The 556646-nt window shown below is 42.3% G+C and overlaps 1 protein-coding gene across 1 annotated transcript; it reads left to right on the forward strand.

The window, feature by feature from the left end:
- The first annotated feature begins 32693 nt into the window (after nt 1-32693).
- wdr27 (WD repeat domain 27) lies at nt 32694-421541 on the forward strand. The gene is made up of 24 exons (XM_059648854.1): nt 32694-32976; nt 39963-40104; nt 41777-41901; nt 46249-46362; nt 50577-50628; nt 51147-51217; nt 53421-53544; nt 55126-55294; nt 57738-57841; nt 58035-58099; nt 60235-60359; nt 65000-65082; nt 70444-70519; nt 73205-73282; nt 73878-73984; nt 82300-82389; nt 86325-86446; nt 91344-91477; nt 104348-104445; nt 115900-116021; nt 158098-158195; nt 240640-240742; nt 274013-274111; nt 421425-421541. The coding sequence occupies exons 1-24, from the start codon at nt 32788-32790 to the stop codon at nt 421539-421541; spliced, it is 2607 nt and encodes an 868-aa protein (XP_059504837.1). The 5' UTR covers nt 32694-32787.
- Nucleotides 421542-556646: the final 135105 nt, after the last annotated feature.

Raw genomic sequence — 556646 nt, forward strand, 5'->3', positions numbered from 1 at the left:
CCTGCTCATCTTTGGACTGTAAGAAGAAATTGGAGCACCCAGAGGAAACCCATGAGACACAGGAGAATGTGCAAATTCCACAAGACAGTTGCCCAAGGGTAGAATTGAACCCAGATCCCTGGCACTGTGAGGCAGCAGTGTTAACCTCTGTGCCACCTAATATCTTACCATATTGGAAAAAGAGAGGGAAGCAGCCATCAATTTGCTGGAGAAAGATTTGTGGAAGGGATCCTGAATGGGATCAGAACAAGGAATGTTCCACATACCTCTGAGGACAAGGAGAGAAATGACAGGGGCTCTGACCCAAGTTTATAATTCCTTTCCGGCCACAGGGGAAGTGCTAGATGACTGGATGACAGTTAATATGATTTCATTTTCAAGAAGGGTGATGGGGATAAACTAGGGAATTACAGACCAGTGAGTCTCACATCAGTTGTAGAGTAATGATTAGAGAAAATTCTTAAGCAGAGAATTATTGTCCACTTGAGAGGCTAGGTCTGATCAGGGATAGTCAGCGCAGCTTTGTCAGAGGGAAAGGGTATCAGAGATAATGGGAACTGCAGATGCTGGAGATTCCAAGATAATAAAATGTGAGGCTGGATGAACACAGCAGGCCAAGCAGCATCTCAGGAGCACAAAAGCTGACGTTTCGGGCCTAGACCCTTCATCAGAGAGGGGGATGGGGGGAGGGAACTGGAATAAATAGGGAGAGAGGGGGAGGCGGACCGAAGATGGAGAGTAAAGAAGATAGGTGGAGAGGGTGTAGGTGGGGAGGTAGGGAGGGGATAGGGTCTAGGCCCGAAACGTCAGCTTTTGTGCTCCTGAGATGCTGCTTGGCCTGCTGTGTTCATCCAGCCTCACATTTTATTATCTTTGTCAGAGGGAAGTCGTGCCTAAAAAAAAGATTGATCTTTTTGAGATGATGGCCAGGTGTGTAGATGAGTGTAATGTAGTTGATGTAGTTTATATGAATTTCACCAGCGCCTTCAACAGGGTCCCACATGGGAGACTGATAAAGAAGGTAAAAGCATATAGGATCCAGAGTGACTTGGCAGATTGGATCAAAAGTCAGGATGGGTCCAAAGTTGCACGAGTTGTAGGAGACACAATGGTGGGATAAGGCTTTTTGTGTGACTTTTTTTTGGAAACATGAATACAGTGATGTACCACAGAGATCAGTACTGAGTCTCTTATTGTTCATAATATATACTGAGATTGTGGGAGGATGATAAAGCTTCATCTGATGAAGGAACAGCACTCCAAAAGCTCGTGATTTTAAGTAAACTTGTTGGACTATAACCTGGTGTTGTGTGGCTTCTGACTTTGTCCACCCCATTCCGACACTGGTACCTCCACATCATGGCTACCAGTGAGAAAGAAGGTTTTCGGGTACAGGAGGATATGACTGGGTTGATCAGATGAGCAGATCAGTGGCAGACGGAATTTAACCATGAAAACTGTGAAGTGACACACTTTGTAAGTTACAAGACAAGAGAATATTCAGTGAATGGTGGATGAATAGAAAGCTCAGGGGAACAGAGAGATGTTGAGGTGTTTATCCACAATTCCTGAAGGTGACAGCACAGGTTAACAGGATATTTAAGAAGCCATACGGGGCACTTCCCTTTATAGACTAAAAGAGCTGAGAGGTTATATTGGAGCCGTATAAAACGTTTGGTAAGGCCACAGCTGGAATACTGTGTGCAGTTCTGGTCCCTGCGTTATAGGAAAGATATGATTGTACTGGAGAGGGTACAGAGGACATTCACCAGGATGTTGTCTGTGATTGAGAGGCTAGATGGGCATGTGAGATATAACAAGGTGTAGAGCTGGATGAACACAGCAGGCTAAGCAGCATCATAGGAGCAGGAAAACTGACGTTTCGGGCCTAGACCCTTCTTCAGAAATGGGTTTACCCATTAGTCCCCTATGGGATCCACTGAAACACATGGACTCTCTCTCTCCTTGTTGGTCACTACATCGTGCACTTGACATTGCCTAGGAGATGGCAAGAGCCTCATTTATAGGGTGTGGGAGACAATGGAGATGCAGTTGACCCACAATTCTGCTTTTGTTTCATTTTGCTTGATTTTTACTGTACTCCCATTGACATTCAGATAGGCATGAGTTATTTTCTTTACAAGGAAGGTTGAGGGAAGACAAAATTGTGGGGTATAAGATTGAGGGGTATTGATAGAGTGGATTGAAACGTGCTATTCCCCTTAGTTTGAAGGGTCAATTTTAGGAAACATAATTTTAAGGTGAAGGGTAGGAGGTCTATAGGGGATTTGAGGTAAGTTTTCTCTTCACCAAGAGGATGGTAGAGGTCTGGAATACACTGCCGAGGAAACTAGTTGCGGCAAGAAACCTCACAACCTTTTAAAAAGTATTTGGATGAGCACTTGAAATGCTATATCAATAAAGGCTGCAGGACAAGTACTGGAAAATGGGACTAGTGTAGATTTAGAAGCGATTTTTTTGGAGCCAATAATGGGATGAAGGGCCTCTTCTGTAGTGTATGATTTGTGATGCTGCCAAAGCAGCTGAGCTTCTTTGGCAATTTCTGTTTTTATTTGTGAACTCCGATGGATTGGTTATGGGTTTTGGCAGAGTATTAAAGTAATTATGTTTGTCTCCCTCTATATTTATCACTCTGGTTGCAGCCTACAGTTGAAGTCATACCTGTGGGGTTATTCCTAAATGCTAATGCATTACTGAATGTTATAATATTTTTTATTTGCAGTACCTGAGATCAACAAGTAAAGGGAAAAAAAATGCCCCAGTCATATATTATAAGATAACAAGGTGTAGAACTGGATGAACACAGCAGGCCAAGCAGCATCAGAGAAGTAGGAAACCTGATATTTCGGCCTAGACCCTCCTTCAGAAATGAGGGAGGGGAAGGGGACCTGACCATATCCCAAAACCATCCCAGCTCGTCCCTGCATCCCTAACCTGTCCTTCCTCCCACCTATTGCCGCCTCCCAACTCAAGCTCCACCCCCATTTCCTACCTACTAACTTCATCCTGCCCCCCTTGACCTGGCCGTCCTCCCTGGACTGACCTATCTCCTCGCTAACTCCCCACCTACACTCACCTTTACTGGATCCATCCCCGCCTGTTTGACCTGTTTGTCTCCTCTCCACCTATCTTCTCCTCAATCCATCTTCCTTCCGCCTCCCCCTCTCTCCCTATTTTTTTCAGAGCCCCCTTCCCCTCCCCCATTTTTGAAGAAGAGTCTAGGCCCAAAACGTCAGCTTTCCTGCTCCTCTGATGCTGCTTGGCCTGCTGTGTTCATCCAGTTTCACACTGTGTTATCTCAGATTCTCCAGCATCAGCAGTTCCTACTATCCCAGTCATAAATACTGTTTCTGTAGCAGTGAAGTTCACCTCACGCCATGATAGTAAATCTGTACCTGTCACATATGGAAAAAATGGCTGTACAGGCAGTGGCCAGGTTGTGCATGGTTTCCATTCTGGAATCTGTTTGCAAATCAAAATGTACACAAGTCAGAACACAATGCAGGACAATGGAAAGCAGCTGTTCGCAAGTACAGGAAATGTTCCTATGTCGGGTCTTTAAAATTACAAACATGCATTGTGTCACTTACTTAAGTATGAGTGTTTGTAAGTTGGATGTTCGCAAATTGGGGACCCCCTGAACATGTGCAAAATAGCCTAGAATCAGAGTATTGTATATTGCAGAAGAAGATTATTTGATCCATTCAATGTGTGCTGGTGGTTTTGAAGGACTTTCAGTTAATTCAACACCCCTGCTCTTCCCCATATTCCAAAATGATCTTTTTCCCTTCAAGTGTTTATCCAATTCCCTTTTGAACACTAAAACTGCATCTCTACCCATTATCTCATCAAGTAGTACATTCTAATTTCAAACCTTTTATCACATCAAAATTATCTTCTGTCAACACTTCTGATTCTTTGGTCAGTCTCCATAAATCTGTATGCTTTGGGTTACAAACCTTGAGCCATTGAAAAGATTCCTCATTATTTACCATAATTAAAACTTTCATAATGTTGAAGTTTATGATGGACAGTCAAGTATGGTGTGTTGACCATGTGGATGATGTGTTGGTCAACATGATAGGAAATGGTGGGGCAGAAACATATGAGAGCAACATGAATAATGAATGTGTGCTTTTGAACCAATTGGTTACAGTCTTGATGATGAATGTGTTGTGCAGGAAATTTTTGTACATGTGTTGGGCAAATGTTTTCTATTCTGACGGAATTCCAGCACATCTCCAGCTGGGCAGAATTTCCATATGTTGCAAACAATGTTCAGCCCTTCTGATTTCTCAGAGCCAGAATAGGTTTAACAATTTGGACAGGCTTCCGCTAGAGAATCCCCTCATATGGGTGGGATTGGGATATGGCTGTAGCATGCATTCAATGCTAACCATTGGAATTGGCTAAAACATTCTACAATTTCAGTGCCTTAGCTTATGCAATTGATCCATTCTGCCCGCTGACACAATCCTGTGGAGCCAGTTTTAACTCTGGCCAGAATTCCCACCCTTGATTTTTTTTGAGCGTAGTAATGTTTCCGACACTGATGCTGATTCTCAAAAATGTTGCACACTGCTAATCACATCAGATGTTTCAGTTAATAAAAAAAATTAACTTTTCAAAATTAAGACTCTTCACAATCTTAGGATCTCCCAAAGCTCTTTATAGCAATTAAATTCTTATGAGGTTTATGTTCTGTGCTCTGCTGCTTCCCTTCAGATTGAAAGCTTGTTTATGTTCATTTTATCTTGTACAACAGTAAGCCTTGCACGTCTCATACTTTTGAAACTGATCTATGTTGAATGCATTCTATACCATCCTCAACCTTACATTGATCACGCTTCTGATGCAAACACAATGAGCACAATTTCAATGGTATCAGAAATCAATGTCAGCAAAATTAAGGCTGATCTTGCCCACGTGCGTTGGTAGCAAGGAGGGCTAGCCCTGTTCAATTTAAAGAGGTTCCCTTTGCTTGGAAAATTAGTGCATATAGCATGACCAACAGTACAATTAACTAGGTGTGGGAAATTAGGCAAGACAGCCAGCTTTACTGCTTGTTTAGATTTGATATTACTGGACAACAAAGGATGATACTGTGCATGGTAATAAGTCCACTCTACTGTCAACTCAAAACTTGTAACAACTTATATGGAGGCTGGCAAGGGACTGAATGGACTTTACCAAATTATTAAGTTGCAGAGAAAAGAGAAATAATTTACATTTACATAGTGCCTTTCTAATTCTCAATGTATTCCAAATCCAATGGAATTATCATTTTTGAAGAGCATTCATTTGTTGCCTCAATGCAAATACTGGGTCTAGGACCGAAACGTCAGCTTTCCTGCTCCTCTGATGCCGCTTGGCCTACTATATTCATTCAGCTCTACACCATCTATCTTTTGTCTTTGTTGAGGGGACTCTATTGTCCAGAACTCTTGGAAAATACCCATCTTTTCTTTGAAAGGTGCCTTCAGTTTGCTTAACATATTCAAGCTGATAGAAGGGATCTGGGTTAACTTCTCATCCGTATCATCGCACTTCTGACAATATAGTATTCCCTCAGTGTAGCACTGGAGCATTAGAGTTGTGTACTCAAGTGTCCAGTGATGTTTCAGTCTGTGACCTTTTGATGCAAAAACAAAAAATGCTATTAACAGCATATCAGCAGTGGTATGAACATATCCACTTTTGCATTTATTATTGAGCAGAACTGATGGATGGTGGGGAAGGAAGCAGGGTGTACCACAAAGGTACATGTGGACATCATCAGTGACCCTGAAACCCTTGGCCAGAGATGTATATCAGTGACATACTGGAGTGAAAACAGGGACAAGAAGGTTTGAGCTATAACACCTTGGCAATGTGGAAGCAAGACATGAGAAACTGAAGAATTGGCAAAGTCAGATGAATCAACAGAAGAATGCTCCTATTCTGACTTCAGAAATATGATTCCCTAATTTGTTACGATTCCAGAGGAGAAACCCTAAATCATTAAGCTCCCAAGTGAGAAAGTATGAACTGGCTCCCATTCTTTATTCACCTAACCCCTCAGTTGGTCACAATGAGATTAACTGAAAACAGTTCCCTTCCATCGAGTCTCTCCCTTACCCAGACCCAAGAAAACTTAAAAACTCCATTAAGAGAAAAGGAGCCAATTTAATTCACTCAGAGACAGCAAGAGCTGCAGATGCTGGTATCAGAGATAATACAGTGTGGAGCTGGCAGAACACAGCAGGCCAGTCAGCATCAGAGAAGCAGGAAAGTTGATGTTTCGAGTCAGGACTTGTATAGTTTCTGAAGAAGGGTCCTGACCCAGGACATCAACTTTCCTGCTTCTCTGATGCTGCCTGGCCTGCTGTGTTCCTCCAGCTCTACACTGTGTTATCACCAATTTAATTCAGTCTTCTTGACTTAATCAAGAGTGAGTTTATTAATTCAATAGTGAGAAGAATTAATAATGCAAGATATTTATAACAAGATGTTTGTGAAAGATTACCGAGATATCCACATAGATAATTTCTATTTGTTCAATAAACAGTACACATTTACTCCCAGTAGCACAGTCCTGAGGAAAAACTTAGCAAATCCCTGGGAAAGCACAAATGTGGAAAGGAGGAATGCTAGAATTTAAAGCAGCTAAAACAATGCAGTTTACTTATCCAGATGATGTTCCTGCATCTTGGCTTTCTATGACAATAGCATTCATTGGGATATTGATTGATAGTAATATAGTGAGTTAGATTAACATTTTAAAAACCAAAAGAACTACGGATTCTGTAAATCAGGAACAAAAACAGAAGTTGCTGGAAAAGTTCAGTAGGTCTGGCAACATCTGTGAAGAAAAGTCAGAGTTAACATTTTGTGATAATGGGAACTGCAGATGCTGGAGAATCCAAGATAATAAAATGTGAGGCTGGATGAACACAGCAGGCCCAGCAGCATCTCAGGAGCAGAAAAGCTGACGTTTTGGGCCCAGACCCTTCATCAGAGAGGGGGATGGGGTGAGGGTTCTGGAATAAATAGGGAGAGAGGGGGAGGCGGACCGAAGATGGAGAGAAAAGAAGATAGGTGGAGAGGAGAGTATAGGTGGGGAGGTAGGGAGGGGATAGGTCAGTCCAGAGAAGACAGACAGGTCAAGGAGGTGGGATGAGGTTAGTAGGTAGGAGATGGAGGTGCGGCTTGGGGTGGGAGGAGGGGATGGGTGAGAGGAAGAACAGATTAGGGAAGCAGAGACAGGTTGAACTGGTTTTGGGATGCAGTGGGGGGAGGGGATGAGTTGGGCTGGTTGTGTGGTGCAGTGGGGGGAGGGGATGAACTGGGCTGGTTTTGGGATGCGGTGGGGGAAGGGGAGATTTTGAAACTGGTGAAGTCCACATTGATACCATTGGGCTGCAGGGTTCCCAAGCGGAATATGAGTTGGTGTTCCTGCAACCGTCGGATAGCATCATTGTGGCACTGCAGGAGGCCCATGATGGACACGTCATCTAAAGAATGGAGATGACATGTCCATCATGGGCGTCCTGCAGTGCCACAATGATGCCACCCGACGGTTGCAGGAACAGCAACTCATATTCCGCTTGGGAACCCTGCAGCCCAATGGTATCAATGTGGACTTCACCAGCTTCAAAATCTCCCCTTCCCCCACCACATCCCAAAACCAGCCCAGCTCTTCCCCTCCACCCACTGCATCCCAAAACCAGTCCAACCTGTCTCTGCCTCCCTAACCTGTTCTTCCTCTCACCCTTCCCTTCCTCCCACCCCAAGCCGCACCTTCATTTCCTACCTACTAACCTCATCCCACCTCCTTGACCTGTCCGTCTTCCCTGGACTGACCTATCCCCTCCCTACCTCCCCACCTATACTCTCCTCTCCACCTATCTTCTTTTCTCTCCATCTTCGGTCCACCTCCTCCTCTCTCCCTATTTATTCCAGAACCCTCACCCCATCCCCCTCTCTGATGAAGGGTCTAGGCCCGAAACGTCAGCTTTTGTGCTCCTGAGATGCTGCTGGGCCGGCTGTGTTCATCCAGCCTCACATTTTATTATCTTGTTAACATTTTGTGTCGGGTGTCCCTCAGAACTGTGTTCTTTTCCAGCAACTTCTGTTTTTGTTGTAGACTAACTTTTTGAACTTTAAGGACTGAGTGTGAGGCAGAATGAAAAGGCATTAGGTTGGCATTTGCTTTTCATTTCACTGTATCTAAATTAGGCTAGCTCACTTTCTATGGCCAAAAGTGAGGGAAAAAAGCTGCATTACCCAGCATTTCCCTCACTTGGAAACATTCAAAGTGATCTGAAGAGGGCTCCCTTGGATAGTTTTTGAGAATATCTATAATGAAGATTAAAAGGAAGCTCTGGATGTTGGGAAAAACTTAATCCAGGACAAATGCTTTGGCAATCAATCTTAAGAAACACTACTGGTACTGCAGTTAACGTTTTAAGTTTCTTGACTTAAATCTATTATACATAGACTAAAGAAATCCAGTGCGCATCACTTCTTTTTCAATTAAGTTCAATTTAAAGATTCTGTGCCAAATAATTTATGAAACCAGAAAAGGTGGGATGCCTGATTCAGTATTTTGCAGTCTCTGTAATGATTTAACACATTGTAATATTACTTAGAGAGACATGCAATTGTGTTAACCATGGCTTAGTTGTTGTAGATTCAGAGTTCCACTGCGGGAACTGAAAACAAATGTGCAAGCACTATGGATGCTGTAAATCAGAAACAAAAACACAAATTGCTGGAAAAGCTCAGCAGGTCTGGCAGCATCTGTGAAGAAAAAAATCGGAGTTAATATTTCTGGTCTGGTGATACTTCCTCAGGTCTTTTCCAGCAATTTCTGTTTTTGTTCCTGATTTATAGCATCTGTAGTTCTTTCGATTTTTATGTAAGCAAATGCTCCAGTGCAGCACTGAAGCAGTTCTCATTGTTGGAGGTGACATCTTTCAGATGAGACATTAGACCAAGGTGCTATATTAAAAAGTCCCATTTCATGATTTCAATGATGAGCAACGGCCAATAGTTGTTGCTCAACTAAAATCTCCATAACACAGATTTGGTTATTATCATGTTGGTATTTATGGCAGCTTGCTGGGGACATTTATTTTTATTTGCTCAAGCCAATAATACTTGTGAGTATTATTGGTAAAGCCAGCATTTATTGCCTATCTCCAATTACCTTTGAGAAGACAGTGGTGAGTTACCTTACTGAATCACAAAGTCATGCTGCAGGTGCACCCACAGTGCTGTAAGGAGTTCCAGGATTTCTTACATTAACAAAGTGATTATTATGAAGAAGATTTATATTTAATATTAACTGTTAGACTTGCATTTTGAAGGATTATTGAAAACGGATTTATTTAAAGCTATTTCTTTGGAAGATATCATTGTAAGTTCATTATGGACGCTGGATATTTGTTTTTTTTCCCCAAACATGAGTACATGTAAATCCCATAAGTAGTGACAACTGCTTGCTTTCCTGTGGGCCCCTGGAGAAGCTTTTCTGAGTAGAAACTGGCTGGAAGAATGTTCTTATATTTTTACTGCTTCAACTGAAGGAAATACTGCTAAGAACAAGCTGTCAGGCTGATCTCTAACATTTCTTAAAAGAAAATGTTTTTGTTGACTTCAGGGTGAACCTATGTATTCTTTTGAAAGATTGATTAAAAGAACATCTGATGATCATGTTTATTGAGAAAGCAATGTCTGCAAGACTTCAGAAACAACCATGTTTAGTAACATTAGTAACTTGACCAGATATGTCAGAACATCATATCAACAGATTCAAAAACATTCTTCGCTTTTTCCTTTTGCTTTCAAGAATAACCCATTGGCCAAAGTGGGTTTAAACTAATTCAGCAGGGGGATGGGCACCAAAATTGTAGTTCGACTATAGAAAAGGTTGAGAGTAGGGTGGTCCGAAATAAAGTTTCAGGGAAGCAAGATGGCACCGGCAAGCAAGAAGTTGGTTTGAAGTCTGTCGACTTCAATGCCAGGAGCGTCCGGAATAAGGTGGGTGAACTTGCAGCATGGGTTAGTACCTGAGACTTCGATGTTGTGGCCATTTCAGAGACATGGGTAGAGCAGGGACAGGAATGGTTGTTGCAGGTTCCGGGATTTAGATGTTTCAGTAAGAACAGAGACGATGGTAAAAGGGGCAGAGGTGTGGCATTGTTGGTCAAGGACAGTATTACAGTTGCAGAAAGGATGTTTGGGGACTTGTCAACTGAGGTAGTATGGGCTGAGGTTAGAAACAGGAAAGGAAAGGTCACCCTGTTGGGAGTTTTCTATAGGCCTCTGAATAGTTCCAGAGATGTAGAGGAAAGGATAGCAAAGATTATTCTCGATAGGAGTGAGAGATACAGGGTAGTTGTCATGGGGGACTTCAACTTTCCAAATATTGACTGGGAACACTATAGTTCAAGTACTATAGATGGGTCAGTTTTTGTCCAGTGTGTGCAGGAGGGCTTCCTGACACAGTATGTAGATAGGCCAACAAGGGGTGAAGCCACATTAGATTTGGTACTGGGTAATGAGCCCGGCCAGGTGTTAGATTTGGAAGTAGGTGAGCACTTTGGTGATAGCGATCACAATTCTGTTATGTTTACTTTAGTGATGGAAAGGGATAGGTGTATACCACTGGGTAAGAGTTATTGCTGGGGGAATGGCAACTACGACGAGATTAGGCAAGATTTAGGGAGCATAGAATGGGGAAGAAAACTGCAGGGGATGGGCACATTAGAAATGTGGAGCTTATTCAAGTAAAAGCTCCTGTGTGCCCTAGATAAGTATGTACCTGTCAGGCAGGGAGGAAGCTGCACAGTGTGGGAGCCATGGTTTAGGAAGGAGGTGGAATCTCTTGTCAAGAGGAAGAGGAAGGCTTATGTTAGGATGCGATGTGAAGGCTCAGTTAGGGCACTTGAGGGCTACAAGGTAGCCAGGAAAGACCTAAAGAGAGAGCTCAGAAGAGCCAGGAGGAGACATGAGAAGTTGTTGGCGGATAGGATCAGGGTAAACCCTAAGGCTTTCTATAGGTATTTAAGGAATAAAAGAATGACGAAAGTAAGATGAGGCCCAATCAAGGATAGTAGTGGTAAGTTGTGTGTGGAGTCAGATGAGATAGGGGAAGCGCTAAATGAATATTTTTCAACAGTATTCACTCCAGAAAACGACAATGTTGTCGAGGAGAATACTGAGATACAGGCTACTAGACTAGGTGGGTTTGAGGTTCACACGGAAGAGGTATTAGAAATCCTTCAGAGGGTGAAGATAGATAAGTCCCCTGGGCCAGATGGGATTTATCCTCGGATCCTCTGGGAAGCCAGGGAGGAGATTGCCGAGCCTTTGGCATTGATCTTTAACTCCTCATTGTCTACAGGAATAGTGCCAGATGACTGGAGGATAGCAAATGTGGTTCCCCTGTTCAAGAAGGGGAGTAGAGACAACCCTGGTAATTATAGACTAGTGAGCCTTACCTCAGTTGTTGGTAAAGTGTTGGAAAAGGTTATAAGGGATAGGATTTATAATCATCTAGAAAAGAATAAATTGATTAGGGATAGTCAGCATGGTTTTGTGAAGGGAAGGTCGTGCCTCACAAACCTTATTGAGTTCTTTGAGAAGGTGACCAAACAGGTAGATGAGAGTAAATCGGTTGATGTGGTGTATATGGATTTCAGCAAGGCGTTCAATAAGGTTCCCCACAATAGGCTATTGTACAAAATGCGGAGGAATGGAATTGTGGGAGATATAGCAGTTTGGATCGGAAATTGGCTTGCTGAAAGAAGACAGATGGTGGTAGTTGATGGGAAATGTTCATCCTGGAGACTAGTTACTAGTGGTGTACCGCAAGGGTCGGTGTTGGGTCCACTGCTGTTTGTCATTTTTATAAATGACCTGGATGAGGGCGTAGAAGGATGGGTTAGTAAATTTGCAGACGACACTCAGGTCGGTGGAGTTGTGGATAGTGATGAAGGATGCTGTAGGTTGCAGAGAGACATAGATAAGCTGCAGAGCTGGGCTGAGAGGTGGCAAATGGAGTTTAATGCAGACAAGTGTGAGGTGATGCACTTTGGTAGGACTAACTGGAAGGCAAAGTACAGGGCTAATGGTAAGATTCTTAGCAGTGTAGATGAGCAGAGAGATCTCGGTGTCCATGTACACAGATCCTTGAAAGTGGCCACCCAGGTTGACAGGGCTGTTAAGAAGGCATACAGTGTTTTAGCTTTTATTAATAGAGGGATCGAGTTCTGGAACCAAGAGGTTATGGTGAAGCTGTACAAAACTCTGGTGCGGCCGCACTTGGAGCATTGTGTACAGTTCTGGTCACCGCATTACAAGAAGGATGTGGAAGCTTTGGAAAGGGTGCAGAGGAGATTTACTAGGATGTTGCCTGGTATGGAGGGAAGGTCTTATGAGGAAAGGCTGAGGGACTTGAGGCTGTTTTCATTAGCAAGAAGAAGGTTGAGAGGTGACTTAATTGAAACATATAAAATAATCAGAGGGTTAGATAGGGTGGATAGAGAGAGCCTTTTTCCTAGGATGGTGACGGCGAGCACAAGGGGGCATAGCTGTAAATTGAGGGGTGAAAGATATAGGACAGATGTCAGAGGTAGTTTCTTTACACAGAGAGTAGTAAGGGAATGGAACGCTTTGCCTGCAACGGTAGTAGATTCGCCAACTTTAGGTACATTTAAGTCGTCATTGGACAAGCATATGGACGTAGATGGAATAGTGTAGGTTAGATGGGCTTGAGATCGGTATGACAGGTCGGCACAACATCGAGGGCCGAAGGGCCTGTACTGTGCTGTAATGTTCTATGTTCAAAGTATTTTATTTTCCAGAAAGACAATCTATATACAGAATTCTTTTTGTGAAGAGTTTGCAAGTGTGTTTTGGATATATGTAAGAGGCATATGCTTTTATAATTCTGCATTATTACTTGTGTATTTTGACCAATGACCACATCTTCATTTTAAAAAGTCTGCTTTGATAATAGACAAATATTCTGATTTATTAAGGAGCCTAGTTGATGAATCTTGTTGGTTAAAACCTAACATAGATAAGGTATTTAATTGGTCATCTTGGTAACTTGAAGAAATACTGTTTTGTTGTGACTTGTGGAGTAGAGAGACTAGAGCAATAGTGCATTCCTCTAACCCCTGTCATGACACCACATTACTTCAAAAGTACTTCATTGATTCCAACTGTTATTAACGGTCTTAGAGTAGATTTGTAGCTCGGGTTGTGGATGTTGTGGTTGATTGGCTTGCCGAGCTGGTTCGTTGTTTTTCTGCAGATGTTTCATTACCCTGCTGGGTAACATCATCAGTGCAGCCTCCAATGAAGAACTGTTGTGTTTTCCCACCTGGTATTTAAACTCTGGAGGCCGTTGAGCTGAATTACCTCACTTCTGGTTTTCCTTTGCAGTGAAGTATGTATGGGGTCAAGCTCTATGTGTTTGTTAATGGCTTTCTTCATGGAGTACCAGGCTTCTAGGACGTCCCCTGCTTGTCTCAGCTTTGCTTTTCCCAGGATCTTGGTGTTGTCCCAGTCAAATTGGTGGTTCTCCTTACCCATGTGGATAGAGATGGGTGAGTATTGGTCATGCCTTTTTGTAGCCAATTGATGTTCCAACACTACTTTGTCAATATAAATTTTCCATTCCCTACTCTGTCACTCTCCTACACATTTAAATTATTTAATTAAAACTATTCTATCAGTTAATTGTGCTACAAAAGGTTTACCATCACTAACTCCACAAAGACCAAGAACTTTCAAAATTGTTGTATCATTGGACCAGTTATCAGAAAATCCAGATCTTGATGATCCGAGAATATAGATGGTGAAATCTGAATTCAATACAAACCTGGAATAAAAATCTAACCTTATAATCATGGCTCTGATGATGAGTCACTGGACTTAAAACATTTACTATGCTTTTTCCCCAAAGATGCTGCCAGACCTGTTGAGTTTCTCCAGCAATTTCTAATTTTGTTCTAATCACGGTCAATTATTACAAAAGCCATCTGTTTCACTAATGTTTTTTAGGAATGGAATTTGTCATAGTTATCTTATCTGGCTTACATGTGAATCCAGGGTCCTGACCTGAAATGTCAACGTTCCTGCTCCTCTGGTGCTGCCTGGCCTGTTGTGTTCCTCCAGCTCTATACTGTGTTACCTATGACTCCAGTAGTAGCAGTTCTTACTATCTCTGACCCCGTAGAAATGTTGTTGACTTTTAATTGCTCTTTGGGCAATTAGGGATCAGAAATAAATGTTGACATAGTCAGCAATGCCCAAATGTCATGAATGAATAAATCAAAATATCATTAAAATTCCCAATGGTCAATCTAAAGAAATTGAAAACAAGATTTCAAGTTTTGAGACATTTCATGTAACAAATGAACTGAAAACAATATTGATTAAACACTACATTAAAGCAGTATCTTGTTTCCACATTTATTCTTCCAGTGTGAGCTGACCATTATTCATCATTAACACTTATACTGGATCCATGATTTTCCTCATCTTTATAATGAATTTTACTCCAGATAGTCATTTCAAACTTAGTTATCATTGAAAGAAGGCAGATTTTTAAAAAAAACCTTTTTTTGCCTTGGATTTATTAGGATAATTCACAACAAATCCCTAAATAATGAGACAACAACATTTATATTGTTATATGATAAGACAGAACTGACTGGTTGCCAAATGGACTCTGATTGATACAGCATTGTCTTCGAAAATGCATGAGTTAATGATTACTACAGTGAAGTACCAAGTTTAGTTTATACCTTAATCAGGCAGATTTTATCAACATGTTGCCCTAACAAATGCAGCAGAGAATGGCAATCATCTATTTTGTTAAATTGAAACAAGTGCAGTGTAGTGGATGTATGTGATTTCTGTCTGCAATAAACAAGGCCTTGTGTATTAATATATGCACCTTCTGATATATGCAAATATTGCCACACTATGAACATGGCAAATAACCTTAAATTGGTCATCAGCATAATTCTTTGCACATTCAGAATTATTTAGCAAATGCTGTCTAATCACAGAAACAGATCTAATATTGGAGACAGTGTTGTGAGTTTTGCAAACTCAGTCTGTTGGTAATGGTAATAAAATGTGAGGCTGGATGAACACAGCAGGCCAAGCAGCATCTCAGGAGCACAAAAGCTGACGTTTCGGGCCTAGACCCTTCATCAGAGAGGGGGATGGGGAGAGGGAACTGGAATAAATAGGGAGAGAGGGGGAGGCGGACCGAAGATGGAGAGTAAAGAAGATAGGTGGAGAGAGTATAGGTGGGGAGGTAGGGAGGGGATAGGTCAGTCCAGGGAAGATGGACAGGTCAAGGAGGTGGGATGAGGTTGGTAGGTAGCTGGGGGTGCGGCTTGGGGTGGGAGGAAGGGATGGGTGAGAGGAAGAACCGGTTAGGGAGGCAGAGACTGGTTGGACTGGTTTTGGGATGCAGTGGGTGGGGGGGGAAGAGCTGGGCTGGTTGTGTGGTGCAGTGGGGGGAGGGGACGAACTGGGCTGGTTTAGGGATGCAGTAGGGGAAGGGCAGATTCCCCTACTGCATCCCTAAACCAAAATCTCCCCTTCCCCTACTGCATCCCGAAACCAAAATCTCCCCTTCCCCTACTGCATCCCTAAACAAGCCCAGTTCGTCCCCTCCCCCCACTGCACCACACAACCAGCCCAGCTCTTCCCCCCCACCCACTGCATCCCAAAACCAGTCCAACCTGTCCCTGCCTCCCTAACCTGTTCTTCCTCTCACCCATCCCTTCCTCCCACCCCAAGCCGCACCCCCAGCTACCTACTAACCTCATCCTACCTCCTTGATCTGTCCGTCTTCCCTGGACTGACCTATCCCCTCCCTACCTCCCCACCTACACTCTCTCCACCTATCTTCTTTACTCTCCATCTTCGGTCCGCCTCCCCCTCGCTCCCTATTTATTCCAGTTCCCTCTCCCCATCCCCCTCTCTGATGAAGGGTCTAGGCCCGAAACGTCAGCTTTTGTGCTCCTGAGATGCTGCTTGGCCTGCTGTGTTCATCCAGCCTCACATTTTATTATCTTGGAATTCTCCAGCATCTGCAGTTCTCATTATCTCTGTTGGTAATGGTGACAGCTTTGTTTGATTTGAACACCCAAAGGGATATGCTGTTTGATATGATCTGTCAATACTTAGGATATACATGCTACAAACTGAGCATTGCATGGCAGTGAAATTCAAAGCCTTCTTTGAAAACAGGTTTTTATAGGATAAGAATGGATGAGAAAGAAGGCAGAAGGGAAGCACAAGTCTATGTTTGCTCAGTCCCAGTCATTCAAACTACCACCACCAGTCACATACTCATCAACCCCATCTGTCACTAAACTAAATGTATATTTCTTCAATCAGTCTGGCACTCACTGATCCAACCCCAGGTACACAGTTCCTCCCACTGACACTAACTCATCGACCACCCTCAGTTACTCAGTTCCCCCTGCACACTGCCATTCACTACTACCCTGCCCTGCCATCACTGTCACTCATGTAGAGGTTTGATGATTACTGTCACTGATGAGAGATATGGGACTGAAGGCACCGACATGCACTGCCTCCTGCTTCTTGCCCAGTCTAACATACCAGCTGTTGAGGGAGACATACCATTTGTGTAACCATCCAACTCTCAGCTCATCATCCTTGATATTGGCTTGCCCAAATCGCACCCATTCCTTCCAGTAGAACACTACATTCTCATCCCTGTGCTTAATACAATGTAAGGCCTAGAACAGCGGAGACTTGTAGGAAGATGGCCACTTAGGGACGAATGAAATGACATGTCAGGTCATGACCATGTAATACTGAAATGAGGAGAAATGTCTTTATTCGGGGGGCGATGAATCTTTAGAATTCTCTGAGACATTAAGCCATATGGAGACAATACTGGAAAGTGTAATTGAGGTTGATGACCAGCCATGATCTAAAAAATGGAAATCTGAAACAAAAACAAGGTGTTGGAGAAACTCAGCAGGTCTGGCAACATCTGTAGATATGTAACATTTCTACAGTCTGTGTGCCTGGGGATTGCCTCTCATACCTTGAAACTTGTCAGAATATATGCCCGATTTCCTTAATGTCTTCTTATTAAATAAATCTACCATTCCAGGGATTAATCTGGTGAAGCTCTGTTGCATTCCCTTGAAGGCAATAGAGGTAGGTTTATCCCTCTTCAAATAAGCAAACCAAAACTGTACACAATACTCCAGGAGCAATTTCTCTGAGGCTCTACACAATTGCAGCAATAAAGATCATTATCAGATTAGGTGTGCTATTTGTGACTACGTTAAGTAAAGCAGAATTGCGGGACAAATTGACAGTGCAATGTATGCAAGATGTTGTTTGAACCTTAAAGTACACATTCACTTCAAATGTATTCACGGAACATTACGTAGATGGGACAATGTGGAATCCAAATATGCACGTATCCTTTAATATGTAGAAGTTACATTATATGTAATTCTTAGACAGTGTTGTCAAATTTAATATCAGAGATAATGGGAACTGCAGATGCTGGAGAATTCCAAGATAATAAAATGTGAGGCTGGATGAACACAGCAGGCCAAGCAGCATCTCAGGAGCACAAAAGCTGATGTTTCGGGCCTAGACCCTTCATCAGATGGGTCATCTAGGCCCGAAACGTCAGCTTTTGTGCTCCTGAGATGCTGCTTGGCCTGCTGTGTTCATCCAGCCTCACATTTTATTGTCAAATTTAATTATTGTTTTCTGTATTTATTTATGAATAGATTGTAATGAGAACATTAAATATATTATCTAGCTAGAATACCTATTACTCTGTGTTGGTATTTAAAAAAATCTGATTGAATTGTTCAAATTTCAGAATTTTAAGTGCAAAAGAAAACCTTTGTGCGCTCAAGTATGCAATTATCATTAACTGTTTTCATTTATGCCCAATGTTAACTTGATACTGATAGAATTGATTCCAACAGACAATAAGTAATACATTTTTACACAATATTTACCTAATGATTTACTATTAATATTTTTTGGAAAAACCAATACATTTTCTTTCCAATTACCTTTTGGAAACTCTACTGATTAAAGTCAGAAATGATTACTGGTGGTTACGCACTTCGGCAGAGAAAGGCACAGTTCCTCATGTTGATTTAAGCTGAACATTTTTTTTGTCAGATTTTAAGGTGTCATGTTCCTTTTGACATCATCCTCTAAAATTGTATTCAAGATGGAAGTCTTCCTGATTAAGTGTTGAAAATTGTTGACATCTGTTTTTTGAATAAGTGCCTTGGCTTTTCATGCATCGTTCATATGCTGCAATGTTATATTCTGAATCATACCATGAAATTATATAAATGTATAAGATATTATGACAACATTTGGATTACATATTCTTTATAATTAGCAACTTAATAACTGAGCAATGTTAATTTTTTGGGTGGTGGTATGGAGGAAAATGTTTAACATGAAATTTTGCAGTTACTAGAAGATTTCCAGGCACAAAGTCACCAGGATAAATTTTTACTTTGTGCACTGTTGTAAAAATGGATGTTAGTCAATAACCTGTCTTCCAGATCTCTTCATTTCTATCTCCATTGTAGTTGAGTGCTGTCGTTTGTTTTGTATTATGACACAAAATAAAGACCTATCTTATGGTGCAGTGGTAGTGTCCCTCTTTCTGAGCCAGAAGGCCTGGTTCAAGCCCCATCGCTGCCAAGGTGTATAATACATCTCCAACAGATTGATTAAAGTATTTAAAATCCATCCCGTGGTGTTTCTACATCTCACAATCCCTTCCATTTGTAACCAGAACTAAAAGGTACAATAATACACTTCATAATAGAACCCACAAGGGAAGAAATTGAGGTTTTATGTTTCGAGTATTACTGACAACACTTTGCTGAACTTAATTTGCTTGTAAGTTGTAGAACTGCATTCACTACTCATCCTTAGTCAAGAGAAAGTGCCAGTGGTACAATTCCTTGAACTATATGGGCTCTCTTTTATGTTTTATTTCCACCATGTGGCTACATGATTTTATCTTGAGTAAGATTTTCAATAAATTTTACCCACAAGGGATTTCAGACACACTAGTTTGTAGTTCTTGGTCACTTGTGCAATTTTTCTTAAGATAGGAGCATCAGCTCAGGCACAGTTCTCTCATTTCTGGAAGATTCGTACCAAAGTTCCTATCTAGTTTCCATAAAGATTCTCAATTACGTCTTACTGGCTTCTGAGATTTATTTACATTTAGATTGCATTGCTGTTCAACAGCCATGTTGCCATGTGTTAATAAATATTAATTGCCGCTGTAAGATCTCTAGTTTCCTGACCAGATTAAATACTTCTGCAGCCTGTCCATCACAGATTTGTCACTCAATGCCACTTTTAGTGGTCCCACTCCATTCCTTTCCACCTTTTCATTACTGACACTTTGTACACAAATTACAAAATTGGTATGGAACAGAAAAAACCCATTTGGTCCATTGTGTCCACACCAATTCCATTATATTTGTTCATTTTTCTTGTTCCATTCAATTTCAGTTTTTTGTCATCTCAATGACCTGTTTAGCACTCAAGGCATGCCACTTAGCGTTAAATCCACCTTAATTCTGTCCCATTTCCTTTATGATCTTAAACACTTTCTTTCCTTTCAGGCTTACTTGATAGTTAGTCCTTATATTGGCAGAGTGCTGATCTCACAACTGCTGTGTCCAACAGATGATCTAGATGAAGTCAAGCTTCTTCAGTGTCATTTATGTCGCACCCATCATGATTTTTGGTGAATATTCCATCACCATCAACTGATGAAGCTAATTGAAGCGTCAGAAAGTGAGTTTCTGTTTGCAGAGTACACAGCGTCTGCCCTGCTTTTTTAGTCATAGCATTGAGATAGTTGAAACAGTTAGGCTTCTGGATCAGTTTGAGGTATGCATTTCCATCATTTTCTATTTCGATTTCAGATTTCCAAATTTTGTTATATTTTAATACCACTTTACACAAACTTTGTGAAAGTTTCTGCCTTTAGAGAATTTTGAGAGACTGAATTAAATCAGTCTGTCCTAATCCCGACATCATAAATATTTTATGCACGTGTCAAAGAAATATTAATGACCCCCAAAAACCTGGCATTGAATCTATTGGAAATTCTCAGAAAAGCTGAGGTGTTTTTTAAATCACATCAAATGAAAAATGAGTCGGTGACTAATTGTGTTTTTGGCAGCTTGAAAAATTTCATGGTAATCTCAAACTGTTCCTTTTATTTGGCATGATGTGCATCCCTAGTCCAAAAACTGAAGTAGGTTTGCTTTTTTTTGCACCATACAATACTCACTTGCTCCTTTATGCACAAAAATTGATTAACATGTACTGTATCTAATAGAAGATACCATTTCCAAACACATATTTTCCCATTTAAGGAATTCAAATGAACTTTAGTGGAATAACAGGTTCATTTAAGCATACCTTTATTTATTAAACAAAGATTGGTTGTTTCTTATACTTTTGGCCATTTTACATGGTATTTAACTACCATCAACCAACTCTCCTGACCAATATTTACTCACTTGTCGGCATCTGACTGATTAAGTGACTCCAGCATCATTCTTTTAGGTGGGGAGAGGGTTCCACTTAAAGATAAATTCCAGGGAGGCTACAAATAAGAACTTAATAAACACTTAAATACAAACAAAAAACTGAAAGGATTCGATCCAATGAGTAATTTAGGGAAATTACTGACCTGAAACGTCAACTTTCCTGCTCCTTTGATGTTGCCTGACCTGCTGTGTTCCTCCAGCTCCACACTGTATTGTCTCTGACTCCAGCATCAGTAGTTCTTGCTATCCCTTTGCTCAACAACCCATGTCATAGTGATGGTGTGAGGGTTGGCCCATTATTAATGTTCTTTTTGGTTGTTGTAATGGTGTTTCCTACAGTGTTAATGGCCCTGTATTATATAGCCATGCCCTTTAATAATATTCACGTTCAATAAAATAGCCTTCAACTTCTTCAATGAGTTCAATGAGTCGAGCAATTGATGTTGTTATATGCATCCTCATCTGTCACACAAATGCCTGCTCATATGCATTTCATATTTAGTTCCTTTTGTTACAAAATGTGGAAAATCTGTCTGGCTAACACCTACACAAAGTGCCAAAGTGAATAGAACTGGCACTATATGTGCATTGGCATCATAGCATCCATTTGTAGTGCTGCATCCTGACAGGTGCCATGACCAATGCCACTGACCACATGATCAGTATTACTGGCCGCATAACCAGTATGGGCTCCACAGCCAATATACAGTGCAATGGCCAGCATTACCAGCACCATAAACAGCTTTACTCACATCATAGTTAGCATTATTTGTGGAATATTGGTCTTAAATACCATAATATACTGGTTTTCCACTGGTGCGAATATTTTGTTTATCTTTCAGGTGCTCAATGGGTTGGGTAGATAGGTTGTTTGGAGGTTTCTATGGTTCCCCTGAGGCCTCAACTTCACTGCAGCACTTTGCCAACAAAGTCTCTTTAGGTATTCATGAGAATGGTCAACCTTCATTTTAGCTGATGGACATATTTGACTTCTTCAGGGAATTCCCAACAAGTATTTCTGCTGTTGTCTTGGGAGTCTCCTAGCCGAATGAGTTCTCAATAGATCCATTGCTTTGGGAAGACTGTTGCCAGGCATATTAACGTCATAAAGGCTGTAATGGTGCACTGGTAGTGTCCTTATGTCTGAGCCCTGAGTTCAAGTCTCATCTGCTCCAGAAATGTGCAATAACATTTTTGGTCAGCCTGACTGGAAAAGTACGTATAACCAACATGCTTCTGCACAGCAGTGCTGGTTTTGTGGAGTGTTTTGCCTAAATTATTGCTGGGCAGAGATAATGGCAACTGCAGATGCTGGAGAATTCCAAGAAAATAAAATGTGAGGCTGGATGAACACAGCAGGCCAAGCAGCATCTCAGGAGCACAAAAGTTGACGTTTCGGGCCTAGACCCTTCATCAGAGAGCCTCTCTGATGAAGGGTCTAGGCCCGAAACGTCAGCTTTTGTGCTCCTGAGATGCTGCTTGGCCTGCTGTGTTCATCCAGCCTCACATTTTATTTTATTGCTGGGCAGGTTGGCTTGAGAGAAGATGCTGCTTTTGGACCACCTTTAAGTTATCATTGTTATTCTAGCACGTGGATTCCCACAAATTTGATTTTAAAAAGCACAATTGCGAATCATGGCTGGAAAATACCTGCTACTTTTTTTTTCTTTCTCTGCCCTCCCATTACTGCCACTATGGGACTCGAAATGTTTAACTCCTACGGTTTTGAGTTAGTCAGCTTCGGCCCTGATTCGCCGCCCTTCTGACCCTCGGGACGTGCCGTCGCTTGGCATCGCTGCCATGGGAGACGGAGAGCCGGGGAGACGCTGAGGGACGCGGCCACGGTCATCACCGAAGTACGTTTTTACTGAAGTTTGTTTCCAACCTCTTCCAGCCGGACAACGTGGGTTTCGGTGGCGGTGGGGGGAAGCAGCTCAGAAGCCCCGAGGGCCAGTCTGTAAAGCGCGATTTCTTTGACCGGGGAGTGAGCGGGGATGGGGATGATGATAATAGAATAGGAGAAGGGCCAGAGGCCGAGCTCGAACACCAACGGCCGGCGCACGTGCGAGGACTGCGGCGTGCCTTCCGCGAGCCTCCTGTGGCACGTGCACTTGCTCGGGCACGTGCGGCACCTGGTGACACAGTGTGCAACATTTCTCGACATTGGATAAACCAGACTGGGCACTGGTAGCCACGCTGGGCATTTGGTAGCCAGCCTATGTCGTGAGTATCCAGACCAGGCATTGAGTATCCAGTTTGGGCACTGGGTGTGCAGACTGGGCATTAGATATTGACACCGGGCGCTGCGTATGTAGACCAGATATTGAGTATCCTGATTGGACATTGGGCAATGAACCAAACTGGACACTATCCGGGCTGGGTACAAGGAGGAACCACAGAGCACTGGGAACCCTCTGGGCACTTGGTCTTCTGACCGGGCACTGGGTATTCAGATTGTTCACTGTGAATCAGGCAGGACACTGGGTTTTACCAGTTTTGACACTGCGAAACCAATTTGCATACAGGTATCCAGACTCAGCACTGAATATCCAGAATGGGCACCGTGAAACCAGATTGGACACTGGGGAATTAGACTGGACACTGGATTACCAAATTGGCTGCTGAGGTGCTAGAGTGGACACTGGGATAACCAGACTGGGCAGTAGGGAACCATGCTGGACACTGGATAATAAGGTGTAGAGCTGGATGAACATAGCAGGCCAAGCAGCGTCAGAGGAGCAGGAAGGCTGACATTTCAGGCCTAGACCCTTCTTCAGAAATGGGCGAGGGGAAGGGGGTTTTGAAATAAATAGGGAGAGGGAGGAGGCAGAAAGAAGATACATAGAGGAGAAGATGGGTGGAGAGGAGACAGACAGGTCAAAGATAACGGGAACTGCAGATGCTGGAGAAGCCAAGATAAAAAGTGCGGGGCTGGATGAACACAGCAGGCCAAGCAGCATCTCCTAAGATGCTGCTTGGCCTGCTGTGTTCATCCAGCCCCACACTTAGACAGGTCAAAGAGGTGGGGATAGAGCCAGTAAAGGTGAGTGTAGGTGGGGATTTAGGGACGAGTTAGGTCAGTCCAGGGATGACAGACTGGTCAAGGGGGCGGGATGAGGTTAATAGGTAGGAGATGGGGTTGGGGCTTGAGATGGGAGGAGTGGATGGGTGGGAGGAAGGACCAATTAGGGAGCCGGGGATGAACTGGGCTGGTTTTGGGATGCGGTAGGGGGAGGGGAGATTTTGAAGCTTGTGAAGTCCACATTGATACCATTGGGCTGCAGGATTCCGAAGCGAAATATGAGTTCCTGTTCCTGCATATTCCGAGTGGGAACACTACAGCCCAATGATATCAATGCAGACTTCACAAGCTTCAACATCTCTCCTCCCCCTACCCCATCCCAAAAGCAGCCCAGGACATCCCCGCCACCCTAACCTATCCTTCCTCCCACCTATCCCCTCCTCCCACCTCAAGCCCCACCCCCATTTCCTCCTTACTAGCCTCATCCCACCCCCTTGACCTGTCTGTCCTCCCTGGACTGACCTGTCTCCTCCCTAACTACCACCTACACTCACCTTTACTGGCTCCATCCCTGTCTCTTTGACCTGTTGGCCTCCTCTCCACTGATTTTCTTTTCTGTCCATCTTCTATCTGCCTCCCCCTCTCTCCCTACTTATTTCAGAACCCCCTTCCCTCCCTCATTTCTGAAGAAGAGTCTAGGCCTGAAACGTCAGCCTTTCTGCTGCTCTGATGCTGCTTGGCCTGCTGTGTTCATCCAGCTCAACACCTTATTATCTCAGATTCTCCAGCATCTGCAGTTCCTACTATCTCTGGACACTGGATAACCAGTTTGGACACTGGGGAACCAGACTGGACGCTAGATAACCAGACTGAACATTGGGGAACTAGAATGGATATTGGATAACCAGAAGACAGCAGGGAACTAGACTGGACATTGGCTACCAGAATGGAAAATGGAGAACTAGACTGGATTCTGGGAACCAGACTGGTCACTGGGTATCCAGATTGTGCCGTAGGTATTATGGGAAACCAGGCTGTGCACTGGGAACTGGGTTGAGCAATGAGTAGTCAGATTGGACACAGGGGAACTGGGCTGAGCATTGGCTAATCAGGTTGGACACAGGGAAATTAGACTAGCTTTCAGACTGGCAACGGGGAACTAAACTAGACATTATGAGCCAAATTGAACATTGGCTGACCAGATTTGACACTGGGAAACTAGACTAGAATTTGGGGAGCTAGAATGGATTGGATAACCAGAGGACAGTGGGGAACTAAACTGGACAGTGGCTACCAGATTGGACACTGGGGAACTAGACAGGATGCTGGAACTAGACTCGGCACTGGGTACCTTGATCATTTACTGTGAACTATGAGTGGACACTGGGGAACCAGATTAGACTTTGAGGAAGCAGACTAGACATTGGAGAACTAGAATGGATACTGAATAACCCAACTGGGCTCTGGGGAACCAGACTGGACACTCGGGAACCAGACTCGGCATTGAGTATCCAGACGGTGCACTGGGGAACCAGGCTGAGCACTAGGAACTGGCCTCAGCATGGGGTAACCAGACTGGACACGAGACAACTAGACTGGATTGGGCTATGAGTACTACAATGGAGACTGAGGAATTAGACTGGACACTGGGAACCAAACTGGCCAGTGGATAATCAGACTAGGCACTGGGTAACCAGACTGAATGTTGGGAAACCAGACTAAGCAGATTGAGCCTAGCTAAGCAGATTGGACACTGGGGAACCAGACTGGTCACTGGATAACAAGACTGGACATTGGATAATCAGACTGGACACTGGTTGACCAGATTGGACACTGGAGAACTTGACTGGGCACTGGGATTAAGACTAAGCACTGGATAGCCAGAATAGACGTTGGGTAACCAGACCATGTTGCTTCCTTTCTGCCACTAGAGTGGGAACAGGGCAACCAAACTGCATTCACTCCCCCCATTCTCTCTATCATAAACTGAGAACTGGATAACAAGATAATCAAATGTGAGGCTGGATGAACACAGCAGGCCAAGCAGCATCTCAGGAGCACAACAAGACTGTGTCCACCCACCCCCATGCCCCCGCACTCATTAAAAATGCAGACTCTGCCTCCTGACTAGGCATTGGGTAATTGAACCATGTCTCCACTTTGTGTAACTGGATTGAGCACTGCATAAGCAGACTGGACTTTGATTAACCAAACTGGCCACCGGGTAACCAGACAATGTTTCCCATTTCTGTGCAGCCAAACTACTCACCTGGTAATCTGACTGAGCATTAGATAACCAGACTGGGCACTGGGTAATCAGATTCTGTGCTCCCCTTTCTGTGCACTCAGATTTGGCCCTGAATAACCAGATTGCTTATTGGGTAACCTGACTCATCTTCCCAGAGTGGGAACTTGGCAACAAGACAGTAATCAATATCACTATTTTCTGCCATCAGCTTGGACACTGGATAGCTAAATTGTGCTCCACTGTTACGACACATTCTCTGCTAAAAAATCATAATTGGTTAATACCATAAACATAGGAGTGGAAGTAAGGCCATTCGGCTCATCAAGTCCACTCCGCCATTTAAATCATGGCTGATGGGCATTTCAACTCCACTTCCCTGCACTCTCCCCGTAGCCCTTGATTCCTTGTGAGATCAAGAATTTGTCAATCTCTGCCTTGAAGGCATCTAACGTCTCGGCCTCCACTGCACTCTGTGGTAATAAATTCCATAAGCCCACCACTCTCTGGCTGAAGAAATGTCATCTCATTTCCATTTTAAATTTACCCTCTCTAATTTTAAGGCTGTACCCACAGGTCCTAGTCTCCCCGCCTAACGGAAACAACTTCAGAGCGTCCTCCGCTTCTCAGCCATACATTATCTTATAAGTTTCTATTAAATCTCCCCTCAACCTTCTAAACTCTAATGAGTACAATCCCAGGATCCTTAGCCGTTCATCATATGTTAAACCTACCATTCCAGGGATCATCCGTGTGAATCCCCGCTGGACACGCTCCAGGGCTAGTATGTCCTTCCTGAGGTGTGGGGCCCAAAATTGGACACAGTATTCTAAATGGGGCCTAACTAGAGCTTTATAAAGCCTCAGAAGCACATCGCTGCTTTTATATTCCAACCCTCTTGAGATAAACAACAACATTACATTCGCTTTCTTAATCACGGACTCTACCTGCAAATTAACTTTGAGAGAATCCTGGACCAACACTCCCAGATCCCTTTGTACTTCTGCTTTATGAATTTTCTCACCATTTAGAAAATAGTCCATGCCTGTATTCTTTTTTCTATAGTGCAAAACCTCACATTTACTCACATTGAATTTCATGAGCCATTTCCTGGACCACTGTCCTAAACTGTCTAAACCTTTCTGCAGCTTCCCCACCTCCTCAGTACTACCTGCCTGTCCACTTATCTTCGTATCATCGGCAAACTTCGCCAGAATGCCCCCAGTCCCTTCATCCAGATCATTAATATGTAAGGTGAACAGCTGCGGCCCTAACACTGAACCCTGCGGGACACCACTTGTCACCGGTTGCCATTCCAAAAAAGAGCCTTTTATTCCCAACTCTCTGCCTTCTGTCAGACAGCCAATCCTCAATCCAAGCCAGTAGCTCACCTTGAACACCATGGGCCCACACCTTGCCCAGCAGCCTTCCATGAGGCACCGTATCAAAGGCCTTTTGGAAGTCTAGATAGGTAACATCTACTGGGTTTTCCTGGTCTAACATACTTGTTACCTCTTCAAAGAATTCTAACAGGTTTGTCAGGCACGACTTCCCCTTACTAAATCCATGCTGACTTGTTCTAATCTGACCCTGCACTTCCAGGAATTTAGAAATCTCATCCTTGACAATGGATTCTAGAATTTCACTAACTACCGAGGTTAGGCTAATCGGTCTATAATTTTCCACCTTTTGCCTTGATCCTTTCTTAAACAAGGGGTTTACAACAGCAATTTTATAATCATCTGGGACTTACCCTGACTCCAGTGACTTTTGAAAGATCACAACCAAAGCCTCTGCTATTTCCTCAGCCACCTCCCTCAGAACTCTAGGATGTAGCCCATCAGGGCCAGGAGATTTATCAATTTTTAGACCTTTGAGCTTTTCTAGCACTTTCTCTTTTGTAATGCCTACCATACTCAACTCTGCCCCCTGACTCTCCTTAATTGTTGGCATACTGCTCATGTCTTCCACTGTGAAGACTGACGCAAAGTACTTATTAAGTTCTTCAGCTATTTCCTTATCTCCCATCACTAGCCTTCCAGCATCAGTTTGGAGCGGCCCAATATCTACTTTTGCCTCTCGTTTGTTTCTTATGTATTGAAAGAAGCTTTTACTATCATTTCTAATATTACTACCTCGCCTACCTTCATATTTGATCCTCTCCTTCCTTATTGCTCTCTTTGTTATCCTCTGTTTTTGTAGCCTTCCCAATCTTCTGATTTCCCAGTGGTCTTGGCCACTTTATAGGCTGTCTCTTTCTCTTTGATATATTTCCTGACTTCCTTTGTCAGCCATGGCTGTCTAATCCCACCCCGGGGAATCTTTCTTTTCTTTGGGATGAACCTCTGTACTGTGTCCTTAATTACACCCAGAAACTCCTGCCATTGTTGCTCTACTGTCTTCCCCGTTAGGCTCTGCTTCCAGTCGATTTTCGTCAATTCCTTTCTCATGCCCCTGTAATTACCTCTATTTAACTGTAACATCATTACATCCGATTTTGCCTTCTCTCTTTCAAACTGCAGACTGAACTCTACCATATTATGATCGCTGCCTCCTAAGTGTTCCCTTACTTTAAGGTCTTTTATAAAGGCTGGCTCATTACATAGCACTAAGTCCAGAATAGCCTGCTCCCTTGTGCGCTCCATCACAAGCTGTTCCAAAAAGCCATCCTGCAAACATTCCATGAATTCCCATTCTTTGGATCCACTGGCAATATTATTCACCCAGTCCACCTGCATATTGAAGTCCCCCATGATCACCGTGACCTTGCCTTTCTGACCTGCCCTGTCTGTTTCTCGGTGCATCTTGCGCCCCTGGTCCTGATCATTGTTAGGAGGTCTGTACATAACTCCCGTTATAGTTTTTTTGCTTTTGTGCTTCCTCAACTCCACCCACACAAACTCCGCATCTTCTGACCCTATGTCATTCAGTGCCGTAGATTTAAATTCATTCTTAACTAACAAGGCAACCCTGCCCCCTCTGCCCATCTCCCTGTCTTTTCGATATGTTGTGAATCCTTGGATGTTTAACTGCCAGTCCTGAACTCCCTGCAACCATATCTCTGTGATATCTACCACATCATAATCATTCAAGAGGATTTGTGCTGTTAATTCATCTACTTTGTTGCGAATACTACGAGCATTTACACAAAGTACCTTAATGCTAACCTTCTTATCATTATTAGAGAGATTGGAAATCCTAAGATGTCTTAAGCTATCCTTCCTTTTTGCTGTATTTCTAGTCTGCCTCGAGCTTAAACCCACCTGTACACATGCTATCCTGTTGCTTATCTTTCCATTTAACTCCATACTCCCTGTCTCTTTCACTTTCCCTTCCCCCGACTCAGAAGTTTAAAGTCCTACTGACCACCCTATTTATCCTTTTTGCAAGAACACTGGTTCCAGATCGGTTCAGGTGGAGACCGTCCCAACGGTACAGATTTCCCTGGTTCCAAAACTGATGCCAATGCCCCATGAAATGGAATCCCTCTTTCCCAAACCAATCCCTTAGCCACGTGTTTACTTCCCTAACTTTCTTATCCCTATGCCAATTAGCAGTGTCTCAGGCAGTTATCCGGAGATTATGACCCTTGAGGACCTGTACTTCACTTTCTTTCCTAGTGCTTCATAATCCCTGAACAGGTCCTCTACCCTAGCTTTGCCTATGTTGTTAGTCCCAACATGGACCACAACAACTGGATCCTTCCCCTCCCGCTCCAATATCCTTTCAACCCGGTCGGAGATGTCCCGCACCCTGGCACCGGGCAGGCAACACACCATGCGGGACTCCCAATCCGGCTTGCATTGGATACGATCTGTCCCCCTAATAATAGAATCCCCTATAACAACTACCTGTCTTTTTGCTCCCCCCTCTTGAATGGCCTTCTGCACCACGATGGAGTTCAATCTGGGCAAATGCGTGGAGTTCAATCCGGGCAAATGTATGGAGTTCAATCCAGGGAAATGCGAGGTGATGCATTTTGAAAGATCAAATTCAAGGGCGAACTATACAATAAATGGAAAAGTCCTAGGGAAAATTAATGAACAGAGAGATCTGGGTGTTCAGGTCCATTGTTCCATGAAGGTGACCACGCAGGTCAATAGGGTGGTCAAGAAGGCATATGGCGTGCTTTCCTTCATTGGGCGGGGTATTGAGTACAAGAGTTGGCAGGTTCTGTTGCAGTTGCATAGGACTTTGGCTTGGCCACATTTGGAGTACTGTGTACAGTTCTGGTTGCCACATTACCAAAAGGATGTGGATGCTTTGGAGAGGGTGCAGAGGACGTTCACCAGGATGTTGCCTGGTATGGAGGGTGCTGGCTATGAAGAGAGGTTGAATAGACTAGGATTATTTTCATTAGAAAGACGGAGATTGAGGGGGGACCTGATTGAGGTCTACAAAATCATGGGGGGTATAGACAGGGTGGATAGCAAAAAGCTTTTTCCCAGAGTGGGTGACTCAATTACTAGGGGTCAGGAGTTCAAAGTGAGAGGAGGAAAGTTTAAGGGAGATATGCGTGGAAAGTTCTTTACACAGAGGGTGGTGGGTGCCTGGAATGCGTTGCCAGCGGAGGTGGTAGACGCAGACACGTTAGCGTCATTTAAGATATATTTGGACAGGTACATGGATGGGCAGGGAGCAAATGGACACAGACTGTTAGAAAATAGATGACAGGTTAGACAGGGGATCTAGATCGGCGCAGGCTTGGAGATCCGAAGGGCCTGTTCCTGTGCTGTAGGTTTCTTTGTTTCTTTGATGCCGTGGTCAGCTGGCTCATCCTGTCCACAGTCCTTTTCCTCATTCGTACAGGGAGCAAGAATCTCATGCCTGTTGGTCAAGGTCAAGGGCTGAGGCTCCTGCACTCGTGAACTCGGAATCCCCCTACCTGCCTCACTTACAGTCACACCTTGTACCTGAACACTTTTTGAATTTGAGTTATTTAATTTACTGGGTGTCACTGCCTCCTGAAACAAAGTGTCCAGGTAACTCTCCCCCTCCCGAATGTGCCACAGAGTTTGAAACTCAGATTCCAGATCATTTACTCTGATTCGGAGTTCTTCCAGCAACCAACACTTGCTGCAGATGTGGTCGCTGCCGTTCACAATGGGATCAGCCAGCTCCCACATCATACAGCTACAGCACATCACCTGTCCAGCCATTACTACTTACTTAGTTAACTTTTACAATTTATGTATTAAATAATTTCTAGTACTTCTCTGCTACACTCTTTTTCAATTAAGCAATTAAACTTTTAATCAATTTCACAACACACAAGGATATAAATTGAAAAGCCTTACCTTAACAACACACAAGAGTCCTTGGTTAGAGCTCCCGCTCCTTCTGCCGAAACAGGAATGGAGGGCTCCGCCGGTCAAGGTAGGTATTTTCTAATCTTTAAAGCAGAGATTCACCCACCTGTGGGCCTCTGATTGACACTCCCGCTCTTTCTGCTGCGAGCCTATGGACTTTTAATTAGGTTAGAGGAGGAGGGAGGGAGGGCCTCCTGTGTAGGACCTGGGGCTTCGAGGTAAGTGCTTAAATAACAATCACTTACCTTCCCAACTGCCTCTCTGCTCCGACTTCACTTCCGCCCAGCTCCTGCCGCTCTCTGCTGAAGAAAAGCAGATCATGTCCTCCATTATATGCAACAAGACTAGATACTGAAAAACCAGAGTAGACTTTGGGTAACCAGTCTGAGTCTACCCACCCCTCCTGGCCATCTGCCACCAGATTGAACATTGAGCAACCAGACCATGCGTCCCACTCTCTCTGCCATTGACTTGGCCCTGAGCAAACATCATTTGTCTGTTTTAAACCAGGGTGAGCACTGGGCACCCAGACTGTGAATCAGCTCCTTTTTGACACCAGACTCAGCACTGAGCAACTGGACCATGTGTGGCCACTCTCTGCCACTGACGTTGCACTGAGCAAGCATACCATTTTCGTGCTGTGTCTTTAACCAGACTGAATACTAGGCATCCAGACCATGATCCTCCTTCTTTTCTGCCTCCAAACTTAGCACTGAGCAAATAGACCATGTGTTGCCTACTCTGTGTCATTGAATGGTCAGACAGCAACCATACTAATTCCTTGCTCTTTGTTCAGCCAGGCTGGGTACTGACTATCTCTACCATGCCCCACCACTGTCTGCACAAATCTGGACACTGGGCAACTAGACATCTCCTTGGACTCTAAACTAGACTTAATAGCCTTCATCTGATGTCCGGAAGTGTGATCTTGGTAACCTGTCACAGGATCTCCCCTGTGTAACTGTAGCCTATCTTGGTCTGCAATTCACTAAACTGCACCAGGGATTACTTAAGATTTTAACTTCAAACTGGAACTATGGTCTTCTGCTTTTGCATTCATCAGCCCATGACTTCCCTATAATTGAAACCGGAGGAGGAAAATTGTAGGCTGGAGTTACATCGGTGGGAATATTTATCTACATTTGCTAATGCGCTTAAGACAAAAAAAAAATCCAGTATCAGAATCAGGCTGGACAAAGGCAGGGATTGTGGATGAGTTGATTAGATGGTCAGTGGGATCAGAATTGAGATTTCCCAGGGTGGATATGGTAGTTGTAAACCACTTAGATCATGAATGGAATTTTTGGCAAAATGAGTTTACAATCTGTTATCCTGTCAAGGGAGACTTGTGAGCAATGCTGGTCCTTCTTTGTAGTCAGAAAGAGACGTTCACACTGAGTCATTCTGGCTTCTTGTGACTTGCTATGAAGTAATACTGGCAAAAGCACTTTAATGCATTATAGTAGAGATGGTGTCCAGTCCCTCTTTCATATCTGTAAAAATCCATTAGACTTTTCTTTTTGCGCATTTAATAATGCTTCTCATTTTGTTTTTAGAATGTGGGAAAGTACCACTATCCACCAGAGTGCGAAGAATGGTTATTTGAAAGAAATTATTACAGAAAAACATTGTGTTCATTCCTGTACTCCATTGCCACATATTCAACTTGCTTGCTGCTGGAAATATTGTGCTTTCCCTTGTGATAAACAAGTGTGTGTTTGGGATATCCACAATCCTATCCTGCAGGTAATTTTTATTTCAGAGAGATGTGGCTTAAGAGTACAGTGGGTCAAGCATTGCTTTGCTAAGTAGAAGCTGGAATGAAATTAAGTTCATATTAAATCGCAACTGACAATAGTATTAATATAATTGCTGGATTGTGATCAAAACGTTTAAATAAAATGGTCAGTTTTATACTATGTTCTGAGTGGGTGAGCAGGGATGAACTAACACTTGTTCAGCCTCCTTCCTTCGTCCCAGTGAAAGTTTAAGTTTTTTTTTGCATAAAGCTATACCTAACTCCAATTAGAGATAGCGAGAACCGCAGATGCTGGAGTCAATAAAGTGTGGAGATGGAGGAACACAGCAGGTCAGGCAGCATCAGAGGAACAGGAAAGTCAACTTTTCGAGTTTACACCCTTCAATAGTAATTAACTTTTTTTTTCTGAACAATAAAGTGTCAATTGACAGTGTTTTCTTGATTCAAAGAGAGAGGCCAGTTAAACCTGAGGAAAACAATGAAAATGTGAAATCAAGGATATGGCCTTCATACTGTCTCTTAGGCCCACACACAAGTACAAAGTTAAAGGGGGTCCAATGGTGGTAGCAAAGTCAGCCAGCTGGATCTCATACAATATGAGTTCCCTGTTTGGGACTGTTAGTCAGGTTCATTCAGGGAACTCTGGCTGACAAATAAAAAAGAGGAGTGTCAGAGATACTGACACTCTGTTGTCTGAATCTGAGGCAGTACTAAAGTCAATCACTGTTCTTGTGTAAATAAAGGGTGATGTGGTGATGGGATATCAGCTTCTGTGGATTTATTTCAGGAGGCAATGTCCAATGCAAAAGAAGACTAAAGAATATGCAGAGATCGTAGGAACTGCAGATGCTGGAGAATCTGAGATAACAAGGTACAGAGTTGGATGAGCACAGCAGGTCAGGCGCAGGAAGGCTGACGTTTTGGGCCTAGACCCTTCTTCAGAAATGGTTTCGCAGTGGGGTTAAAATTGTTTCAGAGATAGTAGGAACTGCAGATGCTGGAGAATCTGAGATAAGAAGGTGTAGAGATTAGATTACCTACAGTGTGGAAACAGGCCCTTCTGCCCAACAAGTCCACATCGCCCCTTGGAGCATCCACCCAGACCCATCCCCCTATAACCCACACACCCCTGAACACTATGGGCAATTTAGCATGGCCAATCCACCTAGCCTGCACATCTTTGGGAGGAAAGCGGAGCACCTGGAGGAAGCCCATGCAGACACGGGAAGAACGTGCAAACTCTGCACAGACAGTTGCCTGAGACTGGAATTGAACCTGGGTCCCTGGCGCTGTGAGGTTGCAGTGCTAACCACTGAACCACTGTGCCACCCAAAGCCACCCTATGCCACAAAGACAACTGAAGAAATCCAAACTGCAAATTCTTTTGATAACAAGCTGTAGAGCTGGATGAACACAGCAGGTCAAGCAGCATCAGTGGAGCAGGATGGCTGATGTTTCAGGCCTAGACCCTGCTTCAGAAATAGCTGAAGAGGTGTTTAGGTCTGAAACATCAGTCTTCCTGCTTCTCTGATGCTGCTTGACCCGCTGTGTTCATCCAGCTCTACACCTTGTTATCTAAAGAATATGCAATTTAGATTTCTTCGGTTGTCTTTATGGCGTAGGGTTTCAACCTGATGTTGACTAGCTGGTTTTTTGAATGAAGTCAGTCATAGTGAATGTTATAGTTATTTATAATCCTTTATAAGTCTTCACTGTAGCTTTTATTGTGAGAACTAGGTTCAGAAGGAGAAGGATAGAGAGTGTAAAGGCAGCAGCTTCTCTTCAACAACTGTAGCACAGGTGCAACAATCCACCATTTCAGACCCAATGACATAAATTAAAGACATATTTTTAAAATCCAAAAATATACATTATTCATAAAATTTGTAAAGATACATTCCAAAATATTTTAACTTGAATAATATAGAAAATGCAATAAAATTAAACTTCTGTCCATAATGCAGGTTCTATGTTGAAATGTCTCAATATCATTGCAATATTCTTGATATTTCACAATATACATTCATGACAGCATTCAGATTCAGGGATTCTGCACAGTTTATGGCCCCTTGGCATACTATGGCTGAAAGGCCTAGACTGTGGCCTCTCATGTGTCTCTGTGGCTGTTTACCCAAGCTTTAGTACGCCTTTGGCATAGAATCTTGAATTGTGAACTGTGCTAATGAGCAGTACTTGGTTATGGACTCTTGAAAATCAGAAACGTCTGGACTTCTTCATGAAGCTGATGGTTCTGCAACTGTGGTTAATGTTCAGCTCAGTATATGTTGGTGGGATCAGCCAGTAGACCACAAAACACAATGTTGTTGGAACTCTAGTTCCACTGGTAGAATTTACTGATTTTCATTACATAGAACATTACAGCACAGTACAGGCCCTTCGGCCCTCGATGTTGTGCTGACCTGTCATACCAATCTGAAGCCCATCTAACCTACACTATTCCATGTACGTTATTTGGAATTTCCTGCACCATCTATTTTAGGTTAATGCAAACATTCATTGCAATGTTTATGCTCCTTTTTAAATATCAATGGAAGCTATTTTTGAAAAGAAGAATGACTATAAGCTCAAATTAGTACCAAATAGTGGACAGCTTTTATATTTTGGACTAGAATTCACTGCAGACTGGCCTAGGAGTTTTGAAACTTGTTTCACAGCAGATTTTTCAGGTTAGCGAGTTTTGAGAAGATTAGTAGCTCAGGTTGAGATTCTGGATGTGAGTTTGCTTGCTGAGCTGGAAGGTTCGTTTTCAGACGTTTCGTCACCATTCTAGGTAACATCATCAGTGAGCCTCCGACAAAGCGCTGGTGTTATGTCCCGCTTTCTATTTATCTGGTTAGGTTTCCTTGGGTTGCAGGAAAACAACACATACGGACCAAATACTGAACTACAGGAGCAACCATCCCAACACCCACAAACGAAGCTGCATTAGAACATTATTCCAACGAGCCACCACACACTGCGGCACAAAGGAACTACGCAGAGCAGAGGAAAATCACCTATACAGCGTATTCAAAAAGAATGGGTACCCTAAGAACACAGTCCGCCGATTTCTCAGCAACAAACCCAAACAAACAGACAAAACGGGCTCAGAAACCATAACCACTCTCCCCTACATCAAAGACATCTCCGAAATGACTGCCAGACTACTCGGACCCCTTGGCATCAGGGTAGCCCACAAACCCACCAACACACTAAAACAGCAGCTAATGAACTTAAAAGACCCTATACAGACAACAAATAAAACGAACGTCATCTACAAAATACCTTGCAAGAACTGTGACAAACACTACATTGGACAAACTGGCAGGAAGCTAGCCACCAGGATACATGAACATCAACTAGCCACAAAACGACATGACCCACTATCACTCGTATCTTTACACACAGATAAGGAAGGACACCACTTTGATTGGGACAACACATCCATCCTAGGACAAGCCAAACAGAGACACGCACGAGAATTCCTAGTAGCATGGCATTCCAACCGGAACTCCATCAATAAACACATTGATTTGGAGCCAACCTACCATCCCCTGAGAAAAAGAACAGGAAATGACATCACCAACGCAGGAAATGACATCACCAACCCAAGGAAACCTAACCAGATAAATAGAAAGCGGGACATAACACCAGCGCTTCATCGGAGGCTCACTGATGATGTTACCTAGAATGGTGACGAAATGTCTGAAAACTAACCTTCCAGCTCAGCGAGCAAACTCACATCCATTTTTCAGGTTGTTTAAATGCTTACTCTGAATTTCAGCCTCCTGAACTGACCAGCCATATAAATTCTGTGGCTACAAGAGAAAGTCAAAGGCTGGGAATTTTGTAGCAAGCAACTCATCTCATGATTTCTTGAAACCGGATCACCTGTCAGAAATGTGATGGAGTCCACGCTACATGCTTGGATGACTGCAGCTGCAACAAGATTGATGCCATCTAGGACAAGTAGTCCACTTGGTTGGCATCGTGGCCACCAACCTCAACATTTAGTCTTTCCATCAATGATGCATAGTGATAGCAGTGTGTAACACATGCTAGATTTACAGCAGCAATGCCCCAAAACTCCTTCGACAGCACCTTTTAAACCTGCAGTCTTTACTATCTAAAAGGGCAAGGGCAACAAATGCTTGGGCACATCATCATCACTTCCATTCATGTGCCATCCTGAACTGGAAATGTATCACCATGTATCCGTCACGGAGTCAAAATCCTATAACTCCCTCAGTAACATCACTGTGAGTGTACCTACCGTCCACAGAATGCAGTGGTTGTAAAAGATGGCTCACCATCACCTTCTTGAAAGCAATTAGGTTTGGGCAATAAAAGGACAAACTAATGCATCTACACCCCGTGAATGAACAAAACATAAGTTGGCAATAAAATTACATAAAATGTCTCAGCACCATGCAAAGTTCCCAAATAGTCAGTGAAAACAGAATTAGTTTACTTGGTTGCTGAGGGATAGATTTTCAGCTTGCTGCTTGGGTTTAAAATACATTGCAGGTTTATCATCCATCATTGAAATTAATTTTAATGACTGTAAAAATTGAGCTGATTATATAGTGGGTTATTGATCAACACTTCCACTGTATATGCCTACGTGGCAAATTGAAAATCCAATCTGTATTGTTGAGTGACTGTGATAATGTAAGTAACACTATAATAAAATGTGAGGCTGGATGAACACAGCAGGCCCAGCAGCATCTCAGGAGCACAAAAGCTGACGTTTTGGGCCTAGACCCTGCTCTCTGATGAAGGGTCTAGGCCCGAAACGTCAGCTATTGTGCTCCTGAGATGCTGCTGGGCCTGCTGTGTTCATCCAGCCTCACATTTTATTATCTTGGATTCTCCAGCATCCGCAGTACCCATTATCACTAAGTAACACTATAAGTGGTTTCTGATACAACCTAGATATTATTAAGCAGAACAATTTGTCATATCTGATCCCAATTATACAAAAACACAAAATAATCTCCTATCACTTCTTGAATAACTGCACATATTGTCCAGCCCATATATTAATCACAGTTTGTAATGACTGAGTGCTTTCCGTTATTGGCTAAACTCGTCTTTTGCTTAACTTGACCTTCCCAATCTATGTACTCGTGTCATTGTTTAATTTGAAGTAGTGGCTTGGAATTGATTTTGGAGCATTTCGTTCTTAATACCATCATGCTAGGCTAGGTCCAAAATTTCCTGTGGTGCAGGTTGTCCTCTGCCAGAAATGAAAATGCACTACCACCAAAGGGTACCATCCAGTTGGCTACTGTCTTTTGCCATTGTTCCTTGGCTTTAGACATTGTTTACTTTGATCCTCTTTTCCATTATTGTGCAGAACAGGGCTATGATCTATGGAGAGACCATTTCGGCTGCTCGTTCATCTAAATGCATGGGGTCCCAAACATTTTTCAGGTCTCTGTAAGGAAAATTTAAAAATTATTCACAACAAATTTGAGAAATCTCAGCTGTACTGATATCAATAAATATAAATTTATGTTGGCGTTTTAATGATGTAAATACAGATGACATGCTCAAGCTGGCCTTTAGTAGGAGGTGGAGCATTTAAATGGTTGGCTGTGGGTTTTTCACATATTTTGAAGCATCACAAATGATATAAGAAATTTAGCATGCATCAGTGTCTCAGTACAAATTCAGTAACGTGAATTTCTGTTAATAAAATGTGAGCCTAGATGAACACAGCAGGCCCAGCAGCATCCCAGGAGCACAAAAGCTGATGTTTCAGGCCTAGACCCTTCATCAGAGAGGGGGATGGGGTGAGGGTTCTGAATAAATAGGGAGAGAGGGGGAGGCGGACCGAAGATGGAGAGAAAAGAAGATAGGTGGAGAGGAGAGTATAGGTAGGGAGGGGATAGGTCAGTCCAGGGAAGACGGACAGGTCAAGGAGGTGGGATGAGGTTAGTAGGTAGGAAATGGAGGTGCGGCTTTGGGTGGGAGGAAGGGATAGGTGAGAGGAAGAACAGGTTGGGGAGGCAGAGACAGGGTGGACCAGTTTTGGGATGCAGTGGGTGGAGGAGAAGAGCTGGGCTGGTTGTGTGGTGCAGTGGGGGGAGGGGACGAACTGGGCTGGTTTTGGGATGCGGTGGGGGAAGGGGAGATTTTGAAGCTGGTGAAGTCCACATTGATACCATTGGGCTGCAGGGTTCCCAAGCGGAATATGAGTTGCTGTTCCTGCAACCTTTGGGTGGCATCATTGTGGCACTGCAGGAGGCCCATGATGGACATGTCATCTAAAGAATGGGAGTGGGAGTGGAAATGGTTTGCGACTGGGAGGTGCAGTTGTTTATTGCGAACGGAGCGGAAGTGTTCTGCAAAGCGGTCCCCAAGCCTCCGCTTGGTTTCCCCAATGTAGAGGAAGCCACATCGGGTACAGTGGATGCAATATACCACATTGGCATGGTGTTGTATACTGCATCCACACAACCAGCCCAGCTCTTCCCCTCCACCCACTGCATCCCAAAACCAGTCCAACCTGTCTCTGCCTCCCTAACCTGTTCTTCCTCTCTCCCATCCCTTCCTCCCACCTCAAGCTGTACCTCCATCTCCTACCTACTAACCTCATCCCACCTTCATCAAGGGTCTAGGCCCGAAATGTCAGCTTTTGTGCTCCTGAGATGCTGCTTGGCTTGCTGTGTTCATGCAGCTTCACACTTTGTTATCTTGGAACAAAGATCAATCTTGTTTGTTTAGAACCAAGTTTGTTTGACTGCCTCAGTTGAACAGGAAGTAAGTTAAAATGGCAAAAAAGCCTCACATTTTCATAGTGCAATTAATCCAGAATCTTTCCATCATAGTTAATTGATGGTATTCTATTCAGTGTTCTATTCTATTCTATGTTCTGCACTTGGAATATTCTGAATGCACTGGTTTAAGTCAGTATTCTTATTTAAGTCTCAAGTAATGCATAATTCCATGCATCTATTTTCTGTAGACCCTGGAGTTAAAAGGCCACCATCAATTAATTACTGCACTAGCATTTGGAAACCACAATGAACCAACACTTCTGTGTTCTGCAGCTGAAGATTATGCCATTATATGGGATGTGGAAGCATGTCGAATGAGTTTACAACAAGGTTAAACATTTTTCTAATATTTTGCAATGAATTTTAAAATAGCTCTGATTCCTTGACTTATCCCATATCTGTTTTATATGAAATAGGTTATTGGCTAGGATTATAACACCAAGGATTAGTAATTATTCTTTATGTGCACAGTGAGAAAGATGGAGTTATTTAATCATGAAATCTAGATACAGAGAAAAGCAATTTATACTTGGATAGCCTGGTGCAATGACATGAGATCATGCTATTGCCTGGGTAAGTTGTACAGTTGTTAAGACAATGAGAAATCATAGAAAAATCTGTGTCGAGATAGAATCAGAATGAGTTGACCATGATGGTGCAAAGTGGATAACAGTGAATCAACAGTATCTCTCCCAAGAGATGATAGGAACTGCAGATGCTGGAGAATCCGAAATAACAAGGTGTAGAGCTGGATGAACACAGCAGGCCAAGCAGCATCACAGGAGCAGGAAGGTTGACGTTTCAGGCCTGGACCCTCTACCTTGTTATCGCAGCATCTCTCCCAAATTTTGTTTCCATTTTATGCAATAATTTGCAACCATCTACTTCACACTATCACACAAAGACAAATGACCCCAAATGTTGTGAATAATCTGTACTTCTTCTTTGAGTATAAAGTATGTCCTGTCATTACGAAAGGAAATCCTCATCTTCTAATGGGACACAGGGATAGTGCAGGAAACTGGTGCTGAAGTAGAAGATCAACCATGATTTCACTGAATGTGGGAGCAGGCTCACAGGGTTATCTGGCATACTCCTGCTCCAATTTCTTATGTTCTATGTTAATCATGAGGAGTAATGCAATACCCTTCTCACTGCCTGAAGAGATTGTCTTCAGCCGTTATTTCCTGTTTTCTCCCCGTTGTCAGTTTTTTGATCCAATGTGCTAACCTACATCTAATCTTTTCTTTTGGTGTTGTCTTCTCTGTGGGACCGATTTTCAAATATCTTCTGCAATTCTATTCAGAATATAGAACATAGAAATGTACAGCACAGTACAGGCCCTTTGGCCCACAATGTTGTGATGTGGAATAATCCTAATCCAAAAATAAAATAACCTAACCTACATTCCCCTCAATTCACTGCTGTCCATGTGCATGTCCAGCAGTCACTTAAATGTCACTAATGACTCCGCTTCCATGACTACGACTGGTAAACTATTCCATGCGCTCACAACTCTCTGGGTGAAGAGCCTCCATCTAACGTCTCTTCTATACCTTCCTCCTAACACCTTAAAACTATGACCCCTCGTGGCAGTCAATCCTGCCCTGGGGAAAAGTCTCTGGCTATTGACTCTATCCATGCCTCTCATTACCTTGTACACCTCAATCAGTTCACCTCTCTTCCTCCTTCTCTCCAGAGAGAAAAGTCCGAGCTCAGTCAACCTCTCCTCGTAAGACAAGCCCTCCTCGTAAGACAAGCCCTCCAGTCCAGGCAGCATCCTGGTAAACCTCCTTTGCACCCTCTCCAAAGCCTCCACATCTTTCCTATAATAGGGCAACCAGACTGGACACAATATTTCAAGTGTGGTCTCACCAGAGTTTTGTAGAGCTGCTGCATAACCTTGCGAATGTAGAAAGAATTACTTGTCTCTAAAACCTTGGGTTAATGACTGTATCTATTTTTGTTTGTGTGGTTGTAATTTTTGACTTGATACTTGCAGGCTTGGTCCCAAGAGGAACTATTATAGGAACTCTGCTAGGAAAAGTTTTATATTTATGTTTCAGTCCAGATGACCAAACATTGGCAACCTGCGCAGACAACAAAATCTATGTGTTGAGCTGCAAGGTGAGTTTAAAAACAATATCATAATTGCTTACCCTATTTTAGAGCTCAGTGATACTGAATTATTGGGGTCACTTTTAACTTCCAGAACGGTTCAAGTTGGACAACAGGTGAGTGCAGAGTGCATCGGCCCTGTATAATTTTAATTGCCAAGCTTATCTGTATTTGCTTGTCTGCTGCTCATCAAAAATAGGTAGAAGGTAGCAGCTGGCTGCTTGGTTTAACCAGTCACTGAACAACTGGCTGCCACCAAACGTTTGTGGGGATGGAGTTGTAGTGACTGTAACAGGTCACTGGACTCGAAACATTAGCTCTGTTTTTCTCTCTTCAGATGCTGCCAGACCTGCTGAGTTTCTCCAGCACTTTCTGCTTTTCTATCACATTTCCAGCATCTGTTGTTCTTTGTTTTGACCAAAGTAAGGGGGTTAGAGAATGTCTTGCAGAAGGGAAAGGGTGAATTGTCTGCAAAATGAAGGCAGTGAACCTTATGCCAGAAATCTGGACTTAAGAGCAGAAGAACTGGTCTCTGTATCCAGGATCCAGAGACGGAAAGTGGTAGGAAGTGTGTTTCAATTGGTGGAGTAATATTCTATTTCATTCAGGCAGAAAACCCAGATCATTTTGTCACCAAACCTCTCCCTACATTTCTACACTTGAATAGGGGGTTGTTTCTGAAATAGATGAAGAAGAGAACAGGAAGTATTTGTCAAATGGTGACTGCTAGTTATAGAACATAGAACATTACAGCACAGTACAGGCCCTTTGGCCCTCGAGGTTGTGCCGACCTGTCATACCGATCTCAAGCCCCTCTAAAGTACACTATTCCATGTACGTCCATATGCTTATCCAATGACGACTTAAATGTACCCAAAGTTGGCGAATCTACTACCGTTGCAGGCAAAGCATTCCATTCCTTTACTACTCTCTGAGTAAAGAAACTACCTCTGACATCTGTCCTATATCTTTCACTCCTCAATTTAAAGCTATGCCCCCTGGTGCTCGCCGTCACCATCCTAGGAAAAAGGCTCTCCCTATCCACCCTATCTAACCCTCTGATTATTTTATATGTTTCAATTAAGTCACTCTCAACCTTCTTCTCTCTAATGAAAACAGCCTCAAGTCCCTCAGCCTTTCCTCGAAAGACCTTCCCTCCATACCAGGCAACATCCTAGTAAATCTCCTCTGCACCCTTGCCAAAGCTTCCACATCCTTCTTATAATGCGGTGACCAGAACTGTACACAATACTCCAAGTGTGGCCGCACCAGAGTTTTGTACAGCTTCACCATAAGCTCTTGGTTCCAGAACTCAATCCCTCTATTAATAAAAGCTAAAACACTGTATGCCTTCTTAACAGCCCTGTCAACCTGGGTGGCAACTTTCAAGGATCTGTGTACGTGGACACCGAGATCTCTCTGCTCATCTACACTACCAAGAATCTTACCATTAGCCCAGTACTTTGCCTTCCGGTTACTCCTACCAAAGTGCATCACCTCACACTTGCCTGCATTAAACTCTATTTGCCACCTCTCAGCCCAGCTCAGCTTATCTATGTCTCTCTGCAACCTACAGCATCCTTCGTCACTATCCACAACTCCACCGACCTGAGTGTCGTCTGCAAATTTACTAACCCATCCTTCTACGCCCTCATCCAGGTCATTTATAAAAATGACAAACAGCAGTGGACCCAACACCGACCCTTGCGGTACACCACTAGTAACTAGTCTCCAGGATGAACATTTCCCATCAACTACCACCCTCTGTCTTCTTTCAGCAAGCCAATTCCCGATCCAAACTGCTATATCTCCCACAATTCCATTCCTCCGCATTTTGTACAATAGCCTATTGTGGGGAACCTTATTGAACGCCTTGCTGAAATCCATATACACCACATCAACTGATTTACTCTCATCTACCTGTTTGGTCACCTTCTCAAAGAACTCAATAAGGTTTGTGAGGCACGACCTTCCCTTCACAAAACCGTGCTGACTATCCCTAATCAACTTATTCTTTTCTAGATGATTATAAATCCTATTCGTTATAACCTTTTCCAACACTTTACCAACAACTGAGGTGAGGCTCACTAGTCTATAATTACCAGGGTTGTCTCTACTCCCCTTCTTGAACGGGGAACCACATTTGCTATCCTCCAGTCGTCTGGCACTATTCCTGTAGACAATGAGGAGTTAAAGATCAATGCCAAAGGCTCGGCAATCTCCTCCCTGGCTTCCCAGAGGATCCGAGGATAAATCCCATCCGGCCCAGGGGACCTATCTATCTTCACCCTCTGTAGGATTTCTAACACCTCTTCCTTGTGAACCTCAAACCCACCTAGTCTAGTAGCCTGTATCTCAGTATTCTCCTCGACAACATTGTCGTTTTCTGGAGTGAATACTGTTGAAAAATATTCATTTGGCACTTCCCCTATCTCATCTGACTCCACACACAACTTACCACTACTATCCTTGATTGGGCCTCATCTTACTTTCGTCATTCTTTTATTCCTTAAGTACCTATAGAAAGCCTTAGGGTTTACCCTGATCCTATCCGCCAACAACTTCTCATGTCTCCTCCTGGATCTTCTGAGCTCTCTCATTAGGTCTTTCCTGGAGAGAAAGACTTCATTGAAACTGCCGATTATACAATAAGACTCAATCATAATATTAATAAACCTCTTCATTTTCACCAGTGTGGCATTTGAATTCACACAATAAGTCAGTTTTCTGAGTTCACAGAGTCCCTACAGTGTGGGAGTAGGCCATTCAGCCCATCAAGTCCACACTGACAGTCTGAAAAGCATCCCACCCAGAACCACACCGGACACAATGGGCAATTTAGCATAGCCAATCCACCTAACCTGCACATCTTTGGACTGTGGGAAGAACCGGAGCACCCGAAAGAAACCCAGAGGAAATAGGGAGAATGTGCAAACTCCACATGGACAGTCACTTGAGGCCAGGATTGAACCCAGGCCCCTGGTGCTGTGAGGCAGCAGTGCTAACCACTGAGTCACCACTCTGCCCCAGAGTTACCTGACTGTTATTTCAAAATCAGTGGTGTACTGCATATAATTTGAATATAATTAGCCATAAGCTGGCAGAACAGGGCTTAAGAACACTACATTGGTAACACTTTATTATTGTGCTATTATAATCATATTGTGGTTAACCATGGAGTCCACTCATTCCATCATATCTGTGTCAGTTCTCTGCAAGAGAAACTCAGCTATTACCACTCGCCTATGTTTTTTCAATGCATTTATTTAAATCTTCAGTTAATTATCTTATTCTGTTTTGAAAGGCATGATTGACTCTGAATCCACTGCACTTTAAGGCAGTGCATTCCAGATCCAAACGATTCACTGCGTCAAAATGATTTTCCTCAAGTTGCTTTTGGTTCTTTTACCATTCACATTAAATCAATGCCCTTTCGGTCACAGCCCTTCCATTAATGAAAACAGTTTCTCCCACCTACTCTGTCCACACTCCTCATGATTTTAACCACTTCTTTGAAATCCCCTCTCAAGCTTCGAAGGAGAACTTGTCCATCTTTTTCAGTCAACCCACATAATTGAAATCTCTCATCCCTGGAGATAGTGGGAACTGCAGATGCTAGAGAATCCAATATAACAAAGTGTGGAGCTGGATGAACACAACAGGCCAAGCAGCATCTTAGGAGCCCGAAACGTCAGCCTTTGTGCCCCTAAGATGCTGCTTGGCCTGCTGTGTTCATCCAGCTCCACACTTTGTTATCTCTCACACCCGGAACTATTCATAAAATTCTTTCTTATGCCCTTGGCAAATCTTTGTATCCTTTCTAAAGTGTGATGCCCTGAATTGGACATAGTGCTCTAGTTGAGACGATATTAAGGTTCACCATAACTTCTTTGATTTTGTACTCTGCACTGCTACTTATAAAAGTCAGGATTCCATATGTCTTTTTAACCGCTTTCTTAATCTGCCATGCTATGTTCAATGATTTGTGCATGCAGCTCTCTGGGTATCCATGGTCTTGCACCCCTTTTTCTCGTTTGTTCCTCATTCCTCATTCTTCCCATCAAAATATATCACTTTACACTTGAATGCGTAAACTTTCATAAACTGTGTATCCTCATTGCATCAAGCTGTTATGCATATTTAATGAATTAAAATAATGATCTAAATCTTATCTGTTTTTCTTATGTATGCTTAAAGAAAGTTAACCATCAAGATTTTTTAAAATAAATTGTTAATGATAAATAAATATAACTTTTTAACATTAATATTCAGATGATAAGTTATTAGGTTAAAAAGAGAAATTCATAATCTTGTGAAACTGGCCTATTTATATGGCAGTGTTTAATGCTCCATTAGCAGGAAGATATTTTGGCAATCTTAGAAGGTCATCTTGGTGTCGTAACGGCTGCAGAATTTTGTCCTTGGCAGTTGAACATACTTGTATCGATCTCTGAAGATAGGACTTTTAAGGTATGGAGTTTCCAGTTTTTACACTTCTTCAATATATGAAGTTATTTTTCTTGTAGAAAAATTGTCTCAATTTATTATTTCCTGCCTTGATGCTCTCAATCAGAAAACATATTCAATTTTCACCCTAAACGTGTCCAACTCCCACTCATTTCTCATAGTATCACTTGTTTTGTTACTGTCTATTTTCCAGGCTCCAAAGACAAGTTATTCACTTCACAGATAACAAAGTGTGAAGCTGGATGAACACAGCAGGCCAAGCAGCATCTCAGGAGCACAAAAGCTGACGTTTCGGGCCTAGACCCTTCATCAGAGAGGGGGTTGGGGAGAGGGTTCTGGAATAAATAGAGAGAGAGGGGGAGGCGGACCGAAGATGGAGAGAAAAGAAGATAGGTGAAGAGGAGAGTATAGATGGGGAGGTAGGGAGGGGATAGGTCAGTCCAGGGAAGACGTACAGGTCAAGGGGGCGGGATGAGGTTAGTAGGTAGGAAATGGAGGTGTGGCTTGAGGTGGGTGGAAGGGATGGGTGAGAGGCTTTGCCTCTTTTATTTGTTATTTCTATCTCTGCGTAACTAAATTCAAACCATAACTACAAATAGTATTTTTGCCTGTGATCGCAATTAAAGTGCCCCTGTCCATTTCTGGTTAAATTATGCTGCAATTTCCGTTTCAATAGCCACTTCTGGTAGAGCAATAAAAATTCGAAGTGCACTGTCCTTGACAAAACATCTATATACAACTCCTTCGCACTGAATCAATGGGGGAGAAATTCAGCTCAACATGCATCTATTTATTGTCTGAAAAGCTGGGGGCCAGGACTCCAAAATTGCCTGGTGAAAGGGCTGTGTTCTTCTCAGTTGTCTTGTTGATAGCCAAAGCTTGTCTAATGCTATATATAGGCAGGCTTGTAAATGGGCAGGCTGCTTGTAGGACCCCAGTGCAAAAATAAAAAGCACATTGTGCCGAGCCCTCCCATTTGTACTGAGGTCTTGAATGACCTAATCCCTATTCTTTGAAGAGACCATTGCAGGCCAGTCAAGAAACTCCTTCTCAAAGTCGTTTTGATAGAGAAAATCCATTCCAATTGGCAACAAAAGTGGAGGAAATTATATTCTTTTCTGCATGGGAGTTGGTCTGACATATAATGCACTGCCTGGAAAGGATGATGAAGACAGGTTCAATTGTAACCTTCAGCGGGAATTGTGCATATATTTAATGTTATCTAATTCCTCCTTAACACAAGTTGGATAACTCCAAGCAGAAAGTTATGAATGAGTTTGCCCAGATTCCCACAATAACAAAGCAATCAAATCACAATAAATGTAATGTGAAACAGCCCTAACTTTATTAGGAAACAAGTTACAATAGCTTTATTTAGCCCCTTAAGCTTACTATAATTATTGAATCTATTGTAGCTTTATGCAGTCGCTTTCTCTCTGACTCTGGGACTGCGTAGCTGCTTTTTCTCTTTCTCTCTCTCTGTTTTTCTGGATGGCTAGCAGAGGCCTTTTGCCATGCTGGCTGGTTTGGAAGGCCTCCAGATGATTCAAGAGTGTGGTCTGCAGGTGAACCCTGATTCTTATCTTTTTAAATTGTTTTCTGGAACTTTCTATAGTTCTGGCCAATCTGAGAGACTCACACAATAGTTTGAAACCGTGTCAATTATTTGGGGGCCGCCACTGTTTGTTTCTTTGTATAGCAGGACCTGGTGCCTTTCTGTCTAGGCCCTCCTTTGTTTAGCAAGATAAATTGTTGGGGATATGTCTGTCCAGGATAACTGTTGCCTTTTACATTATGCTAATGTCATTAGCACCTGGGTGCTGTGTTTGCACAGTGTCGGGTGTGTGGGTTTTGTGACTGCAGCATTTTACTTGGCTAATGTACCCCATCATCTCTTGCTGTTAGGCCAAATTAGCAGTTTATCTGTGTTTTAACAACCAGGAGGCTGCTACATTAAAAAGAGGCATTTGCAAAGTTGCAGAGAAGGAGCAAGGAAGGGCGATTAATTGGGTAACTCATTCAGAAACCTGGTGCAGGCATGTTTGTGCTATACCTGTTTATAATTCTATAAAACTTACCATATCATGAAACCAAAAGGGGTAAACAAGAGTAAAAATACTGAGGATTGACAACAGCCTGAATTCCAGCCTCCCCTGCGTGCAGACTGATTCAATGCCAGAGCCACTCAAATTTGACAGGGCTGCAACCCAGCAAATTGCCTCGTGACAGTCCTTTAGCACCTTCAGTTCATTGTAGCTCCCTTCTAGTGAGAACTGAGGCTGAATTTGTCTTAGGTGTAGAGAAGTTCCACTGTTAGCATACATCCTGCTGATGTAGAATCTCCACTCTTATTACAATGTTTTCAAACATTGTGTTAACTTTAAAACTGATATTGTATTAGATTCCCCTATTAATTTTCACAAAAGACTCATTTTATTAGCCCTTCCAGATATCATTCCTGTTGAACCCTTCATTTGGTTCCAATATTCTTTGTATATTAGGGAATTCAGGACTACATACTATACTCCCAATTATCATTGTCTTGTGCAGATTCAACATTACCTCATGGTGTTCATCTCAGAAGCAGGGTTAATAGCAACTTATGAAGATCACAGATAGAAGAGCAGAAGTTGGCCATTTAATAGTCTGCTGTGCCATTTAGTGAGATCATGATTGATCTGATAATCAACTCCACTTGCCTGCCATTTTCCCTTAACACTTGATTCCCTTGCTGATTAAAACTCTGTCTGTTTCAGTCTTGATCAGCCAATTTATCAAACCAACTCCATGATCAGACTCAGAATCAATTTAGTGAGCAATCCTGAAGCACCAGTTCAAATCTTGGCATTTTTTGATATTGAGAGATAGTAAAAACTGCCAGTGCTGGAGTCAGAGATAACACAGTGTGGAGCTGGAGGAACACAGCAGGCCAGGCAGCATCAGAGGAGCAGGAAAGTTGATGTTTCAGGTCTGGACCCTTTTTCTGAAAAAATGTCAACTTTCCTGCTCCTCTGAAGCTGCCTGGCCTGCAGTGTTCCTCCAACTCCACACTCTGTTATCTCTTTTTTTGATATTGTTTTGTTTACATTGTGGATCCTCGTGTAGCCAGAACAGCATAAACTCATGAAAGCTTGCCACAGTTGAAGAATGTATATCCAAGTGTCATAATGTTACCTAATTACTGGAAGAGTACCTTAAGTACAAAACACTTCATTGGCTTGGAATGTCACCATGAGTTGCTCAACCTCCCAAGCACCAGAAAAGGTGACTGTTTGCTGTTCATGCTGCTGTTTGGAAAAGTTGTAGCTAATTAGAATTAGTTTAGGGATTCACTCACCAGTTATAGCTGATGCACATCCACATTGTAAAATCACTTATAATTTATACTGCCAGATTCACTCAATGTGTGATAAAGGGCACTTATTTTGCTGAAGTTGAGTTTGAGGAAGAGCAACTCTGTCAGTAGTGTTTAGAGGACTATTAAATGCATTCAGAGCAAGAAAGTCAAGTTTTCTGTCATAAACCCTGCAGAACTTAGATCTGTTGTTCATTATTGTAGAATTGCAAGATTGCAAAACTAAACTGCAGACAGTTGCCAGCAAAATACACCCCCCCGAATCCCCACCACCTCCATCCTGCTGTCCAATCTAGCTGGGCACTGACTGAAATTATTGTGTCCTGAAAGTTAAATATTACTTTGGTTCTTGATTGGTACCTGAAGTGTGCCTAAAGCAGGGAGTTGGTCAGCTCAGTTGGCTGGATGGCTGGTCTGCAATGCAGAATGATGCTAATAGTGCGGGTTCAGTTCTGGCTGAGGTTACATGAAGGACTGCCCTTCTGAAACTCTCCCCTTGCCTGAGGTGTGGTAACCTTGAGGTTAAACCTCCATCAGCTGTCTTTATAATGAGAGATCAGCTCCTTAGTCCAGTAGAATTATGCCTAAAACAGATGACAAGGATGGGAGGACAAAGTAGTTTGGCCCTTGGGCATCTGCCCTCTGATATACCATCTGTTGCCTTGCAGGAATTAAACTAGGTTTGATGCATTACCAAATCATGAGTATTAGTGAAACATTTAAGCTTTTAAAAGTTGAATTCTAAGGCACATATCCTTTAGAAAATCCTTACTAGATATAGAAATTTTTATTTAGAAATGTATTGCTGTGCAGTATAACAAACATTTTTCTAAACCAGAGGTATTTCTGTTTTTTATGGAAGGTTTGGGATCTCACTAGTAATGTACAACTGTATCAGTCGTCTGTTTTATCAGGTAAGTATGCATCAGACTTATTAAAGTTTTCATCAGCGAGGATAGTATCATTGACCTTTACAGCATGGAAACAGACCGTTCAGTTCATCTTATCTATACTGATCAGATATCCTAAATTAATCTAGTCCAATTTTCCGGCATTTGGATCATATTCCTCTCAACCTTTCCAACTCAAGTACCTGTCCAGATGCCTTTTAAATGTTGTAATTGCACCAACCTCCGCCTCTTCCTCTGTCAAATAATTCCACACACACAGCACCCACTGCATGAAGAAGTTGCCCCTTAGGTCCCTTTTAAATCTTTCCCGTCTCACCTTAAACCTATGCCCTCTAGCTTTGGACTCCCCCACTCCAGGGAAAAGACCTTGGCTGTTCACTCTATTCATGCCCCTCATGATTTTATAAACTTCAATAAGGTCACCCCAGATGCGTGGATTATTTAACATGGAACCATTTCTAAGCTGTATGTTTGATAGTATTGCTCCTGATATAATCCTGAAGTATTTCATTTATGTCTAGGCTCTCCCCTGTTAAGCTTGTGCATGGACAACAGACTTAATCAGTTTATTACTGGCTCTGCTAATGGTCAGGTAGGAGGAGTGATTTTCAGATTTTTGTTTGGAGAAATGCTAATAAAGTTTCTTCCCATGCCAAATGTGTTTTGTAAAAGCATAGTTCTGAGTCAAATTTGGTTTCAATCTTCAATATAACCTGCAATTTACTAACATTGTATTAATCAGCCTTTTATGTGTAACCAACATCTCCTTGCTTCGTTATATTTCAAGTATTGTAACTCAGGGAATCACACCTTATGCAAAGTATATATTGTTCTTGTGACTAAATCAGCTGAAGTTTCATTTTCATAAAATTGTAACATATCACAATGGAACAAATAGTGAGTATGAAAATTGGCATCGTGGTATTGTTTAATCTGTGCTTTTTGTAAGTTATGCCAAAATAGTGCTGCACTTTCATTTATGCTCATTTCCATTCTCAAAAACAGCCAGCAAAGTAGATGGTGAATATAAATAAGCTGAAGTTGATGCAAAATATAACTCCTAGATTTAAAAACAAGTATTTAAGCTAAATCAATAAGTCATGTTTATTTTCCAGAAATAAATCAAAAAGACTTGCTACTCTGTCTCCAAGAAAAACCCTTACAAAGTTATTTTGAAATTGCCCTTCCTCTTCCAAATATCAGCATAACTCCTTTCAACAGTATAACATTTTCATATATAGTAACAAGAACCCAAGAAGATTGGTAAAGGTTGAATTTTTGATCTACATGTTATATTGTGAAGTCCTTGGCTAAGGTCATTCATGAATCAAATGATTAATCATTTAGCAATTTAGTAGAAAAGAACATGATTCAGTACAACTTCTAGTCATGTACATCAGCTGGAAAGTGCCTGTGTTGGGGGATTGCAGTTTTCAGTGCTAGTTTATATATATGCTAAAATTTCCCTCCAGTAATGCAAATGAAGAATAACTTGCACATATATGCTGTCTTTCATAATGCCATGACATCAAGGCAGCACGGTGGCTCTGTGGCTAGCACTGAAGTCTCACAGGGCCAGGGACCCAGGTTTGATTCCAACCTCGGGTAACTGTCTGTGCGGAATTTGCACATTCTCCCCATGTCTGCGTGCGTTTCCTCCGGGTGCTCCGCTTTCCTCCCACAGTCCAAAGATGTGCAGGCTAGGTGGCTTGGCCATGCTAAATTGCCCATAGTATTCAGGGATGTGTGGGTTATAAGGGGATGGGTCTGGGTGGGATGCTTCAAGGTGCGGTGTGGACTTGCTGGGCCGAAGGGCCTGTTTCCACACTGTAGGGAACCTAATCTAATCTAATCTAATCACTTAATGCTTTACAGCAAGATAATACCTGCAATGTTGAAATTTCCCAGGTACTTTGCAGTGATATTATATAAAAAATGTGATTGTAAGCTATGAGTGATAATGGGAACTGCAGATGCTGGAGAATCCAAGATAATGAAATGTGAGGCTGGATGAACACAGCAGGCCCAGCAGCATCTCAGGAGCACAAAAGCTGACGTTTCGGGCCTAGACCCTTCTATCTTTCTGATGAAGGGTCTAGGCCCAAAACGTCAGCTTTTGTGCTCCTGAGATGCTGCTGGGCCTGCTGTGTTCATCCAGCCTCACATTTCATTATCTTTGATTGTAAGCTATGTTAGGTTTTATTAGCATAGATGTCAAAAGCTTGGTCAAACACATTGGTTTCAAGAATGCCTTAAAGAAGGAAAGATAAGTAACAGAGATTTAGGGAGGTAATTCCAGAGTTTAGGATTTCGGGGACCTGAAGGCCCAAGTTCCAATAGTGGAATAATAACATTTGGGAGGTACTCAAGAGGCTAAAATTGTAAGAATGAAGAGATTTTGGTATTTGTTGACCTGGAGGAGACTATAGAATAAGGGAGGAGGCTGAGGCTATGCAGGAATTTGAAAACAAGACTGAGAATTTTAAAATTGACGCATTGCTTGAGTGGGAGCAATAAACACCAGTAAGCACAGGTATGGTAGATGTAATGAGGATTTAAAATAAACAAAATACCTTTGAAGTGTTGTCACTGTTGTAATACCGGTAGTGAAATTGATTTAACTATATAGAATAGGAAGAGGAAAATCGAGTGGATTTGTCTTAAAGCTTCTTAAAGCTTTTTCGAGTTAGCGGCTGTTTGCAACTTACGAAGCAGATACTTATTAGTGTAATAACTTCAGATACATATGTTCATAATTTATGTTTTATTAATTAATTCTAATTTGCTTCTTACAGCTTGATGTTTTCACTTTGTTACATGAGCAACAATGCCGCCGTGTGCTGCACATTGACCTAGCGAAAGAGCAGCAGAAATACTGCTGCAAGATCCAGCGGAAAGTTAGGTTATCAGAGAATTCAGGTACTCAATAGGATTCATTAATGTGAACCTCACTCAGTCCAGCCTTATTATTTTGTTTAATATTCTTATGTCAGGAAGGAATAGTTAGCTCAGTTAGCTGGATGACTAGAATGTAGTTCTGAAACATACCAGTAATGTGGGGTTTGATTTCCCTTTCCAGATGAGACACACTTGGGACCTTCATCCTCACTCTGCGCATGATAAAATAGTGACATAAACTGTAGTTAGGCAGTCCTTGACTAATGGAAACCTGAACACAATGGATAACTTGATCATCTTGAGCTAGGTGTGACTATATATTTACAGCCTTTACAGGACAGTGGAAGTGTTGCCTTCATGACTGAGTAGTTAATTCACTATCCTAATTAGAATGCTGATTGGATCAATTGAATTGACTACTTGTTGTTTGATTGTGATAGTGCATTTTCAGTCTATAAAGGAAAGTTGCCCCTTCTGAAATATAATGATTTTTTTCCCACAGGAGCTGGACTGAAGGGTCTGTTTACATGCTGTACATCTGTATAACTCCATGATTTAAATGTTCCTAATTACCTTTTTTTTAAAGGTTGTCAATTTGTATTCTTAGTCCATTAGTGACAATGCTGCTCCAAAGCCAGGCAATTTTCTTATAAAAGCCTTTTTTCTTGTGCTGGACTAACGTTACTGAATAGATATTTGAAAAAGCGGTAGTACAAGATATTTGAAGTTTGATTTCGTTGAGCAGTACACAGCAATCCTGTCCCAAACAGTAGGATGAGCTGCAGAATAGTTTGGATACAGTTGGGAATGGTTCAATAGATGACAGATTAAATTCAGAAGTGAGGAAAGGTCAGTCATCCTAAAATGTTAACTTTGATTTCTCTGTACAGGTGCTGCCAGACCTGCTGACCTTTTCCAGAAATTTCTGTTTTTGTTTCTGATTTACAGCATCCACAGTTCTTTAGGTTTTATTTATATTTATGTAGATGTTGTTTTACTTATATTTTCTTTAAAAATTCTGCCACTGATGTGTTGCTGGCAGGCAAGCCCATCCATAACTGCCTCTGAAGTGAGTGGTTTGCTAGGACATTTCAGAGGTTGTTAGCAGTCAACAAGTGTTGCGGGTTTGAAAGCACAGGCTAGGCAAATGGATCTCCTTTCCATTTGTGAATCAGATCTGTTGTTACGGCACTCAGTGATCATTTCACAAGACCAGCTTTCATTTTCAGATTTTTATTAACTGAATTTAAATTCTACCTACAAGCATGGTAAGATTTAGATCCCTAAACCTGGAGCATTAGCCTGGGTCTCTAGTCCAGTGACATGCCACCGTGTCCCCTCTGATTAAGGTATATTCAGAGAATAGACATGTACATTTTATGGGCAGAGTCTATGTCTTTGAGATAGAGATAATATATTCAGGACCAAAGCTGGAAATGTAGTAGGCTCTGCTGCTGAATAATCAGCTGAAAAAAGAACACTTTTTAACATTTTGTACATTACATTATATACACAACCAATATTGTAGCATCATAATTCCTAGTTTTCATTGTAACTTCCATATTCACGTTTTATCCCTCTTGTTAATTTTTTTATTTACAGATGTTGACAGTATTAACAGCCTGAGGGATTGCAAGAATCTTCACTATTCTTCATCCTACCTTAATGGTAATAATTTGGAAAGTAGACCACATGCATGTATTGAACTTCCAATCCTCAGAATGTCTCATTGTGAATATTTATTAAGTAGTTTACTGAAAAAAGATTCAAGGTATGTCTTTTCACTCATTTTAAATTGTTAATGGATGCTACTTTAAATAAGAAAGTGTTGAATTTGTGTAAAAACTCAATTGACCCCAATATTACCCTGCCCCCACCATAATACTGTTGGCATTGGCAAGTGAGCTGGTAGCTTACATTTTAGAAAGGGTGGAAAAGGAGGGCAGGCACTATCTTCAGACGGTTCCCTGTGAGCATTGGGGCAGCCCCCATAAGTTAGTACCTCCTCTTCCATTTTCCCTGAATAGACTTTAAAACCCACCGCTCTAGAACCTTTTGCCCCACCATAACGGCGCCAAACCCTTTCACCTAAAACTCTTATGTGTTGTCCAGGTTAAGTGTTCTGTTCGGCTTTCTTCTTGAAACTGGTTGTAGTCCTGGCAGTACTCAGTATCGAGCTTTGGTGCTCTTGGGACTCATGGAACTGTGACAGCAGATCCAGAGACTGGGATATTGCCCGACTGAGGGTCAGCAGTCTAACATTGCCCACCCAAGAATTTTCAGATAACCACATTCAGCTCACTGTAAGATTCTGTACATTGATTGATACAAACTATTCAGATGTAGTTGTACCAGCATTTGCAGCTCCATTTATACACAATTGCCAAACAATTGATGGATGTTCTCTGTGACATTATTCTCTGCATATTTCCTTCTGGCTGTGATATAGTACCTAATCCAGATTACTTAGAGTGACAAAGGATGATATTAGTGAGACATTATTCATCCACTTTGGGGCAGCAGGGTGCTTCACAGTTTATCAACTGCTCTCTCACAATGCACAGGTCTCAGGTTTGATTCTACCCTCAGGCGAGCTTCTGTGTGTAGTTTGCACATTCTCCCTGTGTCTGCATGGGTTTCCTCCAGGTGCTCCAGTTTCCTCCCACAGTCCAAAAATGTGTAGATGATGGGCATTGACAATGCTAAATTGCCCGTAGTGTCCAGGAATATGTAGGCGAGGTGGATTAGCAGTGGGAAATGCAGGATTACAAGGATAGGGTAGGGGAGTGGGTCTGGGTGGGATTCTTTTCAAATGGTCAGTATGGACTAGATAGACTGAATGGTCTGCTTCCACACTGTAGGGATTCTTTGATGCCAATTCCTCATAACGATACCTGATTTAAACAGATTAATACAATGCAAAGGTGTCAACCTTGTGTCTAATTTTAGAAGGATTAACAAAGTAAACACAAACCGCTACAGTTTTATCATTCTTACTTCAGTGCAGTGTAAAATAAATGGATTGAATGTTGAGAATAAATTGGAGAATTATCAGAAGAGAGATCAGTTGGGGCATTGACATCCAAAAACCTGCAGCAAATAAAATTGTGCTGTCCCTCTTTTTTAAATTGGAACAGAAATAACAATGAAAAGCTTGCAGAAAGCAAAAAAAAACCTTCTAATTCAAAGATAATGAGAACTGCAGATGCTGGAGAATCTAAGATAACACAGTGTGAAGCTGGGTGAACATAGCAGGCCAAGCAGCATCTCGGAGATGCTGCTTGGCCTGCTTTGTTCATCCAGCTTCACACTTTGTTACCTTCTAATTCAAGCCAAGACCTGAATCTATCCCCTCCCTACCTCCCCACCTACACCCTCTCCACCTATCTTCTTTACTCTCCATCTTCGGTCCGCCTCCCCCTCTCTCCCTATTTATTCCAGTTCCCTCTCCCCATCCCCCTCTCTGATGAAGGGTCTAGGCCCGAAACATCAGCTTTTGTGCTCCTGAGATGCTCCTTGGCCTGCTGTGTTCGTCCAGCCTCACATTTTATTATCTTGGAGTCTCCAGCATCTGCAGTTCCCATTATCTCTGATCTCTATCTGACTGGCTACTGAATTGGGGATTGCTCCAGTCAGCAACAACATGACTTCAAGAAAAGTCACCTCATTGGCCCTTTTGTTCTGGACTTTAATCTACAGACTTTATGCCTTTTTTTGCACAAATGTTTCGATATTTTCGGGCTATGATATTCCTAAAAGGTCAGTCTATCCTTTGTGTGTGTGTGTGAAATTTAAGTTTGTGTTAGTGATTGATAATCTGTTTTTGTCACATTAGAGAATAAGATTATTATAATAAATATAGTTGTGTACTTGGCCTTATCATAGATAGTGGTCGCAGTCAGGCAATAGCCACCCCAATGATTACATTGGTTATATTTCATGTTGTGACAATTCAAAAAAAATGAAGCTCGACTTTCAGTGCATTATTCCCACCAGGGTCATGACAGTGTTAAGCGTGTGTGTCTTATCATCATTACCACTATTTTAGCATAGTGCCCATAAATGGGACTAATTAAATAGGTCTTTCAAGGGGTTTGTGCAGGCAAGCATAACTTCTTTCTGTACTGTAGTATGACACAATTATTTGATTTTGCTGGTTGTTCTTATTTGGTCATTTTAACTTTTTACTTGTAATCCTTTGCTTTCTATTTCAGTTTTACATCAAACAATTCCAGCAGTCTGTGGGTAGGGACTATAAATGGCTTATTCAATGTAAATTTGGCCACTGGAGAAATTGATGCTGCTGTCCATTTTGAAGGTAATTTTTGTATTATCTGTGTATCTTTTTATCATCTATTCAGTTCTTAGCTATTGTGATCCTATTTTAATTACTTAAGTGCTGAACCATTTCCAGTTTTACTGAAATAATTTGTCATCTTTCATAACTTTTTTTTAGATAGAAGATGCTCAAAAGTCTCAGTACATTAATAGCATTAAATATTTTGTTTCAGATCATCCAGGTTTAAGCATTCGGACAGCTGGCTGTTATGCCATAGGAAACAGAAACACTAACAAGGCAAGAGAAAATACTTAGAAATCTCTTTAATTGGAAATGAATAAAATGTATTATTTTTATGCTGTATATGTTGTATTTATCATGTCACAGAATTCATATTTTATCCCTATGGCAATAAATTATATGTCAGTGCAATAATGCTGTCTGTTGGAGACTTATCCCTCACTGTAACCCTTCTCTTGCATGCCAACACATAGCCTCCAATCAATCTCCCATGGCTTGTTATATTCTACACACCACTTTATGCACCTCTCACAGCCAGTCCCTAAGGCTCCTCCTATTACCCATTCTACTGTGTGTCCCCAGCCATTTCATGTCATTCTTCATGCTGTCCTTGGCAATTCATGCCTTGTATTCCCATTCATTCAGTATACATTATGTACAAAACCAAAGTTTGGAATTGCTGAGGAAGAAAAACACCTGTTCAGAAATCTTCCTTAAAAAACACAGCGTTTCCTACTTAACACAGTGAGGAGCAGGAAGAACACAGCAAGCCAGGCAGCACCAGAGGAGTAGGAAAGTTGATGTTTCAGCTTGGGACCCTTCTTCATTTTCTGAATTTTCTGAAGATGGGTCCCGACCCAAAACGTCAACTTTCCTACTCCTCTGATGCTGCCTGGCCTGCTGTGTTCCTCCAGCTCCACACAGTGTTATGTCTGACTCCAGCATCGGCAGTTCTTACTATCTCAGCATTTCCTACAAACTGATTAAAGGATCAATCATATCAACCATTAAACTATCAATTACAGAAGCTTCGAATACTTTGTTTCTTGATCTTGTCCAAATAAATATTCAGACTTTGACATACCAGATCACACTAGTATTATAACCACTTAAAGATACCAGTCAAGCAAAGCCAACAATTTATTTCAGTTGTGCAGAACTTCTGACTAAACTAGTGCTTTTATTAGTTAGGCTGTGAATTCAGACCAATTTAGTTAGCGCTTTTGTTTAAGGATCTGGAGTTTTGACTCCATGAAAATTTCAGCCAGAGTATTATCCTTACATAAAAATGAAAATGCAAATATTTCTGGGCAATATTTGCAGAACTGTGTAAGCCAATAGCCCACATGCACTCGAGCCTAAAAGGTACACAAGAAGCTATCATAAACACCTGTAACTAACCTGGTTACATTGAAGATAAACTTTAATTAAGCAGGCCAGAAATGGTCCTTCTTCTTTGGGTTACCCCAAGACTAAATTTTGTGTGTTCTTCTGTATTAGGAATAGAAAATGATAATTTCTTGCATCACATGGGTGCGTTCAGTTAACTTGCAAATAGTATTGGTATTGTCAGTAAAATTCCTGTTAGCTGGATCACTCTATTCTCTTAAAGAAACATTTTGGAATATGGGAAGAAAAACTACTTTAAGACTTAATAAACTTTGTGTGAGGGATATTGTGTAGTAATGCTGCTTTAGAACTAGTTTGACAATGTGACAGATGTATAAGTACAAGTATGAAAATGTAAATTATTAACAAATTGAGTACCATTGATTTAGTTATTACAGGTGGACATTTCTTCATGAATAAGTATTCTAGCCTCACTTTTTTAAAAGCGTGTTGAATTACTGTTTTAGAGTAATGAGAGAGAGATTTTCCAGTGCAGTTATGTCAGGGGAACTAGTTATGTCAGGTGACACATTTCCGACATTTCAGACTGTAACATCATTGGGATGCCTGTTAATTCCAGACATCCAGCCTTGTTGTGGCATAGTTTCTCGACTGCAAAGTCTGTGTAAAAATTGCCTGAATTTCCACAGCAGGAATATGATACTTTTTCATCTCTGAATTGTGATGAAGCAAATCTCTGGCTAAACTCCCAGTTCTGGGAGTCTAGAAGGTGCCCTAGAAAGCATAATAGAGATTCTGAGGCTGGAGCATTGACCACAGTTCGAAGTATCTCTTTGAGGTGGGCGGAAGGTCCCAAGTCAGAAAAATCTAGGCTGGCATTCTTCCACATTTATGTGATTTTCAGTTGTGCCTGGTCATTGCACCGTCTTTAAAAGTATTTTTTCTGATGATAAAAGTACTCAACATTTGTATGTGATAAAATGGACTTTAAAGGAAACATTTTACTGCAATGTTTACACATGTATCTCTATATTAGAATTCAATTAGTTTTACTCCTGCAGATTTTCTGTCTGCTCTCTTCCATGTTTGGAAAACATATTGCTCTACTGGAAATTCATATGCTTGAACTTGCAAAAATATGTCTGCAATATATCAATGAGGAGGAATCACTCAGTGTCATTGCCAGGTAAAACAGTTCCTTATTAGATATTATAAAAGAAATGTTAAAAACTTAAGATCCATTCGATATGTATGCTTTTCATATTTTAGGTGAAGTGCACAATGATAATTTGTGTAGGTTAATAAACAGCAAACAATCCATTGCACAGCAAAACAAAATGTTAGAAGTAGCAGTATCCTAAAACTGCAAGTTTAACATTTTTATATACCATTTTTATCTGTGACTAAAGCACGTAAATGGGAAAGGAAGGGCTATCTGATTTTCTGCCTGTAAGGCTGTTAGGAATTTGAAACCAAGACGTGATCTGGAAGGATGATTTGCCTCCACACCATTGCTCGTTTACAGTGATCCTGTGTGTACCTGAACATTTTTAGTTGGGCAGCTGTAGAATGTCACAGTCTGTCCTCCTCAAGAATATTAAATTCTTAACAGAAATTGGGAAAAATTGAAACTGAAGTGTACTTAAAAATAAAATTGAACAGGAAAGAATGGGAAACTGTAAAACTATTAAAGGAAGGAAACAAATTTCAAGTTTTAACTAACTGTGATATTCTTATCTCTTCAATTGTATTACTTCTGTTTGCTTATCTATATATATTGCATATCCAGTGTGATAAATATTATATTATCATTTGAATTCTGGATTCTAAGGTAAATTACATAGTTCTGTGAAGGAGATAACAAAGTGTGGTGCTGGATGAACACAGCAGGACAAGCAGCATCTCAGAAGCACAAAAGCTGACGTTTCAGGCCTAGACTCTTCATCAGAAAAGGGGGATGGAGAGAGGATTCTGAAATAAATAGGGAGAGAGGGGGAGGCGGACCGAAGATGGATAGAGGAGAAGATCAGTGGAGAGGAGATTATAGATGGAGAGGAAGGGAGGGGATAGGTCAGTCCGGGGAGGACAGACAGGTCAAGGGGGGGCGGAATGAGGTTAGTAGGTAGGAAATGGAGGTGCGGCTTGAGGTGGGAGGAGGGGATAGGCGAGAGGAAGAACAGGTTAGGGAGGCGGGGATGACCTGGGCTGGTTTTGGGATGCAGTGAGGGGAGGGGAGATTTTGAAGCTTGTGAAATCCACATTGATACTGTTGGGCTGCAGGGTTCCCGAGCGGAATATGAGTTGCTGTTCCTGCAACCTTCGGGTGGCATCATTATGGCACTGCAGGAGGCCCAGGATGGACATGTCGTCTAAGGAATGGGAAGGGGAGTTAAAATGGTTCGCGGCTGGGAGGTGCATTTGTTGACTGCGAACCGAGCGTAGGTGTTCTGCAAGGGTCCCCAAGCCTCTGCTTGGTTTCCCCAATGTAGATGAAGCCACAACGGATACAGCGGATGCAGTATACTATATTGGTGGATGTGCAGGTGGACATCTGCTTGATGTGGAAAGTCATCTTAGGGCCTGGGATAGAGGTGAGGGAGGAGGTGTGGGGGCAAGTATAGCACTTCCTACAGCCACGGGAAAGTGCCGGGTGTGGAGGGTTTGGAGGGGAGTGTGGTGTGGTCAAGGGAGTCCCGGAGAGAGTGGTCCCTCCGGAAGGCAGACAAGGATGAGGATGGAAAAATGTCTTTAGTGGTGTGGTCGGATTGTAGATGGTGGAAGTGTTGGAGGATGATGCGTTGTATCCGGAGGTTGGTGGGGTGGTATGTGAGGACTAGGGGGATTCTCTTTTGGTGGTTATTGTGGGCGCGAGGTGTGAGGGATGAGTCACGGGAAATGCAGGAGACTTGGTCGAGGGCGTTATCGATCACTGCGGTGGTGAAGTTGTGGTCCTTGAAGAACGAGAACGATTGGGATGTACGGGAGTGGAATGCCTCATCTTGGGAGCAGATGCGGTGGAGGCGAAGGAATTGGGAATAGGAGATGGATTATTTACAGGATGGTGGGTGGGGGGAGTGTATTCTAGTTAGCTGTGGGAGTTGGTGGGCTTGAAATGGACATCGGTTTCTCTGTGGTTGCCTGAGACGGAGACTGAGAGTTCCATGAAGGTGAGGGATGTGTTTGAGATGGTTCAGATGAACTTAAGGTTGGGATGGAAGGTGTTGGTGAAGTGGATGAACTGTTTGAGCTGCTCTTGGGAGCGCAAGGAGGTGCCGATAAAATCATCAATGTAACGGAGGAAGAGGTGGGGTTTGGGGCCAGTGTAGATGCGGAAGAGGGACTGTTCCACGTAATCTATAAAGAGGCAGGCATAGCTTGGGGCAATGCGGGTACCCATGGCCACCCCCTTTGTCTGTAGGAAGTAGGAGGAATTGAAAGAGAAGTTGTTGAGGGTGTGGACGAGTTCGGCTGGGCGGATAAGGGTGTCGGTGGAGGGGGACTGGTCGGGTCTGCGGGACAAGAAGAAACAGAGGGCCTTTAGGCCGTTTGCATGGGGAAGCCCACTGACTTCCACAGCTACCTTGAATATACCTCTTCCCACCCACCTTCCTGCAAATATTTCATCCCCTGTTCCCAATTCTTTCACCTCCACCGCGCCTGCTCCCAAGATGAGGCATTCCACTCCTGCACATCCCAGATGTCCTCGTTCTTCAAGGACCGCAACTTCCCCCTCGCAGCAATTGAGAACGCCCTCAACCAAGTCTCCTGCATTTCCCGCGACTCATCCCTCACACCCCGCCCCCACAATAACCACCAAAAGAGAACCCCCTTAGTCCTCACATATCACCCCACCAACCTCCGGATACAACGCATCATCCTCCGACACTTCCGCCATCTACAATCCAACCGCACCACTAAAGACATTTTTCCATCCCCACCCTTGTTTGCCTTCCGGAGAGATCACTCTCTCCGGGACTCCCTTGTCCGCTCCACACTCCCCTCCAATACCCCCACACCCGGCACTTTCCCCTGTGACCGTAGGAAGTGCTACACTTGCCCCCACACCTCCTCCCTCACCCCCATCCCAGGCCCTAAGATGACTTTCCACATCAAGCAGATGTTCACCTGCACATCCACCAATGTGGTATACTGCATCCACTGTATCCGTTGTGGCTTCGTCTACATTGGGAAAACCAAGCAGAGGCTTGGGGACCGCTTTGCAGAACACCTACGCTCGGTTCGCAATCAACAAATGCACCTCCCAGCCGCGAACCATTTTAACTCCCCTTCCCATTCCTTAGACGACATGTCCATCCTGGGCCTCCTGCAGCGCCATAATGATGCCACCTGAAGGTTGCAGGAACAGCAACTCATATTCCGCCTGGGAAACCTGCAGCCCAATTGTATCAATGTGGATTTCACAAGCTTCAAAATCTTCCCACCCCGCCACTGCATCCCAAAACCAGCCCAGCTCGTCCCCGCCTCCCTAACCTGTTCTTCCTCTCACCTATCCCCTCCTCCCACCTCAAGCCGCACCTCCATTTCCTACCTACTAACCTCATTCCGCCCCCTTGACCTGTCTGTCCTCTCTGGACTGATCTATCCCCTTTCTATCTTCCCACCTATACTCTCCTCTCCACCTATCTTCTCCTCTATCCATCTTCAGAGCGCCTCCCCCTCTCTCCCTATTTATTTCAGAATCCTCTCCCCATCCCCCTTTTCTGATGAAGAGTCTAGGCCTGAAATGTCAGCTTTTGTGCTCCTAAGATGCTGCTTGGCCTGCTACGTTCATCCAGCTCCACACTTTGTTCTCTTGGATTCTCCAGCATCTGCAGTTCCCATTATATCTGTGAAGGAGACATTTTAAAAATGGTTGGAGATTCATTTTTTGATTTGGGAGCTCAAACAGCATTTCCAAGAAAGTTTGTGACTTAAGTTAAAAGACTAATGAGCTATTTGGAATGTTAATTGATGAATGATTATAAAGCTGAACTTCTGTTCATGCAGAAAGACATGTCAGGGGCCACAAGCGAGTTTCACCTGTGAAGTACAGTTTCATCTTCGGAGAACAACAATTTAGTTTGTCGTAATCTTAGGGCTGCCTGAGCTGGGAAGGAGTCTCCATGCTATCAGAGTTGGAAAGGAGTCAAAGGAGCCTTTGGTAGTTTATATAGTTAGGGCATTTCTTAATATTCAATTTGGAAAAGTCAGTGAGTTTGTCTTTGTATCTCAGGGAAAGAGAGTAACAATGAAAATCTCATCTGCTGGACATGCAAAAATCTGAAAGGAAGCGCTTATAACATTTTCAGTTAAGTAAGAAATTAAAAAGTTAAAATAGGAATGATACTTCTTGTAGAGGTGAGTGTCTGTAAAAGATATTGCTGGGAATAAAGATTGAATCTTCTTGCAGCAATAGGTGAGATCTTTACAAATTATCTTAAATGTTGTATTGTGTATCTTTTTTTGTGCAATATGTTAATGTTCTTTTCTTGAAAGTACATTGGCAGCCTTGTGTGAATATGTTCAGTCACTGAACACCACAGTAACCAAATTACGAAAGTAAATCTAATCATCTATCAAGTTAGATTACACAATGGGATCTGACTTGTCCAGTCATACCATCAGCTGAAATCATAACACCAGTTGTTCTTGAGTTAATTTTATTCCTTGTCATTGTTTGCCTTTCATTTTATTTAGCCTGGCTGTACTTTTGACTATTTACTACATACTTGAAAATAAATCATAAATTATTTTATACTTTGTTAATATGTGCTGCATGAGTTATTTTATTGACAGCTAACACTGATCAACAAATCTTTCTTTCAGATCATCTTTGCTGCCTACTTCCCCTTTAAACTATGATCTGAAACAGAGGGAGAAAAGTAAGCCAGCTGGACATTCCCATGCAGGTATGTGCTGTTTCCCTGTTTCTCTAGTGTAAAGATAAAAGCTCAATGACTTTGCAGCCAGATTTAGGGATATATTTATGAATATACAGTACTTAGTTGGCGTTCGTTTAATCTTTGCATTGGAGAAATAAAAGTTTGAATCTAATCTTCCCATTCATTTGGAGCAGACCTTAGACTGTGCACCACTTATTATGGATGATTTGTGCAGTTTTGCATGGTGTTTGTGTCCTGTTTTGTGCTGTATTATTGTTTGGACTTGCTCCAGGTTTTATTTCGGTGAAATTACTGAGCGGTCAATTTACCATGTTTATGAAGATGGTAATTCACTCCCACGTGTCTTATGATATTCTAGTGATTAGATTAGGTTCAAACTGGATACCTCTTGGTGGATTAAACTGACTTTTGCCATTAGGCAATTATCATTTACATAAACGTGGAAAATTGACCACTCAGTAATTTGACTGGAATGAAACCTGGGGCAAATCCAATCAATAATATGGCACAAACAGGACACAAACGCTAAACAAGACCACACAAACCACTTGTAACAGGTGGTGCACAATCTAAGATCTGCTCCAAATATATGGCAACATTTGATTAAGACTTTTAGTTCTCCAATGCAAGGATTAAACGAATGCCAGGTAAGTACTGTATGTTCTTAAATGATAACTTTCTTGCCCCTCTGATGCTGCCTGGCCTGCTGTGTTCCTCTATCTACACATTGTATTGTCTCTGACTCCAACATCCGCAGTTCTTGCTATCTCCTAATGTTTCGTTTGTTGTTCTTACTGGGCTAGATTTTAATTTTATGAAGTTCCTTTTCCCATATGTTCTTAATATTGCAATTAACTTTTTTGATGGAGTTGATTTACTCCTGAATCCGGAAACTTTTCACAAAAAAATTCAATCCAAAAGTAAGTGGAGGTTAAGCAATTTAACAATTTCTTTACAGTTTTAATTTTTAGGTATGCATACTTTTCCATTTCCATTTCATTGATTAATGTTTAGCAACTTTTGGAGATACTTTCAATTGTACTCTGATTGTATGAAAAAAATGTGTAATGCTACAAAAAATACGACGGAACACATGGCAGATGTTTGCGGTAATGGATTGCAGTCATAGATTGTGAAGAGTAACAACTGAATCCATGTGTTGAAAGGACCTGTACAAGTTTGTTGGAAATGCATTATCCTAAACATCAAAGACTACAAGAAGCAAATGCAATATGAAAGTTTTTGGTGGGAATTGAAATAGTTTTATAGTAGCTGTGTGTCTGAAAGAGTGCCAAGTTTGTGTAACTAAGGCCCTACATAGCAGAACTTGAGTGTTCACTGTTAAAATCTGCATATTTTTTCATTTATCATATTTCAGACATTGTTATTTCTGCTATTGTCCGCTCTGATAGTTTGGCTTGTATCAGGAAGTCTTAGTTTTGGCATATGTTATTAAGATAAGCTGCTTCATAGGAGCAGAAAGTATGGTTGAAGCAATTTTTGTTTCACCCAGCACCAGATTTGAAATGATGTGATTCTGGTTTCCAGAGAGATACACAGGGTTGGGTTTTCCCAGTTTTAGGCTGTGTTATTTTCAGAAATTTCATGGCGATCATCATGGATCATGATGACTTTTGTTATTCTACTTCACAAATTATGTAACCAGCTTCTTTGGTGTCCTTCTCAAGTAGTTACACATCAGGAGAGGTGAAGCTTTTGTCACTACTGGAACCTTCCAGTACACAAGATGCTGGCATCATATTTAAAGCCCAGCTGTACTCCTAATCAGACGCTGCAAGCTGCATTACCTTGCACACAGTCATCGTTGCAGACTGAAATCTCTCAGAAAGAGAATCTGGTATCCTGCTTTCCAGATGGAACTCCTGGTGGCAGAAGTGATCGAGAGCAGGGCTATCCACTACCCAGCCAACCACCAGAGGAGGCTAAGGCACCAAATATCTGGATGCATACCTGGTCAGTGCTACCTCCAGGATTAAATGTGATGCAGAGTAGTATGGGGTAAAGGTCAAAGATCTTCAGTGCTCCTTAAGTATATGAGCCACCAGCTTTACCATTGTTTATGGACTACCAGTCTCGTAGTTGCAGCATCTCATCTTCCACAACTACTCACTCTTCCAGCCCTCTGACTAAAAAAAACTCTGCAATCCACAGAAATTGGGAGCCTCAAAGTAATTGCAAAGTGAATGAGCACTAAGAAATGAAGTTAAGAGCCATGCAATGCAACTTGTGTAGATTGACTGTGATCCTTGTGTATAAAGCAATTTTGCAGGTGCATGCAAGTTAAAGATGACACTGAACTCCAAGCTGAAGCCCTGAAAGACTGAAGTGGATTCTGAGTTGTTCCAAGATCAACCACAATAATGTGGTGAGGTTGATGATTTGCTTATGCTTACTTTGATGGACCAAAGACAGAGCATTCAAGGACATATTGATGAAGAGATACTAAACTGGAGGCTCAGAGCAGCAAATGGTGAGCTGCATCCATGAGGAACCCACTCTAACTTCCACGTTGGGAGCTGTCACTATCTTGCGTCTGAGAAGAGGAGGAGAGAATTGCTACATTGTTAATTGGAAATGAGGTGAATTTAACTAATAAATAAATAAGGCTGATGGTCAGAGGCTTTTTCCTGAGTTTGAAGTTTCAGTTACAAGAGGGCACAGGTTCAAGGTCAGAGGGGGAAAGTTTGAGGGAGATATGCAAGGGATGTTTTTCATGCAGAGAATGGTTGCGGCCTGGGATCTACGACTAGAAGAGGTGTTTGAAGACCTTTAAGAAGCACCTGGATGAGTACATGAATAGGGAAGGATTAGAGGGATATGGATTGAAAAATGGTATGTTTTGTTTTTAGATTAATTAGGGCACGATGGTCAACACAGCCTTAGAGGGCCAAAGGGCCTGTTCCTGTGCTGTAATTTTTTGGTTATTCATTTGCATGGAAATGAGGTAGAGACTACTTATCAGCAAGATTTAGACCCCACTTTGAAACCTGAATGGAGTATCAGAATGTTTTTCTTAATGTCAAGATTCATAATTTTTCGATGTCACCATATTTTCCCACATTGCTCGCCATTGTCCATGTTGCTTGCTGGGAAAATACTGCCCACAAGTATCATACAGAAGGTGTAGATGAGATAGGCTAAATAGCCCCCTTCTATGCTGAAACAATTCTGCGATTCTGGAAGAGAGAAAAATTCCAGTTGAAATGAGTCACAAATGCCGAATCGAAAAATGTTTTGAAGACGGAGCGGTGGACTTCGTTCATTTGGACTTCAGCAAGGCATTCAACAAAGTTCCGCATAGTAGACTGGTTAACAAGGTTAGATCACGTGGAATCCAGGGAGAGCTAGCCATTTGGATACAGAATTGTCTTGAAGGTAGGAGATATAGCGTGGTGGTCGAGGCTTGTTTTTCGGACTGGAGGCCTGTGACAAATGGTACGCTGCAAGGATCGTGCTTGATTTACTGCCTTTTGTCATTTATTTAAATAGTTTGGATGTGAATATAGGAGGACTAGTTAGTAATTTTGCAGATGACACCAAAATTGCTGGTGTAATGGGCAGTGAAGAAGGTTATGTCATTGTACAACAGGATCTTGCTCAGATGGGCTATGAAGTGGCAGAGGGAGTTTAATTCAGATAAAGGTGAGGTGTTGCATTTTGGAAAGGCAAATCAGGACAGGACTTACAGACTTAATGGTAGGGTACTGGAGACTGTTGCATGAAGGTGGAGTTACAGGTAGATAGGGTAGTGAAGAAAGTAACGAAAACAAAAACAGAAGCTGTTGGAAAAGCTCAGCAGGTCTGGCAGCATCTGTTAAGAGAAAATTAGAGTTAACGTTTCAGGTCCTCAGGAAGGGTCACTAGATCTGAAATGTTAACTGACTTTTTCTTCACAGTTGCTCTCAGACCTGCTGAGCTTTTCCAGGAACTTCTGTTTTTTTTTCTGTTCCTGATTTATAGCATCTGCAGTTCTTTTGGTTTTTATGTCGTGAAGAAAGTGTTTGGTATACATGCCTTTATTGGTCATTGCATTGAATATAAGAGATGGGATGTCATGTTGTTGCTGTTCAGAACATTGGTTATACCTCTTTTGGAATAGTGTGTGCAGTTCTGGTCTCCCTGATTTAGCAAAGATATTGTTAACCTTGAAAGCGTGCAGAAAAGATTTACAAGAATGTTGTCAGGGTTGGAAGGTTTGAGCTATTGGGCTATTTTCCCTGGAGCATCGGAGACTAAAAAGTGACCTTAAAGAGGTTTATGAAATCATGAGGGGCATGTATAGGCTGACTAGCCAAGGTCTTTTACCCAGAGTAGGGGAGTCCAAAACTAGAGGGCATAGATTTAAGGTGAGAGGGGAAAGTTGTAAAAGTGACTTAAGGGGCAACATTTTTCACACAGAGGGTTGTGTGTGTGTGTGTGGATTAAGTTACCAGAGGAAGTGATGAAGTCTGGTACAATTACAACATTTAAAAGGCATCTGGATGGGTACATGAATAGGAAGGTTCTGGAGGGAAATGAGCCAAATGCTGGCAAATGGGACTAGATTAAAGTTTTAATTGTTGCAGTATCCACATTATCAAATTCACCCTTCCCTCCACAACTGGATCTTACATGTGTCAGTAAGATCACAAAGATCCTTATCTTATATATTAATGCACTGCAACACAAATTTTAAAACATTAACATGTAGCTGGACTACCACTGTGGAATTTTAACAATATTGCAGTATTATAATACTGTAGGTCAACATTATAATGCAATTATAATACTATAACTCAACACCATAACACAAATGCTCCCCAATGTTATTAATGCATTATTGCATTATAGGGTAATAAATTTCTGGAAATTCAGTACTGTTACTGTACTATCTTGAAGCTGTAAAATCTGAACAAATTAAATCCTAAATAGGATGGCTTGCAAATTTGTGAAGTGTTCATAAGGGCTCTTGTGGCACAGTGGTAGTGCCTCTACTTCTCGACCAAGAGGCCCAAGTTCAGGTGTTACCTGCTCTGGAGGTGTGTAAAAACATGCCTGAACAGGTTAATTTAACAAAAAAGTCCTAAAGAGACAGGACTCCACAGTACACTTTATCAGAATGTTGTTTATTTAACACAGCCTAGTCTTTATTTTGTTACCATTTAATGTTTTACGTATCTGCCTCACCAGATATTATAAATGGCTACTTGTTAGGTGATGATAACACAGATATAGCAGCTTTTTTCTTCATTTATGTTTATTGTGAATGATGATGTTTCTTCAATATTATTAATGCAAAAGACAGTCGGGACTTAATACTTTTGCAGAATATAATACATCATTTCCATTTTGAAATCCTGGAACTAGGTGCCAGCAGTATAAAAGACAAGCCGGTTGTGTTTCATACCAAAGTGAAGTCTTCTGGCTACACTGCAGCACCAAGGTAAAAGTCACTGCCTACCAATGAAGCAACTTAGCTGAGCTTTTTCACTGTTGTGTATTGCATGTAAACTTTGGTTATGCTGAAGACCACTCTGTTCTGGTAGGGTATGCTAATCCTGAGCCTAGATTACATACGGAAGATTCCACCTAAGACCAGCTAGAGAATGGTTATAGCTATGCTGTATCATCTATTAAAGTGTGGAGTGTTAACTGAAGGTTTTATAATTTTATTTTGATAACCCATCATTGTATATGTAATTGATACTCCTGCCAATGTTTAGAATTCAAATATTGCTTTCCCTCATTTCAACAAGCTTAACCCTGGAACATACCATTATCTTCACGCATTTTGCTACTATGGTACATAACAATAAACTTGATTATATACATTATTAAATTCATCTTATAGTTGAAGATCCTGGAAGTGACAAGGGTTAGAGGAGAGGGGATGGTTTGGCTATCCAGCGAAAAATTGCTCAAAGACATTGTTGGAATTCGATGTTGTAACGATAGTGATTCTCTGATCAGCTGTCATCATCCCTCTGCACATCTTCCTCCAAGATGCTCACTTCTTTGTCAACAGGATGGTTGTCATCCATGAAATTATTCTGTGTGATTGTATCAACATCCTAGCTTTAACAAAAATCTGTCTGACGTTCCTCTTTAGATAGTTGAAGGAAAAAGGTTCATGTGCCCCAAAATAATTTACCCTGACTTTAGACATTTATAGTATTACTTTTTAGCACCTCAGATGTTTGTTTCTGGTGTATTCTGGCTCACATGCTTGCAGACATTTTGCTGATCTACTCTTCATGCCCCATGTGAGGCTTGGACCTAGATGACACCCCATTTCGGCTGTCTCTTGCTTCTGAGCATACTGGCTGATGAACTCCCAAAGGTCCGTATAAGGACAACATTGTGAGAACACTTGAGGTTGTATATTCCTTCCTGGGCTTTTTTGCTGCATCAGTGGTGTTGTTTATGTTGGATACAGGCTCAACCTCCAAACAAGCATCCAAGAAACTCCGAGGCAAGATGTGAACTGATTAATCCACAAGACAATCTATCTTTAGTCTTCTCTGCCATTCCTGTTGTAGACATGGCAGGAGCACATAACCAGAGCTATGGGATTTCAGCTCCAAATAGTTGAGAGAACAGCTTTAATTCCAGTTATCACTGCTGTTTACATGCTTCAACTTTTGCCAGATGACAATCTGTCTAAAGAGTGCATTCCTTCCAGATCAGTTCCAGGTGCCACTGTGACACAGTGGTTAGCAGTGTTGCCTCACAGCATCAGAGATTTGGGTTCAGTTCACAGTCTTGGGTGAATGTGTGTGTGGAGTTTGTAAGTTCTCCCCATGTATGTGTGGGTTTCTGCTGGGTGCTTCAATTTCCTCACACAGTCCAAACATGTGCAGGTTATGTGGATTGGCCGTGCTAAATTGCCCTGTAGCGTCCAGAGATGTACAGGATAGGTGGAATAGCCATGGTAAGTGGGGTGTTGCAGGCTTGGGAGTGGGTCTGCGTGGAATACTGTTTGGAGGGCTGGTGCACACCCGATGGGCTGATTGACCTCTTTCTGCACTGTTGGGATTATTTAATTCAGTTGCTGAATAATGGAGTTGGAGACTTAAGTGTGGTGTGTCAGTATTTGCAGATGACACTAAGGTGAGTGGTAGAGCAAAGTATGCAGAAGACACTGAAAGTCTGCAGGGGGATATAGATAGTCTAAGTGAGTGGGCAAAGGTCTGGCAGACGGAATACAATGTTGATAAGTGTGAGGTCATCCATTTTGGTAGGAATAACAGGAAAATGTTTTAAATGGTAAAAAAATTGCAGCACGCTGCCATGCAGAGGGACTTGGGTGTTCTCGTGCATGAATCGCTAAAAGTAGGATTGCAGGTGCAGCAGGTAATTAAAAAGGCAGATGGAATTTTGTCTGCCATTGCTTGAGGGATGGAGTTTAAAAACAGGGAGGTTATGCTGCAGCTGTAAAGGGTCCTGGTGAGGCCACACCTGGAGTACTGTATGCAGTTTTGGTCTCCTTACTTGAGAAGAGATATACTAGCACTGGAGGGGGTGCAGAGGAGATTCACTCGGTTGATTCCAGAGTTGAGAGGGTTGGATTATGAGGCGAGACTGAGCAGGCTGGGATTATACTCATTGGAATGCAGAAGAATGAGGAGAGATCTAATAGAAACATATAAGATTATGAAGGGAATAAATAAGGTGGAGGCAGGGAGGTTGTTTCCGCTAGCAGGTGAAACTAGGAGTAGAGGGCATCACCTCAAAATAAAGGGAAGCAGATGTAGGACTGAGGTCAGGAGGAACTTCTTCACCCAAAGGGTTGTGAATCTGTGGAATTCCTTGCCCAGTGGAGTGGTTGAAGCTACCTCACTGAATGTTATTAAGGCAAGGCTAGATAAATTTTTGAACAGTAAAGGAATTAAGGGTTATGGTGAGTGGGCAGGTAAGTGGAGCTGAGGCTCAAAAAGATCAGCCATGATCTGATTAAATGACAGGGCAAGCTCGAGGGGCCAGATGGCCTACTCCTGCTCCTGGTTCTTATGTTCTTATGTTTATAATGAGTTCAGAAGTCCAATTTTTATACTTTTATATGTTCATTCATTCATTCTAATATTTATTATTTGCTACTAATACAGCAATACTAATGATTTTGTTGCAGGGTGAACATGTTCACACCAAAAGTAAATCCCCCAAAATCTGTCAGCTCAGTGATGAAGGAAAAAACTTGCAGTCTGAAGTAAGAAAACAATTTGCAATCAAGTCTTAATCCCAAAATTCTGATTGTAAAATGATTGTAGCTATTGTGCAATTGTGAAAAATAGATCTCTTGCTGCTTAATTTTCATCATCCAAGTACATGCAAATCAAGCATGATATGCATATATGCATTTGAATTTGGTATGTAAACTGACAAGATGTTAAATATTATTGAATCAGGCTCTTTATTACTTACTGTATCATTAACAAACGATACTTTCACAATTTAAGAAATTTTGCTGACAAGTAATCAGCAATGTTTCATCTCAAATGTACAGCGATGCTGTATGCTTTTTTGATACAATACATTGGGGTGAAAACCAGCAATAATGCAGCGTAAGTGGAATTAGTTTTGCTGAATGTTCTGTCATGTCCAATATTCAATCTTGTACAAGTTTACTGCTAGATGTTTTGTTGTTTAGCCATGCCTAATTTCACCCCACACTTTCCCATTAATCAAGGGGAGAAGTGGTGTTTATCATCAGTAAGGTCTAGTGCATGTTTAACGTTCTAAACTGTTCCTGTATTTCTAATTGAATTCTTGTTGCTAAATCTTAATGCTTTGATTTTCCATAGGGGAGTTAGCAAAGAATACCCGCTGAACAGTCTGGCACCAAGCAGACTTCATACAAGAATTGCTGTTTCAAACCAACCAACACCTGTATGCTGCATTCAGTATTCAGGTATTACATGAATGAAGAACAAATAGAATGTTTTCTAGAGGCTATAAATCAAAAGGTTTGACACTTAAGGTTTGACAAGTGGAGGTGTGGTTGTCAACACAAAACTGCTATTTTTTTTCATTCATGGGAATTGGGCTTTGCTGGCTGGGCTAGCATTTATTGCCCATCCTTAATTGCCCTTGAGAAGGTGGTGGTGAGCTGCCTTCTAGACCCCCTGAAAGCCATTCAGTGTAAATAGACCCAGGATGTTGCTAGGGAGGGAGTTCCATGACTTCGACTGAGCAACACTGAAGGAATGACGATATATTTCCAAGTTAGGATGGTGAGTGGCTTGTAGGGGAACTTGAAGGTGATGCTGTTCTGAAGTATCTGCTGCCCTTGCCCATCTAAGAAACGGCGGGGGTATAGCAGCCCAACTTGTGGGCTCCTCAGCCAAAGAGCCTGGAGCCTGACTATGCTGTCCGCTTTTTACTTTTTTTCTTTCTCTGATTTTTCTTAATTTTTCTATTTATTATCTCATGTTTTTAAGTTTCTTCTCCTTGCCCGCACCCAGCGAAGTGGATGCTTTCAGCCCAGCACTATGGTCTTGGCCTGGGATGGCGGTCTCCTGTTATGGCAGCTTCAGCCCAGAGGGCCGGTCTTGGTTTGGCAGTCTTGTCCTGGTGTGGAGATCTTCTTTGGTGGCAGCTCATGAGTATTCCAGCATTTGACGGCTTAATTGACTTGCCCCAAAATGAGATTGATCTGAGATGAACTCTGTCTTAATTATTTTTGTTTCTTCTTATCTACGATTCCAGTCACTGATACAGGCGCTTGGTATAGTGACTTATAAAACTTTTCATTTTCTTTTGTAAAAATACACACGAGAATTAATTCCTGTTTGGGTCTATTCTCGATGGTACTAGGCATCGGTATGCAAGGTGCTGTCTAAGGTATCTTGGTGAATTTTGGCAATGCATGCAGTTGCTACTGAGAAATGGTGCTTGGAGGAATGAATCTACGTGGATTTGGTGTCAACCAAGCTTGGTAGCAAATATTGCTGGAGCTATGCTCATCCAGGCAAGTGCAGAGTATTCCATCAAAATCCTGAGTTGTGCTTTGTAGATGGTGGACAGATTTTGGGAAGTTGAGAGATGAGTTACTCGCTGCAGTATTTCTTGACTCTGACCTGCTGTTGTAGCTACATTATTTATGTGGTTAGTTCAGCTCGGATTCTGGTCAATGATAACTCCGAGGACATTGATAGTAGTGTATTTAGTGCTGGTAATACAGTTGAATGTCAACGAGTGATGGTTAGATTTTATCCTGCTTGAGATGGTCATTGCCCGGCACTTATGAGTTGTAAACATTGCTTGCCAGTTGTTAGCTCAAACTTGGATATTGTTCAGATCTTGCTACTTTTGGCTGTGGACTGCTTCAGTATCTGAGGAGCTGTGAGTGGCGTTGAACGTTGTAGAATCATCAGTGACTATCCCTACTCTGATCTCATGCTGAAGGGAAGATCATCAATGAAGCAGCTGAAGATGTTTGGACCTAGGAATTCCAGCAGAGATGCCCTGGAGCTGAACTCCAGGAACCACAATCATATTCCTTAGTGCCAGGTATGACTCAACCAGTGAGTATTTTCCCCCTGATTCCCATTGACACTTGTTTTGCTAAGGTTCCTTGATGCAACACTAGATCAAATGTGGCCTTGATGTTCAGGGCAGTCAGTCTCACCTCACCTCTGAAATTCATCTCTATATTTGAACCAAGATTGTATTGAGATTAAGAACTGAGCGACCTTGTGGAATCCAAACTGAGTGCCAGCAAATAAGTTATTGCTAAGTGGATGCTGCTTGATAGTACTGTTCATCACTTTACTAAAGACGGACTCAATTGATGAGGCAGTAATTAGCTCGGTTAGATTTGTTTTGCTTTTTTGTGTGCAGGACATACTTCAGCAACTTTCCACATTGTCAGGTAGTTGTCAGTGTTGTAGCTGTATTGTAAATCTTGGCTGGGGTGGGAAAAGTTCTGAAGCATATCTTCAGTATTATTGCTGGTGTGTTGTCCAGGCCCATTGTCTTTGCAGTATATACAGTACGCTTGACTATTTTGTGAAATTATATGCTGTGAATCAAATGCGTTGAAGAATGTCATCTGCAATGTTGGGGCCCTCTGGAGGAGGCTATAATCCACAGTCAATGTTGATGACTGTCCAAAAAATTCCCTCCCATCTGTATACCACTGTATTCCCACCTCTGTATCCATCCTGCTGGTGGGACAGTACATAATGAGGGATAGTAATTCTTTTGTCTGAGATATTGTCTGTAATATACTTCCATGAGCATGATTCTGTCAGGCTTTTGCTTAGCTAGTTTGTCAGATAGGTCTCCCAGTTTTGGCAGTAGCCCTAAGATGTTAGTGAGGAGGACTTAGCAAAATTGACAGGGTTGACTTTACTCGTGTCATTTCCGGTGCCTTAGCTGATGCCAGGATATCTGGTTTCATTCTTTCTTTGAGACTTTGTTGTATTAATACAACTAAGTGCCTTGCTAGGCCATTTCAGAGGGCAGTTAAGAGTCAACAACATGGATGTGGGCCTGGTGTCAAATGCAGGCCAGACCAGGTAAGGATGGCAGACTTTCCTTCCCTAAAGGACATTCATTAATAAACAATTTTTGTAACAATTGGTGACCATTACCTTTGAATTTCTGATTATTATTGAATTCAAATGTAACCTTTTGCCACAGTGGAATTTGAACCCGTGTCCCCAAAAGATTGCCTGCAATTTGGTATTACTAGTGGCTTACTATCCAAGACAGTACTACTACATCATCACCTTCTCCTAAACATAGCTAGTTGACTAAATGTGGGAAATGGAAATACTCTTGCTTTGTTACAGTAGGTTTCTTTGATCTCAATTTGGAATTGAGACATAATTTTAGACCAGAGTAGAGTTAGCATTTCACTCAGCAAGTGGCTACGTATGCAAGCACCTAAGTTTGCTTGTTTCTGACACTGAGTCTTCCATTCCTAACATCGAGACTCCTTGATAAGCTCAAAGCTAGGCACACACTCGAAATGTTCATTCTTTGGAATGGCAAGAAATGTGGGACAGAAAGTCTTAAAATCCCTTGCATATTTGGAGGAGCTAGTTTAGTTATAGTGTTCATTTTATAATTGGAGAACAACTATCTCAGAGAAAGAGGGAACAACCATATGATATTTTGACTGAGTACTTAGGGTTAATCATCTCCTACTTTTATTTAAAACAGAAATGTTTTTATCTCTTCATGCACATTCTTAAAAATGTTTTTAAAACTATCCAATTTCAAAATTGCAAAAATTTCATGTAGGTTCTCAATCTATAATGCATCAACAGTCCATTTCATGAAAGAGTGTTGCTTGTCATTTAGACACATAAGATCTCCCCATGTGCAGTGTGCTCCAAACTTCGGGCATTCAGAACTGAAATCTTTAGTGATTCTCAATAAACTGTGAAACATAAATCAGGTCACAAACAGATCATTCTTTCTGCAAAATGCCAAAGTTTAAAATTCAAAAGTTTTTAATTTCCAAGACAATTTCTAGGACGTAAATGAGATCTTGCTTAAAGGTCAGCATTGTAAAGAAACAGTGATATCGTCGAATACTAAAATGGAATGTAGAGCAATGAAAACATACTTAGTGAAATCCTGTTAAGAACAAGGCTATGGCATAAAGTTATAAGTAATTATTATGTGCAGTAATTTACATTTTGCTAATTCCTTGTCGCTAAAATATGCAGCAAACTGCAGTGGAAAATTGTGCTAATATTTTATTGTGATATGTTCCTGCCAAATGAATGAGGTGTGGGGGAAAAGAGGAGGGTGGGGGTTTGGTGTGTATTACTGATTGATTTTAGTCAGTCTGACAGAATCAATGTGTTTCCTGTGACATATCCAAAATATTGGGTCATTCTGTGTGTGCTGATGTCATTCTGAATGGAAAATATTCTGCTTCATTTTCTTTATTTCAACATGAATATTTAGAGCTGACAGATTTTTGACCAAAATAAATAAACAGAAGTAATGTGCAGAGAAGGGATGCAGAAGTTATTTTTTGTGGTACTTCTTGAGGAGGAAATAGCTGAAACACAAAGCATTTCCTTTCCTTTCAGGTATTTACTTGTCTGAATTGCATGGTCCAGCTCAGTTTCACGTGATATGCTGCTTTATTCAATGCCAAAATGGCAGGTAAATAGTAAATTAATTACTGGACCTTGCATTTTGCCAAGGCGACCTTGAAGAGGTAATCTATTATTGCCTCTGCTTAATGCCACCTTCAGTTTAACTTCAGATGGGGACAAAAATCTCCCAAGATTTTGATAGTATTGCAAATGCAACGTGCATTTGGATATTGATAGGAAGAGTTCGGCTTCTGCTTGAAAGCAGGCAAATATATCTCCACTTGTCTCAGAAAACAATAGACAACAACAATGCAGTATGGGCCTGGCCAGCATTTTAAGCAACTTTTCTTTCCAGTATATTAGTTCCAGTCTTACAGCTCTGTTAGGTATAACTGTAGTGCAAAATGGGGACAGTAATACGAATAGTTCAAGGATGGAAATGCTTAGCAGTTTAGGCAGCATGGATGGAGAGATAAAAAAATTTTTGCCCAGATTTTCCACTGGCTAGACAGTTGTTATGCCAGCTTAGATAGGAGTTGTGTATGGGAACCTTGCACAATCCCCATTGATACTCTGAGGAAATTCCATGGGAAATTGAATTTTTTACTGGGCAATTCTAATACACCTAGAGCCCTTCAAAAGTCTGCATTTAAATCGGAGACTTTGGATGGTTCTGATGAAATAAAGTAAAATGGTTACACAGGAAAGTCATAGCTCTTCCAAATATGCAAGGGATTTTAAGACTTTCTGTCCCACATTTCTTGCCATTCCAAAGAATGAACATTTCGAGTGTGTGCCTAGCTTTGAGCTTATCAAGGAGTCTCGATGTTAGGAATGGAAGACTCAGTGTCAGAAACAAGCAAACTTAGGTGCTTGCATACTGTAATTATGAAAATAAAGTTACACTTATGCCATATATTTCCAATTTCACTTACCCTAGTCCTTTTATAACTCCCTTCCACCTCCATGGAGCCAAACACCCCAACCCCCTCAACCATCCCCAGATCCACAGCCCCACCTTATGATCCCAATGCTTCACCTGATCCCATGTCATTTTCTCCCCACCCCCCATCTCTGCATCCCAACTTTCCCTGCTAGCATTCATAACCTAACGTAACTGCCTCCCCTGCTGGACACGACTAACTCCTTGACTCCACCCAATCCAATTTTTTCCCCAACCACCCCGACATGCTCTAAACACTGCATCACTTACCTTGTCAACTTGCTGTTTTGTTCACTGTCCTCTACCAAGCTTGTACCCTACTCATCTGGCGCTCTATGAACCCAACACCCAAGTCACCTGGCACAAGACCCCTTACCTTTAGGCATCCAACCCTTGGGACACTACCCCTCCCTCTAGGTGACACTCTATTGTTATGGTACGGTGGCTCAGTTGTTAGCACTGCTGCCTCACATCGCCAGGGACCTGATTCGATTCCACCTTTGGGCAGTTGTCTGTGTGGAGTTTGCACATTCTCCCCGTGTCTGCATGGGTTTCCTCCGGGTGCTCCAGTTTCCTCCCACTGTCCAAAGGTGTGCAGGTTAGGTGGATTGACCATGTTGAATTGCCCGTAGTGTCCAGGGCTGTGTAAATTAGATGGATTAGACATGGGAAATGCAGGGTTACACGGAGAGGGTAGGGAATGGGTCTGGATGGGATGCCCTTTGGAGGGGTGGTGTGGACTTGTTGGGCCGATGGTCTGTTTCCACACTGTAGGGATTCTATGATCCTAGAGACTGTGGTTCCTTTAAGAGATAAAGTAAGCTTAAAGATTTATACATAAATTAAAGTGTCTGCATGTAGCTGAAGATGTACAGCCAGTTCTAAAATTGAAACGTACTAATTGGCTGTGTGATTGGAAACGTTAGACTTGTTTTGATGTTTTGGCAACTAGCTGGAATCAGCCAAGTAATTTAAACCAAGTACTGAGCGATTGAATGCCAATTGACTTTCCATCTGATGGTTTTGACAACCTTGGACCAATGCTAATCTAAGAAAATTGATATATCATCCAACGTATATAAGGAGAGTGTTTTCAATAATCAATGCGACAGTGAACCACCATCTGAGAAATAAGCACCTAGCTCTCACAAGAAATTGCTAAACTCTCTAAGAAAGCACCATCATATCCATAAAACGTACCACAGCACTTCTAACTAAGAGTCTTCACAGAGAAAACATCTCTGACAGCAGGATCAGCAGAAGAAAGGCATTTATGACATGAGAACAGCAGAAGAAAGACATTTGTGACTGGAAAGACAGTGGAGAAGGTAGTGCATTCTGGAAGACACATTCTGTGTGGACTTTAAGAGACTAAGTTTAATTAATTTTTTCTTGCCACTTATGTTATATCAGTGGAACTTCTGTTCTACTGGAATAGCACACCCTTAGAATTTTGTTCAGTTAGGGAATAGTTAGGATTTGGGGTGATTATCTGGTTTGTTAGTAGTGATGTTAATTTTTTCACTGTTAGGGTTAGATAAATAAATTGTTACTTGTTGCTTATAAAGTGAATATCAGGGATTTTCTTTCATTTAACCTCCTCTTTTCAGTAACTGGCACCCTATTCCTCCTAAACAACTAACACTTACCATCTCAGTACCCTAACATCACACTTAATGTTCTTAACAGTTTGACAGAGCTGCAAATATGGTTGTCAGAACCTTTAAACATTAAAAGCAGGTTGGTGGTGCTGATGATGGGCTTTTGTAAAAAAAATGGACCTGTTAATGGAAATGTTGTGCAGTTTTTTTCTGTTTCTCTGCCAACTCTAAGAAACTTGCTATTATTGACAACTGTGTCAGTGCTGCTGTCTCTTTCATTCTTGATTCTAGCCACAGTATGTCTATATAAAGTTGTGGTAGCTGAACCCTCTCACCATGCTGCTGCTGAATGCAAGCCAGATGCTGGAATCTTGTTGTTGAATGTCACCTGGGAAGTCATGGCTGGTCATTGGCTGCTGCCGATTGACTGTGGACTGGTTGCAGGTGCCTGGTCTTGGATTGGGTGCACAGTGGCTAGCCCTGGACTGGTTGCACAATGGCCAGTCCTGTACCAGTTGCAGAGTGGCCAGTCCTGTAATGGTTGCAGAGTGGCCAGTCCTGTAATGGTTGCAGAGTGCCAGTCCTGGATTGGTTGCACAGCAGCTGGATCTGGTCTGATTGCACAGTGGCTGGTCCTGGTCTGTTTGCACAATGATTGGTCCTGGCCTGATTGCACAGTGGCTGGCCCTGGCTTGGTTGCACAGTGGCTGGTCCTGGTCTGATTGCAGAGTGGCTAGTCCTGGTCTGATTGCAGAATGGCTAGTCCAGACCTGCTTGCACAGTGGCTGGTCCAGGCCTGGTTGTGTAGTGGCTGGTCCTGGTCTGATTGTACAGTGGCTGGTCTTGGCCTGGTTGCACTGTGAGTGATCTGAGACTTGTTGCCTGGTGGCTGGCAGTAGATTTGTTGGAGGTCTGTTCGAAAATATTCACTGACCCCACTTCCATTATTTTCTGAGACAAAGAATTCCAAAGTCACATAACCCTCTGAGCTAAAAAAAATCCTCATCTCTATCCTAAAAGAGTGACCCCTGAGTTTTAAACAGTATTCTCTAATTCTGGATTTAGTACAGTATTGTTTTCATGTCCATCCTTGTCAAGATCATTGAGGACTTGGTTACTGGCTGGGGACTAGCTTGCCTGAAGTAAGAGCCATGTTTCAACTGAATTAAAAATATTAAAAACTGAAAGAACCGCAGATTCTGTGAATCAGAGACAAAAATAGAAATTGCTGGAAAACCTCAGTGGGTCTGGCAGCATCTGTGGAGAAAAATCAAATTTATCATTTTGGATCCTGAGAACAATTAAATATATTGTTTCGTGATCTTTTTAATGCATAGTCTTTAAAGCTGGCTTTCAATCATGAATTATTGAGCACAACTAGAATGTAGAACACCGTACTCATTAACTAGACAGTAATTTGGTGAACAAAAACCTGAAAGAGGATAGGCATGATACATGCATGTAGATGCTGTGTGTGTATGTGACCTCCATATTTGTCTGTCTAGGAAAATCAATTTAAGAACCTAAATTTCAAATGCTTAGTTGGACATGATAATAACCTTTACCTAGGATATAGCTAAGGCATTTGCTCACATTCCAATATTATGATATTTTTCAGGAGATGGGAAGCTGCTTGCTGTTGGATTGGCTGACAAATCCATGCTTGTTTATAATTCATCACTTACTGGATGCCCGACTGTATTTAAAGGTAACAACTCGTAGTAAATTAAAACTTACAAAAGTAGGTTTTGAATAAGTTTTCCTGTCAATTATTCTACTAATAAACATGTAAACAAACCATTTGGACCCTGGTAGTAGCTGTCAACTAGCAACTTTTTTAGCTGACTTTTTTCAAAGATTTTCTATGAGCAATGGCTTTCTCCAGCATGTCAATACCAAGGAGAAGCCTAAAATTTCATTTCAATGCAATATCAGTTTTCCTCCAGTTAAATAAGTCATCACCAAGACCCTCATGAATTATTCAATTTATTGTACAATTATTTACATGTTTACTCTGAATTCCTTTCTCCATTATTTCCATCAGTCTTAAACCATTTGTTTCAGATAAGTTAATGCTCCTGTTAAAGAGGCCATGAAAGGATATGGGGACCCATGAATTATAAATTCTATAATGGGCTGTTGGTCCAAATACATAGCAAGATTCCCAAGCTTAATTTCCAGATGAACATCTGTATTATGCTTTCAAAGTAAAGGTATTGAGTGTTAACTTCAATCACAAAAGACTACTTATTTCCCTGAAATTGTCTGCCCAAGTTAACTAATATTTTAGCAATTTTTAACCAAGCTACTAGATTGAAAACTTCACACCTGATCATGCCTTTCTGAACTCCAAACACATTTTCAACCATGAGATATATGTTTGTTAGTTCCCTCTACTTTTACATAGAACATAGAACATAGAACAGTACAGCACAGAACAGGCCCTTCAGCCCACAATGTTGTGCCGACCATTGATCCTCATGTATGCACCCTCAAATTTCTGTGACCATATGCATGTCCAGCAGTCTCTTAAATGACCCCAATGACCTTGCTTCCACAACTGCTGCTGGCAACGCATTCCATGCTCTCACAACTCTCTGCTTAAAGAACCTGCCTCTGACATCCCCTCTATACTTTCCACCAACCAGCTTAAAACTATGACCCCTCGTGCTAGCCATTTCTGCCCTGGGAAATAGTCTCTGGCTATCAACTCTATCCATGCCTCTCATTATCTCGTATACCTCAATTAGGTCACCTCTCCTCCTCCTTTTCTCCAATGAAAAGAGACCGAGCTCAGTCAACCTCTCTTCATAAGATAAGCCCTCCAGTCCAGGCAGCATCCTGGTAAACCTCCTCTGAACCCTCTCCAAAGCATCCACATCTTTCCTACAATAGGGCGCCCAGAACTGGACGCAGTATTCCAAGTGCGGTCTAACCAAAGTTTTATAGAGCTGCAACAAGATCTCACGACTCTTAAACTCAATCCCCCTGTTAATGAAAGCCAAAACACCATATGCTTTCTTAACAACCCTGTCCACTTGGGTGGCCATTTTAAGGGATCTATGTATCTGCACACCAAGATCCCTCTGTTCCTCCACGCTGCCAAGAATCCTATCCTTAATCATGTTAGCAATTAACTATTTTCCCAGAATCTTAATTAATTCTACGTACCTCTTCCCAGAAGAAAACGATATCATGATGACACCAATGTTTCTGTCCAGTCAGCACATCATTCTGACTTGTTGCTTTATCAAAACCCTAGAATTTCCTTGGGCAGACTGTCAACACCTGGAGTATTGTGTGCAGTTTTGGTCTCCAAATTTGAGGAAGGACATTCTCGCTATTGAGGGAGTGCAGCGTAGGTTCACGAGGTCAATTCCCGGAATGGCGGGACTATCATATGTTGAAAGATTGGAGCGACTGGGCTTGTATACACTTGAGTTTAGGAGGATGAGAGGGGATCTGATTGAGACGTATAAGATTATTAAGGGATTGGACAATCTGGAGGCAGGAAGTATGTTTCCGTTGATGGGGGAGCCCAGAACCAGAGGACACAGTTTAAAAATAAGAGGTAGGCCATTTAGAACAGAGTTGAGGAGAAACTTCTTCACCCAGAGAGTGGTGGATATATGGAATGCTCTGCCCCAGAAGGCAGTGGAGGCCAAGTCTCTGGATAGTTTCAAGAAAGAGATAGATAGAGCTCTTAAAGAATCAGGGGTTATGGGGATAAGGCAGGAACAGGATACTGATTGTGGATGATCAGCCGTGATCATAATGAATGGTAGTGCAGGCTCGAAGGGTTGAATGGCCTACTCCTGCACCTATTGTTTATTGCCTATTGTCTATTACACAAAGACTGTAGTGATTCCAGGAGAAGACCTACCATCTTCTCAGATTGGCACAGAATGTGAATGAACTCTACCATCATGCAAAAACAAATAACAACATTGCAATTCTCCAATATTTCCCTTTTAATGCCTTAATGAGTAAGTATGTTGATGCCAGCCAATCCTGTTGTTGATTCAGGGAAAAGAATGGTGGTTGAGTCGGCAAATTATTCCAGACTACTGCTCAAAGTCAATAAATTTCATTGACATTAAAAACAAATAATGCAGTTCAAATTTCTAATCTTATTGTTCCATTATCTGTACATAAGAGGGCAGCATTGAAACTCGACAACACTTGCATCTGTATTTAAATTAAAAGAAACAAACTTTGTTAATTGCGCACATTAAGACTATAAGACATAGGAGTGGAAGTAAGGCCATTCAGCCCATCAAGTCCACTCCGCCATTTAAATCATGGCTGATGGGCATTTCAACACCACTTCCCTGCACTCTCCCCGTAGCCCTTGATTCCTTTTGAGATCAAGAATTTGTCGATCTCTGCCTTGAAGGCATCCAATGTCCCGGCCTCCACTGCATTCTGCGGCAATGAATTCCACAAGCCCACCACTCTCTGGCTGAAGAAATGTCGTCTCATTTCCGTTTTAAATTTACCCTCTCTAATTTTAAGGCTGTGCCCATGGGTCCTAGTCTCCCCACCTAACGGAAACAACTTCCTAGCGTCCACCCCTTTGCATAAAGATGTTTTAATGTATTCATAAACCCCATCTTGTAAAGGTTCATCCTTTGACATGTATTTGGATTTTCACTTATAGTTTGTACAGATATGCTTAATAATGTCACAGTTGTTAGGTTTGTGTTTTGCATTGTTACTTGCCTTTCCACAAAAATACTTTAAAACAGTATAATCTTAGCTTATGTTCCTTATCTATTTCAAAAGTGATTTCATCAGAAGTTTGCAAGGCAGTTGGTGAATTACCAATTAAATGGTGTGAGAGTAGCTTTCAGAAACTGCAAACATTTTGAATGCTTCTCTGATTTTTCTTTCTACAAAAGAATCATTAATCTCATTAAACAGAAGGTTTTGCTATGTAGGTTAATTCACAAAATTGTATTGTAAAACAAGTGAAGACCCAGCAGTGTGCGTACTGTCGTCATTGTGTTAACTTGACATTATTACAATTACAACTCCACCTAGAGGCTCTTCCCTGCCTGATTGATGCTTTGAAGCAACAAAATTCTAACATGGCAGGCGTGACAATTCACAACACAAAATTATCAGCAATATTCCAAATAAAACAAACCAGAAAATTATTTTTAAAAAAGCTCATCCTATTTCCCAGTTTTAACAGATCCTTTAAAAATATGCAGGAATTGGATCTGTATTTTTGTCAAAAATGAATCAGTTCTTTCTTAGACCATACCCTCCTTGTGTACCAATTTTTGTTGAAATCACCCATTAGTTTTTGAGATAGAATGTTTACAAACTGACTAACAAACAGATAAAAACATTACCGTCTCACATCTTCAGTAATTAAGTAATCAGGCATGTACTGCATTGATATAACCTTGATATGGTGTAGGCATTTCTGATGTTTTTTTCAAAGTGGTTCTATAACGGTAATCTTTTAAAGTGACAATGGTAAGGGAAGACAAATGAAGGAAGTAACTTTTCTGTAATACACAATGTTAATGAACAGCACTCTAATATGTTCTCTGATATGTATATTTTATAGTTTTTAAAAGTCAAGTACTTTCATGTACAGTGTTCGACACTTTATCCTGTGCTGTCATTCAGGTCATGATGGAGCAGTGAATTGTGTTGGTTGGACTCAGAATGATAAATGGCTCTTGACAGCATCAGAAGACAGGTCATTATGGATCTGGCCAGTTCATGGATCAGCGCCTGCACTGAAGCTGGTAACTATGAATTGCTGGTACAGCTATATTAAAATCTCGATGTGTCACACTTCTTGCCTGCAACAAGTTACGTTTGTGTCTATTTCCATTACATATATTTTTGTTAACCTACCTTTTAGGCTTTACTATCCTATTAAAGCACTCATTGGCTTTATTCTGATCATGTCCTTCATGTTTGATCTCTTAATGCAGATGGCGATGTTACATAGACTTATAGAATCATAAATTGCAGACCAAGGCTACTGGGGCCCATCATTGTGCCAACTCTTTGAGAGAACAGTTCTGTTATTTCCACTTCCCTGTGCTATACCCATAACCCTGTTAATTTCTCCTTTTCAAGACTATACTTAATTCCCTTCCAACAGTTACTGTTGAATCTGCTTCTACCGCCTTTTCAGGCAATCCATTCCAATTCCATAAACCTTTTAATTCTGACTTATGTCTTCATGAAAGATAGCACTTTGACATTACAGTCTACAGCACCATCTACCTGGGAGTTGCTAGTCTGCTGCAATGTACCTTTTTCCTTGCTGCTGCATTTTGGATTGTAGCCAGCCCAGAAGAAGAGGATGAAAGCCTATATCATCTGTAGATTTTAAGACTTGAAGCTGTAACATGCTTTGGGCAGTTTAGATTCCTAGTTGGCATGGAGCATGAGCCAAGAAATGACCTTTTATTTGGCACTAACAAGTAGCTGTCACTCAGAGACACTCCAAGATGATTGTTTTTTGAGAAATGGAAAATGCTACATTGTTGCAGCAAAAGGTACTGTTTGCAGCTTTAGAAACACAGAGGAAACTGCTTTGTATTATTTGCAGATAGAGAGCAGGACAGATAAATGGTTTATTTAAAAATCGTCATAGTAGCAGGTGCAAATTGTGATGAAATAAATAGGTAAAATAATTGTAATTCATCATATAGTTGTTGACAATCAAAATTAAAATAATGTGTAGAATAATGAAATGCCTGGAAAACTATAAACATTTCAGTATACTAATTATAATTCAGGTCTCTTTAATTTACAATTATAGTGGATCAGAGAATTCTTGATGCTGATAATAATTGTCTGAGATAGGAAAAATGTCCCATTTCTCCAATGATTTCTAAGCATTTAGAAGCATTTATTTTGTTAATTTGCATGAAAATGCACAAAGGAAAAAGCGAGTGACAGTTCACCTGAATAAAAAATGAAGAAATAACCACTTGATTGAATTTTTGCAACTTTCCAGTTGACAGCTGTGATCACCCATCCAGATGAATTATAATTCCATTACATCACTTTTGACCAATCCAGAGTGACCACTATGATAGTGATGTAACTTCTAAAAATGAACATAGTGCGTTGAATCAGCATCTGTGCACAATAATGTGACTCATGGGCCCCATAATCTGTAACCAGAAAATTACTCACAGTCCAGCAAATATCCAAATTGTTTTGCACAATTTCACATATATTCATACTTAACCTGAAACTCCTTCTAAATTGCTTAATGTGGAGTTGATCTGAATTAGCAAATTAAGTATGCTGTAGTTAGGTTTGAGAGGTCATCCTGGCCTGTCTGATGCGTGTCCTGCTATAGAACTACAGATGCAATTGCTGAATTATTGCTTTAAAAATGCCTTATAGTTCATAATGCGGCTGGAGAGCTCAATTAGAACGGAGATGCAATTGGCTCAACCTGGTGAGTATGTATTTATTCATAGCAGATGTCATCTCTGAAAGCAAGAATAGTTGACTAGTTAAATGATGGAATGGGAGCATCTTACAAACATTTTATTAGTGAAAACTATTTTCGTTTTCATCACCAAGCCAATTAAAAATGGAGTAGTTCTTTTAAAGACATGTGCAGTTCATTACAGACATTTATAAGGTTGGCTCCATATTGGTAGTGAGATTTTGTAACTCACTCTGAGACAATCATCTTAAGAATAATCAAATAAGTTTTTGGAATCATGTTTATTTAGTTGTACTTAATCCATATTTGAAATCTGAAAGCCCAGTTACCATTGAGAATTTTAATTTCAAGAAATTATAGGAAGTTTAAAAAATATATGCTACCCAGAATCTATTATGTGTGAAGTTATGGGCTGTGTGTAACTTACTTAACCTCCTGAGGGAGCTCACCAGCCGCAAAATATCCCAAATGTTTCCTTCCCACTCACCCTTTCCACGACTGATTATATTCCAGGATGCTAATGGACCGGTAAAAACTACATTTTTCAGTCACAGTTGTATACTCCACAGATGACAACCTGTGTTTTATGAACCACAAAAACCGTTATGTTTATGAAATTATCTTTGCTTCATTCTTCTGTATCTTAAACAGATATTTTTACACCAACTGTTCTCCAGTTGTATAAAAATTATTTACCACAACAGGATAATGGTCAGATGTTACTCATTATAAAATATGAACCAAGTGTGCAGACACGGTGTCATGTCCGTTTACGATTTCAGCACTTATGTTTCATTTGTTAAATTTAACTCTAATCTGACATGAGAACTGTGTAGCTGCAGAGCCCTGTTGGTTGCAGCTTGATCCGGCTCTTTCTCAGAGGAGTTACCGTTACTAGCTTTCCCTGAATATTTTTCCACTTTGCTTTACCCCACAGAATAAAGTATTCTTTTGATTTGTAATCTTAATGACACCAGACGAAATCTGTGGTGAGCTATCCTAATGGTAGAGTCAGAAGTAAGCGCCATTTATGATTTTGTGTCAAAAGCAGGCACTTAAGTGATTTATAGGAAAAATTAAAGGACCAGCGGAGGGCACATGGAACGCATGCAGTTATGTTCCAGCATGGATTTCCATTGGAGGATCCTGCTGTTGATATAGCCAAGGGCCTTGAAAAACCCAAGCATTTGAATTCTGTGACACATGTATGTTATAAGAATTCCATGAGAAGCAAGCATAGACCGGCACAATTCTTCACCTCTGGTCACTGATTAATTAGATGTTAAGGGGGTAGAATTGTTTGTGGCTCATATATCCTGCTGGTTGTTTCAAGGAAGCATTTACAGCAACACGAGTGTGGTAAATAATCCCTTACAATCCGTGGAATTCTGGGGAAGCAAACAACAGCTACAAAGTCCATTGGCCTGAGCATCTGGCTGTCATCATCTGTGATGGTGAACATTGTTTGTGTGACAGAAGAGGGCATTGGTCACGTCTTTGAATGCACCTATCTGTCGTAGACTGCGAAATGCTACACATGTTGCTCATGGAACTCTGGATCTGGAAGTAGCCAGTGGTAAAAAATGTTGAGAACCAGGGGTTTTGTCCATAGAGTTGCTGAATAGTGAGATTTTCTACTTCTCCGATTGTCTGCATCTGAATCTCCACACATGCGATACTGTCTTCTTCCGTCTTGGAACTTCACCCTTGGCAGCTACAAGTAGGTTTTTGGACCTAGCCAGTAACAGAATGCAAATGACCCTGAATTGAACCCTGTGATCTTCCACTTTGTTCACAATGCCCTTGGTCGTCCCAAAATGACTGTGCTCATTTCCAATGTAATCTCTGAATCTCCTCCAATTAACCTGTACCATGTCATTTTCAAATGGACATGCCATTTTGCCTATTTCAGTCCACCCAATCTCTGTTGAAATTTCACCTCTGAACCTAGACCCTCCTGACACAATCCTTAGGGTCTCTGTTAGATCCAGTGATCCACTAAATGAGACTTTGGATTTCCGTACCTTTATTGTTGTTCCTTCATGGGATGTGCGTGTTACTGGTCGTACAAATGTTTGTTGTTCATCCCTACTGGCCCTGAACTGAATAACATGCCAGACTATTTCAGAAAGCATTTAAAAGTCAACTACATTGTTGTCACTAAAAACTGTAAGTGCTGGAGAAACCCATGTCTGGTAGCATCTATTGAGAGAGAAGCAGAGTTAATGTTACAAATGCAGGATGACTCTTCTTCAGAACCCATTACTGTTACTCTTACTTACATGTAGTCAGACCAGGTAAGGATGGCAGATTCCCTTCTGTAAAAAACAGTGTTGGGCTAGATTGATTTTGAGATAATCAATGTTTGTTTCATGGTCATTACTTCAAAGTCATTGTCACTGAGACTGATTTGCATTTCCAGGTTTTATTAATTTGATTAGAGAATCTAGGTGGAACTTCTCAGTTGGTTACACAAATAGTCTTCATAGCAGAGATAACAAGGTGTAAAGCTGAATGAACACAGCAGGCCACTCAGCATCAAAGGAGCAGGAAAGCTGACGTTTCGGGTCTGGACCGTTCTTCAGAAATAGTATTCATAGCAGTTGGGTTAGGGTGATATATAGAATTGCCCTTACATTGAGTAAGAGTTTAATTTTATGTATTTTCTTAGCACTGCTTCCTATATGCTTTAACCGCATGAAGTAGAATGCTTCAAGTTATGGCCGATGAATAAAATGCAACAAGTCCCTTAGGACATAAAGTCAACCCATTTCCAGTCATACTTGGTCTTTCAAGCCAAGGTGAAGTTGCCAGTCAAAATAAATAAACTATTAAAAGTCTCAATCAACTTTCCAGTTAAATGTGTGAATTTAGTAGAACTTTTACCTTGTTTTAGAATAATGTAGTTTAAATATTCAAACCACAAAACATCTAACCTAGTTAACAAAATAGGTAAATCAAGCAAACTATGTTTCTTATTTTCTATCCCTGAGACACAGAAAGACATCTGTCTGTTTCTATGATAATAAAATGTGAGGCTGGATGAACACAGCAGGCCAAGCAGCATCTCAGGAGCTTTTGTGCTCCTGAGATGCTAAGCTTTTGTGCTCCTGAGATGCTGCTTGGCCTGCTGTGTTCATCCAGCCTCACATTTTATTATCTTGGAATCTCCAGCATCTGCAGTTCCCATTATCTCTGTCTGTTTCTATGTTTACTCTTAGGGGACTGAGACATTTTCAAAGCCGGCACGATCAGCTCAGTTCTATTATATGGACAAATTTCTGCTGTTCTCTTCAGGATCAGAGTTTCAGCTGCATGGGTACCATTTGGATACAAGCAGGGATGACATTAAAAGGTTAGCGCCAATATGTTTTGAAATGTCTGTATTTTATTTTGTTTGTTAGTGTTTATCAAAGTGGTACTGGTGAATGAGTAGTGTTTCTGTGTTGGACAGCACACCCTCAGCTAAAAATGTACCCTCCGCCTGTTGGTTTAAGGCAAAAAATACATTTTTCTTTCAATTCAAATTTTATTGTCCATTTGAAAATTCATTGTAGGTATTCTTCTTACTCATTAACCATCATATATAAATGAATAATTAATAAAGAGAAAAAGTACACCATAAAAACTCGAAGGAAGTTAAGTGAACAGTGAATAATGTAAAATCTCATATTGCTATGGTGTAGCACCGTCTTGTGAATTACATTTTGAATTATAAAAATAACATAAGCATTATTTTATTGCCCTTAAATTTCCTTTTGAAACCTTTTAGCTTTGTACCTTTGAGATGCTCCCTTCCATTTACATTTTTCGCATTTTTAATCCACGCCATTGCTGTTCTGCTCACTAACATTTGATCTTGGGCCAATCTTACCTCTATTATTTCACTTGGCATCAATCAACCACTAGTTGCCATTTATCTAGCAGCAACATGACCTCAGGTACTTGTAATTTCAGAGAGAAAGCAACAGAGACGAAGGGAAGTAGAAGAAGATTGGTGAGGGGTTTAGGGTGGACTAGGATGAGGGAGGGTAGTTACTGCCCTACTGGAGCATATGGAGGCCAGAAAATGAAAGGCACTAAGGGAAATAAATGCAACAACCAGACAGGTGAATAAAATGGCAGTCAGATAGGAGGAGATTCAGGCCAAATAAAAAGAGTGCTGATATACAGTGAGGGCAACATGCAGGTTCAATGTGTGATCAGAATAATAAATGGATTAACTGGAATTCAAGAAATCAGTGGAGATTTGCAAATAGAGAGAATTAACAAAAGATGCAACTGTAAAATGCAAAAATGATGGTGTGTCAGGCTGTCGTAATTAGGTTTTTGGAAAGGTCTACAGGAGAGTGGATGCAACTAAAATGGTAGCTGTTGTCTTTTTGGGCTTCCATATAACTTTGATCTGTTACATCAGAACAGGCTACTCTATGAAACTTGTGAAATTAGTGATAAGATGGATCTCTTAATTTAGCACTGTCAGGCAACATATTGATGTTAATGGATGTAGATCTGGTTGAACAGTGGTCCCACAGAGATCAGTATTAGGATCTTTGCTGTTTACTATTTTCATTAATAAATAGATATTGGAAATGTAATGAGTAACTAATAAAAATCTAGTGTTATGCCCATGGGCATGCTGAATGATGAGATTGCAGAGTCCTTGAGTGCATAGTAAAATAGCGCTAAGTCAGCATGCCTTCATCAAAAGGAGGACATGCCTAACAAATCTGTTAGAGTTCTTTGAGGAGGTAACGAGGAAGTTAGACAAAGTAGAACCAGTGGATCTGATCTATTTGGGTTTCCAGAAGGGCTTTGACAAGGTGCCGCATCGAAGGCTGCTAAATAAGATAAGAGTCTATGATATTAGTGGCTAGGCACTGTCATGGACAGAGAATTGGCTGACTGGCGGAAAGCAGAAAAAGACATAAAGGGGCTTTTTCAGGATTGAAACTGGTGACTGTTGGAGTTCTGCAAGAGTCAGTATTGGGACCATTAGTATTCAGGTCATAAGTTTGCAGATGACGCAAAGATAGATGGAGGGACAGGTAGCGTTGATGAAACAGGGAGGCCACAGAAGGACTTAAATAGGCTAGGAGTGTGGGCAAAGAAGTGGCAGATGGAAAGTAATATGGGAAAATGTGAAGTTATGCACTTTTGTAGGAAGAATAGAGGCATAGACTATTTTGTAAATAAGTAAAAACTTTGGAAATCTGAAGCACAAAGGCCCTTAAGAGCCAAAGTTCATGATTCTTTTATGGTTAATGTGCCGCTTCAGTTGACAGGAAGATAACTGCAATGTTAGCATTCATTTCAAGATGGCTAGAATGCAAGAAAAGAAATGTTTTGCTCAGGCTGTGTAAGGCTGTGGTCGGACCACATGTGGAATATTGTGAGCAATTTTGGCCCTGTATCCAAGGAAGGCTGTACTGCTGTTGGATGGGGCCCAAAGGAGGTTTATAAGAAAGATCAAGAAGGGGTGAAGTGCATTGTTATATGAGGCGCAGTTGAGGATTCTTAGTCTGTATTCGATAGAGTTTAGAAGGATGAGGAGGGATCTGATTGAAACTTAGGGAGTACTGAAAAGAGTAGATGTGGAGACGATGTTTCCACTAGTGGGAGAGACTACTACCCAAGGTCACAGCTTCTGAGTGAAGGGATGACCCTTTAGAACTGATATAATGAGGAATTCTATCAGCAAGAGGTGATGAATCTGTAGAACTCATTGCTGCAGAGGCTGTGGAGGCCAAGTCATTGAGTGTATTTAAGACAGAAATTAGTAAGGGGAACAAGGGTTATGGGAAGAAGCAGGAGAATGGTGTTAAAAAACACATCAGCCATAATTGAATGATGGATCAGACCCATGGGGTGAATGGCAAAATTCTGCTCCTATATCTTATGATCTTATGGTCTTAAAGAGATAGTGATTTAGGTGTTACAAAATCAATCTCTAAAGGATCACAACCAAATGCTGTGACTATATAACCAAAGCAAAAAATGTTTTTAGTTGAATTCACAAGATAAACCACTACCTATCCAAACATACCATTTGTCTTTGTCTAAGCCTGTTATTAGGCCTCAACTAGCAATATGCGTCCAGTTCCAAAGGAAAATCATAAAGGAATCTTTTAGATTTCATGTTGAGACTCACTTGGTATATTTTTTCTAGAATTAATTTGATTTATTGTTGACACATGTACCCAAGTACAGAGAAAAGCTTTGTTTTGCAAGTGGTGCAGGCAGATCATAGCAAACAACGACATACAGATCATAGGGTGTTTAGATAGAGTGAGGCATACAAGATCACGGCTGCACAGGAGGTCCACAAAGCAAGATCAATGTTAGCAAGATCAACGTTATTTGAAGTTAGAGGGATCCATTAAGCAGTCTAATAACAACACAGAAGAAGCTGTTCTTGAACCTGTTGGTGGATGTTTTCAAACTTCTGTGTCTTATTCCTGATAGGAGAGGTTGGAAGAGAGCCTTTCTGGGGTGGGAGAGGTCTTTGATGTTGTTAGCAGCACTTCCTCGGCAACAAGAAGTGTAAATGGAGTCTGTGGATGGGAGGTTGACTTTCATGATGGTCTGCACTGTACACACAACTTTCCATAGTTTCTTACTGCCCTGGCTAGAGCAGTTGCTGTACCAGGCCGTTATGCACCCAGATAGAATGCTTTCTGTGGTGCAATTGTAAAAGTTGATGAGGCTCCTTATGGAAATGCCAAATTTTCTAAGCGGCCTGAGGAAGAAGAAGCATTGTTGTGCTTTCTTGACAGTTGCATCCAGGACATATTACCGGTTATTGACAGTCTTTGGAACTTTACCGTCTCGATCCTCTCTACCTCAGCTCTGTTGATATAGATAGGAGTGTGTTCTCCTCCTTTGTTTCCGAAGTCAATGATCGATTCATTTGTTTTGTCTGCATTGAGAGAGAGATTGCTAACATTATACCACGACACCAAGCACTCTATCTCCTTCCTGTATTCTGACTCATTGTTGTTTGATATTCATCCTACTATGGTGGTGTCATCAGCAAACTTTTCGACAATGTTCATACGGAATTCAGCTCCACTGTTACAGGTGTGCAGGGAGTACTGTAGGGCACTGAGAACGCATTCCTTGTGGCGCGCCAGTGTGGAGAGTTATCATGGAGGAGGTGCTGTTGTCTATCTTTGCTGATTGCAGTCTGTGGGTCAGGAGGCTGAGGATCCAACTGCAGAAAGCGGAGCCAAGACCTAAGTCGCAGAGTTTTGAGATTAGTCTGGTATGGATTGTGGTGTTGAAGGTGGAGCTGTAGTCAATGTACTTCTGTGGAACTTATGATCTCTGAAAATTGAGTACCTGAGCAAAAAATGCCAATTGGCATCATTGTAAAGTACTCTAAGTGTTAGATAACATTGAGAGGAGGCCAGCTGAAACTACATTATGGAACCGATATGCTTAATATTATTTTTAATCCATTCATGGGCTGTGGGTGTCACTACCTAGGTCAGCATTTATGTCCATCCATATTTTGCTCTTGAGACAATGATGGCTAGCTACCTTCTTAAACCGTTGCAATCAATGTGGGGTAGATATACAAACAGTGCTGTTAAAGTGGACTTTGGCCCTGTGACAGCAAAATAATTCCCAGCCAGGGTGTTGGTGCATCTGCTGCCCTTGTTGTTCTAGGTTGTAGAGGTCATGGGGTTGGAAAGTGCTGTCTAAGAAACCTTGATGAGAAATCTCACTTGATGGATCATGTTTGTTTTTCTTTATTTAACACAGCGATCTTTCACTGAAACACAAGCATGCAATGCTGCAGATTTGGTTTTAATAATAAAATGGAAATTTATTGCACAAAAGAAATAAATGAAATAGAATAAATGAAGCTATTTAAATATAACACAATTAGAAAGTTATCAGAATATACTGTAAAGTAAAATCCCATCTATCTCAACTCTATCATTTTGCAGTATTCAGATACCAGAGAGTTCCTCTGTGTATCACACCTATGAATTTGTCTTAACTATGCTTTTTCCTAATGTTGAGAGTTTGATAGTCTTTTGCTTGGTCAGTCATCCAATTTATTAAAATTTCTTAGCTTCAAATAATCTGTTCAGCGTTCTAACCAAGTACTTCTGTGTGAAATTTTCAAAGTAAAACCCTTGCACTGAAGTAGCCCATTTCTTAAGTGTTATTGACCTACTCCTTGCTCCATGAAATACTGTTCGTACCCTACCCTTAACTAGGTATTTTGTGAGTGGAACCTAGAATCTTTCAGGTTGCTCCCCTGAGCCAAAAAAATTTTCTGATTCTTTGAAACTGAAAATGTATTAATGATTACTTTCTTTGATTATAAAACTCTCACAATGTAAACAAATCCATATTACCATTCCAGGAAAGGCTGTCCCTCACATACTGGTTTAAATATTGTGATTCCTGAAAGACTGATCAGTTAATCATTAAACTACCACATACACATAAAATAAAATCCATATGTCACTAGTTCAAAATCCAACCTTTAAAATAAATGTTAGTATATATACATCACACATCCTTAATCACAATGAGTTACTTTCAGAGATTGATTAACTTGGGCTGTTTGTCCTGCGCTCTATCTCAATATCAAAGCTGTGAAGAAATGTGTTAAGGAGGCTACATGAGAAGTATACATATTACACACTGACAGTGAAGAAAAGAGACAGAAAATTGAATAGAAGGTGCCAAAGTTCACTGGACATATAGTGATCTAATTGACATATGTAAAATTCTTAATTTAGATGTGGATAGGCTGTTTCCCCTGCCAAGCCAAGAGTTAGTGATCATGGACCCAGGTTAATGGGTCAACCATTTAGTGGAGAAATATCTTCATTCACAAGATTATGAATCTTTGGAATTCTGTACAGCTGACGATTGTCAATGTTTAGCTGTTGAGCTTATTCACAACAGAGGATTGCTAGATTCCTTCTCATTAAAGAAATCAAAGTGAGAGAAAAGATGTACAGTACAATTGAGGTTGAGGATCAGCCTTAACCTGACTGAATGACTCAGCAGGCCAAATTATTGGAAGGCCACGTCTTGACCCTATTTTTGTATTCTTACCCTCTTAAACCAAACTGATCCAAAAGATCTTCTTGGAAAGGCCCAATGTAGATCTCATTAAATGTTCTTCAATGATAAGTTTGTTTCCCTTCTAAACTGAATCTTTGGGTATTCAGTGTCAAAATGTCATTGTCAGGGAGATTTTCCTTTGTTCGCTTATGGAGGAATAATTCACTAAATGGGCAGAGGCTACTAATGGGCACCTATTAGTGCCTGATGGAATTTATTATAACTGTAAATTGTTGTGTTGGCCAGTATTTTCAAAACAAAATAGAAACAGTGAATTCACAAAACATTCTCTAGATGGCTACAATGAATATTATTGCTAACTAGCAGATGTTGTTTACAAATACTTGCCCAATTTGTACTATATTAATTGCAGCTCATATTAATAATTTGCAATATGAGTTATTTTAAATAGTACTAATGGTTTGACAACAGCTGGAAAATATTCCTTGATGCATACGATGTGAGCACTTTGCTATTTAGTGACTGTCAGACTACTTTGTTGTGGCTGGCTTCTGATCTTGATCTGCCATCATTCAGAATAGTGTGGCCATGTTTCCTTGAAGATTGTTTGTTGATGTTGCTTTGTACATCAGTAAGAGAACATTACTACTGGCATTCTAGTAAACTGTGTTCGGAGGAACCCAGGATTTGATGGTATTCTACCATCTGTTATTTTGTAGACTTATGTAATTCTTCAGGGGTGTAGCATTTAGCAGAATGCCAGTTTTGCCAAGATATTAAGGTACTGCATTATCAATATGGGATCCTGGCTCTTCATCTCAATTGACTGCAATTTTCTTAATGGTCATGAGGGGCTTGGACAGGATGAATAAACAAAGTCTTTTCTCGATGATGGGGGGTAGGGGTGTCCAAAACTAGAGGGCATAGTTTTAAGATAAGAGGGGAAAAATTTAAAAGGGACCTAAGTGGCAACCTTTTCACACAGAGGGTGGTCTCTATGGAATAAACTGCCAGAGGAAGTAGTGGAGGCGGGTACAGTTAGAACATTTGAAAGGCATCTGGATGGGTATATGACTAGGAAGGGTTTACAGAGTAATGGGCAAAATGCTGGCAAATGGGATTCATTTAATTAGGATATCTGGTCAAAATGGAAGGGTTGGACTGAAGGGTCTGTTTCCGTGCTGTACATCTCTGTGACGCCGAGAATGTTTGCTAATGCTGTAATGTTGATTTAATGGCCCCAACAGTTGTAAGTTTGGAGCAGCAGCATGTGTGAGGGAAAGAAGGGTAACCCAAGAAGGTGCAGATCTTGCTGAGTTTAACTAAAAATTGTCTTAAAAGTGCATTCCATTTCATATGTGACTGCTGAAGCTGGCTGGATGCCAGGCAAGAATGCCACAAACAAGAGTATTTAGATGATCCTTGGTTACTGGGAAATGTCACAGTTTGGAGGGAGAGGGGTATTCCGTAATGTAATCAGACTGCGTAAATAATTAATTCATCAAGACCCTTACTTGTCCATATTCAATTCCAATTTTAGAATGCTTTTGGAGAAGTTAAATGAAATGCCAAATAACAATTTCATGAACCTATCTGCCAGACAATTGAACTCAAGACTAAATACCTAAAAGACAATGCTCAGTCAACTGGAAATGTTATATATTTCGACTGATGTTGCTTAATGTTCACAGATTGACACAATAACTCTGCTAATAGTATGTTTTTAATGAAACAAAGAACTGCAGATGCTGGAAATCTGAAACAGAAACAAAAATTGCTGGAGAAACTCAGCAGGTATGGCAACAGTTGTGGAGAGAATGCAGAGTTAACATTTTGAGTCGAGTGAGCCTTCTTCAGAAGTTTTTAAATAATGGTCACTTGACTCGAAACATTAACTCTGTAAGGGAATCAGGGCAAATGTGGTTAAGGGAGTAAAGTTGATTTGAGGATTATCAAATACCTATTCTCAGCGAATGGCAGAACAGACTTGATGGGCTGAACGCTCTACATGTACTTCTTCATTTATGGTTTTATGGTCATACGTGGACATTGTGGTGAAGAAACAGTTGGATGACGGCTGGATCAAGCAGTTGCAGGTTTCAGCTGTCAGGTACGCCGTTAAGCTCTGAATGACATGTTGGGAATTTGTTCTATCCAGTTGCTTAGGAAAGGAGAAGTGTAGTAGAAGTGGTTATAAGTAAAGCCAGTTGTGGTATCAGTTGCCATTTAAGGCTGAAGGGGTAATTTGCTAAACTTTCTCTGGACATCCAGATTCTGTTTTTCTTCATTCTCTCTCTGTTTTCCCAACGTTCTTCCATTGCTCACATTACACCGGGGTGGGACAATTTCCAACTGTTTACCTCATGACCCAAAAGTGTGGTGGAAACAGGTGCAATTGCAACTTTCTAATGATAACTGGATATGTACTTGAAAAGGAGAGATTTTCCGGACTAGGCAGTTAGAACAGGAATGTGAAACTAATTAGACAGCTCTTTCAGAATACCTGACAGATGCATGATGGGCCAAATTGCCTCTTCTGTGATACCATTACAACCTCACAAAGGATCTGTAATACTTTCATGCTGTTGAACTCAATTGAATGTTTATATCCATGAAATTCACAGTTCCAGGGACCTGTGTTTGATTCCAGCGTGACTGTATGTATGAGTTTGCATATTCTTCCCCTGTCCACGTGGGTTTCCTTTGGGTGCTCCAGTTTCCTCCACACTCTAAAGATGTAGAGGTTAGGTGGATTGGCCTTGCTAACTTGCCCCTCAATATCCAGGGATGTGTAGGCTCGGTGGATTAGCCATGGTAAATGCGGGGTTATGGAAATGGGGAGTGAGGGCTGGGTCTGGCTGAAATGCTTGACAGAGGGTCAGTGCAGACTCTTGGGCCAAATGGCCTTCTCTGCACTGTAGGGATTATGTTATTCTATGAAAAATGAAGTGATCTTCAGTGTTACTCCTTGGTGAGTAATATTTAGCAGTCAATTTAAAATATACAAAGCCATTAAGCACTCATGGTATTTCAGCCTGTGTCACTGGATAAGCAATTAATAAAGTATTTAACCAGTACTAAGGGCAGAACAGCAAATTGTAGTAAACCCTAGCAGACTGCATATGGTCTTAGTTCTAAATTCATTCTTCTGGGTATGAACTTGACTTGTTTTTGCAATTTCATCAATTACCAAGAAATAATAAATTTCGAATTGGATGGTTTAAAGGTTAAATGCAGCTGTGTAGAAATCTGTGAGATGCCGACATTTAAGCATCTAAATTGCTTTCTCCGTCAAAGGGGTAACTGAAGATCAGTCTGCATCTTGCTTGGCAGCCTATTTCATATGTCTTCCAATTCTTATTTCCATTGAATCAAAGAGAAAAATAAGAAGTCAATAGAAGATGTCATCAACAGAAATGCAGTAGGGATTGCTGAGTCATTATTTTTCTCCTTTTGCTTTTTTGTAAAAGTCAAAATTATCCCACTGTTAAAGCTTAAAATCATTTGTTCTATAAATCAGTCGTGTTGCAGAGGATTTCTACAAAATTGCTGAAGATCATTAAGTATTAGTCATTACTAAACAAGGGAGGTTCCTTTTATTTTTTAGTGTTGTACTTCAGTATTGACCACAATATTTGGACCAAAACTTAGTAGTGTATAGATTTGATCTTCCTCCCTTTGTCCATCTTGGTTAGGATGGGGAAGATTTCCCGTGCAAAGAGGAAAGCAGTTAACTCATCACAGATTTGTGCTGGGGACACCATGGAATTAATTGTATGCTATGTTGCTTTAAAGGCCTCTCTTTAGAATGTATTCTAAAATCATCCTTAGGGTGGGGTACATTTTGGAATTTCTACTCTTAGCATCATAGCATCATGCACCATGCAAACAGACCCTTCAGTCCAACATGTCTGCGCCAACGAAACATCCCAATCTGAGTTAGTCCCATTTGCCAGCAGTTGGCCCATATCCCCGTAAGCCTTTCCTCTTCATATACTCATCCATAGATAACACATGTGTTATGGGATGGGGTTTCCCACCTATCCACTCCTCTCATTTCATTGACCGATCCCCACCACTGCCTACCTGCATTCACCTATCACCATCCCAACTACCTTCCCCAACCTCACTCCCCTCTATTTATTTTGGAGCTCCCTTCCCCCTCCCCCATTTCTGAAAAAGGGTCCTGACCCAAAACGTCAACTTTCCTGCTCCTCGGATGCTGCCTGACCTGCTGTGTTCTTCCAGCTCTACACTGTGTTATCTCTGACTCCAGAATTGGCAGCTCTTATTATCTCCACATACTGATCCAGATGCTTTACAAATGTTGCAATTGTACTCACCTCCCCCACTTTCTCTGGTAGCTCGTTTCATAAAGCACCACCCTCTGCATGAAAAAGTTACTACCAGGTCCTGCTTAAATCCCCTCTCACCTTAAACCTATGCCCTCTAATTTTGGACTCTGCCACCTTAGCAAAAAGTCCTTGCCTATTCACCCTGTCCATGCCCCTCATGACTTTATAAACCTTTATAAGGTCAGCTTCCCCTCAGCTTCTGACGCTCCATAGAAAAAGGCTCCACCTGTGCAGCCCATCCCTATAGCTCAAACCCTCCAATACCAGCAATATCCTTTTAAATCTTTTCTGCACTGTCTCAAGTTTAACAACATCTTTCCTACAGAAGGGCTACCAGAATTGTATGCAGTATTCAAAAAGCGACCTAATCAATATCCTGTATGGCTGCAACAGGACTGACGTATCGGCACAGACTAGATTGATTTGAACTAAATTCCCTGGAGTTTATAAAAATGAAAAGGATTCTCATAGAAGCCTATTAAATTCTAACAGGATTAGACAGGGTAACCGCAGAAGAGATGTTCCTGATGACTGGGGAGTCTAGAACCATGGTCACAGTTTAAGGATATGGTGTAGGCTAAGGTGTGGAGAAATACCTTCCACCTGTGGAATTCTCTGCCAGAGAAAGCATGTGAGACCAAAGCATTGACTGTTTCACGAAGGAGTTAGGTATGGTTTTTAGGATTACTTATCTCACTTATTTTTCCCACTTTTAGACTTGCAATTTTGAATATGTTAAAAAGGCATACATTTAGTATTATTCATGCATAGATCACAAATACTTAAGAATATAGAAAATATAAACAGATTCTTTTGATGAGGGTGTATCAAGATATTTATAGAGATAGGCAATTAAGTACTACCTTTGCCAACATTGCATACATCTTATGAGTATGTAGAAAAGAGAAAAATGGGCCAGGCAGTGTGATCGAAAATTTCATGTTTTTTATCAAGAGCAATGCAAGGCAGTGTAGGATGGAATGGTGAAGATGTGAAGGCTGCAGTTAATGTGTACTTTTGGTTGGATGGTTTTATCATTTCCTTTCCTCAGATTTGGATGTAGTTATCTTATCCTGAGCAACATATCAATCCGAGGCTTTCTGTCCTGTATCATAAAGGACTGTCTCAGCCTCTACTCTTTTCTGTATGTGCCAAAGTCAGAAGTTGCATGACACCAAGTTATAGTCTAACAGGTTTATTTGAAATCACAATCTTTTGGAGCATAGTCCTTCATCAGGAGAAGAGAGATGAAGGGGTCATGCTTCGAAAGCTGGTGATTTCAAACAAACCTATTGGACTATAACCGGATATATTGTGACTTCTGACTTTGTCCAACACTGGCACCTTCACATCATGGCTATATGTGCCAGACCATTTAAACTAGATAACCTGGCAGTAAATGTTATCACTAAATTCTTCAGCATAATTAACAATTAACTATTCACCACCAGGGTATGTCGAGTCAGTTTTGTTTCAACAGTGTCAGGAAGATAATACTATTTTGTTACAATAAAGAAATAATATTGGGATAAGTAATGGTCTTCTTTGGCAGGCAGAAACAAGGAAAGAAGACCAGTTTCACTGGACCTTGTGCAATGCCCCAAGAACACCTTCAATCGATCAATGGCATAATAGCCTTAGATAAATATTAAGGAATTCCAGGCTGCTATCTTAATTAGACATTACACCAACTGCGAATGTTAATAAGCATCAGAGCTGCTCTGCTCATGTTTCCTGGCAATGCCAGGTCTCTTCCCCACCCTCCAGCACTTCCCAGTACCACAACAGTCCTGAGGGTTGCTGCTGATCAGTGCCAACCTTCTCTCATTCCCTCTCTTCCTTTGCACAATCCGCTTGAGAATCACTGTCAGCGAGACAATTTGAGACACTTGATTCTCTTACTTTAAATCTTTCAAAGATGCCTTAGAGATGACAAAGATTATATATACATTTCTTTGAAGCAGGATTACTGAACCACAGAATTATTACAGCACAACGTGGGATCATGTGTCCCATCATATCTGCAGTGGCTCTCCAAATGAGTACTGATTTAGTGCCATTCTCCTGCCTTTCCCCATAAACCCTGCACATTGTTCCTATTCAAATAATCATCTAATGCTTCCCTGAATGCATCAATTGAAACTGCCTCCACCATACTCCCAGCCAGTGCATTCAAGGCCCTAACCACTTGCTGTGTGAAAAATTGTTTCCTCATGTTGCATTTGCTTCATTTGCAAATTAATCTAAGTCTGTATCCACTTTTTTTCGTTCCGTGTATGAGTGGGACCAGGCTCTCCCTGTCTACTCTAAACTTTTATGATTTTAATAACTTCAGTCAGATCTCCTCTTAACCTTCCTCTCTCCCAGGAAAGTAGTTCATTTTCTCCAATCTATCTTCATAACTGTTGACTTTCATTGAACTATGCTTCTAAACCTCTTCTGGACTCTGTCCAATGTGTATCTTTCCTGAACTATGGCATCCAGACCTGTACTCATTACTCCAGCTGTGGTCTAACTATTATCTTTTCTAAGTTCAGCATCTTCTCCTTGCTCTTGTACTCTGTGTCCCTATTAAAAAACCCAAGATACTGCAGCTTTATTAACTGTTATGTCTACATGCCCTGCTATCTTAAGTCACTTAAGCACATATACACTCTCAAGTCTGGTTGCTCCTGAGCATCCTTTAGAGTCTCAAGCTTCATTTTATATTGTTTCTCCATGTTCTTTGTACCAATGTGTATCACATCGCACTTGTTTGCATTGAATTTGTGAAAAACAAAGCAATGATTTGTTGTTAACATATCTTCTTTATCTAGTTACAAAAGGAAGAGCAAAAGCAAATTGGTCAGCAAATTTAAGATGTCTGACACCCAGGAGATCAGTTGCCTGTCTGCAGTGAATGACTTTTATTCCTGTATCCTTTTATAAATACTTAATAGTTTTTTGTATTACTTGTATTTAGGATTTGAGCATTGCTGACAAGGCCAGCATTTATTGCCCGCCCCTGTTCATCCTTGAGCAGCTGCTGATGAGCCACGTACAACTGAGTGCTTTACTGAGCCATTTCCTAGACAGTCAAGAGGCAAGCACATTACTGTTGATTTGAAATTACATATGGGCTAGTCTGGAAAAAGACAGCAGATTTTGTTTTCCAAATGTCATTAGTGAGATTTCACAATAGTCTGGTAGCGTTATGATCTTTACTAGACTTTTTAAACATCTTAATTAATAACCATGTTGGAATTGGAACTTGTTTGCAGTCCTACTTCATTATAGTCCTCTGCATAAGGCGAGTACTGCACAGATATCTCTATCCTAGAACTAGGCTCTGAAATTAACTTTAGTACACTGAAAGCAATTTAGTTCTTTTTATAAATATAATTCTCAATGTATAGATGCAATATATACTTGTACGCTGTGTAATTCTTTATAAGACGGACAGAATGAAAAGAAAGTAGTGAATTATAGCCTTTGCCATTACTGCTTTGACTGCCTTAGGTTTCTTCATGGTTGCCAAGTTAAATAACTTAATGCCAGAGTTTCTTTGCCTCAAGTTAATGCACACTCTGGGTGCTTGCTTTTGTTTATTCAATAGGGAAAACATATGCTTGGCCCATCATCTTTTTACTCCTCAAAGCAGACATCATAGGGTATATTTTCCTCTACTATATTTAGCAAGAGAGTAGATCTGGGTGAAACCAATCCTGATTTATATTCGCATCAACTTTTGCTCAAATAGTGAACACAGGATAATATACTCCAATGCGTATTCTTGTTTTGTCTCAGGTTGGAAATCTTGTTAGTCCAAAGTATATCTGATGAGAGAGGTGGTTTCATTCTTAGTTATCAACCCACAACAAATATGCATGACAACGGTCTTGTTTTCTTTTAGATCTTTAGCTATCCAAAGTGGGGGTAAATAATACTTGCACATGTCACACTGATTTATTATCATGCTTCATGCAATGAATTTACTTTTGAAGTATAGAACACAGGTAGTCAGCTTCAAGTAACGGTGTCCTACAAGCAGAGGAAAGATGCATGACCTATAATTCTGAAGAAGGATCGCAACCCGAAATGTCAGCTTTCCTGTTCCTCTGATGCTGCCTTGCCTGATGTGTTCCTCCAGCCCCACTCTTTGTTATCTCCGACTCCAGCATCTGCAGTTCTTGCTACCTCAGTGATCTATTCTGAAAGAGTGTAGTGAAAGAGGATGGATGGCATGATGCTGTGAGAACTCCTGTTTAATTTTGAAAACAGCACCAAGGGATCTTTTCTGTGGTGGCTTACCTTATGAAGCAGAGCCACTAAGACAAATTACCTTTGACATGGCCCCGATATGTGGACATGCCAATAAAAGCCAGACCTAGGAATGGTATTGGACAAAGTATCTTGGAGGTTGTCTGAATTTCCTGCCACTCTATCTGCCTCATCGAAGTCAAGTAGTATTGTAAAAACTGCACAAGATATTCTCATCATCATAATTGTTAATAGCAGCAGAATCAAGAATTAGTAAGCATGCAAAACTAATTTAAGTATGGCAATTGGAGTCGAGTTCAGTAATAATAAAAGTAAACTACTGCAGATAATGCAAGTCTGACATAAAAATTGAATTAGCTGGAGAAACCCGACAGTTCCGGCAGTACCAATGGGCAGAGAATAGAGTTAATGTTTTGAATCTGATATAACACTTCTTCAGAACGGACAGCGGTTGGCAAATTGTGATTTTTTTTAAATGCTGTAGACAGAGGGGGAGGAGGAGGAAGTGGAAAAGATTTATGGATGCTTGGAGATAAAGAAAATGGTTTGCTAATAGTGATGAAAGGAAGGTGGAGACGTAAAAAGGGTATAAATGAAGTTGTGAAAAGGAGCTGTCAGTGCATATGGTGGTGGGTGGAATGTTAGAAGGTTTTGATCGTTAGGAAAATGGAGGATATGGAAATTATGCTCAGAAGTTGTAGAATTCAATAAAGTTCTGTAAAGTTTAAGAACCATAAAAAAGACACGTTCATGAGTAACTGAAACTGAATTATACCTTTACGAACAAAAACAAAGTTGCTGGAAGAGCCCAGCAGGTTTGGCAGCATCTGTGAAGAGTTAACGTTTTAGGTTCGGTGACCCTTCCTCAAAACTAATAGTGGCTGGGAAAACGCCAGTTTATATGCAGGAAATAGGGAGGTGGGTGGGCTAAGGAGTAAACAAGAAGATAAAGCCCAAAGAGAGAGAAAGACAGTTGGACAGACAAAGGAGTTGATAACGATCAGGCTGGGAGGGTGAATGGTTGTTAATGGGGACTATTAGTGACTAACAATAGTGTGTGTATAATGGCAGGCTATGTGTAAACAAGGCCTGGTGTGTGGGGTGGGCGGCTAAGACATAGGAGAATCTGGCCCGAAAATTATTGAACTCAATATTGAGTCCAGAGGGCTGTATGGTCCCCAAGCGGAAAATGAGTTGTTGTTCCTTCAGCTTGCATTGGGCTTCACTGGAACACTGCAGCAAGCCAGAGACAGAGATGTTGGCCAGGGAGCAGGATGGTGCATTAAAGTGGCATAATAACTGGAGTTGGGCTCATCACCCTTGAAGAAGGCATGTAGAGGGGTTGCCGGGTGCTCTGATACTTCGTGAAAATCAAACAAAAGTCAATAGCCTCACACCCTCTCTATTCATGCTAACCTATTCTACCTCAATTCTCACATATCCTCCATGGCTCCTCACACTTTTGATACCACCTCACACCCTACGTGCTAAGCTATGCCTCTCTATCAACAAATATGGCTCCTATAATGGAGATAATAGGAACCGCAAATGCTGGAGAATCCGAGATAACAAAATGTAGAGCTAGATGAGCACAGCAGGCCAAACAGCATCTTAAAAGCAGGAAAGCGGACATTTCAAAGGTCAAGGCCCGAAACGTCAGCTTTCCTGCTCCTAAGATGCTGCTTGGCCTGCTGCGTTCATCCGGCTCTACATTTTGTTATCTTGGCCTCTATAATGCCTACATTATTTTAGCACAAACTCATTCTAATCTATGCTTCCCACTTTTAGCCCTTACACCCCTCACACCAACTCATCCAGTATCCACTATTGGCAGAGCTCAGAACACATGCTGAACTGAAAGAAAAGAAATATCTACAGTGCCTATACATGAATTCACTATTAAAAAAAGAACTCTCATTGATAAAAGCCGATTTACTACATTTAATTTCCATCAATCACTTAATATTTATAAAAACAGGTGTCTGATAAGAATACAGCTCTTTCAAAGAGTTTCTAAGCACTCAGAGATGTCCTGAAACTGTACACTGACAGATATGCCACTGTGATAATAGATTGTGAATTCAGTCATATAGAACAAATCCTATAATGATAATTCTCAGGCATATATAAACAGGCAGTGTGAAATAGTAAGGCCTTTGTATTTTTTTTAGAAAAACTTCCAAACATATCCACATATATATGGATTTATATAGCAGTTTTTCTAAAAAAAATTGAAGGCCAAGTGATTTAAATGTCTTCACAACTGGGTAATACCCTTGGCAGCTTGACAGTTTCAATAAGTACAACTATTTTGTGTACATTCAGTTTTAACAGTCCCAAAGGACACCTTGCCTTTAACTTTCTCAAGTATGTCCCTAGATATATTCATATAGATTCTTTATCTTGCCAAAAAGAGCATTCAGCTTCTGTAGAGAGCTCAGGGGGTGGCATGGTGGCTCAGTGGTTAGCACTGCTGCCTCACTGTGCCAGGGACCCAAATTTGATTCCCACCCTGGGTGACCTTGTGGAGTTTGCATGTTCTCCCCATGTTTGTGTGGGTTTCTGCCAGGAGCTCTGGTTTCCTCTCACAGTCCAAAAAAGTGCAGATTAGGTGGATTGACCGTGCTAAATTGCTTGTAGTGGCTAGGGGATGTCTAGATTAGGTGGGTTAAAGGGAAAAGGGGTATGGGTTTGGATGTGGGCAGGATGCTCATTGGAGAGCCAGTGTGGACTTGTTGGACCAAAGGGCCTGTTTCCACTCTGTAGGTATTCTATGATTTTGACCTTCCCCTGTAAAGTCCAAATTATGCTTGGAAGTTGAGGAAGAATAGGGGAGAGAGAGAAAGCACCATTAGCTACAGAGGATGTGATTTTTCTTAGGGTTACCTTGGTCATCTGACAGGGGTTCAAATGATTTGAGAGATTAAAACATCCAGGTGCATAAAAGGTAGACCTTGATTTAAGAGGTGATTGTCAGAACTGTAAAGATGTATTAAACACCTGCTTTGCACACCAGTGCACTCCTAGTTAGCACACCCAATGGTGTAGCAATCACCCATGTGCACAGATTCCCAAAAAATAGTCTAACCTGGAAGTTATGATTTATTCCCATAGATATTTCTTTATGGTGTGCTGGCAGTTGGGAATATGACAACTGCTGTCCTGCAATTTTCTGTCCTTTTCAAGGCATTGGTAATGATGCAGATTACAAAAATCCAAGTAATTTGAATCATCTCACATTTTCCATTTGTGTGTGGTGAACGTCTGGATGCATTTTCTACCCATCTTCCTTTTTCTCTTCTTCATTTTGTCCCAAATCACATGTATTATCATGTCTTTCCTTTCTTTTTCCTGTATTGCTGACTGTATAAACTTTTATGCATTTACTCATACCCTGTGATGTCATGTTCTATTGTCACAAATGCAAAGGTATCGTGGTAAAATCTCCTTCGTTTTCTTTGTTATGAGGAAATTACAAGTAACATTATTGGAAGTAATATCATCCCCATAGGTAGAACATCAGAAATAGGGGAGGCAATGGTTTAGTGGTATTATTGCTGGGCTGTTAATCCAGAGACCTGGATAATGTTCTGGGAACCTGGGTTTGAATCCCACCATTGCAGATGGTGGAATTTGAATTAAAAAAAAGTCTGGAATTATAAGTCTAATGATGACCATGAATTTATTGTTGGGGAAAAACCCATCTGGTTCACTCATGCCTTTTAGGGAAAGAAAGTGCCATCCTTACCTGGTCTGGCCTACATGTGATTTCAGACCAACAGCAATGTGATTTACTCTGAATGGCCCACTGGGCAATTAAGGAAGGGCAATAAATGCTGCCTCGTCAGTCATGCCCTCATCCAATGAATGAATAAAAAAAAGAATATTTTCTAACATAGCAAAATAAATGTTAATTTTAGAAAAGCAGACTTTGGTTAAATGGTTCTAAGAGACTGGATAAAACATGCAATGGTCTGTTTCGAATTTGCTGCAATTCTTGTGTGCTTTCACATTTTCATTAGGTCAGCTTTCTGAATGAGATCCAAAACCATTCTTTATTATGGGAAATTCTTGAGAGTTTCACCTACTTTCCAAGTTAGATCTCATGCCCACATGGTAGAGATTTATTATTTTTGCTGAAGTGCCCATGTCTATCTTCCAGCCACCATGATCCACCTTCGGTTAGATGATTGGAATCGACAATTTCGGCAGTGTAATCCTAGCAAGTGCCAAAAAATCCTCCTTGTTCTATGCATCATGCAATGCAGATAAAATTCATTTAAAATTTTGCAGGTTTGGATTTCTATACCCATCATTCCTTGCACCCTAATCACACCCTAAAGCCATTTTTTTAAAGATGTTCTTTAAAATGTTCAACACAAAATTGCACATACAGAACAACAGAATGTTTTGCTAGCATCTGGATAGGTTTAGACTAATTTGTAAGATATGGAACCAAAGTAGTTGAAAGCCCAAAATGTCAGTAATTGTCTGTTTTGGGTTTATTTTCAAATTCTTGAATTTGGATCAGGTTGAATTTGGATCAGGGCCTTGCCCATTTTTTATTGTATAGTTGTTTAAACGTGCAGCTGAATGACCAACTCTAGGCAGCGTAATGCACCCATATATACTATTAGAATGCCCAATATCTGAAAATGCTAGGCTCCTGGGTTTGTGACAATCATTTCCTGACCTGTTTTATTGAATCCTTGGATACATTTCTAGCAGAATTTGTGAAGTGGAAATGAGGAGCTTCACCTCAGAAAGCTTGGGAAGGTGATCTGCAAATCAACTTTGCTACTTCAATTTGCCACCTTACAGCTGGTGGCTCAAGATAGCACCAGAAGCCTACTAATCATGTGCTTGCATGGAATAATGCAGATTTAAAGATGGAAAAAGAATCAGACTTGGACAGTTGTATGTAAATATCTTAGATAATGATCTTGTTTGTTTTAAATGAACCTTATTTATGTAAGCAATATTGCAAATTATTACTCATGTGGTCCATTGTCTTATGTTATTTTATTTAGGATGTTTTACTGTGTTAGACCTGCAATAAGGGGAGATGGTGACTTTGCGATAATGTCATTGGACTAGTTATCCAGAGGCCTAGGCAAATGCTTTGAGGACATGACTTCATATCCCACCATGGCAACTGGTGAAATTTGACTTCTCTTAATAATTCTGGAGTTGAAAACTGGTCTCAGTAATAGTGACCAAGAAACTAGCATTAGATGTCATAAAAACTCATCTGGTTCTAATCTCAGAGGTTACTAATTCATTCATACATTACTAATACATTCACTAATCCCCATTAGTCAATGAAATCTGCTATCTTTGACTGATCTGACTTACTTTGACTCCAGATCCACAACAATTTGGTTGACTCTTGACTTTCTCTGTCATTATCTAGCTTTCTTATCACTCACTTCAAGAGGCAGTTAGGGATGAACAGCAAATGCTAGCCTTGCTGGTGATGCTTTCATCTCATAGAAAAATTATGACAATTCAATTGATTTGTGAGCTTTCAACATTTCTGATCATAAAAGATTTGTTACTTTCAAGAAAACAAGGTGTAAAGCTGGATAAACACAGCAGGTCAAGCAGCACCAGGGGCGCAGGAAAGCTGACGTTTCGGGTCTGGACTCTTCTTCAGAAATGACTTTTGCCCAACATCCCCCTCCACCTCACCCTACTGCTACTTCAGACCCAGCCACTTTTCTCCCCCTCTGTACCTGAACTCCCTGTGCTCCTCAACATTCCAGGCCTGACCCTCCTTCACCCCCAGGAGCTAACCCCACACCCAAATTCCTTCAACCATTTGTAGCCAGGCCCTTTCCCGAAATCTGCATCCGATCTACCTCTGCCCCTGAAACGTCAGCTTTCTTGCTCCTCTGATGGTGCTTGGCCTGCTGTGTTAATCCAGCTCTACACCTTGTTATTTCAGATTCTCCAACAACGGCAGTTCCCTCTATCTCTGAATACTTCTAAGAAATTCTGTTTTGTGACACTCACTTGAAAAGAAAAGGATGGGATATTCTGGGCAATTACTCTTTGGAAAATCTGGTGCATCATTTTTTTGATTGCTACTCAGCCCTTTTTTAATGAAATGAGAGAGCTCTACATTTTTCATGTAAGATTTCTATCAGGGTTCCCTAAGAAATGAGAGAGCTGTACTTCCATTTTGACAGTTCTTTTGTAGCACAGGGCTGTTGAGGGGTAGCAAAGCTTGCCCCCTTTCCTTAGCTGTCAGCTGCTGTATTCGAAATTTAAAGTCCAGAATCACTGACAGCCACGTTGACAGCTGCAGTTAAACAGTAAGTATGTAAGTTCAGTGTGATGTTATGGTGCCTGGATGGTAGTTTTGTCAGATGACTAAGGGATAAAATACCAGCTGGGTATGGTTCAATGGTGCCAGCTTGATAGGTTGGCAGCTTGGTGAGTTTTGTTTACTTTAAATGTAGTTAACTCAGCCACATTAGGGGCATTTAAACAGTCCTTGGATAAGCATATGGATAATGATGGGATAGTGTAGGGGGAGGGGCTTAGGTTAGTTCACAGGTCGATGCAACATTGAGGGCTGAAGGGCCTGTTCTGCGCTGTAATGTTCTATGTTCTATGTTATATAAATGGTGTGGGAAAGCTGGGCTAAATCTTGAGTCTGGAGGGAGGCAGATCTTGTCCTACATGGTTGAAGGGAGAGCTGGTGCATGAGGGGGTAGAGGTAGGTCAGATGCAGAGTTGGGGAACGGACCTGTCTGCAAATGGTTGAAGGAATTTGGGTGTGGGGTTAGTTCCTGGGGGTGAAAGAAGGTCAGGTCTGGAAAGATGAGGGGCATTGGGAGTCCAGGTGTACAGAGGGAGAAAAGTGGCTGGGTCTGAAGTAGGTGGAGGGGGATGTTGGGTAAATTGATGGTTGATACAAAGCTGGATGAATAGAGTTAGGTCTGGGGGTAGAAAGAAATGTTAGGTCAGGATCTGGTGGTGTAAGTGGAGTAGAGGGAGTTTTGGGTCGGGTGTTTGCCTTAAGTATATAGGTCAAGTGAATAGTTACTCGGGAGTTAGACTATATATTTAACAGTCTAATTTTTCCAAAATGATTATTTTCTTAATTTAATTGAGCACTGCAAATTTGCTGATTTAATTGGAGTCTTTTGAAGTTTTACAGGCCTGGTGGAATTAGCCAATGGAATCTTCAGTTTCTGTGCAATTCATTTGGATTCTTAAACAGTGGTAATTCAGCAGACTTACTGTGCATAATTCCTAGTCACACTGGAAGAATAACTGCCTAGCAATTGGAAAAGCTAGGCCAATGTCGAATTTTGTGACACTGGCATTTCTCAGTTCCCATATATCAGTGCTGTTAACATTTGTTCTACTTCTCTGGATAATAAGTTTGAAGCTGTCTGAAGCTGCCTCCCATTCTATTTATGTCTGAAAACATTTCAGTTGAACTGAAACTCATGGCCCCTGTTGCCCACTCTAAGGATAGCACTGGAGCAGTCACCAATTCAGCTGAGTTTCTAAAATCTCTGGCTGTGACTTAAACTTGGAATGTTTATCATCACTATCTGCCCACCTGGATCACAGGCATTGCTTAAAATGGGATTAGGACTGATACAAAAAGAAGTAATGAAATAATGTTATAACATTATGCATGAAATCTTAAGAGTTGAATTTGCAGTTTTAAACAAATTGTGCACTGGCTGGATGTTTTCATCTCAGGAAATTGTATTGAATTAAGGCACGACTGGGTAAAGTGACAAATTAGCTGCTAACCATGCTTCGGGCATCAGCAAGCTTCCTCATTAAAAAAAGTCTATTTGAATCGGAAAGAAGTACAGAATTTGATTACCTAAAAGTTCACTATTTTCTTAAAGTTAATAAAAAATAATACTGTTGTGTTGGTCCTCCAGTAACTTACCTGTCAGAGTTTCTAGAATAATTTTGAGGAGTTATTGGCTAAATCACAAAATCACTATTGGTCCAATGTTCAGGCAAGGAAGGGAACACTTGAGATAATCCCTACTTAGAGTCATACAGTATGGAAACAGAGCCTTCGGCCAAACTCATCTATGCCCACCAGGTTTTCCTAAACTGAACTAGTCCCATTTGACTGCAATTGGCTCATATACCTCTAAACTTTTCCTAAACCTCCCTCTAAACCTGTTCAAATGTGTTTTAAATATTGTAATTGTACTCATCTCTACCACTTCCTTTGGCAGCTCGTTCCATATAGGCACCGCCCTCTGTGAAAAAATTCCCCCCAGATTACTTTTACATCTTTCCCCTCTTACCTTAAACCTACGGCCTCCAGCTTTGGGAACTGGGGAAATGGCCTTGACTATTCACCTTATTTATGCACCTCATGATTTTGTAAGTCTCTGGAAGATCACCCCTCAGCCTCCTATTCTCCAGGGAAAAAAGTCCCAGTCCATCCAGCCTCTCTTTATAACTCAAACCCTCTAGTAACACCCTTCTAAATCATTTTTGAACCAGGTCCAGTTTAATAACTTCTTTCCCATAGGAGGACAACCAGAATTGCACATAATACTCCAAACGTAGCCTTATCAATGCCTCGTAGAGCTGTAACATGATGTCCTAAAGTCCAAAGATGTGCAAGCTAGGCAAATTGGCCATGCTAAAATACCCATAGTGTTCAGAGATGTGTAGATTAGGTGGGTTATAAGGCTATGGGTCTGGGTGGGACACTGTGAGGGTTGGTGTGGACTTGTTGGGCTGAAAGGCCTGTTTCCACACAGCAGGGATTCTATGATTCTATGTACTCCTGTACTCGGTGCTATGATGAATGAAGACATATGTGCCAACAGCCTTTTTCACCACCCTGTCTACCTGTGACACTTTTAAGGAACTATGTACCTACACTCCTAACCCTGACCCTAACTCTAATCCTACTGTTAACTGTTACCACCTGTTCCAGTTTGTCTTACCAAGATGCAACACTTTGTATTTATCTAAATTAAATTCCATCTGCCATTCGTCAGCTCACTGGCCCGGTTGATCAAGATCCCATCGTACTCTGAACTAACTTTCTTCACTGTCCACTATATCACCAATTTTGGTGTCATCCGCAAACTCACTAACCATGCCTCCTATATTCCCATCCAAATCATTTATATAAATGACAAACAACAATGGGCCCAGTATCGATCCCTGCAACACACTGCTGGTCACAGGCCTCCAGTCTGAGCAACAACCCTCTACAACCACCAACTGTCTCTGACTTTCAAGCCAATTTTGCATCCATTTAGCTAGCTCTCCCAGGATCCCATGTGATCTAATCTTAGTAGGCAGTCCACCATATGGAATCTTGTCAAAGGCATTGCTAAAGTTCATGTCAGCAAAGTCTGCCACTCTGCCTCCATCTATTTTCTTGGTTTCCTCTCCAAAAAACTCAACTAAGTTTGTAAGACACAACTTTCCACTCACAATGCCATGCTGATGATCCCAATTAGTCCTTACCTTTCCAAATATAAGTAGATCCCATCTCTTAGAATCCCCTTCAACAACAGATGTCAAGCTCACCAGTCTGTAGCTCCTGGCTTTTTCTTGTAGCCTTTCTTAAATAATGGCACAACATTAACCACCCTTCAGTCTTACGGCACCTCAACAGCGGCTGTCAACGGTTCTTGATGGCTGTACTTTGGTTCTCCCCTGATCAAATTATGTGAACATGTAGCTATTGAAGGTGGGTTTGATTTTAATGCAGTTTGTGGTTTTGTTATTTCCAGTATTCATTGCCAAGACTGAAACGTGGACAGTAGCCAGGTGGCGACTAGCATTGTACAGGGAAGCAATGTCTTCAGGAGAGAAAAGAGAAGAAAAATCATCAAAAATATGATTTCTTTATTGACATTCATCTTACTATTTAAGTTATCTTTAAATAATTCATTCCCATTAGAAGCATTTTTGGAATGATACTGCTGAACAGAAAACAAGTTTACCTAGGACGAACTCCGAAGGCCATAACCTCTACATTGTAGGTAATAGGGAAGTATAAAGTGTTCTTAGTTTTATTTAGTGTTTATAGTTATGAATGTTTCTATGATAATTTACAAGTCTTTACCTTTACCAAATGAAACTGCAGATATTGTATTGACAGCTGGCACAAACCGTGCTTTGGAGGTGTTTGATCTGAACGTTGGTCAAAGTATCGTAACTGTGCCAGATGCTCACACTAGGCCTGTGCATCAGATTTGCCAGAATAATGTAGGTCATTACTTTTACAACTTTGATTCCTTTTAAATGTAGTTAATATTTGCTTACTTGAAATACTGGAATATATAACTTACATTATTGCATAAGTTAAATGCCCAATTTTATACTGTGTGCATTCATACCACAACACTTTGGAGTCTAAAAAATGGTACTGCTTGTTTTCATGTACATAATTGATGGGTTACTTCTAATACATGCTAGAATCAGGAGCCCATGGGCTCACCTGAAGTTGGCTCTCAGGCCTCATCTTAATAATCAAGATGAGCTGCTGTTTGGTGCTGGTTGGTCTTGCTGAAACTTATCTCTCAATTTAAGTGCTCACACTAGAGGCGCAAAGAAACCCACTCAATACTTACAAATAACCTTATGCTTACAATTTAGGATGGAGTGTTAGCTGTGGGCAAGGCCAAAAAGGGCTGTCTGCTCCTTTGCACTTGCACTGGCGAAATGGGTCCCCAGAAATTGCATGTGGGCAGTCATTATTCTAATCACAAGTTATTGCATAAAAAGTTTTGACTGTTTATATCTACATCTGACTTTTTATTTTATCTATACTCATAAGTTATCTTATATACTTTTTGGAAAGGAAAAGCTAAAAGGGAAGTCAATTGTGCCGAAAGAATTATTTAATCTTCTTTGGTGAAATAAATTAGTATATTGTTAAAACGGAAATGGAAGCAAGAAGTATTGTAATCACTGTTGAATAGCGCAAGTTATGTGGAATATTTTAAATATATTACTAATGAAATTCACATGTTCTGTTCATGTCAAGTCAAAGGAGGCATTGTTGTTCAGTTCAGCCAGTCAAAACTGCACGCCATATCAACATATGGAACTGTACACTTCCTGCTGCTTCTCTAGCCTGGAGCACTCAGGCACTGCTGGACTAAGTTAAAAGCAAAACATGTGAATGCTGGAAATCCGAAATAAAAACAGAAAATGTTGGAGGAATTCAACAGGTATGCTAGCATGTGTGGGGAAAAAAACTGAAAAAGAGGAATATTGACCTCAAAATGTTAACATTCTCTCACTCTTTCACTGTCTCTCTGTCTCCACACTTGCCACCATATCTGTTGAGTATCTCAGCACTTCCTGTTTTTTGATAAGGCATTAGGAAATTTGATTGCAAGTAGTCTGGGAGCAAAATGGGAGAAATTACAACTGCTGTTTTCTATGTTTTATCCATTATTTGAACCAAGAAACTAGTCAATTGCCAACAGCACCTTGAATTCTGTGAACCTGTCTCGCTCAAGTATTGGAATACCAAGTCTGACCCAGAGACTCTGTTCTAATATCATGCTGTCAAGCAGCTCTTGATTTCAAAGGTTCTACTCTCCTGACCCCCTTATTCTCACATGGAATATAGCTGTTGCTGGTTAAGGCAGAATTTTTCGCTCATTCCTAATTGCCCTTCAGAAAGTATTGATGATCTGCCTTAATGAATTGCAGTAGTCTACATGCTATAGGGAAGTAGGAAGGGAGTTGCAGGAATTTGACTTACCCACCACGAAAGAATAGCAATATAATTCCATGTTGGGATTGTATGTTACTTGGAGGTGAACTTGCAGTTGGTAGTGTTCCACACATTTGCTGCTCTTGATCTTCTTGGTGATAGAGATTATTGGTTTATAAGCTTCTTTCAAAGGAACTTTGGTAAGTTCCTGCTGTGCATCTTGTTGCCACTGCTGCCACTGTGGATCAGCTGTGGAGGGAGTGAATGTTTTTAAGTGCTGGATGTGGCGCCACTTAAGCAGCTGCTTTGTCCTAGATAATGTCAAGTTTCTTAACTGTTATTGGATCTGCACTTATCCAGACATGTAGAGAACATTCCAGCTTGGAGCACCCTTCCTTCGCAACATGGGGGGACATGTAGAACCTCAGTGTGTAGTAACTCTTGGTGTTCGTATACAGAGGGTGTACACACATCTTGATTCAGCCGTACACAAAGGTGGTCATCAGAATGAGGACAGCATTGGGCATATTCTTCCCCCTCGTATCCAGAGCTTTGTGCATGGGTGTCCGTGCGGACACAGGCCATCTTTGACCTCCAGATGAAATGGAAAATGGCTTGGGTGACTGCAGTGGCACAGATTGGGGGAATGCACCGTCTGGCGCCGTGTGCAGCGATACCAACAGTACCTCACACTTGATTTTTAACTGCAGTGCCCCCATAAGCCCAGTTTCTGCACCTCTTGGTGATACACTTCTCCCAGGTTTTGGCACATGCCCTGGCCTCTGCAAAGCATATACCTACCTAGGACCTTCAGATAATCTGAACTGACAGTGAAGTGGGTAAAGGATTGGGTAGCCCACTTCCCCAAGAACGTGGCCTTGTTCTTGCCTCGATTTACCTTGGCTCCCGAGGCCACTTTGAACACAAACAAGGCAGAACAGAGTTGTTAATCTTGCCTGACTCCAGATCTGATCGGAAAGCTTTCTGGTTCCCATCTATTGATAGCAATGTTGGTGTAAAGCAGATCAAATTGCAGATTCCCTCCCCAAAGCCCATTTTGGCGAGCACGTCCCATATGTAAAAAATATGATATCCTATTAAAGGCATTCTCTTGGTCCAAGCTGATGAGGTAGATGACAAACCCTCTGTCCTGCACATAGGTGATTGTATTCCTGAGGAGCGTGAAGCTGTGAGAGATCTCTCTGCCCAGTAAAGCACAGGTTTGGTTGGGGTGAATCATAAATCCAAGAGCAGACCTGACCCAGAGGCGATGACCTTGGAAAAGATTTTGTAATCTGCATTCACCAGTGAGTCAGTTTCTTATTCCCTTTCCACATTAGATGAGGGAGATGATGCTCTTCCTCATGAATTCACACTTGCTTCCAGCGGTGTACTGTTGTACGCTTCTAGCATGCCCTAACTGATCAAGTTGCACCCAGCTGAATAAAACTCGGCTGGTAAGCTGTCAGTTCCAGGAGTTTTACTCCTCTCAAAGGACTCAAGAACCTTAATTAGATCATCCAAAGGTAATGGCTGGTCCAGTCTCTTCCTGTGCCGTTGTCTGTGATGAGGACAGGAATGATTGGCAGGCTGCGTTTTCTGAGTAAAATTAAAACACATGGGATTGTGCCTAGTGCATTGAACTGGATAGAAGGCTGGTTTGTAGACAGGAAACAAAGAGTGGGAATAAACAGATCTTTTTACAAATGGCAAGCAGTGACTAATGGGGTACCAATGCTTGGATCACAGCTATTCAAAATATATGTGAATGATTTGGATGCGAGACCTGAATGTTAAATCAGATTTGTAGATGACACAAAGTTGGGTGGGAAGGTGAACTGTGCGGAGGATGCAGAGATGATTTGGATAAACTGAGTGAGTAGGCAAATGGATGGCAATGCAGTATGTGAATAAATGTGAGGTTACCCAAAAGAGGCAGTGAACAAATAAGTGAGGTGTTTGCAGGCAGTGAAGAGAAATCTCATCCTCTATCAGACTTCCTCTCAACCTTCTTTTATTAAAGGAAAAAGTTCCAACCTATCTGATCTGTGTATGCAGCTGATATAATTGTAGATCCATATCTTGTATGCCTTAAAACAATACTATTTAACTTCTCAATGATTAAAATAAAATTAGTAGTCCTCAGAAACTACTTACTCACTGTCAATAATCCAACATTCATCTGTCCTTGTTCTGTTATTCCTGATCAGCTTTGAGAATGGTTTGTTATCTCCTTTATGTTTCTGATTACATTCTTCTCATGTCTTGTTGTTGAACCCTTGCTACTTTGTTAGCGATCATCTCCTTGATTTTATAGTTCCCTTGTTTGGGAAGATTATGCTCATCTTTTCCAACCTAATGTCTTCTGTAACATATTTTCATCCAAATTGGTTTTACTTTACTTTTCATCATCATTTAACAGTTTAAACTGCTTCTGCCACGTGAAAGATATCCTGTCAAAACTTGACATATTTGAATGTAAATAGTTCTTTGGATTTTACTATTTGTCTACAGCATTTCTAATTCATTACTTCTAGTTGCAACCATCATTCATTGTGCAATGCATTAACTTGACAGGCAGTCTTTGAGACTAGCCAGAGTTTAAATGATGTTTGATGAGGAAAATTTGCATATTGTAAGAGCTTGAAGATTTCTAGCTCCTTTGAAGTCTCATGTCCTGAAGTTGAATTTGTATTTTTGAACATTCCGAAAAGCTTGTTTAGATTTCATTGACCACTTAATAATTGGTTAACTTGAATACATTTGCAGATTGTGCGAGAAAAAACCTATCCATCAATGTCCAATGGCCATATAAATACACAATCGAAAGCAGTCCTAAAATAATTTTAAAAGCGGTTTTACTTCTTTTTCAGCAGCATTTCTCCAGACTTCTTCATTTTTGTATAAACATTGTCTTCTGTAAAAATAATTCCAAAAAATTGTGGCCCAGAATTACTTTGTGCCAAAAACTACTTAAGTAACAGTAAGCCTGTCATAGGAGTTCCAATGAACTAATATTTTATCAGAAAATGTTGTTAGTGAGTTTTGAGAAGATTTGTAGCTCAGGTTGAGGTTCTGGATGTGAGTTTGCTCGCTGAGCTGGATGGTTAGTTTTCAGACGTTTCGTCACCATTCTAGGTAACATCATCAGTGAGCCTCCGATGAAGCGCTGGTGTTATGTCCCGCTTTCTATTTATCTGGTTAGGTTTCCTTGGGTTGGTGATGTCATTTCCTGCGTTGGTGATGTCATTTCCTGTTCTTTTTCTCAGGGGATGGTAGGTTGGCTCCAAATCAATGTGTTTATTGATGGAGTTCCGGTTGGAATGCCATGCTTCTAGGAATTCTCGTGCGTGTCTCTGTTTGGCTTGTCCTAGGATGGATGTGTTGTCCCAATCAAAGTGGTGTCCTTCCTCATCTGTATGTAAGGATACAAGTGATAGTGGGTCATGTCGTTTTGTGGCTAGTTGATGTTCATGTATCCTGGTGGCTAGCTTTCTGCCAGTTTGTCCAATGTAGTGTTTGTCATAGTTCTTGCAAGGTATTTTGTAGATGACGTTTGTTTTATTTGTTGTCTGTATAGGGTCTTTTAAGTTCATCAGCTGCTGTTTTAGTGTGTTGGTGGGTTTGTGGGCTACCCTGATGCCAAGAGGTCCGAGTGGTCTGGCAGTCATTTCGAGATGTCTTTGATGTAGGGGAGAGTGGTTATGGTTTCTGAGCCCGTTTTGTCTGTTTGTTTGGGTTTATTGCTGAGGAATCGGCGGACTGTGTTCATAGGGTACCCATTCTTTTTGAATACGCTGTATAGGTGATAAGATAACCATCTGGGAACAAACCTTCAAGCTCAGTGAACCAGCTTACATCTGGAACAAAATAAAGACCCACTCTCTTGTGGACCGAGAGGAGGAGAGTGCTGTGTTGGAGGTGAAAGGAAGACGTCGGGTTGGCTGTGCACCCTTGCGACCAGTGGATCTTAATGCTGGCTTCGGCCTAACGCTGGTTCAGGGGAGCAGCCAACCTGCAACGATGGCTTCGGCAAGTGCTCGTGCCCCAGGTCAGGGGGTCCGGAACACCATCCGTGTTTCCGTAAAGAAGGTGGATGAAGGTGCACCTGTGGACCGCACCTTCTTCGTGAAGAGGGTCCTGTTGGACTGTTGCGGGTTCGCTGCTGCGGACATTTACTGCCTGCAGGATTTCCCCGGAGGAGGTTTTAACCTTCGGGAGTGCCAAGCTTTGTGAGTGATTCCTGGAGGTTTTCAAGGAGAAAGGAGGGGAGGGCCCCCTCTCTGTATTGACCGCTGTTCTGCTGTTTGTGATGCCAGCGCAGAGGAGCCGTATGGTGACTGTACACATGTACAACCCGCATGTGCCAGCAGTTGATGTCCTGACCTTCCTCGGAAGGTACGTGAAGGTGGAAGGGGACCTAACCGACATCATGGACCCCTTTGGCATCTGGACCAGTAAGAGGCAGGTCAAGGTGACGCTGAGGATGGGTGCGGACAGGAACGTTGTACACCCACCGTCCAGCTTTGCGATCGGCGGGAGGAAGGGATACCTGACCTATGCAGGGCAACCTAAAGTCTGCCATGCCTGCGGTAGGTCAGGTCACGTGGCGACCGACTGCAAAGCCACCATCTGCAGGGAGGAGGGACACCTTGCAAAGAATTGCCCACAAGAGAAAAGCTGCAACCTTTGCGGGCAAGCAGGCCACCTCTATAGGGCATGCCCGCAGCGGGGGACCACCTACGCCCAGGTCGCCGGCAGGGGCAATGCGGGGCCAGCCCCCCCGGAGGAGAGGAAGGCACCAGGGCCCAGCAAGGACCCCACTAATGTGCAGGAGGGCCAGGTCGTGCAGGAGGGCCCAGCCCCGCGGGATGGGCCCGAGGCCAGCAAAGCGCCCCTGCAGGCTGCGCTCCCCCCCGATAACCTGGAGTCGATGGAGGCGGCGAAAGGCGACCCAGGGGAGTGGACGACGGTCCGGAAAGCGAGGAGGAAGGTGCGTCAGCGGGCCCAGGAACCGCAACCATCAGGCAGGAAGAGGCAGCTACAGGGGGGCTATAAGAGCTTCTCTGACAAGGGGGATTCGGAGAGGGCTCGCCCAAAGCAGAAGTTAAAGATCTCCAGGGAGAAGGAAAGCAGCACCACGCTTCCAGGTGACGGGAGGTGTCCTGAGGCTCCCTCCGACACCCAGTCACATGCCGCTGGGGCACTGGAGGGCCCCCCGGAACTTCCAGGCGGGAAGGAGGAAACAGCGTGTCCCCAGCCTGACCCAGAGCCGGACCCTCCTGCCTCTGTACCCCCGACGGGGGGATGCCACCCGGAAGGCAGCACGGACGGTTTCCTCAGCCCGGAGAGCGTCCAGCAGTTAGCCCGGGCAATGGGCATGAAGGGACAGATGGAGGGGCTAGACATTGGACTTGGGGAGGGTACTGCGGTCACTGCCCACAATGGGGGTACGAGTTGCGAGCATTAATGTGCGCAGCGTCAAGTCAACCGCGAGATGTGTGTCCACGTTGGCCTACCTGACCACCATCAAGGTGGAACTCCTGTTTCTGCAGGAGTGCGGGATACCGCACCTTGGCAGGTACGGGAAATGGTCCGGCGCCTGGACCTGTGGGCCTTCGATCTGGTCGGGGGGTAACGACTGTCGCTCCTTGGGCCTGGCTATTCTGCTGCGGGGGCGCGACTTCAGGAGGTTCAGGAGGTGGTGGGGGGGCGCATCCTAGTGGCTGACGTCACCTACAGGAACGCTCCCCTGAGGCTGATCAACGTGTACGCCCCAGCGGTACGGAGTGAGCGGTTGGCCGTCCTGCAGCGGCTTCCACCCCTGCTGGCTACATCCAGGCCGGTCATCCTGGGCAGAGACTTCAACTGCATCATCGATGCAGATGGAAGATCTGGCGTGGGGACAGCAGGTGGGGGGTGTCAACTGGACGTCACGTCCAGATTCCTGATGGGTACGGTGAAGGATGCCAAGCTGCTCGACATCTTCAGCACCGCTGCAGACGCAGTGCAGTGGAGGTACACCTGGCCATGGCCAGACAGGTCTATTCGCTCAAGGATAGACTTCCTGTTTGTGTCACGGGCGTTCTTGGTCAGGTCCACCGGTGTCGAGCCGGTGTTCTTCTCTGACCACTGCCTCCTGCTGGCCGACTGTCACTTACAGGACGACCAGCCGGCCGGCAAGGGGACGTGGAAGCTCAACACGACTCTGTTGACCCCAGAGAACGTCGAGGAGCTTAAGAGGGAGTACACCGGTTGGAGAACCGTGAAACCCCTCTTTGAGTCTCCGGGCGACTGGTGGGAGACAGTGAAGGAGAACATCAAGAGTTTCTTTGTCCTCAAGGGTGCTCGGAAGGCGAGAGAGAGGCGGGGAAAGCTGTCGTGACTCCAGAAAAGGGTGCAGAACCTGCTCCTTCTGCAGTTGATGGGGGTCGATGTCACGGAGGACCTCCGCGAGGTGAGGGGCCAGCAAGCCTCGCTCTTTGCTGCGGAGGCCTCCAGGATAATCTTCCGGTCCAGGGTCCGCTCTGTGGAGCAGGACGAGACGTGCTAGCATTTCTTCTTGCAGAATGTGCACAAAGAGAGCTCTGTGCTTAGCCGGCTGAAGGAGGACGACGGCTCGGTGACGTCGTCTCGGCCCGACATTTTAAGGATCAGCAGATCCTTCTATGCCGGACTGTACGACACGAAGCCCACGGACAGCACGGCCTCCGAGTCGTTCCTGTCGTCTATCACGGAGGCCTTAGACGATGGCAGGAGGGAGTGGCTGGGCCGGCCGATATCCCTGGACGAGCTGACCAGAGCCCTCAAGTCCTTGGAGAGGAATAGGACTCCCGGGAGCGATGGCTTACCGGTCGAGCTGCATTCTGCTCTGTGGGACCTGGTCGGCCAGGACCTGCTGGAGGTGTACGATAGTGCGCTTCGGGCAGGGGAAATGTGCAAGTCCATGAGGAAGGGCATCATCACCCTCATTTACAAGAGGAAGGGGGAGAGGGAAGAAATTAAGAATTGGCGTCCCATTTCACTTTTGAACATGGACTACAAAATCCTGGCCAAGGGCATAGCTAACCGGGTCAGGTCTGTCCTGGAGTCGGTGATTCACCCTGACCAAACCTGTGCTGTGCCGGGCAGGAAGATCGCTGAGAGCCTCGCAGCCATCAGGGATACGATCACCTACGTACAGGACAGGTAGGTGGACACCTGCCTCGTCAGCCTGGACCAGGAGAAGGCCTTCGACAGGGTCTCTCATGCTTCCATGAGGGACGTCCTCTCCAAATTGGGGTTCGGGGAGGACATCCGCAATTGGATCCGGCTGCTCTACGCCAACATCGTTAGCGCAGTCTCGATCAACGGGTGGAAATCGGACAGTTTTCTTGTCAGATCTGGAGTCAGGCAGGGCTGCCCGCTCTCTCGCCTTGTTCGTGTGCTGTGTGGAGCCCTTTGCCGCATCCATCAGGAAGGACATGAGCCTGAAGGGCGTGACTATCCCAGGCAGTGGAGGCCTTCAGGTCAAGACCTCCCTGTACATGGATGATGTCGCCGTCTTCTGCACCGATCGTCGGTCGGTGAGTAGACTATTGGACATCTGCGGCCAGTTTGAACTGGCCTCGGGTGCCAAAGCCAATAGGGGTAAGAGCGAGGTCATGTTCTTCGGGAACTGGGACGACCGCTCCTTCATCCCCTTCACCGTCAGGACAGACTACCTGAAGGTGCTGGGTGTTTGGTTTGGTGGAACTGGAGCATGCACTAAGACTTGGGAGGAGCGTATCACCAAATTGAAGCAGAAGCTGGGCAGGTGGACGCTCCGGTCCCCCTCTATCGCGGGTAAGAACCTGGTTGTCAGGTGCGAGGGGCTTTTGGTACTGTTGTATGTGGCGCAGGCCTGGCCTATTCCCTGGACCTGCGCCGCTGCGGTCACATGGGCCATCCTCCACTTCATTTGGGGATCGAGGATGGACCGGGTCCGCAGCGACACCATGTACAAAGACCTGGAAAATGGGGGAAAGGGCATACCGAACGTCACCCTCGCCCTGACGGCTACCTTTGTGTGCAGCTGCATCAAGCTGTGCGTAGATCCTCAGTACGCGAACACCAAGTGTCACTACTTACTGAGGTTCTACCTGTCCCCGGTGTTGCGAAGGATGGGCCTGGCCTCGTTGCCGCGGAACGCTCCGAGTAGTTGGACCGTTCCGTACAACCTGTCCTTCGTGGAGAAATTTTTGAAAGGAAACACCTTTGACCACAAGGCCGTCAGGCAGTGGTCAGCACGTAGTATCCTCGAGACCCTTCGGGAAAAGGAGAGGGTGGATCCCGTCGTGTGGTTCCCCTCGCAGACTGCCAAAGTCGTTTGGCAGAATGCCTCATCGCCAGAACTTTCAAACGAGCACAAGGACGTTGCTTGGCTGGCGGTGTGAGGGGCTCTGCCAGTGAGATCCTTTATGCATGCCCGGAATCTCTGCACCACCGCACGCTGCCCTCGAGGTGGCTGCGGGGGGGACGAGACTGTCGATCATCTCCTTCTGGAGTGTGCCTATGCGCAGGAGGTCTGGAGGGGGTTGCAGTGGTGTTTGTCGAGGTTCGTTCCGAGCAGCTCCGTGACGCGGGACTCCGTGCTCTACGGGCTGTTTCCCGGGACGCACACCGAGACCAAAATCAACTGCGCCTGGAGGACCATCAATGCGGTGAAAGACGCTCTTTGGTCTGCCCGCAACTTGCTGGTCTGCCAGCTGAAAGAACTGACCCCGACCAAATGTTGCAGACTGGCGCACTCCAAGGTCAAGGACTACGTGCTGAGGGACGCGCTAAAGCTTGGGGCAGCTGCCGCCAAGGTGCGGTGGGGAAAGACCACGGTATGAAACCCCTCATCCAGAATAGAAAAAAGGGCCCTATCTGGTAACTGGGCCCAGCTGGCGCCTTCCCCAACTGGTCAGGGGGCCAACTGGGACTGTGCGGGGTGACGACTGCCGGGGTGTTTTCTTTGCTTTGTTTTTTTTTCTTCTTTGTTTGTTTTTTTTCCTTTAGTTGATGTATGTACCCCCTGGGTAACCCGGAGCGGCTTGCATGACTGGGTAGGTGTATAAATATGTTTTTTTTGTACATCTTATGAATAAAGTATATTTTTTCAAATTTAAAAAAGTGACGAAACGTCTGAAAACTACCCTTCCAGGTCAGCGAGCAAACTCACATCCAGAAAATGTCGTATTAAAGTTTTATAATATTATGTATATCATTTGCATTCATTTAGTTAACCAAACGAGTGCTATCTGTAATTAGAAAGCCATTCAAATTTCAGTAAAACTTAACATTGCGATAAAATGTTGTTTCATTAAGAGAGGTCTTTTGTATGAAAGAAACCCTGTGATAAACATGGTATTATTCTCGCATCAAGGTCAAAATCTGAACTGGTTACTCATTTCAATCAATTCATAAAAAATAGCGAATTTTATCCAAGAGCTTGGTGCAGGTAAAAACAGGAACTGAAAGGTCAAAGGTGTAGTGAAGTGATATGCGTTCAAGCTCATTCGGTGACTGATTTTGCTAGGCATTAGGTCCACCACCTATGAAATTTGAAAAATTGGTTTCAAGGCCTATCCCCAAGATTGCAGGAGATAGTGTGCATGCTGGTTTGGTTCTCTCAGGCAGATAGCAATCAGCCCAAAAGTCAATTAAGGAGCACTTAAGTCTGCAAATGGCAAGGTAAAGTAAAATGAGTAAATTTAAGGAAAGAGATTACTCGGTTACTGATGTGTTTCATCCGTCGAAAGTGATCAAATATCACAATACTTTTTCATGGTATAAACCAGTTCATAGTGAGGAGTTGACAATATTCTCTTTCGGAGAATCTCTTGAAAGATTCTGCCCTGGCACAGGAGCAGCATACATCAGCTTATTTGTAGCACTGAAAGTAACATTAGAGCAATGTATATAGTAGTAACATTTTAGTTTTTGCCAACTCATGGTCCTGAACCTTTGTAGATTTGGGAGCCCTGAACACTTTAACATTTGAGTATCAATATGATTTTGTCAGTGAGCAGTGAGTGGTGAATGGCAGTCCTGAACTATGTTGCTTGCCAATTTCCAGAGACCTAAGACCACCAGAAAGTGCAACTGTGTGAAGTAAGTGCTTGGAGTGGCAGAGAGACACAGTGAAGGGACACTAAGAAGCGTTGGCCTGAAAACTTTTTTGTTGCCTGGAGGAGCTCCTTCGACTTATAGCACAAAATTATTTTAAAAAATTACTCAAACTAGTAGTCCGTTTATGGATCACCAGTTTGACTGCTCAAAGTCTGTGGAAATGGGCTTGCCTTGCACTGTGCCTGCTCCCTTTGTTTTTCATTGTACATTGCTGTTGTTGGATCAAAATCTTGGAACTCCATTCCCAATGACACTGTGGACATACCTACATGACATGGACTGCAACTGTTCAAGAAGGCAGCTCACTACCACCTTTTTAAGGTCAGTTAGGGCAATAAATTTCTGGACTAGTCAGCGATGCCCACATCCAGTGAAAGAACAAAAAATACAATTGGGCTCTGCAACAGGTGCAGAATCTTGATTTATCTACCTGAATGACCTGTTTTGTTCAGAAATGCTGGGTACCTGATCTAATGGAAAGTGATGAATGATGATGAGTGAAGTTCACCATGACATGGTTGGAGGGAATGGATATATTGAAGTTAGATCAGCAGATGAGAGAAAAATTCAGAGATAGAATGCGTTGATCAATTAAGACGAAAAAGGACAGGTGAAGGCTCAGAAAAGTATAAGCACTAATATAAATTATTTGACCAAATGGCCTCTTTGTGTTGTAAACTCTAAAAGTCCTGTCAGAATTTTAATTCAGACCATCAACTACACGTGCAAGGTGTTCATCAGATTTTTTTCAGGTGAAGCAAGCAGACTATGGTTGAAAGATCCCAGTAATATTAATGTTAGATGATGACGAGCTTGGCAGATTTCTTATGATGATTAATCCTGATGATAAGCCTATTTTGGGGATATATATTGCTCAGTGTTCATATTCCATTTGCGCACAATTATACTAAGCCACTTTGATTTCAGACAAGGCCTGAAAATGAACTTGGATCTCACTGTCACCACTCATGATTGGAATCATGCCCAGTTTGGAACAATACCAAATTTAGGCCCCCATATTGACTTTTCTGTCATACTTTTCCTTGCTTTATGCTTAAATTAGTATTAGTACCAGCTATGCAGTGCTTCTTTTTTAACAGTAGAGTTGGCTAATTTAATTTGTAATTTGTGCATTGTTAGTGACTTAGCAGCATGGGAAAAAAAACAGAACTTGGTGAATTTGTGACTGTAACAATTTTTTTTTATGTGAAGAAGGATTTCAGTGCAAACAGATAAATTTAGAAAACGTTATAAATCCCATTTGTGAGTTTGATGACTACAATGCAAAATCAGCACTCTCCCTTGATAACCCCTAGAATTTATTGTGAGTAATTAGATTTGACCATGAAAGTAAGCAGCAGGCTGAGCAGATGCCAGGTTAAAACCTCAACCTGTTCTGAGCTATCATGGTCTCGCCCAAGAAGTCTGTTAATATTAGGTATGATATCCTTGCATCAGGGAGGAGGAAAATTGAACCCTCATTATATTCCATTAGCCCTGCAGGATGTGTGTATAGAAATATGTCCAATCAGAACAGCTTGGGTGTTGACTTGTAACAACTGTTAAGATTTATCTCTGAATTTCTGAAGTTGACAAAGTATTGTAAGTTACATTTGAAAATTATAGAAATTTGGGTAGGTTGTAAATGTGGCTATAAATCCACTATTACCAGTTATGCCTTACTGCTAGAGACTAGTTTCACGTCATATATCTTCAAGAAGGGTTAGCAGATAATGATAGCTAGAAAGAGATACCAATGTACCATTAAGATGCTTTTGGCTAGAACCTGCCTTGCCACATTGCAACTTCATTCTTTGTTCTTTTTAAACTACTTGAACCAGCAGTCATGATTGCATGCTGGGTTAAAAAAGTGTGAAGCTGGACGAACACAACAGGCCAAGCAGCATCTTAGGAGCAGAAAAGCTGATGTTTCGGGCCTAGACCCTTCATCAGAGAGCATCCTCTGGGCCCGAAACGTCAGCTTTTGTGCTCCTAAGATGCTGCTTGGCCTGCTGTGTGCATCCGGCTTCACACTTTGTTATCTCGAATTCTCCAGCATCTGCAGTTCCCGTTATCTATGATTGCATGCTTGCTTGAGCACACAAGTAAACTAAACCAAATGGCTATCACAAATTCAGTTCTATTTTAGTTAGTTTGTTTTTTTTTGAGATTTGGAGCAGTTACGCAACTGTTCTATGCCTGCCTTTGTTTTCTAATAAAAATCTATCCCTACTTATGACAGGCAAGTTGAAAGTTCTTGGTCTTTCCTGCTGAAACATGATTATGGCCTGTAAGTAGAACTAATAGCATATTAGAAGATGAAAAACATTCAAAAACTTGAAGAAACAATAGCTGCTTCAGGCTAAAGTGCGTGCAGTATTTGGACACTGAGCACAAGGTGCTCACTGAAATTAAAGATTGCTGTCACTGTCTTATCTTTTATGTCAAGGTAAAAATCCAACAGGATCAAAATAATTCCAAGGCTAGATCTGCAAATCCAGATCCTTCTTGTGTTTTGTGTTTAATGTTATTTAAGTGTGGATTCTTTTGTGAGATGAAATTTGGTAATAGTTCTAGAACTTGAAAGCACTGCAGTAAAATATGTGTTACATGGCATGCATCACACAAAGTGGTGCTGGCAAATCAAAAATGCCAGAAAACTAATTGTAATTGGTGTGCATAGGAGGGAATGAACAAAAATATGCTTTGACTCAGTGGCTCAGTGATTAGCATTGCTGCCTTTTAGTGCCATGGAGCTGGGTTCAGTTCCAGACTTAGGTGACTGTGGAGTTTGCATGTTCTGCAGGTGTCTGCATGGGTTTCCACCAGATATTCTGGTTTTCTTCCACTCCAAAAGTGTGCAGGGTAGATGGATTGCCATTGGTGAATGCAAGGTTACAGGCATAAGGTAGGGGGCTGGATTTGGGTGGGATGTTGATCAGAGGGATGGTGCAAATGGCCTCTTTCTGCTCTGTGGGGATTCGATTATTCTATGTACATTGCAACTTGCAAAGGCTTAGACCCTCTCCATCTTTGACTTTTTTTTTACTGTGAATATTGAAGGAGAAAAACAAATCTTCAGACTCTCTTTAATAATCACTCCAGACATAACAGCATTGACATTTTACATCCATTTGCCAAGATGTTGTGTAAAAGCTGTATATACAAGATAAGATCACACAGGATTAACAGTAATTTATTAGCTTCAGAAGAGGGACCAACAGAAAGTAGAGTTAGGATAAATGTCTTTTTTCTGGATGGCAATATGTAACTAGCCAGGTATGACAGGGTTGGACCTCAGGTCCAAACTGTTTACAGTCTGCATTAATGATTTAGATGTAGGAAAGAAGATATGATAGCCAAACTTGCAGATGACATGAAAAAGATGGGAAGGTTGCAATGAATAAATTTTCAAATTGATATGGGTAAGTTAGGTGAATTGGCCAAATTTGGCAGATAGAGTTCAACATTGATAAGTATGAGGTTATCCATTTTTATTAAAAGAATGGAGGAGCAACTTACTTTCTAAATGGAGAGAAACATCAGCATGCTTCAGTGCAGAGGGATCTGGGTATTGTCTGTGCACCTGTATGCAAGTACAGCAGGTAATAAGGAAGGCCAATGGAATTTTGTCTTTCATTGCTAAAGGAACAGAGTATAGAAGGAAAGTATTGTTGCAACTGCACAGGGCATTAATTGAGACTGCATCTGGAGTATTGCATACAGTTTTTGTCCCCTCACTTGAGGAGAAATTAAGTCACACTTGAGGTATTCAAGAGACAATTCACTGGATCTTCTCCAGAAGTGAGAAATTTGTCTCATGACTAGAGATTGAGTAGTTTACGGTTATATTCTCTAGAACATAGAAGAATGAGAGGCAATCTAGTCGAGGTATAAAAGATGCTAAAGGGGATTGACAAAGGAGCAGTAGAAAAAATGTTTCCTCGTGTGGAGTGAGAGGTTATACTCATAGAATATGGAGGTTCAGATTTAAAGCCGAGATGGAGACAAGTACAATTACAATGTGTAAAAGGCATTTGGATAGATACATTAATAGGAAAGGTTTGGAGGGATATAGGCCAAGAGCAGTCAGATGTTACTAATTTAGTTTAGGAAGGGTAATCATCCCCCAACCCCAGTTCCTGGCTGATATTTATCCCTGAAACAATGTTACTGAAAATAAGTACCCCAGCCATTAATACAGCGCTGTTTGTGGGAGTTAGCTGTGCTCAACCTGGCTGCCGCATTTCTTGGCTTACAAAAGTAACTACACTTCAAAAGTACCAAATTAGCTGTGATGCACCTTAGGATGTCCTGAAGTCATGAGTGGTGCTATGTGTGTGAGAGTCTTTCTTAAGAAAGGACAGGAAGTTTGGGGAAAATCAGGGTGAAGGAAGAAACAAAGGGTTTGAATTTATTTGAGGTTGCATGGTTAATACTTTTGGAAATCTATTAATTATAATTTTTAATCCAGATTAATTTATCATAATTTTATCTGCCTGGTGGCCATCAAATTGTACCGTTGCCTTCAGATGTACTTTGTTGTGCAATTCAATGTAGGATAGCAATAATACAAAATCACCTGCAGCTGTATTTCAGTAAAAGGCAGCAGATGTAAACTTGTAAAAATGATGGCTGAGTGTTTACACAGCAACTTCAAAAACCAGTAGACTGCTGCAAAAGTGGAACATTTCCATACATTCATAGCAGCAGGGAGATTGAAGAAAGCATAGGTCGACAGATTTTGGAAAAGTGTGCACGCAGTAGGGTTGTTGTAATGGGTGACTTTAACTTTCCTAATATTGATTGGAACCTCCTTCGAGCAGAAGATTTGAATGGAGCTGTTTTTGTAAGGTGTGTTCAGGAGGGTTTCCTAACGCAGTACGTTGACAGGCCGACGAGGGGAGAGGCCATTCTAGACTTGGTGCTCGGAAACGAGCCGGGGCAGGTATCAGATCTTGTGGTGGGAGAGCATTTTAGTGATAGTGACCATAACTGCCTCACATTCTACATAGCTATGGAGAAGGAGAGGATTAGGCAGAATGGGAGGATATTTAATTGGGGAAGAGGAAACTATGATGCGATTAGACATGAGTTAGGAAGCATGGACTGGGAGCAGTTGTTCCATGGTAAGGGAACTATAGACATGTGGAGACGGTTTAAGGAACAGTTGTTGGGAGTGATGAGTAAATATGTCCCTCTGAGACAGGCAAGAAGGGGTAAGATTAAGGAACCTTGGATGACGAGAGCGGTGGAGCTTCTAGTGAAAAGGAAGAAGGTAGCTTACATAAGGTGGAGGAAGCTAGGGTCAAGTTCAGCTAGAGAGGATTACATGCAGGCAAGGAAGGAGCTCAAAAATGGTCTGAGGAGAGCCAGGAGGGGGCACGAGAAAGGCTTGGCAGAAGGAATCCGGGAAAACACAAAGGCATTTTACACTTACGTGAGGAATAAGAGAATGGTCAAAGAAAGAGTAAGGCCGAACAGGGATAGCATAGGGAACTTGTGTGTGGAGCCTGAGGAGGTAGGGGAAGCCCTAAATGAGTTTTTTGCTTCTGTCTTTACGAAAGAAACCAACTTTGTAGTGAATGAAACCTTTGAAGAGCAGGTGTGCATGCTGGAATGGATAGAGATAGAGGAAGCTGATGTGCTGAAAATTTTGTCAAACATTAAGATTGACAAGTCGCCAGGCCCGGATCAGATTTGTCCTCGGCTGCTTTGGGAAGCGAGAAATGCAATTGCTTCGCCACTTGCGAAGATCTTTGCATCCTCGCCCTCCACTGGAGTCGTACCTGAGGACTGGAGAGAGGCAAATGTAATTCCTCTCTTCAAGAAAGGAAATAGGGAAATCCCCGGCAATTATAGACCGGTAAGTCTCACGTCTGTCGTCTGCAAGGTGTTAGAAAGGATTCTGAGGGATAAGATTTATGACCATCTGGAAGAGCATGGCTTGATCAAATACAGTCAACACGGCTTTGTGAGGGGTAGGTCATGCCTTACAAACCTTATCGAGTTTTTTGAGGATGTGACTAGAAAAGTTGATGAGGGTCGAGCTGTGGATGTGGTGTATATGGACTTCAGTAAGGCATTTGATAAGGTTCCCCATGGTAGGCTCATTCAGAAGGTCAGGAGGAATGGGATACAGGGGAACTTAGCTGCTTGGATACCGAATTGGCTGGCCAACAGAAGACAGCGAGTGGTAGTAGAAGGAAAATATTCTGCCTGGAAGTCAGTGGTGAGTGGAGTTCCACAGGGCTCTGTCCTTGGGCCTCTACTGTTTGTAATTTTTATTAATGACTTGGACGAGGGAATTGAAGGATGGGTCAGCAAGTTTGCAGACGACACAAAGATCGGAGGTGTCGTTGACAGTGTAGAGGGCTGTTGTAGGCTGCAGCGGGACATTGACAGGATGCAGAGATGGGCTGAGAGGTGGCAGATGGAGTTCAACCTGGATAAATGCAAGGTGATGCATTTTGGAAGGTTGAATTTGAAAGCTGAGTACAGGATTAAGGATAGGATTCTTGGCAGCGTGGAGGAACAGAGGGATCTTGGTGTGCAGATACATAGATCCCTTAAAATGGCCACCCAAGTGGACAGGGTTGTTAAGAAAGCATATGGTGTTTTGGCTTTCATTAACAGGGGGATTGAGTTTAAGAGTCGTGAGATCTTGTTGCAGCTCTATAAAACTTTGGTTAGACCGCACTTGGAATACTGCGTCCAGTTCTGGGCGCCCTATTATAGGAAAGATGTGGATGCTTTGGAGAGGGTTCAGAGGAGGTTTACCAGGATGCTGCCTGGACTGGAGGGCTTATCTTATGAAGAGAGGTTGACTGAGCTCGGTTTCTTTTCATTGGAGAAAAGGAGGAGGAGAGGTGACCTAATTGAGGTATACAAGATAATGAGAGGCATAGATAGAGTTGATAGCCAGAGACTATTTCCCAGGGCAGAAATGGCTAGCACGAGGGGTCATAGTTTTAAGCTGGTTGGTGGAAAGTATAGAGGGGATGTCAGAGGCAGGTTCTTTACGCAGAGAGTTGTGAGAGCATGGAATGCGTTGCCAGCAGCAGTTGTGGAAGCAAGGTCATTGGGGTCATTTAAGAGACTGCTGGACATGTATATGGTCACAGAAATTTGAAGGTGCATACATGAGCATCAATGGTCGGCACAACATTGTGGGCTGAAGGGCCTGTTCTGTGCTGTACTGTTCTATGTTCTATTCTGCATGATTGTAGACCTTTTCAGCAATGCCAGGGTGATGCTATGTGAATCTTCTGTAGCGTTTTGTGAGAAGTGATAGAATGATTTCATATAAAAAAAACTGAGAAATGACTTTCTGGAAAACCAGCTTGGTCAAGTTGGATTGATTACTGGGAACCTTATTCAGACAAATCCTAAAATTTTATAATTAGTGAAGAACTGCCTGTAGCTTTCGAGCCCTTTCTTCTGCCCTAGAAACATGGCACAGTATGGTGGCTCAGTGGTTAACACTGCTGCCTCACAGCACCAGGAACCTGGGTTCAATTCCACCGTTGGGGGATTGTGTGGAGTTTGCACATTTTCCCTGTGTCAGTTTGGGTTTTCTCTGGATGCTTCAGTTTCCTCCTGCAGTTCAAAGATGTGCACGTTAGATGGATTGGCCATGCTAAATTGCCCGCAGTGTCCAGGGATGTGTGGGTTAGGTGAATTAGCCATGGGAACTGCAGACATAGGGTAGAGGGGGTGATTCTGGGTGGAATGCTTTTCAGAGAGTTGGTGTGGACTTGTTGGGCCGAATGGCCTGTTTGCACACTATAGGGATACTATGATGATCTGCAATTGCTTAGAATCCATTTTCCAACATCATAGCAGTATTCAAAGTTTCAATACTCTTGTTCCATGCCCCAGTTGCCTCAAGCTCATTAAATAGAAGTTCACAAGTATGTTTCACCACATTTGATACTTAGCTTTTATGAATTGTATTTGTGATTTCCTCTTGGGCATGTGCTGTTCCTATAAGAATAGGTTAGATCAGTTTGTGATATTAAATCACTAGTATAAAAACAAAGTTGCTGGAAAAGCTTAGTAGGCCTGGCAGCATCTGTGAAGGGAAAAACAGAGTTAACGTTTCTGATCCAGTGACCCTTCCTGTTCTGAGGAAGGGTCGCCGGACCAGAAACGTTAACTCTGTTTTTACCTTCACCTGCTGAGCTTTTCCAGCAACTTTGTTTTTGTTCCTGAAATACCTTCCACAGTTCTTTTGGTTTTTAATTCACTAGTGTTGTGGTTGAAGGCCGGCATCGAGAAGAGTGTAGTACAAATATAGAAAGGGTAAAATATGTCATTTGATTATGTTATTGTTTAGAAAACATTTCTTCAAATAGAATCATAAAATTTTACAATACAGAAGGAGGCCATTAAACTCATTGTGTCTGTACTGGGTCGAGAAGGAGCTACTCAGCTAGTCCCATTCTCCAGCCCTCTCTCTGGAGCACTAAATTCTTTGAGTGCATGTATGAGTGTTGAAATCTTCCACACAAAAAAAACACTAGCTGCAGATTTGATTAATAATTTTATGCCTGAAATCTTTGCTGAGGAATGTAGTTCTGAAATAAGTGCATGGAGTTAGGTTGCTGAGCAACCATGGTTTTATTGAACAGCAGGACAGGCTTAAGAGGTTACACAGTCTATTGCTGTTTCCATATTCCCTTTGTCTCTGTCAAATCTTAGGGAGCTAATGATGGAGTTAACAGAAGTTTTATTTACATTTTTAAAAACAAGTTGATCAAGAACATACTTGCTGCAGTATTGCCTGAATGAAATATGACTCTGAAGAGATCAAAGTGATTTCTATTTTGCTTTGTGACACCATTATAATAATCTATGTTGACTTTCATGTCTAAACCAGAAGAATATAACCACAACATTAAAGCCTCAGCCTTGTGCACTGGATTTCCAAGAACCATGGCTGTGGTTTAGGCACTTCTCTTTTAAAATTTTTAAGACATTTAAAATAATGGGTATAGAAGGAATAAATGACACAAATAAATCATGCAACCTTCTGTTAAAATTAAACAGTTTACATTTTCACCAAATGGAATGTAAAAAACAATACATTCATAAAAGCTATAACGAAGGTAATGGAAAGCCACTTCAACTAATCTTTCCTAGTAATTGGAAAATCTCGTATATAACACCCGAATTAGGGCCTGCTTGCCCTAAGGCTGAATACCAAGGGCAGACTTTTAATTGTGCAAGTGTGAATAATATTACATCTATGGCAGAGTCTGATTATTAGGCCACCTTAAACATGCATGTTTAGGTTATCCAAAATGCAGCATAAGGAGAATGTGTTAAGAACGTCCATTGCCGTTTCAAATATTTAACATTTGTTGAGGCTGGGATTCCACATCCCTTCTGACATATTTGTCGTGTAAGCTGAGTGGGATTTTAGGAGAAAGGCTGAAGAACAGACCTAGATTCATGATAATAAGGTGTGGAGCTGGATGAACACAGCAGGCCAAGCAGCATCTTAGGAGCAGGAAAGCTGACGTTTCAGGCTTAGAAAGGTCTACGCCTGCATCCCAAAACCAGTCCAACCTGTCTCTGCCTCCCTAACCGGTTCTTCCTCTCACCCATCCCTTCCTCCCACCCCAAGCCGCACCCCCATCTACCCACTAACCTCATCCCACCTCCTTGACCTGTCCGTCTTCCCCGGACTGACCTATCCCCTCCCTACCTCCCCACCTATACTCTCCTCTCTACCTATCTTCTTTTCTCTCCATTTTCGGTCCGCCTCCCCCTCTCTCCCTATTTATTCCAGTTCCCTCTCCCCATCCCCCTCTCTGATGAAGGGTCTAGGCCCGAAACGTCAGCTTTTGTGCTCCTGAGATGCTGCTTGGCCTGCTGTGTTCATCCAGCCTCACATTTTATTATCTACGCCTGAAACGTTAGTTTTCCTGCTCCTAAGATGCTGCTTGGCCTGCTGTGTTCATCCAGCTCCACACCTTGTTATCTTGGATTCTCCAGCATCGGCAGTTCCTATTATCTCTTGACCTGGATTCATCTTTGTGCTTGCTCAGCTAGTATCAGTGTAGCAGGATTGAGTAGATCCTTCACTTTGAGGATGAGTGATCAGGATGGGAAACATGGTTATGGGAATAGCCGAGGCACCTGCACATCTGAAAGATCCAGTGCTTGACAGTTTGCACAGCAATTCTCAAAATTTCATCCATCTAAAAAAAGGAAGCCTTTGAAGAAAGAAAAGTCAGTGTTTTAAATTGTAGTTTTGAATTCAATATGAACCAAATCAATTGAAACCAATTTTCAATCTATTATTTTGTATACACATACCTGTGCATAAAATGTATGAGTATGAGAAATATCTTTAATGCAATGTTGGTTGCTGATTTAACAAAAAGGAATAAAAGGCTAATTGCTTAGATTGTGGAATTATTTCCATTCCTTTTTATTGTAATTGCCCTAAATTTGCTCCCTGGGCCAGCCAAGTTTAAATTAAAGTTGAGTTCCTTTCATTCAGATGACATTTGTATTCCAGAGAAGATGCCAAACATTAATATATGCTAGCAGTAATGTGTGACCTTGCCATATTCCTGTTGGTTGTAATAAAAAATAATATTAGTTAAAATCTCACAACTACTAGATCTGAAGCTCAGCCATATAGTGAAAATCAAGGACTATAACTTATAACTAATATGAATCATTGGAGGCAGCATCTGACAGAGCAAATGTATGGCAGCAACATAGTCTCCTCGCATTTGTCAAGGGGAAAAAAATCAGTCTCATCACAAAAATAAAATGCTGCTCCATCACTTAGTCCACACATTTTGGAGGAATTACCTTTTTTCTTGGATAACCTTGGTATTTTGTCATTTGCATGCCCAAAGCACAGAGAGGTAAATGTTGGCTAGCAAAACAAAAGCAAAATGTGGCAGATGCTGCAAATTTGAAATAAAAAAAACAGAATGTGGTTTAAATATTCAGCAGGTCTGACACATCTGTGGAGTTAGAAACAGAGTGTCATTGATGTGGTACTAGATTGATGACACAGCTTGATCAAAACCTGATTATAGAGGATCACATTGAGGTCATTGTTGCCACTGGGATATCACAGTTTGTAATCAATGAAAGAAGAAAAGATAAAGGAACAGAGTGAAATATTGGAAAGGAAATTGAGTTGATTAGACCAAACACAGGTAAGAATGTAGCATAAAGAAAATCAATTGAGAGTAAAAAAACAGGGGACTAAAAAGAGAAGTTATTTCCCGAAAGTATTCCATTGAATTTACATTTGAACGATTTACCCTCTTGAAAATTATTGTCTTCAATTGCCAGCAGAAGTATAGATTAGCATGAAAAAACTGCCAAAAAAAATTAAAGAAAATTAAAACTGTAAGAACAACTTGCTATCTATCGGAACATGGATTTTCAAGGTTCAGTGTCATGTCAAGGCCATAAATCGAGTAATTACCAAGGTTCTGTACAAAATTAATTGTCAGTTCTAAAAGAGATGGAAATGGGAATATCTTTTAATAATGCCATTGATCCAGCATTTTCAAAGTGGCAGCTGAGTTCATTGGAGGGCATCTGAGAGATGATTAAATTTGATGACGTTATGAACTTAATGGCTATTTACTGAAAATTGGAAATTTACAACATTTTTTGTCATTCCTTTTTTGCTGGATTGTGTGCAACAGTAGTGAGCACCATTAACTTGTCATTCTAATGACACAGTGCCCTAACAACTTATGTCACAATAAATTTTGAGAATAAAACAAGTCCGACCTAACACAATACTGCAATAAGTGCATTGATGTAATAAATGTGAGTCACAGGAGCATAGAACTCTACTCAAAAGTGCATCTGAATTTGTGTTGTACAGCTGAGAACTCATGGCCAGTATCAAAATTCCCTAGAGTTCAATGAGATGACAGGAACTCTGTGTTTTGGTGGCCACTGTTTTGAAACTCTTCTTGAGCTGTGGAAGACTAGAATGAGGATAATTTGGTCATGTGGCATGGCTTCACAGTTCGATATGTAAACAAGCCAGCCTAGAGATGTTTTGTAAACTTGAAAATTGGCCACCTGAAAATTGGCTGTTTCACATTTCAGTGGCTTCTATATAAAAAACAAAAAAAGTCAAAAGTTAAGGATAACGTGGTAGTGTGCTGAATTTTGGATTTAACAAGGACTGTGATCCTTGCCAACAACCTAGGTAGAAAGGCCAGCAGGGAGCCCACCCATGAGCCCATGTACTCAGTTGTGTATCAGTACCCATCTTGGAAAGAGGTTCTGGCATAGAGAGCGGCCAGCCAATGGAACCAATATATGTCTGGGGTATTGTCAAGCTCCAGTTAATGACATGGAGTGGAATCTAGGGTTTTGTGTTTGAGAAGCCAGGTAAGAGTAAAGTGGGATAAGAGTATTACCTTGACATGGGTACCTCTGATGAGTCCATTCCCCTCCCTATCTTGACACCGGTCTGTGCAGTTAAAGCTATCAGGCTACCCACTTGATGTGAGCTTCTGCCTACTACTGGTAAAATGGTAGTGGGGTGGGATGAGGTAGTTGAGGGCCTTAAAAGAATGAGGGAGGTTTGGACCTCCACGTCCCCTGGGAAATTGGAGTTGGAAGTTCCACATGTGCCCACTTTGGATTTATTATGGGTGCATGGGAAGACTGGTGAGAACAGAACAATAGTCTGCTCAAGTCGATAAAATGTGGAGCTGGGGAAGCATAGCACTTAAGATGGAATCAGAGGAGCAATGAAGTTGACATTTTGCGTCTGGACCCTTCATCGAGACCAGACCCAAATCATCAACTTTCCTTTTCCTCCGGTGCTGTCTGACCTGCTGTACTTCTCCAGCTCCAAAATTTATCGACTCGTACTTCCAGCATCTGCAGTCACCTGCTAACTTTCCTTGGGATTCAATGTTTTAAGTTATTTGCCCAAAGTATGTTTCATTTAATAGTTGCCCCGAGACTGGAGGTCTTGCAAGTCTTCGACAGATGAGGAAGACAATAATTCGTATTTGGCAAATGGCTGTTTAAGACTACCATAGGTCCTGTAGCACCAGAATCCAGTGGATTGTCCAAAGACATTTGGAGCAGGGAATGTCATGGTGTTGTAACTGATTGGAGACAATTATTTACATATTAAATAAGATATTACTTCAGTGATAGCTCATAACATATAGATGTAGGGTTTAGTTGATAAAGACTGTTGTATGTAAGTAAAATAAAGGGAGGTGGACTAATGTGACACAAACACATCAAATGATGCAAGTGTCCTTGGACAGCTGACCAGAACAGCCCCTAGTCATTGTTCTTCTTGGTGGATGATATTTGTTATTTGGTGAATTCAGCCTTTTATCCCCTTTTGTATGTTGTTTTCCTGTTATGATCGGTATAAGGCTACAGATTTCCAACTAGTGAAAAGGATGCAGTGGATCAAATCTGCCGGGAAATTACAGAAAAATGCTGACATTAGAGTAGATAAAACAGGGGACTTCAATTACCAAACATGTACTGGAACACTAGTAATATAAGGGGCAAATGACCCAAGATTGTGTTCAAGAGAGTTTCCAACAACAGTGTGTTTCCATTCCAGTAAGGAAAGAAATGTTCTTTGGAAACGAAGTGGGCCAAGTGGATCAAATGTCAGTAGGGGATCACTTAAAAGACAGTGATCATTGTATCGCAAGGTTCAGGATGGTGTTGGAGAATGATGTGTAGCAATCTAGAGTAAGACTAAACAGTTGACAGAGAATCGATTTGATTGGGTTGGGGCAAAAGCAGAACATGGTAGGATTGACTAGAAAAAAGAGATTTGGCAGAAAAACAGTAACTGAGCAATAGTCCTCCTTCGAAGAACAGATGGTTCGAGTACACTTGAGGTACATACTGTCAAATTGGAAAGGAACGACAGACAAATCTAGAATTCCTGGCTGGTAAATTAACACGGTGGCTCAGCAGTTAACACTGCTGCCTCATAGCACTAGGTATCTGGGTTCAATTCCAGCCTTGAGTGACTGTCTGTGTGGAGTTTGCACATTTTCCCTGTTTCTGCTTGGGTTTCCTCCCACACTCCAAAGATGTGCAAGTTAGATAGATTGAACATGCAAAATTGCTCAGAGATTTATGGGTTAGGTTGATTAACTGTGGGAAATATAAGGCTGGATCTGGGTGGTTTGCTCTTCGGAGTGTTGGTATGGACTTGTTGGGCTGAATGGCCTGTTTCCATACTGTAGGGATTCTATTCTATAAGTTAATGGTGAGATTGAGAAGCCAGAATTATTGTATGCATTAGTAGGAATGACATTTTTAAGGAAAAGGTTATAGCAGTACAGAGTGAATTTAAGAGGTTAGGTAGAAGATTTAAAAAACCTTAAAAGTAGTAATTTCTGGTTAACTCCCAATGCCAAACTAAAAGAGGGAAGGAACAAAAAATAAATGAATGGCTGAAGAGCTGGTGTGTTGTTCAGGGTTTCAGGTTTTTGGACAATTGGAATGTCTTTTGTGATCTAAAAACCCTGTTCAAAAAGGATGGGTCTAACCTAAACTGGAAAGGGACCAATACGTTAGCGGGGAGATTTGCTCATTCTGTTAGGGGAGACTTTATATTGATAAAGGACGTGAGTGGAGAAATTTTCAGTAGCAGCGTGAATGGAAGGGCTGATGGTGTAGGTTCTGAATGTGAGAAGAACACGCCAGTCAGAAAAGAAGACAAGAGAGAGTCAGAACATGTAGTAACTCTGAAGAACTAAGTTGCATTTATTTCAATGCAAGGGGTCTTACAGGTAAGGCTGATGAATTCAGGGCATGTTTAAGAACATGAGACTGGGATGCCACAGCTGTTACAGAGCCTTAGCTGAGAGATGACAGCTCATTGCTTCCAGTTTTAGATGCTATAGGAAGGATAGAAAAGGAGGCAAGAAAGTAGGGGTGGGAGAGTTGGTGCCATTTTTAATTAGGGAAAATATTTCTGAGAAATTGTATAGTGAAAATATATGAGTAGAAATTACAAATAAGAAAGGAACGATCACTTTGATGGGATTGTACTTAATGTGTTCCCCGCCCCCTCATAGTAAGAGAGAAACTGAGAAACAAATAGGTAGGAAAATTTCAGATATATGTAAGCATAATAAGCTTGTAATAATGGGGGATTTTAATTTTCCAAATATTGACTGGGATTACCATAGAGTTAAAGGTTTGGATGGTGAAGAATTTGTCAAATGTGCTGAAGAATTTTTCTTTATCAATATGTGGATGCTCTGACTAGAGAAGGAGCAAAATTAGACCTTCTTTTGGGCAACAAGGCAGGGCAAGTCACTGAAGTGTAAGTGAGGGAACACTTTGGGTCTAGCGATCATAATTCTATTAGTTTCAAAATGATTTTGGAAAAAAATAAACCTTCAGAAAATTAAAGTTTTATTTGGATAAAGCAAATTTTAATAGTATAACGTGGGAGTTGATGGCATTGTGGTATTATTACTGGGCTGTTAATAAAGAGACCCAGATAAAATTCTGGGGACCTGGGTTCGAATCCTGCCACAGCAGATGGTGGAATTTGAATTCCATAAATATCTGGAATTAGAATGGGTTAGGGTTAGGAATGATGGCTGTGAATCCATTGTCAATTGTTGGAAAAACCCACCTGGTTCACTAATGTCCTTTAGGGAAAGAAACTGCCATCCTCACCTGGTCTGGCCTACACGTGATTCCAGATAGACAACAATGTGGTTGATTCTTAACTGCCCTCTGGGCAATTAGGGATGGACTATAACTGCTACCTAGCCAGTGATGCCCTCATCCCATGAATGAATAAAAAAAACTTCTTTGAGTAGAATAGTCTTTTTGCAGGTAAAAGGATGTCTGACAAGTGAGAGGAGTTCAAGAGTGTGATTATGATAGTTCAGAGGCATTTTGTTCCTGTTAAAGTGTAGGGTAAGACTGGAAAGTTTAAGGAACAATGGATAAATAAAAATATTGAGGTTCTAGTCAAGGATAAAGACATTCGTCTTTTTTGAGACATAGACAGCTTGGTTCAATTGATTCAATTGAATCTCTTAATTATAAAGAGTGTAGGAGCATTCTGAAGAGAGAAATCAGGAAGACAAAGAGGGGATTTGAGACAGTATTGGCTGATAAGGTTAAGGATAATCATCAGAGTTTCTATAAATACATTAAGAGCTGGAGAGTATCTAGAGAGAGCGTTGTGCCTAGGACCCTTCTATTTAAACAATCTGAATGTTTATATCATAAATGAATAACTGTTTTAAAACCCAAGATATAGGAAGGATTTTTTGTAGACTGTGATATTATGGCTTATACTTTATTTTCTAAATGCTTTGACCTCATGTAAGATAAACTCACCATAGTTTCAGATGATCATAGGTCTGCTCTGTCATGAGAGCCACACTGCTGGTATCACTCTGCAATACAAACCAGTCATCCAGCCAACTGAGATAACTGACACCCAGTTTCATATGAAAGTAACTGCATTACCATTTCTATTCACAGACTAAAATATTCTATAGATTGAATTGTGTTTTTATTCTCTTCCAAAATTGAGTTAATGCTGATCCTGTCTAATAGAAAAGCTGTTTAGCCACAAATTAATTATCAGATAATATATGGAGTGAGTAATGAATGTCTCAATCTGGCTGATCAAAAATATCACATCAGTGAACCATTCTATACATCTTAACAACTGCCTTGTGTTACTTATAGAGTCAGAGAGTCATACAGCATGGAAACGGTGCAACCAGTTCATACTGATCATAATCCCAAACTAAACTAGTCCCACCTGCCTGTGTTTGACCCATATCCCTCCAAACATTTCCTATTCATGTACTCATCTAAACGTCTTTTAAATGTTCTAACATCGACCACTTCATCAGGAAGTTCATTTCTACATATGAACCACTCTGTGTAAAAAAATTGACTTTCATGTCTATTTTAAATCTTTCTTCTCTCACCGTAAAAATATGCCCCCTAGTCTTGAAATCCCTCATTCTAGGGAAAAGACACTTACCATTCACCTTATTTATACCCCTCATTATTTTATAAATCTCTGTAATGTCACCTGCCAACCTACTTCTTACATGAAAAGAAATGAAATAAAGTAACGCACTTTGGTTAGGTTACATAGACTGATATGCACGCAAGAATACTGGAAGAGAACAGGTTTCCCTTTCAAAAGACTTTTTAAAAATATTTTCTTGGAATGTAGCAGTTTGGTGGATGCTGCTGAACCTTCTGTTTGGATCACTGTTTGCCGGGTCAAAGTGTGGCCTTCCAGGATTAGCTGTTACATATAGAATATGTGAACTTTAAGTAAACATAGAGTCTAGGGTACCCTTGCCAGATCCAAAGACCAATAGTCTGAGGTAAAATATGTATACTGTTTGATGCAGAACCTTTTGTTTCACACAAAATTACATAGAATTTAGCAACATATTAACACTGAATTTGATTCAAGCATCTGTGCCAATGCTTCTCTACACAGACTGTGTCGTATTTTACCACATCTTACCGCATCAGCCTTCTTTTGAATTAGTTAAGCAAATGAAATATTGACAGTGCCCATACCCACAGTTAGATTGTCAGTTGGATACTTTACTTGATATTTATTGCCCTTCTCGAGGATGGGATGCGGATGATGCCAACAAAAGACTCGCTAGAGGGCAGCTAAGAGTCATCTACCTTGGTGGAGGACTGGTGTTTCGTTCCTAAAAGAACTGAGACAATACAACAGTCTGACATCTTTATGATCACTTATGCTGCTTTCACTTCCCAATTCGTCTTAACCTAAGTTCAAATACCCCAACTGCCACAATGGGATTTGAACTCAAATTCTTGGGATTATTATTTCAAGGCTCATGACTACTTGTCTATTAACATAACTTCTAGGACTGCATTCCTATAGGAAAGATCATTTAACGGGGTACTCCAGCTGGAAATAATTTTCCTGCTTGACAAAAACTACACCCTTAAGCTGTTTACCCACCACTGTGGTGTCATTATTAGAACTGATTCCAGATCAATAAGAATTTTCTATTCCTTCTACAGCATAAGTCGAATCTTCATTGGTTTTGGTAATGGTTTTATATCTCATCTTCTCCATAGGGAACTGAGAGAAGCTGAATTGTTAGCCTAAAGGAAAGCCTGACAGGAAATGAAGAAAAATCAAAAGTGAACTCACACTGTTCCACTCTTACGTAATTCATTAATTGCAAATAACTTGAATAGCAGAGACCCATTCTTTACTTGAGGGCCTACTTTAAAGTTTGAGGGAGGCTTACGTGATGCACAGTGCAAGGAGCTATGCTGAGAAGAAAGTCGAAGGTAAAATTCAAAGGGAAAGAAAGAAGTAAATTTAAAGTAAAATCTTCAAGGACATAATTCAACAGTAAGAATGCTTGGTAAAAATGAACTCCCCAATATTCATTTTAATCATTTCTATTCTATGATTTTTGGACTCAAAGCGTTTTAATCCCTTTCCTCTGTTTGACAGGACTTCCTTTCAGCTTGGCTTTGGAGAGGAAATTCTATACAAGGACAGAAAACTCAAGGGAACTCATCATTGCAGACCTGAGATTTATCTCCTACTTTTCTCTAGTTCATTGGATTGGGTGGAGAAGAGTTCACCTGGTTCATGAATTTTCTGAAGAAATTATAGCAGTTTAGTTTTGAATTTAGCACTAATCCATATGCAGCAGTATCAAAGCTTTCAAATTAGAACATGCATCAACTAAACGGATAAAAGTATTAATGTGCCAAAGATCTGAATCAGTAAAATAAACCCACCAATATTGGATCTGAAGCCAAGATTGAATAAATTGTAGACAATGAATAAAACTGCTTTTTAAAATTCATTTATAAGATATGGGCATTGCTGTCCACTCAAGTTGCACCTAGTAGGTTGGTAACAAGCTGCCTTCTTGAACAGCTGTAGTCCATCTGCTGTGGCTTGATTTACAATGCCGTTAAGGAGAGAATTCCAGGATTTTGACCCAGTGACAGTGAAGGAGTGGCAATATAGTTCCAAGTCAGGATGGTGAGTGGCTTGGAGGGGAACTTGAAGGTGATAGTGTTCCCATGTATCTGCTGTCCTTCATCCTTCTAGATGGAGTTGGTTGTGGCTTTGGAAGCTGCTGCATGATGATCTTTGGTGAATTTCTGCAGTTCATCTTTGGGATAATACACACTGCTGCTACTGAGCATTGGGAGTGGAGGGAGTGTATGCTTGTGGATATGGTGCCAATCAAGTGGGGTGCTTTGTTCTGAATGGTGGCAAGCTTCTTGAGTGTTGTTGGAGCTGCAGTCATCCAGGCAAGTGGAGAGTATCCTGTCACACTCTGACTTTTGCCTTGTAGATGATGGATAGGCTTTGGTGAATCAGGAGGTGAGTTACTCAATGCCATATTCCTAGCCTCTGACCTCTTCTTGTAGCCACTGTGTTACATAGTGAATCCAGTTGAGTTTTTGGTCAATGACAACCCCCAGGATGTTGACATTGGGGGATTTAGTGATGGTAACACCATTGAATGTCAAGGGGTATTGGTTAGACTGCCTCTTATTGGTGATGGCTACAGCCTGGCATTGGAGTGACACAAATGTTATTTGCCACTTCTTAGCCCAAACGTGGGTATTGTCCAAATCTCCATGCATTTGAATGTGGACTGTTTCAGTACCTGAGGAATTGTGAATGGTGCTGTACATTGTGCAATCATCGGCGGACATCCCCACTTCTGACCTTATGATGGAGGGAAGGTCATTGATGATGATTGGGCCTAGGACACTATCCTGAGGAACTCCTGCTACGATGTCCTGTAGTTGAGATGACTGACCTGCAACAACTATGACCATCTTCCTATGTGCCAGGTATGACTCTAACCACCAGAGAGTTTGCCCCCGCTACCCAATGATTCCAATTTTGCTAGGACTCCTTGATGTCAAGGGCTGTGATTCTAACCTAATTTCTGGAATTCAGCTCTTTTGTCCATGTTTGAACCAAGGCTGTAATGAGATCAGGAGGTGAGTGGTTGTCACGGAGCAGGTTATTGCTGAATAAGTGCTGCTTGATAGCACTATAGTTAACACTTTCCATTACTTTAATGATGATCAAGAATTGATTATAGTGCGGTAATTGGCTGTGTTGGTTTGTCCTGCCTTTTATGTAGAGCACAAACCTGGACAATTTTCCACATTGTCAGGTCGATGCCAGTATTTGTACTGGAAGAGTTTGGCTAGGGGAGTGGCAAGTTCAGGAGCACAAGCTGCAGTACTATTGCCTGAACGTTGTGACGTTGTGAGCCTTTGTCATATCCACTGCCTCCAACCATTTCTTGATATCATGTGGAGTGAATTTAATTGGCTGGTATCTGTAATGCTATAAACCATTGGAGGAGGCAGAAATGGATCATCCACTCAGCACATCTGGCTAAAGATTACTGCGAAAGCCTCAGCCTTATCTTTTGCACTGATATGTTAGGCTCTTCCATCATTGAGGATGGGGATAATTGTGGAGCCTCCTATTCCAGTGAGTTGTTAATTGTCCTCACCATTCACAACTGGATGTGGCAGGACAGCAGAGCTTAGATCTGATCATTGGTTGTGGGATCGCTTAGCCCTGTCTGTCACTTGATGCTTATGCCGTTTGGTCCTGTTTGGTAGCTTCACCCAGTTGACACCTCATTTTCAGGTATGCCTGGTGCTGCTCCTGGATTGCACTCCTACACTTTCCATTGAACCACGGTTGATGATAATGATTGAGAGGGTGATATATCAGACCATGAGGTTACAGATTGTGCTGGAGTACAATTCTGCTGCTGTTGATGCCCCACAGCACCTCGATGCCCAGTCTTGAGCTGCTAGATCCGTTTAAAGTCTGACCCATTTAGCACGGTGATAGTGTCACACAACATAATGGAGGTTATTCTCAATGTGAAAGCATGACTTTATCTCCACAAGGACTGCATGGTGGTCCCTCTTACCAATATTGTTATGCACAAATACATCTGCAGCTGCCAGGTGGTGAGGATGAGGTCAAGTATGTCTTTTCCGTCCTGTTGGTATCAACACCACTTGCTGCAGATCCATTGCAGTAGCTGTGTCCTTTAGTATCGGACCAACTCAATCAATAGTAATACTGTCAAGCCACTCTTTGTGGTGAACATTGAAATCTCTCATCCAGAATACGCTTTGTGCCCTTGCCATCTTCAGTGCTTCTTCTAAGTGTTGTTCAACATGGGGGAGAATTGATTCATCAACCGAGGGAGAACGGTGTGTGGTAATCAGCAGGACGTTTCCTTGCCCATGGTTAGCCTGAAGCCATGAGACTTCATGAGGTTATACAGGACTCCCAGGGCAGCTCCCTCCCAAACTATATGTCACTCTGTTGCTATATAGTGAGAACATATTCAGGGATAATGATAGTGTGTCTGGGACATTGTTTGTAAGGTATGATTCCGTGAGTATGACTCTGTCAGGCTGTTGCTTGACAGCACTTTTGGCATTAACCCCTAAGTGTTAGCAAGGAGGACTTTGCAGGAGTAACAGGGTTGTTTCTGCCGCTGTCTTTTCTGATTGATGCCACGTGATCTGTCTTTGCGGTGATTAGTACAACTGAGTGGCTGGCTTGGCCATTTCAGAGGGCAGTTGAGAGTCAATCACATTGTTGTGGGATTAGGTGTCACATATTGGCCAGACCAGGTGAGTATGGCAGATTTGCTTGTAAAGATAATGCGTTAAAACTAATGTATTGTCTTGATTGGAAACTGAAGGAATAAATAAAGAATATAAGGGAAGGATGATAAGTGATTGTACAAGGGATCAATGAATTCAGTTCTCCTATTTTCTTATCTATGTGTCATATACCTCATGATGAAATACTTTTTTTGAAATTGCATTTGATCTCTCCTGATGGTGGAGGTGAGTCAAGGTAACTTCTATTGTTATTGGATAGTGCATTAAAAATAAGGAAAGATACCAGCTTTAAACGAAGAAAACTATACAAGATGTTTACAGTTTTAAAAAACAAGTTAATGAAACACATCAGAAATAATGGGAACTGCAGATGCTGGAGAATCCAAGATAACAAAGTGTGAAGCTGGATAAACACAGCAGGCCAAGCAGCATCTTAGGAGCATAAAAGCTGACTTTTCAGGCCTAGACCCTTCATCAGAGAGGCTCTGTGGTGAAGGGTCTAGGCCTGAAACGTCAGCTTTTGTGCTCCTGAGATGCTGCTTGACCTGCTGTGTTCATCCAGCTTCACACTTTGTTATCTTTACTAAAACACATTGTGGGTTGTATCTACAATATTGCCTTATTCAAGCAGTGAAGCGAATGTCCCAGACAGAATTGCACCATCTCTATGTGTTCTGACCAACTTTGGCCAAAGACAGTCTAGTTAACTAAAAGGAAAACAGTACTGATGCTAGGAATCTGAAATAAAAACAGAAAATGCTGGATAATTTCAGCAGATCTGACAGCATCTGTGAAGAGAGAAGCATTTCGAATCCAGTATAACTCTTCTCTGGAACTGAAAGAGGGAGGAAAATGGGGCTTTTAGCTGCATAATAACCACATTTTACAGCAGTTTTCAATTACGAAGAAAATCCTACTCAAAATGTTACTCTGTTTCTCTCCCCACAGATAGTGTTAGACTTGCCGAGTTCCTCCAACACTAGCTGTTTTTATTCCCATTCAACAACTAGTTGTTGTGGTCTCAGGAACTATCAGCGTAGTAACAATCACTTAACTGGTTGCCAAGCAGGTGTTTACAGCTTTCAGTGTGGACAATATAGTAGAAGCATCCAGCCTGTGAAGAGAAACCATCCACCTTGCTCTCTCCCTTCTAAGTGGAGAAGTATAAGGCACCCCCAGTAGCTAGCTACTGCCCCTCACCTTTCTCTGTACGTTTTTCTCTATGCAAATCCCCTGTTGAATGGAACTAGGCCAAAGCCAGCATCAGAGACACTAGCACGGTGAATTCTCAACTGGTGAATGAAAGTCTGGAATCTATAATTCCACAACATTGCATCATTAGCAAAGAAATGGAAGGATTTGAAAGAAAGAGCTGAAAGCCAAAATAAAACAACACATTGATACCTGTAATATGCATTAGCGCCAGAACTGTGCTTTGATTTTCTTTATCCTTCCCCACACATAGTATTTGTGTCTTGCCTTATCTTTTTGTTTATTTGTTTGCATGTGGATGGGATTTTAAAAACAGCTGTAGAGTTTAAGTCATGGAGTACTAAATTAATAATTCATGTTTCTTTCTTGCCATTAGTTAAAAACTTCAGTTATAAGAAATAGTTATTTTTATTGTCAATGCGAAAAACTTGGGGTGTGTATTCTTTTAACCTGAATCAGACAGTTCGGTAAAATTGGGCAATTAATCAAATTTTCATGTTTGTGATGACTCCAGGAATAGTCTTGATTTCTGGTACATTACTCCAATGAGTCATGACAAAAAAGAAATTGTAAGGTATACTTCTGCGCCTATTTCTAATGTTACATGCATAAATTAAGAAGTTAATTTAGTTATTGGTCAAATTAGTACTTGTAGTACAACGTATTAGTAGTTATGTCTGAGAACTTCCTCCCTAATGGTGGTGTGGCTACACCTGCACCAAATAGACTGCAGCAGTTCAGGAAGGCATCTCACCACCACCTTACAAAGGGCAAGTAAAGATGGGAAATATCTCAGTCAGTGATGCCCATATCCCATAAATGAGTTAAAAAGAAAAAAACATTTTCCTTCTTTTTAAGAAATTTATCAATTAAAAGTATAATTAAAGAGATAATGGGAACTGCAGATGCTGGCGAATCCAAGATAACAAAGTGTGGAGCTGGATGAACACAGCAGGCCAAGCAGCATCTTAGGAGCACAAAAGCTGACATTTCGGGCCTAGACCCTTCATCAGAGAGGAGGAGGGGGAGAAGGTTCTGAAATAAATAGGGAGAGGCGGGGAGGCGGACCGAAGATGGATAGAGGAGAAGATAGGTGGAGAGGAGAGTATGGGTGGGGAGGGGATAAGTCAGTCCATGGAGGCTGGACAGGTCAAGGAGGCGGGATGGGGTTAGTAGGTAGGAAATGGAGGTGCGGCTTGAGGTGGGAGGAGGGGATAGGTGAGAGGAAGAACAGGTTAGGGAGGAGGGGACGAGCTGGGCTGGTTTTGGGAAGCAGTGGGGGGAGGAGATGAGCTGGGCTGGTTTTGGGTTGCAGTGCGGGAAGGGGAGATTTTGAAGCTTGTGAAGTTCACATTGATACTGTTGGGCAGCAGGGTTCCCAAGTGGTTTATGAGTTGCTGTTCCTGCAACCTTCGGGTGGCGTCATTGTGGCGCTGCAGGAGGCCCAGGATGGACATGTCGTCTAAGGAATGGGAGGGGGAAGTAAAATGGTTCGCGACTGTGAGGTGCAGTTGTTTATTGCGAACCGAGCGGAGGTGTTCTGCGAAGCGGTCCCCAAGCCTCTGCTTGATTTCCCCAATGGAGCGGAAGGCACAACGGATACAGTGGATACAGTATACCACATTGGCAGAGGTGCAGGTGAACATCTGTTTAATGTGGAAAGCCATCTTGGGGCCTGGGATGAGGGTGAGAGAGGAGGTGTGGGGGCAAGTGTAGCACTTCCTGCGATTACAGGGGAAAGTGCCGGGTGTGGTGGGTTTGGAGGGGTGTATGGAGTGGACAAGGGAGTCATGGAGAGAGTTATCTCTCCGGAAGGCAGACAAAGGTGGGGATGGAAAAATGTCTTGGGTGGTGGGGTCAGATTGTAGATGTAGGTTATGTGGAACAGTCCCTCTTCCACACCTACACTGGCCCCAAACCCCACCTCATCCTCCGTTACATTGATGACTGCATCAGCGCCGCCTCTTGCTCCCAATAGGAGCTCGAACAGTTCATCCACTTCACCAACACCTTCCACCCCAACCTCAAGTTCACCTGGGCCATCTCCAACACATCCCTCACCTTCCTGGACCTCTCTGTCGCCATCTCAGGCAACCAGCTAGAAACTGATGTCCATTTCAAGCCCACCGACTCCCATAGCTACCTAGAATACACCTCCTCCCACCCACCCTCCTGCAAAAATTCCATCCCCTATACCCAATTCCTTCTTCTCTGCTGCATCTGCTCCCAGGATGAGGCATTCCACTCCCGCACATCCCAGATGTCCGCGTTCTTCAACGACTGCAACTTCCCCCCTGTGGTGGTCAAGAACGCCCTCGACCGTGTCTCCGGCATTTCCCGCAACACATCCCTCACACCCCGCCCCCGCAATAACTGCCAAAAGTGAATCCCCCTCGTCCTCACATGCCAGCCCACCAACCTCCAGATACAACGCATCATCCTCCGACACTTCCGCCATCTACATTCTGACCTCACCACCCAACACATTTTTCCATTCCCACCCTTGTCTGCTTTCCGGAGAGACCACTCTCTCCGTGACTCCCTTGTCCACTCCACACTCCCCTCCAAACCCACCACACCCGGCACTTTCCTCTGCAACCGCAGGAAGTGCTACACTTGCCCCCACACCTCCTCTCTCACCCCCATCCCAGGCCCCAAGATGACTTCTCATATTAAGCAGATGTTCACCTGCACATCTGCCAATGTGGTATACTGTATCCACTGTACCCGTTGTGGCTACCTCTACATTGGGGAAGCCAAGCGGAGGCTTGGGGACCGCTTTGCAGAACTCCTCCGCTCGGTTCGCAACAAACAACTGCACCTCCCAGTCACAAACCATTTCCACTCCCCCTCCCATTCCTTGGACGACATGTCCATCCTGGGCCTCCTGCAGTGCCACAATGACGCCATTCAAAGGTTGCAGGAACAGCAACTCATAAACCACTTGGGAACCCTGCTGCCCAACGGTATCAATGTGAACTTCACAAGCTTCAAAATCTCCCCTTCCCCCACTGCATCCCAAAACCAGCCCAGCTCGACCCCTCCCCCCACTGCTAACCAAAACCAGCCCAGCTCGTCCCCGCCTCCCTAACCTGTTCTTTCTCTCATCTATCCCCTCTTCCCACCTCAAGCCGCACCTCCATTTCCCACCTACTAACCTCATCCCGCCTCCTTGACCTGTCTGTCCTCTCCGGACTGAGCTATCCCCTCCCCACCTCCCCATCTATACTCTCCTCTCCACCTATCTTCTCCTCTATCCATCTTCGGTCCGCCTCCCTCTCTTTGCCTATTTATTTCAGAACCCTCACCCCATCCCCCTCTCTGATGAAGGGTCTAGCCCCGAAACATCAGCTTTTATGCTCCTGAGATGCTGCTTGGCCTGCTGTGTTCATCCAGCTTCACACTTTGTTATCTGTAATTAAAGAGACTTGCTTTCTCACAGGATGTTTATGCTCCTTTGTGTTGGTTGAATCAGCAAAGCTAAGAGTTTTTATACTAGCATTGCCAGGGATCCAGAGTGACAGACTGTGAAAGCAGGACAGGAAGCAGCTCTTAAATAAATGTGCTAATACTTGTTGATTAACTAAATATGACATGCTGCTTCACATTTTAACTATCTAAGCAGTATTAGTGAAGGAATGTAAAAGTTGAATTAGGTTATTGTACATTGAGAGCAGCAGCAAGCCAGTAGCAAAGAACACTAGTTGTTATTACAGATGTGTAAGGATTTGATATGGCAGTTACAAAATGGAACATTGATTCATCAAAGGAGTGTTGGGGTTATAAATTCTGCCTGCTCTTATCCTTACAAGGAGAAAGATTTTGCTAGCACAGGGAGGAAGCATCTGTTGTATCAGTGAGTAGTTGGTAAAAGGTGGAAAAGAATGAGAAGTATGTTTTCATTCTGCAGTTTGTCTGCACTGTGCTACCGTATAATGATGGAAAAATATTGTACCTAAGGATTACCAAAAACCTGGTTTCAATCTTGTTTTTTTCCTCTGAGAATATCTCTCTGTTTTGTTGAAATGCCTTAGATAGATTTGTTCAGTCTAGATAATCTCTCCTAAGAGATAAAGCAAAAAGTATGTGTGAGTGTTGAAATCTCACTTTACTCTTTTTGTAATATAATTTGGAATAGGTATTTACTGATCTGTATGTGCTGAGGAATTATATTTAGCTGTTGGGAAAAAGAAACTGTAACAAAGAAGATTTTGACATTTTAAGTAGATCACAATACTTAAAAAGAGAAAAAAGAACTCTTGGTTCAGAATCTAGATGCATTAAATTCAACAGGAAGTGGTTAGATGAGGTAAATGATATTACAGGACTTTAGTGGAGCACAGTTGGACTGCAATGCACAGATATTATTATGAAAAAGATGGATTATTTGCACCATTGATCATATAATCATAATAATTGACCATTCAGTTGACATGGTCTATACTCCACATTTTTCTCCATTATTTGTTGATGGGATGTAGTTGTTACTGGCATGACCAGGATATGTCATACACCCCTAACTGGCCTTGAATTGTATGGGTTGCTTGACCATTTCACATTGCTTTAAGTCTGGGTTTGCTTTAACCCAGACCAAGCAAGGATCGCAATTGCATTTCCTACAGCTGCTGTGGTAGAATTTGAGCCTGTGTCTCTAGTGCAATACAGGCTTTCCAGAAGTATTGTCCAGGTGCTGATTATCTGCCTGCAGTTCTTCTCCATTTAAACAATACTGTTCTTTTGTTCTCCCTTCCAAAATGAGCAACTTCACAATTTCTCACAATATGATCTATTTGCTAACTTTTTGCCCACTTACTTAACCTAACCTAGTTTTGTACAGTGTGATTAACTGAGGTAAAACTCTTGCTGAAAGTGTGGATGTGGACTCTGTTGGAATATAGTTCTTCTCTTAGACATAATGTCTCCTGTACTCTCAGTGACCTAAGATCCCAATTCCCTCCCTAAATTGTTCTGTCTCTCTAGTTTCTCACCTCTTTCAAATCTTTGCTACTTAAAATCTACTTTGTTGAACAAGTTTTTGGACACCTATCTTGATTTGTCCTTATGTAGACCAGTGTCAAATTTTGTTTGATTAGTCTCCTGGGAAGTGTCTTGTGATGTTTTTCTAAGGTAAAGGATAAAGATTGACAGTTGTTATTGGCATTTTTCTATACATTTGAGAAAATAAAGGTTAGTATGACAGAAGCCCTTTGGACCATGGAACATTCAAAGCATTATCTATATTATTTGAGACATTCTGAAGGAAGATTCAGCATGACTTTTTCTGTTTTCTCTCCACTCAAGGTAATTTATAAAACAATTATGAGGTCATCTATTCAGCCCTGGCTTTTAGGAGCATAGGACATGAGAAGATAGGATTTCAGAGTAGGAGATTGGCCCTCTGGGCCTGTGCTCCTATTCAATAAAATCATTACTAATCCGGTTTTGGTATCATCTTTACTCTCTTTTCTGCTCACCATAACTCCCTTGTCTATATGTTTTTTTTGCACATATGAGGTTGTGTTAATCCAGAATTTCACAGGATGTTATAATTATACTTAGTTTTAATTCTAAGCAAATCCTTATTCAGGTATTTTCTTGATGGTGCTAATGAACAAGTACTAAGTACTTTTGGTAATAGCCTGTTGTACATGTCCACTACTTTGTGGAGAAAGAAAATCAAACAGTTAAGACAGATAACATTTATAATATTACACTACACATGCACCAGCAGTCTGAAACCAGCATTGTTCCATTAATATTAGTAATAAAAAAAAGCCAGAAATGCTCAGCAGGTGTGGCAGCATGTATGGAAGAAGAAAGAGAGCTCAGGTTTCATCAGAACCCACTTATTTGCAGTACTTTGCTTTTCTAATAACATTATGATGCATCTGAAAAATCCCTTCAAAAATCTTTTACTGGAATGTGGCTCTTTGTCTTTCTAAAGGTAAACAATAACTTGCTGTGATGACTTAATTTGAGAGCATATTATTTAGCTAATGTTAATAGTTAATATTATGTTTATAGTAGTTTGATGACATGCTCATTTTAACATGACAAGGAATTGGAGTAGTGGTAGACATTTAACCCTCTGATCCTTTTCCATCATTCAGTTAGATCATCTGTTATTACCTACTTTAAACAATTGCCCTGCACAATCCTGCATCCGAAAATTATCTATCTCAATCTGCCCCTCCGGAGCAGTGAATTCCAAAAAGATGCACCATCCTCTCAGTGAGAATTTTCCTCTTCATCTTCGACCTAAAATGCCTACTTCTCACTCTGTCATCTTCTACTCAACATGCCCAAGCCATCCTTCTTGCATCTACCCTATCAAGCTCTGTAAGACTTAGTGTGTTTGAATGAGATTTTCTTCAGAGAAAAAGACCTAGTCTATTTAACCTTTCCTCACACAATAGTCCGTCTGTCCCAGGAGTTAGCTATTGCTCACGCTTTATGGCAAGTATACCTTTCCTTGGGTGAGGAGACTGAAACTGCACATAGCATTCCAGATGCAATCTTACAAGGTTCTGTATAATTGCAGTATGAAATTTGTGCACTTTTACTTGAACGTTCTGGTAAGAAAAGGCCAAAAAAAAATATCTGGTACTGAAGTAGACTTATATTGGACTTGAACCATGAGCTCTGTGTTTCTGTCTCCACAGTTGCTGCCAGACCTGTTGCGTTTCTTCAGCACTTCTGTGTTAATATCAATATCTTAGTTGTTTGCTATATCTGCATGCTAACTTGCAATAACTGATGAACGAGAATAGCCTAAGTCCCTTTTAAGTTCAACATTTCCTGGCCTCTCAGCATTTAAGAAATGCTGTGCTTTCTGGTTCTTTTCCAATCAAAGTACCTTAAATATTGAATATTATATTTCCATCTGCCAGTTTTTTTTTGCCCAGTCCCTTGCCTCCCCAAGTCTTCTTGAAGTGTTTTTGCATGCCCTTCACAGTTCACGCTTCTACTTAGTTTGACGCTATATGCAAACTTGGATAATTTCTACATCCAAATCATCGGTATAAATTGTGACTCGCTAGGACTCAAGAAATACAGCACCTCATTAGTCAGAGCATGCATATCTGAAAATAACTTATTTATTCCTATTTTCCATTTTTGGTCCATTCATTTTCAATCTGTGCTGGTATATTCCCAAATCCCAGATTCAAGCCCACCTGCCCCAGGGGCGTATAACATCTCTGAGCAGGTTTATTTGAAAATATCCATTCTCTCAATCCCTTGTTCACTAATCACTTGTGTGGTACCTTACTGAAGGCTTTCTGAAAATCTAAATAAGGGTTATTGTGGTGCAGTGGTAGTGCCTCTGAGTCAAGAGACCTGGCATCAAGTCTTAGTTACTCCAGATGTGTGTGATAACATCTGTGTTTAGAAAATATCTATAACGTTCACCAATTCTTCCTTTTCTATTCTGTTAATTATATCCTCAAAATTTTTGTTTGTTTTCCCTGCACAATTAGGATATTCCATTTAAACATTAATTCAGTCATGATAAGTGATATTTATCAATAATCTATTTATGTGTTTTCTCCCATCTTGTTTTAGGGTTCAGTATTTTGTACCCAAGCTTCTGAATCCTATAATCTCTTTCTGACAACCGCTGTAACTGATGGAATCAAATTGTGGGATTTACGGTCAGTAAGGTAAGAAAATATTTTTAGTGGAATTAGTTGTCATATTCCTTTGTGAAAGTAGGCCTCACATGACATAGGGATACTAACTTTAAGTGTGATGAATAACTCTAGAAATAAGGTTTATGCATTATTGATTAACTGAATTATTTATTTAGACAATGCAAAGTATTTCTCCTATGTATTCGTGAAAAAAGACGCATTTGGAACAACATTTTCATATGTACGAGAGGAATATCTTGATTGATCGGCAAGTGGTCTCTGATTGATAGAGATGGAGAATGCATGATGACTGGTAGTTAACTGCCAAGCTTTATTTAAATTTAAAACAGGCAGATTGACTCAGATTAATCAAGGCATTGCCTTGAGGAATGAACCAGGATATGACAAAATCAGCAAGAAACGTCTACCTTCACCTTTTGCTCAAATTTTCAAGAACTCAGCTTTTAACTGAACAAAATAAGTAACAGATATTCTCATTTCTAAGGAGTATGTCTTGACTGGTTGGAGCCAAATTACTAGTTTAAATTTAAACAAAGCTTGACTGTTAACTATCAACATCATTTAACTTGTGCATTCTCCATGGTAATCCCTCTGCAGTCAGTATCCATTTACCAATCTTGCTGCATGTTATTCTCGTGCAGTATAAAAATGTTCCCCTTTACATTTATATTTTTGCAAATTATCCTGAATGAGTGCAAAACAAAATGCCTTGACAAATAGTCAGAAAATAGACAAATAGGGCCCCGACCCGAAATGTCAAGCTTTCCTGCTCCTCTGATGCTGCTTGGCCTGCTGTGTTCATCCAGCTTCACACCGTGTTATCTCGCCTTGACAAATATGTGTTTTTCTCTGTAACACTCAAGTTCCCAAATGGCTATTTATATCACTTCTAAATTAACTTAAAAGCTCTTACCATGTTGTGATGCTGTACTGTCCTTCATTTCCACTAGTGTTTCAGGCAAGTTTTATTATTGAGGAATTTCACTGGTTTGTACAGAACATAACTTAATCATTAATTCACTCTGAAGTTGCTGTTTGCTTACTATTTTACTTGCAGTTAACATGGAAATCAAAATTAGTTTACTTACAAAATGCTAATTTCAAACAATCATGATCACTGATAATTTGTGGACGTTGATAAGGACATTGCACTTCACTTTACCTGAATGCTGGTAGCATTCAAAACAAAATAGATGATTTAACAGCACAAATTATTGTGAATGAGGTATGATTTAGTAGTCATTACGGAGACATGGTTGTAGGACGGTTACGACTGGGAATTAAATATCCGGGGGTATCAGACTATTCGGAACGACAGACAGGAAGGTTAGGGAGGTGGTATAGCTCTGATATTTAAGGATGACATCAGGATGGTCCTGAGAAATGATTTAGGTTCTATGGAGAATAAAGTTGAATCCATCTGGGTGGAAATTAGAAATTTTAAGAAGAAAAAGTCACTGATAGGCGTAGTCCATAGGCCACCAAATACTAACATCACATTGGGGCGGGCAATAAACAAAGAAATAACGAATGCCTGTAAAAATGGTACGGCAGTTATCATGGGGGATTTTAATCTAAATGTCGGTTGGTTGAACCAAGTTGGTCAGGGCAGCTTGGAGTTCATTGAATACATGCGCAACAGTTTTCTTGAACAATATGTAATGGAACCAACGAGAGAGCAAGCTATCTTAGATCTGGTCCTGTGTAATGGGACGGGAATAATTAATGATCGCATAGTTAGGGATCCTCTTGGAAGGAACAACCACAATTAGTTGAATTTAGAATACAAACAGAAAGTGAGAAGATAAAATCCAATACCAGGGTTCTGTGCTTAAACAGAGGAGACTACAATAGGATGAGGGAGGAGTTGGCTAAAGTAGCCTAAATTGGGAAAATTTTAAAGGTCAATTGAAAGACACAATAAAAAGCTGTAAAGTAACGGAAGATTGATTTTGAGAGTAAACTAACTAAGATATAAAGGCAGATAGCAAAAGTTTCTACAAATATATAAAACAACAGAGTGGCTAAGGTAAACATTGGTCCTTTGGTAGAGGAGAACAGGGATTTAATAATGGGACATGAGGAAGTAGCCAGAGCATTGAACAAATATTTTGTATCAGTCTTCACAGTGGAGGACACAAATAACATGCCAGTAATTGATGGCAAGGAGTCCAAGGTAGATGATGACCTAGAAATGATTATTATCATGAAAGAAGTAGCGTTGGGCAAGCTAATGGAACCAAAGATAGACAAGTCTCCTGGCCCTGATGGAATGCATCCCAGGGTACTAAAAGAAATGGTGGGAGAAATAGCAAATGCACTCGTAGTAATTTTCCAAAATTCACTAGACTCTGGGCAGTTCCAGCAGATTGGAAAACAGCAAAAAAAAGGTAGACAAAAGATGGGCAAGAAGTTGTCCCATTGGGCAGATGTAGCATGGGTTCATGAAGGGCATGTCATGTATAATTAATTTACTGGAATCCTATGAAGACATTATGAGTGCAGTAGACAATGGGAACCCAGTAGATGTGAAGTGTCTAAAAGGCATTTGACAAGGTGCCACACAAAACGCTGCTGTATAAGACAAAGGTACATGGCATTACAAGCAATGTATTAGCATGAATGAAGGATTGGTTAACTAACAGAAAGCATAGAGATGGGATAAATGAATGCGTTTCCGGTTGGCGATCAGCAACTAGTGGCGTGCCTCAGGGATCAGCTGGCAATTGTTTACAATTTACGTAGATGTTTTGGAGCTGGGGACTGCATATAATGTGTCAAAATTTGTGGATGACACTAAGATGCAAAGTAACAACATGTGCAGAGGACTCTGAAAGTTTGCAGTGGGACATAGTTTAAGTGAGTGTGGGAAAGTCTGGCAGATGGAGTATTATGTTGATAAGTGTGAATTCATCCATTTTGGTAGGAATGGCAGTAGAAAGGACTATTATTTGAATGATAACTTGCAGCATGCTGCTGTGCAGAGGAATCTGGGTGTCCTTGTGAATGAATTGCAGAAGGTTGGTTTGCAGGTACAATAGGGAATTAAGATGGCAAGTGGAATTTAGGGATTGAGTTTAAAAGCAGGGAGGTTATGTTACAGCTGTATAAGGTGCTGGTGAGGCCACATCTGGAGAACAGCATGTTGCTTTGGTCTCCTTACTTGAGAAAGGATGTACTGGCACTGGGGTGCAGAGATGATTTACAATGTTGATTCTGGAGTTGAGAGGGTTGGCTTATGAGGGGAGACTGAGTAGACTGGGATTATATTCATTGGAATTTAGACGAATGAAGAGAGATCTTATAGAAACATATAAAATTATGAAGGGAATAGATAAGATAGAAACAGGGAGGATGTTTTCACTGGTAGGTGAAATGAGAACAAGAGGACATAACCTCAAAATGAGGGGGAGCAGATTTAGGAATGAATTGAAGAGGAACTTCTTCACCCAAAGGGTTTTGTTTCTGTGAAATTCCCTGTCCAGTGATGTAGATGAGGTTTCCTCATTGAATGTTTTTAAAGCTAAGATAGATAATTTTTTTGAACAGAAAAGGAGTTAAGGCTTATGATGAGACAGTGGGCAAGTGGAACTGAGGTCACAAAAAGATCAACCATGGTCTTAATTGAATCATGGAGCAGGCATTCAAAGATTACCTACTCCTGCTTCTAGTTCTTATGTTCTTAACGTTATGTTTAAACCCTGCTGTTGTAGTCATATTGATACAAGAAATCAGTTTATATTCGTTGAATTTATTTTAAAAATATTCAGAAGTCTAGGTACTTCTGGTGTTAAACTAACAAATGGAACAATATAGTGCTTGATGCAATTTCTGTAGTTTATCTGAAGTGGATAGGTTGGGTGCTTTTCAGTATTTTATGGTGCTTTACTTTGAGCTGGTGTAATTGGCCATAATCATTATCATATCTGCCATGATGTGCTTGACCCCTGTCTTTGGGCTGTGGCAGTTCTGACAGGCTGGATTGCCAGGCAATTGATTGTCTTGTACTTCATGTAATCGGATCCCACTCAGTCACATATTCAGCCATTTAATGAAAGGAAAAGCAAAATACAACCATAATAAATATGTTCGACCACAAGATGATTAGACCTGTAAAATCTGTCAACATTTCCGTGGAAATGTGTACGCACATGCTAGCAATGAGACCAATAACACAATCTCCCTGTTTTGTCCTCTTAATTGGCCATTTTTCCACTTGCAGATTTAAAGTCCAAACAGAAGGCAAGGAGCCCTAGGACCTCTGCAGCCCACCAGAAGAGGTTGGTGCTACTGAGGCAGGTTGGGAACAAGCAAAGTATCTCAAACTGTAGGTGCTATAAAGAAGGAATGTAGAAAAAAGATTGTGTACCAGAGCCCTTCTACCACTCAGATGGAAGCAGAAATTCTTCCAGATGAATTGTTTGGATTGCAAATTTTAAAAAAAATTCACTGATGGATGCCACTGGCTGATCAGCATTTATTGCGTATCACTAGTTGCCCTTAAGAAGGTGGTGGTGAGCTGCCTTCTTCAACCAATGCAGCTCATGTGTTCTGGTTGGAGCCACACTGCTGTTAGGGAGAGAATTCCAGAATTTTACCCCAGTGACAATGAAGGAATGGCAATATTTCTGAACCAGGATGGTGAGTGTCTTGGAGGGAACCTGCAGGTGGCAGTATTTTCATCTATCTGCTGCCCTTGTTCTCCTGGAAAAAAGTGATTGTGGATTTGAAAGGCGCTGTCCAAGGATCTTTTATGAATTTCTGCCGTGCATCTTGTAAATAGTGCACACTGTTATTACTGAGTGTTGGTGATGGAGGGAGTGGATGTTTGTGGACATAGTGCCAATCAGGCAAGTTGATTTGATCTGGATGGCGTCACGCTTCTTAAGTTTTATTGGAACTGAAGTCGTCTAGGCAAATGGGGTGTATTCCATCACACTCCAGACTTGTGCCTTGTAGATGGTGGACAGGCTTCAGGGAGTTAGGAGGTGAGCTACTTAATGCAGCATTCCTAGCCTGTGACCTGCTCCTGTAGCCGCCCTGTTTATGTGGCAAGCCCAACAGAGTTTATGTGGCAAGTCCAACAGAGTTTCGAGTCAATGGTAAAACTTAGAATGTTGAGAGTGGAGGATTCAGTGATGGTAACAACGTTGACTGTCAAGGGGCGATGCCTTTTATTGGAGATAACCATTGCCTGGCATTTATGTTGTGCAAATGTTACTTTCCAGTTGTCAGCCCAAGCCTGGATATTGTCCAGATCTTGTTGCATTTGAACATGGATTACTTCAGTATCTGAAGATTTTGAAGGTGCTGAACATCGTGCAATCATCGATAATCATTCCCACTTCTGACCTAAAGATGGAGGATGTGGCCTTGCCTGCTCATAGTCCCATCATTGGGTTAATGTGTATAGCACAAATGCCACCCCCTGCCCTTACCTTGTACCACAGTGAGTGTGCTTCTATTGAACTGGATGCTCTAATTGGGCTAGTCCACAGAGATGCCCCTGATCAGGACCTTAACAGTGTTAATTGGCTGCCTGCCTATGATGTGGGCAGACGATCTACTTTCCAGTCAAACCAGGAAAACTATCTGCTGGCGGGCAGGAATATGTCAAAGAGCAAACCTGACCTACTTCCTTCCCATTTTCCAAACCTCTCAACCCAGCCTGCCTCAAGCCCTACAATCAGGGATCTAAGAAATTTCAGTCCAATATCTTGTATCATAATGCTGATCTTTGTAAGTATGATGACACGGATGTTAACATCCAAAGCAGTGAGGCAATGCCTTATTCCAGTCTTTATCCTATAAACATCTGTATGACAACCAGGATGGCAGATCATTGCTACCCACAAGTGATTCACCAAAGTTCCTCCGACAGTAGTTGTACTGGAGCAGTTTGACTAAGAGTGCGGCATGTTTTGGGGCACACGTCTTCAGTATTACTGCCAGATTGTTGTCAGGGCCCATGGCCTTTGCAGTATCCAGTGCCTCCAGATGTTTCTTGATATCCCGTAGAATGAATCAAATTGCTCAAAGACAGGCATCCATGATGTTTTGGATCTCTGCTGGACTTGGAACTATATTGCTATGCCTTCCATGTCACTAAATCAAAATCCTGGAATTCCCTCCCCACAAGCACTGAGAGACTCCCCATACCTCACAATCCACAGTTATTCAAGAACCTAGGAACAGGAGTAGGCCATTCAAGCCCCACAAGTCTACCTCACCATTCAATGAGAAGCAAGGTCATCACCACCTTTCGCAGGGCTATTAGGGTTGGCCAATAAACTTTGGACTCGCAAGCATCACATACAAGGAATGAATTGAAAAAAAACGACAGCTGTTGTAAATTATAATTGGCTTTATTTTCACATGTACTCACATGTGTACAGTGAAACATTTACAAGTTGCCACTTAGAGCACTGCCTTAGGTGCCATTGTACCTAGGTACAGATTTTTAAATACAAATTCTTCGGGAAAAAATTAGAAAAATAAAGAAATAAACAAGTCCAGCAATAAATTAGAAAAATCAAGTAATAGGAGTTCAGAATACCTGTCTTTCCAACCCAGACCATGCCAGGCTTCACCTCAAGGCTTGGAGTGCCAAGCTTTTGGGTCCATGCTGAGGCTGGGAGTTTAAGTCCACACTGAGGCCAGGAGTCTGAGTCCACGCTGATGCCGGGAGTCTGAGTCCACGCTGAGGCCGGGAGTCTGAGCCCACGCTGAGGCCGGGAGTCTGAGCCCACGCTGAGGCCGGGAGTCTGAATCCATGCTGAGGCTGGGAGTTCGAGTCCACGCTGAGGCCACGCTTGGGTCAGTGCTGAGGCTGAATGTTTGAGTCCACGCTGAAGCTAAGTGTTTGAGTCCATGCTGAGGCTGTGTTCAGATCTACGTTGAGGCCGGGAGTTCAGGTCCATGCTGAGCCTGGGAACCTGCGCTGGCTTTCACCCAGGACAGCACCAGTGCAGCTGGAGGAAGGGAGGTAAAATGAAATGCAAAAAGACTGAGAAAAAAAGAAAATAAACTGATGGAGAGGATAGTCTGCAGCATAAGAGTCTAATCCATTGCCTTCTTGCAAAGAAAAAAAACCTGAAACTCTTGCTGATGAAATGTCATTGACATGAAATGTCAACTCTGTCTTACTCTCTCCATCACTGATGACCTGCTGAGTAATTCCAGTATTTTCTATTTTTAAGACATATAATGGGAATGGATAATGGAGGGCATATTATATTTGTTATCCTTCAGATGCTACAGAGAAATGACATTGGGACTACATTCCAGTAATTATGTCATTACAAATTTCAAATTGAGTGCCTCACCTACCATTTATTTCTAGTCTGAATTTTGCTGCTAGGTTTTTCAGTTTTGTTTTCTAATCACACCTTTGCTGGATTTGTTTTGCTTTTTCAGTAAAAATAAAGGCCCATGCTGTTGCAAATCTATCAGTTGGACAAAATAACATGCATGACTGATCAATCATTACCTTAATTGGGTAGTACTAGTGAATTATTGACATTGTATCAAAGTCAATTGACCAATAGTCAAGACAACCTAATTTTGCATAAAAATAAAGACTAAGCAAATAGTCTACATCATTTTATAAGTTGCTACATTACATTTAGTCTATTGACCATCTTTCAGGTGCATTTCAGTGCCAGTGACATGTACACTTCAATGAAGGTAGGCCCTTGGCACATTGCCCACTCATGCTTATTCCTGAGCCATTTATTTGACAGATTTTGATTTGCCATTTCCCTCCATTCTCAGGACAGATGAGGAGACAGGTTCCAAATCTCCCTCAGCTAGAATGGAAATGAATCAACTGATTTGTTGTTATTTTGAACCACATGCGAGTCACCTAGCCAGCTGAGCTAATCAGTATCCCTCTAATACATGTACACAAGTTTAACGTTTGAACTTATTGGCACGGATGTTTTTAAACAACTCTCACCATCTCCTGTAAATATTTATGCTTATTCTATTTGTAGATGTGAAGCCCTCTACAAGAAAGCCACAGTGTTTGTGTGTTTGCGCGTGCATGCACATTTCTGTTTGTTTTAGGAAAGAGGAGATAGTAGTGACTGCAATTTGACTTATTCCTTTCAGTCATCAGGTTTAAATCACATTTGTCCTTTGGCACACTGTTTATGAATGAATTCAAAAAATATTCTGCATCATATAAACCCAAACAGGAATTAAGTCTGTCTTTTATATAAAATATGAATCTTATTTGGTGTTTCAGGATTTTTATTCACAGCATTCACTTCAACTTATGTATGAGAAGAACAGGCTAAACAAACAGTAACTCCAATGATGGTGGACTAACCTTTGATTGGTGCAGGTTGTTAAGGAAGTGTTCATTAATATTTCGATAAAATTTATAGTAATTCTTCAGGCGTGGTCAAAGTATTGTGTAGGAAGCCATCAGCCTGGGGAAAACATTCTCTTTTTCCAAGTGGGAGTCCATGTGTTTGATACAAGGGAAGAAAATATATTCTCAGGATACCTTTGCTTTCTAACATATCTAGTGGGCTGATTTTTCACACAGATGATGCAACTGAAAACCCCCTACAGACCTGGAAATTTCCAATTCTCATCATGACTATAAATATTTCAACTAAAGTCAAAGGTATTTGCTGCTTAAATAAATTTACTTTCAGAATTGCAATCAAAACTACAGAATCTTCCTTTTCAAAATGGAAAGCATCTGGTAAAGAGGTGAAGATTCTGGAACTTTATAGAGCAAACTTGTAGAATGTCAGTCAAGGGATGTTCTGCCATTCAGGGAGTTATGGGTAAATGACAAACAATCATGTAATAGATTCAGTTAGAAGTGTATAATGACGTAGATGCAATTAACAAGAATTCTCTTTCCACCATTTTGCCTCAATCAAATACTCCTGACCAAATTCTCATGGATGGATAAACGAAAGCAGACTGTGAAACCTCAGTGCTTGCTTTGTATATCAGCTAGCTGGAACTTAGGAAAGCTGCTTGGCACTTCACTTAGTTTTGTTTATAATAGGATCTGCTCAAATCCATTAATCCCTGGGAGAATGTTTTTTCTCCCATCCGTAGGTAAATAGGACTGTACTTTTTTTTATTATTCATTTGTGGGATGTGGGCGTCGCTGGCTGGCCAGAATATCTTGTCCATCCCTAGTTGCCCTTGAGAAGGTGGTGGTGAGCTGCCTTTTTGAACTGCAGCATTCCTCCAGCTGTGGTTTGACCCACAGTGCTTTTCGGGAGAGAATTCTGGGTTTATGACCCAGCAACAGTGAAGGAATAGCGATATATTTCCAAGTCAGGATTGTCAATGACTTGGAGAGGAACTTGGAGATGATGGTGTTCCCATATATCCGCTGCCCTTGTCCTTCTAGATTGAAGTGGTCATGGGTTTGGAAGGTGCTGTTTGAGGATCTTTGGGGAATTTCTGCAGTGCATCTTGTAGATAGTACACACTGCTGCTATGGAGCGTCGGTGGTAGACAGAGGGGATGCTTGTAGATGTAGTGCCAATCAAGTGGGCTAATTTGTCCGAGATGGTGTCAAGCTTTTTCAGTGTTGATGGGGCTGCACTCATCCAGGCAAGTGGGGAGTATTCCATCACACTCCTGACTTGTGCTTTGTAGATGGTGGACAGGCTTTGAGGAGTCAAGATGTGAGTTACTCAATGCCGTATTCCCAGCTTCTGGCCAGCTGTTGTAGCCACTGTGTTAATGTGGTGAGTCCAGTTGAGTTTCTGGTCAATGGTAACCCCCAGGATGTTGATAGTGCCGGATTCAGTGATGCTAACAGCATTGAATGTCAAAGGGCATTCTTTGATCTTGTTGCATGTGAACCTGGACTGCTTCAGTATCTGAAGAGTCACGAATGGTGCTGAACATTGTGCAATCATGGGCAAACATCCCCAATTCTGACCTTATGATGGCGGGAGGGTCATTGATGAAGCAGCTGAAGATGCTTGAGCCTAGGACACTACCCTGAAGAACTCCTGCAGAGATGTCCTGGTGCTGAGATGATTGACCTCCCACAACCATTACTATCTTCTTGTGTGATAATGGGAACTGCAGATGCTGGAGAATCCAAGATAATGAAATGTGAGGCTGGATGAACACAGCAGGCCCAGCAGCCTCTCAGGAGCTCAAAAGCTGACGTTTCGGGCCTAGACCCTTCATCAGAGAGAGGGATGGGGTGAGGGTTCTGGAATAAATAGGGAGAGAGGGTGAGGCGGACCGAAGATGGAGAGAAAAGAAGATAGGTGGAGAGGAAAGTATAGGTGGGGAGGTAGGGAAGGGATAGGTCAATCCATGGAAAACGGACAGGTCAAGGATGTGGGATGAGGTTAGTAGGTAGGAGATGGAGGTGCGGCTTGGGGTGGGAGGAAGGGATGGGTGAGAGGAGGAACAGGTTAGGGAGGCAGAGACAGGTTGGACTGGTTTTGGGATGCAGTGGGTGGAGGGGAAGAGCTGGACTGGTTGTGTGGTGCAGTGTGGGGAGGGGACGAACTGGGCTGGTTTTGGGATGCAGTGGGGGAAGGGGAGATTTTGAAGCTGGTGAAGTCCACATTGATACCATTGGGCTGCAGGGTTCCCAAGCAGAATATGAGTTGCTGTTCCTGCAAGCTTTGGGTGGCATCATTGTGGCACTGCAGGAGGCCCATGATGGACATGTCATCTAAAGAATGGGAGGGGGAGTTGAAATGGTTTGCGAATGGGAGGTGCAGTTGTTTATTGCGAACCGAGCGGAGGTGTTCTGCAAAGCAGTCCCCAAGCCTCTGCTTGGATTCCCCAATGTAGAGGAAGCCACACCGGGTACAGTGGATGCAGTATACCACATTGGCATATGTGCAGGTGAACCTCTGCTTAATGTGGAAAGTCATCTTGGGGCCTGGGATAGAGGTGAGGGAGGAGGTGTGGGGCAAGTGTAGCATTTCCTGCGGTTGCAGGGGAAGGTGCCGGGTGTGGTGGGGTTGGAGGGCAGTGTGGAGCGAAGAAGGGAGTCACGGAGAGAATGTTCTCTCCGGAAAGCACCTTCCTGGACGTCTCACTCTCCATCTCAGGCAACCAGCTTGTAACTGATGTCCATTTCAAGCCCACCAACTCCCACAGCTACCTAGAATACACCTCCTCCCACCCACCCTCCTGCAAATATTCCATCCTCTATTCCCAATTCCTCCACCTCCACCGCATCTGCTCCCACGATGAGGCATTCCATTCCCGCACATCCCAGATGTCCAAGTTCTTCAAGGACCGCAACTTTCCCCCCACAGTGGTCGAGAACGCCCTTGACAGCGTCTCTCGCATTTCCCGCAACACATCCCTCACACCCCGCCCCCGCCAGAACCACCCAAAGAGGATCCCCCTCGTTCTCACACACCACCCCACCAACCTCCGGATACAACGCATCATCCTCCGACACTTCCGCCATCTACAATCCGACCCCACCACCCAAGACATTTTTCCATCCCCACCCTTGTCTGCTTTCCGGAGAGACCACTCTCTCCGTGACTCCCTTGTTCGCTCCACACTGCCCTCCAACCCCACCACACCCGGCACCTTCCCCTGCAACCGCAGGAAATGCTACACTTGCCCCCACACCTCCTCCCTCACCCCCATCCCAGGCTCCAAGATAACTTTCCACATCAAGCAGAGGTTCACCTGCACATCTGCCAATGTGGTATACTGTATCCATTGTACCCGGTGTGGCTTCCTCTACATTGGGGAAACCAAGCGGAGGCTTGGGGACCGCTTTGCAGAACACCTCTGCTCGGTTCACGATAAACAACTGCACCTCCCAGGCGCAAACCATTTCCACTCCCCCTCCCATTTTTTAGATGACATGTCCATCATGGGCCTCCTGCAGTGCCACAATGATCCACCCGAAGGTTGCAGGAACAGCAACTCATATTCCGCTTGGGAACCCTGCAGTCCAATGGTATCAATGTGGACTTCACCAGCTTCAAAATCTCCCCTTCCCCCACCGCATCCCAAAACCAGCCCAGTTCGTCCCCTCTCCCCACTGCACCACACAGCCAGCCCAGCTCATCCCCTCCACCCACTGCATCCCAAAACCAGTCCAACCTGTCTCTGCCTCCCTAACCTGTTCTTCCTCTCACCCATCCCTTCCTCCCACCCCAAGCTGCACCTCCATCTCCTACCTACTAACCTCATTCCACCTCCTTGACCTGCCCGTCTTCCCTGGACTGACCTATCCCCTCCCTACCTCCCCACCTATACTCTCCTCTCCATCTATCTTCTTTTCTCTCCATCTTCAGTCCGCCTCCCCCTCTCTCCCTATTTATTCCAGTTCCCTCACCCCATCCCCCTCTCTGATGAAGGGTCTAGGCCCGAAACGTCAGCTTTTGAGCTCCTGAGATGCTACTGGGCCTGCTGTGTTCACCCAGCCTCACATTTTATTATCCATCTTCTTATGTGTCAGGTATGAATCCAACCACCAGAGAGTTTGCCGCCTGATACCCATTGATTCCAGTTTTACCAGGGCACCTTGATGCCACACTCGGTCAAATGCAGCCTTGACATCCAGGGCCATCACTCTCACCTCACATCTGGAATTCAGCTCATTTTCCCATGTTTGAATCAAGTCTGTAATGAAATCAGTAGCTGAGTGGTCCTGGCAGAACCCAAACTGAGCATTGCTGAGCAGGTTCTTCTTGATAGTACTCTTGTTGACACCCTCGATCACTTTATTGATGATCGAGAGGACACTGATGGGGCGGTAATCAGGTTAGTTTTGTCCTGCTTATTGTGTACAGGACATACTTGGGAAATTTTCCACATTGTCGGATAGATGCCAGTGTTGTAACTGTACTGGAACAGCTTGGCTAGGACAGCGGCAAGTTCTGGAGCATAAGTCTTCAGTACTATTGCTGGAACGTTGTCAGGGCCAGTAGCCTTTGCAGTGTCCCCTGTCTCCAACCGTTTCTTGATATCACATGGAGTGAATCAAGTTGGCTGAAGATTAGGATTTGTAATGCTGGGGACCACTAAAAGAGGCTGAGATGGATCATCCACTTGACACTTCTGGCTGGATTGTGGCGAATACTTCAGCCTTATTAGATTAGTTTAGATTCCCTACAGTGTGCAAACAGGCCCTTCGGCCCAACAAGGCCACACCGCCTCTTGAAGCATCCCACCCAGACCCATCTCTCTATAACCCTCTCGCCCATGAATACTACAGGCAATTTAGCATGGCCAACGCACCTGACCTGCACATCTTTGGACTGTGGGAGGAAACCGGAGCACCCGGAGGAAACCAATGCAGACGCAGGGAGAATGTGCAAACTCCATATAGACAGTCGCCCGAGGCTGGAATCGAACCCAGGTCCCTGGTGCTGTGAGGCTGCAGTGCTAACCACTGAGCCACCGTGCCACCCCATCTTTTGCACTGATGTGCTGGGCTCTTCCATCATTGAGGGTGGGGATATTTGTTGAACTTCCTCCTCCAGTGAGTTGTCTTATTGTCCACCACCATTCACGACTAGATGTGGCAGGGCTGCAGAGCTTCGATCCGTTGGTTGTGGTATTGCTTAGCTCTGTGAAATGGCATGGAACTGGTGCTGACACGTGAAGTTTGTTGCACCGCCGAAGGCTGTATAATTGGCCATCTCCAGAAAAATTGCACCTGATACTCCAGCATGGCCACTTCTGGGCTGTAAGCCCAGGATTAAGGCTGATGTCAGGATCATGACTCACCCTGCAAAGTTCACTTCTATTATTCAAACTCTGTAAGTCAACCAAAGAAAGTTGCATTCAGATGGCATGCCATGAGAACAACATGAGGAGAATTACTCCTTCGGTAATTAATGTACCATCACTACTGTGCAAAAGTCATATCTATAGGACCGGATTTTTAGTCATAAGTTAGGGGGCCAACAATACATAATACACAAGTAATACTTCATGGAGCTTGAATCTGCTATCTTCCATCATCTAGCTTCCTGTCTGTAGTGATGTATTGGCTTGTTGCGGAATTGCCAGATTGAAACTATCGCTATCAACTCCATTCCACTTAATGGAAAAGAAACCAAGAAACATTTTTTAGTCTTGAATTTATATTTACAATATTTTGCACACTAAATTCATCAAATTTATCAAATTCATCAAACATGAAAGCTATATAAACAATAGTATAATTTGATTTGACTTAAATGATTGTTGCCACATGTACTGAGATACAGTGAAAAGTGTTGTTTTGCATGTTGTACAGGCAGATTGTATCATACAAAGTGCATCAGGTAGCAGACAGAGTGCAGAATTCAGTGTTACAGCCACAGAGAGGGTGCAGAAAGAGACATCAGAATTAACATTTGAGAGGTCCTGTCAAAAGCCTGAAAACGGCAGGGAGAAGCTGTTCTTAATTCTATTCATATGTGAAGTCAAACTTCTATGTCTTCTGTTCAAAGGAAGAGGATTGACCAGAGTGTCACTGGAGTAGAAGTAGTCTGTGATTATGTTGGCTGCTTTCCTGAGGCAGCAGGAAGTATAGACGGAGTCAATGGATGGAAGGCTGGTTTGCAAGATGGATTGGGCTATATTCACGACTCTGTACTTTCTTGCAGTCCTGGGAAGAGCAGTTGCCATACCATGCTGTGATTCATCAGATAGGATGTTTTCTATGGTGCATCTCTAAAAATTGGTAGCAGTCTTTGTGGACGTGCCAAATTTCCTTCGTATTGCAAAGTTGGATAGAGTAGATAGGAAGGCAGGACATTTAAATTTGGTGTTTTTAAAATATCAAGGTTCGTAAAATGATAAGGGGGAAAGCAGTATGTGGTTCCTGTAAAAGATGATGTGTTTCTCCTTGGCTTGGAGAGGGAAATAAACAGTCTGTGTACAGCTTGTGGGTTTGCAGGTGTAATGAGCATCTGAATTGTAACATTTGGCGACAAAAGGTTATACAGTTAGCAGGCAGAGCAGCATTTTTATCAACACAACAAATTTGAATTTACCCAATTAATTTAAACCAGGTCCTTAGATACCAAAAACCAATTAAACTTAAAACTGATGGTTTTGACAACATAGGACCAATTCTATTGTAAGAAATTGATATGTCATCAAGGGAATAAAAGATGAGGGCATTTGGAAAATCAAGAGGGAACCAATTGCCTTCTGATAAGAGATCAGCTCTTCAGGAAAGCATCATCTAATTAATAAAGGTACCATGGCATTCTTAGCTAATATTCCAGACAGAGGAATTCACCGACAGAACATTCCTGATAGAAGATCAACGGAGAAGGCACGGAACATTCCGGAAGATGTGATCTAGCTAGAATTTCGAGAGACTAAGTTCTTTTTTATTTATTTTTGTTTATATAAGTGGACCTTGTATATATTGGAACAGCATACCATTAGCACCTTGTTTTATTCAGGAATAATTGGTAGTTAGAGGGGAATTGTTTGGTTTGTTAGTAGTTCAGTTAATTTGTTGACTGTTAGAGTTAAATAAATAAATTGTTACATGTTGATTATAGAGTGAGTATCGAGAATTTGTTTCATTTAACCAGTCCTTTATAACAGATTTTGGGGTGAGAGGCATGTTATGCCACTTTACACACCTCTTTTAACAGATTATAGAGTGAGGTGAGCCTCTCTGGATGTTTTAGTTATAGTTATCGGTATGGAGGGGATGGATCCATTTTGATTTCATTCCATGCACGTACAACCCATTCACCCAGGGTTGATAACATAAGAGCCCAAATACTGTCTCCATTAGTGAACATTTTCTTTCCTTCAACCATTCAGTCATTTCACTTTTTTCTCATGCTATCCTTGAAAGGCTTGTTTAGAGAGACATCCAATAAATGAAAGTGACCAGGAAGCACTACAATATCGCTGCTTTATATCTAACTTAGCAGCAATACCATCAATAAGACATAATTTGAACACATTCCAGGGACTTTTTTTCCATAATCCTCCTCATTGAAAACTCCAAATATTCCTCAGCCATTTTTTCAAGCTACCTTCATCTATCCATATTTTATCATAGACAAAGTTGACCACTCCTTCAGCAATGTTCGTCTATTCAAAATCACCACTGATTTAACCTTAGTCCTGTTGGTCATACACACAAGCACAATCATGAATCTTCTTTGTTTGTGGCTAGGTGACTTCATTAATCCTGTTTCCCCTCCACTATTTCTCTCTGTTTGACTGGCTAGCATGTCAAATTCTTGGCACTTCCCATCCTTGTTCCCAAAACATTCTTCTGTATCCATTCTTCTGTCAATATTTGATCATAAACTGCTGAAACTTAATAAGGCTGTTACCAGGGTCTGATGAGAGATACAGTGACATCTTGGTCTTCTCTATAAAATTATTTCCCTTTATAAACCAGGTACACCATCCAGAGGCTAGCTTTGAAATCTAAAATGCCTAATTTCCTGACATATTTTAGTGCAAAGTTTCAGATACATCCACAAAAAAGCTAAGTACATTCTGATGATTTTTACTGACATATTTTGCAATGTCAATTTCCAGTTGTGGCCACAAACTAGGCTTACCTTTCCACGTATTTATTCTAAGACATCTGCCTAAATTGCATCAATAACTTTCTCTGATTTCTAAGGCTCTTCACCATTGTCTTGAATTCTCTACTTGCTGTACAATTATCTACCTGTTCTACAATTCCAATGACCTTAAGTTTGAACTGAACTGTTCTGGTCAGTTCCTTCCTGAAGCTATTTTAGAGGGGAACATTATTGGGAATGCACCAATGAGGTGACAGCCTTGACAGCACCTGTTGACCTGGTCAGACGTGAGAATTTGAACAGCTGCCTTTAAATGAGTATATTTACATCAAAGTGAGTTTGATTTCAGTGCTGGGCAGAAAATGTTTGAATTTTAGACCAAATGTTAGAGGTCAACTTGTGCACAAACTGCATGAAAAACTAAGGATTTTTGGCTAAAAGTTGGGAATCGTATTATTTACAAGATTGATTACTACTTGAGTATATATGGAAATGGAAAATTAAAGTTCAAGTAATTTGAGACAGATCACGACCCAGAGATGATTGGAGCAGGAGGAGATCATTCAGCCCTTCGAGCCTGCTCTGCCATTCTTCACAATCATGGCTGATTGTACAATCAATAGCCTAATCATGCTTTCTCTCATAGCCTTTGATCCCATTCGCTTCAAGTGCTATATCTACCCATCTCTTGAATACATTCAATATAGGCATTAATTACTTCCTGTGGTAATGAATTTCAGTCTTTGGGTGAAGAAATGTCTTCTCATCTCTGTCCTAAATGGTCTACCCCAAATCCTCAGACTGTGACCCCTGGTTCTGGATACACCCACCTTCGGAAACACCCTCCCTGCGTCTAACCTGCCCCATCCTCTTAGAATTTTTTAAGTCTTTGTGAGATCTACCCCCCCCCACCATTCATCTGAACTCCAGTGAAAACAATCCTAAACTAGTCAATCTCTCCTCATACGTCAGTGCTGCCATCCCTAGAATCAGCCTGATAAACCTTTGCTGCACTCCCTTGAGAGCAAGAGCATCCTTCCTCAGAAAAGGGGACCAAAATTGCACACAATATTCTAGCTGTGGCCTCATCGAAAAGCTTCTTCTCCTGATTGACGCTCATTCACCAAACTTCATAAATACTAACTATTTTTTTTCTCACTCCTATGTCGCTATTTCTGCACTTTTCCTGCTGTCCCTTGGTGACATGATCTGAAAAAATATCAGAGTCCACTTATATACCTGTACCAATAGATTCAAGAACAGCTTCTTCCCTGATGTTGTTAGACTTCTGAATGGACGTCTCAAATTTTATATTTAATGTTGACCTCACTGGTTGTGCATCTTCTTTGCATCTATAACATTGTATTTCTTGCTGTGTTCTGTTACCATTATGAACTTCATATGGTGTGATCTGCCTTTACTGCATGCAAAACAAACCTTTCACTGTACCTAGATACGTGCGACAATAACAAGTCAAATCAAATAAAAATAAAACTATGTGCGGATAATACCCCTTGGCTGACTTTCAGCATCATTGAACTTTTTCCAAATTTTGAAGACTCTTGGCCTGTATATTGTAGAGTGGCTATGACTCCTTTGTTCAATGTATTATTTTTGTCTGCAGGATATTGCTGAAAATAATTTGATTGATTGGTATGAAACAAATAATACCACAAAATGGCATAAAGTACCTTTAGGTTTGACAGTTCAAAAGTGGTACTCTTGAGCAATTTTGGCACTGAATTTACTACTCATTTAGTTCTACCTTTGCATATATAATCTGGTACCAAGAGTGGTCATTGTTGTGTGTTGATTTTGTTTCTAAAAGCCACTGTATAAAATTACTGACGTTGCCTTTCATAAAACAGGGATTGCCAAATGCAATTTTATTTAGCTTCAACTGGACTCTATATACATTTATATCTTTCTGTAAAGAAAATACATTTGGACCAAACATGACACCCAAGGCTTGAATCTTGAAGTGTTTAGCTTCGTTATTGGCAGGTAGCTTAATTCGTTATGCAAAATGCTTAAGTTGAAATATAAGGGTTTGATTAGTCAGCAGTAAACAGTTGAGATTGGAGATCAGAGATAATAAAGTGTGAAGCTGGATGAACACAGCAGGCCAAGCAGCATCTCAGGAGCACAAAAGCTGACGTTTCAGGCCTAGATCCTTCATCAGAGATTGGAGATCAGGGTGATTTGTGCTTGAGGTACCTCTTTGAGTTTTGGCCCTTGTGCCCTTGGAGTTTTGGCTGCAAAATTGCTTTCCAGACTTCATCATTAGTAGGATGTAATTTTTAATTCTTAAGCTGTTTCTGAACATCATTGAATTCTGTATTTTCAATTTTTCTCTTGCACTGCTTATTCTATTACCTAAAGCATAACCTGGCCTGGTTTTCTTGTGCTATGTGTAATTTTGGCATTTCATTGTCCTTCGTTTTGGAACTGGCAGTACCTTATCTTCTGTCAAACCTGGTAAAATGCTGCTTTTGCTTCAGTGTGTAAACATGTGCGTTCTGTTTGAAACTGAGTACCAGCATTTTGTTCTGTATGGATTTGTTTCCAGAATGTATTGCTCCTGCACGTATCTTGTGTTATGAAATGTGTTCATGGTCAAAAAACATATATTACTGTCCAGTAAAAGGAAAGTACTGGCGAAGACAGGTAATCTGAAACAAATACAGGGAAAATTGGAGAAATGCAGCTTCTGTGAAAAGAAAAATAGAGTCAATGTTTCGAGTCCATTATGACTTCTTCAGAAGAGACCAATATTCTAATTACAGAACTTATTCAAAAAAACCTCACATTTATTCATTTTTTTGATTTCTGAAATGTGATATCATATGCAGTGTCGGCAACTTCTTTAGTTGGGAGCTTATAAAAAGCAATTATGTATGTAAATCTAAAATATAGCCAATGCATTCAAATTCCTAAAATTATCTGTTCACTGTTCATTTCAGTGAAGACAATGGTAATCACAGTGAGTTGATAAACGGAAAATAATGTTTTCTAACAACTTGATGTCTCCTAAACTGCCGTTGAAATTTGTAGTAGAGAAACTTACAGAACAGGGTGGGGTGGGGGTGTGCAGTGTGGGAATGTGGTATGCTGGTTGTATACTGCCCTCCATTCAGCACAACTGAATTATTTGCTAGTTCAAGAGGCAGCTTTTTGTGGGAAATCCAGTTTGTGGAGTTGAACCTGATGGAAACGTATGATATGATAAAAACAAATTTTGGTGGGCAAGTGGGCACAGAGGGGGCAGTATCAGAGGGGACAGTTTTTCTGGGGCAATGAGAAGCATTAATACTCCTCCCAAAACCAAAAAAAAGACTTAAAAACATGTCCTTCCTTCTTTTGAGTTTTCCTTTCAAGATTGATGGTCACACCGGTTCATGCCATGTACCAGTGAAAACAGTATTTGCCCAGAGGTACCTGAGAGTTGCAATGGCTCCTCTTCTTCAGATTCTTTCATCTTACAGAGGGTTAATAGCAAAGTTGCATCAGTTGCTTCTACTGTAAACAGCAGTTTTGCAATTATGTTTCATTGCTAACTATGGGATGTTAAGGGAGTAGATAGGCAGTTCTGCGGTCGAAAACGGGACTCCCGAATGGTATGTTGCCTCCCAGGTGCACAGGTCAGGGATGTCTCAGATCGGCTGCCGAACATTCTGAAGGGGGAGGGTGAACAGCCAGTTGTCGTGGTGCATATAGGCACCAACGATATCGGTAGAAAACGGGATGAGGTCCTACAAGCAGAATTGAGGGAGTTAGGAGCCAAGTTAAAAAGTAGGACCTCAAAGGTAGTAATCTCAGGATTGCTACCAGTGCCACGTGCTAGTCAGTGCAGAAATGAAAGAATAGACACGATGGATGCGTGACTTGAGAGATGGTGCAGAAGGGAGGGGTTCAGATTTTTGGGGCATTGGAACTGGTTCTGGGGAAGGTGGGACTATTAAAAATTGGACGGTCTACACCTGAACCGGACTGGAACCAATGTCCTTGGGGGTGCTTTTGCTCATGCTGTGGGGGAGGGTTTAAACTAATGTGGCAGGGGGATGGGAACCAGATATTGGACAGAAAAGAGGTAGTAATGAAAGCCTGTAGGGAACTAGATAATGGAGTCAGTGGGACTAAAGGGAATAGTAGTCGGGGAGCAGATGATGAACGCAAAGGGACAGGTGGTCTGAGGTGCATTTGTTATAATGCGAGAGGTGTAGTAGACAAGGCAGATGAGCTTAGGGCTTGGATTGGTACCTGGAAGTATGATGTTATTGCTATTACGGAGACTTGGTTGAGGGAAGGGCAAGATTGGCAACTAGTTGTCCCAGGATTTCGCTGCTTCAGGCGGGATAGAGAGGGAGGTAAAAGAGGTGGAGGAGTTGCAATACTGGTCAAAGACGATATCACAGCCGCACTGAAGGAGGGCCCCATGGAGGACTCAAGCAGCGAGGCAATATGGGTAGGACTCAGAAATAGGAAGGATGCAGTAACAATTTTGGGGCTGTACTACAGGCCTCCCAACAGTGAGCATGAGATAGAGGTACAAGTATGTGAAAAGATAATGGAAAGGTGTAGGAGAAACAGGGTGGTGGTGATGGGAGACTTTAACTTCCCCAACATTGACTGCGATTCACTCAGTGTTAGGGGTCAAGATGGAGCAGAATTTGTAAGGTGTGTCCAGGAGGGTTTTCTAGGGCAGTATGTATGTAGTCCAACTCGGGAAGGGGCCATATTGGACCTGGTGTTGGGTGATGAACTTGGCCAGGGGACTACTTTGGAAATAGCGACCATAATTCCATAAGTTTTACAATACTCATGGACAAGGATGGGAGTGGTCCTAAAGGAAGAGTTCTAAACTGGGGGAAGGCCAACTATACCAAGGTTTGGCAGGATCTGGGGAATGTAGATTGGGAGAAACTGTTTGAAGGTAAATCCACATTTGATATGTGGGAGGCTTTTAAAGAGAGGTTGATTAGAGTGCAGGAGAGACATGTTCCTGTGAAAATGAGGGATAGAAAAGGCAAGATTAGGGAGCCATGGATGACAGGTGAAATTGTGAGACTAGCCAAGAGGAAAAAGGAAGCATACATGAGGCCTAGGCGACGGAAGACAGATGAAGCTTTGGAAGAATATGGGGAATGTAGAGGGAATCTGAAATGAGGGATTAAGAGGGCTAAGGGAGGACATGAGATATTGCTGGCAAACGTGGTTAAGGAAAATCCCAAAGCCGTTTACTCATATATAAAGAGCAAGAGGATAAGTAGAGAAAGGATTGGCCCACTTAAGGACAAAGAAGGAAAGTTACACGCTGAGTCAGAGAAAATGGGTGACATTCTTAACGAGTACTTTGCATCGGTATTCACCAAGGAGAGGGACATGACAAATGTTGAGGTTAGGGATAGCTGTTTGCTTACTCTAGGTCAAGTTGACATAAGAAAGGAGGAAGTGTTGGGTATCCTAAAAGACATTAAGGTGGACAAGTCCCCTGGTCCGGATGGGATCTATCCCAGATTATTGAGAGAAGCGAGAGAGGAAATGGCCCGGGCATTAACAGATATCTTTGCAGCATCCTTAGACACGGGTGAGGTCCCAGAGGACTGGAGACTCACTAATGTTGTCCCCTTGTTTAAGGAGGGTAGCAAGGATAATCCTGGTAATTATCGACCGGTGAGCCTGATGTCAGTGGTTGGGAAGCTACTGGAGAAGATACTGAGGGATAGGATCTATTCCCATTTGGAAGAAAATGGGCTTATCAGTGATGGTTTTGTGCAGGGAAGGTCATGTCTTACCAACTTAATAGAATTCTTTGAGGACGTGACAAAGTTGATTGATGAGGGAAAGGCTGTAGATGTCATATACATGGACTTCAATAAGGTGTTTGATAAGGTTCCCTATGGCAGGCTGATGGAGAAAGTGAAGTCACATGGCATCCAGGGTGTTGTATCTAGATGGATAAAAAACTGGCTGGGCAACAGGAGGCAGAGAGTAGTAGTAGAAGGGAGTTTCTCAAATTGGACACCTGTGACTAGTGGTGTTCCACAGGGATCTATGCTGGGACCACTGTTGTTTGTGATATACGTAAATGATTTGGAGGAAGGCGTCAGTGGTCTGATCAGCAAGTTTGCAGATGACACGAAGATTGGTGGAGTAGCAGATAGTGAAGAGGACTGTCAGAGATTACAGCAGAATATAAATAGACTGGAGAGGTGGGCAGATAAATGGCAGATGGAGCTCAATCCGGGCGAATGCGAGGTGATGCATTTTGGAAATTCTAATTCAAGGGCAAACTATACAGTAAATGGAAAAGTCCTAGGGAAAATTGATGAACAGAGAGATCTGGGTGTTCAGGTCCATTGTTCTCTGAAGGTGGCAACGCAGGTCAATAGGGTGGCCAAGAAAGCATGTGGCATGCTTTCCTTCATTGGACGGGGTAGTGAGTACAAGAGTTGGCAGGTCATGTTACAGTTGTATAAGACTTTGGTTCGGCCACATTTGGAGTACTGTGTACAGTTCTGGTCGCCACATTACCAAAAGGATGTGGACGCTTTGGAGAGGGTGCAGAGGAGGTTCACCAGGGTGTTGCCTGATATGGAGGGTGCTAGCTATGAAGAGAGGCTGAGTAGGTTAGGATTATTTTCATAAAAAAGATGGAGATTGAGGGGGGAACCTGATTGAGGTCTACAAAATCATGACGAGTATAGACAAGGTGGATAGCAAGAAGCTTTTTTCCCAGAGTGGGGGACTGAATTACTAGGGGTCATGAGTTCAAAGTGAGAGGAGGAAAGTTTAAGGGAGATATGTGTGGAAAGTTCGTTACGCAGAGGGTGGTGGGTGCCTGGAATGCGTTGCCAGTGGAGGTGGTAGATGCAGACACGTTAGTGTCTTTTAAGATATATCTAGACAGGTACCTGGATGGGCGGGGAGCAAATGGACACAGACCCTTAGAAAATAGATGACAGGTTAGACAGCGATCTCGATCGGCGCAGGCTTGGAGGGCTGAAGGGCCTGTTCCTGTGCTGTAATTTTCTTTGTTCTTTGTTATTCTTGAAGATTGCAATTTTTGAGATGAGTGCCCACAAGCCCACTTGCTGGCTTCATCTGCCTCTTCCATCATTCTAGACTTCATGCACTTAGAGGGATGATGTATTCCTTGACATCAAATGGAGATGACGATATCCTTACTTTGCTTTGCTTGAAAGTTGATGTTAGGTAGCAGGGTATGCCTACTGCTGTGCATTACCAGCTACTCAGGAATCTGTGAGAACTGAGGACATTGAGATCCAGTGAGCCTTGGCTACATTCAAAACCAATGCATGTGACTGGCAGTGACCCTGAGGTACTAGTCCAATGGCAGAAATCCTTCAAATAACCTGAATGTATGATGTAAGACTCAATTTTATGTACCTTAAGGTGATGCCTGATTGAAACAGGACTTCATTTAAAGGACTGGATGAATTTGGCATCACTGAACAACTAAGTAGGCAGTACGCGTTTTTCTTTTTGGTACTGTCTTTTTCATGCCTGAAGTGAACAATCACTGCCCACATTTTCTACAAGGTAAACATCAATTATGGTGGTGAGGTAATTACTTGAAACAGGTTTATATTTTGTACCCTAGTTTTTATCAATTAAATAATGTAGTGCTATGAACTAAAAAAAATCTGCCAGCAAATTAGTATATTTTCTTAGACGCTTAAATAAGAAGTCTTATATTGAAGATGAATGGGTATGAATTCTTCATTTTCAAAGCATTAATGAAAGGAAGGATAAAATGGGAAATTTAAGCATTGTTTATATCGATTCAGTGATTTTATGAGCTTAAAGAGTTGCAATAATTGATGAGAAAAAAGTTTGACTAAATCTTACAGATCATTTTATATGCCCTACATTGACAGCCTTGTGAATTTTATTTTCTTTGTTCACTGGAAATATTGGGTTCTACTTGATTATAAAGTTCACAGTAGGACAGATTTTGACAGGCAGGAGTTATGTTTCAACCTCTTTAGACATGCACACAGTCCACAGTCACAGTTATCCCAACACCCACCAAGAAACAGAAAGACATCACCACCCAGGAATGTGCATAAACCACTAATATATAGCATGATTTCCATAATATCAGACACAAATGTTTATGTAATGAATGCCTGTGGTAAAAGTGACTCTCATTATAAAGACAGCCATAGTTTACATAACTACAGTTCAAAAATGCTGAGATCAATCTGTGAACCCTTGGGAACTGTGAAGCTTTTTCCACTTGGCCAGCATCATTGTCAAAGTATCCCACATGATCAGAGAACTGCGTTCGGACCACAAAGCAATTCCACATCTGGAGTTTCAGATTTTTGTTAACAAGCTGTACCTTGCCTCAGCAGTTATTGCAAGGATCCAGCACAAAAGAGAACACAACTTAAAAGACTCAGAGGGAATATAACCAGTTCAATTAAACTGACTGCAAAGCTTAGATGTCTAACTACTGAGCTGACAAACCATATAGCAAAAATCTCACTTTGTGTTAGTTAAATAAATTCTAATTAATTCTGATCAGGACAGACTATTCAAGTGGGAAATTTAAAGTGTCACTGTGAATGGTTTCATAACACAATTATCAGTGTCCACTTTTCCAAGGGAATGCCAAAATATCCTCTACAATTTTGAGATTGTTTAAGAGACTACAGTCACTTTTGATAAGGACAAACCAGCAAAACTTGCAGATGAGATCGATAGATGTGACTCATTCTGTATGTTTTATACTGGAGCTCCAGTAAGGCCATACGTTCACTGATGGTTGATTCTTTTTATCATTTTTTAAAATTTGGGATTTATTTTCTGCATCTATATACAATAATAAATATTGAACAGTTGGAACAGTTAATTGGTATTAATTCTGTTTGACTCTGAGCTAAACTTTCAACTCAATTTCCTCCCATTGGAATCACCAGCTATTTCCTGCCTACCTCAGCCCACTTTCATGCTGAAATTCTCATCTAAGCTTCTGCCTTTACAGATCCGATGTTTTGTCGGCCAGCGTTCTGTTCTGTATGCTTTGTAAACTTTATCTCGTGTAAAATTCTACTACTGGTATCGGGTGGGATCTTACCAGGGGTTTGGAAGCAGGAGGGAGAGAGATTTGGAAAATTCCATCTGGAACGGTTCCCTGACAGGATCCCACTTCCAAGCAATCTTCACTATGTTCAGGTGAACTGGCATCATTTGTGCACCAGGCAGTGACAGATGGCAGTTTAATAGCAATTAACTACCAACAGGGACAAATTGCTGATGCCACTGGGGTCTTTTTGCCAGGCATAGGTCTCGAGGTGCAGCCTAAGCCCTCCAGTAACTGGAATTTGTTTCCTGATGTCAAGCCAGGAGAGCCCCTTTAATTCCCCAGATTGCTTTTTTTGAAAACTGTGCCCTCTACTTCTAGGTTACCCCACAATGGAAGACATTCTCTCAGTTTTGCCCTGTCAAGCCCATTGTCTCTGGGTTTTGTGGCAGTTTGTGAATGAGGTATAGTACTTCCAGAAATGTCCTTTCTCGAAATTTTCAAACCAACCTGTTCAGTGATGTCATGACACACCTCTAGAGCAGGTGATACTTGAATCAGGGCTTTCTTGCTCCAGAGATAATGGGAACTGCAGATGCTGGAGAATCCAAGATAATAAAGTGTGAAGCTGGATGAACACAGCACAGCAGGCCAAGCAGCATCTCAGGAGCACAAAAGCTGACGCTTCGGGCCTAGACCCTTCATCAGAGAGGGGGATGGGGTGAGGGTTCTGGAATAAATAGGGAGAGAGGGGGAGGCGGACCGAAGATGGAGAGAAAAGAAGATAGGTGGAGAGGAGAGTATAGGTGGGGAGGTAGGGAGGGGATAGGTCAGTCCAGGGAAGACGGACAGGTCAAGGAGGTGGGATGAGGTTAGTAGGTAGAAGATGGAGGTGCAGCTTGGGGTGGGAGGAAGGGATGGGTGAGAGGAAGAACAGGTTAGGGAGGCAGAGACAGACTGGGCTGGTTTGGGGATGCGGTGGGGGAAGGGGAGATTTTGAAGCTGGTGAAGTCCACATTGATACCATTGGGCTGCAGGGTTCCCAAGCGGAATATGAGTTGCTGTTCCTGCAACCTTCAGGTGGCATCATTTTGGCACTGCAGGAGGCCCATGATGGACATGTCATCTAAAGAATGGGAGGGGGAGTTGAAATGGTTCGCGACTGGGAGGTGCAGTTGTTTATTGCGAACCGAGTGGAGGTGTTCTGAAAAGTGGTCCCCGAGCCTCCGCTTGGTTTCCACAATGTAGAGGAAGCCACACCGGGTACAATGGATGCAGTATACCAGATTGGCAGATGTGCAGGTGAACCTCTGCTTAATATGGAAAGTCATCTTGGGGCCTGGGATAGGGGTGAGGGAGGAGGTGTGGGGGCAAGTGTAGCACTTCGTGCGGTTGCAGGGGAAGATGCCGGGTGTGTTGGGTTTGGAGGGCAGTGTGGAGCGAACAAGGGAGTCACGGAGAGAGTGGTCTCTCCGGAAAGCAGACAAGGGTGGGGATGGAAAAATGTGTTGGGTGGTGGGGTCGGATTGTAGATGGCGGAGGTGTTGGAGGATGATGCGATGTATCCGGAGGTTGGTGGGGTGGTGTGTGAGAACAAGGGGGATCCTCTTTGGGCGGTTGTGGCAGGGGCGGGGTGTGAGGGATGTGTAGCGGGAAATGCAGGAGACGTGGTCGAGGTTGTTCTCGACCACTGTGGGGTGAAAGTTGCGGTCCTTGTAGAACTTGGACATCTGGGATGTGCGGGAGTGGAATGTCGAATGGTGGGAGCAGATGCGGCGGAGGCGGAGGAATTGGGAATATGGGATGGAATATTTGCAGGAGGGTGGGTTTGTGGAGGTGTATTCTAGGTAGCTGTGGGAGTTGGTGGGCTTGAAATGGACATCAGTTACAAGCTGGTTGCCTGACATGGAGACTGAGAGGTCCAGGAAGGTGAGGGATGTGCTGGAGATGGCCCAGGAGAACTGAAGGTTGGGATGGAAGGTGTTGGTGAAGTGGATGAACTGTTCGAGCTCCTCTGGAGTGGAGGCTCGGGGACCACTTTGCAGAACACTTCCGCTCGGTTCACAATAAACAACTGCACCTTCCAGTCACAAACCATTTCCACTCCCCCTCCCATTCTTTAGATGACATGTCCATCATGGGCTTCCTGCAGTGCCACAGTGATGCCACCCAAAGGTTGCAGGAACAGCAACTAGTATTCCGCTTGGGAACCCTGCAGCCCAATGGCATCAATGTGGACTTCACCAGCTTCAAAATCTCCCCTTCCCCCACCGCATCCCTAAACCAGCCCAGCTCTTCCCCTCCACCAACTGCATCCCAAAACCAGCCCAGCCTGTCTCTGCCTCCCTAACCTGTTCGTCCTCTCACCCATCCCTTACTCCCACCCCAAGCCGCACCTCCATCCCCTACCTACTAACCTCATCCCACCTCCTTGACCTGTCCGTCTTCCCTGGACTGACCTTTCCCTTCCCTACCTCCCCACCTATACTCTCCTCTCTGCCTATCTTCTTTTCTCCCCATCTTCGGTCCGCCTCCCCCTCTCTCCCTATTTATTCCAGAACCCTCACCCCATCCCCCTTTTCTGATGAAGGGTCTAGGCCCGAAACGTCAGCTTTTGTGCTCCTGACATGCTGCTGGGCCTGCTGTGTTCATCCAGCTTCACACTTTGTTATCTATTTCCTTGCTCCAGATGTTGGGGCACCACCACTGTATCATAAGAAATGACTTTTTTGTGCCGAGCCAGAAAAACTGTCTAATTATGACAGGCAGAGGATACACCACGAAAGAATTTTAATGAGAAGGGATTTTTGACTTACTGCACTTATTGTTATATAGAAGAACGAAAAGCAATCTTATTGAAATAAATATACATAATTTTTAAGGGACTTGACAGATTAGATGCAATAGATTGTTTCCCCTGTGGGAGAGTTTAGTGTACAATCTCAGAATAATGAGTCACACATTTAACAAGAGATTAGGAGGAATCTCATTGTCAGAGGACAGTCAGTCTGTGAAATTCTTTACCACAGAGGGCTGTTGTGGTTGGGTCATTTGTATGTTTAAGACTGAAATGGACAGCTTTTCACTCAGTAAGAGAACCATGGTTAATAGAGAAAAGGCAGGAAAGTGAAGTTGAGGATTATGCATTGAATAGCAAAGTATACTTGATGGGATGAAAGGTCTATTTCTATTCCCACTTCTTATGATTATAAGAGGCAGTTTATTACATGATTGCAATAGGTACAAGCTTGATTGAATGGTTATGCATAATTGCTTAAGTCTATAAGAAGTTGGAGACCACACATACATCTCCATTGGGATTTCATGTTACACCTGATTCTCCACCCAAACACTGTGTGACGTCACCATTAGATTACATTGTTTATTATTGCAATTTTCAGGTACCACTGAGGAAATAGTATTTTCATTATTTATTACATTACATTAACTGTTTCAGATTTGTTCCTTATACAACAAAGACACTCAGAATCTACTGTGTTCAATAAGATTGCCTCTTATTGTTTTAAACTTCAGTGAGTATACACCCAACCTTTCCTCATAGGACAATCCTTCATCCCCGGAATCAACCTAATGAATCTTCTCTAAAGTGCATTACAGTTACAGTTAGATTGGTCACACCAATGCTCTGTACAGTTGAAGCAACACATCCTTATTCATTTTTCATCATTTTTCTTGCAATAAATACCACAGTTACTCCTCATTTTCCCTTTTCCTCTACACTTTTTCATCTTTATCCTCCTATTTGCTTTTCCGCACTCCTTCGTTTTTGGCCCTCACACATGCATGCAATCATCCTCCCACCCTTGGCTTGTGCTTGACCTAAATAGTACACTTGGATTCAACTCAGTATGATGGGAGATTGACTCTCAATATAAATTTTGTGCCAGCAAACACTTACTGGTTTCCTGATGCCACACTTTGCTCATATATTACAATTTGTTTCCTGATTTTCTGTATGTTCACATGCTCAGGAGAACGTGTTGTAATGCTTTTATTTACCTGGCCTCTGATTGCCAAGCATGTGAACTTTGATGCTCCTGTTCCATGCAACATCTTTCTTATCCAGTCCTTCTGGTCTTTTTTAACGTATCTTAGTCATTAAAGCAGCTGGCTGGAAAGTTAGCTTTTCTTTGGCCAAGGTAGTCTTTCTCAATTTGCTTTATTTTATTTTTTTTTGACCCAGCTGGCCTCACCTGAATTCGCAGCTGGGGTTAGGTCCACTTTGGAAAAAAAATTCCTTTTTACCTACTGAAAAACAACTGATTGTAATTTGGCAAGCCAACCAAGTATGATGCTTCTGTCTATTGGCTTGATACCTTTATAATATTCTGTAGTTGGTTAGCTTTAGTTCTAGGTTTCTGCCCGAGGTCTGGGATTATGGTATCAGTGCGGAGAGGAGACCATTGCAAAGAAAGGATAGCAAACATTGACAATAGGTTGTGGACAGAGAAGGAAAGGTGACTCGGGGTGGTGAAAAGACATGCTGGAACTAAAGGGGGCAATGACAGAGAATTTGTCCAATTTGACAAATCATAACTGAAGATGATGGTTACAACGCTAAACTCAAAAGAAAAGTACAGACAGCCAGAAGTAATTTTGTGAAATTGAAGTATGCACCAAGAAAACGCAAGCTTTTGACAAGGAAATAAACCACATATATTCTATTCACTTTCTTCCATGTTTCAGAAACCTGGACAGTGTGTAAAGATCCATGGAAAATAGTGAAGTCTTTGAAATGTAGATGCTAAAATGTATGCTTAAAATTCCTTATACAGGCCTTAAGACAAATGAAGAAGTGCTTGAACCAGCAAGAGCAAAAACATCTGGAATAAGAAAATGTCAGCAGTTTAGCCTATTTAATCAGAACTGGAAAATACAAAGATCTCTTCCAGAGGGCGAAGTAAAACAAGGCGTAGTTGGACGACAGATGCCACAGAGCAGTTGTAGGTGCGCCATCATGGATGGTGAGGATGGCACAATGTACAGATAGAAAAATGTAGAAGCAGAAATACCTCTACAGTGAAAAGATGCAGACATTGTTGGTGTGCCTGTCAGATCATAGTTGTCATATTCAAGCTTCTGTACTTCACCTTCGTACCAGATTCCAAGCAGTCAATAAATGATGCAGGAAGCCAGTCATTTGATGATGTGATTGTTTGATCTGGAGTCAGAAATTTAAAAGCAACTACAGTTATCTGGAGATCGTAGGAACTGCCGATGCTAGAGAATCTGAGATAACAAGGTGTAGAGCTGGATGAACACAGCAGGCCAGGCAGCATCGGAGGAGCGGAAAGCTGATGTTTCAGGTCTGGGTAACAAAGTGTGGAGCTGGATGAACACAGCAGGCCAAGCAGCATCTCAGGAGCACAAAAGCTGACGTTTCGGGCCTAGACCCTTCATTAGAGAGGGGGATGGGGAGAGGGTTCTGGAATAAATAGGGAGAGAGGGGAAGGCGGATTACAAGAGAGTTGCAGTGGGAGAGAGATTCCCTGAGGTTGGTCCGGAGGGAGGAGGGTAACTTCTTCAGGTTAGGCATCCCTGGAAGAGGCTTCGCAGTGAGGTTAAAATTGTGATCAGAGATAAAGGGAACTTTCAGGTCTGGACCCTTCTTCAGAAAGTTATCTGACTTCTTCTCTAGAGGGAGCACTTGAGCAGCAGCTTTGAAAGCAACAGAGGAAGTTAGCAGTTAGACTGTGCCAGTGGGGATCTACTAAATAAAATGTAATCAATTAAGATCCATAATAACAAAAGTCAGACAATCAAGCTAATTTTGTTTAAACCAGTATAATAAAATGTGAGGCTGGATGAACACAGCAGGCCAAGCAGCATCTCAGGAGCACAAAAGCTGACGTTTCGGGCCTAGACCCTTCATCAGAGAGGGGGATGGGGGGAGGGAACTGGAATAAATAGGGAGAGAGGGGGAGGCGGACCGAAGATGGAGAGCAAAGAAGATAGGTGGAGAGGGTGTAGGTGGGGAGGTAGGGAGGGGATAGGTCAGTCCAGGGAAGACGGACAGGTCAAGGAGGTGGGATGAGGTTAGTAGGTAGCTGGGGGTGCGGCTGGGGGTGGGAGGAAGGGATGGGTGAGAGGAAGAACCGGTTAGGGAGGCAGAGACAGGTTGGACTGGTTTTGGGATGCAGTGGGTGGGGGGGAAGAGCTGGGCTGGTTGTGTGGTGCAGTGGGGGGAGGGGATGAACTGGGCTGGTTTAGGGATGCAGTGGGGGAAGGGGAGATTTTGAAACTGGTGAAGTCCACATTGATACCATATGGCTGCAGGGTTCCCAGGTGGAATATGAGTTGCTGTTCCTGCAACCTTCGGGTGGCATCATTGTGGCAGTGCAGGAGGCCCATGATGGACATGTCATCAAGAGAATGGGAGGGGGAGTGGAAATGGTTTGCGACTGGGAGGTGCAGTTGTTTGTTGCGAACTGAGCGGAGGTGTTCTGCAAAGCGGTCCCCAAGCCTCCGCTTGGTTTCCCCAATGTAGAGAAAGCCGCACCGGGTACAGTGGATGCAGTATACCACATTGGCAGATGTGCAGGTGAACCTCTGCTTAATGTGGAATGTCATCTTGGGGCCTGGGATGGGGGTGAGGGAGGAGGTGTGGGGACAAGTGTAGCATTTCCTGCGGTTGCAGGGGAAGGTGCCGGGTGTGGTGGGGTTGGAGGGCAGTGTGGAGCGAACAAGGGAGTCACGGAGAGAGTGGTCTCTCCGGAAAGCAGACAGGGGTGGGGATGGAAAAATGTCTTGGGTGGTGGGGTCGGATTGTAAATGGCGGAAGTGTCGGAGGATAATGCGTTGTATCCGGAGGTTGGTAGGGTGGTGTGTGAGAACGAGGGGGATCATCCTCTTGGGGCGGTTACCGCCCCAAGAGGATCCCCCTCGTTCTCACACACCACCCTACCAACCTCCGGATACAACGCATTATCCTCCGACACTTCCGCCATTTACAATCCGACCCCACCACCCAAGACATTTTTCCATCCCCACCCCTGTCTGCTTTCCGGAGAGACCACTCTCTCCGTGACTCCCTTGTTCGCTCCACACTGCCCTCCAACCCCACCACACCCGGCACCTTCCCCTGCAACCGCAGGAAATGCTACACTTGTCCCCACACCTCCTCCCTCACCCCCATCCCAGGCCCCAAGATGACATTCCACATTAAGCAGAGGTTCACCTGCACATCTGCCAATGTGGTATACTGCATCCACTGTACCCGGTGCGGCTTTCTCTACATTGGGGAAACCAAGCGGAGGCTTGGGGACCGCTTTGCAGAACACCTCCGCTCAGTTCGCAACAAACAACTGCACCTCCCAGTCGCAAACCATTTCCACTCCCCCTCCCATTCTCTTGATGACATGTCCATCATGGGCCTCCTGCACTGCCACAATGATGCCACCCGAAGGTTGCAGGAACAGCAACTCATATTCCGCCTGGGAACCCTGCAGCCATATGGTATCAATGTGGACTTCACCAGTTTCAAAATCTCCCCTTCCCCCACTGCATCCCTAAACCAGCCCAGTTCATCCCCTCCACCAACTGCACCACACAACCAGCCCAGCTCTTCCCCCCCACCCACTGCATCCCAAAACCAGTCCAACCTGTCTCTGCCTCCCTAACCGGTTCTTCCTCTCACCCATCCCTTCCTCCCACCCCCAGCCGCACCCCCAGCTACCTACTAACCTCATCCCACCTCCTTGACCTGTCCGTCTTCCCTGGACTGACCTATCCCCTCCCTACCTCCCCACCTACACCCTCTCCACCTATCTTCTTTGCTCTCCATCTTCGGTCCGCCTCCCCCTCTCTCCCTATTTATTCCAGTTCCCTCCCCCCATCCCCCTCTCTGATGAAGGGTCTCGGCCCGAAACGTCAGCTTTTGTGCTCCTGAGATGCTGCTTGGCCTGCTGTGTTCATCCAGCCTCACATTTTATTATCTTGGAATCTCCAGCATCTGCAGTTCCCATTATCTTTGTTTAAACCAGTGATAGGTTTAGTGAATTGTAGTACAATGCTTTGTGCTTCTAAATGAAAGCCTGTTTAAATGAATCCATTCCTCCTGTTCCCCATTCTCCCCCTTATCTGAACCCAACAATAAAATAATTGACAATTTCTTCAGCAAATTTTGAAATCATATTGCCTCAAATATGAGATGGCTTAAGGGGAGGCGATGGCCAGAGACTTAGGTAATGTCCTGGGGACTTGTGTTCAAATCCTGTCATGACAGATGATGGAATTTAAATTCAATAAGAATAAAAATCTGGATTAAGTGTCTAATGATGACCACGAAATTGTTGTCAATTGTCGGGGAAAAATCTATTTGGTTCACTAATGGCCTTTAGGGAGGAAATCTGCCATCCTTTCCTCATCTGGCCTCAAGGTGATTCCAGACCCACAGCAATGTGGTTGACTCTTGACTGCCCTCTGGGCAATTAGAGGTGGGCAGTAAATACTAGTCTGGCCAGCAAAGTCCACATCCTGTGAATTAATAAACAAAAATATTCAGTTGGTGTAGCAATATTCTTAATAGAACAGGGTGCCTTCACATTGCTATTTCCAAAAACAGTGCTGCACTTCAGTTTGTTCCACTCGCATTCAGGTAGTTAAGTGACTGATTTGTAGCTACATACGAATGGTACTGAAAATCTGGAACTCTGTCTGTTAAGAATGTATTGAAGTTGGCAGGAGTTCATTTGCAAATTTGAAAACTGAGATTGATAGTTTTTTTTTTAAGCAGCTATATCAAAAGATATAAAAACCAAAGCACCTAAATGTACAATATACAGAGGCAATTGTCAAACATGTATTTCAAATTAAATCCTCCAACATGAGAAAATAATTTCATCTATGTGACTGTTGGTTGTTCCTTTGTTTGCTTGATTAACTTTGAGCAGAGCTACTGAATGGATGAAACATCAACGCTTTAATATTTATTATTGCTTTTTTTGTATGTTGTCCAGAGAAAGGCACAGCAGAAGGAAGAGCAAAATGACAAAGCAAAACACAAAGTGAAAAAGATGGTTTTTCTACATGTGAATGAATAGATTTGTTTCCCTTTGTGGAAGTTGCAAGTAGCAAGCAGCCTGGTTGGAAATAGCTGAATTTGGAGTATTCTTTCGATATCTGTACTTGGAACATTTATTTTGATTAGGTTGCCTTTGTGACTCATGCATTCTCTCATAATTCAGATATATCATTCACGGTCTGTTGTGTCGTTTGAGTTCTAAAATGATCTGAATGAATGAAATTTGTAAACAGATAACCAGATTGGGAAGTGCCTAACTTGTATTAAAAAAGAGGTCAATCCTGCTTACAAGGGGATATAAAGACCACATCATGTTGACTTGTTTGGACCCTAATGCAAAAGTAAAAATATTTTATGGAATTCAGGCTCCAGATGCTGGCATGAGATGCATTGACATATGATGTTGTCCTCAAATGTGTGAAGGAAGTCATGAAAGTCAGAAAAACTGAAAACACTTGAATTACCAACATCTGTAATGTGGGAAGGCAAATTATTGTTGTTTCAATACATAATGCTTCTTTGGACTAAAACCATGGTTAATTTTAGGCTTGCGACAGAAAGAGAAATCTTGAAAGCAGGTCAGGTGGAACTTTGCAGCATTTAGTTTCTGTACATTTAACTGGATTAATGTTGTTTTATGAGCATGCAGGAGCAGCAGGCAATAAAGAAGTCTAGTATACGTTGACTTTCATAATAACAAAAGGATTCAAGTGTAGAAAAAAGGACGTCTTGCTGCAATTATACAGCGCCTTTGTGAGACCATCCCTGGAATATTGTGCACAGTTTTGGTCCTCTTATCTGAGGAAAGATATTCTTGCTGTAGAGGGAGTGCAGCAAAGATTTACCAGACTGACTTCTGGGATAACGGGACTGGCATATTAGGGGATATTGTATTGGCTAGGATTATATTCACTAAGGGTCAGAAGAATGAGGGGGGATCTCATAGGAATCTATAAAATTCTAACAGGACTAGACAGGGTGGATGCAGGAAGGATGTTCCCAATGCTCAGGTCATCCAGAGATCCAGGATAAGGAGTCACCATCTGAGGATACACAGTAAACTATTTTGAACAAATGAGGAAAATTCTCTTCAACCAGGGAGAGGTGAACCTGTGGAATTAGTTACCATAGAAAGCAGTCAAGACCAAATCATTATATGATTTCAAGAAGGTATTGGGTATAGCACTTCAGATTTAAGGGACCAAAGGAAATGGGGGCAAAGTGGGTGCTAATGAGTTAGATGATCAGCCATAATCATAACGAATGGCGAAGCAGGGTAGAAAGGTTGAATGCCTGACTCCTGTTCATTGTATGTTTCTATGTAAATTAGCCAAATCAGCTTTGCAAAGATTGTCTGGAAGATTATTTCAAAGAATGTTTTCAGGACTGTTTCTTACATCAGTGCGTGTTGGAGCCAAATGGAGAGCAGACTGTTTTAAGTATAGTAATGTGCCATAAGACAGAATTAATTAATAACCTCATAATAAAGATTTCCTGTTGCAGTAGTGATGATATCATAGAGTCATAAAGTCTGATTAAATTTCATATTCAGTCTGAGGGAGAGAAGAATCTGTCTAAAACTAGTATTTTAAACTTAAGGCCAATTATCAGGATACAAAAACAATGTTGGCATGAGTGAACTGGAAAATTAGGTTAAGGAATAGGTCAGGAAAAAAAGGAAGAAGTAACGCAGGAAACTACAGGCCTTTAGATTAACAACTGTCAAAGGAGAATTGCTAATCTTATTAAGATTATTGCAAAGCACATGGAAAATGTCAGTGCAATCAGGCAGTCAATATAGCTTTGTGAAAGGGAAGTCATGTTTCTCTGATTTGTCAAAGTTCTTTAAGAAATGCAGTAAAAATAAAGGAGAATCTGTGGGTGTGGTATACTTAAATTTCCAGAAGGGTTTTAACAAGGTGCCATATCAAAGGTCTCTATAAATAAGAGCTCATGTATAAAGGGACAACATATTAGCATCAATTTGAAAAAAAGCTGATTAGCTAATAGGAAGTAGAGAGTTGAAATAAATAATTACTTTTCAGATTAGCCTGTTTTAACTAGTGGAATGCCACAGGATTTAGTATGGGCATCTCAACATTTCACAGTTTATATGAATGATTTGGACAAAGTTTGCCAATGACACCAAGATAGGTAGAATGTTGCATCTGTTACACTGGAGTTTATTGGTAACTACCAACGTAGTTGAAAGTCAGTGTCAGGATCCATAGTTTTGCAGATTTGGTTTTTATTCTGTAGTTCTGATTCCTTTAAACCATTATTACTTTGCAGTATTTGGAATGAGAAAGACCTTTCGCTTTCATGTTTCCTTTTGTCAGGTCTGCATTTCTTGGAGTGAGAGATAGTCATTACCTGAAACAAAGGGGTGAATAGGCGATGGTTCTTTGACTGTGACTTTCACGCAATTGCTCAAAACCAGGCTGGTACTCGAGACATTTAGTCCTAGTATTTGATTTGACTTATTGTAGTCATGTGTACCTAAATAGAGTGAAAAGCTTTGTTTTGCAAGCAGTGCAGGCAGGTCATAACAAACAAGGACATACAGATTATAGGGTGTTTAGACAGATAAAGGAATACAAGGTTACGGCTGCATTGTAACCCATTTCAGGAGATTTGAAACCCCTGTCCTTGTGTATTCTTCAAAGGGAAAAACAAAATGTTTGTCTGTGGTGACTTACTGATGAACAGGACATTACCATCCCTCCTGTTATCTTTGTAGTACAAAACTTAACAGTTCAGTCTGTTTTGACATGCCTCTTCCTCTCCCATCTTTGCTGGTCTATTGTTTGAAGCTCCCTATATGTCCGTAGGTGTGACATTCCATGGACCTGTCTTGCCAGGCAGCTTGTTGACTTACTTTTGGCTGTATCAGCCTTGGTTTAAAAAAAAACACATTTCAATATTACAAGGTAAAAATGTACACTTTACTTCAGTACTGTGGACATTACTACCACAACACTACTATCCTTTTCTCCATCAAAACTAGTTACCCTTTGGTCCATCAAGTTTGTATTGCCAAAAATATGCTACTGTCCACACTTGCCCCACTTTCCCTCACTAGGCCCATAGTCTTGTATGTTACGACACTTCAAGTGTTTGTACAAACACCTTTTAAAAATTGTGAGGTTACTTGCCTCAAACACCTTCCCAGGCAGTGCATTCCAGACCCCCACCACTTTCTGGGTTGAAAATCTTTTACTCAAATCTTCTCTAAACCTCCTGTCTTTCACAAATATGTCCCTTGTTCTTGACCCTTCAACTAAAATGAATAGCTGTTTCCTATTCATTCCATCCTTGTATCCCATAATCTTCTATCCCTTAATCAGGTCCCCCCTTAATCTTCTGAGTTCTAAAGAAAATAACCTGAGTCTATCCAGCCCTTTTTACATAGCTAAACAACTCCATCCCACTGGTTCAGCTAGAGACCTGGACAAGATCTTTTACTGCACAATGACAGACAACTCACGCAAGGCACTAAATTACATTTGTTTTTATGTACAAAACAGAGATCTGTTCTCAGATGATACTGTGCTTTACTATTGTTTCAAAATTGGTTGTGTGTCTAACTGTTAGGATGAAAAATACCCATATGTCAAAGGTTAACTCTAACTATGTCATGAAAATGTTGTTGAAGCACTAACTCAACTTGCCTTTATATTTAGTAACTCAGCTAATGTTCTGGTTTAGGGGGCCAGTTAGCTCATCTGGCCAACACTGTGGAATTCACTTTGTTTAAGGTAGACTTGGAATCTGCCTCCTTGCCTCGGCCCATAGCTTGATGAAGATATTTTCTAATCGGATCTAATTCAGAGAAGATATTGTATGTCCATGGAGCAGGTGGGACTTGAACTTGGGCCTCCTGGTAGAGATGCAGGGACATTACCACTGCATCACAAAGGCCCCCATTCATGGCTTGATTTATAGTGGTACCTCCCAAACAAGCTATGTAACCAATTACCTCAGCTCAGAAGAAGGGTCAGTGGACTCGAAATGTCAATTTTGTTTTCTGTTCACAAATGCTGCAAGACCTGCTGAGTTTCTCCAACAATTTCTGTTTTTGTTTCGGATTTCCGGTATTCGCGGTTTTTGTTTTATATAACCAATTAACTTCGTCTATTAGGGAGAGAAATCTATACTCCCTCATGGATTATGGCTAATTATCAGCCTACCCAGTGCACTGGTTTAGACCCTTCATTAAGCTGCACATCATGATTAGCCACATTTTCACGTAGAATCATTGACACAATTTAGAAAATGGATGCTTTAGTTGCAGGCCAGCTACCAAATCAGATATGGAACGTATAAAGACAGCCATGAAAAATAATCTGAATAATTTATTTATAGATGTCTGAGGCTATATTTCACAAGACTGTAGCAATATGAATCTGCCAGGCTGACATCTGAGGGTTTTATAAGCATTCAATTTCATTGAAGTAAATCTTTAATTTTTAATGCTATTCCAAAAACAATGCTAAAAACTTTTAAATGGTAAGGCATACATTAGTTAAATGCGTGGAAGAGTTAGTTTGACAAATATAGTGCCTCTATTTCCTGAGATTCTGCCCATATTGAAAGGAAAAGAAAAACTTGAGTTAGTCCACAGCACTATCTGTCAAATTCTGTGATCTGACAACAAAATTCATGACTAAAATTCTGAGTCACCACTGGTTAACTGAATTCAAATGCATCATTCTCCATTTGGTTGACATGATGCTGTTTCGCACATTGTCAGAACTGAGAAGAGATTTGGTGTATTTGTGTTCCTACTTTTGTGAGCATGCATTCTAAACAAATGATGGAAACACCATTTTTACAACATCCTCCGTAGCTCAGGGGGTTGCACTCTCACCTCCAAATCAGAAGCCCCACTCCAAAACTCGAAGAGAAAAACCTTGGCTCACACTCCAGGATTTGAGGGAATGCTGCACTATCAGAAGTACTTTTTTCACCTGAGATGAAATCTGCTGCGTGCTCTCTGACACCTAATCAACCCAGGGCACAATTTTGGATTGGAGTGATAGGAATAATCCGCTTCCCTGGTCAATACCTACACCTCACCTAGCATCACAGAAAGCAGATGATCTGGCCATTGTCACATTAATGTTGGTGGTGGTTTGCTGTGTGCCAATTGGTTGCTGCAATTTCCACATTACAGCAATGCCTTCATTTCAAAAGTACTTCATAGTCTAAAAGTCCAGTGGTTGTGGAAGTCTTTATGGGAGTCTTTGTTTCTTTTTCGTAGAAGTAGTGCCCCTTTTTAAAAAAAATGGAAGAACTATAATCTTAGTCAGCATTATCCCTCATCATCTATTGAATGATTTAGACTTGAAAATCAGAAATAAAAATTCAAAATTGCAGGTTGCATCAATTCAGGGGGTGTATTTGATGGGAATTGCAACCGATTCTGAAGAATGTGTCTTTTCTCAACTTGCAGATGGATGCATAAGTAGCAAGATAAAGTTAATAAAGATAGGTTTGAGATGGTGCATTTTAACAGGAGGATTAGAGGTTTACATACTCTTGGCAAATATTGGAATTCTCTCGGAATTCTAACTCATTTAAAACCCACATACTCACCAAAAGTCTAAAGGAAGTGGAGGAGCAAATGGCTGAAGGGGTGCAGATGCACTAATCATTGAAAGTAGCAATACTGGTTAATAGCTTCATAAAAGCTTCAAAAAAACTTCTTTTTCTAGAGAAATCGAATTGAAAAACAAAAGTATAGGGTTGAATCTTCGCATATTTTGGACAAGTGTCATTTTCATTGGGTTTCTTGAAGGATTTCTCTCTGCAAGGCCAAGTAACTTTTCTCATGTGATTGTCCTAATCGTAACGCATTAACTACATACCACACCCCTGTGGTGCCTCTCTAGTCCACGGCTAATTTGAATCTCTACCCAGTTAAGTGCACACTCTCTGGAGCTACTCTGCAGCGTTGCAGACATTTGCCTCAGAATTAGCACACCAGGGAAAATTAGCACCTCACGAAAACAGAAGTTGCTGGAAAAACTCAACAGATGTAACAGAATCTGTGAAGAGAAATCAGATTTAATGTTTCAGGGCCAGTGACCTTCTTCAGAATGAGAGTTCTCAGGAATGTCCCCAGATCCAAAATGTTAACTCTGCTTTCTCTTCACAGATGCTGCCAGACCTACTGAGCTTACCAGAAAGTTCTGTTTTTGTTTCTCATTTACAACATCCGCAGTTCTTTTGGTTTTTAAAATTAACCCTATTTTGCAGAGAGGGACCTGAAGATCCTGGTGGATAGGGCGGTGTAAACAAATATATTCTATTGCTTCAGGACTGACAGAGGAGGCTATGACAAGACCCTGCCAATCTGGTTTGAGATTGCCGTCTCAGTCAGAGTTGTTTTCATGTTCTGGAGAAATTTCCAACAATGCAAAAAGAAAGTCACTGATCTTTACTGCTGTGCCACGCTAAGTCCCACGATCTGCTCTCTGTGACCTCAAACTCATTCTATCTCTGCTACTGCACCCACCTCTATCAAAGGCTCATGTTCTAACATGCCCAGTATTTCATGCGACATTCATCTTCACTTGCTGTCACCCACCCCAACCCTACATGCCCTCTGTGCTACCTACTCACTCACTAGGGACATCTCACCAGCTTTAACCCACCAGTTTCTATCTGGTGGTGGGTGAATTGAAGCCTGCACATTAATGAGGCAAAACTAGGTAGTAATGGATAACAAAGTGTGGGGCTGGATGAACACAGCAGGCCAAGCAGCATCTTAGGAGCACAAAAGCTGACATTTCGGGCCTAGACCCTTCATCAGAAAATGAGTGTGATAATGACTGATAACCCTTGTGAATAGGCCTGTTGCTGCTTACTTGGTAGAATCTCGTCTAGAACTTGAAAAATGCAACTTGTCATTCTTAATTAACTTTTCATGCAATTCTCTCAAAATTTCTTCGTAGCCTACATTATTTAGGGCCTGCAAAGATTTTGTCAGTAATGTTAAAATTATTTAAGACCTCATTGTAAGACCAGACTTAGAATATTGTGAGATAACAAGGTGTAGAGCTCGATGAACACAGCAGGCCAAGCAGCATCAGAGGAGCAGGAAAGCTGACGTTTTGAACCTAGACCCTTCTTCAGAAATGCAGCATCTTCTCCAGCATCTGCAGTTCCTACTGTATCTAGGAATATTGTGTTCATTTCTGGTTTCGTAATTGCAAAGATTGTACACAGGCAATAGAATTGGTAAAAACTGATCTACAAGAATATTGCCAGAACTTAAAGGTTCTGACCACCATGAAAGAATGAATAGATTAAAACTCTTCTTTGCCCCTGGAAAAGAGAGGGCCCAATGTCCTAATAGAAGCCTTTAAAATTTTGACAGGGTTCAACAGGGTATGTATAAAGATATGTTTCCCATTGTGGGAAACACAATACCAGATGTCATAAATAACAAGTTAGTCCTTATTTAACCTATTAGACCATTCAGGAGAAATTTTTTAACCCAGTGAATGGATAAACTATAGAAATTGTGACCACAGTGAGTAGTTCAGGCAAATGATGTTGATATTTTTAAGGGGAAGCTAGAGATCGTAGAGGGGAGAAATTAATAGAAGGATAATGATAGCCCAGTAAGATGAAGTAGATTGTGATAATGTTCATGTGGAGCACACTTACTAGCATAGACTTGTTGAGTTGAATGTGCTGTAGATTCTGTGGGATTCAAAGAAGTAATGGGGGAGCTTTCCAAGATATACTATGATAGAAGAAAAGTAAATGCTGTCCAAAAGCTCAGCAGGCACCTATTGACAAAGGTGATTCTGCTCAATTTGACACAAGATGCGGCAATGATGGAACCTTTTTAATAGAGCTTATGTTATACTGATGTTTTAAAACGTCTCTTCTAAAATAATTTGGTATAAGAACTTAGCTGTGAAGCATATAACCAGCCATCGAGTTGGCAGTTGGATAACAATCCTGTATTGCTGCCAATTAATTGGCCTATCACTTATCTCAAACTCATTATGTCAACATAGGAAGGCCCACTCCCTTCTCTGTATATGCAGACAACAAGCTAATTGTTTTCATTGATGTTACCAAGACTCTCCCTTTCCCAGCTTGATTGCATTCGGCAGCCATCCCAACATCTCTACAACACTTTACGTTCCAGAGAAGGTTTTCTCCTCCACAGATGCTGCCAGACCTGCTGAGCTTTTCCAACAACTTTGTTTTTGTACTATCAAAAGGGAAATGGAGATATACATATATATGATTTGGGGAAGAAATTGCAAAGCTATGTGAAAGAAAAGGATAATAGAACTAAATGGTTAGCCATTTCTTATGAGCATAATAGACTGAATGACCTTCTTCTTCATTACATGGTTCCATAATCTCCAATTTAAGTGATTTTGTTTGCTCTCCTTCAAGCTGCTGATGACCTTTAAAGCTTCCAGCAGTTACACCCCACAACATTTCTCCGAACTGATACTGGAATGTTGCCTGCAACGTGAAAATGAGACTGATCCTGGTAGTGGTGACAACTCATTTTACTGCTGAAGAGGCACAAAACATGTTCTGGCATTATTCTACTCGGCCTCCTGCCCAATTGGAAAATCCCACACCGAACAGTCAGATTAGCTGAGAACTCAACTCCACCACCTTCTAACAAATCTGGCTGAACTTTCGTAAATCAGACAAGCAATTTATGTAACTTATCATTTGCTGACCATTTTAGGAAGCTAGATTTTTAAGGAGTTACATTCCAAGCATGTCAGCAATTCTTTAAAAAACTAGTTTCTACAAAGTTCACAAGTCTAACTTAGTCTGTAGCAGTTACAGTTGATAATTACACTGGGAGGCATTTGGCTTCTATTAAAGAAATATTAAACAACAAGTTAAATTAAACTGTGGAGTCAGATTATGTGGACAATTTAATACTGAACCCTGATTAAAGTGTTATAAACAACATATATGGAGACGATCATTAGGTATGATATGGGGTTATCAATCAGTACTGCTGGGACTTGGATTGTCAGACCATGGCAAACCAGCTCCAGAAGTTTTGGTAACAAAGTGTGCAGCTGGATGAACACAGCAGGCCAAGCAGCATCTCAGGAGCACAAAAGCTGACGTTTCGGGCCTAGACCCTTCATCAGACGTTTTGGTTGCAGTCTGACTTATTTGACAAGAGTGAATCTGAAAGTTTGGGAAGGACTGTGTTGGTGCTTTTGTTTAATTAATGGATACGGAGTAATTCAGAATTTCAAGATCGTTCAGTATGAGCAATTTCAGATTTATGCACATGATGGATTAAAAGAGGTCCTGATCGAAGTAGACTACAGGAAGTGAAATTTAAAATAGAGGTGTATGAATTAAAAGCAACATGAATTAAATAGAGATAGTAGGAACTGCCGATGCAGCAGAATTTGAGATAACATGGTGTGAAGCTGGATAAACACAGCGGGCCAAGCAACATCAGAGGAGCAGGAAAGCTTGACGTTTCGGGTCGGGACTCCCGACCCAAAACTTCAAGCTTTCCTGCTCCTCTGATGCTGCTTGGCCCGCTGTGTTCATCTAGCATCACACCATGTTATCTCATGAATTAAATAGGATACTTTTATTGGAGAATCTGACAGTGGATGCACACAAACCTTCGAAGGCAGACAGGTGAGAACACTGTCAAAAATGTCGGCTTTATAAACAGAGGTACGAAATTTAAATTCAGGGAATTTACGCTAAATTTTTGTAGAGCACTAGTCAGAACCAGTTGAAGCATTACAGACAATTTGGGCACTATACTGTAGGAAAGTTATTGACGGGAAAGTACCAGTAGATATTTATTTGAATCATTCCAGTAGTGAAATACTTCAGTTACAGAAACGTGAGAGAACTGGCGTTGTTCATCTTAGGGTAGAAGTTTTTAAGGAGAGCTTTGATAGACTAATTCAAAAACATAGAACATAGAGCAATAGAGCACAGAACAGGCCCTTCGGCCCTTGATGTTGCACCCATCTATGAACTAATCTAAGCCTCTCCCCCTACACTATCCCATCATTATCCATTTGCTTATCCAAGGACTGTTTAAATGCCCCTAATGTGGCTGAGTTAACTACATTGGCAGGCAGGGCGTTCCACGCCCTTACCACTCTCTGAGTAAAGAACCTGCCTCTGACATCTGACTTAAATCTGTCACCCCTCAATTTGTAGCTATGCCCCCTTGTACAAGCTGAAGTCATCATCCTCAGAAAAAGCCTCTCACTGTCCACCCTATCTAATCCTCTGATCATCTTGTATGTCTCTATTAAATCCCCTCTTAGCCTCCTTCTCTCCAATGAGAACTGACCCAAGTCCCTCAGCCTTTCTTCATAGGGCCTGCACTCCACACCAGGCAACATCCTGGTAAATCTCCTCTGCACCTTTTCCAATGCTTCCACATCCTTCCTGTAATGGGGCAACCAGAACTGCACGCAATATTCCAAATGAGGCCGCACTAGCGTTTTGTACAGTTGCAGCATGACATCATGGCTCTGGAACTCAATCCGTCTACCAATAAAACCTAACACACTGTAAACCTTCTTAACAGCACTATCAACCAGGGTGGCAGCTTTCATGGATCTATGTACATGGACACCAAGATGCCTCTGCACATCCACACTACCAAGAATCTTTCCATTGACCCGGTATTCTGCCTTCCTATTATTCCTCCCAAAGTGAATCACCTCACATTTATCCGTATTAAACTCCATTTTCCACCTTTCAGCCCAATTCTGCAGTTTATCCAACTCCTCCTGCAACCTGCAACATTCTTCCACACTGTCCATCACTCCACCGACTTTAGTGTCATCTGCAAACTTACTAACCCATCGACCTATGCCTGCATCCAAGTCATTTATAAAAATGACAAACAGCAGTGGTCCCAAAACAGATCCTTGAGACACACTACTAGTGACCTGACTCCAGGCTGAATATTTTCCATCAACCACCATTCGTTGCCTTCTTACAGAAAGCCAGTTTCTAATCCAAACTGCTAAATCTCCCTCAATCCCATCCCTCTGTATTTTCTCTAATAGCCTACCATGTGGAACCTTCTCAAAGGCTTTGCTGAAGTCCATGTACACCACGTCAACTGCCCTTCCCTCATCCACATGCTTGGTCACCTTCTCAAAAAACTCAGAGGTTTGTGAGACACGACCTGCCCTTGATGAATCCATGCTGACTATCTCCAATCAAATTGTTGCTTGCTAGATGATTATAAATCCTATCTCTTATAAACTTTTCCAAAACTTTTCCTACAACAGACGTAAGGCTCGGAGGTCTGTAATTACCTGGGTCATCCCTACTGCCCTTCTTGAACAAGGGCACAACATTTGCAATCCTCCAGTCCTCTGGCACTAAACCTGTAGACAATGAGGACTCAAAGATCAAGGCCAAAGGCTCCGCCACCTCCTCCCTATCTTCCCAGACAATCCTCGGAAAAATCCCATCTGGCCCAGGGGATTTATCTACCTTCACACCTTCTAGAATTGATAACGCCTCCTCCTTACTAACCTTAAACCTTTCAATTCTAGTAGCCTGTAACTCAGTCATCTCCTCTACAATATTCTCCTGTTCCTCAGTGAAAACAGATGAGAAATAATCATTTAGCACCTCTCCAATCTCCACAGGTTCCACACACAACTTCCCACTGCTGCCTTTGACTAGCCCTATTCCTACCCTAGTCATCCTCTTACTCCTCACATACCTATAGAAAGCTTTAGGGTTCTCCTTTATTCTACCTGCTAATGTCTGCTCATGTCTCCTCCTTGCTCTTCTTAACTCTGTCTTTAAATCCTTCCTAGTTAATCTGTAACTTTCCATCGCCTCATCTGAACCATCTTGTCTCAACATCACACAAGCCTCCCTCTTCCGCTGAACAAGAGATAAAATTTCTTTAGTAAACCACGGTTCCCTTACCTTATCGCTTCCTCTCTGCCTGACAGGGACATACCTATCAAGGACACGCAATATCTGTTCCTTAAACCAGCTCCACATTTCAATTGTCCCCATCCCCTGCATTTTGCTACCCCATTCTATGCCTCCTAAGTCCCGCCTAATTGCATTATAATTGCCCTTCCCCCATCTATAACTCTTGCCCTGTGGCATGTTCCTATCCCTTTCCATTGCTAAAGTAAACATAACCGAATTATGGTCACTCTCTCTCCAAAGTGCTCACCTACCACTACATCAAACACCTGGCCTGGTTCATTACCAAGTACCAGATCCAGTGTGGCCTCCTCTCTTGTCAGGAAACCCTCTTGCACACATTGGACGAAAACCGATCCATCTGACGTACTAGAGTTATAGCATTTCCAGTCAATGTTAGGGAAGTTAAAGTCTCCTGTAATGACCACCCTGTTCCTTTCACTCCTGCCCAGAATAGTTTTGCTGATCCTTTCCTCCACATCCCTGGAACTTTGCGGAGGCCTATAAAAAAACTCCCAGCAGTGTTACCTCTCCTCCTGTTTCTGACCTCAGCCCATACCACCTCAGTAGACGAGTCTTCATCAAAAGTTCTTTCAGCCACCGTTATACTGTCTTTGACTAACAAAGCCACACCTCCCCCTCTTTTACCACCTTACCTGACCTTAATGAAAGATCTAAACCCTGGAACCTGCAACATCCATTCCTGACCCTGCTTTATCCATGTCTCCGAAATGGCCACAACATCGAGGCCCCAGGTACCTATGCATGCTGCAAGCTCTCCTACCTTATTCCGGATACTCCTGGCGTTAAAGTAGACACACTTCAATCCAGCTTGCTGTCTACCAGCACACTCCTGTGACAGTGAGGTCCTGTCCATGTCCTTCCTACGCTCATCCTCCTGTGTACTAGAACTACACCTCAGTTTCCCATCCCCCTTTTGAGCTAGTTTAAATCCACCCGAATAGCACTTCAACATTTAATTGCATGAGAAAGGTGAAACTGTTTCCAGTAGTAGAAAGACATGTAACTCGAGGACACTGATTTAAGATTGCAGTATAAGAATCAGAGGCAGCATGAGGAAAAGTTTGATTTGTACACAGTGAGTTTTATTCTGGGATGCATTGCCCAAAAGGGTGGCGAAAGCAGTTTCAATGACAACTTGCAAAAAAAGGACTAAATGTTTGAAAGGACAAAAATGCAGGGCTGCATGAAAAGCAACTGTGAGTGGGGCTACTTAATTAGCTTGCCCACGAGTGCTAGAACAGGTATGGTGGGTCAACTGGCCTCCTGTGATGTGCTTTGTTGTGATTCCATGATTCATGAGATGAAGCGGTTAGTCTAGGAGAAGGTATTTGCCAGGAGTTCACCCACAACTTTCACTTCCCGATTTTCATTGCTCCATCATTGCCAGCAATTCTTGCAGCTGACTAGGCCCTGACTTGTAATTCGTCTGCCTAAACCCCTGCACTTTACTCCATCACCTTCTTTATGATATGAAGACATTTTATCTTGTTTGTTCACTGTCGTATTAGTGGGATCGTGAACATTGTCTCATTTAAACAACTCATTTGAGGAGGAGAATCCACAACTATTCCCATCCTCAATGATGGAAAAGCCCAGCACCACTATGCAAAAGATAAGGCTAAAGCATTCGCAACGGTATTCAGCCAGAAGTGCCAATGGATGATCCTTCAGCCACTTCCAATGATCCTGGCATTTCATCTCCCAGTCTTCAGCAAAATGCAACAATATCCACATGATATCAAGAAATAGTTGGAGGCTCTGGGTAGTGCAAACCCAATGGGCCCTCACAACATTCTGGCAGAAGTACTCAAGAATTGTGTTCCAGAAATTGTCACTCCCATAGCCAAGCTCTTTCAGTACAGTTACAACACTGGCATATATCTGACAATATGGGAAATTGCCAAAAGTACAGGACAAATCCAATCTGGCAAAAGTAAAGTGATGGAAGGTGTCATCAACCATGCTGTCAAGCAGCATGTGCTTAGCAGTAACCAGCTCAGTGACACCCAGTTTGGATTCCGCCGCATCCACTCAGCTCATTACAGCCTGGGACAAAAAAATTGAATTCCAGATGTGAGGTGAGAGTGACAGCCCTTGATATTAAGGCCATGTTCGACCAAGTGTGGCAACGAGAAACCCTAGCAAAACTAAAATCCATGGGTACCAGGGCACAAATTTTCTGCTAGTTGGAGTCATACCTGACACACAGGAGGATGTTCATGGTTGTTGGACGATAGTCATCGCAGCTCTAGGACATCTCTGCAGTAGCTCTTTGGGGTTGTATCCTAGACCCAACCTGTTCAGCTGCTTCATCAATCACCTTCCCTCCATCATATCCAGTGCCTCCAACTGTTCCTTGACATCACGTCGAGTGAATCAAATTTGCTGAAGATTCCTCAGATACTGAAGCAGTCCATGTTCATTTGCAACAAGATTTGGACAATATGCAGACTTGTGCTGATAAGTGGCAAGTAACATTTGCGCCACACAAATGCCAGGCAATGAGCATCTCCAAGAGACAATGTATTCACTGCCCCTTGGCACTTAATAGTGTCACCACCACTGAATCCCCCAGTATCAACATCCTGGGAGTTATCATTGACTAGAAGTACAACTGGACTCAACACGTAAACACCGTGGCTACAAGAGCAGGTGAGAGGCTAGGAATACTGCAGCGAGTAACTCACTTTCTGACACTCTAAAGCCTGTCTACCATCTATAAAGCCAAGATACATGGCAGAAATTCATCAAAGATCCTTAGACATCTCCTTCCAAACCTATGATCACTTGTACCTGAAAAGGACAAGAGCAGCAGATAATTGGGAACACTACCACCTACAAGAACCCCTCTAAGCCACTCACCATACTGACTTGGAAATATATTGCTGTTCCTTCACAGTTGCTGGGTCAAAAACATTGAATTCCCTCCCCAGGGGCATTGTGGGTCAACCTACACATGTGGATTGCAGTGGTTCAAGAAAGCAGCTCATCACCAGCTTCTCAGGGGCGCTAGTGACAGACAATAAACACTGGCCAGTTGGCGATAACCACATACCGTGAGTGAATAAATGAATAAAACTGCTTCAAGCCTTTCTAAGGCCATGTGTCAATGTCATTTAGCTATTAGATTCTGGTTTCTTCTGTTTTATTCCTCAATTTCTCCTTAATTGTTGTCAAAACAAGGAGGCTAAGTCTTCCTTTCTAATATTTGCAGTTGGCTATATTTCTCTCTCTAACTGTACATAGAAATCGTTTTGACCCCTGACGTTACTGTAACCCACTCATCTGTCTTTCTGTCAATCCACCTGATTCTGCGCATCCTCATATCCACTGTCCCAATATTTCAAAAGCTGTTATCCTCTTCTCATCCTCATTCTTCTGAATCCAACTCTTTCATCTGCAGAGTGCATCATTCCACTTAGGGATTATACTAGACAGGTTTTCAGTGTCCTGTTGGACTTCCAGTCACCAATTAAGTCACCGGTCACCCCTCTTGCTCAGTTAATCTAATCATTCTTGGGTGTAATCTTTTAATGCATTAAATCAATATGTACATAAATCAAAGTTCTTTTTGTGGGGTGATTTAAAATTTCACAGAATTGGGCACAGAACCAGTGATACTTCAAAAGCTTCAAATTTTGAATAAAGTGTGGATTGGAGGCTTGGTGCAATGCCAGTCAGTGAGTCTGTAGATCATTGGACAGTTATCTGTCAGGTCAACAAGTAGATGGAAGCAAATCTCAGTCCTTCTGCCAACACTTTTGCTGATGTACATGGCACCACAGAGTGAGGTACACCCTTGGCTCCGACTTAGCTCAGATGGACAATAACGGCTGTTGTTTCTGACTCATTTAGGAGTTCTCCTAAGGAAGCAGATGATTCATCATTTGGTTTTCTGGGGGATTGCAAAACAAAAAGGACCTCATTGTCTCATTGATCCATTTCAGACTCCTTTGTGCCTGTTTACAGATTCCTAAATTTCCCAATAGATGGACAAGTTTTGTCTTCTTCTGAAAAATAAAGACTTTTTGTATTGACCTCCTGTCTTTTTCATGATGGTCAGGTCTTCAAGGTACAGACCAGGAAATGGGAATCTTGGTGATAAAAGTTTGGTTCTTATTCTTATATTGGAGTTAGTTCAGAAAAGTTTCACTTGGTTGATTGTTCAACAAAGCTGTTGACTTATCAGGAAAGGTTGAGCAGATTGGGCCTAAACTAATTGGATTGTAGAGAAATGAGAGGGATCTTATTCAATAAAACATTTTGACAGCATTAACAGAAGAGGTATTGGATGCTCTTGGTTTTTGAACTTTCAGAAAGTCTAGACTAGGGGACACAGTTGCAGATGGAGATAAGAAAGAATTTCTTCTCTTAAGGTCTTGAATCTTTAGAGCTCTCTATTCCAAAGAGTTTTGAATTTACTCGTTTTAGGCAGAGGAAGATGTTTGATATGTAGGTTTCAGGAACATGCAGGAAAGCGTAGTTGAGGCCAAGTTCAGATTAGTCATGACTTAGCCATGAATAGCAGAGCAGGCTTGGGAGTAGAGTAGCCTACTCCTGCCCTTATTTCTTATGTTCTTACATTAAGACATTCTCACTGTGCAACACGCAGTTTCCTTCAACTGTCTGGTCATGGAGAGTGTTTATTTTTAAAAGACTCATGCCCCTAACATTAAATTGAATTATAGAATGTCAAAATGTAAGAGGCCATTTGTCTGATTATGCCCATGACAGTTCTTGGTGGTAGAACTATCAAATTCCTATCACCAGCTCTTATGTCAAAGCCCTTCAACCATTTAATTAATTATTTTTCAAATGTCATCATTGAAGTTGATTGACTTTTCTTTCCAGTAGTCCATTCCAGATCATAACAACTCATGTTGTTGCATCATGTACTTGCATCAGATAGATTACAGGGGTTCAAGAGGGGAGCTCACCTTCACCTTCTCACAAACAATCAGAGATGTGTGGCAAATGCAGTGACCAGCTGGTAATACCCACATCCTCGGAGAGACTAGAAAGAAAATCAGATGTTTCCTCATGTTGCCTCTGGCTCTTCTGCTAATCACAATAAACTTTTACTTATCAACCCTTTTCTGTTGGAAGGTAAAATAACTACTATGTACAGTAGAATTTCACCAGAAACTGTGATGGCTTTGTGCTTATAAATTTAAACATTTTGTTAGCTCTGGTTTCACTTTGGTAGCTTGGCAATCTTCAAGCATTATATCAGACTTATTTGATTTGGCATGGTGAACATGTCCTGAGGCTTCACTCAACATTTCTACCAAAATGGTCTCCCAAGCATAAACCTTATGGTTGTCATTGACGGTGGTGAGAGCTCTATTTTCATATGTAAATATATGGGTTTATGTTTTTTGGATGCATTTTAGCACATCCTGAATTTCCCACGTTGTTTGCCAGAAAAGCATTGAGTCTGTCTTTGGAAAGCACCCACCCAGTGAAGGCAGCCACATCTGGATGTCTGCAAGTCAGTTTTTAAACTATGATCAGCTCTATTATGAGAGAGAAAAATAAACTTGGAAATGGAATTTAGTTTTGTGTTAGATGTTAATTTCACTGAAAGTTCTGGTTAATCTTTGTCTCACATTTTTCTAAGATTTTTAAATTGCTGTCACTATAATTTTCAAAGTTGGCATGTCTCTCTTTTTACATTACTTGGAAGGGTGCAAAGAGGATCATGTATCACTGCACAGAAATGGACTTTAAACCCCTCTGATCTGCACCAGTATTCTGCTCCACATGATCGCTTGGTCTAATACTATTATCCTGCTCATTTTAATATTATTTCTCTTTTCCAGCAGATATGTCCTCATGCGAATCCAGCAGTAAAGTGAGAATTTTTGCAAATCTTTTCAAATGGTGAAATTCCTCAAAATCTTTGTGATTCCATTGATAAACTTGTTTTATCTTGCAAGGATCTGCATACAAGCATATGACCTTTAACAATCACATGATCTTTATTAGTTAGACTTCACCAACCAGCATGCCTTCTCTGATCATCAAAACAATAAAGCCCAAATTGGGCAGCAATAATGATGTTTTCATTTTATGCCATAACATAGAGACAGGGTTGTTTCACACTGAAGGAGTTTCAAGGGATATTTAAAAGAAGGAAGACCCTATTTGGGACTCCTTTGGGACAACCATGATCAGTTATAGTGTGTAGACAAAATATGAGTCCTGTATAACCATTAGGACTCCATTAGAGACACCTTACTGGAGTGTTTTGAGTTCCTAGATAAATCTCACAGTACAGTCCTTTACGGATTTTGGTAAAGATTATACTGTTTACATGCTGCATAAACTTGACATCCAAAGAGGCATGGAAGAGGAGGCAGCCACCCAGAAGCAGCAAAGTGTGCGCCATGATACAGAAGAATAGCTAATGATTTTGTGTTTGTTATCTTTTAGAATGCCAAGACCTGTACTTAGCCCACACATGCATGGTATTATGATGTGTGCACAATCCAAACCCAAATCCTTCTTCAACAATCTAGCCATTTGCACTAACATAATTAACTCACTCTATTCTTTTTACCTGTATTACATTGTCCTATAATATCTTCATAAAGTTCTCAGCACCATTGAAATGAAGTTCAACCAAGTTAATACCTGATCAGTGAAATTTAAATATGCCTAATGTTTTGTTTTGCCTCAGTTTAGGTGACAGTGTGCTTGCAAACCTTACCTGGCCCTTTCACCTACTTCCCTAATGTCATAATAAAAACAAGGTGTTAAGAGAATCTTGAAATTGCCGTGGCTTTTGTACAGCCCTACAAGAGGTTGCATTATATCTTTTATTACAATAGACATCTAACCTTGTGTGTACTCATACAAAGCTACAAACATATCGGTGGGGGTGGGGGAGGAAAGCTAAAATGTGACATCCTCCTGAGAGTCAATACCCTCATCTGTATCTACTGTGCTTCCATCACTTGGATAAACTTGCAAACAGATCTGTACAGGATTAGACCTTTAGGTAACAGTGAATTCAGGGAAGCCCTGTCTGAAGTTTGTTTCCTTATGTGTTTTAAAGTTGAAGCTGTGCATAAAGGCAATGATCCCTATATCAGGAGTCTGCTATTAATGAGAGGCACTGCAACTGGGCATTCAATCTCTGCCATTGCTATAAAAGTCAATGGTTGGATGTGTTCTATGGCTGTTTGAAATTTTGATGTGATTATTCACATGTGCACAGATATGGTTAATGGACTTCAGTGCACTTATGGGAGAATTCTGGTGACTGCTGAAAATGACTGTCACATATTCTTCTCTTAAGCAAAATCAGTAAATGCCAGTTATCACTTAGCAGTTGAAGCAGTGTTTGTGGTATTTTTATGATCATTCACCATTCTTTTCTATTTGTAGAGTTCAAAATTTGATTATCAGTGAAAGACAGAGATGAACTGATCTATGTGCTCCCAAGTTTGTCTGCCTCCGCTATCTGCTCCTGTTCACTCAAACTCTGTGATTCACTTGTTTTTGCCATCTCAAACCTGTCATCTAAATCCCTGCAAAGTGGATGTGACTGTTTCTTAATGTCATAGCAGTGACTGCACTTCAAAAACATTTCATTGACTGAAAGGCATTTTGGGATATCCAGTGGTCATGAAAGGTGCTATATAAATGCATCTTTTTGTGGCAAGCATCAATAATGATAAATCATCTGACATTCTGATTTTGTTGGCATTTCTGGGACTGCTCTGTTTATTCATAAATGCCTAAAGAAACAAGGGAAGAACATGTGTTAAAATAATGCTGGAAATAATCCACTGCAGAAAGATTTGCACAACCAAAGAGTCTCACAGGGATTTGCAACATGTTGGAAGTTTGAAGAGTTCAGAAACAAGGGACAACTGAGTCGCCTGCTGGTATACAAACTTGTGTGTGAGTAAAGAAACACACATGTGGAAGACTAATGGTGTGCCAAGCTTGATTTTTGGAATCACATTTCCAAATGTTCATGTGATATATACATAAAAAGTATAGGCACAAAAGTCAGAGTTATGCAGCGCAGGAACAGACCCTTTGGTCCGACTTGTCTGTGCTGACCAGATAGCCAAAACTCATCTTGTCCCATTTGCCAGTATTTGGCCCATATCCCTCTAAATCCTTCCTATCATGTCCCCATTCAGATGCTTTTTAAATATTGTAATTATTCCTGCCTCCACAACTTCCCCTGGCAGCCCATTCCAGACATGCACCACCCTCGGCGTGAAAAAATTCCCCCTCTGGCCCCTTTTAAATCTTTCCCCTCTCACTTTGAACATTTAATTTTGGACTCCCCTACTCTGGGAAGAAAAAAAACCTTGACTTCACTCTGTCCATACCCCTCATGATTTTATAAGCCTCTATAAGGACACACCTCAGATTCTCATGCTCGAGGGAGAAAAGGTTTGGCACAAAAGTAAAACAGGAGAGGTGGCCCAACCATGCTAACAAAGGAAATTAGAGATAGCATTAGATCAAAAGAAGGGGCATACAAGCTGGGAAAACAAAAGCAGATCTGAGGATTGAGAGCAGTTTAGATTTCAGCAATGGAGGACAAAGGGATTTGTTAAGGGGCTTGAAATAAGTAGAAGGGTAAGTTTGCATGGAACATGCAAACTGATTGTAAAAATGTCTATATTTATATGAAGAGGGAAGGATTAGTGGACAGATGTAATTTCCTTACAGTCACAAACAAAGAAAGTTGTGATTGAAAACGGAGAGAGATGGCAAAATATTGGATAACATACTGTGGTTGTCTTCAGAAAAGAGGACACAAATAACGTCTCAAAAATAATGGGGAACGCAGTTTAGTGTGAGAGAGAAACTAAAGGAAATCAGAATTAGTACAGAAACGATCTCAAAAAATTAATGGTATTAAGGCCAACAAATATCTAGGCTCCAATAATTACATCCCAAAGTACTGAAAGAAGAGGCTCCGGAAATAGTGGATGCATTGGGATTGATTGATTGATTGGTTTTATTGTCATATGTACTGAAACACAGTGAAAATCTTTGTTTACAAATGGTACAGGCAGGTCACAGCAAGCAAAGGATGTGCAGATCAAAAAGACTTCAAGGCACACAGGTTATATTGCAGGCTACATTATTTGAGGCTAGAGTCCGTTCAACAGCCTGATAACGGCTGGAAAGAAGCAGTTTCTGTACCTGCTTGTGTGTGTGTATGGGCTTCTGTATCTTTTACCTGATGGAAGAGGTTGCAGGAATTTGTTGGTGGTCACTTTTCAAGTTTCTGTAGATTCTGGAACAGTCACTATGTATTGCAGGATTGCTAATGTAACCCACTAATCAAGAAAAAAGTAGAAGAAGACGAGGAATTATAGAATGGTTAGCCTGACATTGGTAGTAGGGAAATGGTAGAGTTCAATATATAAGATTTAATAGCAGAACACTTGGAAAAGTGACAAGATTGGATTGAGTCAGCATTGATGTCTGGAAGGGAAATAATGCTTGACAAATCTGCTGGAGATTTTGGAGGATGTAACCAGTAGGATTGATAAGGGAGCCTGTGAATATGGTTTGCTTCAGCTTTCAGAAGGTTTTGATAAGGTTCCACCTAAGAGATTAGCATGTAAAATTAAAGCACGTTGGATTGGGGGTAGTGTACTGACATGGATAGATTACAGGTTGACAGACAGGGTACAAAGAGTAAAAATAAACCGGTCCTTTTCTGAATGACATACTGCAATTAGTGAGGTGCTGCAGAGATCGGTGCTCTCATTCTCACTGTTCACAATATATATTAATGATAAAGATAAGAAAACTAAATGTAGTATCTGCAAGTTTGCAGATGACACAAAGCCGCAGTGTCATTTAGACAAATTGATTGGGTAGCAAATGCATGATTGATGAAGTATAATATGGATAAGTATGAGGTTATCCATTGGGTAGCAAAACAGGAAGGCGTATTCTTATTTGTATAGTGATAGGTCGTGAAAGGGTACAACAAGTACAACAAGACCTGGGTGCCCTTGTACATCAACCTGAAAGTAAGCATTCAGGTGCAGCAGGTGATGAAGAAGGCAAATGGTGTGTTGTCCTTTCCAGAGCCCAGGACCAGGGATGTCCTACTATCGTTATACAGATCCTTGGTGAGACCATGCCCGAAGTATTGTGTGAAGTTTGGTCTAATCTGAGGAGGGATGTTCTGGCTATGGAAGGAATGCAACAATGGCTTAAAAGACTGATGTATGAAAAGAGGATCGGTTCGGACTATATTCACTGGAGTTTAGAAGAATGAGAGGTTTCACTTTGAAACCTATAAAATTCTAACAGAATTAGACAGGATAAATGCAGGAAGGATGTTCCCAATGACCAGGGAGTCCAAATGCAGGTGTCAGAGTCTAAGAATACAGGGTATGCCATTTAGGACTGAGATCAGGAGAAGTTACTTTGCCCAGAGAATGGTGAGCCTCAGGAATTGTCTACTGCAGAAAGCATTTGATGCCAAAACATTGACTGGTTTCAAAAAAGAGTTTGATATAGTTCTTTGGACTAAGGGAATTAAAGGGTATGTGGAGAAAGAAGGAACAGCAAACCAAGGGATGATCAACTGCAATCATTAACCACGATCACATTGAATGGCAGAGCAGGCTTGAAGTGGCAAATGGCCAGCTCCTGCTCCCATTTTCTCTGTTTCTGTGTATAAGGACAATAAATTCAGTATAAATTGTGCATCTGACCTGAATTCACCTCATTCTTATTGAACTGGTTAAGTTTAAAACTGTTGCTTTTATCTTTGCTTCCAACTTTTAAATCATTCTTCCCCAATGAAGGGATAATTTCTTATGGCAAGCACGCTGATTGAATTTGATCATTGGCAGTGCAAGTGTTAATGTAAAAGATCACATTTGCTTTGTTGGAGAAAATTGTAAGCAGCTGGGTAAATAGATAATTTGAAATGAAAAGTGAATGCTTTTGCAGATTATGGCTTTTCTACTCTTTTTTGGAATCATATTTTGATGATATTTGACCCAAAGTACAGAGTGCAGCTTGCCTGCTTTCTTTATGTTCAGGAAAAAATTATAAAGCATTTGTTGTAAAATAAAGAGTACAGTCATCTTGTCATTTAACTTTAAACAGTTTGGGCATCATACTTTGTGAATGATTTAGAGGTCCCAAAAAAGATCTCCAGTATGTTTTCAGAGATGAAGAACTGTAGTTATAGGGTTAGACGGGAGAGGTAGCCCTAATAGAAGAGAAAAGAGGACATTTGAAAGAAGTTTTCAAAATTATGAGGAATATAGGCAGTGTAGACAGGTGAATGGAGTATGAATCAAAGGATGTAGAGTCACACAGGGAATTGGTAAAACCACAGACAATGGCACAAGGAAAAGCTTTTCTACATAATGAGTGGTTGGGATCTGGAATGCACAGTCTGTCTATAGTGGAGGCAAATTCAGTTGTTGTTTTCAAAAAGGAATTGGATAAACCAGGTTCTTTAAATCCCACAGATTTCTAACGCAGCACAAAGTTGTTTCAGGAGGGAGAATCTTCACAATCAAAAACACCAACTGATCCAAATATATAATGTATGCGGAGTTCAGATAAAGTTCAAAGTGTGTCAGGCATTGATTTTGTAACTTTTAACACCAAACCCTTCGATCAGACTTCCACCATATTTCAATACAGCTATTGCATGCAAAAAATCTGTTGACCTTGTGGTTTTAATGCTGGTGTCAGTTGAAACTGGTTACTGTAGATTTTTACAGCTGATTTCTATCAAACACCCTTCCTAACTGCAGTAATACCCAATTAGAATATTTCATTGAACTTTTTGAAATGCATTCAAATTGACTACTTAGAGTTTAAATACAGTTTTATTTGGCTGACCCTCAAAATAACATTATACTTAAAATTGTTCCTATGATATGTCTATCATTGTCTAACATGACTAGACTTGTATTTAAAATATAATTAGATATGCAGAAAGGCTATTATTATTGGAACTAACGATTTAATCACTGATTGGTCTGGAATTTACTGTAATGGAAATATTGGCAACAAATTTCATAAGTTGTACTATTGTGCTGTCTGATCCTCCTGTGCCAACTTTATACTAATATTTGCTGGAAAACTCATTAGAATACTTCACTGTAAACACAACAGCAACTCAGAAGTGACATAGCCGTTGGATACTTCTTCAGCAATGAGGAAATGCAAAGAAATTAAATATTTGCTTTACTGGGAAATAAATATCCGAAGACACATATCCCATTGAAAGGATGGACAGAAGGCAAAGGGACGGGGTTGCTTTGTTAGTAAGAAATGAAATGAAATCAATAGCAGGAAGTGATACAGAGTCAGATGCCTTGGAATCTCTGTTGGTAGAGTTGAGGAACTGCGAAGGAGAAAAGACCCTAATGGAAGTTGTTTATGCAGTATCCTATCAGTAGTCAACATGTGGGGAAGAAAATAAATCAGGACACAGAAAAGGCATGTAAGAAAGGCCATATTACACCAATTATGAGGATTTCAATATGCAGGCAATATGCAGAATACCAGGTTGGTTGTCGATCTCAAGGAAAGGAATTCTTGGAATGTTTATGAGATGGTTATTTTGGAATAGCTTGTGGTACAACTCACTGGGGCATATGCTGTTCTGGATTTGGTGATGTGTATGAGACAGACTTGATGAGGGAGCTTTAGGTGAAGGCATGTCTAGGGGGCAGTGACCATAACATGATAGAATTCACCCTGCACTTTGAAAGGGTGTAACTTGAATCAGATGTACCATCATAGTACCATTGAGTAAAGGTAACTACAAAGACATGAGGGAGGAGCTTGCTGGAGTTGATTGGAAGGGGAGCCTAGGTGGGAGAACAGTGGAGCAGCAATAGCAGGAGATTCTGGGGATTATTTAGAAGGTACTGCAGAAATTCAAACCAAGGAAGAAGAAACATACTAAGGGGCGCTCAAGTCAACCGTGGCTGACATGGGAAGTCAGGGACTGCACAAAAGCATAAGTGCGCAATATTGTGTAGATTAGTGAGAAGCTAAAGGTATGCAAAGCCTTTAAAAACTAGTAGAGGGTAGTTTAAAAAGCAATAATGGGGAGAAAATGAAATATGAGGAAAAAACCTAGCTAATAATATAAAAGAAGATTGCATTTTTTGTTAGAAACCCAAAATGTAAGAGAGAGGAAGAATGGACATTGGATTGCTGGAAAATGGAGCTCTAGAAGTAGTAATGGGGAACTGGTGGAGGGACTGAATAGGTGTTTTGCATCAGTTTTCACAGTGGAAAACCAGCAGCATGAGAGAATTTCAAGAGGGTCGGGGACAGGCACGAGTATAGTAGCCAGCACAAAGGAGAAGGTGCTGGCGAATCTGTAAGGTCTGAAGGTGGATGAATCACCCAGACTGCATGGACTATAATCAGAGTTCTGAAGGAGATAGCTGAGGAGATTGTGGAGGAGTAGATGGTGATTATTTGGGAATCACTGGAGTTTGGAAAGGTCCCGGAGTACTGGAAAATAGCAAATGTAACACCCCTGTTTAAGAAGGGGGCTGGGGTAGCAGGCAGAAAACAGGAAACTACAGGCTATCAGCCTGACTCCAGTCATTGGTAAGATTTTAGAGTCTATTACTAAGGTTGTGTTTGCGGGGTACTTGGAAATGCATGGTAGAATAGTGCTGAGTCAGCATAGATTCATCAAGGGGTAGTCATTGCCTGTCAATCTGTTAGAATTCTTTGAAGAGGTTAGACAAAGGAGAGATTTCTATGATCTGTTGGGACTTCCAGAAGGTCTTTGACAAAGTGCTGCACAAGAACCTGCTAAATAACAGCCCATGGTATTAGGTGCAAGGTGCTGGCATAGTTAGAAGATTGACTGACTGACAGAAGGGGAAGAGTGGGGATAGAAGGGGTCTTTTTCAGGATAGCAACCCAGTGACTAATGGAAGTCCTCAAGGGTCCATGTTGGGACCACAACTGTTCACATTATACATTAATGATCTGGATGAAGGAACTGAGGGTATTGTTGCTGAGTTTGCAGACGACACAAACATTGATGGAGGGACAGGTAGTTTTGGGGAAGGGGGAAGGCTGTAGAAGGACTTGGACAGGTCAGAAGAGTGGACAAAGAACAGAAAGATAAAATACAATGTGGGAAAGTGTGAGGTTGTGTACTTTGGTAGGAAGATTAGCGATATAGACTACATTAGAAATGGAGAGAAGCTTGGGAGCCTTTTAAAGGTAGTGAAATAACTGCAGAGACCAGTATCCTATTACCAAATCACCCTTTATTGCATATACACTATATAAGGGCTGTCAGCAGACAACTCAAAGCCAATCCCTAGACTGAGGAGACCTTCTCAATTCCTAGTTTGTATTGGTCAGGCAGGACTCCCTGATTGATGTAGTTTACCTAGGCCAATCAAGAATCTCATAATCAATGAAATTCACCTAGCCATGGTTCCAATCACTGCAGTTGACACGCAGGTTCATTTGGCAGTTTGGAAGACAAACACAATGTCACACATCTTGTTCTCTCTGAGAATTGGCTCTGAGGGAGCTGGATCAGTGTCAAGAACTCTCCAGGTGTAAATAAAGAGTGACTTGGTGACAGAATATTGGCTGCTGTGGAGTAATTTCACATTTAAAAAATAAATCAATTCAACTGGCAAATCACTGAGTAGTTCATAATGGGTCAACATATTAACAATAATCACAGAATCTGAGAATTGATACATCATGAAAGGAAGTTTTTCAGCTCACTATATCTGTGCAAGCCCTCTGAAATAACTACACAGAGGCTGGTATTCCATCACCAAGTGTCACCCTTTATTAATTTATGCACTATACACAGGCTGTTGCCAGCCAGCTTAGGGTTAGTCTCCTGAACTCAGGAGATTCTAAGACCCCTGTTTATATTGACCAGCCAGGTTTCCTGATTGGCATGGGTTAATAACCCCAATCAAGGAGCTTATGATCAACAAGGTGCATCTGGTTCCAGTCACTAAGCCCTCCAATTGAGCAATTCACCTAATGTTATTCTTCTGCTTTCACCAAAACCCTGCTCATCCTTTTCAGATTCACTTTTCAATGCTTAAACAGAATCTTATTCCATAGACCTGTATTCCAGACTCCGACCACTTGTTGCATTAAAAAGGACATCCTCATGTCATTTTTACTTATATTGATGCCCTCTTGTTTTCAGTTTCTTCATGAATGAGAGTAGTTTCTCCCTATCCACTGTCCAGATGCCTTATCATTTTGTATACTTCAATCAAATTTCATCTGCCCTCTTTTCTCTGAGGAAACCAGTCCTGACGTCTCCTTTCAATCTTCAAGTTATGGCCCAGAATTTACTAGACAGGGCATCTTGCAGTCTGTCCCATTAGTTAAATTTTTCTCCCCTCACGTACTAGCTTGAAAATATTTTTGCCCTTCAAAACACTGGATGTGCAAGTTCATCACATTGTGTCATGGACAATGAAGCATCTGACGCTTTGTTGAACAACTAGATAAACAGTCTCTCTCTTTAAAGTGAGACGTAAGGTTTGAGAAAGAAACAGCCCAAAAAAAGGAACTGTTATGTAGCGTTGAATTAAATACTGGACAGAATGAGAGGGAAAGAAAGATGAGATTACCAGAGAGAATTGAGACCAAAAGGAAAAGTGAAAAAATATATTAATTTAAAAACACCTCTAAGACAAACTGTATCAGTGATAATGGGAACTGCAGATGCTGGAGAATACAAGATAATAAAACGTGAGGCTGGATGAACACAGCAGGCCCAGCAGCATCTCAGGAGCACAAAAGCTGACGTTTCGGGCCTAGACCCTTCATCAGAGGGGGGGTTGGGGTGAGGGTTCTGGAATAAATTGGGAGAGAGGGGGAGGCGGACCGAAGATGGAGAGAAAAGCAGATAGGTGGAGAGGAGAGTATAGGTGGGGAGGTAGGGAGGGGATAGGTCAGTCCATGGAAGATGGACAGGTCAAGGAGGTGGGATGAAGTTAGTAGGTAGGAGATGGAGGTGCGGCTTGGGGTGGGAGGAAGGGATGGGTGAGAGGAAGAACAGGTTAGGGAGGCAGAGGCAGGTTGGACTGGTTTTGGGATGCAGTAGGTGGAGGGGATGAGCTGGGCTGGTTGTGTGGTGCAGTGTGGGGAGGGGACTCCCCCTCTCATTCTTTAGGTGCCTCCCAGTCGCAAACCATTTCCACTCCCCCTCCCATTCTTTAGATGACATGTCCATCATGGGCCTCCTGCAGTGCCACAATGATGCCACCCGAAGGTTGCAGGAACAGCAACTCATATTCCGCTTGGGAACCCTGCAGCCCAATGGTATCAATGTGGACTTCACCAGCTTCAAAATCTCCGCTTCCCCCACCGCATCCGAAAACCAGCCCAGTTCGTCCCCTCCCCCCACTGCACCACACAACCAGCCCAGCTCTTCCCCTCCACCCACTGCATCCCAAAACCAGTCCAACCTGTCTCTGAGATAATAAAATGTGAGGCTGGATGAACACAGCAGGTCCAGCAGCATCTCAGGGGCACAAAAGCTGACGTTACGGGCCTAGACCCTTCATCAGAGAGGGGAATGGGGTGAGGGTTCTGGAATAAATAGGGAGAGAGGGGGAGGCGGACCGAAGATGGAGAGAAAAGCAGATAGGTGGAGATGAGAGTATAGGTGGGGAGGTAGGGGGGGATAGGTCAGTCCAGGGAAGACGGACAGGTCAAGGAGGTGGGATGAGGTTAGTAGGTAGGAAATGAAGGTGCGGCTTGGGGTGGGAGGAAGGGATGGGTGAGAGGAAGAACAGGTTAGGGAGGCAGGGATGAGCTGGGCTGGGCTGGTTTTGGGATGCAGTGTGTGGAGGGGAAGAGCTGGGCTGGTTGTGTGGTGCAGTGGGGGGAGGGGACGAACTGGGCTGGTTTTGGAATGCGGTGGGGGAAGGAGAGATTTTGAAGCTGGTGAAGTCCACATTGATACCATTGGGATGCAGGGTTCCCAAGCGGAATATGAGTTGCTGTTCCTGCAAGCTTTGGGTGGCATCGTTGTGGCACTGCAGGAGGCCCATGATGGACATGTCGTCTAAAGAATGGGAGGGGGAGTGGAAATGGTTTGTGACTGGGAGGTGCAGTTGTTTATTGCGAACTGAGCAGAGGTGTTCTGCAAAGCGGTCCCCAAGCCTCCGCTTGGTTTCCCCAATGTAGAGGAAGCCACACCGGGTACAATGGATGCAGTATACCACATTGGCAGATGTGCAGGTGAACCTCTGCTTAATATGGAAAATCATCTTGGGGCCTGGGATAGGTGTGAGGGAGGAGGTGTGGGGGCAAGTGTAGCATTTCCTGCGGTTGCAGGGGAAGGTGCCGGGTGTGGTGGGGTTGGAGGGCAGTGTGGAGCGAACAAGGGAGTCACGGAGAGAGTGGTCTCTCCGGAAAGCTTCTGCCTCCCTAACCTGTTCTTCCTCTCACCCATCCCTTCCTCCCACCCCAAGCCGCACCTCCATCTCCTACCTACTAACCTCATCCCACCTCCTTGACCTGTCCGTCTTCCCTGGACTGACCTATCCCCTCCCTACCTCCCCACCTATACTCTCCTCTCCACCTATCTTCTTTTCTCTCCATCTTCGGTCCGCCTCCCCCTCTCTCCCTATTTATTCCAGAACCCTCACTCCATCCCCCTCTCTGATGAAGGGTCTAAGCCTGAAACGTCAGCTTTTGTGCTCCTGAGATGCTACTGGGCCTGCTGTGTTCATCCAGCCTCACATTTTATTACCTAAGACAAACTGTAGGAATGAGACTCCAGTTGTTTCTTTCTGGACCTCCAAGGGAGAGTTTTGTATTTGGGCCATCAGAATCATGCCATAAGTAGGTTTCTTGTGCTATTCCTGATATAATACAACTCAATTAATATTTATGCTATGCTACAAATCCAAAACTAAATTAAGCAGAGCATACAAATGCTTGTTATCATGGAGTACACATGGCACATGAACATTTCATTGTAAGGGGATGACCGGGATCTTACCTGTGTTGTAGGACTTCAAAGTTAAAGGGCAGTCTCTGACATTAAAATGTCCTCCAATCTGTAAAAAGCATTTCAGTAGAAAGCCCGTGAAAATGTTAGCATGAATGAGAGTAAACTATTTCTGAGCTACTTCTGTCCTGAATACACCAGATGGCCCAAGTTAAAATCTAACCGATCTGTCATACAAATATGTTAAAAGTTTAGATTTTAGCGAAGCTATTTGTAGATTAATTAAATACACAGCAAACAGTAGTACTGGGATGTTAAACTGACTGTTGGTGTCCTTCTTAATCCTTAAACCTTATGGAAAATCAAGAAGTTGTGGCAAGATGAATGGATCAGCTTCAGCCTATGCCAACCACAGGATTTTGAATAATTGAATCTTCCTATTTGTGGAAGTAGCCTTTTCTGAATTACCACCATATGTTTAAGGATTACCGAAAAATGTTCCGTATCTTCAAGTGTGCCATAACTGCCCACTAAGAGATTTGAGTGTAGATGGAGGATTAATGCCAGTTCCAAATTTTTTGAAGGTTTACAAAGGACAGAGGAAGGCTTGAAGAACCTTTCATGATTTTAGGAGGCTCCAAAGTGCTTTACAGTTCCTATCGTCATCGGTTGGATTTAATGGTGCACCCCAGAAGTTGCACCTTTAAATGGTTTACAGTGAAACTTCTGTGCCCTGCTCACCCTTCCTGTACAGAAAGTTCTACTTCTGAGAGCTGCTAACCATTTAAGTGGCTGGCAGATCTCCAATTTCAGCACCATCTTTGGAAGCTGGGACCATGCCAGGACTGCGTCCAGTCCCAAATGGCAAGGAGCATGCTGCAGATAATTTTAATCAACCTATTACGACATAGCTCTGGAGCAGGTGAGACTTGAACTCCAGCCTTCTGGCTCAGAGGGACACTGCCATTGTGCCTCAACCGCCCCCTAAGTCTTACAGCAGGACTTGAATCCATAACCTTCAGAATCAGAAGCAAGCATACTGCTAACTGAGCCACAACTGACTCAAAGAGCCTGTATATTATTGCAAGCACTCCAAACCAGACAGGTGCTTTTAAGACAATTAGATGACTTCACAACATGTGACATTCGAGTATGCCTGTAGCCATTCTTATTGCAGTAGCCGTGGTTGTTGTTTCAGTCACAGTAGTAAGCATAGAACTCAGACAATGTGTAAGTCTGAGATTTTATAGTAGTTAAATAGTGTTGTTAATAAATTTCAAGACATCTGTCTCCATAAGAATACAGTCGTTGTCATGTATATTAAGTGGCCTCATATATTGGGAACACTCAGATCATATCCAACTGCCAGTAGTGTTTTAACCAGAAACCACAACAGAACCAGGGAGCTTTAGTTAAAGGTAAGTTGTCAGGGAGGTTTAGCAAGGTCAGTCTAGAAGGCACTAGCAAGTGGGGTGGAAAGGCTGGGATAAACATGTCTGGGGTTGTAGGGGGAATACCTTGGCAAGCGGGACCTCCAAAGGTTAAATTGTCACCTTACCTGCTATCAACCAGCACAATGAAAGATGCTAGGTTGAAAGATTCTTGGCACGGGCCACTTCTCTTACTGCTAAACTGCAGCGGCAGTGGAAAAAGGTCCCTAGGAAGCCAGTTAAGGACGTCAGTTGACACATAGGCAGACATGCCTCCCACACTTCCTCTGCCACAGGTAAACGTGTGGCAGAGCAGAGCAGTCATATGTGCACTGAGCCTGGTACCGATAGAATCTCATGCCTGCAACCCATTCTGTAGGATATGAGATGTAAAATCGAGCTCCACTAATACCTTTGTTAGCGTTTCCTCCTTCTTTGTCTCATTCTGGTGGACGATTGCCCTCCCTCTGGCTAACACCAGGAAATTGTCACCAGTTTTCACAAACTACTTCTAAGTCTATATTAATATTTATCTGGTTATTGTTGGAAACGTTTTAATTTGGAAAGGTGAAAAAGATTCATTTATCTATTTTTAAATGTGTTGAGTTGTTGCAGTTCATGTTATTTCAGCATAGAACAAGTTACAATAATGACTGCAGTTACTGCACTAATTATGTTATGTGTGAACTACAATTTTTTCAAAATCCTGGGAGTCAGTCACTCTCCCTTTGTAATTTCTTATGCAATACACTGTGCTCACTAACACTGCTATTAACAAACTGGGGTATATAACTCTCTATTCGTTAATCCCAGTCATTGAAATGTATTGTGAAAAGCTGAGAACCTTGCACAAAACCCTGAGGAACATCTTTCATCAAAGCTCCACTAACCACAAACTATACCCTTTATTCCTACTTTCTAGCCCCTATCTCCCAACCATTTACTACGCAATAGACTGGTTTAGAATATGTCAAAAACAAATATTTCAGATGTATGGTGTCTTTACACCATAAAAAAAGAAAGGTTAACAGGACAATTTGCAGGTCTGCTAATGTCAATTGCTCAGCTCTCCAACTATTATTTCTAAACAGGTTGGACTTCAGAACCTAAGATACAGACAGTTGTCATTGTCTCGTAAGAGGCTTTGTTTAGTATTTAGTGACTATTGTTACAGTTCTGAAAAAAACAAATTGTTCTCAAGCCAGTATTGCTGTGGGCAGGCTTGGCAAGTAATCATTGTAGCATTGCTCGGAAACAATGACTCATTTTACTTTTACCAGTTTCATGGGTTCTCACTGTGCGCCAGGCCTTGTAGATTTCAAGGAATGAAGCAATTTCTTTTGATGCTGTCAGCTGTGGTTCACTTGAACTTGGTGTTCCTTCTTGCCTTCCAGAAGCTGATGTTCGTAGCACGCGATTCAGTAGGCTCTTGTATTTGGTGTTTTGCTTTTTCTGCTTGAGGTTACTAGACTGTTTGCTTCTTGGTGGATGTAGCAAAATTATTATTAATAGTATATGCATGTTGAAAGGATTATTTTGAAAGGTTATGACACTATCTGCACAGTACCACTAACAGTGAAAACATTCCATGACATTTTTCAGGGTCATATACACATTCAGAAGAAAATCAGAATGAGAGCAGGCTCAGTTGGCATTTTGTGTGTAGAAGGTGGTAGATGCCTAACAGATACTGCCAGGGAAGGTGGTTGAATCAGATATGATAGCAATACTTAAGAGACATTTAGACAGACACATGAATAGGAAGGAAATTCCGGGATATAGATTATATACTGGCAGATGGGATTCATTTAGAATGGCATCATGGTCAGCACAGACACGGTGGGCTGAAGGGTTTGTTCCTGTGCCGTACTGTTCAATGCTCTCTGGGTTATCAACAGTGCATTCCTAAGGCCTGTATCAATCTTGAGAGCAAACTAGACAGTATAAGCAGATTCATTCAGACAGATTAAGCAAATTATCTAAGGTGGAAGATTTCTGTTTCTTGTACAAGAATGAAATCAAAGATTTAAATTTTTCTGCATTTCTTGGACAGGTGTGGGACAGAGCCTGTTCAGAGCATCAGACAGCCTTTTGTTTAGCCAGTCTAAGACTGAGGTTGTTTGAATAAAAGTGAGGTTAACCTGTATACCTGAGATCTCCTGTGGCCTGTGTAAGTGGAACCTTTTTTCATTCAGAATCCCTACGGTTTGGAAACAGGCCATTCAGTTCAATGGATCCACACTGAACCTCTGAAGGCCATCCCACCCAGACCCTACCCCTCTAAACCTGTGTTTCCCATGGCTAATACCCTAACCTACACATCCCTGGGCACCATGGGTAATTTAGCATGGCCAGTCCACCTAACTTGCACATCTATGGACGGTAGGAGGAAACCAAAGCACCCGGAGAAAACCCACACAGACATAGGGAGAACGTGCAAACTCCACACAGTCAGCCGAGGATGGAATTGAACCCAGGTCCTTAGCACTGTGAAGCAGCAGTGCTAACTACTGAGCAACTGTGCTGCACTCAATTGATCACAATAGGAAGTAGACATGTGGGAACACTGCCCACCTTCAGTACTCGGTACTGCACATGGTAAGATGGCGGCGGAGTAGGATGCTCCAGCTGCAGCTTCTGTGCTCTGCCTGTTCTTTCTTGTCTTTTTCTTTTTCCTCCCTCTCTCCTCCGTTCTCTCCCTTCTCTGGGCCTTGGATACCCGGTCCCAGCCTCCAACGTCCAGCCTCCAAGGCAGGATCAGCAGAAACGCCAAAGGCTAGAGCTGGGATGCCAGCAATCAGCAGCCCAAAGTGGAACGTGGCAGCAGCCAGCAGTCAGACCACAAGGAGGCCTCCTCTGCTGGTCTGCTGTGGCGTGCCTTTGGACAGAGACTGAAATGTTTGCCTTTTTAATATTGCTTCTTGCTTTTTCTGACCTATGATTATACTGTACTTAGCTGTAATGTAACTTTTTATTTCTTCGCTTCTCTATTCTGTAACTAAGCGTTATATGTAGGTACTTTTAAACCTGAGATGGCGCTATAAGTGGCGACTCATAACCTTTTCATGGTACTCATTTGAATACATGTGGCAATAAAGCTAATTCAAAAGTTTTCCTCCAATTCACACACCATCCTGACTTGGAAATATGTCACTGTTTCATCTGTGTCACTCAGTAAAAATCCTGGAACTCCATTCCCAATGCCGTTGTGGATGTACCCACAGCAAATGGACTGCAATGATTCAAGAAGACAGCTCAGTATCCCTTCCTTAACGACAACTAAGAATGGACAATAAATGCTAGCCTAGCCAGTGACTTGCACATCCCATAAGGAAGTAAAAGAAAAGCCTTCTGCAGAATGAATATATAATTTCCACCTTCAGGTGAGGCAGCAAAGCCAAACCAACAAAGGAGGGAATTCTCTTTGCACTTTATTGTAGGGCAGTTGATGTTACTGAATCATAGAATCTATACAGTGTGGAAACAGGCCATTTGGACCAACAATTCTACACCAACTAACCCCCCTCCCCTGTAGCCCTGCATTTCCCACAGCTAACTGACCTATCCTACATATCCCCAGACACTATGGGCAGTTTAGCATGGCCAATTTACCTAACCTACACATTTTTGGACTGTGGGAGGAAACTGGAATGACTGGCAGAAACCCACACAGCCACGGGGAAAACATGCAAACTCCACACAGACAGTTGTTGAGGCTGGAATTGAACCTGAGTCCCTGGCACTGTGAGGCAGCAATGCTAATTGTTGAGATAACGTGCTGCTCATGAAGTAGGCTTCTCATAGATCTAAGTTCAAGTCAAACAGGTAGCATAGACAGAATGTGCTGAATGTCACCCAGAACTCACTCATACTGAGGAGCCTATATCCCTGTGGAAGCATGTATGCTTTTCACCATGTCTAGTTTACAGTCAAGAAGGAGAACACAAATAATCTATGACCAGAAGATATTTCTGTCATGAAACAGTCACTGCACTGTGGCCTTTTTTTTAGGAAAATGACGATAGTTAATAGTTACAAAGATAGTCGGAACTACAGATGCTGGAGAATCTGAGGTAACAAGGTGTAGAGCTAGATGAACACAGCAGGCCAAGCAGCATCAGAGGAGCAGGAAAGCTGATGTTTTGTGTTGAGACACTCTTCAGAAATTTTCTGAAGAAGGGGCTCAACCCGAAATGTTGCTGGCCGATTGCTTTATTCTAACTAGTGGTGCTGAGCCGGTGGTAGTGCCATTGTAGCCCAGCTAATTTAGAGCAGACCAGAAATTGAATGCACAGTTGTTCAGTGAAAACAAAATAACGCTGATTTTGTTGGTTTGAAATATTAATTGGTTGATTGATTGTCATGTATGCCATATACAGTGAAAACCTTTGTTCACGAGCAGTGCAGGCAGATCACAGTAAATAAGGACATACAGATCATTGGGTGAGAAATAAACTAGGCAGAGGCATACAAGGCATGTGCTAGGTAAGGTCAACATTAGCAAGATCAGCATTGTTTGAAGTTGGAGAGTCCATTCATCAGTCGAATAACAACAGCTGGGAAGAAGCTGTTCCTGAACTTGCTGGGGCGTGTCTTCAAGCTTCTGCATCTGCATCTTCTGCCTGACAGAAGAAGTTGTAGGAGAGCATTGCCAAGGAGCAATGGGTCCCTGACGATGTTGGCAGACCTCCCATGGCAACGAGTCTATAAATGGACCCCATGGATGGAAAGTTGGCTTCTGTGTTCTGGGCTGTGCACACCATCTTCTGCAGTTTCTTATGGTCCTGGGCAGAGCAGTTGCCATATCAGGCCCTTATGTATCCGGACAGTATGCTTTCAATGGTGCATCTATAAAAGTTGGTGAGGGATCTTGTGGACATGCCAGCTTTCCTGAGCCACCTGAGGAGGAAGAGCTGTTGTTGTGCCTTCTTGACCATTGCGTCCATGTGGGAAGACTAGTACAGGTTGTTGGCTATCATCACTCCCAGGAACTTGATGCTCTCCACCCTGTCAGCCTCAGCTCCATTGATGTAGATGGGGGCGCGTTCTCCCCACTTCTTTCTGAAATCAATGATCAGTTCTTTAGTTTTGCCAACATTGAGAGAGAGGTTGTTTTCATTGCATGGCATCACCAAGCCCTCTATCTCCTTTCTGTATTCCGACTCATCATTGTTAGATGTCCATCCTACCATGGTGGTGTTGTCAGCAAACTTGTAGATTGTGTTCATGTGGAATTTGGCAACACAGTCATGGGTGTACAAGGAGTACAGTAGGGGACTAAGAATGCATCTTTGGGGGCCTCCAGCATTGAGTGTTATTGTGGAGGAGGTGCAGTTGTCCAAAATCACTGATTGCGATCTATGAGTCATAAAGCTGAGGATCCAGTAGCTGATTGTGGCCAAGACCTAGGTGTCAGAGATTTGAGATCATTCTGGAGGGGTAATGGTGTTGAGGGAAGAGCTGTAGTCGACAAGCAGAAGTCTGAAGTAGGTGTTCTTGTTGTCCAGATGTTCCATGGGTGAATGCAGGGCTAGGGAAACGGCATCCTCTGTGGACCTGTTATGTCGGTAGGCAAATTGTAGAGGATCAAGGCAGGTGGGGAGACTAGATTTGATGTGGGCCATGACCAGCCTGTTGAAGCACTTCATGATTATGGAGGTCAGAGCCACTGGGCAGTAGTCATTAAGGCACATTACATATGCTTTCTTCGGTACTGGGATGTTGGTGGTCTTTCTGAAACAGGTGGGGACTTTGGCTTGTGGGAGGGAAAGGCTAAAGGTGTCAGTTAATGCCTCCACCAGTTGGTCTGCACAGAATCTAAGTACTTAGCTACAGATTCTTTTCGGGCCCATTGCTTTCCTTGGGTTAAGAACCAAAAGAACTGCGGAGGCTGTAAATCAGGAACAAAAACAAAGTTGCTGGAAAAGCTCAGCAGGTCTGGCAGCATCTGTGGAGGAGAAGACAGAGTTAACGTTTTGCGTCCAGTGACCCATCCTCAGAAGTGCTGAGGAAGGGCCACTGGACCCGAAACGTTAAATCTGTTTTCTCCTCCACAGATGCCGCCAGACCCGCTGAGCTTTCCTTGTTTTGACTCCCAGGCAGACTGATCTGACATCGGCAGCAGTGACAGTGGGCACAGATGCGTTTGGGGCTTTCAGGGCAGGTGACCCCTACCACTGGCATTGTGCTCGAACTGAGCATAGAAAGCATTGAGTGCATCAGGGAGGCATAAAAAGTAACGACAGTAAGTTCTGGAAATGTTCAGCATGCCTGGTGGCATCTCTGGAGAGAGAAAGAGAATTAATATTTTTAGTCTGATATGACTTCTTTGGAACAATGGACTATCTAAGATTGTTCAGATTTTGTAACTCACCTGTGTGCAGACAGAACCATTGCAGAAGCATTACTTAAATCTTTTCAAAGGTCAGTCTAGAATTTTATCATGAAAGGACCAAAGCATAACTGAAATTGTGATTCTTTCTTCTTGGATAATGGAAATTTGATTCAGTCTACACAGTTTGACTGCCACATTGTTGACTAAACAATTTATTCTCTTGGTGACCTTACCAGCAGTTCTGTTAATGGTGTTCTAAATTATACACTCCTTGACAGATCAAAGCTGAATGTTGCATTAAGTAATATTTGCAATGTATAAAATACTTCTTTATCCTGTTTAAAACAGATCAGGTTTCTGTGAAAGATCATTGCACAGAATATGCACTTAGGTCCATAGGTGGATATGATGTGTGTCTCCAGAACGAAAGCTAACTGCTACAGCCGATTTATGGGCCTTCTCTTGAGTGCTACAGTGCATTGTATTTGACTTGCGGCCACAACAGACCTTATTGATTTTACATAAATTTATGTTTCCAGTGAGCTTTTTGTAGTTTGTCTTTTTTTTTAAGTTAACAAGGAGTTTGGAGGATATCAATGATCCAAGTGTTACAACAGTGGGAATATGAATTTCATTTTCACTGGGACTTTTCCACCCACACCATTGCATAAGTTCTTACGCATTTCTCAGGCACAGCAAACCTACTGACCATTCAAACTGCTGTATTGTTAGCCCTGAATTCTTATCATAACAAAGGCTATCAAGTTATAATTTTGTAAAATGTATAATTGAGGACATGGCAAACAAAAATGGTATATTTTTTATTATTCATTCATGGGATGAGGGCGTCACTGATTAAAACAGCATTTATTGCCCATCCCTAATTGTCCAGAAGGAAGAGTCAACCACATTGCTGTGGGTCTGGAGTCACATGTAAGCCAGACCAGTTAAGGATGGCAGTTTCCTTCCTGGAAGGACATCAGTGAACCAGAGGGGTTTTTTCCCCACCAATCAAGAATGGATTCATGGTCATCATTAGATCCTTCCAGGTCCCCAGAACATCATCTGCAGCGATAATGCCACTAAGTCATCGTCATTTTGGTTTGAATAAATTTTCTCAGTGGTTTAGGTAGCTTGAATATCTAGGGAAGCTTGGAAAGGAACCTTGAACTAAACTGTGCTTTTCGGACAGGCCTAATCATGAAAAACACTATATAAGTGTAAGTCATTTATTTACATTTTTAGCACTTGTTCACTCAACATTTTGTGATTGCGTGGAAGCCTGTTGTTTTACTTTCAGAGCCTAAGAATAAGGGGTAAATCATACAGGACTGAGGTGAGGAAGAATTTCTTCACTCAGAGAGTTGTGAACCTGCGAAATTCTCTCCCACAGGAAGTTGTTAGGGTCAGTTCATTATTATTAAAGAGGGAGCTGGATGTGGCCCTTGCAGCTAAAAGGATCAAGGGGTATGGAGAGAAAGCAAGAATGAAATACTGAGATTGCATGATCTGCCATGATCACATTGAATGGTGGTGCAGATTCGAAGGGCCGAATGGCCTACTCATTCACCTATTTTCTATGTTTCTATGTTCATAATTCTGTGAAGATTGTGAGCAATGTAGTTTCTTAACCAATGAAACTTTTCACATGGTAGTATTGTACAGTATAACAAAGACACGTAGGATTTATGTAAGATAATAAAATGTGAGGCTGGATGAACACAGCAGGCCAAGCAGCATCTCAGGAGCACAAAAGCTGACGTTTCGGGCCTAGACCCTTCATCAGAGAGGGGGATGGGGGGAGGGAACTGGAATAAATAGGGAGAGAGGGGGAGGCGGACCGAAGATGGAGAGCAAAGAAGATAGGTGGAGAGGGTGTAGGTGGGGAGGTAGGGAGGGGATAGGTCAGTCCAGGGAAGACGGACAGTCTCCTCCCTACCTCCCCACCTACACCCTCTCCACCTATCTTCTTTGCTCTCCATCTTCGGTCCGCCTCCCCCTCTCTCCCTATTTATTCCAGTTCCCTCCCCCCATCCCCCTCTCTGATGAAGGGTCTAGGCCCGAAACGTCAGCTTTTGTGCTCCTGAGATGCTGCTTGGCCTGCTGTGTTCATCCAGCCTCACATTTTATTATCTTGGAATCTCCAGCATCTGCAGTTCCCATTATCTAGGATTTATGTATGTGCTTTTTCAATTTTCAAAAATATACTTTATTCATAAAAATCTTTGTGTACATACATAGTCCCTAAAGCTGTTCAGTTCTGTACTGTTAGCAGACTAAGAACAAACAAACATTGAACTCTGATTCTCCTGATAGTTCCAAAAAGCCCAAAGGATTTATTTATGTGTTTGATGCTATTATTGACAATCATAAACAGCTGCATTCAACATGCTTTGTCATCAGTCTTACAACTTGGTACACTTTTACATCCAGATGGGTTTGTTTGCATAATTCAGAACAATATTAGCAGAGCAATTTTCAATCTCCTTCGAAAAAATTCAGAATTCTCAAATCTTTCTGTTTCTAAATATTATTCTAATCCCTTCAGCGTTCTTAATTTATCATCCTAAAAGAGTTATTCACATCACCAAAATGAACCTTTTAGCTCAGTGCAGAGCTGTTTGAGTTATGTGCTCTATATCAGAGCAGTCATCAGGCCTAAATTTATAAATGTCCTCATTAGGCACAACTGTCATCTGATTTTCCTTCCTGTTGGATTGGATTTCTTTGTGGATTTCTATGTTTTCTGTAAAATGATGTTTTTTGTCCCTTGATTGCTGATTGACTGATTAGATAACACTTATTGCCCTGAATGCATTTCCTAACAACCAAACAACAATTTATATTGTGCCTTTAAAGAAGTAAAACCTCTGACGAAAATATTATCAAAGTTTTATGTGGAGCATCATAAGTTTATATGAGGGTGGATCGTAAAAGTTTATTTAATTTTGGGCTTCCTATTTGATGTTTGTTTCAGAAAATGGCCCTAAATGAATTTCCATCCTTAATGTGGTTAAGAAGAGTCTTGTGGGGGGCATGGTAGCAGATCAGGGTCAAGTCTAACTCTGGCATTTAATGGCTAAAGAAAGTGCTTTCTGAATGTAGCCAAATAGGCCGAGTATCAACTTGTAAGTCCTTGCAAATGTGCTGTTGGCAGGTGATAAAAGCCGAACAGATTACTGATTGGCTATGTGATGAAAAGAAACTGGAGCCTCTACTGTCACTGCCCATAGTTCCAAACTATAGCATACTCATAAAAATATAATATTGGCACAACAACTTGGGGTCCTTGGAGGGGCTGGTTGGTTCTCTTAGCTAAATGGCCGATTTGAATCAGATTGGTGTCAACAGCATGGGGTTTGATTCCTGATCTGGCTGAGGTTGATTTGATGATTGACTCCATGCTCCATAGTGGAGATCAGAGCTGTCTTTGGGCAAAAAAACTATAGAGAAAGGAAATGGATAAGAGGAACATTAACCCCAGTTGGCCCAACGTAATAGTTAGTGTTGGCGAGGAATGGCTAAAGCCCCTGTTGCAGTTCTTTGCCAAGACTGATGCTAAAATCAGTGATTAAAAATTTTAATTTTCCCCCAGTAATTTTAAGACCTCAGCTGAGAGCTATCATGATGGGAAGAGGAAAGTAGAATGTCAAACTCAGTATGACATCCAGACAGCATGAGAAAAGCTAAAAAAAATCTTATTTTTAGTCCCCTAAATTTTCCTACATAACAACCACAGTTTAAACCAGTCAATTATATGGAAAGTAACTTGAGTCGTTTCTGAAAGACGTTACATAGACATAAATATTTTTAACTGAAAGTGAACAAATCCATGCCTGGACTGTTGCCTTACTGATGACAGTACCACAAAATTTAATCTTGGCGAGTTCATCAAGCTGAAGACCTCTTCAGCCACAAGCTTCAGATTGTGGCAAGATTGAGACTGTTATTGTACACAGTGCAAGGCAAGTCACCACTGGCGACAATAGAATCCAATTTATCCAAATGTTGCCCTGCCAGTTTATTTCAGCAGATTTCCTGCACATGGAGAAAGCCATTTAATGAGCAAGTCTGCCAGCTGCTTGGCTATGAGTCACCAAACTTTTGAAGAACCAGTGCTCACCCTCAAAGAGGAAGCTGCCCCTTTCTGCCCTCAGTGAAAGGGAGCATGAGGGGGCATGTGGTTTGGAAGTATGGCATGCATAAAAGATTTTTAGCATCAGATGCTTTGGAATGTTTTTGCATGAGCACAGCAAAGGATTGTGGTCTAGACAATGACAAAGTCATAATGTCTCTGGTCTGGTAATCCCTAAATCTCTGGGTCAGGATTAAAAATCTTGCCATAGCATCAGGTATAATTTAAAATCAATTAATTAATAAAACCAGTTTGAAAGCTAATCTCAGTCGTGGTGACCATCAAAATATTATCGATTGTTGTAAAAATATACCCAGCAAGGAAATTTGGTGTCCTTTCTTGGTTCTACCTACGTGTCAATCCAAACAAAAAAAAATGCACATAATTTTACAAATGAGTCACTCTCTTCCACTGGACAATCTCAGGCAAATTCCCGTTTAAGGGTTAATATTATTCCTTTCAGAGCTGGTGACATGTCTAACTTTGTGACTTGCACTTAACACATTCCATGTAAGATAATAAAATGTGAGGCTGGATGAACACAGCAGGCCAAGCAGCATCTCAGGAGCACAAAAGCTGACGTTTTGGGCCTAGACCCTTCATCAGAGACGGGGATGGGGAGAGGGAGCTGGAATAAATAGGGAGAGAGGGGGAGGCGGACCGAAGATGGAGAGTAAAGAAGATAGGTGGAGAGAGTATAGGTGGGGAGGTAGGGAGGGGATAGGTCAGTCCAGGGAAGACGGACAGGTCAAGGAGGTGGGATGAGGTTAGTAGGTAGCTGGGGGTGCGGCTTGGTGTGGGAGGAAGGGATGGGTGAGAGGAAGAACCAGTTAGGGAGGCAGAGACAGGTTGGACTGGTTTTGGGATGCAGTGGGTGGGGGGGAAGAGCTGGGCTGGTTGTGTGGTGCAGTGGGGGGAGGGAACGAACTGGGCTGGTTTAGGGATGCAGTAGGGGAAGGGGAGATTTTGAAACTGGTGAAGTCCACATTGATACCATATGGCTGCAGGGTTCCCAGGCGGAATATGAGTTGCTGTTCCTGCAACCTTCGGGTGGCATCATTGTGGCAGTGCATCCATTGTACCCGGTGCGGCTTCCTCTACATTGGGGAAACCAATGCTTGGAGACCGCTTTGCAGAACACCTCCGCTCAGTTCGCAACAAACAACTTCACCTCCCAGTTGCAAACCATTTCCACTCCCCCCCCCATTCTCTAGATGACATGTCCATCATGGGCCTCCTGCACTGCCACAATGATGCCACCCGAAGGTTGCAGGAACAGCAACTCATATTCCGCCTGGGAACCCTGCAGCCATATGGTATCAATGTGGACTTCACCAGTTTCAAAATCTCCCCTTCCCCTACTGCATCCCTAAACCAGCCTAGTTCGTCCCCTCCCCCCACTGCACCACACAACCAGCCCAGCTCTTCCCCCCCACCCACTGCATCCCAAAACCAGTCCAACCTGTTTCTGCCTCCCTAACCGGTTCTTCCTCTCACCCATCCCTTCCTCCCACACCAAGCCACACCCCCAGCTACCTACTAACCTCATCCCACCTCCTTGACCTGTCCGTCTTCCCTGGACTGACCTATCCCCTCCCTACCTCCCCACCTATACTCTCTCCACCTATCTTCTTTACTCTCCATCTTTGGTCCGCCTCCCCCTCTCTCCCTATTTATTCCAGTTCCCTCTCCCCATCCCCCTCTCTGATGAAGGGTCTAGGCCCAAAACGTCAGCTTTTGTGCTCCTGAGATGCTGCTTGGCCTGCTGTGTTCATCCAGCCTCACATTTTATTATCTTGGAATTCTCCAGCACCTGCAGTTCCCATTATCTCTGATACATTCCATGTAAGTTTATTTTAAGAAGTGTTGTTGAGAAGACACCTGAATGTAGGTTACTGAATGAGTGAATGCAGTGTTCTGAAAAACTAAAAAGCTCAGTGAAGACGCAAGAATTACTAATTAAACTGTATGTGCCTTTGTATGCATCACATACTTAGTAGCTGACATGGGAGTACGTACTGACTTAGGAAACTAAGAAATATATGCACAAGTAAAATTGTATTGCCTTAGATATGATGGCTTAAATACCAGAGCGCAGGTTGTGAGTTAAATAGCCTGTACTATCAGACATACTCAATGATTCAATGATGGATGCACAATTGCCAGCTAATGGCTATGAAAATAATACAGAAATGAAAAGAAATCTATTTGGGTAACATAGGTACCACAGGTCACAAAGGCTACTCCAAAACCATAACTTTCTGAAATATATTTACTTTACTGTGGGGCCTGGAGGAGCGTATTTCAGTAACCACTTTCCCCTTAGCTCTCTCATGGTTACTTCTGCTCCCCAACTGACTCCTGCACACTTCCCTTCTGACCTCCTTCCATCACCAATTCATCCCGATTGGGACCCTCCCTCCCTCCCCTTCAGTCCCGCCTCACACATCTTTCATTACTCACTTTCACAATGGCCCTGACTCTGCCAGTTGACGCATGCATTCCAAATGCACCCCACCATCCCTTTTAGCTCCCCAGCCTTTCCATATACTGAAGGCAGCTGGAAGGTGGCTAACCCACGTCATGGCTCTTCCTAGAGACAGTGAGTTGCTGTTGATGTCCAGAGTGCTACTGAAGACCAAAGAACAGTGTCAGGGGAGCCTTAGACCCTCAACATAATGGTGCACAAATCTAACGCATCCCCCAAACCAGCTATATAAGAGGCTGAATCAAATTTCCAGCCCATGGATTACCCAAAATTTTCATGATGTATTAACAAGTTTAACCTTCACTCATTCCTTAAACATAAATATTAATTGACTACTCAATACCAAGGCTTAATTTAATACACAAATTCCAAGGATGATTGAAAAGCTGTTGTTAGAGTCTGCATTATCTCTGGTTTGCTTTTTTTGCCAGTGTTTCTGGTGCATGCTGTCAGCCCCTGATATTTATCTATTTTGAATTCTGTTTATTTTTACAGAAACAATTCCTTTCCACATTAATCGTATCAATTCCTTCACAACTCCATAGTGCGCCTTCTTTCTAATGTTCACTAGAAACTGCTATTATTTATTTATTCAGCAGTTGTTTCAGAGTCCACAACTAGGTTTTCCCCTTCAACACTTTTTTAAAGCTTATTAAAGCTCTTACTTTCTTTATATATTCTTTAATAGCCTCCTGAAATGAAATACTTTTTGTGGCTATATTCAAAATGTAGGTCAAAACTGTCTTTGAGATAGAAAAGATTTGTTTTCAATGCTTCCAGTAAGACCCAAAAATGCCAAAATAATCTCCTGAGTCATATCAGTAAACAATGTCATGTTATTCCTTAATAGATGAGCTAGGCTGCCTCCATGACTATTTTCTTTGTAAGAGTTGCAATAGATGTACAAATTCTTTTTGCTTACATTATTCTGAATCCTGAGTATTTAAGTATGTAGCTTCCAGCACACGCAAATGCATCACACTGTGATCCTGATTCATAATCTTAAATTGGTTTCTGGTAAAACTCTTAGCCCAGTCGTTATTATTTGATAAATGATTTACAATTGCAGAATGACACATAATAGAGGACATACTTTTCTGAGGCTTGCAAGTGTGAGCTGGTTGAACATGAGTAGCACGATCTGCCAGTCATTGGGCTGTACATACATACATGGCACGACACTAGCACTGAAACTCATGTATCACATTACTCATTTATGTGTAATGCCTTTTTGGCTTGATGGCAACATCCTGTTAGTGGAGAAAACCACTTGTGGATTTACTGCATGGTAGCAGCATGAAACAGTTCTCCAGCTGTTGTTCAAATTGTTGAAACCCCTTCCACTTCCAGAGTAATCTGAGGTGACTGTCCACTGCTCAGGGCCGAAAGTGGTGAACATACACCTTTCATGACTATACATTATCTACAATAAGTGATGAGTGAATTAAGGCTATCCATCATCACAAAGGATAGTTTGCTATGCCGTATCTCAGCATCAAGCTTATACAGTGAGTAGATGGCTAGGGCCCTATTCATCAATAAGAAGCTGCCACTAAGATTGATCTTGTAGAAATCCCAAGGTGTATCCAGGCCACTGAATATAGGCATTCAATGGATAGCAATTAATAACCCATTTTCCAACTACTCTCTTCCACCCTCTTCCATCAGGCAGTAAGTATAAAAGTTTGAATAAATCTATGAACAGATTCAAGAACAGCTTTTTCCCCTCTGTTATCAGACTTTTGACTGGACCTCGCAAATGTTAATGTTAATGTCTTTCTGTCTGCATCTTCTCTGCGGCTGTAACACTGTATCCAGCACCCTGTTCTGCTGCCCGCTGCACTTTGTATGGTTCGATTTTCCTGTATAGCATGCAAATCAACACTGTTCACTGTGTCTGTTCTTGTAACAATAAATCAAACTCAAATTCAAAATTCTCACATAACACATTGAGGAAGAGGATCTCATTTAATTGCTGAATTTCAGTGGTAAATTTGATTGCAGAATGGAGTTTATTAATAACATATATATGCATACTTTCAATATGTACATGACATGTTTGTGATATTTTAATCTGCAACTGCATCAAAGCATTTCTTTACATAGGTTCATAAATTCCACAAACACAAAAAATACTGGAGAACCTCAGCAGGTTCTGGCAGCATCTGCGGATATTAAAAAAGAGTGAATGTTTTGAGCCCATTATAACTTCTGAAGAAGTCATAACAAATTCCATCTTGACCAGGAGTGGTAAGCTCTGTTGACATAGGCAGGAAAGCAAGAGGATAGCTCCACATTAAGACACCCGCTTGGTTGGCGGTATTGAAGTCTTAAAATAAACAGCTGAGGGCCTTTTGGGTGGAGGGGAAAAGTAGCTGCACAATAGCGATGGACATGATTATGACTCATCATCCTTGTGGCTCTGATATTGCTGGATGGATTTTCACACAATTTGTCACCCTGACTGTTGACAGGGGCCCTGAATGATCTTGTGGCCTCCACAATAAGCGGGGAGATGATAGAGGTGACAGCGGTGGTTCTTCAATTGTGCAAATTGACCTTTAATTGGAGAGTAATTGCCTTTATTTTTAAGGGTGGCTCAGTGGTTAGCACTGCAGCTTCGCAGCACCAGGGACCCAGGCTCGATTCCACTCTCAGTCAACTATCTGTGTGAAGTTTGCGCATTCTCCTTGGGTTCGCTCTGGTTTCCTCCCACAGTCCAAAGATGTGCAGGCTGGGTGGATTGGCCACGCTAAATTGTCCATGGTGTTCAGGGATGTGTAGATTAGGTGGCTGATGGGATTTTGGAAAATGAAGAGAAGCATTTAAAAAAATAAGAATTTACATTTAGGCTGTAAACCTATTGATGTAGAAGAAGGTGAGATGGTGTCATTTCCTAGCCAAAGAAGATGCCAAGTATCTATAGGAAAACGAAAGCCTGCTGAACTGTAGAATCCACTTTACAAAAAAAAATTGCCTATTTTTCTAATCAACCTGTTCAGACTCATTATTCTGCACCTCTGACAAAGGGGGGACTTGAACCACAAGAGGGTCCTAGATGTTAAGTGGGACTTGAACCTACAGCTTTCTAGTTCAGAGGCCAGAGTGCTATCTGTTGAGGCATGGGACCTTCTCAAAACCTATTGCACTCAATATTCCCAGGCAATCTCCCATCCAGATACTAACCAGGTCTGAGGCTGCTTAGCTTCCAAGAGCAGAGATAATGGGAACTGCAGATGCTGGAGAATCTGAGATAACAAAGTGTGAAGCTGGATGAACACAGCAGGCCAAGCAGCATCTTAGGAGCATAAAAGCTGATGTTTCGGGCCTAGACCCTATCAGAGAGCTTCCAAGAGCAGGCAGGATTTGGTGTTTCAGACTAGCAAGACCTAGGCAAAAATCTAGTTTACAACTTTTCTAATAATTGCTTTGCATGCAGAGCTCAATGTCCTAATTAAGAAAGCAGATGTAATCTGGAATTAAATATTTGTCAAAACTAGAGAACTCTATTGACGGTGAGCGATGTTCTTTCAGACCTGTGCGTCGATACGAAGGACATCACAATCGTTGCCATCCATGCAAGATTGCCCTGAGTCCCTGTGGGAAATTCTTGGTCACAGGATCTGAGGACAAATGTGTAAGTAGCATCAATCTTATCACTTGAGCAACATTACAATGTTTTTACAGGTTGCTTATTGAAATTATGTTCATCATTCAACAAGAGAATTGTATCAATGCATGAAGCAAAACTTGACATTTTATATTGCCCCTTTCAAATAGTATAACATGTCAAGGTCAATTTTGATGTCATGTAATTTTACTGGAAACAATTTTTAAAAACTACAAAATCATTTTGCCCATTGTATGGAGAAGTGATCAGTAAGCGTTGCATGGTCAGTGAGGAGAGATCTCATCCAGAGTCTCATCCCACTCAACCTGAGTGAGTATACAGTTTATGAACTTCTGAGGCTACATGGTAATTCAGTACAGAGGGGAAGAGTTGCTTTTTGCTTGCTTTCTGTTGGCTCATAGTGGAAAGTTTTTTCAGAAAGCAGGTTAAATTGAAGCCCAGGATTTGGGGCCCTGCACAGAAAAATGACATCATGAGAAAACTGTAGTTTCATTGGTTAGTAATAGTTGCTAATTTGACTATCTATTATAGGTTGCTTTCAAATTGAAGGTAAATAGGAGAAATATTTATAGATTACAAACTAAAAAAACCAGTGGGAAATTTTTAAAAACAAATTAAGAACAAGTAAATAAAATAGAGATGTAGGGCCAGGCAATGCATTGTACCTGCATGATGTGGGAGTGGTGGAGCCTACTGTGGTTCATAGTGACCACATCTATATCAAGTGTTGGTTGCTTGAGGAAGATTGGCTCAGAATTGATGAGCTAGAGGCTGAACTTCAAATGCTGTGACACATTAGTGAGGGGGAGACTTACCTGCACATTGAGTTTCAAGATGCAGTCGCGCCCATTGAAGGATGAGAAGACTGACTATAGCATCATGGTACAGGGAGCTATTCAAGACAGGGGAGTAAAGAGAATTGTAGTTGTAATTGGTGATAGTGTAGTCAAGGAAATAGACACTGTCCTCTCTGGCACAATTGAGAACCCCAAAGGCTGTATTGCCTGTTTGCTGGGTTCAGGATATCTCATCTGGGCTGAAGAGGAACTTGAAATGGAAGGGGGGAAGATTCAGTTGTTGTGATCAATGTAGGTACGAACAATATAGTTAGAAAGGGAAAAGAGATTCTGCTGAGTGATTCTGAGCAGTTAGGGGCTAAGTTAAACAGCAAAACCAGAAAGATTATAATCTCCTGATTACAACATGAGCCAGGAGCTAATTGGCACAAGCTAAGCAATATTAAAAAGGCAAAAGCATAGCTGAAAGAATAATGTGGAAGAAATGGCTTTGAATTCATGGGACATTGGCACCAGCACTAGGAAAGAAGGAAGCTGTCCTGATGGATGGACTCCACTTGAATCATGCTGACCAGAATCCTGGCATTATTTAGGGCTGCAACAAGGGCTTGAAATGACATAGTGGGAGGGTGGAAAATAAAAACAGAAATTTCTGGTAAAATTCAGTGGGTCTGGCAGCATCTGTGGCAAGAAGATCAGTTAGTATTTCAAATCTGGAGACTCTCGCTGTTAGCAACTAGCATAAAGCTCACCTCTCCACTTACCCTACGCACCACCCAGACTTTGTCTTCAGCATAAATATACTACTTTTTCCTAGCTGCTAACAGTTCTAATGAGCAGGCACTAGGCTCAAAATGTTAACTCTTCTTTCTTCCCACGGATGGTGCTAGACCTGCTAATCTCATCAGCATCGACACTTTTTGCTTTATTTTAAGGGGAGCGCGGTTTCAATTGCATGGAAAACTATAATGTCAAAGGTGAAGGAGAAGATAGGATTGCGGTTGGTTGTTATCAGAAAATCAGGGAACGGACAGAATGTGGGACAGTGTATGAATGTCATATTGTGCTAAGGAACCAAAATAATTCTAGGGAAACTCAATAAGAGAGCAAACCTCGAGGCTTTGTATCTTCCTGCACAAAGATTTCAGAATAAGGTAGATAAACTGATTGTGCAAATTGAGGTAAATCAAAGTCAATAAGGCACTTTAAACTAGTTAAATGTGGGGGAGGGCTAAAAATTCCAGAACAAATAGTAAGACAGAGACAATGAAAAGCATCAGCATCAGAAGTCTAACTTCAGGCACAACAGATAGGGTTCAACTATTAGAACGGGGCAGTGAATGAAGGACAGAGGTGTTGTACATAAATGTGCGCAATAAGCCAGTTCACTGGGCTTGTAGTGCAGATTGAAATTGGCAGATACAGTGTTATGGACATTGCAGAGATGTGGCCGCAAGGGATCGGGGCAGGAAAATTAATATCTAAGGATTTGCAATTTATGTAGGACAGACAGATAGACAAAGGAGGCAGCGTTGCCTTGTTGGTAAGAAATGAAATTAAATCGACAGCAATAAGCGATTTAGGGTCAGAAGGCGTAGAATCCGTGTGATTAGAGTTGAGCAGCAGAGAAGGAAAAGAGTTCCTGATGCAAGTTATGTACAGGCCTCCGAGCAGTAGTCAGGATTTAGGGAAGAGAATGAAACAGGAGATAGAAGGTGCATCTAAGAAGGGCGCTGTAACAGTAATCATGGATATGTAGAGGAACTGGAAAAATGACGTTGGTCACATATCTCAAGAAAAGGAATTTGTGGAATGTCTGCAAGATAGTTTTTTTTGGAGCAGCTTATCGTAGACCTCACCAGGGAACAGGCAATTCTGGATTTGGTGATATGTAATGTGGCAGATTTGATTAGGCAGCGTAAGGTGAAGAAACCAGGGACCAGTAACCATAATTTAATAAAATTTACTTGCAGTTTGAGAGAGAGAAACTTGAATCAGATGTAACGGTATTACAGTTGAATAAAAGTAATTCCAAAGACATGAGGGAGGAGGTGGCCAGAGTTGATTGAAAGGGGAGCCAAGCAGGGAAGACTAGATCAACAATAGCATTTTATTTGGGTAATTTGGGAGGCAGAGCAGAAATTCCTATTCCAAGGAAGATGAAACGTACTAAGGCGGGGGGTGAGGGGGACTGTGGCAGCCATGGTTGATAAAAGATGTCAGGGACAAAGTAAAAGAAAAAACTTACAATGTGGTGAAGATTAGTGGGAAGCTAGAGGATTGGGAAGCTTTTAAAAACCAGCAGAAGGCAACAAAAAATGCAAAAAGCGGGAAGAAAATGAAATATGATAGTAAGCTAGATAGTAATGTAAAAGAAGATGCAAGTTTTATTTTAAATATGTACAAGGGAATAGAGAGGCAAGCGTGGACATTGTACTACTGGAAATGAGGCTGAAGAAGTAGTAATGGGGAACAAAAAAATGGTGGCGAAACTAAATAGGTACTTTGCATCAGTTTTCATAGTTCAAGACACTTACAGCATACCAGAACTTAAAGAGAGTCAAGAGGCAGATGAGAGTGCAGTGGCTACCACTAAGATGAAAGTGCTGGGGAAGCTGAATGTTCTGAAGGTGGATAAATCACCTAGACCAGATGAACTAAATGGGCAAATAGGTAAATTATTGACGTGATTATAAAAGATAGGATTTATGGATGTTTAGAGAAGCAGAAATTGAGTAGGGACAGTCAACATGGTTTAGTGCAAGGAAAATCGTGTCATACAAACTTGACTGAGTTTTACATAGAACATAGAACAGTAGAACATAGAACATAGAACAGTACAGCACAGAACAGGCCCTTCAGCCCACGATGTTGTGCCGACCATTGATCCTCATGTTTGCACCCTCAAATTTCCTTTCTTGAAGAGAGGAATTACATTTGCCTCTCTCCAGTCCTCAGGTACGACTCCAGTGGAGAGCGAGGATGCAAAGATCTTCGCAAGTGGCGAAGCAATTGCATTTCTCGTTTCCCAAAGCAGCCGAGGACAAATCTGGTCCGGGCCTGGCGACTTGTCAATCTTAATGTTTGACAAAATTTTCAGCACATCAGCTTCCTCTATCTCTATCCATTCCAGCATGCACACCTGCTCTTCAAAGGTTTCATTCACTACAAAGTTCGTTTCTTTCGTAAAGACAGAAGCAAAAATCTCATTTTGGACTTCCCCTACCTCCTCAGACTCCACACACAAGTTCCCTATGATATCCCTGATTGGCCCTACTCTTTCTTTGACCATTCTCTTATTCCTCACATAAGCGTAAAATGCCTTTGTGTTTTCCCTAATCCGTTCTGCCCAGCCTTTCTCGTGCCCCCTCCTGGCTCTCCTCAGACCATTTTTGAGCTCCTTCCTCGCCTGCCTGTAATCCTCTAGAGCTGAACTTGACCCTAGCTTCCTCCACCTTATGTAAGCTACCTTCTTCCTTTGATTTGCCTCCCTCATGCTGCTCTGGGACTTGGGATTTCCCGCGTGGTGTTGCAGGGTTTGCAGCCCATGCACTATACTGACTCATTCCTCGTGCTGTACTGGCTCATTCCCTGCACTGCTCCAGGGCTCACAGCCCACACGGTGCTCAGGGGCTCACAGATGCACCATACTGGCTTATTTTCTGGGCTGCTCCAGGACATGCAGCTCACACAGTGCTCCAGGTCTAGCAGCAGCTCGTTCCCTGAATAGCTGCAGGATGAGTAGCTTCAAGCGGTGTTCCAGCTTGTTCCCTGGGCCCACACTTAAGGACTCACTGCCGGTATTCACCACTGGTGCTGAAGGGAGATGATAGGAGGGAGGAAGAAAATAGAGAGAAAAAAAAGAAATAAAAAGAACAGGCAGAGCAAAGGAGCGCTGGCAGGAGTGTCCTACTTTGCCACCATCCTGGACATTAATAATATGTAAATATAAGCCTGGAAGGCATAAGTACAAATGAATAAAAGCTAAAGACACTGATGTAAGATACTGGAGAGGTCACAAGTGGAGTATTGTATGTAGTTCATATTACGGGAAGGACATAATTGCTTTGGAGAGAGTGCAGAGATTTACAAGAATTTTGCCAAGACTGGAGAATTGTAGCTACGAGAAGAGATTGGAGATGTTGGGGTTGTTTTCCTTGGAACAGAGAAGGCTGAAGGGTGACATGCTTGCGGGAGTGCAGAACTGTGCAGGATAGAGATAGAGTATACAGGAGGAATCTATATCCCATGGCAGAAAGTTAAAAACCAGGGGCTATCGATTCAAGCTACATGGCAGAAGGATTAGAAGAAATATAAGGAAACACTTGTTGTATGCAGGGGTGTGGGTATCTGGAATTCACTGCCTGAGTTGATGGTGGAGGCAGAGACCCTAGACTTTTTCAACAAGTACTTGGATCTGCAGCTCTTGTGCTGTAAGCTGCAGTGCTGTGGGCCATATGCAGAATTAGAATGGGCATCTGGGTCACCATGGACAAATGGGCCAAATGGCCCCCTTCTGTGCTATATCATTTCTATGTTCGATGGTTTTAAATGCAGGATTAACATCAAGAAATACCTCAGACAGAAATTAAATGCAGAATCGTAATCGACTGTATGAATTAAAGACTGTGACCTTTTGGAAAATGCGGGCATAATGGGTTAGATGGCCTTTTTGTCCAATTGCTTACTTGTGTTTCTTATGCTTCAGCATTTTATAAAAAATGGAAAACAGTGTTGAAATAGTTTCAGTTTAAACATAATAGCTGTTGATGTATAAACTATGCATATGACAAACTACCTACTTGGTCAGGCTTTTGGTGCTTGTACTTTAATGAAGTGTAATACTTTTAGCACTTTGGTCTTTTTGTTATCGGAGATCAAGGGAGAAATATAACCCCTCCAGATTGGCCTCATCTATTCTGAAAAATGACAGGATCTGGCAAGATATGAATCTTTACCTTGTTCCTATGCTGATGCTCTTTAAGCCAAGTGTCTAAATTTGTTGCAGGGTGGATTTTCATGTACTTTATCAGGATAGATGATTACAATAAATAGTAAATGTCATAATTCATTGTTACTGAGAGGAGTTGGATATTTTTGCAAGTAAACCATGCATTAAATTTGACTTGCTTTTGTACTTAAGGAATGATAGGACTTCAAAAATTTGAAATGTAGGCAATTAATTTCCTGATTGCACAGTAGATGAAATTTCAAAGAACAGTCTGACACAAAGTCAGTGATAAATCAATGGCAGTGGCATTTCATTCATGCAACTGGTGGAAAAGATTACTGACTTAGAATCGAGACATGAGGAATCCAGTACACAAGGGCGATGAGTGGAGCTATGAAGAAATTTATCATATCTTGATTGAATTAAGGAAGTGGAGAAGTTGAGATATATTTTGAAAGTTAAAGTATTCACATTTTTAAAAATTAGTTGGACAACAACAGCTATGTAGCCTTAAAAGTGAAATAACTGTTCAGAACTGGTTATGTTTCCCAAGTCTATATTTCTTCAAAAGTATTTGAGCTCTTTATTATCTAATATGGTTCATATCTACGCATTAGGACATGAAGTGCACTTTGAAGCACCAGCGTCCTTTAAGATAGTGTAAATCAAAGTATTGCCCACCCCCTGGGATTTCCTGTGTATAGAAAAATTGCAGCATTTCAAAGGAACAGACTGACCTTATCAGCTTCTAAGAGGATGATTTCTTCCAGTTCAGAAATTATTATTATTAGAAATGGCAATTGGCAGAAATAATTCTCTCACTCCCTGCCACCCCCTACCTCCAATCTATAAGGGATCCTATATTAAGAAATTCAGTTTGTTCTCAAAGCTGTTGTGTTTGCATTTTGTTTTCAATTCATTATTGGCAATCTTTTTAATCAGTTGGGTATTTATAAGAAGAGGCATGGTAGCATCCATTAAAGTAAAATGTTCAGGTGACGATGCAGAGAAAGTTCATGGATCAACGTTTATATTTTAGTTAGGAAAAGATTTATGTCAATGAGAGTTATGGATAGAAGATATTGTTCATTCTATGTGCCTTCTGTGCTCTAGAACCAAGCCTCGAAACAATTCAATCTACATATGAGCTGCTGCATTCTTTTTTTCTTTGAGAGAGATAATGGGAACTGCAGATGCTGGAGAATCCGAGATAACAAAGTGTGGAGCTGGATTTCTTTATTCATTCACTGGACAAGGGCATCGCTGGCTAGGCAGCATTTATTTACCCATCCCTAATTGCCAATCAAACAGCATAGGGCAGTTAAAAATCATCCACATCACTGTGGGCCTGGAGTCGCATGTGGGCCAGACCAGGTGAGGGTGGCAGATTTCCTTCCCTAAAGGACGGTAGTGAACCAGTTAGGTTTTTCCCCAACAATCGGCAATGGATTCATGGTCATCATTAGACTCTTAATTCCAGATATTTATTGAATTCAAATTCCACCATCTGCCCTGGCAGGATTCAAACCCAGGTCCCTAGAACATTATCTGGGTCTCTGGATTAACAGTCCAGTGATATTACCACTAGGCCGTCACCTCCCCTTCACAATTACATATTGTATTACACAGCCAAATTTGTCTTTGTTTGCCTCTAATATCATTAACCTCTCCAGTCAGCGGCAGAAATAATTGTTAAAATGATGATTGTGATAAAGGAAAAGAAACTCAGAGTTCCTGAGTTTTCTGAGTCTAGCATCAGATCCATTGTCTACTGATCCAGATGTATACATCACTGTCACAAGTAAGACATTCTGTGCATGAAATTTAAAGGGAAGTATGCAGTTAAAAAGACAAAGATTCTTCAAGATTCTGGATAGATTCGAAACAAACAGCATTCAGTTCCTCAAGCATTTTCCTTTTTTCAATTAGATCGTGGATGATTTCCAATCCAGCTCCATTTCCCAAGTTTTGATCAATGTTTGATGGTATACTTACCCAACAAGAATCAATCCATCTTTTCTAAATATTTCCACCCACCATCAGTCTTCTGGAATTGTAGATTTTTACCATTCTTCTTCTGCAAAAGTGCCTCCTGATTCCCTTCCTAGATTGTCTAGTTCCAGTTTGCAGTTATACTTCCTGCTGCAGATTCCCATGTAAAAATATATTTTGCAATATGTTCCCATCAAATTCCTTTGTCATTTTAAACACATCAAGTTTATTGATTGTTAAAACAATGAGCTCAGAGGATACAAACCATGCACATGCGACCTTTTCTTACAACTGAATTTCTTAAACCCTGTAAGCATTCCGATGATGCTGCATTTGAGCCTCCAAGGTTAGTACATCCATCTGATGTTGCAGTTTCCTTAGCTGAACAGATTACCCCCTAAGGAGTTTAACCAAGTGTCTGTACAATGGAAATATAAATCCTTTACTTTATGCTCCAACTGTCTTGAGACTGAGGCTAACGTTTCATTAGCCTTTTTGATTACTTTATGTAATTATGCACTAATTTTTAATTATTTCTTTACTAGACACCCAATCCATTTGTTTTTGCACAACTTCTAGTCTTTCACTATTTGAAACATAATCTGATTAGACTTTCATAGATTATACTTCATGCAGGTATTATTTCACATTTACTTGTTTTTACTTTGTCTGCCACAGTTTGACCCACACAGCCCTCCTCAGTCTATTTTTAATGTCCTGCTCATATTCACATAATAGTCTGTGCTGCCGACCAATGTAATCTGAGCCTCCTTTAGGTCCCACCCTATTGACTAAACTTTGGCTGCTCCCCCTCCTTTGGAGCTAACAAGATGTGGAGCTGGTTGAACACAGCAGGCCAAGCAGCATCTTAAGAGCAGGAAAGCTAATGTTTCGGGCCTAGACCCTTCATCATCCAGACCCTAGAAGGGTCTAGGCCCGAAGCGTCAGCTTGACTGCTCCTAAGATGCTGCTTGGCCTGCTGTATTCATCCAGCTCCACACCTTGTTATCTCAGATTCTCCAGTATCTGCAGTTCCTATTATCTCCCCCTCCTTTGGATCCTTCTTTGCTGTGAAGTGCCTCAGGATGTATCATATATGCTAAAAGTGCTATATCAATGCAAATTGCTGTGACATTTAAGAAAGGCCTTCACGCATTGCCGGAAAATCTGAAAAGACCATGTGGACTGCCCCTGCCCAAATTGAGACAGAACATGCTTAAGGGACTGAATGGCATATTCCCTTTCCTCAAAATAAAACTCAAGGCTTACAAACCCAACACCAAAGCATAGAAATTTGCCTTTTCCATTTCACTGCCTCATAAAGTGGTGCAGACCACATGCATGAAGCCATTTCCAATATAATGTTATGCACTTTTTGGTAACCCTGGACACTCAGATATACTTTTCCATATACTTTAATTTCTGTTAACAAACAATCCTCAAATTAGATGTGCCTTTGTCTGTTCCTACTTCTAAAATTCAACTGTTCTTCATTTAGTTGGTGTTTCACTTTCATTTTTATCTTTCTCCTTTGAATTTTAGCAAAAGTTTCATTGTTGAACTTGGAATAGATGATATGTCTGCACTTGCTCTGATTTTGGGGAATTTGAGGAATATTGTGAATATAGATTCCATGGATTGAATTCCTGAACTATAGATTGTGTAGCACTGCAGTAGATCAATTACTGCACATCAATCTTTACCACATTTTCTTTTGTCTATGTTAAGACAACATGTTTCACCTGCACCTGCATCTCCTTTCCCAGGAAGCTACTTAATATATGATGTAATGGCTATGGATCCTTCAGGCCCGCCTCATCAAGGCTTTTTTGACAGCACTTCCCAAACCTGAGACCCTGTCCACTTCAAAGGACATAGAAGGAAGGCGCAAGGAGTGCTCATTTCACCAGGATTTTAAAAAAACTACGTTACTTGGATTTTCTTTGTTTGATATTTCAGTGATGTCTTCTTTGTCACAGAAGTGTTTCATCTTAACAGTTATTATCTTTAGTACAACCATGTATTGAATTTCCTCCGTCCTTTTAAATATTGAATTACACTTTTTGTAGACTTTTATTGAAGTTCTGGCTTTAGTTCAAATCCTCTTCACTGTCCTTTTATTCAGGTTGTACATAAAAAATAGGAGCAGAAGTAGGCCATACAGCCCCTCAAACCTGCTGTGCCATTCAATAAATCACAGCTGATGTAATCTTGGGCACATTTCCAATATTCTGGCTGTTCCTCGTAACCCCTGACTCCCCTATATTTCAGGAATCTGTCTATCTCAGTCTTGAACATGCACATTTAATGCACATTTTCCTTTTATATTTTGAACTAGTTCCTTTTATTAAAACCATTGCATCTTACTCTCAGTTGGAAGATGGTTCTTCAATTAATAGAGTTTCAGCCTGAGCAGATTAAATATATTCTCTTTGGGAAGGAGACATAAGCAACACATTCTTTCTGAGCTGGGGGTTCTAACAGCCTTGCATTACAAATTCGAAGAATGCTGATGATAAGCAGTTCTAATTTTGGACAATTGAAATTGAATAGTTGGCTTTCGATTTGATATACCTTGTCTTCAAACCTTTTATCGGGTGAAGTCAGAGTTGAAGCTGAATCATTTCAGAAATATTCTGAATGCAATTGAAGACTAAATTTGGGCGGAATGGTGGCTCGGTGGTTAGCACTGTAGCCTCACAACGCCAGGGACCTGGGTTCAATTCCAGCCTCGGGCAACTGTCTGTGAGGAGTTTGCACATTCTCCCCATGTCTATGTGGGTTTCCTCCAGGTGCTCCAGTTTTCTCCCACACTCCAAAGATGTGCAGGCCTGGTGGTTCGGCCATGCTAAATTGTCCATAGTGTTTAGGGGTGTGTGGGTTATAGGGGGAATAGGTCTGGGTGGGATGCCTCAAAGGGTGGTGTGGACTTGTTGGGCTAAAGGGCCCATTTCCACACTGCAGGGAATCTAATCTAAATGATTAGAAATTTACAAAAATGCTTATTTGCATGGACCCAGAGATTTGAGTAAGCCAAATGAATTTTCAGTTGCACAGTAATTCAACAGAGAAAAGAAATTTAAGATTTATTTTTGTAGAGTTTAGCAGTGAAATTTCTCAGGCCCTGAATGATGTGGGTTAAGGTATGAAATTTGGAGAATCAGGTGCAATGTTGAGTGAAGCCTGTCTTAGGATCCAGACCAGAAAGCTGCATTTTTCAATCAAGCACCTGGCATTGAAATGAAATGCTTGATAGTGAGTAGAAAGAGCCCTGTTAATGGGGATTATCGCTCATTATTAGTTAATCTTAAAAAATGCAGTTTCCCATTCTCTAACCCACCAGATAGAGACTAGAGAATTTCCGACATGAAAGTTGGTGCAGTTACCTGCTGATTCCTGATTATTAAGTGTTCCTTTGGCCCTCCATCTTGAATATCAAATCTCAGGGTGCACGCCATTGGGAGTGCAAGCCACATCTAGAGATGTTGACATATGATACCTACCAGCCTCACCCCATTATATCTCATCTCCTATCACGTACAGTAGGTTTCTATGTCACTATTGCTGTACTTTGGAGCACACCAGCACCTCTCATTGGAATTGCTGCAGGGACAGACACCCAGTGCATGGACTGGACCAGGCAGCATACAAGGGCCAATCGCTTGCTTACTTACTATTCAATCACCTTACATCTATGGTGATGCTCATAACATTCCTGCCTTGCCTTGCCATGTCCTGCCTAACCTTTTTACAGTTTGGCCCCTCTGCCAGAACTTAAAGGCCCAAACTACTTCTGTCTCACGTTGCTGTTTATTGCAGACACAAGGCCAAACAGCTTGCCACACTTGCCACAATCATCAGTCAAAGAAGTGGACATGTTGTTGTGTAGTACTGTGCTACTTCACTGTTATACCTGCCTCATGTGCCAGCCACATTCACACCAAAGTCACGGCATGTGTTTCAAGCAAAATCAATGTCTTAAAGTCTAAGAGGAGTAGGCCTCAGGCAGATGCATGGAGACAACCTTCAGGCTGGGTGTCCTGGCACAAAAAGTCAAGGGCAGCCCAAATATCGTTCCAAGGGCTTGGACACAGTCTCTTGGCTAATTGGGACAGTCAGAGTCAGGACTCTAACCTCTAATATCCAAGACTAGAGGGCATAGATTTAAGGTGAGAGTGGAAATATTTAAAAGGGACCTGGGGGACAACTTTTTCATGCAGAGGGTGGTATATGTATGGAATGAGCTGCCAGGGGAAATGGTGGAGGCTGATACAACTACAATGTTTAAAAGGCATCTGGATGGGTATATGAATAGGAAGGGTTTAGAGTGATATGGGCCAAATGCTGGCAAATGGGGCTAGATTTATTTAGGATAACTGGTCAGCATGGACTGGTTGGACCGAAGGGTTTGTTTCCATGCTGTATATCTCTCTGAGTCTATGACCCTAAGTGAAGCACAGCCAGTCCTGTGGGTGCAATGCAACCAGACTAGGGTTGCATGGGAAGACAGTCGAAGAGCTGTGCAAGTATCATTAAGGGTTTGATCAGTTGTTGTTGCAGGCTGTCTGGCCGTTGCTAAAGCGATGTACCACAGTCTGTTCTAGGGATCCACCGACTAATAGTCAAAGAGGAGTTACTAGGCACTACTGCTGTGGGAGGGAGGCCGGGGTTGGGGGGGAGGGGGGAGGGAGCGGTGTCATTGTGGGGATTGGAGCTGAATGTTCAGATGCAGAAAGGATTATAACAGTAGAAATGGGAAATTCAATAAAGAATAGCAATTTATTCTCAAATGTATTTTTACAAAACAACATACAGTGTAAATTTTTATAAACCACCATACCACAGCACATAAATTAATGACAGAAGTCATAAATAAGGGGAAAAAAAGGTGTTAAGGTTCATTACAGTTCAATTAATGGCTCCTGGGTTCAGGGTATGCTGGAAAACTGGACTGAAACTGCAACACAGGTCCAGGCTGAGATCATCCAGTGATGCCGAGATGAGACTTTTGTGCCAGGACTAGACCCCCATGCTGGGCTGTTGGAAGACCCAGAACTGCCTGAAGCACGGACGAGACCTCCACACCAAGACGAGACCTCCGCACCAGGACAAGAGCGCCACTCAGGTCAAGACTGCCCCTTCTGCACAAGACCACCTCACTTGGAGACTGCCACACTGGGAGATAGCCTAGCCAGGCTCCAGGTCTGTATTGCCTTTCTGGGCCTTTGGAAGCCACTTGTCATTGAGCCTTGGATGGGAGAAAATGCTTTCTGTTGTTAAAAAGGAAAGTGTCAAAATAAATGGAAACATTAAAAAAAATTAAAATAAAATAAGAGGATGGAGAGATGATAAAGCATGGAAAGGAATGAGATGATGCAGGAAGTGGTGCATCTAGAGTCAGCAGGACCTTGGCTTCAATAGAGCCCTGTTTAGTTAGATTTAAGTAGATGAATTATTTGTGGATTTTGCAATATTCAAAGCCGACGGGGTTGATGGGGAGGGCTACCAAGAAGAGAATGTTGACATTTGAGTTTTCACCAATAAATAAGAGGCTGAGCTAGTCAGCATCATGATCTTCTCCCTTTAAGAGTGAGGAGCTAAATGTTGATCATGCCATCACCTGTCCTTGCTCTTTCTGCTCTGTTTGTGGGCTGTTTTCTCCAGGAATGGGAGAAATGAAGAGATTGAGTGAGATAAAAGTGGGTGGCCCAGCTGTTAGTTCTGGTGGGGAATAGGTAGTGAGGTGCTCTGAGTGAGTGATTAGGCAGCACAGAGGCATTGAAGGATTGGTTTGGGTGGGGAATGAGCTCGATGAGAGGCAGTGAGGAAAGATGTTGTGGGTGGTAGGTGCAGTAGCAACAAAAAGAGTGAGTGTAAAATTACAGGCTGCAGATAGAATCATGAAGTCATACAGAACAGAAATAGACTCTTTTCTGGCAGGGCAGAGTTGTCATTGACATTTTTGACATTCCTCAGGACAGTGGAAACCCTGCTGCCTGACTGGCAACTTTGGACCAGATTGCCAGTGTTTGGTGTCGTGGCCTGCTCTGTTGGTCCTTGGAAGAGGACATCTCTCCCCTACACCACCTCCAGGTCTCCATCTGCAAATCAGTGTGCTAGTTCCCATTTAACTTCCAATGTTTCTATTTGTGTAGGGCAGTTCTAGACTGCCAGCACATGACTGGTGGGCAATGACCTTTTAAAGATGGCATAGGGATATTCCAGCAGAGGCAAGTAGTTTTGATCAGGCTAGCATTGGACAAGATGGACACCCCAGGTCATTAATAAGGTGCATTTGAGGTGATTGCATGAGAAAACCTACTTGGCCTGGACAGAGGGAACCGTCAATGAAACTGATACTTTCTGAGTCCAATATCTTTGAATGTAGTGCAATTGACTCGACTTATTAATTGATATTTCTTAATCTTCTCTTTACGGTCCAATGTGTATCATCTTGTAGCAACCAGAATAGTCCAGTAGAATCCCTAAAGCTTAGAAACAGGTCATTCAGCCCAACATCAACCATCTGAGGTGCATCTCATCCAGATCCATCCTCCTACCTTATCCCTGTAATGCTGTCATCCCTGCATTTCTCATGCTAACGCACTTAACCTACACATCCCTGAACACTGTGGGCAATTTAGTATGGCCAATCCACCTAACTTGCACAACTTTGGTTTGTGAGAGGAAACTGGACCACCTGGTGGAAACCCACGCAGATACAGGGAGAATGTACAAACTCTATGCAGACAGTTGCCCATGGGTGGAATCGACCCAGGTCCCTGGTGCTATGATGCAGCAGTGCTAACCATCAGGTCCCTGTGCCAACCATTATCTTGGATTTTCAAACTCAGACTTTTGCATCCTTTTTCTTTGAAAATCAATTATTTGAGGACTGTTGTGCCACAGTATGGCTCTTGAGGACAGGAAGCACAAGAGAATTTTAAAATTGGACTTTTGAAAAAATAAACTTAAGTGAGATTATTGGGGTCAGCTGAGCAGTTAAAACCCTCATTTCTAGGAATTCAATGAGAGTAGATGGTCAGGTTGAAAGTACAGCTCCAGGGCTCCAAGCAAAGGGTGTCATTCTGAACAGCTGGGCTCAAGGACAGAGCACATCAAACCAGTTTGTAGAATTGTAAAAATCAATTCATAGAAAAATTAACTTCAGTGAGATTATTAGAGCAACTGTGCAGTTGTTTAATCATATAGCTAAGAAGCTGATGAAACAGAGTGTGGGGGATGGTGGCAAAGGTATTGTTCCTGTGAAATCCTTACTGGTACCACTTGTTCCTGGTGGATGCTTGATGACTCAAATATTATTGTACAGAAGTATTCTCTTAGATCAGAGTAACGCATAAAGGTGATTTTAATTTGTTTTGCTTGAATACATCATTTCCAATAAGAGACAATCTAACTGCTGCCCTTTGCCATTCAATGGCATTACCATCACTGAATTCCCCATGGTCTAGGCCAGAAATGTCAGCCTTCCTGCTCCTCTGATGCTGCTTGGCCTCTGTGTTCATCCAGCTCTACACCTTGTTATCTCTGATTCTCCAGCATCTGCAGTTCCTACTATCTCTTGCCATATAAATACATTGGCTCCAAGAGCAGGTCAGAAGCTGGGATTACTGCAGTAAGTAGTTCACCTCCTGACTCCTCAGAGTCTGTCCACCATCTGCAAGACATAAATCAGAAGTGTGATGGAATACTCCCCACTCGCCTGGATGAGTGCAGCTTCAACAACACTCAAGGTGCTTGACACAGCCCAGGATGAAGTAGCTGGCTTGATTGGCACCACATCCAAAAGTACCCTCTTTCTCCACCACCGATGCTCAGTAGCAGCAGTGTGTGCTATCTACAAGATACACTATAGAAATTCACAAAAAATCCTTAAACAGTGTATAAGATGGGCTGAAGGGCTAAAAGGCAATGATGATATTTGACAGCTGCATGAGAAAATACATTGTATAGGATGGGCTGAAGGGCTACAATTGTTGATGATGCTTGAAAAACTGCACGACCTTGAATGAGTCCCGTGAACATTCCTTTACGGACTGAAGACGGCAGCAGCAGCTTGTTTCTCTGTAGCTATGTTTTCTGTACTGGCCAACAGTTTTGTCTATTGTATCTGCTGTTTTCTATGCTGGTTGTTTTTTACACTGTATAAGAGAGAGAGAGTTTCATTCCAAGTTACTGAACATTGTCTCAGATCAGAATCGGGAATGATGTCAGGGACAAGCTCAGCCTCCAGACGAGCCATCGATCGAGGGGCCCCCAGTGGCCAGAAGGATGTGAGGCTTATTGATTTTTCCTCTTTTTTTCATTCACTGAATCAATGTTCCTTTTTTGTTTTTTATTATTACTTAATAAACATTCATATTTAAGCAAATTGTTGTTGTTGAGCCTCCTCTTAATTACATTTAACTGTATCTGTAAAGAACTGCATGGATGCTCTCTGTGATCCAAAACACGATCATGTCCATCTAGAAGGACAAGGATAACAGAAACCTGGGAGCCCCTCCACTTGCCAGTTCTTCTCCAAGCCACTCATCATCCTGACTTTGAAATATATTACCATTCCTTCGTTGTCACTGGATCAAATTCATGAAATTCCCTCCCTAAGGGCATTGTGGGTCTACCTACAGCATGTGGACTGCAGCGGTTCAAGAAGGAACCTCACCACCATCTTCTCAAGGGCAACTAAGGATTGACAATAAATCCTGGCCCAGCTAGTGACACACACGACCCTCAAGTGAATAAAAAAATGTAGGAACACTACCATTGCATTACAGGAACTCAGGTATCCTTTTAGGACACACCTGTTGGTAATCAGTTGCCCTTTGGGAGAAGTAAGGTGCTCTTTGGCTAGTTAAATGCCAACATAACTGTGCCTAAAAAGTGCATAAGCACATTGGAACTAGCAGGCTAGATAGTGATTGAAAGAGTTGCCAGAGGGATTGTCAACAAGAGATGTCAAGGCATAAAGTCCTGCCCATTATATTTTGAATAAAACTGTACAGTGTTAAAAAAATGTATGTACTTGCTATTCTGCTGTCTGTTGACATAAACCTGAGGGCTTTCATTGCAGGATAAATATCAATTTCACAACCCATCATCATTATGGGGTGCCTAACATTTTATAGTATAATTGACAGCCTCAAATACTTCAGTGTGAAGCTGGAAAAATTTTCTGAAGAAGGATCCTGGCCTGAAATGTCAACTTTCTTTCTCCTCTGATGCTACCTGGCCTGCTGTGTTCCTCCAGCTCCACACTGTGTTATCTCTGACTCCAGTATCTGCAGTTCTTACTATCTCTGAGCCTCAAGTACTTATTGTCTTTGAAGTGAAAAATTGACTGTAAAAGCTTTCATTTGTAAAGAATTAAAAGAACTTGAAAGCAGTAAAACATAGCTTTTATCTCTAAGTGTGTTTACTTCAAATAGTGAATTAGTTAGGAACTTTATTAAATCTTAGTAAGTGTCGTGCGGTCTGCTCATAATGCATACAGGGTGAGTTGGCTTTGAGGCTGAAAGGCCCTAATGGAGGCATGTAGCAGAGCATACGTTGGCATGAATGGGACATGGAAAGTAGGTGATGAATGACTGAAGAGCTATTTCTTTGCTTTTTAATCTTAGCTTCGTCAAAGTGCCAGAGTACCAGGGTTTGTCTTTCAATAACGAGTTTCCATATGTCTCCAACCCTTTTCTCAGATTATGACTTCCATTCTCACCCATACTCCTGGTTTGTGTGGATTGCTGTGAAGTAGCAAATCATAAGGATAGGGAGAGAAAATTGGAGAATTAAAATGACAGACCGCTGGAAGCTCAGGGTATGCTTGCAGACTGAATGTTGATCGGACATGTTTTGCAATGCATTACACAATCTGCGTAGAGAAGACCACATTGTGAGCAGCAAATACTATATATTAAATTGAGCAAGGTTAAGTTGCTCCTTCACCCACAAGCAGTTTTTGGACCCTTAGACAGTAAAGAGAGAGGAATTAAAAGGGCAGGTGTTACATCTAATTAAAGCAAAATACTGTAGATGTAGGAAATTTAAAATATAACAGAATGTGGTAGAGAAACTCAGGTCTGGCAGCATCAGTGGGGAGAGTAACAGAATTAACATTTCAAGTGCAGTATTACTCTATTTCAGGTGGTACATCTCTGAAATTTGTATTGGAAAGTGTAGTGGAAAGGCAACAGAATGTAGGGGGTGATCGAACAATGTCACAAAGTGAACAGTCCCTATGGATTGCTGAAAGGCTAGCAGACAGCAATATATATTTGGTGGTAACATCACACTAAAAGTGGCAGACAAGGTAGAATATGGCCTGTTACGTACAATCACTGCTGGGGTAGAAGGTAGAACAAAGAGGAGCCCTATGCAACCTTCAATAACATCAGCTCTGAGATATCTCCTGTTTTCAAAAACTGAGGATGTCACCTTCCCATTCTGATTGACACTGTGCTAGATCATGACTGCCACATTTCCTGCACTTCTATTCACACCCCTTTTCCTCTCTCCCAGAATTTATTAAGAGACAAGCAGATATAGGTGCATGAAAATCTTATGTTGGAATCCAACTTTTCAAGGGAAAAATTTGGAGGTATGTTTTGTGATGGAGAAATTAAAAATTTTGGAATTGAAAAATCATCAGTGACAGAAATCACCTCACTTCATTCAAATTATAATATTCTATTAAATTAAAAATCTGATTCACAATGTAGATATTTTTGCAATGTTCTTTTGAGATGCATTAAACTCTTATTTCATTGAAGTATCGGATTGAAACCTCTTACTCTAAAGCTTAATTTTCCAAGATTAAATTTGGTAAGACCACTGCAAGGGCTTTTCAGTGTGACTTGACGTCTACAACTTTAATTCCGATGAGATGAGCATTTAAGTTTAATATAGTTCCTTATCTTTGTGTCAGTTTGTATTGGTTTGAATTTCCTTGCAGTTCGTTTTTCTTTAATTTTAAAAACTTTCCTTAATGTGGGTGATATTAGTTCCTGGTTTTTGCTGTAAGTTGGATTCTCATATTTATCCATCACTAACATCCTACAGGTCAGTACGTCTTGGCTCTCCAGATCCTGGACAGGGCTTAGCAGAATTATACATTTTAATAAGGAATGTTAGAAAATCTTTGACAACAAAGTAACACATCCTGGTATATTGTACATTTTTCAACGTCAAATGCAGTCATATTCTTTTATAGCAATCAGTTAAATATTATATTTGTACTCAGATGACAAAATACAATCTTCCAGTAATCAAAGAATGGCTCTGTTTGTGCACCAGAGGTAGCTGGTTTTAAACAATTGCAACAGACATTTTTTTCCCTCCCTAGGGCTCAGAACTAATCTTAGAACAGCAGACAAAATTGCTGCCAATTTTGTGGAAAGTCATAATATTCTCCTTTAGCTTGGCACAAACATAATCATGTAAATTTGAAGATAAATTGTTTTGAGTTTGTATGAGTTCCTGCAGACACACAGGCTTCACTTTTTAACCAAGTGAGATGGGTTGTTTGCTAACGGTGGAATCAATGACAAAGATACTTGCATCTATTGCCTTTCTTAACTTTATGCACTTAAAAAGTGCTTTACAGTCAATTAAACGTAAATACATTTTTCATTAGATGTGGCCATGACTGGCATTTGGGACCCTTCCATAATTACATTTAAACTTGCTAGACCATTTCAGAGAGCAGTTGGAATGACATCTCGGCTAGATCAGCTAAGGATAGCTAATTTTTCTCATAAAGGGCTAAAGTAAACCAGATGAAATTTTATGATAATAAATAACAGTTTAGTGGTATATTTTTAAGACTAACTTTTAGTTCGAGATTATTTTAAAATCAAATTTCACCATCTATAGCAGTGGACTTTGACCCCTAGCCGAATATTAGCCTGGGCCTCTGGTGTGCTAGCTCAGTGATGTGACCGTTTTCCCAACAACTCTGATAAGGTGCTGTGTAAGTAAGCTTCAATATTAGGCTGTTGTGATCTCAGAAAAATGGCAACCAATGTATGCACAATAAGGTCCCACCTACAACAACGTGATGCAAAAATAGAAATTGCTGGAAAAGCTCAACAGGTCTGGCAACATCCATGGAGATAAATTGGAATTAATGTTTCAGATTGAGTGATACTTCCTCAGAATTCAACCCAAAACGTTAACTGATTTCTCTCCACAGATGCTGCCAGACCTGCTGAGCTTTTCCAGTCGTTTCTAATTTTGCCTCTGATTTTCACCATCTGCAGTTCTTTCAGTTTTCACAACAATGTGATTATCAGTACCATTTGTTGAGGATTAAGAATATTGAGCAGGACGTTGTTGTAACTCTGTGGTCTTCTTGCTCAAAGTCACGGGATGTTTTACATCCCTCAGAGGGAGCATGTGAGATTATACATTTACCTGATCTTAGACTAGAGTGTTATTTTATTATTGTAAATTCATTTTCAGTGATCTACAGCTGAAATACTTGAGACCTAGATATTTTGTTTGTGTTGAACATTGTTACATGGTAGTGATACAAATTGTTTGGGAATTTTAGAATTGTTCTTTGAAAGGTGATTCTTAAGTTTATGGATGAATTTAGTACAAACTATGGCAGGAAAATACACAGTTGTTTTAGAGACAGGTTAGGATCTAGCCATAGAATGATCATTGTATACTGTCACATGACATGGATTTTACAGAGATATGATCATTTAAACAAGGAGGGGGAGTAGGCGATTCAGCCCCTTACACCTTCTCCGCCATTTAATAAGATCTGATGGTAACCTCAAATCCACATTCCCACCTACCCGAATAACATTTCACTTTATTAGTCACCAAGAATCTATCCACCTCTGCCTTAAAAATATTCAAGGACTTTGCTTTCATCATATGTGAAGTTAACAGCATTTACTGCTTTAGAGGAATAGATTTAGCACCAAATACAATTCTCTACCTTTAAATGTAGAAATTCAGAAGTTATTATCAGAGATATCCAGCTCCTTTGTAGGGTACACTGTTTCTTGCTGATGGACTCAGCATGGAAGCCAGTGTATTAGCATGAACTTGAAGTACCGGTCTACCAGTTTCCCTCTAATGATGCTCGAAGGAATTTAGGCTTGTGCATTCTGGAATATTTGAATTTTCAACAATGTGATAAGTATAATTACTATTATATATAACCTCTCTGACCCTGAAAGTTTCTTGTTAAAAGCATGGAGGCAAATCCCTCAGAGATTAAGAAATATTAGAGCCATTTTATTTCTTTCTAAATCATGCAAGTCTTTCTGATCTTTATTTAACTTCCTGTACTTGATTTGACTATAATGTATACTTAGTGCTTTATTATTCTCGGTTTAGACTCTGCATGTCTCAGTGAGGCTGTTTCAGACTGAATGTCTGGAGAGACTGTTCTTTGCTTGCTGTGTTCACATTGCCCCGTAGAGGAAAACATGCTGGATCAGGCACTGAATCAGAGCTACTCTCTGCTCAAAAGCCCACACAAGCATTGTGTACAGTCATCAGGGAAGTGAAAGTCAAATACCATTCCTTTGCCACTGATTGATAATCCAGGATATTGCCTTTAATGTAATGTGCCAAATGGCCTTTTTTAATGCTGTATAATTCTATGATTGTGTGATACAAAATTAAAAGATGCAGTTAAAAGCAGCTATATATACAAAACTAACTTTTTATTGGACTGTTAATGTAATTGTGGCCGAAGTTAGAAGTGAACCAAGTTCCATAAATCAGATTTAGCCAGTGAAGAAACTGCTAGCTGCCTTGCTTTTATACTACAATAGGCACTCATTTCTGGAAATGACAGTGGTAAATTGCAGTGACGTACAGTTATAGATAATATTTGGTGAGACATAGGCTGCAGTTGAATACACTGCTTTAAGATATAATGTAAGCATGATTAAATTATAATCTACTATATCCAATCTGTTATGTTTCAAGAAGTATGTATTTTTATCTCGGTTGAAAGTGCAGCAGAAATTTCAATTACCTAAGGATAGTTTTAACAAGGAAAACCACTTGAGGTATAAGGCAGTTATTTTATTTATTATTTTATAGGTGGGGAAGGAATGACAACAAAGTAAGTATTCAGCTTATTCCATATCTTGTTGTAGTTGTATAGTACCTTGTCAGTCAACACTGGTGAGTATAATCTATAGAGTCATAGGTTTTTAACAGCATAGAAAAAGGCCCTTTGGCCCATCCTGTCTGCTTCAGTCATCAAGCATCTATTTATTCCTACTCCATTTCCCAGCACATAGCCCATGGTCTTATATGGTATGGTATTTCAAGTGGTCATCTAAATGCTTTGTAAATGCCTTGAGGGTTCCTGCCTCAGCCACCATTTTATGCAATGATTTCCAGATACCATCATCCTCTTTTTCTCAAATCTCCTCTAAACCTCCTGTTCCTTACACTGAAAGTGTGCCACCTATTTATTGACCCTATACTATCCTATCCACTCTATCTGTGCCACTCATAACTTGGTACACCTCAATCACATTCTTGTTCAGCCTATTCTGCACTTAAGAAAATAATCCCGGCCTGTTTAAGCCCTTTTCCAAGCTGAATTGCTGCAGCTCAGGCAACATCCTGGAGCATCCCCTAAGCATCCCTTCCAGTGGAATCATATCCTTCCTAGATAACAAGGTGTAGAGCTGGATGAACACAGCAGGCCAAGCAGCATCAGAGGAGCAGGAAAGCTGACATTTCGGGCCTGGACCCTTCTTCAGCATCATTTTCTCACACTATCCCCTTATTTCATGATGTCTTGAACATGTCAAAATGTATTAACCATCATCTTGAATATACCGAATGACTGAATGTCCACAACATTCTGGTGTGGAAAATTCCAAAGATTCAACATCGACTGAGTGAAGAAACTCCTCCTCATCTTCTTGCTAAATGGCTTATCTCTTTCTGAGATTATGCCCCCTGATTCTAGAAACACCCCTGCCAGAGGAAACATCCTTCCAGCATCTATCTCGTCAAGTCTTATAAGAATTTGGTAAGTTCCCATGAGATCATGTTTCCTCTTTCTAGACCCGAGAAAACAGAGGCCCATTCTTTCCAATCTGTCTTCATAGGCCAATCCCACCATCCCAGGGATCAGTCTAATGAAACCTTTTTGCGTTTCTCTATGGCAAGTATATCCCTCCTTAGATTATGGTGTTACGTTATCTCTTGTAACATTAGAAACTTAGAATGACGATTGTGGTATTGGAGAATCTCCTATTTTCTATGTTTCTATGTTACCACTCAGAAAGATAAGGATTAATCAAGGATAGTCAGCATAAATTTGTCAGTGGGAGATCATATTTAACAAATTTGATTGAACTTTTTGGATGCTTTGTTATAACTTTTTTAATCAATGTGTTTGGACCTATTACATTTGACACACCTCTGGAGCAGGTGAAACTTTAAGCTAGGCCTTCTTGCCCAGAGGTAGGGACTCTATCATTGGGTCATGACTGGCCTAAAAAGCACTGCAGATATTTCCTAAGCAAACTATTCAGAGATGTTATCACACAACTCTGGAACCTATGGGACTGATTCTCGAAATCTTACTCAAAATGAGCCTTCAGGGTAGCTCATTGTTTTAAAGTAAATCCATTTCCTTTGTGAATGGCCTATCGACAAGTATCTTATATGGTTTACATTCAGGGAAGTTGACAGGGTTATTATCATCAGGGTTGGGTAGATCTGTCCTAAAAAAGGACATCCAGTTTTAGAGGCACATTACTGTTGTGCACATGGTGTTACACACAGAATCACAGTGAATGTTCTTCCTTTTAAGTGAATTTTTAGGGCCCCACTTAGTGACACAATTGTTATTTAGCACTTAGAGCTTGATATTTCTTGTGCAGTGAATTGTACAGGATAAAATATAATTTATTATAAAGTTGCCTGATGGTTTAAGAAGTTGAACATATTTTGATGTTAAATTTTATTGCTAGATGCCAGAATTTTAACACATTACCAAGGGTTATTTACAAGCCTGGAGCTGCTGATGTTTTAGCCTTTATTTCTCTATTCAAGGTTGTTTATGTGTTAATAATGCATTTATTGTAGTCAAGTTATAGTTTGAGAGTGTTTACAAAAATGTAACTTAACAATAACTTAGGCATACATTTACCTAACAAATTTTACCAAGTATTTTAAGATTTGCCATGGTGAAGGATTCTTTCTGCAAAGAGACTTGGTTGTCTTTCCAGTGTTAACACCAGAGATTTTACCGCTATTTTCAAACTTACTCTTCATACAGACTTTTTAGAAATGGTTTGTCAGAATACTGCAAAATAATTATTTTATCTTTTTCTTTATTTCAAAGCTATCAAAGATTTTCTAACAAAGATAGTGGGACTGCTGATGCTGGAGAATCTGAGGTAGCAAGGTATAGAGCTGGATGAACACAGCAGGCCAAGCAGCATCAGAGGAGTGGGGAGGCTGATGTTTCGGGTCTGGACCAGTAATAAATTGATAATGCATTATTGTGGTCTTTTGAACTCTAGACTGTTAGGAAAAATACTTGGAGGTTGAAAAATATATCATCCATGGATTCTGGTAAATGTTTATTTTTCAAACATTACAACAAAGAACTATAGAATTAACTTCTCTCCACAGACAATTTCTTGCTCCTTATACCAGTTTATTATCCTAAATTTGAATGTGATTGATGAACAAATTAAGCCAGTTAAAAAATATGAGAAAAAATAAGGGATGCTTCCTTTTCCAAACTTTTATTGTTCCCCTGTGAAAAATGTCCACATCTGCACTGGGGAATGCTTCTAAAGGTAGCAGTTACCCAACATTGCCTCACTCAAGTGAGCATCATTCATCTGAGTGTTGACAGTGAGTTTTAGAGAACTGTCTGATGGACAAGGACATGTTATAATAGCTCCATCCTCTCCATATTAAGCTCCCACTCTCCTGGAAAAAGAAGTTGCTCAGTGATGGGGAACCTGGGCAGTTTTCCACCCCATCTAGAGGCACTATAGCCCAGGACTTGAACAAAAATTTCAAATCTAAAACTCAGTACTAGGGGAGGGCCATATTTTTAGAGCTGCCATCTTGCAGATGACCCATTAATCTGTGGCTCGCATGGGTGGATTTAAAAGAACCCATAGTTTAATTTCAAAGATGAGCAGGAGAGTTCTCCCCTGTATCCTGGCCAATACGTCTCCATCAACCAACATAAACAGAACTGAAGAAAGGCCAGTGGACCTGAGACGTTAACTCTGATTTCTCTCCACAGATGCTGCCAGACCTGCTGAGCTTTTCTAGCAATTTCTGTTTTTATTCATGATTTACAGCATCTGCAGTTCTTTCAGGTTTCACAAAATTGATTGTCTGGTTGTTATCACATTGCTATTTGTGGGAATTTGATTGTGTGCAAATTGGCTGCCAAGTTTCCTACATTACAACAGTGTGTAACTTCAAATTGATTTCTTGGCTGCAAAGTACTTGATTGTTGCAAAAATCACAATAAAATGCACGTCATTCTTTGTCCTATTTTCAAATACAGCTTTCTCACTGCTGCTGTACTTGTGTTTAACAAACTGTACAGACCAAAGATTAAACCTGACACCGTCTAGAGTGCTTATGGTTCAGGCATTGATTTTCAGACCTTAATTCATCAAGCCACTTTCTTTGAACTGTTTATACATGATTAATGTAACAGGAACAAATGAATTTATTATTGTTCTTATCTATTAATGGATATAATGAATAGCAGGTAAAGCTCACAAAGGTATTTCCATGGTATATGAACAGGCTACATCTGGAGCCAACTGCAATGAGCACTGGTATCTTACATAATTGATCCTGGCAGTTACTGACAGCAAGAAGAAAGAAATAGGAAGTTTGTGCCAGGAACAGACTCAGAGTTCCCATGAGCTACTGCAGTCTCCAAAGCTTAGGCGTATTAAGTTTTACAATTGTCTCTGAGATAATTCTCCAGATAGGAACTGAGCATAATTGTATTTCACAAAGATATTTTTTGTAAAGAAGCAGACTGCTGGTGTGCCTAGCATAAACGTGGTTCTTGGTTTAAATATCGTTAAGTCCTGTGATGCTGCTGCAATGAAGGCCTGACAACCTGGCTGTGTTCCTGATTTGCAACAGAGGATACTTCTGTTTTAAAGTCATTCTCATTCAATCCTTCTGTTTTCATGGTTTAGGATTGCACTGAATCTTAAAGTCAGGCATGAGTTTACTTTCCAGTCATGTCAAGCATATAATTTTCAAGTTATAATGTTGCATCACTGGACTTATACAAGCTTTATATAATTCTAACGTTAGTGGTGAAGAAAATCTCCAAGCTTTCTTGATGTTTCACAGTACATATTCTACTAGTCTAAAAGTCATTATCATTAATTGGGAGGGGGGAGTGCAGAGGAGATTCACTCAGTTGATTCCAGAGTTGAGAGGGTTGGATTATGAGGAGAGACTGAGCAGACTGGGATTATACTCATTGGAATTCGGAAGAATGAGGGGCGATCTTATAGAAACATATAAGATTATGAAAGGGATAGATAAGGTGGAGGCAGGGAGGTTGTTTCCGCTAGCAGGTGAAACTAGGACTAGAGGGCTTTGCGTCAAAATAAAGTGAAGCAGATCTAGGACTGCGGTCAGGAGGAACTTCTTCACCCAAAGGGTTGTGAATCTGTGGAATCCTCTGCCCAGTGACGTGGTCGAAGCTACCTCACTGAATGCGTTTAAGGCAAGGCTAGATAAACTTTTGAACAGTAAACTAATTAAGGGATATGGTATGCAGGTGGTAAGTGGAGCTGAGTCTCAAAAAGATCAGCCATGATCTGATTAAATGGCGGGGCAGCTCGAGGGGCCAGATGGCCTACTCCTGCTCCTAGTTCTTGTGTTCTAAATGTTCTTGTATGAAGTATACTTGACTTGATGTGATTTTCTGTATGTTAGTCTATTTAACATATAATACGGAGTCAAGTTCTTATTGAGATGGGTATCTGGAAGTGTATTTACTTATTTAGAATGAACCATGTACACTAATATGACATTTCAGACTTAACATTTTAACTTAACAGAGGATAATTGACAAAGAGCCACAATAACGGTTTTTATGGAAATTAAAAGTTCATGGTGTTGAGGTAACATATTGGCATGATAGAAGATTGGCTGAAATAAATAGAAATAAATGGAGATTTTTCAGGCTAGTAGGATATCATGAGCAGTGTGCCAAATGATTAGCTACTGGGAATGCAACTCTTTATAATTTATATCAATGAACTGGATGAATGGATTGAAGATATAGTAGCTGAATTTGCTGATGACATAGAGATAGGAAAGTGAATTGTGAAGAGGACACAAGGAACTTAGAAACAGATGTAGACAGGCTTAGCGAGTGGGCAAAATCTGGCAAATGGACTATAATGTGAGAAAATTTGAAATTGCCCACTTTGGCAGAAAGAATAAAAAAGAAGCATATTATTAAGTGGTGAGAAGTTGCAGAGCTCTGAGATGCAGTGAGATCAGGTGTCTTAGTGCATGAATCCCTGGAGGTTAGTATGCAGGGACAGCAAATCATCAGGAAAGCAAATAGAAAATCATGTTTTATTCCAAGGGAAATTGAGTGCAAGAGTAAAAGATTATGCTTTAGTTCTACAGGGCATTGGTGAAATTGCATCTGGAATATTGCATACAATATTGTTCACTGCAATTATGGAAGGATGTTAATGCACTGGAAACAGTTCAGAGAAGATTTACCAGTATAATCGCTGGAATGAGCAGATTGCCTTATGAGGAAATGCTAGACAGACAAGGCCTGTATTCTCTAGATTTTGAAGAGTCACAGGTGACTTAATTGAAACATATAAGATCCTGAGGGGACCTGAACAGGTGCGTGCGAGAAGGATGTTTATTTTTGTGGGAATATCTAGAACAAAGGGTCATAATTTAAAAATAAGAGGCTGCTTGTTTAAGACAGACATGAGGATTTATCTTCCTCAGACACTTGAGAGGCGTTGGAGTTCCCTACCTTAAAAGGCAGTGAATGCATATTTTTAAGGTAGAGGCAGATGGATTTTTGATTACCAGGGTGATGGGGAATTGATGGGGGTATCCAGGAGTGTAGAGCTGACGTTAAAATCAGATCAACCATGATCTTATTAAATGGAAGCACAAACTCGACTGACCAAGTGTTCATTGTTCATGTGTTTATAACATAGAGTCTCGGCTCTTTGCTTATTTATATTACTGTTACATATTATACACAGTTGACTGGCAGACTAACTGACTTCCTGTTGGTCTGACTGGCAGTTGTTTTACTGCTTAACTGACCAACTAACAGCAGAGACAATAAGATAATGAGATGGAGACATTTTATTCTGTAGTGTCACATGTCATGTTATCCAGCTATTTTGAATGTAGTGCCTTTCTGAGACCTGAACAATAATACAACAGTATTTACTTGTTTGTCTTCATGTGCTCATTTTTAATGCACTGTTGAATGTTTTTATGTTCAGTTTTCAGTGATTTAAACTCAGTCCTTCTTTAAGCAATAATTAAACCATTCTCTGAAGAGTGGCATCTTTAAAGGTTACAGCATCACTTTTATATCTGTATGGAAAAGTTCATGCAATGTCCCATACTGTCATTGTGCATCTAGTGCACATCATCACCTATAACTATCCAAATCCCCTTCTTTGCCATGCAATGCCTCCAGAGAAGCAGAACGTCAGTAGAAAACAACCAGCTTCCATGGGATCAAACAAATGCCGGGAGGCCACAGAATCCAGGACTAACCCTCCCTCCACTGATCCCTTCACCCGCTTCCAACACAAGTCCTCCTCCTGGACACCACCCCAGGCCTCCTACCTTCCCTCGAACTCTTCATCTCTAACTGCCGTCGAGACATTAACCGCCTCAACCTCTCCACCCCTCTCATCCACTCCAACCTCTCCCCTGCGGAACGGGCAGCCCTCCGCTCCCTCCGCTCCAACCCCAACCTCACCATCAAACCCGCAGACAAGGGTGGCGCAGTGGAAGTATGGCGCACTGACCTCTACATCGCCGAGGCCAGACGCCAACTCTCTGACACCACCTCCTACCGCCCCCTCGATCATGACCCCACACCCGAGCACCAAACCATCATCTCCAACACCATTCATGACCTCATCACCTCAGGGGACCTCCCACCCACAGCCTCCAACCTCATTGTTCCCCAATCCCGCATGGCCCGTCTCTATCTCCTTCCCAAAATCCACAAACCTGCCTGCCCTGGTCGACCCATCGTCTCAGCCTGCTCCTGCCCCAACGAACTCATCTCCACCTATCTGGACTCCATTTTCTCCCCTTTGGTCCAGGAACTCCCTACCTACATCCGTGACACCACCCACGCCCTCCACCTCCTCCAGGACTTCCAATTCCCTGGCCCCCAACACCTCATTTTCACCATGGACGTCCAGTCCCTATACACCTGCATTCCACATGCAGATGGCCTCAAGGCCCTCCGCTTCTTCCTGTCCCGCAGGCCTGACCAGTCCCCCTCCACCGACACCCTCATCCGCCCAGCCGAACTCGTCCTCACCCTCAACAACTTCTCTTTCGATTCCTCCCACTTCCTACAGACTAAGGGGGTGGCCATGGGCACCCGCATGGGCCCCAGCTATGCCTGCCTCTTTGTAGGTTATGTGGAACAGTCCCTCTTCCGCACCTACACAGGCCCCAAACCCCACCTCTTCCTCCGTTACATTGATGACTGTATCGGTGCTGCCTCTTCCTCCCCAGAGGAGCTCGAACAGTTCATCCACTTCACCAACACCTTCCACCCCAACCTTCAGTTCACCTGGGCCATCTCCAACACATCCCTCACCTTCCTGGACCTCTCAGTCTCCATCTCAGGCAACCAGCTTGTAACTGATGTCCATTTCAAGCCCACCGACTCCCACAGCTACCTAGAATACACCTCCTCCCACCCACCCTCCTGCAAAAATTCCATCCCCTATTCACAATTCCTCCGCCTCCGCCGCATCTGCACCCACGGTGAGGCATTCCACTCCCGCACATCCCAGATGTCCAAGTTCTTCAAGGACCGCAACTTGCCCCCCACAGTGGTCGAGAACGCCCTTGACCGCGTCTCCCACATTTCCCGCAACACATCCCTCACACCCCGCCCCCGCCACAACCGCCCAAAGAGGATCCCCCTCGTTCTCACACACCACCCCACCAACTTCCGGATACAATGCGTCATCCGCCGACACTTCCGCCATCTACAATCAGACCCCACCACCCAAGACATTTTTCCATCCCCACCCTTGTCTGCTTTCTGGAGAGACCACTCTCTCCGTGACTCCCTTGTTCGCTCCACACTGCCCTCCAACCCCACCACACCCGGCACCTTCCCCTGCAACCGCAGGAAATGCTACTTGCCCCCACACCTCCTTCCTCATCCCTATCCCAGGCCCCAAGATGACTTTCCACATTAAGCAGAGGTTCACCTGCACATCTGCCAATGTGGTATACTGCATCCACTGTACCCAGTGTGGCTTCCTCTACATTGGGGAAACCAAGCGGAGCCTTGGGCACCGCTTTGCAGAACACCTCCGCTCGGTTCGCAATAAACAACTGCGCCTCCCAGTCGCAAACCATTTCCACTGCCCCTCCCATTCTTTAGATGACATGTCCATCATGGGCCTCCTGCACTGCCACAATGATGCCACCCGACGGTTGCAGGAACAGCAACTCATATTCCGCTTGGGAAACCTGGAGCCCAATGGTATCAATGTGGACTTCACCAGCTTCAAAATCTCCCCTTCCCCCACCGCATCCCAAAACCAGCCCAGTTCGTCCCCTCCCCCCACTGCACCACACAACCAGCCCAGCTCTTCCCCTCCACCCACTGCATCCCAAAACCAGTCCAACCTGTCTCTGCCTCCCTAACCTGTTCTTCCTCTCACCCATCCCTTCCTCCCACCCCAAGCCGCACCTCCATCTCCTACCTACTAACCTCATCCCACCTCCTTGACTTGTCCGTCTTCCCTGGACTGACCAATCCCCTCCCTACCTCCCCACCTATACTCTCCTCTCCACCTATCTTCTTTTCTCTCCATCTTCGGTCCGCCTCCCCCTCTCTCCCTATTTATTCCAGAACCGTCACCCCATCCCCCTCTCTGATGAAGGGTCTAGGCCCGAAACGTCAGCTTTTGTGCTCCTGAGATGCTGCTGGACCTGCTGTGTTCATCCAGCCTCAGATTTTATTATCTTGGATTCTCCAGCATCTGCAGTTCCCATTATCACTGACACATTTACCACCTGCTTGCAGCCCAATGGTATCAATGTGGATTTCACCAGCTTCAAATTCTCCTTTCCCCCCACTGCATCCCAAAACCAGTCCAGCTCATCCCCGCCTGCCTAACATGTTCTTCCTCTCACCTATTCCCTCCTCCCACCTCAAGCCGCACCTCCATTTCCTACCTACTAACCTCATCTCACCCCCTTGACCTGTCCATCCTCCCCGGACTGACCTACCTCCCTACCTCCCCACCGATACTCTCCTCTCCACCTGTCTTCTCCTCTATCCATCTTCAGTCCGCCTCCCCCCTCTCCCTATTTATTTCAGAATCCTCTCCCCCTCCCCCTTTTCTGATGAAGGGTCTAGGCCCGAAACGTCAGCTTTTGTGCTCCTCAGATGCTGCTTGGCCTGCTGTGTTCATCCAGCCCCACACTTTGTTATCTTGTTTACTTGCAATTATGTTGGCTACTCTTAGGAAATAATTTTGACTACTTGCATTGAGTTAGCAGTCTTTGCATGAGTTGGCATCTTGTTTCAAACAGCAACACTGTAAAATAAAGATGCCTCTTAACATCCAACCTTGTTGTAAGCTCACGTAACTACTACTTATGTCTCATCATCCTCCTTAACCTTACTACTAAATCAATTTATACACATGGGCTGAACTTAATCCTTTCCTTAAAGATAACTATTAAGGAAAAGGATTTGTGGCAAAATTCTCCTACCAAAAATACCACAGTTTTCACATTGAATTAATTATGCTGGGCTGGCATGTCTTCTGACCCCACTCTGCTGCACACCACCAACACACACCACTTGTTCTCCTTACCTCACCTTCCTGGCTTCCTCATCATATTCTATTTACTCCCCTTCTGCACCATCTGCAGTACCTGTGAATATAGAACATAAATACCATAACAGTAACGTATTAGGATCAAAATTCACAGTGGGGGATGCAACTGTACAAACGCTTAATGTGTCTGCAGCAAGTTTTATGTAGTTTTAATGGCGGAATTACAATAAATGACACCCTTCTCTTAAAATAGTTGTAAGGGGAGGAGCTTGTCAGATATTTAAATAATATTACAATCCTAGATCATTGATTCTGTAACAGAAAAATTCTAAATAAAAGTACTAAAACAGCTAAAGGCATCTTTCTATGCTCACTCCCAATCCTACCATCATATCTTCGGTTCCCTTAAGGTTTTCTGCTTCTGGAGTGATCTCATATCTGCCCTTTCCATTCTCCTGCTCAATGAAGGTGATAAAGGAGTACAAACCTGTAGAGTTCCTATCTTTCGCTCTCTTCTCAGAACAAAATATTCTTTGTTTTCCTTCTAGTCAAGCTGACACTCTCACCACTTTTCCCAGTACAGCATCATTCACAGCATCACAGCCATATCTGCTCGTGCCCCTAAGTATTTTTCTTTCAGTTTCCATATATGTTGGTTCATAATCGATGTTCCCTTCTTCGATTTCTCTGTCTCAATTTTTGGGCATAAGTTGACAACAGATGTTCACAGCAAGACCACTGACATCTGCAGAGAGATATCTACAAGTTAGTCTAAGTTTTAGATGAACAAGAAATTTAGTTACTTTAATACAACTGAATGGCTGATTTGTGATGCAGAGTGACATCAGCAGTGTGGGCTCAATTCCTATAGTAGCTAAAGTTGCCATGAAGGACTGACCTCACCTCAGGTGTGGTAACACTTCGGTCAAACCAGCACCAGTTGTCTCACTATAATGAGCAAAGGAATTTCTTTGCCCAGAGAATAGTGGATCTGTGAAGCTCTTTACTGCAGAGGGCTGCTGACTTGCAACCACAGGGGTGTCGCGGTGGCTCTGTGGTTAGCACTGCTGCTTCACAGCACCAGGGACCTGGGATCAATCACACCATTGGGCGACTGCCTGCGTGGAGTTTACACATTCTCCCTTTGTCTGCGTGAATTTGCTCCGATTTCTTCCCACACTCCAAAGATGTGCAGGCTAGGTGGATTGGCCATGCTAAATTACCCAATAGTGCGTAAGGGGATGGGTCTGGGTGGGATGATCTGAGGGTCAGTGTGGATGTGTTGACCCAAAGGGCCTGTTTCCACACTGTAGGGATTCTATAATTCTATGAAAACCATTTCCAAGAAGAAGCCTTTAACATTTTTTAAAATCAATATCAAATTGTGTGTTTATGTATTGGCCCAGAGTTTGATTCAATAATCTTTACCCTTCCACATTATTGCTCTTTGTAGGCCTATCTGTTTGAACTTGGCTCCAGTAATTTCATCCACAAGTTATCGGGACATACAGAGACTGTCATTACTTTGGCATTTAGCTCTTCTGCACCAAAGGTAAACTATTTTCTTCTAATCCCTTGAATAAACTGACCACTTGACAAACAAGTGGAATACTTTATATGATAAAATGATGTAATGGATCAGAATTGGTAATTTAGTAGTTTGTACTGAAGATCTTGTAAATTAGCTCTGAATTTGTAACATGTCAAAGCATTTGCAAATGCTGCTTTGCTATCAGTTGAACAAATCTTAATAATGCTAGTATTTAGCGGGTAAAACTGAAACCGTTTTTCTTTTGTTCTTGTCCCCATGTTTTGGTAATTTGAATGCCATGACTTACGTTACAATTGTAACAATTTGAAAGGGTATGGTCGAATGGTTTGCTTAATCACTTTTATTAATGAACAAATCAGTTTTGCAGTTATTTTGGTGTCAGGAACAGTACCTGAACTCTGGAAGGACTAATTTGTGAAGGATTAGCATTTAAGCTCAAAATGGAGTGTATTAGCTGTAGCAGCGATTGTGTCCTTCTAGGTAATGGAATTTGATTGTTTTGGGAGGTGCTGCTTTAGAAATCTTAGCAAAGCATCTTACAAGTTGCTGCAGTGCATCATGTCAGAGTATGGGCAGGAGCCTCTGTGCACCAGTGGAGCTTCATCAGACTGATCTTTGCTGATTTACTCTTGTTTTCCTTTCCAGAAGTCTTCTTTATTTCAGTGCTTTTAATGGCAATATGTGGGGAATAATGGCATCAAATCCATGTCATATCAAATCATCAAGCAGCGCATCAAAGTTCCAATATACCATGTCTCCCTGCTACCCTGTTGTAATTCCCATTTAAGACTAAAGCAGCACTATGGGATAAATTAGCTCTTCTACACTTATGGGAATAAGATTGCAGAGCATAAAAAGGATGCTGAGACGTGACATAATAGAGATTTATATAATCATGAGGGGCATGGATGGGGTGAATAGCCAAGCTTTTTTACCCAGAGTAGGGGAATCCAAAACTTGAGGGCATGGATTTAAGGTGAGGGGGGAAAGATTTCAAAAGGATCCATGCAGCAGTTTTTTTCATGAAGAGGGTGGCACGTGTACAGAATGAGCTGCCAGAGGATGTGGTAGTTTATACAATTACAACATTTAAAATGCCTCTGCATGGATACTTGATTGGAAGTTTTTAGAGGACTATGGGCCAGATGCTGGCAAATGGGACGAGATCAGTTTAGGATATCTGGTCAATTCAGATAAGTTAGACCAAAGGGTCTTTTTCTGTGCTGTATAACTCAATGATTCTATGACTGTTCAGATTGCTCTCCAGCATTGCACAGCTTTGTTTCATTGCTGACTACAAAAGCTATTGCTGGACAGTTAGGAAAGGGAAATAACTGAGTTCTGATTGTCACCCATGGGTCTCTATGGTCTCTATGTGTGGGAATATAAGCTGCTTAGAGAATGCATAAAGGAAATGTTGCTAGTTCCATGATTCTCCAGCCAGTGCATGGAATTGCACTGTTTCTTAATTTTCCTCAGCAATTCCTTAATTTTCATGTAGGATTTCTCTCTGTGAGCCCCAGCGAATTTTCTCACACAATGCTATGCTGCTTACTTCACGAAGCATGCACCACACCTCTATGGCACTGTTTCTGCATTATCTAGCACTCCCTAGTGCCATTGCCTTGACATTCACATTGCAGCAACACATCAAATGCAGCTGCACACCTGGTCATATGCTGCAAGCCAGGATTAGCCCTTCATAGTTCCAGGATGTTTGAATCACCTAGGGTTGTGGATAATAGAGGCAAATTGGTACCCTGGATTGCAGAAAGGGATCTGGAAGCCCTATTGCATAGGGTGGTAGAGCGAAATATTTTCCTCTTGCCTTAGGACTTCATAGGAGACTACGATACCTGACCATACCAGTTTGGTCGAAAGTTACTCGTTGGGTCAGTTGTGTCAATGCCGTTTCTATGATTAGAAGGAATGCCCTGCAGTGCAGGAAGAGTGTTAACAATCTTCTGGCCTCTGCCAGGATAAACGTCACCATCGTTACTCTGCTACCTCACACTGACCCTAACTCTGCCACTGCACCCACTTCCTACCAAGGCTCATGATCTACCACTCTCACTATTGCATGCATCATTTTCCCTCAATGTCTCTCGCCTATTCCATTCTCACAAAATCCTAACCTTTCCTGCCCATTGTGCTTCCTAATCTGTCACTCAGGACTCCTCACTACCATCCTCACCTGAACATCACTAACAGTGATAACAGCAACCTTCATCTCACACATCTTTGTCCCATTTCAGTAGAAAACAGCTCACAATAAGGCAGAGAAGACCAAAACAAATGATGTAGTGGCCAACAATTGGCTGCTCAATCCCTCCAAGGTGAGAAACCTTGTGTTAGCAGGAGTGGATGAAGACTGCTCATGTGATGCTGAAACCTTCATGTCCCAGCAAAGAAGTATCTTTCATTGTGATATGCTGCACTTCACTTCCATTACTCCTATGTTCTTCGCGGTGAATGTTTCCTTAACATGCTTAAACCTCCACTTATATTTTGCAACTCAGTCATTGTCTTGTCTCCTGCAGGTGTGAGCATCACCCATACAGCCTTTGCCCTGAAGAGAACAGCCCTTCCAGACACCCGCTCCTCCTCCACCTCTGAGGAAGGAGATACAGGTCCCTCAGAGGAAGCACTAGCAAGCTTTGCTTGCATCCCCCACCTACTTAAATACTGTCACCTCTTTCATGATTTTGTTTTAGCCAATGGTGCAGTCATTGGTGGTTATACAGTATTTATTACCCATTCCGAGTTGCTGTTGAGAAGGTGGTGCAAAACTGCTTTTTTCAACTGCTGCAGCCCATGTGCTGTAGGTAGACCTATAATGCTGTTAGGGACGGGATTCCAGGAGTTTGCCCTAGAGTCTGAACATGTTGGTGAGTATATTACTGCCACGCCCCCACAGCTGGCCAAGAAAGAAATGCCCCAGGTCGCTGGCTGTCAGAGGCCTGCTGGACTCCAGGCACATGTTTAGCCCCAAGCAGGAGACCCAGTGGTGCCGACCATTAATAACTTTGTGCAAATATAGAAACAGATACAGAAGTAGCAGTCAAGTTTCTCTGAGACATTCAGGAAACGATAGAAGATTGGAGGAGCCCACCAATCCTGTCTGCACCATGCTGGCTGCTATCATGCATGTGTCTAGCTGACTCCATGCATAGTTAGGTGGCTACCATGGAGAGCCAGGTCCAACAGAATACCTGTTGGTTGCTGGAGATACGTACAGAGTTGCACTCAATCGTTGTAACCATTGGTGAACAGTGTCAATGGCAAGGTGACAAGGAGAAGACAGTCTTGGAGTTCACTGCAGATGCCCCTTCCCCACAAGGACACAGGGCAATGCCAATAGGCACGGAGCTAAAGGAGGAACCAAGTTCAGGTCCCCTAGACATCCTCTCTCTGAACTCTTTAGAAATGCCCAGCCCTTTCAAATTAACTTGGCCCGCGACCCTCATAGCTCTGGAAATTTGGGCTGAGAAGGATGAGACTGCATCTGGCCAAAACAGTGTCATCATGTCTGAGCCACAAATGCCCTGAGAATCATGTGCCAAAAAGTCCAAACCATTGGGTTTCAGTATATTGCAGTCTCCCTCCACCCTAACCATGGACTTGGCACTGTACCAAAATGTAGTGAGAGGGAAATGAGAAAAAAAACTTGAGAGCACATTAGTGGCATGAGTAAGACCTCAATGTAAACAGAATCTCACATTTGTAAATACATTTTTACTTTGCATTATCACCTATCTGATCAACGGTTATTTTAGTTGTAGCTACAATAATGAAGCCAGAGAATTACCCATCCTTAACATCACACAGATGCTGGAAGCTTGTCTAAATGAGTGTTCCTACACATTCCCTAAAGCCTACTGTATCATAATACCTTGTCATGTTTGAATATGAGAGCTTCAGATATTGTGGACACCTTTCAATCATTGTTAATGTTAATTTATATTGCACAACAGAAAAAGTGAAGAAAGATGAAACAAGAAAGATGTATTTGCACTTCTGAATAAATAAGGGTTTCTTGCCTTTTCAGCATCACACTTTAACAGTCAATGGATGATGACTTCACCCAATTTAATTCAAAGGGAGTATCAAATCAGTCCTATCTGCTAATGTGGTATATTGTATCTGCTGTTCCTGATGTGGCCTCCGCTACATCGGGGACACTAAGCGGAGGCTTGAAGACCACTTTGTGGAGCACCGACACTCAGTTCGTGACAATTGACAACACCTCCCAGTCACGAACCACTTCAAACGCCCCCCACTCCTCAGATGACGAGGCCATCCTGGGCCTTCTCCAGTGCCGCCACTATTTCACCCAAAGGCTGGAGGAACAGCACCTCATTCCACTTGGGAACCCTGCAGACCAATGGTCTCAATGCGGACTTCAAAATCTCCCCGCCACCAACCGTATCCCAAGAATAATTCATCCCATCCCCACCTCCTTGACCTGTCCTTCTTCCCTCCCTCCTACCTGCCCCTCCCTCCTCACAGATGAACCCCCATCCCAACTCCCTACCTACACTCTCCTTTACTGGCTTCATTCCGCCTCCTTCACCTGTCCATCTTCTCTCCATCCATGTGCTCCTCTCTCCACCTTCTATCATCACCTCCCCCTCCCTCTATTTATTTCAGCTCCCCCATCCCTTCCCCCATTTCTGAAGAAGAGTCCAGACCTGAAACATCAGCTTTCCTGCTCCTTTGATGCTGCCTGGCCTACTGCGTTCATCCAGCTCTCCGCCTTGTTATCCCCAGTGCAGAAGGCCAGGTTTGCAAACCTTAAATGAAAAATCAACCTTTGTTTTCTTGATGCAGAAAATCTCATTTTTCAGTTCTAGCCATATTTTCTCAATGTATCACAATTTCTCACGTTAGAGGCACAATGTTTGAGTCATAGAGGTCTACAGCACTGACAAAGGCCCTTTGGCCCATCCTTTTTTTCTGTCAGACACAAGTACAACATTGTTCAAGAGCAGGAAAAATTCTACCCTATATTTCTTTAATTTGACGATATTCAATTCCAATGTACTCGATATGCTATCATTCAGAATAACAATATAAATTCATCTGACATTGTTAATGTAATAAAATGTTCCAAGATGGCCTGCAGGACCACTATCAAACATCTGACACTGATCCATCCAAGGAAGTGTTAGGCCAAGTGACTAAAAACTTGGTCAATGAGATAGGTTTTTAAGACTGTCTTAAAGGACAAAATACAGATAGAAAGGTTCAGGTAGGAAATTCCAGAAGTTAAGGTGAGGTTGTAGAAGATGTGCCATCCAGTGGTGGAGCAGTTAAACCAGGGATTCATGAGAGGCCAAAATTGGAGTAGTGCAGAGATCTTGGAGCATTAGAAGATGTTACAAAGATGGGCACATTATGGAGAGAGTTTTCGAATCAAGATATTGCTGAATTGGGAGCCAATGGCATTTAGCAAGCTCAGTGATGTGTGAGCTAGACACTTTTTAGTTAGGATACAGACAGCTAGTTTTAGGATGAATTCAAATCTATGGAGGACACAAGTTAGGTGGCTAGTGAGTTGAGACTTGGGATAGTCATAACTAGAGGTTACAAAAGTAGGGGTGAAGGTTTCAGCAGCAGTTGAACTGATGCTGGTGCAGAGATGACCAATAGAAATGGAAATATGCAGTTTTGGTGATGGAATGGATTTTGGAATCAGAAACGTTTCTTGGGTTCTGACAAAATGTTAGGGCTGCAAGAAGTGGTATAGTATTGCTGATATATTATCAGACTCTTAGCACAGTTATTTTATTTCTGATCATTAACCTGGAAATAATCAATGGCATTGATCATAAAAAGAAACATTTTGCATCTGCCACAGACCTTGGGAAGGCTTCCAACCGAACATGTAAATTGAATTATGAATCTGCTGTATTTTTGGTTTTCCATCATTATAGTTATGGTCTTTGCCTTCATAAATCACACCAAGTCTCCAAGCATCCCTTCACATCTGTATATATTTTTATTTGCAAACTGTTTCTCTGGCATCTACATAAAATTCGCTGAAAATATTTGTAACGCGACACATCAGATGTAGACAGTTATTTCCATCCAAGTTTTCGATGGTTTTGTTTTTTCCCTCAATTCTGAAGTCTCAAAGGTTTCTCAGATTTGAAGGACCCTGTGCATTATACCCTATTAAAAGGGAACATCAGGACAATTTAAAACAGATTTCTCTTTCCCGGTATAAATCTTTGTTGCTGAAGCTGTTAATGAATCCTCATTAACAAAAATACATTCGGATCAGTGGTTTACACAGTTACCAGTGTGGCAGAGGGGTGGCTGGTGGTGGGTTCAGTCAGACAATGGAGACCTGGGAACTGGTACAAAATACAAGGATTTTCAGGGACTCCCCAGGGGAATGGTGGTCAGTGAAACACAATCCATCAGTCTGGCAGTCTGTAAGTTTGATAGTTTAGGTTGTAATCTTACTTGTTGGAATTGCTCACAGAATTATATAACTGTACACTGTTAATGAAAAGCAGCAAGTGGGACACAAGTAGTTCATTATTGCATCATTTGAAACACATGCAGATATACTCTTGTACAAATAAAATTCTAAAGCCTTTCATCAGAAACTGATAAAAAAATTGCAAGGATAAAGCTAAATCATGGCAAAGGTGACAGTGCTACATTTTCAACACTTTTGTTTCCTGTTCTTAAAATTTTAGGCGAAATAAATTTTGGTATCATTCACGAACTGTGAGACGAGATATAGACAAGGACAGCAGCTTGCCTAAGCCATTGGGGATGCAGAAAATCCCATTCACAAGATTAAACCTATGCTACTGCACGTAGGAAGGTGTGGTTTGAGATTTTTATCTAGAAATTATTACTTTCTGGTGAAATTGCACTTTTGTCTTTGGGTCACCAATATATACAAGTGAACCATTGTAAATCATGGATGAGAAACATATGATGAGAACATAAACCTGTTCATCCGGTAGACCATGTGCAACAGAAGCTCCCACTATTTTCATTCAAGGTGATATGAAGAGCTCATGAATCTGGTAAAATTTCCAAGAACTGGAAAGTGGCAAATTCATTTCTTTATTCAGATGTGACCTTATTGGTTGCAAGCCATTTTGCCTAAAATCTCTAATTTTAAGCTAGCTATAATCCAACAACGACCTAAAGAGAGAGCTCAGAAGAGCCAGGAGGAGACATGAGAAGTTGTTGGCGGATAGGATCAGGGTAAACCCTAAGGCTTTCTATAGGTATTTAAGGAATAAAAGAATGACGAAAGTAAGATTAGGACCAATCAAGGATAGTAGTGGTGAGTTGTATGTGGAGTCAGATGAGATAGGGGAAGCGCTAAATGAATATTTTTCAACAGTATTCACTCTAGAAAACGACAATGTTGTCGAGGAGAATACTGAGATACAAGCTTCTAGACTAGGTGGGATTGAGGTTCACAAGGAAGAGGTATTAGAAATCCTTCAGAGGGTGAAGATAGATAAGTCTCCTGGGCCGGATGGGATTTATCCTCGGATCCTCTGGGAAGCCAGGGAGGAGATTGCCGAGCCTTTGGCATTGATCTTTAACTCCTCATTGTCTACAGGAATAGTGCCAGACGACTGGAGGATAGCAAATGTGGTTCCCCTGTTCAAGAAGGGGAGTAGAGACAACCCTGGTAATTATAGACCAGTGAGCCTTACCTCAGTTGTTGGTAAAGTGTTGGAAAAGATTACAAGGGATAGGATTTATAATCATCTAGAAAAGAATAAATTGATTAGGGATAGTCAGCACGGTTTTGTGAAGGGAAGGTCGTGCCTCACAAACCTTATCGAGTTCTTTGAGAGGGTGACCAAACAGGTAGATTCCGCCTGGGAACCCTGCAGCCATATGGTATCAATGTGGACTTCACCAGTTTCAAAATCTCCCCTTCCCCCACTGCATCCCTAAACCAGCCCAGTTCATCCCCTCCCCCCACTGCACCACACAACCAGCCCAGCTCTTCCCCCCCACCCACTGCATCCCAAAACCAGTGCAACCTGTCTCTGCCTCCCTAACCGGTTCTTCCTCTCACCCATCCCTTCCTCCCACCCCCAGCCGCACCCCCAGCTACCTACTAACCTCATCCCACCTCCTTGACCTGTCCGTCTTCCCTGGACTGACCTATCCCCTCCCTACCTCCCCACCTACACCCTCTCCACCTATCTTCTTTGCTCTCCATCTTCGGTCCGCCTCCCCCTCTCTCCCTATTTATTCCAGTTCCCTCCCCCCATCCCCCTCTCTGATGAAGGGTCTAGGCCCGAAACGTCAGCTTTTGTGCTCCTGAGATGCTGCTTGGCCTGCTGTGTTCATCCAGCCTCACATTTTATCATCAAGGTAGATGAGAGTAAACCAGTTGATGTGGTGTATATGGATTTCAGCAAGGCATTCGATAAGGTTCCCCACAATAGGCTATTGCACAAAATGCGGAGGAATGGAATTGTGGAAGATATAGCAGTTTGGATCGGAAATTGGCTTGCTGAAAGAAGACAGAGGGTGGTAGTTGATGGGAAATGTTCATCCTGGAGACAAGTTACTAGTGGTATACCGCAAGGGTCGGTGTTGGGTCCACTTCTGTTTGTCATTTTTATAAATGACCTGGATGAGGGCGTAGAAGGATGGGTTAGTAAATTTGCAGACGACACTCAGGTCGGTGGAGTTGTGGATAGTGACAAAGGATGCTGTAGGTTGCAGAGAGACATAGATAAGCTGCAGAGCTGGGCTAAGAGGTGGCAAATGGAGTTTAATGCAGACAAGTGTGAGGTGATGCACTTTGGTAGGAGTAACCAGAAGGCAAAGTACTGGGCTAATGGTAAGATTCTTAGTAGTGTAGACGAGCAGAGAGATCTCGGTGTCCATGTACATAGATCCTTGAAAGTTGCCACCCAGGTTGACAGGGCTGTTAAGAAGGCATACACTGTTTTAGCTTTTATTAATAGAGGGATCGAGTTCCGGAACCAAGAGGTTATGGTGAAGCTGTACAAAACTCTGGTGCGGCCGCACTTGGAGTATTGCGTATAGTTCTGGTCACCGCATTATAAGAAGGATGTGGAAGCTTTGGAAAGGGTGCAGAGGAGATTTACTAGGATGTTGCCTGGTATGGAGGGAAGGTCTTATGAGGAAAGGCTGAGGGACTTGAGGCTGTTTTCATTAAAGAGAAGAAGGTTGAGAGGTGACTTAATTGAAACATATAAAATAATCAGAGGGTTAGAGAGGGTGGATAGGGAGAGCCCTTTTCCTAGGATGGTGACGGCGAGCACGAGGGGGCATAGCTTTAAATTGAGGGGGTGAAAGATATAGGACAGATGTCAGAGGTAGTTTCTTTACTCAGAGAGTAGTAAGGGAATGGAATGCTTTGCCTGCAACGGTAGTAGATTTTCCAACTTTGGGTACATTTAAGTCGTCATTGGATAAGCATATGGACGTACATGGAGTAGTGTAGGTTAGATAGGCTTGAGATCGGTATGACAGGTCGGCACAACATCGCGGGCCGAAGGGCCTGTACTGTGCTGTAATGTTCTATGTTCTATGTTTATTAGCTTTCCACAGGAAGCTTTAAATAGGACGGCACAGAGGTCATAGGATGCAGTCTGTATCATTTTACAAATTAGAAAAAAATGCCTTCTAAAAAAATCCAGAATTCCTTCAGGGTTGGAGAAGCTACTGAATGAGGAAATTTAGTAGATGTAGTCTGCTTGGATTTTTAGCATTTGGCCACTTCAGGATCATGAAATCGTGAAATTAGTGCATCCATCTATTGGAATGAAGGGCTCTGTCTTCCAGTGTAAAAGACACCATGATACAAATAAGATCAAAAGCTGATATCTAATAGCAACACCACCAATCAAGTTAAGAAAGAAAAAAACAAACGAACTGCGAATTGTGGAAATCAGAAACAAAAACAAATTGCAGGAAAAACTCACCTTCTGTGGAGAGAAATCAGAATTAACATTTCAGGCCTAGTGACCTACGCAAGACCTTTCCAAAACATTAAGTCTGACTTTTCTCCACAGATGCTGCCAAACCTGTTCAGTTTTCCCAGCAGCTTCTGTTGTTTTCACCAGTTTAAAATAGTCAGTTGAGCTTATAACATGGTTCATTTATATTTGGTAGAAGCAACGTATGTTCATACACAGAGGCTCATTCTCCTCAAATAAGAGGATATGTTCAAGCCTTGCATTTTTTCTGAATTTCTCAATAGCTTGGTTCCCGTAGTTCTCCATTGCTTTCTTTATGGCAATGCCTCAGCCAATCAGAGTCGATTTGCCAACAAATTTGCACCTTTTTCTCCTGTAATATTATTGTTTTAATTGTTTGGAATTTTGCATTCCTTGATCTGATTAGTGAAAGATAACTCACTTCAATCCTTCTTTTCAACAATATTCAAGAATAAGGCTGCTCTCTTAATGTATTGAACAATAGTTATCCATCAACTGGCACAAGACTTTGGACAACCGTGTAAAATAAAATATAGTGAATTGTTAACCTTTATAGATCTCAATTTGCAATTGTATTGAAATGAAGCTGAGAAATTACTCACAATCCAAAGTCTATTTAAATACCAGGGGAAAAACATTAACAACTCGGGGAGTCAGAAATCTCTATTTTACCGAACAGATGATAATCTTGAAGACAAACGTAACAGGCAGTATTTTAGAAGCAGACATTATAATTTCATTGTAAGAATTTTTAAGTATTCTGTACATGTGGGGTAGAATTTAACTACTCCTTTTGGAGGAAGCAGGGAGGCTGAAGTAGAAATGTGTAATTGTGAGGAATGACAGGGGGTGCATACAGTATGTATCATCTTCCCTACTCACTCGAATTCAGTCAGAGGCAATTAACATTGAGGATGGCCTTCCTGGCTAAGAGCCATTTCAGACTTTAAATGCCCAATTAATAGCACTCAATGACCTCATCCCACTGTTGCCGATATTTTGGTGCAGGAAGCAGTCAAAGCTGGCGACTTCTTGCAGTTTTGGCAGAGTTTTCCTCCTGAGCAGACAAAGCTTGGCCACAATGGGCTGCCCCTTGGGAAATCCAATGCTTGTTCCTCAATGTACCATTTCTGAGGCCTGTTTGACAGATCCTGGCAAGACACAGATTTAGGCCCATTCTTGGACCACCTCCATTAATGTTGGTTCATGCAGACTGCAGTGCCTTGGGTGGGCACAGCTCTTGGTGGAGCCTCTCTTTTATTTACTTATGGATTGTGGGCGTTGCTGGCAAGCCACCATTTATTGCCATCCCTAGTTGCCCTTGAGAAGGTGGTGGTGAGCTATCTTCTCGAACCGCTGCAGTCTACCTGCCATTAGGGAGGCAATTCCAGGATTTTGACTGAGCAAATGTGAAGGAATGGCGATATTTTTTCAAGTCAGGATGGTGAGTAGCTTGGAGGGGAACTTGATGGTGATAATGTTCCCATATGCCTGTTGCCCTTGTCCTTCTAGATGGAAGTGATTGTGGATTTTGAAGGTACTATCTGAGAATCTTTGGTGAATTTCTGCAGTGCATCTTTTAGATAGTTCACACTGCTGTTTCTGAGTATCACTGGTGGAGGGAGTGGATGCTTGTGGATGTTGTCCCAATCAAATAGGCTGCTTTGTCTTGGATGTAGTCAAGCTTCTTGAGTGTTGTTGGGCCTGCAGTCATCCAGGCAAATAGGGAGTACACCATCACACTCCTGACTTGTGCCTTGTAGAGGACGGACAGGCTTTGAAGGGTCAAGAGGTGAGTTACTCACTGGAGTATTCCTAGCTTCTGACCTGCTCTTGTAGCCACTGTGGTGAGTCTAGTTGAGTTTCCAGTCAATGTTAACCCCAGGACTTTGATAGTGGAGGATTCCATGATGGTAACACCACTGAATTCCAAGGGGCAGTGGTTAGATTGTCTCTTCTTGGTCATAGCCTGGCATTTGTGTGGCGCGAATGTTACTTGCCACTTGTCAGCCCAAGCCTGGATATTGTCCAGGTCTTGTCACACATGGACTGCTTCAGTCTCTGAGGAGTCATGACTGGTGCTGAATATTGTGCAGTCTTCAATGAACATCCCCACTTCTGACCTAATATTAGAGAGAAGGTCATTGATGAAGCAGCTGAAGATGATTGGGCCGAGGATCCTACCCTGAGGAACTCCTGAATAGATTTCCTGGAGCCGAGGTGACTGACCTCCAACAACCATGACCATCTTCCTATGTATCAGAGATAATGGGAACTGCAGATGCTGGAGATTCCAAGATAATAAAATGTGAGGCTGGATGAACACAGCAGGCCAAGCAGCATCTCAGGAGCCCTCTCTGATGAAGGGTCTAGGCCCGAAACGTCAGCTTTTGTGCTCCTGAGATGCTGCTTGGCCTGCTGTGTTCATCCAGCCTCACATTTTATTATCTTTACCATCTTCCTATGTGTCAGGTATGACTCCAACCACCAGAGAGTTTGCCCCCGAAACCCATTGATTCCAGTTTTGCTAGGGCTCCTTGATGTCACACTTGGTCGAATGCAGCTGTGATGTCAAGGGCTGTCACTCTCCCCTCACCTCTGGAATTCAGGTCTTTTGTCCATGTTTGAACCAAGGCTGTAACGAGATCAGGAGCTGAGTGTCCCTGGCGGAACCTAAACTGGGTATGACTGAGCAGGTTATTTCTGAGCAGGTGCTGCTTTATAGCGCTGTTGATGATACCTTCCATCACTTTACTGCTGATGGAGAGGAGACTGATGGGGTGGTAGTTGGCCGGGGTGGGTTTGTCCTGCTATTTATGTACAGGACATACCTGGGCAATTTTCCACATTGTTGGGTAGATACCAGTGTAACTGTATTGGAACAGCTTGGCTAGGGGAACAGCAAATTCTGGAGCACAAGTCTTCAGTACTATGGACTGCTTCTGTACCTATATGGCAGCACTATTGCCAGAATGTTACAGGGGTCATAGCCTTTGCAGTATCCAGTGTCTCCCAACTGTTTTTTGATATCATGTGGAGTGAATGGATTTGGCTGAAGACCGGTATCTGCAATGCTGGGGATCACTGGAGGAGACCAAGGTGATTCATTCACTTGGCATTTGTGGCTGAAGATTGCTGCGAAAGCTACAGCCTTATCTTTTGCACTAGTGTGCTGGGCTCTTCCATCATTGAAGATGAGGATATTTGTGGAGCTTCTTCCACCAGTGAGTTGTTTAATTGCTCACCACCATTCACAAGATTAAAGAGCTGCTAGTCCTTTCATTGGCCTCAATTTTTGGAGGAACAACCTTCAGCCTTGAAGGAATGGGTGCCTCAATGCCAGCTAGTTAGATGTATTAGTATTATTTTGCTTCTAAATAATTGTTAACAAAGATTATCAAGGAGATTAAGAGCTCTGACAGTTCTAAAGTTGATACTGTAAATTATAAAGTCTAAATCTGAATTTAAGGAAGTGATCTAACCTCAAGGTTCTGCTGATATTTGCAAGCCCCTTGGGTTCCAAGTCCAGTTTATACTGTCATCTGGCTGTCTCAGCCAGATTACTATCTTGCAATTCATTTGAGGGCATCTGGTATCTTTTATATAATACTACTTCAGATTCAGCTCAGTGCTCCACACTGGAAAGACAATTAACTAGTAATTATGGCTCCGTCTCAGCTCTATGAAGACTTTGTGTCTTGGAATTAAACAGTACAAGAACATTTTGAAAATAATTCATGTATGCTTTTATGACCATGTGTTATTATTGTTCTGCATGCATGACAAGATCAACGCTGTGATTAAACATGATACTTTGTCCAAGCTAGTTCATATTTGTGGTTCTCTTGTTAGACAAGTTACATTGTTAAACGATATGATCAAGGAAGAAGATTTCGCATGCAAACGTGAATTAAGTATTCCTTTGCATCATTGCTGAATCAGCATTTTTTGCAGTCATGCATTATTGTGGTTTAACTGAAAGGTATCATTTACTTTCACTGCGTGCAGTGTACCATGTGATGACATTTTGCGGCACTCCACAAATATTAGCAGTTTCCTAAAACTGTGGAAAAATGAAATAACTTCCATTTTGAATAAATTTTATAATATTTTTCAAAATACTTGGCGAATAACATCAGAATAGAATAATTATGTGTAGACTGTGTTGCAAAGGCAGAGAAGGTGGATTAATCGTTCTTTCCATTTGTCTGCCAATAAAATGATTTGAGTTTGAATAATCTTCGATAGATTTCAACACCATAATAACTTCAGGAATTTCAGCTTCTGGATGAGCTGAAGATCAAGACAGATCTCACCATACAAATATAACTTTGAAATACTACTGTCTAGTGATGCTGCCTTAAGTGGAAGCACATCAGGAAAGTGGTGTAGTCTGTGGTAGTTTTTACAATAATGAGCATATCATTCTATAACTTTGTCTCTGGAAAGTTTGAGGAGACACTTTAAAATAGTAGGGTGATCTTACAATACAATATGATATTACAGTATTCGACTGGATCCTGTTTGTACTTTCCCATGATATGTTATGAGTTGAAAATTGCAACGTATATTTTATCCATTTGAGACCATTATATGCATATGTACCAGCAGAGGGAGATTGCTAGGGAGGGTGTACTGGAAAGTAGTCATGTTTAGCAGCTTGTAAAATTTTAATTCTAGGTGACTGACTGAATACATAGTTGATTCTGTGCTAAAACTTTACATTAAAGGTGCAACATTCTGAGATTGAAGCATGCAGACTGGAATCTGTGAAGCATGTCTTAATCTCTTCAGCATTGAAGGGAGCTTTCAAAATCTGATCCCAGTAGAAAGGTGAGAATCCTTTTGGGTTAGGACATTGCTTCAATCAACAACTTGGGCATGATGGTACAGCAAAGACAACATATCATGTGTAGGAATGGGGAAAAAAACTGTAAGGCTGGCAAGTAGGAGTGATGGTTGGAGTGTTAGGCCTGTGGCAGTGGGTGGTATTGCTGCCAACAATTCAAAGCCAGCAGGCAATTTGTGTGTGGCTCAAAAAGTTGAGGTTAAGGAGTAGTGAGAGTGGGTATGTTGAGGCCTGAGAGCAATTGACCTTAGGAAGGCTGGAATCTGGGAACACTTGGAGTGAAATAGTGTTGTAATTGTGTGGTGTTAAAATTTTTGTATGGGTAATCCCCATGGCCTGTTAGAAATTCCAAAACAAGTTTCTTAATTCTTTGAAGTCTAATATGAAGCAAAAAAATCTGTAAACTACCTAAGTACAATTTGTATGGCTCTGCTTTATGAGTAATTTAATAGGCCTTCAAGCTCAAACAATGAATAAGACTAAAAAAAAGTTCTTTTAAATTGTACGTATGTTATATGTTAAAATTAGCTCCCAAAAGCTCCCTGACCACTTCTTTTGAAGCAGTGGGTAAATAATATTATAATTTGTGGAAAAAAATGATGAATAAAAATTGTAAATTTCAGCAAAAGATAAAGTTCCAGTGGTTTACAAGTTTTAAATCATAAACATATTTAATCTGTATTTTTCATACAGTAAACAACTAAAACCTGCAAGATTAATATAAAAGCAGAATGCCACCAAATTCTTAACAAGTCAGGCAATGCCATGGAGAGAGAAGCAAAACTAATAGCTGGAATCATCTCAATCCCAGATAGAATGGAGACCGATTTAAATGTTCAGAACCTACCTGTCTGCTCAGTGCACCCAGCAGTTGCTCTTTACCAGTGAAATCTAAACACATCACCTTCTAGGCTCCTAAATCATTTAAGGGAGAGAGTGTGTGATTTCCTCTATCAGAGGAAATATTTCTAATCAAAAAGATCATTGCATGGATCAGAAAGATTCACAATGCAGCAGCCACAGGAAAGAAGAGACTGTGAAGACTGCTTGTTATGTCTCTTGCTGTTCTCTGAAGCCACCTCTCCAATCAGACAGACATGTGTAGAGATAGTAGGAGCTGTAGATGCTGGAGAATCTGAGATAACAAGATGTAGAGCTGGATGAACACAGCAGGCCAAGCAGTATCAGAGGAGCAGGAAGGATGACGTTTTGGGCCTAGACCGTTCTTCAGAAATGGGGCAGGGGAAGGGTGTTCTGAAATAAATAGGGAGAGAGGGGGAGGCGGATAGAAGATGGATAGAGGAGACAATAGATGGAGAGGAGACGGACAGGTCAAAGAGGTGGGGATGGAGCCGGTAAAGGTGAGTGGAGGTGGGGAGGTAGGGAGGAGATAGGTCAGTCCAGGGAAGACAGACAGATCAAGGGGGTGGGATGAGGTTAGTGGGTAGGAGATGGAGGTGGTGCTTGAGGTGGGAGGAGGGAATATGTGGGAGGAAGGATTGCTTAGGGAGGCGGGGACAAGCTGGACTGATATTGGGATGCGGTAGAGGGAGAGGAGATCTTGAAGCTGGTGAAGTCCACATTGATAGCTTTGGGCTGCAGGGTTCTCAAGCAGAAGATGAGGTGCTATTCCTGCAACCTTCGGGTAGCATCATTGTGGCACTGCAGGACGCCTAGGATGAACATGTTGCCTAAGGAATGGGAGGGGGAGTTGAAATGGTTCACGACTGGGAGTGTTTAGTGCGAACTGAGCGTAGGTGTTCTGTAAGGCGTTCCCCAAAACTCTGCTTGGTTTCCCCGAAGTAGAGGAGGCCACAACTGAAACAGCAGATACAGTATACCACATTGGCAGATGTGCAGGTAAACATCTGCTTGATGTGAAAAGTCTTCTTGGGGCCTGGAATGGGGGTGAGGGGGGAGGTGTAGGGGCAGGCATAGCACTTCCCGAGGTTGCAGGGAAAAGTGCCAGGTGTGGTGGGGCTCGAGGGGAGTGTGGAGCAGACAAGGGAGTCCCAGAGAGATCGGTCCCTCTGTAAAGCAGATAAGGGTGGGGAAGGAAAAATGTCTTTGGTGGTTGGGTCAGATTGCAGGTGGTGGAAGTGTCGGAGGATGCGTTGGATCCGGAGGTCGTTGGGGTGGTACATGAGGACGAGGGGAATTCTGTTTTGGTTGTTAATGCGGATAGGGGGTGTGAGGGATGAGTTGCGGGAAATGCGGGAGACACGGTCAAGGGTTTTCTCCGACCACTGCGGGGTTAAGTTGTGATCCTTGAAAAATGAGGACATCTGAGATGTATGGGAGTGGAATGCCTTATCCTGAGAGAAGATGCGGCGGAGGCGAAGGAATTGGAAATAGGAGATGGCATTTTTGCAGGAAGGTGGTTGGGAGGAGGTGTATTCTCGGTAGCTGTGGGAGTTGGTGGGCTTGAAATGAATGTCAGTTTCCAGGTGGTTGCCCGAGATGGAGGCAGAGAGGTCCAGGAAGGTGAAGGAGATGTTAGAGATAGTCCAGGTGAACTTAAGGTTGGGGTAAAAGGTGTTGGTGAAGTGGATGAACTATTCGAACTCCTCATGGGAGCACAAAACAGCTCTGATACAGTCATCAATGTAACGGAGGAAGAGGTGGAGTTTAGGGCCAGTGTAGCTATGGAAGAGGGATTGTTCCACGTAACCCACAAAGAGGCAGGCTGTCTGTAGGAAATGGGAGGAATTGAAAGAGAAGTTGCTGAGTGTGAGGATGAGTTGGCTTAGCAGATGAGGGTGTCTTTGGAGGGGAATTGGTTGAGCCTGCGGGACAGGATGAAGTGGAGGGCCTTTAGGCCATCTGCATGGGGAACGCAGGTGTGTAGGGTCTGGACATCCGTGGTTAAAAATGAGTTGTTGGGAACTGGGGAATTGGAAGTTTTGGAGCAGGTGGAGGATGTGGGTGGTGTCATGGACGTACGTGGGGAGTTCCTGGACCAAGGAGGAGAAGATGGAGTCCAGGTAGGTGGAGATAAGTTCAGTGGGGCAGGAGCAGGCGGAGACAATGGGTCGACCAGGGCAGTCAGGTTTTTGGATTTTGGGACGGAGATAGAAGCAGGCGGTGTGGGGTGGGGAATGATGAGGTTGGAGGCTGTGGATGGGAGGTCACCTGAGGTGATGAGGTTGAGGATAGTCTGGAAGATGATAGTTTGGTGGTATGGTGTGGGGCCATGATCCAGGGGGGGCGGTAGGAGGAGGTGTCAGAGAGTCGGCGCCTGGCTTCGGCGATGTAGAGGTCAGTGCACCATACTACAACTGTGCCTCCCTTGTCCGCGGGTTTTTTGGTGAGGTTGGGGTTGGAGTGGAGGGAGCAGAGGGCTGCACGTTCTGCGGGGGAGAGCTTGGAGTGGGTGAGAGGGGTGGAGAGGTTGAGGCGATTGATGTCACAACGGCAGTTGGAGATTAAGAGATAGAGGGAGGGCAGGAGGCCTTGGGGTGGTGTCCAGGAGGAGGATGTGTGTTGGAGGTGGGAGAAGGGGTAAGTAGGGGGAGGGTCACGCTCACGGCTCATATATAGAGGTAACCAAGGAAGTCAGCAACAGGAGTGTGCTCCCCATCGACCAGTCCGTCCACCAAGAGTTTCCAGGACTTCAGGAAGGCATGATAGGTGAGTGACTTAAAATTTTTAGGTACCCAACTCCACACTGATTTACCCAGCATTCTCCTGCATTGCACTGCTCATGTCACCATGCCTGAACATGTGGATGTACCAATCAGGAGCAGGAGTTGGCCATTCAGCCCGTTGAGCCTGTTTCATCATTCGATAAAATCATGGTTTATCTGATTGTATTCTCAAACCTACATTCCTGCTACTATGATAATCTTTCAATCCCTTGCTTAGTGAGAATTTAACCACCTCTGCCTTCAAGGACTTTGCTCCCACAACCTTTTCCTGAAGAGATTCTGATGATTCTCATTCTTTTCAAGAAGAGAGTTTAGAAGACCTATGACCCATGAGAGAAAAAAAAGTCACCCAATTTCATTTTTAAGTGGGCAAACCCTGATTTTTAGACACTTATCCTTCATTCTTAATTTCCCTATCAGGAGAATTGTTCTGAGGAAGGGCCTCTGGGCCCGAAACAGTAACTCTTTCTTCCTACACAAATGTTGCCAGACATGCTGAGCTTTTCCAGCAACTTTGCTTTTGTTCCTGATTTACAGCATCCACAGTTCTTTAGGCTTTTATTTAACATCACCATAATGCAGTAGCAACCACAAACAAACACCATTTATGGCTGATAGATGGAATGGATGACACCTCCTTACACATGCAACTGTAGGCACCCGGACCCACAGTGTACCTGCCCTTAGCCACTTCCCCTTTTACAAACCTTTGAGGCACTGCTCCTGTTTCCCAAATGCACACTGTAACCCGGCATCTTAGCATTGTTCAATGTGGGACTATCACATATGGGGAAGATTTCAAAATATTCATCTTTATTCACCAACACCAAAAGAGAACAGAAATGAAACAATCATAAGTTACATTTACCTCTCAGAATAGAAATAAGCTACTTGCATGTTTAGCACTGACAATTTTAGGGTCAATGAAAAATCATCGCACACAACTCTCATCTACTGCAACTTTATGTTAGTTAAATCCTGACTGGCTTTTAGCACTTGACAGTGCTGTGCTGTATCATGCAGAAGGTGATGTTCCTCCTGCTGAATGCCCTCACCCTCCTCCTCCTCCTCAGACGACTGCTCTCACTCACCTAACTTGCCACATCCATCATGTCCCTTCCTTGCATGATCCAGTTATGCAGAACACATGCTAGGACAATTTGGGCACACTCTGTCTGGAATGTACTTCAAGGCCCCCAAAACCAATCCTAGCTCAGAACTACATGTTCTGGAGATCTATCGTCTGCCCCATGTTGGTCTAGGTCAAATAATGGACTGCATTTTTCTCCTGTCTGCATCAGTCAGGAGGTTGCATGATTGAGTTAGCAGCCACAAAAAATAGTGTTTGTCCCCTAGTAACAATCCTCAAACACACCAAGAAGACAAGACTTCTCAAAGATAGAATTATCATTGCAGATCTCACAGCATGTGCACTAACTTCTGAGCAATAGTACCAATTATCACAGATCACTTGCACTTTGCTGGAATGGAAGCCTTTTCTACTGATGAACTCAGTGACCTTTCTCAATGTGCCTTGAGTACAGTCTGTAGTACCCTGCACCCAGGGAACCCAGCTATGTTGCCAAATCCTACCGCCTGGGCTGTAATCATGGTAGAACATGATGAAACCGTGTGACCTTAATACATCGTGAGTGGATGATTGAGATACCCCATAGGTGTCCAGTTGTTCTTTGGAAGGAACAAGTTGCATAAAAGTTAAATTTTTTCACTCTGACAGCTACTGGGACAGGAAGTATTCCCACTCTTTCGTGTTGCTGATCTCGTTGCAGCAGTTGTCATTGTTCTGTGAAAGTGTTCTGCTACAACCTCAGCCTTTGTGGTAACTGCGCCTTGCTCTTCTGGAGGAAATGGCGTAAGGGACAACAGAATCTGGCCCTTCTGTACCTCGTGCATACCTGGATGTGACTTTCAGCTGTGGCCTCTTTGTGTGCAGTATGCTTGGTAGCTGCAAGAGGTTGCTGCTTGTCCTGGACCCACTGCCACATCTATTCCTTTTCCATTTGGCTATGTCTTTAACAGAACAATAACATTTGCTGTGAGTTGATCCATTAGTCATGTTTGCAATGAGCCTGTATGGGGAGTATACAGAATAGAACAGAGCCATGGATAATTTTAGCAATCAGTATTTGCATCACTCACAAATGACACCCTGATATATTCCTCCATACAGTGAGGCATGGAGCACTCCAACAAGGAGGGCCAAGGGATGACTCAACATAGAACTTTGATATTGGACTTTATTCTGATTAAAGCATCACTGGTCATTGTCACAAAGAGACAGTAGGACATTGCAATTGCTGCATGAACACTGAACCTTTTCTCTTCCCAGCCTTGCATCAACCATGAAAGGCATTGTTGCATTTAAGAGAGTTTTTACATTACACTTACAGTTCAATTTGATAAAGAATCAGTTCAATGCAACAATGTAGCCTGAAGTCTTGCATCATCTTTGTGCTTTGTAACCAGCATGACCCTCGCTTTAGGCTGCCTGGGATGCTTTCAGTCTCACAGAGATGACCATCTCCAATCTGCAAGGACCAATAACTTGGTCAATATTGCTTACAACCTCATACAGTGGGGCACTGCATGCTGTTTATATGCATAGAATATCTTCCGCAGATCAAGAGACCACTACTCCAAATGTGCTCTCACCAAGGACGTGTACAACTGCAGGAAGACATGTTGGCTCCTGTACTTGAATCTTCTTGCTATGAAGGCCAAAATACCATTTGTCTTTTTCACCACATGCTGCACTTGCATGTTTACTTTCAGAGCCTGGTGTACAAGGACTCCCAGGTCTTCCTATTTAATAATGATATGATTTCAATGACTTCATCCTGTACTCTACTCATGAATGATTGATGCAGTTACCCTTTGAAAGTTCTCCTGTTGCTCACAAGTGGTACTTGCATTGTGAGTCAGAATAAAAAGCACTGAGTTCACCCATTCCGGGTGTGGTTACAGCCATTTGCCATTTGTAGAACATGTTTCAGAATTGAGAGATCACAGAAGACAAAGCTGGGCTTGCTGTACACAGTGAGTCCCAGGCTCAGCATTGTCATCATGCCTCCTCCAAACTCTGTGCTGTCTTCCATCTGTCAATCCCTTGACAGCCCATCACAACTGATCTCCCACATGTTCCAATCTAGCGACTGCAGCTGTCTTCCTTACCAGCTGAACCCTAGTCCTACGGTTCAGTCCTGTCTACTATCAGAATGCACTTTCCCCTCATCAAGACTGTGGAGGTAGTGACCAGGTCTTACCAGCCCTGCAGCAACTACTGGATCTCCCCATCCACCTCTCCCCCAACCGTACCTGTGAAGACTGTCCCCTTCATTACCCTGTCCCCTCAGTATCCCAGATCTTTGTTGCCAATCTACAGCTTTGATTCACTTGACTTTCTTACTACAGAGCTCCCTGTTCTTCCCTTCCACCCCAAGAGATTATTTCTCAGACCCTCAGCATGACTGTGGCCCAACCCCATGACCAACTTAGACTCCTCCCCTTCAACCTTGAGACATAGCCATTTGGTTGATGCACATGCAGTGTGTTTACTGTGTAGGCTGCTGTTTGACATAGCAATTTACAATAGAACAACATGCCCAGTTTCCTTGACTCATGAGTGCTCAGAACCTTTACACGTTGCCTGGCTTTATGTGTGCGTTAAAAATCAAAGCAAATCAGAAATGCTGAGTGCCTTTAAGATCTGGTTAAGGAGACGAAATGTCATAAAGGCAAGGTGAGGCAGGGATGTTGTGAACATCCAGTTGGTGCAAAGTGAGTGTTCACTTAGTGCACGAGTGAACAGACCCAAGATGTAGAGACCCAAGATGTAGCATGGTCAGGTGCATGAGCTGTCCCTGTGTGTGCCAAGTATCCTTTCCAGTGAGAGATGCTAGTACATCCCAAAGTACAACACAAGGGTGCAGAGGCCTTTTGGATGTTGATAAGAGATGTGCCATGATTATGCAGAGAGTGGGGCACATGTTGAATTGAATTGAATTGAATCATTTATTGTCATGTGTATTCAGTATAAAGTACAATAAAGGACGTGTACTTTCGCCATGCACAGGCACCATTCACATTAACTTAAAATAAAATGAACAATAATGAAAGATAACTTAAAGAGAATCCAACTTTTCCATTTCTGCTGCTACAGTCCTGCCTAGGCTGCACCAGCTCATGCCATGCTGCTGCCAGAGTCCCTGCTCCAGGCTCCACCAGTCCACTGCCAAAAGCCGACTCTGGACTGCACCAGGTTATCCCATGCCACTGCCAGGGGCCCACTCCATGCAGAAGTGAGAGCCCTGATACAGGATTCACAGGCCATCCAACTCTGTAGTCATGCTGCCTCTGAAGAAGCCAACACCACTCCAGAACACATCACCTTCCTATTAAAGAGCTCTCTTTATCAAATAAGTTTGAATGAAAACTAAATAAAACTGAGAAAAAGAAGGAGAAAAAAGGAAAATGAAAAAGCGGACAAAGAAGTCAAGCCCAAGCACAGGACCCTGAATGCTGCCTACTCCACGCTGCCATCTTGGTTAGTGTCACTGTGTTGGATGCCAGTGTCCATAGATATAGGGTGCATGTCGTCTCTGCCCTGGAGCATGACCTGAGATGTTGGTTCCACGTATCTAAAATGGAGGTGCAGCTGGAGTCACCAGGTACCTGCCAGTCTTTCATATCAGGAATGCTTGGCATCTGATTTATATCCAGCTGGTGGGAGAATGGGAGAGAGGACATTAATGAGGTGAAATCAAACTATAATGTGGATAACCCCTGTTAATATACCTCTCACCACACACGACCAAGAGTTTCATCTCAAAGTTTGGGACTTGGTTGTAAAATGCAACTTGTTCGTCTTTGTGAAAAACCTCACTCAACATCTTGAGTAAATCTCCCAAGTTTCTTGCCACAGCTCATGTTGGTCAGGGCATGATAAAATTTTAACTGTAGAACTTAGAAACAGATTTGTCATGATCTTATTGAAAGAAGTAGGCTCAAGCAATGAATGGTCTACATCTGCATCTATTTTGTATGTTTACATGCCTGACAATAGAGATGTACAGTTGAAGGTTTGTGAAGGGCTGGATAGTGTGAAGTGGCAGATAAAGTGCCTTCCAGGAACATGGTTTCCACCTGTCTACCAGTGGAAGCACTTTCTGAGAGAAGGTGTACTTTGATCAGTAATCTCTGAAAGAACATGGCTGAAGTTTACAGTGTAACTGATCATAGATTCCCAGGTTGTCAATTTTGCCTTTTGTGACCTGCCCTGAACAAGGTTCTTTATAGTTCAAGACAGAATACCTCAAACCATTGAGCTCCCAAGTGAGGAGGGTAAACAGGCTCTCTGTCGTTATTCACCTCTCTCTTGGCTGGGCGCAACAAAGTTCGTCTTAAAAGACTTTCTTCCGTTGTAGATACTTCACTTCTAGACCAAAAGGAAGTGTCTTTAATGAGCAGAAACAGTGAGTTTATTGATTTTGAAACATAAAGAAATTGTAACAATCCACATACATCCAGATTAGAATTAAGAGGCAAGTTACAAAAAGATGAAAGTTTTTAAAAAATCAGTCGCTGAATTGTTTATGGCTGTTGCAGTGGATATCACCAATAGCATTGACGTTGGTAGTTGAACAAATCGTTCTGAGATACTGGAGTTTGGCTTATTCCTTTTGGCAGCGGTTGACTGACAGCACTAAAAGTGAGAGAGAATACCTTTCCTTATCCTTTTACATGAAGTGCAGAAACATTAAAATAATATTTTCAGGGCTGTGACCTGCACAGCACAAGTCCACACATTAAGACGTCAGGCCACGCACATACACTGACCAGGGCTGAAGCTCATCTTTAACCTCTGTGCTTCTGTTTTCATAAAAGAAGGAAAATACAATTGTACCTGTCACCAAACGGTTGTATTTTTTTGCCAAGATACTTACAATCTGAATTGAATTGAATTAGCTTTATTGCCACATGTACTGAAATGAGTAAAGTAAAATGCTTACAAATCTCCATTTACAGTGCCATCTTAGGTACTATGCTCCAAGGAGATGAGAAGTTCAGTTTGTGGTGCATTTTCTCCCTGTGAATCTTCTTTGACGGCTTGTCATGCAATGACATCAGTCTCTTTCTTTCTCTCTACCCAGACAGCCACTGGATTCACAGCTGCAGACGGCCTTTGAATATATGTCCTTTTTAAAAAAAGTTGCTTGCAATTAAGATTTGATAGGTCTGTCCAGGATGGGCCAAGATCCCTGGTCATGGCACACCGTATAAACTCTTCTTATTGTGTACATATTTCAACGATCCCGATGAGTTGTTAACAGAGCAGGAAACAAGCTGTAGCTGATAAATCTCTCATTGGCTGCTTAATCTCAACCACTTAATTACAGGACGGATCCAAGAAGGTTCCCTACTCACCTTCAACATTGCCCCGAGGAAAGCTAGAACCCCGCATGATCATACAGTACCTAATCCAGTGTCACTTTTTTTTTCAAAATTTACCATCCACTCACCCCTGAACTTACCTCCACAGGGCTAGGAAAATTCTTGCTAACATTTTAGGCCAGTGAATTTGCCCCAATCTTCTCCTGGCTCTGAAGAAAGCTCAAATCTTGTTTTTCTATCCACACGTGTTGACCGACTAACTGATCATTTGCTGCTGTGTTTGGAAATGTAAGGAATTTGATCTAGCAATGTATTCTACAGTGTGGTCACTTTGAATCCATGTACAATTTGAAGCTTGTGGTGGATACATGTCAGTTTATAATGACAAAATATAATTATTCATTGTTCCATTTTGCCACTTGCCTTGCCCAGCTGGGACAACATAATGCAAGCGACAGCACTTACACAAAGGCCTGAAACAAGTATTGTCAGGCAACAATGGAAGGTAAAGCTGTAAGCAGGTTCCAAGAAAACAGGCCAACATTCAGGCCTCTAATAGATGGATTTCCAGTAAGATATGGGCAGCTTTCCAGTTCAGATTCCAAACTTTGTTGTGAATTATGGTCTGTTTAGTAAGATGTCAACTTTGTTTGTTTTGAGCCTTTGCAGTCAGCAGACTGATGAAATAGCATGGTTGTTCAAAGGAAATCATTGTGTGTTGTTTCTGTCATGAACAATGACTTTGAAGAAAGTGAAATTTAATGAGTTGATTTTCCTTCTATTGCATCGTAATAGCTGTTCTATTTCTATTGACATAGTTAATGATTATTTGCTGTAATTGTGACACATGATACATTATATGCATATTTTAAACTTCTGTGTTTTAAATGCAAAACTTTTAGTTGTAGGACTAATGAACAAGAAGAAATGTTTTCGTGTAATTTTTTATTTATATTGTGAAAAATGGAAATGTGTGAAATGTAGGCATAGTAACAAGTTAGCAACATTTCTGAAGAATGTTCAAGTTCTTTGATGTTTTAGAGGTGCTCAGACTTCAATTTGGAAATTTAAAGATGAAGATGGGCAGCACGATGGCTCAGTGCTGCCTCACAGCACTAGAGATCTGGGTTTGATTCCACCCTTCGGCCACTGTCTATGTGGAGTTGGTATATTCTCCCCAAGTCTGCATACGTTTCCTCCAGGTGCTCCAGTTTCCCACACACAGTCCAAAAATGTGCAGGCTTGGTGGATTGTCATGCTAAATTGCCCATTGTGTTCAGGGATGTTTAGGTTAGTGGGATGGGTCTGGGTGAGATGTTCTAAGAGTCGGCGTGAAGTTGTTGGGGTGAAGGGCCTGTTTCCACACTGTAGGAATTCTATGATTTATGATCTATACAGGTACTTAAAGTTCACGTGGGAAAATTTTGTGCAGTTCCCATTCTCAGGTGCTTCACCATTGGCCACACCTTCAGCTGCCAAGGCGTAGATTTTGGAATTTCCTTCATAAAATTCTCTGCCTCTCCTCTCTTTCAAGATTCTCCTTAAAAGCCATCTCTTTGGTCATTCTTTCATTCACCTCACCTTCTATCTCCTTGTGTGGCTTGGTGTTGTATTTTGTTTGATAACTCTCCTGTGAAGTGCCATGGAATGTTTGAAGAGACAAAGGTGCTATCTGAATCCCAGTTGCTAATGTTGTTATGCACAAAGTAGATTGTGATGTCCATCCTTAATCACCAATATAAATTTCCTAACTATGTCTGCAAATACCATTTATACATCACGCAGTGGAAAGGAATACATATCTGAGCTTACAACAAACCTTGTGCTTGGATAGCATCTTATTTGTTTCAGAAGAGACCTCAAAACATTTCCCCCGATGGAATACCATCCTATTGCATGTGGTGTTTTCTTTTAAAAAACGTTTCATTTATAGGATGTGTGTGTTGCAGACTAAGTCAGCATTTATTGTCTATCCATAAATGTCCTTGAGAATATAGTGCTGAGCTGCCTTCTGTAATTTTTGCTGTCCATGTTCTATAGGTAGACCCACAATGCTGTTAGGGAGAAAATTGCAGGAATTTGATCCAGCCATATTGTTGATTTGTATGTAGATGTGCAACCCTATTTTGCAGGCATTAAGATCCCAATAAACAGCAGGAAACTGAATAGAGTTAAGCCACTTCTGACAATATTGATTAACCGATTTGTGGCATTGTATAAACCGTCTTTCTGAAAGCAAAAATAATATTTGTGTACACTTAATTGACCAAAAATGTCACTTTATGTTGAAATATTTCAATGGGTAGTCATGATAGTCACATTCCAACTGAAACCCTAATTTTATCCCATGGCTGAGTGAAACCAATGTTTTTTTTCACTTGTAGCTGGAAGCAGATCTCACTTTCAGATATCAGTCATTAAGGTTATTTCTAATCAACAGTGAATACATGGATTGTGTTTTATGATTAGTCTAATGGAGTGGCATGGTGGTTAGCACTGCTACCTGACAACATCAGGGACCTGAATTCAATTCCTCCCTTGGGCAACTATCTGCATGATGTTTGCACATTCTTCTTATGTCTGCATCAGTTTCCTCCCAAGATGTGCAGGTTAGATGAATTGTCAATGTTAACTTGTCCTGTAGTCTCCTGGAGTATGTAGGTAGGTGGATTATCCATGGTACATGCAGGGTTACAAGGATAGGGTAAGGGGTGAGTCTGAGTTAGATGTTCTTCTTAGGGTCTGTGTGGACTTGATGGGCTCAATGGCCTGCTTCCATGCTGTAGCGATTCTATGATATTTTTCTATGATTAGAAAACTTTGTCAAATTTTGGTTTGGAAGCTAATGATCAGGAGTTCCTCAATTTTAGGACAAAATGCATTGATCGTCTGTATCGATTAAAAGGTGGTATTGAAGGGATGAGACGGAAGTCTTGCCCACCTAGTCTCTGGACAGCAACAGCCCTGTATTGCCTCTATTAGGAAATGCCAGCTAAATTCCAGGCTTTTCCAAGATTCCAAAATCAAAAATTCAGCTGCATTTGAGGATGAAGCAGCAGAGGTCCGACTGCCTGCTGAAAGATAATACCCAGCAAATTTTATTAATGCACAGAGCATAGCAAAGCAAGAGAGCACAGAAATTCCAGTTAAAACCACAAAAAAGCTTTTCACAAACAAGTGTCACACCCACCACCCACCCAACTCAAGATTCCAGCTTCACGTGACAAGTTCCTGGGACCCCCTTTGTCCATCAGTCACTTTGATGTGGGAACCTCACATTTTATGAGCGCAGGCTCGTCATTTACAGAAAATTTGAACTCCAGAAGTTCACACAATATGTTCATGTTTAACAGAGACTGTAGATCATTTTGCCTTAAAAGGTGAAGACATGCAACAAATTGGGATTTTTCAAAATCTACTCTAAAATGTTTATGGTTCAACGAGATCATCTAGGCAATCAATATTTGCCTCATGAGTATTTCAGTGATTGCTTTGTAAAAAAATACTGTTGTTACTTTAACTTCTTCGTTAAGAATCTAAATCATGTGCCTCAGTCACCATATGGAACAGTTTTGTGCTTTACTCTTAGCCTAGCGCTTTTCAAGGTAATGCACTGCTCAAAAAACAAGAATTGGATTGATGAAATAATGCGATACATTGCATATTATTATATTTGATGGTGTCAGCAATAGCTTATTCGATAGAACCGTTACTTTTGAGTCAGAAGATTGTGAATTCTTGTCATACGTGCAACTTGAGCAGTAAATCTTGGCATTGCAGTGGTGAGAGAACAAGTGTGAAGTGAGAAACTAAAGTCTGACCTGATTCTAGGATGGGTGCAAAAGATCTATTTTGGAGAAAAGCAGGGGAGTTACCCATAGTAACCTCGCCAATTACTCAAGTCAACATCGCAAAATGGATTATCTGGCCATTATCACACTGCTGGGCTGTTATGGTATTAGCTCCTGCCAAATTTTCTACTGCAACAAGAATGACTACACATCGAAAGTGTTTCATTATCTGAAAAGCACTTTGGGATGCCCTGAACCTGTGAAAGACCCTATGTAAATTTAAGAGTTTTTGCAAAATTGGTCATAGTCAGGTTGTTATTCACTGCAGGGAACTGATTATTATATATATGTCCTTAATTCCTCTGACAATTTATGTCAGTATCAGAATTTTCAGTTTGTGGGATCCAGCAACCTCCTTTTTACCATGGACAAGCACTCCCTTTAAACATCCATCCCTCATCAGGATGCTCTCAAGGCTCTCGGCTTCTTCCTGGACAAAAAGCCTGAAGTGTCCCTGTCTACTATACCGTCCTCCACATGACTGAGCACGTCCTCACTCTTGACAATTTCTCTTTTAACTCCTCTCACTTTCTTCAGGTCAAAGGGGTGGCCATGTCCGCAGTTATGCCTGTCAGCTTGTGGGGTTCGTGGAACATTCCTCATTCCAGTCCAATTTCGGCAGCCACCTACAACTCTTTCTCCAGTATATTGATGATAACGTTGGTGCTGCTTCCCTTGCTCATCTGGAATTGGAAACATTTCTCAAATTTTGCTTCCAATTTCCACCCAGCTCTCACCTTCACCTAGTCCGTCTCTGATTCCTCCCTTCCCTCCTTCAATATATCTGTTTCAATTTCTGGAGATAGGTTGACCATCAATATCCACTCGAGACTAACTGACTCCCACAGTTACCTTGACTATACATTCTCATAGCCTACTTCCTGTGAAGACTCTATTCCGCTCTCCCAGTTCCTCAGTTTCCATCGCACCTGTACTGATAATGCCAAGTTTGACAAGGGGTCATCAAAATGTCCACTTTCTTCGTCAACCAAGGATTTCCCAGCACCATAGTTGATGGGGTCCTCAGCCCGACTTGACCCATCTGCCAAACTTCAGTCCTCACCCCCTCTCTCACCTCTCACAATAGCAATAAGGTCCCCTTTGTCTTCACATACTATCTCACCAGCGTCCGCATCCAGATGATCATTAACTGCCATTTCCACCAGCTCCAGACACATAATAAAGTGTGAAGCTGGATGAACACAGCAGGCCGAGCAGCATCTCAGGAGCACAAAAGCTGACATTTCGGGCCTAGACCCTTCACACTTTATTATCTTGGATTCTCCAGCATCTGCAGTTCCCATTATCACAGCTCCAGACACATGTTCCCCTGCCCTCCCTGTGAGCCATCCACAAGGACTGTTTCCTCCAAGATACCCTGGTCTACTCCTCTTCGCTCCCAACAACCCCACAGCCCCACAGCACCTTCCTCAGTAACTGCAGAGAATGTAATACCTGCCAGTTTACTTCCTCCCTCCTCAATATCCAAGGGCCCAAGCATCATCATCGGTGACCCTCGCAAACGAGGATGACTCTAGTCCACTCTCAGTGTGAGTCCACAAGTGGTTGTACAGACCAATGCAGCTTTCACAGGCTATGTTACACTTGGGGCAGTTGGTGGTCAGGGGTAGCAGTGGGTGGGGCATTGGTATGGTAGTGCACTCCTTTCGCTGCTTTCACCTGGTTTCCATAATTACCCGAAAGCAAGTCTCGAGATGCCTTCCTGGATGTTCCTTCTCCAACTTGGATGGTCATGAGCCAGTGATTCCCAGGTATCTGTGGGAATACTGCACTTCACCAGTAAGACCTTAAGGATATCATAGAAGCGTTTCCTCTGTCACCTGGGGCTCACCGCCATTTTGAAGCTGAGAGTAGAACGCTTGCTTAGGGAGTCTCGTGTCAGTCATGAGGATGATGTGTCCAGCCGTTCATAGCCAATCAACATTGGTCAGTGCCTTTATGCTGGGGCTGAAACACACCTTCCAGGTGAAGCAATGCTTTACTTGCACTTCACTGAATCTATTCTTCTGCATTTGCTACTCACAACGTGGCTTCCTCTACTTTAGGAAAACAAAGTCTAGACTGGGTGCTGCTTCACAGAACACCTACGTGCTGTCTGCAGAATTTATTCTGAGCTTCCAGTTGACTGTCGCTTCAACACACCACCCTCTTCCCTGGCCAACAGCTGTGTGTCAGGCTTGTTGTAATTCAGTGAAGCTCAGTGCAGGCTGGAAGATCAGAATCTCATTTTCTGCATGGGAACTTTATAGCCACTGGACTCAAATTGAGTTCAACAATTTTTAGGGTGTGAGCCACCATCTCCCATATCCTTATCCCAACCTGCATGCACCAGGCCTTGTTATTCACATGATCTGCTATTCCGCATTACCCCATTGTCATCCTCTAATAGTTCTCATTAACATCTATTCATTCTCACAGACTGAGCGGTTATCCAATCCTTTGATTTTCTCCTTGGGCTGTAACTCCACCTGTCATTTACACCTTATCCTCCCCCCACCGCCCCCCCCCCCCAACCCCCCCGCAGCCTATCTTCTGCATAAAAACCAACATTTTCCCAGCCACCAGTTCTGAAGAAGGTTTACTGGACCTGAAATGTTAACTCTGATTTCGCTCCACAGGTGCTGAGTTTATCTCAGGTAATGGGAACTGCAGATGCTGGAGAATCCGAGATAGTAGTAGTGTTCAGGGGTGTGTGGGTTATAGGGGGATGGGTCCATGTCGGATGCTTCAAGGGGCAGTGTGAATTTGTTGGGCCGAAGGGCCTGTTTCCACACTGTAGGGAATCTAATCTAATCATAACAGAGTGTAGAACAGGATGAACACAGCAGGCCAAGCAGCATCTTAGGAGAATAAAAGCTGACTTCATCAGAAAAGGGGGAGGGGGAGAGGGGGTGGCAGATCGAAGATAGATAGAGAAGATAGGTGGAGAGGAGGAAGAACACCTACACTTGTTTCGCAATAAACAACTGCACCTCCCAGTTGCGAACCATTTCAACTCCCCCTCCCATTCCTTAGATGACATGTCCATCCTGGGCCTCCTGCAGTGCCACAACAATGCCAACCTGAAGGTTGCAAGAACAGCAACTCATATTCCGCTTGGGAACCCTACAGCCCAATGATATCAATGTGGATTTCACAAGCTTCAAAATCTTTCCTCCCTCCACTGCATCCAAAAACCAGCCCAGCTCATCCCCGCTTCCCTAACTTGTACTTCCTCTCACCTATCCCCTCCTCCCACCACAAGCCGTGCCCCCATTTCCTACCTACTAACCTCATCCCACCCTCTTGACCTGCCAGTCCTCCCCGGACTAACCTATCCCCTCCCTACCTCCCCACCTACACTCACCTCTGCCGGCTCCATCCCAGTCCCTTTAACTTGACTGTCTCCTCTCTACCTATCTTCTCCCCTATCCATCTTCGATCCGCCTTCCCCTCTCTCCCTATTTATTTCAGAACCCTCTCCCCCTCCTCCTTTTCTGATGAAGGGTCGAGGCCCGAAACGTCAGCTTTTGTGCTCCTGAGATGCTGCTTGGCCTGCTGTGTTCATCCAGCTCCACACTTTATTGCTGAGTTTATCTACTAAGTTTATCTAGCAATTTCTGTTTTTGATACTGATTATTATTTGCTGGTCATTCTGCCAAATTGATGTTCTCCTGATAGTACATTATGTAGCTTCTCTTGACACTGATTTAGCTTTTCATTTAGTGTAGTGACACTTGAACATTATGTACATTTAGATCTAGGCAGGGCTTGTAAAGTAAACTATATAAAAAAATTCCAGATTTATTTCCAGCACTAATTGAATTTAGTGAAGATTATCATCCAAGCGTTTATAGTAATTTATGATTGTGATGCCATGGTAGAACTATATTCTTATACGTCATCTTAATTCAAGATGAAATGAAAGATTTAGCCAGGCTGACATACAATAGTAAATATCATTATGAGCTGCTCAGTATAATGAACCCTGTTTCTATTTGGGCCCCACACCTCAGGAAGGACATACTAGCCCTGGAGCGTGTCCAGTGGAGATTCACACGGATGATCCCTGGAATGGTAGGTTTAACGTATGATGAACAGCTAAGGGTCCTGGGATTGTACTCATTAGAGTTTAGAAGGTTGATGGGAGATCTAACAGAAACTTACAAGATAATGTATGGTTTAGAAGGGTTGAACACTAGGAAGCTGTTTCCGTTAGGCGGGGAGACTAGGACCCGTGGGCACAGCCTTAAAATTAGAGGGGGTAAATTTAAAACTGAAATGAGATGACATTTCTTCAGCCAGAGAGTGGTGGGCTTGTGGAATTCATTGCCATGGAGTGCAGTGGAGGCCAGGACGTTGGATGCCTTCAAGGCAGAGATCGACAAATTCTTGATCTCAGAAGGAATCAAGGGCTACGGGGAGAGTGCAGGGAAGCGGAGTTGAAATGCCCATCAGCCATGATTTAAATGGCAGAGTGGACTTGATGGGCCGAATGGCCTTACTTCCACTCCTATGTCTTATGGTCTTATGGTCTATTGACCAATGCACACAAATTGAAGTATAAAGACATTGGGAGGACCTTGCCTTTTTGAAATTAAGTACAGAGGTGAACTTAAAAGCAGGAGTTATTTCTCAGAGTGAGTCCGGTTTTCTCACATCATTACATTTTTCTCAGTTCCATTAAATATCTAGTAAAAACTGGAATAACTACAGATGCTGGAAATCGGAAACAAAAAAAAGAAATTGCTTGAAAAACTCAGCAAGTCTGGCAGCATTAGTGTAGAGAAGTCAGAGTTAACATTTCAGGCCTGGAAGCAGTTCCTCAGTTGTCGAACTGGCAGTTCTGAGTAAGGGTCACTGGACTCAAAACATTACCTCCGATTTCTCTCCACTGATGCTGCCAGACCTGCTGAGCTTTTCCAGCAATTTCTGTATTTATTTCATTAAATATCATGCCCAGGTAAACCACAAAATTTTATGAGCAAGGGGCAGGAATTTCTGCTCCTTGTCAGGACCTTCCAGGCTTCAAATTTCGAACAGCTCTTGAACAGCACTTCATTCTCTGCAACTCAGAAGCATCCTCTGCTCAACCTCTGCTAATTAACCCCAGCCGCCCTGGCAATGTCAGATAACTGCCAGAAAGCCATGTTACATTTCAGTGATACCTCCTTCGACTTACACCTGAAAACTTTCCAGGAAAGGTGGGAAATGTTTTTATCTCAGAATGGCAACCTGGACAGAGGTTGCTGTCGAGGTCAACAGCCATGCGTGACTCAAGACAACCTGGCTTCAGGTGCTACAAGAAAATGAATGATCTGCTATGCTTTGCCAGGGTCTGTACCACTGGCTACTCAATGCTTCATGTACCCCTGATTGAGAATTAGCATTGTAAACTTGCCAGTACACAGGACTGTCACTCACAAGATTGGGTGTTAGGCATCTCCATCAGCTGTCTTATTTCAGTCAATGTCCATAATTTCGTTGCAGGTACCAGTGTGGCATTACATACATCATAATGGTACAGCTTCTCACATCTGCCAGTGCTCAAACTTAAAACACAAAAGGAGCTATAACAGTTGGTACCTCATACCCCATCTGCCCACTTCCTTCACAATATACACATCTGACAGCTTTTTGCCAAAGACTTGCATAGGACAAAAGTACAACATCCACACATTAAATACAGGGATATTTTTTAACCTCCTCCTTCAGCAGGTTGTTCAATTGTCCACCATCATTCACAACTGAATATGGCAGGCTTGCAGAGATATGACCTGATCTGTTGACCCTGTGACCTCCCTGCACATTTCCCCTCAACTCCCCTTTCACCTTGAACCTTGCCCTTCTGTAGTTAACCTTCCCACCCCGGGAAAGTGCCTCTTACCATCCACTTTGTCTAGGCCCTTCATAATTTTGTAGACCTCTATCAGAACGCCCCTTAATCTCTGTCTTTCCAGTAAAAACAATATGAATTTATCCAACCATACATCATAACTAAAACTCTCCAGACCAGGCAACATCCTGGTAAACCTTTTCTGCACCTTCTTCATAGCACCATGTAATCCTGCTAGTTTGGTGACCAGAACTGCACATAATAATCCAACTGTAGTCTAACTAAAGTTTTATACAGCAGTAACATGACTTGCTAACTTTTATATTCACTGTCCCAGATGATAAAAGCAAGCATGCTGTATGCCTTCCTGACCACCTTATCCATCTGTGTTGCCACTTTCAGGAATCTATGGGCCTGTATGCCCAGATTCCTCTGTATGTCAATGCTCTTAAGGGTTCTGCTATTTGCTGCATAATCGGACATGAATTTGATCTTCCAAAATGCACCACCTCGCATTCCTCTCAATTAAACTCCATCTGCCATTGCTCTGCCTAGATCTGCGATTGCTCTGCCTAGATCTGCGATCTATCCAAATCTTGCTGTATCCCTTGACAATCCTCCTCATCATCTGCAACTCTGCAAATTTTGGTTTCATCTGCAAACTTGCTGTTTAGCATGGATGTATTCCTGTGTTGTAACTTCACCAGGTTTGCACCTCATTTTTAGTTATGCCTGCATAGTGCTTCTCTCTGTCGAAGAAGAGGTGATCATGACGGCCTTCCAGCTTATCGTCCGCCAACCCCATGTAGCCTGCTGCTATCTTCTCCCAGAAATCCACAAATAGGACTGCCCAGGCAGACCAATTTAGGCCTCCTACCCTCCCTCGACCTCTTCATCTCCAACACCACCCCCAGGCTTCCTACCCTCCCTCGACCTCTTCATCTCCAACACCACCCCCAGGCCTCCTACCCTCCCTCGACCTCTTCATCTCCAACACCACCCCCAGGCCTCATACCCTCCCTCGACCTCTTCATCTCCAACCCAGCTACCTACTAACCTCATCCCACCTCCTTGACCTGTCCGTCTTCCCTGGACTGACCTATCCCCTCCCTACCTCCCCACCTACACCCTCTCCACCTATCTTCTTTACTCTCCATCTTCGGTCCGCCTCCCCCTCTCTCCCTATTTATTCCAGTTCCCTCCCCCCATCCCCCTCTCTGATGAAGGGTCTAGGCCCGAAACGTCAGCTTTTGTGCTCCTGAGATGCTGCTTGGCCTGCTGTGTTCATCCAGCCTCACATTTTATTATCTTGGAATCTCCAGCATCTGCAGTTCCCATTATCTCTGAGACCAATTGTTTCTACCTGTTCCTGCCCCACAGAATTTATTTTTCTTATCACAACTCTATTGTTTACTCCCCTCATTCAGTCCCCTCCACTTTCACCTGCAATTTTTCTGACACTTAATGTCGGTTTCAAAATTTCTAGTTCACAGGAAGCAGCCGCCTCCTCCTCACCATGGCCATACAGTCCTTTGATATGCTTATGCCCCTTCAGAATCGTCTCAGAGCTCTCTACTTCTTCTTGGAAAAAAGGTCTGAAATATCCATCTGCCTCCTAGCTGAGCTTTGAACAATTTCTCCTTTAACTACTCTCATTTTCTTCAGGTCAAGGGTGTGGCTCTGGGTACCCACATAGTCCCCAGTTATGCTGGCCCCTTTGTGAGATACATTGAACATTCCTTATTCCAATCCTACTCTCCCCACAACTGTTTCTCCAGTATATCGATGACATAATTGGTGCTACCTCCCTCTCTCTTTCTGAACTGGAAAGATTTTAAATTTTTAAAATTTATCAATTTCGCTTTAATTTTTCACTCTGCTTTCACCTTCACCTCGTCCATCTCTGACTCCTCACATTCTTTCCTCGACATCTGTTTCAATTTTGGGGGATAGTTTTGCCTCTGATATCCACTACAAACACAGCAATTTCCACAGTTACATGTATTGGACATCACACCCTGCTTCCTGTAAGGATTCCATCCCGTTCTCCTGGTTTCTTTGCTTCCATCAAGTCTGTTCTAATGATGCCAAATTTTGCAGGGCGGGGGCGCCCAGAAATGTCCACATTTTCCTCAGCAGGGTACTGTGATTGACATGGCCCTCAGCCTTGTTCAATCCATCTCCATTGCCTTCTCCCCTCACCCATTCCCTTCACCCTCACAATAATGATAGGGTCTCCCTGGTCCTCACTTACCACTCCACCAGCCTCTGCATCCAAAAGTTTGTAAGCTGCCATTTCTATGACCTTCAGGGGTTCCCACAACCAGATACACATTCCCTTCCCATCCCTTGTCAGCGTTCTGAAGGAACTATTCCCTCCCAGACACCCTGGCCCACTCTTCTTTCATTCCCAACACTCCTCACACCCCATGGCCCTTCCCTTGTAATTGCAGAAGGTGTTACACCTGCCTGTTTACCTCCTCCCTCCTCACTGTCCAAGACTCCAGACATATCTTCTAGGTGAAGTAATGATTTATGTGTACTTCATTTAATCTAGTCTACTGTATTGACAGATCACAGTGTCGTCTCCACTACATTGAGGAAATGAAACTGACTGGCTGATAGCTTTATAAAGACCAAAATAATTGCAGATGCTGTAAATCAGGAACAAAAGCAAAGTTGCTGGAAAAGCTCAGCAGTTCTGGCAGCATCTGTTTCAGGAGAAGTTCTGAGGAAGGGTCACTGGAACCAAAGCGTTAACTCTGCTTTCTCCTCCACAGATGCTGCCAGACCTGCTGAGCTTTTCCAGCACATTTGTTTATGTGAATGATAGCTTTGCTGAACGCCTGCATCCATAAAAAATGAACTGAAGCTTCCAGTTGCCTGACACTTCAAGACACCACCATGTTTCCATGCCAGAATTACTGCCACAGGCCTGTTGCAGTGTTCCAGTGAGCCTCAGCTCAAGCTTGAAGTACAACATTTCATTTTCCACTTCGGAACCCTGCAGCCTCTAGGACTCAACATCGAGTTTTCACTAACTATAGACCCTGATTTCATCATTCCACATTTTTTATCTACATCACATCTGCTTTTGTTATGAAATGGGTTGCTGCGAGCACAGCCAACCCATTTTTACATAGCCTCAGGCCTTATTATCACCTTACATGCTTCACTTTCAGCAAAGACTTCCCATTCTCTGCTACCCTCAAATTTATTATCACTTAACTGAGGAACGTGACCAGACCCAAAACATTAACTCTGATTTTTCTTCACAAATCCTGCCAGACCTGCTGAGCTTTTCCAGCAACTTTTGGCTTTGTTCTCTCTATCTGGGTTCCATTTCCACCTATCTGCTCACTTCTCCCTTTCCCCTACTCCACTGCACCACACCCACCCCCCAATCTCGGCTTCCATATAAATACCATGTCTTCCTAGTTGTTATCAGTTCTGATGAAAAGCCACCAGTCTCAAAATGTTAACCCTGCTTTCTTCCCCCAGATACTGCCAGAACAGTTGTCAGAAGCAAAGTGTTGACCAAACCCATTAGATATATATTCTGCTTATCAATCAAAACATCATTTGAAGACAACTAAAAGTTCATTGGAAAAATATTTTGTTGCACAGTGCATATTACATCTTTGATTCTAATTTCATCTGTTAAATATTTATTCTACTACTATGTTGTACTGGTTAACGGGTTGGTGAAAAGCACATCTCACACTTGTATGGCCAATGGTTTCACTCCCAGTAGAAAGATTTTTTAAGGTCCAGCTCTATGAGTGATGGTCTTGTATGATATCTGCTGCAGCTGTGCTCTGTGTAGGTCTTCTCCTTGTTACAGCTGCCAAGCCAAGTTTGGAAGCCTGCAGAGTTTTTATGAAACTTGAACAAAACATGTATGAGTTTGTGAGGTGGCTACTTTCTTTTTTTGGAGACAATAATAATTTTCAACATGTAATTCTTGAGAATGATCCAGTACCTAGTGTTCGAAAGGCAAATTGAGTTTGTTGAGGCTTGTCAATAATATTTAAACTACTGTGGTGAATTTATTCTACAAAACTGCATCCTGATAATTTCAGTTAAACCAGGAGTACAACAATCCTCTACTTATACAGATTACAGTTGGCCTTTCGTGAAGTCATTTACATTTTTGTAGTGTTCGCCTTATGGTATATGTGAAACAATTTTGATTATTTTCTAATCCAACTGCTAGCTAAAATGCTTTGAATAGGAAGGAGCTCAAACAGCAAGTTAGGAGGGCTAAAAGGAGCTTTGAAATGTCTTTGGCCAGCAGGGTTAAGGAGAATCCCAAGACATTTTATCCATACATTAGGAGCAATAGGATAGATAGGGAAAACGTAGGCCCACACAAGGATGAAGGAGGGAGGTTAAGTGTGGAGCCAGAGGAAATGAGTGAGATTTTTAATGAGTACTTTATATCAGTATTTACCAAAGAGCAGGATGTGAGGGATGTTGAGGTTAGGGAGAGGTCAGCATAACGAAGGAGGAAGTGTTGGGTATCTTGAAATGTATTAAGGTAGACATTTCCCTGGGGCCAGGTCGGAGCTCTCCTAAGATACTATGGGAGGCAAGGGAGGAAATAGCAGGGGCATAAGCGGATATCTTTGTATCCTCTTCAGCCTCAAGCAAGGTTCTAAAGTACTGGAGAATGGCCAATGTTGTTCCTCCATTTAAGAAGGGAAACAGAGATAATCTAGGTAATTACAGGCCAGTGAGCCTGTCGTCAGTGGTGGGGAAGCTGTTGGAGAAGGTACTGAGAAGCAGGATTTATTCGTACGTGGAAGCAAATGGACTTGTTCGTGATAGGCAGCATGGGTCATGTCTCACCAACTAGATTGAGTTTTTTGAAGAGATGACAAGAATGCTTGATGAGGAAGGTCAGTGAATGTTGTCTGCATAGACTTTGGTCAGGCATTTGATAAGGTACCTGATGTAGGTCAAAATGTAGAGTCTCATGGGATCTGGGGTGAGCTGGCTGCATAACCATTTTGCAAATTATTTGTTTAGTTTGCTAGCATTGGGCTTCCTGTTGCCTTGCAATTGTAATTCTCCACCTTGCTTGCACTCTGACCTTTCAAAAAAGAAAGAAAAGTACAGAACAAGAACAGGCCCTTCAGTCCACCAAGACTGGACCAACACATGATGTCCTGCTGAACTAAATGGCTTTAGCCTCTACATGATCGGTATCCTTCTTCCTCCAGCCTATTCATATATCTGTCACGGTTCCTCTTAAATGTTGCTGTTGTATCTGTCTCCAACACCTCCTCTGACAGCACATTCCAGGCATGTATAATAGTGCAAAAAGACTTGCCTGTCACATTTCCTTCAAACTTACCCCTTTTACCTTAAATTCATGTCCCCTTTCTGACCAAGTTATTACAGTGAACTAATGAAGCTCAACAGAAGCTAAAGGAATAGCATCCCATCTTTCAGCAGGCACTATAACCTTGTGAGATAATAAGAACTGCCGATGAGTGATATCACAGTGTGAAGCTGGAAGAACACAGCAGGCCGGGCAGCATCAGAGGAGCAGGAAAGCTAATGTTTTGGGTCAGGATCCTTCTCCTTCTGAATATACCTCCAGTGTACCTTTCTGCCCTGCTGCCAACCCAACACCTCTAAGCTACCCTAAACACTTTGCCACCTTGTGCTATGTGATCCTATTTACCGGCACACTACTGAACTGGCACCCCAGCTGCTTGTCACTCTACTCTCTTGCACCCTACTCCCTGCTCACTTGACACCCTACTCTTTGGCACTCTGCCCCTTAGCCTGTTGACACAATATCTTAATATGCTACTTACTTAACTAATTGGTACCCTGCCCCTACCCACCTGACAACCTATTTATTTGGCATTCATAGAATCCCAACAGTGTGGAAACAGGCCCTTCAGCCCAAAACATCCACACCACCCTCAGAGAATCCCACCCAGACCCATCCCCCTATAACCCACCTAATCTACACATCCCTGAATGCTATAGGCAATTTAGCACGGCCAGTCTACCTAGCCTGCACATCTTTGGACTGTGGGAGGAAACTGGAGCCCCGAGAGGAAACCCACGCAGACCTGAGGGTGGATTTGAACCCTGGTCCCTGGCACTGTGAGGCAGTAGGGCTAACCACCAAGCCACTGTACCGCCCCTCCATCCTGATATCCATCTGGCACCTTACCCTCCCAGCACCCTAATGTCACACTTACCTTATGTACTTCCCAGTCGCAGTCTTTAAGATGCTGGACCTTTAGATCACAGATCATGGCAACTGACTACGGTGAAGCAGGGGGCTTGATTTTTATTCCCATTACTGATCTACATTGCAAGGGACCTGTCAGAATGGCAGAACAGCTCTGTATTTCTGAAATAGTCCTGATCGGAATCTCATGTCAGAAATGCAGAACTCTGTTATGGGTATTGAACAGAAATCCAGTCCATTGTTTCAGAAATACTTTTACTGTTAATTCTCAGGTGGAACAAAGCATTGTCCATTGGAATCTGGTAAAATGTAGTCCTGGTAAAACGAGAAATCAGTCAGGTCTAGTGGGTTGTACAATTTTACATCGTAGCCTTGGTGTGAGAAGACTTAAAATTTCTCTCAACCATACAGCTGCATTGCTGAGAAGTTAAACTCAGAAACCCCAAGTGAATCAAGAGATTCCAGACGAGGTTCGCAGCCAGACTTTCAATATAAGATATTTCCATATGTTCCTGTGTTCTTAAAGAGGCTTTGTCTAAGCTGCAGACATTCCAGCCTCTTAGTTTTGCTTAACAGAATAGCAATTTAAAATAGATGGTACAAAACTCTATCATACCATACATGATTGACGATTTAGACCAGACAGCACAGGCATAACCTCAAAGGAGCTAAGGGGCTCAAAGGGACTCGTGACCACCAAAGCCCTGTAAGGGAAAGAACAACGATATTGCAAATTCTTTCCTTTAGAGAAAGATTTATTCCTATGTTTGGGCTGAGAAGCAAAATTTCCCAGTTGACTAAATAAAAATACCTATTGTCCAACTGTTAATTTTCTACATTCCAGATATTAAGATTTGTTTAAATTATTATTTCTGAGACTTGGATCAATAGGAAATATGATAAAAGAGATTAAACCACTTAAAATACAGTGTTCTTCTTTGCATGTAGACTTGGCATCACGCTCTTTTCGAAGCATGTGACAGTCAATAAGATTATATTTCAGTGTGTCATAGTACAGACATTGAGGACAGTTCAGAAAGGGATGGCCTAGTGGTAGTATCAGTGTACTGTTAGTCCAGAGACCCTGGTAATAAATATCTGGAATTAAGTGTCGAATCATGAACACAAATCAGTTGTTGATTGTTAGGGGAAAAAGACCCATCTCGTTCAGTAATGCCCTTTAGGGAGGGAAACTGCCATTCTTACCTGGTCTGGCCTACATGTGACTCCAGACCCACTGCAATGTAGTTGATTCTTAACTGCCCTCTGGGCAAATAGGGATGGGGACAATAAAAGCTGGTCTAGCCAGTGATACCCTTCTCCCGTGAATGAATAAAATAAAATACTTATGGAGTCACACAGCATGGAAACAGACCCTTCGGTCCAACCTGTTCATGCCGACCAAGTTTCTGCCTCTGTTTGGCTCATATCCCTCTGAGCCTTTCCTATTCATGTACCTAACTAAATGTCTTTTAAATATTGTAACTGTACCTGCATTTACAACTTCCTCTGGCAGCTCATTCCACATACAAACGTCCCTCTGTGTCCCTTTCAAATTTTTCTCCTCTCATTTTAAAAATATACACTCTAGTTTTGAACTCCCCCTTCCTAAGGAAAAGACATTTGCTAATCATCTTAATCACACTCCTCATGATTCTATAAACCTCCAAAAGGGCACCCTGCAACCTCCTGCACTCAAGTGGAATAAAGTTCCAGCCTATCCAGTGTCTCCTTATAACTCAAACCCTCCAATCTCAGCAATGTCCTAGTAAATCCTTTCTGAACCCTCTCCAATTTAATAATATCCTTCCTAAAGAAGGATAGATTGTAGTTGATACTAAACTAATGGCAGAAATTGCTGGAGAAGGCTCACTGGTTTGAAACGTTATCTCAGCATTTTCTGTACAGATGCTGCCAGACCTGCTGAGTTTCTCCAGTAATTTCCATTGTTACTTCAGATCTCCAGCGTCTGCACTTCTTTGTTTTACTAAACTAGTGACATTGTCTGCCTGGTCAGGTGACCATCAAAAATCACATGGAACCATTTGAAGCACAGCAGAGAGTCCACCTGGTGTTCCAGCATTTCTCCCTTAATCAACAGCCTGGAAATAGATTAACAGACCATTCATCGCATTTTCCCTATGAAAGACTATGTAATCTGTAACTGGCTGATCTGTTTGCCTAGAAAACACCATGGTCACACTTCAAAATAAGCATTGTGGATTACTGTAACAAACAGCCACATTTTTACCCCATAAAGAAATATACTGTTACCTTGTCTCACCTTACCTCTGCAGCAAACTGCAGCTCAGTTTTCCACACTGACTCCTGTCGTTTTCCACATTCTGTAGTTTCTGTATGGTCCTCTCTCTGTCTCTCTGTGCTCCTCATTTGGTGGAATAGCTTTCATCCAGCAAGGTAACAATTCCTGGCATATAGCTCTTAAACATTTTTGCCTTAACATTTCTTTTCTCATCTTTAAAGTAATTTCAATGATCCTTTTAGTCAGTTTGACTAATTCTGTTATATTTTGGCCCTTTCACCCCACAGTGCAGCTCACTGGGACATTATTTTAAATATGCACTACAAGTATGTATTGTTGAAACGGCACAACGTATCTAATGATAATGAACATTTAAAACTTACTGGATTTAAGGGGTACAAAGAAGTTGACATTTTTATTTTCGTTTTATATTTAAATTATTTACATGTATGCAGCTACATGTGACTCCAGACCCACTGCAATGTAGTTGATTACATGTATGCAGCTATTTTTTAAAAGCATTGAAAAGTTTAATTGTGTGCTGCTTGTCATACAATATGTTTGTGATCATGCATATACTAAAGCTGCTTTTTTATGGGTTAAATCAATTTGTTTGGCCTCAGGCTTTTGAGTTCAGTTAGATTGCAGAGGTTTGGGAGTACAATCTGGTTTCAGATAGTATCATGGTGCTGTTTTATGTGTTAATCTGATTTCCCACACATTAGGTGTTTTATATGTTTTTATTAATGTTGAGTTTTGTGGGCTTGTGAGAGCATTCCAGAAGAATTCCATAGAACCTATTTTTGCTTCAGTAAATACATGTTGTAAGCCTCATCCAGCTGTTTGTTCTCATGGGGTGAGGGTAGGAAGCCTGGAGCTAACGGTTGATAATTCCTACCAAGACAGTTTGTGTTGATGGAGTTTGCATTACAAACGTTGTTAATTTTCCAAATGTCTGGGTGGATGCAAACAGAGCATCTACAATGTAAAAGTCAATGGTGTGATGGAATATAATTGCCAGGATGAGTGCAGGTCCAACAGCACTCTAGAAGATCAATGCCATTGAGGGCAAAGCACCCCCATTTAATTGAGCCCCTGTTCAGCAGGACAAAGCTTCAGTCCCTCAATCACCAGCTCACTTTATCTGCCGTACGACCATAAGAAATAGAAACATGAGTAGACCATTCAGCCTGCTGTGCCTGCTGCAGTATCCAGTAGGGTCATGGCTGATCTGACATTCCTCAATTCCATTTTCCTGTGATTTCCTTGTAAGCCTTGATTCCCCCACTGATCAAGAATCTATTTATCTTAGCCATAAACGTGCACACGGACTCTGTCCCCACAGTTATTTGTGGCAAGCAGTGCCAAAGGCTCATAAGACCTAGATGGAAGAAATTCCTCCTTGTTTCTGTCTTAAATTCGTTTCCATTTATTCTGACACTATACCTCTGGTCCTAGACAATTCCATGAGGGCAAACATCCTCTTGGCATTTACCCTATCAATCTCCTTAAAAACCCTATATGTGTCAAAGAGAATACCTCTCTTTCTTCTAAATTTCAGCAAGTTCCAATCTGTTTAACCCTTTGCTCAGAAGACAGTCCCTCCATACAGGGGATCATCTTAGTGAAATTCCTCTGAACTGCCTCCAATGAAATGATATATTTTCTTAAATAAAGGGACCAAAGCTACACACAGTGTTCCAGATGTGGTCTCATCAGCACCTTGTACAGTTGCAGTAAGACTTCCCCACTCTTTTATCTAACACCCTTGAAAAGAGGGCCAATATTCCATTAGCCTTCCTGATTACCTACTGTACTTGCATAACTGGCTCTCTGTGTTTTATGCTTAAGTATCCCAAATACCTTCATGTTGTGGCTCTTTGCAGTTTTTCTCCATTTAAGTAATATTGTTCCTTTGTTCTCCCTTCCAAAATGAACAGCTTTGTATCTTCCCACATTACATTCCATTTGCCAACTTTTTACCCACTTACTCAGCCTATCAATAAATCTCTGCAAACTGTGTCCCACTCGTAACTTGGCTTTCCACCTATTTTTGTGTTATCTACAAATTCGGCTACAGTACATTTGCATCCTTTCTCCAAGTCATTAATGTATATCGTAAACAGTTGTGGTCTGAGCACTGATTCCTGTGGAACCCCATTGGTTACAGGTTGCCAACCTGAAAAAAAATTCCCTTAACCCCACTTGCTGCATTCTGCCCATTAAACAATTCTCTATGCACGCCAAAATGCCATTTCCAACACAATGGGCACTTCTGTCATGATGTGGGCTCCTGTGAAGATGGTGACTGTTATTCGGGTCCTGTGCGAGTAACATACTGAGAAACTACCATCAAATTAAAGTAAAGTATGCTCTGAGAGGCTGCTGTAGTGGAGAGTGCAATGTGGATATGGCTGTTACTCGTGGCTGTGTCCTGGCTGGTCCTTCGTCTAGGTTACATTGGCGTCGGCTTTGAAGAAGAGGTGTTTCCAGGCCAGGAATTGCAATGACCACCCTGGGCATCCTTTTCACTAGCCTTGGGTGTGACATGGAACTCATTTCAGCAGCGGCCTGGAATTCCTCTCGGTAGCTTTGGCAGCAGTTTTTTGGGGGTCAGTCTGTGTCTCCTTCTGCCAGCCTCAGCATTGGTGTGTGACACCGTGTGGATTTTCTTTGGCATCATGGGGGTCTGGCCTGGGATGCCAATGATGTTGGGGGTGGTGGGTAGAATTTCTGCGCAGTGCGGTGTGCTAGTGATGGTAGGTCCTCAAACTCAGAGCCATGAAGTGGACTAATTTCTCTTTTTTAAAATTTTTTTGTTTTGTTATACTATCATGGAAGGAGTATGATTCTGAACTCTTTATTTTACACCTTTTTGTCTGAAAAATTTGTACTCAAGAACCTGTATCTAGGTATCCTTGTACCTAAGATGGCTCCGTAAGTGGCTTTTAAACTTTTTAACTATACTCGTGAGTACATGTAACGATAAATCTAAACTTTCCTTTATCCTATGACTTAATTTTTTGTGAGGTACCTTGTTGAATGCCTTCTCAAGATTCAAATACACCACATCTACTGGTTCCCCTCTCTCACTCTGATTGAGACACAATTTCCCTTTCATGAACCCTTGCTAACTCTTCATTATTAGATTATGATTTTTCAAATGTACTGCTATTAACTCCTTAATAATTGATTCCAGCACATTTACAACAGTGGGTTAATTGGTCTAAGGTACGTGGTTTTTGCCCCTTTTTTTCGATAGAGGTGTCACACTGGCAGTTTTCCAATCTTCCTGTACTTCTCCAGAATCCAAGGAGTTTTTGGAAAATTGTAACCAATGCATTCACTATCTCTGTAGCTACTTCTATTGGGATACAGTGTGATCCATCTACAAAATGCACTCTAGTAACTTGCCAGGCATCCTTCAATGACACCTTCCAAATCTGTAACCCGTACCACCTAAAAGAACAAGGGCAGCAGGAGAATGAGAACACCACTTCCATCAACTTCCTCTCCAAATGATACATCATCCTGACTTGAGAATACAATGCCTTCTTACCTCATCACAGAAAACCACACTGAACAGCATGGGGGAATACTTTAAACACACAGATCACAGTAACTCAAGACAATTTACCAGCACCTTCTCAAAGGAAATTAGGATGGGCAATAAATATTCACTTTGCCAGAAATGTCATCTTGTGAATGAATTAACATAAGCCCAAGAGCTGTTAAAAGCATAAAAAGTTTATGTGCCAATTTTTCAGCTGGAGTCAACTGTGCTCTGTCACTGTCTGGCTGCTTGTCTGTCTTACCTTAAACTTAAAAATGAGTGAATAATCCCCCTTAAAGCATAACTTTTTGACTTGGCACCTGGGCATCTGACACAACATCTTGTTATGTGGCTCAGCAGCAATATTTATGGGATGTTATCAGAGTCATACAGCATGGATAATAAAATGTGAGGCTGGATGAACACAGCAGGCCAAGCAGCATCTCAGGAGCACAAAAGCTGACGTTTCGGACCTAGACCCTTCATTCATCCAGCCTCACATTTTATTATCTTGGAATCTCCAGCATCTGCAGTTCCCATTATCTCTCATACAGCATGGAAACAGGCCCTTCGGCCCACTATGCCAATCAATACACACCAAACTATGATAATCCCATTTACCTGCATTTGATCCAGAGCTTACTATGCACTGGCATTATAAGTGCTCATACTTCTTAAATGTTGTGCGAGTGCCTGCTTCCACTACCTCCTCAGGCAGGGTGCTGCATATTTCTACCACTGTCTGGGTGATTTTTTTTGTTTCTCAGACCTCCTCCTCAGCTGAAACATGTGCTGTCTGGTCTCAGGCATGTCTGCCACAGGGAAAAGTTTCTCACGATCTACTCTGTCCGTGCCTCTCGTAATTTTTTGTTTACCTCAATCAGACTCCTTCTAAGCCTCCTCTGCTTCGAGGAAAACAATCCCCATCTACTCAGTGTGAAGCTGGATGAACACAGCAGGCCAAGCAGCATCTCAGGAGCACAAAAGCTGACGTTTCGGGCCTAGACCCTTCATTTGATGAAGGGCCTAGACCCGAAATGTCAGCTTTTGTGCTCCTGAGATGCAGCTGGGCCTGCTGTGTTCATCCAGCTTCACACTTTATTATCTTGGATTCTCCAGCATCTGCAGTTCCCATTATCACCCATCTATTCAGTCTCTTTTAAATATGTCTAGAACTGCGTTCCACCATGACACCTCATACTACCTCAATCAAGAAGACATCTGACTGGACGTCTTGGTGGAACACAGGACCAATGCGGAATTCCTAACAAAGGTACACAGGAATGGCACACACACACTGACGTAGTATTGAATTTCAACAGCAACCCCCCAACACACACAATCAATGTTGCATGAGAACATTATTTAAATGGGCAATGATATGCTGCAGCAACATAGAACTGTGCCAAAAAGAAGAAGAGTATCTCTTCCAAGAATGCAAAGACAATGGATACTGAAAATACTGGCTCAGAAGATGCCTAATACCTGAACAACACCAGGAAGATACTGCATGCCCCAACACACTCATCACACTACCTTACATCAGGAACACATCTGAACTGACCACAAGACTCCGACAACCACTGGGTGTCAGAGTAGCACACAAACACACATCAGCCTTATGCCAACTGCTGTACCTGAACCAAAAGCCCGCTACCCACTGTGGACAGGACCAATGTCGTATACAAGGTTCCCTGCAAAGACTGCAATAAACATTACATTGGACAGACAGGAAGAAAATTAACCACAAGAGTACACAAACATCAACTGGCAACAAAAAGACACAACCAGTACTCACTCATCTCCAAGATAACAAAGTGTGAAGCTGGATGAACACAGCAGGCCAAGCAGCATCTCAGGAGCACAAAAGCTCACTCATCTCCATCCATGCGGATAAGGAAAACCACCAGTTCGTTTGGGACAACACCAGGAACCTGGGACAGGCAAAGCAGAGACAAGCACAGAAATTCCTAGTGACCTGGTTTTCCACGAAGAAAGCCATCAATAAACAGAAAGACCCCATATACATTCTACTGCGAAGGAAAACCGGAAGTGAGGTAATACAACTCAAAGGATGCCAGAGTTTAAATAACAGATGGGAAAACACAACAGCGCTTTATCGCAGACTACACTGATAATGTTACCCAGCAGGGTGATGAAACATCTGTGGAACAATGAACCAGCTTGGCGAGCCAACCAACCCCAACATCCACAACCCAAGCTACAAATCTACTCTAACACCTTAGACATCCTAATTAATTTTTCAAGCAACCCCCTACAGTCTTTGTATTTTTAAGGCCTTCCCTGTTTTTAATGAGCTGTACCTAACATATGTTTCCTTTTTTTAAATTAAGCTCTCAATATCCCTTGACATCCTGGATTTTTGGACTTGCTGCCCTTGACCTTTATTCTTAGAGGAACACCCTGACCCTGAATTTTCACTATACTACTTTTAAAAGACTCCCAGTTGCTAAAAAAGATTTAGTTGCAAGTAGTTGCTCCCAGTCTATGTTTGCCGGATACTGTCTAATGATATTGAAATCGGCCTTCCCCCAATTTTTTAAATTCATTCACAGGATGAGGGCAATGCTGGTTCAGCCAGCATCAATTGCCCTTTGGTCAGTTATGAATCAGCCACATTCCTGTGGGTCTGGAGTCACATGTAGGCCAGACCAGGTAGAGATGTCAGTTTCCTTCGCTAAAAGACATTAGCAAACCAGATGGGTTTTTCCTCCACCAATCAACAACAGATTCGCAGTTATCAAATAACTTCACAGTCTCTTAAAATTACAGATATTCATGAAATGCAAATTCCACCATCTGCCATAGCAGGCTTTGAACCAAGGAACCCAGAATGTTACGTGTGTCTCTGGATTAATAGTGCAGCAATAATACCGCTAGGCCATTCCTCCCCTTGTTTAGGCACTTTACTTCTTCACTGCCCTTACTCCTTTCCATGATGAATTTGAAATTTACATAGTCATACCATCCCCAAAATGCTTGTCCACTGAAACTTAAACCATTTGACTGGTCTCATTCTCCAGGACTAGGTCTAGCATTGCTCCTTCTCTTGTAGGACTATTTACATATTGGCATAAAAAGATCTCTTGGATGCACTGTAAAAATTCTACCCTGACTAATCCTTTCATGCTAACGCAATCCAAGTTATCTTAACAAAGTTGAAATCCTCTACAACCATAATCCCTTTCTCTCACACCTTTCTGTGATTTGTCTACTTATCTGGCCCTCTATCACCCTCTGATTGTTGGGAAGCCTGAAGTATAATCCCAGCAAAGTAATCACTCTTTCCTATTTCTAAAGTCTATGCTGGTAGCTTCATTTGAAGACATTCTAGGACATTCTACCGCATTAATGCGGTAATGATTTCCTTTATCAACAGTAGAATACCCCCACCTCTCTTACTTAGCTCACTGTCAGGCCTGAAACTTCTACACCCTGGAATGTTGAACTTCCAGTCCATCCCTTCCTTCAACAATGTCTCCGTGACTGCAAGAATATCATAGCCCCATTTACTGATCAACACTCTTAAGTTCATCTGCCTTAACAGTTAAGCTCCTTGCATTAAAATAGACACAATTTAGCTTTCTAGACCATGTATCTAATGATACCCATGTTTTCTTCGTCTGCTGGATTGTACCAGTATTCCTTTTATATCTGACTGAACCTTGCTCCCAAATTTTCATCTGTGCCCAATCCCCTTGCCAAATTAGTTCAAATCTTCCCGACAGCATAAGTAAACCTCCCAGTGAGGATACTTTATTAGGTTCAAGTTAGCAGGTGGTGAATGAATTGTTAGATTTTTTGTGCTGGACTGTTAAATTGTAACATCATTCCTGTCTCCAGAGTTCGATAGTATCTCAGTACAGTCTATTCCTCTTAAAGGTGCTTCATTTAAATCATTGGTCAATGTGTTTTCTCAAGCTTGTTGCTTTATCTGAGTTTCTTGATTTCTTGGATAGCTCATTTTTTTTTCTCCAAGCAAGTAACCTTTAATTAACAGTAACACATTAGACTTTTTGAAGAAAATTAAAAGAATTAGCTTTACACTAGTGATGTGGCTGACATTCAGATCATTCTTGTTGGAGCACAATACCTCTGTAGCTTTTGTTGCATTTGTGAACATTTGACTCCTGCACAACACTAGAAGCCAAGTTGAGAAAAGAAAACTGGAGTCTAGCCATAAAGTTGTCACAAGCTATTGCTAGTCAAGGGTTCAGTTATGACAATACATGCAAATCTGCATGCCAACACAAAGTTTAGCCCCACTGATGAAAGATGCAGTTGTGGGAAAAGGCACCAAGATCCTGCATATTACTATCATGAACCCTCTTGTAAGATCATCTTTAATGAGATGAACTTGCACAAAATGACATAAGAATTTCCATTCCAGAAATGTTTAAAAAACTATGTTTTTATAGCTACTTATCACATCTTCCAGAACCAGCTGAAAGGACTTCATACTTCCAAGTAAACTAATTGTGTACAATCAGTGTTGTTATATGGCTGAATGAGGAAACATTTGTATTGAGAGGTATATCATTCCACAAACAATAACGGCAGCCAACCTGCTTTTAGTAGCCAGAAAACTCCTTGCTCTGCTTTGTGAGCATAACCATGGAATCTTTAATGAGCATCTGAAGGCAGCCATTATGGTCTCAAGCAAATGTTCCGTCCCTCAGGCAGTGCCAACAGTAATGTTGCAATCCTGTGGTGCTGTGCTAGAGTGCCAGCTTAGGTTATAACTTTAGGTCCTGTTATCACGTAAAGTATCACAATTAACATCGATTTATTTGCAATTATATTCTGAGTAAGAATGTCAATTTGTTGATCATACAATATTGTCAGCACAATTTCACTATATCATAATGGCTAGCTAAGAATTTTTAGATTATACCTATGACTATGAGAAGCATCCAACTGTGCAATTATTGATTTATTTTCCATCAGGCTGGGCTTTCATTTAGAAAGACTACTTGAGAGTGGAAGAACAAAAGCTTGAATGAGAATTGCAGCTTCAGATAAACTGAGGCTGGAACATATTTCATATTACATTATTGGTTTCAAGCAGCCACATTATTCTCGGTAAACAGAATGGGATAGATTAAGTCTAGTAGGAGTCAAGCAAAAATTCAGGGGTTGTGGGCTGCTCTACGACAATGGCTGCCCTGGTAGTTTAACTGAGGCTAGAACAGCTGTACTAGTGCTATGAGATAGTAGGAACTGCAGATGCTGGAGGATCTGAGATAACAAGGCGTAGAGCTGGATGAACACAGCAGGCCAAGCAGCATCATAGGAGCAGGAAAGCTATCGTTTCGGGCCTCAACCCTTCTTCAGATTTTGGGTCTAGGCCCGAAACGTCAGCTTTCCTGCTCCTCTGATGCTGCTTGGCCTGCTGTGTTCATCCAGCTCTACGCCTTGTTATCTCTGTCCTCATGCCATCACTAAGGGCCTGTGCTAATTTTCAAATCCCAAATTGTGACCAAAACAGAAAAGTGGGAAGCACTGGATTCAGGTACTTCTGACAGCAGTCCGCCTACCCTTGCCGTAGACTCTATTCTCACAATGATACCCATTCTTCCACCTCACTCACCTGTGACCAGAATCCTTCAGCAATCCTAGGCTGTTTCCCAGATACATTAGAGAGTTACCACCACTCACTTACAGGGCTAACTGCAATTACGACCTTTTGCCTTTGATTGGGTTTGTAGCTCTGCAGGGGATGGATTCCCTCCAGTGGGATCATTGTTCCCAGGGAAGGCTTGTTGCTGACCTCTTCAGTGCCTGAGAGAAACTTAATTACCAAAAATGAGGTGATACAGGGCTCCCAATCACTCTGCAGGTGGTGCATGATCACCCTTTCCCTCCCTTTGCCACCCCTTTCTTAAATTCTGCCTAATATGTCAGCAGTGTGAGAAGAAGTCTTCATATTTATCTATACTCCAAACATTGCTTTTGGAAGTAAGCAAGGACATATCAAGTAAATCCACTGACTCAGGTGTTTTTTTCACAGAGGCCCTTAGAAATGGCAGAACTTGTATGCAAAGATCCCCCCTCTAATTCTGACAGATCCCCCTTTGTTCGACAAGGGAAAGGGTGGGGTATGAATCATATACACAGGAACCTAAACTCAGTAGAATCACTTCAAATTAGGGATGAGCTCAAACAGACTCTACAATTCAGAGGGTCTTAAACCTTAGCGTAGGCGTTGCAAATTTATGGAGAAATGTAAATGGTCTTGAAGGGTGGATAAAATCTATTTAAGTGTTATTATATGAACTTATTTAAATCTACAACCCTTTAAACAAACAGAGTGGCTGCAGCTCTCAGTTAAAATAAAAAAATTCACCAGCTGCAAGAGAGCTTTGAATGACAGCCCATTTGACATTGCCTAGAAAAAAAAACTACCGTCTGTTCCTGCAGACTTAATTGATGATATTTTCTCAGGACTGTTCAGCCTGTTATGAATTCCTAGCTGAGTTTCAAAAGTGCAAAAACACTGATCTTAGTAAGGAGCAGAGTTTACATTTTGATTGACAAATTTGGAAAGTTTTTTAGGATTAGCTATCTTTGATGTAGGTTCTGAATAGAAGTTAGTTTTTATAGCAGAATGACCACTTGAGGGGATATATAATTTTTGAATGTGTTCTGTAGAATCATAGAAAGTTACAATACATAAGGAGGCCATTCAGCCCATCACATCTGTACCAGCTCCTGAAAGATCTGCCAGCTAGCCCCATTCTGCAGTGCTATCCCCAGAGCTCTCTAAATTTATTGTTTTCAAATATATATCTAGCTCTATTTCAAAACCTCCCATGGAATCCACCTTCATCACTAGTGGCTCAAAAACAAAGTTGCTGGAAAAGCTCAGCAACTCTGGCAGCATCTGTGAATAATAAAATCAGAGTTAATGTTTTGGTCCGGTGACCCTTCCTCAGAACTGAGGAAGGGTCACCAGACCCAAACTGTTAACTCTGATTTTTTTCTTCGTAGATGCTGTCAGACCTACTGAGCTTTTCCAGCAACTTTGTTTTTGGTCCTGATTTACAGCATTCACAGTTCTTTCGATTTTCATTACTAGTGGCCTAGTGGTATTATCACTGGACTGTTAGCTCAGAGACCCAGATAATGTTCTGGGTACTCTGGGTTCAAATCCTGCCATGGCAGATGGTGGAATTTGAATTCAATAAATATTTGAAATTAAGAATCTAATGATGACCGTGAATCCATTGCCGATTATCGGGAAAAACCCATCTAGTTCGCTAAGGTCCTTTAGGGAAGGAAACTGCCATCCTTGTCTCGTCTGGGCTACATGTGTCTCCAGACCCGCAGCAGTGTGGTTGACTGTTAAACTTCCTTCTTGACAAGTAGTGATAGGCAATAAATGCTGCCTCGCCAGCGATGCCCTTCAACCCATGAATTAATAAAAAATACATTTTTCCAGGCAGCTTATTCCCAAACCTCACAACTTCAACCTTGAAATTATGACCTCCAGTTATTGACATACCAAGTACTGGAGAAAAAAATGTCTTTCTTTACTGCAAGACTGGTCATAATTTAAACACTCCAATAAAGTCTCTTCTTAATCCTCTCTGCGCTATGGAGAATAAACCTCATTTTTCTAATCTTTTCTTGCATCTAAAATCCATCATTCCTGGTATCATTGTATTCCGATCAATATCCTCAATCATCCAGAGTACTTGAGCTTTGCATACCCCATACTTATTTCTCAGAGGTATGTACCTAACTTTTGTACTTGTCTTCTGTAAATCTCCCATTTTTCGTTTACTGTTTTATCCACCATAATGCAATTCTGTTTCATCCACAAAAATGCGTTTCCGTGAATTTCATGATAAGAGTTTTTTTCAGTAGTATATGTGTTTGAGCGAGAGCTATTTTAGATTGCCAGAACTTTTTTCAACTCTACCAGGCTGCTTAGGTCTGACCATTATGGAGATAGCATGGGACTGTCAGTGAACATGTAAGTGTCCATTGGGTGAAAGTCGAGGGCTAGAAAGCCGAAGAGCCTTTTATAAAACTGAGCTGATATCTCAGAGAATTAAGGTAGACTTTCTAACCAGCCTGCCTTGGCACATGATATCTCTGGGGTCACCTCCAAACTGCCTCTTCAAATCATGACCTGCCCATTGCTTTATTCTCAGTGAAAATCATGCAGGCAGGGGTCATTTCAGCAGATCTGTCTCCATTGAATCGGGAGATTTCTCAACTCGAGCTTCCTACTTCCACGGCCCAAAAATGCAAGTCCTAACTGTTTATTTTTCTTCAGGGGTAAGCATATAACATAATAATGTGAAGGATTGAAATATATTACAGTAACATTAATTGAGAAATCTATTCTTAGCAGTGTGGACTAATCTAGTTCTTTCTTGGTGAGCTTTACGATTTGATTTTGGTTTGATTTTGTTACTGTTATACGTATTGAAATATAGTGAAAAGCATTGTTTTGCGTACTATCCAAGCAAATCATACCTCACATAAGCTCATAAGATGGAGTTTAAGTTGGATTAACATCAGGTATTGCATGTTTGTATGACAAACAAGAATTAGACTTGCACAATTAATAGTAGGGCCCTGGGTAATGTTGTAGAATTGAGAGATGTAGGGATTCAGGTACATAATTCCTTGAAATTTGCATCTCTGGTGAACAGGGTGCTTAAGAAGGCATTTAGCACACTTGCTTTCATTGCTCAGACCTTTGAGTATAGGAATTGGGACATCAGGATATTGAGGTTGTACAGGATGTTTCTGAGGACTCTTCTGGAGGACTGACACAGAAAAGATCTTATTAAACTGGAGAGGGTTCAGAAAAGATTTACCAGGGTGTTGCCAGGAATGGAGAGTTTGCGATATAAAAATAGACTGGAAAGACTGGGACATTTTTCACTGGAGTGTAGCAGGTTGACGGGTGACTTTATTCTATTCTGTTATTGAGGTCTATAAAATCATGTGGGGCATAGATAAGATGAATGACAAGGGCCTTTTCCTTAAGGTGGGGAAGTTCAAAATCAGGGTTCATATTTTTAAGGTGAGAGAAAAAGATTTAAAAAGGATGAGGGGCAATATTTTAACACAGAGAGTGGTTTGTGTGTGGAATGAATTGCCAGAGAAAGTGGTGGGTACAGGTACAGTTACAACGTTTAAAAGATATTTGGATTAGTCCATGATTGGTGAAGGTTTTGAGGGACATCGGCCAAGTGCAGGCAGGTGAGACTAGTTTGGTTTGGAACATGATCAGCATGGACTGTTTGGACTGAAGGGTCTATTTCCATGCTGTATGACTGTGTCACTTTATCAGGGTAATAGAACAGAATGCAGAAGATCGTGTTACAGACACAGAGAAGGTGCAGAGAAAGATCAACTCTGACATATGAGAAACAAAAACAAAGTTGCTGGAAAAGCTCAGCCGGTCTGGCAGCATCTGTGAAGGAGAAAACAGAGTTAACATTTCAGATCCAGTGACCCTTCCTTAGAACATATGTGAAAGATCCGTTCAAAAGCCCACTAATAGTGGGAAGTAAAGCAGGCGAAGAAAATTTTGAAGTTTTCACTAAGCATTATCCATACAGCTTAAATGTGTTCAAGGACTGTTAATATATAATTGATAAGTACTATTTGTAATACACTGTGACTTGATGCGTGCTTCTTGCAATGATACGGCATCCAATCTCCAAATGAACACATTGAGTAAATTACTGGGATTCATGCTCTGTCACTGCATAAGAAGAAACTCTGGGAAAACTGATGAATTAAACTGTTACAGAAAAGAATTACTGCATTTACTGCCCATAGTTTCCTGTCCAACAAACATCAGGACTAATGTCTCAAATTACAACAGTTGGTTTACATTGCCTATTCAGATCATCATTCATTTGGGAAGCATGCAAAAATTTTGAAGCTGTCAGAAACTGCCAAGGCTGTCCTAACATGCCCATGTTACCCATGCATCTCCTTTCCTTTGCTTAACTATTGCAAAGCAGCCAGCATGTTTGTTGTAGTGCAAGTGTAGTGCTTCTGAGGCTGGGGCTTACCTGCTCCACCCACTTTTCTTTTATTTTTGCTTTTTTATCTTTTCTCTCTTTTCTGGTTTGTTGTCTTTGTTTTCTCTTTTATTTTCCTTAGCTCTTGTTGAAAAGTTTGGTTGTGATGACGGCTTTGGTGGTGGCAAATGAACTCAGCACATACTTGTGGTGGCGTTGGAGGTGCATTTGGGTTTGCAGCAGCTTCTGCATTGACAAGACAGTCTTAGCACCAACACGTGACTGCTGCAGTGGAGGGGAGTTTGGGTTCCTGGCAGTGTCTGTGTCCGGCACAGATTCGTGGAGGTGCTTGTGGAGTTTGAGCCCCGTATGAGACCTTGCAGCACTGGCAGCAACTGCGTCAGCAAGGTGTGCCCAGAACGTTCTCATGGTGGCAGCAGAGTTCAGTTTGGGCTGGCGCTGTATCCCGAGGCATTGGTGGCTTCTGCATTCGCGAGGTCCAGTGAGGACTCATAGTGGCGAGGGCATTGGTGGAAGCCAGATGGCACCAAAGAGTGGTGATGTTCATTCCAGCAGTGGCACAGCAGAGGGAACTAGCTACCAGGCCCATGGCCCATGGCAGAGCACTTAAAGTTGAACACTTTTTCTTTATTTCTTTATTTTTCTGTCTTTTTATTCCATATTTTGGTTTATTTTTCTCTATTTTAAGATGGTGCCGGAGATTGGCAACATTATACAACACTCTTCATTGTATTTTGTAATTTTATTACAAAATGCATATGACAATAAATACATAAGTAAATCAAATCAAGTCAAGTCAAATCAAGCACTCCTTCCAAGGATGCCAGTGAATTAACGTGCTAATTTAATGCACTAAAATTGTGCCCTACCATAAAGGGGAAAAGGTTATCTGTGTGCTTCACTTTCTACCATGCTGAAAGGTTGACAAACTGTTACATAAGCATGTAAGAGTCTGAAAGGGTTAATGCTAAGGAGTGCATTAAGGGCTACCTAACATGATGGCGTGATATGGGTTCAGGTGAGAGAACAGCTTTGGACCGTGAGAGACTCTGATTGGACCTAGCATTAAGGTCAGCCTCTTGTCTTAGTGACAATGTCAGTCATGCCACTGTAACACATATCTAATCACTGTCAAGCAGTAGATTTCACCCTGTTTAAGACAAGAATTTCTTCTTATTAGCCTATCACACTAGTTTGAGGAGGCCATGTAAATTTTGGTCAGGAAAGAGGTTTTTGCAACAAAACTAACGGGTTGATCTTAGACCAGAATGAGCTGTGGCAAGGCTCCATCATACTTGAGGTTCGACCAGGGCATTGCTTTACCTTACAACTAAATAGGCAGTGGTGAAAATCTGGAGAATCTTCAAACACAGACGTGTGACAACAGCAGCAGAAAGATACGAGCATTCAAAATTCCTGCAGAAGAGAAAATCCTGGCAAGATTCTATGATGGTGAATCTACAGTTGATAGAGAAAGCACTTTTGACCTGATAAAAGACATACAGAGGTGGTCATGCCTGGTCAGTTGCAGATTGCATTGGTGTGGATAATCCTCCGAAGTGCCCTTAAGTTGAGGCTAAGTTTGAGAGTGAACAGACATCAGAGGCTTTGGCAGTGAAATGGCAATTCCTGGTGAACAAGGGAAAACTTTAAAAACAAAAGTTATCATTTACAGCCTGGAAAAGCTCAATGATTAGATGTTTAGATGTCCAGTTTAGATCAAGAGTCATTGCCACTTCAAGTGGACAGAATGAAGCACAACTACAACGTCGGAAACCTAGGGCCATTTAAGGCAACTGAAGATGAGATTGCAGACTTGAGTACATTGTGAATTGAGAAAGAAAGCAGTGGAGGGGCAGTTTAGAAACCTAATCAGATAAAGTCCAATTCAGCAAGAGGGTTAGAAGCACACAATGAGAATGCTGGAAAAACTCAGCAGGTCTGGTAGTATCTATGGAGAGAGAAACAGAGTGAACTATAGAGAAAACTATTGTGGTCACAGGAACAGTGTGAGACCTATTAATGTTATTAATGTAAAATAAGATGGGGGTGCCTGGGTGTTGTACAAGAGTATAAGGGTGTGAAAGGGTTAAAGCTGAGGAGTGCATGAAGTAGCACTCAATATATAGATGTCATTTGGACTCAGATGGGAGAACAACTTTGGACCACAAAGGAGTAACAGCTATTGTTGAGGCATCCCTCATTCTGTTTGGAACAATGTTTGTAACACAAATGTAACACCTAGTTGCTATCGTGCAATAAACTACACCTTGTTTAAGAAAGAGCTTCTTCTTATTACTGTACTACCACACCAGGTCAAGCCAGCCTTGTAGATCCCTTGTAGCAAATCTTACGAACTGATGAGCTGCATCAAGGCTCCGTCATATAACAAAAGCCAAGCACAACACAGTTTCAGTGCGACAGGCATCCCGCCAGGAACCTGAAGATACAAGATTACCCCAAAATTTCAGAAACTTCAAAACTGGAGATCAGGATACCCTGAAGTAGTGAAGATATTTACTTTTTAGGAGTTGTTACAAACAAGCAACCGATCATGTTGATGTCAAGTAATTAGCTGTAAATCACTTGGATCTCTGTAATGTTCAATTAACTATTGTCCCTGAGAAATGGAGCAGCATTGTTCATAGCATTGATTTTATGTTTGTGGCAAAATTCAAAGCAGCTATTACAAGCATACAAATGATTTATAAGAGCACATAAGCACCAGTTACTCACATCACATAATAATAGCAACAAGATAACATCTTTGCAAAAAACTGTAACATTTCACAGGCAGTCACACAGTTCATGGTAATGACGAGGACGGTGCCTGTCAGAACAGTAATATAAGTCACATTAACGAAAGTCATTACAATTAAAACTTCGCTTGTTAATTTTTTTGTATTATTACTTGAAATTCCCAACACTCTGTAGGTGTGTTTTTGAAGGAAGGAGTGATGAATTTTACTCATGTATTAATTACTATTTTAGACATTGTCAGTGTAACAAGCCAGAATTGAATACTGGGATTTCTATCATTCCTTGATGCATACTAAATGTTTTGTTTCTTTCTACTTCCAACTGACTGTATTTGTTGCAGATGCCCTCTTTTAAAGATAAGATGAGTGTGCGCAAGTTGAGGTGGCACCCTTATTTTGCTCATTAATGTAGTTCTTAAAGCACCTTAAAAAGTTTTATTGAGTGTTGATATTGTGAATTGGATTTCTTTTCAATCTCAGAATTTATTTTGGAGTCTTTAAACAGCTAAAATAAGTAAAATGGTACAATCAAGTATCCTACCCCAGAAATATCATCCAATTTTTTTCTCCTGGGCATCTGCTGTTGCTGTTCAACACCTCTCTGGACTCCATTCCACTGTCTTTAAATGGACATACTTAATGATCCCATTTCACTTGCCCCTCTATCTAGCCGGAAATCACCCAAATTAAAGCATGGCCAAAAAAGTGATGATACGAACAATGCAGTTGTAACATTGGCTAAGATACTATATTGAGAAGATCATTTAAACTATTAGAAAATGTATCATATTAAATTTGCTGCATTCACACACATCCCTGTATACAGAAGTACTGTTTCTAACCCTGTACTCATTAAATCAAGTGACCGCCATTCACTCTAGCTCTTCACAAGTGCTTTATCTCAGCTCAACCTTTTGTCTTTTGATTAGCTCAACCAGACTAAAAGGTTTTACACGACAGTCTTAGTGGGAAGCTGACCAGTCAATGAGCTGGAGCTGGATGCATGCAGATCGAAGATGGTGCAAATGAAAACAGTTGGCTTCCGTTTTGCTGATAGAAATACATTCAAGGCTGTGTTAGATTTTTAATTGCCAAGTGAGTTAAGGGTTATGGGGACAGACAGGAACATTGTATAAAGGCCACAGTTAGAGTGGTCATTAAATGGTGGAATAGGCTCAGTGGGGACAAATGGGCAACTCCTGTTCTTATTTCTTAAGCTTCATAGTCTGATGCATGATGAAGGGTCTAGGCCCGAAACGTCAGCTTTTGTGCTCCTGAGATGTTGCTGGGCCTGCTGTGTTCATCCAGCCTCACATTTTATTATCTTGAATTCTGCAGCATCTGCAGTTCCCATTATCACATGAAGCTATTGTTTTTTTTGGAAATCAAGCTAGAAGCAACATATTGGGACAGAATTTGTTAAGTGGGATGTCTCTCAGTGAGACCTGTTAGACTTCTCTCATTCTTCAACTTTAGAAACTGCTGCAAATTGATAATGTGTCTCTGTGATGAGACAAGACTCATAGTGCACTTGGACAATGAAGGCCATCAATTTAACTGGGACAGTGTGACCACCTAGCTCAAGACAACTACTGACGTGCACGGGAATGCCTAGAGGCTTGGTTTTCAACCTGTAAGGCAATCAAAAACATATGGAATTAGACCCCATTTACAAACCCATGCAAAAAAGAACCGGAAATGACGCAAACCAACTTAACTGACTGGATCGTGTAAATTCCAAGTGGAGTAGAACAATGATAACAAAGTGTGAAGCTGGATGAACACAGCAGGCCAAGCAGCATCTCAGGACGCTCCTGAGATGCTGCTTGGCCTGCTGTGTTCATCCAGCTTCACACTTTGTTATCTTGGATTCTCCAGCATCTGCAGTTCCCATTATCTCTGAAGTAGAACAATATTGCTTCATCAGAGGTCGCACTGATGATGTTACCTAGCATGGTGATAAAATATCTGTACAATAACCAGTCAGCTTGGTGAGCAAGCCAACAACCTCATTCACAACCCGAGCTACAAATCTTCCCAAGTACCTTAAGCAATTATGCTTTTGATACTTATTGACTGATGGGACTAAAAGACTATTTCCTTACTGAGATTTAAAGATTGTGTTAAAGAAACAGTGAAAGAAGGATAATTAACTTGATTGAAAGGTAGAGAAAGAAAAATAACTGCAAAGTAAATTTGATTAAGACAGAGAAAGACAAAGGAACACTGCAACCTTTGTAATATTTCAATTTTAAAAATCTGCAACAAGTATTTAGTGCCTGCAAGAATGAAACTGCACAGTTTCAGTTGATGCTTTTCTGGACCAGAGAGCTTGAGTGGTTTTGAAGGGACATACATCTTTGATTTTCCTTTATTCATTCACAGATTGAGGGCATCACTAGCTAGGCCAGCATTTATTGCCCATCCCTCATTGCTCAAGGCAGTTAAGAGTCAGCCACATTGCTGTGGGTCTGGAGTCTCATGTCAGCCAGAGCAGGTAAGGATGGCATTTTCCTCCCCTGAAGGGGATTAGTGAACCGGCCAGAGTTTCCCTTTCCCCTCTGACAATCAACAATGGATTCATGGTTTTCATAAGCATTTTAATTCCAGGTTTTCTTTTATTGAAATCAAATTCCACCTCTGCCATGGTGGGATTTGAACTTGTATCCCCAGATTATTATCTGGGCTCTGGATTAACAGCCCAGTGATAATACCACGAGGCCATTGCCTCCCCATAGCATTAAAAGAAGTACTTATGCTATTAAGTACAAAAATAATACTTAAATTCCACAAACATTCACTCCGTCCACCACTGACACTCAGTGCCAACAGTGTGTACTATCGACAAGATGTAGAAATTCGCCAAAAGTTCTTTAAAAGCGCCTTCCAAACCCACATCCACTTCCATCTAGAAGAACAAGGTCAGCATGGGAAGCAAAGTCATTTAAAGAGATAGTATCTTCCACTGGGTTAGCTAGGAATGAAATCAAAAGACCAAGGTGCTATGAAGTTGGAACACAGAGGCAAGGGCGCTGAAACATTATTTTGAAATTTCTCTTTTTGAGAAATTAACTTCTGTATTTTTTGTAATAAGTCTTTGGTGTCCAGAATCCTCTTATACACCACTAGTGTTTCAACACCGAGGAGGGTGACCAAACAAACATCCTATTCTGGCAGTTATTACAGTTACAGTATATATTCAGTCTGCACGGATATTCCCTACGCATTCAACTGCGTTACTGTTCACTTTATTATGCATTCTCCATCTGCCATATCCATTTGTAAATAGCTGAGTGCCAGAAGAACACTTCAATACCAAATTTTCTATGGATGGAGCTCCCTTGCCAAGGTATCATGCCAAAGTTCATCATCTTTTATAGTTTATTCATTACGCTCAATGATTTTATTTTCTCTCCACTGTTAGTTAAATATAATTAAATGCTGAAAAATATTACTGAAAATATATTGGGATTACAAAACCCAATTAGTAATATGCTTTTGACTGCAATTTCCCTGCATCTCATGAAAAAATATACCAAGTCAAATACAGACACAAACTTGGCTGCAGAATTGGAGCAATTCATGACAATATGGAATTTTCTTGAACGGAACCTGTTTATTTTCATAAAAGAAATGCTCACATATTCAACGAGGCTAATTCTGTTGCTGCAAGCAGGAAGAATAATTGAAAGCAGCCTTTGAGTATCAGCCTAATCATCCTGAATGGTCCCTGAATTTGCTCAAGGGACATTTTGGTTAGTTCATAAATTATGCTAAATTATTTGTGCACCAAGTAGAAATCATTCTTGTACCACAGTATGCCAAATTAACACTGCAGAGGATTCCAAATTGGAAAACCTCCATGGTTCTTAAAATAGTGGACTCAAGCTGAAAAAAGTTTCATTAAATTGCACATACAATTCTCTTACAGTTTGCGTAGAAAGCAATTTTGATCCTCCTCACTCTCCTTTTCAACTGGAGTCATGTTGAACCCTGACCCAGATTCACATTACAATAATAAAAGCAAAGTAATGCAGATGCCAGAAATAAAAATGCTGGAGAAACTCAACAGGCATGGTAGCATCTTGAAGGGAGAAACAAAGTTAATTTTTGAAGTCCAGTATGATCCTTCTTCAGTTCTGAAGAAACTGAATCTTTGGTTTGTACCTGGCCTGGCCAAGTAGCTATTAACAGGTTCAGGCAATTGGCAGTGGAAGGAGTTGTTCGACCTGACTCCTACTTTTCTTCCATGGTTTGTCAGAGTCAGAAGTTAGGCTAGATCAGGTTATAGTCCAACAGATCTATTTGAAATCACAAGCTTTCAGAGAGCTACTCCTTTGTCAGTTGAAGACCTTCACGTGACAAAGGAGTGACACTGTTAGCTCAGTGGGGTGGCACAGTGGCTCCATTATTAACACTGCTGCCTCACAGATCAATGGACATGAGTTCAATTCCTACATTGGGCAACCGTCTGTGTGGGGTTTGCACATTCTCCCTGTGCTTGCCTGGCTTTCTGCCCAAAGATGTGCAGGGTAGGTGTATTTGCTATGCTAAATTGCCTTGTAGGCACATTAGCATGGGAAATGCAGGCTACTTGGATTTATTTTTGGAGGATCAGTGTGGACTTGATGGGTCAAATGGCCAGTTTCCACACTGTAGAGATTCTGTGATCACCTGTCTTGAACCTGATGAGTGCATGATCTCCCCCCAAAATATTATTTAGTTTCATTTTAAAATTTGTTTTTCTATTAAAGTGTCCATTAGTTCATTAGTTAATTTTATTTTCAATTCCACTTGTTCTCTTAAAACAGATTAAAGAGACACTGGTATGATCTCAGATGATGTTAATACTGGACTTGGCTTGATAATTTTTCTGTTTTCCTTTTGTTTACTCTGGATGTCAGTCACTGAACATATTCCCACGAAATTGCTAATGAATTTTTATCTCAACAAGATAAAAGTTTCTTGTACAAAACAAAGAAATGAACTATATTTACATGCTGCAATAAATATTTGAAATGAATGCATTACAAATATCAGAAAGAAAGATCCAACTCTTTTTGCCAGCAGCAGTTGTGGAAGCAAGGTCATTGGGGTCATTTAAGAGACTGCTGGACATGCATATGGTCACAGAAATTTGAGGGTGCGTACATGAGGATCAATGGTCGGCACAACATTGTGGGCTGAAGGGCCTGTTCTGTGCTGTACTGTTCTATGTTCTATGTTCTTTACTCAAACAACCTTGCAGACACTCAAATCCCAATGAAGCTTTGCCCCTGTCTCTGCACAACACCTCTTTGTTTCACTTGTATGGTTGTATTGATTTCTTTTCAGGAAATTTCACTCGATGTTTGACATGTTCAACATCGACCTTACCTGCGTTATAGGAGGTCTTTTTCTCTGACCTCCACACTGTACTGTGTTTCTAATAAGCAAAGCAGGACTTTTGTCCCAGCCCAGACTACTTGGACTGCTTATAACAGTATATCTGCTGCAACTGTCAGACACCCCCGAGATTATTACCCCACCCCGACCACCAAACCATTGCCTCTCAAACCATCAACAACTTCATCATCTCAAGTGACTCTCACCCACAGCCTCCAACCTCACCGTTCCCCAAGGCTGTGCCCGTTTCCATCTCCTTCCCAAAATCCACAAACCTGACTGCCTCGGCCAACCCATTGACTCTGCTTGCTCCTGCCTCACTGAACTCACTTGTGCCTACCTTGACTCTGTCTTTTCCCTCCGGTACAGGAACTCCCCACCTACACCTGGGGCACCCACACCCTCCATCTCCTCCAAGACTTCCAGTTCCCTGGCCCGCAACACATCATCTTCACTATGGTCACCCAATCCCTGTACACATGTATTCTCCACACAGATGGCCCAAAAGTCTTCTGCTTCTTCCTCTCCTGCACAGCCAACCAGTCCCCTGCACCGATACCCTCACCCGTTTAACAGAACTCGTCCTTACTCCGAACAACTTCTCCATTTCCTTCCAACTAAGGGAGTGGCAATGGGTACAAATATGGATCCAAGCTATGCCTCTTCGTCGGATATGTGGAACAGTCCTTTTTCCACTATTACACTGGCATTATCCCCTCTCCTCTTCATCCACTACATTTATGACTGTATCTGCACCAGAACGTAGAACATAGAACATTACAGGGCAGTACAGGCCCTTCAGCCCTCGATGTTGCGCCGACCTGTGGAACCAATCTGAAGCCCATCTAACCTACACTATTCCATTATCATCCATATGTTTATACAATGACCATTTAAATGCCCTTAAAGTTAGCGAGTCTATTACTGTTGCAGGCAGGGCATTCCATGCCCTTACTACTCTCTGAGTAAATAACCTACCTGTGATATCTGTCCTATATCTATCACCCCTCAATTTAAAGCAATGTCCCCTTGTGCTAGCCATCTCCATCCAAAGAAAAAGGCTCTCACTGTCCACCCTATCTAATCCTCTGATCATCTTGTATGTCTCTATTAAGTTGCCTCTTAACCTTCTTCTCTTTAACGAAAACAGTCTCAAGTCCCTCAGCCTTTCCTCATCAGACCTTCCCTCCATGCCAGGCAACATCACCAATCCCCCTACCTTCCTCAGCACCACCCCTCTTCACTCTATCTATTTCCCAGCGTACCTTCACCCTTCCCAATTCTGAAGAAGGGTCGCAACCAAAAATGTCACCTTTCCTCTCCTCTGATGCTGCCTGGCCTGCTGTGTTCCTGCAGCTTCACACTGTGTTATATCTGCTGCAATGCCCTCTTCTGTATGAATGAACCTGCTTTAGTCGGAATCAACCTGCTTCTGTCTAAATCAGTGATAATGGGAACGGCAGATGCTGGAGAATCCAAGATAATAAAATGTGAGGCTGGATGAACACAGCAGGCCCAGCAGCATCTCAGGAGCACAAAAGCTGATGTTTCAGGCCTAGACCCTTCATCAGAGTCCCAAAACGTCAGCTTTTGTGCTCCTGAGATGCTGCTGGGCCTGCTGTGTTCATCCAGCCTCACATTTTATTATCTCTGTCTAAATCAACCTGCTTCTGGACCCTTTCTCTCTCTCTTTCTCGCTATCTCTCTCGCATTATGTTGTAAACCTCAAGTCAGCACACACCCTATAAGGCTTGCTCTTAGCAGTGAATGTCACATGATTTTTGGAAATTTTTTGAACTCACTGTTCAAGAACGACTTTATGGCCTATATCTTAGAACTCAAGTTCCCAAATTTTAAAAAATGTGTATTATGAAACATTATTATAACACCTACAGACGTAACACAGAGTCAGGATGTTTGCCTCTATACTGTTTTACTCTGTGTGAGGATAGGAAGGTGCCTATACAGCCTTCTTACAAACTGAGTAATGTTTGAAAAAAATATATAAAATGCAGGCACTAGATGCTCATCTGTTTCCTCCATAACATTATCCATACTATTTGGCACACAAAATCCATTACAGTTTGTAATTTGCCAACCCAGCAATTCAATTTTCCCTACTTCCACCGTGTCAAATTTTTAACTAGTCCCATATCATATGCACGCAGAGTAACTTGAGGTTGTGAACTCTAGGAAGATGCAAGATTTTGCTGGAGTCATTTCTTTCTTTTGTAAAGCTTATTGTAGCCAGATCTTCATGGCTGCTGCACCGTGTTCTCATTGGCCTTGAAATGTTCGTGGGTGGAAATGAGGGGTAATTTCCTAACTTGGTACCAAAGTGCATTGGATTAAATGAGTACCAGGAGCATTGCGAATTTGGGTGATACAAAGGATTTACCTGTGAAAAAAATCACCAATTTTCAATATTTACTGTGATAATGGGGACTGCAGATGCTGGAGATTCCAAGATAATAAAATGTGAGGCTGGATGAACACAGCAGGCCAAGCAGCATCTCAGGAGCACAAAAGCTGACGTTTTGGACCTAGACCCTTCATCAGAGAGGCGGATGGGGAGAGGGTTCTGGAATAAATAGGGAGAGAGGGGGAGGCAGACCGAAGATGGAGAGAAAAGAAGATAGGTGGAGACGAGAATATAGGTGGGGAGGTAGGGAGGGGATAGGCCAGTCCAGGGAAGACGGACAGGTCAAGGGAGAGGGATGAGGTAGTAGGTAGGAAATGGAGGTGCGGCTTGAGGTGGGAGGAAGGGATGGGTGAGAGGAAGAACAGGTTAGGGAAGCGGAGACAGGCTGGGCTGGTTTTGGGATGCAGTGGAGGGAGGGGAAGAGCTGGGCTGATTTAGTGATGCAGTGGGGGGAGGGAAAGAACTGGGCTGGTTTTGGGTTGCAGTGGGGGAAGGGGAGATTTTGAAGCTGGTGAAGTCCACATTGATACCATTGGGCTGCAGGGTTCCCAAGCGGAATATGAGTTGCTGTTCTTGCAACCTTCAGGTGGCATCATTGTGGCACTGCAGGAGGCCCATGATGGACATGTCGTCTGAGGAATGGGAGGGGGAGTTAAAATGGTTTGCGACTGGGAGGTGCAGTTGTTTATTGCGAACCGAGCGGAGGTGTTCTGCAAAGCAGTCCCCAAGCCTCCGCTTGGTTTCCCCAATGTAGAGGAAGCCACACCGGGTACGATGGATACAGTATACCACATTGGCAGATGTGCAGGTGAACATCTGCTTAATATGGAAGGTCATCTTGGGGCCTGGGATGGGGCTGAGGTAGGTGGTGTGGGGGCAAGTGTAGCACTTCCTGCGGTTGCAGGGGATGGTGCCGGGTGTGGTGGGGTTGGAGGGGAGTGTGGAGCGGACAAGGGAGTCACGGAGAGAGTGGTCTCTCCGGAAGGCAGACAAGGGTGGGGATGGTAAAATGTCTTGGGTGGGGGTTTCGGATTGTAGATGGCAGAAGTGTTGGAGGATGATGCGTTGTACCCAGAGGTTGGTGGGGCGGTATGTGAGAACGAGGGGGATCCTCTTTGGGCGGTTGTGGCAGGGGTGGGGTGTGAGTAATGTGTTGCGGAGAAATGCGGGAGACGCGGTCCAGGGGGTTCTCGACCACTGCGGGGTGAAAGTTGCGGTCCTTGAAGAATGAGGACTTCTGGGATGTACGGGAGTGGAATGCCTCATCCTGGGAGCAGATGCGGCGGAGGCGGAGGAATTGTGAATAGGGGATGGAATTTTTGTAGGAGGGTGGGTGGGAGGAGGTGTATTCTAGGTAGCTGTGGGAGTCAGTGGGCTTGAAATGGACATCAGTTTCTAGTTGGTTACCTGAGATGGAGACTGAGAGATCCAGGAAGGTGAGGGATGTGTTGGAGATGGCCCAGGTGAACTTGAGGTTGGGGTGGAAGGTGTTAGTGAAGTGGATGAACTGTTCGAGCTCCTCTTGGGAGCAAGAGGCGGTGCCGATACAGTCATCAATGTAATGGAGGAAGAGGTGGGATTTGGGGCCTGTGTAGGTGCGGAAGAAGGACTGTTCCACATTACCTCCAAAGAGGCAGGCTTAGCTTGGGCCCATGAGGGTACCCATGGCCACCCCCTTTGTCAGTAGGAAGTGGGAGGAATCGAAAGAGAAGTTGTTGAGCGTGAGGTCGAGTTCGGCTAGGCGGATGAGGATGTCAGTGGAGGGGGATTGGTTGGGCCTGCGGGACAGGAAGAAGCGGAGGGCCTTGAGGCCATCTGCATGAGGAATACAGGTGTATAGGGACTGGACGTCCATGGTGAACATGAAGTGTTGGGGGCCAGGGAATTGGAAGTTCTGGAGGAGGTGGAGGGCGTGGTTCTAGGTAGCTGTGGGAGTCAGTGGGCTTGAAATGGACATCAGTTTCTAGCTGGTGACCTGAGATGGAGACCTTGGGAACCCTGCAGCCCAATGGTATCAATGTGGACTTCACAAGCCTCAAGATCTCCCCTTCCCCCACTGCATCCCAAAACCAGCCCAGTTCTTCCCCTCTTCCCACTGCATCACTGAACCAGCCCAGCTCATCCCCTCCCCCCACTGCATCCCAAAACCAGCCCAGCCTATCTCTGCTTCCCTAACCTGTTCTTCCTCTCACCCATCCCTTCCTCCCACCTCAAGATGCAACTCCATTTCCTACCTACTACCTCATCCCGCCTCCTTGACCTGTCAGTCTTCCCTGGACTGACCTATCCCCACCCTACCTCCCCACCTATATTCTTCTCTCCACCTATCTTCTCCTCTATCCATCTTCGGTCCATCTCCCCCTCTCTCCCTATTTATTCCAGAACCCTCTCCCTATCCCCCTCTCTGATGAAGGGTCTGGGCCCAAAACGTCAGCTTTTGTGCTCCTGAGATGCTGCTTGGCCTGCTGTGTTCATCCAGCTTCACACTTTGTTATCTTCAATATTTACTGTGCCTGTTTTGCCTCTGTGTAAACCTGGAAAACTTCCTCATGAAACTAAAGGAGGAGTAAATTAATGGTAGAAGTGGAATATTAGGTTGAATACACATCCCTTCTGATCTTCAATTCTTGACATGAAAAATATTGGGATTCATGAGACCACTACTTAAACACCTGTTCTGCAACATGTGGTTTAAACCACACGGTCCAAAGATGTGCAGATTAGGTGGATCAGCTGTGCTAAATTGCCCGTAGTTCCCAACAATGTGTAGGCTGGATTAACCATGGTAAATGTGGGATCACAGGGATAGGGTAGGGGTCTGAGTCTGGATGGGATGTTTTTCAGAAGGTTGGTGCAGACTTAATAGGCCGAATGGCCTCTTTCCACAATCTCGGAATTCTATGATTCTATGAAAAGTTTAATCAAACTAACACCGATTACAATATATGACCATTCATTTTTCCATCTTATTTGCTATGACCTAATGGCTCCGAGAATGAACTTGAAATATAATACCTATTTTGCATACTCCATAGTCACCATTAATTTTAAATAAGAGATTTGAGTTCCTCGTCACCAACTTGAAGGAACTGCACAAGATTTCAAGTTTGAAGACTTTCACTGTAACAAATCGACTACAAAAGCAACACCAATTAAACACTAGACAGAAGGATCATTGGACCTTGTTTTCATTCCAGCCAGCCAGATCTGCTGAGTTTCTCTAGAAATGTCTGTGTTGTGTCAACTAAACACTGCCTAGTAAGCAACTAATACTCTAAATGACAGGAAGGATCATTCTTATTAGCCCTTTAATGCAACCAGTAATCTCACAGACAGCTCAGCTGTTTTTGCTTCTGTTTTCACATGTGTACATTTTGCACCTTGCCCCCAGCAAATTTCAATAAAGGCTCCCTATCTTAGGGTAACCAAATTGCCTAGGCTTGTTTTTGGGCAGATTTGAAGTGGTCGCTTGATTCTTTTCATTCCTTCATTTTACCCTGAATTGAAGACAATATTAAAATATAGTCATTGTATAAACCTCCCATCCAGATCAAATTTTTAATTGCCTCAGTATTACTTGGTGCATTTAAGTGCAGTGTATTTCTTGCATCATGACCATGCTTTATGAGTGCTTCCATTGTTTAATCCAGTGTTGCATCTAAATGATTCCTTCACAGAAGGAGGACATCTGGAGATTGGGCTGTTGGGTGCCATTTTGTGCCTATCTAAAAAGAGGTACTGCAGACTCCCTCAGGCAGAACCCGTAACATAGCCAGATTTATGCCACAGTGATTACCCTGTCTTATAGGCTCTCTGTGCCTGCTTTGTAAATTATTTGATTAGGGCAGCAGAGTGGAAAGAAGAATGCACTTGTCATCTGGAAAGACAACTGTATCAACTCATGTCATTCCTTTGTTAATTGGAACTCCCTCAGAATGAGGGGGTTTGTGTGGGAAGAGACAATTTCTCTGCAATGAGGTCATTGAAACCTTGTATTGTAGCTCTCTCTATTAATTTGAAACTAGACAAGAGATTGCTGTATTTTCAGCCCACAGTTTCTGTAGTCAGAGATACATCATGGATTGCATAGTTTGTTTTAGGACTGTGTTCATTGAAAGTTTTAAATAACTCTGACTGTACAGGGTTTCCAAAGAGGTCTGTTTTGAAATTAAGTGGTCATGCGTCACTGGATTTATTTGGCCACACCTGGAGCATGCTTGTCGAAATCTAACCTAACAGGATGATTGCTGCTGCACAGAGATGAGACTTATTGGTAGGTTACATGATACACTAATGTCTGGGCGCTAGGTGTAGTAAGTTTCTGTATCTGCAATCCCACCTCTATTGACATCTCCTCATTCAAACACTTTGAGTCAGCCAGGGCTCACTTCTGCAACTTGTACATCTCTCAGATTGGATATCCTGAAGTTCAAGTGAATGCCATTGGTGAGATGACCTCTGTTGCCTTTCGGAAACAGTATTGGAGCAGATGGTAAATGATCAAATTCTGTCATTAAGAACTTGGATTTATATAGTGCCTTTCACATAGTAAAATATTCCAAAACTGTTCACAAGAGTGATTATCAGTTAAAATTTGATTTGGAACTGTGAAATTTTACCTGGTCCCAGGAGAAAGATGGCAGGTGTGGAGGTTGCCTTTAAATCAGGTATCGTAGCAGCAGCTCTGTTCCCATCACCCACGCATTTCCATGGGCTTGAACTGAGACCCTTCAGTAGCTAGGAATTAGGCTAGCACAGAGATACCAGATCTTATTGAATGCAACTTGAAACAGTGTTAATTTGAGAATATGGTGATGGAGGGAATTTTGAGGTTAACTCTTAAGGGTTAAACATAATCTAAAATCTAACCAAATTTTTATTTAGCATTTAACTACCATTAACTGTTAAAAGTTCAGTTTGTTTCAGTCTTTGTCAAGAATTATCAAGATCACAATTGAGAGGCAAATATAGTCAGTTAATTCTGCAGTTGATTAGAACTGGGTCTCTTCATTTGCAATGCTGATTCATTTGTGTAGAATTTCAGCTATAAAAAATGAAGGTGGCCAAGGAAGCAAGTACAAAGCTTGTCACTCAGGGGAACCTGAGAAGAGTGTGGGCTTGGGAATTTTGTGATTGAGGGAGGTGCTGCTGCTCTGATCATTTACAGAAAAGGTATGGGCTGAAAGAGGGAGCCAGAGACCAACAGAGGGATTGAGAGCTGAAGCAATAGGGACAATAATTTAAACAGATACCAAATTAGCTAATAGATTAACAAGTTAAAAGGCGTGCTACAATAAAGATGGCAGGCCAGATGATGTACTGTTGCATGTGGGAAATGATAAACAACAGAGATCCACAGCAACATCTGTCATAAATCTCTGGTTCAAAGAAGGTTGAGTTGATGAGGTAGAATCTGAACTTCAAGAAGGGGTAAGGTTACCTGAAAACTTTGTTCAGAGGCACTCACAGTAGTTTGGCCTCTGCTCAGGGAAAGGAGAGTGTGACTGCGAATGAGGTAGATATGGGGATCCAGAAGCAAGCTCAGGAGGAACTTCAGCCCTTGCGTTTATCTGACAGATTTGAAGTTGTATGGATGATGATGTAGGCCGCAGGATTGGTTAGAGACTTGATCATGGCATCATGGTGCAGAGACCCATTCAAGTATGGGTAATAAAAAGGAATGTAGTGGGAGTAGAGGACAGTATAGTGGGGTGGAGAGGGGAATACTTTGTGGAATAGATATATTTTTTATAACCAAGATCATGAGTCCAGAAGGCTGTGTTGCTTGCCTGGTGCCAGGGTTCATGTCTGGATGGGAACTTGCATTCCTGTTGTGAAAAGTGTTAGGCAAGTAGAAGTCCAAATATTTAGACATGAAATATAAAACATAATCTGATGACCTTGCTTAGGTTTGTAACAAATGTGTAGAAGACATAATAGTGATAATCGGATGACTTTATGGTCATGGTGAGAGGGAAATTAGGTCACAAATGTTCAAGAATTTCTCTCAATGAGTAAAAGATGAAGCGGCCCATATTCAGATAAAAACTGTTACTTTTTGGTAAACATGTTTTGGTGTAAGGATAGGTAGAAGAACAGAACTTGTCCAGATTTATGCAGTGCTGTTTGTATTTCACAATGCAGTCAATAAGGGATGATCTATAACTGTGAGATTGACAATGTATTTCCCATACGATGCAATTATTAAACATCAGAGATAGTAGGAACGGCAGATGCTGGAGAATCTGAGATAACAAGGTGTAGAGCTGGATGAACACAGCAGACCAAGCAACGTTTGAGGAGCAGGAAGGCGAATGTTTTGGGCCTGGACCCTTCATCAGAAATAGGGGAGGGGAAGGGGATTCTGCAACAAATGGAGAGGGGAGGAGGCAGACAGAAGATGGATAGAGGAGAAGATATGTGGAGAGAAGACAGACGGATCAAAGAGGTGGGAATGAAGCCAGTAAAGGTGTAGGTGGGGAGGTAGGGAAGGGATAGGTCAGTCCAAGGAGGATGGACAGGTCAAGGGGACGGGATGAGTTTAGTAGGTAGGAGATAGGTGTGGAGCTTGGGGTGGGAGGAGGGGATAGGTGGGAGGAACGACAGGTTAGGGACACAGGAACAAGCTGGGCTGTTTTTGGGATGTGCTGGGGGAGGGGAGATTTTGAAGCTTGTAAAGTCCACATTGATACCATTGGGCTGCACGGCTCTCAAGCGGAAGATGAGGTGCTATTCCTGCAACCTTCGGGTGGCATCGTTGTGGCACTGCAGGAGGCCCAGGATGGACATATCGTCTAAGGAATAGGAGGGAGAGTTGAAATGGTTCACGACTGGGAGGTGCATTTGTTTAGTGCGAACTGAGCGTAGATGTTCTGCGAAGCGGCCCCTAAGCCTCTGCTTGGTTTCCACAATGTAGAGGAGGCCACAACAGAAACAGCGGATGCAGTATACCACATTGGCAGATGTGCAGGTGAACATCTGTTTGGTGTGGAACGTCTTCTTGGGGCCGGGGATGGGGGTGAAGGGGGCGATGTAGGGGCAGGTGTAGCTCTTCCTGCGGTTGCAGGAAAAAGTGCCAGGTGTGGTGCGGCTCAAAGGGGAGTGTGGAGTGAACAAGGGAGTCCCGGAGAGAGTGGTCCCTCCGGAAGGCAGACAAGGGTGGGGATGGAAAAATATCTTTAGTGGTGGGGTCGGATTGTAGATGGCAGAAGTGTTGGAGGATGATGCATTGGGTCCGGAGGTTGGTGGGGTGGTACGTGAGGACAAGGGGGATTCTGTTTTGTTTGTTAATGCGGGGAGGGGGTGTGAGGGATGAATTGTGGGAAATGTAGGAGAAACTCTCCGATATTCTTCCTATCATCCACTTGATCGTGACCCACCCCTGACCACCAAACCATCATCTCCCAATCCAACCACAAGCTCATCACCTCAGGTGACCTCCAACCCACAGCCTCCAACCTCATTGTTCCTGAACCCTGCACCACCTGTTTCTATCTCCTTCCCAAAATCCACAAACCTGATTGCCCAGGCCAACCCATTGTCTCCGCCTGCTCCTGCTCCACCAAACTTATTTCCACCTATCTCGACTCCAATTTCGCCCCCTTGGTCCAGGAATTCCCCACATACGTCCATGACACCACCCACACCCTCCACCTTACTCTGAAACTTCCAATTCCCTTGTCCCCAACACCTCATTTTCACCATGGACGTCCAGTCCCTATACACCTGCAATTGTCATGCAGATGGGCCTAAAGGCCCTCCGCTTCTTCCTGTCCCGGAGCCCCGACCAGTCCCCCTCCACTGACACCCTCATCCGCTTACCCGAACTCATCCTCACCCTCAACAACTTCTCTTTCAATTCCTCCCACTTCCTACAGACAGAGTGGGTGGCCATGGGTACCCGCATGGGCCTAAGCTATGTCTGTCTCTTTGTAGGTTACGTGGAACAATCCCTCTTCCGCACCTACACAGGCCCCAAACCCCACCTCTTCCTCCGTTACATTGATGACTGTATTGGCGCTGCCTTGTGCTCCCACAAAGAACTCAAACAGTTCATCCACTTCACCAACACCTTCCACCCCAACCTTATGTTCACCTAGACCACCTCAGATATCTCTCGCTCATCCCCGGAAGTCTCTATTTCCATCTCTGGCAACCACCCGGAAACCGATATCCATTTCAAGCCAACCGACTCCCACAGCTACCTAGAATACACCTCCTCCCACCCACCTTCCTGCAAAAATGCCATCCCCTATTCCCAATTCCTTCGCGTCCGCCGCATCTGCTCCCAGGATGAGGCATTCTACCTCCATACATCTCAAATGTCCTCGTTTTTCAAGGGCCGCAACTGCCCCCCCAGTGGTCAAGAACGCCCTTGACCGTGTCTCCTGCATTTCCCACAATTCATCCCTCATGCCCGCTCCCTGCAATAACAACCAAAACAGAATCCCCCTTGTCTGCGTGTACCACCCCACCAACCTCCGGAACCAACGCATCATCCTCCGACACTTCCGCCATCTGCAATCCAATCCAACCACCAAAGACATTTTTCCCTCCCAACCCTTATCTGCTTTCTGGAGTGACCAATCTCTCCAGGACTCCCATGAGAGGTCCACACTTCCCTCAAGCCCCTCCACACTCGACACATTCCCTTGCAACCGCAGGAAGTGCTACACCTGCCCCTACACCTCCCCCCTCACCAGGCCCCAAGTAGACTTTCCATGTCAAGCAGGTGTTCACCTGCACATCTGCCAATGTGGCATTCCACATCGCTGCTCCTGTTGTGGCCTCCTCTACATCAGGGAAACCAAGCGGAGGCTTGGGGACCGCTTTGCAGAACACCTACGCTTGGTTCGCACTAAACAACTGCAACTCCCAGTCGTGGACCATTTCAACAGGAACAGCACCTCATATTCTGCTTAGGTACCCTGCAGCCCAATGGTATCAATGTGGACTTCACAAACTTCAAAATCTCCCCTCCCACAACCGCATCCCAAAACCAGCCCAGCTCGTCTCTGCATCCCTAAACTCCCACCTATCCCCTCCTCCCACCCCAAGCCCCACCCCTATCTCCTACCTATTAACCTCATCCCACCCCCTTGACCTGTCCGTCCTCCCTGGACAGACCTATCTCCTCCCTAACTCCCCACCTAGACTCACCTTTACTGGCTCCACCCCCACCTTTTTGACCTGTCTGTCTCATCTCATCCAATCTTCTCCTCTACCCATCTTCTATCCGCCTCCCCCTCTCTCCCTATTTATTTCAGAATCCCCTTCCCCTCCCCCATTTGTGAAGAAGGGTCTAGGCCCGGAACGTCAGCCTTCCTGCTCCTGTAACGTTGTTTGGCCTGCTGTGTTCATGCCTGCCTTGTTATCTCATTATTAAACAGCAGCGTTATTTGGTGAGTGAACAAAATGTGGAGCTGGATGAACACAGCAGGCCAAGCATCAACTTAGGAGCACAAAAGCTGACGTTTCTGGCCTAGACCCTTCATCAGAAAAGGGGGATGGGGAGAGGATTCTGAAATAAATAGGGAGAGGGGGGAGGCGGACCGAAGATGGATAGAGGAGAAGATAGGTGGAGAGGAGAGTATAAGTGAGGAGGTAGGAAGGGGATAGGTCAGTCCAGGGAGGACTGACAGGTCAAGGGGACGGGATGAGGTTAGTAGGTATGAAATGGATGTGCGGCTTGAGGTGGGAGGAGGGGATAGGTGAGAGGAAGAACAGATTAGAGAGGTGGAGACGAGCTGGGCTGGTTTTGGGATGCAGTGGGGGGAGGGTGAAATGAACCTGGTGAAATCCATATTGATACCTTTGGGCTGCAGGATTCCCAAGCAGAATATGAGTTGCTGTTCCTGCAACCTACGGGTGGCGTCATTATGACACTACAGGAGGTCCAGGATGGACATGTCGTCGAAGGAATGGGAGGGGGAGTTGAAATTGTTCGCAACTGGGAGGTGCAGTTGTTTATTGCGAACCGAGCGGAGGTGTTCTGCAAAGCGGTCCCCAAGCCTCCGCTTGGTTTCCCCAATGTAGAGGAAGCCACACCGGGTACAGCGGATACAGTATACCACATTGGTGGATGTGCAGGTGAACATCTGCTTGATGTGGAGAGTCATCTTGGGGCCAGGGATGGGGGTGAGGGAGGAGGTGTGGGGGCAAGTGTAGCACTTCCTGCGGTTGCAGGGGAAGGTGCTGGGTGTGGTGGGGTTGGAGGGCAGTGTGGAGCGAACAAGGGAGTCACGGAGAGAGTGGTCTCTCCGGAAAGCAGACAAGGGTGGGGATGGAAAAATGTCTTTAGTGGTGGGGTTGGATTGTAGATGACGGAAGTGTCGGAGGACGATGCGTTGTATCCGGAGTTTGGTGGGGTGGCATGTGACGACTAGGGTAATTCTCTTTTGGCGGTTATTGCAGGGAGCGGATGTGAGGGATGAGTTGAGGGAAATGCGGGAGACGCGGTCAAGGGCGTTCTCGACCACCACAGTGGGGGGAATGTTGTGGTCCTTGAAGAACGAGGACATCTGGGATGTACGGGAGTGGAATGCCTCATCCTGGGAGCAGATACGGCTGAGGCGAAGGAATTGGGAATAGGGGATGGAATATTTTCAGGAAGGTGGGTGGGATTAGGTGTATTCTAGGTAGCTGTGGGAGTCGGTGGTCTTGAAATGGACATCAGTTACAAGCTGGTTGCCTGAGATGGAGACAGAGAGGCCCAGGAAGGTGAGGGATGTGTTGGTGATGAACCAGGTAAACTTAAGGTTGGGGTGAAAGGTGTTGGTGTAGTGGATGAACTGTTCGAGCTCCTCTTGGAAGCGCAAGGCGGCGCTGATGCAGTCATCAATGTAACGGAGGAAGAGGTGGGGTTTAGGGCCAGTGTAGCTGCGGAAGAGGGACTGTTCCACGTAACCTACTAAGAGGCAGGCATAGCCTGGGCCCATGCGGGTACCCATGGCCAACCCCTTTGTCTGTAGGAATCAAAAGAGAAGTTGTTGAGGGTGAGGATGAGTTTGGCCAGGCGGATGAGGGTGTCGGTGGAGGGGGACTGGTCGGGTCTGTGGGTTAGGATGAAACGGAGGGCCTTTAGGCCATCTGCATGAGGAATGCAGGTGCATAGGGACTTGACGTCCATGGAGAAAATGAGGTATTGGGGTCTGAGGAATTGGAGGTTCTGGAGGAGGTGGAGGGCGTGGGTGGTGTCACGAATGTAGGTAGGGAGTTCCGGGACCAAGGGGGAGAAAATGGAGTCCAGATAGGTGGAGATGAGTTCAGTGGGGCAGGAGCAGGTGGAGACAATGGGTCGACCAGGGCAGGCAGGTTTGTGGATTTTGGGAAGGAGATAGAAGCGGGCAGTGCGGAGTTGGGGAACAAAAGGTTGGAGGCTGTGGGTTGGAGGTCACCTGAGGTTGCGTATGGATTGGGAGATGATGGTTTGGTGGTCGGGGGTGGGTCACGATCAAGGGGGTGATAGGAGGAGGTGTTGGAGATTTGGCATCTGGCCTCAGCAATGTAAAAGTCAGTTGGCAAAAAATTAGATGCATACTTAAGCAACTACAACCAAGTTTGCCATACAGTAAAATAAGCTTTAACAATATATATTTATGATGTAGAATAGGTCATTTGGCTTGCTTTGCCATTGATCGTCATTGGCTAAATTAATCTAAAACTAATCCCACTCCTCCGCTGTTTCCCCATATCCCTGCATTTTAGGAGTGTGGGATTATACCGAACTTGAAGGTATTGGTTCATGCAGCCTATCCCAGTGTTGATTATTTCCCTCAAAGTGTCTCAACAATCATCTTCATAAGACTCAGGCATTTGAAAGACTGGATCCAGCAAAAAAAATGGTCTTAATTTGAATTTGCCTGGAGTGGCAAAACAGACACCTGTTTTCAATTTAGTTGCTGTAGCTACCATATGCTTAACATGGATTAAGCAAATGATTACAGAGATTCTAGATTCATTGTGGTATTAATGAACCTGCAGCCTGTTTTCCATCTTTCATTTTTATTTCCACTAGCCAAATGGGAAAAATATAGTGGAAGATGTCAAACGAGCTGCTGACCCATTTACACTTCTGAACAAATTCAGGATCCAGCCGATTCACTTGAACTATTATCTCAAAATAGTGGCACAAAAACTTCTTGCCACCACCCAAAAACTGCTAGCTAAGTATAGGCTGAGGGGGTAAAGTCACATTTCAAATGCTGCAGCATCTACTATTTTTCCCCTTTATATTTGGCGGTCCTGAGGAAAGTGGAAATGAGTATAAGCTGGAATTATCTCTGAGCCATCAAAATTGTCAATACCTAGAAAACAATTATTTTTGATATATATTTACTTAACACAAAGGAATTGAAATTATTTTCTTTTGCAGACTTCTCTCTGAATGTATATATTTTGAATACAACAGATTTGCTGCCATTCAAACCAGATACTGTATTCTTACTCAAGTCTGGTTGAATGTTACGATTTAGGCGCAGAGCATCAGGACAGAGAAAAGATTCTATCATTTGTCACACTTATTGCAAGCAGGAAAATTACGTCATTATCTGTTTCTTCAACTGGCCTTTTGGCGAAAACTCACATGACCTTCTCTTACTCGATGCTGCAAGAATGTCCCTCAGGCAGCCATGTTTAGTTCTGTTAATTCCACCATTTGCAGCAACCACACTGTGTGCTGCTGCCACTGCCAGAGGAACATGCTGAAGAAAAATTCCTTTTGTTTTGTAAAACTGATTTCAGATGAGCTTTTTTGGCTACCATGGTTTCATATTCTGTATATTGCTTGAAAGTACCTCCTTTCCATGTTCCAAAGATTCCTACTAAATTACTTCAATGATTTATGACCTCTGCTCTTTTTGGCAAATTTGAAATGAACAAAAAGAATGCAGAGATTCACTGGCAAAGAAAATCTGCATGAGATAGAGCTGGAAGATGGCAAGATGGAAATGTCAATGGGCTAGTAATCCTGCTGTTCAGGCTAATAGTTAAGTAAAACGGTTCAATGCCCTGGTCTAGCCAGGTAAGATATCCAAATTATATTTGACTAAATACTGATAGCAACATAGTTGACTTCTACAATGGCTGGGCTAGTCAATCAGTTTAAGTGTATTTAAAGATGGGTAATAAATGCTGGCCTAGCCATGTTCCATGAGGATATCAAGAGCACATCTTTTTTTAATGGACTCTTCATTGTGATCACAAAGGGCAAGAAAACCTTGACACAAAACCAAAATACAATGGCTGCTCGAAATCTAACATGAAATTTAAAAAATGGAAGAAACTCATACAGATTAGCCAGTATCTGTGGAAGAAAACAAGATTTAAGATTTTGGGCCAATGACCTTTCTTCCAAACAGAGGACTTGACTTTAATTAAAGGTACAGACTTACCACTCTAATTTTGTCTCCTTAAGATTAGCAATTAAGCTAAATTAAATTAATTGAAGTGTACAACTTTTTACTGAATGATTGCAGAGCAGTACAGTCTCATACTCATCTTTGGCTGAGGTTCTCTAAGACCCTTTATGCCAGACAGCTCCAATCCCAACTGAAAAAAGGAAAGATAATGTTTCAGATGGAGAGCGTTTTAACAGAATTTGAAACATTAGTCTGAATTGTGTCTTCCTGAAATATTAACCCTTTGTCCTTTCTCTAGATACTCAACATTTTCTGCTTTTAGATCAGGTTCACAGTTATTCTTTACATCTCATTATTGGTATGTTTCTTATTAGAAAGGCAATTAGCATCTTCCAGTGTTGGTTTACAGTTTTATCTCATCTCCTCAAATTAACAGGTTTGTTCCTATTCTGTCATAATATACTTATTTGCAATTCTGACAACCATCCTGAAAATGATGACCTTTGCGAGGTTCACTGTAAAGGGTAGTTGGTTGTGCTGGAGCTTTTTCTCAGTCACCATGCAAGGTCCATTTCTCAATGTAAAGAATTATAGGATTTACAGCCTTGCTGCTATGTGTCAATATTAGTGCTCCACATGAGCCTCCTCTCATGCTAGTTCATTTAATCTAATTATCATATTACTTTCTCCCTTTAGAACATAGAGCATTGAACAATACAGCACAGGAATGGACCCTTCAGCCCACCATTTCTATACTGACCATGATACTATTCTAAACTAATCACATCTGCCTACACATAGTCCATGTCACTTTATTCTCTGTCTGTTCACATGTCTGTCTAAATGCCTCATTAACTTTGCTATTGTATCTGCTTCTACCACCTTCCTGGCAGTGGATTATAGGGCCCCCTGTGCAAAAACGTTTCCTCACATATCTCCATTGAACTTTTCCCCCTTTCATCTTAAACCTATGCCCCCTGGTATTTGACATTTCCACCTTGGGTAAAAGACTGACTATCCACCTTACATCCGTGCCATAACTTTATATCTTCTACTTCAGCCCCAGACGCTTTGGCAAAAACCCAGGTTTGTCCTACCTCACTTTATAGCTAGCACATTCCAATCCAGGATGCATTCTGGTAAAAACTGAAAGAATTGCATGTACTACAAATCAGGAACAAAAATGGAAGTTGCTGGAAAAGCTCAGCTGGTCTGGCAGCAACTGTGAAGAAAAATCAGAACTAACGTTTCAGGCCCAATGACCCTTCCTCAGAACTGATGATAACTAGGAAAATGCTGGTTTATGTGCTGAGGATAGGGTGGGGGGGTGGGGATAAGGACTAAACAATAGGCGGGGATAGAGCCCAAAGAGAGTGAAGAACAGTTGGACAGACAAAGGCGCTGAAAACGATCTTGCTGGGAGGGTGAATAGCTGTTAATGGAGACTGTTACTGGCTAGCAATAGGTAGTGTGTAATGGCGGGCTATGTGATATCAAGGCTAGGGGTAGGGGGCTAGGACATGGGAGTGTTCAGGCCCTAAAATTATTGAACTCGATATTGAGTCCAGAGGGTTGCATAATCCCCAAGTAGAAAATGTTCTTCCAGCTTGCACTGCAGCAAGCCTGAGACAAAGATTTTGGCCAGGAATAAGGGTGGTGCGATAAAGTGATGTGGTGACAATAAGGACTGCAGATGCTAGAAGCCAAAATCTATAGGTGTGAGGCTGGAAATGTATAGCAGGCTAGACAGCACCTGAACAGCAGTTTCATTTCAACATTTCAGGCCAAAATGTTAACTTACCTGCTCCTCAGATGCTGTCTGATCTGGTGTGTTAAAGTGGTAGACACCTGGAACCTTGGTTTTTTTTTACGAGCAGAACGTAGATGTCACCCAGCCTACACTTCACTTCCCCAGTGTAGAGGAGACCACATTGTGAGCAGAGAATGCAGTAGACTAGATTGTGGGAAATGCAGGTCAAGTGCTGCTTCACCTGGAAGGTACATTTGGGCCCGTGGATACTGGGGAGATAATTGGGCAGTGCCTTTGGCAATTGCAGGGGTGGGTGCTGTGGGGCTGTTGGGGATTGTTGGCAGTGAAGGAACATTGGACCAGGGTGTCCTAGAGGGAATGGTCCCTGTGGAAGGCAGACAAGGGAGGGGAGGGGAATATGTTTTTTGGTGGTGGCATCTCACTGGAGTAGTGGAAATGGCAGCTGACGATCTTCTGGATGTGGATGCTGGTGGAATGCTTGGTAAGGACAAGAGGAACCCAGTTGCTGCTGCAAGAGGGAAGAGACGGAGTGAGGGCAGAATTGTGGGAGATGTGTTGGACCTGATTGAGGGCCCTGCCGACAACAGTGCTGGTGAACAGTTGGTTGAGGAAGAAGGTGGACATTTCAGAGATTCCCTTGTTGAAGTTGGCCCCATCAGAACATATATGATGAAGACAGAGGAGCTGAGAGAATGGGATGGAGTCTTTTCAGGAAGTGGGTTGTGAGGATATATAGTACAGGTAGCTGTGGGAGTCAGTAGGTCTATAGTGAATATTAGTGGCCAGTCTATCCCCAGAAATGAAAACAGAGATGTTGAGGAAGGGAGGGGAGTGAGAGACAGACCAGGTGAAAGTGAGGGCAGGGTGGAATTTGGAAGTGAACTTTTCCAATTCCGGACAAGAGAGAGAAGCAGCACCAATTATATCGTCAATATATCAGAGACAGTTGTATGTTACGGCCGGAAGAGGATTGGAACAAGGAATGTTCCACGTACCCTACGAAGAGACAGGCATAACTGGGGCCCATGCAAGTACCCACGGCCACCCGTCTGACCTGAAGAAAATGAGAGGAGTTAAAAGAGAAGTTGTTGAGGGTGAGAATGAACTCAGCCAAGCGGAGGAGTGTGGTGGTGGGTGGAGGTGGTTCAGGCATATGCTCCAGGAAAAAACGGAGACCCCTAAGACCATCCTGGTGGGGGATGGACGTGTAGAGGGATTGCATGTTCATGGTAAAGAGGAGGTGGTTAGAGCCTGCAAACTAGAACGGTTGAAATTGGCATAAAGCGTCAGAGGAATCACGGATGTACATGGGCAGGGATTGGACCGGAGGAGAGAAGCCCAAGTCAAGGTAGGAAGCGATAAGTTCTGTGGGTCAGGAGCAGGCTGAAACAATGGGTCTGCCTGGGCCGTTCTGTTTGTGAAGTTTTGGAAGGAGGTAGAAACAAGCCATGTGGGGTTGGGAGACTATCACCTTGGAGGCAGTGGCGGAGAGATCACCGGATGAAATTAGGTCAGTTACCCATGGTTGATATAATGGCCTGATGTGCTGTCATAGTCCAGGGGAAGAGAGGAGGAGATATCTGAGAAATGGAGTTCAGCCTCTGAAATGTAGAGGCCAGTATACCAAACTACGACAGTACCACCTTATTGACAGGCTTAATAACAAAATCAGGATTGGATCTAAACATGTGGAGTGCAGTCAGTTCGGAAAACATCCTGGTAAAACTCTTCTGTGCCCTCCACATCCTTCCTTTAGTGCAGAGACCAAAATTGTGCACAGTACTCCAAATGTGAGTACCAACTCCGTGGCCTACCAACTTCCATATTCAATGCCCTGACCAACAAAGGCAAACTTGCAGCACGCCTTCTTTACCACCTTATCCCCTTGTGTTGGCACTTTCAGGGAACTACGGACTTAGCGCCCACAATTGCTGTGTATATCAATCCTCCCAAGAGTCTGACCATTTACTGTACGCTTGCCTCTTGCATTTGGCCTCCCAAAATGTATCACCTCACTCTTGTCCAGATTAAGTTGTTTTAGCCATTTCTCCGCCCAACGTTCCAACTGATCTATGTCCTGCTGCATGCATCGTTTGATACCCTTCCTTACTATCCACATTTCCACCAATTTTCATGTCACCTGCAAATTTATTAATCAGACCACTGATATTTACATCCAAATCATTTATAAATATTACAAACAACAGGGGTCCCAGCACTGATCCTTGCGGAACACCACTGGTCACAGACCTCTGGTCAGAAACACACCGCTCCACAACTCCTTTCTGTCATCTATGGCCAAGTCAATTTTGTATCTAATTTTACAGCTCACCATGGTTTCAATGCACTTTAATCAGACCAGCCTCCCATAAGGGATCTTGTCAAATACTTTAGCCCACATAGATAACATCCGCTGTCTGAGCCTCATCAATAATCTTTATCACTTTGTTAAAAAAAAATCAAATTTGTGAGAGAAGACCTCCCTTGCATAAAGCCACATTGACTAATCCTAATAAGTCTATTCTTTTCCAACTGCAAGTAAATCCGGTCCCTAAGAATCTTCTCCAATAATTTCCCTACCACTGTTGTAAGACTGAGCACCCTATAATTTCCTGGATTTTCCCCATTATCCTTTTTGAACAAAGGAACAGCATTAGCTATTCTCTAGTCTGTTGAGACCTTGCCTGTGACTAAAGAGAATACAATGATTTCTATCAAGGCCCCAGCAATCTCCTCTCTTGCCTCAGAGATAATGGGAACTGCAGATGCTGGAGAATCCGAGATAACAAAGTGTGGAGCTGGATGAACACAGCAGGCCAAGCAGCATCTCAGGAGCACAAAAGCTGATGTTTCAGGCCTAGAAAGATGCTGCTTGGCCTGCTGTGTTTATCCATCTCCACACTTTGTCCTCTCTTGTCTCCTTCAGTATACTGGGATACATTCAATCAGGCCCTGGGGACATGTGCACTTGAAATGGTGCAACTACAAGTCTGCTGACCAAGAAATAGAAATTTATATTTATATTAGATTGGTTGTCTACCTGTAGACTGTGGCAGACATGATGGGCTGAATGGCCTCCTTCATTGCAGGGTTACGGGGAAGGCAGGATATGTCTGGGTGGCATGCTCTTTGGAAGGCTTGTAAAGACTTGATGGGCTGAATGGCCTCTATTTGCACGCTGGAGATTCTGTGTTTCCATGAGTCTAATACTATAAAATTCTATGGTTCTTTGAAAGGGAGCCGTAAAAAGGTGAAAAGCAGCTGCTAATTTTAGGTACACACAATCACAATATTTGATGATATCCATGAGAAATAAACATTTTAGCATGACTATGAAGTGAGAAAGCTGCTTTCCAAACACTGAACTATTTTTCGCTGTCAGAGTAAAGGAGGTAGTTTGGTCGATCCTGACTTTGTACAAAAGTATAAAACAGACGAGAGTGAGTCAGCAGCCGATTTCACATCATCCCTTTTTATTTTCCCCAAAATCAGACTGGGGATTTATGAAACAGGCTGCAATCTCAATATAAAATGTGAGGCTGGATGAACACAGCAGGCCAAGCAGCATTTGTGCTCCTGAGATGCTGCTTGGCCTGCTGTGTTCATCCAGCCTCACATTTTATCTTGGAATTCTCCAGCATCTGCAGTTTCCATTATCTCTGCAATCTCAATATAGCTGATTAAAGTCCAGCATCTATCTATGGATTACCCTTGAACATGTGCCAGACTTTATAATGGAGGACCAGTTATGGCATTCTTACTAAAGTTACAATCCGTGTGCAAGCCTCCAATGGGATAGGTAGTAGAAATGTGTCTAGCCGTTCGGAGCCACAACTATTCAGTCATTTAGATTTAGATTAGATTCCAGCCATTTACAGATAACATTACAACACTTGCTGATTTGCCTTTCTTTGGCTGTTTCACCTGCACTAATGATCCAAACAGCATGAATTTTCTGGCAGGGAGCTGAAGTACACAACTAATATGCAATGTGTTAATTATTTGAACATATTCTAGCAGGAAAAGTCAAGTAAAACACTATTTCCTGACAGTTCCTTTTAATGCTGATGTGGTTTTGAAGCCAATCCTTAAATGCATCTGGAAAAGTGCTGCCTATTCCCTTTGAGATTCACTCTGAACAGACAGGAAATTATGGTTTCAGCAATACTTGGTAGGGGCCAAAAGTACAGGCTATAATTCAATTATCTGAACAAAGGACTGAAGTACTGGACTTTTAATGCTTAAGCTGTATATGTAAAGTATATGTTTATTAATTAAACAGTAGTCAATTAGTAATATTTTAATGTAGCATAGTTGTTGAGATTTCACAATTAGATATTTAGTTTTACCATTGATATTAGGTAAATTGTTTGAATTAGCACTAAAGTGAACTGCTGTAGAAAATAGCATTTCTGATAATTACAATAAACTGTTAAAAATTTAATGACTCATGCCTGAATTAAAACTTTTCATCAAGCAGGAAATACTATTTTCTGCAAAAAAATTTAATGAGCACTAACATATTGCATCTGTAAACTGCTTCTTCATTGCAGTTACTGATTAAAGGATACTCTATCATAAGACCATAAAGCATTGGAGTAAAAATAGGCCATTTCGCCCATTAAGTCTACCCTGACATTTAGCGACATCATGGTTGATTTGATAATCTTCACCTCACATCCTGCCTTATCCCCATAACCCTTAATGACCAGGATTCAGACTATCTCAGCTTTAAATATATTTAATGACCCAGCTTCCACAGCCCTCTGCAGTAAGGAATTCCAAAGATTCACCACCCTCAGAAAATATAACAAATGGGTGATCCCTCACTCTGAGATTATTCCCTCTATCCCTCAAGGTGGAAGCTACCTCTTAGGAGCTCCCTGTCAAGTCCCCTAAATATCAGAACTTGCTAGAAAAACTTAGCAGGTCTGGAAGCACACATGGGGAGAAGGCAGACTTAGCAATTCAGATCTAGTGACCGTACTTGAGAAGAATGTTCTGCCAGATATGTTGTGCTTTTTCCAATAATTTCTGTTTTTGTTTCTGATTTCCACTATTTGCAGTTCTTTGAGATTTTCCCCCTAAAAGCCAGGATGCCAAAATCTTGATTCTGAAGCATATGGAGCCTTCTACTTCATTACGAAACTCATGGCAAGACACTGCAACTAATTTATTGGTTGAAAGCTGTTTTGCCAACGAAATAAAGCAAACTGCTTAACACTTGTATTTTGGTTTGCTGCACCAAGAAGTATAGAGGATAAATCTCTATATCCACAAGTGTGCACGTTAAAAAGTCAGGCTCAAGTACACATGGTGGAGAAATTTGCTCATTCTTTCAGACACCAGACTGTAAACTCATGTCAACCTCAATAAAACAGTAGAATCTCACGGCAGTGTGTCCCATCTCAGGTGTCATGGTCACAATTTTAACTGGTGCGTTGAGGGACGAATGCTCACAAACGAAACAGGGTGATGGGGACGGAAATATCAGGTTACTGTAAGGAGGGCACTACCATTCCCCTCAGTCCATGCAGAAGCAAAAGTCTATTTTTCTCAAATAACTTTGCCAGGCCTATACTGCTTCCACCAGGCTTTATTGGCAGAGCCAGCCCAGCACCTATTATGGGCAGTTAGAATTGTGTAAAGGGACTAATTGTATCAACGGACTATAAAACTTAGATAATTGTAAATTAGATAATGGGTTTAATGGAAAACTATCATAGTGACATGTGCCGAATTGTGATAGCAGTACATATAAAGCAAGTCATCATAATTCACAATGTGTTTAGTGACAATTATTAGAATCAAGTGAAGTGTAAAGTAATAAACAGATTTCACAATTCTGAATGTTTAAGGGGTGGCACGGTGGCTCAGTGGTTAGCACTGCAGCCTCACAGCACCAGGGGCCCAGGTTCAATTCCAACCTCAAGCAACTGTCTGTGTGGAGTTTGTACATTCCCCCTGTGTCTGCGTGGGTTTCCTCCAGGTGCTCCAGTTTCCTCCCATAGCCCAAAGATGTGCAGGCTAGGTGGATTGGCCGTGCTAAATTGCCCGTAGTGTTCAGGGGTGTGTGGGTTATGGGTTATGTGGGATGGGTCTGGGTGGGATGCTCCAAGGGGCAGTGTGGACTTGTTGGATCAAAGGGCCTGTTTCCACACTGTAGGGGATCTAATCTAAATAAACAAATTATTACAATATATTGTAGAATGCAAGTCTCCAGAATACAAATAAAACATTTGCAGCATTTTGCACTTATATTAAATATTAATAACGCCACTCTTTCTGCTAAACATGGAACACTTAAAATAGTGGCTTGGGGCAGGTCGGGAATGCAACTCACACTACATAGTTTTAGAGGGGAATGGTGTGTTGTTTTATGGTCAACATACTCCTTGTTTTGCCTACTTCCTCCTTGTTTTTCCAACTTACTCCTTCATATTGTAGCTTTCCTGTATGTGTCTTATTGTTCATTCACAGGATGTGGACATTAATGAAATACCAACATGTGTTGCTTATCCTTAATTGACGTTTGAGAAGGTGTTGCTGAGCTGTCTTCCTGAACCGCTGCAGTGGCAATACCCTCACCACATAGACTGCAGCGGTTCAGGAAGGCACCTATTGGTGCAGGATGGTATTTGATTTGGAGAGGAACTTGGAAGAAACAATGATTGCTTGCATTTGTTCAATTTGGCCAATGTGGATTTGGGAGATGATGTTGGAACAACCTTGGTGAGTTACTGCAGTGCATCTTGTAGATTTTAAAAATTGATTCATGACTTGTGGTGTTGCTGGCTGGGCTAGATTCATTGCCCATCCTTAGTTATCTTCGCAGACATGTGAGCTGCCTGCTTGAACCACTGCAATTCATTTTGTGTTGGTAAACCAAAAATGTAATTAGGAAGAGAATTCTAGGATTCTGACCCATTTCCAAGTCTGGATAGTGAGTGGCTTGGAGAAGAATTTGCAGTGGTGGTGTTCCCATGTATCTTCTGCCCTTGTCCTTCTAGATAGTAGCATAGCTGATTTGGAAGATTCAGTCTAAGGGGCCATGTTGCATTGTTGGTGGAGAGCTAAATTTTTAAGCCAGCGAATGGGAGTTGCTTTGCCTTGGATGATAATCTTCTTGAATGTTGTGGCAGCAGTTGGCACATTGAGAGTTTTTCATTGTACTATAAAATGGGCTTGTTGCTGTTGAGCTAGCTTGGCATTCAGGCATTGGCTGTATATCTATTTGCTGGAGGTTTACACTGTTTCTTGGAAGCTTTAGTTTTGTGTATTAATCAGTTGTATCTGCATTTTTATTGGTGCACTATTTTCTACTGTTGTACATGTCTAGGTTTTTGCAGTTGCCAGCATTTTTGCTACAGAAGTGTTCCATCTAGGAATTCCTCTGAGGTTTGGAAGAGGAAGACTAAATAATGAGGCATCAAGAAAAGCAGAGATGTTTTAATCTCTTAGGGCCTCAGTATTTGATTTTGTGGTGCCTATAGTCTTAGCACCAGGAAACTGTTTCAATACTTTGGCAAAGGTGTTAGTGCAGTTGATGGGAGCATGTGTTGAAGGATACAGAGTGAGCAAATCTTTATGTCAGTCATATCTAACCCTGATTTGACAAAACATTGCCAATTTGCCATCTTGAATCATGCTATTCTGTTAAGTGCCTTCACTTAAAAACACACAGATGAAGTGCTCTGTTGTAACGAGAAACCTTGCCCAACCTGAGTATTTGAAAGGACCATCAAAAACGTGCATGTTAGGTGCGATTTGCTCTCTGCAAGCATTATTTGAGTTTGTGGAAGCGCTGGGTAAATTAAGGAGTTGGTTGCAGTTATTGAGGTCTGTAGTGGCTGATACCACATATGGAGGAATGTGTCAGCTGTGACTCCAAGGACACATCACTCACCGTTAGTCACTGTTAGGCTGCAGCAAGATGGGGAGATAATGCAGAAACAAATAAGACAAATTCCTTACAGAGAAAAGAGGAGAGGGGACTTGCTTTTTCTCTGATTACAGAAAAAAGAACTGAAGTGCATACCTGTGTTTAACATTAAAGTGGGCTTCTCCATGGAGCACAGGGCCACAAATGACTTGGCAATGTACAGCACCTTGATACTGAGGTCTACTGCAATCACAAAGATGATAGCGCATTGAATGTGAACTTGGTACGTGACCATGATCAGCAGATCACGTACATCGACATCCAAGAGTTGTCGATGACCAGAACTGAATTGGGCCATCCATATAAACACTGTGGCTATGAGAACAGTTCGTTGATTGGGAATTCTGCTGACAAAACTCACAATGCACAAATCAGAAGTGCAATGGAATATTTTCCACTTACCTGGGTGTGGCATTATATGTGTTTTGAATCAAGTTTGTATTAGCTAAATGAGGGCAGAGTGGCGTCAACAACCCTTCTTTCCTAACTATTTTAAGCAAAGTGTTATGACACACCTTCGAAGCAGGTAGGACTGGAACCTACAGATACATGGGAACACCACCACCTACAAGCCACACACTATCCAGACTTGGAAATATACTGCTATTCCTTCAGTGTTGTTGGGTCGAAACCCTAGAACTCCCTCTGGAACAGTATTGTAGGTGTACCTAGACCAAATGGACTTCAGCAGGTTCAAGAAGGCTGCTCACCATCATCTTCTTGAGGGCAACTTAAGATGGGCGATAAATGCAGGCCCTGCCTGCGGTGCCTATATCCTGTGAATGAATAACAAACAATTCTGAGTAAGACAAGTGACTGCTTACTTTGTGTGAATACAAAAACCTTGCTTTTTTAAAAATCTTTGTTCAAGACTTTGTTTGCAATCTCTACAACCTTAGTCTCTTGAGGCTTTGTGAAAAGACCTGTAATCCAAATTCATCTGTGGTATTTATCCAGGTAAACTCAGAAGTGAGCTGTGAAGTTCATTGCATTTTGTTTTTGGCCTCCACGAAGAGAACATATGATGAATTCCTAGCCAGCAAATTGTTTTTGGTGCAAGAATTCATTGCCAGTAGGTGGCACTGTTATTCATCACCAAAAATAATCCCTGTAATGGAACAATGTTGGTTACTATTTCTGTAATGTTTTAATGTAGTGAAGCGTCATAAAGATATTTAAGAAAGAAAATTTTATCCTGAGCCACAAAAAGGCCAAGATGACCGAGTGCTTGGTCAGAGCAGTAAGTTACAAGCAGCATCTTAAAGGAAATAGAGAGGCTAAGGGATTTAAGAAGGGATTTCGAGAGTTTAGGGTCTAGGTAGTTGAAGGTACAGCCGCTAATGTTTGACTAGTTATAATTGGGAATTCTCAAGAGGTCATAATCAAAGAACTGCCAATATCTGAGTTGGGGGAGATTAAAGAGATATAGAGAGGCAAGATCATGAAGGAATTTTAAAATATGGGTGCAAATTTTAAAATAAAAGCGTTACTCACACAGGAGCCACTGTACTTCAATAGAAGTAATGGGTGAATGGGACTTGGTGTGATTTAGAAATATATCAAATAAATGCGAAATACTGCAGATTCTGGAAATCGAAAATAAAAACATGGAAATCAGAATAAAAACGGAGACTGGATCAGTTAGCTGAGAGGATGTTTCCCCTCATGGCATAGTCTCAGAATAAAGGGGTGCCAATTTAATACTGAGATAAGGAGGAATTTCTTCCCTCAAAGCCTTGTGAGTCTTTGAAATTCCTTGTCACGGAAACCTATGGGGCATCATCCTTGCACCTAATTAAGGCTGAGCTTGATAAATTCTTGATCAGTAGGAGAATCAAGGGTTGCAGGGAAAGGGAGGGAAAGTGGATGTGAGGAATGTAATTTCACCTTTACAAATTCCTTTGCCTCAACAGAAGCCATCCCACTAGGAAATTGTATGGGTTTTGTTCCTGGTGTTAACTTGGTTGTGGTAGTGTTTTTGCAGTGTATTTGATACCATAAAATTAGTTACACATGTATCTCTTTGGGACTGTTAAATAAACAGATGCAGTCCCTTTCGCACTTCAACATTGCAGTGCTACATTGATGCCGGTAGCCACGGCATGAGTCACTGTAGAGCCCACGTCGGGAAGGGCTCCCCTTACTAATGATTTAAATTGCCTTATTGCTACAAATTGGAATGAATGTAGTTCTCTAACTAAAGTCACCTTGTAGCTCCATTTGTCCCGTAGGTTCAGAATTTCAGGTGTTATGCTTGCCTGACCAACTTTAACATTGAGACCCGAATGTATTTAACTTTGTATAAATAATTTTGACAATTATATTTCCTTCAGGATTTTGCTTTATCAATCTTCAGCACAGCTTCTTAATTGACTATCCAATGTACAATTGTTCTTCTCAGTTGTCTTTCCTTCAGTTGCCTTGACTAAACGGTTTCCTGTTCTGTAAATGTTGATCTAGTCAAACCTCCTCCATCTGTTTCCAATTGTGTCTTTGCCTTTTACTTCACCCACACAGAATCAGTAAGCTCCTCAGTTTGTGTGAATGTTGTTGTGGCATATAAGATTTCATTTCAAAATTGGGTTACTGTGCTATCATTGCTGTATGCCTGAAGCCTGTGACTGTAAATGAAGTTGGCTTATGCTGTTGTCTATGACTAGCACAATTTATATCACTCCTAGCTACCAATACCATCTAAGGAAGGGTCACCGGATCCAAAATGTTAACTCTGATTTTTCCTTCACAGATGCTACCAGACCTGCTGAGCTTTTCCAGCAACTTCTGTTTTTGTGTCATCTGAGAGGTCTCCAGTTTGTTTCACTGGAATGGATGGAATTGCCTCACTGATGCCTTATGCTCCTAAATCACTGACATTAATGGATTTAATACTTTATATAAATAAGAAAGACTTGCCATTGCATAACGTCCTTATTGACCTCAGGGTATCCCAAAATGCTTTCCAGCCAATGAAGTGTAAACAGGAAATGTGACAGCCAGTTTGCACATAGCAACATCCCACAAACTGCAATATGATAATATCCACTAATTTTGCTTTTTGTGATGTTATTTGAAGAATAACCTTTGATCAGAACACGAGGGAAGACTTGCCTACTTTTCTTTGAAATTGTGTCATGTGATCTCATGTGTTTATCTAGTATAATGTCTCATCTGAAAAATGATAGTACTGGGTAAAATAATAAATATTATTACTGCATACAAAACTGCAGCATTCATTTAGATTGTTAGAAATTTAATCTGGAAAAGTATTCTGAAAATGAAAAATTAGGTGGGATTTTCCCATGTTGACCGTTGTGTGAAAGTTGAGAAATTACAGCAAGATTGAAATTAGAATCAGATAAAAAGTTCAGATGTTTCCTTTCGTTTTTAAGCAGCAAATTCAGAATCTCACTATTGAGTGGTAACCACCTTATTTCAAGGCATTTGCATCCATATAATATTCAAACTTGCCTAATATCCATGCAAATTCCAATTCCCCTTTCTGTCCCCAATAAAGTAGAGAATGAAGGTTCCGAACATGAAAGTCAGAGCACGACCTGTGGCTGCAGCTCATCAGTTTCTTGGACTGGCCAACTCTGTCTTTATCACAATGTCTCTGCATGTTCCATGGACACCATGTTCTTCGATCCTTCATCCATGCAAGGTGGCAGTGGCAAAACACCATTCTTACTACATCATCGTACCTGCTCTCTGTCAAATTCAAATACCTCTTCAGCCCCTCAGGACTTCACTTTGGTACTCAGGGACATTTATGACTTTATCACTTCTACCAAGTGACTGCACACAGGGGTACATTCACATCTTATGCATCAAAACAGGATGTGTCTTATGGCTCTTAGCTTGCTCACTTAGTGCTTACTTGGAGATTGTCAGTCTCTTTGACTTGCATTGTTTTTCAACACATAGACTGTTGACTCTTAACTTACAGGTTGCAAGTCCTGTATGGCTTATTTTGCTCTTTAGCAAAGAGGGAGAGGCAGGAAGCTTGTCACTGAGGGAAGGATTGAATAGCCAAAGTGTGGCCATGTCACTGCATGGCACTGTGCATAAGTCAATGTCATACTTGCAGCATGTGCCAATAGTTTACACGGCAAACACAGATCATGTACCTCAAACAATTGGCCGTGTCTGAAAGTCAAAGAAATCAGCCAAGGGCTCAAGAGAAATTACAGTCTGTCAGGGGTTCCATTACAGTCACCGAAGAGGATCGTTTGATTTTAGTCCCAGTGGTTCACCATGTCAGTCACTGCAGTTCACTTGCAACCAAACAGGGGATTACAGGTAAGTTACTCAGGAGCTGTGGAGATATCAGTTTGGATGGGGGGAAGGACGGTGTGCAGTTTTTCCTGCAGTGAAACAAAAGCAGAAATTGAGATTGATGGAAGTGTGTGGAAGACCAAGTAATAGTGGTACATGAGGACAGCTGATAAGTTGTCCCTGGTGAATGATTAGGAAGCACAGACCCCAGGAAGAGATCCTAGTTTACGGGAGTGAGGTTGGTGAGAGCCATTGAGTGAATATGATGGATGTAATAGTAAGAGGTTTATTTCATTTATTCTTTCCTGAGATAGAAAGACTGGCAAAACCAGGCAAAACCCCACCTCTAATTTTTCTTGAACTGAGTGATTTGCTCGACCATTTGAGAAGGTGGTTAAGAGTCGGTATCATTTTCAGCGTTAAGAGAAGTCCCTAATGACCTCTTTCATTCAACAATGCGCTTTAACTAGAAATGAGAATTTTTAGACCATATTTTATATCCTGTTCCTGGTAAAGGATGATTATGATCCTTGAAAATAGTATCCAAAACAACCGTCAGCTTTGAAGCTCAATCTAATCTAAGAAGTGACAGTTGGTTTTTCTATAATTTTTGTCAGAGTCAAAATGTAAGGAGGTAGATCTTAAACTACCTTATGTATAGCCACATTCTGATAAAGATTTCAGTGGATCTAGAGTCCCATTTAGGCCAAGCCAGGTAAAGTTAGCAGATTTCCGTTCCTACAATATATTAGTGAACCAAATGGGATTTTATGATAATCAGTAGTGATTTCATATTGAAGTTACCATTGCCAATACAAATTTTCAATTCCAGATTTATCAGTTTTTTGAATTCAAATTTCAACAGCTGACACTGTGGGATTTGAACGTTTTGTCTTCAGTATGAGACTGGGCCTCTGGATAGTTAGACCAGTGATATTGCCATTATGAAACTGCCTCCTGCCTGTATTCTACGATCCTTGATAAGATGTGTGCGCAGTGGCGGAGTTGGAGTGAGTTGGTGGTGCTGTGAGTGTCAGATACCCCAGAAGAAGATGGTGCAGCTCACTCTTATTGGAGTGCAGAAGATCATTGACCTTCTGCACTAATGGTGTGCTACATTGAACTTGGGATGCAGCGCTGACCCAGGCTGCTATCTATGTTTAGGTAAGCCTGCTGGTATGGTCTCCTTTGCCAGTCCACAGGATAATGCATTGCCCTTCGCTCCAACACCTATCACTACCAGCTTCAGGCCCTTGTGGGTGACCTGAGAAGCTAACTTGCTGTCCTGGGCTTCATATTCCATAAAGAGAGTGAAATAGCACAGTGTGAGGGATAGTTCCTGGCTTGTTGTTTGAAGCTGGGCTTTACATATGGTACCAGCATCATGAATGCCATAAGGACCCAGGAGCGGTGAGTACTTCTGCCTTTCTTCCTGTGAGATCTCACAAGAAGGGCACTGTAGGGCCTGGCATTAGGTAATGAAGTAAAGAACAGAAGATTGTGTGGAACTTCAGTAAAGCCTTTGAGAAGATTCCAGATGGTAGGCTATTGGAGAAAATACAAAGGGACGGAATTGAGGGAGATTTAGCAGTTTGGATTAGAAACTGGCTTTCTGTAAGAAGGCAACGAGTGGTGGTTGATGGAAAATATTCAGCCTGGAGTCAGGTCACTAGTGGTGTGCCTCAAGGATCTGTTTTGGGACCACTGCTGTTTGTCATTTTTATAAATGACTTGGAATCAGGCATAGGTGGATGGGTTAGTAAGTTTGAAGATGACACTAAAGTCGGTGGAGTGGTGGACAGTGTGGAAGAATGTTGTAGGTTGCAGGGAGACTTGGATAAACTGCAGAATTGGGGTGAAAGGTGGCAAATGGAGTTTAATACGGATAAATGTGAGGTGATTCACTTTGGGAGGAATAATAGGAAGGCAGAATACTGGGTCAATGGAAAGATTTTTGGTAGTGTGGATGTGCAGAGGCATCTTGGTGTCCATGTATATAGATCCATGAAAGCTGCCACCCAGGTTGATAGTGCTGTTAAGAAGGCTTACGGCGTGTTAGGTTTTATTGGTAGAGGGATCGGGTTCCAGAGCTGTGATGTCATGCTGCAACTGTACAAAACGCTAATGCGGCCTCATTTGGAATATTGCGTGCAGTTCTTGTCGCCCCATTATAGGAAGGATGTGGAAGCATTGGAGAAGGTGCAGAGGAGATTTACCAGGATGTTGCCTGGTGTGGAGCGCAGGCCCTGTGAAGAAAGGCTGAGGGACTTGGGTCTGTTCTCATTGGAGAGAAGGAGGCTAAGAGGGGATTTAATAGAGACATACAAGATGATCAGGGGATTAGATAGGGTGGACAGTGAGAGTCTTTTTCCGAGGATAATGACTTCAGCTTGTACGAGGGGACATAGCTACAAATTGAGGGGTGACAGATTTAAGTCAGATGTCAGAGGCAGGTTCTTTACTCAGAGAGTGGTAAGGGCGTGGAATGCCCTGCCTGCCAATGTAGTTAACTCAGCCACATTAGGGGCATTTAAACAGCCCTTGGATAATGATGGGATAGTGTAGGGGGAGGGGCTTAGATTAGCTCACAGGTCGGCGCAACATCGAGGGCCGAAGGCCCTGTTCTGCGCTGTATTGTTCTATGTTCTATGGATAAATCCCTTTGAATCATGGCAGACTGGATGCCATGTATCTCAGTCAACTACACTTTTTAACTACAAATTGGAAATGTGAGGTGATTCACTTTGGGAGGAATAATAGGAAGGCAGAATACCGAGTCAATGGAAAGATTCTTGATAGTGTGGAGGCTTTTCCTCATTCCTAAAGAGTGAAGGATGATTGTGACCTCTGAAAATAACATCCAAGACAACCATCTGCTTTGAAGTCTAATTTGATCTAGGAAGTGATAGTTTCTTTATGTAATATTTGTCACAGAGTCAGAGCGTAAAGAGGTAGCTCTTAAACCATTGATAATGGGAACTGCAGATGCTGGAGAATCCAAGATAATAAAATGTGAGGCTGGATGAACACAGCAGACCCAGCAGCATCTCAGGCTCTTAAACCATCTTCTGTTTGGTCAAGTTTTGATGGAGAGTGTTCTGTGACATGATCACAAAACATATTAATGGAAACCGGCCAGAATAAGTGATTTGATAATGTGGTCATGGGGATTTATGGTCATTTAAGATTAATACCTTAAGAAATACTTTCATTATAATCTAGCGAAAGGTGCTCAATTGCACAGCTAAGACATTAAGAAAATAATCAGTTCTGAGGAAGGGTCACCGGACCTGAGCTGTTAACTCTGTTTTCTCCTTCACACTTGCTGCCAGGCCTGCTGAGCTTTTCCAGCAACTTTGTTTTTGTTCAAGAAAATAATGCTGATGTGAATATTCTGTCATTGTCCGAGGGCAGTGTACAGTAAGCTTTTGATTACAACAGGGACAAAGCTGTGGGGTACTTTCTATATTTTTCTTATTTACAAATCTGTTGAAAGATGAAGACCCATGATACAAGATATATCAAAGATTGATAATGGGAAAAGGAATAATATAAATCAACTTTTGGGCCACTAGATTTTAGTACACTAGATTTCCCTCAGCTTCAGCTTTTCTGGTCTCTCCTGTTCACTGATCCATACAAACCTTATGATCTGAAGTTTATCTTTGATGCCCAAAGTCTAGTCATCCAACTACTTGTAATATGAACTGGATGTTGAAAACACACACATGAATTTATCTTCCAAAAGATGGACTGATTTTCAGTTGGTGAGAAAAAGCCATTCAGAATTGAACAGATTAACATTAATAGTGATTAGAGTGAGCTTCAATTTATTTCATAATGACCACATTGCTAACCATAAGTACATTATTCAGATTTTGCCACTTTCCTTCCATCTAATCAATAATATCCCTCTGGGGAAAACCGCCCTGCTCAAGATTTGGCAGTTGCAGGCTGACTTGGCAGCTCATGTATTTCTACCCTGACTGAAAATGAAGCCTCTGAGCCATTCCCTGCTTTTGTTTCCACAAATGGCCCACTTGTGAAGAATGGCTGCCTTCTGCACACATGTGGTTTACCTCGATCTATCTTTCCTCTTTTCCATTGTTGATAGACCAGCTGTGTATTTCCAACATTTTCTGTTTTTATTGCCTCCAAAATATTTTTTTTCGTTGAACAGCACAGAAAGTACTGATAGCGCTCCTCTTAAGAGTGTTCCAGATTTACAAATACATCCTCAGAGATTTATGATTGGAATGATATCTGGAATATTCACTCACTAGCAAGGGATACTGGGATTAATAAACTGATATATTTGTTTGAAGTGATTGCAAAATGATGTAATTCAATTTCTAGGAGGCAATAATAGGATATTAGTAACATGATATTGCAATTGAAATACTCTGTAACAAGCTTCGACTAATGTTTGGAACAGCAATACTTGGCTATATTATATATATTTTTCAGAAAGGTCCAGATACACTTCTGATCTCTAATGTGGTAAAACCAATATATCATTAAGCCTTGCTGACCACAGTAAACTGCCAGTGACTGATTGAACAATACATGAACACAAGTCTTATTTTAGAAGTGGGGAAGACAAGTTACTAAATTGTGTCCAAGGAGAAGATAATCTGTAGATGAGGCAGTTATAAGAAAAAGATAAAGGGTTGGATTCTGACTGCTTTTGCTGTTCTTTATTGTAACATCTGAGCATTTTGTTATATGGCTGCCTCTGTGGTTGTATCTGGAGAAATGTAAACAAAGTTAGTTCAACAATGGATGCCTGCAGAGATAATGGGAACTGCAGATGCTGGAGATTCCAAGATGATAAAATGTGAGGCTGGATGAACACAGCAGGCCAAGCAGCATCTCAGGAGCACAAAAGCTGACGTTTCGGGCCTAGACCCTTCATCAGAGAGGGGGATGGGGGGAGGGAACTGGAATAAATAGGGAGAGAGGGGGAGGCGGACCGAAGATGGAGAGCAAAGAAGATAGGTGGAGAGGGTGTAGGTGGGGAGGTAGGGAGGGGATAGGTCAGTCCAGGGAAGACGGACCGGTCAAGGAGGTGGGATGAGGTTAGTAGGTAGCTGGGGGTGCGGCTGGGGGTGGGAGGAAGGGATGGGTGAGAGGAAGAACCGGTTAGGGAGGCAGAGACAGGTTGGACTGGTTTTGGGATGCAGTGGGTAGGGGGGAAGAGCTGGGCTGGTTGTGTGGTGCAGTGGGGGGAGGGGATGAACTGGGCTGGTTTAGGGATGCAGTGGGGGAAGGGGAGATTTTGAAACTGGTGAAGTCCACATTGATACCATATGGCTGCAGGGTTCCCAGGCGGAATATGAGTTGCTGTTCCTGCAACCTTCGGGTGGCATCATTGTGGCAGTGCAGGAGGCCCATGATGGACATGTCATCAAGAGAATGGGAGGGGGAGTGGAAATGGTTTGCGACTGGGAGGTGCAGTTGTTTGTTGCGAACTGAGCGGAGGTGTTCTGCAAAGCGGTCCCCAAGCCTCCGCTTGGTTTCCCCAATGTAGAGAAAGCCGCACCGGGTACAGTGGATGCAGTATACCACATTGGCAGATGTGCAGGTGAACCTCTGCTTAATGTGGAATGTCATCTTGGGGCCTGGGATGGGGGTGAGGGAGGAGGTGTGGGGACAAGTGTAGCATTTCCTGCGGTTGCAGGGGAAGGTGCCGGGTGTGGTGGGGTTGGAGGGCAGTGTGGAGCGAACAAGGGAGTCACGGAGAGAGTGGTCTCTCCGGAAAGCAGACAGGGGTGGGGATGGAAAAATGTCTTGGGTGGTGGGGTCGGATTGTAAATGGCGGAAGTGTCGGAGGATAATGCGTTGTATCCGGAGGTTGGTAGGGTGGTGTGTGAGAACGAGGGGGATCCTCTTGGGGCGGTTGTGGCGGGGGCGGGGTGTGAGGGATGTGTCGCGGGATATGCGGGAGACGCGGTCAAGGGCGTTCTCAATCACCGTGGGGGGGAAGTTGCGGTCCTTAAAGAACTTGGACATCTGGGATGTGCGGGAGTGGAATGTCTTATCGTGGGAGCAGATGCGGCGGAGGCGGAGGAATTGGGAATAGGGGATGGAGTTTTTGCAGGAGGGTGGGTGGGAGGAGGTGTATTCTAGGTAGCTGTGGGAGTCGGTGGGCTTGAAATGGACATCAGTTACAAGCTGGTTGCCTGAGATGGAGACTGAGAGGTCCAGGAAGGTGAGGGATGTGTTGGAGATGGCCCAGGTGAACTGAAGGTTGGGGTGGAAGGTGTTGGTGAAGTGGATGAACTTCACCCTCCTGCAAAAACTCCATCCCCTATTCCCAATTCCTCCGCCTCCGCCGCATCTGCTCCCACGATAAGACATTCCACTCCCGCACATCCCAGATGTCCAAGTTCTTTAAGGACCGCAACTTCCCCCCCACGGTGATTGAGAACGCCCTTGACCGCGTCTCCCGCATATCCCGCGACACATCCCTCACACCCCGCCCCCGCCACAACCGCCCCAAGAGGATCCCCCTCGTTCTCACACACCACCCTACCAACCTCCGGATACAACGCATTATCCTCCGACACTTCCGCCATTTACAATCCGACCCCACCACCCAAGACATTTTTCCATCCCCACCCCTGTCTGCTTTCCGGAGAGACCACTCTCTCCGTGACTCCCTTGTTCGCTCCACACTGCCCTCCAACCCCACCACACCCGGCACCTTCCCCTGCAACCGCAGGAAATGCTACACTTGTCCCCACACCTCCTCCCTCACCCCCATCCCAGGCCCCAAGATGACATTCCACATTAAGCAGAGGTTCACCTGCACATCTGCCAATGTGGTATACTGCATCCACTGTACCCGGTGCGGCTTTCTCTACATTGGGGAAACCAAGCGGAGGCTTGGGGACCGCTTTGCAGAACACCTCCGCTCAGTTCGCAACAAACAACTGCACCTCCCAGTCGCAAACCATTTCCACTCCCCCTCCCATTCTCTTGATGACATGTCCATCATGGGCCTCCTGCACTGCCACAATGATGCCACCCGAAGGTTGCAGGAACAGCAACTCATATTCCGCCTGGGAACCCTGCAGCCATATGGTATCAATGTGGACTTCACCAGTTTCAAAATCTCCCCTTCCCCCACTGCATCCCTAAACCAGCCCAGTTCATCCCCTCCCCCCACTGCACCACACAACCAGCCCAGCTCTTCCCCCCCACCCAATGGATGCCTGCAGTTGAGCATGTGATAGTCTTACTCATCAATCACCTGGTGTTAACAGGCTCACTGTTCCAGCATGGTGGCAATGGGCCTGCCTCCATTTTGAAAGGGAATTACCACAGTGTGTTCAAAGCACCTGTTTATTTATGGTAAAGTGCCTCTTGACCAGCAGTTATTTTAGATGGAAGTGCTTATTTCAGGGTTTCCAATGTGTCCTGAAGTGTAACAGCAGTAAATGCCTCCACAGTTGCTATTGTTGACATTAGATGATCTGGCTCACTGTGTTTCTTATTAAATGCTGTTAGAGCCCTAAGTCACCATCTATCCATAATGGACTTGGACAAGTAAAATGTTTCGGCTGCAGTCTAGGACCTTTTAGTCAGCATTCACCACCGTAAGTAGTGTCTATCTCTCTCTCTGCCTCTCTCTCTCTGGATTATGATGTCCAGATGCCAGTGTTGGACTGGGATGGACAAGGTCAAAAATCACATGACACCAGGCTATAGTCTACCAGGTTTATCTGAAAACACAAGCTTTCGGACTCAGCTCCTCCCTCAGGCGTAGTGTGAGAGAAAAAGTATAAGACATAGAATTTATTAGCAGAAAGGTAACAATCCTAAAACTGGCCAACTCTAATAGCATGCTGGCCTTCATAACAAGAGGAATTGAGTATCGGAGCAAAGAGGTCCTTCTGCAGCTGTACAGGGCCCTGGTGAGACCGCACCTGGAGTATTGTGTGCAGTTTTGGTCTCCAAATTTGAGGAAGGACATTCTTGCCATTGAGGGAGTGCAGTGTAGGTTCACAAGGCCAATTCCCGGAATGGCAGGACTATCATATGTTGAAAGGTTGGAGCGACTGGTCTTGTATACACTTGAGTTTAGAAGGATGAGAGGAGATCTGATTGAGGCGTATAAGATTATTAAAGGATTGGACACTCTGGAGGCAGGAAGCATGTTTCTGCTGATGGGGGAGTCCAGAACCAGAGGACAGCGTTTAAAAATAAGGGGTAGGCCATTTAGAACAGAGTTGAGGAAAAATTTTTTTACCCAGAGAATGGTGGATATATGGAATGCTCTGCCCCAGAAGGCAGTGGAGGCCAACTCTCTGGACACTTTAAAGAAAGAGATAGATAGAGCTCTTAAAGATAGTGGAATCAAGGGTTATGGGGATAAGGCAGGAACAGGATACTGATTGTGGATGATCAGCCATGTTCATAATGAATGGTGGTTCTGGCTGAAAGGGCCGAATGGCCTACTCCAGCACCGATTGTCTATTATCTAATGTCTTCTTGAATCTTTAATCAGTTAGGAAGGAGACTGCTCATTAAAATGCAAAATCCAAATTCCTCTCAAGTCATTGTCCCAAGATAATTAAAGCTTTTATCAATGTGTACAAGAGGTAACATTTCAGGTCAGTCAATGCATTTTAGGTGTGACGTCTTGCTTAGAATCTGTCTATGTTTTAAACTGTGGTCGGGTGTTTTTTTTTGAGCAAAACAGAATGTATCAGCAGCTACGCAAACATCTTAGATGAAATATTTCCTGTGTGTGTGTCTGTGTCTGTGTATGTGCGTGTTTGTGTCTGTGTTGTTTGTGTGTGTGAGAGAGAGAGAGATATAAAGAGAGTCTGTGTGTGTGTGTGTGTGTGTGTGTGTGTGTGTGTGTCCTCCATGGTGAATTTTGGATACACAACAACACAAAATCACTGACTAGAGTCTAATAACCAAGTTCCACACCCATGAGGATGGCCTCAATTATGTACTTGGGTTTATGTCGTATTGCAGTGACACTATCACACGATACACTCCCATTCTCTCTCACACACACACACACACACACACACACACACACCAACTCAAGCACACGCACGCATATATGCATACTTTCACATACGCAGGAATTAGTTCATCCAAGATGTTTGTGTGGTTGTGAATCAGTTCTGAGGAAGCAACACCAGACCTGAAACATTAACTCTGTTTTTTTCCTTCACAGATGCTGGGCTTTGCCATCAACTTTGTTTTTGTTCCTGATTTACAGCATCTGTAGTCCTTTTGGTTTTTATTTGGATATACTCTGTTTTGCTCAAAAAAAACTGATCCCAGCTTACAGCAAAGACAGATTCTAAGCAAGACCTCACACCTACAATGCATTGTCTGACCTGAGATGTCACCTCTTGTACACATTGAAAAAATCCTTCAATTATCTGGGGATAGTGACTTGAGAGGAACCAAAATGGTAAATGGAAAAGCCCCATTGAAAATTGATGCACAGAGAGATCTGGGTGTTCAGGTCCATTGTACCCTGAAGGTGGCAACGCAGGTCGATAGAGTGGTCAAGAAGGCATATGGCATGCTTTCATTCATCGGACGGGGTATTGAGTACAAGATTTGGCAGGTCATGTCACAGCTGTATAGGACTTTGGTTCGACCACATTTGGAATACTGCATACAGTTCTGGCTGCCACATTACCAAAAGAATCTGGATGCTTTGGAGAGCGTGCAGAGGAGGTTCACCAGGATATTGCCTGGTATGGAGGGCGCAAGCTATACGTTGAGTAGATTGAGATTATTTACACACTACAAAGACGGGGGTTGAGGGGAGACCTGATTGAAGCCTACAAAACCATGAGAGGTATAGACAGGGTGGATAGCAAGAAGCTTTTTCCCAGAGTGGGAAACTCAATTACAAGGGGTCACGATTTCGAGGTGAGAGGGGAAAAGTTTAAGGGAGATATGCATGGAAAGTTCTTTACGCGGAGGGTGGTGGGTGCCTGGAACACATTGCCAGTGGAGGTGGTAGAGATGGGCACGATAGCATCATTTAAGATGTATCTAGACAGATGCATGAATGGGCAGGGAGCAGAGTGGTACAGATCCTTGGAAAATAGGTGACAGGTTCAGGTAGAGATTAAAATTGTATCAGAGATAATGGGAACTGCAGATGCTGGAGAAGCCGAGATAACAAAGTGTGGAGCTGGATGAACACAGCAGGCCAAGCAGCACCTTAGGAGCACACTAAGATGCTGCTTGGCCTGCTGTGTTCATCCAGCTCCACACTTTGTTATCTAAGGTTCAGATAGAGGATCTGGATCGACGCAGGCTTGGAGGGTCGAAGGGCCTGCTCCTGTGCTATAACTTCCTTTGTTCTTTGTTCTTTGTTCTTAGATTTTGCATTTTAATGAGTAGTCTCCATCCTAACTGACTAAAGATTCAACGAGAGGCAGCCAGTTTTAGGGTTGTTTCCTTTCTGCTTATGAATTCTGTGTCTTATATTCTCTGTCTCACTCTACGCCTGAGAAAGGAGCTGAGCTTCAAAAGCTTGCATTTTCAAATAAACCTGGTAGACTATAACCTGATGTTGTGTGATGTTTGACCTCCTCTTTGGACTGCCACACTTATGTTTGTATAGTTGAATGGGGAAATTTAGAAAGGATCTCACAAGGAATATTTATTTGCTCTCAATACCAATCTGATGCATGGAACAGACCATCCTTTGCTTGTGATCATATACTGAGTGGAGTGAGTCATGCCTGCTTTATGGTCTTTCACACCAAAGCACAAGGGCCATCAGCAAACAAAGATCTCAAAACTACCGTCTCTGGCTTCATAAAACCTGTCTCAATCAGTTTCTGAAGTAGGAAGTGGACAGCCAGTTCTTCACCTTACAGCAACTAGGAGCCCAATTGAAGGGTTCTAAGCAGCCAGTTATAGAGTGGCCCTTTAAAATACAGCAGAAAGCTGCTCCAAGAGAAAAAAAGAATTATGGTATTGATTTTTCTGGGGCCTAGGGACAAAAGAGCCTTGCAGGCCCGATGTGGCTGTTTTCCTCCCCTACCCCTGCCCCGCTTTAAGTGCAGACCTTTTGTTTGGCACCATCCATGCATTGTTAGCCTTCAGGTGTCATAAAAAAAGTGTAAGTTGAGTAAATTAGACTTGACATCTTCCGTAGTTTGGCTTTGGGTCATACTCCAGTACATGGAAAACCATTTCCCACTGCACCTTGGCAGCCCTGACCTTGGCAGGACCAAACAGCAGACATTATTTCTGGGAATGCTTCAAACCCCAACGTCCTTCCTATTTCTGAGAAGAGAAAAATGTGCAAAGAGAACTTGTTATTTTTTTGGTTTGGTACAAATACCGATAAACATTATATCTGCTGAGTTTGCATACTTTTTGATATCACATATTAGCTTACTGTTGAAGACAACATTTTATGTCAGCAAATGAGTTGGAAGCCATTGATACTGGCTGTTTTGCCTGAAGACTGATTTCTCAAAATGCCCTCATGCATTCTGCTATCATTCAACCTCTAACTCTTGCACGATCTAATAACATGCAAATTGTTGTGAGGTCTAGTTGGACCTTAACTTCCTTCACTTCACAATGTCAATGGAATTAGTTAAAGTAAGCATTATAAAGGACTTCTGTTGCCAGGATTATCTGAGATTGGCAGAAGTGAAGATCTTTCTGGATCAAAAGAACATGGAGAGTTTCAGTAGTAGTTCCCAAAGCTGGGAATGAAATTTTGCAGTGTTTCCTTTTCATTTGGAGTTTCTGCCTAAATTATGAGTGACTTACTTCATAATTTGCTCTGACAGTGTGAGACTATGGGGAACTTTCAGCCACTCTCCCATTTAAAGTGAGGACTTCAAGGGAGCACATATGGCAGTCCTTGTGGGCATACCCCTATTGCCAACACAATAGAAAAGGTTCACAGTTTGGAGCAAAGGATAAAGAGGCAACAGTTAAAGTCAATTTTCCCAAATTACTAATATGTTTTTTTTGGTGAGCTCCAGGAAGTTGTGTCTTATATTTACACAGCTTGGTGTGTATCTCCAATTATCCTGTTTTGCTTACATTGAATTGTCAGCAATGCTCTAACAATTATCCTTACATTCATTTGACAAATAGTGAGAATACACCATCTCCATTAAATTCGATACAAAATCCTTAGCTTCACTGGAAAATGTTACTTTTTGCAATGAAAGAGATGCAACAAGAGCTATTATACATAATAACTATGGTTATGCCACCCATATAAACCTGCCTGTCCTGGTCGACCCATTGTCTCAACCTGTTCCTGCCCCACTGAACTCATTTCCACCTGTCTGGACTCCATTTTCTCCCTTTTGGTCCAGGAACTCCCTACCTACGTCTGTGACACCACCCACGCCCTCCACCTCCTCCAGAACTTCCAATTCCCCGGCCCCCAATACCTCATTTTCACCATGGCCGGCCAGTCCCTATACACCTGTATTCCTCATGCAGATGGCCTCAAGGCCCTCCGCTTCTTCCTGTCCCGCAGGACCGACTAGTCCCCCTCCACCGACACCCTCATCCACCTAGCCGAACTCGTCCTCACTCTCAACAACTTCTCTTTCGATTCCTCCTACTTCCTACAGACAAAGGGGGTGGCCATGGGTACTCGCATGGGCCCAAGCTATGCCTGCCTCTTTGTAGGTTACGTGGAACAGTCCCTCTTCCGCACCTACACAGGCCCCAAACCTCACCTCTTCCTCCGTTACATTGATGACTGTAGCGACGCCACCTCTTGCTCCCCAGAGGAGCTTGAACAGTTCATCCACTTCACCAACACCTTCCATCCCAACCTCAAGTTCACCTGGGCCATCTCCAACACATCCCTCACCTTCCTGGATCTCTCAGTTTCCATCTCAGGTAACCAGCTAGAAACTGATGTCCATTTCAAGCCCACCGACTCCCACAGTTACCTAGAATACACCTGCTCCCACCCACCCTCCTGCAAAAATTCCATCCCCTATTCCCAATTCCTCCGCCTCTGCTGCATCTGCCCCCAGGATGAGGCATTCCACTCCCGCACCTCCCAGATGTCCTCCTTCTTCAAGGACCGCAACTTTCCCCCCGCAGTGGTCGAGAACGCCATTGACCGCGTCTCCCGCATTTCCTGCAACTCATCCCTCACACCCCGCCCCCGCCACAACCGCCCCCAGAGGATCCCCCTCGTTCTCACACACCACCCCACCAAACCCCGTATACAATGCATCATCCTCCGACACTTGGGCCATCTACAATCCGACCCCACCACCCACGACATTTTCCATCCCCACCCTTGTCTGCCTTCTGGAGAGACCACTCTCTCCGTGACTTCTTTGTCGCTCCACACTTCCCTCCAACCCCACCACACCCGGCACCTTCCCCTGCAACCGCAGGAAATGCTACACTTGCCTCCACACCTCCTCCCTCACTCCCATCCCAGGCCCAAAGATGACTTTCCACATCAAGCAGAGGTTCACTTGCACATCTGCCAATGTGGTACACTGTATCCATCGTACCTGGTGTGGCATCCTCTACATTGGGGAAACCAAGCGGAGGCTTGGGGACCGCTTTGTAGAACACCTCCGCTCGGTTCGCAATAAACAATTGCACCTCCCAGTCGCGAACCATTTTAACTCCCCCTCCCATTCTTTAGATGACATGTCCATCATGGGCCTCCTGCAGTGCCACAATGATGCCACCTGAAGGTTGCAGGAACAGCAACTCATGTTCCGCTTGGGAACCCTGCAGCCCAATGGTATCAATGTGGACTTCACCAGTTTCAAAATCTCCCCTTCCCCAACCGCATCCCAAAACCAGCCCAGTTCGTCCCCTCCCCCCACTGCATCCCAAAACTAGCCCAGCCTGTCCCCGCCTCCCTAACCTGTTCTTCCTCTCACCCATCCCTTCCTCCCACCTGAAGCCGCACCTCCATTTCCTACCTACCACCTCATCCCACCTCCTTTACCTGTCCGTCTTCCCTGGACTGACCTATCCCCTCCCTACCTATATACTCTCCTCTCCACCTATCTTCTTTTCTCTCCATCTTCGGTCTGCCTCCCCCTCTCTCCCTATTTATTCCAGAACCCTCTCGCCAGCCCCTTCTCTGATGAAGGATCTAGGCCTGAAACGTCAGCTTTTGTGCTCCTGAGATGCTGCTTGACCTGCTGTGTTCATCCAGCTTCACACTTTATTATCTTGGAGGGAAGTTGGTTCTGATTTCAGAGAACTGTGTGGAGTTTGCATGTTCTCCTTATATTTTTTTGTGGGTTTCCTCCCACAGTCCAAAGAGATGCAAGTTAAATGGATTGGCCATGCTGAATTGTCCATTGTGTTCTGCGATGTACAGACTCGTTGGCCTAGCTATGGGAAATGCAGGGTTGCAGGGATAGGATAAGGGGAGGAGCCGGGGTGGGATGCTCTTTGGAGAATTGGTATAGACTTGCTGGATGAGTGGCCCGTTTCCACACTTTAGGACAGCATGGTGGCTCAGTGGTTAGCACTGCAACTGCACAGCGTCAGGTACCCGGGTTCATTTCCGGCCTTGGGTGACTGTCTGTATGCAGTTTGTGCTTTGTCTTACATGGGTGCTCCGAATTCCTTTCACAGTCCAAAGAAGCGCAGGGTAGGTTGATTTGGCTATGTTGAATTGTCCTGTAGTGTCTAGGGATGCAGGCTAGGTGTGTCAGACAGGGGGAATATTGGATTATCGAGACAGGTTAGGATGGTCTTTGGAGGATTGGTGCAGACTCAATGGGCTGAATGACCTGTATGTGCACTGTAAGGATTTTATGATTCCACACAACAAGTGAAATATTTAGAGTGGCACGGTTGCTCAGTAGAACCTCACAGCTCCAGGGACCCAGATTCAATTCCAGCCTCAGATGACTGTCTGCGTGAGTTTGCACATTCGCCCTGTGTCTGCATGGGTTTCCTGTGGGTGCTCCAGTTTCCTCCCACAGTCCAAAGATGTGCAAGTTAGGCAGATTGGCCATGCTAAATTGCCCATACTGTCTGGTGTGGGAAACACAGGGATAGGGTAAGGAGCGGGTCTGGGTGGGATGCTCATTGGAGGGCTGGTGTGGACTCAGTGGGCGGAATGGCCTGTTTCCACGCTGTAGGGAATTTATTAAGGTGGCACAGTGGCTCGGTGGTTAGCAACGTTGCCTCATGGTGCTAGGGACCCGGGTTCGATTCCACCCTTGGGCGACTGTCTGTGTGACGTTGGCATATTTTCCCTGTGTTTGTGTGGGTTTCCACTGTGTGCTCCAGTTTCCTCCCACCGTCCAAAGATGTGCAGGTTTGGTGGATTGGCCATGCTCAATTGCCCATTGTGTTTATGAGTGTGTAAGTTAGGTCGATTAGCTATGGGAAATGTAGGGTTACAGGGAACGAGTAGGGGCATGGATCTGGATGAGAAGGTCTTGGAGGGGCAGTGTGGACTTGTTGGGCCAAATGGCCTGTTTCCACACCATAGGAATTCTATGACTGTATGTACTGTTCCACTGAATCTTCATTCAAAGATACTGCATGCATAAGCTAATAGGATTATGATCAAAAAACAAGAAAATGGGACTAATTGATCATTCTCTGACAGTCAATTGAAGGAGGAGACCAGAAGTCAATCTTTACCAAGTGGAATATGACTTTAAGTCTGCAACCTACAGCGTCTCTTTAGACACTTTAGAGCAAACTGAAAAAAAACCTAATTAACAAATTGACAGCCCCATAAATTGGCATCGTTTCTTAAACAAAAGCTTTAGTAGAAACAAAGCAAATTAAAATATTATTCCTTGGGTTAACACGTTCCAACCCCTATGATACCACTGGTCGCTGAAGGAAGTGTCCCTTTATATATATTCAATTCTCCTTTTAATCAACCTATTCAGATGTGCTACATTGCACACCTCTGGAGCAGGTGGGACTTGAACCCAGGCTAGTGGCAGGGACACTACCACTGCTGAACCATCTGTAAATCCTTAACCTTAATCTGTATAGTTAATATACAAGCATACAAGTATCAATGTGAGATGACCGTAAAAAATATCATTCGTTTAAGTTTGTATACTTTTTAGCCTGGACCTTTAAACCACATTAAATTGTTGTGTTTGGGTCCAATCCATATAAGTACAATAATTCATCATATCACAATTTTTTGTCATGCCTTTTTCCTCCACTGAGCCATTCTTGATGTGCTAATATTTTATTTTCCTATTAAGTGATGCCAATGCAGCCCATCCACCTGAAATTCCGAAGCATCTTTCCCAATAATGTTTATGCATAATTGCAGACATTGTTATGTAACATGCTAATGTTCTTATGTGTATGAACATACCTGTAGTCAACAGCATGTGTTGACAATAATCTGGCTGAAGGTCTCTTCCAATGTATTCAGCTGTGACAATTAAGAGATAGCTTTGGCTGATATGTCATACATTTCAAATTGAAAAGAGGCTTACGCAATTAGAATTTGCACTGTGTAATATTTTGTTTTTGCTACAATGATACTGCTGGAGGAGATAGATGCTAATTTATATATTTGCTTAGAATACATCAAAAAGGAAAAACACTACATTTTTCTGGAGATTTATGACTATTATTATTGCAGAAAGTTTCACAAACATTCCAGTGATCTCATTTTTATGTGATTACAAAAATAATAAACATAAAACATGTTAGATTCATCCCTCAATCCTTACGTGGAGTTATTGTCACTTTTCCTCCAGCAAGTATACACTCGTGTCACAGAATCTTTGGCTTCAACTTTCCTTTGCAAAGTTTTTTTTGGTTTGCATTTTAATTGCATTGCAGATTGATTTTATTGTAATAAACCCTTGTAAGTCTTTGTATCCTTGAGTAGCTTTTTAATCCCTTTGAGAACAATGCCTCATGCATTTTCAAAGCTCTTTGGTTTATTTTAGAGTCATAGAGATATACAGCAGGGAAACAGACCCTTCATCTGGTCCATGCTGACCAGATATCCTAAATTAATCTAGTCCCATTTGCCAGCATTTGGCCCATATCCCTGTAAACCCTTCCTCTTCATACACTCATCCGCATGCCTTTTAAATGTTGTAATTGTACCAGCTTCCGGCATTTCATCTAACAGCTCATTCCATACATGCACCACCCCCTGCATGAAAAAGTTCCCTTAGGTCCCTTTTAAATCTTTCCACTCTCACCTTAAACCTATGCCCTCCAGTTTTAGACTCCCTCACCCCAGGGAAAAGACCTTGTCTATTTACCCTGTCCATTCCCCTCATGATTTTATAAAGCTCCATAAGGTTACGACTCAGCCTCTGATGCTCCAGAGAAAGTAGCCCCAGCCTCTTCAGCCTCTCACTATAGGTCAAACCTTCCAACCCAGGCAACATCCCTGTAAATATTTCTTGAAACTTTTCAAATTTCACAATATCCTTCCTAAAGCAGAGAGACCAGAATTGCACACAGTACTCCAAAAGTGACCTAATCAATGTCACAGCCACAACATGACCTCCCAACTCCAGAACTCAATGCACTGATCAATAAAGGCAAACATACCAAACGCCTTCTTCACTGTCCTATCTGCCTGCAACTCCACTTTCAAGGAACTATGAAATTGCACTCCAAGGTCTCTTGCTCAGCAACCCTGTTCAGGACCTTACCATTAAGGTATATTAGTCCTGCCCTGATATAGCACCCACATTTATCTAAATTAAACTCCATCTGCCACTCCTCAACCCATTGTCCCATCTGATCAAGATCCCATGTACTCTGAGGTAACCTTCTTTGCTGACCACTCTACCTCCAATGTTGGTGTCATCACCAAATGTATGAATCATTCCTACTGTGTTCACATCCAAATCATTTGTATAAATGACCAAAAGCCGTTGTGTATTCATTTGTGGGATGCAGGCATCACTGGCTAGCCAACGTTTATTGCCTGTCTCTAGTTGCTCTTGAGAAGGTGGTGATGAGCTGTCTTCTTGAACCACTGCAGTCTTCGTGCACTTGACCCCAATGCCACTAGGGAAAAAAATTCCAGGATTTTGAACCAGAGACTTTGAAGGAATGGCATTATATTTCCAAGTCAGGATGGTGCATGGCTTGGAAGGAACCTTAATCTGCTGCCCTTGTCCTTCTAAATTGAAGTCGTTGTGGGTGTGAAAGGTGCTGCCTGAAGATCTTTGGTGAATTTCTGCAGTGCATCTTATGGATAGTACACACTGCTACTACTGAGTGTCAGTGGAGGAGGAAATGGATGCTTCTGGATGAGGTGCCAATCAAGCGGCTGCTTTGTTCTGGATGGTGTCAAGTTTCACATGCCTTGTTGGGGCTGTGCTCATCCAGGCAGCTGGGGAGTATTCCATCACATTCATGACTTACACCTTAAAGATGGTGGACAGGCTTTGGGGAGTCAGGAGGTGTGTTACTTGCTGCAGCATTCCTATTCTCTGACTTGCTGCCGTAGCTACTGTGTCTATGTGGTGAGCCCGGTTATATTTTGGCTAATGATAACACCCAGGATGTTGATAGTGGGGCAGTGGTAAGATTGTGTCTCATTGGTGCTGGTTATAGCTTGGTATTTGTGTCGTGCGAATGTTACTTGCCAATTATCGGTCCAAATCTGGATATTGTCCTGTTCTTGTTGCATTTGGACATTGACTGCATCAGTATCTGAGGAGTCACAAAAGGTGCTGTACATTGTGCAATTATTGGCAAACATCCCACCTCTGATGTTATGATGGAGGAAAGGTCATTGATGAAGCAGCTGAAGGACATTACCCTGAAGAACTCCTGTCACGATGTCCTGGAGCTGAGGATACAGACTTCCAACAACCACAACCATCTTTCTGTGTGTCAGGAATGACTGTAACCACCAGAGAGCCTGCCCCTGATTCCCATTGATTCCAATCTTGCTCGGGTTCGTGGTTAAAGAATGGCTGTCTCCACTTTTGTGGAGCACTTCAGTTAAAGCTGCATCAAGGCAGTCCTGTCCCATCTGTAGACTGTAATCTGCTGTGTTTTCTGTGTCACCACTTCCACACGCAATGTTAAGACAGAAAGTTACTGGCTTAATAAACTCTTAATGTCTTCAAAAACATCCTTTCATCTTAGTAACAGCTCTTCATTCATCACACCACTACTTCAGTTGCCTACGGCTAATGAAAAACAAAAATTAACAGGTTTTACCATATATTTTCAACATGTTTCCCTGCAGCTTCCCACGTCTCTCCTAGACTTAAGATATTACACAACCCTTCTTTCTGATCATTTCTCCATCACCTCTCTGAACTCTGCCAGGAGTGACCTTTCTGTCCATGCCAGCATACCCAGCTCTGTGGAGAAAGCACAAGCAGAATCCATGAGAGGAACTTTAGAGAAATCAGAGTACAGTAGAATTAAAGTTAAAAGTAGGTACTATGAAAATGAAAACTAGCAGCTCACCAACTAAACATGACTCCTTGCTATCACCTGCTGAATCCACAAATCTCATCTATATGGACAAAGGGCACAGATTCATGTGAATGCTACCACTTGCAAGTCCCCCTCCAAACCACACATTATCCTGATTTGGAAACCTATTGCTGGTCCTTCGCTGTTCCTGGATCAAAAACGTGGAACTCCCTTCCCAACTCCCCACCACCCGTCTTCTGTGAAATACTAACCTTTTCCGAGGTACAATCAGTCCTGAAGAAAGTTCACTGGACCTGATTTGTTAACTGTGCTTTCTCTTCACAGGTGCTGCCAGACCCGCTGACTTTCTCCAGTAATTGTAATTTCTGTTTCTATTTTGAAGTGGAAGGGCTCATTCACTTGCCTTTGAGGAAGAGATGTAACCTTAACCCAGGAAGACCTGAATACTGACAAAAAAATGCTGAAGAACTCAGCAGGTCTGGCAGCATGTGAAGAGAAGAACAGATTTAATGCTTCGAGTCTGATATGACATCTTCAGAACAGTCGTACTATACTTGAAGCATTAACTCTGTTTATCTCCCTACAGATGCTGTCAGACCTGCTGAGTTTCTCCAGCAACTTCTGTATTTATTTCAGGTTCCTAGCATCTGTATTATCCTGCTTTTAGTTGAAGCCTAGAGTTCTTCACAGGTGACCACACAGACCCTATCAAAGTAACGTTTAAATGTTCAACCTTACCTTTTCTGGCATCTCCACTGTCTCACTAAGACACACTGTTAGGTTTGGCACCATGCAGTACGCCTCCACTTGCAGGTAAAATTGGGATCGTAGCACCAGTTTGTGGTGCAACTTCCCCTGTTTCAGTTGCAGGTTGAGGGTGATCACTTTTTTGCCATTAGTTAACCTGAGGACAGTTAAGATGGTGGGAGCATGAAAACATGGCCCTATTTTCCCACCATCTTAATCCTTTCCCATCTTTTCATGTATGGAGTTTTCATCTGATAAGGAGAGCTCAAATCAATCCTATAGTGTTCAAATGCACTACAAGAAAATAGAATGACCTAAACTGGAAAATTTACGAAGCAAAGTATTGCTGACAAAAGCCTGCTTGTTTAACCTTTGCCTTGCAGGAAACACTTCACGTTACTAAATTTATGTATATCAGCCACTGGATTGCATTACTGACATATTGTCGAATCTCAATGTACATGTTATTAGTGACATGACAAATAGGGGATGGATTTTTACCTCAAGTGGAGGAGTACGATTACCCTGTGTTGCAGGCTACAACAAGTTGGTCTCAGTCTGCATTAGAATTGTTGGAATCTTGGTGAAAAACTGATGTTAAAGCTTCAGGTTTTACTTTTCATTTACATCATCTTGCTATAATCAATGATTTTTTTGATTCACCAAAGAATATATGCTATACTTAAAGAATGTTCATTAGTTTGATTTAGTGTTTGTTCATGATATTAGAAAACTCAATTTACTGTCTTCATAGATGTTGTCCCAGAAATGATTTGTTAACTGGCGGGATGGTCCTCAGTTTCTTGCTTTTGTTCAAACAGCTGGAAACTACTTTGGAACACAAGAGGTTTTCTGAAATGACCCCGCTTTCGTGCATCATGCATGTTATTCAGTGGATGGAATGGGTTCAGTAGACAATTGGATGCATTCCCGAAGAATAAAGGGGCTGAGGGAGTTATGTCCGAAGCAATTAAGTGGAGTAGATTTACAGAAAAGGAAATGGCTCTGTTATGTCTCATACTTCTTCCTGTTCTATAGTGTTGCAGTCACATCCCATTCCATACATTTATCTGAAGGGGTGGTGCTTCTTCTTTGTGAGTATAAAAGAATCAAATACTTTGATTTTTCAGATAAAAGGTATGCTGGTCTCCCTTGCACCAAAGTGGAATAGAATAAGTTGAAAAACCTGAAATAGTAAGAATTTGTGGGATTAGTAATAATTTACTGATCAATGTTATCTTCAGTACATAGGATGCAAAATTTCTGAATTCTTTTTGAATGAGCAGAAAGAGGAAGTGCTTCCCCTTTTCTATCATTTTTATTGTGGTGTCCTTGTTATGGATTGGTTGATAAATTTACGTCTAATTTCTCTCTGTGAAGCCACTAAAGAGACTACCAGGTTCATACCATTGAGTATAGGAGTTGGGACATCATGTTGATGTTGTAAGGGACATTGATGAGGCCACCTTTGGAGTACTGTGTACAGTTCTGGTCATCCTGCTATAGAAAGGATATTAATGCTAATAGCATGCTGGCCTTCATTAACAAGAGGAATTGAGTATAGGCACAAAGAGGTCCTTCTGCAGCTGTACAGGGCCCTGGTGAGTCCGCACCTGGAGTATTGTGTGCAGTTTTGGTCTCCAAATTTGAGGAAGGACATTCTTGCTATTGAGGGAGTGCAGCGTAGGTTCACGAGGTCAATTCCTGGAATGGCGGGGCTATCATATGTTGAAAGATTGGAGCGACTTGGGTTGTATACACTTGAGTTTAGAAGGATGAGAGGGGATCTGATTGAGACGTATAAGATTATTAAGGGATTGGACACTGTGGAGGCAGGAAGCATGTTTCTGCTGATGGGTGAGTCCAGAACCAGAGGACCTAGTTTAAAAATAAGGGGTAGGCCATTTGGAACAGAGTTGAGGAAAAACTTCTTCACCCAGAGAGTGGTGGATATATGGAATGCTCTGCCCCAGAAGGCAGTGGAGGCCAACTCTCTGGATACTTTCAAGAAAGAGATGGATAGAGCTCTTAAAGATAGTGGAATCAAGGGTTATGGGGATAAGGCAGGAACAGTGATTGTGGATGATCAGCCATGATCATAATGAATGGTGGTGCTGGCTCGAAGGGCCGAATGGCCTACTCCAGCACTATTATCTATTGTCTATTGCCTATTGCCTATTCTTAAATTGGAGAGGGTACAGAAAAGATTTCCAAAGATGTTACTGGGCCTTGAGGGTTTGGGTTATAGTGATAAGCTGGGACTTCTTTGACTAGAGCACAAGAAGTTGAGAGGTGACCTTATAAAGGTTTATCAAATCATGAAGGGCATAGATAAGATGAATAGCAAAGGTCTTTCCCCTAGGGTAAGGGAGTTCAAAACCAGAGGGCATATTTTGAAGGTGAGAGGCGAAAGATTTAAAAGGGACCTGAGGGGCAACCTTTTCACAGAGAGTGTGGTTCATAAGTGGAATGAACTGCCAGAAGAAGTGGTGGATGCAGGTACAGCTACAACATTTAAAAGACATTTGAACAGGTACATGAATGGGAAAGGTTTAGAGTGATATGGGCCAAATGAAGGCAAATGGGACTAGTTTAGTTCAGGAAACTTGGTCGGCATGGACAAGTTGGAGCGAATGTCTGTTTCCATGCTGTATGACTCTATCACTGTGTAAATATTAAAATAGCATAGATATGATTGGAATTAAACACCCTTAGGGTTTGATGGCTGAAAGAATAAATTTATTCAAACATGATTCTTAAGCTGTCTCGCATTGAAATAACACTGACCAGTTCAGATGCAGTCCGAATGTTTATATCTTTCCATTCCTCCCACAGATCCACATACCCACTTGCCCTTTGACTTCCAAGATTAGCAATCCTACCCTTTATTAGAGCTTCTCAGTCTGTGGTTTGCACAATATTGTCCATACAGGAGCTGACAGGTTGCCAATTTTTTCGTGATGAGGCTCAGACAGTTGAGGTTTGCCTTCTTATCTTCAGATTCACATTTGACTTGGGAATATAAACAAACCAATTAAACATGCAAATTTTTAAAAAAATCTCAGCATTCATCACTAAGAGGAGATGAAGTACAACTTATAAACCAGTCATCGTATGCTTTCAACATCTCCCATAAAAGGCTTTCCCATGAAAACTCGAGTGGATGTCTACTTACACAGACTATACTGTGTTCCAGACCTAAATTGTTTGTGATTTGGCTATCTGTGGAGTGTTCAATTCAAAGGGCAACTGCATTTCTTTCTCAGTTTACCACAGTTGCAAGTATATTTGACTGAACAGTAATTATACCAGGATAATGAAGTGTGAAGCTGGATGAACACAGCAGGCCAAGCTGCATCTCAGGAGCACAAAAGCTGACGTTTCGGGCCTAGACCCTTCATCAGATGAAGGGTCTAGGCCCAAAATGTCAGCTTTTGTGCTTCTGAGATGCTGCTTGGCCTGCTGTGTTCATCCAGTTTCACACTTCATTATCTTGGATTCTCCAGCATCTGCAGTTCCCATTATCTCAGTAATTATACCAGTTTTGCCAGGTAACTAGCCACCTTACTAAAAATCCTTCTATTTGGGATTTTATTGAGACATTACACTTACGATAAACAAATCTGTTTATATTTGAATCCAAATGTTGAGCAATCCTGCAAAAGCATTCACAACAATGATTTTGACCCTTATGTCATGGTAAAACATAAAAAAAATTTGAAGACATTGAAGCAGGGGTTATGCATCATAGAATATAATCCCTACAGTATGGAACCAGACTTTTCAGCCCAACAAGTCCACACTGACCCTCACAGCAACCCATCCAGACCCATAACCCTATAACTCACATAACCTACACATCCCTGAACACAATGGGCAATTTATCGTAGCCAATCCACCTAGCCTGCATGTCTTTGGACTGTGGGAGGAAACTAAAGTACCCGGAGGAAACCCATGCAGACACAGGGAGAATGTGCAAATTCCACACAAACAGTCACCCGAGGGTGGGATGGAACCTGGGTTCCTGGTGCTGTGAGGCTGCAGTGCTAACCACTGAGCCACTGTGTCACCCTAGTTGTCTGTTCAGCCCCTCAAGCCTGCCTATCATTCAAGAAGATCATGCCTGATCTGCCCCAGCTCTCAATTCCTCTTTCAGGCTAGCTCAATACTTCTGTTATCTCCCTGATATTTCAAAAATCAATCTACCTCCTCTTTAAATGCGTTCAGTATTCACACCCCTACAACTCTCTAGAGTCGAGGATTCCAGATAATTAGTAGATAACAAGGTGTTGAGCTGGATGAACACAACAGGCCAAGCAGCATCAAAGGAGCAGGAAGGCTGACGTTTCAAGCCTCGATGCTTTAGTTCTAGACCCTAAGGGTGTAGGCCCGAAACATCAGCCTTCCTGCTCCTCTGATGCTGCTTGGCCTGCTGTGTTCACCCAGCTCCACACCTTGTTATCTCAGATTCTCCAGCATCTGCAGTTCCTACTGTCTTAGATAATTAGTAGCTCCTCATCTCTCAATTTTAAATGACTGTCTCCTTATTCTGTAATTATGTCCCATAAGTCACATAAGATTTGTATCCAGTTCAGACACAAATGTCATAAGTATATTCTGATGATCCTTGGACAACATAATGTTGCTAGCACTTGTTACTAAATAAATTCACAGCTGGGATCCTTTTTATGACAATGTTGTTTGTATTTTTATTGCGCAGCTGGTTGTACAGCTGTATCATAAAAACACACCCTTAAGCATTATTCCATTTACATCAATTATTTTAACAGAAAGAAACACCATGAGTTCAGATTTCAGAGCAATTGTCTGGAGAGAATAATTGAAATACCAGTGAGTTACAATACCTTTTTCCAATGAGCTTTGGTCTTTAATGAATATTGTATCATACTTACTATTTACTCCATCACTTAATGCCCAACCTATCTAGTAATGCTGGATTGATCTTACTACTACCCCATTCCATTTCTAACTGTTGTCTATATTAAGGTTTGAGGAAGAGTTCTTTTCAATCCTTCAGTCTGCCAATGGTAGTGCATTTGAACTGTTTTAAAATAATTCCCCATCTCTACTCCAGTGTTCATCATCTTTTCATATATACCATTCCCAAATTTAAAAAGTTTTCATAAGCAGAGTCTGAAGGCACCGCCCACTGCAAATAATCACAGAACAAAAGAATTAAACATTTTTCTGAACTTTCAAGAAAGAACTGATCAAAACTCCATTTGGAATTCTGTCGTGATTTAGCCCAAGCAATACGTGGCCCCCAAAGAAATCTCTGTACTTTGTGAAAATCAACCTAATTTTGTTCCATTCATTCCCAACTAATTTTTGTAAAGTTATTTCTGTATTAGAGCATAAAATATATTTCCATGAAGCTTTAAATTACCTTAGATATACCGAAATATATTGACTTAATGTCCTCTGTGATTTGGCGAAGGTTAAAGTATAGACCTGAATTTCAGCACTTCCTTGACATACACCCAGATTGTATTGCAAATCAAAATGTAAATTAGGAGAACTTGAACAAAAATGCATTTTGACATTACTGTTATAGGAATTCTTTACAGCTTCAGTTTTCTTTATCTTTTCCATGGTCAAACTAAGAGGCATATTCCCCAATGGAAGCCAATGTATCTTTCCCTGGTGGTTACAAGAAAAACATTTAAAGACTTAGCAGGAATTTGGTTGATGGTGTAGCTTTTGATTTTCTCTTTCTTGGAAGATTTCCAAAGCACAAAAGAATTTAGCTTCTTTCAGAATAAAACCTGGCTCAAGATCAAAGGCTTTATAGTACACCAAAGTCAAAGTAGGTAGGCCCACTGCTAGAATTGGATGAAACTTTGCATAAGCATTTCTTCGCACCGCATGTGCGTGATTATCTAACCAACACCAGAGGTCTTACCTCCGAGAAACAGAAAGTGCATTTTGAAATCCCGTTTTTATCTTTTAACTCATTTATGAACGTGTTCATTACTTTATTCTGTTCATTCTTGGGATGTAGGCATTACTAACCAAGCCAGTCTTTATTGTCCATTCTTAGTTGCCTTCCTTGAATAGGAAGTTCTAAAGTTGCTTCTGTGGTGCCATAGGCTTAGTACCTGGACTTTTTTGACCCAATGATGATTTATGTAAAAATTGCTCTGCTCCATTTTTAAAAAGTGCTAATCAATAATTTCTCTAGATATTTGTTATACTGCTCAGACCGCATACAACATTTTTGCCACTGAGCAGTTTACATTTTATACATCATGACTTACATTGTGCTAAGAATTTCCCCAATGCATTGGAAAATTTGTAAATGCCCTGTTTTTTGCCAGAGCTCATTTTGTTCTAGATTACCACATGACTAGATACATGTCATCTTTGAGGCAACATTGGTATGAATAATTACAAATATGTGGGTTTAACCATCTGTTAATCCGGTAACAGTTAGCAGATATTAAATATTGCTGTGATAATGTGATCTTTTTCTTGTGTTTCACAATGTACAATACAATACTGCACAGGAACAGGCTAAACCTTTTCTGCAGCATCTCCAAAGCATCCTCGGCTGGTAGCATGATGACCAGAACTGCACAGAGTATTCCAAATGTTGCCTAGCTAAAGTTTTATACAGCTGTAACATAACTTATGGGTAATATTTATTGCCAAACCTAATTTAGTGACTTCCTAGGCTGATTCCAAAAGCCTTAAAAATAAAGCACATGTTATGTGGCTGGTTTCAGAAATATGCCAAATCTGTTGGGGAAGCGTGTTCCTTTCTCAGAACATTTATGAAACCTGGTGAGTTTTTCTAACCATCCAGTCATTTACTTTTCCTAGCTATTGTATGTTAAATTATGTTCAGTTTCACAGCCTGCCATGGTGAGATCATGGATGTATAAGGTTTAGTTTGGAATAGCCCCGTACCATAACCACCATACTTCCATTCCAACCTCAGCAACTTTTTTCGTGCATAGAAGAGCTCTACTCACTAGAAAATGTACTGGCTTAAAATCAATGTTGGTTTCATTTAAAAGCAATAAACTGCTTTAATTCATTTGCTGCACTTTAACAGATGAGAAACAGAAATATTTACATCTTTTACTTCTTATGAGATGGTGTTATGCACAGTGATCGTATATTCCTTGAGTTGACATCTGTGGTGACATTATAAAAATATCTATAAAGATTTTCTTTATTCAATATTCTCAGAATATTTCACCATAAACATTGGGCAGGAAAAGTTTTCATGACCACCTTTTATAATATTGCTACACAGATACCAAATGCATTTTAACTTCAATTGATTTTGTTCTGCAAACAGAAATTCTGCAAATTATATGTTATGGTCTTTTGCCACAAAGCATTATATACTAAACTTCAAAATATTCATTATGACTTAATTGCTATAATCACATCCAACTGTAATGATTTCCTTTTTTAAATGAATCCATTTAATCTGTATAAAAGCCAGCAACATGTAAATTGTGACATTTAGGGAACAAATACTTCCAAATGGTTGCTACATTTGACTGTGTTAAGCTGGATGAACACAGCAGGCCAAGCAGCATCAGAGGAGCAGGAAAGTTGACATTTCTGAAGAAGAGTCTTGACCTGAAACATCAATTTTCCTGCTCCTCTGATGCTGCTTGGCCTGTTGGGTTCATCCAGCTTCACACTGTTATCTCAGATTCTCCAGCATTGGCAGTTCCTACTATCGTTGCTGAATTCAATCCCATCTATCAATATGGGCAGTGCTTGTTGCAAAGACACTTTTAGTAAGTCACTTACAGTAGTTCAAGCGTACTGAACAGTCACTTTTTAAGTAGTTGGATGAAATTAGTCAGAAAAGAAGATTGATTAGCATCCCGAAGATGGCATTCAGGTAATTAGGAGAAGGAAGAAGTGGTTTCATTCTGAAAAAGTGCTGCTATCTGAAGACTTCAAACTGCTAGGATTTAGAAGAAGTGTGGAAGCCAAGATGTGCAGCCTGTAGTGATTGTAATGACTTCAGCCAGATGGACCTCGTGGAACAGGAGTTCCCGGTTTGAGGCTTTTAACCTGGCCCAATCAGGGACCCTTAGCTGACCAATTAAAAACAGGAGTGTCAGACGTTCTGCTCACTCGAAGCTGGTTCAGAGGAAGCTGCATCAGTGTCAAGGACTCTCCATGTGTAAATAAAAGGTGACTTGTTGACAAGATACCAGCCTCTGTGGAGTTATTTCATCACCAACTGTTGGATTTAGGGCTCAGGAAAAGCTCTCGAATTTAAGGGGGCTTAGAAAAAATAATGAGTCATTTTTAATTCTGTGCAGCTATGAGTGAGGGTGAAGGAACCTCAAGTATTTTGCAGCTGAGAAATATTAAGGCTTTAAAAAAATGCAGCGGCGCCACCAGTTTGATGAAGCAAGCTGTCTGCATAAAAGCTGGAGCTATGCTCAGGGGAAGTGCAGAATGCAGTTACAAGAATGTACGGGAGCATAGATCCAGGAAAGGAGTACCAAATGTTAAAACTTGAAAGTCACTGAGACAGTCCATGATAGAGTGGCTTTTAAGGGACTTCTGGAAGTAAATCTTTGATAGAGAGGAAATTGGAATCACTTGTAAAGTTTAATGAGATTTGATCTCTCTGTGTCACTAAGGGCTTATTGAGGAATCCATTATGTGATGTGTTCTGTGAGGTGTTTGACCAAATTTTATCAGTTATTCAAATTTACCTCTTGTTACTTCTGGAGGTTAGAATATGAACTGTATAGTTACTATAGGTTGTTTTACTTTTCTAACTTCATACAGTAAAGTTGATTGCTGTTTGTTGAAAAACAGAAGCATGTGGGTTTATTCTCTCAGCAAGTACCTTGGGACCTTTCAGCTTTCCTCATTTGAAGAAAAATTATTGGGCCTTCGACCTATTGTAACACAAATTTGGGTCCTTGTTCTAAGGTCAAAACACCATTCTTGCTATTCTTATAAAAGAAGTTGGCAAGTTGTATAATTAGTCTGAAGGATCACATTGTCCTCTCTGGAGTTAAGTTCACAATCAAAAACCAAGGAACCCTGCTGATGCAATAGGTAGTTTTCTGATATTGTATCGTGAAGGATATTTCCATTTCATAGAGATAGAGAGTGAGCTACTGAAAGGATTCTTCCACATTTCTGTCAGCAAAAGCTCTGAACAATAAACTAGAGACGGTTTACTAATTTTTCCAGGATCCCGAGATAACAAGGTGTAGAGCAAGGTGAATGCAGCAGGCCAATCAGCATCAGAGTAGCAGGAAGGCTGATGTTTCGGGCCTAGACCCTTTTTCAGAAATGATGGAGGGGAAGAGGGTTTTGAAATAAATAGGGAGAGAGGGGGAGGTGGATAGAAGATGGATAGAGGAGAAGTTAGGCGGAGATGAGACAGACAGGGCAAAGAGGAGGGGATGGAGCCAGTAAAGATGAGTGTAGGTGGGGAGTTAGGGTCCACATAGGACGGACAGTTCAAGGGGGCAGGATGAGGCTAGTAGGTAGGAGATGGGGTGGGGCTTGAGGTAGGAGGAGCAGATAGGTGGACGGAAGGACAGGCTGGGCTGTTTTTGGGATGCGGTAGAGGGAGTAGAGATTTTGATTCTTGTGAAATCCACATTGATACCATTGGGCTGCAGGGTTCCCAAGCCGAATATGTGTTGCTGTTCCTGCAACCTTTGGGTGGCATCATTGTGGCACTGCAGAGGCCCAGGATGGAAATGCCATCTGGGGAATGGGAAGGGGAGTTGAAATGGTTCGCGACTGGGAGGTGTAGTTGTTTAGTGCAAACTGAGTGTAGGTGTCCTTTAAAGCAGTCCCCAAGCCTCCGCTTGGTTTCCCTGATGTAGAGGAGGCCACAACGGGAACAGCAGATGCAGTATACCACATTAGCACATGTGCAAGTGAACATCTGCTTGATGTGGAAAGTCTTCTTGGGACCTGGGATGAGGGCGAGGGGCGAGGTGTAGGGGCAGGTGTAGCACTTCCTGCAGTTCCTGTCATGTCCGCCTCTACCACCTCCACTGGCAACATGTTCCAAGCACTCACCAACCTCTGCATAAAGAACTTTCCATGCATATCTCACTTATACTTTTCCCCTCTCATCTTGAAATCGTGACCCTTAGTAATTTGAGTCCCCCAGTCTGGGGAGAAAAGCTTGTTGCTATCCACCTTGTCTATTCCTCTCATGATTTTGTCGACCTCAATCAGGTCCCCCCCTCAAACTCCATCTTTCCAATGTAAATAATCCTAATCTACTCAATCTCTTCGTAGCTAGCAGCCTCCATACCCGGCAACATCCTGATTAACCTCCTCTGCACCCAATCCAAAGCATCCACATCCTTTTGGTAATGTGGCAACCAGAACTGTACGCAGTGTTCCAAATGTGGTCGAACCAAAGTCCTATACAACTGTAACAACTGTTGTACTCTATACCCCGTATGATAAGTGAAAGCATGCCTAATGCCTTCTTGATCACTCTATCCACCTGCGTTGCCATCTTCAGCATACAGTGAACCTGAACCACAGATCTTTCTGTGCATCAATTTTCCCCAGCGCTTTTCCATTTACTGAATATAACTGGAAGGACTTCTATTGGGCCCTCCTTCAGCATTCATTTGCTCAAGATCAGAGCTGCAAATTGTTCAGTTTTTCCTAACATTGTAACCTCAGTTATCATCCTTGTAATTCTTATAGCATACTCTCTAGTCCCTCTGTAACCTTTTTTGTTGAAATAGAAATGATTCTTGCTCCAGATGAAATCAGCTTCAAAAAAGAAAATGAGCAGAAAAATATAGTGTGTATGTTCGTAACCTTGGTTAGATCCCACTGGAGTATGTGATCACATCTTTGGGCACCACACCTTTGACCCTGAAAGCAGACAATGTGGCTTTACAAGAGTAATACTTCAGGAGTTAATTTATGAGGGGAGATTACCCAAATTAGGCCTATTGTCTCCAGATTCTAGAAGGTTAAACCTAAAGACAGGGTGGATAAAAACATGTTTTCACTGGTTAGGAATTCTCGAACTAGGGCCCAATCATTCAAGAGAACTGTTAGGAAGCACTTCGACAAACTGTTATGGAATTAAACTACAGACCGGCCATGATCTCATTGAATGGTAGAATAGGCTTGAGGACTGAATGGTCCTTACCTTTTCCTACATTCCTATGTTTCCTGTGTATAGGAGTTACAATTCTGGATGTCAGTGAATTGATAAATTGCACATATGCTACAGAGCTCAATGTTTACATTTCCTGAATTATACAGAATCATGTCTGCCTTTGTACAGAGAGGGAAAGATGAACTTTTGAAGCTGTTTCAGCTTCAGTAATATCAACTTAATATTAATTTATTCAGTTTTTTACCATTTGTAAAATTTAAGGAATTTAGTCTGTAATCCAAGATGACACTGGAACGTGGTGACATTATACACTCTTCACTCTACCTAGGGTACAAGTGCCATTATTAAATAAATCTAAATCTAAAACCCTTACTCTATTACTTCTATTGTACAGTTTGACAGGATGGGCGATTCATTATTTTTCATTCCCTTCACTAATTAAACCCTACATATTTCTCAAATTGCCAAATGTGTAAAATTGAGCGTTTCATTATGAAGTCAAGTGAATTTTTTTTTCAATGAGATAAATGACTTTTCTATTTTGCTTTGCTGTGGAACTTTCCACAGTTCATTTAAACTTGCTGGCTAGCATTGTGTGTACTTTTTCATAAAAGTAAATTTCAGGAGGCCAATCCATCACTTATATTGTTCCACACCCACATGGAGACAGGAATGCTACACCCTGCGATGTACAATAAATAATGACATAAGGCCATCATGAACCAATTTCCCATCAACAATTTAACATGCTAAATCTGTTATTTTATGCATTGCATGTTTGTCTTTCAAAGTGCAGAGATTCATTTTGTATTTAGTGTTGCTTGTTATTATAACTAAATTAAATATTACAGTAACTGTCTGCAATGCCACATTAGATAAAGTTCTACCAATTTATTTTGCTCGGCAACTGTATGAACAGTTTGGCACCTGACACTGTCATTAATCTAAATGGTTGAGGTAGGAGGCAGTTATTTTAATGCTATAATCTATCAGATCGTCAGTTGGGATGGACTGTCTGGAGCAGATGTTTTATTTTCAAGAAAAACATTCTTTTTTCATAGCATCATAGCAATTACAGCACAGAGGGAGGCCATTTAGCCCACTGTGCCCCTGCCAACATTAATTCTGCTTTTATTCTGTTTCCATGCCTTTTCAAACAATAACAAAAAATAGTATTTATATAGTACCTGAAATAACTCCACAGAGCTGGTATCCCATCACCAAGCCACCCTTTATTTATATATGCATAGTTCTTGACACTGGTCCAGCTTCCTCAGAGCGAGCAGAACCTCTCAGACACTCCTGTTTATATCTGTCAGCCAGAATTTCCTGATTGAACCAGATAAACTAACAGCTCTAAGCAGGGAACTTGTATTCTATGAGATCCGCCTGGCTGACCTCGTTACAATCACTACATTCCTTCCATCACCACCCCGACCCCCACCCCACCACTTCTAAATTTGTGGACGTAGGCCTGCTCTTTCTCTTGCAGCGTCCTCTGAGGTGTTTTTGCATCGAGTCCTGTTTCCTTGACTCAGCCTTGGATACAGGCAGCGTGTGCTGGACTGTAGCCTGCCTCTTGCGCCTGGAACACCTTGGAAGAAATTCATTCTCTTCTCCAGGCAGTAAAGGCATTGAGACTGCAACATCCACCGTATCCATCTCAGATTCCGAGGCTTCTTTGACGCTAAGCAGAGGGGGAGAACACGTGCTCCCACAGCCTTTCCGGGTGTTTTGAGCGAATAGGAATGTTTTGTTCTTGCAGCTTTCATGTGAACCATGTGCTTGTTCAGGACAACCTCACCTACCCAAATTTTGTACACCATGGTACCTGACCTCGCATCAACTATGCCTCGTACCCATGCAGGGCCATTCCCGTATTTTTGGCACCAAAATTCATCCCCTGTAGTAAACTGTTTCTAAAGGAGTCTCATGTTTGGCATTGGCACTACTGATACTGTTTGACCTCCCCGCCAGGTCCAGGAAGATCAAATTTAACATGCTGTGAAGTCTTCTCCCCATTGCCAACTACGCTGGAGCCATTCCTGTAGTTGCACGAGGGCTTGTCTGAAAATCAAATAGGAACCGGCACAGTTTATTAGTGAGTGAAGCTGTAGGCTGTTTCTTTTAGCCTACCTTCAAAGTTTGGACTGCTGTTTCTGCCAGACCATTGGCTGATGCATGATATGGACCTGTCCTTACACGCCACATACTATTTGACTTTAGGAAATACTCAAAATCCCTGCCAATAAACAATGGCCTGTTGTCTGTGACCAACGCATCTGGCAGCCTGCATTGCAAAAGATGCTTGCAGCTTCTCTGTTTTTGTCCCTGTGCTTGACGAATGAGCTCTATGCATGTCCAACTACTTTCACTGGGCATACACAATGACTAAGAACGTTGAGCCCATGAAAGGAGTTGCATTATCAATGTGTGACCAAGTCCAGGATTTACCCAGCAATTCCCAGTGTGGGGGAGCTGCTGGGTGGTAATTTTGTGGGCTTGATGGCACTCTGGGCACTGCCCCACCAATGCTCCTAAGTCTGCATCCAATCCTGGTCACCAGACATCATATCTCAAACATCTTCTTTTAGGAAATCCCTGTTCAGCCAGTTTCTGGCAGCAACCTTTGCTGAAGGCAATCACTGTTGTTCCCCATAATAAAATGCCAACCTCCATGGTAATATGGTCTTGACAGATCCAGAAAGGTTTCAATTCTAGTTGTGCTGTCCCTTTTGTTTTCACTCCCCCCCCCACATCCAATCATCCCCAGGTGTTTTAGTCTTGCCAGGACTGGATCTTTTTGTGTCCATAGTCTGATATTTTCAACAGTGACCGGAAGGGTGTCTGGAAAGTTTAAGACCAGAACAGACTGTTCCAGTGGTAGCAACGCTAGTGGTATATTTGCCAGTGGGAAGTGGCTCAAGGCATCCTTTTTCGCTACTGGCCCTCCTGGGTGGTGTTCCAACTTGTAATTGTACGCACTTAGAATGAGACCCCACTGCTGAAATTGACTTGAAGCTTTAGGTGGCAAGGTCCTGTCCTCTTTGAGTAATCCTAGCGGTTTTCTTATCTGTTACTAATATAAACTTACCTCCGTAAAGGTATTGGTGGAACTTTCTTACATCAAAGATAGCCACCAAAACTTTCTTCTTTTTCTGGACTCTACATCAGCCAAAGTCCCAGACCATTCGCTATTGGGCATTCCTCTCCCATAGTTCACCTGTGAGCCAACACTGCCTAAATACCATACAGGGAGGCATTGTATGAGCACTAGATCTCGCTTCAGATTGTAGTGTACCAACACCTTAGACAGTGATAACTGCTTCTTCACTTCCCTAAATGCTACATCTTGGCTACAATACCATTTCCAAGGCTGACCCTTTTTCAGCAGCAGATGGAAGGGGGTCAGGATGGAGGCCAGGCTATGTATGAACTTTCCGTAATAAATCACTAACCCAAGAAAAGACCTGAGCTACAGTATATAAGTGGTAGTCAGGGCAATTTGATCACGCTTACTTTATTTTCCAATGGGTGTCACCCAGTCTTGTCAACTCTGCAGTCCAAGTAGTTCAGTTGGGGTACCTGGAACACATATTTTTCCCTTGTAATGCATATGCCTGCTGTGGGAAATTGTCTAAGGACTATGTCTAAGTTCTCTAAGTGCTCTTTATTGGTCTTTCCTGTTATTAGTACATCATATAGCTAAATGGCAACTCTGGGATAAGACCTTGTAAACTGTTATATGTTCTCCACTGAAACGTTGCACAGCTAACAATATCCCAAATGGCAGTATCATGTGTCAGTACAAATCCTTGCGGGTATTAATTGTAGCATACTTCTGGGGACCCTTATCTAAACACAGTTGCAGGTATGCATGACTCAGGTACAGCTTTGTGAAGGACAAACCCCTGCCAGCTTTGCATATACATCCTCTATGAAAAGGATTGGGCATTTTTCCAGCTACAAGAAGCGGTTTACCATTTCTTTAAAATCCTCACAAAGGCAAACTGATCTGCCAGGCTTCACAATCCATGCTGCCCATTCTGCAAACTATTTGCTTAATGAGTCTTTCGCTTTCCAGCCTCCTGATTTCTGCCTGTACTTTTGCACTTAAGGCAAATGGCACTGGGGGCAGGCCTTGCAGAATAGTGAGATTGCTTCCTGGTCAATATGCAAGGTGGCTTTGACTTCTTTACAGTCCCTAGACCTTCCTGAAAAAACTTGTGGGTATTTAATTAGGACTTCACTCAGGCAGCCATTGTCTAATTGAAAAATGTTAAACCAATCAAGGTGAATCTTTCTCAACTAGTTTTGCCCCTTCATGCTTGGGCGTCTCCCTTTTTGCTACAACCAGTGATAACTAAACCAGCAGCTTTTTATGAGATGGGAACCACAGTGGTACCCTTAGTCCAGTATAGGATCTCAGCTAGCAGAAGTCGCACATAAACTTAAGGGTTGGAATCCAGAGCAAATTTTGTTAAGGACTGGTTCTGCAATCATTGATACAGTCACTCAGTATAAACCTCCATTAGAACTGGGTGTCCATTTAAACAAATGTTTATCTTGATTTGTTATGATTTGAATGTTGCTGAGCAATTTAACTGTTCCAAGCCAGATGAAGGTGGGCTTTCCAGGGTGTGCACTCTCCTGGATACCAGCCTGTGAGTTCTCTTACTCAATCCAGGCCTGGTGGAACTTTTTTGCTGTCTTGAGTCTGCATACCAGCAACAACTACAATGGCCTGTTGGCCCAGATCCAAAGAAGATGTTAACCATTTAGCCTTGGCTCAGCTTTATTTTGGGGTTTTGCTGTGGGCTGACTTAGACTCTCTCTGTTCAGGATATGTCCTGAGTGAGGCTGTACAATTTCCTTCACTCAAGTGGTGTCTCCCAAGCTCAGTTGGCTTGGTGAGGCAATCCATTTCCAACGGCATACCCTTTAACTCATATGCTACATTTGCCGCATTTTAGAATGACAAAGCAACTTAGAACATAGAACGTGGAACAGTACAGTACAGAACAGGCCCTTCGGCCCACAATGTTGTGCCGAACTTTTACCCTAAACCTAAGGTCTATCTAAACTCCACCCCTACCTTATACTAGCATCCACATGCCTATCTAATATCCACTTAAATGCACTTAATGAGGCCAACTCCACTACCCTCTCCGGCAATGCATTCCGTGCCCCTACCACTCTCTGAGTAAAGAACTTACCTCTGACGTCTCCCTAATATCTACCTCCTTTCACTTTAAAACTATGTCCCCTCGTAAAAGCTACCTCCACCCGATGAAAAAGTCTCTGGCTGTCTACTCTATCTATACCTCTGATCATTTTGTACACCTCTGTCAAGCCACCTCTCATCCTTCGTCATTTGAAAGAGAAAAGCCCTATCTCTCTCAATCTTTCCTGGTAAAACCTTCCCTCCATTCCAGGTAACATCCTGGTAAATCTACTCTGCACCTTTTCTAACGCTTCCACATCTTTCCTGTAACGAGGTCACCAGAACTGGACACAATACTCCAGACATGGCCGAACCAGGCTTTCATTTAGCTGGAGCATAACTTCACGACTCTTGAACTCAATTCCTCTATGAATGAAAGCGAACACACCATGTGCCTTCTTAACAACTCTATCCACCTGGCTGGCTGCTTTCAGGGAACTGTGAACGTGAACCCTAAGATCCCTCTGCTCTTCCACACTCCCAAGAATCTTTCCATTAACCCTGTGTTCTGCTTTCAAGTTTGTCCTTCCAAAATGAATCACCTCACACTTTTCAGGGTTAAACTACATCTGCCACTTCTCAGCCCAGTTCTGTATCCTATCACTGTCCCTTTATATCCTAGAACAGCCCTTCACATTTTCCACAATATGACCCACCTTCGTATTGCCCGTGAACTTACTAATCCACCCTTCCTCTCCTTCTTCCAAATCATTTACAAAAGTCACAAATAGAAGAGGACCCAGAACAGATCCTTGTGGTACACCACTCATAACTGAGCACCATGTTGAATATTTTCCGTCCGCTACCAACCTTTGACTTCTAAGGGTCAGCCAATTCTCAATCCAATCTGCCACATTTCCCCCTATCCCATGCCTCCTTACCTTCTGTATGAGCCTACCATGGGGAACCTTATCAAATGCCTTACATAAATCCATGTATAACATAGTCACTGCTCTACCTTCATCCACGTGTTTGGTCACCTCTTCAAAGAATTCAGTAGGGCTGGTGAGGCATGATCTACCCCTCACAAATCCATTCTGAGTGTCACAAATCAAACTGTGCCTTTCCAAGTGATCATAAATTCTGCCTGTCAGAGCCCTTTCCAATAATTTGCCCACCACTGAAGTAAGACTAACTGGCCTGTAATTTCCGGGGTTATCCTTGTTCCCTATTTTGAACAAGGGAATGACATTTGCCTCTTTCCAATCTTCTGGCACTATACCTGTAGACAGTGAGGGTGAAAAGATCATTGCCAAAGGCCCTGCAATCTTGCCCCTCGTTTCCCATAGAATCCTTGGATAAATCCCATCAGGCCCGGGGGACTTATCTATCTTCAACTTCCTCAGAATTCCTAGCACATCTTCTTTACTAACATCAACCTCCTCTAGCCTACCTGCCTGTTTCTCAACGCCCTCCTCTACAACTAGTCTTTCTGAGTTGTGAATACTGAAGAAAAGTATTCATTAAGGTCCTCTCCTATCTTTTTAGGCTCTGTGCACAAATTACCTTTACAATCCTTGATCGGCCCAACCCTTTCTCTGGTCATTCTCTTGCTCTGCACATACTTGTAAAAAGCCTTGGAGTTTTCCTTGATCCTATCCGCCAAGGTTTTCTCATGCCCCCTTATAGCTCTCCTCAATCCTTTCTTCAGCTCCTTCCTGGATAACTTGTATCCCTGTAGAACCTTTTTCCGTTCCTCTTTTTCTAAACCTTACATAGGCCTCCTTCTTCCTCTTAACCAGTCGTTCAACCTCTCTCGAGAACTATGGCTCCCTTACTCGACTGCATCTTCTCTGCCAGCGAGGGACAAACATATCAAGCACATGCAGTATACATTCCTTAAACAATCTCCACATTTCTGTGGTGCTGTTCCCTGACAGCATCTCTTCCCAATTTATGCTATCTAATTCTTGCCTAACTGCATTGTAATTACCCTTCCCCCAATTATAAACTTTACTCTGCCGTATGTACCTATCCTTATTCATGACTATCATGAAAGAAACAGAGTTACAGTCACTACCGCCAAAATGTTCTCCGACCAGCAAGCCTAACACTTGGCCCAGTTTGTTGCCAAGCACCAAATCCAAAGTGGCCTCTCCTCGTGTTGGTCTATCTACATACTGTTTCAGGAATCCTTCTTGAAGGCACTGGACAAAATCTGCTGCATCTAACCTATTACAACTAAAATGTTTCCAGTCAATATTTGGAAAGTTGAAGTTACCCATGACTACAACCCCGTGACTTCTGCACCTTTCCAGTACCTGCCTCCTAATCCGCTCCTCTACATCTCTGCAACTATTAGGGGGTCTGTAAAAAAACACCAACTTGAAGTGCCTGTTTGAAGTCCAGTCGGACTTTAGGTAGTAGGCAACTTTGCATGAATACATCATGAATCCCACGTACCAAATGATCTCTCAAAATCTCATTAAGGGTTGTATCAAAGCCACATGCCTCTGCCAGTCATCTTAACCTCATCCAAAATCCTAATACAGACTCCCCTGGTTCTCAAACTGCCAAGTAAAACCTATAGTATCTCAAAATTAGAGGAGGCTTGCGGCCATAATATTTCTTAACCAAATCCATCAACTCTTGAAACGTTTTAGAATCTGGCACCTCAAGGACAGTTAAGCTCCTAATAACCAAAAAAGCTGCAATTCCACAAGCTGTTAGGAAAATTATTCATTTCTTTCCAACGTCATTTGCACAGAAAAAATAACACATTCTTTCCACATATTGGGCTCAGTCTTCGATGGCAGGACCAAATGAGTCAAGCTTCCTAAATAATGACATGATGCCAGAAACGCTTACCCCAATGCAAAGACAACTGTTGCGAGCATGCTTTTGTCTCGTTGCTACTGAAATACTTCCACAGAGGCCAGTATTCTGTCACTGAGTCACACTTTATTTGCACATGGAGAATCCTTGACTCTGATTCAGCTCCCTCAGAGACAGCTCTCAGAATGATAGGATGACAGATACTCCTGTATTTATCTGACAGCCATAGACCCCTGATTCGACCAGATTAACTGCCCCAATCAGGGAACTCATATCCTATGAGGTTCACATAGCTGACCTTGTTACAATCACTATAATACCTTTAGCATAATAAAACAATCCAGAATTGGGAGTCCAAGCTACTCTGCCTTGCTGAAAATTCAATCCAAATGCCGAGTTTTTGGGCCTGGACCTGGAGGCAAGAATACAACTGGCTGGGATGATGGCAGACCAGAACCCTGCTGCTTTCCTGCCTATGTCTGAGCTGGGCAAAGAAATAGCGGGTGAAATTCAACCTGAAAAAGTGTGAAGTGATTCACTTTGGAAGGTTGAATTTGAATGCAGAATATAGGGTTAATGGCAGGAGTCTTGGCAGGGTGGAGGAACAGAGGGATCTCTCAGAGTTGCCACCCAAGTTGATAGGGTTGTTAAGAAGGCGGATGGTGTGTTGGCTTTCATTGGAGGGGAATTGAGTTTAAGAGCTGTGAGGTTATGCTGCAGCTCTATAAAACCCTGGTTAGACCACACTTGGAATATTGTGTTCAGTTCTGGCCTCCTCATTGTAGGAAGGATGTGGAAGCTTTAGGGAGGGTGCAGAGGAGATTTACCAGGATGCTGCCAGGACTGGAGGGCAGGTCTTATGAAAAAAAGCTGAGGGAGATAGGGCTTTTCTCATTGAAGTGAAGAAGGATGAGAGGTGACTTAATGGATGTGTCCAAGATCATGAGAGGCATAGTTAGAGTGGCTAGCCAGAGAATTTTTCCCAGGGTGGAAATGACTATCATGACGAGGCATAATTTTACGGTGATTGGAGGAAGGTATAGGGGAGATGTCAGAGGTAGGTTCTTTACACAAAGAGTGGTGAGTGCGTGGCATGCACAGCCGGTGGTGGTAGTGGAATGAGATACATTAGGAACATTCAAGCGACTCTTGTGTAGGCACGTGGATAATAATAAAATGAAGAGTATGTAGTTTGTTTGGTCTTAGATTAGGATAATAGGTCGGCTGAACATCGTGGGCTGAAGGACTTGTAATATGCTGTCCTGTTCTATGTTCTATGAATGATGTCCTGGGCAGGAAGGCCCAAGCTCCACTTTCCCACAGTGCCACAATCAAAGCCTCTTACGTGCTCAGTGAACTGTTGCTTAAGAGCCACATCCTACCGAGACTATAATTATTTCATCTCCAGGTGAGATGGGAAAGAATTGGGCTCCCTGGGGTTAACCAACATGGGCAGGTTGTCATTTGGAGATGGGGTAGACTGTTGCTTTTCCATAATCGGTGTACAATCAAGGAACTGGACCTAGAGCAGGTAGATTGACAGATGAGAATCAAACACAGCCGATTGTTTCTGACCTCACTTGCCTCTCTCACTCTTTAACACCCAACCCCAGGTCCCACACCGACAACGCTTATCTTAAATGTGGGCAGTCCTCGGTTCTGGAAGGTGGAGGGTGCTTTACAGGCAGTAGCCATGGTCTTCGCCATGATCTAGCTGAATTGTGTAGCTGCCACACTCTGACTCACTGGCAGCACTTGACAGCCAGGGCTTACTCAACGCAGCTCCCAATTCCAGAATAAAACTCACTGGCAGCCAACCAGCTGGCTAATTGCCAGAAAATCCAGCAAGTTTTCCCATCCACATGGGCCACAGATATTTTCAGGTATATTATTTGTTATCTCAGTCCAGGTGGAGAAGGTTACGGGGAGATTTGGTAGACATATTCAAAACTATGAGCAGCTTTGAAAGTAGATGGAAAGAGATTTTTTCCGATGGTAGGGGTGTCAGGATGTAGATTTAAGGTAGTTGCCCGACGGTTTGAGGTGCAATGAAGAGAAAACATTTTTTGTTACTACTGTTGGACTTTTTCTGTTTAATTCAAGGAATATGGGCATCATTGGCTAGGGCAGCATTTATTACCCATCCCTATTTCCCAGAGGGTAGTTCAGAGTTAATATCGCTGTGGGTGGAGTCACATGTAGGCTAGACTAGGTAAGGATGTTAGTTTCCTTCCCTGAAGGACACTTGTGAACCAGAGTGCTTTTTTTCAGACAATTGATAGTGGTTTCATGATCATTGTTAGCCTTTTCCTTCCAGTTTATTTTTGTTCATGTTCAATTTCTACTATTTTCCATGGTAAGATTCAACCTGGGTCTCCAGACTATTACTGTGCCTCTGGATTAATAGTCAAGGGATAATACCACTCGGTCATCTTCTCCTCTAAGTAGAAATGTTTTATTATCATTAGAAAAGAAAACTGGATAAATCTCTAATAAGAAAAATTTGAAGGGGAAAGGTGGGGGAGTATGACCAATTGGATCGATCTTTCAAAGATTTGGTTCAGACACAATGTGCTGAATTGGATCTGCACTGCTATATTGTGAGAGGCGTTTTCCTTTGGATAAACCTTTAAGCTCATTTCCCAGCGCAACTATAGGCATTAAAACTCTTATGGCAAATCATACAAGCAGATCACTTGATCATTCAGCTTTTTGCTGTTTGTGCTTGTGGTATTGCTTTTATAATAGCTGTTGCTCACAAGTATAGTTGTTGCTTTCCAGACAGTAGTCACTGTGCTTCCACAGTGTTTTGAGAAATTTTGGCTTTCCAATAACTTCCTGTAAACTCATTCGCAGATCAATGTTGAATTTCACCATTCTCCTTGTGAGAATATGGTTTGCAGAGCTGGTAGCAGATAAAAGAAAACTGCAAGCACAAAATATAAAAGCAGGGTTCTGCAGGAAAGTTCTTTACGCAGAGGGTGGTGGATGCCTGGAACGCATTGCCAGTCGTGGTAGAGATGGGCACGATAGTGTCATTTAAGATGTATCTGGAAGATAATCTTAAGATGAATGGCAGGGAGCAGAGGGATACAAATCCTTGAAAAATAGGTGACAGCTTTAGATAGAGGATCTGGATCGGCGCAGGCTTGGAGGGCCAAAGGGCCTGTTCCTGTGCTGTAATTTTCTTTGTTCTTTGGTTTATAGATAGTCCCAAGCATTGTGTAAAGAATTTGCTAAGTCACTGCCTGCAAGGTCCCAGTGGTGCCTGGAGATAGAAGCCCTAAGGCCTTGTTGGTCAGAGTCACTGGAAACTGACAAAATATTTAGGTTAGGATTGCTTGCTACCAAATTCAAGGGCACCTTGAAAACAGGAACTTCGTGTGCTGCTGGTAAATATCACTGACTGTGAATTGTAAAAGTCTCTGAAGACAGAAGCCCTGGAACTGAGTTGGTAAAACACTACATTTAACAAGTACATACTGTGCTGCACACAGTACAGATGAGAGATATAAAAAAAATACAATAATAGCCTTGATGAACAGCTACTTCAGTTTGAGCTAAACGCCTTATCTGGCCATAAGGAGGGTGGTTCTTGATTAACTGATTGAAACTAAAATATATCACCTAAAAAGTCAAAACATCCCAACAAATATGTAGGAAAGAGTTTGTCGATACATAGTAAAAGTAATAATTGTGGCTGAAAATTTTCAAATGGTTTAATTACATCAATGAACAAAGAATAAACGTTTAGATGCATTTGGGTTCCACACAACACATGAAGTTTGTGATGCCTAATTTTCACAGAAATTCTCCTAGGAATAATTTTCAACTTTAGAATCCCCCAGTGCCTACAATACTTCCTCAAGAGCTGCTGGCACCATGCTTTTATGGGTGAGAGTTTTTCTTTTAAGAATACTTCCAAACTATTGCTTATAGTGAAATATTTGGCGAAGAACACAATTCTCTTTTTGAAAATTGAGTATGTCTGTTCTGTGTATTTTCGAATTGTAATTTTAACAACAGTACCCAAAATACGTTTTACTGAAGAATCATTAAATTTCCTGTCATTAGCTTTTATTTTTTAAAATTGAAAACTGAAATATAATGTGAAGAGGGCCTGTAGAAATTGCAAATCAGTTATTCAGCCATCTGAAATACTCTTCTACTCCTTCCTAACATTCCAAAATGTGTCAATAGAAATTAGCGATAACAAAAAGAAATCCCTGCTAATTACTGCTTAAGGCCTTTTTAATGAACAGCCAAGATAATTTACATGAGAGAATTTAAACAAGTATTGAGATCGAGAGTCCTAGTATGGCTCAGAACTCATATGCGTCATGCAGGATGACTTTATTTTAAGCATCAGATTAATAAATGCTTCCTGTAATATAAAACCATAAGATAAAGGAGCTATTCAGTCCATATTGACTGCTATGCCATTCAATTTCATCATGGCATCTGAGAATCTTCAACTCCACTTTCTTGCCAAACGCTGACGTTTCAGGCCTAGACCCTTCATCAGATGAAGGGTCGAGGCCCGAAACGTCAGCTTTTGTGCTCCTAAGATGCTGCTTGGCTTGCTGTGTTCATCCAGCTCCACACATTGTTATCTTGGATTCTCCAACATCTGCAGTTCCCATTATCTCTCTTCACTTTCCTGCCATTTTACTTTAACATAAGAACATAAGAACTAGGAGCAGGAGTAGGTTGTTCGGCCATTCAAGCCTGCATCACCATTCAATAAGATCATGGCTGATCTTTTTGTGGACTCCGATCCACTTATCCGCGTTCTCAACGTATCTCTTAATTCCTTTATTGTTCAAAAAATATCTACCTTAGCTTTAAAAACGTCTACTGAAGCAGTGTCAACTACTTCACTGGGCAAGGAATTCCATAGATTAACAACCCTCTGAGTGAAGAAGTTCCTTCTCAATTCAGTTCTAAATCTGCTCCCTCTGACCTTGAGGCTATGCCCTTTTGTCCTAGCTTCATCTGCCAGTGGGAGCATCCTCTCTACTTCAATCTTATCTGTTCCCTTTATAATTTTATGTGTTTCTATAACATCTCCCGTCAATCTTCTGAATTCCAATGAATATAATCCCAATCTACTCAGTTTCTCCTCATAAGCCAAACCCCTCAACTCCAGAATCAACCTAGTGAACCTCTTCTGCACCCCCTCCAGTGCTAGGACATCCTTCCCCAAGTAAGGAGAACAAAACTGCACACAGTACTCCAGGTGTGGCCTCACCAGCACCGTGTGCAGCAGCAACATAACCTCTCTGCTTTTAAACTTAATCCTTTTAGCAATGAAGGACAAAATTCCGTTTGCCTTCCTAATTACTTGTTGTACCTGCAGACCAACCTTCTATGATTCATGCACAAGGACACCCAGGTCCCTCTGCATATCAGCATGCTGAAACATTTTACTATTCAAGTAATAACCCCTGTTACTATTACTCATACCAAAATGCATGACATCACATTTATTTACAATGTATTCCATCTGCCAAACCTTTGCCCACTCACTCAATGTATCTATGTTCATCTGCAAAGTTTCACAGTCCTCTGCACGCTTTGCTCTGCCACTCATCTTAGTGTCATCTGCAAACTTTGACACCCTACACGTGGTCCCCAACTCCAGATCATCTATATAAATTGTAAATAATTGCGGTCCCAACACCGATCCCTGAGGCACACTATTAATCACTGATTACCAAACAGAGTAGCACCCATTTATCCCCACTCTTTGCTTCCTGTTAGTCAACCAATCCTCTATCCATGCTAATACTTTACCCCTAACGCCATGCATCCTTATCTTATGCAGCAGCCTCTTGTGCGGCAACTCGTTGAAGGCCTTTTGGAAATCTAGGTACACCACATCCACTGGACCCCCATCGTCCACTTGCTCGTAATGTCTTCATAGAATTCCAAAAGATTTGTCAAGCATGACCTGCCCTTCATGAACCCATGCTGTGTCTGCCCAATGGGACAATTTCTATTGAGATGCTCTGCTATTTCTTCCTTGGTAATAGATTCAAGCATCTTCCCCACTACAGAGGTTAAGCTAACCAGTCTATAATTCCCCATCTTTTATCTGCCTCCCTTTTTAAACAGTGGCATCACATTTGCTGTTTTCCAATCTGCTGGGTCTGCCCCAGAATCCAGCGAATTTTGGAAAATTACCGCCAGTGCATCTGCTATTTCTCCCGCCACCTCTTTTAGTACCCTGGGATGCATTCCATCAGGGCCAGGACACTTATCAATCCTTAGCTCCATTAGCTTGCCCAACACTACCTCTACCATAATAATGATTGTTTCTAGGTCCTCACCTGCCTTCGTCTCTTTGTCAATTACTGGCATGTTGTTAGTGTCCTCCACTGTGAAGACCGATACAAAATACCTGCTCAATGCCTCGGCCATTTCATCATATCCCATAACTAAATTCCCCTGCTCATCCTCTAAAGGGCCAATGTTTACTTTAGCCATTCTTTTTTGTTTTATATATTTATAGAAACTTTTGCTATCTGTCTTTATATTCTGTGCTAGTTTTTTCTCATGTTCTGTCTTGCTTTTCTTTATAGCTCTTCTCGTGGCTTTCGGTTGACCTTTAAAGTTTTCCCAATCTTCTAGTCTCATGCTGTTTTTGGCCATTTTGTATGCCTTCTCTTTCAATTGGATAGCCTCAGATTTCCTTATTCACTAGAAACTTAGCTCAGCCTTGGATGTAATTTATGACCCAGCATTTACAGGCCTCTGCAGTAAAGAATTCCACAGATTGACGTGGTGGTGTTATTATTCGACAATTAATCCAGTACACTCAGCTGATTCTCTGGGGACCCAAGTTCAAATAACGCCGTGGTAGATGGTGGAGTTTGAATTCGATAAAGAATCTGGAATTAAAGGTCTAACAATGACCAGTAAACCATTGCTGATGGTCAGAACAAACAGGTTCACTAATGTCCTTCAGGAAAGGAAATCTTTCATCCTTACCTGATCTGGCCTACATGTGACTCCAGAGCCACAGCAATGTGATTGACTCTTAACTGCCCTCCTGGCAATTAAGGATGGGCACTAAATGCTGGCTTAGCCAGAGGTGTCTACATCCTGCAATGAATAAAAAAAAATTCACTACCCTCTGAGAGAAGAAATTCCTCCTCATCTCTACATTAAATAGGCAAGCCCTTACTTTAAGATCATGTCCTCTGGTCCTAGACTCTCCCAGAAGGGGAAACAACCTTCATAACTCTGTCAAGTCCCTTAAGAACCTTGTATTTTTCAATGAGGTTGGCTGTCATTCTTTGAAACTCCAGTGAGTACAAGCCCAACAAACTCAAATTCTCATCAGAAGACAGCCCTGGCAATATTTGCAATTAGCCTACTAAACCCCTAGACTGCCTTCAATGCCAGTGTTTTCTTTTTCTTTCTTTATTCATTTTGTGGGAAGTGGGCTTTGCTGGCTGGCCAGCCAGCATTTATTGCCTGCCCCTAGTTGCCCTTGAGAAGGTGGTGAGCTGCCTTCTGGAACTGCTGGTGTCTACCTACTCTGGGTTGACCCACAATGCCATTAAGGAGGGAATTCCAGGATTTTGACCCAGCAACAGTGAAGGAAGTGCGATATATTTCCAAGTCAGGATGGTGAGTGGCTTAGAGAGGAACGTGAAAGTGGTGGTGTTCCCATGTATTAGCTGCCCTTGTTTTTCTGAATGGAAGTCTTCATGGGTTTGGAAGGTGGTGTCTGGGGAGCTTTGGTGAATCTCTGCAATGCATCTTATAGATAGTACACACTTTTGCTACTGAGCATCAGTGTTGGAGGAAGTGAATACTTGTGGATGTATCTTTCCTTAGATAAGAAAAACTATTCACAGTATTCCAGCTGTGGCCTGACTCATGCTTTGTACATTTTTAGCAAGACTTCCCTATATTTTATACTTCATTCCCTTTGACATAAAGACCAATATTCCATTTGCTGATCTTGAATGCTAGCTTTCTTTTATTTATGCATTAGGGCTTCCAGGTTCCTGTGTTTCCATAGCTTTTTGCAGTCTTTCTCCATTAAAATAATATTCAGTTCCTCTATCCTTCCTACCAAAGCGCATAACCCCACATTTTCCCACATTATATTAAAAGTGCCAAGTTTTTTTGCCCATTCACTTAACCTGTCTGTATCCCTCTTCACAATCTTTGTGTCATCTACATCATCCCACCTAGTTTTGTGTCATTTATAAACTTGGCTATTGTACATTCAGTTTGCTCATCTAAGTCATTAACATGTATTGTAAATTAATTGTGGCCCCAGTGATCCCTGTGGATCTCCATTATTAACAGGTTGCCATCTTGAAAAGGCCCTCCTTATCCCAACCTTCAGTTTTCTATTAGTTAGCCACTCTTCCGTCAATGCTAATATACTACCTCTAACACCAGGGGGTCTTATCTTGTTAGGTAGCCTAACATGTGGTACATTATCAATGTCTTCTGAAAATCCAAATATATTACAGCCCCTGCTTCCCCTTTATCTATTCTGTTTTTAATCCCCTTAAAGAATTGTTGTATTATTGTCAGGCATGACTATCCCATTATGAAGTCACGCTGATTCTGCTTGATAATATTACGTATTTCTTGATTGTAGTATGTATTTCTGAATACTCTATAATTACATTCTTTGTAATAGACAGTAATATTTTCCTAATAACATACAATAAAATAACTGGCCTATAGTTACCTGTTTTGGCTCCTTTCCTTCTCAAATGAAGCTGTTACATTGGCAGTTTTCTAATCTTCCGAGACATTTCCAAAACTTAAGGATTCCAGCATTCAGTTTGAGGATTCGAGGATTACTACTAGTTCATCCACTCTTTCTGTAGCACTTCTTTTCCTATTCTAGGATAAAACACCTCATTTTGAGGCGACATGTCATTCTTTATCCCCATTAGTTTCCCTCACACATTTTCTCCAGTGATAGGTTATTGTATTTATTTCCCCTCCTCCTTTGGCCTCATGACTGTTTAGTAATTTTTGGAATGCTACTAGTGCCTACTACTGTGAAGACTGCTGCAATTTTTTCAGCTTCTCTGCTGTTTCCTGGTTCCCCATTATTATTTCTTCAGCCTCTTTCTCTAAGGGGCCAATGTTCACTTTAGCCTCTCTCACCCTTATTATGTATTTAAACAAGTTCTTACTGTCTGAGTTGATATTACTTGTATGTTTATCCTAAAATTTTATCATTCCCCTCTTTACTGGTATTTTTGCCTTTTGTTGGTTTTAAAAACTTTCCCAATCCTCTGGCTTAAAATTAATTTTTGCTACATTGTGTTTTTTTTCTTTCAATTTGATGTTATCCTTAACTTCCCTGGTTCACAATGGTTGACTTATGCCTTCCTAGAATCCTTCTTTCTCACTCGGATAAGTCTTTATTGTGAGCCATGAACTATTTTCTTTTTCCTCACCTGTCTTTGCTACTAAGCTCTTTTCTCAATCCTCTCTAGTTAGCGCTGTCGTTGTTCCTTTGTAGATACCCTTATTTCAGATTTTCTCGGTTGTATTCTCCCGCTCAAACTGAATGCTAAATTGTTATGGTCACTGTTTGCAAGGGGATCTTTTGCTTTGACAACATTTATCAAATCTGCCTCATTTTACAGATTCATAAAAACCTTGTCTTTGGTTGGATCTGTCGGAAATTGATCTAGGAAACTGAGTGGAACAAACTCTATGAATTCTCTTTTCCACCCACCTCTGCCAATCTGATATCCCAATCCACACGATTATTAAAGTTACTCCGTAACTAATGTACTGCCTTTTATACATCCCCTCATTATTTCTAGATTTATTCTCTGTCTCACTATACAGCTCCTGTTTGGCGGCCTGTTGATTATTCCTACCAAAGCCTTCTTACCCTTTTCATTTTTTATTTGATCTTCTGATCCAAGATCATTTCTTGCTGTCCTTTATTCCATCCTGTACAAACAATGCTACCCGACCATTCCTTCCTTTCTGCCTGTCCATTTGAAAATTCGCATAAACCTGGTTATTTTGTTCGCAGCTTTTATCTCCTTGTAGCCAACTCCATGTAGTGGCTATAAGATCTTAGCTATTACCCTATATTTATATCATAATTCATTTATTTTGTTCCAAATAAGACATGCATTCAAATGAAGAGCTTTTAATTCTGCTGTTTTACAATTCTTTTCCTCCTTTGTCCCTGTTTACTCGTATTTTTCCACATTTGTGCACTCTGTCCCTGGATTTCCACTTTAGCAACAGAATGGGGCCAACTTCTAACAGACGTAAGGAATTAAATATTAACACTTTATTTTGTTATCAGTGAGAGTGTTTTGTTTTCCCAATGGTGATATCATCAATACACTGTCAGGATGTACTCTAAGGTTTGCCTATGATAGATGTTAGATAAGTTGCTGTGGAGAGAGAAAGGCAAATAGTAATGGGTTGGGACCATGAGTTGACATATACTTTAAAATACCACAGATTGTTGGGGGCATACAGTGGCATAGAGGCTAGAAAGGGTTATGGAGGGTGGCTAAACAGGAATGGAATGGCCTGGATAGAGCCTGGGGAGTGTGTGGCTGTGATGAGTAGTAAGCGGTGGGCGGTGGGGGGGGGGGAAATGCTTTATTCGTTAGTCTTTATTTTAAAACACTGACTGCCTCTTCACACCTGACTCAGGAATTAAAATTTCCTATTTCACATTCCAGCATCCTCCATACTTCACTTTTGTTTATGAAAATGGGAGCCTGTGTCTTGAAGCACTCCATCCTCTCATTAGGCTTTTTAAACAGAATTCACTAATCATTTCTCCTATCTGTTAATTATTATTTTAACTCTTTGTTACTGATTTCCCAGTCAGATGAAACTGTCAGATGTCCTGTTAAAACTCTTCCAAATTTCAAGTTTCGTTGGATCTGTTAGTCATCAACTTAGAAGATAATAGCCACAAAAGGAGTGAACTCAAAAGTGGCTTGAGATAATGGGAACTGCAGATGCTGGAGAACCCAAAGTAACAACGTGTGGAGCTGGATGAACACAGCAGGCCAAGCAACTTCTTAGGAGCACAAAATGCTGCTTGGCCTGCTGTGTTCATCCAGCCCCACACTTTGTTATCTCAAAAGTGGCTATTGTCTTTTAGGTTTCCCTAAGTATTCATTCCCATTGTTTGCAGCTTAGTACTGGGGCTTTTATGCAAATTTTCTCAGGCCTTTAAATAGTCAGAAATTAACCGTTATCATTTTCAGGTGGATTTTTTAACTACTGTGATTCACGTACTTTTGCAGCTGATATGTGAACTCATATCTGACATATTAAAGTATACATAAACCTCCACCACATCAGTGGTCATTCTGCCATAAACAGAATTGCTTTTTGTGCGTGCAATCTTTACATAGGCTTGAAAGAGTCATCCCATTGTTCTGCAACACCCAGTTCTTATTTTATTTATCAATGACAGAATTTATTTAAAACATAATTTTCCAGTAATTATAATTCAGTTCTTTATCAGAAACACACAATTACAGACTTCGGTGTTTAGGAGTTATGATTTCCTATTGCACCAAATGAGGAGCAGACACAGCCTTAATTTCCTGCTGTATGGCCACCTACTGGCTGCTGTATCAATGTATCAGTTTCAGGTTCAACACTGGTGTATTGGTAACGGAGATCACACATAGCATTCCTCATCCATGTGCTGACACTCTCCCTGTCAAAACAGTAAGTAAATAAAAAATAAAAGCTGATGGATTGTTCATTGTAGAGTCAAACAGATCTCTGTTGCAGGTCCAAAAAGCACAGATGTAAGTTTAAAAAAAATTAATTGCCATTCTAATCAAGAAAAAAAATGGTTATTTAATCTTTACTACTATAAAACTATTCCTTATTACTTATCTGGCTCCATTTTTACCAGAGAAATAAATGTCACATACCAGTTGTTAACTAACACTCATATATCTAAAGCTTTCCCACACATTCTACAAACATTGCAGGCTGTTTTATTGAAATCATCTGAAGTTTTGCCATTACTTGGCTCATGCAAAGGGACACATTGTATTCTAAGCTGAATTCCACTTTTTAAACAGGGATGTACACTTATTGACTGCAAGCCTCAGGGCAATTAGGATCTGAATCAGTCATAAGCGTGCTGCGTCTTTTAGTTTTTGAGATGACAGGTGACAATTGTAGCTCATCCTGAACCCATTGCAAGAGCTATTTAAAATCGTAAAATCCCTACAGTGTGGAAATAGGCCATTCAGCCTGTCAAGCCCACACTGAAGAGCATTCTACCTAGATCCGGTCCCCTACCTTATCCCTGTAACCCTGCATTTCCCATGGCTAATCCATCTAGCCTGAACATCCTTGGACAATTTAACATGGCCAGTCCACCAGATCTGCCTGTCTTTAGACTGTGGGAGGAAACCAGAACACCCAGAGGAAGCCTTCACAAATGTAGAGACAACGTGCAAACTCTACACAGGCAGTCACCTGAAGGTAGAATTGAACCTGGTCCCTGGTGCTGTGAGGCAGCAGTGCTAATCACTGAGCCACCTTGCCATCCGCTTGGTGTGCTGCAGTAAGCACCATTATTTCCAGCCAGAATACAGATGGCTTTGCAAGTCCTGCACCAGTCAAGCATGGAAATCACAACATTGTAAGTAAATGAGTTGATTTAATGCATACAATTTGGAAGTAACCGTATTCATTACTCTGTACTTCACTGCAAAACATCCTTCTTTTATGTTTAAACCTTCTTTAGTTTTGTTAATGAATGCTGATAGCCGTAGTTTTTAAAGATTATTTTTAAATAGACTTTGGAGACTTTTTATTGCAGTGTGCTGTTTAAACAGATTCGGCTGTAAATAGATTTTGTTTAACATAAAACATACAATCTGTAAATCCGACCTTGTCTCCAACTTATTGGATGATGTAGTGATTTAAATAGACACCCTGAATCTTGACTTTGAGATTTTATTTCTCCTTTTATCTTTTTGCACATCTAATAAATCGAGGGGAAAAGAAAACACAGCATGAGAAAGAAGACATTAGTAAGAGTACTTACCAATGGACCATCAAACAGTAGCCACACTGTACAAAGGGATATAAATCGACAAATAAATGGAGCATGTAAAAAGAATATAGCAATAATTATGGGTGACTTTAATTTTCATGTTGATTGGGCCAAAAAAGTTGGAACAGCTCGGTACAACAACAAATTAATAGAGTACATTAGGGATAGTTTCCTAGAGCAATATATCATGAATCCAGGAACAAAGACAAAATTGCTGGAAAAGCTCAGCAGTCCTGGCGGCATCTGGAATAAACAGAGTTAATGTTTCAGATCCGGTGACCTTTCCTCTCAGTTTTCCTCAGAGAAATGTTAACTCTGTTTTTTTCCTTCATAGATGCTGCCAGACCTGTTGAGCTTTTCCAGCAAGTTTGTTTTTGTTCCTGATTCACAGCATCCACAGTTCTTTCTGTTTTTATATCATGAAGGGTGAAGATAAATTTACAATCCAGCAAAGGATGACAATAAAGATAATAAAGAGAGAAAATAAACTACGAGGACAAACTAATAAGGAACATAAAAACTCACAACCAAAGCTTCTTTGAATATATAAAAAGAGAGAAGCCCAAGTGGAAATAACTCCCTTAGAAGATAAAACTGAGAGACTGTTGGGAGAACAAAGAAATTGCTGTGGAGTTAAAAGAGATATTTTGCATCATCTTTACAATGGAAGATACTTCGAATATCCCATTAAGGCTAAAGAAAATGGAGGAAGAGCTAAGTATTATCACCATCACTGAAGATGTAGCATTAAACAAATTACTGAAGCTAAAGGCAGGTAAGTAACCTGAACCTAATGGCTTGCATCCTAGGATCCTAAAGGAGGCTAGACTTCAGTAAGGCGTTTGATAAGGTTCCCCATGGTAGGCTGATGGAGGAAGTGAAGTCACATGGGGTCCAGGGTGTACTGGCTAGATGGATAGAGAACTGGCTGGGCAACAGGAGACAGCGAGGTGTAGTGGAAGGGAGTTTCTCAAAATGGAGAACTGTGACCAGTGATGTTCCTCAGGGATCTGTGTTGGGACCACTGTTGTTTGTGATATATGTAAATGTTCTGGAGGAAGGCATAGATGGTCTGATTAGCGAGTTTGCAGATGCCACTAAGTTTAGTGGAGTAGCAGATAGTGAAGGGGACTGTCAAAGAATGCAGCAGAATATAGATAGATTGGAGAGTTGGGCAGAGAAATGGTAGATGGAGTTCAATCCAGGCAAATGCAAGGTAATGCATTTTGGAAGATCCAATTCAAGAGTGAACTATACGGTAAATGGAAAAGCCCTGGGGAAGATTGATGCACAGAGAGATCTGGGTGTTCAGGTCCATTGTACCCTGAAGGTGGCAACGCAGGTGGATAGATTGGTCAAGAAGGCATTACGGCATGCTTTCCTTCATCAGACGGGGTACTGAGTACAAGAGTTGGCAGGTCATATTACAGTTGTATAGGACTTTGGTTCAACCACATTTGGAATACTGCGTACAGTTCTGGTCGCCACATAACCAAAAGGATATGGATGCTTTGGAGATGGTACAGAGGAGGTTAACCAGGGTGTTGCCCGGTATGGAGGGTGCTAGCCATGAAGAAAGGTTGAGTAGATTAGGATTATTTACACGAGAAAGATGGAGATTGAGGGGGGACCTGATTGAGGTCTACAAAATCATGAGAGGTATAGACAGGGTGGATAGCAAGAAGCTTTTTTCCCAGAGTTGGGGACTGAATTACTAGGGGTCATGATTTTCAAGGTGAGAGGTGAAAAGTTTAAGGGAGATATGCGTGGGAAGTTTTTTATGCAGAGGGTGGTGGGTGCTTGGAACAGGTTGCCAGCAGAGGTGGTAGAGGTGGGCACGATAGTGTTATTTAAGATGTATCTCGACAGATACATGAATGGGTAGGGAGCAGAGGGATACAGATCCTTGGAAAATAGGAGACAGGTTTAGATAGAGGATCTGGATGAGCACAGGCTTGGAGGGCAGAAGGGCCCGTTCCTGTGCTGTAACTTTCTTTGTTCTTTGAGGCAGCTACAGAGCTAATAAATGCATTTGTTAAATTTTCCAAAAATCCTTAGATTCTGGACAAATACCAGATGATTAGAAAGCAGCCAGTGTGACACTGCGATTCAAAATGGGAGCAAGGCAAACGATGTATAACCATAGGCTGATTAACCTAACAGACAGTTTAGACATTGTTCGCTAGAATGATCCCTAGTGTGGATGGATTGTCTTCTGAGCAAAGGTTAAGCAGGTTTTGAACTTCACTAATTGGAGCTTAGAAGAATGAAAAGTGATCTCATTGTAACATATAGGATTCCAAAGAGGCTTGACAGGGTAAATGCTGAGAAGATGTTTTCCATCTTGGGAGAGTCTTGGACCAGATGGCATCGTCTCAGAATAAAGAGGTGCTAGCTTAAGACTGAGATGAAGAGGAATTGCTTCTCTCAGAGGGTTGTAAATCTTTGGTGTTGTTATTGGAATGAGCTCAGGCAACTGGATCTCATAGAATATGGGTTCCCTGATTGAGGCTGTTATTTTGGTCCAATGGTGAATGTCAGAGATAGTGACACTCTAGTGCCCAGCTCTGTATAAAACAGTACCATAGTCAAGGACTGTTAATGTATAAATAAAGGATGACTTGGTGATGGGATACCATCATCTGTGGAGTTATTTAATTTGTTACACCTTCCCACAGAGAGCTTTGTGCATATTTATGGCTGAGGTAATTAAATAATCAAGAATTACAGGGAAAATGCAGGAAAGTGAATGTGAGGAGTGTCGGTTCAGCCATGATCCTATTCAATGGTGAAGCAGGCTCAAAGGCCTGAACTACCTACTTCTGTTCCTATTTCCTATGGTCTTATGGACTTAAAAGGTTTAACTTTGAAGGAAATAGGAAATATTGAAAGCACTCTGAAGGCCAAACAGCGTCTACTGTGAGAGAAACAATGTTAACATTCCAGACCATTGACATTTCAAGGGAAATGGGAAAACTTAGAGATGTCATAGGTTTTGAGGAAGCAGTGGGTGGAATAAGGCTAAAAGAAAAGTACAGGATTTGGTGAAAGATGAGGAGAGATTGTATAACACATGAGCTAATCTTCCAGGGTCAAGTGGAATGATAATGGGGCAGGAAAAGAAACAAAAACATGAGGTATGTCTACATCAAAGAACCTGAGGGTGGATGTACCCAGTCCCCAAAGAGTGCTACCAGCCAATGCTGACATGGTTAAGTAACTTTTCACATCAGCTTTCACAAACAAAAATATTAGATATATTTCTGATGGAGTTATAGTAATTAGACAAGAACCTGCAAGTGCCAGAAAAAAAGACCGTGTCCTGTGTCACCTTTGCTAATGGAATCTTCTGTAAATCCACATACCACCCATATCAGTGCATTTCTTAGGAAGAATGTAGATTGCAGAAGATGGAGGTTTGAAACAATCTTTATTATAAATATATTTCTATCCTTCTGCCAAAAATGCAAGTAATTTGCAGTGTTTTTCCTTTGATAACAGCCATGCTCTCTGGAGCGTATCTAGCTTTGAAAGTAATAACTGATGTATTCATGATTAAATGGGCTAATAAATACCAGCCTATTGGTCAGTTTCAAGATGCAAATTTTCTGTTATTTCAGAAAATGCAGGGAAATTCCTTATGTTCATCTTGGTTATGAAGGAGCAAGCTCCTACCCACAGTGCAAGAAAAAAATGAGAAATAACTCTTAATTTCTAGATTCCAAATTTCATATATTTTCTCAAATGAACAACAAACAGACTAAAGAGGAAACATTACATAAATGTGCTACTCGATGAATACAGGCTTATGTGATCATTCCATTTTCTAAATATAGGAAAAGAATTTTCTTTATACATTCACAGGATGTGGGCTTCATTGTCTAGGCCAGCAAGTATTGCCCATCCCTAACTGGCAAAAGGGCATAAGATTTGGAGCAGGAATTGGCCATCTGGCCCCTTGAGCCTGCTCTGCCATTCAATAAGGTCAGGGCTGATTTTTTTTCGTGGGCCCAGCTCCACTTACCAACCTGCTCACAATAACCCTCAATTCCTTTACTGTTGAATGTTAGAGTTAAGAGACAGAGTCATGCAGCATGGAAACAGACTCTTTGGTCCAATTAGTCCATGCTGACCACATTCCCAAACTAAAGAATCCCACCTGCCTCTGCATGTGCCATATCCCTCCAAACCTTCCTTATTTATGTATTTATCCAAATGTCTTTGAAACATTGTAACTGTTTTAGCACCCCCAGCAATTCATTCCACACACAAACCTCTGTGTAAAAGCATTACCCCTCATATCCTTTTTAAGTCTTTTGCCCCCACCTTAAAAATACCTCTCCACCACTAAACTGCCTCTTGCAATTAAGCCAGTTTTGTATCCAGATGGCAAGCTCACCTGAATTCCATGTGATCTAATTTTACTAATTAGTCTACCATGTAGAACCCTATCAAAGGTTTACTGAAGTCCGAGTAAACAATGCCTACCGCTCTGCTCTCATTAATCTTTTTTTGGTTGCTTTATTAAAAATCTCAATCAAGTTTGTGAGCCACAATTTTCCTTGCACAAAACCAAACTATCCTAATCAATCCTTGCCTCTCCAAATGCATGTAAATCCTATCTTTCTGAATCACCTCCAACAACTTATTGTCATAAATGTCATACTCACAGGTCTCTAGATTCCAGGCTTCTCCTTACAGCTTTTCTTAAACAATGGCACATTAGCCACCCTCCAGGCCTCCAATATTTCACCCGTTTATATAGATGATTCAAATATTTCTGATAGGGGTCCTGCAATTTTCTCCCTAACTTCCCACATTGTCCTAGAATATATTGATTAGATCCTGAACATTTATCTACCTTAGACAACAAAGTGTGAAGCTGGATGAACACAGCAGGCCAAGCAGCTTCTCAGGAGCACAAAAGCTGACGTTTCGGGCCTCGACTCTTCATCACTCATCATTTATCTACCTTTATGTTTTCTCCAGCACTTCCTCCTCTGTAATGTGAACTGTATTTAAAACATCAGTGTTTATTATTTTTTCTCAACAATAAAAACATGCAAAATATTCATTTAATATCTCTCCCATCTCCTGAGATTCAACACAAAGACAACTTCATTGATCTTTAAGGGTTCTTACTCTCTCTCTCTCTCTCTCTGGTTGCTATCTTGCTCTTAATGTATTTGCAGAATCTTTTTGGGTTATCTTTAACTTTATCTGCCAAAACTATCTCATATCCCCTCTTTGCCCTCCTGATTCCTTCTTAAGAATGTCCCTACGTTGTTTATACTCTTCAAGAGATTCAGTTGATCCCAGTTGTCCATATCTAATCATTGATTCTTTTTTATTCTTGACAAGAACCTCAATTCATCCATTGTTTCCTAATCTTGCCAGCCTTGCCTTTCACTCTGACAGAATATAATGCCTCTGAACTCTTATTATCACACTCTTGAAAGCCTCCCACTTGTCAATCGCCCCTTTACCTGCAAACAGTCCACCTTCAATCAACTTTTGAAAGTTCTTGTTTCATACACATAAAATTTGCCTGACTCTAATTAGGAACTTTAACTTTATGGAAGACATCTTTTTTCAATAACTATTTTAAAACTAAGTCAAAATAAAAACTGAAAGAACTGCAGATGCTGTAAATCAAGAACGAAAACAGAAGTGTCTGGAAAAGCTCAGCAGGTCTGGCAGCATCTGTGGAAAAAAAAATTGGGTCTGTCAGTTCTGAGGAAAGGTCACTGGACCTGAAACATTAAATCTGTTTTTTCTTCATAGATGCTGCCAGACCCGCTGAGTTTTTCCAGCAACTCCTGCTTTTGTTCAAACTAAAACAATCACATTGTCATGGGTCTGGAGTCACATGTGGGCCAGACCAGTTAGGATGGCAGATTCTCTTCCCTGAAGGACATCAATGAACAAGATGGGATTTTCCTGGCAATTAACATTGCTTTCATGATCATTGTTAAACTGCCAGTTCTATTCCTAGGAATCCTTTGTGATCTGTTTTTCACTGAATCTTCTGTCAGCAACTTCTCGCCCTGAAATGTTACCTGTTAAGCAATGGCTGGTAACACCAGGCCTCAGGCCTGAGCATTTCAGATTTGCTAGTCAGCATGAAGAAGGAAGCTTACTTAAGGTTGAGGCAGCAAGGATCGAACAAGGCTCTAGAGAGTTACATGGTAGCCAAAAAGGAACTGAAGAATGGACTTAGGAGAGCTAGAAGGGGGCATGAAAAAGCCTTGGTGGGTAACCCCAAGGCATTCTATACCTATGTGAGGAATGAGAGCATGGCCAGTGTGAGGATAGGGCCGATCAGGGATAGTGGACGGAACTTGTGCCTGGAGCCAGGGGAGTGGTGGATATAGGGGAGGTCCTTAATGAATACTTTGCTTCAGTACTCACTAGTGAGGGGGACCTTGTTGTTTGTGAGGACAGCATGAAACAGGCAGATATGCTCAAACAGGTTGATGTTCAGAAGGAGGATGTGCTAAAAATTTTGAAAAACATGAGGATATATAAGTCCCTTGGCCAGATGGGATATCCCCAAGGTTCCTACAGGAAGTGAGGGAAGAGATTTCTGTGCCCGTGGTGATGACCTTTATGCCCTTACTGTCCACTGGAGGAATACCAGTTGATTGGAGGGTGGCAAATTTTATTTGCTTGTTCAAGCAAAGTAATAGGGATAATCCTGGGAATTACAGATCAATCAGTCTTACTTCTGTGATGGGCGAATTATTGGAGAGGATTCTGAGAGACAGTGTTTGTAATTATTTGGAAAAGCATAACTTGATTAGAGATAGTCAGCATGGCTTTGTGAGGGGCAGGTCATGGTTCACAAGCCTTATTGAATTCTTGGAGGATGTGGCAAAGTACATTGATGAAGGTAGAGCAATGGATGTGGTGTAAGTATTCAGCCTGGAGGTCAGCGACCAGTGGCGTTCTGCAGGGATCTGTTCTGGGATCTCTGCTCTTTGTGATCTTTATAAATGACATGGATGGGGAAATGGAAGGGTGGGTTAGTAAGTTTACTGATGACACAAAGGTTGGTGGAGTTGTGGATTGTGCGGAGGGCTGTTGTAGGTTGCAATGGGACATTGACAGGATGCAGAGCTGGGCAAAGAAGTGTCAGATGGAAATCAACCTGGAAAAGTGTGAAGTGGTTCATTTTGGATGGCTGAACTTGAATGCAGAATACAGGGTCAATGGCAGGATTCTTGGCAGTGTGAAGGAACCCACTTAGTGCCCATGTCCATAGATCCCTCAGAGTTGCCACCCAAGTTGATAGGGCTGTTAAGAAGATGGATGATGTGTTGGCTTTCATTGGCAGGGTGATTGAGTTTAAGAGCAGAGAGTTTATGCTGCAGCTCTATAAAACCTTGGTTAGACCACACTTGGAATATAGCGCTCACTTCTGGTCACCTCATTATAGGAAGGATGTGGAAGCTTTAGAGAGGTGCAGACAAGATTTTCCAGGTTGCTGCCTGGACTGGAGGGCAGGTCCTATGAGAAAATATTGAGGGAGCTAGAGCTTTTCTCATTGGAGTGAAGAAGGATAAGAGGTGACTTGATGGAGGTGTCCAAGATGATGACAGGCATAGATAGAGTGGATAGCCAGAGACTTTTTCCCAGGGTGTAAATGGCTATCACAAAGGGGCATAATTTTAAGGTGATTGGAGAAAGGTATAGGGAAGATGTCAGAGGTAGCTTCTTTACACTGAGAGTGGTGATTGCGTGAAATGTACTGCCGGCGGTGGTAGTAGAGTCAATTCTATTAGGGCCGTTTAAGCATGGTAAAATGAAGGGTATGCAGTTTGTTTTATGTTAGAGTAGGATAATAGATTGGCACAACAGCATGGGCCAACTGGCCTGTACTATGTTGTTCTGTTCCATGTTCTATGTTCCATGTAATTCCAATAAAGTCATAACACAAGGCTCAAAGCAAGTCTAGAAAAGAGCAATTTTGAAACAGAGTTCAGCGGGAAGGGATATGAAGGTGTGTGAATAAATGGGTTGGAGTTAAGAGGTGGGATAGTGAACACATGAAAGTGGGGGAAGTAAGGATATAAGAGGATATGAGAAGATGAGGGTGGACTGAGGATGCAAGGGGGACGTAAGGATGTGCTGGGGAGTAAGGGTATGGTGGGGAATGAGGATGTCAGGGGGAGTGAGGATATTAGAGGAGTGAAAATATAGGGGGATTGAGGGTGTGGTGGGGAGTGATGATGTGGGGGTAGTGAGGACCTTGGAGGAGTGAGGGCATAATACGGAGTGAGGGTATAGTGGAGATGTTGAAGGAGTGAGGATGTGGTGAGGTGAGGCATATTGGTAGGAGTGAGGAGGTGGGGTGCTGAGCCATGAGGTAGGGGAGTAAGGACATGGGAGAGAATGAGGACATGGAGTTGAGTGATTATGCGGGGGGAGTGAGCACATAGGGTAGAGTGAAGATGTTAAGGGTAACGAGGAAGTGGGGCAGTGAGGAAGTGTTGGGCAGTAGGACCTGAGAGTGGGGGTGTTGAGGATGTGGGGCTATGCCCAGGAGGCACCCTTCCCCCAATCATACTGCCCCTATTACAGCTTCTTTATCCCCATTCACAGCTACCTTCACCATTCACAGTCTCCCTTTCTCATTCACAATCTACCCTCCCCTGTACCTGTTCAGAGCCTCATGTACCCATTCACAACTGCTCCCTGTTTAAAAGGTGAAATGCACATGCGTGAATTTAAGCAGGGCTTGGCATAGTAACCGACATGCCATCAGCTTATCTTTTTATTGTTTTCTGCCTTCCATGTCATGTTAGCTTCCCCTTAAATATATCTGTGCCAATCATTTCAACTACTCTGTGATAACGGGTTACAGCATTCTTTGGGTAATGGATTTCACTTGAATTTCACTTGAATTTCTTGTCATATTTATTAGATGCTTTCTTATGGCCACTTGTTTTGAACTGTCCCTCAAGTGGAAATATCTTCTTTGTCTAATTTATCTAACCAAAATTATTTTCATAACATCTATCAGTTCACCCCTCAGCCATTTTATTTCAAGGGGTAAAAACCATAGCCCTCTTCAGTCTTTCCTGATCTATAAATTGTCATTGTTCTCGAATCATTGATTATTCTAGCAAGTATCTATACAAGTTTAGTACGAGTTTAGGACAATTATTTTACTTAAGTTGGACTTCATGGATATTTTATCATAAAGCCCGGTGCCTGATGGTCTATTATATTCTATTCCACATCAAAAATATAGATAGTTGGGTTCATCTTGAGTCAGGCATCAGAAGTTGGTTTCCAATAATGATAGTCTTCACGTTGAGAATACCCTCCATTGTGTAGTTTGGGCATCATCACTGTGCTAAATGGATTGACTTCAAACAAATGGAGCAACTGAAGACTGGGTATCTATGAGGTGCTGTGCGCCATCAGCTACAGCTGCAGAGCATACTTCAGCATAATCTGCAATCTCATGGCCCAGCGCATCCCTACCATACCACTACCATCCAGCCTGGGGATCAACCTGGGTTCACTGAAAGTGCAGGAAAGCAAGCTAGCGGAAGCACCAGAAATACCTAAAATTGAGGTGTTAACTTGATGAAGCTACAAAACAGGCATATCTGCATAAGCAGCAAATGATAGTCAGTGCTAAGTGATTATGCAACCAACGGATCAAAAATAAGCTCTGCAGTACTGCTACATCTAGTCATAAATGATGGTGGGCAATTAAACAATTCACTCAAAGAGGAGGCTCCACAAACTTGCCAACCTTTATGATAGGGAGAGCCCAGGACTTCAGTAGAACAAATAACACTGAAACATTTCAAGAACCTTGGCCAGAAGTGACAAGTGGATGATCCATTTCGATCAGAGGTTCCCACCATCACAGATACCAGTCTTCAGCCAATTTGATTCACTGCACGTGATATCAAGAAACAGTTGGATGCACTGGATTGTAGCAAACTGCAGCTGAACCAATGTGAGGGAACTCAAAAACTCCTGATGCTGCTCTGACTCAATAATGAATCGATCTTTCTGCAACAAGGAAACATTGTCTCATGCAGTTAAAAATGTGCATCATTTGATTTTTTTCCAAATCCCAAGGATCTTGTACTTCAGCTGTATAACTATCCAGTTCATGTCCAGAAGGAAAAATATGTGGTTCTTTACAGCATGTTGCCCTTTTTTTGGGGTATATCACTTGGATGGAGGTGAAGACTGTAGACCATTTAGGATGGAGACGAGGAGATATTTCTTCACCCAAAGAGTTGTGAGCCTATGGTATTCATTACCACAAGCATCAGTCAATGCCGAAACATCAAATGTATTCAAGATGTAGCTAGATATAACACTTGGGATGAACGGGATTAAAGGTAATGGGGAGAAAGCAGGATTGGGCTATTGAGTTGGACAATCAGCCATGATTGTGATGAATGGTGGAGCAGGCTCGAAGGGCTGAATGGCCTCCCCCTTTTCTATCTTCTACGTTTCTGTGTTAGCTTTTCTGATGATGTCCATGTGGTGTATCAAAATTGCCATGTATTGTCTGGGTTTTGTAGGTTGCATCATTGTGGCTACCTCTTGGAATTTGTTAACATGCTGACATGCCAGGGACAGAACTTTGGAAGTTTCTTTGGCATAGTTCCTTGGCCTTCTCCACATGCTGGTTAGGCTCCTTATGTTTTACTTTAGGTTTCACTGAATGATTGGATTTCTTACACATTTTACCTCAACATCATCTTGTGGAAAAAGCTTGCACATGTCACATAGCCACTGACACTGAATTGGTGAGTGAGACAAGCCACGTCTCTTTCAAGGTTTGAATGTTCTACTCAATCAGTTGATGGCTGCAATTAGTTGTTCCAGAGTGAAGCACTGCTGCTGGCCTGCTACAATTGGTTTGAACTTGTGTCCTCATTCTAGTAGCCTGTCAATGGCTTTTTATTTAGTTTTGTTCAGGAGTGCGATTTGAAAAAATTTGATTGACATTGAGGTAATCACCAGTTATAGAAACCTTTCAGTTACGTTAGCTTCAATGAAATCACATTGTGCACCTTTGTACTGATACCTGCTTACGAATTGGTCAATTATTTCACGGGGCTGTTGCCAATGTAACATGAACTCAGGCCTGTGTTTCCTGAAATTAAATCACAATATCACAGAATTGTTACCGTGTTGTTGTAGGCCATTGAACCCATCATGTCTACACTGGCTGTCTGAGATGTTTAATTTAGTGCCAATTTCCTGATTCTCCCTCCTCCCCCAGCCATGCACATTGCTTGTATTTCAGTAATCTTCTAATGCCTTCTTAAATATTAATTTGAACTTTTAATTGAACTTCTAAAATCTTCAGAAATTTGTCAGGATCTTTACTGTCATCATCAGAAATACTGGAGGATTTTATCCTTCTTAACCGTTCAGTGCCAAAAATGAGAAGTTTGACTGCGAGCCATTCTTTTGTCAGCTATCCGCGATCCATAAAGTAAAGATGGTTGTTTTCTTTAAATAACTATAGTTTTGTCAGAAGATTGACAATATGCTTATCCATTGTTGTTCTATTTTCATCTAAAGTTTTTGAGATTTTTAACTCAGGCTGTGGACGAGGTTGCAGACTTGCTCGCTGAGCCGGTGTGTTTGGGTGCAGATGTTACATCACCCAGCTCGGTAACATCATCAGTGCGCCTCTGGTGAAGCGTTAGTGTTTTGTCCCACTTGCTATTTATGTGTCTTGGTTTGCTGGGGTGGTTGGCACCACTTTCGGTTTTGTTTTTCAGTGGTTTGTGTATTGGCCTGTTCAATGTGTTTGTTGATGGATTTCTGGTTGGAATGCCAGGCCTCCAGGAATTCCCTGTATGTCCCTGTTTGGCTTGTGCTATTATGGATGTGTTGTCCTAGTTGAATTTGTATCCTTCTTTGCCCGTGTGTGTTGAGACCATTGAGAATTGATTGCGTCTCTTGGTGGCTAGTTAGTGTCCTTATTGTCAGTTTTCTTCCCATTTAGTCTATTTAATGTTTCTCACAGTCCTTGCATGGTATTTTGGACATTACCTAAGTTTTTTACCAATAAAAAACTTAGGTAATGTCCAAAATACCATGCAAGGACTGTGAGAAATGGGATGGTATGGGATTCTTTACGCTCGTTAGTAGCTGTTGCAGGGTGGTTGTTGGTTTGTGGGCTATCCTGATACTTAGGGGCCTGAGTAATCTCGTGGTCATCTCTGATATGTCTCTGATATACGGTAGGGTGACTTGTGGGTATCCGTTCCTTTTAAACATGCTGTATAAGTGCTGCTGTTTTGCTTTATATAGACATCTCTGCAAGAGTTCCTCAGGGTTGTAACCTTGGCCCAACTATCTTTAGTGCTTCATCAACGACCTTCCATCCATCATAAGGTCAGAAACGGGATGTTCGCTGATGATTGCGCAATATTCAGCACCATTTGCGACTCCTCAGATTCTGAAGCAGTCCATGTTCGAATGCAACAAGATCTGGACAATATCCAGGCTTGGACTTATAAGTGGCAGTAACATTTGTGCTACACAAATGCCAGGCAGTGACCAACTCCAATAAGAGACAATCTAACCACTGATCCGAGACTATTCAACCATAACTGAATTCCCCACTATCAACAATCTCAACTGAACTCACCACATAATGACAGTGGCTGCAAGAGCAATTCAGAGGTTAGGAATATTGCAGCAAGTAACCCGCCTCCTAACTCCCCAAGACGGTCTATCATCCTCAAGGCGCTCCAACAACCCTGAAGAAGCTTGATACCATCCAGGACGAAGCAGCCTTTTTGATCAGTACCACATCTACAAGTACCCACTCCCCCCACCATTAACACTCCAATGCAGCAGTATGTTCTACCTACAAGATATTTTGCAAAAAGTTACCAAAAGTCTTCAGACAGCACCTTCCAAACCCACTTCTATCTTGAAGGACAAGGGCAGCAGAGACATGGGAACACCACTACCTGCAAGTTCCTTTTCAAGCTACTCACCATCCTGACTTGGAAATATATCATTGATCCTTCACTGTCCCTAGGGTAAAATTCTGGAATTTCCTCCCTAATGGCATTGTGGGTCAACCTACAGCATGTGGACTGCAGCAGTTCAAAAAGACAGCTCACCACCACTTTCTCAAGGGCAACTCTGCACTGCAGTAAAATTGCTGGCCAGCCAGAACTGCCTACATCCCACGAGTGAATAAAAAAGAAGCTAACTTTGTATCCATGTTATAATTGACCTCTGAATCCATGAACTTTGACTTTGCTTCAGAGATAGCAGGAACTGCAGATGCTGGAGAATCTGAGATAACAAGGTGTAGAGCAGGATGAACAAGGCAGACCAAGCAGCATCAGAGGAGCAGGAAGGTTGACATTTCAGGCCTAGACCCTTCTTCAGGGGGTCTAGACCCGAAACATCAGCCTTCCTGCTCCTCTGATGCTGCTTGGCCTGCTGTGATGCTTTACACCTGCTTTACACGGGATGTTCGCTGATGATTGCACAATATTCAGCACCATTTGCGACTCCTCAGATTCTGAAGCAGCCCATGTTCGAATGCAACAAGATCTGGACAATATCCAGGCTTGGACTTATAAGTGGCAGTAACATTTGTGCTACACAAATGCCAGGCAGTGACCAACTCCAATAAGAGACAATCTAACCACTGATCCGAGACTACACCTTGTTCATCCTGCTTTACACCTTGTTATCTCACTTTGACTTTGCTGACAGAATTGTTATGTGGCACTTTATCAAATACCATTTAAAAGGCCATCTTCATCACATGAACCTCTTTACCCTCATTAGTCCAAATGATCTGTTCTTATCAGTTTCTGAAAGCTGCCCCAAGATTAAACTAAATGGCCTATACTTCCTGGGCTTATCCTTGCCCTTTAATTTTTGAAGGTGGATGTTGTGGGTTTTCCAAAAATTAACACAAGGTAATCAGTGCACAGTTGTATTTAAATTCTTGATTTTTAAACACAACAAATGCTGCACTGAAAAAAAGCTGTTATTATTAATAAATGAAAAAATGTAAACTGAAAATTCTGGTGAAATTAAAGCAGAAACTGTTGGCAATGCAGAATGGGCCTGTCGCTATTTGAAATTGTAAACCAACATTAACCTATCTGTTAATAGTTTCAGCTCCTGAAACAACCTTCAGTAGATACAGCAGACAACCAGAAGCAAGGCATAGCACAAATGATGTAATAATGCATACTTTAGATTGAATTATAACATCAGAAATTCATATGTCCCCTAGACTTGTAAAAATAAACATCAGTATGTGTATTCATATATTATTCAATTATGATACAATTGAATTTTTATATCCACATCATTAAGTAGGCATAGTTTGGATTTAATGCTCCATCTAGCTATGCAGCGTTTCCTCATACTGCAGTACAGTGTCAGTCTAAATTATGGCCTTGAAATGCCACTCTGGTTTCTTCCACTATAACTTCAAAGGGAAGGACCACTAAAAGTTTAGGACGAAATTGTTGTATAAAATAATAATTCTTAAAGATTTAATGCTGAAGTTACATTAGCTCCATTGAGTCCAATGATGCTGCACAGTCTTTGGATGAAGCCAGTTCACTTCTATACCAGCCTTTGCAGAGAGCAGAAGTATTCAGTACAGCTGCTGAGAAACCAAGTACTTATGCCTGATGAGTAATGTAAGTTGTTCTTATTGCTGTCATACAGTAAAGTATCTTGTCATCTAAGACAAATACCCCTTTTGCTTAGAATAATCAGTAAATATCCTCTACCACAGATTATTAGACAGGCCCTGGACCCATTATGGACAAAGGAGGATTGTTGGCAGTAAATTACACCAATCATCCCTAGCCCAATACCACAGAGGTTAGGAAAATGTCTGTGGAATTTCCAAGAACTTACAAACATACATTTTGAAATGAGTCTTGAACCTACAACCATTATTAACACATGTTAGCAGAATAATGCCTGTTCTGGGGTCCTGCCAAGTGACTGAGCAGTGACTCGACTTAATATTGAGTTGGGCATAATTAAACCCTTTTTTTGTATTGGATTTCGGTCCCCAAGATTAGACCAAGTTGTGTCCATTTGATGTCCATTAAAAGGATACGATGAAGTCCAACTTCAGTCCTGGGGATCTTCACATCTTTTCTCAAAAGCCTCCTGAGGAATTTAATGGTAGATTATTGCATCGGGTACATTTTATACACGGATCAGCTGGATACAAAAGATAATGTGGTTATTTGTAATGAGAAATTTGCAATTAGTTGGCAAGTGAAATTGATTCTCCCTGTTATGTTGGCAAATGGTCCAATTGCAGAAACGTTGCAATTTATAGTCAGACTCACTATGGCCAAAGTATGGATTTAGGAAAGTGACTCCTGACATGTTTTGCTGAAAGATGGTTCTGCTTTGTATTTCTTTATGTTCTGGATTTCATATGTGATGTAATCATATACAGTCATTTACATGCAATAATTTACAGCCACATTCCTGATGTTTCCATAATGACACTTCCATTTATAGTGTGCTTTGACCTATTCACCATTATTCTTGGAATGTCTCAAACTCTGGCAGCATAGAATCAGGGAGACCATGTTATGTTTGTACTTTAATACTTGATGACAGATGATGGGCTCAATTTATCTTGAAAGAGTTGCTGATTAACTGTGCCTCTGGCATGTCCTAATCCAGTTTAGCACAAGCGTCAGTGGTGTGCGCATTTATTGTTGGCTGATGATTCATATGATTGAAGCCAAATTCCATAGTTTGCCCTTTGAAGTACTAATCTATTTAGTGTGCTGCACACTGTTCATCATTTATAGAACTATTTAGAGCCCTGTTGTTTGGAGTCTGAGGTTGTGTGTTGTGTTTGACTTTGTTTGGTTGTCTCTGAATTTTCTCTCTTCCTCTCTTTACAGGGTGGAGGATTATGTAGCAGGGAAGTGACAAAGGCACTGATCTAAAAACTTTCAGGTTGAGAGTCCTATTAGGACAAGTTGCAAAATAAAATTTTAGATTCCAGGCAGGCTCATCCCATGGTGTCAGGTTCCTACCAGATATGTTAGGTTAAAATTCCCCCTACTATGGCAGCAAAGGAGAGCACTTCAATTGCTTTTCTTGTAGACACAGTTTTTGTTGGGTATTGAGGTTTCCTAAAGTGCGATGGAACACAGATGACTAAGCTGAACAGAAAGAATTTGCCCTAATCCTTATTTGGGTGGCATCAGAACAGAAGTGCATCATTATCCAAACCCAGGAAGCTGCCATGAAGTCTTCATTTGGTAACTATTGAGTTGGATGGTTATGAAAAATATTGATGTTGGTATCGAAGCATTGATTTCAAGATTCTTGACTCTGCAAGTTAGTTGACAGGCTTTTATTCTGTTTTCTTTTTGACAGCAACTTCATGAGATTGCCTGTCTTTCAGCACGCAGAGCAGGAATATAAAGTGGATAAATATGAGGTTATCCACTTTGGTAGCAAAAACAGGAAGGCAAATTATTTTCTGAATGTTGATAAATTGGGAAAGGGGGAGGAGCCATGAGACCTGGATGTCTTTGCACGTCTGTTTGAATGTACGCATTCAGGATCAACAGGCAGTAAAGAAAATAAATAGTACATTGGCTTTCATACTGAGAGGATTCGTGTACAGAAGCAGATGGCTTGCTGCAACTATACAGGGCCTTAGTGAGACAAGACTTGGAGTATTGTGTGCAGTTTTGGTCTTTTTATCTGAGGAAGAATATTCTGGCTATGGAGGGAGTGCAGTGAAGGTTTACCAGTCTGATACTTGAGCTGGCAGGACTGACGTAGATTATGAAGGACGATATACACAGTGTTTAGAAGGAAGAGAAGCCTTTAAAACTGTAACAGGACTAGATGGGTTAAATGCATGATGTTGCCAATGACTAGAGAGTGCAGAACCAATGGTCAGAGTTTAAGGATTCTGCGTAGGCCATTTGGGACCGAGATGAGGGAGAAACTTCTTTACTGAGAGAGTGGTGAGCCTGTGGAACTCTCTGTCACATAAAACAATTGAGGCCAAAATGTTGAATGTTTTGAAGAAAGAGTTAGGTATACATCTTAGGGCTAAAGGGAACAAAGTATATGAGGAGAGGGCAGGATCAGAGGACTGAGTTGGATGATCAGCTATGATCACATTGAATGGAAGAGCAGGTTCAGAAGGCTGAATGGCCCACTCACGTTCCTATTTTCTATATCCCTATATCTTCCTTGCACGTTTGCCTTGACACTTTTCAGGTGCCTGTAAGGGCTTTGTGAGACAGTCATTGTAATTATATCCACATTCATCTTTTGGCTACATGCTGTCTTTTAGAAAACACGTTTAGTTAAAATTTAAATATGTCCGTCAGTAATCCAGGGTTATGATTGGTCGCCATCACAGTGTCTGCATCACCTGAAGCTAATGGAGGAGATGGTGGTATGATGTTTTAGAGACCCTGGTAAATGCTCTGAGGACATGTGTTTAATTCCCACCATGGCAGCTCGTTGCCCTTAAAATTGGCTAATATCTGGCATTGAAAATCATGTCTCAGTAATTGTGACTGTGAAACCACATCACTTATCCCAAAAACCCATCAAACAACCCTTTGAAAAGATTAGCTGCCATCCATAGCCAGTCTGGCCTGTGTAGGACTCTAGATCCACAGTATTGTGGATGACTTTGAACTGCCCCCTGAAATAGCCTTTCAGTTTAAAAAATTGCCAGTCTTGCCACTGATGCCGATATGTGATTTCAATTTTGTTTTAAAAATACAAATGGCGTAGATGGATTTCTTTCAGCTGCACCCTTCTTTGCAGAAGTGGCAGCTGTCCTTGTTAAGAACTCACCAACACAGGAATGCTGTGACCTACACACTTGAGCATTTGAGATAATGGGAACTGCAGATGCTGGAGAATTCCAAGATAATAAAATGTGAGGCTGGATGAACACAGCAGGCCAAGCAGCATCTCAGGAGCACAAAAGCTGACGTTTCGGGCCTAGACCCTTCATCAGAGAGGGGGATGGGGAGAGGGAACTGGAATAAATAGGGAGAGAGGGGGAGGCGGACCGAAGATGGAGAGTAAAGAAGATAGGTGGAGAGAGTATAGGTGGGGAGGTAGGGAGGGGATAGGTCAGTCCAGGTACACACTTGAGCATTTGCCTGCTGACTTTGGTTGTCACTTTGACCTTCTAGAATAGAACATCCCACCACTTAAGCACTTAAATGGGCCCACATAAGTGTTGCAAATAGTCCTTCTTGACCTAGCACAACTACAAACATCAGTGAGGTGATTGAGAAGTTAATCCATTGCTGATGATCATTCATCTCATTGTGAGAGGACTGAGGGCCAAAATACCAGGAAAACTCTCTACCATATGATATTTTTTGGCTCAGTGTCTTTGGTAGCAACTGTATAACTAGAATGCAATGTACTGTGCAACTAATAAGGTGAATTTATGCTGTGGAATATTCGTATTGAGCATGTTAATACTTATGACATTTGGATATCTCCTAATTTAAAACAAAAGTTTTTAAGTGCGTTTTCAATTCCATTAAACTAAGATCAATTTTTAATCTTGAATTTTGAAACCTATTACAAGAATTGCTGAAGGTGATGTCAATGCTTACGTATCAACTTGCTAACGTAAAATATTTTATAGAGAAGAAAAATTGCACCTAAACTGTACAATCTATTTCTGAGATAATAGGAACTGCCTCAAGCCGCACCCCCATCTCCTCCTCACTAACCTCATCCCGCCTCCTTGACCTGTCCGTCCTCCCTGCACTGAGCTGTCCCCTCCCAATCTCCCCACCTACACTCACCTTTACCAGTTCCAACGCCACCTCCATGACCTTTCTGTCTCCTCTCCACCTATCTTCTCTTTTAATCATCTTCTATCCATCCCCCCCTCCCCCTAGTTATTTCAGAATCCTCTTCCTCTCCCCCATTTCTGAAGAAGGGTCTAGACCTGAAATGACGGCTTTCCAGTTTTTCTGATGCCGCATGGCCTGCTGTGTTTATCCGACTCCACTCCGCCCTCCGCTAATGTCACTCCGCCCACCGCCAACGCCACTCCGCCCACTGCCTCCACAGCCAGCAACTCCAGAGGAGACAGTAGAACACAGCCCTGCCGGGTCTTCACCATCGCCCGAGACCTCTCCTTTACTGAGGGCGAGCCGTCAGTCCTCAGTAAAGGGCACACCTTTGTCCCCCTCCACCCAAACATCAACAACACAGCTCACGCTTAAACAGTTAGGGTTAGGGTCACGTTGAACAGTTTTTCCACCGCTCCACCTCGGCTTACTTCTTTAACCATGAGCCTAACCTGCCCCTTACTGACCCCTTCTCCCGCCTCCAACGCACTCCCTCCACCTGGACACCATCCCAATGCCTCCTACCCTCCCTCGACCTCTTCATCTCCAACTGCCGTCGAGACATCAATTGTCTCAGCCTCTCCACCCCTCTCAGCCATACTAAGCTCTCCTCCACAGAATGTGCAGCCCTCCGCTCCTTCCACTCCAATCCCAACCTCACCATAAAACCGGCAGACAAGGGAAGTGCAATTGTAGTATGGCGCACTGACCTCTACAGCACTAAGACCAGACACCACCCCTCAGACACCTCCTCCTACAACCTCTTTGATCATGGCCCAACCTCCGACTACCAAAATATCATCTCCCAAACGATCCACAACCTCATCACTTCAGGTGACCTCCCATCCACAGCCTCCAACCTCATCATTCCCTAACCCCGCACCGCCCATTTCTATCTCCTTCCCAAAATCCACAAACCTGCCTGCCCTGGTCAACCCATTGTTCTTGCTCCTGCCCCACTGAACTTATCTCCGCCTATCTCAACTCCATTTTCTCCCCCTTGCCCCAGGAACTCCCCACCTACATACCACCCAGCCCTCCAACTCCTCCAAAACTTCTGATTCCCTGGTCCCCAAAACCTCATCTTTACCATGGATGTCCAGTCCCGATACACTTGCATCCCCCATGCTGATGGCCTAAAGGCCCTCGGCTTCTTCCTGTCATGCCGGCCTGACCAGTCCCCCTCCACTGACACCCTCATCCACTTAGCTGAACTTGTCCTCACCCTTAACAACTTCTCCTTCAATTCCTCCCACTTCCTACAGACAAAGAGGGTGGCCATGGGTACCCGCATGGGCCCAAGCTATGCCTGCCTCTTTGTAGGTTACATGGAACAATCCCTCTTCCAAAGCTACACTGGCCCTATCCCCCACTTCTTCCTCCGTTACATCGATGTCTGTATCAACGCCGCCTCGTGTTCCCACAAGGAGCTCGAACAGTTCATTGTTTTCACTAACACCTTCCACCTCAGCCTTAAATTCACCTGGACCATCTCCAATACCTCTCTCTCATTCCTGGACCTCTCTGTTTCCATGTCTGGTAACCACCTGGAAACCAATATCCATTTCAAGCCTACCGATTCCCACAGATACTTAGAACATACCTCCTCTCACCCACCTTCCTGAAAAAAGGCCATCTCCTATTCCCAATTCCTTCCGAGATAAGGCATTCCACTCCTGAGGGACCACTCTCTTCATGACTCCCTTGACCACTCCACACTCCCCTCCAACCCCACCACACCTAACACTTTTCTCTGCAACAGCAGGAAGTGCTACACCTGCCCCTACACCTCTTCCATCAGCCCCATCCCAGGCCCTAAGAAGACCTTCCACATCAAACAGCTGTTCACCTGCACATCTGCTAATGTGGTATATGTATTCGCTGTTCTTGTTGTGGCCTCCTCTACATCGGGGAAACCAAGCAGAGGCTTGGGGACCACTTTGCAGAACACTTACGCTTGGTTCGCAACAAACAATGGCACCTCCCAGTCACGAGCCATTTCAACTCCCTCTCCCAATCCTTAGATGACATGTCCATCCTGGGCCTCCTGCAGTGCCACAACAATGCCACTCGAAGGTTGCAGGAACAACATCTCATATTTCGCTTGGAAACCCTACAGCCAAATGGTATCAATGTCGACTTCACAAGTTTCAAAGCCTCCCCTCCCCGACTGCATCCCAAAACCAGCCCAGCCTGTACCCGCCTCCCTAACCTGTCCTTCGTCCCACCTATTCCCTCCTCCCACCTTAAGCCCCAGCCCCATCTCCCACCTCCTCACGTCAATCCCCCCATGACTTGTCCATCCTCCCCGGACTGACCTATCTCCTCCTTAACTTCCCATCTACACTCACCCTTGCTGGCTCCAACCCTGCCTCCTTGACCTGTCTGTTTCCTCTCCACCTATCATCTCCTTTGTCCGTCTTCTCTCCGCCTCCCCCCTCTCCCTAATTATTTCAGAATCCCCTTCCCCTCCCCCATTTCTGAAGAAGGGTCCAGACCCAAAACATCAGCTTTCCTGCTCCTCTGATGCTGCTTGGCCTGCTGTGTTCATCCAGCTCTACACCTTGTTAAGTGAATTGTATTGCCACAATTTGTAATGAATAAAATAAATCCCTCTGGTCCTGAACTTGGTTTATCTTTTTAATATTGATTGCTGTGTTGTCCAGCAACCTTCGTAAATGGCCACATATCCCTATAAAATCTGAATTTGTGTTTTTCATTCCCACAGATCCAATTCCTACCATCTTCAGCTTTAATCCCTCTGAAAGAAATAATGATTTCCTTCACATCATCATGCTTATTCACCCAGCCTCCTTATCTATCCTTGGTCCACAGTGTGTGTGATGTTGTGCTTTCTTGGCATACCCTGCAAGTTATCCAACATGAGGTATAAGAACATAGGAACAGAAATAGAGATAATGGGAACTGCAGATGCTGGAGAATTCCAAGATAATAAAATGTGAGGCTGGATGAACACAGCAGGCCAAGCGCTCCTGAGATGCTGCTTGGCCTGCTGTGTTCATCCAGCCTCACATTTTAATAAAAAGGTGTGGAGCTGGATGAACACAGCAGGCCAAACAGCGTCTTAGGAGCAGGAAAGCTGATGTTTCAGGCCTAGACCCTTCATAGAAATGCTTTTATCGGTGGGGCAGGAGCAGGCGGAGACAATGGGTCAACCAGGTTAGGCAGGTTTGTGGATTTTGGGAAGGAGATAGAAGCAGGCGGTGCGGGGTCGGGGAATGATGAGGTTAGAGGCTGTGAGTGGGAGGTCACCTGAGGTGATGAGGTTGTGGATGGTTTGCGAAATGATGGTTTAGTGCTTGGAGGTGGGATCATGATCCAGGGGTTGGTAGGAGGAGGTGTCGGAGAGTTGGTGTCCGGCCTCAGCGATGTAGGGGTCAGTGTGCCTTGGGGCCCGAAATGTCAGCTTTCCTGCTCTTAGGATGCCGCTTGGCTTGCTGTGTTCATCCAGCTCCACACCTTGTTATCTAGGAACAGGAATATGCTATTTAGCTCCTTTGAACCAGCTCTCCCATTCTAGCTGATCTTCTACCTCTGTGCCATTTTCTCGCACTGTCTTCACATCCCTTGATGTCTTTAATATCCAGGATGGAGAGACCTAAGGGTTAAGGTGTATAATTCTTTGAAATTTGCATCACATGTAGACAGGTTGTTAAGAAGGCATTTAGCGTGCATGCTTTCATTGCCCAGGCATTTGATTTGATTTGATTTGATTTATTATTGTCACACGTACCTTGGTACAATTGAAAGTGTACGCTCTACTACAATGCAGTACAGGCATGTCATACCATACAAAATGCAAAGGGATAGTAGAACAGAGTGAGGAAAACAATGTTACAGCTGTGGAGAAGGTGCACAAAGAGCGGGATCAAGATTAAACTTAAAATTTGAGAGGTCCATTCAGAAGTCTAATAACAGCGGGGAAGAAGTTGTTCTTGAATCCGTTGGTTCGTGCATTTAAGCGTTTGTATCTTCTGCCCGACAGAAGGGGTTGGAAGAGATTATAACCAGGGTGGGAGTGATCTTTGATTATGTTGACTGCCTTTCTGAGGCAAATATAGATAGAGTCAATGGATGGAAGGTCAGCTTGCATAATACACTGAGCTTTGTTGATAACTCTGTAATTTCTTATGGTCCTAGGCAGAGCAGTTGCAATACCAAGCCATGGTACATCTGGGTAGAATGCTTTCTATGGTGCAAATATAGAAATTGGTAAGAGCCTTTATGGACATGCCAAAATTCCTTCACCTCCTGAGGAAGTAGAAGCATTCTTGTGCTTCCTTGACCATCCCATCAACCAGGACAGATTGTTGCTGATGATCACTCCTAGGAACTTGACGCTGTCAACCATCTCCACCTCAGCTCTATTCATGAAGATAGGGACGTGACCTCCACCTTGCTTCCTGAAGTCAACGATCAGCTCTTTCATTCTGCTGATGTTGGGGAAAAGATTATTATCTTTACACCAAGTCACCAAACACTCATTTCTTTCCCATATTCTGTCACATCATTGTCTGAGATCCAGGCTACAACAGTGGTGTCATCAGCTAACTCACAGATGGAGTCAGATGAAATTTGGCCACAGTCATGAGTGCACAGGGAGTATAGTAAGGGGCTGAGTACATAGCCTTGTGGGCCTACAGTGTTGAGGATTATTGTGAGGAAGGTACTGGTGCTCTCTAATTGCAGCCTGTAGATCAGCAAGTTGAGGATCCAGTTGCAGGGGGTGGAGCATATACCTAGGTCTCAGAATTTGGAGATTAGTTTGGTGTTGTATAGGCCTTGCCACAAACAGCGAGTGTCCGTGTGGTTAGTTTGGGTCTTTAGCTTAGTAAAGGAGTTGGGACATCATGTTGAGGTTGTACAGGATATTGGTGAGGCTTCTTCTGGAGTACTGTGTACAGTTCTGGCTACCCTGTTATAGGAAGGATATTATTAAATTGGAGAGGGTTCAGAAAAGATTTACCAGGATATTGCTGGGAATGGAAGGCTTGAGTTGCAAAGATAGGCTAGATAGGCGTGGACTTGTTTCACTGGAGTGTAGGAGGTTAAGCAATAGCCTTATAGAAGTTTATAAAATCATGAGGGTCATAGAAAAGGTGAAGAGCAAGGGTATTTTTCTGAGGGTGGGGGACGTTCAAAACTAGGGGACAATTTTCAAGGTGAGAGGAGAAAGCTTTAAGAAGTACAAGGGGGCAACCTTTTTGCACAGGGAGTGGTCCGTGTGTGGAATGAACTGCCAAAGAAAGTGATAGATGCGGGTACAGTTACAACATTTAAAAGACATTTGGATAGTACATGAACAGGAAAAGTTTAGAGGGGTTTGGGCCAAACACAGGTGGACTTAGTGGAACTAGTTTGGTTTGGGAACATGGTTTGGGAACTAGTTGGTCTGAAGAGTCTGTTTGCATGCTGTATGACTCTATAATTACGAAAAATAAAATAGATAAAATTATGCCGAAGAAATTATGCTTGAAGCAACATAAGTCAAACACCCCACAGCCAGAAATTTGTTTTTGTTCTTTCGCTCAGCAATATTACCAGGCTGCTCCCTGGAATACACCCACCCAGGATCAGGAAAAGAATTAGGCTGGAAATAACTGATAACAGAAATGGGTTCACAGATTTGTAGTCATGGAGGAGTGGGGTCATTAGCACAGGCAAAAGGGTGGCTGTCATGGGGCCCTTCCTGACACAATGCTGAATTCCTGATTGCCTTTTGAATGAGGTAGCCAGTCAACACAGGTTTACTTGTTGTGGTTCTGCTTAGTGGAAGGCCCACTCAGTAAAAGTTAATAATAGCATCAACAGAATGAAGTCTTTGATCATTAATTTGTCACTTAAGGGCTTAATTTGGCAGTGGAATATTCCAGTCTCAGACTTTACTTTGGTGCTCACACTCAGCACCTGCTTGATTAAATACTCTCTGGGCCTCCAAACACCCCATGAAAGGATTAAATTCTACCCATAAAGAACTAAATTACCCTTAACTCCTTTTATACATTTTCTGTTCGAATTAATTTCTTTTTTGAGAAATATTTGTTCTAATTCTGCAAATCAACTGCAAGCAGCTGCCATCCAAACTCTGAGCTGTTCCTTATCTCTGCCTCTTTGTAGGTTACATCGAAACCCAAGCTATGCCTGCCTCTTTGTAGGTTACGTGGATACCCGCATGGGCCCAAGCTATGCCTGCCTCTTTGTAGGTTATTTGGAACAGTCCCTCTTCCGCACCTACACTGGCCCCAAACCCCACTTCTTCCTCTGTTACATTGATGACTGTATCGGCGCTGCCTCATGCTCGAACAGTTCATGCACTTCACCAACTCCTTCCACCCCAACCTGCCTCTGTGACTCTATGATATTGTCACTGGGCTATTAATTCCAGGTAATGTTCCAGGGACTTTGGTTGTAATCCTACCATGGCAGATTTGGAGTTTGAATTCAGTAAAATTTGGTATTAGAAATCAAATGATTAACATGAAGATATTGTTGTCAAGAACCTACCTGTTTCACTAATATCGTCTTAGAAAGGAAAAAACTCTCCTCAAGTAATCTAACCTATATGTGACTCCTGACCCAAATCAATGTGGTTGATTCCTAACTGACCATTGGGTAATGAGGGATGGGCAATAAATGCTGGCCTAGCCAGCAAAACCAACATCCTATGCATGAGTAAATAACTATGTCGAGAAGTTGGGGGAGTATCACTCGCTGAATTGCTCCATCAGAGAGCTGTCACAGAGAAGACTAACCAAATGTCTACTTGTGCGCTGGAACCATCTTGTGATTCCATTTTTTTTGTAATATCCTCTTTTGTGACGCAGTTTCAATTGGGATGCACCTTTGGATGTTTGGCTACATTGAAGATGCTCTGTTAAAACCAAATTTTGTTGTTTAGCACCACTAAAACATATTGAGGGCGAAGCAGGAAAGTTGACGTTTCAGTTCGGGATTTCTGAAGAAGGGTCCCAACTCCCGAAATGCCAACTTCCTGCTCCTCTGATGCTGCCTGGCCCGCTGTGTTCCTCCAGCTCCATTCTGTGTTGCCTCCGACTCTAGCATTGGCAGTTCTTATTACCTCTTTGATGGTGAAGCAGAGCTTTGGGACTAGCAGAAAGCAGGTCACATCAAAATGACAGTTTGCTTTACACTGAGCTTAATTTTCTATTCTACTGCAGCCATTGACAATACAAAATTGGGATCTTGCTACTTGCAAACTGTCAGTCACTTTTACTTTCAAAGTAATGGTGACAATTCTCCTATCCAAGACCTTGGAAGTACGAGTTCAGTAACGCAGTCACAATATCACTGTTCTTTGTAGTTGTAGTCCTTATTGTTAAGCTTTTTTTTGGCAGTGGACATTGATGGAGACATAGCAGAAGATCTTGGGATCTTGTAAAATATAGACTTGCAACTACAGGTCTCCTCACAGTCTACACAACAATGTCTAACAAACTAATGTAAACTTTATCGAATTACTAACATGAAATAAACTATATCTTGTTGATACAAGAGCCTCTTCTTGTTAAGACTCACCAGTTGCTTATCCTGTACTTCTGTGAAGCTATTAGTCCTTAGACCCTGTCAATGGAAGGAGGATAGGTGACAGCATCCTTCCATCCACAAATGCCACATTCAGCAGTGAGAGAGTTTTGCAGCTAAACATTAAGAAGATTTCAAGCTGGAGGACCCAGTTTTGTCAGGTGTGTGGTTAGTTGGGGATCTGATCAGAACAGAAGCCTTGAGCTGATGTGTTTGTTGGAGAGGGCAGCAGTCAAAGAGGGACTGAGGAGCTTATAAGTTGCTCACTTGCCTCATCTTTATGGCTGAAAGATCTAATCTATGTGTTTGATGAAAACTCTCACTATCTAGACCAGATTCCAAGTTCAAGTGGGAGAGATTTATGTTTAAAATGTAATGAATATACCACTGTGACCTACCCGCTGGGCATTGAAACGTACGTGTAAGCAATAATAAGATCATTAGTTTGCTTGTAATTATTGCCTCAGTCCAATTTAGTTCTTCTTTCATAGTCAGCTGTAGTGTTAAATGTTTTCCAACATATTATTGTGGCTGCAATAGCCATGGTTCCATTGTTTCTACGCTTGCTTCTGAATCACTCACTCCAGGGCTTGATCATAAAAATCAAGGCTGAAACTGCAATGCAGTATTGAGGAAATGCAGCACTCTCAGATGAACATATCTGCATGCATGTGTGGATATAAAAGATCCCATGGCACTATTTTGAAGAATGGAGTTATCTTGGTAATAAAAGTGACACACTATGGAATGCAGGAAACATGAAATGAACTGCTTTTCTGAAGATGCGTCATATCAGACACAAAACATTAACTCTTGTTTCTTTCTCTGCAGACACTGCTAGACCTGCTGAGTTTCTGCAGCAATTTTTATGTTTTGTTTCATTTATCCTGGTGCCCTGGCCAATGTTATCCTTCAACCAACAATGTGAAAACCAGATTATCAAGTTCTTATTGAACTGTTGTCATGGGAGTTTGCTAAGAATAAATTAACTGCCACATCTCTTACATTAATAAAGTGACCACACTTCAGAATAAAATTCACTATAAAACCCTTTGAAATATCAGGTGAGAATGAAAATGCATTCTAAATAGATTTTTTTTCTTTCTTGAATAAGGTTGTGCCACATTGTTAATGTATGATCAAGGGCACTGTATCAATTCAATGTTCATGACAAAACTGTTGGAGTTGGCAAAACACAAGGCCAAAAAAAGACCCAGAATCCCAAGTGATAAAGTGGTATTTGGCTTATTCATATATCAATGGTTCTCAGTTTGAAGAATAGGACTCCTATGTATGTCATAGGTAAGGCCACTGGTTTTCATTACTGGAATTGCACAGTGTAGATCTCTAAAAACGGCATAGATCCCAAGATGATGTGGAATGAGAACAGAATTTGATTTAATCAGTCAGTTATAAACCAGTGGCCAGACAGCCTATACCTATGCAATGTGTGCATATGGTCTGATATGTCCATGCCACTTGACCAGCTATCATTAATAATGCAGTAATAGACCAGAGCTTTTCTCTGCAAATCTCTCAGACTCATCCCATTTCTTGCTCATTTTTCTATCTTCCTCTTTCTTAAAGAATGGTTCTGACATGTGAAACACTAATTATTTACCACTAATTTTTGTCAGTGAACTATCATTTTCACTGTGTGACCTCAAACCTCCCGTGTTAAAGTAGACCTATTGCTTGAGAATTTTGCAAAGAATTGGCTGCAGTTAGCTCAAAACAAGTTTAAGCTTTTTCCAATTTTTTTGAAAGAAATATCACACTTTTTCCCCAGACAGAGTGGGCGTTGGTGGCTTGCCAGGCATTCCTTGTTCAAATGTAATTATTGTTGTTCATTTTAATTAATTGCCAATCCTAAAATAATCCCCAGTGGTCTTAAAAGCCTCGACTTGCTGGCTGTATGGCTAACACACTATGTTAAGCTGCTCCTAGAAACTGAAATGCCACTGCCTTGTATAAATCTTTGTGCATCCCTAATGAAAACCCCTGCTCCATTAGGAGGAGCGTGCATGTGCTACTCACTTTCCTGCTCACTTGGGACAATTTTTGAGAGAGGTTTGTAAGATGTGAGCATGCCAGGAAAGCGGCGATTAGGGCTGATTTAAGAAAGTCCTGTGGACTTTGAAGCTACTTTCATTTCAATGCCTGTTGGAACAAAATCAGCTGTGTTGCTCTGAGAAATCAGAACTGGAGTAGAAGGCAGTTAATCTCGCACTCTCAGCAAAACATACGACCTTAGTGGCGTTCTCTGCAACAGCTCAGGATTGTTGGCATTAGCACTCAGATATAAATCTGTGTTTCTTTCCTGGTTGTGCAATGTTACAGAAACAAGGGAATTCACTGCCCAAACTAAGTGCATTCATTACACTTAACAAAAATAAGTCTTAAGGCCTTATCTGCTACAAAAGACAAAAATGGAACTGAGTAATTCAGACAATAATTTAATATAATTTAATAAAGTGTTGATGTGCTTTGTGGAGACTAAGCCATGGTCTTGATTGTATTTATGAGAATCAATTAATTTGATTTGAATTGCTGATAATTCTAATTAGGGCAGAAAGCAAAATGTGATTATTTTAACTAGGTTTATTAGAATATATGTCAGGTGACTTTCAGCGCTCTGAAAGCTTGTGATTTCAAAAAAGACCTGTTAGGCTATAACCTGGTGTCGTGTGACCTCCAACTCTATCTGCCCTGATTCACTGTCCAAATATTCCTTATGCGGATTTATTTTAATACTCAGATGTCTCTGGCAAAAATTGAGAACGAAGATATTCAGTTCCTTTTACTTATGATCTGTCACATCATATAGCTGTGTTACACTCTGCTCCAAATCGCTGGCTCTATTTCATCCTCAATTTTTTTCATTTTGAGGTCAGTTAGCTCATTTAGCTGGTTTGATAGCTTGCGATGCAGCACGATGCCAACAGTGTGGATTTAATTCCCCCCCTTTCCTCTAGCCTGAGGTGTAGTGACCCTCAGATCAAACCATAATCAGTTGTCTCTTTCTCTAATGAGAGAGAGCAGCCTATGGTCTGGTAAGACAATGGCAACTGTGCTTACTGACAGTGGAAGATGCTGTGAAAATAATTTACACCTTACAATGAAATTGCTACTCACAAACTGCAACGCTGCATCAAGTGATGGTGATGTGCATAAACTCAACCAAGATAAGAACAGCTTGGGACCTTATTTTCCTGGTTGCTCTGGGGGATATGGGTGTGCAGACAGTCTCACTTGAAATTCTGAGTTTAACAACAGCACTGCAGTAACCTACAGCCATTGTACACAGAATTTACCAATCACTATTTCAAAGGGTAAGAAAATGAATGAACCAGAAAATCATATGTTAAGTGATTTGAGATAACAAGGTGTGTAGCTGGATGAACACAGCAGGCCGAGCAGCAAAGCTGACGATTCAGGTCTGGACCCTTCTTCAGAAATAGGGGGAGGGGAAGGGGATTCTGAAATAAATAGGGAGCGAGGGGGAGGCAGATGGAAGATGGATAAAGGAGAAGATAGGTGGAGAGGAGACAGATAGGTCAAAGAGGTGGGGATGGAGCCAGTAAAGGTGAGTGTAGTTGGGGAGTTAGGGAGGGGATAGGTTGGCCCAGGGAGGACAGACAGATCAAGGAAGGAGGATGAGGTTAGTGGGTAGGAGATGGGGATGGGGCTTGAGGTGGGAGGAATGATTAGGGAGGCGGGGATGAGCTGGGCTGGTTTTGGGATGCGGTTGGGGGAGGGGAGATTTTGAAGCTTGTGAAGTCCACATTGATACCATTGGGCTGCAGCGTTTCCAAGCGAAATACGAGTTGCTGTTCCTGCAGCTTTCAGGTGGCATCATTGTGGTAATGCAGGAGGCCCGGAATGGACATGTCATCCAAGGAGTGGGAGGGGGAGTAGAAATGGTTCGCGACTGGGAGATGTAGTTGTTTGTTGCGAACCGAGTGTAGATATTCCACAAAGTGGTCCCCACGCCTCCGCTTGGTTTCCCCGATGCAGAGGAGGCCACAACAGGAACAGCGGATGCAGTATACAGCATTAACAGATGTGCAGGTCAACATCTGCTTGATGTGGAAGGTCTTCTTAGGTCCTGGGATGGGGGTGAGGGGGGAGGTTTAGGGCAGGTGTAGCACCTCCTGCGGTTGCAGGGAAATGTGCCGGGGGTGGTGGGTCTGGAGGGGAGTGTGGAGCGGACAAGGGAGTCACGCAGAGAGTGGTCCCTCTGGAAAGCAGATAAGGGTGGGGAGGAACAAATGTCTTTAGTGGTGGAGTCAGATTGCAGATGGCAGAAATGTCGGAGGATGATGCGTTGGAATCGGAGTTTGGTGCAGTGGTACGTGTGGACAAGGGGGATTTTGTTCTGGTTCTTATTGCGGGGATGGGATGTGAGGGATGCGTTGCAGGAAATGCGAGAAACACGGTTGAGGGCATTTTCAACCACTGTGGCAGGGAAGTTGCAGTCCTTGAAAAGCAAGGACATTTGGGATGTCTGGGAGTGGAATGTCTCATCTCAGGAGCAGATGCAGCCAAGATGAAGGAATTCTGAGTAGGGGATGGCCTTTTTGCAGGAAAGTGGATGAGATGATGTGTATTCTAGGTAGCTGTGGGAGTAGGTAGGCTTGAAATGATGAATGGTCTAGGCCCGAAACGTCAGCTTTTGTGCTCCTAAGATGTTGCTTGGCCTGCTGTGTTCATCCAGCTCCACATTTTGTTATCTAGGCATGAAATGGATATTGGTTTCCAGGTGGGTGCCAGAGATGGAGACAGAGGTGTCCAGGAATGAGAGAGAGGTATTGGAGATAGTCTAGGTTAACTTAAGGTTGAGGTGGAAGGTGTTAGTGAAGACGATGAACTGTTCGAGCTCCTCGTGGGATCACGAGGCGGTGTCAATACAGCTATCGATGCAATGCAGGAAGAGGCGGGGGATAGGCCAGTGTAGCTTCAGAAGAGGGATTGTTCCACGTATCCTGCAAGGAGGCAGGCATAGCGTGGGCCCATGCGGGTACCCATGGCCACCTCCTTTGTCTGTAGGAAGAGGGAGTTTTTAGGATGTGGTCAAGCAGTTTCAGGGCTGAACAGATTAGAAGAGGGTTGCAGTGGGAGAGAGATACACTGAGGTTTTAAGTGGTTAATTGGAGTTAAGTGATTTTATTGGACACTGAAAACTGCCCTTCTGATTTCCAGCCTTAAGATAGAGGTATTTGGGTTGCTCAGCGAGTTCGAGAAAAGCGGGACAATAGATAGAGGCTAATAGTTGAGGTAAGCTTCTTCAGCGACTTATTATTATGAAAATCCCTGTCATTTTCAAGATGAGGTAGCTAAGGGATCTATTAACCAATTCATGAATCTTGAAAAACTGAGAAATACTGAGAAAAAGAGATTCGCATTTATGTAGCAATTTCATAATCAGACATCTTGAACTGCTTTACAGCAAAGAAGTATTCTTAAAGTGTAGTCATTGTTGTAGCTTTGGAAATGTGGCAGCCTGTTTGAACACAGTCAGCTCCTGCAAACATCAATGTGGCCATCCTTTTAGTGATAATGATTGACAGTTAAGTCTTGGCCAAAGCAGTTGGGAGAGCTCACTTGCTCCTTTTTGGTATTGTGCAAAGGGATTTTTATCATCCTTCAAAAAGACAGGTGGCCAGGGCCTTGGTTTAACCATTCATATACAAGATAACTGCAACACTGCCTCTGGACTGCACTGCAGTGTGAGCCTTGATATTTGTGCATAAGCCCCAGTGTGGGACTGTATGAAAGTCAGGGAGGGAGAGATGGTTCCACATACATTTGAAACTAAGAGACTAACTCATTTTAACATAGAAGGGAAGCTGTTGAGTGTGAGTTACAACTGCTGAGAGACTCCAGAAGAAAAAGCAGGGAACTCAGCTAGTACCTAAAGCTGTTAAATGAAGTCTGCGCAGATGCATACCGAAAAGGCAGACAAGAGAAGGCCATCTGGCCCATCAAGTCTGCGCACACCCTGTGATGCTTGGAGCAATTTGACTGGACCATTCTCAAATGCCTCAGATGTGTCAGTGGAGTCAGTAACCTCCAACCTGCTCTCCAGATGCAGCCAATGTGTAGTCGCTGCATTGGAATGGCCATTTTCCATGTGCCCCCTTTGCACTTTTCATCGCAATTCTGAAATAGAACACAAGGTTGGCGTATTTCAGGAGTAGCTGGAACGTGAATGCACTGAAAATATTCAATAGTCTTGTGTCGTTCTTGTAATGAAGCCATGGCTCATGCCTCACATTGTCTTACTGTTCTGGCTGAAAGAAATATGGTGTACCCAACCAGTGGAGGGGAGCATGGGGAGGATCAAATTATAAATTAAATAATTAACTTAGGGGGAAACAATGAAATGTTAAACTGAAGATGTCATTGTTTTGGAGCGATGAGTTCAAAAGTTAACAGAAATCAAGCCAAGAAACCTTTTGGCAGAGTTATGCAAATAAACTAATTTCCTTTGATTAGACAGTTCTTTCATTAAGCTGAACAATTGGCAAAGGCAGTGAGGATCTCAGTGGTAAAACTGACTCATATCCTTAGTGAGTGGCTCAGTCAATATGTTTACACAAAAGAATGTTATTGTGCTTTTTTGGATTGTGTTTCATAATGTCATGCTATTTTTTGTTTCTATCTTTGAAGGAGAATTAAATTTATGTAGTGGATCAAATCAGATAGTCATGGGCAGTCTCTCCCCTCCAGAAGCTTTGGTTGACCTCATACTGTGTGCACACCCACATGGGTTGAAATCTACAGGCTAAATGTTTCATAAAGCAGCACTTCTGATGTATGAAAGTACATCCGAATGACATCCAATTTCTAGTGAATAAATCATCCAGCACTTTAGCTGGTAACGTAACATTAATTAGTTGAGCAGAGGGGACACCTTCATGGAGTGGCTTCCATTTTGAAAAAATAAAGCTCTGAGGTTTGCTTCTAGAGGACTAGAATTGAAAAACAGTGAAATTAGGCAAAACTAGTATGGACCCTCGGTTTGAACACACTTGGAGTACAGTTTGCTGCATTAAAAAAGAATAAAGAAGCACTGGAGAAGGTGTGAAAAACATTAACAACATTGTTACCAAAACTGAGAGGATTTATGCAAAATATGACTGAATAGGTGAGATTTCTTTTTCTCTCGGAAAGAGAAAGCTATGCAAGGATTTGATAGAGTTTCTTAAGATTAGGAAACGTACTGGTCGAGTAGACAGGGAGAGCAAATATTTTCATTTGTGAAGGAGACAAAACCAGAGGTCATAAATATACGATAGTGTCTCATAAATCCAGTTTGGAATTCAAGAGGAAATTCTTGAGCTAGGAAATGGTGAGAATTTGCAACTTGCTACTTAAAGCAAAACTGAGATACATGATAATTGAGGTATGATGGTTAGACCCGCAGGATCCACATACTTTGGAAAAAAATCCCTGGATATGTTTAAAGGGAAGCTAGATAAAGGATAAAAGAATAGAAAGATACATGGTTGAATTTGATCAGTAGGATAGTTGAAGGCTCATGTGGTCCATAAACACAAGCTTGGTATTTTTACTGTGCATTCAAAATAATCTTGTGTAAAATAGTTTTAACTGTTCTAATTTCCTCTTGTCTTCTTGTATTCATAACCTATTTTACAAATATCAAATAGTCTGTAGACCAAGTAGTTATTTTGCAGACATGATCCTCGATATTGAGTATCAGTTGGCCATAGCAGGCCTGATCCTATCCTCAGTCCATGTCAACACTTGCACATGTTCCAGCAGGGGCCATTCGATGGTGATTAGAATTTGGGAACCTTAGACGGTTATTTTGTCTTTTCTGAGCCAAGTAGCACTGAAGCCAACTATGTATCCATTACACTGCCAAAGCTGTGAGCAGCCAATTCACCAAATCAACAGATCAAACCTGGACTCTGACAGTCTGTATTGCTCACAGCAGTACTGGGCACTCTGCTTACTCTTTGAATCAGTGGTAAACATTAATCTCAAAATAAGCAATTATGGGCCAAAGGAAGGCTCAAACTGACACCATTTAGCCCTTCCGTAAAATTGAAGAGATGTAACTATGTTCGTCAGTCTGGTTAAGAATGTGCCATCATGGAAGCTTTACAACTTTTAATTTGACTCACACTGAAACCATAAAAATGCATCCAAACAACAAAATGATACAGTGCAGGTCTCAGGAAAAATGCTTAGAAACCCCAGAGAATATCACAACAAATCAACAGAAAAGTGAAAAGCAGAATGTTGCAGATGAAATCGGAAGTGAAAACAGCAAATGCTTGAAATACTCAGCAAGTTAGGTGGCAGCTATGGAGAGGAATTTCATTAGAACTGGGAAAATTTTAAGTTGAGAGAGATAATGGGAACTGCAGATGCTGGAGAATCCAAGATAATAAAATGTGAGGCTGGATGAACACAGCAGGCCAAGCAGCATCTCAGGAGCACAAAAGCTGATGTTTCGGGCCTAGACCCTTCATCAGAGAGGTTGAACTAATTCATGAACAAGATAGATCAAGGATTGGATGGTCTGAAGGGATGGAAGGCAGGAGAGAATAGCCTGTTTTTGTTTGTCTCTAGGACATGCCGCTCTATGAAATTGTGATAGAAGCACTCTTTAAACTAAGCTGTCTGGCTTTCTTTGACAATCTGATTTGCTGAATCTATGGCCTGTACTTTACAGGCAGTTGTACTGCTCACCCACCCAAACGGAAAGTCTACTGGAAGCCATCATTTTACAAGCGAGCTCACCCCACAGCCGGAACATGCTCAGTAGAAGGAGATCCAATTCTTGGGAGCTGCTGGCCACTCTGATGGCTGATATATTCAGCAGTCTCTGTAGCACAGGTTCTCAGTAATGGATGCTGCCGACTCTGCACGCAGGAGAACAGAGGAGACGATAGCTACCCCAGAAAGGTGACTCTGAGGCTTTTAGGGCATGGAGGGTTTTGGATTTTGTCAGGCAAGGGACATCTTAGAGGTGTGCCACGAATGAGCACCCCGATGAGGTCACCCACAACTCATCCCCCCCTTTGGTCATGTAGACCATACAAAATGGCCTTCCTACACAAACCTGTCATATTTTCATCTTATTCAGTTATTAAGTCAATAGGCTTGCTAATAAGTCTAATTGGCCTGAAGTATTTTGTTTATATATGGCAGGTAGGAGGCCAGCTGATTCAGCACCCACCGGCTTGGCGTGTTATGAGGTTAAACTTCAATGGTAGGTGAGATAGTGGTGGATCACCCAATCTCTTGTACATACCCATTTGTGCCAAAATCCCACCCAGTGAGAGCATACAAAATCCAGTCCTATATGTAGATTAATTTATCCATGGTTATTGTCCTGCTTTCTCTTCAAGCTCTCATTATTTCACCAAAATCCAGATCCCCCTTGCCACTCTTTAAGTCACTCATTCAACATGTTAATCATATTTACCTTGTCCTGTTTTGCTCGTGATTCGTGATAATCCATAGTTTTTTTTTCTTTGAGGTCCAGCTATTCATTGGAATCCCTAGGACTCAGACTCTCTAAGCAGAGCCTCTTTCATAGTCTTTTTAATGTCATTGATAAATATGTGAACCGCCACAACCAGATCCATCTTCCTGCCAATCACCATAATTCTACTCTAGCCCCGAAGAGATGTCCTAAACTCTGGCATCAGGAAGCGCCACAGCAAAACAACCTTCTGGATTCTCGGTCTGTGTCACTGGCTGGACAAACACTTATTTCCCATCACTACTTGCCCTTGAGAAGCTGATTAGAACATAGAACAGTACAGCACAGTACAGGCCTTTCGGCCCACCATGTTGTGCTGAACTTTTAAGCTAAACCTAAGATCTATCTAACCTCCACAGCTACCTTATACTATCACCCATATGCCTGTCTAATTGCCACTTAAATGCCCCTAGTAAGGCTGACTCCACTACCCTCTCCAGCAATGCATTCCACGCTCCTCTCTGAGTAAAGAATCTACCTCTGACGTCTCCCCTATATCTACCTCCACTCCCTTTAAAACTATGCCTCCTCGTAATAGCTACCCCCATCCTTGGAAAAAGTCTCTGGCTGTCCACTCTATCTGCACCTCTGATCATTTTGTACACCCAAAATTGTGATAGTGATTGTGAGCTGGCTTCTTGAACCACTGCAGGTGTAGGCAACTCACAGTGCCATTAGGGAGGGAATTCCAGGATTTTGACCCAGCGACAAAGAAGAAACAGCAATATTTGACCAAATCAGGATGATGAGTAGTTTGGAAGGCAACTTGCAGATGGTGCTGTTTCCATTTATCTCTTGCCCTTGTCCTTCTAGATTGAAGTGGCCATGATTTGGAAGATGCTGTGGAAAGAGCTTGGCAAATTCTGTAGATTATACACACTGCTGCTACTGTCAATGTTAGAGAGAGAAAACCTTTGTGAATGTAGTGAAATTCAAGTGGACTGATTTGCCCTGGATGTCGAGGTTCTTGAATGTTGTTGGAACAGCGCTCATCAGACAAATGGGAATGTTTTCTAACACATGCCTGACTTGTGCTTTGTAAATGGTGGACAAATTTTGAGCAGTCAGAAGGTAAATTACTCACTGCAAATTTCTGAGTCACTGGCCTGCTTTCATGCCCACAGTATTTCTATGGCTGGTCAGGTTCAGTTTCTGGTTAATGGTAACCTCTCAGATGTTGATAATGGGGGATTCAGTGGTAATGATGCCATTGAATGTCTAAGGGAAATTGAATGTCCATTGGTATTCCTGCTTTTGTGCCAAAGAATATTATGTTGTAGGGTAATATTTCATTTCAGAGGATGCACATTTTTGTTGAAGAATCATACAACAATAAGAGAGGTTGTTCAGCCCATCATGCTTATACCATCTCTTCTCACCTTCCCCCTCTTTCATCACAGCATATTCTTTCTCTCTGAGGTCAGAAAGTTATAACAACTTCCATCAGCTAGTTGCATCTACTGTCTTTTGCTTTTGTTTCCTACCTGTGTTTACTCCTCATAATGAGCAGTGCCTCCATTAAATCTCCCCCGAACTCTAAGGAGAACAATTCAAGTCTTTCCACAAAACTGAAGTCCCCTAATCCACAATGAACCTCTTTTCCAAGTCATTGGCATCCATCCTGTAATGTGGTTCCCAGAATTGGATAGATTACCCCGGCTGAGGCTTAACCAAAGATTTATAAAGATTTACCATAATTCCCAATGGCCACATGTTTATTTCACCACTCTTTTTGTGTCCTCCAGAAATTGGCTGCTAAACCAGGCTTTACTGTAGAATCAGTGATACTGAGCGAAGCAAGCCAAGAGCTAGACAGAGGAAGCAATGTTTTGAAAAAGATACAAAAATAGCAAACAAACATAATGGAGGGATTTTGTGGCGGTGACCATGATCTCAGCCACGAAACTAAAGAACATAAGACCAGAAGTAGACCTTTCAACCCATCAAGTCTGCTCTGCCATTTAGTGAAATCATGGCTGATCTAATAATCCTCAAATCCTTGCTTTATCCCCATAATCTTTGATTTACTCACTGATGAAATATCTGTCTATCTTAGCTTTTGATATACTTAGCAACCAGTCTTGACAGCCATTGGGGGTTTCCAGTGGCGAGAGAACTGGAAAGAGAGTTTTGTTGCCTTCTTAGGGGAAGGCCTGACAAACTACAGGGCATTTAGCAAATTAACACGCCATCACTGAGCCTTCTTTGAAATCAGGGTCTGGGGACAGGAGGCCTTCACAGCTGAGAGCTGCCTCAGAGAGGCACTGCACCCTGTAGGAAATACATCCATCACGTGCCCAGGGTTACAGAGTGAGCCAGGTAAGGGATGGTGGATTACGGTTTCACAGAGTCAGGTGAAGGAGAGTATGTATGGGGGTTTCATTAGCAAGAATACTGCACCCCCTCCATTTGTCAGTGCCATGTCTTCATTCAAATTCTGAGTGCCTTTGAATGAGGGACAGCCACTGGATGACAACCTGCATAGTTTCCTTGTCATGCTGACCACCTGACACCTAATACTGGTTTAAAACCCTTAATTAGGGTTGGGGAAGGGACAGGAAGGCGAAGGATCCGTACATACCACCCTTGCACTCAATGCCCTCACCACCCCCAAATCTACTTTGACAAGGGTGTAACAAACTGTCCAATAAGTGTGGGAGAAAAAGTGTGTAATTGAAGGAAGCTTAAATAATACATGCCATCGTGGCTTGGGTTAACATTGCCATTTTATTTTTGAATTACAGTATTTCAATAAATGCCTTAAGCCAAAATGATTTGTTTGCATTATGTCAGAAGCTGCTTATAAGGGTGGAGTAGGTTTGCTTAATTGCTTTGACATAAAACAAATAAAAGCTTTGTTAATCTCTTGTCAGCAACTGATAGATGGCAGTTTGCCTTCAGTAATTATTAAAGGTAGACACGTATTAGGTATTGTGTTTCAGCAGAGCTTGCTAAATTGGGCCACGGCTACATTTCTGAGAGGCCACCAAGAGTCTTGGCCAGCCTTTAGAAGGCAACCCTGCTCAGCACCAGTGGGATGCCCGTTGAAACCAAGGGCTCCCACTGGACTATCCCTGCAACTGACAGAAGAAGACATACGTGTCAAGAGCTGCTGGCCAGTCAGAGACTGGAAGCTCCTCATGCCACCAGAATCAGTGGGAGTGATGTTGGTAGCAGAATTGCATCCTCCCAAGGTCCATGCTGCAGGTGGAAAAGACAGGAGCAGGGGTCACAGGTTTGGAGTTGGTCTCTGGAGAATTGGGAGTGCACTCAGGGCTTGATGGTAGAGGTGGGGAAGGAGGAGGATTGGTTGGTTTCAGCAGTCAACCCTTGGACCGTTTACTGTCCCATGAATGGGCATAGGGCCTTGAATATAGAGGAATTACACAACCCAGAGCATACTGGCAAGCCCAACAGATGTTTGATGGGCCACCTTCCAAAGGAATAAGAAACCCTTGTGGCCTTCAGTTAATCCTTTAGCCACCAATAAGTTGTGGTGCCCTCAGGGATAATAGGTGTCAATTGCCTAATTGACAAATTGCCACCAGGGGCCAGGAATCGAACATCACTGAGGCTTTCAAAAGTGAGATAATGAGAGTTCACTGCCAGCATATTCCTATTAGACTGAAGGAAAAGGGAATCCTGGATGACGAGAGTTAGTGAGACCCTGGTGAGGAAAAAGAAGGAGGCATATGCCATGTATAGCTGGGATAAATTTGAGGAGTATAGCAGGTGTCAGAGAACATTCAAGAGAGAAATCAGGAAGGCCAAATGGGGAGAGGCGATACCTTTGGCAGATAAGGTAAAGGAGAATCTAGAGTGATTCTACAACTACATGAAGGGCTAAAGACTAACTGGGGAGAGAATAAGGCCTGTTGAAAATCAACTAGGTTGTCTTTGCATGGAGCCACAAGTGATAGGTGAGATCCTAAATGAATATTTCTCATCAGTATTTACCATTGAGCAAGTTAAGGAACTTGGAGAAATCAATAGTGATGTCTTGAAGAGGGGCCATATGACAGACGAGGAGGTGCTACAAGTCTTAAAACGCATTAAGGTAGATAAACCTGATGAAGCATACCCCAGGATCTTGTGGGAGCCTAGAGAGGAAATTGTGGGTCCCTTAATGGAGATATTTTTACCATGGACAGTCACAGGTGAAGTGCCCTGAGATTGGAAATTGGCTAATGTTGTGCCATTATTTAAGAAAGGCTGCAGGAAAATGCCTGAGAGCTACAAACCGGTGAGCCAAACTTCTGTGGTCACTAACTTGCTAGAGGGGATTCTGAGAGACAGGATCTACAGGTATTTGGAGAGGCAACAACTTATTTGGGATAATCAGCAGGTGGGAAATTGAGTCTCATGAATTTGATTGAGCTTTTGAAAGAGTTACCAAGAACATAGATGAGGGCATGCTGTTGTCTACATGGACTTTAGCATGGCCTTTGACAAAGTACCGCTGGTGGTAGATTGTTGAATAAGGTTAAATCTCACAGGATGCACGGAAAGCTAGCCAATTGGGTACAAAATTGGCTTGACAGTAGAAGACAGAGAGTGGTTGCAGACTGAAGGCCTGATCCCAGTACTGTGCCAAAGAGATGTGCTGGGTCCACTGTTGCTCGTCATCTCAATAAATGATTTGGATGAGACTTGAAAAGGTATGGTTAGTAAGTTTGCGGATGACACCAAGATTGGTGATGTAGTGGACGGTGAAGAAGATTATCTGGGAATGCAGCAAGATCTTGATTAACTGAGCCAGTGGGCTGAGGAATGGCAGATAAGAGTTTAATTTAGATGACTGCAAGATGTTGCATTTTGGTGGGTCAAGTCAGAGTGGGACTTATACAGTCAATGATAGTGCCCTGGGCATTGTTATTGAACAAAGAGATCTAGAGATACAGGCTCACACTGTCATGAGCAGTGTGTCGTCTGGTTCTTGAATTGCTTAACTGTTACATCATAGAATGCCACACCTGAAAATGTGCCAAGAAAACTTTAAGCAGCAATCTTTCAAGGAGCAGATAGAAGCATAGAAAATAGGAGCATAAGTAGACCATTCAGCTCTTTGAGCCTGCCCTATCATTCAGTATGATCATGGCTCCTTAAAAGTGGAGTCACAGGTAGACAGGGTGGTGAAGAAGGCTTTTGGTATGCTTGTTGCAGCTGTTCAAAACATTGGTGAAGCTACATTTGGAGCACTGTGTGCAGTTCTGGTACCCTACAATAGAAAGGATATTTTTAAACTAGAAAGAGTGCAAAAAAGATTTGCTAGGATGCTACCTGGACTCTAAGATTTGAGTTATAAGAAGAGAATGGATAGGCTGGGACTTTTTACCCCGCAGTATAGAAGACTGAGGGGTGACCTTATAAAGGATTATAAAATCATGAGAGACATAGATAAGGTAGATAGCCAATAGCTTTTCCCCACGGGGAAGAGAGTCTAAAACTAGAAGGTATAGGTTTAAGGTGAGAGGAGAGAGAGATACGAAAGGGTCATTGAGAACAGAGAACAGCCTTCCTGTGTATTCCCAGCCCAGTCCTATTCAAATTGTTTATGTAACGACAGACAAGGACAAGTATCCAACTTGTATGAGGGATTTTTTTTTTGCTCATGCACAGTTTTATTCTTATGCCTCTCTGGAACCTTTCTCCCTCATCATTGGCTAAAAACATTGGCTCCTTGCTGGCATATGGTTCTAACTGTCCTGTACTTTAACATTTCATCCAAGATGCAGATGAGTAAAGATGGAATAGGGGTCAGAAATTATCATTTAGCACCAGCCCAGTATTTCTTCCAATTACCTTCTGTCAGGCATATTGGCTTGATGAAAGCTATGCGCTCAGTACACTTAAAGCAGCCCATTGAGTCATCCAGTACAGTCTGTACAAAGTGCCCTCCAGTCACATTAGAGTCTCAATGTCACCCACCTTGCCACACACACAGACACACACACACACACACACACACACACACACACACACACAAAAGATGAGAACCTCTGCACTTTCTTGTCTCATTAGGCTTCTGAGATAGTAGGAACTGCAGATGCTGGAGAATTTGGGATAACAAGGTGTAGAGTTGGATAAACACAGCAGGCCAAGCAGCATCAGAGGAGCAGGAAGGCTGACGTTTTGGACCTAGACCCTTCTTCAGAAATGGGGGCGGGGAAGGGGTTCTGAAATAAATAGGGAGAGAGGGGGAGGCGGATAGAAGATGGATATAAGAGAAGATAGATGAAGAGGAGGCAGACAGATCAAAGGGGCAGGGATGGAGCCAGTAAAGGTGAGTGTAGGTGGGGAGGTAGGGAGGGGATAGGTCAGTCCGGGGAGGACGGCCAGGTCAAGGAGGTAGGATACAGTTAGCAGGTAGGAGATGGGGGTGGTGCTAGAGATGGGAGGAGGGGATAGGTGGTAAGAAGGACAGGTTAGGGAGGCAGGGACAAGCTGGCTCGTTTGGGATGCAGTAGGGGGAGGGGAGATTTTGAAGCTTGTGAAGTCCACATTGATACCTTTGGGCTGCACAGTTCCCAAGCGGAATATGACTTGCTGTTGGTGCAACCTTCAGATGGCATCATTGTGGCACTGCAGGAGGCCCACAGTGAATATGTCATCTGCTGAATGGGAGGGAGAATTGAAATGGTTCACAACTGGGAGGTGCAGTTGATCATTGCGCACTGAGTATTGTTATTCTTTAAAGTGGTCCCCAAGCCTCCGCTTGGTTTCCCCGATGTGGAGGAGGCCACAACGGGAACAACAGATGCAGTACATCACATTAGCAGATGTGCAGATGAATATCTGCTTGATGTGGAAAGTCTTCTTGGGTCTTCGGATGGGGCTGAGGGGGGAGGTGTAGGGACAGGTGTAGCACTTCCTGCGGTTGCAGGGAAAAGTACTGGTGGTGGTGGGGCTGGAGGGGAGTGTGGAGCAGACAAGGGAGTCACAGAGAGAGTGGTCCCTCTGGAAAGCAGATAAGGGTGGGGAGGGAATACAGGCTTTGGTGGTAGGGTCGGATTGCTGATGGAGGAAGTGTCGGAGGATGGTGTGTTGGATCTGGAGGTCACTGGGGTGGTACGTGAGGATGAGGGGGATTCTCTTTTGGTTGTTATTGCGGAGACAGAGTGTGAGAGATGAGTTGCGGGAAATGCAGGAGACACCGTCGAGGGCGTTCTCCGACTGCTGAGGGGGGGAAGTTGCGGTCCCAGAAAAACGAGGACATCTGAGATGTATGGGTGTGGAATGTTTCATCCTGGGAGCAGATGCGGCGGAGGTGAAAGAATTCAGAATAGGGGGATGAAATTTTTGCAGGAAGGTGGGTGGGAGGAGGCATATTCTAGGTAGCTGTGGGAGTTGGTGGGCTTGAAATTGATATCGGTTTCGAGGTGGTTGCCGGAGATGGAGACAGAGAGGTCCTGGAAGGAGAGAGAGGTAATAGAGATGGTCTAGGTGAACTTAAGGTTGAGGTGGAAGGTGTTGGTGAAGTGCATGAACTGTTTGAGCATGAGGCAGCGCCGATACAGTCATCAATATAACGGAGGAAGAGGTGGGGTTTAGGCCCAGTGTACGTAAGGAAGAGGGATTGCTCCACGTAACCTACAAAGAGGCAGGCTTAGCTTGGGCCCATGCGGGTACCCATGGCCACCCCCTTTGTCTGTAGGAAGTGGGAAGAATTGAAGGAGATGTTGTTGAGGGTGAGGATGAGTTCGGCTAAGCGGTTGAGTGTGTCTGTGGAGGGGGACTGGTTGGATCTGCGGGACAGGAAGAGGCGGAGGGCCTTTAGGCCATCTGTTTGGGGAATGCAGGTGTATAGGGACTGGACGTTCATGGTGAAAATGAGGTGTTGGGGTCTGGGGAATTGGAAGTTCTGGAGGAGGTGGAGAGTGTGAGTGGTGTCATGGACGTAGGTAGGGAGTCCTTGGACTCAGGGGGAGAAAATGGAGTCAAGATAGGTGGAGATAAGTTCGGTTGGGCAGAAGCAGCTTCACAAGCTTCAAAATCTCCCCACCCCCCCAGTGTATCCCAAAACCAGCCAAACTCGTCCCCGCCTACCTAATCCATCCTTCCTCCCACCTATCTCCTCCTCCCACCCAAGCCCCAAACCCATCTCCTAGCTATTAACCTCATCCCGCACCCTTGACCTATCCGTCGTCCCTGTACTAACCTATCCCCTCCCTAGCTCCAAACCTACACTCACCTTTATTGTCTCCGTCCCCGCCTCTTTGACCTGTCCATCTCCTCTTGCTCTATCTTCTCCTCTATCCATCATCTATCCGCCTCCCCCTCTCCGCCCTTCCCCTCCCCTATTTCTGAAGAAGGGTCTAGGCCCGAAACATCAGCCTTCCTGCTCCTTTGATGTTGCTTGGCCTGCTGTGTTCGTCCAGCCCTACACTGTGTTATCTCATTAAGCCCCTTACTGCTTGACTCATTTTTTCGGTGTCCATGTCCTGTTTCTAAAAACCACTCTTAATTTTTCACTGTAACTGCCATGTTCTGTACCACAGAAACCCCGAACAATATTGTAACCATGTGATGTGACGTTATTGTTAAGGGCTTGAAAATGAGGGAGAAACTTAATTTTTCATGATCCTAACGGCTAAAATCATCCAGAACATTGTCAGCCTACACAGACATTCTGGACCCAAGTTGAACAACACATGAAGTTTGGATGTGAACATTTTTTCAGATTTAGACACAATTACAAACAAATGTGCAGGCAGTGCACCCATGATAGTGACAGTCCATATGTTGCCTAATGGAACACCAGCTTACTCGGCACTGAGATCATGATAGATATATGGACAGTCAGGATAAATGCTTGTGAGAAATGATGAAATAATAATGATAGAAAGACATAAAAAGACATATATCAAGTCAAAACAAAAAACAAGTGAAAGAGAACTGGTTAAGTGAATGTTTGATGTCCTGCGGTTCCATTAATGGACAAATGCCACAAGTAGATGGAATACTGTAGCGCTACATTGATTGACAATGAATCAGCCTTCCTTTTCGACCATACCTGTTGATACCATAGCATATACGTCTTAACCTTCTTTTCAACACCTCTGCAGGCATCCAATGTGAAACACCCTGCCAATAAAAAAAAGCGGTGGCGATCAAGTAAGCATGTTGCATGACTAATAGGAATGAGAATAAGAATGTAAATACGTAATGGAAATAAAGATAAGAATTCATTGAAATCGCAGTTCTGGAGAAGGTGATGCCAAGAATGTAAACTCTGTTAACGTCAATCCTGTTAATGTCTCTGTCATTTTTTGAACATTTTTTCATCAAAACCATTTGGGCACAAAACTTTTTATCTTGTTATTTTAAAAACAGTTCAGTAAAAGAGTCCCTGATTTCCTTTGAAAGATAGCTAATTAATTGTCAAATGTCACACTAGTGATGGCAATGCCCATAAATGCACCCAGAAGAAATCACATATTCCAGTAGACTCAACTTTCCAGATCTCTTCTTGCTTTTGTGTTGGAAACTGAGTGATGTTACTCATTAATGCAGCCATATCAAAAATCTTGTCCTGCTTCTGCCATCGCCCTCCCTCATTAACCAAGGTCAAAAGGAATTTGGATACAATCATGCATGACGCTTTTCCAGTTATTCAGATCAACTAGTAAATCAGTCAATATTGTTTAGTATTACCATCCTTTCTGTGGAAGAAACAACTTCCTTTTAGCCTGAAAGCCAACAACTTTTGACTAAATGCTATTTTAAAAAAGTAAACCAAATTGTTTTTAAAATCCCAAGATAAAAAGATTTTTTTTTCCAATGCATTTGATGGAAAATTGTTCAATAAGTGAGAGAGACATTAACAGGGTTGACATTAACAGAATTTACATTTCTGGCATCACCGCCTCCAGGAGACTGAGTGGGTTGGCACGAGTCGAAATCTAGCAACTATGCTTGAAGTTGGAACGTAAGGAGAGACAAAAGGGCCATGACGTCTTCAAGACGTTCCCCTTTTCAAAGACAAACCTTGCACTTCATCATGTCCTCTAATCACTTACCTCATCTGAAACACATTTATAAATAGAACCAATTCTTAAAAGTTAATTTGAACAAGGCAGAAATAAGCAGAATTTCTGAATACCAATAGAATCTGATATTTCCTAACTTCGCTATCACTTAAGAAGGAATTCATTTAATTATTCATTCTTGATGATTTCTGATCTCGTGGAATCAATCCTTGTGGCACACCGCTGGTCACAGGCCTCCACTCTGAAAAACAACTCTCCCCACCACCTTCTGTCTTCTATTTTCAAGCCAATTTTGTATCCAATTGACTAGCTCCCCCTGGATTCCATGTGATTTAACTTTGCTAACCAGTCTATTATGCAAAGCCTTGTTGAACACCTTGCTGAAGTCTATACAGACAAAGTCTACTGCTCTGTCTTCATCAATTTCCTTTGTCACCTCTTCAAAAAATTCAATAAAGTTAGTGAGACATGATTTCCCACTCACAAAGCCATGTTGATTGTCCCTAATCAGTCCTTGCTCTTTCAAATACATGTAAGTCCTGTCCCTCAGAATCCCCTCCAACAACTTACCCACTACTGACGTCATGCTCACTGGTCTATGGCTCCCTCGCTTTTCTTTACCACCTTTCTTAAATAAAATGTAGGCCCCGGGAAGTGTTACTGAACATAGACCTAGGGATTCATGTGCCTAGTTCGTTGAAAATGGATTCATTGGTAGACAGGGTGGTGAAGAATGCATTTGGCATGCTTGTCTTCATTGGTCGGTTCATTGAGTATAGGAGTTTGGACATCATGTTGTGGATGCGTAGAACATTGGTGAGGCCACTTTTAGAATAATGTGTTTGATTCTGGTCTCCCTGATATGGGAAAGATGTTAAACTTGAAAGGGTGCAGAAAGGATACTCAAGGATGTTATCAGGATTGGAGGATTTGAACTACAGGGAGAGACAGAATAGGCTGGTGCTTTTTACCCTGGAGCGTCGGAAGCTGATCGAGGTTTGTAAAATCATGAGGGGTGTGGATAGGGTGAATAGCCAACGACTTTTCCCACAGTAGGGGAGTTCAAAATTAGAGGTCATAGGTTTAAGGTAAGAGAGCAAAGATTTGAAAGGAACCTGATGGGTATCTTTTTACACAGAGGATCGTGCATCTATGGATCAAGTGACCAGAGGAGGTGGTGGAGGCTGTACATTTACAACATTTAAAAGGCATCTGGATGGGTACATGAATAGGAAGGGTTTAGGGGTGTGTGAACCAAATGCTGACAAATGGGACTAGATCAGTTTAGGATATCTAGTCGGTAAGGATGAATTGGACTGAAGGATCTGTTTTCATGCTGTATAATTCGATAACTCCACGAGAGAATTGGTTGGAAACTGGCATTTGTCGTGAGGAGGAGGCCGAGACAGATCATCCATTTGACATTTCAGGCTGAAAATTGTTGCAGATATTTCAGCCAACTCTTTTGCACTGTTGCCAATTAAGTGGGCTCTTTTGTCATGAGTGGTGTCAAGCTTCTTGGGTGTTTTTGGAGCTGCATTCTTCCAGGCATGTGGGGACCATTCCATCAAATTCCTGACATGTGCCTTGTAGATGTTGTACGGACTTTGGGATGTCACAAGGTGAGTTATCACTACAGTATTCCTTGCCTCTGACTTTCTCTTGAAGCCACATTATTTATATGGCTAACGCAGTTCAGTTTCTAGTCAATGGAACACCCAGGATGATGATAATAGGGAATACACTGATAGTAATGCCATTGAATGAAAGAGTGGTAGTTAATTTGTCTCTTATTGAATTTGGTCATTGCCTGGCACTTCTGTAGCATGAACGTTACCTGCCACTTGCCATCCCAAACCTGGATATTGTCCAGACCTCGTTGCATTCGGATATGGGCTGCTTCGAGTGTCTGAGAAGTCACAAATGGTGCTGAACAATGTGCAATTATCAGTGAACATCCCCACTTCTGACCTTATGATGGAGGGAATCTCATTGATGAATTAGCTAAAGATGGCTGGGCCTAGGACCCTGAAGAACTCCTGCAGAGAAGTCCTAGAACTGAGATCACTGACCTTCAACAACCATAACCATTTTCCTATGTGTCAGGCATGACTCCAACCAGCGGAGATTTCCCTCATGCCCATTGACTCTAGTTTTTCAATGCATGATACCACATACAGGTGGCCTTGATGTCATCAGCTTCTTGGCAGCTCTCAACTCTCCTCTGAAATTCAGTTATTTTGTGTATGTTTGAACCAAAAATGGAATCAAACTGGCTGAAGGCTTGCATCTGAGATGCTGGGGATCTCTGGAGTTGGTCAGGATGAATCATCCACCCAACACTTTTTACTATAACATTGCTGTTAATGCTACAGCTTTATTATTTGCACCAAGGTGTTGGTCTTCTGCATCATTGAGGACAGGGAGATTTTTGGAGCCTTCTCATTCATTGAGTTGTTTGGTTGTCCAACGCCATTCATGAATTGATGTGACAGGACTGCAGAGCTTAGATCCAAACTGTTTGTTGTAGAATTGCTTAGCTTTGCCTGTCATTTGTTGTTTATGCTGTTTGGAATGCAAGTAGTCCTATGCTTTGATGTCTCCAAATTGACAGCTCATTTTTAGGTATGCTTGGTACTGGTCCTCCACTGCACTCTCCATTGAACCAGAGTTGATCTTCTGGCTTGGTGGCAATGGTGGTCAAGGAGCTGCTGAGCCAGTTTTGGTAATTACATTGAAGTCTCCCATCCAGAGGATACTCTGTACCTTTGCCACATTTAGTGCTTCCTCAAATAGCTTTCAGCATAGAGGATTCCTGATTCATCAACTGAGAGGAAACAGGATATTTGGTAACTAGGAGGTTTCATTAACCTGATGCCATGAGACTTCATGGGTTCCAGAATCCATTTTGAGTGCAACTCCTCGTGCAACTCCCTGCCAACTGTATACCACTGTGCTACTGCCCCTGCTGGGTCTGTCCTGCTGGTGGGACAGGATGTACCCAGAGATAGTGGTGGTAATGTTTGCGATGTTATCATATTCATGGAATTGTACCATGTCAGGCTGTTGCTTAACTAACCTGTGAGACAGCTCTCCCAATTTTGGCTCTAATCCCCAGATGTTAGTGAGGAGGATTTTGCCAACTCAACAGGGCTGCATTTGTTATCATTGTTTCGATAACCAAGTTGGTTCCAAGTTTGGTTTAATTCCTTTTGTTGAAACTTTTTAAGGATTTGATACAACTGAGTGGTTTACTATATCAGAGGGCAGATAAGATTTAACCACTTTGCAGTGGATCTGAAGTCACATGTAGGGCAGGCCAAGAAAGGAAGGCAGATTTCCTTCACTAGGACATTAGCATCTGAAGACTGAGATCATTAAAAAATATTGCCAAATTATGTGGATTTATTGACCAATATGCCCTTATCTGAAAGCCACAGCCACAGCTCCGAAAGTAGTAGTTTTAAAAGCAGATAAAATATTGTTGATATTTACATTGCAAACTCTAAAACATACAATAAATACAATGATCTACAGATTCGTCAGTTATTTGTAATTCGTTGCAACAGTTTAGTTCCCTCTAGTGGTTGGATAAATTATTCTCAGCCAGAGAAAAGGTTTGATTTTTCTGGTCTCTATATGAGGCTGTGGGAAGTGGTACTGTGTAAACTGTTCCTTTAGCAAGCCAGCATAAACACAATGGGTTGAATGGTTTCATTTTGTGCTGCAAACATTTATACAATTCTCTGTGTTACATACACTAGGCAAATTGGACTATCCCAGTTAACAGTGTATTGTAAACATTGCTTAGAGCCAATGAGGAATGTCAGCGCTGATGCAGTACATAATATGTTCTCAATCACAGAGGCTGAACCTTGACCAGCTCATATTGAGATGTCAATCTACAAGACAACTTGGAATGCTTGCTCTGTCTCCAAATAACAAAAGCTAAGGCACTGAAAATTGGGTCAGGATCTTCCGCCCTCATGTTATACACAGAATTTGCTCATTGTCATTTTGAACAGGTGTTTTTTGGATCTCTAGCTTTGCCGTCTGGAATGTGTGAATAGAACTTAATTCCCTCCTCTATACTAAATTTGACGTCGGGTGGCAATTAATTAGCTCATGGGGCTTCCTGTCTCCAGGCTGTTTAATCTGAGCTGGGTGGTCCCATGGACAACTCTGCTGCCACTTAAGTGCGCCCCTCATCAGGGCCTCATCCAGCCACAGCTGGAATTAACCCAGCAGTGGGTGAGAGGCTCAATTTGTGGGTGAGGCATTACACACAGTTGTTTGCTGAGAGCCACACTCTTGCAGCCAAGAACCCCATTCATCTCCTTATGGTGACCCCCTGCCACCGTCACTCATTTGTGACCTTGAATCCAGTGATGATCCTTAGCAAAGGTTTCCCAAACAGGGAGCTGGAACCCAAAGTTGAACAGCCGGCTGAAACTTTACAGCATGGGCTCATAGGCAGCAATGGCCAAGATGGAGCTCTGAGCGAGTTATAACACGTGTGCTTCCTCTCAAACCAGGCCTCACTCTCTCAGTCCTCACTGAGAGGTTGCAACAATTTTCAAACCTGAAAGCAGGGTTGCAGTGGGAGAAAGTTTGAGAAGCACAGTCCTTGGAGGGGGTGTATTACCAATACCAGCCACTGCCTCCCCAATAACATCACTGTTCAGTAGAGAGTCCAGCCTCCTGAAGTAAAGGAAAGGCCTGTTGAGTGCCTGAATAGTATGAATTCAGCAGGACTTTCTAAAGGAGGCGACACAGGGCTCACTTTGGCACTTTAGTAGGCATTGGAGATCTTTATTGCCCCTATTAATTCCATATCAATGGGTATCTACCTAAGCATGCTCATTCAGATAGGAATTGGAGGAGAACAGAAACCTCAGCGGGTTTAAGGCTGGAGCCAGGGATGGAGGGCAAGCCACAGAAGGATTTAAAAAAAGCAAGATGGGAACAACATAAAAATTTACCTCCTGTTTCCAAAGCAGTCAGTGCAGAAACCGTGGAAAACCACCTGGACCCCACCATAATTAAATCTTTTTTGGCTGAAACCAAGAAATAAGACAAGGCACAGAAATAGGCCATTCAGCCCATCAAGCCTACTCTGATATTAAATAAGAACATTGATGATCTGATAATTCTCAATTCTACTTTTGTGCCTTTTTCCCCATAACCCTGATTCCCTTACTTATTAAACATCTGTGTATCTCAACCTTGAATATACTTAATAGCCTGGCCTCAACAGCCCTCTATGATAAAGTATTCCATTGATTCACACTCATCTAAGCAAAGAAATTTCTCCTCATTTCTATCTTAAGTGTGCGACTCCCTACTGAGGTTTCCGAGGTTATTCCCTCTGGTCCGAGACTCTCCCACAATGGGAAACAACTTTTCTACATATACCCTGTTAGGTTCCCTAAGAATTTTGTGTATTTCAATAAGGTTTCTTCATTCTTCGATATTCTAACGAATACAGGCCTAATTTACTCTGCTAATAAAATTAATTCCTACACACTAATATTTGCGATCTTGGCAATGGGATGACAGGCTGTAATGTTCCGCATCGATAACATTCTCATTCTGCTGTGAATTAAGAGAAGGAGTAGGCCGTTCTGCCCTTCAAGCCTGTACTGTGACCTGATGCCTTGGTGTCTGTCAGGTTTGTTTAAGAAAGCAGTGAGTCAATATGCATCTGGTTAATGTTAATGGCAGTTGGATCCATGCTTTGAAATTCTCAGTGAACCTTAAATTAAATGCTAAGTGTTCCAGCAACATCTAAAACAACAGCGATTTGTTATAAGTTCTCCTCATTCAGTTGCTTTGTTGATTAAAAGGATATTAGTAACAGTTCAAAAATGTAAAATAAGCTGCTATTTATGTTAAATTGCCAATTGGCTGTACTTGTAAACACTGGGTATTGTTTCTTCCAGTTACTTACATTACTTTCAAAATATGAATGTAACATTAGCCTACCAAAAACACTTCATTGAATTAAAATGCCATCTGACTATTGAAGTAGCAGTTTTGCTTATTAATATAACAAACTGCTTATTAATATTGTTTGACCCAGTTATACTACTCGTATGAACTTGTTTATATCTGCTGTGTTCAGCTGCAGTGGAAAATTTAGGACATTTTTTAGAAAAGAAAGTGCAATTTGTCCAACAAATTCCGTCCTTTTTAATCAAGTATCAACACCATTCAATGGTTTCTCACCGTACAGCTCAATCCTGTTCTTCTATGGCATTGTCTATTAGAATCATAGATTGGTTTCAGGATAGAAGGAGACTGCTCAGTCCATTCTGTTTGTTGAATCCCGACTGGCTCGCTGTAAGAACAATTTAATTAATCCCATGTTCCCACCCTTTCTCCATAAACCTGTAAGTATTTCCAACCAGGTGTCCATCCAACCTCCTTCTGAAAGCCACAATTGAATCTACCTCCTCCATACTCTTAGCCTGTGCATTCCAGATGCTGTACAAATACATTATTCCTCACGCCACCTTTGATTTCTTCTGTCATTCATCCTAAATCTGCTACCTGGCTGTCAACCCTTCAGCACTTCAGAAGCACGGAAAGATTTACCAAGAAATTTCTCTCTACTCTGTTGACAGCACTTACGTTTTTGAAAACCTCAGTCAAATCTCTTTTAAATCTTGCTTTCTTTGAAGAGAACAGCTCAAACTTCTTCAGTCTGTCCACATAATTGAAGCCCCTCATTTGCAGAACTGTTCTTATAAATCTTTTCTGTATCCTGACTAAAGCCTTCTCATAGTCTCTTGAACTTATTTATTTTGTCCTCTTAACTATTCTCTCCATTCTTTTGATGAAGGTTCGGAAAGAAAATGGCACTGGCATAAAACAAGCTTCCTCTTTCAATTGTTTTGATCTTTAACAGAAGCCGAAATTCACCACCACTGTTTTTTTCAGACTTACTCTTCCCTTTATGGCGGCTTTGTTTTATATTTCTTACTTTTTTTTAATCCATGCAAGCCACTGAGAAAGCTGCCAAGAATTTGCACAGAGGGACCATGTAGTGCACATTAACAGGTCCCTGAGGCTGGACAGTTACAAAATTGAGAAGATAGATGGGACACTTGCATTTTTTAGCAGAGGTATTGAACATAAGAAATGGGAAGTTATGTTCAATCTGGATACAAAAGCAGCAGCGTGGTTCAGTGGTTAGCACTGCTGCCTCACATTGCCAGGACCCCGGTTCAATTCCACCCTTGGGTGACTGTCTGTGTGGAGTTTGCACATTCTCCCCCGTGTCTGTGTGGGTTTCCTCCCACAGTCCAAAGAAGTGTAGGATAAGTAGATTGACCATGCTAAATTTCTCATAGTGCTCAGGGATGTGTAGCTTAGGTGTGTTATAGGGGGATGGGTCAGGGTGAGATGCTCCTTGGGTCAGTGTGGACTTGTTGGGCTGAAGGGCCTGTTTCCACACTGTACAGATTCTATGAAAAGCATTAGACCTCAGCTTGAGTATTCTGTGCACTTCTGGTCATCACACGAGAGGAAAGATATGGTTGTGCTAAAAAGGTACAGAAGAGATTATTGAAGTTGTTACCTGGATTGGAGAATTTTACTTATGAGAAAGGATTGGGTAGGAAAGAATTATTTTCCTTGGAACGGAGGATGTGGAGGAAGACCTATGTAAAGTGTATAAATATATGAGGGTGTCGAGATAGAAAGGGTAAAGAGGCTTTATTCTCATCGGTTGATGAGTCCATAACCAGGGCATAGATAGAGGGTAAGTCATAGATTGTTTTTCATCCACAGGGTGGTGGCAACTGGAACTCACTACCTGGAAGGTTGGCAGAAGTAGAACACCTACTAAATTTAAAAATTATTTATAAAGGCAGTTTAGGTGCTGTAATCCACAAGGCTACAGACCAAGAGCTGAAAGAGAAGTAAGACTAGATGGCTACAGAGACAGTAGGAACTGCCGATGCTGGAGAATCTGAGATAACACGGTGTGAACACAGCAGGCCAAGCAGGAATGTTGACATTTCAGGTTGAGACCCTTCGTCAGAAATGAAGAAGGGTCTCAACCCAAAACATCAGCATTCCTGCTCCTCTGATGCTGCTTGGCCTGCTGTGTTCATCCAGCTTCACACCGTGTTATCTAAGACTAGATGGCTTTTTGTCAGCTGAAATGCAGCAAGTGAGCTGAATAGCCTTGTTTAGTGCTGTAAAATTTCTGTCGAAAATTTCTAGCTGGAGTTTGCAGATCAAAGCAAGCCTTAGCGAATGGAACTTCAGGATATTTTTCCATTTCCTAACTAACCAACCAGAATGCCATTCTTCCTCATAATAGAGGAAATGGTTGGGTAAATGTAGAATAATAGAAGAAACAAAGCAAAACAATACTGTACATATGGTCAGAGATAGTAGGAACTGCTGATGCTGGAGTCTGGGATAACAAGGTGTGGAGCTGGTTGAACACAGCAGGCTAGGCAGCATCAGAGGACCAGGAAGTCTGATGTTTCAGGTCTGGAGCCTTCTTCAGAAATTGAGGAGGGAAAGGGGACTCAAATAAATAGGGAGAGGCAGAGGCAATGATGGAAGTTGGATAATGGAGCAGATAGGTGGGTGAAAAGACAGATAGGCCAAGGAGACAAGGACGAGCTGGGCTGGTCTTTGGATGAGTTTGGGGGTGGGGAGATTTTGAGATTCTTGAAGTCTCAGTGTGGGCTTCACAAGCTTCAAAATCTCCCCATCCCCAACCTCATCCCAAGACCCGCCCAGCTCATCCCCGCCTCCTTGACCTGTCCGTCTTCTCTACACCTATCTGCTCCTTTATCCACCTTCCATCATTGCCTCCCCTCTCTCTCTTTATTTCAGAGCCCACTTCCCCATTTCTGAAGAAGGGTCCAGACCCGAAAAGTCAGCTTTCCTGCCCCTCTAATGCTGCCTGGCCTGCTGTGTTCATCCAGCTCTACACCCTGTACAGAGATAATGGGAACTGCAGATGCTGGAGAATCCAAGATAATAAAATGTGAGGCTGGATGAACCTACACCTTGTACATATGGTTCTTGTTCAACTACGATTTTCATCTTGCCTGCCCTGAACACACTGCACTAACTCTTCTTGGTTCACTGCTCCATGGCTTCTAAGAACCAAGTAACTAGGCTTTAAGTGTGAGTTTAGTGCACAGAACAATGCCAGGACCAGAAGTGTGAAATTATGCAGATTATTTACAAAGACTACACTTGTAGTCCCTTGAGTATAGAAGATTAAAGGCCAAACTAAGTGATGTCTTTACGCTGAAGAAGAAGTGTTGTTGAGTAGATAGAGAGGGACTAATTCCTCTGATGTGAGGCATCCAAAAGAGAAGTATAGCTTTAAAATTTGTGTTGTTCGGAATGATGTAAAGAAGCACTTCTTCACATAAAAGAAATCTGGAACTCACTTCCACAAAAACAGCTGTTCGGGCTGTGGATTCTTTGGACATTTTAGCACAGACATTGATAGATAATTTTATTTAAGGCAAGGCTGTTAAGGATTATCAATCAAGGTACATGGATGGAATTAAAGTGCAGATCAGTCGTGATCTAATTGAATGGCAGAACAGGTTTGAGGAACTGAATGGCCTGCTCTTTTCTTATGTTCGTGCACTGTGAGCATATGCAACTTGTTCAATTGTGGAAGGCCTAACAATCAAAACCAGTCCTGGCTTTGCATAACACCCAGCTACCACTTAAACATTTTTTAACAGTAGCGTCTGGTCTGCAATGTAAGAACAGGTGATGAATAGAATAAAGGAAGGATAAAGTTTGAAGAATGAAATTAAAAAACAATGAAGGTAGTTATCTGTGTGACTCATTTCGCCTCACCACTGCATTATACAGATCTTATCAGTTACTGTTAAGTGGAAAGATGTTTAAAATAGAGAAACTCATTAACTGATCCTTATATTAGCTAATAATAAACATATAACCACTTAACTAGATGATGGAAAGCTAGATCTCAAAAAAAAACAGAAAGTCATTCCAATCAAAAATCCAGGAAAATGAAATGGCCATGAAACTAACTCCTTGCAACTGTTGACGCCATCAGACTAAACACTTTAAACAAATAGCAGTTATCAGTATCTGTAACTACAAGAAAACATTGCTTGCCAAAGACCATGTTGACCCTAAATAACAAATAATTATGAGAGTCTTTATCAGGGATACAGGGTCTGGCCAGCATAATTTGGGATTTAGGCTTTTATTTACAGTATAGGACTTAGATACGTGGCTTGGAAGGAAAGTTACAGAAGCTGTCTGTGTTAAAAGATGATACTACTGTACAATGGCCTGATCAGATAACTACATATGTTATTTGGTCTGTGAGACATAAAAGAAGCATTCAAGCACTGAGTGCTGCAGGATAGAGCAATAAGGCTAGCCTGGAGTAATAAGGATTGTGTTAAAAGAAAAGTCCAGACAGAATGAAAAGGCCTTGAAAGGTGGCAACTGCAAAATGTCTGCATGGAACTATGTACGCTATAGATATGGATATTCTGGGCACTACTTTGAGGTTCTGCAGGAAAAAAGGATATAGATTAATACATGAATTAAGCATTTACGGAAAACGCAAGTGGTGAAGTAGCTGAGATCCATGTACTGTGTCAAAAGCAAACTAGACTTTTCAAGCACTACATTATGGGGGAAAAAAGTATCCACAAAAGTGCCAACAGAAAGGTCAAGGCTGAAGGACAAGTTGCAAATATCATGGACGTCATCACATTAAAAAAGCATGTCTAGTATGGGTAAATATCATCATAACTGCAAGAAGTTAAACTATTTTATGTGCAACTGCTTAACTAGGATGCAGACGCACAAGTCTTTAAAATCTGTCGAGAAAATTACTAGAGAGATGTTGGTCAAAACTTCAGACAACCCAGTTTACACCTTAGAGTAAGTTGGCAATGTCAAATCTAAAGGAGAAAAATGGGGTTTAAAACTGTTGGAAAGAAGACAGCAGAGCAAGAGCATCAAATTAATATGTAATGCCAGATACACAGTGGTACTTCCTGCAGCATTATGAACGTTGCAGACTTGTGTGAAGTAATATCAGATGGCAATCTAAAGATGATACCATCAAAAGCAAAGTTGAGACTCCATGATGCTCACCCTGAGAGGACAAATTAAGTGGAGAACCCAATGCTGCAGCAACAATGAAGATCTGGAATTATGCCTGATAGAGACACAAACCTAAAGCCATCTCAGCAGAGCATGTCAAAGACTAAGACTAATATCAAAGACCAAGGCTACATGCTCCAGAAGAGGTTTACAGTGTTTTGCGGGCCACATTGATTGACAAAGTGACAAATAAGCAGCGTGCAACAGAGACCTGCCCATTTTAATGTTGCATCACCCCAAGGTCCCTCTGCTTCCTCACTGTATTTAAGTTCTTAATGTTAGGATTGAAACTTTCCACATCTGCACCTGTCTGCCCATTCTGTGGACTAATCAATGTCTTCCTGAAATATTTCAGCATCTTCATTACCATTTACCCTTCCCAATTTGCATAAATCATTGTTAAAGTCATACAGTTTCCCAGATTCTGGGTTCTTAAAGCAAATGTGATTAATCTCTAATGATTGATGGTCGTATGAATTTAAATTCAGATTTCAGTTTATATGATAAATAAGAATAGCTCGAAGGATAAAATTCTAGGGAATACCAGTAAAAACAGCTTTTATCGATCCAGGATGCTTCCTCTTACCCTGTTCTTTGGTTCCAGTAATCCAGTCATCTCTTTATCAATCGCACCATATTACCCTTGATTTCATGACCTAATGTTTTTTAACTCATTTACAGGATTTAATTAAAGTCTTTATAAGATACTGTTTCACATATTTTATGAGTTTACTGTCATTGGTATAACCAGTGTGAAACGAAACAAGCAGTTATTATAAACCAGTTCAGGAAAGACGATGCCTTAGGAATGCCACATATTTCCATATATACATATATGTGTTTTCAAACTCGTCTGCTTTCATCTTTTGACTTTGGTCTGAGACATAACCAGTTTGGGCATCAGTTCGATATGACTGGAGCCAATTCTAGGCTCATGACAGAAGTCATCTGCTTAGTTGGGCACTTAAAGCATTTCTGCATTTCTCTATAATAAAGAAGCCACTGTTGCAGGATATTTCAACCAGACAATGTAAATGCAATAAAAACATCAACATGGGTGCAGTTTCATTTTGCTTCATTGGAATGGACAGGTAATAGAGGCATCATGCCAGTTATTGACCAAAAGTGAGTCTAAACAGCATTCCATGTGGTTAGTATGGAAATGAATTGAGACAGCTTTGTAACCAATGGCATCCAATAACCAAGAAATTTGAGTGGGTTTCAGATGTATATTAAAGCTGAAGTCAGTTTTACTTACTTAGCTGTGATTAATATGAATTTATTGTACATTATACCAATCTTATCCTTTGTGTGTGTTTGTACTGAACAGTTTAGAGCATTTTAATGGATATACTTTACTGACACATTTACTGACACTAAAGATAGAGTAAATCAGACAGCGCCAGGTTATTGTCCAACAGGTTTACTTGAAATCACAAGCTTTCATAGTGTTGCCCCTTCATTGGGTGAAATGAAAGAAAGGCACACAGTCACAGAGTTAATAGGCAGAGAGATCAATGGTCAGAAGAGAACAAAAAAAATCACTAAAATGGTATGCCTGGAGCTGACCTATTTTTTGGCCTGACAACATTCCAGTCATACCATTTGTAAGATCTTTTGATCTTTCTGACCATTGAGCTCTCTGCCTATTAATTCTGTGACTGTGTGCCTCACTTTCACTTCACCTGATGAAGCGGAAACACTCTGAAAACTTATGGCTTCTAATAAACCTGTTGAACTATAACCTGGTGCCGTCTAACTAAAAGAAATGTAAAATATGCTTTGAATCCTAACATAACAAGACCAAGTTTCCTCTGCCTTTGTGCCCCAAGACATCTGAATTCAAGTGACTTAATCATGAGTTGCAATATTCCTCTCCTCAAACTACTCCTACCATTCCCTAAAGTGCTGCTTCCAAATTAATCCCTCTCATCAACCTTAGCCGCATCCCAAATCTCAAATGTGCCAATTTGGAGTGCTGAGGGAATGTTAGAGTGGGAGAAGGGAACTTCTCTGAACGCTGCCAAAAAATGCAGCACAATGTCATTTTCTGGCTTATTCATTGTACTCGTTTTTTTTTTAAATTCGTTCAGACTGAGGATCCCCTACATTTTCCATTCCTTTCTATGCACTTCTAAGACTTTGCATAAATCATGTTAAGCATTGTCCTGCTTCCATAATACAGCCCCTAGAGTCCATGTGATTGATGTGCAAGGCTGACATTTGAGTGAATTGAAACTTTAATTTTAAGACTCAAAGAAAAATGTACTGACCTAGATTTGGTGCTTCTTTGGATACAAATTGTTGACACTTATATGTACCTAATTTTTGAGTAATTGCCGTTGAAAAGATATTTGGACATAACTTGGCATCAATAAAATGGGAGCAAATTTGGCTGCAGTTCATGAGTTACTCTCCTGGAGAAAATATGCAGCTTCTTAGTACCAAAGTTATTCTTCAACGTAAAGGTCAATTGTTGGGCTGGAACTCAAATAGAAACAGTAATACTGTTGGAAAGAAATGGACTAGGTTTCCTTTCCAGGCTTGCCAACAAAACCAAATAAAGCCCGCAGTGAAATATTTCAGACTGTAATTGCATAAGCAGGGAATGCAAATTTCATTAGTTGCACCCCAAATGATAATCTCCCTTTCAGGAGCCTACTTGAGCACGCCAGATCTCTAGACTCCAGATTAATGTGGCTGAGGTGAGGAATGCAGGCAAGTCTTTTTCCAGAAGCTGGAAAATCAGCACAAGGCCTAAAAGGATACCAACATTAATGAAGCTTACATGTTTGCTGCAGCCATATTCCAGCATAATACAGTATGTGCACCATTATCAGAGCATGCAGACACATACCCTTAGACTTTGACATGCTGTTTTGCCATTATGCTTTAGTCAACTTGAGACAAATGAATCCACAGCATTTCTTACCGAACAAAACCCTGATATTTCTCGGATAGTGCAACTAAACAACACAGCAAGACCAGGGACGTGGAAGTGGTGCAGAACTTAATGGTATTTGTCAGATCTGTTTCCACCCTGGAAGGATAACCTGGCCAGCAGGCAGCATAGTTTGTTACCCTTTCAGCTGACTCCCCACCCATTAGAAGCGGAAGTAAACCTGAAATTAGGAATGGTAGAGGCCTGTGATTAGCAGTGGTCCTACTCATCCTTTTCTTGTTCTTCCTTCAAGGCAAAAGTAACCATGTCAATCATCTGGGACATTTGGTGAGTATTTGATGGATTCATACATAACTACTAAGGCCAAAATGCACAGCAGAAGATTCAGCTGCAAATAGATCTGGATACAACAAATGATTGAGCTTTAGGGCATGTTACTGGCTCTGGATTTCCTTTCCTTGGATTTTTCTCAGCCTCTCATATGCATTTGTTTCCAAAGGAGGCCACACTGTTTCTTAGATAACAAAGTGTGAAGCTGGATGAACACAGCAGGCCAAGCAGCATCTCAGGAGCACAAAAGCTGACGTTTCGGGCCTAGACCCTTCATCAGACGTGACTGCTATTTACTTCTGCCATCTGATCTTCAGAAACTTTGGAAGGCAACTGATGTGAAAATGGTTACACTTCTTGGCATGTTGCTGATACAGTCCATTCATTGAGCAGAGTGGGCAGGAGTTTCATAAACTTTCAGTTTGGTGCATTGACTTACTTCTCTTCCTTCTCTGACTGAAGCTCAAAATCTTCCAAAGGCAGCTTTTGTTTTGGCAATTCTTATCTGTATTTTGTCATTAATGTAAACAGATAGAGAAAGTATGCTGCTGAGGTGAGTGAACTCATCCACCGCTGACTAAGTAATGGACAGGGATCCTGGCCTGAGATACGGCTTTCCTGGAGGAGAGTGGTATATCATTCCAGTTTACTTTGTGCTGATTGTGACACCAATGTTGTCTTGGGGTTAGAATAGATAGGGTCACATAATTATTCAGCAGTTCCCATAGAAATCCTGCAGCCACTTAGCTCTTCCCACTTTCGCAGAGGGAGAAGCCACAACACAATACCATGTCACTAGGGAAATGTCTCATGGGATAGCAAAGAGAATCGCATTTGCCAGTTTGGATCATTCATTATCAGAGCTCCATCAATTCGATTGAATGTAAACCCCAAATTCTGAATGTTGCTTTCATTCTTTCATCCTGCCTAATAGCATATAAACCCTAAGAAAGTGTATGAAATTGATGGACAGTGGTGTGGCTGAGTTGAAAATCCTGGATTCATTTAAGGCATATCAATAGAACACTAATGAGGTTTCTTAGATGGACCTCTTTTAATCTTGTAATGTTGCATATGACACAATTTTTGATGTATATATTAGAGGAATAATACACTGTGACTTTGTCCAGGGACAGAGGCATCCAGACTGGTTTGACATGACAGTTTTTATGGCAGTTTGCAAACGAGTAATAGCTTTGGGTTAGTTTGGGACTTGAACTCAGTTAAAACAGTGGAGTGACATATTTTTAATAAAAACAAATAATCTAACTACTGGAATGGAAAATGAATTTTGCAGATAACTTACAATGGGATAACACAGTCTTAAGACTCAACCTCTTTCCTCCCCCATCTGCTTAAATTGACAGTCACTGCTGAAGAATTCTTTTAAAACTCCCTGAGCATTTGAAGTATCTCACAAAGAGATGAATGCCAATCTGAGTTCAAGTCCCAAAGCAAGTTCAAGCAACAACACTCATGCCTGGTTTGAACCAAAGTATTGTGCTTTCTGTGGTACATTGTACGTTTAGCCCTTCAAAGGTCCCTTTGAATTCATGTAACAAAGAATTGATTATACTATGTGAATAAGTGCTTAGCAATTCAAGTCTAAGACCATAGGCTTAGGAGCAGAAGTAGGCCACTTGGCCCGTTGAGTCATCTCTGCCTTCCAATGAGATCAAGGCTGATTTGATAATCATCAGCTCCACCTTCCTGCCTTTCCCCAAAACCTTGATTCCCTTACAGATTAAAATGTGTTCATCTCAACCTTGTATATAATTGTTGATGAATAATTTTGTTTAATAATTGTAGGCAAATGTTTGAATCAAATTGCACTGGATCAATGTTAACCATGAATATTTTGTACATAACTTAAACGTTCAAAATTAACAGGTTTGCAATTCCATTAATAGTAGAGGAATTACAGTGTCAGTTGTAGAATAATGTCGAAACATCAGGGGATAGAAAGAAGGGACAGTAATAGTGCAGGAGAACCGGTGACTTGTTCGGTTTATAATGTGCCATGCCTCTTTTGTTTTTAATATTACAGCTCATCACAGCCACCTTGGATGGCAAGCTCCAACTGTTTGTACCATAACGACAGAAGATCCTGAAGGCACAGTGATACATCATAACCTGAATGTAGCACGAATAAATCATATCGGAAACCAAGAACTGTGACTGGAAACCAAATCATAAGTGTCACAAATTGGGAAATGGGTTGAGATCTGAGGCTCGTGATGAAGGAAGGGACATACGTGATATTTCCTCAATGTCTCTGGGATAAAGGGCTTGCGGGAAATACACTAGCAGGATACTTGGAGATGAATGGATGTTATTCAGCGAAGATAATGAAAGTAATTCTGAGCCAGAACAGTTGTGTCACAAGCTTCAACTCTGTGTCAGACCATTAAAGTGAAGAGTGCGTGTTTCGAACTGTTTGTGTTTTACTGGCTGAAAATGAAGAAATTATCTGTGACTTTATCATCTGAAAGGGAAACTCTGTAAATCCACTAGGCAATTTTTCAGGCTATCTTTGCTGACCTAAACAGCTCACTGTTTCGGAAAGACTTTGTTAACTTAATGAAGACCTGAATTTAGAAACAAACACATTGAGTGTAATTACAAATTCCTCCACTGAATGGTTGTTAGAAACCAATGGCAGTTCAGTGAGATAATGTTCCTTATCTTTGCAGAGTAAAATAGAACTTTTCATCCTTATTCATTCATTTAACAAATATTCTCTGCAATTAGCTGCCTTAAAATTAGATCTTGAACTGCTAGTTTGAAATGGGTGATTTTTGAAAATGTGATTTTGTCAGAAGGTGATTAACAATGAAGACAACTAAATGTCTTCATTCAAAAAGGGACATAAATGGAATCAGGGCCTTCATTTTGTAGTTGGCATTACTGTACATTCTAGGTCATTAAAATTCAAAAATTTCTTAGCTCATCTACTACACGAGGTAGAATACACAAACTGAAAATTATAAGTGAGGAACAAAGGATCCATCAGAGCAGATAGAAGGATTGAAATCGTTATGGAGAATTACAGATGATACTTGTGATATTTTGAGCTGTTCACACATCCCCCAGATAAGACCAGCTGAATTTTCATGGGTGGCTTGTCACAGCAACACTTGGACATTTATCCACTATAGTGAAAAAGAACAATGATCTAGGCCACAGAGATAATGGGAACTGCAGATGCTGGATAATCTGTGATAACAAAGTGTGCAGCTGGATGAACACAGCAGGCCAAGCAGCATCTCAGGAGCACAAAAGCTGACGTTTCGGGCTTAGGCCCTTTCTGATGAAGGTCTAGGCCCGAAACGTCAGCTTTTGTGCTCCTGAGATGCTGCTTGGCCTGCTGTGTTCATCCAGCCGCATTCTTTGTTATCGATGATCTAGGTCACAATCAGTTTTGTTCACAGATATCACACCCCATTTCACATAGTTGAATCATCCTGCGCCCACTGTGTAAAATAACATAACAAAGCACGGAGCGGAGTTGGAACGGCTCTGGAATTCAGATCTTCAAAGTTACTTGACCTATACTTTCATGATATGCAATGCCATCCCTAATAAGTACTGCATCTTCAACTCCTTCCAATCTACTTGCAATGTTTAGAAATCATTGTCAGGATATGGATAAAACCGTTTATTAAGCGTTTATTGCCCCAGACCCCTAATTCAGCTAAGAATAATACAAGAATGACAAAAGCACTCAGCTTGATTGGCCACTTCAGAAGACAGTAGGTTGGTGGAGAACTGGAGCTACTTGTTGGGAAGACCAGGTAAGGATGGGAGCTTTCCATCCTTGAAGTTGTGACTTTAATAAGGATTAAATAGTTTCATCATGCTTTATTCAGATACCAGTTGTTTAATTTCCTGATGGTCCTTTTTAAAAAACTGAACACAGATTCTCAAACGGTCAGGCTTAGATTCACTTTCATTGTTTAATATTGTTTTCTGCTTTGTCTTATTCAGCCTGTTGGAAGTCCACCTGCAGCTTAAATCCTGAGAGACAGGGATCCTTTGTTAATTTGTTAAATTGTTTACGGGAGTAAGCACAGTGGCAAGGCTGTGTATAATTTTTGTGTAGTTAGTAATCTGTATTGGTGAAAAGGATAAATGCAAGGTGAAAGTGAGAAAGAAGAACCACATGCAGATGGATCATATTGGCAGTGACAGAGGTAAATGACAAGCAAGAAAGTTAAAATATTATACATAAAGTATGTGAACAGTGTGTTGCAGCCACAGAATCAAACCAGACTGTATTTTATTCCGGATCAGACTTGGAGTTTACAAATTGGAAGATGTCAAAGTGATTAGTACTGAAGTTAATTTTGGTAATAAGCATTGTTACATTGATGAAATCAAAGTAGTCCACGCAGGAAAATGCCAGGAAGGATTTGTTAGCAGAAAGAATAGTGGACCTTTGGAGGATCCCACCCTCCTCCCTTTACCCCTGCTGTTTCTCAGAAAATTTGTTCTTGAGATCAGGGGTTCAACTGAAAATTACAAAGCTGCAGGATTGGGATATTTTTGTTTGACAAGTGAATTAAAAATTGCAGATTCAAGGTGGGTAAGTGGAGTTAAGATACAGATCAGCCGTAATCTAACCCAACAGCAGAGTGGCTCAAGAGACTGAATTGTCTCACACTGTACCTGATGTACAAGGATGCTGAGAAAAAAGGTGAAATGACTGATATCAGGACCAGATGAGTACTTCATGATGTACAGGATGTTTCATTCCAGTGTGGAAGGATACACAATAAACCTAAACACATTCCATTCAAGTCATTGGTACAGAAGCTGTCAGGTGTGCTGATGCACATCTGTTGCTCTCCATTCTCCTCTCGACCACTGGGTCTTAGATTAATATATCCAAAGAAAAGTTGCCTGATAGTCCACTCTATTGAAATCATCACCTTACTGTACTGTGTTTAAAAGCCAGATCTTCAGGAAAGCTTCCCCCTCTCATCTCTTTCACCTGTATTCACCTTTCAAACAGTACTGGGAGTTGGCTACAGCCCATAGGCTTCAGTGGTTCAGGAAGACAGCTCACCACTTCTTGAGAACAATCAGGAATGGACAAGAAATGCTGGCTCAGTCAGTAATGTCTGCATCCCACAAATTTGTTTCAATTAAATCATGAAACAGAAATTACTGGAAAGACACTGGTATCCGATGGGAGAAAGGAGAGGTTGAAGCTTTGAACAGAAATCATTCACCACAATTCTAACACAGCATCAATCTGTTTCTTTTATTTTTTTTGAGTCCCAACAGGCCCGTGGTGTACTTTCTGTTTTTTACTTCAGATTTTCAGCGTCTCAGCAGTTTCTTTTGTTACAGCCACACTGCCCATTCACTGGAGTTTGTCACTGTACCAGAATCGCAGAAAATTAAAGCAGCTTCCTGAGGTTTGGGGTGAATCCAATAACAAGAAGCCAGCTTTATTCCCGCAAACCCCATATAAACTTCCAGCACTGAACGTTAAGTTGATATCAGTTTGATGGTTACTGGTTTTACTTTTCTCACCCTCCTGGGACCCTGTTTTGAATTACAGCATTTTTGTTTGTCAACTTCTGTGTTTTTGTTTGATCAAGAACTCTACCCAAAAGAGAAAAAGCTTCACGATCTAAGACCCTTGCTAAATATTCAATGAAAAGTCGCCTCTCCGCTGCATACCTCAGACTACCAAAACAATGCTCCACATTTTTTTGAAGAAATGAAGATTTATTGCAAGGTATTTATTTTCCCATTTCCAGTGCCAAGGAAGAAAGTACACCTCAGAGAATTGAACTCACATTCATACAACACCGGTATTACAGATGTCGTTAGCATCATTTGAAAAGAATGTGTTCCATTCTGCTATCTAATTTTGAAGTTGGAAATGAAAAGGGTATCAGATTCCTATTTTTCACTCCCATATTAAATTGAACTTTATCATACACTGCTGGATACCAGGTTGCCCTCCCCTTTGCCTGGCTGACTTTGAAGTCTGCTCACTGGCGCATATATGTTAATAACATTTAGTGAGAGGACTTCGTACATTCTCTAATTTTAATGAAACTGCTCAGAAACTAGGTTTACACTTCCCCAGAAATGACAAGAGAGAGAATCTTCTGCTGTGATTAAAGTGCCTTGAACACTCACAGCTTTGGAGAATCTCCCTGCTTGTTTTACAGCGTCACTAATACACATACCTGGGGGAAATCTCCTGGCTTTGTACTGTCACTGACTCACTAGGAGACTGGAGGGAGTGCTGGAGCTATATAAGATGCTTGTAAGGCCACAGCCGGAGTTCTGAGTACAGTTCTGATCACCACATTATAGGGAGGACATAATCACTGTAGAGAGAGTACAGAGGAGATTCACAACAATGCCACCAGACTTTGAAAATTGCAGGTATGAGGAAAGACGTGAGAGGCCAGGGTTGTTTTCCTTACAACAGGGAAGGCTGAAGCATGCCCTAATTGAGGTGTAGAAACTAATGAAGAGCTTGTATAAAATGGGCAGAGAAGATCTGTTTCTCATAGTGGAGGGGTCAGTTACCAGAGCGCCCAGATTTAGGTGCCTAGTAGAAAGATTAGGGGGACACAGAGAAACACTTTTTCACCCAGAGGGTAGCTAGAATTCACTGCCTGGTTTGGTAGTTAAAGCAGAAACCCTTAACTCATTTAAAAGAAGCCTGAATAATGACCTAAAATGCCATAACCTGCGAGACAACAAACCAGGTGCTGGTAGGTGGGATTAGAATAGACAGCTGGTTTATTCTGCTGGCCTAGACATGAGATGAATGGGCTCCTTCTGTACTGTAACTTTTCTGCGGCTGTATGGAATTTTTCTGTTGTGTTCGCAGTGTAACTATGACAGTAGAAGCAGACAATTATTACAGCAGGGCAAGCCTAAGAAAAGTGCAAACAAAAGCAGAAATCTCAATATATGGCCTTCTTTGGCTTCACAAAGACCTTCAATTCTGTCATCCGAAATGGATTATAGGATACCCTTCTCAAATTTGCTTGCAGCAATTTGCCGCTGTTCTGTGCCTACTGCACAACAGCATGTAAGCCGCGATCCACAACAGCAGCTCCACCACAGGGACAGTATGTATGCAGACTAGGGCCACACAAGAGTCGTTGCAGCAGTGCTTTTCTCTATCTTCCTCACCACAATATTCCACCATATCCATGAGACTTCCTGCTAGAGTGGAGCCTCTCTACAGGACCTATGGGAGACTGTTCAACCTGCTTCACTTCCTGTCTGAAACCAAGGTCATCCCAACTTCTTTCATTAAATTGCAAGATGATAATGAGGTTTTTGTATGCGCAACACTTGTAGCCCAAACTCCAAATCATTGTTGATGCATTCATAGAACCATATGAGAGAATGGACTTTGGAAGACAGAGTCCTCTACCAGCTTGCTTCCATCATGTAATGCTGCCCCTCAACAATCTAGAGCACGCCTGTCGACAATGTGAATCAATTCTCACTGCTTAGTTGCCATTTTTCAGCAAAGGTAGAAATCAATAATGAAATTCAACATTACTTCTAGTGTGCCAGGTGAGTCTTTGGTCATCTGAGGAACAAAACGTTGAAAAGATCTCCAACCTGACACCAAACTCAGTAGTGCTAATTATCCTTCTGTATGCGTCTGAGATAAGGACAGTGTACAGCAGACTTCTCAAATCTCTAGCGAACTATCATCTTCAATGCTTCCAAAACCCTGCAAACCCAATGGCAGCATAGGTACTCTAAAACCAGTGTCCTCTCTCAGACCAAATCCCTAGCATCAAGGCATGGGTTTCTGTCAATCATTTGCATCGTTCACATGTGATACAAGACTCCCAAAACAAGCCTCAACTCAACTTGCTCCTCAGGACTTTGTTTCAGAACAGATGGTTATGCCAATAGGGAGTGTGTTTTCTCATTCATGAAATTCAACAATCAAAGCTTAGGCATATTCCCCTCGTCACTTTTTAGACAGGCATGACATAAACATGCTAATATCTATCAAGAAATAAGGCCATTCACTCAGGCCATCAAAGTCGCTGTGATAACCTGCACTTTTACATCCATGTTATAGTCTGGTACTATGAATAGAGATGGTAGTGGCTCCAATGTTCTTTATCACCTGGCTGGCTTGGTATCTCTTCCATTCTTACTGCTGGCCATTGGCGTGTGTCGAAAGGATAAGAAGGTTGATACTCAGCATGTTTGACTGTTGTGTTTGCACCTCCCTTAACCATCAAGCCCTAGACGTGAATCTGGAGATGCTGAAACTACAGCTTCAGGCATGTTTGGTGGTCTACTTGGTAGAATGGTTGAAAGGGGTTTAAACTAGTGTGGCAGAGAAATTGGAAACAGAGGAGCAGGGTAATAGATGCAGAAGTTGAGAAAGAAGTAGAAACTAAGGCAAACATTACTAAGAACAAGAAGAGGCAGGGAAATGCTGCCGAAAAGAGCTCGGGAGATGGCCTGAGATCCAACTGTTTCAATGTGAGAAGTATAAAACTTAGATAAACATAGAGCTTTGGTTAGTAATTGGAACTTATGACATTATTGTAATTATGGAGACTTGGCTGAAAGAGGATCAGTACTATCAACAGAAAGTCCCAGAATGCTTCAGGTGTGATAGAAGGGGATATGAAAGGGGTGGAGGAGTTGTATTACTAGTGATGGAGTATCTCACAGCTGCACTAAGGGAGGCTGCACCAGAGGACTTGTGCTGCGAGGCAATATGGGTGGAAGTCGGGAATAGGAATGGTCAAATCACAAAGCTGTGGGTATACTACAAGCATCCCAACAACCAGCAAGAGATAGAATATGTGGACAGATTTTTGAAGGGTGTAAAAACAGCACAGTTGTTGCGATGGGTTATTTTAACTTCCCTTATATTAACTGGGACCCACTTTGTTCCAAGGGCTTGGAGGGGGCAGAATTTGTAAGGACTATTCAGGAGGTTTTCTTGAAACAATATGTAAACAGACCAACCAGGGAAGGGGTTTTACTGGTTTTGGGAAATAGAATATAGAACATGGAACAGTACAGAACAGTATAGGCCCTTCAGCCCACAATGTTGTGCTGACCTATTATCCTACTAAGATCAAACTACCCTGTATACCCTGCATTTTACTATCCTCCTTGTGCCTACCCAAGAGTCTCTTAAAAGTCTCTGAAATATCTGACTCCACTACCACTGCCAGCAGCGCATTCCACACACCCACCACTCTCTGTGTGAAGAACCTACCTCTGACATTTCCCCTCTACCTCCCTCCAATCGCCTTAAAATTATGCTCCGTTGTAATGGTCATTTCTGCCCTGGGAAAATGTTTCTGGCTATAGACATGGACATAGACATAGAACATTACAGCACAGTACAGGCCCTTCGGCCCTCGATGTTGTGCCAACCTGTCATACCGATCTCAAGCCCATCTAACCTACACTATTCCATGTACGTCCATATGCTTATCCAATGATGACTTAAATGCACCTAAAGTTGGCGAATATACTACCGTTGCAGGCAAAGCGTTCCATTCCCTTACTACTCTCTGAGTAAAGAAATTGCCTCTGACATCTGTCCTATATCTTTCACCCTTCAATTTAAAGCTATGCCCCCTTATGCTCGCTGTCACCATCCTAGGAAAAAGGCCCTCCCTATCCACCCTATCTAACCCTCTGATTATTTTATATGTTTCAATTAAGTCACCTCTCAACCTTCTTCTCTCTAATGAAAACAGCCTCAAGTCCCTCAGCCTTTCCTCGTAAGACCTTCCCTCCGTACCAGGCAACATCCTAGTAAATCTCCTCTGCACCCTTTCCAAAGCTTCCACATCCTTCTTATAATGCGGTGACCAGAACTGTACACTATACTCCAAGTGCGGCCGCACCAGAGTTTTGTACAGCTTCACCATAACCTCTTGGTTCCGGAACTCGATCCCTCTATTAATAAAAGCTTAAACACTGTCTGCCTTCTTAACAGCCCTGTCAACCTGGGTGGCAACTTTCAAGGATCTGTGTACATGGACAGCGAGATCTCTCTGCTCATCTACACTACCAAGAATCTTACCATTAGCCCTGTACTTTGCCTTCTGGTTACTCCTACCAAAGTGCATCACCTCACACTGTCTGTGTCTCTCATCGTCTTGTACACCTCCGTCACGTCACCTCTCATCCTACTTCTCTCCAATGAGAAAAGCCCTAGCTCCCTCAACCTTTCCTCATTAGACCTGCCCTCCAGCCCAGGCAGCATCCTGATAAATCTCCCCTGCACCCTTTCTAAAGCTTCCACCTCTTTCCTATAATGAGGCGACCAGAACTGAACACAATATTCTAAGTGTGGTCTAACCAGTGTTTTATAGAGCTGCAGTATAACCTCACGGCTCTTAAACTCAATTTCGTGCCAATGAAAGGCAATTCACCATATGCTTTCTTAACAACCCTACCATCTTAGGTGGCAACTTTGAGAGATCTATGGATGTGGACCCCAAGATCCCTCTGTTCCTCCACACTGCCAACAATCCTGCCATTAACCCTGTATTCTGCATTCAAATTTGACCTGCCAAAATGAATCACAACACACTTTTCTGGGTTGAATTCCATCCACCACTTCTTTGCCCAGCTCTGCATTCTGTCACTATCCCATTGCAAGCTGCAACAGCCCTCCATGTGAAATGTGCCCAGCCAGGTGAGCAGCAGAGCATTTCAGGAGTAGTGACAATAATACCATGAATTATAAGATAGGCATAACAGCAGTCTTCGGGTGAAGGTGTTAAAGTGGAGGAATATAAGGAAAGTAGGAATGAACTTAAGCAAGGAATTAGAAGGGCTAAAAGGGCCATGAAATGTCATCAGCAAACAGGATTAAGGAGAATCCCAGGCCTTTTTATACATATAAAGGGTAGCCAGGGAAAAGGTTAGCCCACTGAGGACAAAGGAGGAAATCTATGCGTGGAGCTAGAAGAGGTAGGTGAGGTCCTAAATGAATGCATTCTGTCGGTACTGACCAAAGAGAAGGAATTGGTGGAGGATGCTCTCAGGGAAGGGAATGTCGAGATTCTAACCCAAGTTGCTATTAAATAAAAGAGATGTTGTGCAGCTTAAAAAGTATTGAGGCGGATAAGTCCTCGGGTCCTGATGGGATCTCTCCCAGAATATTGAGGGAGGCAAGACAACAAACTGCTGGAACATTGACAAACATCTTTGGATCCTCTTTGGCCACAGGTGAGGTGCTAGTGGACAGGAGAACAGTCAGTGTTGTCCCATTGTTTAAAAAGGGGAGCAAGGATAATCCAGGAAATTACAGGCCTGTGAGCTTTACGTCAGTGGTAGAGAAATTATTGGAAAAGATTCTCATGGACAAGATCTCAATGCATTTAGAAACAAAGGACGTATCAGCGATAGACAGCACGGTTTAGTACAGGGGAGGTTGTGCTTCACTGACTTAATTCAGTTTTTTGAGGAGGTGCGGAAGATGAGTGATGAGGGAAAAGCAGTTGATGTTGTCCACAGAGATAATGGGAACTGCAGATGCTGGAGAATCCAAGATAACAAAGTGTGAAGCTGGATGAACACAGCAGGCCAAGCAGCATCTCAGGAGCCCGAGATGCTGCTTGGCCTGCTGTGTTCATCCAGCTTCACACTTTGTTATCTGTGATGTTGTCCACATAGCCTTTAGTAAAGCCTTTGACAATATCCTTTGTGGCAGACTGGTACAAATGGTGAAGTCACATGGCATCAGGGTGAGCTGGCTAAATGAATACAGAACTGGCTTTGTCATAGGAGACAGAGGATAACCGTGAAAGGATGCTTTCAGAATGGACAATTGTGACTCGTGGTGTTCCACTGGGATCAGCGCTGGGACCTCTGCTGTTTGTGGCCGACATAACTGAGTTGGAGAAAAATGTGGCTGGTCGAATTAGTGCGCTTGTGGATGATACAAAGACTGGTGAAGTTGCAGATGGGGAGGAGGATTGTCAGAGGATACAGAAGGATATAGATCAGCTGGAGAAGAAGGCAGAAAAATGGCAGATGGAGTTTAATTTGAACAAATGTGAGGTGATACGTTTTGCAAGGTACAAATTATACTGTGAATAGCCAAGCCCTGGGGAGTATTGATATGCAGAGGGATCTGGGTGTTCAGGTCCACAGATCACTAAAGGTGGCAGCTCAGGTAGAAAAGGTTGTAAAAAAAAAAGCCTTTGGCATGCTTTTCTTTAGTAGAAGGGGCATTGAGTATAAGGATAGGCCAGTTATGCTGCAGCTTTATAGAATTTTAGTTCAGACACACTTGAAATATTGCATACAGTTCTGATCACCACACTATGAAACAAACAGGAGGCTGGAAGAACATGGCAGACCAGGCAGCATCTGGAAGAAAGGGGCAGCCAACGTTTTGGGTATTACCCTTTTTCAGGACTGGATGTGGGGTATAGGGGGAGCTTCAGATAAAGAGATGGGGGGGTGGAGGCAGAATCATGATGATAGATGAACACTGGTAATAGGTACAGAGTGGTTGGTCAATGGGAGGCATGAATCTGATTGGCTGGAAGGGAGTGTCAGAAGGTGGAATGGAAGGGAGGATGTGGGGCTAGAAGGGGAGCTGGGGGATGGCTGGGAAGGTTATTTGAAACTGGGGGACTCAATGTTGGGGTCCTCCAGGCTGTATGGTACCTGGGCAAAAGATAAGGTGTTGTTCCTCAAATTTACATTCTAAGTCGCTGCGACACAGGAGGAGGCTGAGGACAGACATGTTGGAGGGGGAGTGGGGCGGAAAGTGGAAATGGGCAGTGACTAGGAGGTTAGATTGGCCGTTATGGGCCAGGCAGAGATGCTCAGCAAAATGGTCATCTAGCCTACATTAAGGTCTCACCGACATAGAGATGACCACATCGGGAGCACTGGATGCAAGAGACTAGGTTGGAGGAGATGCAGGTAAAGATCTGTCTCGCTTGGAAGGACTGTTTAGGGCCCTGGAGAGCTCCAAATAGTTGGAACATCTATCACTCCCCATCTGTCTCTGCCTTCCGCAAGGACCATTCCCTTCACCACTCCATAGTTCACGCACACTCCCCACCAACCACTCCAACCTGCCAGTACCTTCCCCTGTAACCATAAAAGATGCAACACCTGCCCACACATCGCCTCCCTCACCTCCATCCGGGCCCAATAATGTCAAGTCAGGATAGCATGTGACTTGGAGGGAACATGCAGGTGGTGGTGTTTCCATCTATCTGCTGCCCTTGTTCTTCTCAATGGTAGAGGACAGAATGCCAGAGTGTGCTGTCAAAGATGTTCAGGATCATTTGATTTTGACAAATATACAAAGAATTGCATTACAAGCGACGGTTTCAGCATCGCCATGCTTATATGATGAATGAAAGTAAAATAACCATCCTTAACTCTTGAGAAATGCAACATCCTCTGATTCAAGCATCATCAACTATTCCCAGCTTGTGTAGAGCACAATTATATGTGCAGCAAGGCTACTTCCAAAGGCAGAAGTCAATTTAAGCAAGGCTTATTACTGTGTTCGTTTATAGCACACAAGAAATCAATGCATGAAGCAAAGTGTGTTTCTGTAAAAAGATGGTGACCAGAAGTTGACATATGATTTTCTTATTATAAAGTATTTACATAGCCTTATTCTATGGTAATGAGCTACCATCTGGATTCCCCATTAACACAGTGGAACATGGGACGTAAGATTGATGTGCAGAGCAAGAATATGCCACATGAAACATTAAAAATGAATATTTGATGTAAGCATGTACAACAATCACAAAGCTTTCATTTTTAAATTAGCCTTTTCACAGGGGATAATTTTGTTCACAAAAGGAATGTGGTGTGAGAGTATCTGAATTTCAGAACAAGGGTTTTTTTAAAGCCCAGGCCTCAATTAAAACTACCAGTCCTTTTACAATCTACCAGCATGCTGGCAAGTGTGGGGTGGGATGTTGGGTTTTCAGATTTTTTGAGAAGGAGGGAGGAGAGATTGAACAGAAAAAGCTAATGTTATCTGAATGTTACAGGAATGAGAGTTGATCACAGGAAAAATGTATTAAATATTTAGAGGGTTTCACGGAGTATTGATATTGAGAGATGCAGTGAGCATCCTGGGAAGGTGAGTGAGGGAAGGCCTACCTTGGGTGTTTGCAGTGATCAATAAGGGTAAAAGTTTAATAAATTTTCTTGATTGGGAATAGAAATAGCAGTCAGTGGGGTTATGTGCTGAAGTTGTGAGATGTGGGAAATCCATGATGATGCTACTGTCTCGGATGACTACATCTGCTGGAAGTGCGCCCAATTGCAGCTCCTCACAGACCATATGGATAGGTTGGAGCGGCAATCCGATGCATTTAGGAGCTTGAGGGTGGTAGAAAGCGTCATAGACAATAGTTCTTCAGCCAGAGAGTGATGGGCCTGTGGAATTCATTGCCGTAGAGTGCAGTGGAGGCCAGGACATTAAATGCCTTCAAGGCGGAGATCGATAAATTCTTGATCTCACAAGGAATCAAGGGCTACGGGGAGAGTGCAGGGAAGTGGAGTTGAAATGCCCATCAGCCATGATTTAAATGGTGGAGTGGACTTGATGGGCTGAATGGCCTTACTTCCATTCCTATGTCTTATGGTCTTATATTGAGACTTTGATATATAGGCACCTGGGACTTGGGTTGCGCTTTAAGGACCCATGACTGAGGTTTTTAAAATCATTATGGAGTATTGATTCCTTTAGTTATGCAGGCTTCTTGAAGTTAGATGAGCTGAGGAGGACTTGGGGGTGTATCAATATAAGTCACATAGCATGGTGCAGGTACAGCAGCAGGGGAGGGGTGTGCTGCTTCAGGATTGGGACCAGAGAGGAGAGGGTTGGCAGTTTGAGCAGCAGGAGGGAGAGTGAGAGAAGTCCAGAGCCTCTAACATCATGTCAGGAACTATAGATAGCGTTGGCACAGTAGGGTGGGGTTTTCTTTTTGTGAAACATGTAGCCTGCTGCTATGACATCAGTGAGACTTTGCTGATCTTACTGGGGCTAAATGACTGATCGATAAAGTGCCTCCTTTCTGCTGTAATGCAAACCCCCAAGCAAGAAGGACTGCCAGCTCCTAAGATAGTGGGGAGGTTCAGGGGAAAAAGCTTGCAAATGTGTTAGCATGTTACTCCCCATCCATGCACCAGGATCAATCAGCTCAGCTGTCTCTGCCACCTTCTTTTCATTCTCTCATTGACTAGGCTAGCATTTACTGTCCATCCCTAGTTGCCATTGACAACGTGATGGTGAGCTGCCTTCTTGAACCGCTTCAGTCCATGTGCTGTCGGTAGACTCACAGTGCCATTAAGGAGGGAATTCCAGGATTTTGACCCAGTGACACTGAAGAAATGATGATATATTTCTAAGTCAGGATGGGGAGTGGCTTGGATGCAACTTGCAGGTAGGGGTGCTTGCTTGACCAGAATTTTGTAGAAGGTGGTTTGCAATTGTAATGAGGTTTGGAATTTGAAACATCAGGCCTCTCATGGAGCAACATCAACAGCAGACCCAGAGTTGGCACGCTATCATATTTCAGTCTCCCACAACCAACCTGATGACACTTAATGAATAGGAATAACACATAAAGATGGTAGATGTTTGAAACTCTCTTCCACAAATGGCAGCAGATGCAGTGCCAGCTGTTAATTTTAAACCTGTGATAGGTAAATGTTAAGCAAGTGTATTAGGGGATAACAAATCAGCCATGATCTCATTGAAAGGTGGAACAGGCTTGAGGGGTTGATGGCCTGCTCTTGTCCCTTGTGTTCCCATGAACCACAGAATGTCCACAGTGCTTGGTAAATCCATCTTAAACATCACTTGCAAGTCAGAATTCCTCACCAAGAAACATCGACTGGTTTGATGAAGATGACTAGTAGCTTCAGCAGCCAGTAAATACAAGCACAAGGTGTTCCTAAACTGGAAGCACTACCAAAACACAAAGGAAAGAAGAAACGTCTGCAGACAAATAAAGGCTGAGGTTGAAGAAAAGAACCTGTGACCTAAAGGACAGACGATGGGTAGAAAGAGCACAGGAAATCTAGCAACTTGCTGCTGTAAGTGACGTGTGTGGATTCTCCAGCACAGTCAATGTCTTTTGCGGCTCAAACACCAAGAGCCTACCCCACTGAGAGCTAAGAGCAGAGTGGTGTTTATCGAAGATGGAGAGGTAAGCAGTACTCTTTAGAAGGAGCACTTCAAGATCTCTTCAGCCAAGGCCGTGTCCTCAATGTGGGTAACCTAGACCGCATCCCACAACATGACACCATCTCTGCACGATATCGGCCCAACATGTGGTGGAAATGATTATCTAACTTCGAACCAACAAGGCCACTGGCAGAGACAGATTCCGTGCCAAAACACTACGAAGCAGCAGGGAAGCACTTGGTATGAGTACACAACCTCATCTTGGAGGAGAAGAGCATGTCGTGGGTGTCTAAGGTACTGTTATTGTGGCCATCTACAAGAAAGGAGACAAGCAGCACGGGGAAGGTCATTACAAAAATCCTCCTCCATTTCGTCTTTCCATTGACTGAAAAGTTCCTAACAGTTGATGCATTCACAGAGGCATATGACAGAATGGGCCTAAGACCAAACATCTGGAAATCAAAATTAATTTACCAGTCAGATTCTGCAATGCAATACTGTTCCCGACTGACAAGATCCGTGGTGGGGTACTGAACCATGAGGATCAATTCTCATACCTACTTTCAATGAGGAGAGACATCAATAATGCAATACAGTGTTAGCACCAGTGTGTTAGTACAGCCTTTGGCCCTGCAAAGCATAGTGTTTGATGACAATGACTTCAAAACCAACACCAAACTCATAGTCTGCAGGGCAGCTGTTTTACCTGCCCTTTTATACATGCTGGAGATAGGAGAGGCAGCATTTCTCCCTCCCTGGTGGTGGCAAGAGAAGTTGAAAGAAGGGGAAATAATTAGTTGGCTTTGCCCTGGAGAGGAACCTGTACCCTTCTCACTCCCTTCTCAGGTTAATGGAGAAAATGTAAACCAAATTTGCTGGAGAAACTCAGCAGGTCTGGCAGCATTTGTGGATAGAAAGCAGAGTTCATGTTTCAGGTCTAGTAGGGCCGCATTGACTCCAGCAATTTCTGCTCTTGTTTCAGATTTCAGCATCCACAGTTCTTTGGTTTGTTTTAGTTTCATGCCCTTTTTCTCTTTTCTTCTTAAATTCAAATTCCACCCTGGGGGGATTAAAGCTTGGGTGCCCAGGATACTGGGTCTGTCGATTACTTGTCTAAATGATAAAGCTATTACTTCCCCTGTTGGTGACTTTATGGTTTTATCAGCCATCAAGGCCCTTAAATGGCCAATTAATGGCCACTTAAGGGCCTCACTCACCACCTTCCTGACCACTCAGAAAGTGAGAAAAGTGGTTCATTTCCCAGCTGGGAAAACAGGATGACCTGCCTCCTGGGTTTGAGAGGAACTCCAATCTGAGGAGAATGGGAGACACAAATTTTGGAGAAAAAATGATTAGCCATTCTCTTCTCTTGTGTCTGAACCCCACTCCTGACCCACCACACCCTGTGAGAAGGACGAAAATGTATTTCCTCACACCTGGATACCTTTCAGAATAAGTTTCAACAGGCTGTTCTTAAGACCCAAACCAGTTCCTAATGAACCCGAATGCTCATGTTGAGGTGTTTAATAAGACAGGGAACTCTATATTGCACGGCCTTCCTGCTCTTAATAAGCGAATAGAAGAACAACCTGGTGATTTCACTCAGCAGTAAGGAAGACCAGTTGATCCTTCAGACCACAAGACATTGGAGTATTGAGGGGATTCAGCCCATTGAATCTGCACCAACATTCAATGAGATCATGGCTGATCTGTACTTTCCTGCCATATTTTCATAACCTTTGATCATTTGAACAGGGTGTTTCCCCATACCATATAAAAGATTAGTTGATGTACCTCTAGATATCAATGCAACATGGAATGACGTATTAGCTGTGACTCAGGTGCTCGTGCTCTTATCACTGAGTAAGATGGTTAAAGTCCTTCTGCCAGACTGATTGCAGGAACCTAGGCTGTTACTGCAGTACAGTACTGAAAGCCTGCTGTGCTGTCTCTTAGGTGAAGACATTAAACTGAGGATAGTTCTACATTCTTATGTGGATGTAAAAGATCCATGAAGAGTGGGGGAGATAATACACCTGGCTTAGCCAATATAATCCCTCTATCGACATCACAATAAAATAGATTGTTACTGGGAAAATGCACATTTTGTTGAGGCTTTTCACTTTGCATGTACCAGAGCAATTTGCAACATTTTCAGAATTTCATGTGAATTGCCCTTTTGAGTGCAAGACACAAATCTTTGGCAAATTGTTTCTTTTTTCAAGTTCTGAAAAACCAAATAACTATTTGAAAACACTTTACCTCATCATTATCACTTTGCAGATTTTAGGATATTCCTGTGTGCAAGCTAGTTGGCACATTTTCCTGCATTATAATAGTGACTACATTTCTAAATGTTATTCACTGGTTGTGAAGCAATTTGGGGCAGCCAGTGGTGCAAAAGGCTCTATATAAAGTAGTTTTTTATGTACTGTTTGGTTTGTGCCTGTATGCTGCATGAATAGCATCAGCAAAACTCAGGCTTCACTCTATGTAATTTCAGCCAGCTATTCTCTTACACAAACTTGCTTTATTTGCCTAGATTGAGGTCTGACATCCCTCTTCTCAATTATCAAAATGTGCAATTGATAATTAGGTCAATTGTTGGCAACTTAAGGTCATCAGGTATGGAGGTATTGAATAGATCCCGGTCAAGACCATATCGATTGGCCCTGCGCGGTCTCACTGCTGTCATCTAATAGTTTGTGAGGTTACCAATATTGCTCCAGCTAATGACAATACATTCAGTGAGAAAGGGCTGCTAAAGGTGATTATCTGTCTTACCATGTTTAATATAGTAAGTGTTGGTTTCAGGTATTCATGAGGTATAACCATGAAGCAGCACTCAGTTAAATGTGAGAATTTCAAGGTAGGCCAATTCGTAATTCCAAAACCCACCTCTCCATCATTCAACCCCCACCCCCCTCCCTCCTGCACCCTCCCATTTGTACATCCAACCCCTCCCACACCTCAAAGGCTGTTCTGAATGATTGATTCCCATTAACAAGAGAGCTTCCTGAAGGCAGCAGGGAATGGGCAATAAATACTCACTTTGCCAGTCATGCCTTTAATCCGAGAATATTTTAAAATAAAGTCAGTCACATTCCCTCAGGCTATCTCTGTATCCTGTGCCACTACATCAACTGAGTTGGGAAGCAAAAACTTTCTACTCCCTTCCTAGTTCAGTTCCAAAGGGAAGGTAACCCTCCAGAACAGATCTGATAGGGAGTATAAACTTGACGAGAGGCTTAAAACCTTTTCCAGCAATGTGCATTCCTCCTGGTAACAGAGAAATCATGCTTGTGTTTTGTTTTTCAGGAGAGATAGGGGAACACATTGTACAGAATAAACTCAGAAAAAAGTGTAATTTGCAAAATGCGGTTATGCAGAAAATATTGTTTCAATTGGCACCAGCCAATGCAGAATCTGCAAGATCATATTAAACAAAGCAAAATCTGGAGGACACAATGGCCCCTATACTCAACAACAGGTTCCAGAAGCTGTGTGTTCTGCCCAAAGGATCAGCTAGCTACTCTTATGACAAACAGTGATGAAGAATGAAGAGAAGGAGCTAAAGAGAAGACGATAAGAATGGAAAGGTTTAGTCAGAGTTTACTTATTAAGGTATCAGAGAGCTTCACACCAGCCATATTGTTTAAGGCACTGAGGAGCGTGCTATAACTGGCAAATTGGTGCCTTAATATGGTTGTTCTGCTGGATCCTCCTTCGAAACAAGGCTGGTGCACCATTACAATTGCCACTGAGACTGACATGGCCTCAATCCAAACTCTAGGCTTGTTCTTCTTCCATAGGCAGTACTTGTTGTTAATTGGGAATGGGTGTCAACTTGTGGGAATACATCCACCACAGATTCTGGCATTATGTTGGTGAATCATGCTGGAGGAAATGTCAGAAATTTCCATTTTCATTTGGGAAGAATCTTCCCAGTCTCCTGGCCAACATTCTTCCTCTTGACCAGCACCACCACAGACAGGCCGGTCCTACATTCCAACACAGGTTGAACATTGTTATTGCACAATAACTTTCCCATTTGCCTGCCTGACAACATTCAGTCCACTGAAAACAAAGTAACTCCTTCTATTAGCATTTTAGGACAGTTGAATGTATTGGGATGATATATAAATTTCAACAATTTTCAAAAGGTGGGCATCACTGAGAAAACTGGCATTTGCTGCCCACCTTTACCAATGGATCTCCTTTAACTGAGTGGCTTACTGTGCTCTATCAGAGAATTATTAAGGGAACCTGCAATGGCATGGGACTGGAGTCGTATATAGTCATAGAGTTAAACAGCAACCATGAAACACAACAACTCATCTGTGCTAACCACATATCCTAAACTGATCTATTCCCATTTGCCAACATTTGGTTCATATCCCTCTAAACCCTTTTTATTCACGTACCTATTCAGATGCCTTTTAAATATTATAACTGTACCCACCTCCACCTCTTCCTCTGGCATCTTGTTTCATACACGTGCCCACCTCTGCTTGAAAAAGTTATCCATCAGGTCCCTTGTACATCTGTCCCCTCTCACCTTAAATCAGTACCCTCTAGTTTTGAACTCCCCTACTCTGGGAAAAAGACCTTGGCCATTCGCTCTATCCATGCTCGTCATGATTTTATAAAACTCTACAAGGTCACCCCTCAATCTTTACCACTCCAGGGGAAAAAAGTCCCAATCTATTCAGCCTCTCCCGCTAACTCAAACCTGCCAGCCCACACTACATCTTTGTAAATCTTTTCTGAATCTTTTCAAATTTCACTACATCTTTCCTTTAGCTGTGAAACCAGAGCCCAAACGAGTCATTCTAAAAGCATTTGTGTGACGCGAATGTCACTTACCACTTGTCAGCCCAAGCCTGGATATTGCCCAGCTCTTGTTACCTTTATATAAACTATAAAGAGTTGAGGCCCTAGTACTGACCCTTGTGGCACACCACTCATGACATCCTGCCAATCTGCAAAAGATCCATGTATTCCTACTAAAATCATCCAGCCTCACATTTTATTATCTTGGAATCTCCAGCATCTGCAGTTCCCATTATCTCTCATGTATTCCTACTCCCTGCTTCCTGTTAGCTGGCAATATCTTTTAACTATGTCAATATGTTACCCCCAACACCATGAGCTTTCATTTCTCACAATAACTAATGTGTCAACTTAACAAATGCTTTCTGGAAATTTAAGTACATGACATCCACTGGATTCCCTTTATCCACAGCAACATTTAGCTCTTCAAAGGAGGGGAGAGTTAAGAGGAGAGATGTGATTGCACTGGAGAAGGTATAGAAGAGATTTATTGGGATATTGCCTGGGCTGGAGACTTTTGGTTATGAAGGGAGATTGGACAGCCTGGGACTGTTCTCCTTGGAGCAGAGGAGATTAAGGAGTGACCTGATTGAGCTGTATAAAATTATGAGGGGAATAGACAGGGGAGACAGGAAGGAACTTATACCCTTGATGGTGGGATCAATGATCAGGGTCATAGATTTAAAGTAAGGGCCAGGAGATTTAGAGGGGATGTGAGGAAATTATTTTTCACCCAGACAGCGATGGGAATCTGGCACTCACTGCCTGTAAAGGTAGTAAAGGCAGAAGCCCTCAAGGCATTGAAGAAGTATTTAGCTGTACATTTGTGATATCAGGGCATACAAGGCTCAGGACCAAGTGCTGGAAAGTGAGATTGGGATAGTTGTTTTTGAACAGCACAGATCTCTGTGCTATAGACATCTTTGTCTCTATTAGTGCCTTCTACCATGGAGACTGACGCAAAGTGTTTAAACAACTCCTGGTCATTTCCTGGCTCCACATTATGACTTCCCCAGCTTCATTCTGTAAGGGGCTCATATTTAATTTGGCCCCTATCTTCCTTTTTATATATTTAAGGAAGCTCTTATTGTCCTTTTTTATATTATTTGTTAGTTAAACCTCAAAGTTTATTTTCTTCTCCTTTATTATCTTTTTGGCCAACTTGGTTTAGCTTTCAAAACTTCCCCAGTACTCTGGTTTACTGCCACCCTTTGCCACATTGTGTGCTTCTTCTTTCAATTTGATACTATCCTTAGCTCGTCTGCTCAACCGTGATCTCCTTCCCAGAATCTTCTTTATCACTGGGATACATCTTTGGTCTGAGTCATTAACTTTTTTTTCAATATCTATCATTGTTCCTCAGCTGGTCTGGTCCACAAGTTAAAGCTCTAAACTGGGGCAAGGCCAATTTTGATGGTATTAGACAGGAACTTTCAGAAGTTGACTGGGGGAGCTGTTCGCAGGTAAAGAGATGTCTAGCAAGTGGGAGACCTTCAAAAGCAAGAAAGGAAGAGTTCAGGGATACATGTTCCTTCGAGTGAGAGCTGGCAGGAGCAGGGAACACTGGATAACTGGAGATACCGAGGCTCTGGTCCAGAAAAAAGGAGGCATATGTGAAGTATAGAAAGCTGGGATCAAATGAATCCCTTTAGGACTTTGGGGATGTAGGAGTAGACTTAGGACGGGAAGCAGGAGGGCAAAAACAAGGCACGAGATGTGGCAGGTAAGGTAGAGCAGAATTCAAAGAAATTCTCTATGTATAATAAGGGCAAAAGAGTAATTGGTAGAGAATAAGGACCCTTAAAGACCAATGAGGTCATCTATGTGTAGACCCACGGGAGATAGGTGAGATCCTGAATAAATATTTCTTGTCCATATTTACTGCAGGGAAAACATGGAAGCTAGGGAACTCAGGGAAGTAAATAATGATGTCTTGAAAAGAGGCCATATTACAAAAGAGGAGGTGGTGGAGGTCTTAAGAAGCATAAAGGTAGATTAATCCCTGACATATGATCAAGTGTATCCCAGGACATTGTGGAAAGTAGGGAACAAAATGGGGGTCTCCTACAAAGATATTTGCGTCGCTGATAGCCTTGGGTGAGGTGCTGGAAGACTGGAGTGTTATGCCTTTATTTAAGAAAAGCTGCAGGTAAAAGCCAGGGAACTGCAGGCCAGTGAACCTAATGTCAAGTGTAGGTAAGTTGTTGGAGGGGATACTGAGAGACAGGATCTACAAGCATTTGGAAAGACAAGAATGATTAGGGATAGTCAGCGTGGGTTTGTGCATGGGGAATCATGCCTCACTAACTTGACTGAGTTTTTTCAGGATGTAATCAAAAGGGTAGGTGTTAGCAGCGCAGTAAACATTGCCTACATTGACTTCAGCCAGGCCTTCAACAGGTACTGCATGGTAGACTGGTTGGTAAGGTTAGATCATATTGGATCCAGCGAGAGCGTGCCAACTAGATGCAAAAAGATTTGTTCTGAGGAAGGGTCACCGGGCCCGAAACGTTAACTCTGTTTTTACCCTCACAGATGCTGCCAAACCTGCTGAACTTTTCCAACAAATTTGTTTTTGTTCCTGATTTACAGTATCCATAGTTCTTTCATAGAACATAGAACACTACAGCGCAGTACAGACCCTTCGGCCCTCGATGTTGCGCTGACCTGTGAAACCAATTTGAAGCCCATCTAACCTACACAATTCCATTGTCATCCATATGTTTATCCAATGACCATTTAAATGTCCTTAAAGTTATTGAGTCCACCACTATTGCAGGCAGGGCATTCCACGCCCTTACTACTCTGTCAGTAAAGAACCCACCTCTGACATCTGTCCTATACCTTTCACCCCTCAATTTAAAGCTATGTCCCTTCGTGCTAGCCATCACCATCCAAGGAAAAAGGCTCTCACTGTCCACCTTAACTAATCCTCTGATCATCTTGCATGTCTCTATTAGGTCACCTCTTAACCTTCTTCTCGCTAACGAAAACAGCCTCAAGTCCCTCAACCTTTCTTCATAAGACCTTCCCTCAATACCAGGCAACATCCTGGTAAATCTCCTCTGCACTCTTTCCAATGCTTCCACATCCTTCCTACATTGCGCAACCAGAGCTGTACGTAATAGTCCTAGTGTGGGCGCACCAGAATTTTGTACAGCTGCAACATGACCTCATGGCTCCAAAAGTCAATCCCTCTACCAATAAAACTTAACACACCGTACGCCTTCCGAACAACCCTATCAACCTGGTGGCAACTTTCAGGGATCTATGCACATGGACACCGAAATGTCTCTGCTCAGCCACACTACTAAGAATCTTACCATTAGCCCAAAACTCTGTACTCTTGTTATTCCTTCCAAAGTGAATCACATCACACTTTTCCGCTTCTCATGTCTCCTCCTGGCTCTTCTTAGCTCTCTCTTTAGATTCTTCCTGGCTAATTTGTAACTCTCAAGTGCCCTAACTCCTTCTTCCTCTTGACAAGAGATTCAACTTCTTTAGTAAACCATGGTTCTCTCGCTCAATCACTTCCTTCCTGCCTGTTAGGTACATACTTATCAAGGGCATGCAGTAGCTCCATTTGCCACCTCTCAGTCCAGCTCTGCAGCTCATTTATGTCCCGCTGTAACCTGTAACATCCTTCCGCACTATCCACAACTCCACCAACTTTAGTGTCATCCACAAATTTACTAACCCATCCTTCTACGCCCTCATCCAGGTCAAATAGTAATGGCCCCAAAACAGGTCCTTGTGGTATACCACTAGTAACGGAACTCCAGGATGAACATTTCCCATCAACCACCACCCTCTGTCTTCTTACAGCTCGCCAATTTCTGATCCAAACTGCTAAATCACCCTCAATCCCTTGCCTCTATATTTTCTGCAATAGCCTACCATGGGGAACCTTATCAAATGCTTTACTGAAATACATATACACCACATCAACCGCATTACCCCATTCTGTTTGGTCACCTTCTCAAAGAAGTCACTCAGGTTTGTGAGGCACGACCTACCCTTCACAAAACCATGTTGACTATCCCTAATCAAATTATTCCCCTCTAGATGATGATAAATCCTATCTCTTATAATCCTCTCCAACACTTTAACCACAACCGAAGTAAGGCTCACTGGTCTGTAATTACTAGGATTGTCTCTACTCCCCTTCTTGAACAAGGGGACAACATTTGCTGTCCTCTAGTCTTCTGGCGCTATTCCTGTAGACAATGACGGCATAAAGATCAAAGCCAAAGGCTCTGCAATCTCCTCCCTAGCTTCCCAGAGAATCCTAGGATAAATCCCATCCGGCCCAGGGGATTTATCTATGTTCACACTTTCCAGAATTGCTAACACCACCTCCTTATGAACCTCAATCCTGTCTGGTCTAATAGCCTGTATCTCAGTATTCTCCTCCACAACATGGTCTTTTTCCTGTGTGTATACCGACGAAAAATATTCAATTAGCGCCTCTCCTACCTCTTTGGATTCCATGCACAACTTCCGACTCCTGTCCTTGACTGGCCCTAATCTTACTCTAGTCGTTCTTTTATTCCTGATATACCTATAGAAAGCTTCAGGGTTTTCCTTAACCCTACCTGCCAAAGATTTCTCATGTCTCCTCCTGGCTCTTCTTAGCTCTCTCTTTAGATCCTTCCTGGCTAATTTGTAACTCTCAAGTGCCCTAACTCCTTCTTCCTCTTGACAAGAGATTCAACTTCTTCAGTAAACCATGGTTCTCTTGCTCAATCACTTCCTCCCTGCCTGTTAGGTACATACTTATCAAGGACATGCAGTAGCTGTTCCTTGAACAAGGTCCACATTTCAATTGTGCCCAGCCCCTGCAGCTTCCTTCCCCATCCTATGCATCCTAAATCTTGCCTAATCGCCTCATAATTGCCTTTCCCCAAGCTATAACTCTTGCTGTGTGGTATACACCTATCCCTTTCCATCGCTAAGGTAAACATAACTGAATTGTGGTCACTATCACCAAAGTGCACACCTACTTCCAAATCTAACACCTGGCCTGGTTCATTACCCAGTACCAAATCTAATGTGGCCTCGCCTCTTGTTGGCCTATCTACATACTGTGACAGGAAACCCTCCTGCACACATTGGATAAAAACTGACCCATCTAAAGTACTCAAACTATAGTGTTTCCAGTCAATATTTGGAAAGTTTAAAGTCCTCCATAACAACTACCCTGTTACCATCGCTCCTATCGAGAATAATCTTTGCAATCCCTTCCACTACATCTCTGGAACTTTTCAGACGCCTATAGAAAACTCCCAACAGGGTGACCTCTCCTTTCCTGTTTCTAACCTCAGCCCATACTACCTCAGTAGATGAGTCATCATCAAGCATCCTTTCTGTCGCTGTAATACTGTCCTTGACTAATAATGCCAAACCTCCCCGTTTTACCACCTTCCCTGATCTTACTGAAACATCGAAACCCCAGAACCTGCAACAACCATTTCTGTCCCTGGTCTATCCATGTCTCCGAATTGGCCACAACATCGAAGTCCCAGGTACCAACCCATGCTGCAAGTTCATCCACCTTATTTTGTATGTTCCTGGCGTTGAAGTAGACACACTTCAAACCACCTTCCTGCCTGCCAGTACACTCCTGTGACCTTGAAATCTTATTCATGACCTCACTACTCTCAACCTCCTGTACACTGGAGCTACACCTCAAGTTCCCACCCCCCCGCTGAATTAGTTTAAGCCCTCCCAAAGAGCATTAGCAAATTTTCCCCCCAGGATATTGGTACCCCTCTGATTCAGGTGTAGACCATCCCATTTGTAGAAGTCCCACCTACCCCAGAATGAGCCCCAATTATCCAGGTATCTGAATCCCTCCCTCCTGCACCATCCCTGTAGCCATGTGTTCAATGCTCTCTTTCCCTCTTCCTCACCTCGCTAGCACGTGGCATGGGTAACAAACCAGATATAACAACTTTGTTTGTTCTAGCTCTAAGCTTCCAACCTAGCTCCTTGAATTTCTGCCTTAATTGGATACAAAGTCGATTTGACAGTAGGACATGGAGGGTGGTGATAGAGGGCTGTTGTTCAGGCTGGAGGCATGTGGCCACAAGTATCAATGCCAGGCCCACTGTTGTCCATCAATTTGGTTGAGAATATTGGAGGCATGGTCAGTAAGTTTGGGGATACCATCAAAATTCGTGGTACAGAGGACAGAGATGAAGGTTGTCTGGGAGTTTTATGGGATCTTGATAGAGTAAGGGGCATCTAGTTAACTGTGAGTGGGTGAGTTAGGTGTTAGATCTGGTAGGTGTGGGTGTGGGGTGGCTAAATTGAATCAGAACCCTCCAAAACATTCACCTCCAACTTTGAGATGGGGACTTTTTCGGACAGTTCCAGGTGTTGAGTAGTTGCCCCAAGGAAATTTCAAAATTCCCAGCATCTCCTGCAGATTCAGCTGCATCAGGATCCCATGTGGACGTAGATGTCTACAGCACAGAAAAGAAAAACAGCCTTTCTGCCCGGTTAAAAGCAAGCAACTAACAAATGCAATGCGAGATAACAAAGTGTGGAGCTGGATGAACACAGCAGGCCAAGCAGCATCTCAGGAGCACAAAAGCTGCAGTTCCCATTATCTCTGATACAATTTCAACACCTGCAGTTCCCATTATCTCTGAAACAAATGCAATGCCATTTTCCAGTGCTTGGCCCATAGTCCTGTATGCCTTGGCTTCACAAGTGCATGACTAAATACTTCTTAAACAATGTGAGTGTTTCTGCCTCTACCACCATTACAGACAGTGAATAAGCTGGCAGAGAGAACTCATGTAAAGGTGAGGATCAGGCATAGGCTCTCTGATCTTGATTGGAACATCTGGATTGAGGTTCAAGTCCAAAGTGACTCTTCCGCAGATCTGGCGAGTGTTGGAAATGTGACGAGCTTTATGCTGTTCAGAAAGAGGAGCAATGGGAAATGGAAGGAAAGGAACTGTCAGGGCAAGGGACAGTTAGAGGGCAAGAGAGATTGGAGTTCAAAACTGTCATAGGACGAAGTGCAAAAGGAGTGTTAATGATTCTAGAGAAAGAACAAAGCATTGATCCAGAGCAGGTGTTAATTGCAGAATAAAAATCAGCTCTGATTTAAGGCAAAGAAACTATGAAAGACACCTGGGTAAAGGAATATATATGTGTGTAGCAAAATGGAGGTCAGAGTTGATGATCTGAAGTTGTTAATCCCAAAGTTGAATCCGGAAGGCTACAAAATGCACAGCTGGAAATGAAGCCCAGCTTGTATTTGCCTATCCATTTGTATGTATATTTGTATACATGTACTTCTAGATCTACATATGTAAATAACCTGTATCAGATTAGTTCAGTGACTGTGTGGTTCATCAGTAAAGCCCTTGCAATAAACAAAATACTTCACACACTCTGCTCTTTGTTTTGCCATTTTAATAACGACCTCGGGTTTTGAGTGCATCAAATGGCCAGTGATGCAGTTACAGTTTAGTGTAAAGGTTAACAATCCATGACATGGCTACAGCCCAAACAGTACTATATCAGGGCAAAAGGTCAGACTGCAAATGTGTATGCTGTGTTGGGACCGCACACGAAAGGAATTTCCATTTATTCATCAGAAATGTTCTTGGCCGTGTTTAGATTCCCAGTTTGCCTCATCTGCCTGGTGGCTAACATATTGGACAACCTAGTCCCCCTGAGGATGGGGGAGTCAGTTAGCTCATTTGGTTGGATGGCTGGTTTACCAACAGCCTGTGTTCAATTCCCACACAGGCTGAGATCACCTTACCCCTCACCTGAGGTTTGGTGACCCTCAGGTTGAACTCAGCAACCGTTGTCGCTCTTTAATGGGAGAGCAACCTCTAGGTTCTTTAATGAAAGATTGAGCCTCAGTCTTATCCAACACCTTTCCCTTGGGTCCTGCCAGAAAGCAACAGCATGACAAGACTAGCCCAACAAAATAGGTTTGTTGGACAAAACTCCCACAAAGTAATTGAGCAAACAGGGAATTTAAACAAAATACTTTGGAATCTCCTGCGTCTCGGATTTTCCGCCTGTGGTTTTATATTTTTGACAGGGTTAAATTTCATACAGCAGCATTCCTACATTTTAACGAGGACTAGAGCTGTGCAGCTTGAAAGCTGGGAGCAAGCACCCTTAGTGCCCAGGGACCCAAAGCCAACAACTCCTCCCACCCAGCTTCCTGAGAGAGGTGAGAGAGGGAGGATTTGGTTTAACTTCAATAGTTTGGTCAGAAATACCTTTGTGTCTTTTTTGGGGAGATTTAACCCAGCCCATCCTTTGTTCAGTGGGGCAGAAAGGTAACAGTGATTTGTTTTCCTCGAGGCCAAAATACCCCCTCTCCTTCTTTGGCTTTTATGAATGTACAAGCCAGAGCTCACTTGGCACTGCTAGACTCTGTCATCTGCTCTGTGTTGGGTTAGAAACCACGATGGACTGCGCCTTATTGTGCAACTGGGATAATTTACAGTTCTGTCAAACTTCTGGCAGAGAACTGGGTTTCGCTGCTACCGTTAGTGCGCTAATAGCAACCATCTGAGGATACAGCTAGATTTAAACACACACACAGACACACACAAAGCCCACTGTGCAAGGCTTGCATGTCACTAGGGCCTCTCACAGTTTGACTAGTTTAGTCCAGGAATATCTTTCGTCTGTCTGCGCTGACTGAGCTTGGCTTCCAACTCAGTGCCTCGTTTTACATTGTGCACCGAGAGTGTGTGTGAACTCCAATCTGCTCGGGTTTCCCGGGAATCAATCATTTGCTTCCAGCCTCTTCCAGAGTCAGATCCAGGTCACATTCAGTCTGTTTATTTATGACAATCTGAACCTTTTCCTTCACACCATTGCCATAACGGTTCAGTCACTGTTACACATGGGACAGTCCGGCGTCAATTTATTTTTTTAAGTTTCTTAGAATTAATGTAGGCTTTTTGTTTCAAACCAATAAAGAACTCTTGGTGACTAAGTGAGCCAACTGCTCTCTATCATGGAATCCTGGACCATTTCTGGTGTTTCTGGATCATATTTATCCACTTTTCTGTGAAAGTCCCAATGAAATACTTCTTCTGTAAAGGCATCTGTACATTGTGAGCATAAAAACTTCAGAGAAGGAGATCAGTAAGGCAATTTACAACATTTCGAAGAAAAGGCAACACCCTTTCAATGTGAAGCTCGATATAAAAACAAGGCTGTGCCCCATGATGTGATTTCAATTTTTTGATTCAGGAAAATTTGGACTTATACACATCTCACCATATTTACAGAAGTATAAGTGACAATAATTTGCTAATCTGTTCTATCCTCTGGTTTATCAGAGTCAATTTGTGTTGCCTTACGCATATTTTCTGCTTTAGGCACCTTGAGTTTATTAATGTCAACAAATTAAAGCCAGCAGCTGCTCTAGAAAGGACAGGCATGTCCTTTTGTGCTCCTGAGATGCTGCTTGGCCTGCTGTGTTCATCCAGCCTCACATTTTATTATCACAGGCATGTCAGTACTGCTTAAGAGGTGTCCTTGTGGTGCAGTGATAGTATCCCTATCTTTGAGCCAGGAAGCCCAGGCAATGATTCTGATTCTAATGAGGTATGTGAATAAACTAGAAATCTTTGTTTACAATTTACAAAATTACAAATGTTGGAATTGAAAGATTCCTAATTTGAAAAGTTGGTGTTGTGTGAAGTTGTTGTGACGTAGAGATGTTGGAACCTTACCATTGCAGAGGGAACTAGATGATTATTTGGATAGAAATGGTTTGCGGGAATATGGGGAAAAGGCAGGAAGTTGGCACTCAGTAATAGAATTGGTGCAGACATGATGGGCTGAATAGCCGCCTTCTGCATTGTAACAGTTCTGTGATTCTGAGTGCCTTGATAGGTACAGCAATGATTGTGTCCATCAGTTTGTCAGAAGAGCAATGAAACTGATAAAAGGGCAATACTCAATGATTATGTGAATGTCGCTGAAGATTATCAATTAAAATTCAGCACTAGAAGAAAGATACCAAATCTGACATTTGTAGAATTTGCAAGATATAAAGAAATGTTCTACAATCACTCGAAGGTTGCAGGAACAGCACCACATATTTCTCTTGGGAATGCTACAGCTCTTTGGTATCAATGTGGACTTCACAAGCTTAAAAATCTCCCCACCCCTGACCTCATTCCAAAACCAGCCCAGCTCGTCCCTGCCTCCCTAACCTGTCCATCTTTTCCCCCACCTATCCGGTCCTCCCACCTCACTGACCAACCCCCAAATCCCACTTCCTACCTGCTAGCCTCATCCCCGCTTCCTTGACCTGTCCGTCTTCCCTTGACTGACCAACCCCATCCTAACTCCCCACCTACACTCACCTTTACTGGTTCCATCCCCGCCTCCTTGACCTGTCAGTCTCCTCTCCACCTATCTGCTCCTTTATCCATCTTCCATCCGCCTTCCCCTCTCTCTATTTATTTCAGAATCCCCTTCCCCTCCCCCAATTCTGAAGAAGGGTCCAGACCCAAAACGTTAGCTTTCCTGCCCCTCTGATGCTGGTTGGCCTGCTGTGTTCATCCAGTTCTACACCTTGTTATCTCAGATTCTCCAGCATCTGCAGTTCCTACTGATTCTGCAATCAGTTGTGTTCATCACTGAAGTTAGAGAATAGTTTTGAGAACATGAGGGAAACCATGAATGTGCATGAATTCCAAACTAGCTTGCTGGTAAATCTTAAGACTTATTTAGATTCACATCAAGTATTAAAGATCCGAGAAGTGGCAATTCAGATATCTCACACAGGGAACTACATGTGAGGAAATGATCATATGGGAATCTGCAAGGAGAGTGTAGCAATAGAAAATCTGGGGATGGAGAAGGTTTTCAGTTAGGGAACAAATAGAAGGATGCCAAATTAATAAAGGAGAAAGGCCATCCCCGCCTCCTTGTAAATTTTAAAAATGTTTTCTTTGGAAAAGACTAGACATACTAAAGCTGATTACTGGAAGTTAAATGGGAGACCTATCACACAAATAGGAACACCTAAGAAATCATTAGAAAAGGGTATATCAGGAAAGGAAATATAAAAATTGAACATTGCTACAGGTCGAACAGTTTGATCCAAACCTACTGGGAAGGATGAGTTGGCTCAGGACTGAAACAAAATTATTCCTCAATTATTGCTAAAGATAATCAGACCACTGGAGATTCTGAATATTTCATTTATTATTTTCTTATTTTTCTAATTATCGAGACATACCAATAAAAATATTGAGGTAATGGAGTAGGTCAGTAGCTGATGCTGGCTGATAATGCAACTTAAATTCCAGAGGGGCAGATAAAGGAAAATGAAATAATTGGAAGTTTGGAGCTGGCCCTATTACATCAAATTGGATTAAGTAGTGGTTTAGTAACTGCTGAAGTATATATTTGGAGAAGTGCAACAAATTGCTGTAAAAGTAATTGATTATATTTTTGGGAATAACCTGGCTGATTCAAAAATATTAGCCTCATTGAAGAATGGAAAGAAGAGAAATTGAGATGCCGTAGGAACAACATTGTGGATTGTTTCCTGACTATGCTGCGTCTAGATCTCAGGCTCATAGAATAAACAGTAAGAGGAGGAAAATGTGGAAGAGGGAAATGACATGGAAATTCAGTTACGTACATTGTCCTTGAAAAATAAAAAGAAGGCAGATAAGGAGAATGAGACCGTCGTGTTTAGCCCAAACAATACCTTAATGTTATTGTTTAAAAGAAAAAGTGATAATACGAAAATGGAAGCCATCTCAAATGCCAACTGATGAGGAATTGGTTGTAGGCCATAAATGATAGCTCGACCTGAGTACTGCAATACAGTTTCACAAGTGATTCACTAAAGTCAGATGGCAGGTCATCTAGATAATTGAAAAATTTGGGCTAAAATGTTGTAACACAAGGTTTAAGCATCCAAACAGCCTGAAAATCATGAAGTCAGGATTCATTATTACAATGGTGTCATGTCATTACGAACATGAAGAGAAATTAAAGTTAAGGGAAATGGAATATTTGCATGGAATTAAATCTGGAGTTGACGTCTGTTAAAGAAATCCCTTGTCTGTCCCCTCTTCTCTCCAAGAAGACCTCATTCTGGCAAAGACATCCTTTCCTGCTATGCGAATCCACCCGGCTACTTGACCTTCCCTGCTTGATGCCTTTCCTCACCATCGCCACCTGCTGTTTGAGACTCTATTACACATTTCCCTGCCTAGAATCCTGCACCAGAAATAGAACATGAGATTTAAGCATTCAAAAGATTATGAAGCTGAGATTCTTTATTCCAATAACATCAAGCCCAATAAAACATGAGAAGAAATTAGATTAAGCTAAGTAAACAATATTTGTAGGGAATTAAGCCTGTCATTCACATTTGCTTGAGGAAATCTATTGCCTGCCCCTACCTCTCACAATTAAACCTCTTTGAACAACATCTTTTCCTAGAGAGAGGGTCTGCTGAATTGATTGACCTTCACTCCTCGGTGCCCTCCCTCAACATCCCCATCTACTAGGGTTCTATTATAATATTAAAACAATTTTATTGTCTGGGACTATGTTAGGACATGGTCAAATTTTGCCAACATGCAAGTATATCAGGTTGTTGGGAAATCCCAACCAGCCATTAGACCTGTACCTCTAATTGTGATAGCAGCTTCTAGAGAATCATTTAGTGGGATCTTAGAGTCTTCAATACCCCTGCGTAAAATCAGGAGTGAATATCAATAACTTTTAGTGATTATGAATGTTTTGGCAAGATTCCCTAAGGTGATGTCTTTTGTAAATGTTACAGCAAAAACAGTACTGGGAGATTTAGCTTCTTTTTCTTTATGAAATACAGGTTACATAAAGAAATGCAAATTAGATTAATGTTCAAAGTTTACATCATTAATATTCAAAGAAATAATGAAGAGATTAGGAATAAATAATTCATATCTTCAGTTTATCATCCACAATCTCAAGGAAAATTAGAAAAATGGCATTAAACTTTCATGTCCATAATTAGAGCTTTTATTTTCAGAAATGTCCTAACAATTGGGATAAGGAATTAACTCTCTTATTATTGTTTGCTGTAAGGGATGCCCATAATGGGGTTGCAGGATTTAGTCCTTCTGACCTGATATATGGACTTGAGGTGAGAGGACTTCGTCAAATTAATTAAAGAAAAATTTATTAACCAAAGATTAAAGACTGCAATTCCAACCTGTACATCAGGCTTCCTGGAAAATCTAATTAAAGCATATGAATTCGCCATAAAGCATTTGAAGAGTGCAACTCAAGCCAATAAAATTAGAGAAGTTATAAAGGCTAAAGTTTGGAATGTTGCTGGAGAGAAGGCATTAGCATTCGTACCTATCTCTGCAGAACCAGTAAAAATAAATGTCACTGAATGTTATCAAACCAAAAAGAGACTCAATAATATGAATTATGAAGCTTCCCAACAGGAAAACAGAATCACTCAATGTATTTTAATCAGTCATTATTAATATATTTTATCACTCATATTTTAAAGCCATACCATGACAGGGAGGGTCATCAGAGCAGAAGTGTATATGAAGTGGGAAAATAACTAGGATTTAAATAAAGTATTGGAATGAAAATGAAAATGAATAACAAATTGAAAGCTTTAAAGTAGACCCTCTAGAAATCAAATTGGATAACGCAGAAGTGCTTGAAGAGTTCAATGGAATATCACGATAGCTCCCAGAAAAAAAATCAAGGTGAATTACAAATGATTTTACAAACTCATAACTTAATTTGTGGCAATAAATCAGGAAAGCTAATCTTGGCCATGGCACCATCAGTTGTTGTAAAACCCTCCTTGATTCCATGAGAGATTGATGGACCTGTACCACCCGGAGAGCATGAAGGCCAGCAAAGTTACTGAGGAGAGCAAAAAGTAGGTTTCTGGTTCACAAAATGAAGACTGCCGGCAGCTTAGCTTCATCTGAAATATACTTGCAATGTTGCTTATTTGTTTACAGGCAACCAGCAAGTCTGTATCAGCTCGTCTTATTTATATAAGCTTTGAATTGGCAATGGCAACCATAGCAACAGTAATCCCTATCAATATGGAGCATTTCTGCTTTTACTGTAACAAATGAGGACTCATCTCCATCCAATATGTGCATTATTTAGCTCGCTAAAGTTTTATAGGAATGCCAAATATGGCAACAGCTGCATGCCAAGATGTGGAATTGTATAAACAAAACAGTTCAATGTAATTATGGAACAGTTTAAGTGGATGATTGTTGCCATTTAATTTGCATCTGTAAATGTTGGAAGAGCAAGTAACAAATTTGTCTCACATTGGAAGATGTATTGCAGATGAAGCTTCTCCCAAAGTAAGTGAGGGGAAGGATAGTGACATAGCTCATTGACTTTGTTAAAGAAAACCTTGCGCCTCCAAAAGAACCTGGTACAGGAGGCACACTGGGGCTCAGACTCAGGGCCCTGGGGGTCGACTGATCTCAGGTCAAGCATGGAACCATTTTCTTCAGTCAGGGCCCAGGACCATCACCAGGGCCCTCCTGATTTCCCGTCCTGCTCCAGCATCCAGGGGTTTGGGATTAAGGTCTTGGCAAAGTAAGGAAAATGTGAGGCCGAGGGAAAATGGGGCAACTTGACAACAGCTGATGTGGTGGGGATGGTTAGTGTGACTTAGTGAGAAAAGTGCTCATGGGGGCTAAAACCATAAATGGTGCCTGATGCTGGTGACCAACAGGAAGGAGCTGAGTGTTGGGTTTGGTCAACATGTTTTATATTCAGCCGACAACCATAATGGGGAGATTGTAGAGCTACTATCCTAAAAGGATTTGTGATGATGAAACAAATGGGTTTCGTCATTTCAACTAACAAGGTGTAGAGCTAGATGAACACAGCAGGCCAAACAGCATCAGAGGAGCAGGAAGGCTGACGCTTTGGGTCGAGACCCTTCTTCAGAAATGCACCAGGAGGTTATGGATGAACAGTCATTAAGCGTGTTCAAGACAGAGCTCAATAGATTTCGAGACATTAACAACATTAAGGGATACGGGAATAATGGGGAAAAAATAGAATAGAGGTAGAAGACCAACATGATGTACTCAACAGGGGAAGAGGCTTGATGGATCAAATGGCCTAATCTTGCTATTTCCTATGTTCCCAATTCATGAGTGACTTTCTACACTATTCCAGAGGTAGTTAAGGGTGGCATGATGCTATGCATCAGAAGCCACATATGAAACAGACTGGGCAGAGGTAGAATATTTCCTTCCCCAAAATTGGACAGTTAAGGACTTCCAGCTTTCCTATTATGTAAGTTATTGGTGATGATAATACTGTACCTATCAATGAACAAGGAGAGAGCCACTCAGCCACTCTGAGCCTGCTCTGCCAGGGAGCTGATCCAGATAACTGGCTCAGAAGTGTATAACTGCAATGTATCCTTTGTATTTATGAAGTTGATGTATGGTCAATCTCTGTCCTATGGTATGTTTGGGCCACGATGCACACTGAAGAGATTTGACTTTTGGACTTGTGCAGCAGGTTTGAGCATCAGTCAGGGTTTGTGTGGGTACCATTAGCATTACTCACAGAGCTTCACAGACAATCAAAGCCATGTGAGATCCTCGGCACCCAGTCTTTGTAAGTTGGCTGTAGCTTCCTGTGACTTGCATTCAACTCTCCCAGCTTCATCAAGTGGGCCCAGCTTCATCAAGTGGGCCCAAATGTTCCACTTCATAGTTCCTTGAAAATGGAGTCACAGATAGTCAGGACAATGAAGAAGGCACTTGGCATGTTTGCCTTTATTGGTCAGTGCACTGAGAAGAGGAGTTGGGAGGGCATGTTGCAGCTGTACAGGACAATGGTTAGGCCACTTTTGGAATACCGCACTCAGTTCTGGTCTCCTTGACAACGGAGGGATGTTAATAAACTTGAAAGGGTTCAGAAAAGATTTACAAGGATGTTGCTGGGGTTGGAAGGTTTGAGCTACAGGGAGAGGCTAAATAGGCTGGGGCTATTTTCCCTGGAGCATCGGAGGCTGAGGGGTGACCTTGTAGATGTTTATAAAATCATGAGGGGCATGGATAGGATGGATAGACAGGTTCTTTGTTCCGGGGTGTGGAAGTCCTAGGTTTTCCTCTCATCTCGGTTTAAGATGAGAGGAAAAAGATTTAAAAGTGACCTAAGGGGCAACTTTTTCATACAGAGGGTGGTGCGGGTATAGAATGAGCTGCCAGAGGAAGTGGTTGAGGCTGGTCCAATACAACATTTAAATGGTGTCTTGCTGGATATATGAATAGGAAGCGTTTACAGGGATATGGGCCAAATGCTGGCAAATGGGACTAGATTTATTTAGAATATCTGGTCAGCATGGACGAGTTGGACCGAAGGGTCTGTTTCTGGACTGCACAAAATGATTCTATGACTGGAATAGGTAAGTTAGCCCTCCCAACATGGCTGATCCCTGTTTTCCTGTCCTTGCCACTTATAACTCCGTCTCCCCAGAGCTGAGAAAATCCAGCACACTGTTTGCCAGTGCTACTCCGAACTCAGTTTCCCTTGTCCATAAGATGAGCTTTTTTCATTCTTCACAGAAGCAGCCAGATGTGTTCAGTATTCTCAGACTTATGTTTCTGTTGCAGTTTTTCAATGACCACAATATTTTCCTTTGAGTTAGTTCTCTCCATTGCCCTGGTTGATATTCAGCCCTCAGAGCAGCACCTGAGAAGGGAATTTGCTGTTATCATTTTGCTATTGTGTGTGTGCAACTTCTGCTTTCTTGCTACATTGACTACATCTCAAACAATGCCAAGTTGGCTGTGATGTATTTTGGGATGTCCCAAGATTGTGAAAGGCGCTGTATAAATTATAAACAATCTTGGTTGTTGAGGTCAGTAATTTGCACTCTGTGATGTTTGAGATGTTTTCTTACTCTGGCAGCAGAGTGCAAGAAGCCAAAGGAAAATGCACCTGCTTTCAGCTGCTGTAAGACTTTCCTTACAAATCAATGCTGTTGCCATCTTATTCCCAAATGGAAGGGGGGAGGGTGCAGAGCGCAAAACGGAATCAGCAGCCACATTCTGAGAGAAAAGAAGAAATGGGAATGATGTATTAATGTTGTCGTGTTTGCGACTGAGTCACGTAATTTTAGCAGAAGAAAGGGGCTTTTTTTTACATTGATACCACATTATAGCTGCTATGCCCTGCTCTGAACTGAGCGCATTTAATGTTAGCATTGCTTGTATTTTCTCTGGAATCATCATCTGATGAATGGGGTGAAGTATGAACTTCTGTAAATGGTACCAACTTTAAATTTACCATGAAAAGGGAAAAACAATTACCTGCGTTCACCTTCCACTTGTAACAGTGCCACAGGCTTTGTTTTACCTGAGGCCCTGTGTGATTGGCGGGCACTGCGCTGAAGAACAGAGTGGATGGTATGAACAATGTTCGTTAATTTGTGGAAAAAGCCCAGTTGCTGTTTTCATGACTAGGGTGTTTGTTCGTTCTGTTCTTGAGAAAGAACATTTTAATTGTTCTTTCATAGAAGGCATAGTTACAGACAGGGCCCATCACTAACTTTTCATCCCTGATTCCCTGAAAACTGAGCGATTTGCTCAGCCATTTAGGATTGCAGTTGGCCTGGACTCACAAGTTGGCCAGACCATATAGGGATAGCAGATTTCCTTCCTGAATTGCATTAATGAGCCAGATGGGACTTCTTTTTCCCCCCCAACAATTGACGATTGTTTCGTGGCCACCACTTCTGAGACTAGCCTTTGATTCCAGCCTAATCGGATTTAAATTTCACCAGCTACTGTGGTGGGATTTGTATGCATATTCGCCAGCACATCGGCTGGGGAACAACAGTGGTATTTCAAGATTCAGTGTTGGCTATAAGATTGTTAGTCCTTTATAAATATATATATATATATAGAGTGAAAAGCACTTGAACTACAAAAACTAGAATCAAATTGCACTCAGCAAACACCAGTACTTTGAACTTAAGCTATTGCATTCTGATGTTAAACAAAATTCAATTAGTTTACTAATTGCATTAGTTAACGAGCCCAGTGATATTACTACACCACCTCTATCTAACACACTGATGTGATAATACTAGGGCTGACATTAGATTGTGTGAATGATTCTTGTATGAATCGGAGCAAAGGCGGAATTGAATACAGGGATCCTTGCTGCTCACGCTGTCCAGCATCCTGTATCTATTCTAAAGAAAGCACACGACCGTCCTGTGTAATGTCATTCTGCATTCTTACACACATTGAGAGTTTCTGAAAATCAGGAACTTGCTTTGGACTCATTACCTCAGTAAAGTGCTGAGAAACCTTTATAAATACAGTTACTACAGTGTCACATTGGAAAGCCTTGTTTTCGAATGATGCTACTGAACCGTTTTATCAACTGAACCCGGGAACCAAAGTTCTACACATTAAGAGATGATTGTCCAATATATTGGATATTGACTGGGATTCTGTGCCCCAGAGGGCAGTGGAGGGACATTGTTTGAATATATTTAATATTGATGGTGATACATTATTTGATTACAAATGGCCAGGAGCTAGTATGGGTAAAATGGAGTGAAGCATTCAATCAACTATGACGCTGAATAAGAGTCGCTCTGGATCAAGGCATTAATTCTGTTACTCTCCCCACAGATGCTACTAGGCCTGCTGAGTTTCTCCAGCAATTTCTCTGTTAGTTTCAGATTTCCAGAATCTAGAATATTTTGCTTTGTTCAAGCATCTGTGAGGTCTGTTGTTTCTCAAACCTAGTGATAGGGGCCACCTGAGGGGAGTACACCTGATTAGGAATAGTCAGAAACAAGGGACAAGGAGTATAATTAGAGTCCTATCATAGAATCCTAACAGTGTGCAAACAGGCCATTCGGCCCACCAACTCCACGCCAACCCTCTAAAGGACTTTCCACCAAGACCCATCCCATTCCTCTAACCCTGTGTTTCCCATTTCTAACTCACCACACCACCACATCCCTGGACACTACAGGCAATTTTAGCACAGCCAATCCACCAAACCTGCACACCTTTGGACTGTGGGAGAAAACTGGAGCGCCCGGAGGAAACCTGCGCAGACATGGGGAGAATGTGCAAACTCCACCCAGACGGACACCTGAGGGTGGAATCGTACCTGGGTCCCCGAGAGGTGCCACTCTGCATCAAATGTGTCTGACCAGGAGACTTCCTACTTTCTCCCCATCCATTTGAGCCAACATTGGAAGTTTTTAAACAGGCTGATACTCAACCTTTTTGCTCACGTTATGAACACACCTTCCATAACCATGCAATCTCAGAATGGGGCTTGAACCTTTAGCCCCTGCCTCAGCGGCAGGGATATTATACACTACATCACAAGAGCTGTACCCTCAGATTGATAGCTGAAAATGAATAACTCCATGAAACAGGATAAGGTACTTTTTAAATTACACATACATCAAAAAAGTACAGAACTAAATTTCTTGAGGGTAGGCAGGCGAAGTATTTCGTGCAAGAGGCAAGTACATTAGTGTATTAATACCAGTGCCAGAAATATTATGGCATTTCCTCATGTCGTTAGTCCAGCAGCATATTGCCTATTACTGGAGGTGCCTAGTTTGGAACCAATGAGCTCCTTAGATGAGTTATTAAGATGGAATCTTAGATATTGTGTGTTTATTTGATCGCTGTGCTTGGATCCACACTTACAGCTCTGTGTTGTTGGTTCCTCCCTTCATTTTAATTAATCATTCAGGTTTGTGTTTGGGTTCCCTTTTGAAAGATCAGCTAAAGCATTTCAGATATGATGTAGGCTTTGATTTTCCACAAAAGATGAGCAATTCAGTAGTCTTTTCTCGGTCCCAGTGTGGCTGAGAAGCAGAAAGAAGCTAAAAATGTAAAGAATGATAAATTATTTTCTTGCACCTTGTCAATATCACATTCTTGGAAATTGTTCCTTCCAGACTGGCATCTTCTCCGAGTATAGCTTTATCCCTAGGACATGGTGCCCAGAAATTTATATACATTTTGTCTATTTTATGTCCTGAAAATAGGCAGAACGCAATATTAATTTCTATCCCAGTGTTTCTGAATAATATCTACAGAAAGTGACTCATCAAGTGTCAGGAATCCAGATCAGACCCACTATGTAATCAAGTTTGACATCCCTGGTCTGCATTATCTAGTCTTTTTACAATCCTAGAAAAGTAACAGTTACATCACCACTACTTTCCCAGGATTACCTCACTATTTTGGCTCAATGTTGACACTTCAATACATTCCAACATCTGATTTCCTTTACGAACTGGAGCTATGGTAACATCATTCGATGGTAATCAGTACCCTGAGATTTCTCTAATTTTCCATGATCACTATCTGCTTTCCATTTAAGGAATAGTTTCTTCCTGGAGTTTATTTGTTGTCTTCATTTGTAGTATTTCTCAGATGCTAATTCCATTGATCAGCATACTACCCAATGGTGAATTACCTTCAAAATGTCATGTAGCTCATTGCATTCAGTTTGGCATTCATTAGCTCTGCGGTCTTCCACAAATTTAACCTCTGTGCTTGTGATTCTTAGCTTCAAGAGACAAACAGCTGAATGTATAAAAGTATTACAAAGAACCCAAATTCTCAATAGTAATGTTCTCCCAGGCTAATGATGATCCTTATACTATCTCTCTCTGAATTCAACTGATAATGCAGCTAATGTAAAATATTTCCACTCATTTTCACTTCATTATTTTTGGTGTCAGCCTTTACAGAGGAACTGTACTGGTGACCTCACTTAAATCCAAGTGTATCATGTCCACTTCCTTACCCCCATCAGGGTACCGTAAAGGACTCTCCTTTCCAATGTCTCTCCTCGCCTGTGTCTGGTAACCCTCAAGTTGAATTATCACCAGCTGTCTCTCTCTAATGAAGCTTCCTGTGGTCTGATAGACTATGGCAATTTTACTTTTGCCCCGATCATATTCACAAAGGCAACCATTGAATTATACTGACAAGCCCCCCTATCTTCAACCCATATCTTTGATGATATTGTTATTTAAGTCCTCTACAAACTTCGTCAAACATGGGGTAGTCAGGGTGAATGCCGATGGAATGCTTCCCTTTGTGAGTGAATCTGGAGCAAGCGCACAGTTCCAGAATAAGGGGAAAATGGAGATACTTCTGCCGGTGGATGATATATTCCCGAGAGAACGTTAGAGGTTGAGTCATAAACTATTCAAGGTTAAATTAGATTTTTGAACTACAAAGCACTCAAGGATGATGGAGATCAGGCCAGAAAGTGGGAGCTGAGACTAAGATCGTATAAGTCTTCATTTATTGAATAGTGGAGTGGGCTCAAGGGGTTGTAAGGACCTCCTCTTGCAGCTACCTGTTATGTCTTTTATTCTTATTTTCAACATGAAGGGCCTCCATCGGGATATTGCTGGGATATGCTGCTCACTGGAAAGACTCTCCAGCACTTTTTAAATGTTAAAGATCCATATGTCAGTAAAAGACCAAGAACTGGTTTGGAAATTTGATTGATTTTTGGCTTCTCTATTATTCCCATCCACTTTCCTCTAAATACAACACATTTGAATCTTCTGATCACATCTGTAATATTTACGTAATTCTTTCAAAGTATTGGAAACTGGATGTATTTCAAAATTAGCATTAAGACAGACTTTCCATTCCAAATGCAACAAATTTCCGTGTCAAAGTTCCTCCAATTTTCTCCTTACTAATGTTTTAATTAAGTGGGGAATGTTATTTGAAGAACTGACACAATCCCAGCTGTATGCTTTTATTCTTGAGAGGGGAATCCATTGGAATTTGAATTCCGCTTCAAAAAAATAATTAATGCCAAGGGTAATTTCATCGTCGGAATTTGTAAGAAAAATGAATTATTTATATCTTCCCATTGTATTTCACCTAATCTTTTTTAAATGCACATTATACTGGGCAAGATTATTCATGGAAAGTCGTGTGAATTCAGCTCTCCCCCATTGGAGCCCCTCTCTGTCCTAATCCTCTCCTGCCACTTCATTTTTCTCTTTCCACATATGGTGCAATCATATCTAGTCTCTTCACATAACAGCATTCCCTTCTGCGCGATCAAGGAAAATTCTTTCCCTCTCCCTCCTACCTGTGCAATAGTTCGGTTTGTTTTAGCAATATGTTTCCCAAATGAAGGGAAGGGGCAACCCATCTGGCAGAGAAAGCCCAGAGTCAGGCCTGTCTTTTTAGTCAAGCTTCTGTTAATACCCCACTCCAGTCTTCTGTCAGGGTCACATGTTAAATGTACTGTGATTAACTCTGTTTTCTTAGAAGCTTTCTCTCTGCCAAAGTGCAGGCAATTTAAAGCATTGCTGAGTTTTCTTCCAATCTCAGATTGTGTCATGTTCAAAATTAAAATTGATATGAAGTACTTTGTAGGAGATCTTGTGAGGTAGTTGTTGGTTTGCTAGGCCAGAAGCTTCAGGTATGAGTCTATTTGTAACAGTTCTCAGGTCGTTGGCCCAGTTGACTGTCTTGTCAATGATGATCATCCTCCCCTGATGGACCTTCAGAGATGGTAATCTCATTGAATGTCAAGCAGAAGTGTTAAGACTCTCTCTTGTTGGGATCATTGCTGCCAACATGGAAGGTGTATTCGTAATCCAGTCAAACAGGTTGAACAGTGCGCCCAATGGCAAGTAAAAGAGTAGGAGCTCTTCCTGGTCAGCCATCTTGTGGCAGGCAAGAGTAGGCCACGACAGTGCCTTTCCCTAGAGTGTGGACCAATCCAATGGATGTCTATTGATCAAGCTTCGGAATCATTGAATACCTACAGTGCAGAAGGAGGCCATTTGGCCTATCGAGTCTATACTGACCATCTGAGGAACATCCCAACGCCCCTACCCTATCCCCGTAACCCTGCATTTACCATGACTAATCCACCTAGCTACACATCCCTGGACACTATGGGACAATGTAGCACGGCCAATCACCTAACCTGCATGTCCTCGGACTGTGGGTGGAAAGCAGAGCACCCGGAGGAAACCCACACAGACTAAGGGAGAATGTACAACCTCCAGAGAGTCACCCAAGGTTAGATTCAAACCCAAGTCTCTGGTGCTGTGAAGCAATGATACTAACCACTGAGCCACTGTGCCTCCCTAATCAAGGAATCAAGGGCAGGTGAAAATTTAGCAGTCAATATTTTTGACAATTTCTTTCCAGTTCCTTCTCACCCACCTCTTTGCCTTGCATTACTTTATCTGAGGCTAAGAAGGCAAGGTGATGATACGGTGATAACCTCAATGGGCTAGCCATTCAGAACCCAAGGCCAATGTCCTGGGGACATAAGATCAAACCCCACTGTGGTAGGTAGTGAAATTTGAATTCAATAAAATTTGGAATAAAAAAAGCTAGCTTAATGGTGACTTGATAACCAAATCAATTACTATAAAATAAAAATCCATTTGGCTCACCAGCATACATTAGGAAGAAAACCTGCCATTCTTATCTAGTCTGGCCAGCATTTGACTCCAGACCCACAGCAATGTGATGATTCTTAACAGTTAGGGATAGACCATATGTGTTGGCCTAGCCAGTGATAGAACATAGAACATAGAACATAGAAAAGTACAGCACAGTAAGGCCCTTCGGCCCATGATGTTGTGCCATGAAATAATCCTAATCCAAAAATAAAATAACCTAACCTACATGCCCCTCAATTCACTGCTGTCCATGTGCATGTCCAGCAGTCGCTTAAATGTCACTAATGACTCCGCTTCCACGACTACCACGGGTAAACTATTCCACGCGCTCACAACTCTTTGGGTGAAGAACCTCCCTCTGACGTCTCCTCTATACCTTCCTCCTAACACCTTAAAACTATGACCCCTCGTGGCAGTCAATCCTGCCCTGGGGAAAAGTCTCTGGCTATCGACTCTATCCATGCCTATCATTACCTTGTACACCTCGATCAGGTCACCTCTCTTCCTCCTTCTCTCCAGAGAGAAAAGTCCGAGCTCAGTCACCCTCTCCTCGTAAGACAAGCCCTCCAGTCCAGGCAGCATCCTGGTAAACCTCCTTTGCACCCTCTCCAAAGCCTCCACATCTTGCCTATAACAGGGCGACCAGAACTGGACACAATATTCCAAGTGTGGTCACACCAGGGTTTTGTAGAACTGCAGCATAACCTCGCGGCTCTTAAACTCGATTCCCCTGTTAATGAAAGCCAAAACACCATATGCTTTCTTAACAACCTTATCCACCTGGGTGGCAACTTTGAGGGAGATATGCACTTGAACACCAAGATCCCGCTGTGCCTCCACACTGCCGAGAATCCTGCCTTTAATCCTATATTCAGCATTTAAGTTCGACCTTCCAAAATGCATCACTTCGCATTTATCCAGATTGAACTCCATCTGCCATTTCTCAGCCCAGCTCTGCATTCTGTCAATGTCTCGCTGAAATGATGCCCATATCATGTAAATAACTAAGAAGAAGACAGTGACCTAAAATATATTGTTTAACTCTAGGATCATCCATATAGAAAATTTCTGTGGTTCGGTGATGTCATTTGGATTAACTTAGCCTTTGCGTCATTTAGCAGTTATCGAAAAAAACTCATTCATCAAGTTCAGTGATGAGGATTATTTCCCCGAAAAGCAAAGTTTGTGCAAAATCTTTCCAAGTATTAATTCAGGAAATGATTTGAGATTCTGAAAGTTATTCTGACTCCTCAATGATTTAAATGCGAAATTTGAGTAATGAGTCTTGAGATGCTGATGTTACCGGGAATGTCAACATTTATGGTTCAGCTCTAGCTGTCGTTGAGAAAGTAACAATGAGCCACATCCCTGAAACACTGCATTCTGTGACGTGAAGGAATTCTGATGACATTATTTAGCAGGATGTTCTGGCGCTTTCACCCTATTACCAGGAAGGAATGGGATTACAGGTCAAGCCAGGGTGGAGTGCTGCTTGAAGGCAACTTGGAGATGGTGATTTTTTAAATTCATTTACAGGATATGGTACAGTAGTCACTCACTGGCCCAGCATTTATTGCCCATCTCTCATTGCCCAGAGAACAGTTAAGAGTCAACCACATTGCTGTGGGTCTGGAGTCACATGCAGGGCAGACCAGGTAAGGGTCCATTGGGGATGAGTCTGCCACCTGCAGGAAATCCATTGCCTTTCCCAGTGCCACGTCTTAAATGTGTTATGGAACCTGGGATTCACCTTCATCTTTGTTGTTCATTAATACCACACCCAAATCCATATTTTTCAAGACAGGCCTGGATAGACTCATAGAGGTCTACAGCATAGAAAAACGCTGTTTGGCCCATTGAGTTTGTGCTGGTCTAACACAAAGCTCCCACCTTTTCTGAGATAGTAAGAACTGCAGATGCTGGAGAATCCAAGATAACACAGTGTGGAGCTGGAGGAGCACAGCAGGCCAGGCAGCATCAGAGGAACAGGAATGCTGTTATTTCGGGTCGGAACCCAACCCGAAACATCAGCTTTCCTGTTCCTCTGATGCTGCCTGGCCTGCTGTGTTCCTCCAGCTCCATACTGTGTTATTCCACCTTCTCTAATTCCATTTTCAAGAGCTCAGTCCATAGCCTGTATGCTTTGACATCACATTTCAATACTTCATAAATGCTATAAAGGCTTCTGCCTCTACCACCCTTACAGGCAGTGAGTTCCTGATTCCCACCGGCCTCTGGCGAAAAGGGAATTCCTTACATTCCCTCTGATAAGCTTTCAAACATTGGTTTTGTCTCATTGGGACAATCTGCTGGAAATCAAGTCCCACTATTCCTGTAGTCATCACAAAAGTTAAAGATTTTATAAAAATATGCAAGATTTCCAAATGTACCTGTCAGGTATCTGGTTAGCACTGCAGCCTCACAGCGCCAGGGACCCAGGTTCAATTCCACCCTCGAGTAACTGTCTGTGTGGAGTTTGCACATTCTCCCTGTGTCTGTGTGGGTTTCCTCTGGGTGCTCCAGTTTCCTCCCACAGTCCAAAGATATGCAAGTTGGGTGGATTGGCCATGCTAAATTGTCCATTGTGTTCAGGGATGTGTAGATTAGGTGGGTTATGAGGGATGGGACTGGGTGGGATGTTCTGAGGAGTGGTGTAGACTTGTTGGGCTGAAGGGCCTGTGTCCATACTGTAGGGATCCTATGATCTATGATCTATTTTGACCCAGGTTAACAAAACAAATGGATGAGCTTCTGTTCGTAACAAGAATTACTATTTATTATATATTGATATAAATCCTACCTACAAAGCCTCTTAGAAAAGTCCCTTTACACATCCACACACAGATAGGCAGAGAGACACACACAATAAATATGTGGATAGTAAACTTGGAAGGCTGTTCAATGGTCCTTGTCCACTGGGTAGACTATGATGATGTGCTTGCTATGTCTGCTTCTCCTTCATCTTCCCTCACTAGGTACTAACTTGAAGAAGGTACAAGGCATCTAGTTCACACTTATAAAGCCTTTCACTATTAGTTAAAAGCCTCAGCTTACAGCAACTCATAAGAGGAAATAAATTGGCTTTCTTCAGGCTTTAGCTATTTATTTTACTACAGTGAAAGGACAGCTTCCATTTCAAAGCCCCAGTGGTTTCTGCCTAAATATTCCCACCCAAATGCTGTTTAGCCACCTGGGAGCCAATCACAATGTAGTTGAGAGGTGGAAGACGCTTGTCATTGACAACAGGTCACCATTCCCCAGACTGATCAGCTAATTGTTGCTGACCAAATCCATTTGTACACATGCCTGAGTCCACCCTGTCTGCAGTAACCTCCCCTGTTGCTTCAACAAGTAGCAGTGTAAATAACACTTACATTGAGCATCGGGTACTTGCTTTTAAAAACTACAACAATCCTTTCTATACTTTATAGTTTTTAGAACAGTTCTTCTCCTACTTCAGTCCACAATCTAAAGTACAGAAAAAAAGAAAGGGATGATCTTTATAGACTTCCTTTCCTAAATGACATTCGTAAACAAGATGGATTTTTATGACAATAGAATATAATCGTCACTAGTTTTAAATTCCAGATTTTAAAAAAAAATCAGATTTCACCATCCATGATGGAGAGATTTGAACCCATGCTCTCAGAACATTAGTCTGGGCTTCTGGATCTCTAGTTCAGTGCTATAGCTAGAGCTGCACTTTTCTTGGTGAGTGTGGAGTTTTACAGCATGCTCCTGCCTTGTCCTTTGTAGTTTCTGAATGGGGTTTTGGGGAATCAGAAAGTGAGACATTCACTACAGAGTATCTAGTTCCTGACATGTTCTAGTCACGGTATTTGTGTGGCTATTCCTTTGACTTTCTTGGGCTTCTCTTGCCCAACAATGTCAAGAAGAGGTGTTTAGGTTCTCTCTTGCTGGGATGCTCATTATCTGTTGCCTATCAACCAAAGTCGAGCTGTTCAAGGTCTTATTGCATGCAGGCATAGACTACAGGCTTTGGTGTACTTTAAAATGAGGCATAGTGACCAGGAACATCATATGTGAGATAGCATGGCACAGTGGCTCAGTGGTTAGCACTGCAGCCTCACAGCGCCAGGGACTCGGGTTCGATTCCAGCCTCGGGTAACTGTCTGTGTGGAGTTTGCACGTTCACCCTGTGTCAGCAAATTTGAGAGGTGTAAACCCAATGGAATGTCTCCAACAGATACCTACAGGAGAATTTGAAATATACTCCACTGCCCCCAGAAAAGTGAATATAGCTAGCAAAGCTGATCCAGTTAGACACCCCATGTCAACAGCCTTTGTACAAAGTGTCTTGGCCAACATCTAAACAAATGTGAGTAATTTTTTTTCCTGAATTCAACTGTTACTTGGCCAAATTACTTTAAAGATGGCACTCTGCAGAGTTTTATATCTTTCCCCAGGTTTGTGGGTGTATGTGTAAATCTTAAGATGCTGCTTGGCCTGCTGTGTTCATCCAGCTCCACATCGTGTTATCCTGCTCCAAAGCTTATTAACAAATGGGTTAAATAATACAAATTTACACATACACCCACAAACCTGGGTTTTTCTTAAGATGCTGCTTGGCCTGCTGTGTTCATCCAGCACCACACCTTGTTATCTTGGAATCTCCAGCATCTGCAGTTCCTATTATCTCTGTTAATAATCGCTGTTTGAGCAAGTTTTGTTTGCATTAAGTTGGTTCTTTGCTTGTCAGATAGGAACCTGGCTGAGTTGTTCCTGACAGTGAGCTTCACACAGATTGATAAATGCAATTGGCAATATCACTTCTTAAAATAATTCAAACTTTTATAAGTGGAGGGATAGAACTAGAAATGGAATTCGATCCCTCACGCACATCCCCTGCCCCTGGTTAGATCATGAAACCAGTTGACGTCCACAAACTGAGTGGAAAGACTGAATAAAAAGTAAAATATACTAAATTGTTAGTTTTGACTAAATACTATACAATTACAGTTTTAGAAGTCATTTTGTGCTCATTTTGAGTTTATAATTTCCAGATAAACCTCCAGTTGTGATTGGAGAAAAGATATGTACATATGTGTATAAAATTGAGTTAGTTTTTATTTGGTCAACTTAATTAAAAAACACATTTTATCATGTTTCTTATTCCTAACTAAGAGCAATTATTGGTTTGTATGATTTGGAGGATGAGTTTTATTACAGAATTTACCATTACTATCCGCATTGAATGAATGTATAAATTGGTGCATAACACACATTATCAACATCCTAGCAGTTATCATTATCTAGAAACTGAACTGGACCAGCCATGCAAATACAATGACCACAGGTCAGAAGGTAGAAAAACTGCAACTCACCTATTCAGTCCCCAAAGCCTGTCCAACATCTACAAGGTGCAAGTCAGGAGAGTGATGGAGTATCTCATTTGTGAGTCTGCTTTCCAGCACACGGACTGCAGCGGTTGAAGAAGGCAGCACACCATCACCTTCTCAATGGCAACTAGAGATGGGCGATAAATGCTTACCCAGGCAACCATGCCTAAATCTCACAAGTGAATTAAAAGCAAAAGATACAGTGAGGAAACTTGATCTGCCTCATGGCAAGAATTACTCCACCAACCTTAACATGACATGCACTTAGCCACAAAGTGGTACAATTCCAGCAGACATCATTACAAAGACCGCCTCAGATAAAAGGAAGGTGAGGGGTTATTCTACAATTCTGTGGACACCATCTGTTTGCACAAAGCAAGTCGATGCTTTGGAAAGAAAACTAAGTGTATTTTCCTAATGCAATAGCACATTAGATGAAGCAGATTTCCCTGCCATGGGCTGACATTCCTGAGATCTGAGAAGTGTGACATGTCCAATTGTGCAAGTCAAAAGGATTATTGGAGATGGTATGTCTGCAGCTTTCCAGGATCCTGTCATGACTTGATCTTTCTGTGCAAGTTCTCATTCCCAGACACTGAAATATTTGGGAAACCAAAGAACTAGCCATTGACTAAGTCTGTTCTACTTTGTGGTTCATGTGGCACCATTCTTGACTGTGAGTCAGAAGATTGGGAATTCAAGTTGCACCCTGTAAACTGAAACACAAAATCAAGACTGACACTCCAGTGCACTGCTGAAGTGTACATCGTTTCTGATGTAAAATGTCCCAAGATACTATTTCCAAAATAAAACAAAGAGTTCCTCCCCAGTCTCTGAGCCTATATTTATCCATCAACCAACGTCACCTTAAAGTGATTACTGTCTTAGAGTCAAAAGGTATTGCAAGGTTCATGTAGTGCACTTGTAGTGTCTCGGCATCTGGGTTAGGAGACCCAGATTCATGTCCCACCTGCTCCAGAGGCAAGAAATAACATCTCTGAACAGGTTGACTCAAAAATAAATACATTCAGTATAACAGCATGGATAAAGGCCCTTTGATCCATAGTGTGCATCTTTCTACTCCAGACGCGTTCCCCAGCACTTGGCCTGTAGCCTTGTATACAATGGAATTTCAAGTACTCATCAAAATAAGTCTTAAATATTGTGATGGTTCCCATCTGTTCCACCATTTCAGACAGTGAATTCCATATTCCCTCCATCTTCTGGGGGAAATAGTTTCTTGTTAACTACCTGCTAAATCTCTGCCCTGGCCTGTAATTAATCCTTACCACCCTTCTTGAGCAATGGTACCACCTCAGTTGTTCTCTGGTCTTCTGGCACCTCTCTTGTGACCAGAGAGGATTTGAAAATTAATTTCAGGGGGCCTGAAATTTCCTCCTATATCTCCCTCAGCAACAATGGATACTTTTCATCTTACTCCAATTTTAAACCCACTAAAACCACTAATGCCTCCTGCTTCTCGATGCTAATTTGTTCAAATTTAGCACAGTCACTGTCCCTGATTTTGAAACCTTCATCTTCCTTCTCTACAGTAAATACTGATACAAAGCAATCATTTAATGCCTCACCTGCACCTTCTGGATCACATACTATTCACCTCTTTGGCTCCTAATGGACTTATGCTTTCTTCTCCTCTTGATTTAAATATGATAGTAAAATATATTTAGATTGTCTTTTGTTTTGCCCATTTTTATTCCCCTTTTTGCTTTCCTAGTTATTTTCAAATAACCCTCTGAACTTTATTCAATCTTTTAGGATTTCTCAGTGTCTACTATAAGTTTCCCCTCTTTCTTGTCTCTGTGTTGCCTGAAGCTGCTGGACCTGCCTCTGATCTATTCTCCATTGCTGATTGTGTGTTCTTGCTATTCATATAGACCCTCATCTGCACCTTAACTGACTGAAAGTTACGTTGGGATGAACTGTCTCCCAATGAGTTGCATGACTTGCTGTTTGAGAAAGTGCAGGTGTAGACACATATCCCATCTGTTACACAGAACATCGGAGCTTATCACACTGTGAAAACAACTGCCTAGACCATTAAAAACAGCAAATGCTGGAGATCACAGCAGGTCAGGCAGCAACAATTGAGAGAGTGCAAGCTAACATTTCAAGTCTAGATGACTCTTTATCAGATCATTAAGCTTGCTGACAACAGCAAGCACCCTCTACCTGTCTGATATATTAACTGTTACATAGAGGACTCGGTCATATAAAGCAGCTACTAAGAAAAAGAATGAAATATTTTCTAATGAAAACTGAGAAAATGCTTACCTTCTCTTTATGATTAATGACTTAAACACCCAACATTGAAATCACATATTTTAAATTTCTGTAATTCAATTGACAAGGCACTCAATAGGGAGAAAAGTAGAAATTATTCACCAAAGATCTTATAGAATGGTGGAACAGGCTTGAGGAACCAAACAGCTTACAGCTGCTCTTATATCTTATGCGCTATGATCCTGTAGGAATTCATCTCAATCGTGCAGTTGACCCAGTCCCCATTATATGATGAGAGAACACTAAAGACTTATTATGCGATGAAGGAATAATGAGGGTTTTATGGCCACACACAAGTCAACTACATAGGCACATGGAGCTATCGTCTAACAATTAAATTAGTTGATAATGCTGTCATACCTTGCTCACTGAGTTTAATCCAGTGTGGAATATGTGGACTGTTAGAATTCACATCATGTGCAGTACTATTGTGCCATTAGATCTCACATTGGACAATCGCAACAGATAATTCAGATATCTAGACTGGCTCGTTTTGTAGTCCAAGTGAAATGCAGCCGGATGGAAGGCAGAAAGATAGAAAGACACTCTGTTCTGTCACGACCTGCTGAGCTCCTGGAAATCTTAGCCACAAATTTTGCATTCTCTGCTTGCTGCACTGTGCTTTTTTCTCCCCTTTTTGCCGGTTGAGACTAAGTAATAAGCTGTCAAAACACACGCATAGTAATTGTGTAGTCATAGAGACCTTCAAGTAACTGTTTGTTCTTTCACATTCAATAAATCAAAAGCTGGGTGGCATGTCTACAAATAAATGTTACATTCTTAAGCAGATACTCTAGATCCAGCACGGCCTCAATGACTGAGGATTCTCTGCAAACTTCAGCTCCACATCAATGTTTACAGGAAGACAGCCTACTCACAGTGAAGCAGTTTGCTTGGTTGAAAAATACAATCTCATGCTCAATGTGCAGCAATTAATCAGCCTAAAATTAGGAGACATTAATTGTATCGCATAAATTATTGCCAATAGACCTTTGGCAACAAGTTGCATGGAGCAGGGAGGCCTGTTTCTCCCATTTGGGTTACATTCCATCACCATACTGTTAACCTAGCTGACGCCAGTGGCACTCCAGAATGATTGGGATCATTTTTGGTCGTCTTCAGTTGCAAACAAGAATTTTTCCACAACCGTTGTATCTGCTCCAAATGTTTTCGAAGAAGTTATACCCTATGTCATTAGGACATTAGGAGTTCAGTCACTATTTCTAGTGTCCCTGTAATTAGTCTCCATACCAGCCTTTGTAGGTCTCAGTTTGATGTTAGCCATGGCTCAGTTGGTAGCACCCTCGTCTCAGTTCACAAAGCCCCAGTCCAGCACTTGAGTAGGAAATTCAAGGAGACTATTTCTGTTGCAGTACAGACAGAGTGCAGACTTGTTGGAGATGACGTCAGTTAGATGACATATCTGCCCTCTCAGGTAGATGTGAAAAGATCTTGCGGCATTGTGTGGAAGAAGAACAGAGAGTTCTCTCCATTGCCCTGGGCTATAAATATACTTCAATCAGTGGAGGTGCGTTAGACCACTAATCCAGAAGCCGAGGCCTGTACTATGGGGTCATGAGTTCAAATCTCACCTTGAAATTTTGATTCAATAAAAATTGTAATTGGAAAAGCATCTGATGGTTACCATGAAAGCACAAACAATTTATATTAAAATGGATCTGTTTCTCTATTGTCCTCAAGGAAATCTGCAATTCTTACCTGCTCTGGCCCTCATGTGACTCCATGCCTGTAGTGACGTGGCTGATTCTTAACTGCCCTCTGGGTGTGGCCAGAAGAACCAATATTCCCTAAGCAGCACAAACAAGAGTATCATAAACACAGATTACTGGGCACTGCTGCTTGTGGGAGCTCGCTTTGTGTAAATTACCTTTTGTGTCTTCCTACATTACAACAGTGACTTTACCACAAAATAAAACCTGAATCAGCTGTAAAATGTTTGGGAGATTCAATGGTTGTGAAAGCTATAGTGTAAATACAGCTCCTTCTCTCTCATTTACTGCTCCAATGGCAGTTAGATAACCCTGAAAGACTGGGGACACGGGACGAGCCACTGCCTGAAGGCTGTGCACCAATCTCCAACCTTGCCTCTGAGATAGAAACCAGCTACACAACCTCTTGCCTGAAGTCCTGCTGCTGTTTGCAATGAAGCTGTCATTTATTGCAGGGGAGGGGGATCCAAGATCCTAGAGGTCATTACGAAGCCGGAGGTGGCGTTGTAGCCTACATATCTGACAGCCACTGCTGTATCTTACAAGATCTTCCCAGGAACCTGTATCGTTTCCGTCAGAAATAACAAAGTGCGGAGCTGGATGGACACAGCAGGCCAAGCAGCATCTTAGGAGCAAAAGATGCAGCTTGGCCTGCTGTGTTCATCCAGCTCCGCATTTTGTTATCTCAGATTCTCCAGCATCTGCAGTTCCCATTACCTCATTTCTGTCAGAACAGTCTTTATCTTTTAAGCATGTAAGATCAGAAGAGAAGCGTGACTAGATCATTCAGCCCTTTGGGTCTGCTCTGCCATTGAATCAGATCATGACTGATCTAATGTTGGCCTCAAATCTGTTGTACTGTCTGTGCCCATTGCTTTTTGATTCCTCTCTTTGTCAATTGGAAATCTGTCCAACTCAATGCTGAATGTGTTCAGTGACCCAGCCTCCATTGATTGCTCAAGGGGACAATTCCAAACACATCGGACCATCCTCATTGGTCAGAGCAAGGAAATTGATTGAGGAGTTTTAGACGAACTGAAGTTAATGACTGTAAGAGTGTGGGAAGTTTGCCAGGAGTGTGTTGGAATAGTCAAGTCAAGTGATAACAAAGGCATGATGAGTGTTTCCATTTCATAAGGCGAGGTGAGAGATTGAGGAGTTTGTCAATGAGTGGGGAATAATGTTTACTGGGCAGCAAAGATAATGGCTTTGGCTTCCCTAATATTTTATCAGAGGAAACTTTTCCTCATCCACAATGTTAGACATTCAGTCTGGCAATTCAGAGATGCTGGGAGAGCTGATAGAGCTAGAGTTGGGTGGCATCAGCAATATATTTACGTCTAGATGGTTGGTGGTTCTTCATTTCCTTCTTTCTGGTATCTGTTCCCAACATGCCAACATGTTCCCCTCTTATATCTCTCCTGAAACCCAGCAAGATCATTGTAAAAGCCTGCTTGGTTTCTTTGTGTTCAGGGAAGGTAGTCTACCATCTTTACTTTGTCTGGCCTGCTCGGGGCTACACACCGACATCAGTGTGGACACCGCATGACTGCCCTCTGAAATGGCCTGGTGAGACAGGCACTTGTGTCAAACTGCGACAGCACTTGGACTGCAGCAGTTCAAGAGACACCACCTTCTGAAAATCAGTTGAGAATTGTTAATAAATACTGATCTTATCAGCAATGCTCACACTCCACAAACAAATTTGAAGAAATGATCCAGGGGATAAATAAGATACACATTCATGATACCTGTTAGATCAATTGCTGCTATTTGAAGAACAACCCTTGACCATGCTAATTTGTGATTAAAGACACACTTTAAAAAGATTAAAAGCTCTCACATGTTTGGATCTTTGCATTTCCCCAATCTATCCATTAAAATGCAGGAACATAAAAGAAAATCCTTTTGTTTCAGATGTCGTACTTCAGAAAATGCTTACATACCTTGAAAGCTAAAAAAAATCGTTTCACTGTCCAAGAATGACTTAATAGACTGCTCCTAAATGTTCCAGGATGCAAAGTATGACTGGTAGATTATTTCTGGATATTTGTGGTTACTTCATTGCCAACAATGAAATACATGCTCCAATCTGATGACTGCAACACCACTCATTATCCGAGTTGAGAGTTTTTGTCATGCCGTACACATTACATTCTTCATTCCTTCGCAGCCCAGCCTCAGAGATTTAAGAAGAAAGTGTGTCATTCATTGGAGAATTCTTGATCAATGAGCTCCTGACTAAATCTCATTGAGATGGACAGATTCTTGATCAGGGTTATGGAGAAAGGGCAGAGAGAATGGCTTTGAGGAGTGTCAGATGAGCCGTGATCCTGTTGAATGGTGAAGCTGGCCTATTTCTGTTCCAACTTCATATGCCTTTATGGTCTTATTATGTCTGGCTACAATGTACCTCTGACTGACTTAGAATCACAGTTGGAGACCATTCAGCCCATTCTGTCAGCACTGGCCGTTCAAATGAGCATTCTTACCTTGCAGCAAAGTCAAGTTTTCTTTGCCAACTATTTCTACCAAATATTCTTGCAATACCTTCTTGAATGCCAAAATTGACCCTGCCTCCAAAGCAACCTAGGGGTTCAGGTACATAGTTCTGTGAAATTGGCGTCTCAGGGAGGCACGATAGTGAAGAAGACATTTGGTATGCTTGCCTCTGTCAATCAGACCATTGAGTACCGGAGTTGAGACACCCTGTTGCAACTGTATAAGACACTGGTAACTCCATGTTTGGAGCACGGTGTACAATTCAGCCCTACTACAGGAAGAATGTTATAAAACTGGAAAGGATGCAAAAAAGATTTTTAAGGATGTTACCAAGACGGGGGGGATTTGAGTTATAATTGAAGCTGGATAGGCTGGGACTGTTTTACCTGGAGCATAGAAGTCTGAGGGATGACCTTATAGAGGTTTATAAAATCACAAGGGGCATAGATAAGGTGAATAGCCAGGGTATGGGAGCTCAAAACTAGAGATTTAAGGTGAGAGGAGAAAGATTTAAAAGGGATAACTTTATCACAAAGATGATTGTGCTACATGGAAAGAACTGGCAGAGGCGAGTACAATTACAACGTTCGGACTGGTACGTGGATAGGAAAAGTTTGGAGGGATATGGGCCAAATGGAGACAAGTGGGACCAGTTCAGTTTAGGAAATCTGGTTGGCACCTTGAAACCTGTGACCAGCAGGTGTTCCACGAGATCAGTGCTGGGTCCGCTTTTGTTTGTATTTTTATAAATGATTCAGATGAGACTATAGAAGGCATGGTTAGTAAGTTTGCGGGTGATACTGAAATTGTCTCTTTGGTGGACAGTGAAGATGGTTATTTAAAATCACAAAGAGATCTTGATCAATTGGGTCAATGGGTTGAAGAGTAACAGAAGGAGTTTAATTTGGATACATGTAAGGTATTGCATTTTTGTAAAACAAACAAGGCCAGGACTTGCACAGTTAAAAGTAGGGCCTTAGGTAGTGTTGTAGAACAGAGAAACTGAGGGGTTCAGGTACATAATTTGCATCACATGTTGACAGGATAGTTAAGAAGGCGTTTAGCACACTTGTCTTCATTGCTCCGATCTTTGAGTATCGGAATTGGGATGTCATGTTCAGGCTGTACAGGACGTTGGTGAGGTCTTTACTGGAGCACGGTGTGCAATTCCGGTCACCCTGTATTAGGAAAGATGTTACGATGCTGGAGAGGGTTCCCAGGATGTTGCTGGGAATGGAGGGTTTGAGTTAAAAGGAGAGGGTGAATAGGCTGGGACTTTTTTCACTGGCGTAAAGGAGGCTGAGGAGTGACCCTACAGAGGTTTATAAAATTAAGAGCGATATAGGTAGGGTGAAAGGCAGGCGTCATTTCCCTCGGATGGGGGATTTCAAGACTAGGGGCATATTTTTAAGATAAGTGGAGAAAGATTTTAAAAAGACATGAGGGACAATTTTTCATGTGGAATGGTTTGTGTGTGGAATGAACTTCCAGAGGAAGTGATGGATGCATGGACATTTATAACATTTCAAAGCCATTTAGGAAAGTACATGAATAAGAAATGCTTGGAGGGATATGGGCCAAGCACAGGCAGGTGGGGACTAGTTTAGTCTGGGATTATGGTCAGCATGGACAGGTTGGAGCAAAGGGCTGTGCTGTATGACTCTATGTATGGATGACTTGAGCTGAAGAGTGCAGTTCCATGCCAATTGAACCAAAGGGGATGCCCTACCATGGTGCTGGTGTCATGAGGAAACCATACCTGGAGCAGAGGACAGACTGTAATGACCCTCCATCATGGCCTGCCTCCTCTGGGGCTGGGTTTGAAGCTGGTGGAGGTGAACTCGCTTGATTCGGCAGAAGGGCAGGGACACCCTACCTCCTCCAGTTCCGGGTGCAAAGGATCAAGGATGATCCTCTTATTCTGGGCCCAATAATTGAAGGCTTTAAAAGAGGGTAATCAATTCCCACTCAGGGTGGCATTACTGGTGTCACTGGTATTTGATATGGGGTCAATTGGCCTGTGGAGGGAGCCTGGTACGAGGATGCTTGACTGAGGGACCCAGCATAATGACAAATGGGGGCCCACAGAGAGTCAATTCAGGCCCGTTTCTTCAATAACCCTTCCTCCCTTCATCAAAAAATCCATGACTCCCAGCTCATCCTCGGTTCCCATTGAGGGATCGCCTGGTGAATGAGCTATATCAACAGCAGCACTATGGCAGAGCTTGCTGTAGGGGACAGGTTTAGATGGAGTTAGGGGCCAAGATTTCCCTCATGCAGGGGGCTGTCCTGTAATTAAGTGCACTCTGCGTAGCCAGGAGCCAGCAGGCAATGGCCCTGCAGCCAGTTAGGGGCTTAATTTCCTTGGGTCTCCAGGAGAATGGGTCATTGGCAATATTACCAGAGTTAGTGGCAGGCATTGTGCCCTGTTGCACCCTAGCCAAAATCCATCCATAGGCTTACATAGGATGTACAACACAGGAACTGGCCACTTGATCCACTAGGTCCATGCCCGGTTTATGATGAAGTCATGCATTCTTGGAAGGGGAAACCAGAAACACAGCTCTGGATCTCAGAAATGTGTTATCTCTGCCTCCCAATACCCTATGTAACAATGTCAAAAAAGCCAATGTAAGTTGCTCCTTACTGCTATTGTGAAGTAAACTGTATCTTCTTAATAAAAGACTGTCCCTTGTTAGAGCTCACTACTGGTTGTTCCTTGACTTCTCTTAAGAAAATAGGGCCTTAGACCTTGTCACGGAAAGAGGTGGTAACATCGTTCTACCCAAAAGTCTCACAATATGCACCTCCTCCCATTGATCTTCACCTCACCCCCTCTTGTCTAATATTACCCATCCTTCTGTGGCTTTCTCCCTCATATGTCTACCAACTTTTACTTTGGATTCTTCTAAGATATGCACTGCACCTATTTATATTGGGGACTTCCCACATTCAAATAATTTTCAAACCTAATTTCTCTTGAATTCGCTGTTGGGTTAATTAGTGAATAATCTTATGTTAATGACACCTAATTTTAGTTTTGCTCTGTTAAGTGTTCTCTTTATAGCATAAATGTTGGCCCAGCCAGATACGCCCACGTCCCATATGTCAGTAAAAACACATAAATTTGGAAAGCAAAAATAAACAAAACCTTTTTGGGTCATCATAATCTAGACAAGCATCCAAGAAAGCGACTTTCTTTAAGCCTTCACTGCTTGTAATAATTTGCTTCAGGGCAGTGGAAACTGTTTGAAAAGCAGAGCACAAGATTAAAGAGGTCGTAGGGAAATTGAAAACCATCCTGGCAATTATATTTCATTGACTGCCACTTTTCTAACTGACCTGTTTTAAGAGTTAAACGTGGGAAGTAAAATGGTGAACAGGCTGTCTGAGTACACCGCTTGTGAACCTCCAAAACCATGGTCTAAAATTATACAGTGGCATGGGTTGCAAGGTGATGGGGATGCATACAACCCTTGATGGGTGTTCTTCCATTTAATTAGCCAGTCTGCAGCTCAACTTCACCTACCCGCCTTTACCACCCTTTCCCCAACCAGAAATACAAACTATTGACCCCCATTGTGATCCCTTGAAGATTAGAGGAAAATGGTAATGTGTCAGCCAGAGGCCAGACCCAATGTCCAGAGTCTGCCCGCCTGGCTTCCCTGTGGATGTTGTCTGTGAAGTAATGGCCACCCTATTCCCCACGCTGACTTGTATTAAACAGGAACATTAACTTGGACGGTGCAAAACCAATAAGACTAAAAAAATGCTATCCAGGCAGTGAGCTGAGGTTAGTAAAAAGGAATTGCACCCGTGATCCAACTATTTGATGGAGCTTGGAAAACGGGACTCTCTCTCTTTTCCGTTTAAAATGAGATGGAAGCTATCAAACGGGATCACTGAGTAAACAGTCTTTCCGTCCTCATTTTTCTACAAACATTTTCCAGATTGCTAATATTAAATCCTTAGACTGAATCGTGATGACTCGTTCACACTGAATTCCAGCTTCAGACGTATGAAATATGTTGGGCTACATTCCTTCTGACAGGATACAACTCTTAAAGGGGCCTGCTCTTTCTGAGACAGGATTTGTCTGGTTTTAATGTATGTAGCCGCAGTGGATTTTTGTTTATTTCTGATACAGTGTTTTCATTTCCTGCACACCTCAAGGGTTAACATCACAGTTATAATAATTCAAACTGGAATTCAACATGAACAGGTTATGCAATGTGCTAGAAATAGTAAGCAGAAGAAATTAAAATGCCAGATATTACTTTCAGACTCCCTCAGATTTGAGTCTCATCTCTGTTGAGCCACCAGCTCCTGTGGAGTTACGAGCCCACATGTCCTGGTTGATCTCAGTACCTTACATTGAACATAGAACAGGTCAGGAACAGGCCCTTTGGCCCATCATGACTGCGCTGATGCTATTCTAAATTAGCCCCATCTCCCTGCACATGTTCTGTATCACTCTTGTCCCTGTCTGTCTACATGCCTTTTAAGCATTGCTATCATTTCTGCTTCTGCCACCCATCCTGGCAGCACATTCTGGACACCCTGCCATCCTCTGCATAATAACCTTAACTTGCACATCTCTTTTAAACTTTTTTTTTCTCTCACCTTACATCTATGCCCCATAATATTTGACATTTTTACCCTGAGTGAAAGACTCTGACTATCCACCCCATCCCTGCCTTTAATAATTTTATGTACTTCTATCAAGTTACCTCTCAGCCTCTGACGCTCCAGTGAAAATAATCCAAGTTTATCCAGCTCACTTGTAGCTCATCGTCTCCAAGCGAGGCAACATCCTGGTAAACCTTTTATGCACCCTCCCCAAGGCTTCCACATGCTTCCTATAGTAGTGCAAAAATCCTCTAAATGTGGACAAAATGAAGTCTTTTAAAGCCGCAACATGACTTTCCAACTTTAATGCTCAATGCCCCAGTGGATGAAGGCAAGCATTCCATATGCTTGTTTGTCACCTTAATCCAAAAGGCTATCCTCACATGCGGGCCTTGCTGAATCAAAGACAACACAGTTGCATTTATTTAACACCTTTGACATAGTGCATCATTCCAATGTACTTCACAGAAAATGATATAACACCAAGCCATATATCAAACTATTAGGACAGATCAACAACATTTATTTATTTAACCCTTCAGGGGAAGTGGGCTTTACTGGTGGAGTCAGAATCTATTGCCCATTCCTAATTGCCCCTTGCGAAGATGATGGCAAGCCGCCTTCTTCAACCACAGCAGTCCATTGGGAAGGTTTGGTGGAGTGTCTTACCGGAGTAAAGAGAGATGGAGAAGCAGAAATGTTCAGGTAAGGTTTTCCAGAACTTGAAGCCAGGCTGAGGAAGATTTGACCACAATGGTGGAAAAAGAAAATCTGAAGCACATGATTAAAGTAGAGATCTCAGGAGGATTATGTAGAGGTTGCAGAGACACAACATCATGAGAGATTTGAATACAAGGCCAAGAGATCAAAAACTCAATGTTATTAGACAAGGAGCTGGAGTATGTTAGTAAACAGAGAACAGGCAAGTGCTGGGGACTTGCTGTGCATTAGGATATGGGCAGCAGGATTTTGAAGAAACTTAGGTTCACAGAGAGTGTACAATGAGAGGCCAGCCAGAAGAGCATAAGAATGCCTCTCAATAATTCCTTATTTTGAGCCCTGACAAGATTACAGATGTAGCTTCCAATGGAGTAAACTAGATCATTTTCAGTGGTGGGAACCTTGGCTGTTTCCATGGGGCGATGACAAGGTGTCTTATTCATGATTGAAAAAGAGGCAAGTACACCATTCAATCGATAAAAGTCCTTTATTCAGATTAATTCTTGCACCTCCATGTCAGACACCACCCGGGCTCAGTCTTATTGTGGAGAGACTTTCCCAAAATTGGCCATCGCCACAATTACATTTTTTTTGTGCTGCTGTATTTTGTTTTGTAACTGCGTTGTGAATTCCCCCTGTGTTCAGATCAGAGTTTGGTTCACAGGTTACAGAGGTTGTCCATGAGAGTTTCAACTGAAGCTACTCTGGGCCAAGCTTGAGGGCACCCCCCCTCCCCGCTTCTGGAACAGGTGGACTCAGATGTTATCCGGGAACCAACTCAATGAAAACTTCCAGAGACAAGCTGTCAAACAAGAATGCAGCACGTTTGCAAACTAAACATTGGTTTGGATATTATCTGTCACAAGTAAAGGGAAAACTAAAGAATCACAGCATAACAGACATGACCCACTGCTGCTCATGGCCATTGGTTTTCTTAAGAAAGCCAGGAGAAACGGCTCCCGTGCATAAGAGGAACAACAATGAGAGGGCACAGATTTAAGGTGACTTGAAAAAGAAACAAGGGTGATAATAGGAAAAAGCTTTTTTTTACTCATTGAGTAGTTAGTGAATGGAATGCACTTCCTAACATTGAGCTATAGAGTCATTCAGCCAAACAGCATTGCAATTGTCTGTCATCTGATCGGGGTCAGTCTATCAGTGGCCAGCGCAGAACTTCGACCGCAGTGACGTATCATACAAACATGAAAACATAGAAAACAGGAGCAGGAATAGGCTGCTCACCCAGCCAAGTCTGCTCCACCATTCGGTGTGATAATGGTTTAATCATTCGACTCAATACCCTGTTCCTGCTTTTCTCTCATTTCCTTTGACGCTTTTAGTTCCAAGTGCTGCATCTAACTCCTTTTAAAAATCATACAATGTTCTGTCTCAGTTTGCTTTCTGTGGCAGAGAATTCCACAGGCTCACTACTCTCTGGGTGAAGACATTTCTCGTCATCTCTACCCTAAATGGTTTACCCCTAATTCTTACACTGTGATCCCTAGCTCTGGACTCCTCTTCAATCAGGAACATCCTTCCTGAGTTCACCTTGTCTGATCCAGGTGGCTTTTATAGGTTTCTACAAGCTTCTCCTTCATTCTTTGAACTCCAGTGAGTATATTCCAATTTGCTTAGAATGTTGTACAGTGCATTGAGTGGAGTGAAGACACTGTGAAAACATATTGAGGCATAGACCTGTGAACCCTCAAGGCTTGATCGGTCCCCACTGTTAAAATAAGGCATCAGCTTCTGATTATTGGAGTGACACAGGTGGTGGGGGGGAGTCATCTCTCTGTTGAATTTTCTTTTGTCGAATGAGGAATGGAAACTAGAATGAGCTGAAAATGCAGCAACATCGCTGAATCAAAATGAAACAAAGCTGACCACTTGATGCTCAGCTGAAATATTGGTAATTTTGTATGTTTTATATTCTATTTATGGGCAGATATTTATGATGCATTAGGTGGCAAAAAGTGTACATGTTCTAGGTTTGAATATTACCTTGAGATTTAAAGGGGAGGTGGCAGTACAATGGTAATGTTACTGGGTTAATAACCCAGAGGTCAAACTATTGCTCTGAAGTTCAGCTTCCACCACCACAACTTTCTTTTATATTCACTCATGGGACATGGGTGTCACTGTTTGGGCCAGTATTTACTTCCCATTCTTAATTGCTCTTGAGACAGTGTTGGTGAGTTGCCTTTTGTATCATTCCAGTAGACCCAAAATGACATTAGGGAGGGAATTCCAGAATTTTGACCCAGTGACATTGAGGGAACATCGACATACTTCCAAGTGGTAAACATGTGCAATTCTCTGCAACAGAGAATGGTTGAGGTCAAAACACTGAATGTTTTCAAACAGTTCGATTTAATTCTTAGAACCAAAGAGTTCAATGGGTAAGGGGAGAAAGCAGGGAACAGGCTACTGAGCTGGGTGATCACCCATTATCATATTGAATGGTACAGTAATCTCGAAGGGCCGAATGGTCTATCCGATTTTCAATTTTTCTGTCAGCATAGTGAGTGGTTTAGATGGGAAATTGCAGATGGCGGTGCTCCAATGTATCTGCTGCCATCATCCCTCTAGATGGTACTGGCTATAGGTTTAGAAGGTGGGATCTTTGGTGAATTCCTACAGTCCATCTTGAAAATGATAGACATTAATGCCCCTGAGCATTGGTGGCGAAGGGAGTGGACGTGGTACCAATCAAGCTTGTGGTGTGAAGCTTCTGAAGTGTTGTTGGAGTTGCACTCATCCAGGCCTTTGGAAAGTATCCTATCACATCTTGACTCGTACCTTGTGATTGGTGGACAGGTTTTGAGGAGGTAGAAGGTGAGTTATTTACAGGTGACATTTAAATTCAATTAATAAATCTGGAATAAATAAACGATAGTGACCCTGATAACTCCCATTGATTGTTGTGAAAGCCCATCTAGGTCACTAATCCTGTTAAGGGAAGGAAATCTGCTGTTCTCACCAAACATCCAGACCCATAGCAACTGTCCCTTAGTTGGCTCTTAGCCGCTGCCTGAAATGACTCTGGCAAATCACATAAATAAAGCAAAAGAACTGCAGATGCTGGAAATCGGAAATAAAAACAGATTGCTGGAGAAACTGAGCAGGTATGGCAGCATCTGTGGAGAGAAAACAGAGTTAATGTTTTGGATCCGGGGAGTCTTCTTCAGAAGAATTTGGTTTCTCCTGCAATTTCTGTTCGAGCAAATCATTCGCTAAAGGAAATTTAATGATGAGCAGCATTCCGCAAAAAGAACAAAGACAATAAAAATTCCTTTGTACTATGAGATCAAAGTTGAATTTACAAGAGGTTTATTGCCTCAATGTGAGGAACATATTATCAACAAAGTCAGTGAAGAGGTTATTTTCCATTATGGGCAAGGTCGATAACCATGGATATGGAGTTAAAATAATTCGTCAAAAAATCCAAGGGTTGGGAGCATCAAAGAAGATATGATTTTAAAAAAAACAAACAGTCAACAGGTATGTTCCAGAATGAGATTAAGATGTTGGAACAAATGAGGCCATTCAGCCCATCAATCCACCATTCAATGAGATCACAGCTGCTCTGAAAATCTACATCTCCACTTTCCTGTCTTTTCCCAAATGATAACTCCAACAAAGCCCATGGGGAAATCACTAATTAATTTCCTCATGGAGCATTGAGTACGAGTTTCCTTGGTAACGGGCCTGCCTAGCTGGAACTCATCACCTGAGCCCTTTGTAAAGCAGACTCAGGGCTGGGTCTGTGGAATTGTGTGTCCCAGGCTGGGGCTAGTTTATGAGTGCCATGAATAGTAGCTGTATTTTGGTGTTCAACAGTAAACAAATGTTCCTTTTCAGTTGAGTTTCCTGCGTTAGTACATCCATAGTGGGATCAATGGGCCTGTTTGCATGCTATGTGACTCTATAGCTGTAACACTTTTGAAACCCTCACTGATTAAAAGTCTATCTAACCCAGCCTTGATTATACTTAATGACCCAGCCCTGACAGTCTTCTGCAGTAAAGAATTCCACAGATTTACTACCTTCTGAGAAAAGAAATTCCTCCTCGTCTGTGTCTCAAATGTACATCCCTTTATGCTGAGATTGTGCTCTCTGGTCTTAGACGGTGCCACAAGAGGAGGGGACATTTCAACATCTTTCCTTTTAGTCAGTGAGTTCCAGACACCCACTTCTGGGTGAAAAAATATTCCTCAACTCCCCTCTGAACTTTCTGATAACTTTATATCTTCGCATTGCCCACAGTAATTGAGCCCTCTGCTGAGGGACTTCGGTCCTGTATCTCCCCATATACACTTCAATTAAATGTTCATTCAGCTTCTTCTGTTCCAAAGAAAACATTTCTAACTTATCCAATCTTTCCTCATTACCACAATTCCAAATTCCTGTCAATTCTCTCTCAGTGTGAGCGTATCCTTTGTGTAACGTGGTGAACCAAACTGCACGCATTCCTCCTGGTGTGGTCTAATTATTATATTGTTCTACAATGACCTCTGTGTTCTGTATTCTCGTAACCTCCCTGCTCCTGTTTTCTTAGTTATTCATTTGCATTCTCCTCAAAGACAGACCCTTGGTTCATTTTTTGCTGATGCTTCATCCCAAGCTGTTTTCTTGTCAGTTTTAGCCCAAGGTGCTTATTATCCCCATGACCTTCCACTCTCAAGTACAAAGTAAGCTGGTAGGTCCCAGGTTCATTTCAGCTGGGTTGGGAATTGAGCCCCTTCTGTTAGCATTATTCAGAACTACATCTAGGAAACTGAGCTCACCATCACCCACAGCGCCCCCCCCCCCCCCCCCCCCGTCCGCCCCCAACCACCCCACCTCATAGATATTAGTAATCAACCTGCTCAGAGTTGTTATTAAGTACCTCTGGAGCAGGTAGGACTTGAACCCGGGCCTCCCTTCTCAGAGGTAGATACATTACCACTGTGTCACAAGAGCCCTCCGACCCATCTTGTATTCTATATCTGGACTTATAAAGGGAAGTATTCTGGATTCTTCCTGATCCACCACTTCTATCCTCTTATCTATAGGAATCTGTACCTATATATTCCAAGGTTCCTCCATTCCTTTATGCTCCTTAGTATTCTATCATGCATTGTGTATTCCCTTGTTTTGATAACCTTCCCCATGTACATTACTTCACATCACCAAATTGAATCCATTTGTCATTTTTCTGTCTATCTGACTAGCTCAGTGATACGTTTCTGTGGTCTGCAACTTACTACTTCATTATCCACCATGTGGTCAAGTTTTTTATTACTTCAGAGCCTCTTGAGTGTTGAGGTAAGATCATTAAACAAAAACACAAAACTCAGAGGACATGGCACTCTGCATAACCACTTTACAAACAGCAAACAAATAAACACCCATTAACTGTTATCCATTGCTCCCTACCCTTAAGCCAATTTCAGATATAGGATCTTGTTAAGAACTTTGCTAAAATCAAACATACTATCTTCATGGATCCAAATGTTGCCTCATCAAAAAAAAGTCACTCAAACTGGTCAGATACAACATTGCTTGAACAATTCCTTGATTAGCATACGTCATTCTAAATGAAGATCCATACTACGCCACAGAATTTTATTCCAATAACTTGTCCCCAAACAGGGCTAGATTGCCTGGCCTATGATTATTCGATCTATCCTTCACTGCCCGTTTAAACAATGGTACAGGCTAGTGTTTCTCCAATATCACACCTGTAACTAGAGAGGATTAGAAAGCGATGTTCAAAGTTCCTGCTATCTCATCCCCTTCTTCTCCAAGCGGCCTGTAGGACATGCCACCGGGGCCTAATGATATAATGAGTTTCATAGACGCAAACCTCTTAATGTTTACAGTTATTTGGCAACACTGACCTTGGGTATTGAGGAAAAAAAGACACATTTTGTAAGATCATTGTCGATTTGCACTCACTAAGACATTTCGCAGAAACCCAATTTCAGGGGAAAGTCAACACTTATACAACATGAGAGGACAGTGCTGATTGGTCAGCTGTTGGACTCTGATTAGTTGAGGTGTTACCATGGAACATGTATCTGTTAATACTGATTGACAACTAAGTGCCGAGCTTTGTTTAAATTTTAAACCAGGCATCTTGTCTCTGACTGGTCTAAGATAAGAACGGTGAAAAACTACATCCTTTTTGTTGAGTTGTAATGGAGTAGTGTATGCATATGTTCCTTCTGTCTGTAAAGTGTGGAGCCCTCTGTATTCATATATGTAGCCATCAGAATTCACAAGCATGTTGTGAGGCTAAATGACAATCTTAAATTGGCTGTCAGTGCAAAAACTTACACTTTCAGGACTAACCAGGAATTGCAGAATCGCAATTAAAATTGGCCAAAGTTTTGTGAGCTGCGCGTGTTCAGATTGGTTGGGCACAGTTGCTTGTTGTGAACAGCTGGAGGGACAAATGTTTGATAGAATCAACCAGTCTTTGTGACATAGGTTGTATGATGAGTCTGAAAATCGAATAATTCCAATATGTCACACCAACCAGGATGAGCAATGCTTTGTGAAAAGCTGATAAATACACATGGCAGCTTCAAACTTGCGGCTGTATCCAAGCAAAACTGGTGTCCGAACTGTTTTTAGCATCACATTAACCTCATACGCAGAGGGAAAAGACAGTTTAAAAAAGACGGTAGTACATAGAAATGGATGTACTGGTCATAGCAGACGTCCATTTTCAAATGTACAAGACTTGCAGTTATTACTAGTTTTTACACGTTGCCTCCTGATTTGGGAATCTAGCCATTAGACAATTAAAAGCAGTTCATGTTTGAGAAATATTTGATTCACCAGAATACCAGGAAATTTTAAGAAGTATGGGGTATGTGGTAAAGCTAAAGAATGATCACAATTCTCTCAACAATAAATCATCGCTCTGGTGGGAAAATAAATATGGTCCTCATTTTATTGCTGCCAGGCAGCTCCATGGTTAGTCCCTAGCCTTCTCCTTGGGTGGAAAATCATGCTAACACACAGATAATATTATTAACGTAGTGTTCATGTGAAATGCTTCACTGGAAACATCAGATTAGCACCATTGTCAAAAGAAAGAGAATTACATACATTTTTGCCTCCAAAGATACAGCAAAAACAGTTTGATGTCAACTGCAGATTTTCACTAATGTGATCAAAATAGAGCAATAAACTGTGGCCCAGAACTTCCTCAACTTGACTGCAACACAATAGACAATAGACAATAGGTGCTGGAGTAGGCCATTCAGCCCTTCGAGCCAGCACCACCATTCATTATGATCATGGCTGATCATCCACAATCAGCATCCTGTTCCTGCCTTATCCCCATAACCCTTGATTCCACTATCTTTAAGAGCTCTGTCTATCTCTTTCTTGAAAGTATCCAGAGAGTTGGCCTCCACTGCCTTCTGGAGCAGTGCATTCCATATATCCACCACTCTCTGGGTGAAGAAGTTTTTCCTCAACTCTGTTCTAAATGGCCTACCCCTTGTTTTAAACTGTGTCCTCTGGTTCTGGACTCACCCATCAGCGGAAACATGCTTCCTGCCTCCAGAGTGTCCAATCCCTTAATAATCTTATACGCCTCAGTCAGATCCCCTCTCATCCTTCTAAACTCAGGTGTATACAAGCCCAGTCGCTCCAATCTTTCAACATATGATCGCCCCGCCATTCTGGGAATTGACCTTGTGAACCTAAGCCGCACTCCCTCAATAGCAAGAATGTCCTCCCTCAAATTGGGAGACCAAAACTGCACACAATACTCCAGGTGCGGTCCCACCAGGGCCCTGTACAGCTGCAGAAGATCTATAAGACAAAGTTGTTTCATCCATTGCCCAATATTCCTGGGAATCCTCATTTACATTGGCCAATGGCACTAGTATTAGTGCGAAACCTGCGTAAAGTATGTGTGGGGAACCGAATGTCCAGGAAATTTCCGTGCAACTTTTCACAAGCTCTAGTTAGCCAGTGCTGTTCAGCAGGAGATCATTTGTTCAGGTTACAAGTGCAGTCTACTTTCTTGTGTCATTGCCACTTAACAGCAGCATCTAAAACATGGTTTGACCTCTTGGCAATTAAATGTGGGATTGTGCATTCATTCTATCCTCAGTTTAACATGACAGAAAGGAGTCAATATGCAACTGGGATGGCATTTCATCATTCCCAACATGTCGATGAACATTATTTATCTTTCTAGATATACACTGATATTCCTAATGTGTAATGAAAGGGCATTGAAACTGAGACTATTGTCAAAGAAGCTCATCCTTTGGGTATTCCAAGCATAAACATATCCAAAGGAATTTCCTGCCTGAAATATAAACTTGTCTCTTTTAGACACTGCAGGGCCTGCTGAGTATGTCCAACATTTCATGTTTTCTTTTCTATATTTGAGATTCCTGGCATTTTGTTTTAATCTGGTTTTTCATCCAATTGAAATAAAGCTAGCTGCAATATTATTGCTCCATCACTAAGTGCCAAAAATCCCTGCCTTCACACATACTTAATTTCAACAAAGTAGGTTCATTTCTCAGACCAATCAGTGTCAACCTGCCTGTTTTGAAATCTAAACAAAACCTGGCAGTTAATAGTCAATCATCATTAACTGCTGTGTTCTCCATGTTAATACCTCAAACATCCTTGGAAGTTGCCAACTTCCTCTCTTTCAATACAACTGCTGGCTTTCTCCTTTATTGCTGTTCTTGTGAATTGTCCTGATCAAAACAAGATGAAAAGCTGACAAGGGAAAAGCTGACAAAATGTGCCCTCTATAAGTGATATTAAATGACACACAACCAGCCTATTCTGTTCATGGCAACAAATCCTCTCTTCTGCCAAAGACATTGTTTGGGCTTCACTCCCCACTTGATACCAGTAGTATACACTGACACCAGTAAGAAGATTGGTGGCAGTGAATTGATCCAAGACATCTCAGATAGTTCTGACAGACATTGTGCCAGAGATGGTACCAGAACATAATGCAGCATTTACTTATTCTTGACAGGAGAAGCTGGGTTTTCTCTCTTTAAGGGAGAGAGGTTCGATGGAGTTATCATTGAAATATTTAAAATTATATTGGGTTTTCCTGAAGAAGAGATGGAGAAACTGTTTCTATTGGCAGGCAAGTTGGTAACCAGAGGTTACAAGTGATTGACAGTAAAAGTCAGGGTGAGTGATCAGGAGGAGCAATATTTTAATGAGTAGATTCTTTGCTGGGTGAATGGTGATGACCAGGGATGCATTTCCTGAAAAGCTGATGGAAAGACTGTCATTAGTAACAAATTGACAGCAAAATTGGACTCTCCAGACTCATGGCTTTAAATCCCACCGGGGCAGTTGGTGGAACATCAATTCAATTACTAAATCTTCAATGTAAAATTAGTCATGACCATGATTTTTGTTCAAAACAAAAATAATGTTTGGTTTGCTAATGTCCTTTAGGGGAGGAAATCTGCTGTACCTGCCTGGTCTGACTGGCATGTAATTCCAGACCCACAGCAATATGATTGTGAACTGCCCTCCGAAGTTATTAGCAAGCCACTCAGTTTTAAAGGCAATTAGGATGGACAATAAGATCTAGCCTTGCAAATGGTGCCCCCATCCCATGAATGAATAAAGAAAAGTTAAAAAGAGAAATACAAGGAACGAGCAGGGAGCAGACTAATTGGATGGCTCTGTTGAAGAACCAGCAGAGATATAATGGGCAGAATGATCTTCTTTGCTGTCTGGTTTTAAGACATGGAGTGTATTTTTGGGCAAATGAGCAGACTTGAGTTATACTGCTGACTGTGAACACATTGTGCCTAGTGATATCGGATCTGTGCCCAGCTGCAGTTGTGTATGTGTGCATTATTTGGTGTTTTGCAGAAGCTATTGTTTTTAATGAAAAGGCGAAGGAAAATGACCAGCCCTTTCATAACAACATTTAAATTCTTCAACATCATCTTGTCCTACTTGCAGTGTCAAGCTTGGTTTTGGCACAGAAGGAGGCCATTTGGTCCATCAAGTCCAAATCAATCTAGCACCATTTCTGGAGAACCATCAGTTGGACACTTTGTACCTAATTGTTCCTAAGTGGTTTTGGGGAGTCATCAACAGCCCATGTCTGGATTCTGCTGCCATTTACGCATCCAAATATGCCCAAATGTCTGGACAAGAAGGTGCAAATGTGTCTGCAGTGACAGATTGCTAAACACAGCAACGGATACCCAGCTGAGGATCAAATGCAGCTGAGCCAGTGGAATTGCAGGGCTGGTGATTCTAACAGGGCTTTGCCCCTGAACCTTTTGCAGAGTGAGAGAATCATCAGAAAACCCTGTGAAAATTTAATCTCCTGAGGGCATCAGCAGAGTTAGACACAAAGAGCTGGTTACAGCATTGTCTTCAGAGTGCATTCAGAGCTGGAATAGGAATATGTCTTTTTGTGCGCAGTGGGAAGAAATATAAGAAGCTTGGCTCAGAAACTCCTGGACTAAAATGGATCTGCAGAGAGGGCTCCTGCAATGTTTGTTGTTTTGTTGATATTATGCATAATCACGAAGCATTTTGCAGTACAGAAACAGGCCATTCAGTCCAACAGGTCTAGGCTGTTGGTTATGCTCACGCAAGTGTCCTCCTGCCCTTGTTAACCTCACTCTATCAATGTATCCTTCTACTTCTTTCTCCTTCGTGTATTTATCTAGCTAGCTCCTAAAGATAACTCTGCCATTGTAACTCAATCACTCTTGCCTGTTCACAGTTTTCAAACTTTAAACACTGCTATTAACATTCACTAAAGTTCTACTCTGGTCCTATTTGCAATATCAAGCTTGAAGTCCAGACAAACTTCTCTGCTAAGTTTTGAAGCTTTTCCCCTAAATTTTCTTTCACTATTGTTTACCCTCAGTAATTATTGTTTATCGATAATGCAATAAAGGTTAATGGTCTCAATCTTCATAAAAGCTAAAGAAAAGGAAGTACCAATAAGGATAGCTTAACTTCACATATGTATTTGATATTGATTGAGAAATTTTGAAGAGGGTTTTAAGAATTATGAATCTGTTTACAACGGTATGACTCAAGTGGCTTCCTGCAGAATGTTCTTTAGTACAGCCACAATTTGCTGGAACTGATAAAATATTTTATTGCTTCATATTTCAGACACCAAGATAAATCATTGTTGACTTGATCTAAAAACAGAGAAGCAGAAGGAGAACAGGATTTAGGAATGGAATTTTTTACCACTTTCCCATTTTATAGATAACTCATCTGACAGAGAGTTGTAATCACAATGTTCTCATCAAGATCTCTTATCATTATTTATGTCACTGACTAACTCAAAGTTACCTCCAAGTAGAAACAGCTGAAATGTAATACAGAGCTGTGATTAATTTTTCACACAGTCGGGCATAATTCTGATCGTGTTCCATGTGGTTATGATACACAGGTCTAAGCCAGAATGTCCCAATCAGCTTTAGAATGTGTTATTCTGTCCAGTCAGTAACCTGGATTGATAAAATGTGAGGCTAGATGAACACAGCAGGCCCAGCAGCATCCCAGGAGCACAAAAGCTGACGTTTCAGGCCTAGACCCTTCATCAGAGAGGGGGATGGGGTGAGGGTTCTGGAATAAATAGGGAGAGAGGGGGAGGCGGACTGAAGATGGAGAGAAAAGAAGATAGGTGGAGAGGGTGTAGGTGGGGAGGTAGGGAGGGGATAGGTCAGTCCAGGGAAGACGGACAGGTCAAGGAGGTGGGATGAGGTTAGTAGGTAGGAGATGGAGGTGCAGCTTGGGGTGGGAGGAAGGGATGGGTGAGAGGAAGAACAGGTTAGGGAGGCAGAGACAGGTTGGACTGGTTTTGGGATGCAGTGGGTGGAGGGGAAGAGCTGGGCTGGTTGTGTGGTGCAGTGGGGGGAGGGGATGAACTGGGCTGGTTTTGGGATGCGGTGGGGTAAGGGGAGATTTTGAAGCTGGTGAAGCCCACATAGATACCATTGGGCTGCAGGGTTCCCAAGAGGAATATGAGTTGCTGTTCCTGCAACCTTCGGGTGGCATCATTGTGGCACTGCAGGAGGCCCATGATGGACATGTCATCTAAAGAATGGGAGGGGGAGTGGAAATGGTTTGCGACTGGGAGGTGCAGTTGTTTATTGCAAACCGAGCGGAGGTGTTCTGCAAAGCGGTCCCCAAGCCTCCGCTTGGTTTCCCCAATGTAGAGGAAGCCACACCGGGTACAGTGGATGCAGTATACCACATTGGCAGATGTGCAGGTGAACCTCTGTTTAATATGGAAAGTCATCTTGGGGCCTGGGATAGGGGTGAGGGAGGAGGTGTGGGGGCAAGTGTAGCATTTCCTGCGGTTGCAGGGGAAGGTGCCGGGTGTGGTGGGGTTGGAGGGCAGTGTGGAGCGAACAAGGGAGTCACAGAGAGAGTGGTCTCTCTGGAAAGCAGACAGGGGAGGGGATGGAAAAATGTCTTGGGTGGTGGGGTCGGATTGTGGATGGCAGAAGTGTTGGAGGATGATGCGTTGTAACCTGGATTGACTTTTTTGATGAGTAGAAGTGGAAACTGAATCAGAGGTTATTTGCTGACTTCCCACTTTTTACTGTCTGGGCTTCAGTCGAAGTCTAGCACAGTCTGATGGATTACTTTGAATTCAAGCACAGAATCAGGCCATTCATAGGAACAGGAGTAGGCCATTCAGCCCATCGAGCCTACTCTGACATTCAGTAGGATCATTGCTGATCTGTGACCTAACTCCATAGACCTGCCTTTAGCCCATATTCCTTACTATTTCTGCCTAATAATGGTGTATTGATTTCAGATTTAAAATTGACAACTGATCCAGCATTCACTGCCAGTTGTGAAAGAGAGTCCAAACCTTTTCTCACTTTGTGTGTAGAAGTGCTTCCGAACATTTCTCCTAAATGGTCTGGCTCGAACTCTCAGATTATGCCCCTCATACTAGAACTCCCAACCAGTGGAAAAACTTTATCTTTATTGAACCATTATTTTCCCATTAATATCTTGAACTTAATAAAACCGGTTTCTGTCAACATTATTCCCCCACTTAGTCCTCCTCCTGTCTCACTCTGTCTACCTAATTCCTTTCTCCTGCAGATGTTGTTCAGCTTCCCTGAAGCCCATCTATTTATGCCATTTGTCTTCAATGCTCCATGTGGTAGCAAGTTCCACATTCTAAACTTTCTCAGGGTTAGGAAACAAAAGGACAGAAGAAATAAGGACAAAGGAACTAGGAGAGGGAGTACCACCTACTAACCTCATCCCGCTTCCTTGACCTGCCCGTCCTCCCTGGACTGACCTATCCCCTCCTACCTCCCCACCTGTACTCTCCATCTATCTTCTTTTCTCTCCATCTTCGGTCCGCCTCCCCCTCTCTCCCTATTTATTCCAGAACCCTGTCCCCATCCCCCTCTCTGATGAAGGGTCTAGGCCCGAAACGTCAGCTTTTGTGCTCCTGAGATGCTGCTGGGCCTGCTGTGTTCATCCAGCCCCACACTTTGTCATCCAGGAGAGGGAGTAGGTCTGCTTCACTATTTCTTAAGACC

The sequence above is a fragment of the Stegostoma tigrinum genome, chromosome 9 (assembly GCF_030684315.1).
Source record: "Stegostoma tigrinum isolate sSteTig4 chromosome 9, sSteTig4.hap1, whole genome shotgun sequence".
In the NCBI taxonomy this organism is placed as follows: Eukaryota; Metazoa; Chordata; class Chondrichthyes; order Orectolobiformes; family Stegostomatidae; genus Stegostoma; species Stegostoma tigrinum.

Bases quoted from the DNA above. Each gene is read 5' to 3' on its own strand.
- wdr27 (XM_059648854.1), top strand. From the start codon at position 32,788: ATGTGGGAAAGTACCACTATCCACCAGAGTGCGAAGAATGGTTATTTG. The intron at 40,105-41,776 runs GTTAAACATTTT...TGATACTTGCAG, and splicing joins TCGAATGAGTTTACAACAAG to GCTTGGTCCCAAGAGGAACT. The intron at 46,363-50,576 runs GTATGGAGTTTC...TTTTTATGGAAG, and splicing joins CTGAAGATAGGACTTTTAAG to GTTTGGGATCTCACTAGTAA.